Source organism: Prionailurus viverrinus, chromosome B1 (genome assembly GCF_022837055.1).
Source record: "Prionailurus viverrinus isolate Anna chromosome B1, UM_Priviv_1.0, whole genome shotgun sequence".
Taxonomy (NCBI): Eukaryota; Metazoa; Chordata; class Mammalia; order Carnivora; family Felidae; genus Prionailurus; species Prionailurus viverrinus.
In genome coordinates, this window is record NC_062564.1 from 43474445 (window position 1) to 43936936 (window position 462492).

General features: G+C 38.5%; 5 protein-coding genes and 1 long non-coding RNA gene across 16 annotated transcripts; 2 read left to right on the plus strand and 4 right to left on the minus strand.

The window, feature by feature from the left end:
- Positions 1–17653: 17653 nt before the first annotated feature.
- Positions 17654–202478, minus strand: ADAM32 (ADAM metallopeptidase domain 32). 6 transcript variants are annotated; one of them, XM_047854775.1, is made up of 23 exons: positions 202347–202477; positions 189879–189958; positions 179487–179548; positions 177031–177106; positions 174045–174121; positions 172105–172282; positions 166949–167017; positions 164033–164104; positions 163661–163827; positions 144472–144553; positions 135642–135778; positions 121034–121211; positions 114010–114102; positions 112581–112776; positions 62268–62373; positions 58483–58666; positions 55964–56047; positions 41599–41698; positions 40869–41031; positions 33073–33105; positions 20936–20974; positions 18631–18669; positions 17654–17763 (listed from the first exon to the last, which is right to left on the minus strand). In XM_047854775.1, the coding sequence occupies exons 1-23, from the start codon at positions 202402–202404 to the stop codon at positions 17757–17759; spliced, it is 2280 nt and encodes a 759-aa protein (XP_047710731.1). In that variant the 5' UTR covers positions 202405–202477; the 3' UTR covers positions 17654–17756. The 6 variants fall into 6 exon arrangements, 5 of the variants coding, with proteins under 5 accessions (XP_047710731.1, XP_047710732.1, XP_047710733.1 ...); XM_047854776.1 differs by lacking the exon at positions 33073–33105 and having other exon boundaries at positions 202347–202478; XM_047854777.1 differs by lacking the exon at positions 189879–189958 and having other exon boundaries at positions 202347–202417.
- Positions 202479–206759: 4281 nt separating this feature from the next.
- Positions 206760–352322, minus strand: ADAM9 (ADAM metallopeptidase domain 9). 3 transcript variants are annotated; one of them, XM_047857113.1, is made up of 22 exons: positions 352030–352322; positions 341192–341289; positions 337898–337956; positions 324083–324161; positions 317331–317407; positions 315781–315976; positions 314633–314698; positions 312260–312331; positions 310949–311118; positions 305762–305843; positions 304872–305005; positions 283879–284050; positions 275694–275786; positions 274527–274722; positions 266913–267018; positions 257741–257924; positions 224906–224986; positions 224509–224614; positions 216480–216621; positions 214647–214734; positions 209862–209929; positions 206760–208217 (listed from the first exon to the last, which is right to left on the minus strand). In XM_047857113.1, exons 1-22 carry the CDS (start codon positions 352124–352126, stop codon positions 208124–208126), a joined length of 2460 nt encoding a protein of 819 aa, XP_047713069.1. In that variant the 5' UTR covers positions 352127–352322; the 3' UTR covers positions 206760–208123. The 3 variants fall into 3 exon arrangements, 2 of the variants coding, with proteins under 2 accessions (XP_047713069.1, XP_047713070.1); XR_007151755.1 differs by lacking the exons at positions 206760–208217; positions 209862–209929; positions 214647–214734; positions 216480–216621 and adding an exon at positions 231612–231738 and having other exon boundaries at positions 224593–224614; XM_047857114.1 differs by lacking the exons at positions 206760–208217; positions 209862–209929; positions 214647–214734; ... (1 more) ...; positions 224509–224614; positions 224906–224986 and adding exons at positions 229542–229568; positions 231612–231738.
- On the plus strand, positions 217188–226585 carry LOC125164415 (uncharacterized). Its single transcript, XR_007151757.1, has 3 exons — positions 217188–217198; positions 217756–217760; positions 226163–226585. It is a non-coding gene; the product is annotated as an uncharacterized LOC125164415 (long non-coding RNA).
- Positions 352323–352615: 293 nt separating the features above from the next.
- Positions 352616–357741, plus strand: TM2D2 (TM2 domain containing 2). Its single transcript, XM_047857119.1, has 4 exons — positions 352616–352960; positions 353745–353832; positions 355462–355577; positions 357018–357741. The coding sequence occupies exons 1-4, from the start codon at positions 352734–352736 to the stop codon at positions 357229–357231; spliced, it is 645 nt and encodes a 214-aa protein (XP_047713075.1). The 5' UTR covers positions 352616–352733; the 3' UTR covers positions 357232–357741.
- Positions 357742–359172: 1431 nt separating this feature from the next.
- HTRA4 (HtrA serine peptidase 4) lies at positions 359173–370211 on the minus strand. Its single transcript, XM_047857115.1, has 9 exons — positions 369698–370211; positions 369160–369259; positions 368171–368375; positions 366868–367062; positions 366413–366445; positions 364694–364808; positions 364030–364087; positions 363515–363610; positions 359173–360092 (listed from the first exon to the last, which is right to left on the minus strand). The coding sequence occupies exons 1-9, from the start codon at positions 370173–370175 to the stop codon at positions 359927–359929; spliced, it is 1446 nt and encodes a 481-aa protein (XP_047713071.1). The 5' UTR covers positions 370176–370211; the 3' UTR covers positions 359173–359926.
- PLEKHA2 (pleckstrin homology domain containing A2) lies at positions 362367–442998 on the minus strand. Of its 4 annotated transcripts, XR_007151756.1 has the most exons (14): positions 428435–428473; positions 427987–428081; positions 416037–416200; positions 401889–401945; positions 396423–396471; positions 394898–394995; positions 387900–388040; positions 387184–387330; positions 386792–386860; positions 386342–386412; positions 382886–382949; positions 374746–374823; positions 370661–374304; positions 362367–362378 (listed from the first exon to the last, which is right to left on the minus strand). XR_007151756.1 is itself a non-coding variant. In XM_047857116.1 (13 exons), exons 3-13 carry the CDS (start codon positions 416175–416177, stop codon positions 373942–373944), a joined length of 1278 nt encoding a protein of 425 aa, XP_047713072.1. In that variant the 5' UTR covers positions 416178–416200; positions 427987–428081; positions 428435–428473; the 3' UTR covers positions 370500–373941. The 4 variants fall into 4 exon arrangements, 3 of the variants coding, with proteins under 3 accessions (XP_047713072.1, XP_047713074.1, XP_047713073.1); XM_047857116.1 differs by lacking the exon at positions 362367–362378 and having other exon boundaries at positions 370500–374304; XM_047857118.1 differs by lacking the exons at positions 362367–362378; positions 427987–428081; positions 428435–428473 and adding an exon at positions 442870–442998 and having other exon boundaries at positions 370500–374304.
- Between the last annotated feature and the right edge of the window lie 19494 nt (positions 442999–462492).

The following is a 462492-nucleotide window of genomic DNA, read 5'->3' on the forward strand; positions in this document are numbered from 1 at the left end:
CTGTCCTCCCCACATTTTAGATATATGGTATAATACATCCTTTTATTTTGTGAATCCCTTGACTGATTTTCACAGATATACTTTTTATTGCTTTTGTGCTTCTTACTTTTCTTAGTCTTACTTGTGTTCTTTCCTTTCCACTCAATGAATCCCCTTTAACATTTCTTGTAGGGCTAGTTGAATGGCCACAAACTCCTTTAACTTTTATCTGGGAAACTCTTTATCTCTTCTTGTATTCTGAATGACAGCCTTGCTGGATAGAATATTCTTGACTGCATATTTTTTTCCTTTCAGCACTTTCAATATATCATTCCTTCTGGCCTGTAAACTTTCTGCTGAAAAATCTGCTGATAGCCTTATGGGGTTCTCCTTGTATATAACTGTTTTCTTTTCTCTTGGTGCTTTAAAAATTCTGTCTTTATCACTACTCTTTGGCATTTTAATTACTATGTAATTAAAATGTGTGTGTCTTAATGTGCACTTCCTTGGGTTGATTTTGTTGGGTTATCTCTATGCCTCCTGGATCCACATTTCTATTTTCCTTCTCAAATTTAGGATGTTTTCAGCTATTATTTCTTCAAATAAATTTTCTGCCCCCTTTTCTCTCTTTCTTCTGGAATCCCTATATTGTAAACGTTATTACACTTAATGGTGTCACTGAGTTCCCTAAGTCTATTCTCATTTTGCATAATGTTTGTTCTCTCACCTGCTAGGTTGATTACTTTCCATTACACTGTCCTCCAGATCACTGACTCATTCTTCCCTTTCTAGTCTACTTTTCATTCCATCAGGTGTATTTTAAATTTCACTTAATCTGTTCTTCTCCGGTTCTTTTTTACCTCTTTGTTAAGGGTCTCACTGAGGTCCTATACTCTTTTATTAAGCCCAGTGAGTATAATTATGATCATTACTTTAAATTCTCCTTTAGACATCTTACTTATCTCCATTTCATTTAGGTCTTCTGTTGTGATTTTGTCCTGGTCTTTCATTTGTGACATATTCCTCTGTCTCCTCATTTTGTCTAACTCTGTATTTCTGTATGTTAGGAAAGCAGATATGTCTTCTGCTCTTTATAGTGGCCTTATAGGGACACCTGGGTGCCTCAGTCAGTTAAGTGTCTGACTTTGGATTTTGGCTCAGGTCATGATCTCACAGTCTGAGAGTTCAAGCCCCACATCAGGCTCTGCGCTGACAGCATGGAGCCTGCTTGGAATTCTCTCTATATATCTGCCCCTTCCCGACTAGTACTCTCTCTCTCTAAATAAACTTTAAAAAAAAATTTTAAGTAGTGGTCTTACAAAGAAGTGGTCCTATAGTGCTCTGCAGTGTAGTGACCTTGTTCCCTAGGACTTGGTCCTTCAAGGAGTGCCTCCTATGTGTGTTGTGTGTGCCCTGCTGTTGTGTTCTGATAACTTTTCCCTTCAGTCCAATTGTCTGCAATGTCTCTCTTTGCCTGTTGTGGGCAATGTTTGGTCCCTGTGGTGTTAGTGGGTCAGTCTGTGGCCACCTTGGGCTTAAGTGTAGTCAGACCAGTAGCTTGCTATAGACACAGTAGTACCCAACTTCAGATGTTTTCCCTGTATTGCCCCCTGAGAAGCTTTCACTGATGGGTGTGGCCCGCAGTCAGACCAGCAGTCTGCCCCCAGCCTGCTGCTAGGGCCACAGTCTGACATTTGTGTGTTATCTTTCCCCTCTCCCCAGAGGCAGAGTCACTCAGTGTAGTACTGGCCCCCATTGGGGCTACCTGCACACTGCCAGGCCTACAGCACTGCCCTGGCTGGCCTCTAGCCAAGAGCCAATTGGAAGGGGTGGATCTTCAACTTTTTGGGGGAGGCCCAGTGTTAGTAAGGTTTGAGGAAATTCTCTGGGGGAGGGGACATGCAGCATTTAGACTAAAGCAGGCTTGGCTGGAAGGGGTGGATCTGCCAATGTGTGAGGGGTATGGGGCCACAGTGTCATTAATTAGGTAATGAGTGTCAGTGTTGTGTTGGTTCTGGTTGGAGGCCCTGTTTATGCTGGGACCAGGGAAGGGAAATTGCACCTGCCAGCTCCTTTGTTCCTGGAAGAGTCTACCGATGATGTTGGCCCCTCCAGCACTTGCTCTGAGATATAAATTATTTTCCCTCCCATATGTTCCAGGCACTCTTCAAACTATTGCTTCTATGCTATATCTCCACAAGCTGTTTTTTGTGCTGTCTCTTTAAGGGCAGGGACTCAGCTTCCTCTTGATCTTCTGGCTCTCCCAGAGCTGAGCCTGCTGAATTTTTAAATTCCAGGTTTTAAGTCCCACTGGCTGTAAGAACTCTTCTAATTTGGCCCCTCTGGTTTTCAAAGCCAAAATTATGGGGGTTTGTTTTTCCCATGTGGGCTCCGTGGTGTGAGAGTCTGTTTCTCTCCCTTCTCCATGCCCTCAGGTTCCTCCCCGCCATGGATAGGCTCACAGTCCATTTAGCTCCCATCAAGACTCTGCTCTTCCTACCCTCTTCAGTGAGGCTTCTTCTCTACATTTAGTTGTGGAGTTTGTTCTTCCAGTCTTTGGCCATTGTCTAGGTTATTTACACTGATGTGAGTGTTATCTACTCCTATCATAGGATGAGGTAAACTTAGGGTCCTCCTACTCTGCCATCTTACCACCAGCCCAAAACTCACATTTACTATTAATATAAATTTTCTATGCCATGCCATTGGCTGAATATTTGGTAATAAATGATCTTTTAGTAATAGATAATAAAATCATGAGTTAAGGGATCAAGGCAAATTACCAGACCATTAAGTTTTTATTTTTTTAACGAAATATGAAGGTTTATTTTTATTCTATTCTGGAGGAATTTAAGCCATGAAACCAAGATAAGAGTCCTGAAATATGAAATAGGTGTTTGAAGTGTCATTGTAGATATTTTATAAATTATTGCATAGAGGAAGGGCTTTGAGCAATTCTTAATAATTCCATTCCTGAAGGTGACTAGTTTGATTACTAAGATGCACTGAAAAATGTAGTGTACATAAACACCTGTCTTTTTATAAGGCTACCCAGCACTAACTTGTGAATGTACAACCACTAGATTAATATTGGTTCTTCTCTAAATAAATATGTAATATCAAGTTTGATTTTGCTTCTGCAATATATGATTTCAAAAATTAACTTCCAGAGTCACACAGGTGTAAATCTGAGTCTGAAATATAATCATATGCTATAATAGGGAAGAGTGTACATTATATATATATTAGTTCTGGTTTATCCTTACTCCAATAAGTAATATATTATTTCAAAATTTTTAAATGCTAAAAATGTTATCTTAGTGGCATCCAAAATTCCTAATGAAAAATGGCAACACACCTTGTATTGAGTACCTTGAAATTGGTTTCTGAAAATGAATCATATTGGATCTGCTTTGTAATCTTTGAAGTTTGTTTTTTAAATGGATTTTTTATGAAGTATTATCTGTTAAATCAGATGGTTTCTCCTATATTGATAGCATTTTGTCTTCTAATTAAAAAATTACTATTTTCAAATACCTACTGTGTATTAAAGCTAAAGTAGGTGGATTAGTTTTTTATCACTGTGGAACAAATTACCCTAAACTTCATATCTTATAGCATTAACATTTTTTAACTTTCTTATTCAGCAAACATTTATTTCTGGGTAATCCAATATAAATAATATCATGTTAAAATGAAAGATGAAACAATCAAGTCAAGGGATTCTAAAGATTTGATAGATGTGCCTCCCTTATTCCAGAACTCAGTAGACTATCAGTTTAGCCTACAACCAAAAATCTTCATCTAACTATCATGAGAATGCTTGACTCCCTCCAAAGTACCTTATTCTGTACACTTTTAACAATGCATTATGTATTACCTGCTTTCCTTAGCTGAAGTACATTCATGAATTATTGTGATGATGGAAAAGTCTATTTTCCATTCACTGTTTTGTCTGGTCATCCTTGCTCATCCTTAAGAGTGATGAGTAGGAGTTTGCCTATATTCCACTTATGTATATATTTTTGTCCTTATTTAAACACGTTTTTGGTATACTTTTACAAAATCATCCTAATAGAAATGAAAAGTCAATACCTCCCTCCTAATCAAATATGCTACTGGGAAATTCATTTCTGAAGTAGAAACTGACTATTCTAAAAAGCAAATTAATGAGAATTTAGTCATTCATTATGTAAGAATAAGCAAATACTTAATAATTAATCTTTTATGTCCTTATGAAACTGAATTTTATGCATTTCCTATTCAAATTAATATAATAAGTAAAAACAAGGCAAAAAAAAAGCTAACATTACTTCATACCTTACTAGGTGCCAGGTATGGTGAAATGTCCACTTGCCTATTCTGATTTTAGTAACTCATTATTAGGATTAGAGATTAGAAGATATTTTCAAATGATAGCTTCCACTTATTGAAAAACTCTCATATGCCCACAAGCCAAGGACTTCACGTGAATCATTGAAAATACTCTTACCTGGGTATAATTATCCTCATTTAATGCATGATGAACTTTAAGCTCAGAGAGATTAAGTAGCATCTTCATGTCTAATAGCTTGTTAGTGCCAGTCTTTGGAGTCAGATAGATAGCTCCTCATTTGAATTATAATTTTATGTTTTCTTTTTTTTAATATGAAGTTTATTGTCTTCTTGATGATGTTTGTATTTGTATGGTAAATGTAAGCCCCAATACACCTAGCTCTTTTATATTGTTCATATATATGTACATAGATATTTTTAATCAGACAATTCAGAGAAAATATCTTCACCCCAGACATATTTTTTTCTTACACTTTAGGCATAGATCTATTCATGTTTTGCTCAAATTATTCTTTTTCCTTCACAATTATTCTTTCTGTTGAGATGTTTATTCTTATCATTTTCGATTAATAATTATATTCACCACAATAATCTCTACCTTTTTTCTGTAAAAATTTGATGCCACTTTTTAGCATGTTCAACATTCTCACTACTAGTGTAGTTTTAAAACTCAATATTCTAGTATTGTACACTAACAACTACAAAAGTTAGCTGAAATAAAAACACAATAGAGGACAAAAAACTTGATATGTGAGGCTTAGATGACTTTCCATAAGTGCTCATGTCATTCTGTGGGTAAAATCAAGTTGACTTGGCCTTACTTTAGAGAGTAACTTGTTTACCGTCCATGAAGTTCATGTGCTGAGAGTCTATACATAGAGCTGTTTTCAGATATATGGTGACAACTGTTACTAGTCTATGTGTTTGTATTTCTATGCAATATGCATGTGTGTTTCTCCCCCTCTTCTTTCTTTTCCTTCATCTGTCTGCTGTTTCTTTCTCTTTTTATGTTTTAACATTTATTTATTAGGTCTGTTTTTCAGCTTTATAGAGATATAATTGACATATAACATTGTGTCATTTTAAGGAGTACAACTTGATTTGATACACTTATACATTGTAATATGATTACCACCATAGCATTAGCTGCTCACCTCTGTCACATCACATGATACCACTTCTTTTTTATGGTAAGAACATTTCAGATGTACTCTTTTAGCAATTTTCAAGTAGACAATACAATACTGTTAATTATAATCACAATGCTATGCATTAGATACCCAGAACTTATTCATCTTCTAACTGGAAGTTTATGCCCTTTGACCAAAAACTCCCTAATTCCCTCAGCCCCCACCTCCTGGTAACCATCATTCTACTTTCTATGAGTTCAGTTTTTTTAGAGTTCACATGTAAAAGATACCATACAATATTTGTCTCCCTCTGTCTTATTTCACTTAGCATAATGCCCTCAAGGCCCATACATGTCACAAACGACAGGACTTCCTTCTTTTTAATAGCTGCCTAATATATCACTGTGCTATGTATATATTTCTTTCGAGATCCTGTTTACATTTTCTTTTGATATACACCCAGAAATAGGATTACTGGATCATATGGCAATTCGGTGTTCAACATTGAGGAATCTCAATACTGTTTTCCATAGTGGCTGTATACATTTACATTTCTATCAATATTGCATTTAGGTTCCCTTTTCTCGACATCCTTGCCAATACTTGTTATCTCCGGTCTTTTTGTTGATAGCCATTCTAATAGGTGTGAAGTGATATCTCATTGTGGTTTTGATTTGCATGATTAGCAACACTGAGCATCTTTTCATATAGCTATTGTCCATTTGTATGCCTTCTTTGCAAAAATGTCTATTCAGTTACTCTGCCCATTTCTTAATAGTATAAAAATATTATTTAAAATATTGGGGGTTTTGTTGTTATTGAGTCATATGAGTTTTTTTAATGTTTGTTTATTTTTGAGAGAGAGAGAGGCAAAGAGAGAGGGACAGAGGATCCAAAGTGGGCACTGTGCTGATTGCAGCAAGCCCAATTCAGAACTGTAATTCACAAACCACAAGATCATGATCTGGGTTACCAATCGAGCCACCAGGTGCCCCAAGTCATATGATTTAAAAACAATTAAAATATTTTATTTATTATTGAGAGCGAGAGAGAGAGACAGAGCATGAGCTAGGAAGGAGCAGAGCGAGAGAGGGACACAGAATCTGAAGCAGGCTCCAGGCTCTGAGCTGTCAGCACAGAGCCTGACACAGGGCTCGAACTCACAAGCCTTGAGACCTTGACCTGAGCAGAAGCCAGACGCTCAACTAACTGAGCCACTCAGATGCCCCATATGATTTTTTTTATAGATTTTGGATATTGACCACTTATCAGATATATGATATGCAAATATTTCCTCCCTTTCCATGTGTTGTCTTTTCATTTTGTTGAATATTTCTTTTGTTGTACAGAAGCTCCAGCCCTACTTATTTTTTTTTTTTTTGCCTTTGTTACTTGTGCTTTGGTGTCATAACCAAAACAATCATTGCCAAGACCAATGTCAAGGAGATTTTCCCTATGTTTTCTCCTAGGAGGTTTACAGTTTCAGGTCTTATGTTTAAGTCTTTAATTCATTTCTAGTTAATTTTTATGAGTGGTATAAGACAGGGCTCTAATTTCATTTTTCTGCATGTGGTTATCAGATTTCCTAAAACCATTTATTGAAAAGACTATCTTTTCCCCATCGAGTATTCTTGGCTCCCTTTCCAAATATTATCTATACAGGGGTTTATTTCTGGGCTCTCAGTCTGTTTCATTCATCTACAGGTCTACTTTTATGCTTGTAGTATATTCTTTTGAGATAATTATAGCCTTGGAGTATAGTCTGAAATCAGGAAGTACAATGCCTCCAGCTTTGTTCTTTCTCAGGGTTGCTTTGGCTATTTGGAGTCTTTTGTGGTTCCATAAAATTTTAGGATTGTTCTTTTCTATTTCTACGAAAAGTACCTGCAATGTTGATAGGGATTATATTGAATCTACAGAAGGATTTGAGTAGTGTGAACAATTTTCACAAAAGTAATTCTTCCAATCCATGGACATGGATTATCTTTCCATTTATTTGTGTCATCTTCAACTTTTTTTTATCAAGCCTTATGGTTGATAAGATCAGATCTTTCACTTCCTTGGTTACATGTATTCCTAAGTATTTTAATATCCTGATATACTTTGAATGAGATTACTTTTTTTTTCAGATTGTTAGTATGTAAAAAACATAACTGATTCCTGTATGTTGATTTTATATCCTGCAACTTTATTGAATTTGTTAAGAGTTTTAAGAGTTTTTGGTTGAGTTTTAGGATTTTCTTGTATAAAATTATATAATCTGCAAATAAAGTCAGTTTTACTTCTTCCTTTCTGATTTGCATGGCTTTTCTTTTCTTATCTTACCCAATTGCTCTAGCTAGGACTTCCAGTACTATATTGAGTAGGAGTGGTAAGAGTTGGCACCCTTATGTTTCTTCTTATCTCAGAGGAAAAGCTATCAACCTTTCACTGTTAGGTATGATATTTGGTGTGAGTTTGTCATATATGGCTTTATTATAATGAGATATATTCCTTCTATGTATCCATTTGTTGAGGATTCTTATCATGAAGCAATGTTACATTCTGTTAAATGCTCTACTTGCATCTATTGAGATGTTATGATTTTGACCTTTCATTCTACTAATGTGGTGTATTACATTTATTGATTTGTGTATGCTGAATAATGATTAAATTCCACAGATAAATCCCTCTTGATCAGAGTGTATGTCTTTTTAACGTACTGTTGAATTCAGTTTGTTAATACCTTACTGATTATCTTTGCATCTATGTTCATAAGGGATTCCATTTATTTCCTCATACTGTCGTCATCTGGCTTTGGTATCAGGGCAATACTGGCCTCATAGAATGAGTGTGAGTTTTCCCTCATCTTCAATTTTTTGTAAAAGTTTGAGAAGAATTGGCATTAATTTTTCTTTAGTAGAAATTACTAGTAAAACCATCTGGTCCTGGTCTTTTCTTTGTTGGGAGTTTTTTGATTACTGATTCCAATCACCTTACTTGTTATTGATCTGTTTATATTTTTTCTTTCTTCAGGATTCACTCTTGGTAAGTTGTATGTTTCCAGGAATGTATCCACTTCTTCAAGGCTATCCAATGTATTTTCATAAAGTTGTTCATAGTAGTAACTTTAATCCATTCAGTCACTGTCTTTTTGATTGAAGAATTCAATCCATTTACATATAGAGTAATTATTGATATGTAAGGCTTTACTAATGCCATCTTGTTTAGTGTTTGCTGGATATTTTGGAGTTCCCTTGTTCCTTTTATCCCTCCCTTTCTGCTTTTTTTAAACATCAACATTTATAATACTAATTTCTATAGATCAGGAATCCTGGCAGTACTTATTAGATCCTCTAAATTAGAGTCTCTTTCAGGCATGAATCAAGATGTTACCTTGGGACGCAGTCATCTTAAGGCTTAACTGGAGAAGGATCCACTTCCTCCTGTCCTTGTTGGCAAGATTCAGTTCATGTACTATTGAGCCAGAACCCTTCTTCCTGGCTTTTGGAAAAAGGTCAATCTCAGTTCCTTTCTATGTGTGCCTACTCAAGATGGATCTCAAAACATGGCACCTTGCTTCATTAGTGCAAGCAAGGGAGAAAAGTCAGACAGAGAATATAAGCGTGATGGGAACATTAGTTTTTTATTACCTAATCTAAGAAAGGACACCCCATCTCTTTTGCGATATTCTATTTGTTAGAAGTAAGTCAGGAGGTTTCACCCAGATTCAATAATAGGAATCAACCAAGAGACAAAAATGTGAGGAGGTATAAATTTTTGAGATCCATTCTATGATTGAAGATATGGTCTAGCTTAGTAAATGTCTCACGTGTGCTTAAAAAGAATTTGTAGGGGCGCCTGGGTGGCGCAGTCGGTTGAGCGTCCGACTTCAGCCAGGTCACGATCTCGCGGTCCGTGAGTTCGAGCCCCGCGTCGGCTCTGGGCTGATGGCTCAGAGCCTGGAGCCTGTTTCCGATTCTGTGTCTCCCTCTCTCTCTGCCCCTCCCCCATTCATGGTCTGTCTCTCTCTGTCCCAAAAATAAAAAATAAAAATAAATAAAAAAAAAAAGAATTTGTATTCTGCTGTTGTTGGGTAATATGTTCCATAAATATCCAGTAGGTTTCACTGGATGATGGGATATTCATTTCTTCTATACCTTTATTGTCTAAGGTCCTATAAAGTACTGAGAGAAAGATGGAGAATTCCTCAACTGATAATAATATAATGGAGTTCTCCTTTCAGTTCTGTCAATTTTGCTTCACATATTTTGCAACTCCTTTGTTTTGTTCATATACATATAATACTGTTATGTCTTCTTGGTGGATTGACCCTTTTATTATTATGTAATGTCACTCTGGAACTTTTCTTTGCTCTGAAGTCTACTTTTATGTTAATATAGCCATTAAAGCATTCTCCTGATTAGTGTTTGCATCATATATTTGTTTTCATCATTTTACCTTTAACCTACATATGTTATATTTAAAGGGAGATTTTTTTTAGAAATTTGTGTCATTTAAAAAATCGATTTCAGCAATCCCTGTTTTTCAATTGATGTGTTTGCCATTTTTATATAATGTAATTATTGATATATAAGAATTTAACCCTACCATCAGGTTATTTGGTTTCTGTTTCTTCCCACTCTTTGTTTCCCATTTGTTTCCTGACTTTTTATAAGTATTTGAACATTTTTCAGCACCACACTTTAATTTATACTATTTTTTGAAGACCCTATAAAAACAGTATACACTAAAACAACTGTATAAACATGTAAAAACTAAAAGTTTCTTTGTAGTTGTTCTAGAGATTACAATATATATACATACAGCTTATTACAGTCTGCTGGTATTAACATTTTACCACTTGAAGTGGAATGTTGGTAACTTATCATCATTTAGGCCTCTTTACATCCACACAAAGTGATCCCCACTATGATATCGTTGTCTCAAATATTTTTCTGCATATATTGAGAAATTTATCTAGCAGTTACAGTTTTTGCTTTTAATCATCACACTTTTCGAAACTCAACAGTAAAAGAATAATCTATTGTATGTGCCCATGTATTTAGCCTTTCCATTGTTCTTTCATTCTGGTATTCCAACTTTGCTTTTAATACAATTTTCTTTCTTTCTTACCAATTTCCTTTAGCTATTCTTTTAGAACAGGTCTGATGGTTACAAATTCTTTTTATTTATCTCAGAATGTCTTTCACTTTCATTTCTAAAAGGTATTTTTTCTGGATATAGAATTCTGTGTTGAGAGTTCTTTTAGCACTTGAAAATAAGTGTTCTGTTACTTCTTTTGTCCTCCATTATTTCTGAGGAAAAAACTGTCATTTGAATCAAGATTCCACTCACTGACTTAACTAGAGAGGACCATCACCTTGTTATTGCAAGATGGTGGCAGTGGAAGTCAGAGTTCCACACACAGGCTCTGTAAAATTGCCTTGTTAACATAGTGGGTATTGAAGACAGGATTTCACCCACTGGCTTTGCTGCTGCAGTGCCTGTTATTGTGGGAGAGGAGTGCCACTTTTTTTCACATATTATTTGTCTCCAGAAAAACAGTCATGGTTAAAAGTTTCTGACAAGGTGGAGGAGTTAAGATGGCAGAGAAGTAGGGTCCCGGGGCTTTCCTTGTCCCTCAAACACAGCTATATTGAGGTCATATCACTTGGAATACCCAGGAAAATGATCTGAGGAGTAGCAGAAGAATCTCCACTGTTGGAGGGAGACAGTGTGGCAGGTAGAAGTTGCGTGGAAGTGAATTGGGGTAGAGAAAAACGGTGGTGCCATGGAGGGGAGGGAACCCTTCCTGTGGAAAGACAAAAGGGAGAGAAATAGAGATGGGTCGAGAAAGTGTGGCACTGAGTTCACACAGGAGGAAAACCTCTCTGGACCATGGATTAGGGATCAAGAAGTGCTGAATTTCACAGGATTTTTGTTGTGTGTGTGTGTGTGTTTGGTGTTTTGTCTTGTTTTGTGTGTGTGTGTGTGTGTGTGTGTGTGTGTGTGTGTGTTTGGTGTTTTGTTTTGTTTTGTTTTGCAAACAGTGTTTGGAGCTCAAACTCTGAGGTTTTGGAAGTGCACAACTTTCCCCAGAGTGGAGCTGTGGTGTGCACTTCTGGGGTGGAGGGAGCTGGCCCTGGATAGCATTCATTCTTGATGAAACAAATATAGCAAATATAACAAAATACAGCATCCATTCTTGATAAATAACCCACAATGAAGTAGGGATAGAGGGAACATACACAAACATTATAAAGGCCATACCCAAAAGACTCACAACTAATAATATCCTCAATGAAGAAAACCTGAGAGCTTTTTCTCTATGGTCAGGAACAAGACAGGGATGTCTACTCTCACCATTGTTACTTAATAGAGTACTAGAAGTCCTAAAATCTCAGCAATTAGACAATAAAAAGAAATAAAAGGCATCCAAATTGGCAAGGAAGAAGTCAAACGTTCACGCTTCACAGATGACATAATACTGTATGTAGAAAACCCAGAAGAAAAAATTGCTAGAACTGATACATGAATTCAGCAAAGTTGCAGGCTATAAAATCAATGAACAGAAGTCTGTTGCATTTTTATACACCAATAATGAAGCAGAAGAAAGAGAAATTAAGGAACCAATCCCATTTATAATTGCAACAAAATCAGTAAGATACCTAGGAATAAACCAATGCCAAGAGGTAAAAGATCTATATTCTGAAAACTATAGAAAACATTGATAAAAGAAATTGAAGAAGACACAAAGAAATGGAAAAATATTACATGTTCATGGATTGGAAGAACAAAAATAGTTACAATTTTTATAGTACCCAAAGCAATCTACATATTCAATGCAATCCCCATCAAAATACCACCAACATTCTTCACAGAGCTAGAGCAAACAATCCTAAAATTTGTATGGAACCACAAAAGACCCTGAATAGCCAAAGCAATCAATCCTCAAGAAGAAAAGCAAAGCTGGAGAAATCACAATTCTGAACTTCAAGCTGTATTACAAAGCTGTAGTCATGACGACAGTATGGTACTAACACAAAAGCAGACACATAGATCAATGGAAGAGAATAGAAAACCCAGAAATGCATCCACAACTATATGGTCAACTCATCTTTGGCAAAGCAGGAAAGAATAACCAATGGAAAAAAGACAGGTTTCTTCAGCAAAAGATGTTGGGAAAACTGGACAGCAACATGCAGAAGAATGAACCTGGACCACTTTCTTACACCATACACAAAAATAAACTCAAAATGGATGAAAGACCTAAATGTAAGACAGGAAGCCATCAAAATCCTAGAGGAGAAAACAGGCAACCTCTTTGACGTTGGCCAAAGCAACTTCTTACTTGACATGTCTCCAGAGGCAGGGGAAACAAAAGCAAAGATGAACTATTGGGATCTCAACAGGATAAAAACTTCTGTAAAGTGAAGGAAACAATTAGCAAAACTAAAAGGCAAGCAACAAAATGGGAGAAGATATTTGAAAATGACATATCAGATAAAGGGTTAGCATCCAAAATCTATAAAGAACTTATCAAACTCAACACCAAAAAATAAATAAATAAAATAATAATAATAATAATAATAATAATAATAATCCAGTGAAGAAATGAGCAAAGGACATAGATACTTTTCCAAAGAAGATATCCAGATGGCTAACAGACACGTGAAAAAATGCTCAGCATCACTGATCATCAGGGAAATACAAATCAAAACCACAATGAGATACCATCTCACATCTGTCAGAATGGCTAAAATTAACAATTGAGGCAACAACAGATGTTGGTGAGTATGCAGCAAAAGAGGAACCCTTTTGCACTGCTGGTGGGAATGCAAACTGGTGCAACCACTCAAAAACGGTATGGAGGTTCCTCAAAAAATTTAAAATAGATCTACACTATGACCCAGCAATTGCACTACTAGGTATTTATCCAAAGGATACAGGAGCGCTGTTTCGAAGGGGCACATGTACCCCAGTGTTTATAGCAGTGCTATCAGCAATAGCCAAAGTATGGAAAGAGCCCAAATGTTGTCCATCAACTGATGAATGGATGGAGCTATATATATGTGTGTGTGTGTGTGTGTGTGTGTGTGTGTGTGTGTGTGTGTATTTGCAACAACGTGGATGGAACTAGAGTATACTATGTTAAGCGAAACTAGTCAGAGAAAGACAAAGATATGACTTCACTCATGGAATTTAAGATACAAAAGAAATTAACATAAAGAAGGGAAGCAAATATAACATAAAAACAGAGAGGGGGACAAAGCCTAAGAGACTGTTAAATACAGAGAACAAACGGTGGGTTGCTGGTGGGGTGTTGGGCAGGGGGATGGACTAAATGGGCAAGGGGCATTAATGAGGACACTTGGATGAGCACTGGGTGTAATATGTAGGTGATGAATCAACTGGATTCTACTCCTGAAACCAATATTATACTATATGCTAACTAGCATGTTTAAAAACTAGTAGTCTTTAAAAAAAACTTTAGGGGCGCCTGGGTGGCGCAGTCGGTTAAGCGTCCGACTTCAGCCAGGTCACGATCTCGCGGTCCGTGAGTTCGAGCCCCGCGTCGGGCTCTGGGCTGATGGCTCAGAGCCTGGAGCCTGTTTCCGATTCTGTGTCTCCCTCTCTCTCTGCCCCTCCCCCGTTCATGCTCTGTCTCTCTCTGGCCCAAAAATAAATAAACGTTGAAAAAAAAAAATTTAAATAAAAACTTTAAAAACAACAAAACACCAAATAAACACAGAAATAAAAGTGCTGAAAGGAAAATAATGGCGATTTAGAATTCTAGGTGCAATAACTAGACATATCTTATGAAAATGAAGATAAATAAAAACTTTTTCAAACATAAAAAAACAGTGAAAGAATTATCACCACCAGTAGCACACTCTAAGGAATACTAAAGAAAGCTATTCACACTGAAGGAAGTGATTCCACATGGAAGCACAGATCTATAAGAGGAAATGGAGAGTACCTGAAAGATTAAACATGTGGGTAAATGTAAAAGACTAAATTTTTGAGAACACTGTTGACTCTTTCAGGTGAAAATAATAGCAGTATATAGGTGGAATTTATTAAATGTGTAGAATTAAATGTAGGAGCACCAAGGGTAGGAGGAGATAACAAAAATTACACTGTTGTAAAGTATTTTGTTGTTAGGTAGGATAATACTAATTCAAGGCAGACTGTGATAAATTAAGGATAAATGTTATAATCTCTGGAGTAGCCACCAAAAAAATTAATATTTAAAAAGACAGCTACAGGGACGCCTGGGTGATTCAGTTGGTTAAGCTTTCAACTTTGGCTCAGGTCATGATCTCATGGTTCATGTGTTCAAGTCCTGCATCAGGCTCCATGCTGACAGTGTGGAGCCTGACTGTAATTCTCTCTCTCTCTCAAAATAAATAATAAACTTTAAAAAAGAAAAAAAAAGACAGCTACAAGAGCCAACAGGGAAGAAAAACAGATTAATCCTCAATTACCCTAAAAGAAAAACAGAGGTGGGGGGAAGAACAAAGAAATGTAGGACAAATAGAAAACACATAATAAAATGGTAGACTTAAAACCAATAGTATCAGAAGTTATATTAAATGTAAATGCTTTTAACACTTCAGTTTGAAAACATTATATGACTGAATTTAAAAAATATAAGATTCAATTCTATTCTGTTTACATCAGATACATCTTAAATATAAGGAAAGATACATTGAAAGTTAAAGGATGAAAAAGATATCTGTATGCAAAGAACTGTAATGGCTATATTAATATCAGAAAAAAAGTAAAATTAAAAACTAAGACTATTAGAAATAAAAAGAATTATGTCGTGATAAAGGGTCAGTTAGTTCGTCAGAAAAGCATACCAATCCTAAAGATATATGCACTAAAATATAACTTGAAAACATGTGAAACACCAATAATATACCTAAAACAAATAACATATGAACAACAATAATAGGCAATTTTAACACATGTGTCTCAGGAAATAATAGAAAAGGGAAAAAAAATTTAAAGGTTTCAAAAATACTGGTAACAAACTTGGCTTTATTGACATTTTTCAATAATCGCAAATTGTACATTTTTTAGTGCACATGGAGCACTCACCAAAGTACATCATAGTCTGGACCATAAAGAAAACAATAATTTCAAAGAATTGTTAATTGTGTATGTATGTTCTCTGCCTATGATTGAATTAATTATAAATCAATAAGAAAAGATTAAACTGAAAATATCCAAATATTTGGAAGTTAAACAATACACGTCTAAGTAACCTATAATTCAGATATCAAAGTGAAAATTAGAAAATATTTTGACCTGAATAGAACTACCCTGTGACCCAGCAATTGCACTGTTAAGTATTTATCCAAGAGATACAGGTGTGCTGTTTCAGAGGGGCACATACACCCCAATGTTTATAGCAGTGTTATCAACAATAGCCAAAGTATGGAAAAAGCCCAAATGTCCATCAATGGATGAATGGATAAAGAAGATGTGGTATATATACAATGGAGTATTACTTGGCAATCAAAAAGAATGAAATCTTGTCATTTGCAACTACGTGGATGGAACTAGAGGGTATTATGCTAAGTGAGATTAGTCAGCGAAAGACAAGTATCATACGACTTCACTCATATGAGGACTTTAAGAGACAAAATACATGAACATAAGGGAAGGGAAATAAAAGTAATAAAAAAACAGGGAGGGGGACAAAACAGAAGAGACTCACAAATATGGAGAACAAACAGAGGGTTACTGGAGGTGTTCTGGGGGGGGAGGATGGGCTAAATGGGTAAGGAGCACTAAGGAATCTACTCCTGAAATCATTGTTGTACTATATGCTAACTAACTTGGATGTAAGTTTAAAAAAATAAAATTTAAAAACAAAATTAAAAGAAAACTACTAGGCAAAAATTAAGGTAAAATAGGAAACAACCACAATAAAAAAAAATAGAAAAGAAAGGAAAAGAAAGGAAAAGAAAAGAAAAGAAAAGAAAGAAAAGAAAGGAAAGGAAAGGAAAGGAAAGGAAAGGAAAGGAAAGGAAAGGAAAGGAAAGGAAAAGAAAAGAAAAGAAAAGAAAAAGAAAAAGAAAATATTTTAACCTGAAGAATAATAAAAATACAACATATCACATTTCATGAAATGAAGCTAAAGAAGTATATAGAGCAAATTTACACCTTTAAAATATTTAGAAAATGTTTAAAATAAATGAACTAAATTTCCACTTCCAGAAGCTAGGAAAAGAGCAAATTTTAAAAAGGCAGAAATCAGTGAAACAGAAAACAGAGATGCAATAAAGAAAATAAAAAGACGAGGTGGTCTGAAAAGATTAATAGATTTTAGTTAATGTGAAAACACTTATCAACCCTGATCAGAAAGATCTCATAAAAGGTTAATAACACTAATAAAGGTTATTAAGAACAACTTTATGTCAAAAGATTGACCATTAAATGAAATAGACTCCTTTAAGATTACAATATATGAAAAACCTACTGCAAGAATAAATTAAAAACCTGAATAGTCCTCTGTTAAAGAAATTGAATACATAATTAAAGTACAACTCACAAAGAAAATTCCAGTTTCATTGGTGAATTCTGACAAATATTTCATTGGAAAGGTAAACAATTTCATACATGATTTCAAAAAATGAAAATGAGAGAAACTTGACCTAACTCAATTTTTCAGCCTTGCCACTAAACTCTGATAGGGATTAACCTTTGCCCCTGAGACCCAAGCCCAAGCTCTATGGGTTCTTCTGTCTTCTAGGATTCACCCTATGGGACACTTAGCCAAGGGACAAGGGAAAAGCAGTGGTTACAGCAAGAGTCCTAGACAGTAGTATAGTCCTTAAGGCAAACACAGCTTCCCTCAGAAGCCATGGATTCGGGTTTTGGGGAAGGTGAGGTGGGAAAATATCAGGATTAACTGAGATCTGTATACAGCCAGCCAAGTCCAGTGAGAAGGACTAGGAGGAAGAACATGGACTACCACCCAGAGCTCTTCCTGAGTAAAAGCAGTTGATGCAGATTGCCAGCATCTGAGGCTCCAAGCAAGTAAGCAGGAGTGGGTGGTAGGAGAACTGGGAAAAAGAGCTCAGGGAGCCTGGTTGGGATGGAGATGCCTGAGTAGAGATGAGTATCTTCAGTTAAGGGCCCTGAAATGACAGAACTGCAGCCTCAGGGGTGGAAGCAGAAAGAAAAACAGATGCACATGCAAATAGTTCCACACTCGGTTTATTGTTTCCTTCAACTGTGACCAAGGGAGCAAAGGTGAAATTTTCATTTCTCAGTGAGATACTCTCTGATATCCATTGCCTTCTGAAGGAATTATTAGTTACTGTGGAAGAGAAAAAACACACACAGGCTTAAGGTATTGAGAGCAATAAATTCCCTTCCACCGCAGAATATACAAACTGGGGGTACTGCCAAGCAAAAAAATTCACGTCAAAAAAAAGGATTCTAGGGTCTCCTGGGTGGCTCAGCTGGGTAAGCTTCAGACTCTTGGTGTCAGCTCAGGTCTTGATCTCAGGGTCATGAGTTCAAGTTCCACATTGGGCTCCACATTGGGAATGGAACCTACTTAAAAAAAATTCTAGACAAAATTTTTGTTAATTTTGCTTGTGAAATTATTTGGCTGTGAGTAACATTTACGCTACAATTTTATGAGATTTCTGGAGAAGCATCATTTTTAATCAGAAGTATTTGCAAATGAGAAAATCTTACATTTTTCTACATAAAATAAAATGTTCATGAATATGAATCAAACTGCATTATTTTTTAGAAATTGAAATATATATTAATTATACCTTTTCCATATCTTGGGGCCAATCTGTTTAGTTTTTCATGTTGTAAATAGTTTTGTTTTTGGCAGTTGGAAACTCATAGGACTTAAATATTGTGCCTTCAATGCCTAACGGATAAGGTGGCCCTGATTATAAATTTACTTTATAGACTAATTTACATATCAGATATCTTACTGGATTCAACCCTTTAATTCCATTCTACCCACAAAAGATAGCTCCCAACAGACTTAAGAGAACAATATTGAATGAAGAAAAAAGACCAACAATAAGATTAGTAAAGATTAATACACTGTTTCTGATTTAGTACTTTACTAACTCAACTACCCAATAAATACTATAGATTATGAATTTCATTTTAATTTCAAACATTTATTTTAAGAGACAGCTTCTAATATACTTACCTACTATTATGTGTTTGGGTGCTCTCCTGTGATTTGGATCTAAATAAACAACGAAATAATACTTTTAGTTTGATACAATACAATACAATAAAGTTATTTTATATTTTTAATGGAAGTTTCTTCCTCTTTGCCTGCAAAAGAATGGTAAAAAAGAAATATCTCCCAAATGTCTACATTTATACTACTTATTACCAAAAGTCAAAATCAAATTTTTGGATCCATAGATTTTTTTCTGATCCTCTAACCAACAGAATTAGAGAAAAAAATAATAAATTGAAGACAAATTAAATGAGGTTTATTGACAGAGAAAATAATATAGATGATAAGATTAGGGAGATAATTCAGTGATAAGTGATATAATTTTACTTTTCTCATCCTTTCCCTACCTCTGCTATTTTATATCTTCAGACCTTAAAGAAGATGTTTCCAACTATTCTCACTATGAAACACCCCTTTTTAATATACAGTTGACAACAAAGGGGTTAAGGGTGTCAACCCCCACAGAGTTGATTACCACATATAACACTTTTGATTCCTCTAAAATTTAATTAATAATCTACTGTTGACTGGAAGCCTTTCTGATAACATAAAGGGTTGATTAACACATTTTATACTTCATATATATATATATTATAAATTGTATCTTACAATAAAGTAAGCTGGGGAAAAGAAAGGCTATAAAGAAAATCATAAAGATGGTACATTTATGGTACTATATTTATATATTTATCAAAAAGCCCATGTGTAAGTGGATCTGTACGGTTCAAATCCATGTTGTTCGAAGGTTAACTGTAGTTAGTTCTCCCCCAAACCAATAAAGAGATCTAGACTTGTGTCTACTGACATGCACAACCCATTAGATTTCCAGCATTTAAAAAAATTCTTGTTTTGGTAGTGTTAACCATGCCTTTGACTATCCCTCAGTCCAGTTGAATACCACTTCTAGAAGAAGATGATTATGTGAATCCCATATTCTATAATGAGAGAGGGGACAATTGTAGTAGTAATAATATTAATTATGTGTGTATGTGAAGTTCAAGAGTAATCACTCATTCATTAACAACTTATTCTTTAAGCATGTACTCTGCTAGGTATACAGAGCATTACCCTCAAGTGATTTCAGAGTATATATAGGGAAAGTGATGCTTCTAGGTAAGCAAAAGTTTGGAAGAATTGTGTTGAGCATTCTCTTGACAGGAAACAGAGACAATAAAGAAAATTAGCTCTTTTTTCATACCTAGTTGGGAGAATGTAACTAACATCTATAAAAGGGTAATTATGTTAGGAGATATCCAAAAATAACAGAGAGAATAAAGGATGTAGAAATTCCATAAGCTTCCCTAATGGAGGAAGTGACTTCATCAGAAAGGATAGAAACTATAAATGTTGTGGTGCAGCCTGAAATTTTAACCTGTGGCTATAAAGGGATACTCTGGAATACTAGTAGGTTGAAAGTAACTAAAAGACACTTTAAGGAAAAATGTCAGACAGTACAAGAAAACTAAAATTCTAGTAACGGAGAAAGAAATGTGAGAAGACCAATAAATATTTGATGACTTCAGAAGGATCACAAGGCCACAACTGTGGAGCATGGGAAACTAAAAATTTAAGAAGAATTCAGAGAACCTTTGTTAATACAATTGTGGGCTGTTGCGGGGCTGTGAGAAGCAAAGAATTTTAGTGTGTTTATCATACCATCTCTGTGATAAACCCCTCCTAAGTGGAGTTTACCCCATTGTTTATATTGAGTTTGTGGATATAAATGTAATCTGAACAAAAAAGTAGTATTTTCCTTTGTGTACCTCATCATAAAGAATGTAAAAAATGCTCTGCTTATGAGTTATTTCCACATAATAATTATAGATATCTTGTCTCATTAGATTTAACTAGTTTTTTTCCTGTGTATCAAAAGAGTAGGGAATCAATAAAAATTTAGTCAACTGAGAAAAAAGACTGAGTTAATAAATATTTATTCCTAGAATGAAAAATACTGATAAATTGTTTTTTAGGACAGTACTTTATCATCTGTGGCTGCTAAAAAATAGTAAGCAATTATTCGTTCACTATTTTCTTTTTTAAAAGTTTATTTATTTACTTTGAAAGAGAGAAAGAAAAAGAAGGAGCAGGGGGAGGGGTTGAGAGATAGGAGAGAGAGAATCCCAAGCACGCCTTACACAGGTTCAATCACATGATTTGAGCCGAAATCAAAAGTGGATGCCTAACCAACTGAGTCACCCAGGTGCCCCTGTTCATTCTTATTTTCAAGATACACTTATTTATGAGAAAAACTTTCTAAGTTACTTACCTGCTGGTATATGTTTGAGCACTACTTTCTGAACTGGATCTAAATAAAAATAAAAAATAAAAATAATGTCTAACAGTTAAGAAACTTGCCTAAATTGAGAATGATGATCAAGCCATTTTATACCAAAACTAACTCTCTTAACACTTGGTACATGCAAATAAATAATATTCTTATTTACACAACACCAAGTACAACATATAATGCAAAATATAAAACTTCCAGTGGGGAAAAGTATCAAGATGGTAGAGATGCATTTTTTTTTCTTCACCACTTCTAAGCACAATACATAAGTTTGACTATGAATGCCTAAATTTGGCTTTCAGGCTTCAAGTTAGTTTTTTTATTCATTGATATGTAAATTTCCACATTTTGCAAATGAAAATTCACATTTATTTACTTCTGGGCAATTTAGCACAATGAAATGACAGGAAAGAGTTCCCCTTTCTATTCCACAAGAAAAGTTTTCCCTTTCTATTCCACAGAAAAGCTGAAGAAGATGGCACAAAAATTTAATATCCAATGGAGATTGACAGCCAAAAAGGCTTTTCCTTCTGTCAGTAAAAAATGAAGAAACTAAGAGTTCAGAAGGAAAACAGGAGCAAAAGCTGAATGACTACAAGGGAATATGAATGATTTACATCCTAAGAGACATAGTTTTACTAAACGTAGCTTGGAAGGAGTAGAAGACACTGTTTCTAACAGATGTTAGAAAGATAGAACAAACCCTGAGACTAGTAGTCCTAAACAGAGCAAATAAAAATTATGGCCATTGGGAATGCAACAAGTAAGCTGGCTTATCCATGTAGATGGAAAAGGGCCACATAGAGAAGTAAAACCTCAGGCCTGTACTATGTAGAGGGGCAGGATCTCAATTCCTTAATCCTACTACCTACAAATTTGAGCCAGTAAATATAGAAAATATTGAAACATTCATGCTCCAGGACAGGCAAATCTGAAACATTCCCCTCTTCCTAATGTATGCATAAACTCAGCATGCAGAATTCCCATGAGACCAATCATTGCTCCTAAGGATGACATCATTTACAAGTCTAAATTACAAACTACTGCTCTGTGTTAAATGACCACAGCCATAGCACAGCAGAACAAAAAATTCACACATTAAGATCAATGGACAACATAAAAAACTTAAATAGAAATATTTAAGATCTCCACAGAGAGTAAGATGGGAATAAGTCATGAAAAAGATAACCATTAGGAGAATGAGTGATTTGGAAGCTCATATGAAGGAATCAATGCCAGATAGAGAGGTGAAAAAGTATGGTACATGAACAGTCCAGTTAAGAAACATGGACGCTAAAATGAGAAGACTCTCCCCAATATAATCTTTTTAGAGATTAGTCATTTTAAAGAAAAGAAAAAGAATGGGGAAGGGTCAATAATTGAAGAAATAATAACTGAATTTTTTTATAGAATTAATGACCTGAGTATTGATATCTAAAGACTATATTGAATCCAGATCAGTATCAATAAGAACAAATTATATCAGAACATATGATAATAAAATAACAAAACTCAGGACAAATAGGAAACCTTAGAAGTCATTTAGAGCAAACACATTAATTGGAAAGGAATAAAGAAATTAATTACACTAACAACGGAGGTCTCATCAATGACAGTAAATGTCACATTACAACAGAATGCTTTAAAAGAGTTGTGTAAAGTGACTCTCAACTAGAAGTCTATAATCATCCAGGTTCTCTTTCAAAGCTGGGTGTGGAAAAAAATATATGTTCAGGCATTTAACACAAAATGCTTATAACCATAGACACTAATTGAAACTAAAAGGGTTGTACTTCAGGAAAAGGGAAATTGAAATCAACATGAGAAAATGGGTTCAAGAATGAATAGTGAACAAAGTAACTGGTAAATATGTTGTTAGATCCTAGTAAATATAATAACAACAACAACAATGACTAATGGAAGGGAAATCATGTAGGTAAAGAACCTAGACGTTAAAACTCAAATGACAATATATGAAAGATTCATAATGTAGTTTGCTATTAAATGATCTTGGATCCTTCTACTGTTTAGGAAAAGACTGGAGGGGGTTTTGCAAGATGGCGGCTTAGGAGGACGCTGGGCTCACCGCACGTCCTGCTGATCACTTAGATTCCATCTACACCTGCCTAAATAACCCAGAAAACCGCCAGAGGATTAGCAGAACGAGTCGCCGGAGCCAAACGCAGATGAGAGGCCCACGGAAGAGGGTAGGAAGGGCGGAGAGGCGGTGCGTGCTCCACGGACTGGCGGGAGGGAGCCAGGGCGGAGGGGCGGCTCGCTGGCCAAGCAGAGCCCCCGAGTCTGGCTTACAAAAGCGGAGGGGCCTGACGGACTGTGTTCCGACAGCAAGCACGACTTAGCGTCTGGGAGGTCATAAGTTAACAACTCTGCTCAGAAAGCGGGAAGGCTGGAGGACAAAGGGAGGGAGAGCTGCTGAGCCCCCGGACGACAGAACTCAGTTTGGTGGGGAACAAAGGCGCTCGCCAGCGCCATCTCCCCCGCCCATCCCCCAGCCAAAATCCCAAAGAGAACCAGTTCCTGCCAGGGACTTGCTCGCTCCGCGCAAACACCCAACTCTGCGCTTCTGCGGAGCCAAACCTCCGGCAGCGGATCTGACTCCCTCCCACTGCCACAGGGCCCCTCCTGAAGTGGATCACCTAAGGAGAAGCGATCTAAGCCTGCCCCTCCTGCCCCCGTGCACCTTGCCTACCCACCCCAGCTAATACGCCAGATCCCCAGCATCACAAGCCTGGCAGGGTGCAAGTAGCCCAGACGAGCCACACCACCCCACAGTGAATCCCGCCCCTAGGAGAGGAGAAGAGAAGGCACACACCAGTCTGACTGTGGCCCCGGCGGTGGGCTGGGGGCAGACACCAGGTCTGACTGCGGCCCCGCCCACCAACTCCAGTTATACACCACAGCACAGGGGAAGTGCCCTGCAGGTCCTCACCACGCCAGGGACTATCCAAAATGACCAAGTGGAAGAATTCCCCTCAGAAGAGTCTCCAGGAAATAACAACAGCTAATGAGCTGATCAAAAAGGATTTAAATAATATAACAGAAAGTGAATTTAGAATAATAGTCATAAAATTAATTGCTGGGCTTGAAAACAGTATACAGGACAGCAGAGAATCTCTTGCTACAGAGATCAAGGGACTAAGGAACAGTCACGAGGAGCTGAAAAACGCTTTAAACGAAATGCATAACAAAATGGAAACCACCACAGCTCGGCTTGAAGAGGCAGAGGAGAGAATAGGTGAACTAGAAGATAAAGTTATGGAAAAAGAGGAAGCTGAGAAAAAGAGAGATAAAAAAATCCAGGAGTATGAGGGGAAAATTAGAGAATTAAGTGATACACTAAAAAGAAATAATATACGCATAATTGGTATCCCAGAGGAGGAAGAGAGAGGGAAAGGTGCTGAAGGGGTACTTGAAGAAATCATAGCTGAGAACTTCCCTGAACTGGGGAAGGAAAAAGGCATTGAAATCCAAGAGGCACAGAGAACTCCCTTCAGACATAACTTGAATCGATCTTCTGCACGACATATCATAGTGAAACTGGCAAAATACAAGGATAAAGAGAAGATTCTGAAAGCAGCAAGGGGTAAACGTGCCCTCACATATAGGGGGAGACCTATAAGACTCGTGACTGATCTCTCTTTTGAAACTTGGCAGGCCAGAAAGAATTGGCACGAGATTTTCAGGGTGCTAGACAGAAAAAATATGCAGCCAAGAATCCTTTATCCAGCAAGTCTGTCATTTAGAATAGAAGGAGAGATTAAGGTCTTCCCAAACAAACAAAAGCTGAAGGAATTTGTCACCACTAAACCAGCCCTACAAGAGATCCTAAGGGGGACCCTGTGAGACAAAGTCCCAGAGACATCACTACAAGCATAAAACATAAAGACATCACAATGACTCTAAACCCGTATCTTTCTATAATAACACTGAATGTAAATGGATTAAATGCGCCAACCAAAAGACATAGGGTATCAGAATGGATAAAAAAACAAGACCCATCTATTTGCTGTCTACAAGAGACTCATTTTAGACCTGAGGACACCTTTAGATTGAGAGTGAGGGGATGGAGAACTATTTATCATGCGACTGGAAGCCAAAAGAAAGCTGGAGTAGCCATACTTATATCAGACAAACTAGACTTTAAATTAAAGGCTGTAACAAGAGATGAAGAAGGACATTATATAATAGTTACAGGGTCTATCCATCAGGAAGAGCTAACAATTATAAATGTCTATGCACCGAATACCGGAGCCCCCAAATATATAAAACAATTACTCATAAACATAAGCAACCTTATTGATAAGAATGTGGTAATTGCAGGGGACTTTAACACCCCACTTACAGAAATGGATAGATCATCTAGACACACGGTCAATAAAGAAACAAGGGCCCTGAATGAGACATTGGATCAGATGGACTTGACAGATATATTTAGAACTCTGCATCCCAAAGCAACAGAATATACTTTCTTCTCGAGTGCACATGGAACATTCTCCAAGATAGATCATATACTGGGTCACAAAACAGCCCTTCATAAGTTTACAAGAATTGAAATTATACCATGCTTACTTTCAGACCACAATGCTATGAAGCTTGAAATCAACCACAGAAAAAAGTCTGGAAAACCTCCAAAAGCATGGAGGTTAAATAACACCCTACTAACGAATGAGTGGGTCAACCAGGCAATTAGAGAAGAAATTAAAAAATATATGGAAACAAACGAAAATGAAAATACAACAATCCAAACGCTTTGGGACGCAGCAAAGGCAGTCCTGAGAGGAAAATACATTGCAATCCAGGCCTATCTCAAGAAACAAGAAAAATCCCAAATACAAAATCTAACAGCACACCTAAAGGAACTAGAAGCAGAACAGCAAAGGCAGCCTAAGCCCAGCAGAAGAAGAGAAATAATAAAGATCAGAGCAGAAATAAACAATATAGAATCTAAAAAAACTGTAGAGCAGATCAACGAAACCAAGAGTTGGTTTTATGAAAAAATAAACAAAATTGACAAACCTCTAGCCAGGCTTCTCAAAAAGAAAAGGGAGATGACCCAAATAGTTAAAATCATGAATGAAAATGGAATTATTACAACCAATCCCTCAGAGATACAAACAATTATCAGGGAATACTATGAAAAATTATATGCCAACAAATTGGACAACCTGGAAGAAATGGACAAATTCCTGAACACCCACACTCGTCCAAAACTCAATCAGGAGGAAATAGAAAGCTTGAACAGACCCATAACCAGCAAAGAAATTGAATCGGTTATCAAAAATCTTCCAACAAATAAGAGTCCAGGACCAGATGGCTTCCCAGGGGAGTTCTACCAGACGTTTAAAGCAGAGATAATACCTATCCTTCTCAAGCTATTCCAAGAAATAGAAAGGGAGGGAAAACTTCCAGACTCATTCTATGAAGCCAGTATTACTTTGATTCCTAAACCAGACAGAGACCCAGTAAAAAAAGAGAACTACAGGCCAATATCCCTGATGAAGATGGATGTAAAAATTCTCAATAAGATACTAGCAAATCGAATTCAATGGCATATAAAAAGAATTATTCACCATGATCAAGTGGGATTCATTCCTGGGATGCAGGGCTGGTTCAACATTCGCAAATCAATCAACGTGATACATCACATTAACAAAAAAAAAGAGAAGAACCATATGATCCTGTCAATCGATGCAGAAAAGGCCTTCGACAAAATCCAGCACCCTTTCTTAATAAAAACCCTTGAGAAAGTCGGGATAGAAGGAACATACTTAAAGATCATAAAAGCCATTTATGAAAAGCCCACAGCTAACATCATCCTGAATGGGGAAAAACTGAGAGCTTTTTCCCTGAGATCAGGAATACGACAGGGATGCCCACTCTCACCGCTGCTGTTTAACATAGTGCTGGAAGTTCTAGCATCAGCAATCAGACAACAAAAGGAAATCAAAGGCATCAAAATTGGCAAAGATGAAGTCAAGCTTTCGCTTTTTGCAGATGACATGATATTATACATGGAAAATCCGACAGACTCCACCAAAAGTCTGCTAGAACTGATACATGAATTCAGCAAGTTGCAGGATACAAAATCAATGTACAGAAATCAGTTGCATTCTTATACACTAACAATGAAGCAGCAGAAAGACAAATAAAGAAACTGATCCCATTCACAATTGCACCAAGAAGCATAAAATACCTAGGAATAAATCTAACCAAAGATGTAAAGGATCTGTATGCTGAAAACTATAGAAAGCTTATGAAGGAAATTGAAGAAGATTTAAAGAAATGGAAAGACATTCCCTGCTCATGGATTGGAAAAATAAATATTGTCAAAATGTCAATACTACCCAAAGCTATCTACACATTCAATGCAATCCCAATCAAAATTGCACCGGCATTCTTCTCGAAACTAGAACAAGCAATCCTAAAATTCATATGGAACCACAAAAGGCCCCGAATAGCCAAAGGAATTTTGAAGAAGAAGACCAAAGCAGGAGGCATCACAATCCCAGACTTTAGCCTCTACTACAAAGCTGTCATCATCAAGACAGCATGGTATTGGCACAAAAACAGACACATAGACCAATGGAATAGAATAGAAACCCCAGAACTAGACCCACAAACGTATGGCCAACTCATCTTTGACAAAGCAGGAAAGAACATCCAATGGAAAAAAGACAGCCTCTTTAACAAATGGTGCTGGGAGAACTGGACAGCAACATGCAGAAGGTTGAAACTAGACCACTTTCTCACACCATTCACAAAAATAAACTCAAAATGGATAAAGGATCTAAATGTGAGACAGGAAACCATCAAAACCTTAGAGGAGAAAGCAGGAAAAGACCTCTCTGACCTCAGCCGTAGCAATCTCTTACTCGACACATCCCCAAAGGCAAGGGAATTAAAAGCAAAAGTGAATTACTGGGACCTTATGAAGATAAAAAGCTTCTGCACAGCAAAGGAAACAACCAACAAAACTAAAAGGCAACCAACGGAATGGGAAAAGATATTCGCAAATGACATATCGGACAAAGGGCTAGTATCCAAAATCTATAAAGAGCTCACCAAACTCCACACCCGAAAAACAAATAACCCAGTGAAGAAATGGGCAGAAAGCATGAATAGACACTTCTCTAAAGAAGACATCTGGATGGCCAACAGGCACATGAAAAGATGTTCAGCGTCGCTCCTTATCAGGGAAATACAAATCAAAACCACACTCAGGTATCACCTCACGCCAGTCAGAGTGGCCAAAATGAACAAATCAGGAGACTATAGATGCTGGAGAGGATGTGGAGAAATGGGAACCCTCTTGCACTGTTGGTGGGAATGCAAACTGGTGCAGCCGCTCTGGAAAGCAGTGGGAGGTTCCTCAGAAAATTAAAAATAGACCTACCCTATGACCCAGCAATAGCACTGCTAGGAATTTATCCAAGGGATACAGGAGTACTGATGCATAGGGCCACTTGTACCCCAATGTTCATAGCAGCACTCTCAACAATAGCCAAATTATGGAAAGAGCCTAAATGTCCATCAACTGATGAATGAATAAAGAAATTGTGGTTTATATACACAATGGAATATTACGTGGCAATGAGAAAAAATGAAATATGGCCTTTTGTAGCAACGTGGATGGAACTGGAGAGTGTGATGCTAAGTGAAATAAGCCATACAGAGAAAGACAGATACCATATGGTTTCACTCTTATGTGGATCCTGAGATACTTAACAGGAACCCATGGGGGAGGGGAAGGAAAAAAAAAAAAGAGGTTAGAATGGGAGAGAGCCAAAGCATAAGAGACTGTTAAAAACTGAGAACAAACTGAGGGTTGATGGGGGGTGGGAGGGAGGAGAGGGTGGGTGATGGGTATTGAGGAGGGCACCTTTTGGGATGAGCACTGGGTGTTGTATGGAAACCAATTTGTCAATAAATTTCATAAAAAAAAAAAAAAAGGAAAAGACTGGAAATATTAATTTAATTCAGATATTTAAAAATTAATGATGCTTAAAGTGGCATTAATATAACGATACTGGGATTCACGCCTCTCTGTATTCCTTGACTTCAACAGCCTTTCCCACTAACTTTCCACCAGATAAGGGTTATTCCAAAAATAAATGACCTGAAAATTATAGTGTAGATTTTATGTTAGTAAAGCAAAGCAATAGTATCAAGTGACATTATTAAAACTTATGTGAATAATTATCCCAAAAATGTTTCCCTAGTACACACTAAGCCAGAAGGTTAGTGTAGTGGATTAACATCCTAAATTATACTACTCCAACTGAAATGTAAATTTTCCTATAATTAATGTTATCATCCCTCACCCAATGTAGGTGAATAATGACCCTAGAAGAGATGAATTATATCAACAAGTTTTAGGATGAGAGATAATATGAGAGAAGAAATGAGAGCAGTTATAACATCACAGCAGTTGTAACATCCATATATATATGGATGTGTATATGTGTGTGTACGTATCTATGTACTTTTGTATTTGTAAGGTTTTTTGTTTAGCTGCCCATGTGGGGAGGGGCAGGGGGAGATTAAAAGTAATCATTTATTCATTCACTCAACAAATATTTATTGAGCACTTAGCATAAACCAAGAATTCTGCTACAGGCTGGCTATACAATGCTGGGAAAGATAATCGTGGCTTTTATTTTCTGAGATAACAGTATAATAAGACATATGTCCAAGTTGAGGAAAAGTACCTGAGACTTGCTGTGTTTGAGTACCATATGAAAACTCCCTGACACAGAGAGGACATATTACTATTATCATTATTAAATGAAAATCAATTTTTTTTAGTTTGGTGATGGTAACTCATGATTTCAAAGTGTCACTATAAAGAGATTGTCATAATAAAAGAGAAATACAGAAAGGCAGGCATTCTTATTGAAGAGGAAGCTCTCATCTGGAATAAGACAAATTATATAACCATGTTGTACAGCCTACAAGGTTTACTCTACAGATCTGGAAGTGCTTTTGGAATAGCAGTGGACTTTGGAAGAACACATAAGGAATAACACCAACACTTCCTCACAAGTAAATAAAGACTGTAAGTCAGGGACAGGGGTGTGAAAACTCCTAAACATTTTATATCTGCAGAAAGACCCCAAACCCAAAAATGACAGATGTGGGAAACTAGACTTACTGTTTTATTATACAGAAATATCCACCCTTCATGAAATGGATGGAAATATAATTAAAACTCTTTTGTGATATTGAAAGGCTATGGAAGATGTAGAATTACTGTGTTTTTTTCTAATGTTTATTTATTTTGAGAGAGAAAAAGATAGACTACAAACAGGGGAGGGTCAGAGAGAAAGAGGGAGAGAGAGAATCCCAAGCAGTCTCTGAACTGTTCGTGTAGAGCCCGATGTGGGGATAGATCCCACAAACCGTGGGATCATGACCTGAGTCGATATCAACAGTCAGACACCTAACTGACTGAGCCACCCACTGACTGAGCCACTGGTGGGGGGATGGGATAAATGGGTAAGGGGCATTAAGGAATCTACTCCTCAAATCGTTGTTGCACTATATGCTAACTAACTTGGATGTAAATTTTAAAATATAAAAAAGAAAATTTTTAAAAAAAGAAAAAAATCTCTACAGAATATATTATAATGAAATAACAAGTCTTGGGACAAGAAGAAAATGTAGAGGCCTTTGTTAGGCAGAATTCTAGAGGTGGCTTACTAAGTTCCCCACACCTTGGTTATTCAAATATTCTTCAAAGTACTGAAAAGATTTCCCAGCTCCATATCCGTTGACCTTAAAAAACAAAGTTTATTTTTGGTGGGCCTGACTCAATCAGATGAGTCCCTCAAAAGTAGAGTATTCTGGGGGCACCTGGGTGGCTCAGCTGGTGAGGCATCTGACTCTTAGTTTTGGCTCAGGTCATGATCTCACAGTGTGTGGGTTCAAGCCCCACATCAGACTCTGCAGTGACAGTGCAGAGACTGCTTGGGATTCTCTCTCTCCCTCTTTCTGCCCATCCCCTGCTCTCTCTTTCTCTCTCTCTCTCAAAATAAATAAATAAACTTAAAAAAAAAGTATTCTGCTGGTGGCAGAAAAGGAAGTAAGAGAGAGTCAAAGCCTAAGGAACAGTTCAACGCCCTTTTTCTTTGAAAATGAAGGGAGGTACATGAGAAATAATGCAGGCAGACTCTAGGAATAGGGAGGGACCCTTAGCAGACAGCAAGCAATTAAATAGGTACCTCAGACCTACAGTTGCAAGAAATTAGATTCTGCTTACAACCTGAATGAGTTAGGAACATAGCCTGGCCTTCAGGCCTTACAGTCAGTCTTGTGAAAACCCAGCCAAATCCACCTGGATTTCTAACTTACAGAACTTTGACATAACAAATAAATATTGTCTTAAGTCACTAGGGTGTGGTAATATGTTATGCAGCAATAGAAATACAACAGATAAACTACAGATAAATTCCTATTAGCCATTAAGGAATAAATGAATAAACACACCAAGAGAAGATTTATCATCATCTTCTAGCAGTAAATGCCAGACTACAATGACATATCTTCAAATAGTCAAGGCAAAATAACTCTCAAATTAAAAGTTCACACTTCAGGGGCGCCTGGGTGGCGCACTCGGTTAAGCGTCCGACTTCAGCCAGGTCACGATCTCGCGGTCCGGGAGTTCAAGCCCCGCGTCAGGCTCTGGGCTGATGGCTCAGAGCCTGGAGCCTGTTTCCGATTCTGTGTCTCCCTCTCTCTCTGTCCCTCCCCCGTTCATGCTCTGTCTCTCTCTGTCCCAAAAATAAATAAACGTTGAAAAAAAAAATTAAAAAAAAAAAAAAGTTCACACTTCATAGACTCCTATTCAAGAATGAAAATAAAGATAATTTCAGGTGGGTAAGATAAATAACTTACTACACAGAGACTCACTGATGGAAATTCTAAGAGATGTACTTCACCAAAAGGGAGATTGAACATAAAAAGATGGAGTGAAATTCAAAAAAGAATAGTGAGCAAATAAAGTGGTAAACATGTAGTGAAATCCTGGTATGTTTTGACTAAATACAACAATGACAATGATGACTTGTTTGCAGGAGGTTAAAATTCAGGAGTAACTAAATATCAAATAATAATAATAAGAGTGAATAAAAGATTATAGGGTTCAATGGGCTAAGATGTTCTTAGAAAACTGTAAATGCTCATTATAGCTGAAGTTAACATTTAATATCAAAAATTAAATAATAACACAATTCAATCATTAAATAATATCACTAAAAGAATAAAATTAGAACATGTAATGACTAAATTAATAGAAGGAAAGAAAAAACAATGAAAGTACAATTGATACAATAGAGTACAAGAAAGTAGAAAAATTAAATACTGGAAAAGTATGAAATAGAACAAAAAATAATAAAGTGGCAGAATTTAGTCTAAATACATCAGCAGACATGCAAGTATATACACATATTAAATTCAACTATTGAGAAACTCTTGAGATTACATATGTTTAAGGTCCATTGGCAGGTTGTTTTTAAGAAACCACCTTAAATAAAAGATTGAAAGCAAAAGACTTGAAAAATTGTATCATATAAATCTAACAAATAGAATGTTCACACAGCAATTATAAAACAGTGAGGGCTGAATTTATGGGTAAGAAACACTAATGGGGACAAAATACTAACAGCACAGTTAGGTCAATATAATTAGTTCTTCCCAATCCATAATTATTATAGATTTTACCTGAGCTCAGTCAGGTACAATCTATGAAATGTCAGGTATCTGCTTGTTTATTTACCCAAGCAATACATGAATACAACACAAGTTGGGCTATTTCTAGGCACTATACAGCCTTTTTCTTTACTAATTATGTACATCCTATTTCTTACTAGAGTTAGCTATTTTAGTCCTTGTTTTCTCAGAGTAGGCTTCCAATAACATTTATTAAATGAATAATAGACTAATTTACTAGAAATTAAATTGCTATATATATTAGTAGCCTGGTTTTCAGTGCATTACTTTACTAATTGCAGCTGTTCAAACAGTATCTAAAAATTATGAATTATTAATTCATTCTTAATTTACAACATATATTTTAAGATGCCTTTTAATTTACTTACCTGCTAGCATATGTGTGAGTGCTGCCTTCTAACCTGGATATTTAAAAAAATGGAAAATTGTGTCTCATGTTAGTCCTAAGAAAGTCTTGCCAACTACATGAATAAAAGTCAGACCATCTTATAAACAGTATTACCTCTCTTACAAGACTAGTTACCAATAAAGAAAATAATGTTCAAGGTCACTAAACAAAGATAGAAAAAAATAATACTCTTATTTACCCATATACCTCATCCACAAAGAGTGCAAATTTCAAATCCCACAGTGAGGAGACTATCAAATAGGCACAAATTGTTTTTTCCTTATTGCTTCTGAATACAGAATACAGATTTGACCCTGAATGCCTGATTCTGACCAACCTTTAACTTTTATTCATTGATTAAAAAAAAAATTCTACATTTGTGAATTAAAAAAAAAAAAAAAACAACCATACTGACTTCTAGACAGTCTGGCAGAGTGACGTGGCAGAGCAATTTCCTTCCCCTTTCCTTCCATTCCTCATAACAGAGGAATTGCTGAAAAAAATAACGCAGACTAAATTTTAACACATAACTGAGATTAAAAACAAGAAAAGACTTCTCCCGGTGCTAATAAAAATGAAGAAACTGAGAGTTCAAACGGTAAACAGGAGCTAATACTGAATAATTTCAGGGGTATCTAAACCAGTAATAACACCTTTGGGGCTAGAGATTTAATAGCTCTTTCTTAGAAGGAGTTCAAGACCTTTGCCTCATGGTGGGAAAACCATGAGTTCCTTAATTAAACCTGAGAGCCATGAAGAGCCATATCACCAATGAAACAGGAATAATAAAAATTCTGACTAGTGGACTTTGGAATGCTGGAGAGAAATGAGGATATGAAGATGGGGAAAAAATGTATCATTGAAAGAAGTAGGAATCCAAGCCTTTGAAAAGTATAATTTTAGGACCCCAGTTCACACTCCTACAAATTCTTGAACAGTTACATGGCAATTATTTTAAATATTTTTGCTTGATAAAAGAAGCAAAAGTGAAACAATCCACATGTATTTTTCTTCAACACAAACATGCAGAATTCTCACAGGAAAACAAAAGACATTGAAGATCAGAGTCTGATTACAAACCACTGAAAGCTAATGTGAACATCCACAGCAAAACAATGAATTCACACACCAAAAAAACACAAACGATTAAAAAACTTTAATGTAATAATATTCAAAATATCCATAGAGATCTTTTCAAGAATAGAATCCATAAATCCAGAACAGGACAGTGATGGCAGAAGAAATGGTAAAGTGAAATTAAAAAATCTAACACAATGTGAGATGTTGAGACAAATACAAAAGTACGGTTACAGACTGTAAAGGCATACTTCCAATTCTGACCAAAATGTAGTAACAGACTTGATTTATCCTCCTGCCTAAAATAACTGAAAATATGGACAAAATATATGAAACCGTGATTTTCAGACATTAAATATTAGGCAGCACAGGACAGTGATCTCTGATAGAGGGGAATAAAAAAGGTAAGACCTACTGATTGACCCTTCTTACTGCCTGGTGAGAGTTTTCAGCCTACAGCACATCCAGGGGGACCCAGACAAAGCCCAGAAATCTCCCTGAGTTGAGCTATTAGAATTGGGAGTCTTGGGAGGCCAAGGCAGCTAGAATTCACAGGGAAAACTCCAGAAAGGGAAAGAGCTGTACACAGAGAGCTCCTGAGATCTGTGGAAGATCCCTCTTGCGTCTTCTGCAAAGTACTGATTATTGAACACACATAAGGAAACTACCTAAGCCAGAGAAATATTATTTGAAATTGAGCAATCTTTTGTGTTCACATAGGGACAGGAAAAGCTTGTGTTCCCACCACCTGAGTTTCAAACTATTATGCTATGGAGAATTGGGTAGAGTTACTCAAAAGGGTATTGCCTCAGTAGTGGTGACTGTTTTGATCCCACTTAACAAAGCATTAAAAACAATGATGTTAGACCAATTGTATATTCTTACACAGAAAACAACCACTTTATCCATACCTTTTAACCCATACAAAAGTTAATTCAAATCATATATAGGCCTAAATGCAAAACCTAAAACTATAAAACTTTAGAAGAAAATTTTTATGAATTTTGGTTAGGCAAATATTTCCTAGACACAAAACCAAAAACATGATATATAAAAGAAGAAATTGATACACTGGATTTCATCAAAATTTAAACTTTTTGTTCTTTGAAAGGATAAAAAAAATAAGTCTTAGACTACTCCTAATCTACATATTTGCAAATCATATATATATAATAAGACTTATATCCAGAATATATACAGAACACTCAGAATGCAATCATAAGAAAACAACTCATTTAAGAATGACCACAAGATCTGAACAACTCAGGAATAAAAAAGATAAGCCAACCAAAAAATGGAGCCTTCCAGCTGGAACCACCATCTTCCATAGTTTTTCAAAATGACCAACACAAAGGGAAAGAGGAGTGGCACGAGCTATACATTCTTTGTGCCTTTTAGAAAACATGGAGTTGTTCTTTAGCCACACATGTGAATCTACAATTAATATATTTATAGACATCAAGGGAATGGGCACAGTTCAAAACAGAATGTCCCACAAATATTAACATGGCAAAATTGAGTCTACAATGTACCTAGCATGCTATGATTAAGGGCAAAATTCATGCCAAGAGAATTAATGCACCCAATGAGCATATCAGGCACTCTAAAAGCTGAGAAAGCCTCCTGAAACGCGTGAAGGAAAATGGTCAGAGAAAGAAGGAAGCCAAAAAGAAACGTACTTGGGTTCCACTGAAGCACCAATCTGCTCCACCCAGAGAAGCACATTTTGTGAGAATCAACTGAAAGGAGCCTGAGCTGTTGGAACCCATTCGCTATGAAATCATGGCACAATAGGTACAAAAATAAATAAGTAAAAGCCTTCTAAACTGTAAGTTAATTAATTAATTACTTAATTTTAAAATGGGCCAAAGATTTGCACACACACTTCTCCAAAAAAGTACATGTAACAACAAAAAAACACATGAAACAACTGACAATTTCATTAGTCATTAGAGAAATGTGAATTAAAACCACAATGAGATGCCACTACACACTATCAGAATTGTTAAAATTTTAAAAATAAATATGTTACCATATCAAGTGTCAGCAAGAATGTGGAGGAACGAGAATTCTCACATTCTAGTGGCTGGAATAAAAGATGGTACAACTGCTTTGAAAAACAACTCAGCACTTTCTTTAGAAGTCAAATATATCTACCATATTGCCTACCATTTTATTCTTGGGTATTAACCCAAGAAAAAGAAAGCACATATTCCCAGAGATTTGCATATAAATGTCCATAGTGGCTTTACTTATAATAAGCTAAAATATGGAAACAACCCAAACATATATCAACCAATGAATGGATAAACAAATTATGCTGTATTTGCACAACTGAATACCTATCAGCAATAAAAAAAGAAGTACTGACATACATCAGAACATGAATGAATTGCAAAATAATTACAGTGAGTGGAATAAACCAGACAAAAATAAAGAGCACATACTGTAGGATTCCATTTATATAAAATTCTAGAAAATGCAAATTAAACTATACTGACAGAAAGCAGTTCAGCAGTAGTCTGAGGATAAAGGAGATGGAAGAGGCAGGAGTGGAGATTACCAAGGAACACAAGGAAGATTTTGGGCATGACAGATATCTTCATAACCTTGATTGTGGTGATGGTTTCATGAGTTTCATGGGTGTTACTTTTCAAACTATCAAAACATACCAGATTATGCACTTAAAGCATATGCAATTTACTGTATATCAATTATACCTCAATAAATCTGTATATTTATAAAAAGAACAAGCACACAACAACATGGATGAATCTCAAATGCATTATCCTGAGGGAAAGAAGGCAGACTCAAATGACTACATACTGTACAATTCCATTTATACAAAGTTCTGGAATAGGCAAAACTACAGCAAAAAAGATCTGTTAGTGAGAGGAGCAGGAGGTGGAGTTAAGGGAATTTGCGGGGTAATGGAATTGTTCTGCAGTTTATTGCAGTCATGGTATGCATATGGATTTGTTACTATGTATTTGTTAAACTCAGAGAATCACACACACTAAGAATATTAATTTTACTATATGTAAAGCATAGCTCAGATTTTAAAAGCCTCATTCTAGTGTCAAAAGGATAGAAAAAAATGGAGGAGGAAGTGGAGGGGAAGGTGATTAATGAAGAGAAGGAAAACAACCATCATCATCACCACCACCATGAATGTCAGAATAGAAAACCCTAAAATATAGGACTTGCAGAAAGATAAAAGAGAGAGGTAAGAGTCAATTATTGAAGAGATCATTGAGAATTTTCTAAAATTGAAGAAAAACTTTATAATTAAAGATTATGCTGAGTTCAGAGCTTGATAAATAAAAACAAATTCACCACAACAGGTAATAATTTAATAACATAAGACTTTGGACAGAAGAATACTTGGGAACCTAACTTAAAGAAGAAATACAGTTTAGGGGCGCCTGGGTGGCTTGGTCGGTTAAGCGTCCGACTTCGGCTCAGGTCATGATCTCACGGTCCGTGAGTTCAAGCCCCGCGTCGGGCTCTGTGCTGACAGCTCAGAGCCTGGAGCCTGTTTCAGATTCTGTGTCTCCCTCTCTCTCTGCTCCTCCCCTGTTTATGCTCTGTCTCTCTCTGTCTCAAAAATAAATAAACGTTAAAAAAATTTTTTTTAAAAAAAAAAGAAGAAATACAGTTTAAGCATAAGGTAAAAATAAATTAAGTCGGCAACAGACATCAACAACAGTACATGCCAGAATCCAATGGCATATCATAAGAGGGCTTACAGAAATAATTGTTCGCCTAAAATTCTATACCCATACAAGAGTGAAAATGAAATAAAGCCATTTTCAGGCATGTAAGTCAAACAGATTACCACACATAGACAATCACTCTTATAACTACTAAAATTTGTACTTCCTAAAAATAAAATCAAACCTTGCATGAAAAAAGCAGGATTCCAAAAAGAATGGTGATGATTGTGGTATCACAAATGATGTGATTAAATTTCATAATACTATACACACACACACACACACACACACACACACACACACTCAGAAATGTGTGCATGCAAATGCTGGTAAATATGAATAAGGTCTATAGTTTAATTAATAATACAGTACCAATAGCAATTCTGTAGCTGTGAAAATGCACTATGTTAATGTAAGATGTTATTGTTGCCAAAAACCAAATGAAGGATATAAGGAACTTTTTATATTTCTTAAACTTTTTCAAAACAAAAAGTTTAAAATAAAAGAATAGTAAGCAAAGACTTGAGAAATATAATAGGAAATCCTGTTAAGTACTGACTAAATATAATAACAACAACAACAACGAAATAACGCTTATTTGGAGAAAGGTGAAAAGCCAAATTACAAACAGATTGAAGAAGAGAGGTTAGTGTTAAAGGGCTGAGATCCTTGTGTTATTGAGAGGACTACAAATGATTAAATTTAGACATTTTATAACATTATCTATAAATACTAAAATTTAAAGAAAATCATATAAAAATAAAAACATTAAAATTTACCAAGTAATAGAAGAAAAGAAGAGAACAGGAAAAACACAATAAAGAAAACTGATTTGAGGGAAAGGAAAAAAACATGCAAAAAAAAAAGACGGTAAATAAGAAAAAATAAAATGGTTAATTTCAGTCTAAATTATATGCCATCATATATGAAGCATATAAGCATAACAAACTCCACTGGTGTCTTCCATATAAAGGCCGTTTACAAGATACCTACTAAAAACAAAGAAAGATTGAGAATAAAGGATGAGAAAAGACATACTAGGTAAGCCTAAATATCAAAGATCATGTCGGCATAGCAATATAAAACAGTGAGAATAGAATTTAAGATAAAATTATTAATGATAAAAATATAATATGCCAAGAAATCACAACTAAACTGAACATTATGCATTTAGTCACTTCCTCAGAATATATAAAGCAGAAGTGTCAACAATCAGAAGGAAAGCCATGAAATATTGAAAAATTTTATGGGGAAGGGGGGGAATGCCAACACATGAAAAAATGATTTGAAACAACATAATTAAAAAGTTTGTTTTCAAAATTAAAACAACAAACATGTTATGTCACAATAATTGAAGCATACATACAATCATACAAAAACTGACTTTCATTCTGGTTCCAAAATTTAAGAATAAATCATAGAAACAAGTCTCCCAAAAAGGTAATGAAATTGGAAAATATTTTTTCAGCAATATAAATCAATCTATAATTGGAAGCTAAAGACTACAATTTATTCATAATTTAAACAATAAATCATACAAGTTTCTAACTTTTTGAACTCAATGTCAACTGTACATTAAAAACTGAATATGTCTCCCTCTCTCTCTGCCTCTATCCCGCTCTCTCTCTCTCTCTCTCTCTCTCTCTCTCAAAAATAAAACTTAAAAACTGAAGAGTGTACATGAAATCATATAAAGGGGAAAGTTTTAGCTTTAAAAGTATATGTTGGAAATAAAAAAATGTTGAAAATTAGTTTTTAAGAAAAGCATTAGACTCAAGAAAGCTAAAATTAAAATAGAGCAAAGATAAACAGAGTAGAAAGGAGGAAAAGAACAAAACTTAAGGATAGTAAACACTAAGGAAATATAGAGATCTCAACAAAACCAAAAGTTGTATTTTTCAAATTATCAATAAAGTAGAAAAACCTCTGAGAAAACTGCTCATGAAAAATAAAAAGGGAAAAAGAAACACATAAGCAAAATCAGAAGAGGAAATAAATCCATAAAGTGTAAATATTTAAAATTATATATAATTCCAAATAATAAAGTATTAATATACAATTCCAGATATGGCACATGGATACAGCCATATGTAAGCAAAAATATTTAATACCTATCAACTTTCAGTGTAGAGGCTGTTCTCTGCAGAGAGGGAGATAATACTAGAAGGGGATTTCAGCCGTAAATGCAATAGTTTATCTCATAAAAGAAACAAGAAAAATATTAACATTTGTTTATTTCCACTGGTGGGCAAATGAGTATGTCACCATGTTCTCTGATTTTGTGTTTGAATTACTTTTTTTAAAAAAATTAAAATATGCTACAGGCTAAATTATAAACTTGCTGAATACCTTACCCAGAGAATATTTTTAAAATTATTTCTTAGATGAAACAGCAACAAAACCTGAAATATGTCATCTGTGATAAGGACTAGAAAGGTGCCTGGGTGGCTCAGTTGGTTAAGCCTCCCACTTTGGCTCAGGTCATGATCTCATGGTTTGTGAGTCCAAGCCCTCCATCAGGCTCTCTGCTGTCAGCGCAGAACCCACTTTGGATTCTCTATCTCCCTCTTCCTCTGCCGTGCACTCCCTCTCTCTCTCTCAAAAATAAGTGAACATTAAAGAAAAAGGACTAGAAATCTGCATTTCTAATAAATATTTCTGGTGCTTCTCCTGTAGGTAACACAGATCACAATTTGAGAACCACTTAAGTATTTGAAAGCAATACATAGGGATACATTTGAGTTTTTCCTCTGTTAATTTCCAAGGCAATGACTTTGGCAAATTATTTAAACTACACTCCCAAATTTTTGCATCTTTAAAGTGGGGATATTCAAAACGATCTCACACAATTGAATGAGATATTTATGTAGTACTCAAAATCCCTGCAAGATGTAAAGTATAGTTGCTGTTCATGATACTGCCTTATATATGGCTAGAGTCAAATGGTACTAAAGTTTAACTTCAGAACACAAATTCAATTTACTCGCTACTCAAGGATTCCTCTTCCTTGGTGAACCACTTTTTTGAACTCTTCCATGAAACAATAGCTATTATGGTTGCTATGATGAGAATAGGCAAAGCAATGTAGAAACCTAGAAGCCACCGGTTCTTTTCAGCCTTCCTAAAAGCTCTTTCCATGATTAAACCTAAAATAGAAATACATTAAAAATCAGAGCCAAAAAATTAAACCATCTACTTTAATTTTCAAGTTGCAGCAAACCAATTTTTGTTGTTATTCAAGAAACATGGAAAAATAATAATATAATTATAGAACTCTCTCTACAACCTCTCATTCTAAAACATTATAAAACAAGTTCCAGGAAATTCCAACGTATTCTACATCATACAGCAGCTGTAGCAAAATCTCACTATAGCACTCTAAGTTGGACCAAAAACTTCAACAATATATAAAGTGGGATCATGTAATTGCAAGGTTATCCAACAAATTTACAATATAGTCTAAAGGAAAAGTCAATGACATCAGTAAATAAAAATTTTAAAAGATACTGTCAGTTTCAATCATGATATTGAGAGTTAATATTGGAAGAGCAAGATTAAGAAGATATATTTGGTTTTCATTTCTTGGAAATAAGCCTATTTACCTTTTAATTGCAAATATTGACCTCTAGGTGATAGAAATCTAACTTTGTTTTTGTGAAGATAAGCACTTTGATAATTTATTAACTGAATACGTAAAGATATTAGATACTTGCCCTGTTTCTCAGGCAAACTAGAAGCTTCTCTGCCACGCGTTTCACAAAATGGAGGCCGGTAGCCTTCAAAACAATGGCACGTTTTATTGGAAGTGCACACCTAGGATCATTTTAAAAAACTCAAATGATCATTTAAAACTATTTTCTCGTGAAAAGTAAAATTATCAGATGGATCATCAAGCTTACTTTTGCATTTTGATCTAGTGTAATTTTATTTATTTACAGAGATAATCCTACAAATCAAATAGTTTGGTTTCTAATGCACACACAAACACACCCCCCAAATAGTTGGGTTTTTTTAAGCTACAGAGGCTGACAGTATTTGCATTGAGAAAAATTTTAATATTTCAAATATTCACCTGAAAACTTAGTTTTCAATTTCAGAAACACACCCTCAAATTCTAATGAAAATAAGACCTTTCTAGTGGTGTCCTGGAGCCACGTAGTATTGCTCCAGAGCTGAATGTGCACATCTCTTCCTATCTCCAAGTTCAGTGACATGCCATAGCTTGAAGTATTTGCAGTTGCAAATGAGCACCTTCCCAACTGCCCTACTCCAGGATTGGGTTGTGTTTTGTTTGCTTGATTTTTAATCCAAGGGATTTTGTACTTCAAGAGGCCATCAGATACTTAGGTTAGGAACTGATGGTTTCTTAAATAAATAAATAAATAAATAAATAAATAAATAGTAAACACCTTTATGGTACTTACTAGGTGTGTGTCTCTATTGTGAACACTTTCTATAGATTTATTTATTAAATCCTCACAACAGCCCTGTGAGGTTGGGACTATTATTATTCCCACTTTATAGACGAAGACCCTGAGGCATAGATATTTAACTTGTCAAAGTCAAATGGCTAGTAAGTGATGGAACAAGGATTTAAACTTATGAGATCTGGTTTCAGAGACCTTGACCTTTGCTATGTTACCTCTCAAAATAATATAAAACATCTCTCAGTTTCTAAGATCTCAGCTTAACAACTTGGATCTAATCCCATGGCTTAAAAGTATATGGGGGGGAAGTGTTGTGTTGAGGGTATCCATTACCCCAGCTTTTGTCACACTACCTTTAAGTTGTTTGAGTTTGTGTGTGTGTGTGTGTGTTCATGTATTTTTATGCTGAAATACTTCACAGAAGTGAACTTGTCCTTCTTAGGAGATACATGTTGTCAGTTTGTCCTAATATTGTATTGTTATTTTTGGATCACTTGGTTAAGTTGCTGTCTTCCAGGTTTTTCCACATGCTTCCATTTGTAATTAATAAGTAATTTGTGAGGAGATAGTTGTTAGATTATGTAAGTATCTGGGTCCTCATAAAACTTTCACCCACTAGTTTGAGCATCCATTCATAACTATTTTACTCCATTATTCCTTCTATATTGATTACACTATAAGGAAGAATTTTCTTTTATCTCCATTTATTTATTCAGTTATTGCTATCAATAATATATAATTGATATGGTCAGATGATCAATAACAAGAATGCCAAGACCACTCAATGGGAAGTCTTATCAACAGATGAGGCTGGAAGAACTGGATATCCAATGCAAAAGAATGAAATTAGACCTTTATGTACAAAAATTAACTCAAAATGGATTAAAGGCCTAACTATAAGACCCAAGACTATAAAACTCCTAGAAGCAAACACAGTGAAAAAGCTTCATGACACCGGACTTCACAATCATTTCTTGGACTAAAAGCACACACAACAAAAATAAAAATTGATAAATGGGTCTACAAAAAACTTAAAAACTTTTGTGCATCAAAGGACACAATCAACAGTGGAAAGGTAATCTACAGAACAGGAGAAAAGACTTGTAAGTCATATATCTGATAACAAATTAACATCAGGAATATGCAACAAACTTACACAATTCAACAATAATTTTAAAAATTGGATAATTTAAATGGGCAAAGGACTTGAATAGAAATTTCTGCAAATATGATATACAAATGGCCAATAAGAATATAAATAGATGCTCAACATCACTAGTCATAAGAGAAATGCAAATGAAAATCACAATGATACCAAACTACATCCATCAGGATTACTACTTAAAAAAAAAATCACAAACAACAAGTGTTGGTGAAGATGTGTTGGAATCCTTGAACACTGCTGATAGGATTGTAAAACTGTGAAAATGAAAAACAGTATTGGAAGTTGTTTTTAAAAAAAAGAGAGAGAGAATGACAATATGATCCAGTAGTCCCACTTCTGAGTACATATTTAAAAGAACTAAAAGCAGAGTGTCAACGTGAAATTTTCACACCTATGATCCCAGAAGTATTATTCACAAGAGCCAAGAGGTGTAAACAACCCAAATGTCCATCAACAGATTACTACATTAACAAAATGTGGTACATACATACAAGGGAATATTATTCAGTCTTAAAAAGGAAGGCAATTCCATCACATGCTACAACATGGATGAACATTGAGGAAATTATGGTTAACTGAAATGAGCCATAAATGAAAGACAAATACTGTATTACTCCACTTATGTGAGGTATCTAAAGTAGTCAAATTCATCAAAACAGAAACTAGAATGGGGGTTTGCAGGGCTGTTGGAATAAGAGAAAAAAGTTATCACTTAATTGTTTGCAATATTGTGATTTGTAAGAAATATGTATTTGGTCATTCAGATGATCAAAACATATTTCTCTAATGTATTTGGTCTTCACCCACAATTCCTGGCTTACAGCTCCCAAAACCCTTAGAATTACCTGTGTTGAGAGAGAGATAAAGGTGTCTTTTGTTATGTGAAATAAGTAAGTTTTTTTTTTAATTTTTTTTTCAACGTTTATTTATTTTTGGGACAGAGAGAGGCAGAGCATGAACGGGGGAGGGGCAGAGAGAGAGGGAGACACAGAATCGGAAACAGGCTCCAGGCTCCGAGCCATCAGCCCAGAGCCCGACGCGGGGCTCGAACTCACGGACCGCGAGATCGTGACCTGGCTGAAGTCGGACGTTTAACCGACTGCGCCACCCAGGCGCCCCGAAATAAGTAAGTTTTGAAGTCACCTAAGAATGGGAGCTGGTTGCCAGTGGAATCCATGTGATTCCAGGTGCCTGTGCCAATCTTCAGGGAGGAAAGAGGGCTAGAGGTTGAATCAATCACAATGGCTGATGATTTAATCAGTTGTGCCTATGTAATGAATCCTTCACAAAAAAAGAAAAAGAAAAAAAAAAGGATAGGTTTCAAAGAGCTTCTGGGCTGGTAAACATGTAGAGATTTGAGGACAGTGTGCATCCAGAGAGTGGCATGGAAGCTCTGCACCCTTTCCCTATATCTTGCCCTATTCATCTCCTCCACCTGGTTGTACCTGAGTTATATCCTTTTATAATAAAAAAGTAATCTGGTAAGCAAAATGCTTCTCCAAGTTCTGTGAGCCACTCTAGCAACTTAATTGAGGGAATTTTGGGAACCTCTGATTTATAGCCAATCAGGCTGGGGGCCGAGATGGCAGAGCAGCAGGGAACTTTTTTTGCCTCTCTCATCCTTGAACTGCAGCTAGATCAGCGCCAAACCATCTTGCATACCTAGAAAACTGATTTGAGGATTAACACAACAGTCTGCACAACTTGAACCACAGAACTCAGCAGGTATGCAGCGTGGAGACGTAAAATAGGGGAGAGAGAAGCCATGGAGGGTAAGGAGCTATTTTTGCTTGTGGAGAGAAGATGGAGACAGGGGGGAGAGTACAGGAAAAGCACTACCCCTGAAAGCAGCTGGAAAGAAACAGAAAGAGTGTACTGAACAAAAAAGGGAGAAAGGAAAAAAGGGAAAGGAGAAAGGAGAGGGTTTAAATTCCATTAAGACACTATAAACAGGGAGTGCAGAGTCCGAAACTCTGCAGCTTGATACCTGGCAGAGCTCTGATGGGAAGGGTGAATCCCCAGGAGCAGACAGTGAGGTCCGAGGGGTCCTCAGGCCACAAGGGGAGTGGCAGTACCCCTACTGAGAGGACATCTGGTAGAGGCTGTGTGGCCTCCCTACAAGGCAAAGTTCCCAGCAGACCCCAGAGAACAGCCACATTTGCTTGTGTTGGAACAAGGACATTAAGGGTAAAGCCTGGCACCAGATAGCTGTTGTGATTCACCACAACCTCTGAAATGCTGCTGCTATATAATTGCACAAACTTTTTCTGGGGCAGGCAGACACCTGGCCACAGTCTCTGGGCTATGCAGCAGCACAGTCATGTCCACGTACCAGATGGTGGGCCAGCACCTGGCCATTGCTTGGTGAGACTCTCCCAGAGAGGTTCTGAGCGGGTCAAAGCCGCAGGGCCCTCAGAAGTAAGGGATTTGGAAACACAGCCCCATCTGAGATAAAACTCAGGAGGGAGGTGCCTCCTGGCAGATTGACTGCTTGGTCACAGACAGCATAGAGGCAGGGAGTGGATGAAAGCAGGAAACAAAGGAGGGGTGCTTGACTGCCAGTGGGTGAGAGCACAGAGTTCTGATACTAGAGACTAGGTAGCTGGGTGACGCCATTTTTAACCCCTCCCGTGCATGCGCATACATGCCTACCTGCACCACAACAATCCACCCCAATAAACTAAGCAGCACCGTCTAGTGGAGAAGGAAGCTGCTACACCAAGCCCTGCTCAAATGGGTCAACTGCACTCTAGAGGAACACCACAAATCTCTCAGCCTGCTTAGTTTATGGACTATAAACTGCTTCATAGTTTGGCTTCTAGGGAAAATTGGATGTAATTTCAATCATATTTCATTCTGTTTGCTGGTACATGTATTCAATTTTTTTTATTTTTCTTTGCTTATTCTTTGTGGGAGATGCAAGAGAGAAGCATCAAAGAAAAAGACTTCAAATGGGAAGGGCTGGAGAAGGTGCAAGGCCTTAGGATATGTTTACATAGCTGACCGAGGCTGTGGCTGGTAAGGAATGCCTAGAGTCATTAACATTGTCCAGGGCCAGATCCTCCTTCACACCTGACCCTTCCTAGTGTTATAGAAACCAATTAACTCAAAATTCAACCTTAAAAAGCTAAACCATTAGATTGATTAACACACTTGCTTAGCTGACTTTATGCACGTAGTCTTTAGCAATTATGCTAATAAAAAGAAGCTGCATTCTGGAGTTGGGGCCTTATTCCGACTTGAGTATGAGAACCTTCACTTAACTGCAATTTGTTTGCAGACTCATCTTTTGCAACTCCAGCCATACTCCCTGCAACAATTCTTGAATACAGAAAGAGAAAAAAATTTATTTTTATTTTCTGTTTTTATAAAAAATATTTTAATTTTTTTCTAGTATATTTTTTACTTTTGTAAATTTTAAATCCTATTTACTTTCATCATTTCATTTTGTTCTATTTTACTGCATTCATTTTTTTAAATTTTCAAACATTTTCCTTTTTCTTTCCCTTTTTTCTCTCTTCTGTCAAGCTTCTTTCAACAACCAGACCAAAACATACCTAGGAGCTCACATCCTTCCTTTGATTTTTTGTGTTGTTTTTAATTTTTTAGTTTTAATTTATTTTTTATTTTATTAATTCTTTTTCTTTCTTCAAAATGACAAAATGAAGGAATTCACCCCAAAAGAAAGAATAGAAACAAATGACAGCCAGGGACTTAATCAACACAGATACAAACAAGATGTCTGAATCAGAATGTAGAATCACAATAAGAATACTAGCTGGGGTTGAAAATAGAATAGAATCCCTTTCTGTGGAGGTAAAAGAAGTAAAAGCTAGTCAGGATGAAATTAAAAATGTTGTAACTGAGCTTAAATAGATAACACGGCAGCAAGGATGGGTAAAGCAGAGCAGCGAATCAGCAATATAGACGACAAACTTATGGAGAATAATGAAGTAGAAAAAAGGGGGAATACTGGTTCATGGTTTTTTTTTCAATCTTTTTAAATCTTCTTCCTTCAATTTAAATAGTTTCTATTGGTTTATCTTTAAATTTACTGATATCTTCTATTGTGTCTGTTGAGCAGTTAATCCCATTGACGGAATTTTTCATTTCAGTTATATTTTCCCATCTCTAGAAATTATATCTCCCATTCTCTTATTATTATGTTAATATTTTTTAACTCCATGAGAATATTTATAGTCCGTGGGGGAGGGGAAGAAAAAAAAAAGAGGTTAGAGAGGGAGGGAGCCAAAACATAAGAGACTCTTAAAAACTGAGAACAAACTGAGGGTTGATGAGGGATGGGAGGGAGGGGGGGTGAGTGATGGGTATTGAGGAAGGCACCTTTTGGGATGAGCACTGGGTGTTGTATGGAAACCAATTTGACAATAAATTTCATATTAAAAAAAAAGTCCCTATCAGGTAATTATATCATTTTAAACATTTCAGGGTACATTTTTATTGACTAATTTTTTTCTCCTTATAGGTTACATAATTCTCCTTCTTGGCATATTTCCTTATTTTTAAGAATTTTATGCAGGATATTATTGATATTGTAGAATATATAGATTTTATAGTTTCCCTTTAAAGATTGCTATACTTTGTGCTGGGAGACAGTTAAATTACCTGCAAAGCAGTTTGATAAGGATTATCTTTAAGTTTTGATAGGCAGATTTAGAATATCCTTTTCTCTAGGGCTACTGTTGCTAGTAAAACAATGACTTTCCTGAGGTATCCAGTGACTGTTCCAAGTTTTCTATAGTTTAGTAAGTTATATAAACAGAAATGAATGTGCAAATATTATTAACTTCCCTACACATTAAATGTAATAGGGAAAGATCCCCATAAGCCATACAGAGAAAGACAGATACCATATGGTTTCACTCTTATGTGGATCCTGAGAAACTTAACAGAAACCCATGGGGGAGGGGAAGGGAAAAAAAAGAGGCTAGAGTAGAAGACAGCCAAAGCATAAAAGCCTCCTAAAAACTGAGAACAAACTGAGGGTTGATGGGGGGTGGGAGGGAGGGGAGGGTGGGTGATGGGTATTGAGGAGGGCACCTTTTGGGATGAGCACTGGGTGTTGTATGGAAACCAATTTGACAATAAACTTCATATATTGAAAAAAATAGGGAAATATCCCTAATCACACTAAAAACAAACAATGGAATATGAAGAAATAATTTTAACAAAGTATATTCAACATCACATGAAGAAAACCACAAAACTTTCCCAATATTATAACAAAGATTTGAATAAATAATCCAAGAGAGAATAGTTAGAAAACTTGACATATCTAATATTAATTTGTAATTGTTTTTTACCAATTGCTATAAAACATAAAATAGTATTATACTATTGTGAGAATAGGCAGGTCAATAAATAAGACAGCCATTATACATATCAGACAAATGATAATACACATAGCACCACATCTTAGACACCACATGGAAATTAGAAGCTTAGTGGGCAAAAGGTAGGAATAGTTTTCTTTCTTTCTTTCTTTTTTATTAAAAAATATCTATCAGGAGCACCTGGTGACTCAGTTGGTTAAGCATCCAACTCCTGATTTTGGCTGTCATGATCTCATGATTTGTGAGATTGAGCCCAATGTCAGGCTTTGAGTTGAGAGCATGGAGCCTGCTTGGGATTCTCTCTTACCCTCTCACACCCCCTAAAATAAATAAATAAACATTAAAATATATCTATCAAGATGAGGTTACAATTATAATTCTCTTATTGTTTTTTTAAATGAGAGGGTTTTTTAAGCTTATTTATTTTGAGAGAGAAGAGGGAGAAAGTGGGGGAGAAGCAGAAAGAGAGGGAGAGAACCCCAAGCAGGCTCCACACTGTCAGCATGGAGCCCAACATAGGGCTGGAAATCACAAACCATGAGATCATGACCTGAGCTCAAATCAAGAGCTGGATGCTTAACCAACTGAGCCACCTAGGTATTCTGAGGCTATAATTCTTTTATATGACAACCATAACACCAAACCAAATATTTCAACTATACAAACACAATACACATACAACATATTTTAGGTTTCTATTCTTTAAAATAGTATTTGAAAAAAATTTTTAGAATAAATTGAACTTAGCACTGGATGTATAAATAAGGTTTTTTTAAGATTCATCAGTATCAAGAGTCAGTCAACATGGCAGAGAAGTAGGGGGACCCAAAGTTCCCTCATCCCTCAAGCACAGCAGTATTGAGGCCAGAAGACTGGAAATTCCAGGAATCCGGGCAATGGAGTGACAGAAACATCTCTAGGGGCCCACAGGGACAACTTGGTGGGCCATAGGTGGATGATTGCGAACCAGGAGAGAGAAAAAGGGCAGTGTAGGCATGGAGGGGAGGGATCCCCTTCTGTGGAGAGACAAAAGTAATAGAAAGAGAGGTTGTGGAAGTGTAGGATTGTATTTGGACAAGAGGAAAACCACAAACCAAGGAATGGAAAAAAACAGAGAAAGAACCAATTTCTAACTGTGAGGCTTTCTCTGCCCTACTCAAGCACCTGGGGAGGAGGGGAACCAGCCTTGGGTTCCATAGCTAGCTCCCAGGTGCAGTTGGAGAGAGCAATCCTCTCCCTTGAGTGCTGTGGGAAGAAGGCAAACAGCCATTCAAAAGACAAAAGACCCTGCAGGCCCCTGCCACACAGAGGACCTTTGTAACAGTACCCAGAGTGACAGTACACTGGAACTGGGACACATGGAGTGGGATCCTTTAAGACACAGGGGTTTGAATCCCAGCCGAGTGCCAGGGAAGTGCAGGAAATGGTGGAGCGGACATAGTGGCCCACTTGCGCCCAGTCAGCACTGTGAGGAACTAGAGGCCATTAGTCAGTGGGCTGGGAAGAGTGGCACTTCTCTGGAACCAAGGTGCATGGAGTGGGATCCTTTCAGACATCGAGGTTTGAATCCCAGTCAAGCACCTAGGAAGTTCAGGAGACTGTGGTGTGGAACAAAACCAGCCTGCTCCTGCCCATGTGGCACTGTGAGGATGATCTGAACAGATTGGTTTGGGACCCCTGGTCCAGGGAGGAGAGACTGGGGTGTCACCATTTTTCTCCCCATCACCAACAAAGCAGGGTTTCAGGGAACAGACAGTGGGCGCGCAGTGGAGGCAGGACCTGCCTACACCAAACCATGCCTCTCTGTTCCTGGTAACTATGTATCTAACAGAGCAGGACTGACACTGACCAAACCAGACAGTCCCTCCTCCAGACCAGCACAGGCACTGGTTCCAAGGCACCATCAAATATCAAGTATCAAGTGGTTTTACATTCTCTGATTTGGTTCTTGGTCAATTCTTATTTGTGTGTCTGTGTGTCTGTGTGTCTGTGTGTGTGTGTGTGTATGTGTGTGTGTGTGTGTGTGTTCTTCCTTTTATTCCTCTTATTTCTTCCATTCTCTAGTCTGATTGTTCTGGTTGTTGGTTTGTTTAAGCAGACATTTTGAATCTATTCCTTTTATACCTCTTCTCTATCTCCTTATTTATGTTCCTCTTTCTCTCTATGGACTAAGCCCTATAGTTTCTCTGATTCTCTGCCTGGTCAATTTTTTGTTTGCTTTCCTTTACCCCACCTCAGTAATTTCTCTCTTTCTATGGGACAAGGCCTCTTCCACCACCCCCACCCTTTTTAAAAAAATTTTTTCCAGGGATACTTCAACAAATCAAAGCACATGTGGTGGAAGGACCAAACCACCACTACAAGTAGGGAGATAAAGCAACCAGAGTCTCAACAACAGACAGCATGAAACACACTCCAAAAATACCTCCTGAAGGGCCAGACCCTGGACAGCATTATGACCCCTTTTTAATATAGTAGTGCTTGCAGGAACAGGACTCATAGCAAACTATTAAAACACAAAAGGGACAGAAAACTAGTCAATATTATGAAACAGAAGAATTTTCCTCAAAAGAAATTCCAGGAAGAAGTGACAGCTAGAGAATTGCTCAAAACACATATAAACAATATAACTGAGCAAAAATTTAGAATAATAGTCATAAGATTAATTGCTGGGCTTGAAAAAGCATAGAAGACAGCAGAGAATCTATTACTGCAGAGATCAAGGAACTAAGAAATAGTCATGACAAATTAAGAAATGCTGTGAATGAGGTACAAAATAAACTAGATGCAGTGATAGCAAGGATAGAGGAGGGAGAGGGGAGATTAAGTGAAATACAAGATAAAATTATGGAAAATGATGAACCTGAGAAAAAGATAAGAAAATACTAGACCATGAGAGGAGAATTGGAGAATTAAGTGATTCAATGAAACATAATATCTGTATCATAGGAGCTCCAGAAGAAGAAAAGAGAGAGAGAGAGGGGCAGAAGGTTTACCAGAAGAAATTATAGCTGAGAACTTCCTTAATCTGGGAAAGAAAATGGACATCCAAATCCAGAAGGCACAGAAAATGCCCTTCCGATTTAACAAGAATAGATCTTCTCCATGGAATATCATAGTGAAACCAGCAAATTACAAAGATGAAGAGAGAATTCTGAAAGCAGCTAGGGACAAATGGGCCTTAACTTACAAGGGTAGACACATCAGGGTACTAGCAGACCTATCCACAGAAACTTGGCAGGCCAGAAGGGAGTGGCAGGAAATATTCAATGTGCTGAATAGGAAAAACATGCAGCCAAGAATCCTTTATCCAGAAAGGCTGTCATTCAGAATAGAAGGAGAAATAAAGACTTTTCCAGACAAACAAAAACTGAAGGAGTTCATGACCACTAAACCAGCCCTGCAAGAGATCCTAAGGGGGGCTTTGTGAGTAGAATGCTGCACAGACTACAAAGGACCAGAGACATCACCACAAGCATGAAACTGAAACATAACACAATGACACCAAATCCATATCTTTCAATAATAACACTGAATGTAAACAGACTAAATGCTCCAATCAAAAGACATATGTTATCAGAATAGATTTAAAAACAAGATCCATTTATGCTGTCTACAAGAGACCCATTTTAGACCTGAGGACACTTTTCGACTGAAAGTGAGGATGGAAACCATCTATCATGCTACTGGAAGTCAAAAGAAAGCTGGAGTAGCCATACTAGTATCAGACAAACTAGATTTTAAACTAAAGGCTGTAACAAGAGATGAAGAAGGGCATTATATCATAATTACAGGGTCTATCCATCAAGAAGAGCTAACAATTGTAAATGTTTATACTCCCAACTTGAAAGAACCCAAATACATAAATCAATTAATCACAAACATAAGCAATCTTATTGATAGGAATGCCGTAATTGCAGGTGACTTTAATACTCCACTTACAGAAATGGAAAGATCATCTGGGAAAAAAATCAATAAAGAAACAATGGCCTTGAATGATACACTGGACCAGATGGACTTGACAGATATATTCAGAATCTTTCATCCAAAAGCAGCAGAATACACATTCTTTTCACATGCACATGGAACATTCTCCAACATAGAATCATGTACTTGGTCACAAAACAGCCCTCAATAAATATAAAAGAGATAAGATCATATGTTGTTCTGATCACAATGTCATGAAACTTGAAATCAATAAGAGAAAATTTGGAAAGCCTCCAAATGCATGGAGGTTAAAGAACATCCTACTAAACAAAGAATGACTCAACCAGGCAATTAAAGAAGAAATTAAAAAATATATGGAAACAAATGAAAATGAAAACAGGACAGTCCAAAACCTTTGGGATGCAGGAAAGGCAGTCCTAAGAGGAAAGTACACTGTAGTCAAGGCCTATCTCAAGAAACAAGAAAAATCCCCAATACAAAATCTAACAGGACACCTAAAGGAACTAGAAGAACAGCAAAGAAACCTCAAAGCCAGCAGAAGAAGAGAAATAATAAATATTAGAGCAGAAATAAACAATATAAAATCCCAAAAAAATAGAATATATCAATGAATCTTAGAGCTGGTTTTTGAAAAAATAAAATTGATAAACCCCTTGCCAGACTCCTCAAAAAGAGAGAGGACCCAAATAGATAAAATCATGAATGAAAGAGGACAGATCACAACCAACATCATAGAAACACAAACAATAATCATAGAATACTATAAAAGTTATATTCCAACAAATTGGACAACATGGAGGAAATGGACAAATTCCTAGACACCCACACACTAACAAAACTCAGAGGGGAAGAAACAGAAAATTTGAACAGGCCCATAACCAGCAAATAAATTGAATCAGTTATCAAAAATCTCCCAGCAAATAAGACTCCTGGGCCAGATGGCTTCCCAGGGGAATTCTACCAGACATTTAAAGCAGAGTTAATACCTATCCTCGACAGCTTGAGAGCTGTCCCAAAAAGTAGAAATGGAAGGAAAGCTTCCAGACTCATTCTATCAAGCCAGCATCACCTTGATTCCCAAACCAGACAGAGAACCCCCTAAAAAGGAGAATTACAGGCCAATATTCCCGATGAACATGGATGCAAAAATTCTCAACAAGACACTAACAAATTGAATTCAACAGTATATCCAAAGAATTATTCAACACAATAAAGTGGGATTCATTCCTGGTATACAGGGCTGGTTCAATATTCACAAATCAATCAGTGTGATACATCACATTAAGAGAAGAAAGGATAAGAACCATATGATCCTGTCAATAGATGCAGAAAAAGCATTTGACAAAATATAGCATCCTTTCTTAATAAAAATCCTCAAGAAGCTGGGATAGGAGGAACATACCTTAACATCATAAAAGCCAAATATGAAAAGTCCACAGCTAATATCATCCTCAAGGGAGAAAAACTGAGAGCTTACCCCCTGAGATCAGGAATCAGCAGGAATGTCCACTCTCACCACTGTTGTTTAATATAGTGTTGGAAGTCCTAGCCTCTACAATCAGACAACAAAATGAAATAAAAGGCATCCAAATTGGCAAAGAAGTCAAACTTTCACTTTTCACAGACGACATGATACTCTACATGGAAATCCCGAAAGACTCCACCAAGAAGCTGCTAGAACTGATACATGACTTCAGCAAAGTCGCAGGACACAAAATCAATGTACACACCAAAAATGTAAATAGCATTTATGTACACCAATAATCTAGCAACAGAAGAGAAATCAAGAAATTGATACCATTTATAACTGCACCAAGAAGCATAAAATGCCTAGGAATAAACCTAACCAAAGTTGTAAAAGATTTGTATGCTGAAGACAATGGAAAACTTATAAAGGAAATTGAAGAATACACAAAGAAATGGAAAAACATTCCATACTCATGGACTGGAAAAACAAATATTGTTAAAATGTCAATACTACCCAAAGCAATTTACACATTCAATGCAATCCCAGTCAAAATTTCACCAGCATTCTTCTCAAAGCTAGAGCAAACAATCCTAAAATTTGCATGGAACCACAAAATACCCTGAATAGCCAAACTGGGATCTCATCAAGATAAAAAACTTCTGCACAGTGAAGGAAACAATCAGCAAAACTAAAAAGCAACCGATGGAATGGGAGAAGATATGTGCAAATGACATATCAGATAAAGGGTTAGTATTCAAAATCTATAAAGAACTTATCAAACTCAACACCCAAAAACCAAATAATCTAGTGAATAAATGGGCAAAAGACAGTAATAGGCACTTTTCCAAAGAAGGCATCCAGTTGGCAAACAGACACATGAAAAGATGCTCAGCATCACTCATCGGCAAGGAAATACAAACCAAAACCACAATGAGGTACCACCTCACATCTGTCAGAATGACTAACATTAACAACTCAGGAAACAACAGATGTTGGCAAGGATGCAGAGAAAGAGGATCTCTTTTGTTCTGCAAAAGCACTGGGAAAGCAAACTTGTGCAGTCACTCTGGAAAACAGTATGGAGGTTCCTCAAAAAATTAAAAATAGAACTACCCCACAAGCCAGCAATTGCACTACTATGTATTTATCCAATGGATATAGGTGTGCTGTTTTGAAGGGGCATTTACACCCAATGTTTATAGCAGCATTATCGACAATAGCCAAAGTATGGAAAAAGCCCAAATGTCCATCGATAGATGAATGGATAAAGAAAAAGCGGTGAATGTATACAATGGTGTATGTATACTCGGCAATCAAAAAGAATGAAATCTTGTCATTTGCAACTATGTGGATGGAACTGGACGGTATTATGCTAAGTGAAATTAGTCAATCAGAGATAGACAAATATCATATGACTTAGCTCACATGTGAAATTTAAGATACAAAACAGGTGAACATAAGGGAAAGGAAGCAAAAATAATATAAAAATAGTGAGGGGGACAAAACAAGACTCTTAAATATAGAGAACAAACAGAGGCTTGCTGGAAGGGTTTTGGGAGGGGGGATGGGCTAAGGGTATTAAGGAATATACTCCTGAAATCATTGTTGCACTATATGCTAACTTGGATGTAAATTTAAAAATTAGTTAATTAATTAATTTTTTAAAAAGTGTTCAAATAGATGTAATTTGGGGAAACAAATTTTGTGCTTACTTACTCCATGTCCGTTGCACTTTTTTGAACAGACAGATGATTCAGACTTAATTATTCTTGATTCTACACATTCACCATTTACACAGATCTAAAAAAAGAAAAAAAATCTTTTTTCCATGTTAAAGGAGTCCAGCTGCCTTGACATAAAAGTCAGTAATTTTATACCATAAGACCATAAGTGTTCAATGTAATAAATTTCCATCTAAGTATTGCTTTTGCTGTAACCTGCAAATTTTTATGTTGTGTTTTCATTTTCAATTAGTTCAAAATATTTTTCAAATTGTCTTAAAATTTCTCCTTTAGCACATTTAAAAATGTGTTGTTTAATCTCCAAGTATTTTGCAATTTTTCAGATAAATCTAATGTAAATTATGGACTGGGTGATAATGATGTGTCAATGCAAGCTCACCAATTGTATCAAATGTACCACTCCAGTGGGGGATGTTGATAATAGTCTTATGCTTATGTGAGAGCAAGGGAGTATATGGGAACTCTGTACCTTCCTTTCAGTTTTGCTGTGGGCCTAAAACTTCTCTAAAAAATTCGTTTTAGGGGAGTCTGGGTAGCTTAGGCTGTTGATTGTCTGACTTCAACTAAGGGCATGATCTCGTAGTTTGTGGGTTCGAGTCCATATCAGGCTCACTGCTGCCAGTGCAGAGCCCTCTTCAGATCCTCTGTCTCCCTCTCTCTGCCCTTCCCCCACTCATGTTCTCTCTCTCTCTCTCTCTCTCTCTCTCTCTCTCTCTCTCTCTCTCTCCTCTCTCTCAAAAATAAATAAACATTTATTTTTAAAAATTAGCTAAAAAAATAATTCAATGTAGGGAAGTGACAGATACAAATAAGACCAAAAAAAATCATGTTCACATAACCACTTATAATACCCTGAAATCTAACAAAACTATTCCTAAGAGCACAGTTAAAAGAATATGCTGTATTTGTCGCATATATCAAAAGTTTGCATCGAAAGAAAATCATCAGGACATATAGTAAATTTTCCTCAAATATGAATTATTATTAGAATTCTCTAATAAAGTTAATAGGAATTTTTATTAAAATATGCTATACATATCTAAATTATATTATGGAATGTATGAAACATCCAGATATAATCATTCTAAGTTTAAAGTGTATTAATCAGAGGATTAAGGATACATTACCAACTCCAGTATTTACAGCAATATCAACTACCCTAAGATACAGTTTTCTTATCTGAGTACAAATCATACTTTTTCTAAAGCATTGAGATTTGTTTTGAAGTTAAAATGGGATGTAGTAGGTGAAAATGATTTCCTTTTAAACGTTAAAGCACAGTACAACTCTTCAAAAAAATTGTTTTAGGGGTATCTGGGTGGCTCACTCAGTTGAGTGTCTGACGTAAAAAAAAATAGCCTCACAAAACACTTTCTAAATGCAAACAAACTAACAATTCTTTTAAACCTTCACTGTGTTGAGTTTTCTCATTAGTTCTTGGCCTTGATGGTGTGTCTAAAACTCCCTTTGAGTGTAGTATCTATTGCATGCCTGCCTCAGTTGAAACTGAGATGAAGAGTCCTGTTATATTAGGATGCTACTGACAAAAAAAGTTGCCAAGAAGGTTTCATCAATGTGATTTATAACATCATTAAAAACTATCTGGTAAAATGTGTTTTCATACATTAACACTGAGAAGAACTGTCCATGTTATAAAACGTATTCTATTCTTACTAAATTATCGACTGAATAATATCAAATCATTTGTTGACTATGTTTCATTTTTTAGTTGTTTTGGCTCCAAAGCCAAAATATAGCTACTGAGCTCCTTGGTATATACATCCTTTAAGGAGGCATTTAAGGCCTACACTAGATTATCATTCCTCATAAGCAAAGATCTGGCCAGGAATTAAATGAAATGTTCAAGTAAGTTTATTCCTCCTATGTTTTCTCCAGATTTGGGTTAGCCTCAAACATAGTTAATTATAATAATCAATAATAATAGCCAATCTACATTTAGCTCTATGTGCCAGGAATCTCATTTAATCTTTGCAATAACCCCATAGAGTAAATGCTATTACTATCACCACCTTACATCCAGTTGTGGCATCTCAGACTGGTTAGGTTACTTGCAGAATGTCAAAAAATAAGAAGTTTTGAAGAATTGATTCTAAGAAGCCTGATCTAAGTGGTGCTCTTATCTACTGGGCTACGAAGAGACATATATTACTAAGGGGGATTTCTTCTTTCTTCTCTAAGAAGAAAAGTGAATTTCCATGCAATGGGGTACTTAACATAGTCACAAGATAGCTCTCCTCACACTCCAGTTCCAAAACACTTGGGAGTTTCCTTGGTCACAATACCGAAATTCTGAAGAAGATCAAACATTCCTATTGCCCTCTTAATATCTGGAGACAAAATGAAGCTTATTCATTTTCTCCTTATCCAAATATTTAAAGTTACATAGAAATGAACTGAAATTTGATACTTAAATGAAAATATTAAAGAAATTAATAAAACTAGATTTAAAAAAATAGATTTTAAATCATTTACCCTCCCTTCATCACAATGAGAACCATTGGAGACTTTCATTGGATCTTGATTTGCATTAGGCAATCTGTAGTCTATGGTTATACATAAATTATTTCGTACAAAAGCATAAATCACAGCGCCATTTTCTTTGCGAAAAGGAATTCGTGTAGGGTAAGTACAAATTAGTCTCCCACATTGAAGATTCCTGCAAACATAGTAAAATTATATGATTATTACACATTAGGTATTTGTTAGGAATTTGTTAGAAATGCTTCAGATTTTCTTTCTTTGACAAAAAAAAACCCAAAACAAAACCAAGTACAGCTCTCCATTTATGGCAAATGTAACTAGGGAAAATGTAACATTTTAACACTAACATTTAAAGTAAATACTCCAGAGATGCCTGGGTGGCTCAGTTGGCTGAGCGTCTGACTTTGGCTCAGGTCATGATCTCACAGTTCATGAGTTCAAATCCTGTGTTGTGCTCTGTGCTGACAGCCTGGAACCTGCTTTGAGTTCTGTGTCTCCCTCTCTCTCTGTCCCTCCCAATGCACACTCCTTCTCTCTCTCTCTCCCTATCTCTTTCTCTCTCAAAAATGAATAAATATTTTAAAAATTAAAAAGAAAATCACTCTGCAAGCTTATCTTTCAATGCTGCTAATGAAAGGTCTTTTATTCACTGTGAAGAATTATATACTTACTGTCAAATAATCAATTCACTCAAGTATCTCATATCCCTCTGTAGAGGGAAAGAGTGATAAGTTGTTACTCTTAACCTCAAGGACCTTACAGTTTAATACTAAATGTAATATAAATCCCATTAAAAGTGCCACAATAAATTAATTCTCACAGAGATTTAAGATGAGGACCCATTCTAACTTAGCAATTAGGAGAAACTTCATAGAGAAGATGATTCATAAATCTAAGTCAAAGTTTACAAATTAGTAGAATTTCAATAGCCAGAGTAAGGTATTTCTATTTTTTTTTAACATTTATTTATTTTTGAGAGAGAGAGAGAGAGAGAGAGAGAGAGAGAGAGAGAAAGTGAAGGTGGGGGAGGGGCAGAGAGAGAGGGAGACACAGAATCCAAAGCAGGCTCCAGGTTCTGAGCTGTCAGCACAGAGCCCAGTGCTGGGCTTGAACTCATGAACCGTGAGTTCATGACCTGAGCTGAAGTCGGACGCTTAACCAATTGAGCCACCCAGGCACCCCAGAGTAAGGTATTTCCAAACAAAATTAACAGCATAACCAACCAAGGAAACAAAACTATGTGGTGTGTTTACCAGTGTACAAATTCAGTAAGCACAAGGGCCATGTATGCTTGCTAATGAGTATCTAGTTCAGTGTCCAGCACATAGCAGATTCTTTTAAAATGTACATTTTTTAATGTTTATTTGTTTTTGAGAGAGAGAGACAGAGTGTAAGTGGGGGGAGGGGCAGAGAGAGAGGGAGACACAGAATCCAAAGCAGGCTCCAGGCTCTCAGATGTCATCACAGAGCCTGGCATAGGGCTCAGGCTCACCAACCATGAGATTGTGACCTGAGCCAAAGTCTGACACTTAAGCGACGGAGCCACCCAGTCACCCCACACAGTAGGTTCTTAATAAATGTTTAAAACAAATTAATGACCAAAATATCAAAAATCTTGCTTTTCAAATGCAGGGGAAATTTAATTTCATTTTATGGACACTGGGCAGTCTTCAGCTTGGGCAAACAATCAAGTGAGTGAGGATAATATTTTTATAAAGAAAAATGAGCAGGTTCAAAGAAGAAAAGTGCAGGGAGGAGGGGAAGATGGCGGCGTAGGAGGACGCTGGGCTCACCGCGCGTCTGGCTGATCACTTAGATTCCACCTACACCTGCCTAAATAACCCAGAAAACCGCCAGAGGATTAGCAGAACAGAGTCGCCAGAGCCAAGCGCAGTCGAGAGGCCCACGGAAGAGGGTAGGAAGGCCGGCGAGGCGGTGCGCGCTCCACAGACTGGCGGGAGGTAGCCGGGGTGGAGGGGCGGCTCGCCGGCCAAGCAGAGCCCCCGAGTCTGGCTGGCAAAAGCGGAGGGGCCTGACGGACTGTGTTCCGACAGCAAGCACGACTTAGTGTCTGGGAGGTCATAAGTTAACAGCTCTGCTCAGAAAGTGGGAAGGCTGGAGGACAAAGGGAGGGAGAGCTGCTGAGCCCCCGGACGACAGAGCTCAGTTTGGTGGGGAACAAAGGCGCTCGCCAGAGCCATCTCCCCCGCCCATCCCCCAGCCAAAATCCCAAAGGGAACCGGTTCCTGCCGGGGGAAATTGCTCGCTCCGCGCAAACACCCAACTCTGTGCTTCTGCTGAGCCAAACCTCCGGCAGCGGATCTGACTCCCTCCTGCTGCCACAGGGCCCTCCTGAAGTGGATCACCTAAGGAGAAGTGAGCTAAGCCTGCCCCTCCTGCCCCCGTGCACCTTGCCTACCCACCCCAGCTAATACGCCAGATCCCCAGCATCACAAGCCTGGCAGTGTGCAGGTAGCCCAGACGGGCCACGCCACCCCACAGTGAATCCCGCCCCTAGGAGAGGGGAAGAGAAGGCACACACCAGTCTGACTGTGGCCCCAGCTGTGGGCTGGGGGCAGACATCAGGTCAGACTGTGGCCCCGCCCACCAACTCCAGTTATACACCACAGCACAGGGGAAGTGCCCTGCAGGTCCTCACCACACCAGGCACTATCCAAAATGACCAAGCGGAAGAATTCCCCTCAGAAGAATCTCCAGGAAATAACAACAGCTAATGAGCTGATCAAAAAGGACTTAAATAACATAACAGAAAGTGAATTTAGAATAATAGTCATAAAATTAATCGCTGGGCTTGAAAACAGTATACAGGACAGCAGAGAATCTCTTGCTACAGAGATCATGGGACTAAGGAACAGTCACGAGGAGCTGAAAAACGCTTTAAATGAAATGCAAAACAAAATGGAAACCACCACGGCTCGGCTTGAAGAGGCAGAGGAGAGAATAGGTGAGCTAGAAGATAAAGTTATGGAAAAAGAGGAAGCTGAGAAAAAGAGAGATAAAAAAATCCAGGAGTATGAGGGGAAAATTAGAGAATTAAGTGATACACTAAAAAGAAATAATATACGCATAATTGGTATCCCAGAGGAGGAAGAGAGAGGGAAAGGTGCTGAAGGGGTACTTGAAGAAATTATGGCTGAGAACTTCCCTGAACTGGGGAAGGAAAAAGGCATTGAAATCCAAGAGGCACAGAGAACTCCCTTCAGACATAACTTGAATCGATCTTCTGCACAACGTATCATAGTGAAACTGGCAAAATACAAGGATAAAGAGAAAATTCTGAAAGCAGCAAGGGGTAAACCTGCCCTCACATATAAAGGGAGACCTATAAGACTCGTGACTGATCTCTCTTTTGAAACTTGGCAGGCCAGAAAGAATTGGCACGAGATTTTCAGTGTGCTAGATAGAAAAAATATGCAGCCGAGAATCCTTTATCCAGCAAGTCTGTCATTTAGAATAGAAGGAGAGATAAAGGTCTTCCCAAACAAACAAAGAAGAAAAGTGCAATGGATATTATTACTTTCAATCTTGGATTGAATTTAGAAGTCTAATGATCACCCACATATAGATGTTTAAAATTAGATAGAAATTTAGCCTATAACACAAGAAAGATGTCAGGGCTACAGATTTTTATTTAAAATTCACTCCCTTACACATGTGATACTTGAAACCACTGGAATGAATGAAATATAGAGAGAAAAACTAAAAAAAATCTTATAGAACATAAGAAAAGTATCTTTAATATTCCCATGGCATACCTCCATGAACAGGATTGAAATTTGCCTCTTATTTTACCACAGTTCCCAAACCTATCAGCGTGAGACTGTATTTCTTCATAGCAGGCAAATGGTGCATTTTTTGAACCTGTCAGAGTTAGAAATATATTTGGATTAAAACTCCCTTCTTCATCTTAGTTCATTCTCTCTTACATATTTACTTTGCCTTCTAATATTAGCATCTAATTCAAAAGTTTTCCTAGTGAGATTGTTTAATAAAAGAGAATTAAAGTGAAAAGTAGTGCTCATAATTATTTCCCCTTTTGTTTCATTTTCAATTATTTGCATCACAAAAGATATCATCAGGGGATAGGAGAGTTACAGAAGTGTAAACCATAAGAGTGCTCTATGAAAAAGGCAATAGAGAGAGAATGCAAGAAAACGATACTCATTTTCCTAGTTTGTGAGTAGGAACATATAAAAAGCCAGGTCTATTACAAAATCTCATTGAAGAAACCTAATTGTACTTTCAGAAAGTCTAAAATGAAAGGAGCAAAGCTGCCAACCTATTACCTACCTTTTCCCTTCATTACTGTATTTAGTTTTCATCACTGTGTAAAATATTACCAAAATCTTGGCAATTTAAAACAACACCCATTTATATTACACAAGTGAGGTCACTCTCTGCTCAAGAGTCTCATAAGGCTAAATAATGTTACTGGCTGGGGCTGCAGTCTCATCAGAGGCTGAAGTCCTCTTCTGAGCTCATTGGTTGTTGGTAGAATTCAGGGGGTTTTTTTGTAGCCATAGCTTCATTTGCTTACCATCTGGCAGGGATTGCTCTTGGCTCCTAGAACTCCCCTCACATCCTAGTCACATGGCCCTCTCACAACGTGACAGGTTGTTTCTTCCAAGCCAGCAAGAGAATCTCTCTGACATCTCCCATCTTTTAAAGGGCGCACATGATTAGGTCAGGCTCACTCAGAATGATCTTCCTTTTTGCTTAACTCAAAGTTCACTAATTATGGACCTTAATTACATCTTCAAAATTCCTTCATCTTTACTATTAACTATAATCACAGGATTGACATTCCATCACATATTCACTGGTTCTACCCCAACTCAAAGGAAGGGGATTAATCCAAGGCCTGAACGCTAGCAGAGTCTTGAATTTGCATGAAATCACAAAAGACCCTAAATCACAAAGCAGTCCTGCAAAAGAATAGCAAAGCTGGAGGCATCACATTTCTGGACTTTGACTTATATTACAAAGCTGTAGTTACCAGAACAGTATGGTAATGGCAAATATAAGTTTAAAAAAAGGCACATAGATCAATGGAACAGAATATAGAACCCAAAAATGAACCCACAATTGTATGGTCAATTAATCATCAAGAAAGAAAGAAAGAATATCCAATGGAAAAAAGACAGTTTCCTCAACAAATGGTGTTGGGAAAACTGGACAGCAACATGCAGATGAATGAAACTAGACCACTTACTTACACCATACACAAAAGTAAATTCAAAACGGATTAAAGACCTAAATGTTGACAATGGCCATAGCAACTTCTTTCCAGATATGTCTCCTGAGGGAAAGGAAACAATGCAAGAATAAACTATTGGGGCTACATCAAAATAAAGTGTCTGCACAGTGAAGGAAACAATCAACAAAACTAAAAGGCAACTTACGGAACAGGAGAAGATATTTGCAAATGGCATATCTGACAATGGGTTAGTATCCAAAATCTATAAAGAACTTATCAAACTCAACAACCAAAAAACAAATAATCCAGTTAAGAAATGGGAAGAAGACTTGAAGAGACATTTTTTGCAAAGAGGACATCCAGATAGCTAACAGACACATGAAAAGATGTTCAACATCAATCATCAGGGAAATACAAACCAAAACCATGATGAGATACCATCTCACACCTTTCATAATGGCTAAAAATAACAACACAGGAAATAACAGGTGTTGTTGAGATGTGGAGAAAGAGGAACCCTCTTGCACTGTTGTTGGGAACACAAACTGGTGGACTCACTGTGGAAAACAGTATGAAGGTTTCTCAAAAAGTTAAAAATAGAAGTACTTTATGATTCAGCAATTGTAGTAGGTATTTACCCAAGGAATACAAAAATACTATTTTGAAAGGATACAAGCACCCTGATGGTTATAACAGTATTATCTACACTAGCCAAATTATGAAAACAGCCCAAGTGTCCATCAATTGATGAATGGATACAGTAGTGTATATACATATATATATGTATATGTATGTATATATGTATATGTATGTATACATATACATATATATGTATACACACACACACACACACACACACACACACACACACACACACACACAATGGAATATTACTCAGCCATAAAAAAGAATGAAATCTTGTCACTTTCAATGACGTGGATGAAACTAGAGAATATTATGCTAAGTGAAATAAGTCAGTGAATGACAAATACCATATGATTTCACTCATATGCATAATTGAAGAAAGAAAACAAATGAGCAAAGGGGAAAAGGAGAGAGGCAGGCAAACCAAGAAACAGACTATTAACTATGGAGAACAAACTGATGGTTACCAGAGGACAGGCAGTTAGGGAGTGGGTGGGTTAAATGGGTGATAGGTGATAAGGAGTACACTTGTTGCAATGAGCACTGGGTGTTGTACAGAATTGTTGAATCACTATATTGGAATTATATATCAGGAACAGTCTATTCCCTGAACTACTATTACCCTGTATGTTAATTAACTAGAATTTAAATTAAAACTTTAAGAAAAAAAATTCTGCCTAGCACAGTTACCTTCTCTAAAATGAAGCTTGCTAAGCCCAGCTGCCTCATCTATAAAAGTAAACAGTATCTACCTCAATAGATTATTATGAGAGTTAACATGATGTTTATTTAGCCACTGTGAATTCCCATCTAATCCTTTTCCATTTTCTTTTAGGATCAAGAGGATTTCTCTTGTTTACCTGCTCCTTTCATTAACTACATCTTCCCCAACATTCTTTTTCTTTCTTTACCATTTCCTAATTCTCTTTTCACCAGTTTTAAACATTGGTCCATCAAAGGTGATTGTATAGTACCATTAGGACAGACAATGTTATTTCTAAGTATTCACAATGTCTAATCAGTTCACTTGTAAATCTGAAATACCAGGTCAAGAATGCCAATTCAGGACTTGTTAAACACCAAGATATTACCCAGGACAAGTCAGAAATTGGATAATTCAATCCAGTTTGGAGATATAATATAAAAATTATGTTTAGTCACAGAATACAGACAGTTCCCGACTCACATTTCAACTTAACATTTTTTAAAAATTTATGATGGTGCAAAAACAATATGCATTCAGTAGAATCTGTACTTCAGAATTTAAATTTTAATCTTTTCCTGGGCTAAGTGGTATGATACTCACTTGTGATGCTGGGCAGCAGCAGCAAGCCACAATTCCAAGTCAGCCTCATGATCATAAGCATAAACAACCAATATACTTACAACCATTCTGTATGCATATAACCATTCTGTTTTTCACTTTTCATATAGTATCCAAAAAATTACATGAGATATTCAATACTTTGTTACAAAATAAGCTTTGTGTTAGATGATTTTGCCCTATTGTAGGCTAATGTAAGGGTTCTTTCTGAGCACTTTTAAGGTAGGCTCATCATAGCCTAGGCTCTGATGTTCAGTAGGTTAAGTGTATTAAATGTATGGTTTATCAAGATGTAACCCCATCATAAGTTGAGAAAGATCCGTAGTCAAATGAATTCTCTTAAAACTAATGTTCTTCAACTAGCCTATTTTTTATTAGTCCATCTTTTGTGAAGATACCAATGAGCTTTATATTAATTTCTCTCCTGAATACCGTCTTTCATCAGTGTTAGAGACTTTCTCTCAGACCAGTCTGTGTTTTCCAGAGTAAGATGGAAACACTAAAAGGGCAACACTTTGCAAATGTGAAGTCACATGTCAAAATGTTACCTCATATCCAGTATAGCAACCAAATCTACTAAAAGAATCTGTCCTTCCATAGTCCAAATAGTGTATTTAGATTGCCTATACACTATTATAAAATGCTATGGGATACAATTAAATAGTAAATACACTGGCATAGATATTTGTGCATGGCTGGTACTAGGGCAATAGATATAAGTATTGGAAAATTATTGCAAAAAATTTAGGCAATCCTCATATATAGCATTGAGCATTAGGAATATTTAGGCTATACTCCTTGACTGCTATTAGAGACTACTGGCTTATGTTTCCAGTTAGATGGAATAAAAGGCTACCTCCTCTCAACTAGAATAAAGGGAGCCAATGAAATGTTAGCTAAAATTTTAGCTTTCATAACCTGACATCTAACTCAACTTCATCTTCGGTTCAACATACTCTGATTTACCCCTAGACTTCCTTATTTCAGTTTTTAGGACAATTAGTCAACCAGATGTTCAGGCCAAAATAAGAATCTTCCTTGATTTCTTTTTTCCCCTTACTGCCTGCCTCTACCACCTAATCCAAGTCTTACTGACACTATCTCCTAAATATAGCCAGAGTATGATTACTTCTTACCTTCTCACTGGCTACAACTCTAGTTGAGCTATCATCAATTCTCTTCTAATATTCTACAACAGCCTTCTAAGTGATTCCCTAAAATAGTGCATTCTCCATACCATAAATCAGTCATTAAAAAATAAATAAATAAAAATCATATATTAGTCTCCTACTTAAATATCTCTAAGGGGTTCATACTACCCCAAGGATAAAATCCAATTTTCTTGCCACGGTCTTTACTCAGTTTGGTTTACTACACTTCAGCAACACTGCTCTTCTTTTTATGTCTATTGCCTGATCCCATCACTGGACTATAACCTCCATCTGGACTATAACCTCCAATATACATCTTTTTTTTTTGTCTTGTCCATCACTGGGTTTCCAGTGCTAGAAGGGTAGTGCCATACCCAATTAAAGTTTTATATAAATACTTATTCAATGAATGAAAAAATCAACACCTTGGATAACTATATCCCATAATCGTTCTTCCTTATGGAGTTTGACATCCAAAATCAAGACCTCCAATACGAACCATACCTACTCTCTTTGAGGCAATACATATTTTTTTGAAAGTTTATTTATTTATTTTGACAGAAAGAGAGCGTGAAAAGGGGAAGGGCAGAGAGATAGGAAGAGAGAGAATCCCAAGCAGGTTCCACGTTACAAGTGCAGAGCCCAGTGTGGGGCTTGATCCCATGAACTGTCAGATCATAACCTGAGACGAAACTGAGAGTCAGATGCTCAACCAACTGAGCCACCCAGGTGCCCCAAAGCAATAGAGATTTTCAAAGACTAATGTTTGAAACAAACTTCTTAGTAATCTCTTCTAAATTATATTTCCAATGTCACCTCACTAATTTCATTATATTTTCTTTTTTGTGATCCCCTATTTTTATTAAAAGAGGCCATATCAATGCTACATTTTTCAAAGAATTTGCAGATAGAACCAATTTAAACTTTCCACAAATGATGAGAGGAGAGAGTAGAAATCTTTTCTTCATGGCTTCTAAAACAGTCTTAAGAGAAATTTAAGATAAATAAGTCTTACTCATAGAATCTGAAGCCCCTTGACCTACAATGCTTTTCCACCTTTAATAAACCATAGAGTACTGCTGTACACCAACTGAAATGATGGAAAAATAACCACTTCTAACAAGTCCAGAAAATCCATAAAAATTATGAGACAAGAACAGGCAGATTAAATATTATTTATTACACTGGCATTAAAGGAAGAAATATAAGTAGTTTATCTCCCTTTCTCTTGTTTTCATATATGATTACACTCCAGCTTCATTTCTCCATTTCTTTGAGGCCCACCTTTCTCCACATGGTCAAAAGCATAGCTGTCAAAAACTCTAGAGCTATACATATGATATTTTGAGTACTTAGAGGGAAAATTCTCTTGTTCAATGGCCCAAAATTCCAGAGAAGAGACTCAGGACTTCCCAATCTCCCTTAACATGAGTCAGATGCTCACCTTAACACAGACCAATTGTAGCAAGGTTGGAGAGTACTGCAATTGGACCAGATCTGGTTAGGTACCCACTACAGTATAAACAAATATGAATAAATGTATTATTAGACCATACTATATTAATAGGATATTTTCCACAGTAGTCATGTGAATATTGGACAGCTCCTAGAAAATGGTACTAAGAAAATCCTACCTGAGATCTCTACAGGTAGGGATGAAGCTAGGAGTTTACTGTGAAATCTTACTTATTATCATCAATAAAACAGTTGATGATATTCAAATCCATACTGATCTCTGCCTTCTGTATATAAACTTCAGCACTCCAGACAAACATGACTAGTACAAAGAGTATCATGCTACCATAACTTATAATGACTAATGCTGAGCTAAAGAGAGAGGAAAGATAGCATAGAAACTGGCATTTCCACCCAATATCCATTCCTTCTTTTTTCCACTAGTGACAGAAGTTTCTTATTAATAGCAGGGCAACAGAAACCAAGCTAAAGAAAACATTTCTCAGACTCTCTTGCAACGAGATGTGGTTATGTGACTAGATTCTGGCCAGAGGAAAAGCAGTAGATATTATATATCCAAAACATCAAGTTAATATCAGTAAGTAGAAGCTAAGTACACTCTCATTTCCTCTTTCCTTGATTCCATGGACTTGTATGAAGATTTTGTGCTGGGAAACCACCTTCTACCAGAGACACAAGGGATTGCTAAGCAAGAATAAAGACCATTACAGCAAATGGAAAATGTCATTACAGCAAAGTTGCTGAAATGCCTCTGATAACATGCCTACCTCTAGAATATTATATGAGATAAATAAAGCTCTTTGAACCACTATATATGTATAATAACAATTTACTTTATTTTTTAACCAATGAAGGGGATTGCCACTGTGGTAAGCCAAAAATTTTAGGAATGGGTGTCTCATACCACACCAGATGCCACAGTTCACTAATAACAAGAATATAATAAGTTCCAAACTGAGCCAGGGTTCAGAGGACCAGTGGGAGATCACGTAGCCATCTCAACCTATGTAAATACATTTTGGGAATTGGTGAATTTGGAATACTGAATTAAATGAGATCACTATTAACATAAGTGATCTTACAGATACTTTATAAGCAATCCATTACCATTCATGAGATCACACACACTAAGCTCAACTGAATAACCACTTTGAATACCTGCAACTTCCATTATATAATTCTTGAAACTTCCTAATGATATTCTCACTTTTATAGACTCTACAATAGCACAATTTGTTTCTAAGATACTCCATTTTACCTCAGATAAATGCACAAGTACTATCTTCCAATAGCCACCATTCCTATATTCCTTGTATCTATCATACCAACACATTTACCACTTACAAAGAACTTTTCTAGGGGGCAAGACAGTGGGGTATCATCTATACTGAAAATGTGTGATAGATTTTGAGTCTGGGAGTTTGGGACCAAATGTTAATGAAATGAGTGGGCTCCCTTTGGATACTAACATTCACAGAATAATTTATGGTAAGGAATTTCTGAGGCCTTGATTTCTCTTATTAAGATAATCCTATACATTTTACCAAGAAATGAACTAGAAGATCTACTAAGCTAAGGATACACATTTATTTCTCTTCCACTTAAAAAATTCTACTGATGAGAGGAGTTAAGATGGTGGAGGAGTAGGGGGACACTAAGCTTGGCTCGTCCCTTGAACACTGTTAAATACATATCAAATCATTCTGAAAACCTATGAAATTGATCAGAGGGCTTAAAGAACAAACTGCACATCTACAGGTAGAAAAATGGCCTTATGGAAGGTAGGAGCTATAGAGAATTAATTTGGGGGAGAAAAGGACTGCAGGTGCCACAGAGGGAAGGAAATCATGAACATGAGAGAGTAGCAAGAGAAAGAGAGAGACAAAGAGTAAAAGCACGTGTGGGGGACTGCACAAGAAAAACTCTTCCCTAAAACCACTGAAGAGGAGAAAGGAGAGGGAATGACCACAGAAAGCTTTAATAAGTAGTGGAGCACAAAGTCTTAAGTTTTAGAAGTCCATGCAATGCCAGGGCCGTGCCTGGTGGGCTTAACGGTACTCAGTACTCGGAGGGCAAGGAGGCCAGAGACTGGCAAATGGGATGCATGGTCTGAGGATCCCGTGGGTCACAAAGGGAAAAACAGTTCCCTTTCTGGGAATGCATTTTGGAGTGGTGGCACAGCCTCTCTGGGGACAAAAGAACTGGTGGACCCAACATGCTACAATGTTCACTAGCATACGAACAAAGACACCAACTTAGGGCAAAAAACTTTGGTGCCAGGTGTTTGCTGTGCTCTACCATAAATTCCGAACCACTGTGCAGTCCACTGACCATTTTCTGGGATGAACTGGAGGCAGCCACAGCGTGGCAAAACACTCCCCAGTGTATCAGTGCAGGACCACATCATGCAGATACCTAAAATTTGGAGGTTTGAAATCCAGCCATGCCCCTGAGACAAAACACAGGAATACTATGCTGCCTAGCAGCCAGACACTTCAAACACAGAGACCTAATGAAGGCAGGGATTTGATGGAAGCTGGGGGAAAAGGAGACGTGAATGTTTGCTCTTCTGTGAGAGCTTCCTGAAGAGAGAAGAGTAGCACCATTTCCTCCCACCCATAAGCACTGAACCACTTCACTGAGCAACACAACACCATCCAGTGGAGGCTGGAGCTGCTTACACCAAGCCACACCCAACTGAGCCCTGCAGGTGCATCTCCACTAGGGCAAGTCCACCTGACAGTGTAGCAGGCACCTCTCCCAGAACACCAGCATAAACCAAGTCTACTGATTATAGAGTAATGCAGAGCATCAGATCTAGGGGAAATAGGATCTATCCTCTTATTTTGGATCTAACTTCTTTTAACAAGAAGACCAACATACACCTAGCTAAAACTTGACAAACAGTGAACAAAGCACAAACACCTCCACTGCAGGCAAGGAGAAACTCTGCAGAGGACTGATATGAGGAAAGGAGAAGCCAAAACACAATAGCAGAGTGTACACTCTGAAACACCTCCTGAAGTACCAGGCTCAAGGCAGTAAAGGCCCTTTTTATCTATCTATCTATCTATCTATCTATCTATCTATCTATCTATCTTTTCCTAATAAAGACATTACTATCAGGGGGAGGAATATAAGTGGCTTTTCTAAAAATCACACACACACACACACACACACACACACACACAACACACACACACACAAAACAGTGATTTAGACAAAATGACAATATGTAGGAATTCACCCCCAAATAAAGAGTAGGAAGAAGTAGTAATGGCCAGGGAGTTAATCAATACAGATATAAAATGCCTGAACCAGAAATTAAAACAACAATTACAAGGATAATAGATGGGCTTGAGAAAAGCATAGAAGGCGTTAGAGAATCCCTTACTGCCGGGATAAAGGAACTAAAAACTAGTCAGGCTGAAATTTAAAAAATTCTCTGAGATACAGGGTTGACTAGACACAATGACAACTAGGATGGGTGAATCAGAGCTATGAATCAGTGATAGAGAAGATAAAATTATGGAAAATAATGAAGCTGAAAAGAGGGAAAGAAAAATAATGGATCATGAATAGAGACTAAGGGAATTCAGTGACTCTGTAAAGCATGATAACATTTGTATCATAAGAGTCCCAGAAGAAGGAGAGAGGGGAAAAAGGTGCATAAATTTATTGAGCAAACTAGAGCAGAAAACTTCCCTAATCTGGAGGATACAAATATCCAAATTCAGGAGACACAGAGAATTCCCATCAAAATAAAAAAAAAGTAGGCCAACATCAAGACATACTATAGTTAAATTTGCAAAATACAAAGATAAGGAAAGAATCCTGAAAACAACAAGGGAAAAGAAATCCCTAAACTATAAGAGAAGACAAATCAGGTTAGCAGCAGATCTCTCCACAGAAACTTGGCAGCCAGAAGGGACTGTGATGACATATTCAACATGCTGAATGGGATAAATATGCATCCAAGAATATCCAGCAAGATCATCATTCAGAATAGGAGAGATAAAAAGCTTCACAGACAAACAAAAACTAAAGGAGTTCATGACCACTAAACTAGCCCTGCAAGAAATGTTAAAGGAGACTCTTGAGTAGGGGGAAAGGACCAAAAGCAACAAAGACTAGAAAGGAACAGAGAACATCACCAGAAACACCAACTTTATAGGTAACACAAAGGCACTAAATTCATACCTATCAATTATTACTCTGAACGTAAATGGACAAACTGATCCAATCAAAAGACATAGGGTAACTGAATGGGTTAGAAAACAAGACCCATCTATACATTGCCTACAAGAGACTCATTTTATACCTAGAGTCACCTGAAGATTGAAAGTGAGGGGATGGAGAACCCTCTATCATGCTACTGGACATCAAAAGGGGACTTTAACACCCCACTTACAACAATGGATATATTATCTAAGCAGGAAATCAACAAGGAAACAATGGCTTTGAAAGACACACTGGAACAGATGGACTTAACAGATATATTCAGAACATTTCATCCTAAAGCAGCAGAATAGACATTCTTTTTAAATATACATGAGACATTCTCCAGAGGAGATCACATACTGAGTCACAAATCAGGCCTCAACAAGCACAGAAAGTTTTTGATCATGACATGCATATTGTCAGATCACAATGTTATGAAACATGAAGTCAACCACAAGGAAAAAAAGCCCTTAAATACATGGAGGTTAAGGAACATTCACCTAAATAATGAATAGATTAACAAGGAAATTAAAGAAGAAATTTTAAAAATGCATGAAAGCAAATGGAAATGAAAACACAACAGTCCAAAACCTTTGAGAGGCAGCAAAGGTGGTCCTTAGAGGGAAGTACATTGCAATACAGGCCTACCTCAGAAATGTCTCAAATACTCAGCATAACCTTACATCTAAAGGAGCTAGAGAAAGAACAGCAAATAAAGCCTAAAGCCAGCAGAAGAAGGGAAATAATAAAGATTACAGCAGATATAAACATCATAGAAACACACACACACACACACACACACACACACACACACACACACACAAAACAGGACAACTGAAAAACAAAATTAAGAGCTGGTTCTTTGAAAGAATAAACAAAATTGATAAACCCCTAACCAGATTTCTCAAAAAGAAAGAGAAAGTACCCAAAAAAAAATCATGAATGTAAGAGAGATCACAACTGACACCAGAGAAATACAAACTTATAATACAATACTATGAAAAATCATATGCCAACAAACTGAACAATCTTGAAGAAATATATAAATTCCTAAAAACATGAAAACTACAAGAACTGCAACAGAAAGAAATAGAAAACTTGAAAAGACCCATAACCAGCAAATAAACTGAATCAGTAATAAAAATCTCCCAACAAAAAAAAAAGACCAGGGCCAGATGGTTTCCCAGGGGAATTCTACCAGATACTTATTTTATTTCATTTTATTTTTTTACTTTTACTTTCATTTTTTATTATATGTAATTTATTGTCAAATTAGTTTCCATACAACACCCAGTGCTCATCCCAAAAGATGCCCTCTTCAATGTCCATCACCTACCCTCCCCTCCCTCCTACCCCCCATCAACCCTCAGTTTGTTCTCAGTTTTTAACAGTCTCTTATGCTTTGGCTCTCTCCCACTCTAACCTCTTTTTTTTCTTTTTTTTCCTTCCCCTCCCCCATGAGTTTCTGTTAAGTTTCTCAGGATCCACATAAGAGTGAAAACATATGGTAGCTGTCTTTCTCTGTATGGCTTATTTCACTTAGCATAACACTCTCCAGTTCCATCCACGTTGCTACAAAGGGCCATATTTCATTCTTTATCATTGCCACGTAGTACTCCATTGTGTATATAAACCACAATTTCTTTATGCATTCATCAGTTGATGGACATTTAGGCTTTTTCCACAATTTGGCTATTGTTGAGAGTGCTGCTATAAACATTGGGGTACAAGTGCCCCTATGCATCAGTACTCCTGTATCCCCTGGTCTACCAGATATTTAAATTTTTTTAACATTTATTTATTTTTGAGACAGAGAGAGACAGAGCATGAGCAGGGGATGAGAGAGAAAGAGGGAGACACAGAATCTGAAACAGGCTCCAGGCTCTGAGCTGTCAGCACAGAGCCCGACGCGGGGCTGGAACTCACGGACCGCGCAAGATCATGACGTGAGCCGAAGTCAGACGCCCAACCCACTGAGCCCAGGCGCCCCTCTACCAGATATTTAAAGAAGATGTAATACCTATCCATCTCAAACTATTCCAAAAAAAATAGAAATGTAAGGAAAATTTCCATTCTAGGAAGCCACCATTAACTTGATTCCAAAACCAGACAAAGACCCCACTAAAAAGGAGAATTATAGGCCAATATCCCTGATGAACATAGATGCAAAAATTCTCAGAGACTAGCAAATCAAATCTAACAGTACATTAACAGAAATTCACTACAATCAAATGGTACTTATTCCTGGTAGTTCAATATTCACAATCAAATCAACCACATTAATAAAAGAAAGGATAAGAACCATACAATTCTCAAAAGATTCAGAAAAAGCATTAGACAAAATACAACATCCATTCTTGACAAAAACCCTCAACAATGTAGGAATATATGGAACATACCTCAACATTTTAAAGGACATATATGAAAGACCCACAGCTAATATCATCCTCAATGGAGGAAAAAAATGAGAGCTTTTCCCCTACAGTCAGGAACAGGACAGGGATGTCCACTCTCACCATTAATATTTAACATAGTACTAGAAGTCTTAGCCTTGGCAATTAGACAACAAAAAGAAATAAAAGACATCAAATTACCAAGGAAGAAGTCAAACTTTCACTATTTGCAGATGATCTGATACTCTATGTAGAAAACCCAAGGGGCACCTGGGTGGTCAAGTCAGTTAAGCAACCAACTTCGGCTCAGGTCATGATCTCGCAGTTCGTGAGTTTGAGCCCTGCATCAGGCTCTCTGCTGACAGCTGAGAGCCTGCTTCAAATTCTGTGTTTCACTCTTTCTCTGCCCCTCCCTTGCTGTTCTCTCTCTCAAAAACAAACATTAAGGGGCGCCTGGGTGGCGCAGTTGGTTAAGCGTCCGACTTCAGCCAGGTCACGATCTCGCGGTCCGTGAGTTCGAGCCCCGCGTCGGGCTCTGGGCTGATGGCTCAGAGCCTGGAGCCTGTTTCCGATTCTGTGTCTCCCTCTCTCTCTGCCCCTCCCCCGTTCATGCTCTGTCTCTCTCTGTCCCAAAAATAAATAAACGTTGAAAAAATAAATAAATAAATAAATAAAAAACATACATTAACAACTTTTGTAATTAAAAAAAAAAACACCCAAAGACTCCACCAAAAAATTTCTAGAACTAATACATGAATTTACCAAAGTTCTAGGATATAAAATCAACGTGCAGAAATCTGTTGCATTGCTATACACCAATAATGAAGTAGTAGAAAGAGAAATCAAGGAGTTGATTCCATTTACAATCAATCGCACCAAAATCAATAAGATACCTAAGAATAAACCTAACCAAAGAGATAAAAGATCTGTACTGTGAAAACTATAAAACACTTATGAAAGAAACTGAAGAGGACATAAAGAAATAAAAAAAAACAAAACCATGTTCATGGATTGGAAGAACAATTATTGTTACAATGTCTCTAATACCAAAAACAACCTACACATTTAATGCAATCCCTATCAAAACACCCCAGAATTTTTTACAGTTAAAACAAACAATCCTAACATTTATATGGTTCCACAAAAGACCCTGAATAGCTGAAGCAATCCTGAAAAAGAAAAGCAAAGCTGGAGGCATCACGATTCTAGATTCTAAGCTATATTACAAAGCTGTAGTCATCAAGACATCTGGCAAAATACAGACATGTAGATTAATGGAACAGAACAGAAAAACCAGAAATTGACCCACAACTATATGGTCAACTAATCTTCAACAAAACAGGAAAGAATATTCAATGGAAAAAAGACATTCTCTTCAGATGGTGTTAGGAAAACTGGACAGTGACATGCAGAAGAATGAAACTAGACCACTTTCTTACACCATACACAAAAATAAACTCAAAATGGGTTTAAGTACTAAATGTGAGATAGGAACCCATTAAAATACAAGACTAGAACATAGGCAGCAACCTCTATGACATCAGCAATAGCAACTTCTTACTAGGCATGTTGCTGGAGGCAAGGGAAACAAAAGCGAAAACGAACTACTAGGACTTCACCAAGATAAAAACCTTCTGCACAATGAAGGAAATAATCAACAAAACTAAAAGGCAACCACCAGAATGGGAGAAGATATTTGCAAAGTACATATTAAAGGGTTACTATCCAAAATCTATAAAGAATTTATCAAACTCAATACCCAAAAAATATGTTATCCACTTAAGAAATGGGCAGAAGACACGAATGGACACTTTTCTGAAGAAGACATCCAGATGGCAAACAGACACAGGAAAAGATACTCAGATAACTCATCATCAGGGAATTACAAATCAAAATGACAATGAGATACCACCTTACACCTGCCATGATGGCTATAATTAACAACACAGGAAACAACAGATGTTTGCAAAAATGCAAAGAAAGAGGAACTCTCTTTACACTGTTATTAGGAATGCAAACTGGTGTAGCCTTTCTGGAAAACAGTATGGAGGTTCTTCAAAAAGTTAAAAATAGAACTACCCTATGATCTAGTATTTGCATTACTAGGTATTAACCAAAGTATACAAAAATACTGATTTGAAGGGGGACATGTGCCCCAGTGTTTATAGCAGTATTATCAACAATAGAAAACTATGGAAAGAACCCAAATGTCCACTGACTGAAGAATTAATAAAGAAGATGTGATGTATATATATACAATGGAATATTAGCGATCAAAAAGAATGAAATCTTGCATTTGCAAGGACATGGATAGAGCTAGAATGTATTATGCTAAGCAAAGTAAACCAGTCAGAGAAAGACAAATACCATATTATTTCTCTCATATGTGAATTTAAGAGATAAAAGAGATCAACATATGGGAAGGGAAAAAATAGGTAAGCAAACCATAAGAGACTCTTAGTGGTAGAGAACAAACTGAGGGTTGATAGAGGGAGATGGATGGGGGATGGGCTAAATGGGTGATGGGTATTAAGGAGGGAATTTTTGCGTTAAAGTAAGTGATGAATCAGTAAATTCTACTCCTGAAACCAACATTACACTATGTTTACTAACTAGAATTTAAGTAAAAATTTGAAAAAAAAATTCTACTGAGGAAAAGATCTGCCACATGGCAGAGTAGGAGATGCCTTCATCCCCTCACAAGAAAACAAGAAGACAGCTATCCACAAATGAAAATAGCCCAGGAAGGGCTCAAGAGTATCATTTAAGAAGTTACAGAAAAAAAAGTTACAGCTATGTAGTAGAGCAAAAACAAAGGGTGAGAATAACTGAATAGAAAGAATTACTGGGGAGATCGACTTAGTGGAGACACGTGGGCACAACTAGGAACAAAGAAGGGTGGGAGTTATAAATAGCATTCAGCAGATGCCACACAGTACCCAGGGGACTGCTCTGCAGAGGACACTACAGACTTTTCCACTAAGGATCTCCACGATTCCCATGACAGCCATAACCTTCCCACAGCTTTCACAGTAGAGGATCCCAGCATTCACCTGGAGCTCCACAGAGGCACTGGTAGCTTTTGCCACTGAGGTTATCAACAGCCATCACAACTGCTGATACTCCAGATAAGAAGATGCTGCTGAAAAAAAAAAAAAAAGAAGATGCTGCTGTGCCCCACTCAGAAAGAGTTGATGTTCTGCTGTCCCAGAACCAGGGCTGCCACCCCTTTCCCCAAACACACTGCAGCTTCCCCAGACTCCAGAGCAACAGATGCTCCACATACACCCATATCTCAAGCACAAGAACCACTGCCCCTGTGTGCTATTCACATAGACCCTGGATCTGTTGCTGGTCAATGAACACATGCTTTCCAGTCCCTGCCTCCACAGATACTCCAGGATCACCTGGGCCTGAGGCAACAGAGCCACTGACACTCTGGGCTAGCCATGGCCCCAGACCTTGGCATGCTTTCACTCTGTGAGCACCCTATCACTGCTACACAGGCCCTGTGCATCAGACACCATGCTGCCACCACCACCACCACCACCACCACCTCCACTATTACGCCACCACTACAAGGGAGCCCACAAACTGATACAAGGGAGTCCCTTAGCCACAATATCTTCCATGGGAGAAAGAGTGATAAGTAGGCTGCCAGGAGCCTTTTTCACTGAAGAACCCAACAACCTTGCCACAGCTTTGGCCATTTGAGGACCCCCTGCAATCTTCACTGGCACTGACCTCAGCTGAAGGAGCTACATAGACACTACAGGGAAGCCACAGTACCTTCCCTGGAGCTGGAACCTCTATACTCCTCTGAGATTCCACAACACAGTCACCAATAGTAAAGGTATTTCCCCACCAAAACCACTCCATGAAATCTGGAAGAGGATACTTCCCTATCAAATATGCAGAAAATGCAAAAACACAAGAAACAACAACAAAAAAAATCCAGGAATTTGTTGAAATTTTCACCATTAAAATATGTTGTAGTTTCATAAGTGCTTTTTCTGCATGTAATGAAATAGTCACATATGATTTTTACCCACTATTTCTTTAAATAAGCTTTCAATCTCCTTCTCTTTTCCTTATGGCACTCGTTTCTTTTGATGATATTCCACGGATCACATAGGATTTCTTTGATCTTTCTCATTTTTTTCTTTGTTTTTCTCTGATTGGATAATTTCATAATTCCTGTCTTCTCACTCACATATTATTTTTCTTCTGTTTTATCCATTATGCTGTTGATGCTCTCCATTGCATTCCCCATTTGGTTCACTGTATTCCTCAGCTCCAGAATTTCTGTTTGGTTCCCTTCAATGATTTCTATCTCTCTGTTAAACTTCTCATTTTGTTCATGTACTGTTTTCATTTAGTATCTCTTTGTGTTTTCTTGCAGCTCTTTGAATTTCCCTAAAATGGCTATTTTGAATTAAGCTCATTGAGCTACAAGAGGAAGAAATACCTTTCTTGCTTTCATGAAAGAAATACCTTCCATCAGCTCTGCTAGGGCTTTTGAGGCTTTTTCAGACCTTCTCTGAATATATCTGCTCCATCTTCTTGCTCCCTTTTGTGGCAGAATTCTTAAGCTTATAAGACTTTTCTCAATCCTGTAATGCACCAGGCTGAGTGATGGAAAACTGCCTTTTGCTCATGCGTGGCACTAAAGAGCTCCAAATGCATCCAAACTCTTTTTTTTTTTTCTCCACTGATGTGCTGGAACCTCTCTTCTGGAAACCTGGACTTCCACAAAGGCTTTCTCATCAGTGGGTGATTGTCTAAGATAGTATTTTCTAGGCACTGCTGGACTGTAACCAAGAGGAGCAAAACCAGCTCATAAGTCACTGCAGGTCCACAGCTGGCCCTTATATTCCTATTATTCAATGCACAGGTGGGTTGAGACTCCTCCTAAGTCCCTTGGCATATGATGCTGGGTCACATAGCTCCCACAAAGGTATTACCATAAAGGTCCACGTATGAATGCCAAATTGTTGTTGTTGAGGGTGGAATCAATGAGGGACATTGTACCAAATACTTAATGAAGAAATAATATTCTCAGAAAACAGAAGAGGACTTTTCTTGTACTTTCTTTTTTCTTTCTTTCTTTTTTTTTTTTTTTTTGAGAGAGAGAGAGAAACAGTGAGCATGGGAGAGGCAGAAGGAAAAGGAGACAGAGAATCTTAAGCAGACTCCATGCCCAGCATGGAGCCCAATGCAGAGCTCAATCTCACAACCATGAGATCATGACCTGAGCTGAAATCAAGAGTCAGACACTTAACCAACTGAGCCACCTAGGCACTCCAAAAGTGAACATTTTATATTCATTTCATGAGTGTAACATAATTCTCACACTAAAATCTAACAAAAATATTTACAAAAAATATTATAGCTCATATACCTCATAAACACAGACAAAAATTCTTAGCAAAACATTAATCAAATTTAAGAATACATAATAAAATAACATATAATAAATAGGTTTTAATCTAGAAATGTAAATTTGTTTACCCCCTGTAAAACTGATAAATATAATCTACCATCTTAACAGACTATTACAAAAATATAATCATCTCAATTGAAAAAATTCAACACCCATCTATGGAAAAACTAAAAATAGAAGGGAATTACCTCATCCTTATAAAGGATATTCAGGAAAAACCTGTGACTAATATCATACGGGTAACATTATACATATTAACTAAGTATAATACTTAATGCTTTCCACCTAAAATCACTAAAACATTGATGTTTTACTATTCCTTACTACCTTCATTCAACATTGGCCCTGTAGAGTGGAATAAGGAAATAAAAATAAGTATATGGCATACAAACTGAAAAATAAGAAATAAGACATTCTTTTTTCTCAGAAGATATGATTGTGTGTGTGTGTTAGTGTGTGTGTTGCGCACATGTGCAAAATCCAAGTCAACAAAAAACACTAGAAGAACTAGAAAGCTAGGTACTGCAGTACATTAACAAATTCCAATGATCTCTGTGAAAGGTCACTTTTCAGACAAAAAATGTACATAGAGGCACCTGGATGGCTCAGTCAGGTAAGCGTCCAACTCTTGATTTTGGATCAGGTCATGATATCATGGTTCATAAGATTGATCCCCACATTAGGTTTTGTGCTGACAGCAGGGAGCCTGCTTGGAATGCTCTCCTTCCTCTCTCTCTCTCTCTCTCTCTCTCTCTCTCTCTCTCTGCCCTTTCCCCACTCACTCTCCCTCTTTCTCTCAAAATAAATAAATATTATTTTAAAAAGTATATAATCAGTTTGCTTCTAGTAGTAAATTTTATATCAAATTTGTTATCGTTGTTCATCCTTGTCAGCATTTATATAGGAAAGAATATATTTTAAAAATCCCTGAAATCCTTGGACATTTGTGTAATTATCAGGCACATATACACAATGCGTGGTAAATTTTTTTCTTATGATGATTCAGAGTAAGTGCTCTGAATTCTTATTAAATGGTTTTGTCATTTAACAGTTCTGCATACCTACATCATAGTATGGCTCCATGTTCTCTGGTAACAAATTAGAATAAGACTTGTCTATACTTAGTAGATATCATTTTGTCTCACTACATCAGATCACAGATAAAAGATCAAGGTACAAAAATCAATTATATTTCTACTGATTAGCAACAAACAACTGGAAAACCAAGTTTCGTGAAAACAATACTTTTTACAATAGCATCAAAATCTAAAACATAGATAGGAATAATGTAAAATAAAAGTATAAAAAACATGTTCAATATAAACTAAAAACACTTCTTAAAGAGCATGTTCATGGTTTGCAACACACCACATTGTCAATAATCCAGAATTCATCTAAAATTTAGTACAACCTCAATTAAAATCCTAGCTAGCATTTATTTTAGAAATTGGCAAGTTCAGGGGCACCTGGGTGGTTGAGTTGGTTAATTAAGTATCCAACTCTTGATTTCGGCTCAGGTCATGACCTCATGGTTCGTAAATTCAAGCCCTTGCACTCTGTACTGACAGTGCAGAGCCTGCTTGAGATGCTCTCCCTCCCTCTTTCTCTGCCCCTCCCCCACTCATGCTGTCTCTCTCTCTCTCTCTCTCTCTCTCTCTCTCTCTCTCTCTCTCGCCCTCTCTCTCTCTCTCCTTGTCTCAAGTCAATAAATAAACTTTAAAAAAAAATTCTGGGGGTGCCTGGGTGGCTCAGTCAGTTAAGCGAACAACATCAGCTCAAGTCATGATCTCACAGTTTGGGAGTTTGAGCCTTGCATTGGGCTTTGTGCTGACAGCTGACAGCCTGGAGCCTGCTTCACATTCTGTGTTTCCCTCTCTCCCTGCCCCTCCCTCACTCATACTCTGTCTCTCTTAAAAATAAATAAACATTAAAAAAATGTTTAAATAAATAAATAAAAATTCTGTTTAGAAATTGGCATGTTAATGTTAAAGTTTAAATGGAAATGAAATGGACACAGAAAATCCAAAGCAATATTGAAAAAGAATAAACAAAGTTGAATAATTTACATTACCTGATTTTAAGGCTTATTGTAAGCTAAGGTAATCAATAACATAAGGATAGATAAACAGATCAATGAAGCAGAAGAGAATCCAGAAATGGAACTATCTTATATTATCAGTTGATTTCTAACAAGATATCAGATCAACTGAATGAAAAAAATCTTTTTGAGAACTGATGGAACAACTGGACAAGCTTATGGGGGAAAATTAAGCTCAATCCTTATCTCATACCATACACAAAAATTAATTTGATTTAAAAGAAAAGCTAAATCAAATAATTTTAGAGAAAAACATAGAAAAATAATGTGCATGACCTTGGAGCAAGCACGTGTTTCTTAAAATAACTATAAAAGAAAAATATTCGATACACTAAATTTCATCAAAATTAAAATTTTCTTATATGTCACCATAAAAATGTGAGGGAGGAAGACTCATACTGGGAAAAAATACTCACAATATTTATATTTTAATATGTACTTGAATACAAAATGTATAAAGTACACTTATAAGTCAATAATAAAAGGAAAAAAAACAATAAAAATGGGCAGAAATGTGAACACTGCAAAAAGAAGATATATATCATGTATCATATAGTCAATAATCACTAAATAATGTGCTCAACATACTCAGTATCATTTAGTCATGATAGAAATATAAATTAAAGCCACAATGAACTATCACTTCACATCCACTAAAACGACTAAAATTAAGAAAAGTAACAATATGAAATGTCACCAAGGATATGGAGTAACTGAAATTCTTACATTGCTGATAGAGTACTAATTAGTGCAATATTAGAAAACCATACAGGTTTCTCATAAAATTAAACACACAGCTACTTGAAGACTGCATTTCCACTCCTAAATCTTCACTCGAATGAAATATGTATTTTAAAGACTTATATATGAAAGTTCACAGCACCATTATTCATGATAGAGAAAAAAACAAAACAGGAAATAATCCAAATGTCCATAAACAGGAGAATGTAAAAGCTATTAATAGTATACTCACACAATGAAATACTATTTATTGTATAAAATTCAATAACAAGTAAAATTAATCTATGATAACAGGAAAGATAACAATTGTTGCCTTAAAGTAACTGACTGCAGAATGTACCAAGCAGATGGAAAATTTCCTCCTTTTAATTGGGGTGAGGATTACATGAATATGTGCATCTTTTTTTTTTTTTTTTTAAATTTTTTTTTTTCAAAGTTTATTTATTTTTGGGACAGAGAGAGACAGAGCATGAACGGGGGAGGGTCAGAGAGAGAGGGAGACACAGAATCGGAAACAGGCTCCAGGCTCTGAGCCATCAGCCCAGAGCCCGACGCGGGGCTCGAACTCACGGACCGCGAGATCGTGACCTGGCTGAAGTCGGACGCTTAACCGACTGCGCCACCCAGGCGCCCCGAATATGTGCATCTTTTAAACTCATTAAAATATATACTTAAGATCTATTAGTTCACTTTATGTAATTATATCCAATTTTTTTTTAAGTCCACAGAATGCTGCTAGTAGAAGTATGATAACCAGAAAGGTAAATCCATATCCAAATTATGTCTACATTCTAATGAAAACAAATTCCTACCCTCTAAATATCTAGAAGGATCTAATGTCATCAAGCTAGCTGAGCATTGTGCTATATCAGAAGCTGAATTTTGTCCCATTGCTGTTTACTGCTTGTTAACTTAGCAACAGAGGTAGCCATATCATCTTGATGAGGGAAATTCCTATTTTTGAAACTATTCACTGTCTCCATCCCTGCAGCCATAAATTCTTTGTACATGGGTTCATTATGAAAGTACTAGGGTACGTGAAGAAAGAAGCTGACTAACATTTACAGAACAGATCATCTTATTATTCTTATTACTGAGAGCCTCCTCTATGTGAGGCTTTACATGCAACACAAATATCTTCACACTCCATGCTCATTCTGAGAGGCACATATACCTTCTCCCAAACTCCTTGTCATCAGTTTTTAAATCTTATTTTTCCAGTTCTTAATTAATTGCACATCATTAGCCACTCTCAGAGAGCAATATTAATTAACTTGTACCTCTGGATATCTCTCTTTTCAGACAAAGCAGAAAACAGATACATTGCTAAGATAATTTTCCTAGATTGCTACTTTTCAGACACCTCTGACTGTAATAGGCAGAAGGAATCTACTTCCAATTGATGTCAAAATACTGGAGAGACTCATCTGTACCAGTCTTCAGTATTTATTTCTCCTGGCAAATGGTTATAGGAAACTCCTGTGAAAGCCATACATATGCACTGAGAAAGGGTTAGAGATGCAGCCAAGATTAGGTGGCATAAGACACAACCATCTGCTCACACAATTTATTTATATCTTCCTCATTGGTGTTTTGCACATAATCTTTCTGACCTACTGTATCATACAGCATTGTGTGCGTGGTGGGCAGCTCAGATTTCATAATTTTGGGAGAACTCAGATTCATCTGTCCTCCTTAGATAGGATATACTTTCTCTAGGTTGCCACAATGTCTGCAATTTCATTATGTCTCCTTGACCCAGAGTTTGAGAATCAGATTGCCTTCACTGTCATGCTTGCACTGTTTTTCTTTCTTTCACGATAAGTATTTTTCATAACTTATGTACCTATATAAAATATTATTAAACCCTATTTCTTGGTAGAAGAAACCAACTCCCCACCATAAAGACTGAAAAATCCCAGATATTACATTTCCAAACCATTTTGTGCCCAGATTAGGGGCATGTGGCTTAATCATGGCCAGTGAATCCTGAGGAAAATTCTGCTGGGGATTTCTAAAAAAGGTTGTTCTTTCTTGAAAAATATATAGGTAGAAATATATAAGCCCCTTTTCTCTATCTTTGAAGAAAAAAAGTACCTGGACAAATGAAGGGAAAAATCAAGACAATGATGGGGGAGTCAGTCTGGAAATTTGACAGTGATGAAATTCAATAATCCAGCTCTAAAAAGCATCTTTTGTCTTTTTTCATTATGTGTGGAAAGTAAATCCCTATTATCTCCCTTTTCTTCAGACATTGATGTAGATAAAAGTTGCTAACTAATAAAATATTCAAGTCCTCACTATAAAGCCAGATATGTGAACTGCTTACAAAAGCAGTTGTAAAAGTCCTCTCACTATTCATTTATTCAACAAAATTTACTGAGCAACTATTTTGTGTATTATGTATTATTCTATGTGTTGGAGATACAGTAATGGACATAAGATATAAGTTCCTGTTTACATGCTAGTGAGGAAGACAGATAATAAGTAAACAAAAACTGGTGAGTCATATGGCAATAAGTGCCATGGAGAAAATAAAACAAAAGAAGACAATTGAGAGTTCAACAAAGGGTCTAATCTTTATTATTTCCTTCCTTGTGTTTGTTTTGGATTTTATTTGTTCTTTTTCTAGCTCTGTTAGGTATAAGATTATATTGTTTATTTGAGATTTTTCTTGCTTTTTGAGGTAGGCCTGTATTACTATAAATCTCCCTCTCAGAACTGTTTTTGCTGCATCCTAAAGGTTTTGGACCATTGTGTTTCATTTTCATTTGTTGCCATTTACTTTTTAATTTTATTTTTTATTCAGTATCTTAATTCCAGTATAGTTAACATACAGTGTTATATTAATTTCAAGTGTACAGTATAGTGATTCAATAATTCTATACATCATCATGATAAGTTTACTCTTAATCCCCTTCACCTATTTCTCCCATCCGCCCACCCACCTCCTATCTGATATGCTTTATTTTAAACAAGCACCCTCAGTTACAGTTATTTTTTTTTCAACAAAAACATTTTTTACTTGAGGCATACTTCAGAACACATGAAGTATATATGTAAAACATTCCATCCAAAAAAACAGAATATAAATTTTCCTCAAGCACACACAGAAGAATCCCCTAGTTAAATCATGTAAAAAGAGACATAACAAATATTACAAAATTAAGAGGACTAAAATATCTATGTTTCAACCACAATGGTACAAAACTAAAGATCAAAAATAAAACAAAGCTATAAAATCTACAATGTAAATACAAAATATTTAATATGCAATTAGTAAACAACATACTACTGCACAAGCAATGGGCCAAATAAGAACTCAAACAGCAAATCAAAGTAGGTCTCATTGCAAAAGAAAAAGAAAACACAATATTCCAAAACCTAAGGAATACAACCAAAGCAGATGTTAAGAGGGAAATTTATCCTATAAATGCTTATATTAAGAAAAAAAGTTCAAATGAACAACTTAACATTATACTACCCAAGGAACTAGAAAAAGAAGCTTAGCTGAAATTTAGTAGATGAAGAAAATAACAAGAAAAATCAGAAATAAATAAAATAGAGACCAGAATAAATAATAACATAACATTAAAAGTAATGACCAGCTTTTCCAGAAAAAGAAACAAAATTGGCAATGCTTTAACTACATTAATTAATTTAGAAAAAAAGAGAGAAGACTCAAAAACCAAAATGAAAATGGAAAACAACACAACAGATAACCACAGAAATTCATAGTGTGACAACAGATTACTAGAAACAAGTACATACTAACGTATCAGATAATTTTTAAAAAACAGGTAATCCTAAAAACACACAAGTTACCAAGATTGAATCATGAATCCAAGAAGCAGGAAATCCTCTTAGACCGTTGAGAAGCATGAAAGTTAAATTAGGAATCAAAAATCTCCTAGCACAGAAAAGCCCGAGGCACATGGCTTCATGGGTGAACCTCATCAAACATTTAAAAGAAATAATGACAATCTTTATCATACAAATAAGGGAATAGAGAGAATACATCCAAAATCATTCTATGAGGCAGTATTACCTTGACACCAAAACAGGACTAAAATAGTACAAGAACAAAAAAGTCTACTTTGTCCAAACATAAGTACAGCCACTCCAACTTTGTTTTAACATCCATTTTAGTGATAAATGTTTCTCTACCCCTTCACTTTCAATCTGAAGGTATCCTTAGGTCTAAAATGAGTCTCTTGTAGGCGGTCTATAGATGGGCATTTCTTTTTTATCCATTCTGACATCCTATGTCTTTTGATTGGAGCATTTAGTCCATTTACATTCAAAGTAATTACTGACAGATATGTGTTTATTGCCATTTAGTTACTTGTTTTGTCATTGTTTCTGGAGAGTTTCTCTGATCTTTTCTTCTCTTTGTGACTTTTAGTTTCTCCTTTGCACTCAGAGTCCCCTTTAATATTTCTTGAAAGGTTGGCATAGTGATCACAAATTCCTTTAGTGTTTGTTTGTCTGAGAAACTCTTTATTTCTCCTTCTATTCTGAATGAGCTTTGCTGGATAAAGTATTCTTGGCTGCAGATTTTTCCCATTCAACACGTTGAATAAAACATACCACTCCCTCCTGGCTTGCCAAGTTTCTGTTGAGAAATCCCCAGATAACCTTATGGGTTTCCCCTTGTAAGTTAAGGACTTCTTTTGTCTTACTGCTCTTAAGACTTTTTCTTTATCAGTGTATTTTGCAAAATTAGTTATAATATGTCTTGGTGTTTGCTTTTGATTTTGTTGATAGTTCTCTGTGCCTCCTGGATCTGAATGTCTGTTTCCTTCCCCATATTAGGGCAGTTTTCTGATATTATTTCCTCTAATAAATTTTCTGCCCCTTTTTCCCTCTTTTCTTCTGGGACTCCTGTAATACAAACATTATGTTTGATGGAGACACTGAGTTCCCGATGTCTATTCTCATGTTGCATAATTTGTTTTTCTCTCTTGTTCAGCTTCATTATTTTCCATTATTTTGTCTGTTAGACCACTAATTCATTCCTCTACTTTTCCCAGCCTGTTTGTTGATTGCATCAAATCTCGATTATTGCATTCTTCACCTTTGATTCTATTTTAACTCTTTTACCTTTGTTGTAAGGTGCTGACTAATGGCTTCTACTATTCTTTTCTCAAGGCCAGTGATTATCCTTATGATTTTTGTTTTAAATTCTTCATCAGGCCTGTTATTTATAGCTGTTTCACTTAGATTTCTGGCAATGGCCTTATCTTGTTTTTTCATTTGGGATAAAGTCCTCCATCCTGGCATTTTGTCCAAGTCTCTGTCTTCTTCTGTGTGTTTGAAAAGCCAGTTATGTCTCCTACTCCTGAAAGCAATGGCCTTAGGAAGGAAGAGATCATACAGTGCCCAGAGTTTGGTATTTCAGGGAGTATCTCTGCTATGTGCTGCATGTGCTCTGCTATTATGTTTTGGTTGCTCTATCTTTCAGACCAGTTGTCTGCAGAGGCTGTCCTCACCTACTGTAGGCAGTGTTTGGTCCCTGGCCTGAATGTAGTGAGTTTTAACTAGGTGTGTTCTGGTCTTCTTGTGAAATGAGACCTGACACCAACCACACCATAACTGAGGCCCTGAAGAACTGTGTGATTGGGAGATATGGTATGGGAAAAGGTTGTGCTGGTTTTCTGGGGAAGGGACCTGCCATGCTGGGACTGAGGCAATCTTGTCTGAGAAGAGTAGTCCCACCAGAGTGCAGATTGGTGGGGCTTGGTGTAATCAAGTTAGCCAGCCAGTGTCCTCACTGAGCTGCTTCCCACAGATGGCTTTGTTTATGCTGACCGGTGGAGGAGGAAAATCAGACAGCCTGCTCCTTTGTTCTTGGGGAGGTATTTCTGTGAACACTAACTCCTAGGGATGCTCTTTGAGATAAGCAAATAATCTCCCCACTGCCAGCCCCAGGAATTTTTCACATCTCTTTCCATGCTGTCAGCCCTTGCCTGCCTTCTTTCCAGAAGCAGCTCAGTGTCCTCCAGGCTCCATCCTAGCCAAACCCACTTAACCTTTAAAACTTCAGGCCTTAAACCCTGCTGGTTGCAAGAACACATGAAATTCAGTCCCTCTCATTTTCTAAGCCAATGGCTTGGGGAAACATTCTCATTGTGCCATCCCCTGTGTGCTCCTCTCTCTCTTGCCCTTCACTGAGAATGGCTCCCTTCTCTTCACAGCACCTGTGATTCATTTCCTCCCTAAACCATGTTTCCGCATTTCCTTTCTTCAATGTGACCTCTCCTTTCTCTTTAGTTGTGGGGTTTGTGCTATCAGTCTTCAAGCTGATTTCTAGGATATTTATGATTAATTGATAGTTATCTAATTATGTTCCTGGGACAAGACAAGCCTAGGGTCCTCCTCCTCCTCCACTGCCATCTTTATTCACAAGCTGCTTACATGTACTTTTTGATTTCTTCTTTGATTTCCTGGTTGATCCATTCATTGTTTAGTAGCATGTTATTTAACTGCATGTACTTGTGGTCTTTCCAGATGTTTTCTTGTGGGTGACTTCTCATTTCATAGCATTGGTCAGAAAAGATGCTTTGTAAGATTCCAATCTTTTTGAATTTGTTGAGGCTTGTCTTGTGGCCTAATATGTGATCTATTCTAGAGAATGTTCTATGTGCATTTGAAAAGATTGTGTATTCTGCTGTTTTAGGATGGAATGTTCTGAAAATACCTTTTAAATCCATTTGGCCAAGTGTTTCCTTGTTGATCCACTGTTTCCTTGTTGATTTTCTGTTTTGATGATCTGTCCATCAATGTAAGTGGAGTGTTAAAAGTCCCCTAATACTAATGTATTACTATCAATTTGTTCCATTATGTTTGTCATTAACTGTTTTATGTATTTGAATGCTTCCATATTGAGTGCAGAAATGTTTAAAATTATTATTTCTTCTTGTTGGATTGTCCCCTTTATTGTTATACATTGTCCTTGTTTGTCTCCTTTTACAGTCTAAGTTTTAAAGTCTATTTTGTTCTATATAAGTATTGCTATTCTTTCTTTTGATATCTACTGCATGACAAACGCTTCTCCATCCCCTAATTTCAATCTGCAGGTATGTTTACATCTGAAATGAGTCTCTTTTAGGCAGCAAATTGGTGGGACTTGTATTTTTATCCACTCTGTCACCATGTCTTTCGACTGGAACATTTAGTTCATTTACATTCAAAGTAATTATTGATAGATATGTATTTATTGCCATTTTGTTACTTGTTTTGTGGTTGTTTTATAGGTCTTCTATGATCCTTTCTTCTCTTTTGCTCTTTCATGGTTCGCTGGTATTCTTTAGTGATATACTTGGATGCCATTCTATTTATTCTTTGCATACCTATTGTTTTCAATTTGCAGTTACCATTAGATTTGCATATAGCATCTTCTGCATATAGCAGTCTTTATTAAGTTGATGGTCACTTAAGATCAAATACATTCTTTACTACTCTCTACCACCAACCCACCATGTTTTAGGTATATGGTGTCATATTTTACATCCTTTTGTTTTTTTTAATCCCTTGACTGATTTTTTACAAAAATACTTATTTTTACTGCTTTTGTGTTTCCTTCTTTTCACACTGCCAATTATGGTCTTTCTTTCCACTCAAAAAATCCCCTTTAATATTTCTTGTAAGGCTAGTTTAGTGGTCATGAAATCCTTTAGTTTTGTCTCAGAAATTCTTTATCTCTCTTTCTATTCTGAATGATAGCCTTGTTAGATAGAGTATTCTTGACTTTAGATTTTTGTCTTTCACCGTTTGAATATATCATGCCACTCCCTTCTGGCTTGCAAAGTTTCTACTGAAAAAAAGAAAAAGGCACTTATAGCCTATGTAATTTCCCTTGTATGTTACTGTCTTCTTTTCTCTTGCTACTTTAACATTTTTTATTTATCACTACCTTTTGCCATTTTGATTACTATGTGTCTTGGTTCTCCTTTGGTTGATTTTTTTGGGGTATCCCTGTGCCTCCTGGATCTGGATATCTGGTCCCCTGTTCCCTGCTGCAGACTAGGGAAGTTTTCAGCTATTATTTCTTGGAACAAGGAGCTGGTTCTTTGAAAAGATCCACAAAATAAACTTCCAGCCAGATTCGTCAAAGAGAGGGAGAGAGAAAGGACTCAAATAAATAAAACCACAAGTGAAAGAGACAAATAAGAGTAAACACCACAGAAATACAGAAATTAGACAACCCAGAAAAAATGAATAAATTCCCGGGGCGCCTGGGTGGCACAGTCGGTTAAGCGTCCGACTTCAGCCAGGTCACGACCTCGCGGTCTGTGAGTTCAAGCCCCGCGTCAGGCTCTGGGCTGATGGCTCGGAGCCTGGAGCCTGTTTCCGATTCTGTGTCTCCCTCTCTCTCTGCCCCTCCCCCGTTCATGCTCTGTCTCTCTCTGTCCCAAAAATAAATAAAAAACGTTGAAAAAAAATTTTTTTAAATAAAAAAAAAAAGAATAAATTCCCTGAAACATATGACCTAGCAAAACTGAAACAGGAAGAAACAGAAAATTTGAACACACTGATTACCATCAAGGAGATTAAATCAGTAATCAAAAAAAACTCCTGACAAACAAAATTCCAGGACCACACGACTTCACAGGCAAATTCTACCAAACATTTAACAAAGAGTTGATATATAGCTTTCTCAAATCATTCCAAAAAACAGAAGAAGGAAAACTTCCAAATATACTCTATGAAGCCAGTATCATCCTGACACTAAAACCAGATAAAGACACCATTAGAAAAGGAACGATAGCCAATACCTCTGATGAACACAGGTGCAAAAATCCTCAACAAAATACTACCAAACTGAATCCAAAAATACATTGGAAAAATCATTCACCAATATCAAGTGGGATTTAACCCCAGGATACAAAGATGGCTCAGTATTCACAAATCGGTCAACATGATACATCACATCAAAGAATAAAACTACATGATCATTTCAATAGATGCAGAATCATTTGACAAAATGCAACATCCGTTCAATATAAAAAGGCTCGACAAAATAGGTTTAGAGGGAACATATCTCAACATAATAAAAGCCATATATGAAAACTCACAGTGAACATCATCCTCTATGGGGAAAAAAAAGAACTTTTCCCTCAAGGTCAGGGAAAAGACAAGGTTGACCACTTTCACCACTTTTATTCAACCAGGTACTGGAAGATCTAGCGAGAGAAATCAAATAAAAAGAAAGCAAATGCAAACAAATTAGTAAGGAGGAAGTAAAACTTTTACTATACGCAGATGACATGATATAGAGAACCTTCAAGCCTCCATCAAAAAACTACAGAACTGATAAATTAATTCAGCAAAGTCACAGGATACTAAATCAATGTGCAGAAATCTGCTGCATTTCTGTACACTAAAAATGAAGCAGCAGAAAGAAAATTTAAAAAACAATCCCATTTACAATTGCACCAAAAATAAACATACCTAGGAATAAACCTAACCAAACAGATGAAAGACCTGTACTCTGAAAACTATAAAACACTGATGAAAGACATTGAAGATGAGACAAAGTCCTAGTCCTAGTCCCCAAAACACAGGTGTTGAGGTCAGATTACTTGGAACACCCCAGAAACTGATCTCCAGACTGGCAGAAAGATCTCCATGGTTGGAGGGCGACAGTGTGGCAGGTGCAAGGTGCATGAAAGTGAATTGGGGGAGAGAAAAATGAAGGTGCTGCAGAAAGGAGAGAACCTGTTCTGTGGAGAGACAAAAAGGAGAGAAAGAGAAAAGAGTTGAGAAAGTGCAGTATCGAGTTCACACAAGCAGAAAACCTCTCTGAACCATGACTGGGAAACAAGAAGTATGGAGTGTCCAAGTTTTTTGTTGTTGTTTGTTTTTTTGTTTGTTTGTTTGTTTTTTGCAATCAGCTTTTGGAGCTCAAACTCTGAGGTTTTAGAAGTGCATTACTTTCTCCTGAGCACAGCTGTGATGTGCACTCCTGGGTGGGAAGGAAGAAGCTGCTCCTGGAGTGCATAGTGTGCTGTAAAGATCTCAGGGGCACATTGGAAGAGAACATTCTCCTTCCTGGAGTACTTGTGGAAGACAAAGAGGTTATATTGCCTCCCCAAAGACAAAAGGCCCCTGAAAGTGCCAGCAAAAGGCCTTTCATCAGCAGGGAACAGAGACGCACCAAGAGGGAATATAAACTTTGCTACTTTTAATGGTGCTACACTCTAGATTCCTCGCACTGCAAAGGTGTGGGACTGTTTGTCAGAGACAAAGGACTTCAGACACAACATGGAGAGGCTCTACTCCAGAGGAGGGGCATGGGTCCCCAAAGTGCCAGGTCCTTTAAGACTTTGAGTTTTGAATCCCAGCTGTGTGCCAGAGAAAAAAAATTCAGGAGAGTTGAGACGCAGGGTGAAAAGACTGCCCTCACTATTCTCTGAGGGCTGCCTAAAGAGCAGGGGTTGTGAAATCCCTTGTCCCGGGACAAGATATTGGGGTGTCAACACTCTCCCCCAACACCAACACAGTGGGAATTCAGAGAGCAACACAGCTGTACCCGGTGGAGGTGGAATCCATTTACACCACCTCCCCCAAAACCCCACCCATGCTCAGCAAGTGCTTGTTCACTGGAGCAAGATTGACTCTGAGCCAACTCAGTGGACCCCTCCTCCAGAAGACGAGCACAGCCAGCACCCCTCATGCAACAAGTGTACTAAAAAATCAAGTGCTTCAAAATGATACCTGCAGTTCTGGTGGAAATAGATCCAGGCTCACTTTTTTTCTTTCATCTTTTTCTTCAGAAATCAGGCTCATAGTTTCTTGTTTGTTTTTCATTTCATTTTCTCTCTTTCTTTTTTCCTTTGGATGAGGCCTTTTTATTTTTTTCCTTTTCTTTCCTCGTTTTTTCTTCATTTCTTTTTCTTTTAAATCAGGCTTATAGTTTTTTTATTCTGTTTTGTTGTTGTTGCTGTTCCCTTTCTTTTTCTTTTTCTTTTTTTTTTTTTGCAGCCGGGGTTTTTTTCCACCTTTTTACAACTTTTTTTTTTTTTTTAATTTTTTTTTTCAACGTTTATTTTATTTTTGGGACAGAGAGAGACAGAGCATGAACGGGGGAGGGGCAGAGAGAGAGGGAGACACAGAATCGGAAACAGGCTCCAGGCTCCCAGCCATCAGCCCAGAGCCCGACGCGGGGCTCGAACTCACGGACCGCGAGATCGTGACCTGGCTGAAGTCGGACGCTTAACTGACTGCGCCACCCAGGCGCCCCTACAACTTATTTTTAAAAACAAATTAAAGCACACTTAATTAAATGTCCAAACACTTCACACTGCAATCAAGAGGAGCTCTGCAGAGGACTGACTAGTGGGAAAGAGCTATAAAAATGCAACAACAGAGTGCACACAGTGTGCACCAGAAACACTTCCTGAAGTACCAGGCCCTGAACAATGTATGAGCCCTTTTTAATTTACCACTACTCTCAGGTACAGGAAACACAACACGTTTTTAAAACATGCCAAAGACAGAAACAGCCAAAATGACAAGACAGAGGAATTCTTTCCCCCAAAAGAGGTCAACAAGAAATCACAACCAGGGACTTGATCAAAACAGATATAAGCAATATATCTGAACAATAATTTAGGGGGCACCTGTGGCTCAGCTGGTTAAGCGTTCACTCTTGGTTTCAGCTCAGGTCATGATTTCATCATGGTCTTATGGGTTCAAGTCCCTCATCAGGCTCTGTGTTGGCCGTGCAGAGCCTGCTTGGGATTCTTTCTCTCCCCTTCACTGCCTCTCCCCCACTCATGCTGTCTCTGTCTCTCTAAAAAAAAAAAAAAAAAAAAAAAGAATTTAGAACAGTCATAGCACCACATAATACCACTAACCGGGCTTGAAAAGAGGATAAAAGACACCAGAGAAACTCATGCTGCAGACATCAAAGACAGAAAAATGAGTCAGGCTGAAATAAAAATGCTATAACTGAGATGTAAAACCCACTGGATACAATCCCAACAAGAATTGAAGAAGCAGAGGAGAGAATAGGTGATATAGAAGATAAAATTATAGAAAATATTGAAGCTGAAAAGAATATGGAAAGGAAACTATTAGATCATGAGGGGAGATTGAGATAATTTACTGTTTCCATAAAAATGAAACAATATCCCTATTGTGGGAGTTCCAGAAGAAGAAGAGCAGGAAAAGGGAGCAGAAGTTTTATTCAAACAAATTATAGCTGAGAACTTCCCTAATCTGGAGAAGTAAATAGGCATTGAAGTCCAATAGCCACAGAAAACTAACTCCCCTCAAACTCAACAAAAACAGGTCAACACTATGACATATTATAGTGAAATCTGCAAACTACAAACATAAAGAGAGAATCCTGAAAACAGCCAGGGGCAAAAGTTCCTTAACCTAAAGGGTAGACACATAAGGTTAGCAGCAGACTTGTCCACTGAAACTTGGCAGGCCAGAAGGGAGTAGCAGGAAATAGTTAGTGTGCTGAATGGGAAAAATATGTAGCCAAGAATGCTTTATCCATAAAGGCTGTCATTCAGAATAGAAGGAGAAATAGTTTCTCAGACAAACAAAAACTAAAGGAGTTCTTGACCACTAAACCAGCCCAGCAAGAAATTTTAAGGGGGACTCTCTAAGTGTAGGAAAAAAAAAGACCAAAGCAACAAAGCCTACAAAAAGCCAGAAGACATCACCAGAAATACCAACTTTATAAGTAAAAAAAAAAAAGGTACTAAGTTCATATCTTTCAATAATCACTCTGAATGTAAATGGACTAACTGCTCCAATCAAAAGACATAGGGTATCAGAATGGATTAAAAAAAAAAACAAAACAAAAAACAAGATCCATCTATATGCTGCCTAGAAGAGACTCATTTCAGACCTAAAGATCCTGCAGATTAAAAGTGAGGGGATGGAGAGCCATCTATCATGCTGGTACATATCAAAAGAAACCCAGAGTAGACATATGTATATCAGAGAAACTAGATTTTTAAACCACAGACTTTAACAAGAGATGAAGAACACCATTATATCATAATTAAGGAGTCTAAGACCTAACAGTTGTAAATAAATTATGCCCCCAACTTAAAAGAACCCAAATATAGAAATCAATTAATAACAAACATAAATAAACTCATTTATAATAATACCATAATAGTAGGGACTTTCACACCCCAACTGATAGCAATGAACAGATCATCCAAGCAGAAAAATTAATAAATAAACAATGGCTTAGAATGACACACTGGACCGGATGGACTTAACAGATATATTCAGAAAATTTTATCCTAAAGCAACAAAATACACATTCTTCTCGAGTGCACATGAAACTTTCTCCAGGACGTATCACATAGTGGGTCACAAAACAGCCCTGAATAAGTACAAAAAGATTGAGATCATACCATGCATATTTTCAAGTCACAATTCTATTGCAATTCAGGCCTATCTCAAGAAGCAAGAAAGGTCCCAAATACAAAACCTAACCTTACACCTAAAGGAGCTAGAAAAGAAGCAGCAAATAAAGCCCAAAGCCAGCAGAAGAAGGGAAATATAAAGATTAGAGCAGAAATAAACAATATAGAATCCAAAAAAAAAAAAAAAAAAAAAGAATAGAACAAATGAATGAAACTAAGAGCTGGGTTTTTTTTTTTTTGAAGGAATAAACATAATTGATAAACTCCTAGCCAGAGTTATCAAAAAGAAAAGAGAGAAGATTGGGGCGCCTGGGTGGCGCAGTCGGTTAAGCGTCCAACTTCAGCCAGGTCACGATCTCACGGTCCGTGAGTTCGAGCCCCGCGTCAGGCTCTGGGCTGATGGCTCAGAGCCTGGAGCCTTTTTCCGATTCTGGGTCTCCCTCTCTCTCTGCCCCTCCCCCGTTCATGCTCTGTCTCTCTCTGTCCCCCAAAAAATAAATAAACGTTGAAAAAAAAATTAAAAAAAAAAAAAAGAAAAGAGAGAAGATTGAAATTGGACATCTGTCTGACATCATACACAAAAATCAACTCAAAATGGATTAAAAACTTAAAACGTGACTTAAGAGTAACCTGACCAAAATGGCAACATAAGGGACAACAGCCTTCTCATTTGCCCACAAATGTCAACAATTAGATAGCTATCCATGAATAAAAACAGTTCTGGGAGAGCTCTAGAGTCCCTCTAAAAAAGTAGTACAAAAAACCTGAAAGTAATCACACAAGAAGAGAGACAAAAGATAGCTTCATTTTGTCTGTGTGGTCCATCCCCAAGCTGATACTGTTCATCATCAAAAGGGAACTTTCTTGGCAGAAAGAGTTTCCCCGGCAAAGAAAGGAAAAAGTTGGTGAGTGACCAGTACTTCCAGCCTTCCAGGAAGCTGCACAAAGGTCCTGCTTTGGTTTTACTGCACTCTGACTGGCAAAACTGAGCAGCTAGAAACAGGAAGAAAACTGGGGATTACTAGTAATAGCAATACAGTGGAAGGAATCATGGTCCATGGTGACCTATTTTATAGACAAAATCAGAAGTTTCACTGCTGATGAAACTAATGGCCCACACAGCTGCTGCAGATTACCTGCAGATTCCACAACGTTTCATCACACAGGTATTCATGATTGCTGAAGCCAGCTACTTGAGTTCGTCCCATTACCTCCACACCAACCCATGCCAGAGCCCAGGAACTACATTTATAGTCAGCCTAGGCCTCTATGGTTGTGCAGTGCAAGACACCATCCTAAACCTCCCCACCCAGCCCAGCAGACCCCACTCCCATATATATGCTTGGGCTACCCCTTAACTGTGCACTTGGACACTGCTGACCTGACATCTGCCACCAGATGCAGTGTGCTCATCCAGAATGAGGGTGTTCAGCTACAGAGGAACATACTAATAGCCAGGGCCTCACCAGCTATTTTTAGGCTTGCACTAGGCCCCATCTTTAGTTAATGGTCTGCACCTCAGGGCCTACCTGGAGCTAGCCCCTCCACAATGCACCTGCAATACAAGTGACCTAAAGACTGTCATCAGCCTCTAATGCAGTGTGTATGCCTAAGAGGGTACAGCTATGGTAGAGTATACCAACAGCCAGTGACCTGACAGCTTCCAGTGACCTGACAGCTGCCAGTGAGCCTATAATTGGCCTCAGCACTTGCTGCTTTCCCTGGCCATCACTGTAAGTGTGTATCCAACCAACCCCTACCCCTACACAGGCACCTGGAAAAGGCCTCTGCAGCCAAGGGTTGTGCACTCAACCACCTCTAGTCATCATCACTGCCTGTACCTAGTCTCTAGCCAGTGGACCTGGAGTTTTTGCTGAGGACTCCAAGAGCCCCAGCAGTCACTTTCAGACTGTCTGACTACACAATGTCAATGCCGTGGACCCCAATGGCCTAAGCCAAAGAGATACCACACCCCACAGACCAAGTGCCACCAACACATGCCTAAATTGGGTACACTGCACCACTAGCCTCAGGGTCACCACCTACTTCAGAGTCCCCCCACCCATAGGTGAAAGTCTTCCCTTATCAAAGTCAGTCTGGAAGAGGTGACTGTTTCTTCATGAGTAGATAGCTACACAAAGCTACAGGCATCATGAAAAGCAGGGAAACATGATGCTACCCAAAGAATACAGTAAACCTCCAGTAAATGGCTTCTCACAAATAAATATCCAGGAACTTTCTAACCAATAATTCAAAATAATTATTCTAAAGATGAGCCACAAGAGAACATGAAAGTACAGATTAACAATTTAATAAAATCAAAAAACAACACAAGAACAAAATGAGTGGCTCAACAAATAGAAAACCTAAGAACCAATCAGAAATTTTTGGAGCTGAATAATACAATGACTAAACTGAAGAATTCAATAGCATAGTTTAACAGTAGAACTGACCAAGCAGAAGAATCAGTAAGCTAGAAGACAGATCAACTGAAATTATCCAATCAGGGAAACTAATAGAAAAAGAATGAAAGGGAACAAAGAAAGCCTATGTGACTTATAGGACACCACTGAGAGAAATGATGTATATGCATCATTGAAGTCCCAGAAAGACAAGAGAGGGAGAAAAAAGTAGAAGTCTTACTTAAAGAAATAATGGCTGAGAACATCTCAAACCTGAGTAGAGATTTGGACATTCAAGTTTACGAAGTTAATAGATCACCTCAAAATTTCAATCCAAAATAATCTTCTCTAGACACTTAATAAAGACACATTATAATAAAAAAAAAACCACATTATAAAACTATGTGAAATTAAAAACAAGAGAAAGTGGTGAGAGAAAAATATTGTCTCTCCTAAAAGGGACCCTCCCCCCTGAAGGGCTTTCAGTAGATTTCTCAGCAGAGATCTTGCAAGTCAGGAGAGAATGGAAAGATATATTCAAAGTTCTGAAAGAAAGAAACTGGTAACCAGTTTTACCCAGCAAAGTTGTCCTTCAGAAATGAAGGTGAGATAAAGACTGTCCCTAATAAACAAAAGCTAAGGGAATTGATCAACACTAAATCTTCCTTAGAAGAAATGCTAAAAGGAGTTTATTGAGCTGAAATGAAAAAAAAGCTAATCAGTAACATGAACACAAATGAAAATATACAACACACTTGTAAAGGCAAGGATACAGTCAAATTCATAATACTCTATAACTGTAATGTAGTGTGTTAACGCTAGTATAAAGGTTAAAGGAAAAATGTATTAAAAATAGAAATAGCTGCAGTAATTTTTTAGTGGATACACACTACAAAACAATGTAAAGTGTGACATCATAAACATAACAGGAGGGGAGAAATGGGTAGGGTTTTATAATATCAAAATTGCTATCAGCATAAAATAAGCTGTTATACATATATTTATGTAAATCTTATGGTAACCATAAACAAAACCTGCAGTAGACTCACAAATGATAAAGAGAAGGGAACCAAAGCACACCACTATGAAAAATCACAAATTCACAAAGGAAGACATTAAGAGAGGAAGAAACAAGGAAACTACAAAATAGGAAAATAACAACTAACAAGATAGAATTAGTAAGTCCTTACCTATCCATAATTACTCAAATGCAAATGGACTAAATTTTCTAATCAAAAGACACAGAATTGCTGAACAGGTAAAAAAAACAAGTATATGCTGCCCATAAAAGAATCACTTCATCTATAAGGACACACATAAGCAAACATAAAGGAAAGGAAAAAGATTTTCCATGCAAGTGGGAAACAAGCAAGCAGAGATAGCTACACTTATATCAAACAAAATTGACTTTAAGCCAAAAATGGCAACAAGAAAAAAAAAAGGTCATTATACCACGAAAAGGCAGTCAATTCATCAAGAAGATACAACAATCATAAATATATATGCACCCAACATTGGAGTAACTAAATATCATAAGCAAACACTAACAAAATTGAAGGGAGAAACAGACAATACATTAAATATTCCACTTTCTGGGGTGCCTGGGTAGCTCAGTTGGTTAAACAACCAACTTCAGCACAAGTCATTATCTCACAGTTTGTGGGTTCATGTCCCATGTCGGGCTCTGCACTGACAGCTCAGAGCCTACAGCCTGCTTGTGATTCTGTGTCTCCCTCTCTCTCTGTCCCTCCCCTGCTTGAACATTTTCTCTCTCTCAAAAATAAATAAACATTTAAAAAATCTTTAAAAAATAATAAAAAATATTCCACTTTCTACAATGGATAGATATCCAGACAGAAAATCAACAAGGACAAGCTGAACTAGGACCAGACTTAGGACCAAATGTATGTAACAGACACATACAGAGTATTTCATTCATCAGCAGCAGAATACACATTCTTCTCAAGTGTGCATAGAACATTCTCCAGGATAGATCATATGATTCATCATAAAACAAGTCTTAGCAATTTAAGAAGACTGAAATCATACAAAGTATCTTTTTAAACAACAATGGTATGAAACTAAAAATTAATAATAGAAGGAAAGGTGGAAAACTCACCAATATGTGGAAATTAGAGGACATTCTCTGAAACAACCAGTGGGTCAAAGAAGAAATCAAACATGAAATAAAAAAAATATCCTGAAACAAATGAAAATGGAAGAACAACATATCAAAATCTATGGAATTCTGCAAAGCAGTTGTAAGAAGGAAGTTTATAGCAATAAACACCTCCATATAATAAAAAAGAAAGGTCTCAAACAAACAAGCTAATTCTCTACACCTCAAGGAAAAAGAAAAGAACAAACAAACTCCAAATCAGAAGATGGAAAGAAATAACAAAGATCAGAGCAGAAATAAGTTAAATAAGGATGAGAAAAACAAAAAGATTAACAAAATAAGAGTTGGTTTCTTGAAAAGACACCCAAAATTGACAAATATCTAGCTAGACTAAGAAAAAAAGAAGATTCAAATAAATAATCATAATTAAAGAGACATTATAATTGATATCATAAGCATGCGAAGGATCATCAGTGACTATTAAGAACAATTATATGCCAACAAATTGGATGACCTAGAAAAAATGGATAAGTTCCTGGAAACATAACCAACCAATACTAAATCACAAAAAAATACAAAATTAGAACCAACCAATAATAAGTAATGAGAGAGAATTAGTAATCAAAAACTTCCCAACACAGAAAAGCCCAAATCATATGGTTTCCTTGGTGGATTATACCAAATGCTTAAAGAAGAATTAATGCCAATCATTCTCAAACTTTTCCAAAAAACTGAAAATGAGAGAAAATTTCCACACTCATTGTATGAGGCCAGCTTTATCTTGATACCAAAGCCAAATGAGAACACTACAAGAAAAGAAAACTACAGACCTTGGGTGCCTGGGTGACATTCAGTCAGTTAAGTGGCCATCTCTTGATTTTGGCCATCTCATGGTACATGAGTTTGACCCCTGCATCAGGCTCTATGCTGACAGCACAGAGCCTTCTTAGGATTCTCTCTCTCTCTCCCTCTCTCTGCCCCTCCATTGCTTATGTGCTGTATCTCAAAATAAATAAATAAACATGAAAAAGACAATAACTACAGACCAACATCTCTCGTGAATATAGATGTAAAAATTCTCAACAAAATATTGCCAAACTGAATTCAACAGAACATTAAAGAACCAACCAAACACAAGAACATGGCGGAGAAGTAGGGCGATCCAAACTTCCCTTGTCTCTCAAACAAAGAAATGTTGAAGCCAAAGAACTTTGAACCCCAAGAGTCTGGGAGGAAAACAGGCAGTCGTGCTTCCAGGAACCCACTGGGACAACCTAATGGGCCATAGGTGTGTGATTGTGAACTGGGAGAGAGAAAACGAAGGGAGGGGAGGGATCCCTTTCTGCAGAAAGACAAAGGGAAGAGAAAGAGAAGCTGGGCAGCATAGGACTATATCTGGACAAGAGAAAAATCTCAGACTGGGATGGAGAAAGATCCAGTCTCTAAATGGGGCTTTCTCTGGACTGGGGCCAGCTGCCCTGATCACGCACCTGGGGAGAAGGGGAGCCAGCCTGGGGCTCGGTGGCTAGGTCAGGGGCACAGTCCACACTAGGAGAAAGCAGTCCCCTCCCTGGAGTGCTGTGGGACAGGACAAAGCCTGCCTGTAACCACCAGCTAGGGGCCACATATCAGGCGGTGCAGAGTGGCACTTCCCCAATACAGGGGCATGCAGAGCAAGAGTTTAAATCCCAACCAAGCGCCAGGGCACACAAGTTGGCAGAGTGAGACAAACCGCCTCCTTTGTGCCTGTGGCACAGTAAGGATGGCTCAAACAGAGTGGCGTGGGACACCAAATCCGTGGAGGAGAGACTGGGGGATTGCCATTTTTCTCCCCACCACCACTGAGGTGGGGTCTCAGGGCCCACAGGGCCCCTTCTGAGGGGCCCACAGTGGAGGCGGGACCCGCCTACACCAAACCACGCCCCTCTGCGCCTGGTAACTGCGAATCTACTGGAGCAGAATAGTTGCTGCTGAACCAGACCGCCCCTGCTCCAGACCAGCACTGCTGCATTGCCTGATTTAATTCTGACAGTTTTTATTATATAGATTCATTCTTCCTTCCTTGTCTCATTCTTATCTCTTCTCTCCTCTAGTCTGGCTGTGGGTTTCTTTAAGCAGACATATTTAATCCATCCTCTTGTTACATGTTCCACACCTCTGTCTTTATTCTCTGTTCTCTCTCTCTAGATTAAGCTGTATAATTTCTCTGTCTGGTTAACTTTATTTTACTTTCCTTTTTCCCCACCTCCTTCTTATTTTCCTTTCTCTCTCTCTGGATTAAGCCATATAGTTTCTCTAGTCAATTTTTATTCTTTCTTTTTTCCCCACCGCTGTCATTTCTCTCTTTGTATGGGATAAGGCCTCTTTCATCAGCAACACCTCCACCCTCTTGTTTACTTGTAGCTGGTGTTTCTGGTTGTTTATTTGGTTTTTGTTTGTGTGTTTGAGTGTTTTTGTTTTGTTTGTTTTTTGTTTGTCTGTTTATTTTCTTTTCCAGGGTTACTTCAATGAATAAATCAAAGCACACCTGGTAGAGGGTCCAAACATCACTACACGTAGGGAGATAAAATAACCAAAGTCACAACAATAGAGAGCAAGTAACACTCTCAAAAAAATACCTCCTGAAGGTCCAGGCCCAGGACAGTATATGACCCCTCTTTAATATAGTAGTGCTCGCAGGTGCAGGGCATATAACAAGCTTTTAAAACACGTAAGAGACAGGGGCACCTGGGTGGCTCAGTCGGTTAAGCATCCAACTTCAGCTCAGATCATGATCTCGTGGTTTATGGGTTTGAGCCCTGCATCAGGCTCTGTGCTGACAGCTCAGAGCCCGGAGCCTGCTTCGGATTCTGTGTCTCCTTCTCTCTCTGCCCCTCCCACACTTGTGTTCTGTCTCTCTCTATCAAAAATAAATAAATGTAAAAAAATTTTTAAATAAATAAATAAATAAAACACATAAGGGACAGAAAACTAGCCAAAGTGAAAAAATGGAAGAATTCTCCTCAAAAGAAATTCCAGGAAAAAATGACAGCTAAAGAATTGACCAAAACAGATATAAACAATATAACTGAACAAGAATTTAGAATAATAGTCATAAGATTAATCGCTGGGCTTGAAAAAAAGCATAGAAGACAGTGAGAATCTATTGCTGCAGAGATCAAGGAAATAAAAATAGTAATGATGAATTAAAAATGCTATAAATGAGGTGCAAAATAAAATGGAGGTGGTCACAGCGAGGATTGAAGAGGAAGAGGGGAGAATAGGTGAAATAGAAGATAAAATTATGGAAAAAGAGGAAGCTGAGAAAAAAAATTTTAAAAATCTGGATCATGAGGGGAGAATTAGAGAACAAAGTGATTCAATGAAACAGAACAATATCCATATCATAGGAATTCCAGAAGAAGAAAAGAGAGAGAAAAGGCCAAAATATACTTGAACAAATCATAGCTGGGAACTTCCCCAATATGGGGAAGGAAATGGACATTGAAATCCAGGAGGCACAGAGAACTTCCTTCAGATGTAACTTGAATCGATCTTCTGGACGACATATCATAGTGAAACTGGCAAAATACAAAGATAAAGAGAGAATTTTGAAAGCAGCTAGGGATAAACGGGCCTTAACATACAAGGGTAGACACATACGGGAAGTAGCAGACCTATCTACCGAAACGTGGCAGGCCAGAAAGGAATGGCAGGAAATCTTCAATGTGATGAACAGGAAAAATATGCAGCCAAAAGTCCTTTATCCAGCAAGCTTGTCATTCAGAATAGGAGACATAAAGGCTTTCCCAAACCAACAAAAACTGAAGGAATTTATCACCACTAAACCAGCCCTACAAGAGATCCTAAGAAGGACTCTGTGAGTGAAATGTTGCAAGGACCACAAAGGACAAGAGACATCACTACAAGCATGAAACCTACAGATAACACAATGACTCTAAACCCATGTCTTTCAATAATAACACAATGTAAATGGACTCAATGCTCCAATAAAAAAATATAGTGTATCAGAATGGATTAAAAAATAAGACCCATTTATTTTCTGTCTACAAGAGACCCATTTTAGACCTGAGGACACCTTCAGAATGAAAGTGAGGGGATTGAGAACCATCTATCATGCTACTGGAAGTCAAAAGAAAGCTGGAGTGGCCATACTTCTATAAGATAACTAGATTTTAAACTAAAGGCTGTAACAAGAGATGAAGAAGGGCATTATATAGTAATTATGGGGTCTATCCATCAAGAATAGCTAACAATTTTGAAGCACCCAAATATATAAAACAATTAATCACAAACATAAGCAATCTTATAGGTAAGAATGTGGTAATTGCAGGGGACTTTCATACTCCACTTACAACAATGGACAGATCATCTAGACAGAAAGTCAATAAAGAAACAATGGCCCTGAATGATACACTGAACCAGATGGACTTAACAGACATATATATTGAACTTTTCATCCCAAAGCAGCAGAATAAGCATTCATCTCGAATGCACATGGAACATTCTCCAAGATAGATCACATACTGGATCACAAAACACCCCTCAATAAATATAAAAGAACTGAGACCATACCATGCACACTTTCAGATCAGAATGCTATGAAACTTGAAATCAACCACAGGAAAAAGTCTGAAAAACCTCCAAATGCATGAATGTTAAAGAACATCCTACTAAAGAACAAATGGGTCAACCATGCAATTAAAGAAGAAATCAAAAAATATATGGAAACAAACGAAAATGAAAACACAACAATCCAAACCTTTTGGGATGCAGTAAAGGCAGTCCTAAGAGGAAAATGCATTGCAATCCAGACCTATGTCAAGACACAAGAAAAATCCGAAATACAGAATCTAACAACACACCTAAAGGAACTACAAGCAGAACAACAAAGAAACCCCAAAGCCAGCAGAAGAAGAGAAATAATAAAGATCAGAGCAGAAATAAGCAATATAGAATCCAAAAAAAAAAACAAAAAACAAAAAACAAAAAACAAAACAGTAGAACAGATCAATGAAACCAAGAGTTGGTTTTTTGAAAAAATAAACAAAATTGATAAACTTCTAGCCAGGCTTCTCAGAGGACCCAAATAGATAAAATCATGAATGAAAATGGATTTATTACAACTAATCCCTTGAAATATAAGCAATTATCAGAGAATACTATGAAAAATTATATGCCAACAAACTGGACAACCTGGAAGAAAGGACAAATTCCTAATCACCCACACACTACCAAAACTCAAAGGGGAAGAAATAGAAAATTTGAACAGACCCATAACTAGTAAAGAAATTGAATCAGTTATCAAAAATCTCCCAACAAATAAGAGTCCAGGACTAGATGGTTTCCCTGGGGAATTCTACCAGACATTTAAAGCATAGTTAATATCTATCCTTCTCAAGCTGATCCAAAAAATAAAAATGGAAGAAAACTTCCATAATCATACTATGAAGCCAGCACTACCTTGATTCCCAAACCAGACAGGGACCCCACAAAAAAGGAGAACCAAGGGCCAATATCCCTGATGAACATGGATGCAAAAATTCTCAACAAGATACTAGCAAATTGAATTCAACAACATACAAAAAGAATTATTCACCATGACCAAATGGGATTCCTGGGCTGGTTCAATATTCGCAAATCAATCAATGTGATACATCAAAATAAAGGATAAGAACCATATGATCCTGTCAATAGATGCAGAAAAAGCATTTGACAAAATATAGCACCCTTTTTTAATAAAAACCCTCAAGAAAGTTGGGATAGAAAGAACATACTTAAACATCATAAAAGCCATATATGAAAAGTCCACAGCTAATATCCTCAATTGGGAAAAACTGAGAGCTTTCCCCCTGAGATCAGGAACATGACAGGGATGTCCACTCTCACCACTGTTGTTTAACATAGTGTTGGGAGTCCTAGCATCAGCAATCAAACAACAAAATGAAATAAGAGGCATCCAAATTGGCAAAGAAGAAGTCAAACTTTCACTTTTTGCAGACAACATGATACTCTACACAGAAAACCTGACAGACTCCACCAAAAGACTGCTAGAACTGATACATGAATTTAGCAAAGTCACGGAGTACAAAAATCAATGTACAAAAAGCAGTTGCATTTTTATACACCAATAATGAAAGAACAGAAAGAGAAATAAAGAAACTGATCCCATTCACAACTGCACCAAGAACCATAAAATACCTAGGAATAAACCTAACCAAAGATGTAAAAGATCTGTATGCTGAAAACTACAGAAAGCTTATGAAGGAAATTGAAGATGACACAAATAAATGGAAAAGCATTCCATGCTCATGGATTGGAAGAACAAATAGTTAAAATGTCAATACTATCCAAAGTAATCTACACACTCAATGAAATCCCAATAAAAATTGCACCAGCATTCTTCTCAAAGCTAGAACAAGCAATCCTAAAATCTGTATGGAACAACAAAAGACCCCATATAGCCAAAGTAATACTGAAGAAGAAAACCAAAGCAGGAGACATCACAAACCCAGACTTTAGCCTCTACTACAAAGCCGTAATCATCAAAACATTATGGTACTGGCACAAAAACAGACACATAGACCAATGAAATAGAATAGAGAACCAGAAATAGACCCACAAATGTATAGCCAACTAATCTTTGACAAAGCAGGAAAGAGTATCCAATGGATCAAAGACAGTCTCTTTAGTAAAAAAGCAGGAAAGAATATGCAATTGAATAAAGATGATGATGGGACAACTGGACAGCAACATGCAGAATAATGAAACTAGACCACTTTCTTACACCATACACAAAAAATAAACTCAAAATGGATGAAAGACCTGAATGTGAGACAAGGAAACCATCAAACCCTAGAGGAGAAAGCAGGAAAAAACTTCTTTGACCTCAGCCGCAGCAATTTCTTACTTGACACATCTCCAAAGGCAAGGGAATTAAAGGCAAAAGTGAACTATTGGGACCTCATCAAGATAAAGAACTTCTGCACTACAAAGGAAACAATCAACAAAACTAAAAGGAAACCAACGGAATGGGAAAAGGTATTTGCAAATGACATATCAGATAAAGGGCTAGTATCCACAATCTATAAAGAATTTATCAAAATCAACATCCAAAAAACAAATAATCCAGTGAAGAAATGGGCAGAAGACATGAATAGACACTTTTCCAAAGAAGACATCCAGATGGCCAACAGACATATGAAACGATGCTCAATGTCACTCATCATCAGGGAAATACAAATCAAAACCACACTGAGATACCACCTCACACCAGTCAGAGTGGCTAAAATGAACAACTCAGGAAACAACAGATGCTGGTGAGGATGTGGAGAAACAGGAACCCTCTTACACTGTTGGTGGGAATGCAAACTGGTGCAGCCGCTCTGGAAAACAGTGTGGAAGTTCCTCAAAAAATTAAAAATAGAACTACCCTATGACCCAGCAATAACACTGCTAGCTAGCCAATTTACCCCAGGGATACAGGAGTGCTGATGTATAGGGGCACATGTACCCCAATGTTTATAGCAGTGGTTTCAATTATAGCCAAATTATGGAAAGAGCCTAAATGTCCATCAACTGATGAATGGATAAGGAAGATGTGGTTCATATATACAATGGAATAGTACTTAGTAATGAGAAAGAATAAAATCATGCCATTGCAGCAACATGATGGAACTGGAGGGTATTATGCTAAGTGAAATAGTCAGAGAAAGACAGATATCATGTGTTTTCACTCATATGTGGATCTTTAGAAACTTCAGAGAAGACCATGGGGAAAGAGAAAGGGGGAAAAAAGTTATAAAAAGAGAGGGAGGGAGGCAAACCATAAGATACTCTTAAATATAGAGAAAAAAAACTGAGTTGGTGGGGGGTAGGGCGGATGGGAAAGTGGATGATGGGCATTGAGGAGGACACCTGTTGGGATAAGCACTGGGTATTGTATGTAAGACAATTTGACAATAAATTATATTTTTTAAAAAGGTACCAAACACCATACTCAAATGGCATTTATCTCTGGAATGCAAAGATAGTTCAACATATGCATATCAATAAATGTAATACACCACATTAACAGAATGAACGATAAAAGATCACAAAATCCTCTTAATAAATATAGAAAAAGCATTTAACAAAATACAACATCCTTTCATGATAAAAAATAATCAACAAATTGAGTACAGAAGGAACATACCTTAACACAATAAATGCCACATATAATAAACCACAGCCAGCATCAGACACAATTGGAAAGGTTGAAAGCTTTTCCCCTAAGATCAGGAAAAAGACAAAGGTGCTCATTCATACCACTCCTACTCAAAATAGTACTAGAAGTCATAGTGAGAGCTGTCAGGGAAGAAAAATAAAAGGGCATCCAAACTGAAAAGGAAGAAGTAAAACTGTCTTTGCAGAAAATATAATCTTATATAGAGAAAGTCCTAAAGACCCCATCAAAAAGGTGTTAGAACTAATAAATTCGATAATTTTTCAGGTTACAAAATCAACATATAGAAATCATTTGAATTTCTTTACACTAACAACAAAACAGCTGAAAAAGAAATAAAGATAACAATACCATTTTCGCCAACATCAAAATCAATAAAATACTTTAAAATAAATTTAACCAAGTAAGTTTGAGGTCTGTACTCTGAAAACTACAAGACTTTCATGAAAAAAATCTAGTAAGATACAAAGGAAAGCTATCCTGTGTTCATGAATCAGACAAATTAATAGTGTTAAAATGTCAATACTACCCAATACCATCTATAGTTTCAATGCAATTTATATCAAAATTCCAATGGCATTTTTCATAGAAATAGAAAAAAAAATCCTAAAATTTGTATGGACCCACAGGGATTTTGAGAAGCCAAAGCAATCCTGAGACAAAATAAAACTAGAGGAACACAATTCCTGATTTCACTTATACTCCAAAGCTGTAATAATTTTAACAGTATGGTACTGGTATAAGAATAGACACAGACTAATGGAACAAAACAGAGAGCCTAGAACCAAACTCCATGTATATGCTCAACTAATATTGGATGAGGGAGCCAAGAATACTCAATGGGGAAAGGAGAATCTATTCCATAAATGACACTGGGAAAACACAATATTCATATGCAAAAGAATTAAACCCCTAGCTGACACAACTCACAAAAATTAACTTGAAATAAAGATTTAAATGTAAGAACTGACACCATAAAAATTCTAGAAAATAACATAGGGAAAAAGCATTGACATGGACATTATTTTTGGCAATGACTTTTTACATAAGATACCAAAGCACAAGAAACAAAAGTAAAAAATAATAAGTGGGACTTCATCAAACTAAAAGGCTCCTGCATACCAAAAGAAACAATCAAAAAATGAAGACAATCTATGGGATGGGAGAGAATATCTGCAAATCATGTATCTGGGTATGGGAAATTTCAAAAATTATATAAAGAACTCATAAACCTCAATAGCAAAAACTCAAGCAATTTGATTTAAAATTTAAGAACAAAGGAATACAATAATTTTCAAAGACATAAAAATAGCCAACAGGTACATGAAATATACTCAATATATCACTAATATCAGAGAAATGGAAACCAAATCCACAATGAGATAACTCCTTACATCTATTAGAATGGCTGTCATCAAAAACTCAAGAAATAACAAATGTTGGTGAAGATGTGGGGAAAATGAAACACTTATGCACTGTTGGTGAAAAGGTAAATTGGTACAACCACCATGATTAGGCAGTACATAGGTTCCTCAACAAGTTAAAAGTAGAACTACAATATGATCCAGCAACCCATTTCTAATCCAGTTCATGTCCAAAGGAAATGAAAACAGGATTTTGAATAGGTATCTGCACACTCATATTTATATCAGCATTATTCACAATAGGCAAGATATGGAAATAATCTAAGTGTCTGTCAGTGATGGATAGGTAAAGAAAATATAGTATTTATATAAAATGAAATTTTATTCAGTCATGAGGAAGAAGCCATCTTCACCAAATGGATAAACTTGTGGGCATTATGCTATGGGAAATAAGTCAGGCAAGGAAAGACAAATGCTCTATAATATTACTTACATGCGAAATCACTTAAAAAAACTGAACTCATAGAAATGGAGAGTACAGTTGTGATTACTACAAGCTGGGAGGTGGGGGAAAGGGAGAGATGTTTGTCAAAGGGGACAAATTTCTAGCTATAAGATGAATAAGTTCCGGGGATCTAATGAACAACATGATATTTATACTTAATGCTGTATTATATACTTGAAAGTAATTAGAAGAGAAGATTTTAATGTTCTCACTACAAAAAGGAAATGGTAATTATGTGACATGTTGCAGATGTTAGCTAACAATATGGTGGTAATCATTTTGCAATTATAAGCATATCAAATCAACATGGTATATACTTTAAAATGACACAATGTTATATGTCAATTATATCTCAATAAAGCTGCAGATGGGGATGAGGGTCTGGATGGACTTATACTTAAGACCTGAAACCGTAAAACTACTAGAAGAAAATGGGAAAAGCTCCTGAACATTGGTCTAGAAAATAGTATTTTAGATATGACAAGGGAGCACAGGCAGCAAAAACAAAAGTAGACAAGTGGAACTGCATCCAACTAAAAACTTCTTAATAAAGAAAACACTCAAGAGAGTGAAAATGAGACCTGCAGGAGAAATAGTTTCAAACCATGTAGCTGATAAAGTTAATCTACAAAATATGTGATAACTCATACAACTTAATTGCAAAAACAAATAGAGATGTAAAAAGAGCAAAAGACCTAAATAGACATTTCTCAAAAGAAGACATACAAATGACCATCAGATATATGAAAAGGTGCTCAACGTCACTAATCGTCAGAAAAATGTAAATCAAAACCACAACTCACACCTTTTATACAGGTATTATAAAAAAGAAAAAAATTACAAGTGCTGGCAAGTGGAAAAAGGGGAGCCTTTGTACATTGTTGTTGGGAATGAAGTTGGTACAGCAGTTATGGAAAACTATATACAGACTCCTCAAAAATTAAAAATTAACTATATTATGATGAAGCAATTTCATTTCTCAGCATATAGACATAACTAATACGTTAAGTACCTTGATTGTGGCAATTATTTCACAAAATTATTTCAAAATTATTTCATAAAATTATTTTAGCAAAACACCAACTCATATACCTTAAATATGTATCTTTGTCAGTTATATCTTAATAAAGTTTGAAAAAATAAAAATGTAGATGTTAAACTGAATAAATAATTTAAACATATAGATAGAATTTAAATTATACATACATATATGTAATACAGAATTATAAAATGTATATGTACATATATTATAAGTATATATAAATATAATATGCATGTATAATTATATATTTGCCAATTGTCTTGAAAATGTTAATAAAAATATTAAGGACGAACTATGTAGACGTTACAAAACAATATTACCTTTTCCAAATGTGACCTCACACCGTGCATCTGTATCCTGGCAGACTCCATCATAACACACATATTTTTGTTTACATACATGTCCATTGTGTATAGTCATATCAGGTTGACATTCTGGTGAGCTTCCATTACAAAACTCAGCAATATCACATTCATGATGTCTTGCTTTCCTACATTCAACACCTTGTCTTTCAATCTAATATAAATTAAAATACAAAAAATAAAACATTACATTTAAGATTGTTGTGTTTATCAATATTTATTTCAAAACTGTTCTATTTCAAAATTAGTTATATATTTTTTTAATTTTTTCATGTTTATTTATTTTTAGAAACAACATGAGCAAAGGAGGCACAGACAGAGAGGGAGAGAAAGAATCCCAAGCAGGCTCCACACCACCAGTACAGAGCGCTACACAGGGTTTGAAACCACGAACTGTGAGATCATGACCTGACCCCAAATCAAGAGTCAGATGCTTAACCAACTGAGCCACCCAAGCACCCCAAAAGTAATTATATTAATTAAATAATTAATCTTTCTCTTGAATTATCCTATAGGTAATTAACACTTTCAAATACAGAATTCTGAAACACTCTTAAATGGGCATCTATTTCATACATCTTAATTCATGACTTCAAGTTGACACTAAAAAGATCACAGAGGTAAGAATGTAACCACATGATAAGATTCTAGAAAAAAAATAACATAAAACTGCATCAGTCAAGGATAATCAAGAATGCAGAACCCATAGTAGGTAATAGACGAATTCTCATATGACAAATTTGTTATAAATATATTGGAGGAGCTAATAAGGAAAACACAGGACAAGAATCAACATCTTCTACATATAAACTAGTGTGTGATCTTTAAATCAAATGATCTTTCAATAAATGGTTAAGTTTGCAGTTTAAACTTTGTGCTAATGTAGCATTTGGAAAATGCTACTTCTACTGAGTTTCATTATTTATATATTTATGGGAAACTGCTGTGTCTTTCAGTTACATACCTAGAGCTACCTATCACAACTAGTAACAATATTTTTACTTATAAAAATATAAATATTGGATAGGATAAATTAAAAGTCCCTTTTAATGGAGATCTGTATTGAATAATTTTATGGTAGCTCTCAATCAAGGCTTAAGAACATCAGCATAAATATTATGGCAAAATAATGGCCATAAGAAAGAAACCTGAATACCCAACTAAGGTTCACAAAATCAGAAATCTGATTCTGAATTTAGTATCTTTTTATTTGAAAGTTCATTTATTTTTAACCCTTTATTCAAATTCCAGTTAGTTAACATAAAGTGTAATATTAGTTTCAAAAAGTTCACTTATTTTTACTTACTGCCATAGGTCTAAATGTACTAAGGTATCTAAGACATGATTCATTATATACTTGGAAGATATTAATAAACTTAAATCTTACTTGACAGTTCTTGCAGCATAATCCATGACCACACCGTGCTCCTGATTTCAGTGTACAAGTTCGAAAATTACAACAGCTAGACTTTCCACATTGCTATTAGTAGAATAAGTAGAATTAGTAGAATACACAAGTAAAAATACATCATGATAATAATATAAACTTTTGCAAGAATTATATTCACTGGGCTTATTTCTTCAGTTTTGGGGACGAATATGAATGCTGTCAACATTTATAGTTTTGCATCTATAAACAAATAAAATACTAAAATAAGACTTTCACGTCAGGTCAGAACAGAGCACTAGTACCCCAGAAACTCTCAATCAACTAGAAAACGAGGAAAAATGTATGAAATAACTTTTTTCAGAAATTAGAGAATAGTAATAGAGAGTAGAATGGTGGTAAATAGTGTCTGGAAGATGGGGGGAAAGGGGAGATATTGTTCAAAAAGTATAAATTTTCATGCTACTGTATAGCATGATGACTATAATATGTTATATGCTTGAAATTTGCTAAGAGGATAGATCAATTGTTCTCAACACATACAAAAAATGGTAATGGATATATTAATTAGTTTGATTGCAGTAATCATTTCAGAAGGTATACATATATCAAAACCATCATGTTGAACACCTTTAAAAATACAATTTTTATTTGTTAATCATACCTCAGTAATCCTGGTGGAGAAAAGGTGTGTAGAGTTTAGGCCTACTGCAAAGTTAGAACAGTCTCCAAAACTCCTCACTTCTTACACCAAACAAATACAAGTTCAGTGGATTTCCAAAACCACTCTCAGGTTTGATAATTTACCAGAAGGACTCACAGAACTCACTGAAAGCTGTTAACTCACAATTATGTCTTATTATATGAAAATGATACAAATTAAAATTTGCCAAGAGAAGAAGCAACTAGGACAAAATCCAGGAGAAACTCATACTGCCTTCACCCCACACAAAACTCTCACAAAATTAATACGTGACACTTCCTAATTTATTCGATGAGGCCAGTATTACTCTAATACCAAACTCAGAGACATTACAAGAAAGGAAAATTATAGGCCAATATCTCTAATAAACATAAATTCAAAAATATTCAACAAAAAGTTAGGCAATAGAATCCAACAATGTATGAAAAGAATTATACATGCCAACCAACTGGAATTTATTGCAAGTATGCAAAGCTGGTTCATCATTCAAGCATCAGTACATACAACCCATCATATCAACAGAATGAAGAAAAAAAAATCATATGACTAAAACAACTGATATAAAAAAAGCATTTGACAAAACCCAAATTCACTTAATGAGTTATACAAAATATGACAAACCAGGAAGAGAGAACTTCCTAAGTTTGGTAGTGAACATTTAGAGAAAACCTACAGCTAACATCATATATATGGTGAGAAACCATTAGCTTCCCCCCTGAGATCAGGAACGGGGCAGGGATGCTACCTGTCACCACTCCCTTCAATATCTCACTGGAAGTCCCAGCTAGTGCAATAAGATAAGAAAATGAAATACAAAATATAAAGGTTGAGAAGAAAGAAAAAAAACCCTATTTTTTCCATAAATTATGTGATTGACTATGTAAAGAAAATCCCCAAAAAATTACCAAAAAGCAACAAAAACAAAAATCTCCTGTGACTAATAAGTTATTAAAGAAGGATTTCTGGATACAAAGTTAATGTAAAAAATAAACTGTTTTCCTGTAATATGAACAATGAAAAATGGGAATTTCAATTAAAAAACACAATGCCATTTATATTAGCACCCAAATGGTGAAGTATTTGTGAATAGTTGTAACAAAATTTTATAGAATTTGCATGAGGAATAAAACTCTGATGAAAACCACTGTTATTTTCTCAATATTGTCAAGATGTCAGTTCTTCCCAACTTTATCTAGAGATTTAATGTAATTCCAATAAAAGTTCCAGCAAGTTATTTTGTAGATATTGATGAATTGATTCTAAAGCTTATATGGAGATACAAAAAATGCAGAATAATCACATAATACTGAAGAGGAGGAAGAGGAAGAAGAGGAAGGGAAAATGAAGAAGAAAGAAGGAGGAAGAGGAGGAAGAGGGGAAAAAATGAGGAAGAGGAGGAAGAAAACTGAAGGATTGATAACACCCAACTTCAAACTTACTATAAATTATAATGACAGTGTGGTATTCATATAAGAATAAACAAAGGGATCAGTGGGGCAAAATAAAAACCCCAGAAACACCAATAATAAATCTTTAACAATGGAGCAAATGCAGCTCAATGGAGAAGGGACAGTCTTTCCAACAAATGGCGCTGGAACAACTGGACATTCACAGGGAAAATAATGACTAGACACTGACTCTACACCTTTTACAAAAAAATAACTCAAAATGGATCATAAATTTAAATGTAAAATGCAAAGCTGTAAAACTTCTAGGAGCACAGATTTAAGAGAGTAGATATCATGTGAAGTGCTCTTCCATTATAAAAATAATAAACATATAAATACATAAATAGAAATAATACTAATCCTAAATAAATTCATTCAGAAAGTATTGAGTAAAGGGATCACTTTCCAACTCATTTTATGAGTTCAGAATTGCCTTGATGCTTAAACCAGAAAATATTATAAGAAAAATCTGCAGACCACAATTCCCTTGTGAAAATAAGTGCTGTAACCCCAAACAAAATATTAGCAAATTAAATCTAGAAACACATAAACAAAATAACCCAAGTGAAGCTAATGCCAGAATACATGGTTGGGTTAGCATTCAAAACCAATCAGTGAAATGTGCCATGTTAACTATAAAAAGAAGACTCACATGATCAGCTCAATACACACAAAAATAAGACATTGGACAAAATTCAACACTAATTCTTGATTTGAAACTCTCAGCTAACTAGAATATAGAAAGAAATTTCCTCAACATGGTATGGGCATCTGTTTACCAAAAACGCTTTGATCTAACATTATATTTAATGGTGAAAGTCAGAAAACGTCCCCCCCCCAAAATAAAAAGAAACAAAGACCATTCTCAACATTTCTAATCAACACTAGATCTAAGGTGAAGTCACAAGTCAGTTGTATTTTCTATACTAGCAATGGATAATTGTTAAATAAAATTTTAAAACAATGCTACAGAAACAGCTATAGAAAAACTATATGAATTAAAGAAGAGCCAAGTAAGTGGAGATATACGCCATGTGCATAGATTGGCAGACTCAATTTTAGTAAAAAATGTAATCCTCCCAAAATTGATGTATGGATACCACACAATTCCAATCAAAGTTCCTACATTCACATCCTGATTTTCCAATTTATATCAAAATACAAAGATCTTAGAATAGTAAAACTATCTTGGAAAAAATGAACAAAGTTGGATGATTTACATTATCTGTTTTCAAGATTTACTGTGAAAATGCATTAATCAGAGTAGTGTAAAACTAACATACATGTTACATAAATAAACAGAAAAAAATCCAGGGTAACACATAGGTATGGCAATTTATTTTCATAAGAATGCTAAGTTAACACAATGGTGAAAAGATGGTCATTTTAACAAATACTACCAACAAATTGATATTCAAATGGAGTGTGGTGAATCTCAACCAAAATCACCCAAAACACAAAACACACTTAAAATGGATCACAGACTAATTGTGAGTGATAACTATAAAACATCTCACAGGAAACAGAGGAGAAGATATTCATGACCTTGAGTGGGCAAAGATTTCTTAGGACAAAAAAGCATTACCATAAAAGAAAAAAATGATAAACTGGTCTTCATAAAAAAATAAAAAGTGCCTGCCATTCAAAGATGTTATTAAGCAACCAGAAAGGTAATACACAGACTGGAAACAATATTTGTAATGAACATGTCTGACAAAGGACTAGTATCCAACCTATAGGAAAAAAAAACCTCATACAAATCAATAACAAAAAAACAAATTAATGGTTACTAAGGACATGAGAACAAGCTCAACATAATTACAGTCAGCAAGAAAATACAAACCAAAACCACTGTAATGGCTAAAATTTAAAAGGCTACAACATCACATTTTGGTGAAAATGTAGGGGAAATAAAAGTTTTTATGTTGCCGGTAGAAATGTAAAATAATACAATGCTTTGGAAAATAGTTTGGCAGTTTCTCATGAACATACACTTATCATATGACCCAACAATTCTACTTTTTGGGAATTTGGAATAATGGCCCATTACTGTTAACAACTCAAATATATATTAGCATGTGAATGAAAAAACAGATTATGTTATATTCAAACAACAAAATATTACACAAAATAAAAAGGAAGGAATGATTGTGACATAAACAATGTTGAGTGAATCTTAAAAACACAGTATTGAAAGGAAAAAGCCAGACACAAAGGATATGTGCTGTATCATTCCATTCACATGACTTCTAGATCAGGCAAAACTGAAAATCAGAAGTTTCCTAAAGAAGTATCACAATCCCAGATTTCAAGATATACCACAAAAGCTATAGTAATCACAGCAGTATGGTACTGGCGCAAAAAAAAAAAAAAAGACACTTAGATCAATGAAACAGAATTACAGAGTTCAGAAGAGATAAACCCACACTTATATGGGCAATTATCTACAATAAAGGAGGCAAGAATATACAATGTGGAAAAGACAGCCTCTTCAACATATGGCGTTAGGAAAACTGGAGTTGCATGCAGAAGAATGAAACTGGACCATTTTCTTACACCATACACAAAAGTAATCGCAAAGTGGATTAAGGAACTGCATGTGAGACCTGAAACCATAAAACTCCTAGAAGAAAATACAGGCAGTAATTTCTTTGACATAGGCGTAGAAACATTTTTTCCAGATATGTCTCCTCTGGCAAGGGAAACAAAAGCAAAATTAAACCACTGGGACTGCACCAAAATAAAAAGCTTCTGCATAGCTAAGGAAACCATCAGTGAAACAAAAGGTAAGCCTACTGAATGGGAAGATGTTTGCAAATGCTATATCCAATAAGGGTCTAATATCCAAAATATATAAAGAACTTCTACAACTCAACACCAAAATCATCATCATCATCATCATCATCATCATCATCATCATCTAGTTAAAAATGGGCAAAGTATCTAAGTAGACATTTTTCCAAAGAAGACATGCAGGGGCCAACAGACACATGAAAAGATAATGAACATCACTCATCATCAGGGAAATGCAAATCAAAACTACAATGAGGTATCACTTTACACCTGTCAGAATGGCTGAAATAAAAAACACAAGACATAACATGTTGGTTAAAATGTGGGAAAAAAAGGAACCACATGCACTGTTTGTGGGAATGCAAATTGTTGTAGTCATTGTAGAAAATAGTATGGACACTCCTCAAGCAATTAAAAATAGAAATTATCATATAAATCTGTAATTCCCCATTCAGGATATTTACCCAAAGAAAACAAAAATGCTTCAAAAAGATATATGCACCCCTATGTTTATTGCTGAATTATTTATAATAGCCAAGATACAGAAGCAACTCAAATGTCCTATCATAGATGAATGGACAAAGATGCAGTATATAGATGCAATGGAATATTACTCAACCATCAAAGAATAAAACCTTGCCATTTGTGACAACACAGATGGGCCTACAGGATATAATGATAAATGAAATAAGTCAGTCAGAGAAAGAGAAATACCATATGATTCCACTCAAATGTAGAATTTAAGAAACAAAACAAATGAACAATGACAACAAAAAGACAAAAAAAAACAGAGAAAAAATGGTGGTCGCTAGAGGGAAGTATGCAGGGGAATGTAGAAAATAAATAAAGAGGATTAAGAGTACACTTATGGTGATGAGCACCAAGGAATGCATAGAATTTTTGAATCATTATTATTGTGCACCTGAAATTACAATAACACTGTATGTTAATTATACAAGAAAGAAAGAAAGAAAGAAAGAAAGAAAGAAAGAAAGAAAGAAAGAAAGAAAAGAAAAGAAAAGAAAGAAAGGTAGGAAGGAAGGAAGGAAGGAAGAAAAAGGAAAGGAAGAAAGAAGAGAGAAAAGAATGGAAGGAAGGAAGGAAGGAAGGAAGGAAGGAAGGAAAGAAGGAAGGAAGGAAGGAAGGAAGGAAGGAAGGAAGAATTAAGTAGGAAGACTTGTTCTACCAAATGGCAAAACATACTAGAAAGGCACAATAATTAAAACAGTGTGATATAGATACAAGTATATCCAGACCCATAGATGTATCACACCCTAATATCATTTCCATCTATGTTAATTTTTTAAATATTTTTTATTTTTGAGACAGAGAGAGAGAGAGAGAGAGAGAGCGCAAGCGGGGGAGGGGCAGAGAGAGAGGGAGGGGAGCAGAGAGAAAGGGAGACACAGAATCTGAAGCAGGCTCCAGGCTCTGAGCTGTCAGCACAGAGCACAGCGCAGGGCTTGAACTCATGAACCCGAGATCATGACCTGAACTGAAGTCAGACACTTAACTGAGCCACCCAGGCACCCCTCCATCTATTTTATAATCATGCAAATATATGATATCTACAGTATTGCTGCAAATACTGAACTGTCTAAAAGTATTACAACCTGGACTTTTTGTATTCACTGTATTTTCAGAGTTTTGTTTCCAAGTGAATAATTAAAATCACCCACGTTCAGATTGTAATATTAATAGTCTTCCCTTACCATACTACTAATTCCATTGTGAATACCCTAAAGTATACTTGATGGTTGGCTGACAAATTAATCTTCAGTAAAACATTTATAGTTAAATACAGGTTTGGAAAAATCTTGTATGTTCAGTTTAGAATACAAAAGCTCACTCTAGACTCTCTTTTTTCCCATCAGCAATAATTTTTAGGAGTACATTTCATTCTTGTTCAAAATTCTTCAACCTCTATCTATACAGTATACTCTTGCATGTATTTCAAACTTGATTTCACTTAACTGTAAATATTCTGCATAGTATTCAGCCATATTTGAGATACATAACATTCACAGCAAAGAGATGAACTAAAACAATAAATTTATGAATTTTCCTATTTCAGACTTACTTCCTCAGTACCACAGTCACACACTTCACCTCTCTCCACTTTGCCGTTGCCACAGATTGCTCTCAGAGCTGTTTGCATTTGGGGTTTATTCTGAAGACATTTGGCACCCATATTTGAAATGAAATTTTCAAAGTCACTCAAACTGCAACTGCTAAAAGTCTTGACACCACTTGATCGCCTAGAGATGAATCCATACAATGTCATTGGCAATACACTTCTGAAAGCACAACTCTATATATTTCAAAATGTTAAATTTAATAGGTAACGATAAATGTTCATAACAAGTGCTTAGAGGCCAAAATCATTCCTGAGTAGATTATGTGATTTCATTCACTAGAATACATGTCCTTATTCAAATAAAATTAAGTATTACTTAATAGTAAAAAACAAACAAACCGATTAGAAAATGGGCACAAAACTTGGATAGATCACTAGCCAAAGAATACATATAAATGGCTAACAGGTAAACGAAAAGGTGCTCAATATAACTAATCATCAGGAATTGCAAATCAAAACCACAATAAGGAGCACCTGTGGGGCTAATTTGGTTAGGCAACCTACTGTTGATCTCAGCTCAGGTCTTGACCTCAGGGTTGTGAGTTCAAGCCCCACACTGGGCTCTGCAGTGGGTGTGAAGCCTATTTAAAAAAACACACACAATAAGATATCACCGCACATCTGTTAAGATTTTATTTTTAAAAAGATAAGAGTTGACAAGGATATGGAGAAACTGGAATCCTTGGTACACTGTTGGTGGGAATGTAAATTAGGACAGCCACTATGGAAAACTGTAGAGAGTTTCTTCAAAAAGTTAAAAATAGTGGGTGATGGGCAATGAGGAGGGCACCTGTTGGGATGAGCACTGGGTGTTGTATGGAAACCAATTTGACAATAAATTTCATATTTTAAAAAAAGTTAAAAATAGAACTACTGAGTATATATTGGAAATAACTGAAGGATCTCAGTATCTGCATCCTCATGTTCATTGCAGCATTATTCACAATACCAAAGATATGGAAGCAACATAAATATCCATTGACAGATGAATTTAAAAAATGTGGTACACATGTGCAATGGAAAATTATTCAGCCTCAAAAAAAGAAGGCAACCCTGCCATACGCAACACATGAATGAACCACGAGGACATTAAACTAAGTGAAATAAGTCAGTAACAGAAGGCAACTACTACATGATCTCACAACTATAAGATATCTAAGACAGTCAACCTCATAGACGCAGAAAGTACAATTGTGGCTGCCAGGGGCTAGGAGGAGGCAGAAATGGGAGTTATTCAATGGGTATAAAGTTTCAGTTATTCGAGATGAGTACGTTTTAGAAATCTGCTGTGCAACATAGTGCCTCTAGTTAACAATAGTGTATTTCATATTTAAACTTTCAAGAGAACTCCTGTTATGTGTTCCTACCACAATAAAAAAAATCAAAAATAGATTTAACTTTATTTTTATATGCATTACAAACTACATCACCTAAGAGAAAAATTTTTGGAAGTTTATTTATCTATTTTGAGAAAGAGAGAAAGCACAAGTGGGGGAGGAGGGGCAGAGAGAGATGGAAAGAGAGAGAATCCCAAGCAGGCTCCACACTGTTAGTGCACAGCCCAATGTGGGGCTCGAACTCACGAAACCATGAGATCATGACCTGAGGCAAAAAACAAGAGCTGGCCACTTCACTGACTAAGCCACCCAGGTGTCCTCCTAAGAGAAAATTTTGAGTTTTGGGGTATGATTGTATGTAAATTCTTGTATATAGGAAAGAAGTATTTATATATGTATATGATGCTTCTGCCTAGGAATGGAGAAAACCTCATATCCACTTATGTCAATTCACAGATATATATCAAATATATTCTTCAAACTTCTCTTCTACTCCCTCAGTCTTTCCCATGACCATTATAAAATTAAGAATCAAGCTCTTTGAGGGGTACCTGGGTGACTCAGTTGGTTAAGCATCTGACTCTTCATTTTGGCTTAGGTCATCACTTCTTGGCCATGAGATCAATCCTGGCATGGGGCTCCATGAGGAGCATGGAGTCTGTTTAAGATTCACTCCCTCCCTCTCCCTCTGCCTCTCCCCTGCTTGCACACATGTTCTCTCTCTCAAAAAAAAAAATTTTTTTTAAGAAAAAAGAATAAAGCTCTTTGAAAGTTTAAATCTCTTCTACTTCAATAATTTTTCAATAGCCATTCACAGGTTTGTAGTATATATATAATATGATAGATAACTCAATAAGTTGTTAGCTGTTTGAGGCAGGAATTTTATCATCCTTATTGTTGGTATTACTTATTACCAGGACAGGACTTAGCAAACATAGAATCAGCTGTCTACTGGTTCTTCATAACAACAAAAAACTTTTATTAAACAGACTATACTGTGCTTATTCCTGAGTTTTCTCACAGATTTCAGAGAAACTGTATATTAATCAAAACTTTACAAGGTTAACACACCACTAATAAAGATAACTTCAGAGAATATTTCTATGAGTCACTCTAAATATGTAGTAAAAATCTAACAGACAAGGTGGAAACTGACATTTATTGCACACATATTATTAGCCAGATATTTTATATACTTGATTATTTAATCCTCATCATAAATCAGGGACACTGGCATTGTCTCCAGCATTTTAGAGAAACTGAACTAAAGTTCAGAGAAGATAAAAACCTCACAAAACCCACTCAGTTTGTAAATCAGCAGGATCAGTATTCATACACAGTTGTTTAAGACTTCAAATTCAGGTCTTTTTTAACCCCAAAATTCATCTCTGAATATTACATAATGAAATATTTACAATTAAATATCAATATATATTTTACTATAAACCATAAAATTTGATAATCTTGTCACCAAAACTGGAAGGTGAGGAAACTTTTAATTGAAAACTGTGTAATATTTTGGCTCTGGAAACTAGTTTTAGTCAACTATATTTAATCCCTAGTTATTCATTTTTTGCTCCCCCAAATTGCAGTTCTTAACTTAAGAACATGTATTCCCCAAAATTATTTGTAATCAATTATAAAGAGTTTGGCTGATATTTTACACATTGAATTCTAATGCTATGTTAGCTTTGTTCCCAATTATTTTATAAAAGCTTACTGAAACTATGCTATAACTAACCTAAATTCTGGGTTCAGAGAACAGAGAAATTAAGTGATAGAAAGAAGTAATGGGAAAGCAGTGCCCTCTACATTTTTTTGTTTTGTTTTGTTTTGAGGTTAGAGATAGCACTTGGCAGCATTTTGAAAATATATATATATCTTCTACACCACTTCATTTTCCATTTTCCTTTCAGTGCTTTTCTCTCTTCCATATGTTTTCCCCAAAATTCCATGTTTTCACTGCTCCTGTATAGCCCTACAACATCACTTCTATATCCTCTAAGGTTTTCCCTATTCCTCAAATAAGACATAACAATACAATAAATAACTTAGCTGTGACTTTATTAATTACATCATCACAAGTAATGTATAATGTACAATGTAGCTATCATGATCTCATTTTTCAGATGAGAAGACGAAGAGTTAGAAAAAATAACAAAACAAGTGAAAGTTTATAAAGCCCATGTTCCCCTCAATGTAGTCCATGCTGGAAAATGGTATCTTCTCTTCTTCAATCAAACTTCCATAGTTTAATGAAACTGGTCTTAGCAAAGAATGAAAAGAAAACAATATTAATAAAATAATTGAATTATGTTGAATAACTGATAACTCCATGTTCCTTCCAAATATTTTCGCCTTTTTGTAAAATGATGCAACCAGATAGGTAAGCAAACCTTGCCATGCGTTTTCCCTAGGTTCCTACTTTCATAGCTTTTGCCATTTTCTCTGCCCCTTTCCTCTCTCCACTTTTAAATTCATTTGTGTGTGCAGACTACTCTAAAAGTGAGAGTTTAAAACACAAGCCACCCACATTTAAAAAGCAGATATAAATTAAAATATCAAAATGATATACCATTATGATCACTGAATTATAAGAATTAAGTTTGCTCAAATACATATTCTCTTGCTACATAGTTCAAGTTAATTCCAATACATTAACTGTCTTCTATATGAAGTCAGTATGGAATAGAGAAAATAACAAAGCTTTGGGTTAGATAAACTTGTTGACCAGGACCAACCCTGTGACTCATGAGGCTTTAGACAAAGTGATTAACTCCTAAGTCTCAGTCTTCTCATCTACAAAATAGGGATAATAATACCCATCCACCTCACAGCGCTGTTGTGAGAATTAAATATTATTACACAAGTAAAGTGCCTAACTGAACTCTCTGGCCTACAGTAAATGCCAAATCACTGGTGACATTACTGACCTCTAAGTACTCTTCAGTTATTTGCCCAATATGTTGACTATATTCCTTATGCTTAGAACTTCATCCCTGTAACTTATTCATCCCATAACTTGAAATCTATACCTCCCAACTTCCTTTACCTATGTTGCCCATTTCCCCACACACCTCTCTTCTGTTCTCTGTATTTAATTCTATTTCTACTTTGTTGTTACTGTTGTTCATTAGTTTTGCTTTTAAGATTCCGCATGTACATGAAATCGTATGATATTTGTCTTTCTCTGACTGACTTATTTCACTTAGCATAATACTGAAGTTTGGCCGTTAATTAACTGTATATCCAATGAAGAATCATATTTAGGTTTACTGTACTCCAGGAACTTTAAAATAACACACACATTAAATGGAAAAAATATTTTCTTACTTGCTCACATGCCTCCTTTGAAAATTATATAACATATAAGACGTATTGCGGAAATGCAAAATTTTGTAAAAGTAAACACTTGCCCTATCCATGAGTTTTATAAGAAATTGAAGACTACGTATGAAAACATTTTAAGTATTTATAAAGCACCATGCAAATCCAAAAGTTTATTAACACAGATTCTAAAGCCAAAATACCTGGGTTCAAAACTTAGGTTTGCCACAAACTAGCTACCTGACCATAGATAATTATCCTTTTTATAACAGTTCATAAAATTTAAAAATGGAAATAATAGGAAATGCCTTATAGAGAGATTGTGAGAATCAAATGAGTTAATACATACAAAGTATTTGTGATGATCTCTAGCACATATTAAGTACAATGTAAAAATATGATATTCTTATTATCATTAATACTAGACTCTGGGTGACCTACATGAAATACCTTTTTGTAGAATACTTAAGAGTAACTGGCCAAATGGACAATAGTCACAGAATAGCAATCCTCATATTCTTTATAAATCTACATAAATTTTATATTTAACATATTATAATATTCACTTAATATATATTAATTTAATACAAGTATATCTTATGTGTACATAAACCTATATATATATAATATTAGTTACATATATAGAATTAATTTAGATTGAATTTGTAATATAATATTTGTATATATAAGTATTTACGGTAGAGTTTGAGCTTTTTTAGAAATGTAAGAGTTAACCTTTAGATGGCTCTTAGTGGTTAACTATGAAAAGAACATGTTTTTTAAAATTAATGCCTATTTTCACTAAAAAAAAAAATGTAGAACACCATACAAACTTGCTATAGCCCTTGTCTGATAAACTATTTGGGGGTCACTGGCAAATTTAGAAATCACTATAACTAATTCACCACATACTTAAACAGGATTTTATAGTTTAGAAAACAGTCCCATTTTATTTTCTCACTTTATTCTTATATTACTGTGTAAAAGCATAGGCATAATCAGTTACATTTTTAAAGATAAGAAAAATAAATCTAAGTACTCTTCAGTTATTTACCTACTATGTTGACTATATTCTTCATGCTTAGAATTTCATCCCTGTAACATATTCATCCCATAACTTGGAATCTATACCTCACAACTTCCTTTACCTATGTTGCCCATTCCCCCACTCACCTCTCTTCTGTTTTCTGTATGTAAGTCTATTTCTGCTTTGTTGTTGTTGTTGTTCATTAGTTTTGCTTTTAAAATTCTGCATGTATGTGAAATCATAAGATATTTATATTTCTCTAACTTATTTCACTTAGCATAATACCCTGCAGGTCCATCCATGTTGTCTCAAATGGCAAGATCTCAACCTTTTTTACTGCTGAGTAATATTCCTTTGTGTGTATAATATTTTCTTTTTATCCATTTATCTATCAAAAGATTCTTGGCTTGCTTCCATATTTTGGCAATCATAAATAATGCAGAAATAAACATAAGTGTGCATGTATCTTTTCAAATTAGTGTTTTCATTTTCTGTGGCTAAATAGCCATAGTGGAATAACTGCATCATAGTTTTTCTATTTTTAATATTTTGAGGAACCACCATATTGTTTTTAACAGTAGCTGCACCTATTTACATTTCCACCAACAGTGTATGAGGGGTTCCTTTTTTCTCCACACCCTCTTTATCACGTTATTTCTTACGCTTTTTATTTTAGCCATAATGACATGTGTAAGGTGATATCTCATTGTAGTTTTGATGTGCATTTCCTTGACGATTAGCATCTTTTTCACATATCTGTTGGCCATCTGTATTTCCTCTGTGGAAAAAAGTCTATTCAGGGAGTCCTCTGTCCATTTTTAGTGATTGTCTTTTTGGTGTTCAGTTCTATATGTTATTTATGTATTTTGGATAGTAACCCTTTATCAGATATAGCATTTGCAAATATCTTCTCTCATTCAGTAGGTTGCCTCTTTGTTTTGTTGATGGTTTCCTTCACTGTGCAAAAGATTTTTATTTTGGTGTAGTCCAATGGTTTATTTTTGCTTTGGTTTCTGTTGCCTTATGAGACATATCTGGAAAAATGTTGCTTAAGCCAATGTCAAAGAAATTACTGCTTGTGCTCTCTTCTAGTATTTTTATGGTTCCAGGTCTCACATTTAGGTCTTTAATCCATTTTGTGTTTATATTCTATGTATGGTATAAGAAAGTGGTCCAGTTTCATTCTTTTGCATGTAGCAGTCCAATTTTCCCAACATCATATATTGAAGTGACTCTTTTCCCCATTGTATGTACTTGCCTCTTTTGTCATAGATAATTATCCATATAAAGTATGGGTTTATTTTGGGCTCTCTGTTATGTTCTATTGATGTATGTGTCTATTTTTGTGCCAGTACTATATTGCTCTGCTTACTGCAGCTTTGTAGTATACCCTGAAATTTGGGATTATGATAGCTTCATTTTGTAATTTTTTTTTCAAGTTTGCTTTGGCTCTTAGGGGTCATTTGGGGCTCCATACAACCTTTTAGGACTGTTTTCTCTAGTTCTGTGAAAAATGCTATTGGTATTTTGATACATATTGCATTGAATTTGTAGATTGCTTTGGGTCAATGGACATTTTAACATTTGTTCTTCCAATCCATGAGCATGGAATATCTTTCTATTTGTTTGTGTCATCTTCAATTTCTTTCATCAATGTTTTATAGTTTTCAAGTACAGATTTTTCACCTCCTTGGATAAGTTTATTCCTAGGTATTTAGCTCTTTTTGGTGCAATTATAACTAAAATTATCTTCTTTGTTTTTCTTTCTGCTACCTTGTTATTAATGTATAAAAATACAACATGTTTGTGTGTATTAAGTTTGTATCATGCAACTTTAGTGAATTCACTTATTACTTCTAATAGTTTTTGGCAGATCCTTTAAAGTTTTCTATGTATAGAATCATGTCATCTGCAAAAAGGTACAGTTTCATTTCTTTCATATCAATTTGGGTGCCTTTTATTTCTTTTTCTTGTCTAAATATTGTGGCGGGATTTCCAGTAGTATGTTGAATAAAAGTGGCAAAAGTGGACATCCTTGTCTTCTTCCTGATCTTAGACAAAAAGCTCTAAGTTTTTCAACACTGGGTATGATGTTAGCTGTGGGTTTTTCTTTAATGACCTTTATTGTGTTGTGGTATGTTCTCTCTAAACCCACTTTGTTGAGAGTTTTTATCATGAATGATGTTGAATTTTGTAAAAGGCTTTTTCTTGATCTGCTGAGATAATCATATGCTTTTTATCCTTCCTTTTGTTAGTATGATGTATGTTGATTGACCTTCAAATATTGAACCATCCCTGTATCCCTGGAATAAATCCCATGTGATGATATTAAATGATCTTTTTAGTGTATTGTTGAAATGTAGTTTGATAATATTCTGTTGAAGATTTTTGAATGTACATTCCTTAAAGATATTGATGTGTAGGGGTTTTTTTTGTAGTGTCTTTGTCTGGTTTTGGTATCAGGGTAATGCTAGCTTCATAATATGAATTTGGAAGCTTCCTGTTCTATGTTTTGGAATAGTTTCAGAAGCATAGGTATTAACTCTTAAATGTTTGGTAAAAATTTATCCGTGAATCTATCTGCTCCTGGATTTCTGTTTGTTGGAGGGTTTTGATTACTGGTTCAATTTTGTTCCTAGGAATCTATGAGTTTGAGTTCAGATTTTATATTTCTTCCTGATTTAGTTTTCGCAACTTGTATGCTTCTAAGAATTTATTTGCCCAATTTGTTAGCATGCAATTTTTTGTAGTAGTCTCTTATAATCCTTTGTATTTCTGTGTTATCAGTTGTTACTTCTCTTTAGTTTCTGATTTTATTTAAGTTCTTTTCTTTTTTCCTTTATAGGTCTGGATAAAAGTTTTTCAATTTTGTTTATCTTAAAGGAACGAGCTCTTGGTTTCATTGATTTTTTTTCTATTTATTTCTTTAGCCTTTACTCCATTTATTTCTACTGTGATCATTCTTATTTCCTCCTTCTACTTTGGGCTTTGTTTCTTCTTTTTCAATTCCTTTAAAAGTAAGGTTAGATTGATTATTTGAGGTTTTTCTTGTGTCTTACTGTAAGCCTGTATTCCTATAAATTTCCCTCTCAGAACTGCTCTTGCTGTGTCCCGGAGACGTTGAACTGTTATGTTTTTATTTTCATTTATCTCCAAGTATGTTTTGATTGTTTCTTTGATTTCTTTGTTGATCTAAGTGACCATTTAGTAGCATGGTATTTAGCCTCGGTGTGTTTGGGTTTTTAATTGATTTCTAGTTTCTTAGGACTATAGTCAAAAAAGATGCATGATATGGTTTCAATCTTCTTCAATTTATTGAGACTTGTTTTATGGCCTAATATGTGAAATATCCTTGAGAATGTTCCATGTGCACTTGAAAAGAATATATATTCTGTTGTTTTTGAGTGGAATGTTCTCTATGTACCTGTTAAACCCATCTGGTTTAATGTGTCATTCAAAAATACTGTTTTCTTAAGTGTGGTCCAAGATGGCAACATAGGAAAACCCTGAATTCACCTGCTCCAGGGAACACACCAAATTACATATAACTATAGGACAATTTTTCCTAAATGAGAACAAAGGGCTGACTGAAAGGCTACTGCACAACATAATATAGAACAGTAAAAGAAAACAGCAAGAAAGATGGAGACAGTGGAGCCTAGGTGGCTCAGTCAGTTAAGCCTCTGACTTCGGCTCAGGTCATGATCTCACAGTTAGTGAGTTCGAGTCCCAAGTCAGGCTTTGTGCTGACAGCAGGGAGCTGGAGCCGGGAGCCTGCTTCAGATACTGGGTCTCCCTCCCTCTCTGCCCCTCCCCCGCTCACGCTCTGTCTCTCTCTCTCTCTCTGCCGCCTTTCTCTCTCTCAAAACTAAACATCAAAAAATAAAAATTAAAAATAAATTTAAAAAAAGAGAGATGGAGACAAAGAGAGACGGAGACAAGGTAACAAAGGCAATTCCTACTCCTGACTTTGTGAACCCCAGTGGGGAGGTATATACGTACAGAAGGACCAAAAACAGATTCTTCTGTCCTTAGACACAAGAAAACAAAACAACTGCAGCTTTAAAAAGCAACTAGCATTTGAAAGACACAACACTAGAACTCTGTCAAATGGTGGAGGGGCTGCAGGAACTTTCTCTGGGTCACAGGGTCACCCATCTGAAGAATGATGGGTTTATATTTCCCCTCCTCCTTAAAAACGCAGACTGGAGCAGGGTCCAGATGCCATAACGGGCTTGCTGACTCATGAGTCCCAGGCCCTCAAACCCACCCCAGCCCCAGCTGTGCAAGGACACAGAAAAAAATCAAATCCTTTCTTTCTTTCTTTCTTTCTTTCTTTCTTTCTTTCTTTCTTTCTTTCCTTTTCTTTCTTTTTGTTTTCTTCTCTTTTTCTTTTTCTTTTTGTCTTTTATCTTTTCTTTAAAAAGCCATGATTTATTTTTTAATATTTATTTATTTATTTTGAGAGAGAGAGAGAGAGAGAGAGAGAGAGAGAGAGCAGGGGAGGGGCAGAGAGACGGAGAGAAAGAGATTCCCAAACAGGCTCCATGCTGTCAGCACAGAGCCCTATGTGGGGTTCAGTCTCATGAGCCATGAGATCATGACCTGAGCTGAAATCAGGAGTAGGACACAACCAACTGAGCCACCCAGGTGCCGCTAAAAAGCTGTGATTTAAAAGAGCAACTAGTACATAAAACAGCCAGCACTAAGACTCCTCCAAAAGGCTGAAGGAGCTGCTGGATTGCTTTCTGGTAGGAGGGCAGTCTTGAAAGTACCTTGAGAGCACAGACCAGTGCACAGTCCCAGTGCCCTAATTGGCCTGCCATCTCAGTGAGCCCAGGCCCACAACTCACACCAACCCCAGCCATCTTACCAAGGTGGCCTATATGCATCAGGACACCCCTGGTTAGTCTCACTAAAGCCCCAGACTTCATGCCAAGGTAACACAGGTGCAAATCACCACAGAACACCCCAAGCCCGCACCACTTGGGCTTCAGACGTCTTGCTAGGACACCCCATGGTGAAGAGTGCTCTGGAACCCACTGCATGAGGTACCCCCGGAAACACAAGCCCATGCTTGCATCAATTTCAGCCACTCCAGCAGGGCATCCCCTATAAGGAGTGCTCTGAACATATCACCCACACCACTCTTGGCTCTAGTCACCCAGCCAGGGCAACCCTGAGCTAGCACCTTCAGAAAACCTGACTTGTATGCAATTCAGCTTCAGCTGTCCTGCCAGGGCACACTGTATGCAAAGAGCCCAGGAATCACACTGGCCCCTGCCCATTTTAATTTTAGCTGTCCTGCCAGGGTGCCCCATGCGCAGAGCATGCCAGGACCTCCCAGCCTATACCCCACCTCAGCTTCAGCCACACCTAAAGGGCATGCTCTGTGCAGACAGTACTGGAACAACCCAGTTTATATCCACTTCAGTTTCAGCTTTCCTGCCAAGGTGCCCTCTGTGCATAGAGATCTGGGTGCCCCAGTTTGCACGCACTTTAGTTTTAGCTATTCTGCCATGCAGGGAGTTAAGGGATCTCCAGATACTACCTTAGCTCCAGCTGCCCCACCAGAGTATGCCCTGCACAAAGTGCCATCAACAAATAGCTCCCCAAGACACCCTCGCCTATAATCACTTCATCTTCAGCTGTCCTGACAGGGAACCTCCTACACAGAGTGCCGTCAACATATAGAATCCTGGGTTATCATGTACTGCATTCACTTCAACTTCAGCTATCATGACAGGGCACACACCATGTGGAAAGCCTCTGGATCTCCAGCCAATGCCAGCCACAGCTCCAGCCAACCAGCAAAAGTCACCAACCACACACAGTCTACCTAGAGGATGGCTATGCATAAGACCATTCCTTCAAGTTTATAAGTAGCTGTTCTGACTAATCCATACAAATAAGCACAGTAAATCAAACAAAATAAGAAGACAAAGGAATATGCTCCAAAAGAAAAAACAAGACATCAGGAAAAAACTAAAAGAAATGGAGATAAGCAATATGCTGAATAAAAAATTTAAAGTAATAATCATAAAGATGTTCACTGGAATGAAAAGATGAGGGTTAGAACTCAGTGAGACTTTCAATAAAGACATACATACAAAATATTAATAAAGAATCAATCGGGTTCTTGGGTGGCTCAGTTGGTTAAGTATCCATCTTCGGCTCAGGTCATGATCTCACAGTTCATGAGCTCGAACCCCACATCAAGCTCTCTCCTGTCAGCGTACAGCCCACTTCTGATCCTCTGTCTTCCTCTCTCTGCCCCTCCCCCACTCATGTGTATACACTCTCTCTCAAAAACAAACAAATATTAAAAAATAATAGAAAAATAAAATAAAAAGAAGACCTGAAGAATATAATAACTGAAATAAAAAACACACAAGAGAAAATCAGAAATTAGAAAGGAAGTAACAACTGATACCACAAAAGTACAAAAAATTATAAGAGAATACTGTAAAAAATTATATGCCAATGGATTCAATAACAAAGAAGAAATGGAAGCATATAGTCTTCCAAAACTGAATCCAGAAGAAATAAAAAATCTGAACAGACAAATTACTAGCAACAAAATTTAATCAGTATCAAAAAACTACCAAAAAATAAAAGTCCAGGACCAGATGGCTTCACAGGTGAATTCTATCAAGCATTGAAGGAAGAGTTAATACCTAATTCCAAAAAACAGAAGAAAAGCCTCCAAATATATTCTATAAAGCCAGCATTACTCTGAGACCAACACCAGACAAAGACACTACAAAAAAGAAAACTAAAGGCCAATATCTCTGATAAACATACATACAAAAATCTTCAAAAAAATTAGTATTAGCAAGCCACGTTGAACAACACATTAAAAGGACCATTTACCGGGGCGCCTGGGTGGCGCAGTCGGTTAAGCGTCCGACTTCAGCCAGGTCACGATCTCGCGGTCCGTGAGTTCGAGCCCCGTGTCCGGCTCTGGGCTGATGGCTCAGAGCCTGGACCCTGTTTCCGATTCTGTGTCTCCCTCTCTCTCTGCCCCTCCCCCGTTCATGCTCTGTCTCTCTCTGTCCCAAAAATAAATAAATGTTGAAAAAAAAATTAAAAAAAAAAAACAAAAAACGACCATTTATGACAACCAAGATTTATTCCAGAGATACAAGGATGGTTCAATATTTGCAAGTCAATCTATGTGACAAAGGATAAAAATTGATCATCTCAATAAATGTAGAAAAAGCATTTGACAAAATTCAATGTCCATTCTTGATAAAAACTCTCAACAAAGTGGGTTTTGATGGAACATACCTCAATATATTAGGCCATATATGAAAATACCACAACTTACTCAATGGAAAAAAAACTGAGACCTTTTCCTCTAAAATCAGGAACAAGACAAAAAATGTCGACTCTTACCACTTTTATTCAACATAGTACTGGAAATTCTAGCCATAGAAAACAGACCCAAAATAAGAAATTAGAGGCATCAAATTGGGAAAGAACTTAAACTATTACTATAAGCAGATGGCATAATACTATACATATAAAACCCTTAAAGCTATATCAAAAAACTAAGAAAACTAATAAATGAATTCAATAAATTTGCAGCATAGTAAATTAATATACATAACTCATTAGCATTTCTATACACTAACAATAAAGTAGGAGAAATAGAAATTAAGATAACAATCTCATTTATAACTGCATCAAAAACATTATAATACTCAGGAATAAACTTAACCAAAGAGGTAAAAGACCTGTACTGTGAAAACTATAAAACACTGTTAAGAAATTGAAGACAACACAAAGAAATAGAAAGACATTCCATGCTCATGGATTGAAAGAACAAATATTTTTTAAATGTCTATACTACCTAAAGGAATCTACACATTTAATGCAATCCCTGTCAAAATACCAACAGTATTTTTCACGGAGCTAGAACAAACAATCCTAAAATTTGTCTGGAATCCTGAAAGACCCCAAATAGCCAAAACAATCTTGATAAAGAAAATCAAAACAGGAGGTATATCAATTCCAGACTTCAAGTTATATTACAAACCTGTAGTGATCAAAAGAGTGTGGCACTGGCACAAAAACAGACACCTAGATCAATGAAATAGAATAGACACTTGTGTTGAGCACAGCATAATATATTAACTTGTCAAAAAACTAAGTTGTATATGTGAAACTAATATAAAATGATATGTAAACTACAAATAAAATAATTTTAAAAATACATACAAAAAAACACTGTTTCTTTATTGATTTTATTATATTACTGTCAATTTCTCTCTGTATGTTTGTTAATATTTGCTTTAACTATTTAGGTGCTTCTATGTTAGGTGCATAGATATTTACAACTGTTATGTCCTCTTAATGGATAGATATTTTTGCCATTATGTAATTTCCTTCTTTGTCTCTTATTACAGTCTTTGTTTTAAAGTCTATTTTGTCTGATATAGCTATTGCTACCCCAGATTTTATTTGTTTCCATTTGCATGTAAAAGCTCTCTCCAAACCTTCACTTTCAGTCTGTGTGCTTTTCTGTCTGAGACTGTTGTAGGCAGCATACAGATGGGTCTTAGTTTTTTATCCATTCTGCCACCCTATTCTGACATATTTTTAAACATGTCATTTCATAAAATACATAGTCTAAATATCACTCCCTTGTTAATTTTTCTTTCCAATTGAATTTGTTATCCTTGACTATTCTTAATGGTACACCTCCTTCCAACTCTCTTACACTTAAAATTTCATGTTTATATTTTATAGTACTTGGTCCATTTATGGCTAATTTGTGCTATAAGTAAACACTAAATTTTTGTACTTGAAATATTTAAAACAAAATAAACATAATCTTACTTTTAAATAAACTTACATAGCTTCTGGATTCATTATACAGATAGCTCCTGTACAATGACAATTCTTTGTGTCATCATATGATATTCCCAGACTCAGTCCGAGCATCTGTGTAACAATAATGGAAAATGCCTCCAGAGTTACCTCCTTGGGGTACTACATTAACAAAAACAAACATTCAAATGAAAGACAAGTCACTGAAAGGTGATAAAAAGTAATAATTTTCTAATTTTGAATATACTTATTATTTTATCAAATACTTAATAGAAAATACAGTTCCTTGAACAGGTGAGAAGCTTAAGTTCTTCTTATGAAATTTTACTGAGATATAAGCAAACTGAAACTATGCCAAGCTTTATCATGATTTAACAATTGAATACCTAATATAATTCTTAAGTAGCTACCATAACTATATAAAAGGGCTGTTTTTCATTATATTTTTGGCTATATGGGTCATGATCTTCAATTTAGCTAATTTCTTATGACAGCTCTTGTATTCATTCTGCTTCCCAGCTCACAAAGTGGCCATGTAACCAAATTACTCAGTTTAAGTGTGCTATCAGCTTCCTGTCAGGATTCTCCATGACTCAGTAACTCATATCAGGGGAAACCACAGAAAGACTCTCAAGATAGCATTCCTGGATTATGCTGCTCACATATTTAACAAAGCGCAGGGATAACTTCCTTGCCAAAGAGAAATGTGACACTGATAATTCATGATATGCAATAACATTATGATTTGTCCAGTTATTACCAAATATGGCATAGGATAAGGTATAGGTGAGGACAAGTTGTGAGGAAGATCAGGGCACTTCATTGCTATAATGACAAGCTCTAGTAAAAACTTTGGGTTCAACTGGATTTTTGACAGCACTAGAGGATGCACACTGTGAAAAATATAAAGAGAAAGCTGTGAACGAGCAACAGAGAATGCAAATAGGCAATCAGTAAGCTCCTGTACCAGCACTGTAGTAACTCTTCATATCCTGTAGTTGTTGGATTGACATAGCTGAGTAACACCATATGTAAAGCCTAAGGATAAGGGCTGAAAGGCTGCAGAATTAATTTAATTCTCAAATCTACCAAGCTTGATGGGGAAGAAGCTAGAATCTGAAACTTGGGAAGGGAACAATTGGATGACATGGACAAATATACTTGGATTTCACTTTCCAGCATAGGAAGCCTCCCTCTAAATATGAGAGAGCCCCCAAATTAAAAAAAACAAACAGGGGCGCCTGGGTGGCTCAGTTGGTTAAGCGTCCGACTTCGACTCAGGTCACGATCTCGCAGTCCGTGAGTTCGAGCCCCGGGTCGGGCTCTGTGCTGACTGCTCAGAGCCTGGAGCCTGTTTCAGATCCTGTGTCTCCCTCTCTCTCTGACCCTCCCCCACTCATGCTCTGTCTCTGTCTCAAAAATAAATAAAACGTTAAAAAAATTCTTTAAAAAAAAAACAAACACAGTTTTGATGATAATACCTAGGACATTTGTCTCACCAACCCTCATTGCCTTCAGGTCCATGTTAAGAATTAAATCACAATATTAGTGATGTTATCAAGATGGTGTGATAGGTCATTCTCAATTTTACTACCCCTCACAAGAACAACTAACAACTATTCCTGGACAAGAATCCACCAAGAAGATCCTAGAACATGGAGGTGAGCCTGAAGCACTCCCTGAACTGCAGAAACCAAGACAGACCACATTAGAAGGGTAAGAGCAGCTACACACTGACTACCTTGCCTCTTCCCAAGGCTGGTGCAGTGCCATACTAGGAGGTTTCCCCAGAGTCTACAGTACCTCAAGTGGGAAATGAAAGCCCAGGGTAGACATCTAGCTTCCCCAGCAATTTAGGTGACTTCTTGGGAATCCCCAGTCTAGTCTTCCCTGACAAGGAGCACAAAGGATGCTACGTGACTCAATCATGGGAAATCTGTGACAGAGAAGGGTGGAGGGGCTTGCAACAACTAGCATTCAGATCTTAAGACTACATTCCTACCCACAGCACCCAAGAAGTAGCCTCAACCAGCAGTTTTGCCCATCTGTGGAGCTAAGATAGTGATGCAGTCCGACCAGGGAATGCAATGAACAGCGAGTCTTCCTTATTCAGGTCATCAAAAAGCCTTGCCACTGCTGGAGCCTATCTACCTCACACCCCCACCCAGGCAAGGAGGCTGAGTCATAACCCTACCCAATGCCAAGTGTAGCTTCTTGCCCCACCTGACCAGAAGCCAGGTCATAACAACTGGAAGTTATATAGCCCAGCAATGTGCAAGTGGAGAGTATGGTAAGCATGGCTGATTGTCCACAGAGCAAAACCAATGGCACCTTTCAGCCAGGGAACTTGGGGCACATGTCAACTTAAATTAAGACCACAAAAAGCCTTCCTGGGCTTGGAGTCAGTTCCACCCAGACAAGGGTGGAATATTCAATGCTGAATATTGAATCTCCTTGCCCTACCTGAACAGAAAGCCTAGCTGGTACACCTGAAAGCTATGTAGCCCAGTATCACTTGAACAAAGAGAACTGCAGGCACAGGTGATTATCCACAGAGCAAAGCCAGTGATACCATTTGACCATGGAACTTGGGGTACAGGTCAGCTTGAATCAAGCCAGCTGATTGTCCCATTCCACCTTTGCAAGGAGACTAATTTTTAATCATGCCCATTGTTAAATACAGACTTCAGCCAGCCTAGACCAGGGAACCTAACCAGTGTACATGGGAAACTGTATAACCATACAACAACCCACTTACAGTGGCACTTGAACAGAAGACACAGCCCATGGCTTTCCCCACCTTTACCACAAAACAACTGTCCCATCTGGCCAAGGAATTCAGTGTACAGTACTGCCTGTTTTGGGTTCCCAAACAATGGGTCATACAAGCCTTGGGACACATTCTGCTACCCTGCCATGGCAGGGAATCTAAATCATAGCCCATTTCCTGTTGAGTAAAATACCTGTCCCAACCATCTAGGAAGCCCAATGAGTGAAGCCAGGCAACTGCAAAGCATATCCCACACCCTCACTTGGGCAGGGAACCAAGCCAGCACTCCCGTCCAATTATTAACAGCTAGCAGCAATTCCGTCCCCAACCTCAGAGCTCACACAGTGGCCTCTCTCAAAAATGGACCCTGAGAGCAAGCTTGACCTGCCCAAGGACACTACCAATGGACATGTCTAGAAACCCAAACTAAACTAACTGGTAATGAACTATCTCTGCCAAAGTAAATCTGTAAAACCTGGAAGAGGAGACCGCCTACTCAAATGCACATATACCAAGGGAGACTCCCAGATAGCAACCTAGGAAGACCCTGAACTCATCTCCTCCACAGACACACCCAATCTATGTCTACCTATACAGCAACTCCTCCTGAAAAAGAACTAAGGGCTGACTGAACAGCTTCTGAACAACTTAGGATAGAGGAACTACATAAAGAATGGCAGGAGACATGGAGACACAAAAATAACAGGAACACCATGTCAGATGCTGTGAGCTGCAGTATGGGGGGATAGTACAAAGGAACTGTGAGCAGATTCATCTGTCCTTGGGCTCATTTTAAAAATCCAGAGTTTAAAAAGAAGCTAGAATATAAAGGCATTAACCCTCCACCAAGTGGTAGAGAATCAGAGGGGCTGGCACCATTGTTTACATTATCCTGTTACCTTGATAGCACAGATGACAGCCGAATCCAGGCATCCTAGCCAGCCCACCACCTTAGCCAACACTAAGGAGACTGGTGGGCCCTAGCCAACACCAGCCCTGGATACTATGGAACAGAGAAAAAAAAGCCATAGTTTAAAGAGCTACTAGAATAAAAGGAACTAGCCCTAGAATTCTATCAAATGGCAGGAGAATTGTGAAACTGTCCCTAGAGCCAAAGGAGCAGGAGAGTACCATTGTTTATGTTCCTTCTCCACCTTGATAGCACAGACAAAAGAAGGGTCAGGGCACCTTAGCCAGCCCAATGCCTCAGTGAGCCCTGGGATTCTGACCTACACCAGACCCTGCCATCCCCCACCCCCCCGCCCAAGAAAAGTCCCACAAAGTGGCCCCATGTAGCACACACAGGGACATCCTTGGACAATACCCACTATAGCTCCAGCCATTTCACCAATGTAACACGTGTACAAAGCATCCTGAAGCACTCCAAGCCAACAGCCACTATACAAAGAACCCCAGAATCCCCTGGCCAGTGCCCACTGAAGTTCCATCCATTCCACCATGGCAGCCCCAGTGTGGAATGCCCTACTTCCAGCCCACACTCATTACAGATCCAGCAAGCCAGCCAAAGCCACTAGGCACATGCAGTCCACATAAGCGATGTTCCTACAAAAGGCCATTTCTTCAAGTCTAAGAGAAGTAGCTGTTCTACCTAAATCATAGAAACAAACACAGAAAGACAAAGAAAATGAGGCAACAGAGGAATACACTCCAAACTGAAGAATAAGACAAAACCTCAGAAAAAGAGCTAAACAAATCAGAGATAAGCAACCAATCTGATAAAGAGTTCAAAGTAATGGTCAAAAACAGACTTACTAGACTAGAAAGAAGAGACGATGAACTCAGTGAGAACTTCAACAAAGAGATAGAAAATAATTTTTAAAAAACAATCAGACTTGAAGAATAGAATAACTGAAATGAAAAATACATCAGAGAGAATGAACAGCAGATCAGAAAATGCAGAAGATGAATTAATGACTGAGAAGACAGGGTAATGGAAAATACCCAAGCTGAACAGCAAAAAAGTAAAAAAATAAAAAACAATGAAGATATGTTAAGAGATCTCTGGTACAACATCAAGCATATTAATACTCTCATTACAGGGATCCCAAAAGGAAAAAAGAGAGAGAAAAGACCAGAAAATTATTTGAAGAAATAATACCTGCAAACTTCACTAACCTTGGGAAAGAGACAGACATCTATATCCAGAAAGCATAGACAGCCACAAATAAAATAAACCATAGGAAGTACACACCACAACACATAGTAATTAAATAATTAAAATGACAAAGATAGAGACAGAATCTTGAAAGTACAAAGAGGAAAACAACTATTTACATACAAAAAAAACTCCATAATGCTATCAGCTGATTTTTCAGCAGAAACTTTAGAGGCCAGAAGGGAGTTGCATGATATATTCAAAGTGCTAAAAGGAGAAAACTACAAACAATAATACTCTCCCTGACAAGGTTATCATTCAGAATTCAAAGAGGGAGAGTTTCTCAGACAAACAAAAGTTAAAGGAATTCATCACCACTAAACTGACCTCCCAAGATATGTTAAAGGGATTTAAGTAAAAAAGAAAAGATAATAATTAGAAGAAAATTACAAAAGGAAAAAAATTCATAAGTAAAAGAAACAAAAGAGCATAGGGGAATGAATGAGAGAGAGAGAGAGAGAGAGAGAGAGGCAAACCAAGAAACAGACTCTTAAATATAGAGAACAAACTGATGGTTATCAGAGGGGAGGTGGGTAGCAGATGAGCTAAATAAGGGGATTAAGGAGTGTACTTATGATGAACACCACATGTTGTATGAAAATATTGAATCATTAAATTGTACACCCAAAGCTAATACTATACTGTATTGTTAACTAACTGGAATTTAAAAACTTTTAAAAAAGAATGAAATCATACTATTTGGAACAACATGGATGGATCTAGAGAGTATAATGCTAAGTAAAATAAATTAGTCAGAGAAAGACAAATACTATGTGATTTCACTCATGCGGGGAATTTAAGAAACAAAGCAAATTAGAGAGGAAAAGAAGCAAACCTAAAACCAAACTTTTAACTATAAAGAACAAACTGATGGTTAACAGAGGGGAAGTAGGTGGGGGAATGGATGAAACAAGTGAAGGTGATTAACAGTACACTTATCTTGATGAGCACTGAGTAACAGTATACCTGAAATGAATATAACACTGTATGTTAACTACATAGAAATAAAAATTTTTTAAAAGACCTACATGAAAAGATAAAAATATTTTAGATTCTTATATTCTCATCCTGCATCTTTACATTGAATATAAAGGAGTTCTAAAATATTCCTCCTAGCTTTCCAAAAAAATAAAGATAAATCTAGACCAGATAGACCACACTTATCTCATGTCTCCACTGCCCCAAAAGCAAACAGAAAAGCTACAGGTGAGAGATGGGCAGTCATAGCTGAGAGTTCCCTATGGGTGGGAGCAAGCAATCAGTTTCTTGGAGGAGGGTCCTCCTGCCTAAAAAGTCCTGAACCCAGAACACTGGGCAAAGGATCTAGTCAAAAACAAAAGAAAATGATTTCTTATAATTAAAGGAATGCAAAGAATAATTTTTTAAATAATTTAACCCCTAATACACTTAGCATATAGGCCCTATGCGGCCAGAGAAAGGAAGTGACATTGAAGCAAAAATCAGATCTACAAATGAATTCTGAACTAGCCCATACTCAGTCATCTGAAGACATAAACTTTCCTTTACCTTGAACTCAATGTATCATACCCAATTCAAATAAAAAATAACAATACATTAAAAAATAAAATAAACTGGAAACTAAAAGCAGGCAAACAAACAAAAACTCAGCAGTTATTAGAAAAAAATAGGAAAGGATTCTAGGAAAAGGAAGATGAGATTCAATTTTCTATGGCAGTTGGTTTCACCCATAGAAGGTAAAGAAGTGAGGAAAAAAATTAAGCATCTCCATTAGACCCTAATGCCTAAAAGGTTTTCTTAAAGCTTTATTTACTAGCATAACAATATATTTATTTATTTATCCAAGAGTTAATAATTTACATTTTCACAATATTATACTATTTATTAATTTAATCTTTAAATTAACCTGTATACAAAGTATAAAAGTTTTATAGAATAAATTATAAATTTTATAAATCTTGACAATGGACATAAGAAGTGTTGAACTATTTTTATCTCTTATTTTTCATAGCAAGTAATCAATGGACATTGTCTAAGGTAAGTCAATATAATATAAATAATAAGATATGAATAATAGAAACAAATATTACTAAAATGTCATATAATAATATGTATTTGTATATATTACATATGCATAACTATAAAGCATATATATGCATATAATGTGTAATGATGTATAATTATTAAAATATTTTTATATATTTTTATAATATACGGTATATTACATAGTAACATACATTAATAATATATCTTATCTTATATAACAAATTATATACTATATATAAATATATAATAAATATATGCATACTATATACAAGTATGTTCTGTATTTTATATGCTATATGTAAATATATACATATATACTATATACAATATATAAATATATTTATAAATATATATACACTATATATTATAAATACCCAAACATATATTATACATAAATATATATGTGCTATATACAAATATATTTACAAATATATATATTATATATGTATAAATATAGCATGTAGTAATACATTTTAATAAACATATACTGTTAAAATAATGAATATGTAAGAATATATACATGACAAAGAGAGTGGACTAAATATATCAAAGATAATATTACCAACATTGCCTGAAGTTTATAAATGAAAATAAGGGTAAGAGCATATTTACTTTAAATAATAAATTTAGGGGCCCCTGGGTGGCTCAGTCAGTTAACTGTCTGACTTCAGCTCAGGTCATGATCTCACAGTTCATGGGTTCAAGCCTTGTGTTGGGCTCTGTGCTGACAGTGCAGAGCCTGGAGCTTTGTGTGTATATCTGTCTCTCTGTCTGCTTCTCCCCACTTCTTATGCTCTGTCTCAAAATAAATAAACTTAAAAAAATTTTTAGTACTTAAATTTGTTTTTTAAAAAAATGAATAGGATGGGAAAATTGCTCAACAAATTACTTCACCTTTCAACAATGCATCTAATTGTATCAATAATTTATTTTTCTATATATAAAATATTTACCAAAACTATAAATATTTAAAATAGACATAAAAATTTCTTTTACACACTTTTGGAGGTTTGAAACATTTTAAAGAATTTTTATCATACTTTTTGTTTAATCATTTGTTTTCATTTTTTTAAGACAAGGTAGATTCTTTTTTTTTTTAAGTTTATTCATTTTGAAAGACAGAAAGAGCGAGAGTGGGGAGGAGCAGAGAGAGAGGGAGAGAGAGAATCCCAAACAGGCTCCATCCACACTGTCAGCACCAAGCCTGACATGGGGCTCACTCATGAACCATGAGATCATGACCTGAGCTGAAATCAAGAGGTAGACACTTAATTAACCAACTGAGCCACTCAGGTACCCCTCATTTGCTTTTGTTTTGAAGCTATTTTATTAGGAAGACTATTTGTCTAATTTTCTGTCTATAAGCAAAAATCTATTTGGGTTATAAAAGTTTTTTAAAGGTAATTTCTCATGAGGCACTATTCTATGTAATAAGGAATGCATGTGTATTGATGATATTTCTATTCTACTTCAACTTCCAAAATAATTGCAACAAGATGTTATTCTACAAAATACTCTTTCACCTACACACTTCAAACTTTTAACAGTAATAGAAAGTAAGTGTAATCTCTAAATGCAAATATAAAACTAAACTGTATAAAATCTTTTCTATAATGTTGAATGCTATTTTTAATGTCTATTTTGAGAGAGAGATAGAGTGCATGTGGGGGAGAGGCAAAGAGAAAGAGGGAGACACAGAGGCTGAAGCAGGCTCTAGACTCTGAGCTATCAGCACAGAGCTGGATACAGGGTTCAAACTCACAAACCATGAGACCATGATCTGAACTGAAGTCAGACGCTCAACCAACTGAGCCACCCAGGCACCCTGAATGATTTTTAAATGTATAAATATTTTTTAAATAGTAAGATAAAATAATTACATACCATAGCAATTCCAGCTGAAAAATGGGTAACACACATCTTTCCAGGAACTGCTGCCCCCACATAATCTGGATAATTTCTATAGCTAAATAAATAAGTGTACATTTATAATTAATTTTGCGAATAATTCAGAGGTGAGATTTCCTGCTAATAATTTGTCTGTAGTCCATAAAATTCTAGTCTGAAGCAAACTGAGGTACAATCTCTCCATACATCCTTATTGTTTCAAATTTGGAAGACAGTCTTATGAGATTAAGCATGTTATATTTCTAAAATATGTTCAATGGATCCAAGTTTTTAATGGCTTTACTGTTCTCATCACATTTGGTTAGGATTGCTTTTGATAAAACAATTTTGATCAAAAGCATTTTGCTGAGTGACAATGAAAAAGTTTTAATAGTTGAACACTAATATGGATTAAACATTTTCATTCTCATATAGAAAAGCTTACCAGTTTCTCATTGGAATGACTTTATTGTTCTAGAACTTAACATTATTATTTCTGCTTTGAGTGAAGGCCCATATATACTGTCCTATAATAGCACTATTCCCAGACGTTTTTCATAAATTATTCCATTTAATTCTCAAGTCAAGCCAGTGAAATAAATATTATTTTCACCTCTATTGAACAAATCAAACATCATATGAGAAGTATAAGTAACTTTCTCAAGGTAGCACCATTAATAAGTGCTACTAAAGGATATGAATTTAGGCAATCTGAATCTACAACCATATTCTCAACCACTTAAGGTATAGATGCTTCAAATATATTCTGTCGTCTTTATAGCTCCCACCAGGAAAAAAACATTCCAAGATGTATATAAAGAAACTTGTTTCAGTCATCAGTTTGAAACTTCCCTCAGTTTCAACTGCTTTTCCTTCACTTCACATTGCACTTTCTCCCTACTGCTGCCTCTGTTCTGTTATCTCTGATATTTTCATACCTAACCATTCCAGCACTTGTGTACAAGTATTTACACTTAACATGCAACTTTGGCTTATTTTCCCCAATGTCTTAAGTATGGTTTATACTCTTTCTTAATCCAAGAAAGTGCTACCAATAGATTGTGAAAAGGCAAGGAGGTTTGCTCTCACCACCAGTATTCAGCATCATACTAGAAGTCCTAGCCTGTTCAATAAGGCAAGAAAATAAAATAAAAGGTATATGGATTGGAAAAGAAGAAATACAGTTTTCTCTGTTTATAGATGATGTGACTGTCTACCTAGGAAATCCCACAGTATACAAAAAAGCTACTAGAAATAAGTGTATTCAATAAGTTTTCATGTTTCAAAGTCAATGTATAAAAGTCAAACTGATTTTTATAACCTAGCAATAAAATATTTGAAACTAAAGTAAAATGAAACATTTACAGTAGTGCTAATGTTATTTAAGGGTACAAACATGCAATGAGTCATCAATAATACCTAGAGATCGAATACACAGTATAGTAGATATAAATAACAATGTTGTATTATAATCTTTAAATTTGCTAAGAGCCTAGAACTTCATTATTTCAACCACTAAAAAGAAATGATCATTACACAATATGATAGATGTGCTTATTACCACTAGTGGCAATCAAGGCTATGCAGCGTTGGTGGTATAGTGGTGAGCATAGCTGCCTTCCACTAGTGGCAATCATATTATAATATATAAATGCATTTATTAACATGTTGTATACCTTATATTTACAATGTTACATAACATTCAAATATATTTGAATAAAAAATTTTTAAACAGGTAAATTAAATTTTTTCAACCTGTGTTGAAAAAGGAATAAAAAATAGCACTAAGGACATGAAATACTATGATATAACACTAACACAATGTGAGAAATGTCTGTATACTAATGGAATACTGATAGATCTGTATACTGATAGAACTGTACAGAACACTGATGAAAGAAATTAAAGAAGACCTAAGTAAATGGGAGGATATACCCAGTTCATTGATTGGAAGACTTAGTATTATTAAGCTGTCAGTTCTCCCTAAACTACCAGATACATTCTATACAGTTCCAATCAACATTGCAGCAAAATATTTCATAGCAACTGAGAAGCTGAATCTAATACTTATGAAGAAAGGCAAAAACTAGAATAACCAAAACAATTTTTAAAAAGAACAACACTTTTGGAGAACTTATATTACTTGATTTAAATGGTTTTTATAAAGCTATAGTAATCAAGGTAGTGTGTTACTCACAAAAGGATAGAACGAAAATAGACTCATACATGTAAGGTCAAATAATTTTTGACAAAAGTGCAAAAGCAATTAAATGGAGAAACTATACTATCTTTTTGAGGATTGGTGAATAATTAATTATTCATATGCAAAAAAATGGCCTCTTCCATACCTCATAATATATACAGTAATTAACTCAAAATGAGTAATGAATCTAAATAAGAAAAACTTAAAACTATAAGGCTTCTAGAAAAAGACATAGTAGAGATATCTATAACCGTGGGTGAGGCAAATATATTTTTAGGTACATCAAAAGCACAATTCATACAATTAAAAATTGATAAGTTAATTATGAATTCATCAAAATCTGCTTTTTAAAATATATTGTTAAGAAACTTAAAAAACAACCCACAGCCAGAAAATATTTTTAAATCATATATTATTATAAAAGACATGTACAAGAATGCTTAAAGAACACTTAAAACTCAATAGGAAGAGCTGATCCAAGAGAGCGACACAGGAAGATCCTGATTTCACCTCCACCATGGACACACCAAATCTACACCTATTTATATAGCAATTCCTCCTGAAAAAGAACTGAGGGCTAACTGAGCAGCTTCTGTACAACAAAAGATAGAAAGACAAGAAAGAATGGCAAGACAGAAGAGAACCCCCACCTCCAACACTGTGAATGGCAATGAGGAGGTACAGTACTGAGAGACCAGGAGCAGATTCATCTGCCCTAGGCTCAGACAAAAAAGCTGTGGTTAAAAGAGCAACTCGTACATAAAAGAGCCAGCCCTAGAAATCCACCAAATGGCAGGGGAGTTGCTGGAACTCTCTGCAGGTTGGAGGGACAAGTGCAATGGTTTATATTCCGCCTGCACCTTAATAATGCAGATAAAAGCAGGGTCTGGGAGCCATAGCCATCCAGGCCTCCAGGCCACTCCCGGATGCCCTGAGGCACAGAAAAGAAGCCAGCATTTAAAAGACCATCTAGTATATAAAAGATCCAGCCCAGAGAACTCCACCAAACCGGGATTGGGGGTGGGGTTGGAGGGCAGCTCTCTCCAGGCCAACAGAGGTAGTAAATGCAACAGTTTGCCTTCCCTAAGTTCCCCTTCCATCTTGATAATGTGAATGGGAGCAAGGTACAGGTGCCCTGGCCAGTTTATTACCTCAGTGAGCCCTGCCAACCCCAGCTGTTCCTCTAGGATGCCCCTGGTCATTGCTCACTGAAGCCCCAGCCATCAGAACAATCCAGGCCCACACCACTGTAGCTTCAGTCAGCTTGCAAGGCCACCCCCAGCACAGAATACTCCAGGACCTCCAACTGACACCTGTTTCAGCTCCGACTGAAGAAAGAAAATATTAACCAATATAAAGGGAGAAATTGACAGTAATGCAATAATAGTAGGGGACTTAAATACCCCACTTACATCAATTGATAGATCATCCACATCTAAAACCAATAAAGAAAACAGTATCTTTGAATAAACACATTAGACCTGATGGACATAACAGATATATACAGAATATTCCATACAAAAAACCAGCAGAATACATAGTCTTTTCAAGTGTATATGGAACATGTTTTAGCATAGATCATGGTAGGACACAAAATAAGGTCTCAATAAATTTGAAAACACTGAAACTATATCATGCATCTTTTCTGACCATAACAATATGAAACCAGAAATCAATTACAAGGGGGAAAAAACTGGAAAAACCAAACACATTGAGGCTAAACAACATGCTAATAAACAACCAATAGGTAAACAAAGAAATAAAAAAAAATACGTGGAGACAGATGAAAATGAAAAACACAATGTCCCAGGGGCACCTGGGTGGCTCAGTCAATTGAGCATGGGTTTCAGTTTCAGCTCGGGTCATGATCTCAGTTTTGTGAATTCAGTGTGGAGCCTGTTTGGGATTCTCTGTCTCCCTCTCTCTCTGCCCCTCCCCCACTTGTGCTGTCTCTGTCTCTCAAAATAAATAAACTTAAACACACACACACACACACACACACACACTGGCCCAAAATCCATGGCACTCAGAGAAAGCAGTACTAAGAGGAAAACTGATGGTGATACAGGCACACCTCAAAACAACAAGAAAAATCTCAGTCTAACCTTACATCTAAAGGAACTAGAAAAAGAACAAGCCCAAAATTAGCAGAAGGAAGGAAACAATAAATATCAGAATAGAAATAAATGAAATAGAGGCTAAAACAAATCAATAGAAAAGATCAATGAAACAAAGAACTGGTTCTTTGAAGATAAACAAAATGGATAAACTATTAGTCTGTCTCAAGGTACTTTTTGCTTTCTCTCTTGATTTTTTTGACCCATTACTTTTTTCAGTAGCATTTAAGCTCCATACATTTGTGAATTTTCCAGTTTTCTTCTTGTATTCATTTCCAGTTTCATACAATTGTGATCAGAAAAAATACCAGATATGCTTTAAGTCTTCTTAAATTTATTAAGACTTGTTTTGTGGCCTACCACATGATCTATCCTGGATAATGTCCTACATGTGCTTGACAATACAGTGCATTGTGTTGGTTTTAAAAGTAATATTCTGTATATATCAAGTCCATATGATCTAATATGTTATTTAAGGCCATTGTTTCCTTTTTGATTTTGTCTGGCTCCATTCCTTCACTTTCAGCGTGTGTATGCCTCCTTACATATGAAGTGAGAACACTGTAGGCACCACAGAAATGTGTCTTGTTTTTTATCCATTTAGCCACTCTGTCTTTTGATTGAAGAAGTTAGTTTATTTACATTTAAACAATCATAGATAGTCCCCAACAACAGGTATATTCTTATTGCCATTTTATTGTTTTATGGCTGCTTTGTAACTGCCCTGTTCATTTCTCTTTCTCTTGCTCTCTTCCTTTTTAATTTGATGATTTTCTGTAATGGTATGTTTACATTCATTTCATGTTACCTTTTGTATGTATACTACAAAGGTTTGTAGGTTTTACATTTGTGGTTATCATGAGACTTACACAAAACAAATTATATTTGTACCAGTCTACTTTAAGGTGATAAAAATTTAACTTTAGGGGGCGCCTGGGTGGCTCAGTAGGTTGGGTATCCGACTTCAACTCAGGTCACGATCTCACAGTTGGCGGGTTCAAGCCCTGCATCAGGCTCTATGCTGACAGCTTGAAGCCTGAAGCCTGCTTTGGATTCTGTGTCTCCCTTTCTCTCTGCCACTCCCCATTCATGCTCTGTCTCTCTCTGTTTCTCAAAAATAAAAGTTAAAAAAAATTTTTAAAAACTTAACTTTGAACACATTCTAACTCTACATTCTTACTGCCTTTACCCCCATGTTTTATGATGTCACAATTTATATCTTTCGACCTTGTGTATTCTTTAAAAAATTATTGTAGTTACAGTTGTGTTTACTACTTTGTTTTTAAACGTTCTTGCTATCTTTATAAGTGATGAACCCATCCCATTTACAACATTAGATTTATCTGGATTTTTCTTTTTTTAATTTTTTAACTTTTATTTATTATTGAGAGACACAAAGAGACAGAGCATGAGCATTGGAGGGGCAGACAGAGGGGAGACACAGAATCTGAAGCAGGTTCCAGGCTCTGAGCTGTCAGCACAGAGTCTGACGCGGGGCTCAAACTCACCAACCGTGAGATCATGACCTCAGCCAAAGTTGGATGCTTAACCAACTGAGCCACCCAGGTGCCCCTGGATTTTACTATTACTTTACCTTTACCAGTGAGATTTATATTTTCATGTGTTTTCTTGTTACTAATTAGTGCCCATCTCATTTTAGCTTAAACATATCCCTTTAGCATTTCTTGTAAGACTGGTCTAGTGGTTACGATATCCTTTAGGTTTTGCTTGTTGGAAAACTCTTTATGTCTCCCTCAATTTTTCTAGGTACAGTATTCCTAATAAACATTCTTTTTCTTTCAGTACTTCAAATGTATCATGCAACTCCCTCCTGGCCTGGAAAGTTTCTGCTGAAAAATCTGCTAATAGTGTTATGGGGTTTCCTTGTATGTAACAATTTGGGATTTTTTTTTTCTTGCTGCATTTAAGATTCCCTCTTCTTTAACTTTTGACAATTTGATTTTAATGTATCTTGGTGTGAGTCTCTTTGGCTTTGGCTTTTTTGGTTCTCTCAAGAATTACCATATCTGAATGCCTATTCCCTTCCCGAGGTTAGGGAAGTTTTCAGGCATTATTTCTTCACCAAAGTTTTCTACTCTTTTCTCCTTCTGATATGCCTGTAATGTGAATGCCTTTTCTCCTTCTGATATGCCTGCTTGGCATTCTCCCATAAGTCCTTTAAGAAGCTACTTTTATTCTTCTTTCTTTCTTTCTATTTGCTGCTTTGACTGGGTGAGCTCCACTGACCTTTGAGTTCACTGATGCTTTCTTCCACTTCATCTAATGTGCTGCTGAACGCTTCTAATGTCTCTTTCCATTCAGTTATATCTTTAGCGGTATGATTTCTATTTTGTACTTCCTTACATTTTGTCTCCTTATTGAAATTCTCACCTTGTCCATACATTCCTGAGGTCAAACAGCATCTTTAAGACCATTATTTTGAGGTCTTTATCAGGTAAATCACTTATAACCATTTCATTAAGATCTTTTTCTGAAATTTAATCTTGGTCTTTCATTTGCAACATAGTCCTGTTTTGCATTTTCTTGACTTTGTATTAGTTTCTATGCATTAAATAAATCAGTTACCTTTCTCAGTCTTAAAGGAGTGACCTTGTTTAGGATGTAAACATTATCATTACATTGGATCAGATGGACTTGACAGATATATTTAGAACTCTGCATCCCAAAGCAACAGAATATACTTTCTTCTCGAGTGCACATGGAACATTCTCCAAGATAGATCATATACTGGGTCACAAAACAGCCCTTCATAAGTTTACAAGAATTGAAATTATACCATGCATACTTTCAGACCACAATGCTATGAAGCTTGAAATCAACCACAGAAAAATGTCTGGAAAACCTCCAAAAGCATGGAGGCTAAAGAACACCCTACTAACGAATGAGTGGGTCAACCAGGCAATTAGAGAAGAAATTAAAAAATATATGGAAACAAACGAAAATGAAAATACAACAATCCAAACGCTTTGGGATGCAGCGAAGGCAGTCCTGAGAGGAAAATACATTGCAATCCAGGCCTATCTCAAGAAACAAGAAAAATCCCAAATACAAAATCTAGCAGCACACCTAAAGGAAATAGAAGCAGAACAGCAAAGGCAGCAAAACCCAGCAGAAGAAGAGAAATAATAAAGATCAGAGCAGAAATAAACAATATAGAATCTAAAAAAACTGTAGAGCAGATCAACGAAACCAAGAGTTGGTTTTTTGAAAAAATAAACAAAATTGACAAACCTCTAGCCAGGCTTCTCAAAAAGAAAAGGGAGATGACCCAAATAGATAAAATCATGAATGAAAATGGAATCATTACAACCAATCCCTCAGAGATACAAACAATTATCAGGGAATACTATGAAAAATTATATGCCAACAAATTGGACAACCTGGAAGAAATGGACAAATTCCTGAACACCCACACTCTTCCAAAACTCAATCAGGAGGAAATAGAAAGCTTGAACAGACCCATAACCAGCGAAGAAATTGAATCGGTTATCAAAAATCTCCCAACAAATAAGAGTCCAGGACCAGATAGCTTCCCAGGGGAGTTCTACCAGACGTTTAAAGCAGAGATAATACCTATCCTTCTCAAGCTATTCCAAGAAATAGAAAGGGAAGGAAAACTTCCAGACTCATCCTATGAAGCCAGTATTACTTTGATTCCTAAACCAGACAGAGACCCAGTAAAAAAAGAGAACTACAGGCCAATATCCCTGATGAATATGGATGCAAAAATTCTCATTAAGATAGTAGCAAATCGAATTCAACGGCATATAAAAAGAATTATTCACCATGATCAAGTGGGATTCATTCCTGGGATGCAGGGCTGGTTCAACATTCGCAAATCAATCAACGTGATACATCACATTAACAAAAAAAAAGAGAAGAACCATATGATCCTGTCAATCAATGCAAAAAAAGGCCTTTGACAAAATCCAGCACCCTTTCTTAATAAAAACCCTTGAGAAAGTCGGGATAGAAGGAACATACTTAAAGATCATAAAAGCCATTTATGAAAAGCCCACAGCTAACATCATCCTCAACGGGGAAAAACTGAGAGCTTTTTCCCTGAGATCAGGAACACGACAGGGATGCCCACTCTCACCGCTGCTGTTTAACATAGTGCTGGAAGTTCTAGCATCAGCAATCAGACAACAAAAGGAAATCAAAGGCATCAAAATTGGCAAAGATGAAGTCAAGCTTTCGCTTTTTGCAGATGACATGATATTATACATGGAAAATCCGATAGATTCCACCAAAAGTCTGCTAGAACTGATACATGAATTCAGCAAAGTTGCAGGATACAAAATTAATGTACAGAAATCAGTTGCATTCTTATACACTAACAATGAAGCAACAGAAAGACAAATAAAGAAACTGATCCCATTCACAATTGCACCAAGAAGCATAAAATACCTAGGAATAAATCTAACCAAAGATGTAAAGGATCTGTATGCTGAAAACTATAGAAAGCTTATGAAGGTAATTGAAGAAGATTTAAAGAAATGGAAAGACATTCCTTGCTCATGGATTGGAAGAATAAATATTGTCAAAATGTCAATACTACCCAAAGCTATCTACACATTCAATGCAATCCCAATCAAAATTGCACCAGCATTCTTCTCGAAACTAGAACAAGCAATCCTAAAATTCATATGGAACCACAAAAGGCCCCGAATAGCCAAAGGAATTTTGAAGAAGAAGACCAAACCAGGAGGCATCACAATCCCAGACTTTAGCCTCTACTACAAAGCTGTCATCATCAAGACAGCATGGTATTGGCACAAAAACAGACACATAGACCAATGGAATAGAATAGAAACCCCAGAACTAGACCCACAAACGTATGGCCAACTCATCTTTGACAAAGCAGGAAAGAACATCCAATGGAAAAAAGACAGCCTCTTTAACAAATGGTGCTGGGAGAACTGGACAGCAACATGCAGAAGGTTGAAACTAGACCACTTTCTCACACCATTCACAAAAATAAACTCAAAATGGATAAAGGACCTAAATGTGAGACAGGAAACCATCAAAACCTTAGAGGAGAAAGCAAGAAAAGACCTCTCTGACCTCAGCCGTAGCAATCTCTTACTCGACACATCCCCAAAGGCAAGGGAATTAAAAGCAAAAGTGAATTACTGGGACCTTATGAAGATAAAAAGCTTCTGCACAGCAAAGGAAACAACCAACAAAACTAAAAGGCAACCAACGGAATGGGAAAAGATATTTGCAAATGACATATCGGACAAAGGGCTAGTATCCAAAATCTATAAAGAGCTCACCAAACTCCACACCCGAAAAACAGATAACCCAGTGAAGAAATGGGCAGAAAACATGAATAGACACTTCTCTAAAGAAGACATCCGGATGGCCAACAGGCACATGAAAAGATGTTCAGCGTCGCTCCTTATCAGGGAAATACAAATCAAAACCACACTCAGGTATCACCTCACGCCAGTCAGAGTGGCCAAAATGAACAAATCAGGAGACTATAGATGTTGGAGAGGATGTGGAGAAACGGGAACCCTCTTGGACTGTTGGTGGGAATGCAAATTGGTGCAGCCGCTCTGGAAAGCAGTGTGGAGGTTCCTCAGAAAATTAAAAATAGACCTACCCTATGACCCAGCAATAGCATTGCTAGGAATTTATCCAAGGGATACAGGAGTACTGATGCATAGGGGCACTTGTACCCCAATGTTCATAGCAGCACTCTCAACAATAGCCAAATTATGGAAAGAGCCTAAATGTGCATCAACTGATGAATGGATAAAGAAATTGTGGTTTATATACACAATGGAATACTACGTGGCAATGAGAAAAAATTTAATATGGCCTTTTGTAGCAACGTGGATGGAACTGGAGAGTGTGATGCTAAGTGAAATAAGCCGTACAGAGAAAGACAGATACCATATGGTTTCACTCTTATATGGATCCTGAGAAACTTAACAGGAACCCATGGGGGAGGGGAAGGAAAAAAAAAAAAAAAGAGGTTAGAGTGGGAGAGAGCCAAAGCATAAGAGACTGTTAAAAACTGAGAACAAACTGAGGATTGATGGGGGGTGGGAGGGAGGAGAGGGTGGGTGATGGGTATTGAGGAGGGCACCTTGTGGGATGAGCACTGGGTGTTGTATGGAAACCAATTTGACAATAAATTTCATATATATATAAAAAAATTAAATAAAATATGTTAAGAGGAATAAAAAAATAAATAAATAAAAAATAAACATTATCATTCAATCTTGTCCTACCTCTGGTAGTCTCTCAAGCCTTTGTGATTCTCCAAGCAACATCTATTTTTAAAATATTTTCAAATGGTTACAGGGCACCTGGGTGGCTCAGTCAGTTAAGCATCCTACTTCGGCTCAGGTCATGATCTTGCGATTCACAAGTTTGAGCCCCAGGTCGGGCTCTGTGCTAATACCTCAGGGTCTGGAGACTGCTTCAGATTCTGTGTCTCCCTCTCTCTCTCTGTGCCCTTCCCCCACTCGCACTCTCTCTCTCTCTCTCTCTCTCTTTCAAAAATAAATGAACATCAAAAAATTTAAAAGGTCACAGTAGTTGGTATGCCAAGATCTGTCACTGTCCCAAATAGGAGCATCTCAGTCAGCATCTAGATTCAGGCTGACTAGAAGCCAGACACTAAGACAGAAGTCTTTAATGTATGCAAATGTACCCCTTTCATGAGAAGACTGGGAGACTGGCATTTTGGTCTACTCCTGTGCTGAACCCTGGGGTAATAGCCAATCAAGAACCATTTCTTTATTTGTAACCACCCCTTCACCCTGTGAACACAAGCTCCACTGGCCACCAAATCTGGGCTAACAAGGAGTGTATCCTCTGGGCTTAAGGCATCAGACATGTGCACAAGCTCCTCTCTTTGGAGACAACAAAGACCTGGGCAGGACAGAGGAAGGATATGAAGATGGCGCCTGCTAGCCTCCCCAGTCTCTGAAGAGGATTACAGTCAGTCTCCAGATGTGTGTTTAATTCAATGTGTACATAGCTATGTGGCCCTTAGGCCAGAGCTAAGAAGATAACTAATAAGCCTCTTTCACAGAGAGACTGGACGTGCATTTCAGTTTCTTGTCTCTGTACTGTGTCTGGTGGGGTATAGCCAGTCAACAACTATTTCTCCATTAGCTACAGTCCTATAGGATCCATGAAAGTAAACCCAATGACCACCAGAGGCAGGTGATCAACAGGTATCCCGTGGGTAGCAACCATAAAAACTGGCACCAAATGAGACACAAGCTCTTTCTGAGAGATTCCAGCAACCCAGAGTAATGAAGAAGGAAAGCACAAAATGGCACCTATGGCCTCTGTCTTTGAAAACTAATTCCTTAGGCCCTTAGATGTGTGTTAAATTCCCTCTTTCACAGGAATACTGGGCATTTCTGTCCTCTGTTCTAGGCCTTGTGAGTAGCCACAGAGTCTGATGAGTCCTTAAGAACTGTTTCCCAGAGAGAGGCCAAGATGGCAGAACAGCATGGAAGTTTTTTGTGTGTCTCGCATCCATGAAATACAGCCAGACCAACACTAAACCATCCTGCACACCTAGAAAAGTGGTCTGAGGATTAACACAACAATCTGCACAACCTGAACCACAGAGGTCAGTAGGTATGCAGTGCGGAGAGGTGAACTGGGGGAGACAGAAGCTGCGGAGGGTAGGGAGCCACTTTTGTATGTGGAGAGAGGATGGAGACAGGGCAGGGGGAGAATACAGGAAAAGCCCCCCCCCCCCCCGCACCAAAGCAGATAGACAGAAAATGGAGAAGTGGAAACAGTCACAGGGACTGAACTAGAAAGGGAGAAAGGAGAAAGGAGAGGGTTTAAATTCCATTAAGACAATAGGGGCGCCTGGGTGGCTCAGTGGGTTGAGCGTCCAACTTTGGCTCAGGTCATGATCTCACAGTCTGTGAGTTTAAGCCCCGCGTCGGGCTCTGTGCTGACAGCTCAGAGCCCGGAGCCTGCTTCAGATTCTGTCTCCCTCTCTCTCTGACCCTCCCCTGTTCATGCTCTGTCCCTCTCTGTTTCAAAAATAAATAAACATTAAAAAAATTCTTAAATAAAATAAATGCCATTAAGACTATAAAAAAGGGAGAGCACAGAGTCTGAAACTCTGCAGCTCAATGCCTGGCGGTGCTCTGGTGGGAAGGCTGAATCCCCAGGAGCAGAGTGGGGTCCAGGAGGTTCTCAGGCCACACGGGGAGAAGCAGTTCCACTGCTGAGAGGACACCTGGTAGAGGCTGTGTGGGTCCCCCAAAGGCAATGCCCCAGTGGACCCGGGAGAACAACCACATTCACTGGTGCTGGAACAATGTCATTAAGGGTGAATCCTGGTGCCAAATGTGTGTTGTGATTTTTCATAATCCCTGAAACACTGCTGCTACACTATCTTGCAAACTTTTTCTGGGGTGGGCTGACACCCAGCCGCAGTCTCTGGGGATTGGCAGCATGGTCCCACAAACATTCCTGGATGTGGCCAACACCCAGCCATTATTCAGTGAGACCCTCCCGCAGAGGGGCAGAATGGGTCAAAGCCACAGTCCGTCAGAAGTAAGGGGTTGAGAAACACAGCCACATCTGAGACAAAACTCAGGAGGGAGGTGCTGCCTGGGACTTCATCAGAGACTATGTAAAAGTGGGGAGTGGACAGAGGCCGAAGGCAAAGGACAGGTGCGTAATTGCTGATCAGGGAGAACAGAGTTCCAATACTAGAGACTGGGTAGCTGGGTGCCGCCATTGTCACCGTTCCCATGCATGTGCATATGCACCCATAAGCACCACAACAATCCACCTCAAGAGGCTCCTAGCACCATCTAGTGAAGAATGGAGCCGTTACCCTAAGCCCCACCCAACTGGGCAACCTTGCTCTTCAGGAACACAAGTCTCATCGCCTGCTTAGTGTATGGACTATAAAGTGCTTCACAGTTTGACTTCTAGAGGAAAACAAAGTAATTTCAGTTGTATTTCAGTCTGTTCGCCAATCCATCTATTCAACTTTCTCTCTTTATTCTTTTTTGTTTCTTTTCTTTTTCTTGAGTACAAAAAGAGAAAAAAATCATTGTTATTAAAGTTATTTTTCTTTAATTTTTTCTATTATATTTTTAACTTTTGTGTAAATTTTTTCAAATTCTATTTTACTTCCATCATTTCATTTTAGTCTACTTCAGTGTATTTAATTTTCAAATTTTAAAAGATTCCTTTTTTTTTCTTTCCCATTTTTTCTCTAATGTATCAAGCCCCTTTCCAAAACCACCCAGACCAAAACACACCTAGGATCTAGCATCATTTATTCAATTTTGTGTGTGCATTTGTTTTTAATTTTTTAATTTTAATATTTGTTAATTTTCAGTTTTTTACCTCATTAATTCCTTTTCTCTCTTCAAAATGACAAAACGAAGAAATTCACCCCAAAAGAAGAGCAGAAAGAAACGACAGCCAGGGACTAACCAGCACAGATACAAGCAAGATGTCTGAACCAGAATTTAGAATCACAATAATAAGAATACTAGCTGGAATCAAAAATAGATTAGAATCCCTTTCTGTGGAGATGAAAGAAGTAAAAGCTAGTCAGGATGAAATAGAAAATGTTATAACTGAGGTTCAATCTTGAATGGATGCCATGGCACCAAGGATGGATGAGGCAGAACAGAGAATCAGCGATATAGAGGACAAATTTATGGAGAATAATGAAGCAGAAAAAAAGAGTGAGATTAATGCAAAAGAGCACAATTTAAGAATTAGAGAAATCAGTGACTCATTAAAAAGGAATAACATCAGAATCATAGGAGCCCAGAAGAGGAAGAGAGAGAAATAGGGGTAGAAGTGTTATGTGAGCAAATCCTAGCACAAAACTTTCCCAACATGGGGAAAGACACAGACATCAAAATCCGGGAATCACAGAAGACCCCCACTAGATTCAACAGAAACTGACCATCAATAAAGCATACCACAGTCAAATTCACATTATACTCAGGAAAGGAGAGAATCATGAAAGCATCAAGGGGAAAAAAGTCCTTAACCTACAAGGGAAGACAGATGAGGTTTGCAGCAGACCTATCCACAGAAACTTGGCAGGCCAGAAAGGAGTGGCAGGATATATTCAACGTGCTGAATCAGAAAAGTATGCAGCCAAGAATTCTTTATCCAGCAAGGCTGTCATTCAAAACAGAAAGAGAGATAAAAAGTTTCCCACACAAACAAAACTTAAAGGAGCTTGTGACCACTAAACCAGCCCTGCAAGAAATTTTAATGGGGACTCTCTGAAGGGAGAAAAGATGGGGGAAAAAAAATAAATAAAGACCAAAAGCAACAAAGACTAGAAAGGACCAGAGAATGCCACCAGAAACTCTACAAGCAACATAATGGCAATAAATTCATATCTTTCATACTCACTTTAAATGTCAATGGACTCAATGCTCCAATCAAAAGACACAGGGTAACAGAATGGATAAGAAAACAAGATCCATCTATATGCTGTTTACAAGAGACCCACTTTGAACTTAAAGACACCTTCAGATTCAAACTAAGGGGATGGAGAACCATCTATCATGCTAATGGTCAACAAAAGAAAGCCGGAGTAGCCATACTTATATCAGACAATCTAGACTTTAAAATAAAGACTGTATCAAGACATGCAGAAGGGCGTTATATCATAATCAAGGGGCCTATCCACCAAGAAGTCCTAACAATTGTAAACACTCATGCACCAAATGTGGAAGAACCCAAATATATAAATCAATTAATCACAAACATAAAGAAACTCATTGATAGTAATACCATAATATTTGGGGACTTCAACACCCCACTCACAGGAATGGACAGATCATCTAATAAAAAAATCCAAAAGGAAACAATGGCTTTGAATGACACACTGAACCAGATGGACTTAACAGATATGTTCAGAACATTTTATCCTAAAGCAGCAGAATATACATTCTTCTCCAGTGCACATGGAATGTTCTCCAGAATAGATCATATACTGGGACACGAATCAGCCCTAAGTACAAAGAGATTGAGACCATACCATGCATTTTTTCAGACCACAATGCTATGAAACTGCAAATCAACCACAAGAAAAAAATTTGGAAAAGTAACAAATACTTGGAGAGTAAAGAACATCCTACTAAAGAATGAATGGGCTAACCAAGAAGTTAAAGAGGAAATTAAAAAATATATGGAAGCCAATGAAAATGATAGCACCACAATCCAAAACCTCTGGGATGCAGCAAAGGTGGTCATAAGAACAAAGTATTAGCAATCCAGGCCTTCCTAAAGAAGGAAGAAAGATCTCAGATATACAACCTAACCTTACGCCTTAAAGAGCTGGAAGAAGAATAGCAAATAAAACCCAAAACCAGCAGAAGACAAGAAATAATAAAGATTAGAGCAGAAATTAATGCTATCAAAACCAAAAAAAAAAACAAAAAACAAAAAACAGTAGAACAGATCAATGAAACCAGAAGCTGGTTCTTTGAAAGAATTAACAAAATTGATAAACACCTAGCCAGTTTGATCAAAAAGAAAAAGGAAAGGACCCAAATAAATAAAATCAAGAATGAAAGAGGAGAGATCACAATCAACACAGCAAAAATAAAAACAATGAGAATATTATGAGCAATTATATGCCAATAAAATCTGGAAGATATGTACAAATTCCTAGAAACATATACACTACCAAAACTGAAACAGAAGAAATAGAAAATTTGAACAGACCCATAACCAGTAAGGAAATCGAATTAGTAATCAAAAATCTCCCAAAAAACAAGAGTCCAGGGCAGGTTGGCTTTCCAGGGGAATTCTATCAAACATTTAAGGAAGAATTAACACCTATACTTTTGAAGCTGTTCCAAAAAATAGAAATGGAAGGAAAACTTCCAAACTCTTTCCATGAAGCCAGCACTACCTTGATACCAAAACCAGAGAGACTCCACTAAAAAGGAGAACTATAGACCAATTTCCCTGATGAACATGGATGCAAAGAGCCTCAACAAGATATTAGCCAACTGGATCCAACAATACATTAAAAAAATTATTCCCCATGACCAAGTGGGATATATACCTGGGATGCAGGGCTGGTTCAATATCTGCAAAACAATCAGTATGATTCATTACATCAATAAAAGAAAGGATAAGAACCATATGATCCTCTCAATAGATGCAGAGAAAGCATTTGACAAAATATAGAATGCTTTCTTCATAAAAACCCTCAAGAAAGTAGGGATAGAAGGATCATACCTCAAGATCATAAAAGCCATATATGAAAGATACAACACTAGTATCATCCTCAATAGAGAAAAAATGAGAGCTTTCCCCCTAAGGTCAGGAACAAGATAGGGATGTCCACTCTCGCCACTGTTATTCAACATGGTATTGGAAGTCTTAGCCTCTGTAATCAGACAACACAAAGAAATAAAAGGCATCCAAATTGGCCAGAAGGAGGTCAAACTTTCACTCTTCACAGATGACATGATACTCTATATGGAAAACCCAAAAGATTCCACCAACAAACTGCTAGAACTGATTCATGAATTCAGCAAAGTTGCAGGATATAAAATCAATGCACAGAAATCGTTTACATTCCTATACACCAACAATGAAGTGACAAAAAGAGAAATCAAGGAATCTATCCCATTTACAATTGCACCAAAATCCATAAAATACCTAGGAATAAATCTAACCAAAGAGCTGAAAAATCTATACACTGAAACTATAGAAAGCTTATGAAAGAAATTGAAGACACAAAAAAATGGAAAAAGATTCCATGCTCCTGGATAGGAAGAACAAATATTATTAAAATGTCGATACTACCCAAAGCAATCTACATATTCAATGCAATCCCTACCAAAATAACACCAGCATTCTTCACAGGGCGAGAACAAATAATCCTAAAATTTGTATGGAACCCAAAAGACCCTGAATAGCCAAAGCAATCTTGAAAAAGAAAACCAAAGCAGGACGCATCACAATCCTGGACTTGAAGCTGTTCTACAAAGCTGTAATCATCAAGAGAGTATGGTACTGGCACAAGAACAGATACTCAGATCAATGGAATAGAATAGAGAACCCAGAAATGGACCCACAAATGTATGGCCAACTAATCTTTGACAAAACAGGAAAGAATATCCAATGGAATAATGACAGTCTCTTCAGCAAGTGGTACTGGGAAAACTGGACAGCAACATGCAGAAAAATGAACTTGGACCACTTTCTTACACCATACACAAAAATAAACTCAAAATGGATGAAAGACCTAAACGTCAGACAGGAAGCCATGAAAATCCTGAGGAGAAAGCAGGCAAAAACCTCTTTGATCTTGGCTGCAGCAACTTCTTACTCAACATGTCTCTCTCTGGAGGCAAGGGAAACAAAAGCAAAAATGAACTACTGGGACCTCATCAAAATAAAAAGCTTCTGCACAACAAAAGAAATAATCAGCAAAACTAAAAGGCAACCGACAGAATGGGAGAAGATATTTACAAATGACATATCAGATAAAGGGTTAGTATCCAAAATGTATAAAGAACTTATCAAATTCAACACCCGAAAAACAAAAAATCCAGTGAAGAAATGGGCAAATGACATGAATAGACACTTCTCCAAAGAAGACATCCAGATGGCCAACCGACACATGAAAAAATGCTCCACATCACTCATCATCAGGGAAATACAATTTAAAACCATAATGAGATACCACCTCACACTTGTCAGAATGGCTAATATTAACAACTCAGGCAACAACAGATGTTGGTGAGGATGCGGAGAAAGAGAATCTCTTTTGCATTGTTTGTGGGAATGCAAGCTGGTGCAGCCACTCTGGAAAACATATGGAGGTTCCTCAAAAAACTAAAAATAGAACTACCCTATGACCCAACAATTGCACTACTAGGCTTTTGTCCACGGGACACAGGTGTGCTGTTTCGAAGGGACACATGCATCCCCATGTTTATAGCAGCACTATCAACAATAGCGAAAGTAGGGAAGGAGCCCAAATGTCCATCGATGGATGAATGGATAAAGAAGATGTGGTGTATATATATATACAATGGAGTATTACTCGGCAATCAAAAAGAATGAAATCTTGCCATTTGCAACTACATGGATGGAACTGGAGGGTATTATGGTAAGTGAAATTAGTCAATCAGAGAAAGACAAGTATCATATGACTTCACTCATATGAGGACTTTAAGAGACAAAACAGATGAACATAAGGGAAGGGAAACAAAAAATAATATAAAAACAGGTAGGGGGACAAAACAGAAGAGACTCATAAATATGGAGAACAAACTGAGGGTTACTGGAGGGGTTGTGGGAGGGGGGATGGGCTAAATGGGTAAGGGTCACTAAGGAATCTACTCCTGAAATCATTGCTGCACTATATGCTAACTAATTTGGATGTAAATTTTAAAAAAAAAAAATAAATAAAATAAAATAATGCAGAAAATCCATTAGGATAAACTATTTTTAACCTACTTTACCAAGCCTTTGATCATAACTTCATAACAAAAATATAAACTTCACAAGATAAGTCCCATTTTTTTAGGTAGTGGTTAAGATTATGGGCTCTGGAGTTAAAACCTGTGGGTTCAACCTGAGAGACACCACCAGATCCAAGAGTCCTGAAATTGTTTAACCTATTGAAATATCAATCTCATTAGTAAAAGGTTAATATGCATAGAGATAAATTTTGGCAAGTTTTTTTTTTACTGACAACCAGAGAGTATGATGCCTGAATGAAGTATATAATAATGTATGAATAATCAGAACTGAATAAAAATTCCCTAAATTAAGCTACATCATTGTCACAGATCTTTGTTTTCTAAGAATACTGAAATATTATTCTTACATGAATAGATATGCAATATCATGAGGTCTTAGAGAAAGATAGGACTTTTTCCATTCTAAAAATCTATGCAATACTTCATCTGCCTCACCAACTGTAGAAATCTTATTGTTATCTGACCATAACTCCAACGATGACAGCACAATAGTAACTTTAAATTGGGCAAACATCTAAAGACAAAAGAGGTAAATACATGAAAAATTAATCTTTGTTATTTTACAATAACCATGAAATTAATTCAATGCATTGACAAATCCACGCTCAGTCTATACAGATCGCTTAATTATTCAGAAATGCCACGTTAAATTAATTGCCAATTATAATTTCAAAACTAGTATAAATTTTTCTAACTAGTATGAAAAGGAAAATACTTACTGCATTTACAAGGCCAATAATTTCGATGATTTTATTTGTTACTATCATGCTTTCAGAGCCCAAGTAATCATACTGAAAAACAAAATTAATTTTAAATTGAAATACAATCTGTTGTGTAGTATGTTTGAGATATACTCTCCATCTACTCTCAAAAGTTTGAGACTGCTTGGGAGTTAGATCAGTGCAAAATAAGATAGTAACAATAAAAAAATAAATATAAATTGGACCACTCAAATATGCCGGTGGGAATGTAAAATCATACAGCCATTCTGGAAAGTTTAACAGCTTCTTTCAAAACAAATAATGTACTGACCATATGATCCAGCAATTGCACTCCTGGGCATTTATCCTAAAGAAATAAAAACTGATGCTCACAAAAAATCTATACATAAATGTCCATAACAGTTTTATTCCTATTAGCCAAAAACCAGAAGCAACTCATATGTCCTTCAGTCGTTAACTGGTTAAACAAATTGTGGTACATTCATAACATGTAATACTGTTCAGTAATAAAAAGTAACTCACTAAACTGGATAAAACTTAAGAAAATATGCTGAGTATTAAAAAATCTCAAAAGGATATATACCACAAGGTAACATTTATGCAATGTTCCTGAAACCAAGAGATGGAAAACAAATTAGTGACTGCCAGTGGTTAAGAAGTGTAGGGAGGCAGGGAGAAACAAATGTGACAATGAAGTTAGAACATGAGAGAGTCTTATTAGTGATGGTACTATTGAGTGTCTTGATTGTGACAGTGATTACATAAGGCTACATAAGTGGCCCTACTGCATAAAACTACACACACACACACACACACACACACACACACACACACATAAATGAGTGTATATACAACTGCTGAAATCTGAATAAACTTTGTGGAATGTGCCAATGTCAAATTCCGTATCTATAAATCATCTCTCTAAAGTACAGCATCCCTTGATGTCCACTCTCACCACTCTTATTCAACATAGTATTGGAAGTCTTAGTCTCTGCAATCAGACAACACAAATAAAAAGCATCCAAATCGGCCAGGAGGTCAAACTTGCACTCTCGCAGATGACATGATACTCTATATGGAAAACCCAAAAGATTCCACCAACAAACTGCTAGAGCTGATCCATGAATTCAGCAAAGTCGCAGGATATAAAATCAATGCACAGAAATTGGTTGCATTCCTATAAACCAATAATGAAGCAACAGAAAGAGAAATCAAGGAATTGATCCCATTTACAATTGCATCAAAATCCATAAAATACTTAGGAATAAATCTAACCAAAGAGGTGAAAAATCTATACACTGAAACTATAGAAAGCTCATGAAAGAAATTGAAGAAGACACAAAAAATGGAAAAATATTCCATGCTCGTGGATTGGAGGAACAAATATTGTTAAAACATCAATACTACCCTAAGCAATCTACATACTCCATGCAATACCTATCAAAATAATACCAGCATTCTTCACAGAGCCAGAGCAAACAATCCTAATATTTGTATGGAACCAGAAAAGACACTGAATAGCCAAAGCAATCTCTTTAAAAATTTTTAATGTTTATTTATTTTTAAGAGAGAGAGAGAGAAAGCGAGCAGGGGAGGGGCAGAGAGAGAGGGAGACACAGAATCCAAAGAAGGGTTCAGGCTCTGAGCTGCCAGCATAGCGCCCATGGATTCGTGGAACCCATGAATCATGACTTGAGCCAGAGCCAGACACTTAACTTACTGAGCCACCCAGGTGCCCCCAAGAACTTATCAAACTCAACACAAAAAAAACAAATAATCCAGTGAAGAAATGGGCAAAAGACATACATAGACACTTTTCATAAGAAGACGTTCAGATGGATAACAGACACATGAAAAATTGCTCAACATCACTCATCATCAGAGAAATGCAAATCAAAACCACAATGAGATACCACCTCACACCTGTCAGAATGGCTAAAATGAACAACTCAGTCAACAACAGATGCTGGAGAGGATGAGGAGAAAGAGGAACCCTTTTGCACTGCTGGTGGGAATGGAAACTGGGGCAGCCACTCTGGAAAACAGTATGGAAGTTCCTCAAAAAACTAAAAATAGAACTACCCTATGACCCAGCAATTGCACTACTAGGTATGTATGCAAAGAATACAAGTGTTCTGTTTCAAAGGGACATATGCACCGCAATGTTTACAGCAGCTCTATCAACAACAGCCAATGTGGAAAGAGCCCAAATGTTCACTGACAGATGAATGGATAAAGAAGATATGGTAGATAGATAGATAGATGATAGATAGATAGATAGATAGATAGATAGATAGATAGATAGATTCATACATACATACATAGTGGAGTATTACTTGGCAATCAAAAAGAATGAAATCTTGCATTTTGCAACAACATGGATGGAACTAGAGGGTATTATGCTAAACGAAATTAGTTAGAGAAAGACAAATATATGACTTCACTCATGTGGAATTTAAGATTCAAAACAGATGAACATAGGGGAAGGGAAGCAAAAATAGTATAAACATAGGGAGAGGGATAAAACATATGATACTCTTTAAATATAGAGAACAAACTGTGGATTCCTAGAGGGATTGTGGGTGGGGGGATAGCTAAATGGGCAAGGGGCATTGAGGAAGACACTTGTTGGGATGAGCACAGAGTATTATACATAGGGGATGAATCAGTGGGTTCTACTCCTGAAATCATTATTGCACTACATGTTAACTTAACTAACTTGGATGTAAATTAAAAAATAAAAATAAAACAATTATATAATTTTGAGTATTTGGCTTTTCAGTTTGCAAGTTTTTTCACTGTTCTCTCTCTGACATGTGGTCTAAAATTTGGAATTTTTAAATTCCTTTTTAGCTAGGGATAGTCATGCATTCACACCAAATATTTACAGCAAAGAAAAAGAAAAACACATACCAAAGCTTTATCCACCACAATATGCATCTCTAGATAAAGAGGGATTAAATCCGGAACAGTTGATTGTGACTAGAAAAAAGATAAAGAACACTTAAAAGCATATAAAACTTTCATAAATTGTTTATCCTGAGCTTTTAAAATCATTTTCCCACTTTACTGAGGAATAATTGACAAATAAAAATTATATGTATTTAAGGTATAAGATCAGATGTTCATATATACACATATAGTGAAATAATTGCCACAATCAAGCTAATTAAACATATCCCCCTCACATAGCTACAATTTTCTATGTGTGTGTGTGTGTGTGTGTGTGTGTGTGTGTGTGTGTGTGTGTGTGATGAGAACCTGTAAGATCAACACTCAGGAAATTTCAAGTTTACAATATGCTACTGTTAACTATAGTCATATTACTGTATATTAAATCTCCAGAACTTACTTATCTTGTATAACTGAAACTTAGTACCATTTGGCCAACATTTCACCATTTCTCCCTGTCCTCAGGTCCTGGCAACTACTATTTTATTCCTTGGCTCTGAGTTTGACTATTTTAGATAACACATATAAGTGAGATCATACATTATTTGTCTTTCTGTGCATGGCTTACTTCACTTAGCATAACATCCTCCAGGTTCATCAATGTTTTCACAGATGGGAAGATTTCCTTCTTTTTTAAGGCTGAATATTCCATTGCATAAACATATTACAATTGCCAACAAATTGGGCACTCTGGAAGAAATGGACAAATTCCTAGAAACATACAAACTACCAAAACTGAAACAGGAAGAAATAGAAAATTTGAACAGACCCATAACTAGCAAAGAAACTGATTCAGTAACCAAAAATCTCCCAACAAAAAAAATCTCCCAAAAAGGCCACGTATGTTTCCCAGGGGAATTCTACAAGACATTTAAAGAAGACTTAATACCTGTTCTTCTCAAACTGTTCCAAAAAAATCGAAATGGAAGGAAAACATCCAAACTCCTTCTACAAGGGTAGCATTGATTCCAAAGCCAGACAAGGACCCCATTAAAAAAGGAGAATTATAGGCCAACATCCCTGATAAACATGGATGCAAAAATTCTAAATAAGATACTAGCAAAACAAATCCAACAGTACATTAAAAGAATAATTCACCATGATCAAGTGGGCTGCAACGGTGGTTTAATATTCACAAATCAATCAACATGATACACCACATTATTAAGAAAAGAACCATATGATCCTCTCATAGATGCAGAAAAAGCATTTGACAAAGTGCAGTATCTATTCTCAATAAAAACCCTCAACAAAGTAGGGACACACCTCAACACCATAAAGGCCACATATGAAAGACCCATAGGTAATATCATCCTCAATGGGGAAAAACTGAGAGCTTTAACTAAATGGTCAAGAAGAAGACAAGGATGTCCATTATCACATTACTATTTAATACAGTACTAGAAGTCTTAGCCTCAGCAATCAGACAACAACAACAAAAAATAAATAAATAAAGGGTATCCAAACTGGCAAGGAAAAAGTCAAACTTTCACTATGTGCATATGACATTATTTACTATGTAGGAAACCCAAAAGACCCCACCAAAAAATTACCAGAATTAATACATGAATTCAATAAAGTTGCAGGATATAAAATCAACATACATTAATGGGTTGCATTTCTAGACATCAATAACAATACAGCAGAAAAAGAAATCAAGGAATTGATCCTATTTGCAATTGCACCAAAAAAATTAGATACTTAAGAATAAACCTAACCAAAGAGGTAAAAGATCTATACTCTTAAGACTATGTAACACTAATAAAAGAAATCAAAGAGGACACAAAGAAATGGAAAGGATCCCATGCTCATGGATTAGAAGAACATTGTTAAAATGTCGATACTACCCAAACCATCTACACATTTAATGCAATCCCCATCAAAATAACACAAGCATTTTTCACAGAACTAGAACAAACAATCCTAAAATTTGTATGGAAACACAAAAGACCCTGAACAGCCAAAGAAGAAAAACAAATACAAATCAAAAACCACACTGATATATCACCTCACGCCAGTCAGAGTGGCTAAAATGAACAAATCAGGAGACTATAGATGTTGAAGAGGATGTGGAGAAACGGAACCCTCTTGCACTGTCGATGGGAATACAAACTGGTGCAGCCACTCTGGAAAACAGTGTGAAGGTTCCTCAAAAAATTAAAAATTGATCTACCCTATGACCCAGAAATAGCACTGCTAGGAATTTACCCAAGGGATACAGGAGTGCTTATGCACAGGGGCACTTGTACCCCAATGTTTATCGTAGCACTTTCAACAATAGCCAAATTATGGAAAGAGCCTAAATGCCCATCAACTGATGAATGGATAAAGAAACTGTGGTTTATATACACAATGGAGTACTACATGGCATGAGAAAGAATGAAATATGGCCCTTTGTAGCAACGTGGATGGAACTGGAGAGTGTTATGCTAAGTGAAATAAGCCAGACAGAGAAAGATACCATATGTTTTCACTCTTATGTGGATCCTGAGAAACTTAACAGAAACTCATGGGGAAGGGGAAGGAAAAAAAAGAGGTTAGAGTGGGAGAGAGCCAAAGCATAAGAGACTCTTAAAAACTGAGAACAGACTGAGGGTTGATGGGGGGTGGGAGGGAGGGAAGAGTGGGTGATGGGTATTGAAGAGGGCACCTGTTGGGATGAGCACTGGGTGTTGTATGGAAACCAATTTGACAATAAATTTCATATATTAAAAAAAAAAGAAATTGTGGTTTGTATACACAATGGAATACTACTTAGCAATGAGAAAGAATGAAATATGGCCTTTTGTAGCAACGTGAATGGAACTGGAGAGTGTTATGCTAAGTGAAATAAGTCATACAGAGAAAGACAGATATCATTTGTTTTTACTCTTATGTGGATCCTGAGAAACTTAACAGAAGACCAGGGGGAAGGGGAAGGAAAAAAAAAAGAGAGGGTGGGAGCCAAACCATAAGAGACTCTTAAAAACTGAGAATTAACTGAGGGTTGATGGGGGGTGGGAGGGAGGGGAAAGTGGGTGATGGGCATTGAGGAGGGCACCTGTTGGGATGAGCACTGGGTGTTGTATGGAAACCAGTTTGACAATAAATTTCATATTTAAAAAAAAGGGAAAAAAAACAAAACTGGAGGCATCACAATTTTGGATTTCATGCTATATTATAGTCACTAAAACAGTATGGTACTGCCACAAAAGCAGACACATAGATCAATGGAACAGAATAGTAAACCCAGAAGTGGACCCACAACTGTATAGTCAATTAATCTTCAACAAAGCAGGAAAGAATATACATTCCAAAAAGGTCTCTTCAACAAATGGTGTTGAGAAAACTGGGCAGCAACATGCAGAAAAATGAAACTGACCACTTTCTTACACCATATATGAAAATAAATTCAACATGGGTAGGGGTGGGGAAAAATGAATGAAGGTCGTCAAAAGGTACAAACTTCCAAGCTATAAGACAAATAAGTTCTGAGAATGTAACGTACATAAGGTGACTATAATTAATAATACTGTAATGTATATTTGAGAGCTTCTAAGAGAGTGAACTTAAAAGTTTTCATCACAAGAAAGAAAACTGTAACTATGTGGTGACGGATGTTAACTAGGCTTACTGTGGAATTCATTTTGCAATATATGTAAATATCAAAACATTATGTTATACACCTAGAACTAATAAGATGTTATATGCCAATTACCTCTCAATAAAACTGGAAAAAACTTTTTAAGTATAAATAAATTTTTTAAAATAGTCACAGATTCTGAATGTTAAAAGCATAAGCCACCTCCAAAGACAGGGTGTCCCACCATCCTGCCTTATATCCACAAAAATACAGTAAGAGTGGATCTTGGCAGAGCACCAACATTGTCCACCACACTTGTTCATCTAAGCCACTGTAAATTACCATTATAAATTCTTAGATGGAAAAAATTCAGTATTTAGTTAAGAAAATTTCATTTAAAATTATAAATATATACTATATTATATTATATTATACATAATTATATTATATTATATATAATTTTATATATATCACTAAACACTTTGGTGCTGCATGTACATTTCAAAATCCACTTGAACCCTGTATTATTTGGGGCATAGGATTAGAATCTATAACAGAGACACTAAAATAATAGTGGATTAAACAATGGAAGTTTATTTCTCCCTTACATAAAAGTTTGAAGAGGTATGGTGGTTTAGTCTTGTAAATTCTTCAGGAGTAAGGCTCATTCTACATTATTGTTCTGCCATGAATGGCATCATCCTCATCCTAGTAGACTATGATGTATGAACATGTCCACATTGCAACCAGGAAGTGAAAAGGAGAAGATAAGCTCCCTTTCTTTAGAATTCAATCCAGACATGACAGACATTATACCTGTTCACATGTCACTAGCTATAACTTCTTCACATGACCCTATGTAGATACATGGGAAGTTTGAAAAATGTAGTCTTTTTTCACATGCCCAGCTAAATTGTGAGGGGTTTTATTTGTTTTTTTAAACTGAAAGAAGATGGAAAAACATGCACTGGGAACAACTAACACTGCCATATATGTCTTTTATAAACTATGCATATTTATGCCACATTTACTTAGAAAAAAATTTTATTTCACAATTACTTTTATGAAAATTAAAAAATGAAAGTATACAAGGTGAACACTGGAACAATTTACATGGCTATACATAACAATCTTGCTTTCAACATTTTAATTTTAATTATAGATATAATTTAATGCTGACTCCTTATTTATGAATGCAATCTTTATAAACACTGTCCTTATTAAATAACTTCCAGGAATACAGACACAAAGTCAGGAGTTGAACTAAATTAAATTTATATTGAATACACACTAGTTAATTTTTAGAAAGTTATTAATATGTAACAAAATAAGAATTAAAATAAAAATGGGTCATAAAAAAGTAAATGATCAATTGATGCAAGGAGAAAAAGGCAATGTATGGTTCAAAGGAAATTTTAACTTTAAGGAAAGATGAGTATGTTCTCAAGGAAAGAATATTTGCTACAGTTATACAATAGGTTAATACATTTCTCTTATACATAAATAAAAGCAGTAATTTCCCTGAAAGTAGTAAAAACAACACATACAAACTCACTTTTTCACTTATAATAATGTTATAGTCCACTGGGTTTTGTTCTATGCCTTGGTTATCTTTGGTAAGAGCTGCAAATTCATTGTTTCCATCCCTTAATTTATAAATAAGATGCTGAAATTCAACTACAGATTCCAGAGGCTCAATTCCATAAGAAACATTTTCAAACTGCAGTATTCCTCTGTAAAATTATGGATAAAAATGTTAAGTGCTTTCAATCAATTCTATATGATAAAATTCTGACAGAATCCTAAAGAAGAAGGAGGATGGTAAAGAATGTTTCTGAGCTCAGTATTTTTAGCCAAATTCTTTACATTTTGGAGATAACTCTGAAGAGACAAAGGATCTCCTGCAATCCACAAAACTAACTTTTCATTTCATTCTCTTTCTAGTTGTAAAGGCAGAAGAAATTATGTAATCAGTTGCTAGGTATATAAGTATACAGCATTACAGTGATCAAGAAATTCCCTGTCCTCCAAGTCAGTGACTTAAAGAAAGCAACAGTAAATAGAAATCTTAATGAATTTCTCTCTGTCTTGTGTTGGTTTTGAAAACTGCTTATATTGCTTATATAACAAAACTATATGTAATGAGTAATTTTATTTATAAAAATAAAATTTAGCAGTAATTATGAAAATACATGTATTTTCATTAAGTACACAGTCTGAATAAGAATTAAAAACATGAGTTTAAAGAGTAAACAGCTGGGGCGCCTGGGTGGCGCAGTCGGTTGGGCGTCCGACTTCAGCCAGGTCACGATCTCGCAGTCCGTGAGTTCGAGCCCCGCGTCAGGCTCTGGGCTGATGGCTCGGAGCCTGGAGCCTGTTTCCGATTCTGTGTCTCCCTCTCTCTCTGCCCCTCCCCCGTTCATGCTCTGTCTCTCTCTGTCCCCCAAAAAATAAAATAAAACGTTGAAAAAAAAATTTAAAAAAAAAAAAAAAAGAAAAAAAAATTAAAAAAAAAAAAAAAAAAGAGTAAACAGCTTTTGGGGCGCCTGGGTGGCGCAGTCGGTTAAGCGTCCGACTTCAGCCAGGTCACGATCTCGCGGTCCGTGAGTTCGAGCCCCGCGTCAGGCTCTGGGCTGATGGCTCAGAGCCTGGAGCCTGTTTCCGATTCTGTGTCTCCCTCTCTCTCTGCCCCTCCCCCATTCATGCTCTGTCTCTCTCTGTCCCAAAAATAAATAAACGTTGAAAAAAAAAATTAAAAAAAAAAAAAAGAGTAAACAGCTTTCATAACTATTATTTCCTGCAAACAGATTATATTTCAATAGCTAAGTAGTAAGATACTTCCCAAAAACCAAATTTCAGGGTTCCATATAACAAGTACCGAAGAACATTTATTTGTGAAAATAAGGAGCTTATACTACAAAATGAAGGTGAAGAATTTCCTGACAGAATGGAAAACTCTAGGCATTAAGGAGGAAACCCTACAATTCTTAGAGTTTAAGACAGTGATATTATTAGAAAAATATGAGTACTATATTAATAACTATTTGTGTATATAGAATTTGTCTCCTCTCCCTGAAGGTGATTTTCCTGAAGAAAAAGATTGTTTATCTTTATTTATCTTTATATCTCCAAACACGAGGCTAGTAGGTGATATATCATAGTACCAAAAATATTATTTGCTGAAAAACTAAGTTATCCTAAACAGCTCTTCCAACTTGCTCTAGTCATGTACATTCAGTTGTAATTTCTGTAGTAAAGAAAAAATAAGATATAGATTAAAGAAACTAGGAAATCTAAACCTTCAAGGAAGTTAGAAATGTCTCTAGTCAGCAAGGAACGTGAAGAGATACAAGAGAAGAAAGATGTTCACTGAAGGATATCATTGCACATGGGAATCCTCTTCCAGCTCCAAACTTAATATAAACATAACAAATTCACTGCAGCCAAAAATCATTAACTATAGTGTTCACATATCAATGATAGAAAATAAATAACCTCAATCCAGTGCACGTGCTGAGTGTAACAACAGAATTGGGATATCCTTCAACATACCCCTGGTAATAGCACTGAGCCTATGGAAAAAAAAAAAGTGGTTACTTAGGATTAACAAAACTTTCTAATGATTTCTTATTTTTATACTTGCCAGAACTTTCTGAGTATTTTCACAGGCTACATGGTTTATATCAATATGAATAAAGTGACACTCAGAAAGTTTCCCTCTATTTGTCACTTTCACTATATTAACTACTCTTCTGATGAATACTTGAGGTTATTATTTTATACCCTGCTTGCAAAGTGCTACCCATATTTTATGTTAAATTACTTTCTAATATATAAATTTAGCTCATCAATCAAAAGACAAAGATTATGGGGGCATCTGGGTGGTGCAGTCGGTTAAGCGTCCGACTTCAGCTCAGGTCACGATCTCGCGGTCCGTGAGTTCGAGCCCCGCGTCGGGCTCTGGGCTGATGGCTCGGAGCCTGGAGCCTGTTTCGGATTCTGTGTCTCCCTCTCTCTCTGCCCCTCCCCCATTCATGCTCTGTCTCTCTCTGTCCCAAAAATAAATAAAAAACGTTGAAAAAAAATAAAAAAAAAGACAAAGATTATGAATCTGAATATCTTTAAAAATCTAATATTCTGCTAAAAAGAAACACCTAAAATTTAAAGGCAGAGAAAGATTAAAGAACTAGAAAAAGATACACCATATCAACACAAACCAAAAGGATGATTCTGGACCTATACTAACACAGGAAATGAAGACTTTAAGGCAAGAAGCATTACTAGTGATAAAGAGGGACATTTCATAATGAAAAGAATTTCAACTGGCCAGGAAGATACAAATATTCCAAATCTGTATTCACTTAATATATAGCTTCAAAATACATAAGCCCAAAATTGAAAGAATAATAAAAATAAAGAAATGCATCATCATACTAAAAGATAACATTTGTCAGTAACTGATAAATCAAGCATTCAGAATCTACAGAAGATTTAAACAGCATGTTAGCAACCTAATATAAGTAGAACAAAAACTGAAGAATACACTTTCTTTTTAAAGAGCATGGAACATTTACAAAAATGAAATCAACTTCTGAGCCATGAAGCAAGACAACAAATTTTAAAGAGCTGAAGTCATACAAAGTTTGGTCTCTGACCACAATACAATTAAGCTAGAAATACATCAAACATCATCACAGAGAGGGGAAAAAAAAAAAAAGGAAGATTATATAATTTCCAAGACACAGTAGATAAATTTTGGTGGAAACCAATGTAAGATTTCTTTTTAAAACACTGCTTTATACTGACACTAAGGGGAGGAAGAAGGAACGAGAAAAAGAAACTGATGGTCCTATCCAATAAAAGTGAAGTGACATGGTGTCCAAATTCAATCTTTCAACAAATTTTTGTTATGCTAACCATGTGCCAGGCATTTTTCTAGACACTGGGGATACATCAGTGAAAAAAAAAAAAACAGATGAAACTCCCTGCTCTCATGAAAATTATATGCACTGGGGAAACAGAAAATGAAACAAATAGATAAAATATATGACACATCATATATTGATAATCACTATGAAGAAAAATAAAACAGATAAAGTAAGAGAGTACTAAGGTTAAGAGTTCAATTTAAAATAGGGGGTAGTCAGGGACTAATAGAGTAATTTTAAACAAAGGCCTTAAGGAAAGGGAATCTTGAAATCTTGAGAAAGAGAACAATATGGATTAGAGAAAATAGAAAGTACAAAGATCTTGAAAGGAAAACATGTCTGGTATGTTAAAGAACAAGGAGACCCATATAACTGGAACAGAATAAACAAGGTAGACAGTAACAGGAGATGAAGTCAGGCAAAGAGGACCAGATTGTGTAAAAGCTGTAGGATATTGAAATGACTTCAGTTTTCACTTTGTGAACAATAGGAGATCATACCATGGAGGGTTCTGAGCACAAAAACAACATAATGTGTCTAGGCTTTAAATATGATCTATCTGGTTGCCATGTTGAGAACTAACTGAGGGGATGGGCAAGGTATAGAAACAAGGAGATTATTCAAGAAGTTATAGTAATAAGAAAAGAGTGGTATCAGTGGATGGAGACAGAGGAAGAGGATGGATTCTGGGTAGAATCAATTAAATTTATTGATGGATAGGATGAGGGTTAAAAAAAGTTTTAAAATGTATGATTTTGTGTCCAATAATATTTGTGTTTGCTTCTATTAGTCTTTAATTTATATTAATTTATTCAATAAAATATAAATAAACTAAATAAATGGTGCCTATATTCTAGGTAGAGTAAAAGCCTCAGTCCATCAAGTTTGTCTTTAATTTTTTTTTTCAACGTTTTTTATTTATTTTTGGGACAGAGAGAGACAGAGCATGAACGGGGAGAGGCAGAGAGAGAGGGACACACAGAATCCGAAACAGGCTCCAGGCTCCAAGCCATCAGCCCAGAGCCTGACGCAGGGCTCAAACTCACGGACCGCGAGATCATGACCTGGCTGAAGTCGGACGCTTAACCGACTGCGCCACCCAGGCGCCCCCATCAAGTTTGTCTTTAATTTACTAAGACTTCAGGAAGACCTAATAGTGAGGGAAATGAGGCAATAAATGGATTCTTAACTATATCATCTATGAATAGTGTTCTGTATTAGGAAAACATACATTCAATGTAAAAAAGATTTTAGGGACACCTGGGTGGTTCAGTCAGTTAAGCGTCTGACTCGATTTAGGTTCAGGTCATGATCTCAATGTTTGTGAGTTTGAGCTCAGCATCAGGCTCTGTGCTAATGGCACAGAATTCTCTGTCTCCCTCTCTCTCTCTGCCCCTTCCCTGCTCTCTCTCTCTCTCTCTCTCTCTCTCTCTCTCTCTCTCTCTCTAATACAAATAAATAAATAAATAAATAAATAAATAAATAAATAAATAAATTTTTAAAGCATTAAAAAAGATTTTACAAATCTGTAAAATATAGAACTTAAATCTTACCTGAACATCTGAAGGATATGAATTCATAAATCCTTGATTATACACATAAACCATAAAATTATGTGCTAAAAACATCCTGAATTCAAAAAATGAGAGAATATTAAAAGTTATTCTTTCTGAAGCATATAAAGCAGTGCTCAGCAAAGTAAAGTAATACCCCCAGGCCAAATCTGACCTACTCTGTCTTTGTAAATAAAGTCTTATAGGAACACAGCCACACCCATTAAGTTATGTATGGTCCATGGCTGCTTTCAAGCTACAACAGCAGAGTTTATAAATTTTCATTGAAGTAGTATGATCCTCAAAGCCTGGTATATTTATTATCAGGGCCTTTATAGTAAGTCTGCAAACACGATAAAGGTAGTATTTTCTTTTGACATGTATGTGATTTATAGTCAAAGCAATATGCACTCAAAATAATTTTTCTATTTTAATGAACTCCCTTAAGGAAAATAAGAAGGGACTACAAGATGAGAGAAAAGGCACTGTAAAATTTACAAAGATATGAACTAGATATAGGATTATGAGAATTTTCCATTCTTTCTTTCTTTCTAAATTTTACTACCACGCATATATATTACCCACATAATGAAGTAGAAGCCATATTAATCTAAACATAGATACTAAAACCAGAAGTTCAACATTCTCTGGTATCATTGCCTATACTTATCCTATTTTAGGTATGCTTCCTCACCTCATGGTCACTCTTCAATTCAATGTAACATAACCAGACCACCCACACTAGCTAGTTGGGAATCCTCTACTAAAAGTGATCTCATATAGGTTACTAATGACCCTCTAGTTGTCAAATCTAAAAGGCAGTTTAAAGTTAAGTAAAAGTAGTCTGACATACACATACTGTTGACCACACTTCCCTTCTTTAAACTATCTACTCTTCAACTCTAATCATACCATTTCCACCTGGCTTCCCAAATATCTTTCTATATACTTTTATGAGTCCCTTTATCTAGATCCTTGCTTCTTCCATGGTATTCAATTCTGGGTTGTTTTTCCTTCTCACCTTTAATATTCACCCCATCTCTACACATTTATCTTGTTCATTTCTGGTGCTTCATTTATATCCACATAAAATAGATGGCTTTGAAATTCATACTCCCATTCTAAATTAAATCTAACTGCCAAATGGACACTTCTGGAATATCCCACAAGCACTTTATATGTAACTTTTCCAAAACTGAGCCCTTATTGCCCGTGACTCAGATCTGTTCCCCTTCTCCTTCACTGCCAAACCAAATCTCTACTATCACTATATCCAATGTTAGCTAATATTTTTCCTGCCACCTCAGTATATCTCAGGAAAAAAAGCCCTATCTCTACAGACATAGCTCTGCTTTTCATTATTTCTCATATTAGTTATTTGCAAGAAATTTCTAATTGTCATTATGCTGTCGTAATCATTATGCAAATAGCTTCCCAAACAATACACACATGCTCTATCCATCTCCTAAACTCCAGTTCCTATAATGCTTACCACTGTTTATGGTCCTGATAAGATGTTCAAATGCAATGTGAGTTCTTTCACTTTCCCTCTTATATACCTGAGAAGATCTTTGAGTTGTCATTTATCATATTCTTCCCTTCTGTCTAAAGGAGTAGGTTAACTGTTCTTTGACTCAATGCTATTCTTCAGCATTTTACATAAGGGATCATTTGTTTATACATCTCTCTCTAAGAAACTTCCCTTCAGGCAAAAAAAAACTGTGTTTCTTGTTTCTTAAAAAGCATTCATCTGAGCCTCTTTCTTCTTTTTCTGCCAAACATTTTTGAAAAAGTTATTTACACTTACTACTTTACATTTCTCACAATCCATCTCTCCCTCATACTATGTAGTCTAGTTCTATAACCAAAATTTAACTGAAACTATCCTATTGAAGGTCACAAATTAATTCTAAGTCAATTTTTCTCAATTTGTTTTCCATGAAAGAATTAAACCCCACAGAAAGTTATTTCAATTACTTTCTCAACTCCCTAAAGGATGGTACATAAGTAGTACTATTTTCCATAAACTATACACCAGCTTGCACAAGCATATAATCTAATTTCCATATTAAATTCCTTATTCCATATCCCTATTGGTAGTCCTGCCTCCCTCATCAAACTCTAACTGATACAATCAGTTACAGACTTACTTCTTATTGCAATAGCCTGCCCTGATTATATAGGTCCTTCCGGGTCTGCCAACAACATAAGATCATATAAATTAATCTTCAGGAGGTGAGTCCCTATTTTTTTCTGTTCCTCCCCCCTATTCACAAAAGACTACTTAAGGCATTAGGAACAAAAATTTAATTAATTCACAGGAGAGCATCTGCTCATCTGAGACAACTAAAAGGTTTAATAACAACTACATTAATTATTTTTAACACTATTTTTATTATAAGTAAATAAATTTATATCAATAAAATGAAATACAAAACTAGAGAATAAAAAATTACCTTTGCTTAAGATGTATAGTGTATAGCTTCTGGTCTATTGTAATAATATATGATATCCATTCCTAGAGAACCCAGAAAACTAAGCTGATCAATGTGACAGAAGCAAAACAAAAATTTTACATCAACGCATTCCTCCAAACAATCCCTAAAATGTCTTAGTTAAAATGTCTGTGATAGATATGATTTAAAATCTGCAACAATATATCAAAAATTATAACATATACTTATTATATAATCCATTCTTACTATTTCCACAAAACTAAGTCCAACCTAAGGATTTATATAGGATTAGAAATTTATATTTAACTGAATTTTAAGGTCTTCTGAAATTAGAGACTATGTGTTATGCTGTAATGTCTATTTAGGGGACATCATTGGGATAATAAGGTATCCTGTAACAGTGAAGCTTATTCTATTAGGCACAAAAGATATTTATTTTAACTGTTTTCTTAAAATGTATTATCTGTTTTCTATTTTTTCCAAATAAAAAATTCTTAAAATTTGGTATTGTTTTTGACTCTATTACTACCATTCCCAAGTTAAAACATAAATAACAAACAGTAAGTTGTAATATCAGTAAGTTGCTGCACCTGAGTGATGAGATTTAATCCAGCCAAAGAGAACATGTAAAAAGCAAGAGTTTGAGCATCACTGAAAAAAAACAAACAAAAAAACAAAAAAACAAAAAAACCTTAAAGCATTTAAAAACCAAAAAGACACAAATATCAGAATATAGGAAAATATAAGCCTCCCAGGGTCTGTGACTGCCAGCCCTGCCCACCCACAAAAAATTCACAAAGGGCAGCACAGAGAGAGCATGATAGCTTGGGATCACTGTAACCCCAAAGTCAGACTGGGGGTAGACATCTGGTCTGACTTCAGGTCCTGCCCATCAACGAAAGCTTCTCAGGGGACAACACAGGGAGAGTGCTCTGCAGCAGGCTGACTGTAGTTCTGGGAAACATATGCTCTGACTCTATTCAAGTCCAATGCAGTCCCAGACTGGCTCCTTAACAACACAGGGAGCAAACACTGCAAACGAATGGCAAAGAGAGCCATTATAGACAACTGGACTAAAGGTAAACACATCTCAACCACAATATTAGGGCACATGCAACACATATAGATAACATTCCTGAGGCACCAGGATCTGGTAAATAGGGGACATTATACTTCAGGGCACTACAGGACCTCTTCTTCATAAAGCCACTACTTTCAAGAGCAGGAGACACAGCTGACATTCCTAACACATAGAAACAGACACAGAGAATTAGACAAAATTAGAAGATAGCAGAACATGTCCCAAATGAAAAAAATAAAATGAAACAAAACAAAACCACAGAAAAAGAGCTAAATGAAATGGAAATAAGCAATATGCATGATAGAGAATTCAGAGTAATGGTCATAAAGACACTCACTGGATTCAAGAAGATCTGGGACAGAAAATATTAAAGGAACCAATCTGGGATAAAGACCTCAATAACAGAAACTAAAATACATTAAAGGGAATAAATCTTAGACTAGAAGAAGGAGAAGAACAAACCAGTGAGCTGGATGACAAAGTAATGGAAAGCAACTAAACTTAAGAGCAAAAAGTAAAAGAACAATAAAAATGAGAATAGGTTAAGAAATCTCAGCAATACCAATAAGTATAGTAACATGAACATTATAAGAATCCAGAAGGAGGAGAGAGAGAAGAGGGAAGAAAATTTATTCAAAAGAATAATAAATGAAAACTTCACTAATCTGGGGAAGGAAACAGAAATCCAGATCCAGGAGGCACAGAGTGCCCCCAACAAAATCAACCCAAAGGGGTCCATGCCAAATAATAATTAAAACAGCACAAAGAAATAATAGAGAATTTTAGAAGCAGTAAGAGAAAAGAAAACAGTTATATACAAAACAAACCCCATAAGGCTACCAGCTGATTTATCAGAAGAGACTTTCCAGATCAAAAGGGATTGGCATGATATATTCAAAGTTGAAAGGAAAAAAATTGGCAGCCAAAAATATTCTATCCAGCAAGGATATTCAGAATAGAAGGAGAGATAAAGAGTTTCCCAAATGAACAGATGTTAAAGGAATTAATCACCACTAAAACAGCTTTAAAAGAAATGTTAAAGGAGATACTTTCACTGGAAAAGAAAGACCATAAGTAAGGGTAAGGAAAAGAAAAAAACTCACAGGTACATATAAACATAATAAAAGTAGAAGATCAATCACTTATAAAAACAATAGGTAGATTAAAGCAGTAAATCAGTCAAAAGATTCACAAAATAAAAATATGTAAAGTATGACATCATATACCTAAAATGTGAGGGAAAGGAATGAAAAATCAGTGCATTCATAACATGTTCAAACTTAAGTGACCATCAACTTAATACAGAACAGATATAAACACAGGATGTTATATATGAACCTAATGGACACAACAAATCGAAAACCTGTAATATATATGCAAAAAATAAAGAGAAAGAGATCCAAGCATTTCACTAAAAACAGCCATCAAAAAGAGAAGAGAGTGCAAGAGAAGAACAGAACAGAGAAGAACTACAAAAAAAACTATAAAACAAGTAACAAATGACAATAATTACATACCTATCAATAATTATTTTGAAGGGGAAGAGTTAAGATGGTGGAGTAGTAGGGGCACTCTATGCTTGCCTCCTCCTTATAACATAGCCAAATACATAACAAATAATTCCTAACATCCAAGAAATCGATAGGAAGACTGAGAGAACAAACTGCATATCTCAGAGGGAGAAAAACAGCCACATCATGGAAGGTGGAAGCTGTGGAGAACTGATTAGGGGGGGGAAAGAATTGTGCTGTGGAGGGGAGGGAGCCCTGATCATGAACAAAGGAGAAAGAGAGACAAGACAGAAAAGGAGAGAAAGCAGCAGGCAGGGGACTGTAAAAGAAAAACTCTTCTCCAAAGACATTGACTGGGGAAAGGACAAGAGCTGATTATTTCAAGTTTTTACAAGAAGTGGAGCTCAAAGTCTAAAGTTTTAGAAGTCCACACCATCACTGGGATCATACCTGGTGGCTTAGGGGTGCTCCTGTGGGAAAAGAGGACAGAGGCCCAGGAGGGGACAGCATGGTCTGAGGATCCCCTGGGTTGCATAGGAGAAAGAGTTCCACTTCTTGGAGTGCATTTGAGAGACATGGCACTGACTCTCAAGGGACAAAAGAGAAGGCCACTGAGCAGCCCCATTAACTAGCATAGCTGTAGAGGCACCTATTGAAGGCAGCTAACTGGAAGCCAGTTAGCTTTGGCTGTGCTTTACCATAAACTCCTAACCCCATGTGGTTATGGGACTGCTTTTCCAGGACAAACCAGCACCAGCCACAGTGTGACAAGATCTTCCCCCAGAGGATCAGAGTGGGTCTAGACTGCTGCACAGGATTCCTAAAATTTAGAGTTTTGAAACCCAGCTGAGCACTTGAGATAAAACACAGGAGCACTGATCTATCAGGCAGACAGATGGCTCAGAAACAGAAGGGTGAAGGCAGGGTTCTGATAGAAGCCTGGGACACAATATTCAGAATAGAAGGAGAGAGAAAGAGGGGAGATTGTTCGCTCTTCTATGAGGGCTTCCTGAACAGCAGCTGTTAAAAAAGGAGTGCAAACTCCTCTCTCCAGGGATGAGAGAACAATATAACATTTCCACCCCACACCATCCCCACATTAGCATGGACAGACTTCAGTGAGCAACACAGTATCCCAAGTGGAGGCTCAAGCCATTTACACAAAGTCCCACCCCACTGTGCCCTGCAGGTGCATCTTTACTAGGGCAAGTGATGCTGAGGACCAGTGCAGTAGGCCGCTCCACCAGAAGACCAGCACAAACTCCCCAGCCACACCAATTCCACTGATCATAGAGTGCAGCAAAGCTTCAGCTCTAGGGGAAATAGAATCTAGCCTTTTCTAACAAGCAGTTAAAATATACCTACTTAAAATGTGCCACACACTGGACAAGATCCAAACAATCCACACTGCAAGCAAGGAGAAACTCTACAGAGGACTGATCTGAGAGAAAGGGTAGCCAAATCACAACAGCAGAGTGTACAAAGTATACACCAAAACAACTTCTTGAAGGGCCAGGCCCTGGACAGTATATGACCTCTACTTAATACAGTCATTATTATCAGGAGCAGCAATATAACAGGGTTTCCTAACATACAGTTGGCAGAGGTCTAGGCAAAATGCCAAGGAGGCAGAATTTATCCCAAAAGAAAGAACTGGAGGAGGTCATGGCCAGGGATCTAATCAAAACAGATGGAAGTAATATGCTTGAACCAGAATTTAAAACAACAATCATAAGGAGAATAGCTGGACTTGAGAAAAGCATAGAAGAAACCAGAGAGACCTTTACCACAGAGATAAAAGCCCTAAAAACTAATAAAGCCAAAATAAAAAATTATATAACTAAGATGAAAAACTGACTAGATGTATTGGCAACAAGGATGGAAGAAGCAGAGGAATGAATAAGTGACACAGAAGATAAAATTATGGAAAATAATAAAGCTGAAAGAAAGAGGGAAAGAAAAATATTGGATCACGAATGTAGACTTAGGGAACTCAACAACTTCCTGAGCATAATAACATTCATATAATAGGAGTCTCAGAAGAAGAGAGGGGAAAGGGGGCAGAAGGTTTATTTGAGCAAATTATAGCTGAAAACTTCCTTAATTTGGAAAAGAAAACAGACATTGAAATAAAAGAGGCACAGAGAATGCCCATCAAAATCAACAAAAGCCATAGACAACACCAAGACATACTGCAGTAAAATTTAGACTATACACAGGAAAGGAAATAATCCTGAAAGCAGCAAGAGAAAAAAAATCCTTAACTTACAAGGGAAGACAAATCAAAATCGGGTTCACAGCAGATCTCTCCACAGAAACTTTGCAGGCTAGAAGTGAGTGGCATAATATATTCAATGTGCTGAATGGAAAAAATAAATATGTAGCCAAGAATGCTTTATCCAAAAAGGCTGCCATTCAGAATAGAAAGAAAGATAAAGAGTTCCCCAGACAAATAAAACCTAAGAGTTCATGACCACTAAACTAGCCCTATAAGAAATATTATAGGGGACTCTTTGAGTGGGAAAGAAATCAAAAGCAACAAAGACTAGAAAGAAACAGAGAACATCAGAAACAACTGTAAAGAAACAACTTAACAGGTAACACAATGGCAATAAATTCATATTTTTCAATAGTCACTCTGAATGTAAGTGGACTAAATGTATGAATCAAAATATACAGGGTATCAGAATGGATAAACAGGAAAGACCCATCTATAGGCTGTCTATAAGAGCATAAATCATTTTAGACCTAAAGAGACTTGCAGATTGAAACTGACAGGATGGAGAACCATCTATCATGCTAATGGATGTCAAAAGAAAGCCAGAGTAAAAATACTTATATCTTACAAAGTAGATTTTAAACCAGACTGCAACAAGGGATGAAGAAGGGCACTATATCATAATTAAGGGGTCTATCCAACAAGAAGATGCAACAACTGTAAACATTTATGCCTCCCAACTTGCATGTATGCAAATATAATAATCAATTAATAACAAACATAAAGAAATTCACTGAAAATAATACAATAAGAGTAGGGGACTTTAACATGCCACTTACAACAATAGACCATCTAACCAAAACTCAACAAAGAAACAATGACTTTGAATGACACACTGGACCAGATGGACTTAACAGTTATATTCAGAACATATCATTCTAGAGCAGTAGAATACACATTTTTAAAGTGCACATGGAATATTCTCCAGAGTATATCACATACTAGGTCACATATCAGGACTCAACAAGTATAAAAATATTGAGATCATACCATGCATATTTTAGGACGCCAACACTATAAGATCAGCCACAAGAAAAAATTTGGAAAGACCACAAGTATATGGAGGTTAAAGAACATTCTACTAAAGAATGAATGGGCTAACCATGAAATTAAAGAAGAAATTTAAAAATATATGGAACCCAATGAAAATGAAAACATGACAGACCAGAACCACTGGGATGCAAAAGGCGGTCCTACAAGGTAAGTATATTACAATACAGGCATACCTCAAGAAGCAAGAAATGTCTCAAATACCCAACCTAACCTTACATCTAAAGCAGCTAGAAAAGGAACAGCAAATAAAGACAAAGCCAGTAGAAGATGGGAAATAATAAAGACTAGAGAAATAAACACCATAGAAACAAACAAACAGTAGAACAGATCAACAAAACAAGAACTGGTTCTTTGAAGAATAAAACTGATAAACTTCTAGACAGATTTATCAAAAAGAAAAGAGAAAGTACCCAAATAAATAATGAATGAAAGAGGAGAGATCACAACAAACACTACAAAAATACAAACAATAATAAAAGAATGTTATGAAAAATTATATGCCAAAAATTGAGCAATCTGGAAGAAATAGACAAATTCCTAGAAACAAACATACTACCAAAATTGAAACATGAAGAAACAGGAAATTTGGACAGACCCATAACCAGCAAATAAAATGAATCAGAAATCAAAAATCTCCCAACAAACAAAAGCCCAGGGCCAGATGGCTTCCCAAAGGAATTCTACCAGACATTTAAAGAAGAGTTAATACCTATTCTTCTCAAACTGTTTCAAAAATACAAATGGAAGGAAATCTTCCAAACTCATTCTAGGAGGCTAGCATTACCTTGATTCCAAAACCAGACAAAGAACCTACTAAAAATAAGAATATCAGGCCAATATCCCTGCTGAACATGGATGGAAAAATTCTCACCGAGATACTAGCAAATCGAATTCAACAGTACATTAAAAGAATTATTCACCATGATCAGGTAGGATTTATTCCTGGGCTGCAATGGTGATTCAATTGCAAATTAACATACACCACATAAATAAAAGAAAGGATAAAACCATATGGTCCTCTCAATAGACATATAAAAAGCATTTGACAAAACACAGCATCCATTCTTGATTTAAAAAAAAAAAAACCCTCAACAAAGTAGGGATACACAGAACATACCTCAACATCATGAAAGCCATATATGAAAGACCCACAGCTAATATCATCCTCAATGGAGAAAAACAGAACTTTAATTAAATGGTCAGGAATTAGATAGGGATGTCCATTCGCACCATTACTATTTAACATAGTACTGGAAGTCTTAGCCTCAGCAATCAGACAACAAAAAGAAATAAAAGGCATCCAAATTGGCAAGGAAAAAAGTCAAACTTTCACTATTTGCAGAGAATGTGATACTCTATGTAGAAAATCCAAAAAAAAAAAAAACACCAAAAAATTGCTAGACCTAATACATGAATTCAGCAAAGTCTCAGGATATAAAATCAATGTACAGAAATTGGTTGCATTTCTATACACCAATAATGAAGCAGCAGAAAGAGAAATCAAGGAATCGATCCCATTTACAACTGTACCAAAAAACAATTAGGTATAATAATTAGGTTTATTAGGAATAAACCTAACCAAAGATGTGAAAGATCCATACTCTGAAAACTATAGAACACTTATGAAGGACACTGAAGAAGACACAAAGAAATGGAAAAATGTTCAATGTTCATGGATTGGGAGAGCAAATATTGTTAAAATGCCTATACTACCCAACGCATTCCACATTTTTAATGTAACCCCTATCAAAATACCACCAGCATTTTTCACAGATCTAGAACAAACAATCCTAAAATTTGTATGGAACCACAAAAGACCTTGAATAGCCAAAGCAATCCTGCAAAAGAAAAGCAAAGCTGGAGTCATCAAGACAGTATGATACTGGCACAAAAACAGACACATAGATAACAGGAACAGAATAGAAAACCCAGAAATTGACCCATAACTATATGGTCAACTAATCTTCAACAAAGCAGAAAAGCACATGCAATGCAGAAAAGACAGCCTCTTCAACAAATGGTATTGTGAAAACTGGACAATTATATGCAAAAGAATGGGACTGGACCACTATCTTACACTAGACACAAAAATAAACTCAAAATGGATTCAAGACCTAAGTGAGACTTGAAGCCATAAAACTTCTGGAAGAAAATATAGGCACTAATCTCTTTGAAATCAGCTGTAGAAACATTTTTTTTTTTTTTAAGATATGTCTCCTCTGGCAAGGGAAACAAAAGCAAAATTAAACTACTGGAGCTATATTCAAAAAGAATGAAAATTTGCCATTCACAACTACGTGGATGGAACTAGAGGGTATTATGCTAAGCGAAATTAGTCAGAGAAAGACATATCATATGACTTCACTCATATGAGGACTTTACGATACAAAACAGAGGAATATAAAGGAAGGGAAGCAAAAATAATATAAAAACAGGGAGGGGGACAAAAACATAAGAGACTCTTAAGTATGGAGAACAAACAGAGGGTTGCTGGAGGGGTTGTGGGAGGGGGGATGGGTTAAATGGGTAGGGGGCATTAAGGAATCTACTCCTGAAATCATTGTTGCACTATATGCTAATTAACTTGGATGTAAATTTAAAAATTAATTAAATTTTTTTTAAATGGGCAGTAAACATGAACAGACATTTCTCCAAAGAAGACATGCAGATGAACAACAGTCACATGAAAAGATGCTCAACATCATTCATCACCAGGAAAGTGCAAATCGAAGACACAATGGGATGTCACCTCACATCAGTCAGAACAGCTAAAATAAAAAACACAAGAAACAACAAATGTTGGCAAGAAGGTAGAAAAAAGGAACCTTGTACACTGCTCGTGGGAATACAAACTGTGCAACCACTATGGAAAACAGTTTGGAGGCTCTTCCAAAAAATTAAGACTGAAACGACCAGGGGCACCTGGGTGGCTCAGTCAGTTACACATCCAACTTCAGCTCAGATCATGATCTCATGGTTTGTGGGTTTGAGCCCTGTGTCAGGCTCTGTGCTGACAGCTCACGGCCTGGAGCCTGTTTCAGATTCTGTGTCTCCCTCTCTCTCTCTGACCCTCCCCCATTCATGCTCTGTCTCTCTCTGTCTCAAAAATAAATAAACATTAAAAAAAATTTTAAAAACTGACATCAAAATACATCATCAGATTAAAAAAAAAAAAGGACTAGAATGACCATATTAAACAGTAATTTCACTACTGGGTAATTACCAAAAGACTACAAAAACACAAATATGACAAGATATATGCACCCCTATGCATATTATTATTATTATTATTATTATTATTATTGCAGCATTATTTAATATAGAATGAACCCAAGGGCCCATCAATAGATGAATGGATAAAGAAGATGTAATATGTATACACAACAGAACATTACTCAGCCATAAACAAGGAATGAAATCTTGCCATTTGCAACAACATGAATAGATCTAGAAAGTATAAAGCTAAGTGAAATAAGTCAGTTAGAGAAAGTCAAAGAATAGAATAGAATAGAATAGAATACCCCGAATTCAAAAAGATGTATGTACCCTATTTACTGTAGCAATTTACAATAGCCAAAGCAATCTAAGTATCCTTTGATAAATGAACAGGTAAAGAAAATGTGGTATACACACACACACACACACACACACACACACACACACACACACTGGAATATTACACAACAATAAATAAGGATGAAATCTTGCTTTTTGTAAAAACATGATGGACCTTGAGGGCATTATGCTAAGTGAAATAAATCAGACTGAGAAAGACAAAGATCATATGATTTCACTCATATGAGGAATCTAAAAACAAAACAAATGAATAAACAAATAAAAAGGAGAATCAGACCTGCAAAAACAAAGAACTACCTCTGATGGTTGCCAGAGGGAAGGGGGTTGAGGGGATGGACAAAATGCCTGAAGGGGAACGGAAGATACAGGCTTTTGTTTATATGGAATGAGTAAGTCATGAAAATAAAAGGTACAGCATAGAGAATACAGTCAATGATATTATAATAGTGTTGTATGGTGAAAGATGGTAGTTACACTTGTGATCATAGCATAATGTATAGAGATGTTGAATCACTATGTTGTATACCTGAAACTGATGTAACATGTGTCAACTATACTTAAAATCAAAAAATTTTTAAAAGAGATTCTCTTAACCATTTTGGTGAAAATTATTCTCTTCATCTGAATCATGTAAATATTACTCAGATAAGACCCTAATTCTTCTACATTATTTTCTTTATTAGAACTTTTAAAATTTTTACCATAAGGAAATGACAAATGTTAGACAAAACAGAAGATTCCCATCTATATATTTGCTTTCACTATCAAACTTAAAATTCCATATAAGTAGTAATAGTGTATACTTAGATTCATTCTATAATGGGGTTGATACATTTAATTGCTATAAATAAGAATTAAAAAAATCATATAATATTGTGAAAAATATCTCTTACATTTTCTAGTTCCAAATTATCACTTGTATTTTCTTGGATTTTCTCTGGAACTATAATTTGTAAAAATGGATTTTGAGAACCTGAAGAAAGAAAAAAGATAGTTAATAATTGTGTCTTATACCTGACTATTTGTTCAGGTTCTTTTGTAGAATTCACTAAAATGCACATATGAGTCATCCTTATGTACTCCTATAAAAATCTTGAAAATGCTTAATTTAAAAACAGAGTAGTTAAGATCAAAAAAAAAAAAAAAGGACTGGGGGGTGGAGACAGGGCATAGTTAAACTTAGACAAAATTTGCTGTTACTGGAGAAAACAAACAAACAGACCAAAAAAAGGTCAAAGATATACTTCAAGCAAACTTTCCTTAAATAAAAGATTTGAAACAATACACTGAAAAGTACACAGAATTCAGGAATAACTGATAACAATTAAAATTGAGAAATATTCTACTAAAGTTATTGGGTGTCTAAGATAAAGAAAGAATCCTATTGGCCTATGAACAAAAAGAAAAACAAAATCATATTGGGCATAAGGGAGAAAAGCAGGCTGGCTTGACAATTTTTATAACAGTATTCAAAATTTAAAAACTGAAGAACAATGTCTTTATTTTTTTTAAGTGTTTATTTAAATTCCAGTTAGTTATCACACATGGTAATATTAGTTTCAGGCGTACAAAGAGTGATTCAACACTTCCATACAACACCCTATGCTCATCACAAGTGTACTCCTTGATCCTTATTACCTATTTAACCCATGCCCTCACCCACCTCCCCTCCTGTAACCATTAGTTTGTTCTCTATGACTAAGAGTCCGTTTCTTGGACTTTTCCCCTTTTATTTTATTTTATTTTATTTTATTTTATTTTATTTTTATTTTATTTTATTTTATTTTCCCCTTTGCTCATTTGTTTTGTTTCTGAAATTCCACATAGGAGTGAAATCACATGGTATTCATTTTTCTCTTACCGTGGTAAATCACATGATATTCATCTTTCTATTCTCAGCATATTACTCTCTAACTCTATCCATGTCATTGCTAATGGCAAGATTTCATACTTTTTTAATGTCTGAGTAATATTCCATTGTATATATACATACTACTTCTTTTTTCTTCTCAGATATAGGATTAGGGTTAGGGTTTATGGCCAGTGTTAGGGTCAGGCTTAAGGTTAGGGCCAGAGTGAGGGCATGTTCCTGGTATCCTGCTGTTTAGAGAACTCTCCAGAGGGCTCAATTTGGAGTTAGGGCTTTGGGGTTAGTGTTAGGGTTAGGATGAGGATGAGGATGAGGATTAAGGTTTAGGGTTAGGGGTTGGGGATTAAGTTGGAGTTAGGGGTTAGGGTTAGGGTGTTGGGGGCTAGCAGGTTTATATTAACTAGAGAAGATGTTACTTGAACTGATGGTTATACTCAGTGTAGTTTCAATAAGATATACACAAGGCTCTTCCCATATGCTTCTAACATATGTTTACAAACACTTATATCTTAATGAAAAAGGTGTCACTTGAAACATGCCATAGTTTCATTCAGGTAAGAATAGGTCTATTCCTACATGCTTTTACAGATGCATTTACAAACACATATAAATCAATGAAAAAGATGTTACTTGAACAATAGTTTATATACAGTGCATTTTCAATGAGGTAAGCATACGACTATTCCCATATGCTTTTATGTGTATGTGTAGAAACTTTAATGAAATATGATGATACTTGAAAACTGAATCTACAGAGTGTGGTTTCACAGTGTTAGGCATACGACTATTCCCATATGCTTCTATGCATATGTGAGAAACTTTAATGAAATATGATGATACTTGAAAAGACTGATTATACACAGTGTGGTTTCACAGCATTAAGCATATGGCTATTCCCATATGCTTCTACACATATGAAGAACTATGTTTTTAGAAAATCTTCAAGAAAAAGTGTATACCCTTGTATTTCATCCCCAACAAAACTGTTATTCAAATATAGGGGCAAAAGACAGGTATTTATAAGCAAAACTCAAGGAAAATAGTTCACCTCCATCTGTCACCAAAGGCAGAGAAACTTCTTCCAACAAAGGTACCAACAGAGTTAAAGGTTAGTTGTGGATATTAAACAAACTTAAATATAGAATAAGGCTAATAAAACTGTGGAAGTCTTAGTTATCCAATAGGGTACAAATGTTATTAAATCATGATGATATAGACATAACATATATAATAATGTCAGGCAGTGTAGCAGAAGAGGAATACCATAAGTGCATCCTGATTTCCTTACATTTATTGCAATGTGGCCCCCCAAAAATGTGACTTAAAGTTTAAAATCAAGTTATAGAAGTAGAAACATACTGTTTAATGGTATAACGGCGTATAATAACTAAGATTTAAAATAACCACAGTCATGTAATAAAGGGGAGAGCCAAAAGTGGGAAGAAGTAGTAAGATATTAATTTTTCTAATTGCTTACAGTGAGGAATCACTATTACTGCCTAAATAAAAATTTTAATCTATTATGTAAAACATTATAAATATTCCAAATTAAGAGAAGAGAAAACATACACAAAGGCACCTACAAAATAAACCAAAAGCCAGATTTTTACAATGAAATACTTACCAAAACAAAAATATGAAATCAGAAAAGTATGACAAGATCAAGATCTCAGAAGTTGTAAGATCAAAAATCTCAGTTTTATCAATAAATGTAAATAGGATAAAGCAACCAACTAAAGAAAATCTTCAGACTGGATCCACAAAATCAAAACCCAACTATTCAGACCTTCTATGGAATATTAAACACTTGCTCTAAGCTAATACTTATTTTTGAGGACCTAAAATATAACTGGTTCACTTCAGGAAAAGACATATGCTTATAAGAAGACTGGTGATACATGAAATTTAGGTTCAAATCTGTGAGTTTACTCGTGGGACTACAAATTCATCCTATCATAATCTGACCAATTACAGAAGAGTATGTGGAAATAGATGTAATCAATATCTTATGTAATCACCATCTTGCCTTCCTGACCCACAGAATGAGAACTATCATGGTAGGAAGTCTGTGAATATCATAATGCACCATCACCAAAACATTAAACCAAAAGTTTTTCTAAATCCAGAAGGTAGTCCAACCCTGAAAAGAACTGAAATATACAAGAGCAGTGATTCCTATTATTTTCCTATTTTGTTTGTTTGATCTGTGCAGATTATAAGCAATAGAGAAAGACAAAGAATTGTCTTAAGTTTAATCAGGTGATATAATAAATATTGTTTATAGTAAAAAATATTGTTCCAAATATAGTCTCTTTACTGAAGCAAAGCAACACAGGCATTGGCACCTGCAAGTAACCCCTGATACAAAAAGGTGTTTTCTCTCTCCCAATAAGCAGAAACTTTCCAGGAGCAAGTCTGCTTAACAGTGAGAACAATGTACTTTCACCATACATACTGCCTCAGGTTCTTGAATCATTTCTAGTTCTACTTCTTCCTAGACTCTAACATCTCACTATCTTTGGTAAGGGGAATAATAATTCCTCTCAAAGATGTCCATACTCTAATCCCCAGAACCTGTGAATATGTTAGATTACAAAGCAAAGTATATTAAGGTTGCCAATAAGCTGACCTTAAAATAGGGAATTTATCCTGGATTATCCATGTGGTATTAATTTAATCACAAGGGTCTTTAAAAGAAGATGAATGGGGGCAGAAGAGAAAACCAGAGAGATGGTAGTGTGAAAATAACTCAGCCCGATATTCCTAGCTTTGAAGATGCAAGGTAGAGGGCCTAGCCAAATAATGCAAACAGCCATTAGAATCTGGAAAAGGCAAAAGGAAGCAGACTACTATAGCCTATAGAAGAAACACAGCACTTTCAACACCCTGATTTTAGCCCAACGAGACCCATCTTTACAAAATTGTAAGATAATAAATTTGTATTGTTTAAGCCACTAAATTTGTGGTAAACTGTTACAGCAACAATAAAAAATTAATACATCATCTAAGAGACAATTATTCTGGAATTCTGGAATGAAATTGGACCACCATCTCAAACTATATACAAATATAAACGATACATACAAATATAATCTGAAACCATTAAACTCTTTATAAGAAAAAATAGGCAGTAAGCTCTTTGACATGGGTCTTAGTAATACTTTTTTGGATCAGTCTCCTTGGACAACAGCAAAAAATCCCAAAAATAAATAAATGGGATTACATCGAACTACAAAAACTTTTATGCAACAAAGGAAATCATCAATGAAATTAAAAGGCAACCTGCTGAATGAAAGTAGATATTTGCAAATCATACATCTGATAAGGGGTTAATATTCAAAATATATAAAGAACTTACACAAGTTAATATCTAAAAAACAAACAAACAAACAAACAAGCAACACAATTAAGAAACAGGCAAAGGGGCACCTGGGTGGCTCAGCTGTTAAGCATCCGACTTCAGCTCGGGTCATGATCTCACAGTTCATGTGTTCGAACCCCACATCAGGCTCTCTGCTGACAGCTCAGAGCCTGGAGTCTGTTTCAGATTCAGTGTCTCCCTCTCTTTCTGCCCCTCTCCCTCCCCCACTCATGCTCTTTCTCTCTCAAATAAACATTTTTTTTTAATTTACAAAAAAAAGAAAAGAAAAGAAATGGACAGAGAATTTAAATATACATTACTCCAAAGAAGACATACAGATGGCAAACAGGCCCATGAAAAGATGTTCAACATCATTAATCGTCAGGGAAATGCAAATCAAAACTACAATGAGATATCAATTCACATGTGTCAGACTGATTATCAAGAAGACAAAAAATAGTGTTCTTAAAAAAAATAAAATTTGAACAGATTGGAATTTGGATGATCTAAGAAATTTTTGTTAATTTTTAAGGTGTGATCATGATACTATGAGATTATATTTCAAAAGTATATTTTTTGTCAATTAGCAATACATACTGAAATATTTAGAGATGAAATGATATGTCTATAACCTGTTCCAAATAATATGAGAACAGAAAAGCAGAGGAACATAAAAAGAATTGGCTAGGAATTTATAATTGTTGAAGCTGGGTTTTTTTATACTCTTCTACTTCTGCATTTATTTGAAATTTCCATAATTAAAAATAAAATAATAACAGTAGAGGCCAAATAGTAAAGTATCCTCAAAGTGTTATTGGAAAAATAACTGTCAGTCTGAAATTCCATATCAAGCTAAATTGCCATTCAAGAGTGAGGGAGATATAAGGATATTTTCAAGTGAACAGACATTTTGTCACTCAAAATTTTTATGAAAAAGCTAAGAAAGGAAGAAGTGCTAGAAACAAGGTAAGCAAAGAAAGCAGTAAACAGTGGATAAATCTAAGCAAACTTGACTGAGGAAACAAATAGTAATAGAGATAATGACTAGGAAAATAGTAAAAGTGGCACTAAATACTAAATAACAATAATATGTAAGAAGATGAGAGTGGTGTCTGACAACTTTCTATTCTCATTGTTGGAGGAGTTAAAATGGCAGAAAAGTACAGCTGTATTGAGGTCAGAATACTTGGAACACCCAGGAAATCTATCCGCGGAGTTACAGGAAAATCTCCACAGGTGGAGGGAGATAGCTTGGCAGGACTGAGCTGTGAGTATATGAATTGGGGGACATAAAACAGAGTGGGCACAGAGGGGAGGGATCCCCTTCTATGGAGAGACAAAAGGGAAAAAGGTGTGGACTGTGGTATTGTGTTAGGACAAGAGAAAAACCTCTGCAGATCAGGACTGGTGAACAAGAAATACGAAGAGTGCCACTCTCTGCTTTGCAAACAGCCATAGGAGCTGAAGATCAGAGTTTTCAAAAGCACTCCTTTCTCCAAACTGGAAGACATGTGCGCACTTCCGGTGGGGAGGGAGGCCGGCCTGGGGAGCAGTAGTGATCTCAGGGGCACACTGGGAGAGAACAGTCCCCTCCCTTGAGTACTGTGGGAAGAGGGTATATTGCCCCCCAAGGAAAAACGACCCTGCAGGCGTCTACCTTATCAGCAGGGCTGAGTGGCGCTACCCCAGAACAAGGTGTGGGACATGCCCACTCCTTTAAGACCTCAGGTTTTGAATCCCAGCCAAGCACCCCAGAATGCACCGGAGAACTGTGGGGCAGGACAAACCAGCCACTAGTGCTACTCTGTGAGAGCTGGCTGAACAGCGTGGTTTGAGACACAGGGTCTGGGGAGAGACTGGATGTCGCCATTTTTCCTCTCCCTCACCAACATGGTGAGGCTTCAGGGAAGGGGACAGCTGCCCCCAGGGGAGGCTTGGACCTGCTTACACCAAACCCCGCCCCTCCATGCCTGGTAACTGCCTATCTATTGGAGTGAGACCAACACTGATCAAACCAGACAGCCTCTTCTCCAGACCAGCACAGCCACTGGTCCCAGGTACCAACAGACAACTATACTACAGTTTTGTATGTTAATCTGTTGCTCTTTTCTCTCTCTCTCTCTCTCTCTCTCTCTCTCTCTCTCTCTCTCTCTTTACTTTTCTTTCCTTCTCCTCTCTTTTCTTTTTCTTTCTACCCTCTTCTTTTTTTTCCTTTGGAATCAGGCTCATAGTTTCTGATTTGATTTTTGGCCAGAAAATCTGTTTTGTCTGTTTAATCAGGCATTTTTACTCTATTCTTTTTACACCTTTTCTATAGCTCCTTCTTCTTTATTTTCCTTTCTCTCTTTCTTGATTAAGTCTTACAGTTTCTTTGATTCTCTGTGTGGTCTTTTTTTTTCACCCCTTTCATTTTTCTCTTACTATTGGATCAGCTCCCCTGCCCTTTCCTTTTTTCCAGGATTACTTCAATGAGCAAATCAAAGCACACCTGGTGGAAGGTTTAAACAATCCACAACTATGAGTAAGGAGAAGCTTTGTAAAGACAGACCAATGGGATAGAGCAGCCAAATATGCAACAGCAGAGCGCATGCAACATACTCCAAAAATACTGCCTGAAGTGCCAGGCCCTGGAGAGTGTATGGCCCCTTTTTAATACAGTAGTTTTCACAGGTTCAGAACACATAAAAAGCTATTAAAACATAAAAGAAACCTAGCCAAAATTATGAAACAGAAGAATTCTCCTCAAAAGAAATTCCAGGAGGAAAGGACAGCCCAAGAGTTGCTCAAAACAGACATAAACAATATATCAGAACAAGAATTTAGAATAACAGTCATTAGGCTAATAGCTGGGCTTGAAAAAAGCAAATAAGACAGCAATCTATTGCTACAGAGATCAAAGATGTAAGAAATAGATCACGATGAATTAAGAAATGCTATAAATGAGATGCAAAATAAACTAGATGCAGTGACAGCGAGGATGGAAGAAACAGAGGAGAGAAGGGGTGAAATAGAAGATAAAATTATGGAAAATGATCTGAAAAAAAGAGTGAAAGGAAATTACTAGACCATGTGGGAGAAATAGAGACCTAAGTGATTCAATGAAATGAAATAATATCTATATCATAGGAGTTCCAGAAGAAGAAGAAGAGAGAGACAGGGAAAGAAGGTTTATTTGAACAATTATAGCTGAGAATTTCCCTAATCTGGGGAAGGAAATAGGCATCCAAGTCCAAGAGGCACAGACAGCTCCCTTCAAAATCAACAGAAACAGGTCAACAGCATGACATATCATAATGAAACTGGCAAAATACAAAAGTAAAGAGAGAATTCTGAAAGCAGCTGGGGACAAATGGCCTTAACCAACAAGGGTAGACAGATAAGTGTAGTAGAACTGTCCACTAAAACTTGGCAGGCCAGAAAGGAGTGGAAGGAAACATTCAATGTGCTGAATAGGAAAAATATACAGCCAAGAATCCTTTATCCAGCAAAGCTATTGTTCAGAATAGAAGGAGAGATAAAGGCTTTCCCAGACAAACAAAAACTAAGGAGTTATGATCACTAAACTAGCCCTGCAGGAGATCCTAAGGGGGCACTCTGAGTAGAAAGCAGCAAAGACTACAAAGGACCAGAGACTTCACCACAAGTATGAAACCTGCAGATAATACAATGACACTAAATCCATATCTTTCAATAATCACTCTGAATGTAAATGTACTAAATGCCCCAATCAAAAGACATAGGGTATGGGGCACCTGGGTGGCTTAGTCGGTTGGGCGTCCAACTTAGGTCATGATCTCATGGTTCATGGGTTTGAGCCCCGCATCAGACTCTGTGCTAACAGCTCAAAGCCTGAAGCCTGCTTTGGATTCTGTGTCTCCCTCTCTCTCTGCCCCTCCCCTGCTCACATTCTGTCTTTCTCTCTCAAAAATAAATAAACACGAAAAACAAAAAAAGACATAGGGTATCAAAATGGATTTTTAAAAAAAAGACCCATTTATATGCTGCCTACAAGAGACTTATTTTAGACCTAAACACACCTGCAGAGAACCATCTATTGTGCTAATGGATGGCAAAAGAAAGCCAGAGTAGCCATACTTATATAAGACAAACTAGATTTTAAAACCAAGATTTTAAGACAAGAGATGAAGAAAGTCATTATATCATAATTAAGGGATCTATCCATCAAGAAGGGCTAAAAATTATAAATGTTTATGCCCCAAGTGTGAAGCAACCAAATATATATATATATATATATATATATATATATATATATATATATATAAATTAACCACAAACATAAATAAATGTCTATTGTCATTGTCTTTTTTGGAAAAAGTAACAGTCTTAGTTCGGACTTTTTTACATTAAAATTAGAAACACAAAACACATAAGGCTGGAAATGAGATTTTTTTTAATGGTATCAAATAAAAAGCATGATATATAGAAAGTATAAAATATCATAACAGACTTAAATACAAATATCCTTCCTGGACAGCTGTATGGCTTTTTCAGTTTACTATCTGCATCTGGAAGTTTCAGGGCCCAAGGGCTGTTTCAATTCTTAAAAGTAAAAATATTTTTTAATCTAAGTTTGAGGTTCCTTTGCTAATACAGTACCCTCAAAAACTTAGTAGTTTCTCATCTAGTTGCTTTCTGTATAAGTAACACACATACAAAACTTTTTAAAGTCATAATTTTCGGGGCGCCTGGGTGGCTCAGTCGGTTAAGCGTCCGACTTCAGCTCAGGTCACAATCTCACAATTTGGGAGTTCAAGCCCCGCATCGGGCTCTGGGCTGATGGCTCAGAGCCTGGAGCCTGCTTCTGATTCTGTGTCTCCCTCCCCCGTTCATGCTTTGTCTCTGTCTCAAAAATAAATAAATGTTAAAAAAAATTTTTTTTAAGTCATAATTTTCAAATCTGCTTTATTTCTTTGCCTTTTATATTCTGGATACTTGGCCTTCAGACAAATGATTTGCAAATACTTTCCCTCATTCTATAATTTCTTTGCTAACTCCTATTTCTCCCTCCCTCCCCTCTCATCTCTCTCTCTTTCTCTCTTTCAACTAAATGATGGCAACCTTGACTCTATCTGGAAAAATATATGTCCATACCCTTAATTAGAGCTCTTCCCTGAGTAATTTTCTCTATGCGAGAGTTTTTACTGACACTCTGGTGCTCAAACCTTTCTAAATTCCATTTCTTACCATTTGGAATCTGGAATCACTTTTTTAAATCCTGAAAGGCCTTGAATTTCTGGATTTATTCCCTATCATTTCTTTTTACAAACTGGCCAATTGTTTCCTGAGATTATATCCTCCTCTTAACACTTTGCCAAACTTGGGTAATGAAACTGACCTCCAACTGCAAAAAAATAACATACCGTTATCTAACTTCGGTCAAACGCAGTCGTACAGTTTACTATAACTTTATGAAATATACTATGAAACATTTTGTAACTTCCTAACATAGATCTCCATTTTTCCAGTTAGTTTCAATTTTTTGTCATCTACTATCCATTACCCATCTACTACCCATTACCCAGAAGCTCAAAGACATCTATTTTAAGTTTATTATGGCAGCACACCACTTCAAAGTTCCAATTTCTATATTGGTCAACTTAGCCTGACCAGGCTATGGAATGGTAATAAATAAAACATTGAAATGTTAACACAATAAAAGCTTATTTGTTTTTCATGTAAAGTTTGGTAAGGGTCACCAGGAGCTCTCATTCAAGTAGTGACTCAGAAGGGGCGCCTGGGTGGCTCAATCGGTTAGGCGGCCGACTTCACCTCAGGTCATGATCTCACGGTCCGTGAGTTCGAGCCCCGTGTCGGGCTCTGTGCTGACAGCTCAGAGCCTGGAGCCTGCTTCCGATTCTGAGTCTCCTTCTCTCTCTCTGACCCTACCCCGTTCATGCTCTGTCTCTCTCTCTGTCTCAGAAATAAATAAACGTTAAAAAAAAAATTTTTTTTTTAAATAAATAAAAAAATAAAGTAGTGACTCAGAGATCCAGGCTCTCTCCAACTGGTGACACCATAAACTCAGCTCACGGCTTCTCAGGTTACTGTGGCATCAGAAAAGAGAGATGGAAGGATATCAACTCTTAATTGCCTTGATCCAAAAATTACTCACCTTATTTCTTCTCAACTTCATGAGCACGAGATAGTTAAAATGACCCAGTCTGAATGTTAAAAGGCCAAGAAATATGGGCAAAAGATAGATACTCAGTGAACACTAAAGAACTGCCACATAAAAGGATGGAAAATATATATTTACAGCAAGTACTAGCCAAAGGAAAGTTGATGTAGCTATGTTAACATCAGCACAAATAGATTTTAATGGGGCAAAAAAGCATTATTAGGAATAAACAGAGAAACCAGAATGAATGTGAAAAAATGAAGCTGGAACTCTACCTCACAGCATATATAAAAATTAAGTTAAAATGGATCAACAACCAAATTTAAGAGATAAAACAATAAAATTCTTAGAAGAGAAAACAAGAGTAAATCTTCATGACTTTAGATTTGGCAATGGATTCTTAGATATGTCATCATAAACATGAACAACAAAAGAAAACATAAATATATTAGATTTCACCAAAATAAAAAACTTTTGTGAATCAAAGGGCACTCACAAGAAAAGTAAAGATAGCCTCCTGAATGAGAAGATATTTGTAAATCATTTGTCTGAAAAAGGTCTAGTCCCGAATATAAGAAGAACTCTTACAGCTTGACAAAAACAACCCAATTTTAAAAACAGGCAAAAGACCTGAACACTCATTTCTCCAAATATATACAAATGGTCAACAAGCACATGAAAAGATGCTCGACATTACTAAACAGTGGGGGAATTCATATCATAGAGACATATCCCCTAGGAAGATTATCATCATAAAAAAACATAAAATAACATGTTGACAAGAATGTCGAAATTTGGAACCCTTGTACTCTGCTAGTAGGAATGTAAAATTGTGCAGCCACCATGAAAAACAATGTGATAGTTCCTCAAAAAATTAAAAATAGAGTACCATATGATGCAGCAACTCCTCTTCTAGAAATATATACGCAAAAGAAGTGAACACAGAGACTCAAACAAGTACAAGTACACATGTGTTCATGGCAGCATGGTTCATAAGAGCCCACAAGGAGCTGCAACCCAAATATCTATCTACAGGTAAACAGATAAACAAAATGAAATACGTATTTGTCCACTTATATTCCACACAATAGAATACTACTCAGCCTTAAAAAGAAGAAAATTCTGATACATGCTACAACACAGATGAACACTGAGGGAGTTACGTGAAATAAACCAGTCACAAGAAGAAAAATACTCCAGAATTCCAGTTACATGAGGCACCTGGTATAGTCAAATCCACAGAGGCACAAAGTAGAATGGTGGTTTCCAAGACTGCAGGGAGAGGGGAAAGAGGAGGTTAGTGTTTAGTGAAGAGTACATTCTATGCACTGACACGGGATGGCAAGATTCAGAACAGTAGTGTATAAAAAGGGGAGGAAAATAAGAACATACCTAGAATGTTTGCTTGCATCTAAACCACCTCTAATATATGTTAAAATTTTGTGGATTCTTTATACCGTTCTTTGTACCCTGCCATAAGGGACCTCTGTCACTGTCAGCACAGCTGACACTGAATTTTTTTTTTTTTTTTCTTTGACAGCAGGACAAATTATTGTCCTAGGTAAGCTGGATTAGCTATGTTGGAACAAATGGTACGTGAGGAGAATCAGGTTTTTGTTTTTATTTTTGTCTGGATTTTGAGTGGAATTCAAGAAGATTCTAGGGTGCTTCTGAGTACAGGATGTGTTGGGGCAGTTTTGTGAAGTGGACGACACACCTGCAGGAAAGGCTGCCCCCAACCCACGTTCAGAGAGGAAGAGATTTGTCCTTGAGTTCACTGAAATGACCTTCCCCTCTCGGAAGTCACTTGTCTATCCCAACAGAACGCCCCATAAAGGCCGGGTTTCCAGGCTGACTGGCCAAAAGAAACCAGAAGGCAGATCTGAACCGAGTTGGGCCACCGTTTGACAGAAGCAGGAACTCGTTGAAAGAAGAAAAAGAAACACCTTCCTCTGCCCAAACCCAGTGTACCAGGGTCTCCGCTGCCTTACCAGGTCCTGATGCCAGCAAGCCGCGGAGCCCAACAAGCAGCAGCATTAGGAGGAACATGGTGTGGCTTTGGGGCTCCGACAGTGGACTGGGGCGGCGGCCGTTGGGAGAGCTCTAGGGTCGGCGCCGCGGCCGCTCACACGCGCGCATTCGTGAGGCGAACATCTCGCGAGGCCGCTGCCACGAATGCTAGTCGCCAGCAGCACGCACCCACCTGGCTTCCGACCTAAATCCCGCGTGCCAGGCCCGAGATCCCGCAGCTCCTCTGAGGTTGTCCGGACGTCTCTTCGCGCCTGCGGCGTCGCAGTTGCTGTCCACCACTAACCTTTCTCTTCGTGTTAACAAACCTAACAGATCTAACGCATTAATTGAACTGTACGCTGTTTTGTATCACACACTTCCAGATGTTTTGAAAAACAAACGTGCAGTACTTTCTGAATTTAAAACTATATGCACGCACGCACAGACACTCATATTTACTAAAGCTCGGTTTCTAAATAAAACAACAACAAAACTAGCCAGATGTGTGAAAGACATTCCAAGAAAGGGAAAAGTTTTGGTATCTCTGAAAAGAGCCTGCTGTGATTTTTTTTTTCCATGCCTACTGCCCAAATGCGCTGTGTAATCAGGCTGTGTCTACTTTTCTTCCAATCTGGTTCTTCAACAGGCCTTGGCTAGAATTCATGTGTTAGCATTCTCTTGTTCACGAACTTCTCAGTACAGTGACTACTCATTCATTCATGTAGTTAACGAGTTGGAGGAGAGTCTTAACCATAGTTGCAGTACTTATGTTCCAGTAGAAAAAATTTCCAAATTCCAAGCCCAGGCTGCCGCCTATTTTCTCTTCGCCCCCAATGCTTTGGCCACTCCAACTTTTGCTCTTTTCTGAATAAAAATTGCCTTATTCCCTGGGATACAATGTCTCCTCCCTCTCAGCTTCACCTCCAGTCTCTACCTATATGCACTATCTTTTAATTCTTTTGAAGTCCCAAAGAATGAATTAATCAATCATACTAAGTAACAAAGAGGCACACACAGACTAAAAAGCTCCGTGGAAACCAAAAAGCACACTTAGAGAATTACATCGTAAATTGCCATTTGAGATGCGATTTTGCAGACGCATAGGACTTCAACAGGGCCATCTAGGCCTACAAAAAGAATAATATGAGCAAAAATAAGGCAACAAAAATCTACACCCAGCTTGTATCTCAACAGAACAGCCAAAACTAGACTCTAGGCAGTAGTTGAGCCAAAAGCTGGTTTCATCTTCCTTCATAGTATTAGAAGAAAAATTACAGTAAGTACTTAGACTTGTCAATTAGTGGTATTTTCAATGAATTCCTGGTTTATTGGTTCTCTTCTTCAACCTTTCCTGTTTCAATCTTTAATAGAGCAGACTTTATATTATTCTTACTGTGTATATAGTTCTCAATGTAACAGTTTTATGTCCCATCCAGAACTTACATATCACAGTGCCTAATATGATATCTGCAAGGTGATCAAGTTTCAGTAAACATTTATGGAATTCAATAAAATCTGATTTGTGCTTAGAAAACCTGGATTATGCTTAACTATATGGTTAAAGACCCAAGCAACTGCTTAAGACAAAGAGAAAATGCAATATCCTGAGCTATATAATTTTGTGAACATATAGTCAAACAGGGATTGTTACATATAATTTATCTAATTATTAAAATGTCTTTATCAGATATTAAAGAAGCCCTTTAATATTTGCAAATTTTGAAGTGATACTTATGGCCAAGAAATTTTACAATTTTAATAGCAATCCAGAATAAATCAAGGCCAAACCTAAGTGAAAAACATATACATATGGAAATGCAAGCTGGTGCAGCCACTCTGGAAAACAGTATGTAGGTTCCTCAAAAAACTGCAAATAGAACTACCCTACAACCCAGCAATTGCACTACTAGGTACTTATCCAAGGGATACAGGTGTGCTGTTTCGAAGGGACACCTGCACCCCCATGTTTATAGCAGCACTATCGACAATAGCCAAAGTATGGAAAGAGCCCAAATGTCCATCGATGGATGAATGGATAAAGAATATGTGGTATACACACACACACACACACACACACACACACACACACACACACACAATGGAGTGTTTCTCGGCATTCAAAAAGAATGAAATCTTGCCATTTGCAACTACGTGGATGGAACTGGAGGGTATTATGCTAAGTGAGATTAGTCAGAGAAAGACAAATATCATATGACTTCACTCATATGAGGAATTTAAGAGACAAAAAAGATGAACATAAAGGGAAACAAAAATAATATAAAAACAAGGAGAGGACAAAACATAAGAGACTTAAATATGGAGAACAGAGGGTTACTGGAGATGTTGTGGGAAGGGAGATGGGCTAAATGGGTAAGGGGCACTAAGGAATCTACTCCTGAAATCATTGCTGCACTATATGCTAATTTGGATGTAAATTTAAAAATTAAATGAAAAAAATTTTTAAAAAAAGGAAACCATGTACGTAAAAATATATACAAAAGTAAAAGAAGTTAAATGATTAAAGGTTTTTAGAAAACTTTTTGTCTTTTTTTTAATGTTTATTTATTAAAATTTTTTTATGTTTATTCATTTTTGAAAGAGAGAGAGCACAAGCAGGGATGGGTCAGAGAGAGAGGCAGACACAGAATCTGAAGCAGACTCCAGGCTCTGAGAGGTCACCACAGAGCCCAACGCGGGGCTCGAACTCACAAACGATGAGATCATGACCTGAGCCGAAGCCAGATGCTCAATCGACTGAGCCACCCAGGCGCCCCTAATGTTTATTTATTTATTTTGAGAGCAAGTGAGTGAGTGAGGGAGTGGCAGAGAAAGAGGGAGAGAAAGAAAATCCCTAGCAGGCTCTGTGCTGTCAGAGCACAGCCCAATGTGGGGCTCCATCTCACAACTATCATGACCTGAGCCGAAATCAAGAGTTGGATACTTAACCAACTGAGCCACCCAGCACCCCCTTTTAGAAAAACTTCATAAATATTAAAAAATCCAAGGAATTATCTAATTCTGGAAAAACCTTTGAGTTACATAGTTAAAATATTACCGAGGTTTCAGTGATATGAATTACAATAGCAAAAATTGAGACAATATGAAAGACACAAACATTCTAGTCTTACATGCATTCAGAAGTTTAAACTGAAAGAATCTTCATTTGGGATTGTTTACACTTTTTTTTTTTTTTTTAATGAACACATTAGGTGCACCTGGGTGGCTCAGTCTGTTAAGCATAAAACTTTGGCTCAGATCGTGATCTCGTGATTCATGGGTTTGAGCCCCACATCACAACTCAGCACTGAGACGTCAGAGCCTGCTTGGGATTCTCTCTCTCCCTCTCCCCCTCTGCCCCTCCCCAACTTGTGCTCACTCTCTCTCCCTCTCTCCCTCAAAATAAATAAACTTGACCAAAAAAAGTAAAAATAAATGAACACATTGTTGAAGATTGTGTTTAATTCATTAATGAGGAAAGTGGTAAGGTATTACACCCAGTTCAATGGAGAATCCAAAAATCAGGAATATCAAAATCAATGTGCCAGTGGAGGCAAAATAGGGAGGGATGTCAGCTCAACCTTTCTCTGCTGGGCAGAATTTACCTTTACATCTATGGACAAGAATTATTTTACATTGCTATCAGTTATCTACAGCTTAAAGCTGTAAAATAGTTCTATAGAATCCTATAGCTAGGAAGGGTAAATTCTCTTCTAGAGTCTAGACTCCAGACAATGCATAGTTTTCCACTGAAGTGGAAACTATATGTTTATATCCTACTGTTCTTTTAAATATTTTTTTAATTTTTATTTATTTTTGAGAGAGAGAGAGAGAGAGGGAAAGACAGAGAGAAAGCACAAGGGGGGGAGGGGCAGAGAGAGAGAGAGAGAGAGAGAGAGAGACACACACACACACACACACACACACACACACACACACACACACAGAATCCAAAGCAGGCTCCAGGCTATGAGCTGTCAGTACAGAGCCCAATGCAGGGCTTGAATCCACAAAGGTGAGATCATTACTTCAGCCAAAGTTGGACTCTCAACCAACTGAGACACCCAGGCACCCCATATCCTAACGTTCTTTTAATGGACTACCTGGCCCCTGAGTATTTATCCACCCATGTCCTATGTACAATTTTTAATATATACCAGATTGTTAAAACAGTGTACCATCTTCAGAGAACTGAAATATCAGTCTTCTTCAAAACTAATCTGTTTTCCTTTAATAACAAAAAAGCTACTGTGCACAATTTAGCAGAAATCTGAAAATTAGTGACATAATATCTGTAAAAGTTTGACTAGTAGTTTTATCTAAAACTAATATGATGTTTTAATTAATAAGCTTATAAACAGCTGGGTAATTAGAAAGTTACTGGGTGACACAAAACAGAATTTCAAGTATTTTATTTATTGTAAATGTTATATTTGTATATGTATATATACACAAACCAAATTTTTTTGAAAAACTAATGAAATTCAGTTAATAAACCTATTATTAAACTTTATTATGAAAGGTTATGAAAAATTTAAGTGTTCAAAATTTTACCATTCATATCATTTTTTTCCAAAGTAAAAATTCATTTTTTTTACACAGCTGGAATAATAACTACTACACATCACACTTGCTTTTTTGCATTTATCTAAGAAAACCTTTTCTAACTTCTTTTCTCCAGCCTAATTTCTTTGAAAACATTAGTATCAACAGAGACATGATCCAGCACACCTTAGTAAATGTAAACATTCTAAATTATATTAATAGCAAGCTTTGAAGTTTCAGATTTTAAAGTGCTCATAAAATTCTCAAGTGGTTTTATGATATCTCGATTTGACTGAAGATATTATAAGAGCTCCTGCTTTATTACAGCCATGTATCAACAGCATATCTGATTAGTTCTATTAAATACTCCGTACCTTAAAGTTTCATTTAAAATAATGCTATTGTAAAGAATTCCATGCTTTAACATGATTCATAATAGAAATTCTATTATTAAATTAATTTTTCTAATATTCACTATCCATAGATAAATCCATAGACTCTATTATCCTTAGAATCCATAGAATCATTTATCCATAGAATGATCATAAAAATAGAAGACAATAACTGTATGTGAATACACACATACAAACTTTTAGTATGCTTTGTACTTCCAAAATAAGATTATGATCTCTGAATTGTGGGTTTTGCCCATTCTTCTGAAGACAGAGTGTTCCTTTATTTGTGAAGTGAATGAGACAGACAAGATTATAGCATATGATGATTATTAGTCCGTGCAAGATGAAAAGTATTAGATATTATTGACAGCTAATTAGTTTTCACAGGTATTAGATTATCACGTGTTCAACCAGAAACTACATTAATGACAACTAAGGTCAAAATTCAGAATTACACTTAAGTGCTTAATGACAAAACTTAAACCAATACAGTTAATTTAAGAGTCATTACAATAACATGTTTAAAGTAACATAATCCACGTTCAGTACATTAACATCACAGAACGACTGAATAAAACTTATTCAGTGATGGAAATGGAAATGTTATTCTAGATTCCCTGGCTTTACTGTGTTTCATAGATTTCTCAATTGCCACTACTCGATTTCTGTTTTTCTATGTTAGTAAAGTTTGTTTCATGGTATTTTGTTGTCATTCATAGTTGCAGCAGGAAGAAAGGCTTTTCAAGAAAATATCAGGAAAAAAAAAGGATTATCTTAGTTCCCTGAAGATATCTGCAGAAGTAAAGGAAAAAAAAAAAAAATTAGGTGAGGGAACTATATAAAGGAGGTGCAGGTGCAGGACGAGCAGGAATTAAATTTCCCTGAGATGATACTTTCGGTTGTGGTGGAGGTGGCCTGTAAGAGGAAAAAAGACAGTTAATCATGTGTTTCAACTACATGAAATAATACTACTTCATTACAAGCCCAATGTAACACCATCTGTAACACTGCTGACAATTCTTAAGAGTAAATTATATTCTGAGATTATTATTCATCTGATATGCAATGGCTAAAGACAAAAACCAGGGCGTAAAATGGAGTAACTACCACAAAGTAATGCTATTCTATAATCAAAAACCATTGTATGAAGGTTCTGGTTTATATACTTTTAAATATAATAGCACATGAAATTGAAAAGACAAACTGCAAAACACACACGAGGTCACTAGCTCCCTGTTTACATAAATAGAGCTGAAATTCCAACTTCCTCAAAACATTACATCCACTCTGAGAATTAAACCTGCTATGACTTCTATACCTGTCCTTAACCTCTCTACCTTTCCTTACCCTCTTCATCTAATTCTAGTATTACTCTACTCCAATAACACACTACCACATTACTTGATGAATATCTGTCTCACGAGTTATGTATTCTTCTCTTGATGCACAGCTGGATTTCAATGAACTCTTTATTACATAATAAAGATTATACATGAGGACACTCCCCAGTGTTGCAATTCAATTGTAATTTGAAGGACTTTTGGAGGTGGGAGGGGTAAGATGCATTTTATATACTGCAAAATATCGTAATAAATGTTCCTTCTTTCTGATTTTAAGCCCATCTATTGAGAACTGAAAGATTTTAGTTCTTGTGTTTTTCAGGTCTAGAATTTCCATATAATTCTTTTATTAAAGTTTGTAGTTCTGTGCTGAAATTCTCAATCTTGACTATTAATTCTGTGACATAATTATTACAGTTATTTTAAAGTCTGTGTCTGATAGTGCCACTCACTGGATTGCCCTCTGAGTTTGTTTCTGTGGTCTATTGCTTCTCTTGTTTTAGACACATTGTCTTTTCTTGTGTGTCTGCTTTTGTGATGAGGGGCCAAACATAAAAAAAAATCATAGAAATAAAGTTGAGGATCTAGTTTACCCTTACTGCTGGGTCCCAACACAAAACCTGGGAAGTTTGCCAGGGTACTTCCTCTTTGGCAGGGCTTCAGTTTTAGTCCCCTCAACCCTGTGAATTTGTTGAAAGCTCTCCTCAGTTTCCTAGTCTCTCCGTTCTCATTTTCAGAATAGGTAAATATGTCCAGGACAGTAAAGTGTTCCCCAAAAGATGGAATTATCTCCAGACTGCCTTCTTCTCCTGGGCCCCATACTTCCTCATTTCCTTGGTAGTTCTCTCATGCCTTCAAGCACATATTTTATTACACACTGTCTAGCTTTTCTAGCTGTTCCTAATAGGAGGGGCTGGTCTAACCCATCTGGTTTGCCATTGCTGGGTACTTTAAAGGCCCTTGCTTCTGAAACTTACATACACCAAAGGTTGCAGCACCAATTGCTTGTCCTATTCAGACTTCTTTAAAATTTCATTTTGACACTGCACTAATATGACAAAATTTATATCAAAAGTTCTTAAAAGCTTCTCTAAAAATTGGATTCGATCTAAACTATTGATAATAAATACCTTGTGCTAAATTAAATACAAGAGGAAATATTAGACATTAACCCTGGGTTTTATTCTGCTTAAGTAATCTAAGTAAATTCACTTCAGACCTTGATGGGAACTGCTGAGGCTGCTTGGCTGCATAAGTTGGTACTGGAAATCTGTTTGCATATATAGGCTAAAAAAGGAAGAAACAGTTATTACCACAATGCACTCATAAATTTATTTTCTATACAGTTTATTTTCCATATGAAAGTAATCAATATATTTAAAATTAATGAATAGATTGGGGCACCTAGGTGGCTCAGTCAGTTAAGCATCTAACTCTTGATTTCAGCTCAGACCATGATCTCACAGTTTGTGAGATAGAACCCCGCACTGGACTCTGTGCTGACAGCATGAGCCTGCTTGGGATTCTCTCTCTCCCTCTCTCTCTGAATCCTCCCATGCACACTATCACTCTCTCTCAAAATAAATTTTAAATAAATAGATAACATTAATAAATAGATGACTTACGATGCTGACATTCAAAAATATTTTGCCTATTCAACATTTTGCCACTGAATGTGGACTACTTAATTCTTTTAAGGTTATTTTTTTTAATTCAATAATACTAAACTATTATAATCTTGGTTTAATCAACTACATTAGTTAAAAGGTAACATGTTTCCTATTTCAATATATTTTAAATAAAAATTTCCAAAAATGTATTGCCAAACATGTATAGTACCTAACTGGTATTGTAAATAGTCCTAATTTACAACACTTAATTTTGGAATTCATGATATTCTTCCTTGACAAGATAGTTGAAATGAAGTTTTACAATAAAGTGAGAGTCTAAAGCAAATAAGAAAGTAAACAGATAAGCCTCAAACAAGAAAGTAAAAGTAAGAATATTTTTTACACATCACATTTATGTTAGGAAAAGTTAGGGAAGATCAGATGAATTACTGAATCACCGATAATATGATCCTGACCAAGATGCTGTCTACTAACTGCTGTTATTTTCTAAAGCTCTATGAGTGACAAAATATGCACAGTGTTGGAGAAGACCTTGAACATTCTCTGGGTCCTGCTGTGGAACAGGTGGTCTATTTTTGGCCCCATAAAATGATTTGCTTTTATTGCGAAAATGGAGAAGGGATGCAAGAAAATGTCTACATCCCTTTCCATTAACCCATAGAAGCAGCACTTTAAAAGGATAGTTCAACTCCACTTCTTGGAATTTATTTGACATATACTTTTACATGTATGCACAGACCTATACAGAAGAATGCTTGATGCTGCATTTTTTTATGGTAACAAGATTGGAAACATCCAGTTTTTAAATCTGTGATAAATCCAGAAGATGGAATGGTATAGATATACAGTTATTAAAAACAATAGGATACAGGCTTATTATTCACCAACAGTAGACTAAAATGTTCTAAGTAGAGAACACCTAAAATGCTGGTTAAAATATTAATAGGTATTTTTTAATGCTTGAATGAATTTCTAAGGAGTAAGAAATATCTTAAAGACCAAAAACAGTAAAAGTATGAAAGAGTCCAGAGGATGTAGCAGCATTGGTCCTATGAATATCTTCCATCCTTGGTGGACTACATTATATGTTTTCAAATAATACATAGATCTAGAAGACAAAACCTGAAGCCTGCATTGGATGGAATGCTGAATCTAAGACCTAACATAAAAAGCCTAAGCCCCTGAAGGGCAATGTCCTCACTGGATTAACTCAGTGAAGAAACACCTGTCCCGAAGAACTGGGGGAACTGCCTAAATAGACGGTGGTGGTGGTAGAAGGGGAATAAAAGAAAATAATCTCTGTGGGTAATTTCTAAACACATACTCATCCTCACAAGGGTTTGGGGGGCCAGAGTTCATAACACTTGTGCGGCCCAAAATACCAACAAAAATTTTAATTTAGAGAAGCTGAAATTGACCCCAGGCATGTGGCCAAGGAAAATATACACACTCTCTGTAGGAACTCTATAATTCAGGACTGAAATAAAATTTCATGTAAAATTCTCCCATATAAAATTCCAGAGAATATGAGTTTACAATCAGTATCACAAAGCACACTAACAAATAAGCCACTGTAAGAATCAGTAGAAATAACAAACCAAGACTGCACACATTAAAATGATCAGATAAAGCACAAAAAGTAGGTATTTTTATATGTTTAAAGAAATGAATGCTTTTAAAAAAAATGAAGCTACAAGAAACTATCACAAATAACTGGCAGATTTGAATCTAACTTATGTAACAATGTATCTAAACACAAGCAAAAGAGAAAAATGACATGGGGCAAGAGGGAAACTAAATCAGCCCCAAAAAATAGAAGAGGATTTGTGGTGTGGGAAGAAAACAGAAAAAAAAAAAAAAAAAAAAACCAGGAAAATTAAAGATCATAAAGTAATATGGTAGAAAAACTACATTAATAATTGCAATTAACATAAAGTCTCCAGTTAAAAGACAAATATTTTGGGGGCGCCTGGGTGGCTTAGTTGATTAAGCGTCTGACTTCGGCTCAGGTCATGATCTCACGATTCGTGGGTTCAAGCCCCACGTTGGGCTCTGGGCTGATGGCTCAGAACCTGGAGCCTGCTTCCAATTCTGTGTCTCCCTCTCTCTCTGCCCCTCCCCCATTCATGCTCTGTCTCTCTCTGTCTCAAAAATAAATAAAGGTTAAAAAAAAAACTAAATAAACATTAAAAAAAATTTTTAAGACAAATATTTTTTTAAAAATTTTTAATAAAATATTGTGTTTATAAGAGACAACATTAGGACAAAAAAAATTACATGTAACAGATATAAGGTAATATGAAACAAAAATAAAAAGCTGATATTGCTGTATTCATATTTCAAAAATGGGTTTGAGAAGAGAGATGATCTTTCCCAATTTCATAAATAAGGACTCTGACTACCAACAGCTGAAAACCTTTAAAAACAGCTATCAGGAACTGCTTTAAGTACTTCTCACAATCAACATGAAAGATGTCACTGGAAGAACATGGAGAAATATTTAAATATGCCAAGGAGGGGCGGCTGGGTGGCTCAGTTGGTTAAGCATCCGACTTCAGCTCAGGTCATGATCTTGTGGTTCGTGGGTTCAAGCCCCACATTGGGATCTGTGCTGACAGCTTAGAACCTGGAGCCTGTTTCAGATTCTGCCTCCTCCTCTCTCTCTGCCTCCTCCCTGCTCCCTCTCTCTCAAAAAATAAATAAACATCAAAAAAAAAAAAAAAAGGTTTTTTTTAATATGCCAAGGAAACTGAAAGCTTTCCCACCAAGATCAGGAATATAAGGATGCTTGCTTTTACCACTGCTATGCAACATAGTACTGGAAGATCTAGCCAGAGCAACTGGACAAGAAAATTACGGAAATAAAAGACATCCAAGTCAGAAAGAAGTAAAACTACCTCTATTCACAAATAACATGATCCTATGTAACAGAAAATCCCAAAGGGTCCACAAGAAAGCTACTAAAGCTAATAAATGAATTCAGCAGAGATACAGGAAGTAACATGAACATGCAAAATCAGCAATGAAAAATCCAAAAAGGAAATTAAGAAAGCAGTTCCACTTACAATAGCATCCAAAAGATAAAACACCTAATAATAAACTTAACCAAGAAGGTTGAAGACTTGCATACTGAAAATTACAAAACACTGCTGAAAGTAATTAAAGTAGACCTAAATAAATGCAAAGACAACTGGTGTTCATGGGTTCAAAGTCTCAACACTGTCATGATATGTCAATACAACCCAAAGTGATTTACAGATCCAACACAACACCTATCAAAATTCTGCCTTTTTTGCAGAAATGGAAAATTACATTCCCAAATCATATGGAATCAAAGGGGCCTTAAATAACAAAAAATCGTGAAAAAGAAGAAAAAAGTTGCTGGACTCACAATTTGCAATTTCAAAACTCATAGCTCTACAATAATTAAATCATGTAGAACTGCCATAATGATGGAAATACGGTCCAAATGAATAGAACTGAGAGTATAGAAAGAAACCTATACATCTATGGCCAACTGCTTTTCCACAAGGTGCTAAATCCACTCAATGAAGAAAGAATAGTCTCTTCAACAAATAGGGCCAAGACAAATAGATTTATACATGCAAAAGAATGACATTGAACCCTACTTCATATCATATACAAAAATTACTCAAAATGGATCAAAGACCTAATAATAAGAACTAATATCATAAGCCTCTTAAAACATACAAGTAAATATTCATGACCTTGGATTTGACAATAGATTGTTAGATATGACATCAAAACACGAGCAATAAAGGGAAAAAAAGATAAAATGCACTTCATAAAAATTAAAATCTTTTGTGCACCAAAGGATGTTATCAACAAAGTGAGAAGACAGAATGGAAGAAAATATCTGCAAATCATATATCTGGTAAAGTGTTAACATCAAGAAGTTCAAAACATTTGAAGTAATATCATATATTTTTTAGGGATATATGCATATGAAAAAAAAGGATATTATCCTAGTATTCCCTAAAACACTCAGAGGAACAGTGTTTACTTTTCCATTACTGAGACAACTAGGCCTATTGCAAAAGCTCAGCACTAGGTCTTGGCCACATGCCCTAGGGAAGGCAGGCATTAAAAACAGAAAGATAGCAGACACAGAAAAACACAGTGACAGTATAGATCCCATGTCATTTCCCAATCTTGATTTCAGGACAAAGCATTCCTAATGTCTACATATCTTCTCCCGACTTCTCTGAGCCAGGGACCCTACCCAGAGACCACACTCTTAAATTATAAAGAAATCATCAATGCTTATTTCTATATCCATGTAACAATAATTTTTTTTTCATTTTTAGCAACGTGATACCATAATAAATTTTTTTTGTTTGTCTGAAACTTACAGCTTCTCTGGGAGGAGTCACTGAAGAAACAGGTCGAGGAACACTTGCTGGCTGTCTAGAAGCTTTCGCTTGATTTTTGCCATCTGATCTGAAAGAGACAATTACTTTTCAGCCAAGGTAAGATTAGAACATTTCTACATGATATGTAGAAAATGACATTGCATTTTTTCAAATATAGAATAATGATGTCTGCAGTGGTGGTAATGATGATCATGATGATAGTTAAAACATTTATGGCACTTTTAACCGCTTTCACGTATTTTCAATCCTTACAGCACTGGAAAGTTTTGTTAACTCCACTTTACAATTAAATAAACTAAAATTCTAAGAAACTATAAAATTTGGCCAACTAGGCCAGTGTTTTCCAAACTTTTCTCTTCAAGCGTTCCTAAAATCAAAAAGCAAATGCATATTCTTAGGCTGAATACACAAAATGTTAAGTAGTCACTCTAAAAATTAGGAAGTCCAAGAGGAGCAAACAAGCTGCTTGGAAAGATACCAATTAAATTTTAGACATGCTGAGGTAACAGCAAGTCAGCTCAATAGAGATGCATAGGAGAGAGCTATGATTATGGAACTCAAATTTCAGAGATGCAGACTGGAGAATTATCTATGGATTGGTCAGTTTGAGTGTGACAGGAAGTAAGAGAAAGAAAGAACAGGAGATAAATCTGTTTTAGAATACGTTAAAAATTAAAACTCACATCAGAGTACTCTATCAAAATATATTAAATAAGAAATCATTATCATGATAAACTATTTTTATTATAATAAAAACTCATTTTTAAATAATTACATTATGCTAACAATGGACTATGGATTTTGTTAATAATCTCCCATTTAATCCTCATATCAACCCTAAGAGACAGGTAATATTATCCCTATTTCAGAGGAAATAAACCAAAGTTCAGAGAGCTTTATTTATTATTCCAGTTCACAATTCTAGCATATGACAAGCTAGATCTTAGATCTGATTACAAGGCCAGTATGCTATATGTTATATTCGAACATGCTAGTATGTTCTATTCGAAAGCCAACATGTTAGAAGTGATAGTTGAGAGACAGTCGTGCAGGAGTCCAACACATAGACCAGAAATGTCAGGTGTCTGAATTATAATAGCCCTTCCTTCCATCAAAACTAATTTCTTAAAAACTTATGATTCACAAAATAGGAGTGCATGGTGATTCAGCCGGTTAAGCAACCGACTTTGGTTCACGTCATGATCTCACTGTTTGTGAGTTCAAGCCCTGCGTCGGGCTCTGTACCGACAGCTCAGAGCCTGGAGCCTGCTTCAGATTCTATGTCTCCCTCTCTCTCTGCCCCTACCCCACTTATGCTCTCTCTCTCTCTCTCTCTCTCTCTCTCTCTTTCTCTCAAAAATAAACATTTAAAAAAATTATAATTCACAAAGTATGTTTTCAGTATTAAATATTCTTCCTTTATGAGAACTGATACTTGAAATATACATGGAAAAAAATTTTTGACATTTACATTTTTTATCTTTCACCCATATTTTAACATCTAATTAAGAAGCTCAAGTCAGAAGCTATAGCTCCAAATTATACTTACCCGACTATCAGAAATCAATGTCAAACAAATGAAGCCTAAGGGCCATTTTCAGTAGCATACAGGCTGGTCATTATAATCTTTTCCCTCACCATTATAAGAGGTGGCTGAATCACCACTATCCTTTAACCTCTGCTAATTATGTCAAAAAAATAGAAAGAACCCTTAGAACTCTATTTTTAAACCAACCTCTATGATATGACTGTCATCATTAATAATTATTTTAAATTCTTTATTATGAATTTAAAAGAAAAAAATTTAAGTACTCATATGTTTGTGATCTCTTCTTTCTGAAGTAGCTTTTCCATAGTTGATCTCTTTTGATGAAGACAAAAGCAGCAAACACAATAAGGGGAACAATTACAAAGAAGAATACCAGAAGTCCATCTCTTAATGCAGTACTCTTTTCTAGAGAAAAGAATTTTATATTAATGGTCATTAAATTAGAAGTTAACACATATTAACTAAAACATACTAGGTGATTATAAATGTTTTACATTAATTTTCACATTGTTCAAAAGTCAAACTGACGGAAACAATTCAGTGAGAAGTCTTGCTTATACCTCTTCCCTAACTACTTCATCTTTGCCTTTCCATTAGATAACCACTTTCATTAGTTTCTTACAGTATTCCTTCATGCAAACATAAGCAAAAATAAAGTATGCTTTTATTGCCAACCCTTTCTTACACAAAAGGTAGCATATCATAAACACTATAGAGCACATCATTTTTTTTTTTGCTTCTCTGTACATCTTCCCAAACCATACAGAGGACCACCTCATTTTCTATACAGCTATACAAAACTCCATTACAAGGATGTCCTACAGTTTATCTAGCCAGTGCCCTACCGATACTTTTATTTTTCCTACCTTTTGCTATTCTAAAAAAAATGCTATAATAAATAACCTTGTACATATATCATATCATATTGATACAGCCATATGTATAGAATAATTTTGCAGAAGTAGAATTGCTGTATCAGAGAGTAAAGGCATTCATCATTTTTTAAGTCACTGTTAAACTGTCCGCCACAGCGGTGGTTACAATTTAGCATGCCAGCCAGCAATATATAAGAATTCCTCACTGTATCACCCATAGAGTCAACCTTCTGCATTTCTGCCAACCTGTTAGGTGAAAAATTGTATCTTATATAATTTTAATTTACATTTTTTTTATATTATGAGGAAGACAACTGTTCATGTGTAAGGAAATACTGTATTTCTTTTTCTATCCAATCTATTTTTCTATTGGACTATTGGTTTTTTTCTTCTCAGTTTCTAAAGGTTCTTTATACATTAGGAAACTAGCTTTGTCTGTGATATGAGTTGGAAATATTTTTCCTATTTTATCATTTGTCTTAGGATCCAATGCTTTTCTCTATGCATACATTTATTGTTTTTAGGTATTTAATTTTATCAACATTATTTTTTATGGTTTCTAGGTTGTAAGTCTTATTATAAATTTTAAAAATTCATCAATTCATATTAATTTGATATATTCCATGTTCTTTAGGAAAAGAAAAAATATACTAAATATAAACAGCAGTGGTAAACTATAAAGTTGTCTATAAAATATTAAGTTTATAAAAGTACCAAAACTTTCTGTTAAAGCTTGTATGAAACTACATGAAATAGAATTCAACCCAATTAAAAATAAGAATATAAAAAATTAAAGTCAGTTTGATGTCTCATTTCATACTTACTAATGAGTAGACAGAATTTAAATTAAAGCAACCAACACTGACAAGGTTATATTGACACTGATACCTTCATACTATCAGCGACATTAACATAAATTCATTTGGAATTGTGGTCAAGAACCATAAAAAGGATTATACCTTCAACCTAATAAGCTCATTACTGGCAATTTATCCTTCAACTGGAAAAAATGCATAAGTATTAGTATGTTCTCAGTGCATATCAAAAACTTAGAAACCTAATGTCAAATAACTAGAAAACAGCTAAGTCAAGTTATAGCACACCCACTCAATGGAATGATAAAGAGCCACTGAAGTCCATACATAGTTCCAACTTTCCACGTCTAGTCAAGATGGAATAACAGGGACCAGATTTATCCTGTGAGCTAAAATAACCAGAAAACCAGGCAAAATACATTAAGCAACAGTTTTCAAGACATTGGGCACATCAGGTAACAAAGAAAAGTAATCCCTGAGAGAAAACAAATAAGGTGAGCTTTGCTGCTCAGGGAAAGCTAACAGATCATAATGACAGTGAGGGAAGCTCAGTGGTCTCCTTGAATTGAGGAGATGGAGCTGGTTGTCTGAGGAGGCCAAGGCAGCTAGAGTTCATGGAGCAAAGTACTGGACAGGAGAGCTACACAGACAGAACTTAAAAGATCTGCAAAGGGCCCCTCTCAAATATTTAGTTGAGTACTGATCAATATATGCATGTAAAGAAAACACCTGAAGCCAGAGAAAGAATCCTCTAAAAGGATCAGTGGGAACAAACCACACAGGTCACATAGAATGAGGAAGAGTGCTTCTTCCTACCATTCACAGTAGAAAACTTCATCATCAATGTGGCACTGAGTGGAATAAACAGAAGGCTTTTTGCCTCAGTAATGGGACAAAATTAGCCCTAGACCAATTGCTGTTCAAGTCCTGCTTAATAGAGCTTAAAAGCAAGACCCAGAAGGATCAAACTATGTCCAAGTAACATCAGCACTGAAGAACAAAGTTCATCAATAGAAATCCCAAAATACCTAGTATCCAACAAGGCAAAATTCACAGTTACTGGCATCCAGTTAAAAAAAAAAAAAATTACTGGGCATGCAAAGAAGAAACATATGACTCAAAATGAGGAGAAAAATCAAGAAAATGATACAGATGATAGGATTAGTAGACAAAAACACTGTAAGTTATTATAATTGTATTATAACTATATGTTCAAGAAGCTAAAGATTGAACATGCTACGTAGAGATATGAAAGTAATGAAAAAAAACTAGAACTTATAGAAATAAAAACTACAATGTCTATGATAAAAACACACTGGATGTAATTAATGGCAGATCAAACATCAGAGAATAAGAGTGAATTTGAAGAATAACAATAGACTATTTGAAATTAAATACAGAGAATAAGGAATTTAAAAAAAAATCAAGGCAAAACAGTGAAATGTTAAAGAACTCCAAGTAGCCAAATATATATGCAACTGGAGTCCTGAAGAACGGGAAGAAGAAAGACAGAAAAAAATATCTGAAGAAATAATGACTACAATCTTTCCAAATTTGAAGAAAACTATAAAAGCACAAATCCAAAAATTCCAACAAATCCCAAACACACCAAGGCACATGATAAGCAAACACTAAAAACCAGAGATAAAGAGAAAATCTTACAAGCAACCAGACAGTGAAAAAGACACCTAAAAAAACAAAAGACCAAAAAAGAAAAGATGATGGCCAATTTCTCAGGAAAAGCAATGCCAAAAGACAATGGAGAAACATCTTTGAAGAAGTAGAAGAGGGAGGGAAAAACTGCCACCCTTTCATAATATAAAGTTAATAAATGTAAGTTAATAATAACTTTACCCAGTTATTACTCAAGAAAGAAAGCAAAATAAAAACGTTTTAAGATACACAAATGCTAAAAGTATTTGTCACTGGTAGAGCTGCATTACAAGAAATGTGAAAAGAAGTCCTTCAAGCAAAAATTGAATGATACCAGATGGAAATACAATTTTCAGAAATGAAGACCACCAGAAATGGTAATTATGTGGGTAAATATAAAGACCTTTTCTATCATTTAAGCCTCCTTAAAAGATAACCGTTTAAAGCAGAAATAATAACAATGTATGGTAGGTTTTATAACATATACAAAATATGACGGCAATAGCACAAAAGCCAGGAGGAGAGAAAGGGAAGCAACGGAGTGAAGTGGAAAGTATCACATGAAGCGGGACTGTGATAGAAAAATAGCAATATGATAGATTTAAACCCAAACATCAATAATAAAATTAAATGTAAGTGGTCAATGAGGCGCCTGGGTGGCTCATTCGGTAAAGCGTCCAACTTCAGCTCAGGTCATGATCTCATGGTCTGTGGGTTTGAGCCCCGTGTTAGGGCTCTGTGCTAAGCTGCTCGGAGCCTGGAGCCTGCTTCAAATTCTGTGTCTCCCTCTCTCTCTGCCCCTCCCCCGCTCACACTGTCTCTCTCTCTCTCTCTCTCTCTCTCTCTCTCTCTCTCTCAAAAATAAATAGCATTAAAAAAATCTTTTTAATTAAAAAAAATAATAAATGTAAGTGGTCAAAAGAACTCAATTGAAATGCAAAGATTGGCAGACTGACAAAAAAAAGCAAAACCAAACTATATCCTGCCTACTAGAAACCCACTTTAAATACAAAGACACAAGTAGATTGAAAATAGAATGAGAAAGGATTTCCCATGCTGATTAATCAAAAGAAATCTGGAATAGCTATATTAATTTCTAATTGCAAAGCACTGAATATTAACAGGTATAAGGAGAGCTACTTCATAATGATAAAGGGATCAGTTTGTCAACAGAACAGAGCTTCACATTACATGGAACAAAAACTGACAGAACTTCCATGACAAACAGGCAGATTCACAGTTATAATAATACCAGAGATTTCAATATTCTTCTCTCAAAATTGACAGAACAGGTATATAGAAATCGGTAAGGAGATACAAAACTTAAACATCTGTCATCTAACATGAACTAATTATTTATAAAACACTCTAACCAATGATAGCAGAATACACATTCTTTTCAAGTGTACATAAACTAATTATTAAGATAAACCACAATCTGGAACATAAAACAAGTTTTGGAAAATATACAAGTATTTGAGTCATATAAACTATGTTCCTGACTACGGTGTAATAAATGGAAAATCAGTAACACTAAGGTATCTAAAAATCCCTCAGATACTTCAAAGCAAAGCATTTTTTAATAACTCATGAGTCAAAGAAAAAAATAAAAATACATTGGAAGTTAGGTTGAGATGAATTAAAACAAGGGCACAACATATCAAAATTAGTGGGATACAAAAAAAAAAAAAAACAAAAAAAACCCCACCAGTTCTTAGAGGAAAACTGATAGCACTACAACACCTGTATTAGAAAAGAAAAAAGGTTTTGGAGTGCCTGGGTGGCTCAGTTGGTTAAGCGTCCAACTTTGGCTCAAGTCAGGACCTCAGGGTTTGTGAGTTAGAGCCCCGCATCAGGCTCTCTCTGCTGTCAGTGCAAAGTCCTCTTCAGATCCTCTGTCTCCCTCTCTCTGCCCCTCCCCCGCTCTCTCACAGGAGCACTGTCTCTATGTCTCTCTCAAAAATAAATGAACATTAAAAAAAAAAAAAAGCAAAGCAAAAAGGTCTCAAATCAATTACCTCATCTTTTACCTTAAGAAACTAGAAAAAGAACCACAAATGAAACCCAAAGTAAGCAGACCAAGAGAAAATATTTACAAAGGATATATGTCAGAAAGGACTTGTATCCAGAATAAGGAACTCAAGAAGACAACCTAACTAAAAACCGGACAAAAAGATTTGAACAGACACTTCACCAAAGAAGATATGTGGATGGCAAATAAGTGAACAAAAAACTGTTAATCATTAGTAATCAGAGAAATTCTATTACACTAGAAGGCTAAAATTAGCCATCTGCTAGAAGGGCTAAAATTAAAAAGACTGACCACACCAAGTGTTGGAGAGGATGTGGAGAAATTAGAGCCCTCCCATGCAGCTGGGGAGAATATAAAGTGGTACAACCACTTGGGGAAACAGTTTGGCAATTCCTTAAAATGCTAAACATAAGCACACTCTATGAACAACCATTCTACTTTGTAATTACCCAACAGAAAGCAAGCATATATTCTCACTAGGAAGATACTGGTGAACAAGGAGCTCATTCATAGTCTATCAGGGAAAAAAAAAAAATTAGTCAGTAACTAATTACTATAGAATGTGATAGTGCTTACAATAAAAGGAGAACAAATAAAGAAAGCACATTTATTCAGATTTACACAGTCAGGGGAAACTTTCTAGAGAAAGTAAGGTATAAACTGAAGTCTGAGTAGCAATTAGCCAAGTTTCTACAATGTGACTATAATACTGTATGAAGACCAGAGGTAAAAGAGTAGCCTGTTAAAGGAAACAAAAGCAATTACAATGTCTTTTTTTTTCCTTTTAGAGAGAGAGAGAACACATGCGAGACTGGGGGAGAGGGGCAGAGGAAAGGAGAGAGAGAATCTTTTTTTAAATATTTACTTATTTTGAGAGGATCAGGAGGGCTGGAGAGAGAGAGAGAAAGAAAGAAAATCTCAAGCAGGCTCTGAGTTGTCAGCACAGAGCCCAATGCAGGGCTCAATCCTACAACCCTGGAATCATGACCTGAGCCAAAATTAAGAGTCAGACACTCAACCACTCAACCCTCAATCAACTGAGCCACCCAGCCGCCACAAGAAGTTTACCATGTCTTAAGCAGAGTGAAAGGAGGGAAGAAAGTTAAGCTAGAGGCAAATCATGCAAAGCATTTAAGCCAGGTTAAGGATTTCTGGACCTCATTCTAATAGCAATGTAGAAGCACTGAATTTATTTAAGTTTATTTATTTATTTTGAGAGAGAGAAAGACACAAGCAGGGGAGGGTCAGAGAGAGAGGGAGAGAGAATCCCAAGCAGGCCCTGCACTGTCAGCACAGAGCCCACGTGAGGCTCAAACTCAACCTGAGCCAAAACCAAGAGTCGGATGCATAACCAACTGAGCCGCTCAGGCACTCCAAGAAGCACTGAATTTAAAGCACGACACAGACATAATCAAAACTAATTCTTGACGAAAAACACCAAAATTCTGTAATGTAATGGGATATTTCAGTTATCAAAAAGTATGGCAGGGTGCCTGGGTGGCTCAGTAGGTTGAGCATCCAACTCTTGATTTTGGCTCAGGTCATGATCCCAGGGCGTGGGATCGAGCCCCACATCAGGCTCCACACTGAGCATGGAGCCTGCTTAGGATTTTCTCTCTCTCTCTCTCTTTCTCTCTCTATCTAGATCTCTCTCTCTCTCAAAAAAAAAAATAATAATAAATTACATTAAAAAAAGAATACAGGGGCGCCTGGGTGGCTCAGTCGGTTAAGCATCCGACTTCAGCTCAGGTCACGATCTCGCGGTCCATGAGTTCGAGCCCCGTGTTGGGCTCTGGGCTGATGGCTCGGAGCCTGGAGCCTGCTTCAGATTCTGTGTCTCCCTCTCTCTCTGCCCCTCCCTCGTTCATGCTCTGTCTCTGTCTCAAAAATAAATAAACGTTAAAAAATTAAAAAAAAAAAAAAAAGAATACAATCTTGCCATTTGCAATGACGTGGATGGAGCTAGAATGTATTATGCTAAGCGAAATGGAGAAAGACAAATACCATATGATTCCACTCATTTGTGGAGTTTAACCAACAAAACAGATGAACTTATGGGAAGGAAAAAAAAGAGACAGAGAGACAAACCATAAGAGACTTTTAAGGTGGGTGGGGAATGGGTTAAATGGGTGATGAGTATTAAGGAGGGCACTTGTTTTTGTTTTCTTTTGTGTTTAGAGAAAAAGAGAGGGCACAAGTGGGGGAGAGGGGCAGAGGGAGAGAGAGAAGAGAATCCAAAGTAGGTTCCACACTCAACACAGAGCCCAACACAGGGCTTGATCCCACAACCCTGGGATCATGATTTGGGCCTAAATCAAGAGTCAGATAGTCAACTGACTAAGCCACCCAGGTCCCCAAAGGAGGGCACTTGTTATGATGAGCACTGGGTGTTATATGTAAGTGATGAATCACTAAATCCTACTCCTAAAACCAATATTACACTGTATGCTAACTACCTAGAATTTAAATAAAAATTGGAAGGGAAAAAAAAGAGTACACTTACCGTGATAGACACTGAGTGATGGACAGAATTGTTAAATCATTATATTGTACAGCTGACACTAATATAACATTGTATGTTATACTTGAATTTTAAAAAATAAATATAAATTATAAAATAAACAGCTGAAAAATAAAATAAAATAAAATTCTGTAAAGTAGTATGAAACATGGATTACAGGGAGCAAGATGGGGAAGAGGGAGTCTAGTTAAGAGGCTATCCTGTAAGTCCAGACAAGAAATTGAAGGTAATGAATAGGGATTTAAAAAAAAATGGAAACATTCATGAGAAATTTAGGAGGCAGAATCAACATATTTAATGTATAACCAATGTGGGAAATAAGGGAAAGGTACAAGGATGCCCACTTTCTGACATGGGCTACTGGACAATCACACTAATTTTCTTCTATATACTTGCCATTGTATGTAGGTCCACTGTCCACACTTCCTCCATATCCTTTAGTCTCACAATTTGGGGGAGCCCAGCCATTATCACAGTGACAATTCTTATTGCTGTTACATACCTTCAAAACAATAAAAAAAAAAAAAACCACTTTGGTTAATTGTGAATATTGTGAATTGGTTAACTGTGAATATCTACATCATAAACTCAAGAATGGAAACCAAGAAAAAGGATGAAATTCATGCAAATCCACAGGCACTCACTCTTTTTAAGAATGAAAAATTTGTCAGGTATCTAAATTCCCCAATATCTAAAAACCTAAAAATCTTGGGAAGTCTCACCTAACCCTCACTGAGAAGTCTCATGATTCAGCACTAGTTTCATGAACAAACCAGAAGAGAGTGTTACCTACCCCATGTCCATGACACTTTTTCTGAATATCACAGTCATAATTCAAAACAGAAGCATTTACACACTGGAAGTTTCTACAGATCTGGACAAAAAAAAAAAAAAAAGAAGAAGAAGAAGAAGAAGTAATGAGTAATGAGTAAGGAAAAACAGAACACATTAATCAAGTGCCCAGAAAAGAAGAGCTAGGCACACACTATTTCACGGTGACTTTTTTAAACTTTCAAGGAATAGCTAACTTTCATATTATATATTTGAAAATGTAAAAAAGTAAGTGAAATTAACATAGAATTAACAATCAGAAAAGAGAAGGATGACACAAAGGCCAAAAACAACAATAAAATTATAATCCATCCTTCCATACAAATATAAATGCGAAAAGCCCAAATAAAATATTCACAAATGGACTTTTCCAAATCAAAAGTAACCAGATAGAGTTGATACCACTCTTATAAAAAAGGCTCAATGATAGGAAATCTATTACCATAAAACTTCAGATAAACTGTCATTAGTACAAGATATCAAAACAGTATTTCACAAAGTTTAAAACACAATTAAATTTTTAAAATTCTTCGAAAACAAGAATAAAAGTATACTTTGTTGATAAGACAAAACCTATCTACCAATATCATGATTAATGATGAATTAATAGAGGCATTTCTATTAAAATCACTATTGAAAATAAATCATTATTATCTTATATAGTTCTAGAAATTCTACTTCACGCAATGAGATATGAAACAGAAATGAGTCCTAAATACTGAAAGAGATATAAAAAGTATTATTATATACAAAAAACATTACAGACTCAAAGGAATCAGCTAAAAACTTACTAGAAATTTTCTCGGTTTCCAGAAAAAAATTTTAATTTATTTTAATTAATTTATTTTTTTTTTAAAAGAGACGTGTTTATTCAGCATCACGATCAGACTATTACATTTAGCAATCAACAGCATGGGTGCAAAAAAAAAAAAAAAGTCTACATTAAAACCCTTTGTTGGAATGCTTTACACTTTCCACAAAACAGAAACTAAAATAACCTGTTATGCAATTAGTCACAAATACAGTCGAGTTTTTTGCCCATACACTTGAGTATTGTCTAAAACATGTCTTCTTGTAGCAGCTAGGCCCAGCAACCACTGTGCTTGGCTGAGTTCACAAATCTGTTGTAACCTGTAGCTTCCCTGTCACTTCTCTGGCTCTCCCCTCCTGCTAAGCTTTGTTTCCTGGCAGTAATTAAAATCTTCTGCCACTGCTATAGCTACTGCTGCTGCTGGAACCGCCATAGCCACTTTGGTTTCATGGTTTGGCAAAGTATTGGCCTTCACCACCATAGGGACCAGAGATTCTGCCTCCAAAATTTCCTCCTTTCATGGGTCCAAAATTTGAAGATTGATTGTGGTAACTGCCAAAATCATCATAGCTTCCACCACCTCCAAAGTTGCTTCCATCATTACCAAATCCGTTATAGCCATCCCCACTGCCACCATGTCCACCACACCTCAACTGCCACCAAAGCCACCTCGCCCAATTAAGTTTCCTCCATGGCCAAAGTTGTCATTCCCACCAAAACCACCGCCACGACCACCACCGAAGTTCCCAGGACCACTTCGACCTCTTTGGCTGGAGGAAGCACTAGCCATCTCTTGCTTAGATAAAGCTTTCCTTACTTCACAGTTGCGGCCATTCACAGTACAGCATTTTTGAAGGACAATCTTACTTCACAGTTGTGGCCATTATTCACAGTACAGCATTTTTGAATGACAATCTTGTCTACAGAGTCATGGTCATCAAATGTTACAAAACAAAGCCTTTCTTTTTGCCACTGCCTCGGTCAGTCATGGTTTCAATCACTTCAATTTTCCCATACTGTTCAAAATAATCTCTTAGATGATGTTCTTCAGTGTCTTCTTTAATGCCACCGACAAAAATCTTTTTCACAGTTAAGTGGGCACCAGGTCTTTGAAAATCTTCTCTAGAGACAGTCCTCTTTGGTTCTACAACTCTTCCATCCACCTTGTGTGGCCTTGCATTCATGGCTGCATCCACCTCTTCCACAGTGGCATAGGTGACAAACCCAAAGCCTCTGGAATGCTTGGTATTTGGATCTCTCATTACCACACAGTCTGTAAGCGTTCCCCATTGCTCAAAATGGCTCCTCAGACTCTCATCGGTTGTTTCAAAGCTCAAACCTCCAATGAAAAGCTTCCGCAGCTGTTCAGGCTCTTTGGGAGACTCTGACTTAGACATGACGGCGGTGGGAGGGGAGACTTTGACGATGCTTACTCGGGGGCGTCCACGGGCAGAAAGGATTAATCTAACAAACATATCTCCAGAAAAAATTTTTTATTGAAAAGCTGTTCTTTTGGGGTAAGTTAGAAAAAAAGGTTAACTTTTCTTAAAGACTGTGGAGTGCTATTTTAAAATTTTTTTAGGCAACCAACTACACAAAATCAGAATGTTTAAATGCTCTAATGAAATAAAGGACAATAAGAGAACAATGCAATATCAATAGCTATCTTCATTATTCTAAAAATACATAGGTTTCAACATTATTGTAGAGTAAGAGGATCCCCAAATTGTCTAATAATTTTCAACTAATTTTTAAATAAGAAGTATATTTATATGATTAGGCATTTTTAAAGTACAAAAGATTCCACAGTAGTAAGTAACTCCTCACCTGTCCTCCACCCACCCATTTCTCCAAATAAAGATCTCAAGATACTTTTTTTATATATCTATAAGCTTTTGAGGAGATATTTACCAATAGCTTTCCCATTCAGCTAAAAGGAGACTTTTCTTTCAATAAATAATTTATAGTGGATGCTTGAAGCATTAAATAAGGTCATAGAAATAAGATGGAATGTGTTGATATCTGGCAGACTTACTTTAGGGAACAGAAAACTTCCAAGTTCTTAGTGGAAAAGGATGTTCTGATTGGCATTGTTTACTTTGTGGAACGGGTAGAACCAAACTGGAAGGAACACCCTGATAAATTGCTTGAAGGGGTGAAGTAAGCCCATCCTCTCCAACACTACCGAGCCCACACCAACAACAACCACCACAAGCAAAGGAGGGCAGATGAAGTTAACTACAGGACTCACTTACTAATGTCAGGATATGAGTTTGGAGCCAAAGCTGAACTACCTGCGATAATAAAAAAGAAGCTAGAGTTCTCTTTTCCCACTTACTGTTTAGCTCCTCCCCTAAAAAAAAAAAATGTTGAATAAATATATAAAGAATATAGACCTGAACTAGTACCAAATTATCAGCCTGCTCAAAGTCCCCAGAGTCCAGCCTTTGGTACAGACCAGAAGGACAGGACCCAACCTATCCTATTTTATGGCTACAGAAAATGTTTGGTGTTTTGTTCCATCAGTATGTTAGTGTAGGTACACATACCAAGCATTTGCTATCCTTGTACATAAACGTTGACATACTAATACAACACAAAAAGAAAATATTTTTGAATGAAACACAAAAAGATAAAAGCCCTTAAAATACAGTAATCATCGGAATTTAAAGCCAGTATTTTTTCAACACCACCACGAACAACAACAAAATAGCGTGTGAGGGATTGGAAGTAATAGAGGTACATCAGGGAGAAATCAGCAGATATTATTTTGCTTCTTGACATCATTGGGGAAAATAAATTAATGTGTTTCTCTTGCTATTAAAAGAAAAAAACTAGTATAACAGAAAGAAAAAGGTATATAACCTCCATATCAAACTCATACAAACACACAGACACTCAAACACAATTTGTGCAATACAACGAGAGGAAGATAAAGCAGGAAATATTAAGAAAACATTTTAAAACATTAAGATTATAGAAATAGAATGAAATATTAACAAATTAAACTGTGCCAATAAAAGTCAAGCCCAACAACACTGTAAAAATATAAAAAGAAAACATCAGAGAATTTTTATATTTTACTGGAATACAAAACACTTTTCTAAGCATAACATGAAACCAAGGCAAAACAAACAAAACTGAAATAACTTCATTATATTTTAAAATTTCTTTGTAGCAAAAACAAATAAATCATGAGATAACTGTTAATATCCTTTATATAGGAGAAGCCCTTAAAAACGATAATAAAATAATAAATAATAAATAATAAAATAATAATTAAAAAATAATAAATAATAAAATAATCCAACAAAAAAACCGAAAGCTATAAATACTGGCTTAACAGAAAAGGATATACAGAGCTAATAAAGATATGAAAAGATGCTCAAGAAGGGAAATGCAACTAAAATAATAATGAGGCTTTTTGTCAATTAATCAAAATTAAAAAGACTGATAACATACAATATTATCAAAAATAAGACAATCTTATATGTAATTAGTGGAATATGAATTGTTACCACCTTGTTGAAAAGTAAATTGACAGTTTCTATCAAATTTTAAATGAATGTCTCCCTTAATTTAAAAATCTACTCCAGGAAATCTATCCTACAGAAGTACTCACAAAAGTAGATGAGATTAAATGTGGAAGAATGTTCAGTGCTGGTAAAGTCAACCAACTAACCAACCAACTATAGACAATACAAATTTCTGGAATGTGGTTAAGTCAATGGTATATCTATAATGGAATGAAGTAGATTTCCATATATTGACATGAAGCATTGTCACTCTCCATATAATGACACTCTGCATTGTGCTGTTGAGTAAAAAACATTTCAGAACATTATTTAAGGTCTAATCTGAAAGTCTAATGGAGGTAGTAGAGAGTATATCCACTTGCAAATGCCCAGAAAGAGAACTGAACAGAGAAAACATAGTGGTAACAGTAGTTACCCCTAGGAAATGAGTTTCAGGGGAAATGAATAAGGTATCAGCAAAGGACCTTGATTTTTCGTTTTACACAATATTTTTGAATTTTTTAATAACAAAAATATGACATTCCCATAATCTTTTTTAAAAACTTTTTTTTCCATAAAAAAAAAAAACTTAGATTGGGCCACAAAATAATATGTAAGGCTATTTATAAGGCACATGCTTCAAACAAAATGACTCTGAAAAGAGTTGGACAGAACTTCTATTTGGCAAACTTAAAGTGTGGTAACAATATCAATTGAGGTAAAATTGAAGATAAAAACATGAAGATAGAGCAAAGGGACATTTTGAACTACTCAAAGATATAACCCACAACTAAAATGTAATAGTCAAAAAACTCTGCCACATGGATTCAGCATTCTTAGTTCCAAAAATGTTATAGCTACAAGGGGAAATGAAAACAGAAAACTAGGAGACTTTAACTTCCCTTTCTCTAAATCTTGAACACATTAAGGACAATAAGAATGTAAATGATCAGAACATATAATTATCAAACACTATACATTCTAAGCAAGAATACACTCTTCAAATGCAGTTGGAGCATTTGAACATTCATCCAAGAGTGAACATACAGAGTCAACTCATTCAAATAGATGTTTCATTCCTAGAAATAACCAAAGATATTAAACCAAGAGCCAAACCTGAAGTGAATACCTGATGGCTTTTACAGCCATCAGAGCATGACCAATTTCCAAAGCAAAGAGTCGTTTTCATTGTCAGTAAATCTTTTTGCCAGGCTACATTTAGGGAAGGAAAAAGGCATGTTTTGTTGGTTAAATCAAACCAGGCAATCAAGCACTTTCTGATATAGCAGTAGGTTCAGAGAAAAATCTCAAAACTTTGTTAACTCATAAATTATTAAGTAATCAGGCATTCCAGTAAAACTATATCACCACTGTCATAAATTCTTCCCACTGCAGAATCACTCAGCCTACGAATGTCAACAAGAGTCTCTGAATGTCAGTGCTGTACTATTCTCAATCAAGCTGACAGAACACGTCTAAACTGACTTCCAAAGAACAGGGTACCAGTTTACCTTTGTTTTTTCATTTAATTTTTTTTTAACAAAACACATGCACATGGCTAAAAATCAAACAGTGCTAAAAATGTTTAATGAAACAACTACATGACCCATTTCTAGCCTCTGGCAGTCTAGCAGTCCAGAAGCAACTACTGTATTTTTCTGGTAACTCCCTACCATTTTTAATTAGTATACTATTTCTTTTTCTTTTCTTCCTTCCTTCCTCTCTCTTTTTCTTTCTTTTCTTTCTCTCTCCCACTCTCTCTCTCTCCCATTCTCTCTCTCTCTCTCTTTCTTTTTTTCAGCCAGGTAGTTTTGAGTCTTTGTTTTTTTTTACTTGAAGTATAGTTGACATAAAATATTAGTTTCAGGTTTCAAGATAGTGATTCGACAATTATACACATTACAATTCACCATGTAGTTACCATCTATCAACATGCAATTATTACAATATTACTGATTATATTCCCTATGCTGTACTTTTCATCTCCATGGCTTACTTTATGCTATTTCTTGACTTATCTATTCTATACATTATCAATAACACCCTTTATGATAAATAAGGATTCAGCTTTATAACACGAACCCAAACGCCCCTTGTTCATCTTCTCAAAGTAAATATTGGTTCATATTTATACCACTAACACTCAGATATTATCCCATCAGTACACTGCATACCACTATTCCCTGAGCAAGTTCAGAACTAGGTGAAGAAAAAAAAAAAAAAAACGGGAAGCTGACAACTGAAAATTGAAGTATCATCTTTATTATCAATAAGGCATTTAACATGACTAAAGTAAACAGCAAAATGGGCTTCCTAATACTGCACCCCAAAATCAAACTTACCTGCCTAATCACAGGCTGCTCTGGACAACCACAGGCCTCCCCCCACAGAAGCAGAGCCTGCCCTGCTAATCTTACTGCATGGTTGACAGAGCAGACCAGAATGTACCCTCTCTGCAGGCAGGGAGATCTGAAAAGAGAAGACAGAAGGGACTGAGGCACCCATGCCCGGTGTCTTCTCCCAAACTCATTAACTACATCAGTTACTTTGCTTTCCTTGGGTGTGAAAGAGGAACACACTGAGGCTGAGAGTGTTATTTTTTTCCAACTTTACGGAGGATATAATTGATGTATAATATTGTGCAACTTTAAGATGTACAACATATTGATTTGATAAACTTGTATTCTGAGAACTGATCACAGTAAGGTTAGTTCACACCTCCATCACACCACATAATTACCATTTCTTTTTTGTAGGGAGAACATTTAAGATACACTCTTAGTACTTTCAAGTATAAAATACAGTGTTGTTAACTATAATCACAATGCTGAATATTAGATTCCCAGAATTTATTCATCTTTTAACTGAAAGTTTATACCCTTTGACTAACATCTTCCCATTCCTACCACCTCCCCACCCCAGCCCCTGGCAACCAACATTCTGCTTTATTTTTTTAGTTCAGCTTTTTAGATTCCACATATAAGTAAGTTCATAGAGTATTTGTCCTCCTCCATCTGACTTTTTTCACTTAGCATAACACCTTCAAGATACCTCCACATTGTCACAAATGGCAGGATTTCCTTCTTTTTCATGGCTGAATAATATTCCATTGTGTGTATATATCACATCTTCTTTATTCATTCATCAGCTGATGGACACTTAGGTTGTTTCCATATCCTGGCTATTATAAATAATGCTACAATACATATATGAGTACAGAGATCTCCTCAAGATCCTATTTTCATTTCCCTTGGATATACACCTAGAAGAGGGATTGCTGGATCACTTGGTAGATCTATTTTTAATTTTTTGAGGAAATTCCATACTATTTTCCACAGTGGCTGTACCAATTTACATTCCCACCAATGGTGCACAAGAGTTCCGTATTTTCCATATCCTCATGAACACTTACCTCTTGACATTTGATGAGAACTATGTAACAAGGATGAGGTGATAGATCATCGTGGTTTTGACTTGTATCTTCCTGATGATTAGTGATGCTGAACTTTTCTTCATGTACCTGTGGGCCATTTGTTGTCTTCTTTATAAAAATGTCTACTCAGGTCTGTTGCACATTTTTTAAAATTAGATTGAGCTGTATGAATTCCTTACATGTTTTGGATATTAATTCCTTATGAGATATATGATTTGCAAATATCTTTTCTCATTCCAAAGGTTGCTTTTTCACTTTTTGACTATTTATTTCACTGTGCAGAGGTTTTTTAATTTGATATAGTCCCACTTAATTATTTTTGCTTTTGTTGCTTATGCTTTTGATGTCATATTAAAAAAAAAAATCATTTGCAAAACCAATGTCAAGGAGCTTTCTCCCTGTGTGTTCTTCTAAGAGTTTTACAGTTTCAGGTCTAATTAAGTCTTTAATCCATCTTGAGTTATTTCTGTAAGTGTTGTAAGATAGGGGTCCAATATCAATGAATATTCAATAGCATGTGAATATCCAGTTTTCCCATTACCACTTACTGAAAAGAGTATCCTCAATGGGAAATTGAGTAGTCTTGGTTCCCTTGTCAAATAGTAGTTGATCATATATGAAGGGGGATCTTTCTGGGCTTGATTCAGTTCCACTGATCTGTGTGTCTATTTTTATGCCAGTGTAATACTGCTTTGAGTACTACAGATTTATAATACAGTTTAAAATCAGCACTTGTATGCTTCTAGCTTTGGTCCTCTTTCTCATGATTGCTTTGGCTATTTGGAGTCCTTGTGGTTCCATTCAACTTTTAGGACTGTTTGTTCTATTTCTGTGAAAAATACCATTGGATTGCATTGAATCTACAGATGACTTTGGATAGTATGGGCATTTTAACAATACTAATTCTTCCCATCCAACACAGGATATCTTCCATTTATTTGTGTCTTCTTCAATTTGTTTCATCATAGTCTTATAGTTCTCAGTGGATAGGTCTTTCACCTCCTTGCTTCAATTTATTCATAAGCACCTTATTTTTTTGACACAATGGTGAATGGGATGGTTTTATTTCTCTTTAACTTAGTTCACTGTTAGGATATACATACACAACTAATTCCTGTATGTTGACCTTGTATCCTGCAACTTTACCAAATTCATTGATTAGTTCTAACAGTTTTTTTGGAAGTCTATAGGACTTTTTACTTAAAAGATGATATCAAAAAATAAATAAAAGATCATATCATATCAAACAAAGACAATGTCACTTTTTCTATTGTGATTTGGATGCCTTTTATTTCTTTGTCTTGCCCAGATGATCTGGCTAAGACTTCCAGTACTTGTTAAATAAGAGTGGTAAGACTAGACATCCTTATTTCTTATCCCAGGTGAAAAGCTGTCAACATTTTGCCAATGAGTATGATGTAACCTATGGGTTTATCATATATGGCCTTTATTATTTAGAGGTACATTCCTCCTATACTCAATTTGTTGAAAGGTTTTTAGCAAGAAAGTATGTCGTATTTTGTCAATGCCCTTTCTACATATATTGAGAGGATCACGATTTTATCTTTCATTTCATTAATACGGTGTATCACATTTATATACTTGCTTATATTGAACCATCCTTGCATTCTAGGGATAAAACCACTTGATTATGGTATATGATCTTTTTAATGTGCTGCTGAATTCAGTTTGCTAGTATTTTTGTTGAAAATTTGTGCATCTATATTGATCCAAGGATTTGGACTGTAATTTTCCTTTTTTCCTGTATCTTCATCTGGCTTTAACATCAGAGGAATGCTAACCTTGTAAAATGAGTTTCCGAGTATTCTCTTCAATTTTTTGAAGAATTTAAGAAGGACTGGCATTAGTTCTTTAAATGTTTGGTGGAACTCACTAGTTAAACCATCTGGTTGTGAACTTTTCTAAGTTGGGAGATTGTTGATTGCTGATTCAATCTCCTTCCTTGTTATTGGCCTATTCAGATTTTCTATTTTATCATGACTTAGTCCTAATAGATTGTAGGTTTCTAGAAATTTATCTGTTTACTCTAGGTTATCCAATTTTTTAGCATAAAATTGTCCACAGTAGTCTCTTATAAACCTTTGTACTACTGTGGTAACAGTTGTAATGTCACCTCTCTCGCTTCTGATTTTATTTATGTGAATATTCTTTTTCCATAGCCTAACTAAAGGTTTGTCAGTTTTGCTTATATTTTCAAGAAACCAATTCTTATTTCTTCAAACTTTTTTTATTGTGTTGCTGATGTCTGTTTTATTTATCTGCCCTGATCATTGTTATTTCCTTCCCTTATTAACTTTGGGCTTGGTTTACTCTTCATTTTCTACTTCCTTGAGGTGTAAAGTTATGTTGTTTAAGATCTTTAATTTTCTTAATGTAGATGTTTATTGCTTTATACTTCCTTCTTAGGACTGCTTTTGCTGCATTACATAAGTTTTAGTTTGTTGTCTTTCCATTTTGTTTGTTTCAAGATATTTTTGATAGCCCAATGGTTGCTTTCAGGAATGTGTTGCTTATTAATTTCCACATATTTGTGAATTTTTTAGCTTTCCTCTTGTTGATGATTCCTAGTTTCACACCATCGTGGTCATAAAAGATACCTGGTATTATTTCAGTCTTCCTATATAGTATATAGTACAAGTAATCACATCCCTTTAATGTCTTCCAAGAGTAATGTGCCACTCTCCCAGTCTCTTATGCCCACTCTCACAAGTTAATACTATGGATGAGGTAAGAGAGAATGGGTCCTCCACAACTGGGAAAGCCAGGGGCCCACTCACCACTCTCAATTCCCCTCATGGGATAAACCACGGGCTGAAAACATTTATCTGGCCCTAAGCTGTGCCACTGTGGGTGAGGAGTGATGTGGGCAAAGTCAAATCGTTCCTCTTACCCTCTCCAATGTGTCCAAACTCATATACTTTTGCTCCAACACTGTGCTGGAAATTCTCTACTGGAAACCTGGACTTCCACAAAGGTTCTTTCATCTTGTGGATGACTGTCTAAGACAGTATTTTCCAGGGACTTACAGACTGCAGCCCAGAAGGGCTAGAGACAGAAACAGGCCACTGCAGAGTCCACAGCCAGCACTGAAGTCTTTATGCCTATTACCTAACACACAGTGTGCAAAGCTCCTTCCTGGTCCCTTGACATATGATGCCATATCACTCAGCTCCCACAAAGGCACTTCTGTGCATAAATGGATACCAAATTGTTATTGTTGGGGGGTGGGGCACAAATGAGGAACATCTTATTCAGCCATGTTGCTGAAGTCCCTCAAAACCCAGGAGTGCTGAAATTCCTCTACAAGGAAACAGTGATGTGGGGAATAAGTATTCCTTGCCAACAATTAACACAAAACACTGTTGATTTCAAAGCTAAGTACTAAGAGTATATTTTCTTTCTTATATAGCCTTTGTTTTCACTACAGCAAACACTTGCCTTTCTTCTTACACAATTGGCCTCTGTCATATCAACATTCAACCCCTGACTGAAAAAAAAAAAAAAAAAGCTATTATGCCATTTCAAGTTCCCGCTTTCTCTAGAAAACTTCCTTCAGGGTTCCCTTACTCCAAATAAACTGATTATTCGCCTGGCTGGTACACAGCTGTTTATCTTGGAATTTCTCTTTGACATTCTTCTGTGTCCTAGATTACGATTCTTTCTCTTTTTTTGGTTTCCTTCCTCATTTGCCAGAACATTACATTAGATTACTTCCTAAGAAAATATAAATAAAAGATAATTTTGCTGAGCCTCTGAATGTCTGAATTGTTTTTACTGTGCCCTCCCACTTGGCTGATACTTCAGCAGAATTCTAGTTTGAGAATCTTTCAGAACATGAAACTATTACTCCCCTGTCTTCCAGAATTCAGTTTCCAATCTCATTCTTTTATAGGTGATCTATTTTTGGTTTTGTTTGCTTTGGGTTTGTTTTTCTTTTGTTTTGTTTTTGTCTCTGGAAGCTATTAAGGTTTTTCTTCACCAAGTACTCTGTAATTTCACAATTGTCCATTTTCTCTACTTTCTTTCTCTAAAGATTTAAATTAGCTGGATTTAAAAATCTTTAATTGATTCTCTCAGGCTTTTATCTTTCATTTTTCTGTCTCAGTCTTTTGGCTCCGCTTCCTCTGAAAACTGTCCAACTTTATGTAAGAATTCCTCTATAGTTCAGTTACATGTGCAACAAGGGAAACAGCATACTATGGTTAGGATAGGGAGACAGGCATCTCACAGGATGAGCAAATACATATATCAAAAGTCCTATCTTCTCACCTTTGACCTGGAGAAATAGGCAACTGCTTGCTGAAGCTTTGCTGGCCAGATGAGAGAACCAGACAGATAGGACAACAAGCTAGCCTCTCCATGACTACAGTAAACATAACTCCATATTCTGTCTCATGCTTCAGCCCACTCTCAGCTATAACCAGTGTTTCCAAATCTGAGCTGCAAACTGATGTGTTTCAGGTTCTGCCCACCTAAGAAACAGTCTTCTTGTTCACATCCCATCAGTTTGCTCTGTAAGTTGTAGATCCCACCACTGTCTACTATTTTCTGTCCTCTTTCAGTTTTTCATAACTGGCTAAAATCTTTAGCTACTGTTGAAATCTCCTGTATTTCTCACTTCAAGATTTATTCCTTGGGAATGCAAACTGGTGCAGCCACTCTGGAAAACAGTATGGAGGTTCCTCAAAAAACTGAAAATAGAACTACCCTACAACCCAGAAATTGCACTACTAGTATTATCCAAGGGATACAGGTACACTGTTTCAAAGGGGCACATGCACCCCAATGTTTACAGCAGCACTATCAACGATAACCCAAGTATGGAAAGCACCCAAATGTCCATCGATGGATGAATGGATAAAGAAGTGGTATATATATACAATGGAGTATAACTCGGCAGTCAAAAAGAAGGGAATCTTGCCATTTCCACGTGGATGGAACTAGAGGGTATTATGCTAAGCAAAATTAGAGAAAGACAAATATCATATGACTTCACTCATATGAGGACTTTAAGACACAGAACAGATGAACACAAGGGAAGGGAAGCAAAAATAATATAAAACAGGGAGGGGGACCAAACATAAGAGACTCTTAAATATGGGGAACAAAGAGATGGTTACTGGAGGGGTTGTGGGAGGGGGGACGGGCTAAATGGGTCAGGGGCATTAAGGAATCTACCCCTGAAATCATTGTTGTGCCATATACTAACTAACTTGGATGTAAGTTAAAAAAAAAAAAATTGGGGCGCCTGGGTGGCGCAGTCGGTTAAGCGTCCGACTTCAGCCAGGTCACGATCTCGCGGTCCGTGAGTTCGAGCCCCGCGTCAGACTCTGGGCTGATGGCTCGGAGCCTGGAGCCTGTTTCCGATTCTGTGTCTCCCTCTCTCTCTGCCCCTCCCCCGTTCATGCTGTGTCTCTCTCTGTCCCAAAAATAAATTAAAAAAAAGTTGAAAAAAAAAATTATTCCCTATTTATTCCTTTCTATTTTGAGAGGTTTGGCAGACAAAGAAGATAAATGAATACTATAATCCACCATTTTTTATAGATTTTTTCCCAATACATATTTTTACTCTGAACTTCATTAACTTGTAATAACTATGATGGTTACCTTTATATGTCCACTTGTATGGGACACTGAGTGCCCATGATCTGTAGTGAAACATTATTCTGAGCGTTTCTGTGAGGGTGCTTTTTTTTGGTCATTTAAATTAATTAGACTGGTCATTAATTAATAGACTGATTTAGGTCATTAAATTAATAGACTGAGTAAAGGAGATTGCTTTCCTAATGTAGATGGACCTTGTCCTATCAGTTGATGGCCAGAAAAGAACAAAAAGCCTGATCCTCCCCTGAGTAAGAAAGAATTATTCCTGCCTGCCTGTCTTCAATCTAAGGCTGGTTTTTCCTTCCTCCTGACTTGAACTAAAGCACTGACTCTTCATGGGTATTGAGCCTGCTGGCTTCCAGACTAGAACTATCATCAGCTCTCCTGGTTCTCAGGCCTTTGGACTCTGGCTAGAACTGCACCATCACCTCTCCTGGATCTGCAGCTTGCAAACTGCAAATCTGGGGCCTCTCAGCCCCTGTAACTGTGTGAGTCAATTTCTTATAATTAATAAATGAATGAATACACACACACACACACACACACACACACACACACACACACACTTCCTATTGGTTCTGTTTCCCCAGAAAACCCTGACTAATGCAGATAATGATACCAAGAGTGGTTTTAGAGGAACAGGTTTTAAGGATGAGTTTTCTGAATTCGTTCCTGGGCCTCTGGAATTGGATCTCTTACCTGACTGACTACATTTGAAGACGTTAGTGCTCTACTTGCAATAACAGAGTACTGAGAGCCCGTAGCATGATCTGACAGGAAGATATGCAAAATATCACCACTGTTTATTCCTAATCAACCATTTATAAGAATCAAGGATCTGCATAATTGTGCATATGATACCTTCAAACATTTCTTATTAAATTAATAAGTACGACATCAGGTAGTTACTCCTAATATCACCGGACAAAGTAGGGAATGAAAAGAGCTTATTGCTCAGAAATTTGAACTCTCAGCTCAAATACAGCAAAAATAACCTGAGAGCTTCTAAGTGTCCCCAGAAGGGGAGCCTAATCTTTTGTAGCCACAGGGCTGAGACCTCTGAAAATCAAACCCAGAATTTCATCCTTCAACTGGTGAGATTACAACACAAGTTGGACCTCCCAGACTTGCAGGGTACCTACCATTAAAATGAGGGCATTAGGGAGAAAGAATGTGATCCTAAAACTTGTCTTGGGGATGGGTGGGAAGACCCTGATATCTGTAGAAGCAGAAAAGTTCTAGGTCAAATGAACAAGAGTCTAACCTGAATTGTTGAGCCCCTAAAGATGAGTCTTCCTTGCCAGTGGAAGCAGTTTCCTTACCCTTAAAAGAAAAGGCCTTTCCACTCCCAAATAAAGAGATTAGCATTACATTGCCAGAGGAAATTGTAATGGCCTCCAAGGAGGAAGTTGCCTTCCAAGACAATGCTGATTCACCTCAGGACTCACCCCCACCTGGCGCCCATCTTTGCTTTTGGACCTATCACTAGACTCAAGTCTCAGCAGGCCCCTAAAAGTATGACCTGTAAGGAGGTGTACCAAAAGAGCTACTTGAAGGGTGCATGGATGGTTCAGTTGGTTAAGCATCCGACTTCGGCTCAGGTCATGATCTCACAGTTCGTGGGTTCAAGCCACGTGTTGGGCTCTGTCCTGACAGTTCAGAGCCTGGTGCCTGCTTTGGATTCTGTTTCCCTCTCTCTCTGCCCCTCCCCCACTCACACTCTGTCTCCATCTCTCAAAAAATGAATAAATATTTTTTTTAAAAAAGGGAGCTACTTGAGTTTTCTAATTTATCCAGACAGAAGTGCAGGGAACATGTGTAAGAATGGATATAAAGGGTGTGGGATAATGGTAGAAGGAACATAAAGTTGGATCAGGCCAAATTTACTGTTATATATGGGCTTACTAAGTAGAGGTTCTACATGTAATGCTGCAGGTCAGGGATTTATTAAAAGCTTTAACAGTTTGTTGGTTAATTAGCTGAAACATGGACCAAAAGTTAACTCATCCTGAGCAAGTTGGAAATGCTGGACCTGTCTTGGTTTAAGGTAAAAGAAATGATTCAAAGGCTTAGTTAAGATTGGAGTGTTAAGAATGGGTTATTTCAGACCCACTCACTCATTCTGGGAAGGTCCAGCAGACACACCTTCCACAATAACTATGAGGAATAAATTTGTATGGGGAACCCCAGCAGGCCTAAATGGCTCTGTCATCACTCTTCTCTGTAGGCCACTTGATATTAGGAACTAAAGTCACTGAATTGTAAAACCTAAATGCCACAGAAGTAACTGAATGCCAAATGGCCAGGGCCAAGTGCAGTGGCACTCAATGACAAAGGCAGGGTGGATATGGCTACCATAATAAATAGCAAAGTCAAAGGAGCAATCATAAAAGTCTGACTTGCACAGACCTATGGCATTAGTTAGTTGATCATGGTATTCCTAGAAATAAAAACGGAGGAAGCCTACCAGTAAATTCTTACTACATCTGTAGAAGCAGAAAAGTTCTAGGTCAAGTGAACAAAACGGTGTCATGGGCCCTCAATCAATTACCAGACTTGAGCCACATTACAGACCCAGAAGCCTTTAACTGAAGGAAAGGATGAGTCCCGTTCAGGCAGTACCCTGATACACTGCCAAAAATTTATATTGGTAATCTTTCTCCCATCCATCCCCAATAGGACCTATGGCCTTTTACCAGGGTAACTGAGCATTGTGGAAAAGGAAAATAATCAGATCTTTCAGGGACTACTGGATGCTGGCTCTGAATTGACACTGCTTCCAGGAGACCCAAAACATCATGGTGGCAGTCAGAGTAGGGAGCTATGGAGGTCAGGTGATCAATGGAGTTTTAGCTCAGGTCGTCCTCATAGTGGGCCCAGTAGGTCCCTGAACCCCATCCCAGTTCTAGAATGCATGACTGGAACAGACATAATCAACAGCTAGCAGAATCCCCACATTGGCTCCCTGACCTGTGGAATCAGGGTTATTATGGCAGGAAAGGCCAAATGGAAGCCATTAGAACTGCCACTTCCTAGGAAAACAGTACACCAAAAGTAATACCACAATCCAGGAGTCACTCCAGAGATCAATACCACCACTAAGGACTGGAAAGATATTCCAATACAACTAAGCTATTTGGCCTGTGCAGAAGACAGACCTTGGAGAACAACAGCAGATTATAAGCTTAAGCAGCTGGTAGGTGTAATTGCTGCTGTAGCTACTGTGGTTTTACTGCTTGAGCAAATTCACATATCTCCCGGCACCTGGTATGCAGCTACTGAATAGGCAGATACTATTTTCTCCACACTGGTCAATAAGGATCACCAGAAGCGGTTTGCTGGCAAGGCCAGCAATACACCTTCACTGTCCTCTCTCAGGGGTAGAGCAACTCTCCAGCCCTACATCATAATTTAGTTTGCAGGGATCTTAATCAACTTTTCCTTCCACAAGATATCACTCTGGCCCACTACATTGATGACATTATCTGATTGGATCTAGTGCGTAAGAAGTAGCAATACTGTAGACTAACTGGTAAGACATTTGCATGTCAGTGGAAAGTAAATCAGACAAAAATTCAGGAGTCTTCTACCTCAGCAAAATTTCTAGGGCATCAGTGGTGCGGGACATATCTAGATTTCCCTTCAAAAATGAAGGATAAGTTTTTACATCAGGCAACCAAAAGAGAAGTAAGACAATTAGTGGGCCTCTGAATTTGGGAGGCAACACATTCCTCATGTGGGCATGTTACTCAAGCCCATTTACCATGTAACTTGAAAAACTGCTCATAGAGCATGGACCAGAGCAAGAGAAGGCTGAAACAGGTCCAGGATGCCACAGAAACTGCTCTGCCAACTGGCCCCTTGCTCCACTAGATCCAATGGTGCTTGAAATGTCAGTGGCAGATAGGGATGCTGTCTGGAGCCTCTGGCAGTTCCTTAGAGGTAAACAGCACTACAGACCCTTAGGATTTTGGAACAAAACCCTGCCATCCTCTGCAGATAACTACTCTCCTTTTCAGATACAGCTTAGGCCTTACTAGACTGAACACTTAACCATAAGCCACCAGGTTACCATGGGACCTGAATTACCCATCATGAACTGGGTGTTATCTGACCCACCATACTTTAAAGTCTAGCATGCACAGCAACATTCCACCATCAAATGAAAGTGGCAGATACATAGTACAGCCTGAGCAGGTCCTGAAGATAACAGTAAGTTGCATAAAGAAATGGTCTAAATACCCTGGTCTCCATTCTTGCTTAACCACTTTCTCTCTCTCAACCTCTGGACTGGAACTACACCATCAGCTCTTCTGAGTGTCCAGCTTGTCTACTGAAGATATTGGCTCTTAAGACTTGTTAACCTACATAAACATGTAAGCTAATTCCATACAAGAAATCTTACATACACACATATACAGACATCTTATTAGTTCTGTTTCTCTAGAGAACCCTGACTAATACACTGACCAATATCTCTCACTTACATGTCCAGACCAAAAACAAATACCAAAAATAACTGAAATGTGAAAATGTTTAGGAAAAGGTTTAAAGCCTTTACCACACTAAGCAGAACATACAACCCCACAGCAAAAAGCTACATGGGCATAAGGAAGGAATAAATATTATTCTACTTTTACTAATTTAAATCTACCCTAGTGGCTCTCTTTATAAACTCATTGCTTGTATCCTCTCAAGATTCATATGCTGAAGCCCTAACCCTGATATAGTAGTATTTGGAGATAAAGATTTTGGGAGTTAATTAGGGTTAGATGAGGTCATGAGGGTGGAACCCTGGTCTGATGGAATTAGTGCCTTTATAAGAAAAGACACCAGAGAGTTTGTGCTCACTTTCTCTCTCTCCCTCTCTTTCTCTCTCTCTCTCTCTCTCTCTCTCTCTCTCTCCATGTACACAAAGAAAAAGGGTCATGTGAGCACACAACAAGACGACAGCCACCTATGAGCCCAGAGAAGACTGCAGGCATAGGGACCAGGCAGGAGAAACTCCCATCTATGCCTCCTGAGATCCTGAAAGGGCCCAAAAGCAGTTCTAGCTTCTTCACAGCCTCAGTCTGCCAGCAGTCCTAAGGGCCCAGGGCCCCAGTGGGGGACACTCTTGTCTACAACCCTAGTATTTCTAAAAGGACACTCTACTTGGCTCTATCCCTAACAACTGCACTCTGTGAATATACTTTCTGGCACAGGGACCCAAAATGAGACTCTCCCAGCTGTAACCCCAGAAATCCTGAAGGGCCTTACACTTGGCTCCAGTCATATCACAGCCACAGCCCACCACTAGATCCATCAACCAAGGAACCTATCTCCTGCATTCCCAAAAATTCTGAAAGGGATCTATACTCAGTTTCAGCAACTCCAAGCCTCAGTCCTCAAGCTTTCCTGCCAGCTTTTGGGGAACCAAGAGCAGATGCTCATGTCTACACATCAAGAGATCCTGAACTAGCCCTATATTCAGCTCCCAGCCCATCCAGCCAGTTAGGGACCCATCCTGGCCACCCAGGGATCCATCCAGTGAACAGAGAGCAGTATTCTCAGGTATCTGATGGGAGCCACACCAGTCCTTGCACCTAGTAATAGGCCTGGTGTCTGAAGACCCAACTGTGGACTCTGAAGCAGACCCTTGTCTCAAGGCCACCTTACCTCCTGAACAAGGTACTACTACAGGAAGTTCAATCCACTCAGAGACCAGTCACAATTTATGCCCACCCAAGCTCCTGATAATAGGCCCACCAATCACACACCCCACTGTGGAGACAGACTTGTAACCAGCTCCAACCCAGCCTAAAATTCCAAGGTAATCCCATCAATACTGAAAACAGACAGGAGGTCTTTACCTGATGAAACCAGTATGTAAAGACTAGAAGAGGTGTTTATTCCTTCAAATACATAGCCACCAATGCAATACTACATAAGCATCAGGCAAATATGGCATCACCAAAGGAAACTAATAAAGTGCGAATAAATGACCCCAAAGAAAGGAAGATCTATAGGTTACCTGACAAAGAATTCAAAATAATCATCATAAAGAACCTGAATGAAATGAAAGAAAACAGAGACTACTAAACAAAATCAGAAAAACAATCAATGAACAGAAGAATGAGTTTAAGAAAGAAGTAGAAACCATTAAAAGGAACCAAACAGAAATCCTGGACCTGAAGAATACAATAACAGAAATGAAAACTTCAATACAGAGCTTCAAGAACAGATTTACTCATCCAGAAGAAAGAATCAGCAAACTCAAACACTGTTTGAAATTAGCCAGTTAGAGAGACAAAAAATAAAAAAGAATGAAAAAGAGTGAAGAAAGCCTATGTGAACCATTATGGGACACCATCAAGCAAACAAACATTCATATCAAAAGATATGATTCAAATCAGAAGATTTCCTCAGAAGAGGAAAATGGAAGAAAGTTTATTTAAAGAAATAATAATTAAGGGGTGTCTGGGTGGCTCAGCCGGATGAGCGTCCGACTTTGGGTCAGGTCATGATTGATCTCACAGTTAGTGAGTTCAAGCCCTACATCAGGCTCTGTGCTGACAGGTCAGAGCCTGGTGCCTGCTTTGGATTCTGTGTCTCCCTCTCTCTCTGCCCCCTTCCCCACTCATGCTCTGTATCTCTCTGTCTCTCAAAAATAAACAAACGTTAAAAAAAAATTTAAAGAAATAATAGTTGAAATCTCCCAAATCTTTGGAGAATATGGACATTCAAGTACAGGAAGCTCAAAGAACTCCATGTTAGAAAGCAGAAAGAGAAAGCAGCAAGATTCATCACATACAAAGGAACCCCCATATGGCTGTCTGTGGATGTTATCTCTCTAAAGAAACTTTGAAAGCCAAAATAAATCATCGGGATTATATATCCAATGTGCTAAACAGCAACAATAAAAAATTGCCAACAAGGAATACTATACATAGGAAAATTGTCCTTCGGATATGAAGGAGAGTTAAAGACATTCCCAGATAAAGAAAAACTAACAGTTCATCACCACTTGCCCTACCTTACAAGAAATTTTAAAGTGAATTATTCAAGTTGAAATGAAAGGACACTAATAATATGAAAATATATAAAACCATAAAACTCATGGTGAAGGTAAATATATAGTTAAATTCAGAATACCTAACTATTGGGGCCAACATGGTAGAGAAGTAGGGGAGACTCGCCGTGTCTCTCAAACAAAGAAGTGCAGAAGCCAAAGGACTTTGAACACCAGAGCCTGGGAGGAAAAGAGACTGAATCTACCCAAAGAAAATAGGAGAGCTGGAGAAAAGATAGGTGGGTGACTGCGAACTGGGGGAGATTAAAAAAAAAAAAAAGGCCACGTGGGCACAGAGGGGAGAGACAAAGGGAAGAGAAAGAGCGGCTAGGGAAGTGTATGACCATATCTGGACAGGAGAAAGACCCGGGACTGAGACTGAGAGATCAGATCTCTAACTGCTGGGCTTTCTTCGGACTGGGGCCAGCTCCCTGTTCGCACACCAGGGGCCTGGATGCAGTGGTATGTAAGGGGCTCAGTCAGCAGTTGGAGAAAGTGGTTCCCTCCCTGGAGGGTTGTGCAACAGTACAAAGCCTGTCCATGTCTGCCACCCACAGGATCAGTGGCTGGGCCGAGGGCGCAGTCTGCAGGAGGAAAAGGCAGCCATCTCCCTGGAGTGGTGTGGGAAAAGACAAAGCCTGCCTGAGTCCGCGACCCCGGGGACTAGCGGCGAGGGCGGCAGCTCAGTCCGCAGAAGGCAGTCCTCCCTGAAGTGCTGTGGCACAAAGCCAGCTGGGGTCACATATTGCCACACTGAGAGGTGCTTCCCCACTGCCAGAATGCACAGAGAAGGACTTTGAATCCTAGCCAAGCGCAAGGTCAGGGGAGGTGGCAGAGCAGAAGGACCGCCCCGTCTGCGCCCATGGTGTGGCACAGTGAGGACGACTCAAACTGAGTCCACCGGGTCCAGGTCATGGAGAAGAGACTGGGGGATCACCACTCCCCCCCGTTGCCCCCACCACCACCAGGCGGGGCCTCAGGGATCAGTTCAGGGGCCCATAGTAGAAGTGGGTCCAGACTACACCAAACCACGCCCCTCCGCACGGGGTAACTGTATATCCACCAGAGCCTCAAAGACCCTGCGGAAAGCTCCCCCCACAAGCGCTGCAGCATTGCCTGGATTAACTCTAGGTCAATTCTGGATGTATAGATATATTCTCCCCGCCCCCCACTTTCTCCTCCTTATCTCTTCCCTCTTCTAGGCTGGTAATTCTGGTTATTGGTCTGTCTAAACACGCACATTTAATCCATTGTCTTGATACATGTTCTACACCTCCTTCTTTACACTCCTTTCTCTCTCTCTCGAATAATCAAGCCATATAGTTTCCCTGTCTGGGTAACTTTATCTTCGTTTCATTTTCCCCACTTCCTTCTTTATTTTCCTTTCTCTCTCTCTGGATTAACACTTTTAGTCTCTCTGCCTAGTCAATGTTTATTTTTTCTCCCCCCTCTCCCATCATTTCTCTCTTTGTATGTGCTCTTCTAGCACTGCCTCCACCCTCTTCTTTACCTGTAGTCAGTGTTTTGGGGTTTTTTGTTTTAGACTTTAATTTTTTGTTTTTATTTGTTTGTTTGTGTTATTTGTTTGTGTGTTTTTGTCTCCTGTTTCTCTGTTTTCCTTTACAGGGCTACTCCAAGGAACAAATCAAAGCACACCTGGTGGAGGGTCCAAAATATCACTACGAGTAGGGTAATAAAATAACCAAAGTCACAATAACAGAGAGCAAGTAACACTCTCCAAAAAAACACCTCCTGAAGGGCCAGGCCCTGGACAGTGTGACCCTCCTTTAATACAGCAGTGCTCACAGGTCCAGAGCACACAACAAGCTTTTAAAACACATAAGGGACAGAAAACTAGCCAAAATGACAAAACGGAAGAATTCTCCTCAAACGAAATTCCAGGAAGTAGAGACAGCTAATGAATTGATCAAAACCGATTTAAGCAATATGACTGAACAAGAATTTAGGATAATAGTCACAAAAGTAATTGCTTGGCTTGAAAAGAGCATAGAGGACAGCAGAGAATCTTTTGCTACAGAGATCAAGGCAGTAAAAAATAGTCATGATGAATTAAAAAATGCTATAAATGAGGTGCAAAATAAAATGGAGGGGGCCATAGCACAGATTGAAGAGACAGAAGAGAGAATAGGTGAATTAGAAGATAAAATTATGGAAAAAGAGGAAACTGAGAAAAAGGCAGATAAAAAAAAAAATCCAGGAGTATGAGGGGAGAATTAGAGAACTAAGTGATGCAATCAAACGGAAGAATATCTGTATCATAGGAATTCCAGAAGAAGAAGAGAGAGAGAAAGGGGCTGAAGGTATACTTGAACAAATTATAGTTGAGAACTTTCCTAATCTGGGGAAGGAAACAGGCATTGAAATCCAAGAGGCACAGAGAACTCCCTTCAGGCGTAACTTGAATCAGTCTTCTGCATGACATGTCATAGTGAAACAGGCAAAATACAAGGATAAAGAGAAAATTCTGAAAGCAGCTAGGAATAAATGGGCCTTAACATACAAAGGTAGACACATACAGGTAATAGCAGATCTATCTACTGAAACTTGGCAGGCCAGAAAGGAATGGCAGAACATCTTCAATGAGATGAACAAGAAAAATATGCAGCCAAGAATCCTTTACACAGCAAGTCTGTCATTCAGAATAGAAGGAAAGATAAAGGTTTTCCCAAACAAAGAAAAACTGAAGGAATTCATCACCACTAAACCAGCCCTACAAGAGATCTTAAGGGGGACTCTGTGAGTGAAATGTTGCAAGGACCACAAAGTACCAGAGACATTACTACAAGCATGAAACTTACAGACATCGCAATGACTCTAAACCCATATCTTTCAATAATAACACTGAATGTAAAAGGACTAAATGCTCCAACCAAAAGACATAGGGTATCAGAATGAATAAAAAAAAAAAAAACAAAAAAAAAAACCAAGACCCATCTATTTGCTGTCTACAAGAGACTCATTTTAGACCTGAAGACACCTTCAGATTGAAAGTAAGGGGATGGAGATCTATCATGCTACTGGAAGTCAAAAGAAAGTTGGAGTAGCCATACATAAATCAGACAAACTAGACATTAAATTAAAGGCTGTAACAAGAGATGAAGAAGGGCATTATATAATAATTACAGCTCTTCATCAAGAAGAGCTAACAATTATAAACATCTATGCACCGGATTTGGCAGCCCCCAAATATATAAAACAATTAATCACAAACATAAGCAACCTTATTGATAAGAATGTGGTAATTGCAGGAGAGTCTAATACTCCACTTACAACAATGGATAGAACACCTAGACAGAGAATAAATAAAGAAACAAGGGCCCTGAATGATACATGGGATCAGATGGATTTGACAGATACATTTAGAACTCTGCAACCCAAAGCCACAGAATATACTTTCTTCTCAAGTGCACATGGAATATTCTCCAAGATCACATACTGAGTCACAAAACAGCCTTTAATAAGTATAAAAGAATTGAGAACATAGGCACACTTTCAGATCACAATGCCATGAAACTTGAAATCAACCACAGGAAAAGTCTGGAAACCCTCCAAAAGCATGGAGGTTGAAGAACATCCTACTAAAGAATGAATGGGTCAACCAGGCAATTAGAGAAGAAATTAAAAAATATATGGAAACAAATGAAAATGAAAATACACCAATCCAAATGCTTTGGGATGCAGCGAAGGCAGTCCTGAGAAGAAAATACATTGCAGTCTAGGCCTATCTCAAGAAACAAGAAAAATCCCCAATACGAAATCTAACAGCACACCTAAAGGAAATAGAAGCAGAACAGCAAAGACACCCCAAACCCAGCAGAAGAAGAGAAATAATAAAGATCAGAGCAGAAATAAAAAATATAGAATCTAAAAAAAGAGTAGAGCAGATCAATGAAACCAAGAGTTGTTTTTTGAAAAAACAAACAAAATTGATAAACCTTTAGCCAGGCTTCTCAAAAAGAAAACAGAGAGAGGACCCAAATAGATAAAATCACAAATGAAAATGGAATTATTACAACCAATCCCTCAGAAATACAAGCAATTATCAGGGAATACTATGAAAAAGTATATGCCAACAAACTCAACAACCTGGAAGAAATGGACAAATTCCTAAGCACCCACACACTTCCAAAACTCAAACAGGAAGAAATAGAATATTTGAACAGACCCCTAACTAGTGAAGAAATTGAATCAGTTATTAAAAATCTCCCAACAAATAAGAGTCCAGGACCAGATGGCTTCCCTGGGGAATTCTACCAGACATTTAAAGCAGAAATAACACCTATCCTTCTAAAGCTGTTCCAAAAAATAGAAAGAGAAGGAAAACTTCCAGACTCATTCTATGAAGCCAACATTACTTTGATTCCCAAACCAGACAGAGCCCCAGCAAAAAAAGAGAACTACAGGCCGATATTCCTGATGAGTATGGATGCAAAAATTTTCAACAAGATACTAGCAAATTGAATTCAACAGCAAATAAAAAGAATTATTCACCATGATCAAGTGGGATTCATTCCTGGGATGCAGGGCTGGTTCAACATTCGCAAATCAATCAACGTGATACATCACATTAATAAAAGAAAAGATAAGAAACATATGATCCTGTCAATCGATGCAGAAAAAGCATTTGACAAAATTCAGCATCGTTTCTTAATAAAAACCCTTGAGAAAGTCCAGATAGAAGAAACATACTTAAACATCATAAAAGCCATTTATGAAAAGCCCACAAGTAATATCATCCTCAATGGGGAAAAACAGCACTTTCCCCCTGAGATCAGGAACACGACAGGGATGTACACTCTCACAGCTGTTGTTTAACATAGTGTTGGATGTTCTAGCATCAGCAATCAGACAACAAAAGGAAATCAAAGGCATCAAAATTGGCAAAGATGAAGTCAAGCTTTCACTTTTTGCAGCTGGCATGATACTCTACATGGGAAACCCCATAGACTCCACCAAAAGTCTGCTAGAACTGATACATGAATTCAGCAAAGTCGCAGGATACAAAATTAATGTACAGAAATCAGTTGCATTTTTATACACCAATAATGAAGTGACAGAAAGACAAATAAAGAAACTGATCCCATTCACAATTGCACCAAGAATCATAAAATACCTAGGAATAAACCTAACCAAAGATGTAAAAGATCTGTATGCTGAAAACTAAAGAAAGCTTATGAAGGAAATCAAAGAAGATACAAACAAATTCCATGCTCATGGATTGGAAGAATAAATACTGTTAAAATGTCAACACTACCCAAAGCCATCTACACATTCAATGCAGTCCCAATCAAAATTGCGCCAGCATTCTTCTCGAAGCTAGAACAAGAAATCCTAAAATTTGTATGGAACCACAAAAGACCCCGAATAGCCAAAGTAATATTGAAGAAGAAGACCAAAGCGGGAGGCATCACAATCCCAGACTTAAGCCTCTACTACAAAGCTGTAATCATCAAGATAGCATGGTACTGGCACAAAAACAGACACTATCATAGACTCCAGAATAGAATAGAGACTCCAGAATTGGACCCATAAATGTATGGCCAACTAATCTTTGACAAAGCAGGAAAGAATATCCAATGGAGAAAAGACAGTCTCTTTTACAAATGGTGCTGGGAGAATTGGACAGCAACATGCAGAAGGATGAAACCAGACTACTTTCTTACACCACTCACAAAGATAAACTCAAATTGGATGAAGGACCTAAATGTGAGACAGGAAACCATCAAAACCCTAGAGGAGAAAGCAGGAAAAAACCTCTCTGACCTCAGCCGCAGCAATTTCTTACTCGACACATCTCCAAAGGCAAGGGAATTTAAAGCAAAAATGAACTATTGGGACCTCATGAAGATATAAAAAGCTTTTGCACTGCAAAGAAAACAATCAACAAAACTAAAAGGCAACCAACGGAATGGGAAAAAAGATATTTGCAAATGACATATCAGATAAAGGGCTAGTATCCAAAATCTATAAAGAACTCACCAAACTCCACACCCAAAAGACAAAAAAATCCAGTGAAGAAATGGGCAGGGGACATGAATAGACACTTTTCTAAAGAAGACATCCAGATGGCCAACCGGCACATGAAAAGATGCTCAACATCACTCCTCATCAGGGAAATACAAATCAAAACCACACTGAGATACCACCTCACACCAGTCAGAGTGGCTAAAATGAACAAATCAGGAGACTATAGATGTTTGGAGAGGATGTGGAGAAACAGGAATCCTCTTACACTGTTGGTGGGAATGCAAACTGGTGCAGCCACTCTGGAAAACAGTGTGGAGGTTTCTCAAAAAATTAAAAATAGATCTACCCTATGACCCAGGAGTAGCACTGCTAGGAATTTACCCAAGGGATACAGGAGTGCTGATGCCTAGGGGCACTTGTACCCCAATGTTTATAGCAGCACTTTCAACAATAGCCAAATTATGGAAAGAGCCTAAATGTCCATCAACTGATGAATGGATAAAGAAATTATGGTTTATATACACAATGGAATACTACATGGCATTGAGAAAGAATGAAATATGCCCTTCTGTAGCAACGTGGATGGAACTGGAGAGTGTCATGCTAAATGAAATAAGTCATACAGAGAAAGACAGATACCATATGTTTTCACTCTTATGTGGATTCTGAGAAACTCAACAGAAGACCAGGGGGGAGGGAAAGGGGGGGCGTGGAAGTTACAGAGAGGGAAGGCGGCAAACCATAAGAGACTCTTAAATACTGAGAACAATCTGAGGGTTGATGGGGGTTGGGGGGAGGGGAAAGTGGGTGATGGACATTGAGGAGGGCACCTGTTGGGATGAGCACTGGGTATTGTATGGAAACCAATTTGACATTAAATTATATATATATATAAATGTGATTTAAATAAATAAATAAAGTAAAAAATAAGAATACCTTACTATTTTAATGGTGCTGTGTAAATCACTCTATGTCTAGTAAAAAAAACTTAAATAAAAATAACTAATAACTTATTAATGGATGCACAATATAAAAAGATGCTAAGTATGACACAATAGTTTAAAATATGAGAAGTAAAAGTGTAGTGCTTGTGTATGCAGTTGAAGGTAAGTTATTATCAGCTTAAAATAGACTGTTATATCTACAAAATGTTTTATGTAAGCCTCACACTAACCACAAAAGAAGAAACATAGTAGAACACACAAAAGAATTAAAGCATACTCTATAAATAAATAAATAAATAAATAAATCATGAAAGAAGATAGTAAGAAAGGAAAACAGGAACAAAGAACTAAAAACAGTCAACAAACAATGAAATGGCAATGAGTCCTTAGCTATCAATAATTACTTTAAACAGAAATGAACTAAAGTCCCATATCAAAAGACACAAAGTGGCTGAATAGACTTAAAAATATATACATATCCAACAATATGCTGCCTAAAAGAGGCTCACTTATAGTGTTAAGGACACACAGGTTGAAAGTGAAGGGTCAGAAAAACATTCTATGCCAATGGTAACCAAAAGAGCAGGAACGGCTATATTTATATCACATATAATAGACTTAGTCAGAATTGGTTGCAAGAGACAAAGAAGGCCATGAAATGGGGATAAAGGAGACAATTCATCGATGTAATAATTTTAAGTATTCATGTACCTTCCACTGGAGCATTTAATATTTAAACCAAATAGTGACAAAAGTGAAAGGAGAAACAGACAGCAATACAATACTAGTAGTAGACTTCAATACCCCACTTTCAACATTGGATAGGTCATCCAGACAGAAATTTCTTTTTATTTATTTTGAGAGAAAGCATGCGTGAATACGTGAGCAGCTGGGGAGGGCAGGCAGAGAGGAAGAGAATCCCAAGCAGGCTCCACACTCAGTGCACAGCCAACACAGGGGCTCAATCTCACAAACCGTGAGATCGTGACCTCAGCCAAAATCAAGAGATGAATGCTTAGCCAACTGAGCCACCCAGGTGCCCCCAGACAGAAATTTAATAAGGAAACAGCAGATCTAAAGAACTTTATAGACCAAAATGGATCTAACAGACATAAACAGAACAGCCATGCAACAGCAGCAGAATACATACTCTTCTGAGGCACACACAGAACATCTACAGGATACAATTTATGTTGGGCCACAAAGTAAGACAACATATTTAAGAAGACTGAAATCATATCTAGTATCTTTTCCAATCACAATGGTTTGAAACTAGAAATTAGTAACAGGAGGAATGTGTAAAATTCACAAAAAATGTGGAAAGTAAACAACACACTCCTGAACGACCAATCCTGTCATTTGCAACAACATGCATGGACCTTGGGGACATTATTCTAAGTGAAGAAAGTCTGACAAAGACAGACAAATACCATATGATCTCACATATATGTGGAGTCTTTAAAAAAAAGGGGGGGGGGTGGAGCCTCACTCATAGGAAAAATGGGGAGATGTTGATCCAATAGTAAAAATCTCCAGTTAAAAGATGAGTAAGTTCTGGGTATCTAATAGTCAGCCTGATGATTGTAGTTAACAATATTATACACTTGAAAGTTACCAAGAGAGTAAATCTTAAATATTGTACCACCAAAAAAAAAAAAAAGAAAAAAAATTATATTTATGGGAGGTTATAGAAGTGTTAACTAACCTTACTGTGGTAGTCATTTCACAATATATACATGTATCAAATCATCACACTGTACACCTTAAACATATAGCATATTAAATGTTAATTATATCTCAATAAGATGGGGCAAGGGAGGGACGGGGAGCCAAAAGGGAGAAGCAAAGATCGTAGAAACATTATTTGAGATTCTGGGTTCCAAAGCTCTTTATTTGATTCTTTGGTTTAAATCAATTAATCCTGTTATACTTTAATTCAATATTATCTGAGTTTTTTGTGGGACTTAAGAGTACTGACTACAATCTACAGAGTAAAAGTTCATAAATTCAAAAAACATCAAAAGTAGACAGTTTCAGAAATACAAAAGTAAATTCACCAACACATAGAATCCGGGAATATATCTAAAGAAAAATTTAATGTTACCAGTGTGTGCTCCAGGAATGCAAAAATAATTTAATGTTAGGGAATTTATTGATATAACCCAGCACATATCAATAGGTCAAAGGTAAATAATGATTATTTTTTTTAATGTTTTTATTTATTTATTTTTGAGAGAGAGAGATAGAGAGCACAAGTTGGGGAACAGCGGAGAGAGAGAAGGACACAGAAAATCCAAAGAAGGCTCCAGGCTCTAAGCTGTCAGCACAGAGCCCGACACAGGGCTCAAACTCACAAACTGCAAGATCATGACCTGAGCTGAAGTCAGACGCTCAACCAACTGAGCCACCCAGGTGTTCCAAATGATTATCTTAATAGTATCTAATATTTTTTAAATATTTAATATTTTAATGTCAAAGAACTACTTATAAAATGTAAAATCTACTGTTTATTTTTATTCTTATTCAATAGGATGAAAAGGATACTGCATTAAGTGAAAAATACCATGTACCCCAAGCGATTAGCCAAAATCATACATAACCTTGAAAGGCTAAACGCATTCCCACTCACGTCAGGGTCAAGACAAAGATGCACACTATCACTATTTACAATTATTCTGGAAGTGCTATCATTGCAATTACACAAGAAAATAAATCCAAACTGTAAATATGAGAAAGGAAACCAACTTTTTATCATTTGCAGATGATGACTTTTTCTTAGAAAATTCTAATATAATTGACAATAGAAATAGGTAACACTAAGTGTATGCCTGGTAACAAAATAAACATATACAAATGAATTTTTTTCTGAATATCAATAATACCCAGTCAAAAATACAAACAAAATAGCTTTTCTTGTCAGTAAAAACCAATTAGAAATTGAAATATAACAAAACAGAAAATATAACAGGAGAAAACGGGCCTATTCATAATAACAATAAAAATCTACCCAATAATAAAATTAACAAAAAACATAAAGACCTTTATTAGTAAATCTTTAAAAGAAGACCCCTCAAAAATGGACACACATACCATGTTCTACTTTGAGAAGACTCAATAATGTAATGATGTCACTTTTCCCCATTATAAGTTTATAAATTTAATGCCATCCCAACCAAAATTCTAAAGCATTTTTTAGTTTTTTAGATTTTAATTTTTTTTGCACCTCAACAAACATTATCTTAAGTTCATCTGGAATTATAAGCAAATAAAAATAGCCAAGAGAACTAGGAAAAAAGAATGGGAAGGTATTTGCATGACCAGATAAGAAAAATACATTATAAAACCAATAAAAACTAAATCAAGGCAGTACTGACACATGAGTAGTTAGACCTATCAACGGACATGAAGAGGGAAAAAACAAAAATTAAGCCCTAGAATATATAAAAATTTAATCTGTAATTTAAATAAAATTTCAAATTAAAGGAAAGAGATTATAAATGAGGTTAAGGCAAATGATAAGCCATTCTGAAAAAAAAAATGGCATTAGAACTCAGCATACAGTAATGAATAAATGATAAAAGAGAAAAAAAGAATGCCAACCTCATAATATATACACTCAACATTCCCCTGGATTAAAGAGGTATTAAATAAAAAACAAAGTCTACTACAAAATACAAGAGAATAATGATCTGATATACTGATAAAGGTCTTATAAAAACATGTAAGTAAAGTTAGAAACCATAAAGGAAGAGAATAACAGCTTTAAATACATAAAAATGCAAACACGGCAAAAAAAAAAAAACTAAAAAACTAAAAACAAAAGAAAGAAGAGGCAAGAAGTAAGCTGGGCAAAAACATCATATATGTATATTTATATATTATACTTGTTACATATGACGTAAATTAATTAAGGTTCTTTAAAATCAGTAAGAAATCAAATTCAAAATCAGTAAGAAAACAGGCCAATTTTTAAGTGTATAAAGAACATCAACAAGGCAAATCACAGAAGAAGGAATAAATATATAGAGACAAAAAAATTCAACATCACTAATAATTAAGAAAAAAGTAAAATAAAAAGGAAACCACCAACGAAAGCTTGAAAATGATAGCTAATCTTGACTATGGTGTGAAGAATTAAAACATTTCCCACTAAAAACTGGTTGGAAGGTAAACTATTAAAGCTTTTTCTAAAGAGAATCAGGCACGGGCACCTGGTTGGCTCAGTTGGTTAAGCGTCCAACTCCTGATTTCGACTCAGGTCATGATCTCACGGTTCATGAGTTTGAGCCCAGCACTGGGCTCCACGTGCTGATAGTGCGGAGCCTGGTCGGGATTCTCTTTCTCCCTCTCTCTTGCTCCTCACCCACTCATGCTGCTCTCTCTCTCTCAAAATAAATAAATAAACTTTAAAAAGTAAAAGAGAAATCATGCAAAACTCTAAAACCTTAAAAAGTATGCACAACCCATTATAGTAGTTTCACCTCAGAAAACAATCATAATATTCTGAAATTTTTATTTATAAAGCCATTTACCTCAGCATTGTTTATAGTAACTACAGCAATCAAGTTTTTATAGTGGCAACAACAGGCACAAAAATATAAGGGTCTTTTTGTAGGAAAGGAGGAACAGAACTGGAACTGAAAACTCAGTACACAATGACTGAGGTAACTAGCAAGTCCACCCGTCTTTTTTATGGTCACCTTATCAGTCACTTGTGTTCTCTCTCTCTTCCCCCTCCTCTACTCTCCTTTAAGTTGGTTTCTTCAATTTGCCCAACACTCCTGCTCCCCCATATCTTTTGTATATGACTGAAGTTTGCCATAACCTTTCTAGCCCTGCTCTTGCTTCATAGCATCACTGAAGAATTCTTACAGTTTCTGCCCTATTCTTAATAGTATTTCTTAATTATATAGTCCCCCCCAAAAGGAATTTGTCCTAGCTCATCTTATCATATAGAAACCAATGGTAGTGAGTCAGGAGCTGCCTGACTCTTGACTCATATCTGATCCAAACAGCAGAGAGCATGGGGGGGACAAGCATTATGACATTTCTAGTACTACACATTCTAGTCTAGAGACACACAATCATACACACACACACACACACACACACACACACACACACACTCACAATCCTGGCAATCACCTAAATGTCCCAATAATAGCAGACTGCTAATAAATTATAGCACCATTGATAATGGAAAGAAATATGCACAGTATACTGCAACACAGACTAGTGGTTATAATATATGACTGCCAGTGAAATCTGGATAGTAGAATAACAGCCATTCTTAATTTTGTATTTTCCAAAATCTCTACCAAAAAAACATTAGATTTCTTTTATAAATAAGAAAAGAATAACCACTTACTTTGTATAATGCTTTTCATATTTTTTTAATTTTAAATTATAAATAGAAAACATTCTGATTACCTTTCCATCATCACATCTTGTACCCTCGTTCACCATCCCAGGATCTGGAACATCCGATCCTAGCTGGAAATCCACACCCCAACATTTGGTGCCTCTACTGGGAGTCTGAATTATAGCAGGCACAATTCCAAATACAGGCATGTCTTGTACATTCTCACACTGAAGCTTTCCACACAAAGCATTCCTGTAAGATAGAGAAATAATGCAAACATAAAATGCACCCCCTGTAGATACAAAATAAAAATTATATATTTGGACACATAAAGGTTTTTTTTCTTTTTTACTTAAAGAAAGTTTACTGATAGTTAGCTGAAGGGAGTCTCAACAGAGAAAGCATATAAGAGCAAAGGGACCTAAGCAGGTCTCTTCAAATATGGCAGAGATAACTGGACGCTAGGATGAAATCAGTAGGTGTACTAGGTGGTGTTCGTGCTCCTTCTCTCCCCACACCTACTCTCTCTTTACTATCAGTTTAGGGCTCAAACACGTCTAACTAAAGAGTTGTTTATAAATATAATTTTATAAATGCTTTTCCATAGAAAATAATAGAACTATACCAAAATTCGGTTGTGACTTCTTACAGAGTTGCTATAAGGAGAAACTTAGATTCTGCACTATAAAATAACTAAGAAAGGACTCCACCCTTCATGGCTTGGGCTAAGCTAACTCTTAGTTACTTAATTTAAGACTCAATTCATTAACTCATTAATTCACTAATTCAATTCACTGATTCAATATTACAACTCTATGAAGGGTTATCTGACTACAATTCCTATCACCAAGGCTGTGTTAGCTAAATGCCCTTCCTATATCCTTCCATTACACACTAAATACCACTAATATCAACTCTTAAGATGCTATATTGAAATTTTCTACCTGATTGCCTTGTGATCCAAGAATCTACCCTATACTAGAATCTCCTTTATGTTATCACTGCCAAGTCAATATAGGATATTGTTTTCCTCTAATTCAACAATTCCTCTAATTAATCACCCCCTAAAAATTCCCAGTCTAGCTTTCATAAAACTATTTTATTTCTTGAGCTAAAATTTATATCCTTATAACTTTTCCTCATTGGTCCCAGACCTTCCACATGAGATCACACAGCTAATAGCAAATGTCTTTTCCTTCTTCCACATGGCAGCTATTTTAGGACAATTATCACATAGTTCCTAAATACTTATTCACCAGAGCAATATCTTATAATCATTTCTCATGGAACAAGGAAGCTCCCCTCTAAATATGTTCCAGGTTCTCTCATTGCCTCTTGAAGCACAGTGCTCAGAGCAGGGCATGAAATTTCAGTTATAGCCTGATAAGCAAATAACATAACAGAGCTCACATTTCCTATATTCTAGATACTGTACTACTATTAGGCCCATGATTACAGTAGCTTTTATGGTAACTACATTACATTATAGATGCCCTTGAACTGATCACTAGCTAAAATTCCTATTTACTTTTTGCATATATTGTTAAGTCTCCTCTTTCCTCCATCCTGCACTTAAGGGTTAGTAATTCTGTCTCATTTACATTTATTCTTATGTCACCATTTATTCCCTAGTTAACCTGAATAAAGTGTTTAAACTTTCTGAACTTCAGTTCCTTCATCTGAAAAACAAGAGATAAATAATAATGTCTATCTCACATAGTTGGTTGAAATTAGATATGAAAACCTCTAAAACATGGGGTGCCTGGGTGGCTCAGTCAGTTGAGAGTCTGATTCTTGATTTCAGCTCAAATAATGATCCCAGGGTTGTGGGATCAAGCCCCACGTCAGGCTCCATGCTGAGCCTGTAACCTACTTGGGATTCTCTGTCTCTCTCCTTCCATTTCTCTCACTCTCTCTCTCTCTCTCTCTAAAATAAAGAATAATTTTTTAAAAAAGAAAACCTCCAGAACAAAGTGTAGCATAAAGCAGACCTTAGTTAACATCTGTTGGACCTACCAAAATTCAACCTGTGATGATATACTCAGTGTTTCATGTGTAGTCTTGGTGACATGTTAAAAGTAAAAGGAAAATACTCTTAATGTATAAAAAGCCATAGGACACCTAGATGGCTTAATTGATTAAGTGCCCGAATTCAGCTCAAGTCATGATCTTACAGTTCATGAGTTCAAGCCCCACATGAGGCTCTCTACTGTCAGCATGGAGCCTGCTTTTTATTCTCCGTCTCCCTCTCTCTCTGCCCCTCCCCTGCTCACTCACTCTCAAAAATAAAAATAATTTTTTTTAAAAATTAAATATATATATATATAAAGCTGTTACAAATCAGTAAGAAAAAAATCCACTTCCACAGAAAAAATTAGCAAAGATACAAAAAAGGCAATTCACAAAATAAGGAATACAAACAGCCAACAAAGCTAAGAGGTGTTCATGGTTATATTATAAAAGAAAATTCTATCACAAGCCTCAATAGAATAATTGCTTCAGGCAAGGATCATCAATGCATATTAAAACTGTGAAGCAAAACATTGGTGGGAGCAAGTTCCAGGCTCAGCATGGAGCCTGACATGGGGGTTGGGGGCTTGACCACTAATAAAAAGACAACCCAGAATTATGTGCCTCCTTGACATCATGCGCCACTTACGAAGTATTCTTCCCTAAAATGTTTAACCTGAATCTAATTACGACTTTAGATTTAACTTCTGATTTATAGAAAATTTAGGGATAGAGACACATATAAAGCAACATTGAGAAGAAACTATCAAACAAATCCAGATCACGGGCCATACTAAAAGAACTGGCCCAGTTATTTCCCTCAGATCACTGTCGTCAAAAAGAAAAAAAATTAATGAAGAAGACTACATATTTTATATTAAAAGTGACATAAGTGGCATGACAACTAAATGTGATGCATGATCCTTGACGGAATCCTGATGTGGCAAAAAAACAGCTATGAAACACAACTTGAGGACAGTTGGAGAAACTTTAATATTGACCAGGTATTACATGGTATTAGGAAATTATTAATTTTGGTAGGTATGACATTGGTATTGTGAATGGCCTTATCTGTCAGAGATGAATACTAAAGAATTTAGGAATGAAGTATCATAATGCCTATAATTTATTTAAAAGTGGTTCAGCCAAGTCTAGACAAAGGAAATATGATAGAATACCAACAATGTTTTTAATCTAGAATATATGGGTTTCATCATACTTCTACTCCTTCTGTATATTTGAAATACTCCTTCTACTCCTCTGTATTCCTTCTGCTCCTCTGTATATTTGAATTCTTTTGTCTAAAAAGTTTTTAAGGGGCGCCTGGGTGGCGCAGTCGGTTAAGCGTCCGACTTCAGCCAGGTCACGATCTCGCGGTCCGTGAGTTCGAGCCCCGCGTCGGGCTCTGGGCTGATGGCTCGGAGCCTGGGGCCTGCTTCCGATTCTGTGTCTCCCTCTCTCTCTGCCCCTCCCCCGTTCATGCTCTGTCTCTCTCTGTCCCAAAATAAATAAACATTGAAAAAAAAAAATTTAAAAAGTTTTTAAAAGATGACACCATCTATGTACTGAAAGAGAAGAGAGCTCTTTCGGTGAAATGCAACAATACAATCTGCACAACAGTGTCTGCAGTATGCACAACAGGAAGCGGGGAGGGGGGAGGAGTAAGACTGTACTGGCAGAAAGACACTGCAAAGACATACCAAAAACTAACAGAAATAGGTACCTGCGGGTAGGGTGGGAAGAAAGAAAAAGAGTAAGAGTGGAAGCCACATTTTTCTAGATCTCTTTAAACATCTTTTGAACAACAACAAAAAATCTTAAATAATTATTTACAAATTCATTTAAAATAAAAATGAGGGGCGCCTGGGTGGCTCAGGCATTTAAGCATCTGACTCTTGATTTCAGCTCAGGTCATGATCTCACAGTTCATGGGATCAAGCCCTGTGTCAGGCTCTGAGTTCAAAGTGTAGAGCCTACTTGGGATTCTGTCTCTTTTCCCTCTCTCTTATGTGTGCTCCCCCCACTTATATGTGCTCACACTTTCTCTCTCAAAATAAATAAACATTTTTAAAAAACGGGGGCACCTGAGTGGCTCAGTGGGTTAAGCATCCAACTCTTGATTTTGGCTCAGGTCACGATCTCCAGGTCGTGGGACTTGAGCCCCACATCAGGCTCTGCACTGTGTGGAGACTGCTTAAGATCGCTCTCGCTCTCTCTCTCTCTCTCTCTCTCTCTCCCCCCCCCCAACCCTCTGCTCCTGTCCCCCATTCACGCTCTCTCTCTCTAAAATTAAAAAAAAAACAAAAAAAGAAACATCTATTTGATATAACAAATTGGAAAAGTCCAGCTAACCCTAGAACATTACATGTTTGAATTGCACAGGTCCCCTTAACACATGGATTTTTTACAGTGCAATCCTGCAAATGTATTTTCTCTTCCTTACAATTTTCTTAATAACACTGTCTCTAGCTTACTTTATTGTAACAACACAGCATATAATACATATAACATTCAATCAACTATTTTTTTGTTATTGGTAAGGCTTTTGATCAATAGTAGGCTATTGTAATTAAGTTTTAGGGGAGTCAAAAGTTATAAGTGAATTTGTGACTATGTGGGAAGTCAGCATCTCTAACCCCGATGTTGTTCAAAGGTCAACTATAATTTTTAAGATAACACTCTGGCATTGGTGAGGGGGTAGGAAAGCATAAATCAGTTAAATGTTTTGAAGATCAATTTGGAAGTATCTATGAGGAGCCTTAAAACTTATCCATATTTTTTGAGAAAACCTATTAAGGAAACAATCAGAGAAATAAACAAATACTTCAGCTGTATATATCACAACCTTATTTAAAATAGCAAACTACGGGGTGCCTGGATGGCTCAGTCAGTTAATCATCCGACTGTGACTCAGGTTATGATCTCATAGTTCATGAGTTCAAACCCCGCATCAGGCTCTGTGTTTGCAGCTCAGACCCTGGAGCCTGCTTCAGATTCTGTGTCTCCCTCTCTCTCGGCCCCTCTCCGACTTGCACTCTGTCCTCTCTCTCTTTCAAATATAAACGTTAAAAAATATAATAATAAAGTAAAATAAAATAGCAAACTACTAGAAACAACTTGAATTTCTAAAATAAGGAAATGATTAAAAGAAGCTGAATACATCCTATAAACTCTCTTAATATAGTGGAAAGTAAACTGAATTTATAAAATAGTACAAATCATACTTTGCAATTTTGTTTATACATACAGATGTGGGGCTCTGAGTACACATACATATGTGTACATACATGTATGATGCACAAATGTATGCTTATGAATGTATATACACACATACAAAAAGGAAATACAACAAAAATGTGAGGGAATATCTCTGAATGGCAGGACCACAGGGTTTACTTTCTTTAGATTCTTCTAGATTTTATACATTTTCTGTGATGAGGATGATTACAAAGCAATGATGACAATGATGAGTCTTGCAATGAATCGGGTATTCTTCTTAGTACTAGCATCCATCAACACATTTGGTCTTCAAAACAACTGGAAGTAGGTACCATTATTATCCTCATTTTATAGAAAAATGAGGCACAGAAGAAAAAGAAAAGGAAAGCAACGTGTCCAAAGTCTCAGAGATCTTAAGCAGTTGAAGCAGTATTCAAACCCGAAGAGTCTGACTTCAGATATGCATTCCTAATGGCTATATTAATGCTATATTACTATTATAAAATGTTTTTCAAATCAGCTACCCAGTAATTTATAGATTTCCTAAGTGTAGTTTCTATAATTTCATTAAGATACTCATAAGATCATGGAAACAGAACCAGGCTAAAGACAAAGATCAGACACGTCTAGCAAGCTCTCTCCAAGTCTGCATTGATCCACTTACCCCAAAGTTTCACCTCAGTTCATTTAATCAGTTACACTAATTATCCACCCATCAGCTGTATCATCTGTTCCTACATTCATTCAACAAATATTTAATAGGCACTTATCACGTGCCAAACACATAAGATAAAATGTGTCACTTCACTTTAGTTTACCAATGAAGGGTGATCACCAAACAGTCACATAAACAAATGAAACTGCAACAAATGCTAAACAAGAATATTGCAAAGATAAAGAAGAAAATTTGGTAATAATTAAAGGGCCAATTAGTCAAGGAGACATAACAATCCTAAATGTGGATGCACCTAATAACATAAGCATTTACTGATTCAAAAGACACACAGCAAAACAATGTATAGAACTAAAAAGAGAAACAGACAACTTTATAATCATAGCTGGAGATTTTAACCCACTTCTCTCAGAAATTGAAGGACTAGGGGGTGCCTAGGTGGCTCAGTCAGTTGAGCATCCGGCTTTGGCTCAGCTCATGATCTCACAGTTTGTGAGTTCGAGCCCCACATCGGGCTCTATGCTGACAGCTCAGAACCTGGAGCCTGTTTCAAATTTTGTGTGTGTCTCTCTCTCTGTTCCTCCCCTGCTCATGCTCTGTCTCTCTCTCTCTCTCAAAAATAAATAAACATTAAAAAAAAATTTTTTTTTAATTGAAGGACAAACCTAAAACGCACACATGCAACGCAAAGATATTGGAAGCTTGAATAAGACTGTTAACATTTATAGAATAACACAACCCAATAACTATAGAATGCACTTTTTTTCCAATCGTACATGGACGTTCACCAAAAGAGACCACATGCTGGGCAATAATTCACATCTCAATAAACTGCAAAGAACTAAAGTTATACAGAGTATGTTCTCATTGGAATTAAACTAGAAATCAAACACATAACCAGAATACTCCCAAATATCTATAAATTAAGCAACACACTTTTAATAACTCAGGAGTCACAGGAGAAATCACAATATGAATTTTAAAAAATTAATGATATGAACAATAAGGAAAACACATCAAATTCAACAAAAAAAAAGCATCCAATTTCTTAACCAGTTCGTCCTTCGTCCAACATTCAAGTTCTTACTTTTCTCATTTTAATTTAGACAAATTATGGAAACCAAGACGGGTCCAGTCTCCCCAAAATGCAGGACAGACCCTCCTGTGTCTTTTCTAAACACCAGAAAAGAATCATGAAAATTCTATGCCTAGAACTGGTTTTGTATTTATTCTTCTTTTTACCTGGAAAATTATCCTCTATCTTATTTGAAGATATTGTCATTTTTATTTTATTTGAGAGACAGAGCGTGTGCAAGTGGGGGAGAGAGGTTGAGGGAGAGAATCTTAAGCAGGCTCCATACACAGCACAGAACCCAACACGGGGCTAGATCCCACGACCCTGGGCTCATGACTGAGCCACCCAGGTGCCCCAGATCATATCATTTTTAAATGATTGTTCTTACTAGGACAGTGGTTTGGACAGAAACCAAAAGAATTTAGAATTTAAATACACTAAAAATGGGGCGCCTGGGTGGCGCAGTCGGTTAAGCCTCCGACTTCAGCCAGGTCACGATCTCGCGGTCTGTGAGTTCGAGCCCCGCGTCGGGCTCTGGGCTGATGGCTCAGAGCCTGGAGCCTGTTTCCGATTCTGTGTCTCCCTCTCTCTCTGCCCCTCCCCTGTTCATGCTCTGTCTCTCTCTGTCCCAAAAAAATAAATAAATGTTGAAAAAAAAAATTTTTTTTTAAATAATAAATAAATTAAAAAATACACTAAAAATGTATTAATAATAATAGTATGACTTCCCCAGAAAAAGTGCTATGTAAACAGAAGAGAACGTATATCTACAACTACTTTTAAAACTATATAAGATAAATATCAAAAGTTACATTCCTATCTCCTTTTGAAACGCTTTCTTGTTTTTCTTATCTTCCTTCCATCTACTCTGTTTTATATAATCAAGAAATAATTAGAACAAAATAAATTGGCTAACATTAAGGGGGAAAAGCACACAGCTGTAAGAACACCTTACAAGAGGGCTCTCTGGCTCTGTTAAGAAAGGTGAGGAAGGGGCGCCTGGGTGGCGCAGTTGGTTAAGCGTCCGACTTCAGCCAGGTCACGATCTCACGGTCCGGGAGTTCGAGCCCCGCGTCAGGCTCTGGGCTGATGGCTCAGAGCCTGGAGCCTGTTTCCGATTCTGTGTCTCCCTCTCTCTCTGCCCCTCCCCCGTTCATGCTCTGTCTCTCTCTGTCCCAAAAATAAATAAACGTTGAAAAAAAAATTTTTTTTTAAATAAAAAAAAGAAAGGTGAGGAAGTCTTTAAAACTGAGATCTGGAGGAACTGACGGCATGCCAGGCAGAAGGAATAGTGTGTGCAAAGGCCCTGTGGCAGAAGGCCACATGTAAGCCAGCATACATGGTGTCTCCAGTATTTAATGGCTGAGTAGAGAAAGATAAGCCTACAAATAAACACACTAAAGGAGCAACCAGAAACACAGAAAAGAATACTAGAAAAACATCCCACACAAAAGCGAAGGAAAGAGGTTTCTTCAAGGAAAAAACAGTCAACATACTTGAATGACACCAAAAGGTCAAATAGCATGAAGACCTAACAATGTCTGATGGATTTAGCGACATGGAGATTGGCTGCTGTTATTTCTTCTTAGCAAACATTGTTTCCGTACAGTTACTTAGACTAATTGGCAAAGTAGGAGCAAAGAGAAGAGATGCTCAGTAATATAGAATAATTCCAATTATATAAAATATCAGTGTGTGTATGTACAGAAACAAAAAAGAGGAAGAAATACAATGAAATTAGTAAATATATATGGACTGATATTATGGATGACTTTTTTTCATTTGTAATTTTTTAATAATTATTAACTTTTACAATAAGCAAATGTTGTAGAAACAAAAAAAAAAAGGTTTTAATTTGTCACTTTAAAATTATATAGAGCAAGAAGAAAATAACAACATCCAGAATGAATTTTGAAGGTATCTACACATTAATCCGTGCCATCTTTTAATGAAAAAAAGAAGAGGAAGAGTGTTTATTTGAGGTTCTTATTGTAGAATAAGGAAAAACAAAGATTCTAAAATCCATTAGACTTTAGACAGTTAACATCAAAAGGGATGAATTATTTTACTAGTTCTTTTCAGAGAGTCTCGCTGAAGTCTTATGTTTTAAAACTTGAAAAGTTAAAAAAAAATAAAAATAAAAAAAATAAAACTTGAAAAGTTAATTTGAAAAGCTCAGTATTTAAGGGAGAGAAAGCCAGCAGTCGCAAGATGACGGGTCTTAAAATCATTCACATTCCTTTATAACCTCACCTCCACTTACCCAGTGGCACACTTCTTGTACTCATTGCCAGAGAAACCACAATTGCCAAATCTGTCACCTTTAGAATTCACATCAATGAAACAATCTCTTGGGGCAGCCTTGGCTTCTGTAACATTAAAAAAAAAAAAAAAAAAAAAAAAGGTATGGCAATTTAATTCATAAATAAAATGTATATTCCCTATGACAATCCATATACCTTGATGAACTGCCTCAACACCTTCTAGAAAGTGTCAAGCCTCACAGATAAAACATTTTTGTTCTACTTTTATACTTAACAACAAAATGTAAAAATAAAGCTTACATTGTACCTGAAAGTTAGCCTGGGCTCAAACACTAAGACCCTACAAGAAATATCATTAAAAAGATGAAATTATAAATAAATGAAAAAGCATGCATAGTATGCTAGTGTTCTCAGCATATTCCTTTTCTCCGCTCTCAAATATGTCTCTAATACATCATTAGACTTTAGATCAGGCTGGGAAGGGTTGGTGAAGACATTGCCAGCTATTGTTATTGGGTTTTTAATTTACCATATATAAAATGCTGAATTTAGATGCTCTACTAACAAGAAGGATTGTCAAACAGCCATGACAGCTGACAAAGTGGCAATCCATTTTTGTTTTCTCATATTGTATATATGTATTATCACTTCATGTTCAATTCGCCCACTAATTACACATTCCTAAATAAATTTTATTTGTAAATATTTTTAAGTCAAAATGTCAGTACTTTCTATTGAATAAAGGAATTCACTGGCCTATCTTACGCACCTAATGTTTAGATGGTTTCGTTTAAAAGAAAATGGATACGAGGCGAAAGAAGTTGGATCAAGCAACGTGAAAAGGGAACAGAGAATAATACCTGAACGGGGCAAACAGCACATGGCAGGATCCCTAATAGGGCCCTTCTAGGGAACAGAAGGAGCTCTAAAACTTCCAGATAATCTCCAAAGAGAAAAACAACTGATGGTGCCTGGGTGGCTCAGTCAGTTAAGCACCTGACTTTGGCTCAGGTCATGATCTTGCGGTTCCCAAGTTCAAGCCCCACGTCGGGCTGTGCTAACAGCTCAGAGCCTGGAGCCTGCTTCAGATTCTGTGTCTCTAATCGCTCCTCGGCCTTTTGGCTAAGATCAAGTGCAGATTCTGTGTCTCCCTCTCTCTCTGCCACTCCTCCACTCTCACTCTGTATCTCTCTCTCTTTCAAAAATAAACAATTAAAAAAAGAGAGAAAAAAACAACTGCAGTTTGTAGTCCTAGACTTTTCCACAGGCCTCTATGAAGGTAGTACCTTTGCTAGGTAATAGTATTTACCTCATCAAAATGTATCTGTAATTATTTTTTTAGATTGCAATAACTTGCTATTTTTACAAAATGTATCGAGTTGACAGATCTCTACTACTCTAGCCTATGATCTAGCATAAATACGTTCCATTTAATTTTCAGTTGTCTCTCCTCAATCCCTATCTGACCCACCATAAAATAAGGTGTACAACAGACAGACACTAGAGACAGCAGGAGTCTGGTCAAAGTCAACATCTCTACCTTCAGAGAAATCCAGCACAGTACTCATGACTGATCTTCTTAACTGAGAAGAAACAAAAATAAAAATAGAAAATTTGGGGGGCGCCTGGGTGGCTCAGTCGGTTAAGCGGCCGACTTCGGCTCAGGTCATGATCTCGTGGTCCGTGAGTTCGAGCCCCGCGTCAGGCTCTGTGCTGACAGCTCAGAGCCTGAAGCCTGTTTCGGATTCTGTGTCTCCCTCTCTCTGACCCTCCTTTGTTCATGCTCTGTCTCTGTCTGTCTCAAAAATAAATAAATGTTAAAAAAAAAAAATTTTATAAAAAAAAAATAGAAAATTTGGGTCTCCATTCGTTTTCTATCCTTTCTTTTCCTTTCCTTTCCTTTCTCTCCCTCCCTTGCTTTCCTTCCTTTCCTCATTAAATATGTATCAATCCCCTACTAAGTGTCCCACATCCTGGTAAATAATGGATTTAGTTTACCAGTACCTCTCTGAAGAGAAACAGAACAGCTCCTATTATTAAGTCTCTGTTTTCTCAAAGACAAGCCTCAATCAACATAGGGTGCTCACTTATTTCATTCTCTTGAATGCAATGTTGTTGCTGTTCCTACTGACTCAGGACAGAAATGGAAGAAGATGGGAAACAAGAATCCAGTATGATCCTGGCATAAACACATCACTGCCAATTATCAAACAAAGAAATCTGCCTAGTTGTGCTGAAAGCACCCATTTCCTTGGGAACCTCAATCACTTTAACTTAAGGAAGGAAACATAAGAGGCAATACAACATACACTATCACTGCAGGAATACTGCTAGCATCATTGTGTAATCAAAATAAAGCTGACTAAAAATTAGTAACACGGGGCACCTGGGTGGCTCAGTCAGTTAAGCATCCGACTTCAGCTCAGGTCATGATCTCACAGCTTGTGGGTTCGAGCCCCGCATCGGGCTCTGTGCTGACAGCTCGGAGCCTGGAGCCTGCTTCAGATTCTCTGTCTCCCTCTCTCTCTCCCCCTCCCCGGCTCGTGCTCTGTTTCTCTCTCTCTCTCTCTCTCTCAAAAATAAATGAACATTAAAAAAAATTTTTTTTCATTAACAACACAAGAAACAACAGGTGTTGGTGAGGATGTGAAGAAAGGGGAACATTATTTCATTGTTGGTGGGAGTGCAAACTGGTACAGCCACTCTGGAAAACAGTATGGAGGTTTCTCAAAAAGTTAAAAACAGAACCACCCTACAACCCAGCAAGCACTACTAGGTGTTTATCCAAATACAAAAATACAGATTTTTTTAAATACAAAAATACAGATTAAAGGGGTACATGCACCCTGATGTTTATAGCAGCGTTATCAACAATAGCCAAAATATGCAAAGATCCCAAATGTCAATCAACTGATGAATGGATAAAGAAGATGTGGTGTGTGTGTGTGTGTATACATATACATATGTGTACATATGTGTAAATACATACATATGTATATACAACACATGTTACACACATGTACACATACATACACACATGTATACATACATACATACACATACATACACTGGAATATTAGCCATCAAAAAGAATGAAATCTTGCCATCTGCAACAATGTGGATGGAGCTAGAGTGCATTATAAGTGAAATAAGCCAGTCAGAGAAAGACAAGTACCATATGATTTCACTCATATGTGGAATTTAAGAAACAAAACAGATGAGCATATGGGAAGGGAAAAAAAAAAAGGAAAGAAAAAGAAAGAGGGAAACAAACCATTAAGAGACTCTTAACAAGAGAGAACAAACTGAGGGTTGATGGAGGCAGGTGGGTAGGAGATGGGCTAAATGGGTGATAGGTATTAAGGAGGGCACTTGTTATGATGAGCACTGGGTGTTATATGTAAGTGATGAATTACTGAATTCTACTCCTGAAACCAATACTGCACTGTATGTTATATAACTAGAATTTAAATAAAAATTTGAAAAGAAAAATATAAATAAAAGAGAGAATGGTTTCTAACCCAACAACAATAAAAGTAATAATAAAGCTGACTACCCATGGTGCCATGCCTCAGTGTAAACTTGCCATGGTTTTTCACCAGAACTACTACATAGCAGCTACTTGATATCATTTTTGCATAATGAACAGCAAAGTCAAAGGAGCAATTAGAAAAGTCTGACTTGTACAGACCTATGGCATTAGTTAGTTGATCACGGTGTTCCTAGAAATAAAAAGAGAGGAAGCCCACCAGCAAATTCTTACTACATCTCTATAAGCAGAAAAGTTCGAGGTCAAATGAACAAAAGACTAACCTGAATCAAAAAAAATCATGGGCCCTCAACTGATTCTCAGACCTGAGCCATATTTTTAGACCCAGAACCCCTTAAATGAAGGAGAGGTAGAACCCTGATATGCTGCCAAAAATTTTTGCTGTCAATCTTTCTCCCATCCATCCCCAACAGGACCTAAGGCCTTTTACCAGGGTAACTGAACATTGCAGAAAAGTAATCAGACCTCTCAGAGACTACGAGACACTATCTCCGAACTGGCATTGCTTCCAGGAGATCCAAAACGTCATGGTGGCCTACCAGTCAGAGTAGGGAGCTATGGAGGTCAGGTGGTCAATGGAGTTTCAGCTCAGGTTGTCCTCACAGTGGGCCCAGTGCATCCCTGAACCCATTCTGTGGCTATTTCCCCAGTTCCAGAATGCATGACTGGAACAGACATAATCAACAGCTAGCAGAATCCCTAAACTGGCTCCCTGACCTGTGGAGTCAGGGCTATTATGGTGGGAAAGGCCAAGCGGAAGCCACTAGAACACCCACTACCTAGGAAAACAGTAAACCAAAAGTAATACCACAATCCAGAAGGCACTGCAGAGATCAATACCACCATTAAGGACTAGAAAGATAAAGATACTCCAATTCAGCTAAGCTATTTGGCCCGTGCAGAAGACAGACAGAACTTGGAGAACAACAGTGGACTGTCATAAGCTTAAACAGTTGGTAAGTGTAATTGCTGCTGTAGCCACTGAGGTTTTACTGCTTGAGTAAATTCATATATCTCCCGGCATCTGGTATGCAGCTATTGAACAGGCAGATACTATTTTCTCCACACTGGTCAATAAGGATGACCAGAAGCAGTTTTCTTTCAGCTGGCACTGTCCTCTCTCAAGGGTATAGCAACTCTTCAGCCCTACATCATAATTTAGTTTGCAGGGATCTTAACTGCCTTTCCCTTCTACAAGATTATCAAAAGATATGTCCTCATGGGAAAAACACATGAAGATATTTGTGTCCCATGTGAACACTCACCAAAAAGTGACCTCAGCAGAGGAGAATTTTAATAGTCAAATGAATAGGATGACCTATTCTTTGGATACCAGTCAACCTGTCTTCCCCATCATCCCTGTCATCTCCCAAAGGGGACAAGAGCAAGGGGCCATAGTGACAGGGATGGAGATTATACATAAGCTAAACAACATGCACTTCCACTCATCAAAAACAACTGGGCTATGGCCACTATTGGGTGCCCAATCTGCCAACAGCAGAGACCAATTCTGAGTCCTCAATATGGCAGCCAGCCTCCTGGTTGTAGGTTTATGACACTGGACCTTTTCCATCATGGAAGAATAAGAATTTTATTCTTATTGGAATAGTCACTTAATTAGACAAGGACTGCTTTGCCTGGATGGAATTCTTCTGCCCAAACTACCATCCACGGATTGACAGACTGTCTTTAACCACCATCATGGTATAGCACATAGATTTGCTTCTCATCAAAGAACTCACCTCACAGCAAATGAAATGTGGCAAGAGGTACAGGCTCATGGAATTCTCTGGTCTTACCACATTTCCTACCATCCAGAAGTTGTTAGTTTGACAGAATAATGGAAGGCCTTTTGAAGACTCTGTTACAGCACCAACTAGGTAGCAATGCCTTATAGGAAGGGGCAAAGTTCTCCAGAGGGTTGTGTATGTTCTGAATCACTATCCAATATATGGTGCTGTTTCTACCACAGCCAGGATTCACGGGTCCAGGAATCATGAAGGAGAAGTAAAAGTGCCACTGCTATTTCTCCTAGTGACCCTCTGGCAAAATTTTTGCTTCCTCTTCCCACAACCTTCTTCTGGCTTAGGGTCTTAATTCCAAAGAGAGGAGTGCTTCCATCAGAAGACACAACAATGATTCCGCTGAGAGCTGGAATTAAAGACCACCAGCTAGCCATTTTACACTCCTCATGCCTCTGAATGGACAGGCAATGAAAGGAGTCACTGCGCTGGCTATGGGGACTGATCTTGACAACCACGGGGAACTGCTATTGCACAATGGAGGGGAGGAAGAGTATGTGTGTAATACAGGAGAGCCCCGAAGGTGCCTCTTAGTATTACTGTGCCCTGTGATTAAGGTCAACGGAAAACTACAGCAACTCAATCCAGGCTGGACTACAAACGGCCCAGAGCCCTCAAGAATGAAGGTTTGGGTCACTCCACAGGTAAAAAGCCACAACCAACTGAGGTGCTTGCTGAAGACAAAGGGTATGTGGAATGGATAATGAAGAAGGTTGTTAAAACTACCAGCTGTGACCACATGATCAGTTACAGAAACTAGGACTTTAATGGCCATATATATTTCTTCCTTTTTGTTATTAATATATTTGTGATTATATATAGATCAGAGGTTCCCACAACTCCCTTCCTAGGTTTGATTAACCTGCTAGAGCAGCTCACAGAACTCAGGGAGGCATTTGATTTACTAGATTACTGATTTATTATAAAAGGATATAACTCAGGAAAAGCCAGATGGAAGAGATCCATAGGGCGAGGTATGGGGAAAGGGGCTAGAAGCTTCTATTCCCTCTCTAAGTGCAACACTTTCCGAGAATATACACCTACCTCTTCACCAAGCTGGAAGCTCTCAGAACCCTATCCTTTTGGGTTGTTATAGAGGCTCATTACATAGGTAGGATTAATTAAATCATAGGCCATTAGTGATTAACTCATCCTCTAGCCACTCTCCCTCCACAGAGGTGGGGAACTTAAAGTTCCAACCCTCTAACCCTGTGGTTGGTTCCCTGGGCAACCAGTTCCCATCCTTGAGTTACCTCTGAGCTTTCCAAAAGTCACTTTGTTAACATATCAAGAGACACACTTCTAGCTCTCAAAACTTAGGAAATTCCAAGGGTTTTAGGAGTTTGAGGCCAGGAAAGGAATGAAGATCAAGTATAGTTTTCTAATTATAAATCACAGTATCACAAGAGTCCTCGATGCTTTAACTAAAATCATACTTAATCCATATTAAAAGGATGGAGAATGCAAAAAGACCATGAATATGATGGGAGTTGACAAGGGTTGAAAGAATTCTAAATTCTCATCTTCAGTAGTGAGAAATTAGTAGTTAATGCCTAGAATGTAAAAATTTAAAAGTAGCATTACCAAGAGATTATCTAAAGACCTGGAACAAGTAACAAAATAATCAGCTAGAAAAGGTGAAAAGTGGTTGCTCCAAGGGATGGGGATTTTAGGTGGGAGCACGCTTTTTCATAAAACCTCATAAAAAAATTGGCTCTTTAATCTATGTGTACATGTAACTTTGACAAAAATGAAAATTTGAAATAGAGAAAACAGGAAAAACTTTTAAACATCTGAAATATCTATCAGTGAGGGAATGGATTCCATTTATATAATGGAGTACTCTAATGCACTAAAATCTAAATGCATCAACATATTGATATTGTAATCAAACGTATCAAAAACATTTTCAGTGAGCAATGAAAGTAGCAGCCCATATGTACATCCCCTTATTATTTATATGAAATTATTAAAACTAGAACATGATACTAAGTAAATGTATATTTACTTATTTTGTTTATATACATAGAATAGAAAGGTGATAAAAAGGAGAGGGAGTAAAAGCAAAAATCACCAACTGAATTTCTACATATCAAATTCATGATCAGCACTACTTATGGAGAAGGAAGGAGGGAGATAGGACAGGGGAGAGAAAACAAGAGAACTTCACTTTTATCAATAATGTTTTCTTTCCATTTTTAAAAACAGACGCAAATAAAAGAATAAAATAAAGGCCATCGATTATAATTAAAATGTCTTACTTGAGCCAAAGATGACTTGGCACTGAGCATCGTAATACTGGCATACGCCATTGTAGCAATAGGCTTTGTTACTCTGGCAAGCATAGCCATTCTGAATAAAAACGTCTGGCTGACAGAACTGAGATGAACCATTGCAATATTCTGGAACATCACATTCATTAGTTTTTCCTCGGCATAAAGTACCTCCTGGAAGGAACTAGGGTAATAAGATACAAATTAAACAGGAATATCAAGACAATCCCCACAAAGTGATCAAATTTGAAGCCACAGTATTTATGTCTATAAAACATCTAGCAACAACAAAAGATTAGATAACCCAATAGAAGTACGAACAAAGGCCAGTAACAGGCAACCCATAAAAGTCATGAAATATGGAAAATGAAAAAATGTAACTTTACCGATAGCCAAAAGAAATACAAATTAAATAAAACTTTAAAAGCACTTTACACCTATCAGACTAACCAGTATTGGACTCACCAATGATGTCACAGCACATATTTGATTACATTGTTGGTAGAACTACAGACCAATGTATTTGTGGAAGGTACATAAAATGTGTGCCACAATTTTTAACATACATACTCTGTCCCAGCAATTCCACTTATAGACAAAAATTAGAAGCAACCTAAACATCCATTAGTTGACTAAAGAAATTATGTAATCGCCACATAAAACAGCACTAACTATACAACCATGTAGAACTAATTATACGAATAGATAAAATCTACGGTATGCTACTGAAAAAAGCAGGTAGTAAAAATAAATGTATCTGTGTTCACACACATACACTCACACATATACACATGCATTCACTTTTGTATAGGAAAAAGTACTTAAGTTAACAAATTATCAACAATGGCTACCTGAGGAAGGTAAAATGATACTGCCTTTTACTCTGTACTTTCTATATTTGCTATTTGTGAATTATTTATAAAAAACATAGATTACTCTTAAAATCAGAAAAAAAGTTTCTACTTAGAAAAGTCTCGTGAGACCGCTTGTTATAAAAAGAATGTAATTCAAAACTGCAAACAAGTGGCATAAAATTTTTCATAGAATCATGTAATAAAAATGGTGCTCTCTTACAGATTAGAAAAAAAAAATTTTTTACATATGCATGTTTTGCTTTCTTCTACTTTTTTTTCCAAATAGGGAGGAACTCCTTACCCAACAGTCTTTACAACAGTCACCGTATGCACATTCAGCAAATGATTTAAGTTTACAAGTACTTCCTTCACAACAAGGGTCCGATTCACACTCCTGTGAAGAGTAAATGACTATCAATAAAGAAAGGACTTACTGTCATCAATATTCATTAACAAAAGTCTTATCTTAAAGTCTAAAATCTTTCTAACCAAGCTACAGCAATGATTCTCTGGAAAATCACTTACTATCCTTCTGAAGTTTTCATAACTCTTTGGCTACAACTATTTAAAGCTCAACATATTTCAAAGGAATGAAATCATACAGAGTATGTGTCTGTGTCTTCTGGGACTGGGAGAACAAGATACCACAGACTGGTGGCTTCAACAACAGAAACTTAATATCTCACAGTTCTGCAGGCTAGATGTCCAAACTCAAAGTTCCTGCCAATTCGGTTTCTGGTGAGGAAATTCTTCCTAGCTTGCAGAGAGCTGCCTTCTCTAACATGGCCTCTCTTCAGTGTGCATGTTCTGAGAGAAAGAGAGCGAGAGAGCGCGCAAGCAAGCTCTCAGATGTCTCTTTATAAAAACACTAACTCAGGGTGCCTGGGTGGCTCGGTTGAGTACCAATCTCTTGGTTTCAACTCAGGTCACAATCTTACAATTCATGAGTTCAAGCCCAGCACCGGGCTTGCTGCTGTCAACGCAGAGCCCACTTCGGATCTTCTGTTCCCCTCTCTCTGCCCCTTCCCTGCTCGCTGGCTTACTCTCTCTCTCTCAAAAATAAATAAACATTTAAAAAAAAAAAAAAAAAGCACTAACCCTGTCAGATCAGGACCCCCTCCTTTTGATCTCATTTAACTTTAATTACTTACCTAAAGCTCCATCTCCAGACACAGCTACCCTGGTGGGTAGGGCTTCAACATATGAATTTGGGGGAGGAGGTTACAAACATTTAGTCCTAACAGTCTGCGTAATCATCACCGAAAATTAAGCATCCGTGAATGCATTTCTCTTCATACTCAGGAACTAACTTGTCTATTGAGTAGGTCTTCACCTCATGTAGACATTCTTTTTATCTTTCCTGCCTTGTTTCACCCTACTTTGAACCACCATGGCTCCCCATTGCACCACCACCCATGCCCCACAACCTCCCACCCACAGAAACATCTCTTCTATGTTTCAGCTAATGTGTTCAGGTCTGAATTGTTTGAGAGAGAAGGATGGGGAAATAACAATACAGAGGAAAGAAGGAGGAGGAGAAGAAGGGGGAGCCAAGGAAACAAGCTTTCTTTAATTTTTGAAGAATATGTGTCCTATGTATGGAACTCTAGGTTGTCAGTTTCTTCCATTTAGAACAGTAAATATACTGTTCTACTATCTCTGGCCCTTATTGCTTCAGGGGAAAAAAATCTTCTATCATTCATATCTTTGTCCCCCTGTTTTCTATTGGCTTCTTTCATTACTTTCTGTTTATCTCAGCACTTTGATTACAATATACCTAAGTGAATTTTCTTTGCAATGATTCTGACTTGGGTTCACTTTGGAATTGTAAGTCAATATTTTTCCCTAAATTAGGGGATTTTTCAGCCATTATTTCTTTTATTTTTTATCTCATTCTCAGTGTCCTGAAATTTCACTGATAGTTACATTAGATTATTTGATATCTCCTAGTGTCCCTGATACTCTGCTCATTTTCCTTTAATCTTTCTATTTGTTCTTTAGTTTGGATTTTTTTTTGGGGGGGGGGGGTCATCTTCATGTTCATTGACTCTCTTCTGCCATATTAGTCTGCTTTTAACTCTAGCCAGTGAAACTTTCATTATTGGTTTTTAGTTCTATAATTTTTTAGTTCTATAACTTCTATTTGGTTATAATTTAAATTTCTAAGATTTTTTCTCTTTACTCACAAAGAACATATTTTTCTTTAATTCTTTGATGATAAATAGTGGAACATAATTCATAGCAGCTTTATTTTTAACAGCAAAATGTTCAAAAAAAAAAAACCCAAATGCCCTTTAAAAGGTGAATGATTAAACAAACTCTGCATGGTTATACTACAGTTAAAAAATGGTTAACCATGGTTAAACATGTTAAACAAACTCTAGGCAGGACCTCTCAGCTGGTAGAAAGACCAACAGAAACATTGTTCTCTACATAAGTTCTCTACAGTTAAATCCATCCAATGGAACAATACTCAGCAATAAAAAGGAATGAAATATTAATACATACAACAATCTAGATTGACCTCAAAGGCATTATGTTTAGTGAAAAAAGGCACTCTCGAAAGTATATACATTATGATTCCATTTTTTAACATTCCTGAAATGGCAAAACTACACATGGAGAACAGATAAGAGGTAGCCAGGGGAAGAAGGGATTAGGCTAGAGTTGGGAGTAGGTACAGATACGAACAGGTAGCAGCAAGGATTTTTTATGATGATAGAACAGTTCTCTGTGTTAATTGGGGTGGTGTTTACAGAAATCAATAAATGGGATAAAATTGCATAAAACTACACAAATACACACATACACAAATGTGGTTAAAAATGGTGAAAACTGGGGTTGCCTGGTGTCTCAGTCAGTTAAATGTCCAACTCTTGATTTTGGCTCAGATCATGATCTTCACAGTCATGAGCTCGAGCCCCTCCTTAAGGGGCTTAAGATTCTCTCAAGAAATTTAATTTAATTTAATTTAATTTAATTTAATTTAATTTAAAATGGTGAAAACTCAATAAAGTCTTTAATCTAGTTAATGCATCAGTGTCAGTGTCCTAATTTTTATATTGCACAATAGCTACATAAGATGTCACCTCTGAGGGAAACTGGGTGAAAATACATGGAGCTCTTTACACTGTTTTTACAACTTCCTGTCAGTTTATAATTATTTCATAATAAAAATTTAAAAATAAATGAAATATAATTTAAATCTTGTACCATACAAAAGAATTACATAAAGTTGAAATAGATCATAGTTCTAAATGTAAAACCTAAAATTAAAAGGCTTGTAGGAGAAAACTTTTGCAACTTTAGATTAGACAAAGATTCCTTAAATGTAACACCAAAAAAACATAACCCATAAAAAACACAGCTAGGGTGATTAAAGATAAGCTACAGGGGCGCCTGGGTGGCGCAGTCGGTTAAGCGTCCGACTTCAGCCAGGTCACGATCTCACGGTCCGGGAGTTCGAGCCCCGCGTCAGGCTCTGGGCTGATGGCTCGGAGCCTGGAGCCTGTTTCCGATTCTGTGTCTCCCTCTCTCTCTGCCCCTCCCCCGTTCATGCTCTGTCTCTCTCTGTCCCCAAAATAAATAAACATTGAAAAAAAAAAGATAAGCTACAGACTGGGAGAAAATATCTGCAAATCATATATCTGATAAAAGACTTGTATCCAGAATATATGAAGTACTCTCAAACCTCAAAAATAAGAAAACTACCCAATTTTCAAAACGGGGAAGAAAGTTGAACAGACAAATCATCAAAAAAGATATACAGATAGCAAATAAGCACATGAAGACATGTTCAACATTACTAGTCACTAAAGAAATGCAAATTAAAACCTCAGTGATGGACTACTTCACCCTTAATAGAATGTCTACAACTGAACAGATTGACCATATGAAGTGTTGGCCAGGGTGTGAAAGAACGACAACTCTCATGGTGATAGTGTGGATGTAAAATGGTACAAACACTTTGGAAAACAGTTTGAAATTTTCTTGAAAAGTTATACACCTATCATATGACTCAGTCACTCCACTCCTAGGTATTTACCCAAGAGAAGTGAAAACAGAAGTCCATATGAAGACTTGTATGTGAATGTTCACAGCAGCTTTATCTGTTAATAGCCAAAGACTGGAAATAGCCCAAATGTACATGAACAGATGAAAAGATAAACCAACTGTGGCATATCCATACTACTCAATGATAAACAACAATAAGGAATGAGCTACTGACACAGTAGCAATATGGATGAATCTCAAAATAATTATGCTGAGAGAATGGAGCTAGGCAAAAAGGAGTCATTCTATGAAATTCTAGGAAATGCACCCTGATGTATAATGACAGAAAGGAGAAAGGTGATTGCCTGAGGATAGGGGAACAGAAGGGGTGGGAAGAAAGGATTACCAAGGGTCACAAAGAACTTTTTGGGATAATTACATGTTTAATATCTTGATCATGGTGATAGTTTCATACATGTATACATGTGTCAAAACTTACCAACCTGTATGTTTTAAACATGTGCAGTCTATTGTTGACCAAGTGTTCACAATTGCATGTTTCTTACTCTTTTCTCTATCTTGACCAAACTTAACTAAGGCTTCTCTCTTTCCTATAGGCCTCTGAGCTCTGCTTGTCCCTACAGAAAAAGTGGAGCACCCCCACCTTATCAGCTTCTCCTGGAAATCAGCTGACCACAAAGAACACTATCAGACCGGTCATTTCCCCTTGCTTATCTAACTTCCTCTTAAAAGATTCTGTTTATCTCTACTTCCCCCACCTTGACCCTTTAAAAGAAAAGCCTTTTCTTATTTGATTTTGAGATGCTTCCAGATTTTTCAGATCAGGGCACTGTCCTTGTTACAACAGTCTTTATTCTGAATAAAGCCTTTCATTATCTAAGACCAAGTTTGTTTGTTTTTTAACATTGTATTCAATTACACTTCAATAAAGCTGTTAAATTGTTTCAAAAACACTGTGTAAGACAGATGGCTTCATAAAAGATTAAAGAATGAAGAAATAGACTGCAAGGAATTTTGTTTATGATAAAAGTATAATTTTAAATGATTATGTAATAACTGATCACAAGTGGATAAAAGTTAATACCCTAGCTTATTCCACATGCCCCCTTCAATTAAAAAGCTAAAAGAAAAATTTTCAATTAAAAAATACTAAAAGAAATTATGGAGGGGTTATGCTGATAATCTTGAAATAGGAGTACTACAAGCCTAGTCAAAATACAAACTTCAGAAAATCCTAAGGAAAAAAATTGATAAATCTTCCTTCATTTAAATTTCAAATTTCAACCTAATAAAATACACCATATGAAAAGCTAAATATCAAGAGTGAACCTAAGGCAAACCAAGAAACAGACTCTTTACTATAGAGAACAAACTGATGGTTACCAGAGGGGAGGTGGGTGGGGGGTGGATGATAAAGGTGATGGGGATTGTGGAGGACACCTGTGAGGAGCACAGAGTGTTGTATGAAAGTGCTGAATCTCTACATTTTACACCTGAAACTAATATTAACTAACTAAACTAACTAGTTTAAAATTTAAACTAGTTACTTTAATTAAAATTTAAACCAGTTTAATTAAAATTAACTAAACTAATATTAACTAACTGCAATTTAAATAAAAACTTAAAAAATAAATGAACAGAAAAGGAAATCAAAAGAAAAATTGTAAACTAGAAAAGAATTAAGAAAACACAAAATAGAAATGAACTAAAAATTATAACTAAAAAGTACAGACTGGGGGGAAAAAAGAGTAAACCCTAATGTAAACTTTGGGTGATAATGACGTGTCCGTGCAGTCCTCAACTGTAACAACTGTACCTGGGCTGCAGGATAGGGAAGGGCTGTGTGTGTAGTGGTATATGGGGACTCTCAGTACTTTCCATTCCATTTTTCTGTGACCCTAAAACTGACCTAAAAGATAAAGTTGAATAATTTTTTAAAAGCTAAATGGTAAGCTATAGAGGAGAAATATTAAAACATATACCAAACAAAAGACTTTGCCCACAATACATGAGTTCCTAAAAATCAATTTCAAAGAATGACTAACCCAACAGAAAAATTGACAAGGGATGTAAAATGGTAATTCTTAGGGAGAAAAAAAATATGTATATAGTCTCCAAACATATGAAAAGGTTAAAAACTGAAACAATATCTTCTTACTTTTCACCTATCAAAATTAAGAAAAAATTTATTATTCTTTGCTGGCAAGACTATACACGGCACTGAATGCCATGATACACCATTGGTATAAGTGCAAATTGACAGAGCCTTTTTGTAGGAAATTTCATAACCACTAATAAAATTTTAAAGCACATAACTCTTCAATTCAGTAATTCTACCTTTATGTAATTATCTTAGAGAAATACTTGTATATATGCACATGGGATGTGTATAAGGATGTACTGTTTGTAACAGGAAAATATTAATTACAATAAGTAAATGTCCATTAATGGTCCATTATGGTTCAAGAAATCATAGAACATTCTTTATAGGAATACTAATTACAGTAGATTAAAGGGTAGATTAAAGGATTATGCCTACATGAGGTAATGACATGGAAAAATCTCTAAGATACAGTAATGGGGAAAAAATCTGCATACAACATATTGTCTGATTTCATTTCTGAAGAAAAATAAAATCCTAAAATAGGCCAAACTATTTACAAATATACATTATATGTATACTTGTATAAATGTATAAAGTCTGAAAAGAAATACACTGAACTTTGAAGAATGATTACCAATGCAGAAGGAAGTTTAAAAATTTATGGGGAAGGGGAGTCTGGGTGGCTCAGTCAGTTATCTTGATTTCAGCTCAGGTCATGATCTCATGCTTTGTGGGTTTGAGCCCCTCATCAGGCTCTGCACTGATGGGCACGGAGCCTACTTGGGATTCTGTCTCCGTCTCTGCCCCTCATTTGCTGGCTCTCTCTGTCTCTCTCTGTCTCTCTCTCTCAAAAATAAATAAATAAACTTTTTTTTTTTAATTATGGAGGAAATAAAGATCTGAAAGGAGAATTTTGCTTGAACTTAATATTTGCAACTATTGTACCACGAAAAAAATCTGTTGATATTTGAGAGGGAGGTGGTGTTCCTTTTTAAAGAGTAATTCTGGGGGCACCTGGGTGGCTCAGTCGGTTGAGCGTCCGACTTCAGCTCAGGTCACAATCTCGCGGTCCGTGAGTTTGAGCCCCGCGTCAGGCTCTGGGCTGATGGCTCAGAGCCTGGAGCCTGCTTCCGACTCTGTGTCTCCCTCTCTCTCTGCCCCTCCTCCGTTCATGCTCTGTCTCTCTTTGTCTCAGGGATAAATAAATGTTAAAAAAAAAAAAAAATTTTTTTTTTTTTAAAAAGAGTAATTCTGTAGTGTGAAAGCTTAAGAAGCAAATATAGACCATTTCAATAAGTTTGGTAGTGAAGTGGACAGTTGGGAGAAAGCAAAAGATCTATAACACTTTAAGAACAAAGATCTGAGAATGGCTGGAAAGGGGAAGAGCTTGGTCAGCCCAACAGTATAACGTTAATTTAGAAATTAAACATAATCTTTTTGGCCTTATTTTCCTCATTTGAAATGAGAGTATGAAAAATACCAATCTCTTAGGGTTATTGTGAGGATTTTACCATGTAAAACACTTAGTAGAAGTCCCTGACATTCAGCAATAGTGCAATGAAGGCCTGTCCCAAGATCTTCATAAAATACGCGGTGTCTTTCCAGAGCATGAAGTCATCTGGCAAAAGCCAGATATGGTCAGATATAAAAGAAGAAGAAGAAGTGGAAAGGATGAAAAATATTCACCATATTACACACCTAGTTACCAGCTTGCACACCATTAACAAATTTCTTCAGAATTTAATGCAAGGCCTAGGAGGAAACGACTTACACAGGCCACTTTGAGAGGAGAATGGCTAAGATACAGAACAATCAATGATAAAGACAGGCATGGGCTTATGGCACCAAGTGTGGATAACAGGTCTGATAGAGCTAGAGACCGGTAGGCACAACACCGAAGGTTAATAAAGGGGAATGCTAATTTAAATAGCAAGGATTTTGTTACTGAAGGACTATGGAATATGGATTGGCTTCAATTTAGTATTAAAATGAATCCAACTGAATAAACATTTCTGCAATGGCAGTGCCAGAATACTGAAAGCTGACAAATCAAGAGCCAAGTGAAAAAGTGATTAGCTCTTCAAAGTAAATAAATGACCTAATAACCATAACAGATATGGTAGAAGAGAGCAAAAAATACAAGAATAAACACGGTGCTTTACTTGACATCAAAACAGATGATACCATTAGTTATGCTCTGGGAAGGAAGAGATGGCCAATCCCAGGAATATATCCCCACAAGCAAAATGAATCTTCACTGGCCACTAAATTTCACTAACTCCTATGTCCATTGCCCAAAGCAAGCTGTCCCATCTTTTTCCAAATCCTAAGGTAATTTCACAAAGCAAAAATCGAAAATTAAACTGACCTTTGGAGTACCACAGTCACACTCTTCCCCGGGATCCACCAATTTATTACCACAGAAGGGAGCACTATAGGCTTCATCAGGCTTTGGAATATTAAGAAGGCAGTTTCCTCCTTTATTTAAAGTTAACTTCTCAAAGTCCTCTGCACTGCAACTGCTAAAGTTTCTGGAACCTCTACAATAAACATTAAGAAAAAGATCTTATGTCATGGTGATTATTCATTTTGAAATTTTAAATCATGTCCTCAACCAACAAGAAGAGAATATTTTAAATGGCAGAAAATGAGCTACCAAAAATAGAAATGAGAATTTATATATCTATTTCTAATAACTATAGTACATTATTTCAGTTACTACAAATAATTCACTCTTTTGGTGATAATATATTAGACCTCCATGAAAATACTTTCCAAACATATCATTTACATTAATATATAAAATCATAAGAGACCTGAAAAATTATCTAGTCCTATCTAAAATTCAGTTTTATTTACCTTCCATAGTAAAAGTTCCTCAAATATTTGAAACTAGCTATATATTTCCCCAATCTTTTTTCACTCTACAGGATAGCATCATTTTGTTCTCCTCACTCTAACTTATAGGGAGCGATGCGAAAATAATGGGAATGGGCATTCGAGTGAGGGTGCATGATAGCCATCGAGCAGCAGAATAGTGCAGAATTTCTGCTACAGTTTGAGATTTAAATACCTTATGATAACTCCTGAGAACCCTGGTTAATACTCTGAAGGCTACATGGGCTTCTACAAAAGGTCCACCTTGAGCTACCCATGTGATATTTATACAATTGTATGCAATTTTCATGGATTCTATAAATTGTTGGGTTTTTTAGTTACTGGTTTACTCAACAACTCTAAAGTATATTCAGATACTCCTACTGCCTATTTTCATTCTTGAAGATTATGGAGAAACACACCCATACATACACCAAGGATCTTTGAGAAATCCAAGTCCCATTAAAATTTTATCAGGGGCATTTGGTGCCCTGAAAGAATCTCTTTCATGAGTTTGAGCAGTCGTGCCAAAAGTAGCAGTAGAAATGAAAACTGTGTTGCATTATAGTTATTGAGGAGGAAACCCTGTCTGTGCTGGCTCTTTTGTACATCCAAGGAATCTAAGACACAGATCCTTTCTGTGAGACTTTGTGTTTTAGATATACATGTTATACTCTTTTTTGCTAACTGGCCCAGTTTCCAGAGAAGTAAATAGTCCTGGCTCTTGGCTCTTGAGAATAGAAAGCAGTCTGCCTAGACATTTCGGTACCATTAACTACTATTTGACAAAAAAAGTCTTTGAATGTGGGGTTAACAAACTGACCAGCAGACAAAGAAAGGAGAAAGAACATAAATGGTCAACTGTCTATAACAAAAAAATTAGCAAAGGCAATATTTTGACTCACATAAAAAGAAAACATCAGCCACAAGGCTATTGACAATAACAAAAAAGCTTGTTTTCTGTATTGTTTTTCTCACTACTCTCTGATTAAGGATATTATGAGGAGGAGTCCTTTTGTATAATATCGCTCATTTAACAAGTATTTGCTGAACCTTATTATGTACAAGGCACTCTTCTCGTGTGCAAGGGATGAAACAGAACAACGCAGACAAAAATCCTCACCTTTATAAAGGTGACTTCTAGTGAGTGAGACAAACCATACACATAATAAGTAAACTGGATAGTATACACAAAGTGAGAAGTGCCATGGGGGAGAAAAAGTGAGAAGATGAAGGGAGTGACCCAGGCCCCAGGGTGGAGGGAAGGGGCTGGGGGGGGGGGGGGGGGGGGGGAACAGTCGTTTTTAAAAGAAAGGACAGGCATTTCAAACACCGTGAGAACCAAATCAAAACTGGTTATCTGGGAAAAGAACCTCACACCAGGAGGGAATAACAAACGCAAAAGCCCTGGCGGCAGGAAGCAGTAAGGAAGCCCGTGGGGCTGGAATGGAGTGAGTCCATGAGGGCATGAGTAATGAGAGAAGCAATCAGCACAGGTGAGAATAAGCCACTGTAAGACTCTTACCTTTTACTATGAGTGAAATGAGGAATTTAGGGGGATGATACAATGGAAAGTAGTGAGCAGGAGTAAAACGACTTGACTTGTGTCTTAATAGGATCACCATGGCTGCTATGTTAAGCAGGAAGAACAAACAAGAGGCTCTTGCAGAAAATCACCCAACAGATGATGATGAGCCAGCATGACAGCAATGGAAGCAGTAAGAAGCGTTTGCATTATTTACATGTTTTAAAGGAACAAACAGCCCGCAAGATGAGGAATGTGAATACAAAGAGAGAAGTCAAGGATGACTCCAACTTTGTGTCCTCATCTATGAAAAGGAAGGAGTCGCCCTTAAATGATACAAAGAAGAGCAGGTTTGGGGAAGGACAATAGGAGTTTGGGTGTAACAGTCATCAGGTGAAAATTTCAAGAGTAGCAGTATCTAGTAATTATCTGATAAACAAAGAAAACTTCCATTTACTTATTTTTGTTTCCATAGGAGACTTCAATTTAAACAGATTTGTAGGGGCGCCTGGGTGGCTCAGTTGGTTAAGCATCTGCCTTTGGCTCAAGTCGTGAGCTCACGGTTCATGAGTTTGAGCCCCACATCAGGCTCTCCGTTGTGTGCACAGAGCTGGCATCAGATCCTCTGTCCCTCTCTCTCTCTGTGCCCCTCCCTCACCTGTGCACTCCCTCTGTCTCTCTCTCTCTCAAAAATAAATAAAAACTTAAAAAAAAAAACAGATTTGTGACCGCTTTTTATTTCCTATTGTTGATCTTTATATGGTAAGTACCTCACCGGCCACATAGTATACATACAACGTTTTCTGGAAGAATACATTAATCAGCCAATAGCCACAAAAATTTTGCAGACACGTGTATATTTCTACACTTGAGTCCCTAATTCTAATCTACATAAAGCCTACCACTTTGAAACAGGTTATTTTTTAAATATGCCTCCTACTTAGTGGTTTGGACACAGTTTCTCACAAATACAATGCTTAAAATGTTTGATCCTAAAGCAACCTATTAAAAAAAAAATCTTTGGGGCGCCTGGGTGGCGCAGTCGGTTAAGCGTCTGACTTCAGCCAGGTCACGATCTCGCGGTCCCGGAGTTCGAGCCCTGCGTCAGGCTCTGGGCTGATGGCTCAGAGCCTGGAGCCTGTTTCCGATTCTGTGTCTCCCTCTCTCTCTGCCCCTCCCCCGTTCATGCTCTGTCTCTCTCTGTCCCAAAAATAAATAAACGTTGAAAAAAAAAATTTAAAAAAAAAAAATCTTTTTCCCCACAATGAAGCTGACTAGAGTACTGAAAAGGATTAACAAAATCATAAGCATTTCTCATGCATTTTACCTGATGGAGATAGTAACAAACATCCCCATATTGCTTGTCAGTAATGCTCTAGGGGCTATAAGGAAGATATTTTTCTCCTAGTCATCCCTGGATGGCACCTACAGTAATAAGGATGATCTTTCTCCTGATACTTGGCTTGAATAGCAACTAAAGTATTCATATTCTCTACATATCACCTCTGGGTGCGAGGGTATCAATCTCCTCATCTCTTTTTTCACATCTAAGCAAGTTTTCCAAAACTGCATCAAAAGGAGATGGATGTGACTGACAAGGATGGAAATAGTCTACCAGAATATGACACACACACACCCCAAAAAGAAACTATCATTTAGAACATTCTTTCTATGAGTGATCTTGAAGTAATCAGAACACAGTTCCACCATCATCATCCTAATCCTCACAACAAAAGAGCAGAAGTCCTAAAAGAGGGCTCTAAATGATGTCACTTAATTAGATTTTTTAAAAAGAGTACCCTGATTGTGGAGGCTTTCTGAAGTAGGTGGCATTGAGGGGCATAGTTAAGAAAGCCGTTTCTCTAGAAAAGTATCTCTCAGGAGGAGTACTTCATACTTCTAGGAATCTAAGAGCAGTATGTGAGAAAAATCCTACCAGCCCCACCTCAAAATACCTTAATAATAACAAATATCATATTACACAGTTTGTTACCCACTTTTTAAACAGAACTGGCTCCAAATGACTGAATTATCTGGAAAAAAAATTGAATATCTCTATCACTTGCATCTAAAAAAAGGCCTAACTTATAATGAACATTCAGTTCATGTTTATTTTACTACACAGGATATGAAGTAGAAGTTGGGAAATCTATTCTCAAAATAAGACTTGAAGGGTGCCTGGGTGGCACAGTTGGTTGGGCATCCGACTTCGGCTCAGGTTATGATCTCACGGTCTGTGGGTTCAAGCCCCATGTTGGGCTCTGTGCTGACAGAGCCTGCTTCAGATTCTGTGTCTCCCTCTCTCTCTAACCACACCCCCCATTCCCCACTCATGCTCTGTCTCTTTCAAAAGTAAACATTAAAAAAATTTTTTTTTAAAGATTTGATATCATAACCCTTCTTCTCAAGTTATTCTTACCGAAAATTGTTCAAACACATTGATCAACATATTACCAAAATATAACATGAAGACACAAAATACCAAGAACCACACACACACACACACACACAAATTAAAAGAAACTATGAGAAAAAAAAAGATACAACCCAATAAAGTCTCCAGATACTAGAATTATCAAACAATAACCAAAACACCCCACTTATGGCCAAGGAAAAAAATGACAAGCTTGAAAATTTCAGCAGGGAAATGAAATCCACAATAGTAATACAGCAGGTATGAAAAAGAACCAGACAGAAATTTGGCAACTGAAACATAATAAACAAAATTAAGAATTCAATGGATAGATTTCACAACAGGCTAAATACAAATAAAGATACGTTCAGTGAATTGAAAGGTGTCAGAAGGAATTATCCAGAAAGAAACACAAAATGATGAAAACTATATAAGAAAATTTAGGAGACAGGATGTTGTGAGGTCTTATACACAGTGAACAAGAACCACACAAGAAGGAAAGGAAATATGCATGAACACTATGCACAGAGGCAATATGTGAAGAAGCAGTTATGGAAAACATAACGGCTAAGAATTTATCACAATTTATGAAAAATGTCAAACCTCAAACTTTAAAACTCAAAAAAAAAAAAATCCTAAGCAAGACATGAATGCATATGTGGGTGTGTCAATGTGCACGCATGATATTTTTTTCTCTTTCCACAACTTCAATGTTAGTGAACCTTAAAAAAAAGAGAGAGAAAATTATGAAAATAGCCAAAAGTAAGTAGATAAATCTACTTCAATAAAATTACATTTAGTAATAGCTGACATCAACAGCAACATAGAGGCCAAAAGAAAACAGAATAATACCAATATGCTAAGAGAAAATAACTGATAATCTAGAATTCTATATTCAACAAAAATGTTCTCAAGAAAGAAAGAGAAATAAAGACGCCCTCGGCGGGGGGGGGGGGGGGGGGTCACTAAGAAACAAACTAGTAAAAGAAATTTTAAAAGGGTTTTTCAGGGTAACTAAAATATGATACTAAATGGTAGGCAGAGATGCAAGAGAATCAAAGAGTAATGGAAGTGATTACTATGTACGCAAATCCAAACAAACAGTAATGACAATGTTCATTAAACAATGGTAATAATACACGTCTGACACATATCTATATATAAGTCAGGAAGTGGATAAAGTCAAACTGCTCTAAAGTCCTTGCACTGTGTAAGGAAGGATATGATTTAATATTAACCATCATAAATCATGGACATGTGCTGTAATAACTTCTAAAACAAAATAAAAAAGTATATAACTTCCATTCTAATAGAGGGAAAATAATGAATATAAAAACACATTATCAATTCAAAATAAACAAAATAGAAGATTTTTTTAAGAACATAAAAGTGAGGGGCGCCTGGGTGGCTCAGATGGTTGAGCGTCCGACTTCAGCTCAGGTCATGATCTCGCAGTCTGTGAGTTCGAGCCCCGCGTCAGGCTCTGTGCTGACAGCTCAGAGCCTGGAGCCTGCTTTGGATTCTGTGTCTCCCTCTCTCTCTGCCCCTGCCCCGCTAATGCTCTCTCTCTCTCTCTCTCTCTCTCTCTCTGTCAAAAATAAATAGACATCAAAAAAAATTTTTTTTAAAGAACATAAAAGTAAGACAGTAAAACACATAAGATGGCAGATTTAAACCCAAATACTGCATTTCATTAATTCTAAAACACATTCTTCACATATTTAAAATACTCTGAAATTGAAGTTCATCTAACAAAGTATTAATTGACACCATTTTCATTTCTTTTTGTAGAGGGAATTTTTATTTTTTGAAACAGAGAGAGAGAGCATAAACAGGGGGAAAGGGCAGAGGGGCAGAGAGGGAGAGGGAGAGGGAGAGAGAGAGAGAGAGAGAGAGAAAGAGAGAGAAAGAGAGAGAAAGGGAAAGAGAGAGAATCTTAAGCAGGCTCCAATGCACAAAGCATGGAGCCCCACACAGGGCTCAATCCCACAACCTTGGGATTATGACCTGAGCCAAACTCAAGAGTTGGCCACCTAACCAACCAAACCACCCAGATGCCCCTCCATTTTTTCTTTCTTAGTGGTATGTAAATAATGGTGTAGCTTATATCCAATTGCATTTACATTTAAATAAATACAGTACATTACTAATCACATTAAACATAATGCAATGTAATTAAATGATACAATTGAGAGATAAATATTGTCAAGCTGGATTAAAAAGTAAAACCTAAATATATGTTGTTTAGAAGCATATATTTAAAATATAAAGATAAAGTTCAAAGTAAAAGATATACAAAATATATATATACTTCAGACATGAAAAAAAATCTAGGAAAGCTAAATTATTATCAGATAAAACTGACAGTCTAACCAATAAAAAAAGGAAATGAAGGCATACAGATTGAGAAGAAATAAAACTGTCTGTCATAAATGATATGATTTTCTATGTAGAAAATCCAAAAGAATCAACAAAAAAATTTCTGAAACTAATAAGCAATTAAACCAAATTAATTAAAGCAATTAAAGGTTGTGGAACATAATAAAATGAATATACAAGTCAACTGCTTTCTTATATACCAGCAACAAACAACAGAATTTGAAATTAAATGCACAATAACATTTACATTAGCAAAAACAAAAACAAAACAAAACAAACACTTAGGTATAAGTTGAATAAAATCTGTACAAGATCTACGGAGGAAAACTACAAAACTCTGATGGAAAAAAATAAAAAAGACCTACATAAATGGATTGATATCCCATGTTCAAGGACAGGAATACTCAATATTGTAAAGAAGTCCATTCTTCCCAACTTGATCTATAGACACAATGCAACCCCATTAAATCCCAGCCAGTTATTTTGTGGGTATCAACAAATTGATCTAAAGTTTATATGGAAAGACAAAAGACCCACAATAACTAACACAATATTGAAAGAGAACAAAATTTAAAAAGTAACACTATCTGACTTTAAGATTTACCAATACTCTACAGTAAATCAAGACAGCATGGTGTTGGCAAAAGAATGGACAAATGGATCAATGGAAGAGAATCAAGTCCAGACATAAACCCACACAAAGGATCCTTTGACAAAGGATCAAAGACAAGTTGATGGAGAAAAGACAGTCCTTAACCCAATAAAGAGTATCTGCTGCAGAGAAAGAGGAACACTCTTAAACTGTTGGTAGGAATGCAAATGGTGCAGCCACTCTGGAAAACAGGATGGAGGTTCCCCAAAAAGTTAAAAATAGAACTATCCTACAATCCAGCAATTGCACTACTAAGTATTTGCCCAAAGGATACAAAACTACTGATTTGAAAGGACACATGCACTCCAATGTTTATAGCAGCATTATCAACAATAGCCAAATTATGGAAAGAGTACAAATGTCCATTGACTGATGAATGGATAAAGATGTGGTGTGTGTATACACACACACACACACACACACACACACACACGTATAATGAAATATTACTCAGCCATCAAAAGGAATGAACTCTTGCCATTTGCCATGACGTGGATGGAGCTAGAGAGCATTACACTAAGAAAAATAAGTCATCCAGAGAAAGACATATACTGTATGATTTCACTCATATGTGTTAAGAATCAAAACAGATGAATATGGTTGGGGGGGGGAGAGGCAAACCAGAAAACAGTCTCTCAACTATAGAAAACAAACTGAGGGTTACTGGAGGTCAGATAGGTGGTGGGATGGGTTAAGTGGGTGATGGGTATTAAGGAGGGCACTTGTTAGGATGAACCCTGGTGCTGTATGTAAGCAATGAATCACTAAATTCTACTCCTAAAACTAATATTACACTGTATGTTAACTAACCAGAATTTAAATAAAAGCTTTAAAAAGAAAAGAAAGAGTATGTACAAAATCTTTACCAAACATTATATTTAATGGTAAAATGTTTAAAGCTTTCCTTTTGATATCACTGTATGGTGACAGATGGTAATTACACTTGTGTAATGTATAGAATTGTTGAATCACTATGTTATTATATACCTAAAACTAATATAACATTGTATGTTAACTATTTTGTTAAAAAAATAAAAAAAGAATAAGACAAAGATGCACATCACCACCACTTCTATTTGAATATTGTACAGGTAATAAAAGTAAATAAATAAAAGTTATATAAGGATTGGTAAGGTAGAAACAAAACTTCATTATTTCCAGATGATATGATTATATAAGTAAAAATCCAAAAGAATTTACAGGTGTGTAGCACTAATGTAAGAATGCAAAAACAAACAAACAAACAAAAAGAATGCAATGAGATGCTAGATGCAAAGTAAATATACAAAATCAATTCTATTTTTATACAAAAAATTAGAAAATTAACTTTTAAAAGAGACATCACCTACAATAGCATCCAAAAATATAAAGTATAGGAATAAACTAACAAAAGAAGTTTAAATCTCTGTAAAAATATAAGAGGAATTAAAGATCATGGACTTGAAGACTACTTATTGAAAATATGTTTAATTCTTCACCAGACTAAGCTAGAGATTTAATATAATATCAATCAGATGACAAATAAGACTTTTTGGTGGAATTGGACAAGTTAATTCTAAAATTTACATGAGGAAGCACAAATAGCCAAGACACTCTCAAACAAGTAGGTCAAAGTAGGAAAACTTGCTTTAATGAACCAATTATAAAACTGTGAAACTTAGGAAATTGTAGTACTGATGCAAATATAGACTAATTTACAAATAAAACAGAAGAGCCCAGAAACACACACATATTTGTGGACCCTTGATTTATGACAAAGGTGGCACTACAAAGTAGCAATGAAAGGGATATCTCTTTAACACATGGTGCCAATTCAACCAAGTATTCCTACTGGAAAAAAAACTTGACCTCTACCTTATACAATGTACAAACAGTAATGCTAAGTGGATTATAGACCTAAATATGAAGGTTAAAAGAAATAAGAGTCTGGAAGACAATACGCAAGAGTACCTCTGTGACATCAAAGTTAGGGAATAATTTCTTATGTAAGACACAAAAAGCAATAGTCATAAAGGAATATATTGATATACATGACTACATTAAAATTATTAATTTTTCACTAAAAGTAACCAAAAAATTTATGAAGAACTTCTAACAAATCAATAAAGAAACTCAACCCAACAGATTGAAAAACAAAATCCAAACAGCCCATAAACAGGTGATCTAATCTAATCTTATTAGTAATCAGGAAAATGCAAAGTAAAAGGACATTAATATACCACTATACACCCAACTCATTAAAGTTTAAAGTAGATAATACCAATTGTTGGTGAGGTATGTCGTTAGCACTCACTGTAGCCCACAACACATCTCCTCCAGCCACCTCTGATTTCAGCAGTTATGGTGGACAACTCTCCACAACCCCTACCTCTAAGCTTTCTTTGAGTTGTAACTCAAATGTATACAGGAATTAAAATCCTAGAGGGGCAACCTTCAAACCAAAAGAAGATGGAAGCAACAAAAATGAAAATGTACCGCAGTTACCTGTATCAGGATGGACAAACATCACAAACACAATGTCAACTAAAAAAAGCCACACCAACAGGAAGCACACTTGTATAATTCTATTTATTTACTCTATTTAATCTATTCTATGATTAGAGCTTAAAACAGGCAAAAACTAATGTGTTTAGGAATACATACTTAGGTGGCAAACTGTAAAGAAAAGCAAAGAAATGATTGCCATAAAAATCAGGATAATGGTTAACTTTAGGGAAGAAGGTATGTCGGGGGGAAACTGCAAAAGGAACTTCTGAGGATGCTGCTAGAGACTTGATGTGGGTTGTTATACAAATGTTCACTTTATAAAAATGTGTTCATCTGTACATTTGTTTAGCTAGATTTTCTGTACGTGCTTTATTTTTCATAATAAAACTGGGTTTTTTTTAAGTTTCTTTACTTTGAGGGGGAGAGGCAGAGAGAATGAAAGTGTTCTTTAAAGTTTTTTTTCAATGTTTATTTTTTTTTGAGAGAAGAGACAGAAAGAGGGTGACAGAGCACGAGTGTGCGAAGGGCAGAGAAAGAGGAACACACAGAATCCGAAGCAGGCTCCAGGCTCCAAGCTGTCAGCAGAGTCCAATGCAGGGCTCGAACTCACCAACCATGAGATCGTGACCTGAGCCAAAGTCGGACACCCAACTGACTGAGCTACCCAGCCGCACCTAAGTGTTCTCTAAAAAAGTACATCATTGAGTTCTATCAGAACAAGAAGGCCCAGCAGGAGTTATCCTTGGTGCTTCTCTTTCTAAAGTCAGGCTCAGTGGAGTCTAGTAAACTAGAAGGGTTTACTACTAGTAAACTACTGAATCAGGACTGAGAAACCGTTTAAAAAAAAAGATGAATTTGCTCAACCTGATGGGGGTTGTTAAAGATCAAAAAGCTGACACCAGAATATAGCTTTTATAGGAAGCAATCATCTAAAACAAAACAAAACACCCAGAATCCAAGATAAAGACCAGAGTAACAGGTAAACTTGGAAAGCAGGGCAGGCTTTCTTTAAAAATCAAAACAAAAATTAACAAGAAGATACAACAGAAAACACCACCATTAATAAATCTAGATTTATCGCCAACTGTGGAAGCAAGTAAGTCCATTTCAATTAGGAATAGGAATAGGCTAGAGTCACCTATCTAATGAGTAGTGCCCACCAGATCTTACAAAGTTAATCCAACACCATCTCCATTATATGTCCATTCTGCCCTCTTCCCAGAGTATTTCTCTGTTCAAAGTGGAAGTGAATACAATGTCATCTGGGATAGTTTACATTTTCCTTAGAAGAAGCAGGTTCCCCTTTATTCAGTAGTGAAGGTCTCACTTATTGTTCTTTTTGGGGAGTTGCAAAAACTTTTATTCTCCAAGATTTTATATTCCTAGATCTAGAAAGCAATGTTCCCTCATTAGAAGTCCTTTTGGACCAAGCCATTACAAGTGTTGCTCAGACCACAAACTCAAAGGGTCTATGTTTGCTACAGACTCAACTTTATCCTAATATTCCTAAAGTGTTTCTACACTAACCCTGTAAGCAATGATATCCAAAAATGACATTCCTTGCACAATCCTGCACCCAGTCCCAAACTGTCTCTTTAATATTTTGCTTTGCCTTAAGACCATGCTTAAGCCAGCTCCCATTTCAACCCTGTAAGCATAATATGTATCTGTTTCATATACAAAAGGTCAATAGTGAAAACAGAAGCTCAAGAGGTGAACATCTATTAGCAGTGGAATATTTATATTTACCCATACTTATGTCTACAAGCTATAGCTCTGTCATAGAAGGTAAGTAAATTACAAACAAGACTTTTTCTCTTTTTACCCTGGGTAATTTTAACTTACTACACTAACAAATAAAATTACTTCTACAAGATCAATAGACTGTGTATAAATTCACATAATGACTCACTACACAATCATGCAACCTCCCAAAAGGCAAGGGCAACAACTGACAACTACTCCATATGTCCTAAAGTCTCTATTAGAATGCTAAACAAGTGTGAAACTATTAGGGCACCAGTAATAATGGGAAAACAAAGTCAGCACAATCCACTCAGATCTATACAAAATATGATCATTCAGTGAAAAGTTTTTAAAATAAATAAATCCACAATAAAATCAACATATAATATTTCAAGCATATATTATCAGTTCTCGAGAGTAAAGTCCAGGGAATACCGGCAAATAGCAACCTCTTAAATGGTCAATGCTTTTAATATTAATATTTATAATAGGCTGGTACCTATACTTTTTCTAGAATACTTCTATTAAATAATATTGCTTTATTTCCTAACTAAAAAATTATTTATCAGCTCAGAGCAAAATCATTCAAAAGACAAAGAAAACCATCAGAAAAAATATAAAAATGACCTGAAAGACTACTGCCAATAATCAGAGCCAGCTAAACATTTTGGCATACATCCAGTCTTTTTTCACATGTTCATATATTTTTAAAACAGGAATAATTCACACCATGATATTTCACATATTTTTTTTCCACTTGGATAAATATATATTTTAACAAACGTATTATTGACCAGAGTGATTTACAAACCATCTTCTGCAGTACCCTAGAGTTTCTAAGAAGATGCCCTCAGGAGCCAGGGCTAACAAATACATTAGGCACAGTATGGCACAAAAACTCATGATAATTTCAATGGCCCACAAAAATGTTTTAAGTGAAATTTATTTTAAAATCAGAAGAAAAAAGGGAAATCACAATAATGAATATTTAATAATGAATCTAGGGCACCTGGGTAGCTTAGTTGGTTAAGCATCCAACTCTTCTTGATTTCAGCTCAGGTCATGATCTCAGGGTCGTGAGATTGAGCCCCATGTGGTGCTCTGCATTGGGCCTGGAGCCTGCTTGAGAGTTTCTCTCTCCCTCTCCCTCTGCTCCTCCCCTGTCCACACTCTCTCAAAAAAAAAAAAAAGTAAGGTAAAAATTAAAAATTTAAAAATTTAGAAACAAAAGAGAAGAAGAAAGGAAGAGAAGAAAGGGAAGGGAAGGGAAGGGAAGGGAAGGGAAGGGAAGGGAAGGGAGGGGAGGGGAGGGGAGGGGAGGGGAGGGGAGGGGAGGGGAGGGGAGGGAAGGGAAGGGAAGGGAAGGGAAGGGAAGGGAAGGGAAGGGAAGGGAAGGGAAGCGAAAGAAAAGAAAAGAAAAGAAAAGAAAAGAAAAGAAAAGAAAAGAAAAGAAAAGAAAAAGAAAGAAAAGACGGAATCTAGACTGGGTTATACCTGTCTTTATACCAATACAGTCTTATATTTAATTTTTAATCATTTTTAATGGAGGAAGGGACTCACAAAAGCAAAAGAGCCTAGGGCCCATGAAAATAATAAGGCAGCCTAGGGAATAGAGACAGCCACTAAGCAGTTAGAGAGGAGAGGGTGCTTCTCCTCCTCCCACTTCAACCAGAAAAAGTCATCTTCTATATTTTATACAATGGTCTTCTAGGTAAGAGTATAGTAGGGTGAAAACAAAGGAGGTGGCTTTCCCAGCTTAAAAAGAAAGTTTAAAATCCACTGTTTAAAAATATGACTTCTAGGGGCGCCTGGGTGGCTCAGTGGGTTAAGCGTCCAACTCTTGATTTCGGCTCAGGTCATGATCTCACGGTTCATGTGTTTGAGCCCCACATGGGGCTCTGCAATGACAGTGCAGAGCCTGCTTGTGATTTCTCCCTCTCTCTCTGCCCCTCCCCCACTCCTGCTCACTCTATCTCACAATAATAAATAAACATTATATATATATATGTGTGTGTGTATTTATATATACATACACGTGTGTGTGTGTGTGTGTGTGTGTGTGAGTCTGTGTGACTTCTACTACTATACAGTGTTATATTAAATAGGGATTTCATGGTGAATTTAAACAATCTGGTGTTTTTTTGGATATGTGTAAGTTGTGTCCATGTTTTTATTGTTGAACAATGCATATGCATACTATTTGCCCACTGTCTGGTTATTCCCTTAGAACAATTCCAAAAATAAAGCTGCTGGCTAAGAAGTGTTTGGACACAAAAAAGGGTTTTGGACACAAATAACCAACCTGCTCCACAGAAAACCCGTACCAATTCTCATACCAAAAGTATATGAAGGTGCACTGATGACTTACATACCCTTCAAAAATAGGTATTAGTGCTAGATCTTTCCTGGTTTCACAGGTTAATGTTAAACATATTATTTCATTGTTTTGATTTGCATTTCCTTGTTTCACAAATTTACTGGTCGTTTTATATTTATTTCTTTTATTATGAGCTACCTGATCATATCCTTTGTTCATCCATAAATTTGTGATATTTTTATTAAAAAAAAATTCTCACAAATGTTTCAAATAGTATTTTTGCTATTTGCCCTTTCACTGTTTGAATTGTTTTTGACATACACAACTCTTCAGAGCCATAGATTTTGTCCTTTATAGTTTTTTGGGGGGAATGGGGAACAGAGAGCAGAAAAGTTTATGTTTAGAAAAACCCTTCTCCAAGATTACTATTTATTAAATGTTTTCTTATATTTCATTATACATTTGGAATTTATTTTAATGTATGATATATAGTAATTTCTTCCAAATTCTTAACACATTACCTCAGCCCCATTTACTGAATAACCCCATCTTTTAAAAAATGCCACTTTTGGGGTGCCTGGGTGGCTCAGTCAGTTTCGGTCACGTTCATGAGTTCAAGCCCCACATCGGGCTCTCTGCTGTCACACGGAGCCCGCTTTGAATCCTCTGTACTCCTCTCTCTGCCTCTCCCCTGCTCACATGTTCTATTTCTCTCTCTCTCGCTCTCTCTTAAATATAACTAAACATTAAAGAAATGGATAGGCTTGCATAAAATACAAGATTTAAAAAACAAATACAATAGTATTTCTGAGCTTTCTACTATGAGACTGTTGATACGTCTATCATGCTTAATATTGTACAATTCCCAAATATCATAATAGCTCATATCAAAAGCGTTCTTTAAGGATCTTCTTTTTCAGTATTTTCTTCACACTATTACAAAATTATTCTTCCAAGTTGACTTTAAATTTATTTTTGTCAATTTCTAGAATGAAAGAACTATATACATATCTGGAACTTGATTAGAATTACATTACATTTATGAATTAATTTCATAAAGACAGATACATTTCCAAAATTTAGTCTTCTCATAAACGAACACTGACTTTACTCAAATTATGTATTTGGACTTTAAGTAAACTTCTGTGTGTTCTTTAAAGAAGTACTGCATATTTCTTATTAAGTTGATCCCAAGATATTCAGAATTTTTGGCAAATAAAGTTTTTTCTAATGTTTTTCAAAATAGTTATAACTGGTTTATTAGAAATCTACTTATGACTATGTTTCTAATATTTGATTTCCTTACTTTTCAAAACTAGACAATCATATAACATCATTAACTACCCCTTCTTTTCATATATTTATTCCTAAATCTTTTCCTTATTCATTGTACCAGCTAGAAAATCCAAACCAAAATAAAGTAATAGTACTGATAGTATCATGTATACTCAATATTTTATGGTTTCCCCTCTAATATTATCCCCATCCTTCTCCACTGTTCTATGCTTAGGAGATTGTACAGACTGCATCCAATGATACATGGCCAATAAGAGGCACTGGCAGAGATAAGTTGGTACGAGAATAAGGCTGATTATTCTTATGGGTCCCACTCTATCAGGTTCACCTGATGTTGGTAGTTTCCCTCTACTTCAACTCCTAAAGGGTCAGTCTCCACAGTCCCCCAACAGCCCCCTCCTGCTATATCTTCTACATTCCTACCGGTTTGCACACTTAAGGTATCCCCCGAAAACAACTTCTTGCTGTTCTCATGGGGAAAACCATATATTACCTTATATATTTAAGATCATCTTATGTTCATGGTGAAGTTTTAATATGCAGTAAGTTTTAAAGGTAATATTCATAATACCATTTTATTCAAAATACTATATAATTACCTTAGACTTTAGGTCTCTAATACAAGATTTACTCAGGAAAGTGTTTTTATTATTTTTTTTAAATGTTTACTTACTAATTTATTTTGAGAGAGAGGGCAAATAGGGGAGGAGCAGGAAGAGGGAGGCAGAGAATCCCAAGCATGCTCTGCACTGTCAGTGCAGAGCCCAACACAGGGCTCAATCCCACGAAGGGTAAGATCATGACCTGAGCCAAAATCAAGACGCTGAACTGACTCAGTCACCCAGGCACCCCAGAAGAGTGTTTTTAAATTACCAACTCACTTAAGGGTTTTTTGTTAATAATATCTAATTTTACCACAGTGTGGCTAAAGAATGAGACCTGTTCTATTTCTGCCTTTTTTTAATTACGTAAGTCTTTTGGCAAAATACTTGGTCAATTTTTGTTGAGATTTCTAACCCTGAAATGAAGATATATGCTCTCTTTGTACAGAGTTATATTTTAATCTATTAAATCAATCATACTAATATTTATTTAAGCCTCTATAATCTTATGTTATGTTTATATAATCTGTTAATGATTAAAAAAGATGTTTTCAAATTTCCTCTAAGATATGTGCTCATTTTTCCCTTGACATGCTTTTTACATTATATATTTTAATAACACAATACAAATAATTATAATAAATGTTCATTAATGATTATATACTTCATAATTGAAAAGTGATCATTTTTGCCTTATTTTGAGCCTCTTTGTCTCAGGTATGTTTCCTAGATAAAACATTTCAATAAAGTAGTGTGAGACCTAGTTTAAGAGGCATTCCATATATATTTGTCAAAAATGTTGTATTTGGCCTTAAATTATTATATCTTACATTTTGTATTCTGTAACACCTCAACAGTATGTTCTTTAGGGCTTTTTTTTTCTATGTGGAATCCATTTTGTAAAAATTTTTTGTCCTGGGGCACCTGGATGGCTCAGTCAGTAGAGCATGTGACACTTTATCTCAGGATAATGAGTACAAGCCCCATGTTGGGTGTGGAGTCTACTTAAAAAAAAAAAAAAAGTATTCTCCTTGTGAATTGGAAATGTACATCCTGTTTTCAGTTCTTCCTTTAGACTATTATTATGACAATTTAAAATGCAGTTAGATGGGGCGTCTAGGTGGCTCAGTTGGTTAAGTGTCTGACTGCAGCTCAGGTCATGATCTTGTGGTTCATGAGTTTGAGCCACGCGTCCGTCTCTGTGCTGACAGCTCAGAGCCTGAAGCCTGCTTCTGATTCTGTGTCCCCCTCTCACTCTCTCTCTCTGCCTCTCCCCCACTTGCACTGTCTTTCTTTCTCTCTCTCAAAACTAAATAAACATTAAAAAATTTTTTTAAATAAAATAAAATGCAGTTAGACGTATTTCTTCCATTTTCTGTGATTTTATACCTCTCCCACTTATTTTTTTTTTACTACTATATTTTCTTTCAAGCTCTGTTTGTTCTGGTTGCTCCTCCACTAAATCCAATGGCCCACTGTGTTTTCAACCTCTACTCCATCTTTCTAACTTTTAATCTCTGTTCTTTCCCTCTAGAGCAATCTGGAAAGCTTATCAAAATTGACTTGCAGATCTTTTGTGAACAGGCATTAAGGAGGAGTCACCCACCCAGGGCCAAAATGAATTCCAGTGCTAGGACCAAGATAAACTCAGATCTCTTAAATCCACTGAGGAAGTCACGAGGAAATCCCAAACACTTCACCTGTTCCATTTCCTAACACATGCAGCCTGGCACCAGTCCCTGCCTTGAGTCTACCAGAACAAATCTCGTTATGTCCTTTATTTCTGTTTACATCTATCACCATAGCAAGCTGTAGCTTTCTATGTAGGCCCTTATCTCCTTCCTGTTCCTTTACTATGCACCCTGGAATTCACAGTCCATCAGCAGCAAAGACTCCGAGATCCTCAACCTCTTCTCTGAAAGGACCTTTCACTGTCAAGCTCTACTTGAAATTCAGCTATTCCCTGATTTCACAGCTTCCACTAGAACCTTTTCAAAGCACAGCAGCTTTTTCCCAGAACCCTCATACAACTAAAGATAGAATCGGTGCTCTTCCTCCAGATTGCTGCTTCTAGTCCATTCTCTCTCCCGCCTTCCCAAAATCTCCCAGCTTTGAATCTCATAAAATTAAACTGCCTGCTGTCTTTATTACTAACATCTACCAACCCCTGGGTTACTCCCTCTCATCTCCTTCTTGCTAACATTGTCACTCTAACACTATTCTTGTCTTAATTTTTGCTGAATTCAATATACAGGTAGATAATCCTATTAATCCCTTGGGCTCTTCTTGGCTTGAATTCCTCTCCTCCAATGATCTAATCCTCCACCATTAAACCCCTCATCGCCACACTTTTAATGGACATTTTACCATTACTATAATTTACAATTCAACTTTATGCATTTTATTCTCCCCAGGTACACCTTTATACTCCAGTATACCTTCAATCCCATCAGGACATCTGATTCACTGATGTTTTCCCTTTTTACTTCCCTGATCCCCTTGATGTCCTCCCTTTCCTAAACCTTATCCAGCTTAAATATCACAGTCCATCATTATAATTGCTCCTTTGCAAACAGATTTGACTTCCTTTCACCTCTCTTATTTCATTGTATTTGGCCTGACTACAACCTAGTTAACATCAACCCTCTCATGTGCCTATGCAGTTGAATGTGGCTGCACAAAACCATACAACCAGAGACTAATCTCATTTAAAATTCATGACTATGAATCTCAAGTAACCCTTTAAAACTGCCTGGGAAACATACTCTCCTCCATTTATTCTCCCATGCTACCACATGACTATTTCATACCTTCTCCTATTTCCTGAAATCCCCAACAGCTCCCCGTCAACCTTTCAGCTGATGAACCTACTTCACATTTCACTGACAAAACTAAACCACAGACTCCCACCACCACATCTATCCATCTACCAGCATCTATGTCCACTTATTCCCATTACAGATACCCTACAAGTAAGTGCTCCATTAGAACAAACCCCTCCACTTGTGCCCCCGATCCCAAACCCACTCACCCACTCAAGGTCTACTACGGCAATGCCCCCCTCTTTGTCCTAGATTACCAATTTCACCCCTCTACTAAATTAGTCCTATTAGCATACAAACCTGTTGTAATTCCTTCCATCTTGAAAAAAAGTCTATCCTGACTGTCCTCCCTTTGTATTTGGCTCTTCCCTCAGATATCTACACAGCTTACTCACTTCCTTCAAGTATTTAGTCTAACATCATCTCAAAGAAGCTTACACTGACAATACAGATTTAAAATTGCAACCTGACCTCTACCATCACCACTTTTGGCCCTCCCAATCTTCCAATCCTGCTCTATTTTATCTTCCATGACACTTATCACCTTCTAATGTTCTATATTATTGATGTATTTATTACATTACTAGTTTGTCTTCCCCCATTAAAATGTAAATTCCATGAAGGGCAAGTCTTTATCTAATTCTCGGAGATATTCCAGGTGCCTAAAACAAAGCCTAGCACATGGTCAGTGCTCAACAAATACCTGATGAGTGAATGAGTAAGTATGGGTCCATTCTTCACTACTTCTTATACCATTTTAAGTTCCACTACAGCACTGTTTCAGGGCATTCCTTTCTTAACTCTGCACGTCACTATTTTTATCTTAGTCTCCTGTCTTATTTTATTGTTGATCATTCGTTTCTTATTCTCTCAATTCATGTCTTCCTCAACTCCACTCTCAGCCAAAGCAAATACTAAATTTACTTCCTTCTCCTACAGGAAATCTTTTATAAACATATGACTTTTCTTGTGAATATAATTACTTTTTTTTATTAAGTATAGGTTTTTTTTTTCCTAAGCACTGTTCTAATTCTTCCATATCTATTTTTCAACCTAGTATTCACTCAAAAACAGATAAATTCTCCAGTAAATTCTGCTTGAGTGCTTCCCTTTCCACCCAGATTTAATTAGAATTGTACCTTCAGATCTGAAGATAAAAAGCTGGCTAAAAGCAGTTTTTATTATTCTTTCTGTGCCCCAGGAACTTGAGGGAGATAGGAAAGGAAATGAACACTTGGGGCTATGGATATTCCCCATATGAAATCTTCAGCTGTGTTTGGAAAAGATGAAGTGCTTCCACATCTAATTTTTTCTCTGGCTCAGCTTCTACTCCGCATATACATTGTGACTATTGTCCAACTGTCTGCTTAGCACTACGACCTTCTAAATTAATTAGGAAGGAACCTTGTTCCCTTATGACAAATCTGCATCAAAAGAAGCCCAACAACTCAGTGGTGTTGTTCACACTTAGACCCTCTCTTATAATTACTTTTGAACCCTCACAAAGGGAGGGGTTCTAAGATCACAGGCTTTGGACCCAGACTTTTTTACTTTAAATCCCACCTTCGCCGCTTACTCTGATGTTTCTTCATCCGTAAATAGAAATACCCACATCTCATTAGGTTGCTGAGCATTAAAGATTAATATATTTTAAGTGCTTAGAGTGGTGTCTAATACATAAGAAAAATTCCATGGAATTTTATTCCATAAATGGAATGTTTCTTCTTCTTCTTCTTCTTCTTCTTCTTCTTCTTCTTCTTCTTCCTTCTCCTCCTCTTTGTCTTGCCTCCCACCTTTATCTATAAAATTGGAAATGTCAGTAGAACTATGTCAAGATTTCCTCTACTTACAGTGACACTGCAGCACTTTCTCAAGAAGGGGTTTATGAGTAAATGCTTCATATAGTCTTTCAATCTAATCCAACCTGCACTGCATCTAACAGAAACCCTTTGCTAATTCCTAATGCAGATGTAAATTTTTCCACATTCTTATACTCTTTTGGTCTGTCAACTGGTTTACACAAGAGTATAGCTACATATTTGTGCCTACATAAATGTTTATTTCTTAAAGCTCTCTGGAATCACTTATTTACTTAAAAATAGACTTGTCATTGGTATATCATGTATTAATTTCACAGGAGCCAGGAACATTTTTTTCAGCACAGACATGAGTATATATCATAGAGTGTAAGAAACACTGATCTACAATACCACATAAAAGAAGAACAAAGAATTCAGTCACTCACGATGCTCCTGAATTCATGATGCAGCTCTTTGCTCCACAAAAACAATCTCTGCCATCATCATGATTCATTCCAAGGTTATGACCCAACTCATGAGCAACAATGGATGCAAAGGTCTCCACCGTGATTTGCCCAAACTGCCCAAACACAGGAAAAGTATTAATTAGGTTTCTGAACAAAAAGGACATGTTTTGTTTCTCAGATTATTTTTTTCCACAAGAGGAAATTTATCAGTCACTACAATGGTGACAGTCTTTATATAAATCAAGCATCTAATATCAGTCTTCATATATTTCAGTAGGAAACTGATGTGACTCAACATACTGATTATGGAGATAGATCCTTTAAGCAACAGACCAATTAGCACTAATAGATTATGTCCAATGATTTATGGGAAAACAGATTTATGGTTCTAATTTAATTTTCTTAAATGGCATCTCAACTTCCTTGTCCAGAAAGAGTGAGGAGCTGATAAACATATAATATTAGAAAACTTAATCGAGGGGCGCCTGGGTGGCGCAGTCGGTTAAGCGTCCGACTTCAGCCAGGTCACGATCTTGTGGTCCATGAGTTCAAGCCCCGCGTCAGGCTCTGGGCTGATGGCTCAGAGCCTGGAGCCTGTTTCTGATTCTGTGTCTCCCTCTCTCTCTGCCCCTCCCCCGTTCATGCTCTGTCTCTCTCTGTCCCAAAAATAAATAAACGTTGAAAAAAAAAAAAATTAAAAAAAAAAAAAAAAAAAAGAAAACTTAATCGAGTCTCTAGGGAAAAAAACACATCTACCATTTCTACCCAAAATTTTGTTTTAAGGAATAGGGGAGGAAGTAATGCAGAGAAATGCTTGACACTGTCCTAATGCAGGTGTCCAAAGTTAAATATCAAGAACAAAAACGTACCACATTAATCCCACCTGCGTGGCTCCTTGAACACACTGTTCCCACAAATGCCATTCCTGCAGTCCCACCAAAACCTTTCTTCCTAAAAGAAAACAAAAGGTTAAAGTTAGAACATATACTTGGTGGGGAAAAGGAACACACTGCTCTTATTTCTTTGGGTAAGTTTAAACTGGATTGGTAGAACCTTCAAAAACTGGAAGAAAAATGGCAAAGATAACTAACATTTTAAAATCAGAATACAGGGGCATCTGGGTGGCTCAGTTAGTTGGGTGTCTGACTTCAGCTCAGGTCATGATCTCACAGCTTGTGAGTTCAAGCCCCACATCGGGCTCTGTGCTGACAGCTCAGAGCCTGGAGCCTTCTTCGGATTCTGTGTGTGTGTGTGTGTGTGTGTGTGTGTGTGTGTGTCTACCCTCCTCCGCTCATGCTCTGTCTCTCTCTGTCTCAAAAATAAATAAACATTTAAAAAAAATTTTTTTCGAAAAAAAATCAGAATACAACTGGGGCACCTGGATGGCTCAGCTGGTTAAGCGTCCAACTTCGGATCAAGTCATGATCTCACGGTTCGTGGGTTCAAGCCCCGTGTTGGGCTCTGTGCTGACAGCTCAGAGCCTGGAGCCTGCTTCGGATTCTGTGTCTCCCTCTCTCTCTGCCCCTCCCCCACAGTGCTCTGTCTGTCTCTCAAAGGTGAATAAACGTTAAAAAAAATGTTTTTTTAATCAGAATACAATTAAGTCTTACTTCATTTTTATTATCAGAGAACGAGATTAACATCACAAATTCATTTTTTCAAACAAATGAAGATATGTTTTAGATACCAAGCCAAGTTTTTCTCTTCCCTCGAGGTGAAAAATCTTCCGAAAACGCATTACAATTATTTTTTCAAAAATTCTAATGAGGAGAGACAGGTAACACACTCAATGAATATATGTACACAAGAGGCTTCAGGGCAGGAAACACATGGAACCAAAGAACCACAGTGGCCTCCATGTGGTTCCCAATCATCCCAGACACGCTCATATCTCAGGACCAATTTTCTCCACCTGGAACTCTTTTGACCAGTATATATCCCTAACTCATTCCCTCACCCTCTTTAGGTCTTTACTCAAAAGTCTTCCCATCGCGGCCTTCCCTCACCACTCCAAACTCACTCCTCCAATACTTTTTTTTTTGACAGGTACTCAACTATTGAATAAAAAATCATAATAATAACACAATGTATTTAAGCCTTCACAAGTGCTTCACAAAAATAACATCATTCGATCCTGAAACCTTACTACATAAAAATCACTGTACCCACTGAACAGATTTAGAAACTGAGGCTCAGGGAAGTTGTATCTTTACTGTTAGGTAACTGGAGCTTGACGTAATGCTATCTGAGTCCATATCGACTGCCCTCCATAACTATACCATCCTGGCCCTTTCTTCCCTGTAAGGGAAGCAGGTAAGCAGGCTCTAATTAGAGAGAAATGCAAGAAAAGAAATGTATCTTCATGTCACCAAGAGCTGAGCCTTCAGTGCAACAAATATTGTGGCTCCTAAGTTTCTTCAAACATTTCCTAGATTCTAAGTCAGAATATGAGCTTCAATAGTTGTCACCTTAACCTTCCTGGGAGACATGCACCTACAGGAAAAAAGAGGTACTTATTCCTTCACATGATGACAGAAAATCAGAAACCAAGAGAGTGTGTTGTATGTCTGGGTCCATCATCACAAATTTACATATGACAGAGGTCACATGACATGCCCAAGCTCACAAAGGTTCTTTCTGTACCAGTCTTCACAAACAAGCCAAGGTAGGCAACTCCTTCCAGTGATAAAGGCAGATGCCAGCACCTTGGCTTTCAGTGGCTAAAACAAAGGCAAGGAGATGGAGAATTCAGCCTCATGCATCAGCTCAGGCAGTGCCACTCAAACTAGGGGAAAGGAACAGTAATTTTTTCTTTAATTTCCAATTCATTGCAGACCAGTACTTCATTTTGCCACTTTTTTACTTGAACTATCACTGACATATTAGTTTCAGGGCTACAGCACAGTGACTGAATAATTATATACATTATGAAATGCTCACCACCGTAAGTGTAGTTACACGCTTCCAATACTTTTACTTCTACCTTCCCTGCTTTATTTTTCCTCCTTACCACTTACTAGCATTTAATACATTATACACACTCATTTATCTCATTTATGGCCAATCTCCATCACCAGAATATGGACTCCATGAAAGCAAGAACTTTGTCTGGACAAAAACAATAAAACTGTATTATTTTCCTTACAGAAAAGTCTAGAAAGTGTAAATTAACCCACATTAACAGGAAAAAGATTAGCGGTTGCCTGGGGAGGGAACGTTTTTGGAGGGGAAAGGAGATTGGATTACAAAGGGGCCAAGGAGACTTTTAGAGGGACTGGATGTTTATTATCTTGATCATGGTGACAGTTAAGTGGTTATATACATATGTCAAAATTCATCAAAATGTACACTTTAAATATGTGCAGTTTAATCTTCATCAGTTTTACCTCAATAAAACTGCTTAAAAATTTAAAACAGTTTGGGGCACCTGGGTGGCTCAGTCAGTTACGTATCCAACTCTTGATTTCGCCTCAGGTCATGATCTCACAGTTTGTGAGTTTGAGCCCCATATCAGGCTATGTGCTGACAGCATGGAGCCTGCTTGGGATTGTCTCTCCTTCTCGCTCTGCCCCTCCTCTGCTTGCTCCTTATCTCTCAAAATAAATTTAAAATGTTAAAAAAAATTGTTAACATTTTAAAAATAGAGAATTTTTGCCTACTTTATTCATTGCTATCCCCAGTGCCTAGCGTATACACCTATAAATATATTATAAATGAACGAATATATCTTTCTCTGGAGCATCTGACCGGCAAGGAGAAGAGGACCAGAGATACTGACATAAAGAGATGGCCAAGGAAAACACTTTAGCCAGATCACCTCTACTTAATGCCATAGTGTCCAAGCCCCACTCATGTACTCAGTGCTTCCAAAAGGCTCTTTAGTATCCCATTCTTAACCAAAAACACAACCAGAAGTCATCAAACATTTGGGAAATGCCTCTAACATTACAGATGGATACCAGATAGAGAAGAAAAGATACCTTGGTAGGTTTGGTTGGGCAAGGTATGGAGAATGTGCTGGAGGCCTGTTCTTTCTGGCCCTTTGTGAATTAGAAGGCATGCTCACTGCCAGGATTCTTGCAAGTGCCATATTACTAAAAATTAATAAAAAGGTCACGACCCAGGCTTTGTGAGTATAGGGCTATAAAAAATTATTTTGGCATTTTCAGTGCCTTGCTCTAAATTAACTCCCATAACAAAAAAAGAAATCAAAGGAAATTTCTCCTTGGAAAAAATTATGAGTTTTAGGTACTCTCGACACCGAAGGAGGCAAAAATATATAAATTAGAACATTTTTCTGCAAGAAGCCAGCCTATCAAGTTAGAAAACGTTTTTTAGGAGGTTGTGGGAAATAAAGAGGAATAAAAGCTTTATTATTTTGCCGGGCAAAGGATGCTACAGCAGGCTAAGGCCTTCAAAACTGCAAGCCCTCAAGCCAGAAAACTTAAAAAAAAATTTTTTAATGTTTATTCATTTTTTTGAGAGAGAGAGAGAAAGAGAAAGACAGGGAGGGAGAGAGAGGGGGAGAGAGAGAAAGAGAGAGAGAGAGAGAGAGAGAGAGAGAGAGTGCGCGCAGTGGAGAGGGAGACACAGAAACCAAAGAAGGCTCTAGGCTCTGAGCTAACAGCACAGAGCCCAATGCAGGGCTCAAATCCATGAACTGTAAGATCATGACCTGAGCCGAAGTTGGACACTTAACCAACTGAGCTGTCCAGGCGCCCCTCAAGTCAGATAACTTTTAAGAAGGATGAAATGTTTTAAATAGTTTTAATTTTTTTTAACATTTATTTATTTTTGAGAGACAGAGAAAGACAGAGCATGAGCAGGGGAAGAACAGAAAGAGAGGGAGACACAGAATCCGAAGCAGGCTCCAGGCTCTGAGCTGTCAGCACAGAACCCAATGTGGGGCTTGAACTCACGAACCATGAGATCATGACCTGAGCTGAAGTCAGACGCTACCCGACTGAGCCACCCAGGCATCCCTTAAATAGTTTTAAATGAGGGTTTTGCTGTAAGTTTTGGAATGTGTTTGTATTAAGTGAGTTATATAAGTTTAAGTTTTATTATGGTACCATGAAGATGCTGTGTAAAAGAAGAAAATTTTTAAAACATGTATCAGTAATATCTCAAAGAGAGCAAAAAAATTATTATATCCATGAAATCAGTACTTCATTATATAAAAAAATTAAAAGGAACAAAAAGATCTACTGAACATTAAAAATAAGATAGCATAAATTTAAAAAACCCAATAGAAAGCTTAGAAGAGAACAAAGAATAAACATAAAGAGGATCAAATCATCTATAAAATAATTTGAAAACAATTCTTAAAATTGCAGGACATGAGTTTCAAGACTGAAATGACCCACTAAGAACACAGCAGGATGAGCGATAAAAGACCTACACCGAAGCATATCATCAGGAAAATTCAGAAGCCTGGGAACCAAGAGAAGAGCCTACAAGTTTCCAGAGAAGGAGGAAAACAAACCTATAAACAAAGGATCCGTTATCAGAATGGGTTAAGGCTTCTCAACAGTGATACTGGAAGTCAAAAGACAAGAGCCATGCCTTCAAAATTCTCAAGGAAAAAGATTGCATGCCTAGCATTTTACACACAGCCAAAGAATCAAAAAGTTACAAGGCAAACTGTAAAGCACACCGTGGAAAGACTGAGTTACTCAGGCTCTGGGATGATACGAGGTCACATTGATGTAATTCTTAAATTCTCTTCTGAGACGGTAAACACATTTTCTGACATGTAAAAAGCCAAAAGTTTTTTCTTTCCATATATCCTTTCATACGAAGAAACTAAAAAACATGCCACACCAAAGTGAAAGAGTAAATCCAAGAAAGAGGAATGACATGGGACAAAGGTGACAGGGAATCCAACACAGAAGAGAAGTCTCATTATCTTAGTGTAACTTGTGAGGTGTCATACAAAGTTCTCCTTATGCAAATGAACACTCAAAAACCTTAAGAAAACATGATTCTAATAGAAAAAGATAAGCAAAAGCTATTCTGACCATTTCATTAATAGTACTTTTTTAAAAATCACTTACAGAACTAGCTGTGCACTGTCGTGTCTCCGACGTGTTATGAGAAACTTTTCCCGCCACTGTACAAAGTTCCCCAACACATCACCAGCACCTCCAATTATGTTGATCAGGTTTCCATTTGTCCAAATCTCCAGCCCAACTAACACAATTCGAATATTCAACATAATATACATCTAGAAAGAAAACAGAAGTGAAAGTATATAAAATATATTAAAGAATATGAGACTATCTTTAAACTTATGATGAAACAACACAACTACTTAAAAACATTTCCTTCAGTATAATGAGATTCTAATCTCTCAAGGGTCTCGGTTTCCCCATTCATAAAATAAAAGTAACAGAAGTTCAAAATCCTTTTTTATCTTCCATTCCAAAATCTGACAAACTGAAATTTTTAAGTTTTTGGTAAATTTGGTTTCCAAATTGCCCTCAACTAATGCAAGTCTATTTATAGTCTGTATGTTATCTCACTTAATGTAAATATTCATACACTTCACTACAGGACTATCAATGAGTCTGATAACAAAGTGCTACCACAAGATCCTGTTAGAGGTGTTATGCAATACATGGTGAACCATATTACCTTTCTAAGTTTTTATCTAAAATTCTAATTACACACACCCCAAAGATTTCAGATAATGCACTAAGGAACCCATTTTTATTTTATAGAGATACTGTGAGGAATAAAGAACAATAAATATAAAGCACTTGTCTCATATTATAAATACTCAATAGAACACTATTGTCCTCATCATTATTATTAAGTGTGATATTCACATCAGGGAAAAAACCTTATAGGTGAAATGATCTTATAAGAACATGTATCTAATTCTTCAGTATCTCTCAATGGGTGAACGTACTCCAAAGTCTCAAACCAAATTTCTCTCCTTCCCTCCTTCCCTCTTGCCCTCCCTACTGCATTCTCTCTCTCTCTCTCTCCCTCTCTCTCTCTCTCCCCCCCCCCCCACCTTCTCTCTCTTTCTCTCTCTCACACACACACACAGAGTCATATCATGATTTCAGAGAAGGAGGCAGCCTTAATCAAAATAAGATTGAGTACAAATTCAAAGATCTTTTCATAAATGCCAAAGTACCTTAGCCTATCTACCCTGAGGATAAAATAGATCCTAATATGAAAGAAATCTCTTGCTTGTCTCCAAGTCTTTGTACAATCATACATTCCTTTCAAACATAAAAAATGTTACAAAACAATCTAGAAAGCAAACCCCTGAAATGAGACAATTTTTTAATTCTGCTCTGAAACTGTGAAAAGACAGGCTAGAATAATCCCAGTGAATAGAAAACACAACTTACGCTATCCAAGTAGTTTGCTAAACGGATCATCTCTTCTCTCACCGCAGTCTGATTTCTTCCCATCATGTCATACTGAAAAGCAAGAAAGGAAAATCATTTTCACCAAGTAAGTTATGAAAAAATTTCTATAATCTGTTACAAAGAAGATAAGAATCCCAAATATTTCCTCTGAACTAAAAATGGAGGCATTTAGACATTCACCTGCATTTTAAATTAATAAATCTAAGGGATACATTTTAGTGTTAAATACAAATAAAAGAAAAACAGGTTCAAGTGTGAAATAAGTAACAAGACTTACTATTACTGAAGTCTTTATTCACTCCAAATTAGCATAATTTTAAAATGAATTTTCTCTTTAATGTCCCTTTTACTCATTTCAATGCAAAAATGGTTTCCAAACTAAATTTTATAAAGGTAGTGTTTAAAACAATCAAAATGCAGGAAGCCTGGGTGGCTTAGTCAGTTTAGTATCTGACTCTTGATTTTGGCACAGGTCATGGGATCAAGCCTCACATCGGGCTCCACACTGAGTATGGAGCCTGCTCAAGATTCTCTTGCTCTACCTCTGCTCCTCTCCCCTACTCAAACTCAGGCTCTCTCTCTATGAAATGAAATGAAATGAAAAAAATAAAATGAAATACATAAAAAATAAAACAATCAAAATGCACAGATAAAGGAATAAAAACAATTTAACAGATTTTCTGACCTTTTTTTCCCTTAGGCTAAAGACATTATCAGTAAATAACTTCTAAACTCTGGGCTAAATTAATAATGAGAGATTAACCAATGTTTATCAATAGAGACATTACATGTAGACAAAATAGATATTTAAAAGTTTAACCATATTAAAACAAACAGGTGATATGACCTATTCTTTTCTTCAAGACCTGGCTAAATCCAAATGTCTTTTTTGTTTGTAAGTTTCATTTATTCATTTTGGGAGAGACAGAGTCAGCATGAGTGGGGGAGGGGCAGAGAGAGAGGGAGAGAGAATTCCAAGCAGGCTCCATGTTGTCAGTGCAGAGGCCAACACGGGGCTCGAACCCACAAACCATAAGATCATGACCTGAGCCAAACCAAGAGTTGGATGCTTAACCGACTGAGCCACTCAGTCGCCCCAATTCAAATGTCTATTTTAACATTATTTTAATATGACCAACTAAATAACAAAAATAAAATTTTAAAAGAATGTATGGTTTAGTTCTAAGATAAGAGCATTAATATCAGAATATATCAGATCTTACCAGTTGGGCATTTTACCATGATTCTCCTAAACAAACAAAAAATCTAATATATCTGACAAGGTTTGATTTAAATGGAACCATTCTTATTTTGAACCAGTTTCCAGCAGTACATAACAAATCTATCTGGAATGAGTAATAAATAAAAACATCTCAAATCTCTATTTTTGTCACTTGTCCAAACATTCTCCAGAAACTTTTTATCCATTATCTGGTGCAAAGTTCATGCTTCGTCATACTCCCTGTGCTTTTTCCGTCTACCACTTGAGGGTTAGGAACTTATAATGAACAAATCTGAATACATTTCTATCTATTAATAAACACAGCTTATTTATTTCCAACCTACACACAATAAGAGGTTTTTCTTAAACCATAAAAATCCTCTAAACTGTCTCTGCAGCTTACAGGAAGGAAACTGCTAATATTGCTAAGTTTCTACAAACAACCTTTTCACACAAACAACAAAGCTGACAGTAAAAGTCAGACAAAACATTTAAAATAATCTATATGTTAAATTAAACAGCAGCTATATCTAAAACTGATAATCCTGTAAATGCTGAAATAGACCTATTATTTAGTTAAGTTAAGCACAATTCTTAAATATCAATAAGGAAAATCCCTGGTGTTATCCTGAACACAGAAATTAATAGTAAATACTAAGATCAAGTACTCTCCTCGATTCCCTTCTAAAGCATGCCATGACTTGGAAGTTTTCCGTCTCTTAAAGGGAAGTACAGGTTAGCTGAAATTCTAAAAAGCAAAGCAATTTTATTAGGCAACAAAGTAGTATCTGATTAACTGGTTTTTCAACACAATCCTTTAAAGTCATCTGAAAAGGTGACACTAACTAAAAGGCAGTACAGTTACACTTAAGAAATTAAGCAAATCACCCAAAAGAACAAAGCAGGGGAAATCACCAGTAAAAAATAGTTAGATGTACTCTCATTCACTACATTTGGCTTCTGGGGGGATTATGAATATCAAGCATGTTTAAAGGACAAAAGTCATTCTAGTTTTAAATTACATTTAAGAAAAATCAACACAAATATATCACATTTTATGTTTCTTTCATGGGATGCTCACTTCTCATCTGCTTTTCATGAAAAAGAAGAAAAACTGTCACCAATCCTACCCTTTCCTTGTCTACGACAATGAACAGCTCCACATAGCGGGTCTGTGGCAGGATAGCTCTTCTTCTCTGTCAAAAACACAAACATCATAAAGGCAAAAAACAAACAAACAAAAAGTTATAACACTACATGATTTTTATATATAGTGGTCTTACCCTAATCTCTAGTCCCTTAAAACATCATACGATTAGTTTACTTCACACAGATCATTAAAGCCAAAAACGTGTTGCTGTTGTTTTAAGTGGTAACTGCTCTCTGTACTAATCTCAGAAAAATCCTAGGTAAAGATAATATGAGGTATTCAGGTTTCCAAGGAGAATTACTGATTTTCTAATATTGAAATTATACACACTCACACACACTTTAATGGGAAACCCCATTACTGTGTTAAGAGTGGAAAAAAGAAATATAATAATTATAATATTATAAGAATATAAGAACCCAGAGCAGAAGTAAGGACAAGGTTGCCACTTCAAAAAGTGACTAATTCTGTGATTTTCAGAAATTCCTATGTAGTGCAGAATTGGGCAAAAACTTGAATGTTTTCCAATGATTAAAGCTAAAAAGAGTGGACGGCTGAAGAGGCAATGAAAACAATGCCATAAACTGGCACATGCCCTTTCCCAACCCAGCAGCACCATGACACATATAGAAAGGCACAGACAACTGTAGCTGACCTATTCCTAGAAATACTTGGGTCAGCGAGACCCTTGCCAAGAGTAAGCAGTGAATTCTAGTGAAGACTCAAAACTGGGATACAAGTGTCCCTGCAAGACCTCTGAAATAAGTCATAATGCCCGATCTCTCTCTGTTTCTTCAATCCAGCACTCAAGAATACCCATTCTGTTTGTGTAAAAGGTATCTAAATAAACTGCTCTCTGAAAGACAGTGTAATGGACTATAATGCAGCAGTGGTAAAAAATACGTATATAAGTATCGTTTAAGATCTAAGCCCTAATTTCTAAAACACATAGAAGCTTGACTATGTTCGACTTGGTGGAAGGAACTGCATCTTTTTATTCCCCAGTAGCTACCACAACATCTGGCACATAGTTGGCAAAAACAAAACAATAATAAGTATTGGTGTGATGCAAAAATACATGATTTTTTAACACTTTAGTCTGGGCCATGAAGAAACATATTTCCTTACTCGAAGTAGCTGAGTAATCCTAGGAGGCTCTTCTTCTTCATAGTCTGTGGTTTCTTTCTCTATATCCTTGTTGGAAACCCCACATTTCAGAGGCTCTTTGTGGACATGATCCATTCGATAAAAGATGTGCTCAAAACGAGAGCTATTTTGTAGGGGTTCGATCCCGTAACTCACATTCTCTATATGTAGCATTCCTCTAAGTGTCGCATTACACGTACACAATTTTTAAGAATGAAGAAAATAATACACAGGAAAAGAAATTAGAAAACACGAAATCAAGTCCCAGTGCTTAACATGTTTAAGAAAAGAACAGCCCAACAGTCTGTGGATGACAAGAGAAGCAATGAAAATAATGCCATAAGCTCAAATGAGTTAATGAAAATACACTAGAAGAGGCACATGCCTCTCTCAACCCAGCAGCACCATGACACATGTACAAAGGCACAGTGCCCACAACTGTAGTTGACGTATTCCTAGAAGCATTTTGGTCAAAGGGACCCCTGTCAAGAGTAAGCAGGGAATTCTAGTGAAGACTCAAACAGGGAGTCAGAAGAACATCTGAAATAAAGTCCTAATGCCCAATCTCTCTGTTTTTCCAATCTCAGACTGTTGGTTTGTTTCTCTATACCATGCTACCTAGAGAAAAATACTAGGTTTTAGAATCACGCAGACCTAAATATAAAGCTCAAGACTGCTAGTTACTAACATCACTCCCCTGAAAGTCAGTTATCTCTCCAAGTGACTGCTGTATAATGGAAGGCAATACAGAGGAGTGGCTAGAAGTATGGAGTCTGGAGCCAAAGAACCAGAGTTTGAATCCCAAAAGTTTCCTACTAGCTACGGGATTTAACACCTCTTCTTTATGTTCCTACTAGCAATGATTTAACACCTCTTCTCTATGTTACATTCTACGTGGGGCTGTTCTGGAAATGAAATTATTTAATAAGTGTGAAATACTTAGCACATTGCCTGGCACACAGTAAGTGTAAGTGTTATTACTTAAATGGAGATAATTATAGCCATTTATACAGCTGGTTTGAGAATTAAAAGTAATATTAGTTCAATCAATCATGTAATCAACCAAACAGCACAGCATCATATTGCCAGGCCCTCCACAAATGTAATTTTAATATTATTATCACTTTACTTCATATGTGATACAATTTCTCTAAATCCCAGTTTGCTTAATCACCGAAATATGGAGATAATGAGCCCCTTTTCGCAGGCATTGTGAGACTTAAATGAAATGTAGGTGAAAATTGTGTAAACATAAAGTACTACACAGACTTAAAGTATGTTTTTTTAATAGCAAAAATTACTTAGCAATCTCAAAACAACGAAATTTTCTCTTTGGATATTGAAACTCACCACTGTAATATTTTCTTAAATAAACATGCCAAGAATGATATCTGATACATAGCTCTAAAGACCTTCAGCAATACCAAAGTAAATCTAATATTGTTAATTCCCCCAAATGACTTGATTTGGAAACAGAGATAGGGAAAGGGGTAAGAAATAGAAGGAAAAAAATGATAAAGAAAATTCCTTACCTGAGTCCAAAACAGTCGCTCAGAGCAATGGATGAATTATAAACTCCCTCCACATAGCCCCGATAATGACAATGATTCTAAATGATAAAAACTGTATTATCTTCAAATACTGTTACATTGCTAAAATCATCACAGAAATTATAGAGCTAATAAAATTATTTCAGGTCAGTAAATTTTGTTCATATCACTGGCATCTTATTACATGGCATTCTTCGGATTATCTTCAGATTATCTACTGCCCTCCTATACAAGGATACAAATATTTAGGCAGATTTCCAGAGGATACTAAGCACAAAGAGCTCTATCCCAATAACCATTAAGCCTAGAAGCAGAACAAGACACCATTATATCATGTTTAACATTTTTTTTAATGCTTATTTTTGAGAGAGAGAGAGAGAGAGAGAGAGAGAGTACGAGCAGGGGAGGGGCTGAGACAGAGACACACAGAATCCAAAGCAGGCTCCAAGCTCAGAGCTGTCAGCACAGCTCGAGGCTCGAACTCACAAACTACAAGATCATGACCTGAGCTGAAGTCAGACACTTAACTGACTGAGCCACCCAGGTGCCCCATATCATATCTAACATTTTAGATCACAGTCAATCCAAGAAGCAATAGCAGCCACATGACACCTAATACAGAAGGGGACCTTGTGACAAGCCAATGATGCCAAGGCGGGAAAAAAATCAGTATGTGGTAAAAAAGTAATTTTGACCAGATGATTTTTTCTTCTTAACTATATATTGATTATATTATTAGTAGTTTTACATTTAGCCATCTTAAAAAAACTAAAGAGCCTTTATCATTAATTTTGAGGAAGAAATTGGCCAGTGGAAACACAAGCATAATATCACTTACTAATATCAGATTTTTTTACTGCATGATGAGATCTTGTCCTCTTTAAAACAATTTCAAAGCACAAAAAAAAAAAAAAAAAAAGGCTAAGGTGGGTGGGGGAGGTGGTTGTTAGGCAACATTAAGATGTATCACAAGGCCTTAATATTTAAAACAGTACAGGGGCGCCTGAGTGGCTCAGTCGACTGAACGTCAGACTTCGGCTCAGGTCATGATCTCACGGCTCGTGAGTTCAAGCCCTGCATTGGGCTCTGTGCTGACAGCTCAGAGCCTGGAGCCTGCTTCAAATTCTGTGTCTCCCTCTCTCTCTGCCCCTCCCCTGCTCTCTCTCTCTCTCAAAAATAAACGTCAAAAAAAAATTAAAAAAAAAAAAAACAGTACAGTACTGGTGGTGCATTGGGATAACAACCAGTGGAACAGAATTTGGGGACTTGAAATAGACCAAGTACACATGGAACTTTTTGTGATAAAAGTGGCATCTCAAATCAATGCGGCAAGGATGCACCTTTAAGTAAATGGTGCTCAGTCCACTTAGACATTTATAAAAGGATAAAATTAGATCGGTACCTCACACCATGCATAGGAATAAAATCTTAATGAATCAAGAGTCTGAACATTAAAAATAAAATCATATATAAAAACCAAAAGAAAACATGAGTGAATTCTTCTCTAACCTGGATATAGAGAAAGGCTATTACTTGAAATATAGATGCAATAAAAGAAAAAACTGATAATTTTTACTACATAAAAAGTTTTTCAAGCTTCTATATGGCAAGAAACACCAAAAAACAAAGTCAAAACACAATACACAAACTGGGAAAAAATATTTGTAACTTGTATCAGAGATACAGTAGCTACAAAGAACTCTTAAATATCAAAGAGGAAAGATTAAAAACCCAACAGAAGAGAGGAAGAAGTAAAACTGTCACTATTTGCACATGACATGATATTATATATAGAAAACCCTAAGGTCCCCACCAAAAAACTGTTAGAACTAATAAATGATTTCAGTAAAGTTGCAGGAAACAAAATCAATATAAAGAAATCTGTTGTGGTTCTATCCACTGATAATGAACTAGCAGAAGGAAAAATTAAGAAAACGATCCCATATCCATCAAAAAGAATAAAGTACCTAGATACAAATTTAATTAAGGAGGAAGGTCCTGTACACAGAAAATGGTAAGATATTAATGAAAGAAATTGAAGATACAAATAAACAGAAAGATAATCCATGACCACAGATTGGAAGAATTAATATTGTCAAAATGTCCAAACTACTCAAAACAATCTTACAGATTCACTGCAATTCTTATCAAAATTCCAATGGCATTTTTTACAGAAATGAAACAAATAATCCTAAGATTTGTCTGGGACCACAAAAAAACACCAAATAGAATAAAGACACTCCTTCCTCTTCTTGAGAAAGAAGAACAAAGCTAGAAGCATCATGCTCCTTAATTTCAAACTATATTACAAAGCTATAGGAATCAAAACAGTATGGTGTTGGCATAAAAACAGACACACAGATCAATGGAACAGAGAGCCCAGAAATAAACCCATACATATATGATCAATTAATTTCTGACAAGGGAGCCAAGAATATACCAATCTCTTCAATAAATGGTCCTTCAGAGGAGCACCTTGGTGGCTCAGTTGGTTAAGTTGTGAAGACCATCACGACTTCAGCTGAGGTCATAGTCTCACAGTTTTTGAGTTCGAGCCCACATCGGACTCTGTGCTGACAGCTCAGAGCCTAGAGTCTGTTTCAGATTCTGTCTCCCCATCTCTTTGCCCCTCCCATGCTCATGTTCTGTCTCTCTCTGTTTCTCAATAATAAATAAATGTTAAAAATAAAATAAAATAAAATAAAAAATAAAATAAAAATAAAAATAAAAATTTTTTATGGTCCTGGGAAAACTGGAGAGCTACATACAAAAGAATGAAACCGGACCACTATCTTACACCATACATAAAAATTAACTCAAAATTAGATTAAAGACAGCATAGTGACTACAGTTAACAATGCTGTAGTGTATAATTGAAAGTTGCTAAGGGAATAAATCTTAAAAAGTTCTCACTACAAACACAAAAAAATTTTTAACTATTATCGTAACAGATATTAACAAGACTTACAGTGGTGATCATTTCACAATGTATACAAATATCAAATCATTATGTTGTACACCTGAAACTAAGGCAGTAAAATATATGTCAATTATACCGCAATTTAAAAAACAAAATCTTAGAGGGACAACAGCAAAAGAAAACCCAGTGGAAAATTGGGCAAAAGACATAAACAGACAATTCACAAAAGAACATAAAAATGCCCTCACATACATGCAGATTTTCAATCTCACTCATGAAAAAGTAAGAATCCATGAGTCTGCACTGATATAAATAAATGAGAAGGGACATCTTTTCCTTACAGAAAGCACTAATTCATACGGAAGCACTAATGAAATTAAGAAATCACCATTTTAACAACCATCATAACCATTAATTCAGACAACTACTACATACTAACACTAGTGGGTAAAAATTTGAGAAGTAACAGGATATTTATATTAGTCTCAAAATGTCTAACCATAATATTAATTAAAAAGGCAAAAACAGTAACTTTATAGAAGAGAAACCTGGCAGGCAATTCCTTAACTAAATGATCAATATTAATACCATCAGGAACAGCACAAATGCAGCCCCTGCTTCCTGACAGGATACACTGAGGACCATTCGGTATCACTTTGGTGGTATTCCTGCCAAAAGTACATAACCTGACTCTGATCACGAGCAAACGTCAATCTCAAATGGCAGGATGTTTACAAAAGTTGGCCTATACTTCTCAAAAATGCTATTGTCATGAAATACAAGGGAAGACAAAGGATTTCCAGATTAAGGCGACTACAGAGACATGACCACTGAATGCAGCACAATAACATGGATTTTCTTTTGCTATAAAGTATATTATTGGGATGATGGACCAAAAACAAAAAACAAAAAGAAAAATCATTAAGGTCTGTATATTAGAAAACAGCATCACTTCAATGTTAACTTCCTAATTTTGAGAATTGTACTTGATTAAATAAAAGAACTCCTTGTTTTTAGGGAATTAACAATGAAGTGTTTAAGGGTAAAGTGATACCATGTTTGCAATATACTCTTTAAAACTTTCAGAAAAAAAATAGAGAAGAAAGAAAGGATAAAGCAAATGCAGTAAAATGTTAACATTTGGGGAATCTGGGTGAATGGGATGCATGAATGTTTTATATTATTCATGCAACTTTTCCTATAAGTCTGAAGTGGTGAAAATTAAAAAAAAACTAAACAATTTACACTAAAAAGACAGGCTGAATTTCAACACTTTACAACTTTTTCTATTGTGGGGCAATTCACAACCACTAATGTTTTTCTTTCTAGTGCTTTATGTTAAAGTCTAGCTTTGATATTGTCTTCTTCTCATCAGAGAAAACTAAATACCTTCTATTACTAATGAGGTAGCATCTATGAGGTAATAATACTTGTAACTCATGGCACTCTAAAATTAAATGTTTCTAGGGGCACCTGGGTAGCTCAGTCGGTTAAGTGTCCTACTTCAGCTCAGGTCATGATCTTAAGGTTCATGAATTCGAGCCCTACGTCAGGCTTTGTGGAGTCTGCTTCAGATTCTGTGTCTCCCTCTCTCCTCCCCCACTCATGCTCTGTCTCTCTCTGTCTCTCAAAAATAAATAAACGTTAAAAAGAAAAAATTTTTAACTAAATGTTTCTAGTTTCAATTATAATAGAAGCTCTCTTATTTGACATGACTGAAACCCATCACTTGGTTGCTTAATCTGCCAATTTGACAGTATTTTTTAAATAACTGGGTTTTATTAATAAATCTTTCCAAAGGCTTCAATGTACTTTTAAAAATCTTATTTCATAAGTTTACAAAACATCTAGTTAAACTGCATGATTACAGTAAAGGTGCAAATGTCACAGTTTTGGAAATACACAAATTATAAGCAAAACACTCAACTAGGGAGAGGAGAAATACACAGAACTATTATAGAGCACCTAAAAAAAAAAAAAAAACAACCTAGCCATAGCCCACAAGCCTTGGGCAGTCAATATACTTTTCATATGGAACAAAGAGTATTAATTAATTAAAGAAGTTAACTTTAGAAGTGTCTTAAGACACTTGCTAATACATTTGCAAGGTATCCCAAAGTTCTAACACATAGTAATCTGGAATTTTATTTCACACAGAAACTTGAATAAAGTGGTTATTAAAACTTAGTTTCTTTGTGAAAAATGGCCTTTGTGAAAGACACTAATGATAAAAACCAGGTAATAGCACTCATAAGGGAAAGCATTCATGTTTACTCAGTGTAATTTCATTGCATTTTATAAACAAAAGTAATGTCATTATAATATCTGACAATCTAGCCATAGGCCAAAAATTCCCAGTACCAAGGTTTTAATTGGTATCTCAAATCTACATACTTTCATTTATCTAAACAATACTAAAAACCAAGAAATAAGAAAAAGACTTCATCTGTCTTAATTTGTATTTTTCAATCACCCAAGAAAGCACAATTCCATAATAATACTTTCAGATAACAGTTGCATCAATTTCTATTGACTGAAATCTATTTTTAGCAGTTTTAAGCATTTATATTTTCAATAATAATAATTAATATTTATTGAGTTAATAATGGTCAGACTATCTGTTCTGAGTATCTTACAGGTATTAACTCATTTAATGGAGACACTATGTACAGCATAAGGATTATAATTAACAATATGTAACAACTTTGTATGGTGACAAATGGGAGCTAGGCTTGTCGTGGTGGTCATTTCATAACGTATATAAACTTTGAATCACTATGTTATATAGTGAAACAAATACAATATTGTAAGTCAACTACACTTCAATTTTTTAAAAAGTTTTAACTCATTTAAGCTTTCCAGTAACTCCATGAAGTTGTAATTATCATTCCCATTTTAAGGTGAAGAAAATAAGGTACAAACAACTCAAAGTAACTTGACCAACAAATAAATGACAGAGCCAGCAACAACAACAACAACAAAAAAGAGCCAGGATTACATCCAAGCAGTGTGAAATTAATCTAAAACAAGGGTTTGCCTTCTATTTATTTGAAGTGCACTGCAAAAGTGCGTAACTGACATAAACAATTCAACCCAGCCAAACATTACAGAGCTTGCAGGAAAATAACACGTTTAATGGGAACAAAGACTTCCATGGACACTCATGCAAAAGAAAGAAATACAGAATAGCTAACTGCCAAAAAGGACTGCAAAATGCTCTTCCCAAAAGACACGAAAAATGTTTATGCTCTAATTTAATAATGCATAAGGCCAAATTCAACAACTACCAATTATTTTGAGTATTCCTGGCCAGTTCTGTCTTCAGAAATACTCTGTTCTCTGATGCAAAGAAGACCACATTTCTTTAGAAAAGAACTATTTTTAGTAAAAAATTACAACATATAACAGCATACAAGTGTTTGTTCTTTACTAAGTACTAATGGCAAATCAAATGTCTTAATAAGTAAGAGATGCTTTCAGGGAGATTAACTTCCAGCAAAAACAATTTTTTAGATTTTAAAATATAGCAAACATTCATAAGGAGTAAGGATTACCATAAATAGAAGATTATTTCTTGAACTTTAAAAAAAAACATTTGACAACTTGAGGACCTGGAGAACTGTAAAGTGCACTCCAGTCCATGTAAATACACCCACCACACACCCCCTTCCCAGGACAACTCCATATATTATAATGTCAAGAGCGGCCCTGGGTGACTGTGTGATGTATACATAGTCTTCTGTACCTGAATAGAACTAATTGTAAAATTATAATTATGTTAAATTCCAATATAAGATCAAGAGGAAAATGTTACCTGTACATCGGGATGGTCAGAGATCAGAACCCCTTCCTTGTTGTAGGTATAAACTACAAAATCTTGGGGCAAAAGGTCTCTGGAAGAGGAATAAAACATATCACTTAAAATTATTTTACCTACATACAACTAAGAAACAACTCATAAGGCAATATTCCTAGAACATATAAACAGGAACAAAAACTTTCACCTGACAAATTATTATTTAAAGGGAAAGCTATTATAAAACAAAAAGGTCATAAATAGACTCAAATCTGAAATCATGTGCGTTGCTTCCTCATAAAGAATGCTAGGCTGCCTATGTGTTCTAGTGGTCATAAAATGTTGGCTGCAAAAAATAAAGTAATGTCTTTAAATTTTTCTGATACATCTCATAGGAAAAGTATACATAAGGTTATGTACTTATCATATTTCTAGATGATGTACTCATCATGTTTCTTAGAAGAAAAATAAGTGCTTTTACTCTTTCCTAAAAGTCCTATATAAACGAGAAGCACTCACTGCTTTAACCTTGTAAGTAGAGAGGCAAAATCAGTGTCAGTTGGAGGAAACAATTACTGCTGATTGTTGAACTCCCTTGCATGTTAAGGGAGCTCAGTATTGTAAACCATATGTGTAGAGACAGGGTTATCTTCGTTAAAGAAAACAACTGTTCAGTGATACTTGTTAAAAATGGTAAGGCAGACTTTATTCAGCTCCACTGTGATAAGTATAAGAACCACTGCAATGAGAGATAAAGGATCAACTACAAATACAGCATGGGCAAGTGGGAATTTATACCCAAGGGGCAGAGGTCAGTGGCTAGGAAATTACTAACTGAAAATATCAGTGGTGAGGGGTGGTCTGGCTAAACTAACCTAACAGATTCTCGTTGAAGATAGGCCAGGGTGATAGGAAATCACCTGGGGGGTGGTAAAGGATGAGGAACCTGATCACACGTCCAGAGGGATCAGAAACCAGGGGGTTCTTGCTAAAACCAGATTTTATAAGGAAGTGCATGGATGATGTACTTAGGAAAAGGTTCAACCGCCTAAGGTTTAGTCAAGCAAAGAATGTTTGTCAGTCTCCCCTCTTGTTCAAGAAAAGAAGAGACATCCTTCTTTCCTCTGAACAATATAAATCCAGACAGAATCTGGAATCCTTTTGTTCATTCAGGACCAGCTGAATCATCTATTGGAACTTGGTAGTAAAGGACATTTGCTGGATGGTGCTAGCAGTCAGGCATTTAACGAGGACGGTTGCTATGAAAATAAAGACAAATAAACTCAGTTTCTGAATCCAGTGGGCAGCAGTCAAGGTTTTTAGATTTGAAATTCTCGAAGCATGTTTAGATGGTAGAGGATGGCACTGTCCATCCGACAAATCTTCCTGGTTGGAAATTTGAATGTACCCGGTGATGGCATCAGGCGTTCTGGTGAACTTTTTGAATGGTCCATACCAGAAGAGACAGGAAGGTTGCCCATATGTGAATTGTTGTGGTAAATTTTTTTTTTTGAAATTTATATCAATTTGTTCAGCTTCTGCTTGTAGAGCTTCAGGAAAAGGGCAGTTTTAACTCTCAATGATTCCAACTCAGAAGGGAGAAAAACTAGAAATGTTAATTTGGAGAGTGGTAGCCAGATATTGGAGGAAACCAGAAGATTTCAGATTTGGTAAAAAAAAAAAAAAAAAAAAAAAAAAAAAAAAAAAAAAAAAAAGGCAAAATGTGCAAGATGGAACTGGCAAGGGTACATTGGAGTTTTCTACTGAAACAAACAAAAATATTCTCTCTACAGTCACCCTCATTTCTGTCAAAGATAATCAAAGTAAGACTAATCTGTTTGCCAAGTAAGTCAAGTCTCATTAAACCTGCCCTGATTATTTACGTAAGTGCAGCAAAAACAGTGATTGGCCACACAGGTCCTTGTTTGAGTTTCATTTCCTGGAACATTTCATAAGGAATCTCAGATGGGACTTCTAAAAGCCTCCCAGGATGGGGCATCTGAGCAGCTCAGTCAGTTAAACGTCTGACTTCTGCTGAGGCCGAGATCTCACATTCCTGAGCTCAAGCCCCACATAGGGCTCTCTGCTGACAGCACAGAGCCCACTTTGGATCCTCTGTCTCCCTCTCTCTCTGCCGTTCTCTCTCTCTCTCTCTCTCTCTCTCTCTCTCTCTCTCTGCCATTCTCTCATTCTCTCTCTCTCTCTCTCTCTCTCTCTCTCTCAAATAAATAAAATAAAAATAAACATTTTTTTTAAATAAAAAAATAAAAGCCTCTCAGGGCTTAGAAGCCATCAGATTTTGCCTGCAGTGCCTAGAGGTATGGAGAATTCCTCTCTTCTCAAGGTTTTCAAAATACCCAGAGGTTCCTGGACCTGCCAGAAATGACCTTCCTTACTCAGCTGTAAGGCAGGAAACCCTGCAAGAGGCCAGATACAGGCTGGTTTTACCAAGGTGTGTGGGGTGACGGGAAGGTATAAAATTGGCTCCTTAAAGTCAACCTTAGCTCCTTAATGCTGTCTGATCATACCTGATTTGATGCATATCATTCTCAAATATGACATTCCAGTCAAAAACCTTGATAATACAACTAAGGTTTCCAATTGGATCCTCACAGATTCTCACTGAACTTCCACAAAAAACCATACTGCCATGAAAATAAGGATACTCTCTAAAAACTTCTAATTTCTGGAGGTCTTGGATAGGGAGAAAAGATCAATGGTTCAATTCCATATACAAAAAGAAAAAGGTTTCCTGCAATCCCTATCAAAATAACACCAGCATTCCTCACAGAGCTAGCAGAGCAAACAATCCTAAAATTTGTATGGAACCAGAAAAGACCCCAAATAGCCAAGGCAATCCTGAAAAAGAAAACCAAAGCTGGATGCATCACAAAATTCTGGACTTCAAGCTGTATTACAAAGCTGGAACCATCAAGACAATATGGTACTGACATAAGAACAGACACATAGATCAATGGAACACAATACAGAACCCAGAAATAGATCCACAAATGTATGGCTAACTAATCTTTGACAAAGCAGGAAAGTATATCCAATGGAAAAAAGACAGTCTCTTCAGCAAATGGTGTTGGGAACACTGGACAGTGAAATACAAAATGAACCTGGACCACTTTCTTACACCGTATACAAAAAATAAACTCAAAATGGATGAAAGATCTAAACGTAAGACAGGAAACCATCAAAATTCTAGAGGAGAAAACAGGAAACAACCTTTTTGACCTTGGCTGCAGTAGCTTCCTACCTCACATGTCTCCAGAGGCAAGGGAAACAAAAGCAAAATGAACTATTGAGACCTCATCAAGATAAAAAGCTTCTTCACAGAGAAGGAAAGAGTCAGCAAAACTAAAAGGCAGCCAACAGAAGAAGAGAAGATATTTGCCAATGAAATATCAGATAAAGGGTTAGTATCCAAAATCTGTAAAAAACTTACCAAACTCAATACCCAAAAACAAAAATCCAGGGAAGAAATGGGCAAAAGACATGTCTTTTCCAAAGAAGACATCCAGATGGCTAATGGACACATGAAAAGATGCTCAACATCATTCATCATCAGGGAAATACAAATCAAAACCACAATGAGATACCACCTCACACCTGTCAGAATGGCTAAAATGAACAACTCAAGCAACAACAGATGTTGGTGAGGATGTGGAGCAAGAGGAACCCTTTTGCGCTGCTGGTGGGAATGCAAACTGGTGCAGCCACTCTGGAAAACAGTATGGAGGTTCCTAAAAATATTAAAAATAGAACTACCCTACGGGCGCCTGGGTAGCTCAGTCAGTTAAGCACCCAACTTCAGCTAAGGTCATGATCTCATGGTTTGTGAGTTCAAGCCCCATGTCAGGCTCTGTGCTGACAGCTCAGAGCCTGGAGCCTGCTTTGGATTCTATGTCTCCCTCTCTCTCTCTGCCTCTCCGTCACTTGTCCTCTGTCTCTGTCTGTCTCTCTATCAAAAATGAATAAAATGAAAAAAACAATTCTTAATTAATAAAAAAAAAAAAAAAATAGACTACCCTAAAACCCAGTAATTATACTACTAGGTATTTATCCAAAGGATTAAGGAGTGCTGATTCGAAGGGGCACATGCATCCCAATGTTTACAGCAGCACTATCGACAATAGCCAAATTATGGAAAGAGCCCAAATGTCCACTGACAGATGAATGGATAAAGAAAACGTGATGGACTACTACGCGGTAATCAAAAAGAATGAAATCTTGCCATTTGTAACACATGGATGGAACTAGAGTGTATTATGCTAAGTGAAATTAGCCAGAGAAAGACAAATATCATATGATTTCACTCATATGTGGAATTTAAGAAACAAAACAGATGAACTTAAGGGAAGGGAAGCAGAAATAACATAAAAACAGAGAGGGGGACAAACTATAAGAGACTCTTAAATACAGAGAACAAACTGAGGGTTGCTGGCAGAGTGTTGGGTGGGGGGATAGGCTAAATGGGTGAGGGGCATTAAGGAGGACACTTGTTGGGATGAGCACTGGGTGTTACATATAGGTGATGAATCATTAAATTTTACTCCTGAAATCATTATTACATTATATGTTAACTACTTGGATTTAAATTAAAAAAATAAAAATTTTAGAAATTTAAAAAAAGTTTTCCTTAAATTTGGGAAACAAAACATTAAAGAACCAGAAATGTTTCAACAAAAAGTCATAAAAAAATTATAATAATCCTCATCAGTTCATTCAGGCCCACGTAATTAAGTCTTGTTCTACTTAATCTTGTGTTAGCAGTTTTTATGAATCCATCAGTTTCTTCATTAGTTCTGACATTCTTAATCTAATGGCAAGGTCTGAAACTCTTTAAGTGATGCCATCAAGGAGCATTCTAACCTGTAGCTAATTATAATGCTTTCAGAGAAGAATCACAGTAACTGTCTGTGACAAAACACCTAAAATAGTTGTGGTTAAAGATCTGACAAGATTTCATTATAATGCTATTGACAAGGACATTTCGTTATTTCTGTGACATACAGCAATTTAAGGTAATAATTCAACAATGACAGTATTGATAAATTTCTATGAATATCATACAATTTCTGAAATAACCTGTAATAGTAACATATCCACACACATGTAACCTAAGAAGGCTTATCATCACTTATTTGACAATGCTTCCCATGTAATTTAACATATCAAATACACGTAATTAGTTATACATCTCTCTTTTTATAAGAGACAAAACCCATGAGATTTTCCAAGGGTCATCTAGGAAATCTCAAAGTTAGTCTAAGGTCAAAAAGACTTCACTTAGAATCTGATATGGAGAAGTTGTCATGTCAGAAGGTTTGATCACTTGACTAAAGAAGATCACAGTCACTGTAAAACAATCCTTAGTCATCCACTTAACCAAAATCACAATTAAAAGATATCAAAGGCAAACACAGAAAGTTACATGGTTGTAAAACTTCTTAGCCTCTTACAATTAAGAAGACCTGGTTTTCGTCAATAGTCAAAGAACTGATCAACATAATATGAAGCACAAAAAATTATTTTAAAACACAAAATCTTGTTTTCCCAGGCATATTACTTACAAGGTAAAGAAAATCAACTTTTTTTTACAATTTCTTATTAAGAGCAAACCAAAAGAAACTTTGCTGTTTTAACACTGAGAGAAAATCAAATAATGGTTTTACATCAATGTACTATTAGTACAAAGGCAAATTTTTTTTAATTAAAAACAATTTTGTTTAATAATAAATACAAATAAATCCATCCAATCTTGGCCAACTTTGACCAGAAAAAGAAAGATTCCTTTTCTAAGGTTCCTTTTCCACAAATCTTACAAAATTTTTTTCTTATATCCATTCAGTTTTTCTCCTACTCTTTTCTTCTTTCTCATTCTGGAACAACCAGTCCATTCTACTTTCCAGTAAAATTACTCTCTTCTTCCCTTAACAAAAACGCATCCTTCATAACTTTCCTCACCAAAAATACATCTTACTTTCCCTGAATACAGTTTTTCTTTACTATTACTATTCCTAGTAGTTTCATTTACATATATTGATATTTTTAACCATCTGAAACCCAAATTTTCAGTGAAAAGTAGGAAGCAGACAATTGCAAACTCACTATCACATACTCAACATACTATCATAATATAGCAAGTTTAATATATCATTTCTATAGACATGTCATTTTCATAGTATAACTTTATCACACTTACTTATAGACCTAAATATATTCAGCTTTTCTATACCATATTAAAAATGAGATACCAAAAGTAAAATAAAATTAATGTTCAGCAATTAATGTCTCAATATTTCTCTAATTTGGAAATGATCTAGATGGTCAATAAATATCCATCCTTAACTTAGTATAGCTTTAATGTTTAAAGTTATGAAAAAGGTTTTGAAACTATTCTTAAGGAGAACTATCATAAAACAGAATGATCAATGAAAAGTTCATTTATAATCTTTTATTCCATTCATATCTATTTAATTTACTTGATCTTAATAATTATACTTGAATTACCCATGAAAATTTCATAAGACATTAACTAAACAAAGCTAGCCATCCATCATCTTAAGTTATTTTTCCTGTTGACCGATGAAGTAAGTAAAAAAAAAATCACAGAAGCAAACATCCTAAAGAATCTAAAAAGTTATTCATGATTCTTCTTTCTTTTCTAACTGCTGTGTTTGATGTGCACCAAGCAATTCCTTTTTATTATACATTTTGTTTTTAGGTTGGATTTATAGTTTATAATCTTAAACATCTAGCAGACACAAATTTGTCTGACTAGTAAACAGAGATAGAAAAAAACTTTGTATCTGCAACTCTGACAACTCTGAAGTAGTCAGAGTTTATCAATAAGTTTAGCAATAATTTTAAAGCTAGCTTTATTTACCAAAGGTCATCCCAGATCATGTGAACTTAAAAAACAAAAAACAAAAGACAGGTTACTTTCTATACTTCTGAATGTTAAGAAAACTTAATTTATGTAAGTGTTCATTGTCTCCAGACCAATTTTAATAGAACTCCATTAAGGAATTTTATGAATTAATTTGTTAATACCATCCAGAAGTAGAAAACTACCACACATCTAGAATATACATATATAAACATATATATATATAACATATATACATGTATATATATATAAACATATATAGACAGATACAAATAGAGATCCTATAGCTTCCATTTCAAAATTTCAGCTATGAGTCAGTACAACAGTAATACAATCTCACTGGTTTATCCCCACTTTGTTTTTTCATCCAAACTGTGTTTCTGGCAAATGGACCAAGTTAAGGTTACCTGCCTACCAATAACTGTGGAGACTTTTTAAGATTTTCTTTTGTTGTGATAATGTAATATGAAGGCAATGAGCTAAATTTTAGGTGAGTGACTAGAAGACATCTAAGTGCTGTCTGGATGTTTCCAGCCCATGCATGGGCAAATCATCCAGCTCTATTTCCAAACAGTCTTTTGTTTCTCTTCTGAGCCTTAGGTAGTCGCTCTCAGGGGTACCTGACTCCCTTAAGAGGCCCCAGTGGAGGCCAGGGCACCTACAATTCCAGTGGCTGTAGAAAGCCGAAGGGCTGAAGTGGGACGGGAAAGGCAGCAAGGGTGGACAGAGGGATGGAGAACATAGGGGCTTGAATAGGAACATCTCAAAGGAGTCAAAGGATCTAGGGCAGAAGACTGAAGGTGGTAAAAGGAGGAAGGAGGAGCAGCAGCAGTGGGAAGGGAGAGGTATTGGGAGTCAATCTGGGGAGATCTCAAGTTTCCCAAAATGGCCAACGAAGTTCCAAATTATCCTCAGCAAAATCATGCCAACAAGAAAGGAAGTAGGCCCAACAGAAAGTCATCAGGAGTTTGAGAAAAGCGTTTCAAACTCGTTGACCGAGAAATTCCCCTGGGAGAAGTGGGATGCAACAGAAGAGGAGAGAGAGACCTCACAGAGAGTAAGGAAGAAGAGTCTTCCAGCCCAGGAAGTCAGGGAATAATCCCCATTCCCTACACAGAACAAGGAGCCAGGAAGACCTCCAGCCCAGCAGGTACCTTGCAAAAAAGCTTGCGACTTTAACCCAGCTTCAGAGAGTATAACCAAATCTTAAAAATCAAAATCTGTCCTTACCAGCTTCAACAGACATTTGTCTGAAGCAATAGTTCAAGAGTCAGATTCACCTATGGATCTCCAATCAATTAGCCAGTAATAAAGACAAAGGCTTCAAAGATAGGTACATACTTAGGGCCCTAGGTGAGAGGTCTGAGGGTCCAATGATGAATCTGACCCCACCTAAGTCATGGCACCATGACTGCCAAAGAAAAAAAATATCAATGACACTTTTTTAAAAAAGTTTAATTTTGAAAGAGAGAGTAAGCACGCACATGTGTGCACTCTTGCATAAGCGGAGGAGGGGCAGAGAGAGGAGATAGAGAATCCCAAGCAAACTCCTCGCTGTCAGTATGGAGCCCAATGCAGGATTCAGACTCACTAATCACCAGATCATGACCTGAGCCGAAACCAAGAGTCGAATGCTTAGCCAATTGAGCCACCCAGGTGCCCCTCAATGACGATGTTAAAGATGGTAATGATGAGAGGGGCACCTGGGTGGCGCAGTCGGTTAAGCGTCCGACTTCAGCCAGGTCACGATCTCGCGGTCCAGGAGTTCGAGCCCCGCGTCAGGCTCTGGGCTGATGGCTCAGAGCCTGGAGCCTGTTTCCGATTCTGTGTCTCCCTCTCTCTCTGCCCCTCCCCCATTCATGCTCTGTCTCTCTCTGTCCCAAAAATAAATAAACGTTGAAAAAAAAAAAATTAAAAAAAAAAAAAAAAGATGGTAATGATGAGAGAGCAGAAGGCAAGCTGAGGGCTAAGCATAAGCCAACACCCTGTAACCCCCCACCATGTGGATATGTGTGACATTCCTCAGGCACTCCTGGCTGCCCAAGAACAGAGGAAGGGGAAAAACAAATGGCCAACTGATAGAGATCACAGTCAGGCAGAACATAAATCCGTATCAGTTTGCAACTGTCTTAATGATTTACAAGAAAAAAGCAATCTTATCAATAACCAGACTTTCAGAAACCTATAGACTCAATTTCCTGGGATGCTAAAATTACCATCCCCTCCAGAACATACAAAATCTTATATAATCAGTCACTCCTCACACTTATAACGCAGCTCTTTCTGCCCACAGGTCCTGTTCCTGTGCTATAATGAAAACATCTTTTTGCACCAAAAAAATCTCAAGAATTCTTTCTCAGCCATTGGCTCCCAAACCCCATTTCAAACCACATCAGTAAGGCAGACTTTATTCAAGTCCATTGCACTGAGTGTAAGGACTACTGCAATGGGATTTCACAGTGGAGGAAAGAGATAAGAATTAACTCCAAATACAGCATGGACAAGTGGGAATTTATAGCCAAGGGGCAGGGTAGAGGGGTCAATGGATAGAAAATTACTAAGAGGAAACTTCAGGGGTGAGGGGGGTTCTAGCTAACACAACCTAAGAGATTCTTGCTTAAGACAAGCCAGGGTGATCAGACCTCACCTGGGGATGGTAAAGGATGAGGAACCTGGTTACATGTCCACAGTGATCAAGGGCAAGGGGGGTGGTGGTTCTTGTCAAACTGACTTAGCAGGGTTCTTGCCAAAACTGGATTTTACAAGAAAGTGCACTGATACACCTAGAAAGAAGGTCAGCAGCCTGACTGAAGTTTGGTCAAGCAAACAATCTGTCATTTGCAGCAGAACTGGAGCAGCTTTACGCTTATCTCCAGGGATTATGGACAAGTCAGGGAGGCAATGTGCTAGCTGGTGATTTAGAATACGCCATTTAACGTTCTAAACTCCCCCTGGAGGCAGCCAGGACCAGCTTCCCTGTACTGTTTAGAGACGGAGAGATTGATGGTTTGCATGCAGAGTAATGAGCTACAGAGCCTGATTTGGGCTACATGACCAGAGTAGTATAAAAGATGCCTTGTGTAAACCTGTGCCTGGGCTCCCATGAAAATAGATGCTACACACTATCTCAGAGGTTTGTTAAACTGAAGACAAAGCACATCTGTGCAACTGAGAAAGGACCCTGAGGGGCTTTGCATAAAGTTTTCAAACCCCTTGATTCTCTGCACTTTCTCTGTCCTGATGCACTGTATCATTTACCTTTATTAAAGGCAACTTGAATAAACTTGGGAGTAGCCTGTGGAGTCTTCAGTCCTTTGATTCGTTCATCACTGCACTGTCTCCCCTTCTCTCTCCCCAACACATGCGCGCGCGCACGTGCGCACACACACACACACACACACACACACACACACACACACACACACGTGTCTCCCTCTAGTGGTGAATCCGAAAGATAGTTTGCTTTGCTCTGCTTATCTTCCTCTTTGGAAGTCACTGCCTACCCAGTGAGAGAGAATTCTACTATGCTTCTCCAGAAGCAAACTTGCCACTATGTGGCATTCACATAAATAACTAAATCTGCCTAATACTAGGGTTCAGGATTAGTAGGTCCGTTGGGCTTTCATTCTAAGCTAAATCCTCCAACCCAGCCCTTATCAATAGTAAAAGTGACATGTAACCTCTCATTTAACTTACCCTTGTATTTAATTTTTAAATTTGCTCCTCACAGGCAGAGAAAGATGTGATCTCTTCTTTCCCACAACCCCCAGTTCCTGCCAAATACTCCATATAAGTGACTATGTACCCTCCTCCACAAGAAGGGTTCAATGGCTTTTACCAAATTCTCAAGGGAGACCCAAAAAGAGTTAAGACCACTATTCTAGAAGCAATGGAAGGAAAAAATAAGCATTTGCTACAATATAGTCACTCTTTTATTGAATGTCATAACTTCTCCATTATTACAGAGAATGTATCTGAGCCATTTTATTCTAGGCTATCTACCCTAACTTTTTTTCATTGGTGATCATAGCTTTGATAACCACCTTTCAAAGACACTCAAACAAATGCCTGGGAAGGTACCATTTGCCACCAAATCAAGAAGCATAGTAATGTAGAGTATACATAGCACATATATTTGGATCACCAGACTTCCAGTCAAATGACCTGGATTTGTGCCCCAGCTTGAACCATTACAAACTGTGATACTGAGCAAGGCAGTAACCTTCCTGAACCTTAGTATTCTTATGCATAAAATGAGGACAACAAACACTGCTCAAGAATTAAGTTGTTATTAACAATATGATAAATGAGATCAAGGTTGTGAAAATGTTTTGTAAGATGAAACCTATGCAAAAAATAAGGAACTACAGTGGATCCTTGAACAACACAGGAGTTCAGGGCGCTGACACCCCACACAGTCAAAAATCCACACATAATTTTTGACTCCCCAAAAACTTAACTACTGATAGCCATCACTGACTGGAAGTCTTACTGATAACATAAGCAGTCAATTAACACATATTTTACACATTGTATGTATTATATACTATATTCTTACAATAAAGTAAGCCAAAAAATGTTAAGAAAATCATAAGGAAAAAATACGTCTACAGTATTGTACATATATTTATTATATGTATAAGTTGACCCATCAGTTCAAACCCATGTTGATCCAGGGTCAACTGTATTATTTTATTGACATTAATTTTAATTGATTTACATCTACAGGAAGGATGAGAATAAAATATTTAGACCTATTAGATTTTTTTTTTTTTTTACATAGTGACATCACTACATTGGAGTCAAGCAGGATCCTTCAGGAGTTTTGTGAGAATTAAATAAATACTATACCTAAAAGTACCTAATACAGTGCCTGGAACACACACACACACAAAAAAAGTGTTCAATAAATGTTAACATCCATCAAATACAGTAGAAGACTTCAGAAAGTCTGTCTGAAAATATCTGTCACATTGCTGAAATTCTGCCAAGGAGACTCAAACCCTTTGGGTGAACATCCTCTTCTAGATAAAAAGTCTTACTCAAACTTGAGGATGCAAAAAAAAATCAGGAAATCCTGTTAAAACACAGATTGCTATGACACCTCCCAAAATTCTGGTTCTTTCTAGAGTTAGGCCTGTGAACTGGCATCTCTGACAAACTCTCAGCGGCTGTGCAGAGGTTCCAGAACTAGGCTTTGAGCAGCACTTCCTTAGACAGAAACACTTAGCATCCCTTCATTCATACCTCATTGTAAATGGGTCTATCGTGTGGCTTTTTTTTTCTAGGATCTCTCACTAAAGATATCAGAAGTTTTGCTGCATAAGAAAAGGGAAAGATGGGAGAAGACAGGCCATAGGAAAGTTGGGTGACTCAACATGCTTAAAAACTTGGCATTTCAGGGGCGCCTGGGTGGCGCAGTCGGTTAAGCATCCGACTTCAGCCAGGTCACGATCTTGCAGTCCGTGAGTTCGAGCCCCGCGTCGGGCTCTGGGCTGATGGCTCAGAGCCTGGAGCCTGTTTCCGATTCTGTGTCTCCCTCTCTCTCTGCCCCTCCCCCGTTCATGCTCTGTCTCTCTCTGTCCCAAAAATAAATAAACGTTGAAAAAAAAAATTATTTAAAAAAAAAAAAAAAAAAAAAAAAAAAAAAAAAAACTTGGCATTTCAAAAAGACAGCCAAAGAACACAGGTTACCAAGGTGGGATTAGGAGAAAACATGCCAAAATGCAGAGAAGGGATTAAAATGGGGATGTGAGGAACAGCTGGGTGGCTCAGTTGGTTGAGTGTCTGACTTTGGCTCAGGTCATGATCTCGAGGTTTGTGAGTTTGAGCCCCACATTGGGCTTGCTGCTGTCAGCCTGTCAGCAAAGAACCCGCTTTGGATCCTTTGTCCCCGTCTCTCTGCCCCTCCCCCGCTTGCACATTCTCTCTCAAAAATAAATAAATTTTTTTTTTTAAAAAAGGGGGGAGATGAAGGGCGCCTGGGTGGCTCAATCGGTTGGGCATCCAACTTTCGGCTCAGGTCATGATCTCACGGTTTGTGAGTTCGAACCCTGCAAGGCTCTGTGCTAACAGCTCGGAGCCTGGAATCAACTTCAGATTCTGTGTGTCCCTCGCTCTCTGCCCCTCCCCCACTCGTGCTTTGTCTCTCTCTCTCTCTCAATAATAAATAAATGTTAAAAAAAAATTTTTTTTAAAAGGGGGGTAGATGAGAGACTACTATTGTGTTCTACACGTTTGTGTCCCTCCCCCACACCATAGAAACATTCATATTTTGAAACCCTCACCACCAGTGTGGTTGTATTTGGAAATGGGGCACGAAGGAAGTAATCATGGTTAAATAAGGTCATAAAGGGTGAGGTCCTGAGCTGACAACATTAGTGTCCCTATTAGAAGAGACACAAGAGAGCTTGCTCCTTTCCCACCCTTCACCCCCCACACCAAGGAGGCCATGTAAGTGAACACAGCGTGAGAAGATGGCCATCTGTAACTCAAGGGGAGAGTCCTCACCAGACACCAGCCCAGATAGCACCTTGATCTTGGACTTCTGGTCTCCATAACTTGTGAGAAAATAAACTTCCTTTTTTTAAGTCTCTGGTATTTTATTATGGCAGCACTAGCAGACTGATACTAACTATTAAAGACTTCTTTACCTCTGCTCAATTGTTCCTTGGGCCTATCACAATTAAAAACTTTTCTTCTGAAATACAGCTTTCTGTAAATTTATTTTCGCTTGCCTTAATGTCAATGGAAACATCAAATAGTATGGCTTTTTCCACACTGCTACTCTTGTTATCCTCACCTTTTTATCCATCTACTAAACAATATCTAACTAAATATACTATTTAAATATACTACTTAAAATATACTTTCTTAAAAATATATAATATTTTTAAACAAATTACTAAAAAGCCAAAGTAAATTAAATTTCTTACTTGTTCTTTTCCAAGTGAATAATATGCTCTTTTCCTTCAGCTTGAATAATATAAGATACCTAAATGCACAGAGAAGGAGAAAAAAAACAATAAAACACCATCTTATAAATTACTTTTCAAAAACAGGTATTTATAAGATACTGGAAATTATCCTGAATTAAAATAATTTAGCACTGACTGAAATTGTTTTATAGAACTTTATAACTGTTCTTAATAAAAATATACTCTGACAGGGGCACCTAGGTGGCTCAGTTGGTTAAGCATCCAGCTCTTCGTTTTGGCTCAGACCATGATCTCGCAGTTTGTGGGATTGAGCCCCTCATCAGGCTCTGCACTGGCAGCAGAAGTGTACTTGGGATTCTCTCTCTCTCTCTCTCTCTCTCTCTCTCTCTCTCTCTCTCACACACACACACACACACACACACACACACACAATCACCCTTACCTTCCTTTAATAACTTATTGTGGGAAATCATCTGCATGTCCATCTAAACTCTTCTTAAATTCATTTATAATTCAGCTGTAACTTCAGGGATTATTTCTATTAAGTCTGTCCAAGTATTACCTCCAGTATAAAGTAATTCTTCCTTTTGTTTAAGTGAAATGAATTTCTTAGTTTCAAGAGATTATCTCTAGTTCTAATTATCCAAAAGTTGACATTTGTACGCTTTTATGATTTTGTATCTTCACACAGCTTACCACATTTCATCAATCCTAAATCACACTTTTTTCCCCTCAAATGAACATCTCCTGAATTCAGGATGCATCATACAAAGGCAGAGCAGTCAAACTGGTAGGACTCTGTTTCTTTCTTAATTAGTGGTATATTAAACAATAGTGTGCCTTACAATGGACAGCATCTCAGAGCCAACAAACTAAGATAAGACAACTTGCACTTACACATCCTGAAGTTCATGGGATCCTCTTCTCTACCTCAAACAACTCTGAAACAACTTCCCCAGCAACTCACCACTTCATTAGTCAGAAGCATTTAATGTGACCACTAGAAGCAGGAGATTCCACTTTGCCTTAACTCTTTAACAAAAAAGAAAGTCATGGAGGGACTCAACAAATAATATTATTAGAAGTGTTCTCTTATTTTCCTCACTGTCTCTGGACTCTAAGTTAACATTTTGCCAAGAAATAGCATGATCCCCTCTTCTAGGGCTCATCAACATCTCAATTTGAAGGCCTAGACCAAGTTACAGAATCTGGCACTCTGCTTCCACATCTGAATGCGAGCCTGTGATCTACTTCGATCTCAACTTAGGCATCAAAAATACCAAGCTCCTAGTTACAAACTTCTGGTGACAAAAAAGACAATGGAAATGAAAAGTACAGCATAGAAAATATAGTCAGTAAAATGTTTGGTGACAGATGGTCACTACACTTAACATGGCGAGCACTGAGTAATGTATAAAATTGTTGTATCATAATACTGCATACCTGGCACTAATATAAAACTGTATGTTAATTATACTTCAATAAGAAAAGGATGAAAACTAAAAATAAAATGAAAGAAAGAAAGAAAGAAAGAAAGAAAGAAAGAAAGAAAGAAAGAAAGAAAACAACAAAAAAAATACTAAGCTCCTTCCATTGTCATAGCTTTGGCATGTGCTGTTCTATCCTCTCTGCTCTTGGTCAGTCATATGATATAAAATCACCACCATCATGTCATCTGAGAAAAATTCTGAAGAGTCTGAGGATTGTTTCATAATGCTATATTCCTTCCCCAAATATCTGCCTGGATTGCTCATTCCCCTGCTTTACTCGAGGGTCACTTTCTCAGTAAGGCTTTTCCAGGCTTAAAAAGTACAAACCCTCTTACCCCACCCTTACCCTCACCCAGCACTCATTATCCACCCTGCTGCTATAATTTTCTTAAGAGCACGCATTACCACCTTAAGTAATCTACATCAATCTACCTTAGTTCTTTGTTTTTTGTCTCCTCCCCCAACCCCACTAAAATGGAAGCACCATAAGAACATGGATTTTGTCTGTTTCGTTCACTGCCATAACCCTAGTGCCCAAACAGCACTTCTACTTCTCCAAATATTTATCCAGGCACATGAATGACATTTATTATGATCACAAGTATCTGTGTGCATAGTCACTGTGCTAAAGAGTGAAGAAGAGGAGACAAATAATGAAGTATACATTAATTCTATTCTAAGTCAAAACATAATCCAATGGCAGTATGTCCAGCTCAAAACAGAAACAAGGAAGAATTCTAAATTGTAGGGTTATTTATTCCTTACTTATAGAGAAGAAACGGGGTTGAATGATCTACCCTAGTGGTAGTACTTGGAGGGTACTAAACCAAAAAGCTCCTGACTCTCAACTCCAGTGTTCTTTTTACGAGGTCCAGCCCCTACACAATGTTCGAACTACCCTCTTTTTATGAATATGTCAGCAATTCAGACATAATTAACAAAACTCTAACCCTCCTTATCTATTACTGTTAAATTACAGTACAGTTAAATTATGCTTCTATAAAGTTGAAGAATTGGCAAAATCAGTTGAAATCCAAACATTTTTTCTGAACTTTACAGTAGGAGAAAATAGTATAAAAAATAATTTTTGTGCATTGGGTTACAGCGTTCACAGCACAGTAATGTTTCTTCTGATATGGAGATAAAACACTTTTGAGTAAACATTCCCAAATATGAAATACATACATGTAACATACTACCATTCTCCAGAGCCTGTGAAGATACAGTACGAAGTATTCTTCCTATCACAAACTAAGAGAGGTTCATTCTTATTATTATGAAAAAACCACTGTAACCATCACCAGTGAGAAAAGGGTTACAAGTCTGTATAATCAGGGGCACCTGGGGGGCTCAGTCGGTTGAGTGTCCGACTTCAGCTCAGGTCATGATCTCAGTTCATGAGTTTGAGCCCCATGCTGTCAGCACGGAACCCACTTGGGATCCTCTGTCCCCCTCTCTCTTTGCCCCTCCCTGCTCATGCTCTCTCTCTCAAAAATAAATTAAAAAACACTTTTAAAAAATCTATATAATCAGCATCCTAAACTGGTCATAGAATTTTATTTAACTATTTCATTCTGTTATGTTTCAAGTCGACCATTTGTCTTAAAAAAAATAAGGAACTACTAAGGATCAATATATCACTTTAAGTAGAGTAATGGCCAACAGATATCAGTGCCATATGTATGGTGGTGCACTAATCACTGGCCAACACTACTCACTGAACCAATCCCTGCTGAAAATAACACACCTATCTTTAAAAAAAAATTTTTAACACAGACATATTTCTTAAGAGATAACTTGCCTGTTCTGAAAAGGGCCTAGGGGCTTCTCTTCGTTCTCTAGTTAATCTCCAAGGAGTTATAATTTCATATGAAGAGAGATGTGAGGTCTGTTGAAAACCTACAGAAAAGGGAAAAACAAATATTATATAATAAATGAACCTGAAAAATTAAATGGTACCAAAATGTAATGGAAATCAAAAGCTTTATGTCCAAATCACAAAATCACGTGACCTTCACATATATACCTGTGTGTGTATGTGTGTATATATACACCATATAATTTTATACAAAAAATAGCAATATACCTGATAAGTATGAAAGGGAAAAATATATTTCCTAAAAAATAATGTAAGTCTTCACAGTGCATACACAGCAATCATTTTCAAACAATTGTTTGCTATTAACTCTTTTTATTAAAAGAAATCTTAAGATATAGACACAAGAAAAAAAATGTGCTTTGGTGGGAAAATAGAAGGAAAGCATCTGGAGCCTAGCCCATTCACTCATCTCCCATTTTCCACCCTCATCCAACACAAATGAAATCCCAAGACGGTATTGGAATACCTATGAAACAGACCAGGACAATTAGAGGGAAAAGTTGCTTTCAATGCCTGATGGATTAACTCTAATAAATATACACTTAATAATGTAGCAATTATCTCAAATGAAATTACTGCCACAAATCTGTCCTAAAAACTAAAACTTCTGATAAAATTTATTAACACTGAAGAACTCAAAACCATCATGCAGCCTTACTCCCAATTCCAATCCTGTTCACTTTACTGCACAGTAGAATCATATCTAAGTGGAGGTTGGGTTCTAAAGTCATCTCTTGAGCAAAAATTGAGTATAACCAAAATTTCCCTAATTCCTTACAAGACTTCTCTTATTGGAGTCTGATACAAAGTCTCTCAATACATCCAACATAATATCTGATGGCATGTCAATTTTTTTCAGTGAATTTAATGAAGTAGATGGTTACACCTAAGGACCATGGATGAAAATTCCTTGTCTCTATATGTTCATATGTACCTAAACCACATCCAGTATGAGGAGGCTTCAGTCTAGCATATACAAACAGGAAGACTAATGCAAGAATAGTCACATTCTTCACTCAGTAGATCAATGTATGAAATAATTTCATTAAGTGGAATTTCTTCAACACATGCCCAAAAAGGGGGGGTGGAAGGGTGAACAAGCCTTATAATTTAAAGAGCCTTATAGGGGCACCTGGGTGACTCAGTTGGTTAAGGGTCTGACTTCGGCTCAGATCATGATCTCATGGTTCGTGAGTTCGAGCCCCACATCAGGCTCTGTGCTGACAGCTCAGAGCCTGGAGCCTGCTTCAGATTCTGTGTCCCCCTATCTGCCCCACCCCTGCTTGTGCTCTGTCTCTCTCTGTCTTTCAAAAATGAATAAACATTTAAAAAAAATTTTTTAATAAATAAAGAGCCTTATAAATGTATGGATTTGTTGGATCCTAATTCAACAAATCAATAGAAAAAAACAAATTCTGAATCAGGGAAATTTTAACACTGCACAGATGTTTGATGATCTTGAAAAACTTAATTTTTGTATGTGTGATAACCATATTGTGGATAAGACTTTCTTTTTAAAGTCCTTATGTCTTAGAGATTCATTCAGAATATTCACAGACAAAACTGTATGTCTAGGATTTGTATCAAAATAATCTGGTGTATGTCTGAGGTAGGAGATACATACGAAATTATATTGAAGTTGGGTAAGGGGTACATGTGAGTTCATTCATTATTCTTCTCTCTACTATCATGTGTGTTTAAAATTTTCTAGAATAAAATAATTATTCTTTAAAGTAGTTACCTATAGGAAGTAGGATGAAGGGAAAGACATTTACTTTTCACTTCAATCAACTGCATTATAGCATTTATGAAATATTACATCATATCATATACACTACAAAATGTCATAAATAAACATGTAAATATCATAAGTAAACATACCAAACTTGCTGAAAGGAGTTATCACAATGGAATAGAACCAGAGAATATTGAGATAAGGACTTGGGGATTTATTTCCTGCACTACTCTATATCTGTATTGTTTGAATTTGTTTTTACAATGAATGAGTAATTCATAATTCCTGTATTACTTTTGAAATTATAAGGAGAAAAAGCATGTTTCTTCAATAAAGAAAAGTATAACCTATTTAAAGTACTAATTATCGGGGTGCCTGGGTGGCTTGGTCGGTTAAGCGTCTGACTTCGGCTCAGGTCATGATCTCACAGTCCGTGAGTTCGAGCCCCGCGTCGGGCTCTGTGCTAACAGCTCAGAGCCTGGAGCCTGTTTCAGATTCTGTGTCTCCCTCTCTCTCTGCCCCTCCCCTGTTCATGCTCTGTCTCTCTCTGTCTCAAAAATAAATAAACGTTAAAAAAATTTTTTTAAATAAAAAAAAAAATAAAGTACTAATTATCTAGCATCTCCCAAAGCTCCTTCCTTTTCATCAGCCTTACTAACCCCACACCTTAGAAAGAAGACTACAATCCTTCTTACCTGGTCTCCCTACTCCCACTCTCTTCCTTGAATCCAACCTGTGTGTTCATTTACCCATTAATTGTTTATGTCCCTCAGATTTCTCAAATACAAATGAAAATGAAGTATTTATAGCTTTCTCCAAGATAACACTGTATATACAAATGTCTATAGCCTTGTCTAGTTTGAGATTTTAAAAGATACAACAGAAAAACAAATTGTATTCTATCCAATACAATACATATAATACTAACAGTTTTCAAACTCTTTACCCATCTTTAAACACCTTATGTCTTTATAATATGATATACTATCTAAATGTGGATTCAAGCCATTACATAAAAACACCAGAAATGGATTCCAATACTCACAAAAGCAACCATGAGCTTATCCAAGGCATATTGATAACATACTATGATAAAATATCATTCAGATATTTGGAGTTATTAATTGGGAACCATGACAAAAGAAATCCATGGCCTTAATACATGCCGGCTTCAAATCACTAGATAGAAACATCCTTAATCCCATCCACATTAATTGAGGTACAGGACTACTTCCTCACCCAGAATAAACTTTTCAATGACTTTTGGGTTTTTTTTTTTTAATTCCTAAAAATACAAGTTTCAATATTATCCTTAATAATTTCACTCTGGATCATGTTAATCTGTTCATCTACTAGGACAGTCAGTCACTCTAGAAGTGGTGTTGTTAACAGAACCAGACCCTTGTGCTGTCTAGCCAACAGAAACTGACAAGGGGGGAGGCGGGGAGCCTGGGTGGCTCAATCTGACTCTTGGTTTCGGCTCAGGTCAAGATCTCACAGTTCATGGGATGGAGCCTCATATCGGACTCTGTGTTGACAGCATGGAGCCTGCTTGGGATTCTCTCTCTCCTTCTCTCTCTGCCCCTCTCACTCTCTCTTAAAATAAATAAATAAACATTAAAAAAAAGAAGAAGAAAGAAATTGACAAGAGGCCGAACAGGAGTTTCAAGCAAGGCTTTTATCAGGGGCTTCTGCAGGAGCAAAAGGCAGGGAACACAAGGCAAAGTATCCTTGGGCTAGCTCCCTGAAAAATGTCCAGGGAAAGTTTTTAAAGGGGCTGAGGCAGGAAAGAGGCGACATCTTAGCACATAGGGGCAGGAAAATACAGAAAGTTGGGCCCACAGGTAGTTGACAGACCATACTTCATACATGGTATGTTTCATTTGCATGTTAAGTTAAATTTTTAGCATTACATTGAGGAGAAAAGTCAGTGATAGGTCAGAGCTAGGTCCACTTGGCTCTAACTGGCCTGGTGTTTACAGGAGCATACAGGCTGTAAATTGGGTCCTGGAGCTTGTTACAAGCTTGTGGCTTTTGACTTCCTGATCACATGCAGCCACCTGCAAGCTGGACTAGAGAAATGGGTTATTGCCATTCGTGCTCTGAGAGGCTTCTGAGTTTTTCTGCAAGTTCCTGTTCTGTTTCAGTGGCACGAACAGTCAGCAGGAATAAAATTATTTTAGTGAGTAAAATAAATTAGAAGCTCTGTGTGACAAAAAGTAAATCATTGTGTACATTTATTTGCAACTTCCTCTGACTCTAGAATGATTTCAAAATAAAACCTTTTGAAAGTAAATCGTTATAGGCAAGAATACATATGCTAAGAGGCTCAGGCAACTGTTAAACTAGAAGCTAAACAATATGCAACTGAAGTTTTCTCATTACAACTCAGAAGAAACATAACAGAGAAAAAGAAACATCTCAGAACTACAAATGGGCAGGCAGATAATTTAAAGAGCTTTCAATTTCAAACAGGTTAAATGACTTTAAAATGTCATACAGCTAGCTTCAGGCCAGGTCTGAAACTATGATCTTCTACCAAGACTGTTAGCAAAGAATAACAATCCAGTATAGGAAAGTAACATTCTTTCTGTCCTTTTCATTTTAAAATATAATTCTTGATAGGAAAAAAAACAAAAAAACAGCACCACAATTATCCTTTATTTTTAATAAGACTTTCAAAATTTTAGCAACCAAAAAAAACTTCTGTATGCAGAGCCATTATTCCAATACTGACTTCTTGGTTTTAAAATCCAAGGATCTTTCTGAGTCCCATAAGGAGTTCCAGAACATCATAAGAAATTGCACATATTTTTTCCCAAATTCCTTTCTCTTTTTTTTTTTTTTAATTCCAAATAGAGGCAACCTTCTCATGGGAACCAAAACAATATATTCCCCATGTTACTATAAAGTAAGTATATGCACATTATTTGTATAAAGCTTCAACCTCATCACTGCTGACATTTGGGACCAGAAAATTCACTGCTGTGGGGGGCTGCCTTGTGCAATGTAGGATGTTTAGTAGCATTCATGGCCTCTACCCACCAGATGCCAGAAGAACCAACAGTGTGACAGCTAAAAATATCCCCCACATGCTTTCTGTGGGCAAAACTGCCCCCAGTTGAATATCACTGGTATAAAGATATAGTTCACAATTAAAATACAAACCTATCAACTAGATGGAGAATACAAATTTGTTATTTTAGAATTTGACAAATAAGCACACTGTCAAAAACCACATTACTGGGAAACATGGGCTAGAGACAAAAATAAGAGCTGAAACATGAAACTTAAAGAGTCTTAAACTTAGTGAAAGAAAAGAAAGGATGTTAGTTGCACTTTTCTTCCTCTAACTCCTTAGATCTTTCTATGAACTCTGTTTTGGAGAAAGTCTATGTTTCATAAGAGTAACTGTAGTAGAGGGCAACAAGTTAAAAGAATTGTACTTAATTGCAAAGCAAACAAACATGGGCTTTTCTCCTTTCCTTCCTGCCTATTATATAAACAAACAGCCACCTTTAAGTATTTTCACTGTAGAAGATAAACCCAAGTGCCACATATAGTACAAACAAAATAATTCTGTTGCCCAAATTATTTCTTGAAGAGAAATTATTGTAATTAGATCCATAAAACGCTGTTATTTTGAGCCACATATTTCCATCTCATTCAAAAGGTCAATCCCAAGTGTGTATATATATATATGATATATATCATATATTAATAACTATATTTTAAAAATTATAATTGCCACTGCTATGTCCTACCTTTTTACATTTTTTGAGTGTTGTAATTTCTTTCCACATTTACTTGTCTTCACATTTAAAAATAAACAGGGGCACCTGGGTGGCTCAGTCGGTTAACTGCAACTCTTGGTTTTGGCTCAGGACATGATCTCATGGTTTGTAAGTTCAAGCCCCGCAATGGGCTCTGTGCTGACTGTGCAGAGCCTGCTCGGTATTCTCTCTCCCCTTCTCTTTCTGCCCCTCCTGCTCACTCACTCTCTCTCTCTCTCAAAATAAATAAACTTAAAAAAAAATCTTAAAAAAAAAAATGCCCCTTTGGGAAAACCAGCAACCACTTATAAGATTTAATGCCCTCAAGAACTTAAGTTCCTCTAGCAAGGAATTTAAGTTTTTTGAGACAAAGGATGATATATCTAGTAAGGATGATAATCTTATTGATCATATGTTTCCTACCCTGGTACAGGGTTGAGTAAACGATTTTTTACCTTTATATCTATACATACATAGATTTCCTAATTGTTAATTATCATCTACAACCTGAATTATGCTTTATTTTCAAGATTAACATCTTTTATATCAATTTTCTAGAAATCCACATGGTCCACATATTTGTCATTTTAGGGGCAATGCTATATTTCTTTTTTTTTTTATATGAAATTTATTGTCAAATTGGTTCCCATACAACACCCAGTGCTCATCCCAACAGGTGCCCTCCTCAATACCCATCCCCCCCCCCCCCCATCAACCCTCAGATTGTTCTCAGTGTTTAAGAGTCTCTTATGGTTTGCCTCCCTCCCTAACTTTTTTTTTCCTTCCCCTCCCCCATGGTCTTCTGTTAAGTTTCTCAGGATCCACATAAGAGGGAAAACATATGGTATCTGTCTTTCTCTGTATGGCTTATTTCACTTAGCATAACACTCTCCAGTTCCATCCATGTTGCTACAAAGGGCCATATTTCATTCTTTCTCATTGCCACGTAGTACTCCATTGTGTATATAAACCACAATTTCTTTATCCATTCATCAGTTGGACATCTAGGCTCTTTCCATAATTTGGCTATTGTTGAGAGTGCTGCTATGAACATTGGGGTACAAGTGCCCCTAGGCATCAGCACTCCTGTATCCCTTGGGTAAATTCCTAGCAGTGCTATTGCTGGGTCATAGGGTAGATCTATTTTTAATTTTTTGAGGAACCTCCACACTGTTTTCCAGAGCGGCTGCACCAATTTGCATTCCCACCAACAGTGCAAGAGGGTTCCCGTTTCTCCACATCCTCTCCAGCATCTATAGTCTCCTGATTTGTTCATTTTAGCTACTCTACCGGTGTGGGGTGGTATCTCAGTGTGGTTTTGATTGGTATTTCCCTGATGAGGAGCGACGTTGAGCATCTTTTCATGTGGGCAATGCTTATATTTCATTGAATGGTTGTACTGTACACTGCAGCCACACTCTCAGGTAGCTGGGATCAGAGCTTCTATTCACAACAGGATTCCAATGTGTCAATGAAGCCAATGGAACAGGCTCTCCAGGGGACTACTTGCACGAGGGTTTTAAGGAGCTACAAAAAGGAAAGGGGGGAAACCTCCTAAAATGAGTAAAAACCTCATTAAAAGAGAAATGTGTCAATGGGAAAAAGGCATTTCCCTTATTTGGGAATGGATTTTGTCCTACAGTATGACAAATGTCTGGCAGTGGCATCGCTTACTTATAAACTAAAATACTCTAATCCTTAAGATAAATATAAACAAATACAAAAACAACTGCAGATCTAAAAACTAACCAAATTGGGGCACCTGGGTGCCTCAGTTGGTTAAGCGTCCAACATCGGCTCAGGTCATGACCTCGAGGTTCGTGGGTTCGAGCCCCGCATCGGGCTCTGTGCTGACAGCTCAGAGCCTGGAACCTGCTTCGGATTCTGTGTCTCCCCCTCTCTCTGCCACTCCCCGGCTCATGCTCTGTGTCTTTCTGTCTCCCAATAATAAATAAATGTTTAAAAAAATTTTTAAACCTGACCAAATTAAGTGAACTTCTCAGGTTTCTTAACTCGCTCTTAAAAGGTCTGATTCAAGCAGTATCTCATGCAGGATCACTTCAGAAAAATGACTAGACTAAAATAACAATGTCGCAAAATGTAAAAGAAACTAGAATAATCTCTCAATATACAAACAAGACCATACAATTAGATTTATTTATGAGGCAGTCCTATAGCACTGACTCTAAGGATGGCATAACTCCAAAACTCTGAGATATACTACGTATCAAAGGGGGAGAAAAATACCATGAGGCTATAGTTACGTCATGTATCAGTGCTTGTGCATATTCCAAGAAAAAGCTTTCAATTAGAGCTTGCATATTTGGGGAAATTTTCTAATAAACCAGGATTTTTAACAAAAAGCAGATATAAAGTCAACTTTGGTAAGACAAAATTCAAAATTCTTTTTGAAAACTATTTTGAACCCGGCAAATTGTTTTGTATATATTTTAATTATAAGAGTTTTATTTTTTACTTAAAGTTGGAAAATCAGACTATCTTCAAATTTAGAAGACTGCATTCTCCGATACAGCAAAAACACAAAGATATCAAATTCAAATAATTTGCTGGCACCCAAAAACAAAATGAGTATGGACTTAAGCTCTTTCTACATAGTTCGTTTTATAGTGATTCACCATGAGTAAGCTTTAAAACTCAACGCCTTTAGAATGCTAGTCTTAAAAAAAAAAAAAAAAATTCTAGGGTCTGCATCATAACTACTACCTTAAAAGAGAAAATCAGAAAAGGTTTCACACCCAATTCCCTTTGTTATTTTTTCACAATGATACAAAGTTACCTTTGTCAGCCTCAGTTTTGTTTTTTTTTTTTAAGTTTACTGTAAGTGTCAGCCCTTTGGAATTTATACTGCATTTCCTCATTGACACGTTACAAATGATCCTACCAAAGGCTGTTTAGCTTTTAGTGTTACTAATGTGTGGGTGGTACTTACTGAGTCCTCAAATTCTTCATTAGCAGAAAATGTTTCAGTGCATGTTTTAAACATCCTGTATTGCAAAAATTTAGTCAGCTGATTTTGGAAGAACATTCCCCTAGGGAAACATGAGTTGACTCACTGCACACTATTACAAAGGCCTCTCAAATGGTCTCTCACAGCCTCCAGTCTCTCCCTCCTATATTCTGTCCTCTACTGCCTTTGCCAGTTATCTTAATCGCAAATCTAGTTATATCACACCCATATTTGAAACCCTTCTTGCCCAAAGAACTTCTTGGTAAAGTCCAAACCTCTTAGCATGAATAGAAGGCGCTCTCCAACTGGTACTAACTTATCTTAGTTTCTTCCTAGCCTCACTTTCATGTAGACTGCCTGCAGACATTCTCATCATTCCCTAACAAGTCATGTTCTTTCATCCTTCCATATTCTTGTAAAAAGTTTTTTCCCCTTAGAATCAACTCATATCCTTTTCCTTGAACATTCTAATGTACATGAGTTCAAATACCACTTACACTGTAAAACCTCCCCCGAGATTTTATATATCACCCAGAAAGTCTTAGTACATTTACTCACCTTTGTCCCTCCATAACCATTAAGCATGTTGTTCATAGGAGTTCGATAAATGTTGACTAAATTTTGAAAGTATACCCATGCTTAAATGAAGGGACTGGCCATAAATTGTTAAAGCCACAGTTAAAAGCCATAAGGGTTTTCCATTCATCTATATGCAGGTATGCAATAATACATACATTAATATTGGAGCACCTGGGTGGCTAAGTTTGTTAAGTATCCAACTCTTGATTTCGGTTCAGGTCATGATCTCACCATTCATGAGATCAAGCACCACGCTGGGCTCCAGGCTGACAGCTGATAGAGCCTGCTTGGGATTCCCTCTCCCTCTGCCCCTCCTCTGCTCATATGGGTGCGCATGTGCTCACGCTCTCACCCATGCTCTCTCTCTCAAAATAAATAAATAAACATATACTATATATAAATAAACATATACTATATATAGTCCTATTTATATTTGCAAACACTGAAAATCATGGATTACTAAAACTCCAGATGGGTAATATACTACACCTTACCTACAGATAAATGTTAACCATCTAAGAAAAGCACAGCAGAAACAGTCTTAACCAAAAAAGATATGGTGTCTTCCCATTCAATAAAGTTTTAGTATTTAGAGCTTCAAAATTTCAACAATGGGGCAAATTTACTTAATTGGAAAAAAAAAGTAAGAAAAAAATTTAATTAATTTCCTGAAGGTCAGCAGTCCTACATTGAAATCTTCTATCATCACCTTTGCACAACTCTCAAGGCAACGATTCAGTAAAAACCCTCATTCTCCATACTTTAGGGCTAATAAAGGAAATACAACCATGCAAACAATAACTTAACGCAAGAGCCAAAATAAACAAAGAAGTTGTTTCCAGAAACAAGCTAGAGTGTTAGCAATTTGTTTCCACTATGTCTGGGCATCTCCAGTATAAATACCTTACATATTCAAGGGAAGTTTCACAATTCAAAGGCGATCTCACATAAATGATTTAATTCTTACGGTAATCCCGTGAGTTAAGCAGAGCAGGGATTATTTTTACGGATTTAAGACATTATGAGCCCAGTAAAACCACAGATAAAAGACTGTTTGGCTACACAAACACAGCACCTCGCTTCCAAAAAGAAGTACTCTTTGCTACAGCAACAAAATGGCCCAAGACAAATGGGCGACCCCCCTTTATTCCATCACTAAATTTAGCTCTGTGAACCTACAAGGGACTCCGCTATTAAAAAGAACGTCAAAATTTCAAATTATGATAACCTGGAGCAAAAGTTCCATCTCCCAGTCTATTTCCGAGTGACATTAACTCTACAAGCAAAACGAAGCTCCATTTCTCAAAGCAGTTCAAACAAGAACACACCCTCGGCGCGCACTCAGACTCCAAAGCTTTCAGCCGACTCCCTGAGGTCAGAGTAGGTCCCAGAGAAGTCCCAAGAGAGTCTGGGGGACCCAGTTATGACGAGATGGGGGTGGGGCGCAATGCAAAAAGCTCCGCCGACCAGGAGACGGAGGAAGAGGAACCAGGCAGGAGAATACTGACAAGAAGGGTCTGGGGCGCCAGACCCCGAGCTTCGGGTCTGAGCACTGTCCACACACAAGCTGGAGTGGCTCCGCCTCCCGACCCCAGGTCCAGTCCCCAGCCAGGCCCCTCTGTTCCCAGACACCACAGGGTACTCCGAGCGTCCCAGCCCTAGAAACAGAAATCTCCGAGGTCCCTGGGGGGAGGCGGACACCCACCTGGCCGAGCCCCACCGAGGACTGGGCCCATCAAGCCAAACAACAGCAGCCACCGGAAGCGGAGGACCCCAAAGGGCGAGCCCGCGCCCGATCCCATCGCGGCAGATTCCGCAGGTTCCACTCAACACTCGGTCGCTTCTGCCTCAGCGTGCTCCATCATTTCCCAACCCAGACGGGGCCCCAGAGCTGGCCGAGATGCGCGCGCCTGGAACGAGCACGCGCTCGGCACTGACGCAACTTGGCTCCAGTCCGAGCTCGCTCCCGGCATCGCGCTCGCTACGCTGACGTAAAGAAAAATCCAGTCGCCGGCGGGAGAAGGGGATTTCTGTCCCAGCCGCTAAAACCCTCACTAGCCTACCCCGCCCATTCACACTAACTGCCCCGCCCACTACCATTTATGCCCCTCCCCCTCCGCTTCCAGGCCCGCCTACTTTGGGCGTAGAAGGACCTAATTGGAGGAAGTACCCGGAGGTGGAGCGCAAGACCCAGAAGCGGAATTGAGGAAAAGCGAAGGGCAGCCCCGCCCGCTGCGCAGCCTTTTCTGATTGGTTTGCGGGCATTGGGCGGAGCACACCCATTGGCTGTTTGGTGGCGAGGAGTGGGGCTACGCGCGGAGAGGCCTGACCTGGCAGGACTAACTTGGGTCGGCTGTGCCGGCCGAGCTTTGCTGTTGAGGTCGGGTCTATTCCACTGGGCCCGGGAAGATGGTGCTGGGTGGTTGCCCGGTGAGTTACTTACTTCTGTGCGGCCAGGCGGCTTTGCTGCTGGGGAATCTACTTCTGCTTCACTGTGTCTCTCGGAGCCACTCACACAACGCTACCGCCGAGCCCGAGCTCACATCCGCTGGCGCGGCCCACCCAGAGGGCTCCGCCGGCGCTCCGAGCTGGGAATATGGCGACCCCCAGTCTCCAGTCATCCTTTGCTCTTACCTGTAAGCTACCCAGTCGTCGAGGTGGAGATGGGGCCAGGGATATATGGGTGTTGGGGTTGGGGGGGAAGGGAGGCTGCTTTTTTTTTCAGACCCTCTTCACCTGAGGACCTGATAGTCAACACGCGGGAGGTAAATACCATGACAGGTTTCTCACTCCTCTCACCCGTGCAGGGGAAAACCTTGTGTGTCAGTGGCAGATCCTTTGGGATCCCGAAAAAGGAAAACTAGGAAGGAGTGACCTCATATAGCCTCCGGAAGAAGGGTACGAGGTTGTGCCTTCTCTATCCTGCTCCCTTTAACTGAAGGAGAATCCGTCGTATGTGCTGGTACTGAGGCACAAATGGAGTAAATTACTTATCCTTGCCTACAAGGCACTTTCTTTTTTTAAAAAGCAATATCCTGTTGCAGAACCAAGTTTTTAACATCTCTTTTTAGTCCATAAGAAAAGGCGTTTGGGAAATGCAAAAGAGAACTGGGAATCCTTTGGCTTCAATTTTGCTCCCATAGCCTTGTGGCTCTTTGCCTAGGGAAGAGGAAGCCTTGGCAGAAGTAGAATCCATGTAGAAATCAACCAGAAACACTCCCTTTCCCCCAATTAAAGGATGGCTGTTTGACCTGCTGTTCTTCAGTCTGATTGACAGCAACTCTTGGGTACAGTCAGAATGAAATTAAACCCTAGAAAACTTGAATCAATGTCTCTTGCTTGTTTTGTTTATATATACATAAACAGCCATTTGCAAAAACCATATGAGATGGTGATCATGATCTTACTGGTGATTTACAGACCTGATGAATTTATAGAATGTGACGACCCAGTGGATCATGTTGGAAATGCAACTGCATCCCAGGAACTCGGTTATGGTTGTCTCAAGGTGGGTTTTTATTTTGTTTTATGAGCAAACTCTTCCATAGAGAAATAGTACTAGGTAAATGCTGTTATAATAAAAGTATAGGGGTATGAAGTTACCTTTTTGTAGACTCTATTAGAATGACTTACTGGAAATTTCCATCATGGCCAGGGTCATTAACTGAACAAGACATTTCACTTCCTCAGGAAGAAGCAGTGTCTGTGCCAAAACTACCCAGGTGCCCAGACTAACCTGTCTTTGATTCTTTGGGCCATTGAGATTGACTGATAGAAAGCTATTATGTAACCTCATTATCTTTCAAGTGTGCACTTGGCTGAAAGAGCAAAAGAAAGGTTTATGCACTTTCTAAAACCAGTAATGGATTGAGCTGTATCTTTATTACACGTGCATTTGGGGGCAGTGATCGTTCTTTTCACCAGGCAAGCAGTTGCCATCTACTTCCTGTTTTCTTAGGAAATAGATGGGGTCTATCAGTATATGCCTTTGTAGGAGGTTATAGTATTCAAGGAGAGGCCTTTGGTAACAGTGGCCTCTTGATGGAAAAAAGCCATTCATTTCCATTAATAACATCCTACTTAGTGTCCCCAAAACCAGTCAAGTTCATGTACCTTCCCCTCGTATTATGCAGCATAATGCAAGTCAAGATTCAATCAGGTATAAGAGTTATGGGAAAACATTGTTTATACTAAATCAGAGACAAAGGAATAAACCTGAAAGTAGCAAGACCAAAAAAGCAACTCTTACTGCAATCATGTGTAAAGAAGTATTTTCAATACAATGAGATCTTGTTCTATTGATAATTATCAATGAAGGTTTGAGTTAGCATTATATAGAGATCACTTACTTTTGCCCATTTTAATTAAAAACTGAGTTGATCCCGTGAAGGCACTCAAACTGCTACTTTCCCCAGAAGTCCTAGAGAACCAGTACTCAGGCACCTGAATCCCAGGGAAGGTATGATTTCCAAGTCCCTTCCCTTTGAGGATGCTCCAATGAAAATACTAGTGAAGTACTTAATAAGATGCCAGGGGAGAATGTACAGCTGTGCTTTCTCTACTAGAGTTCAGTTACATAAATGGTAACAGGTCCTGTTCTGAAATTTTTTTGCTGTAATTTAAACTAATAAAAAAATGTACTGTAGATATTTGATAATCACACATTCATGACCTAAATAGAATTCTGAGTCAGCTGATATTCTGAGTTTTTTCCTAATTATGTTCATTTATAATATATAAAGCAGACTTCTAATACACATTGACTTTTTAAATACCCATTTCCAAACGCTCCAGAATATGTTCTTTTTCCTGTAAATATAGGATAATTAAAGCATTGTGTCCATCTGTTCTAAATGACATTTAATGAAACTGATTGTAAAGGTTTTTACTATATTATTAAAGAAGCCAGTCACAAAGAAGAAAAAAAAAAGTTTACTTAAAACAATGCACAATTATGGTAGAATAGTTTAAAATCCCCTTGAATCACTAAATTCCTTGCTCTTGAACACAGCTTTACCCCAACTTTGTTAGTATAATTATTGTCCTGAGTCACCTTTTATTAATGAATATAAAGATATATTTTGTATTTACTTGCTTTGGTGAGTTTGGATTGTTTGTTTTGGTTGTTATGGCACAGTTTGGTGGTCAGGCCTACAGTGACGTGGAACACACTTCAGTCCAGTGCCGGGCCCTAGATGGGATTGAATGTGCCAGTCCTAGGACTTTCCTACGAGAGAATAAACCTTGTATAAAGTAAGTGTTACTTTGAATGGTTTGGTTGGTACTTAGAGGTACAGCTGTTTTTCTTGTCATCTCTTGAAGTGACTTTTTCTTTTAAGTGTTAAATGGGGCACCTGGGTGGCTCAGTCAGTCAAGCGTCTGACATCCGACATCGGCTCAGGTCAGTGATCTCACGGTTTGTGAGTTCAAGCCCTGCATCAGACTCTGTGCTGACAGCTCAGAGCCTGGAGCCTGCTTTGGATTCTGTGTCTCCCTCTCTCTGCGCCTCCCCCACTCTCTCTGTCTCTCTCTGTCTCAAAAATAAATAAAACATTTTTTAAAAAGCGTTAATTAGGGGCGCCTGGGTGGCTCAGTTGGTTGAGCGCCCGACTTCGGCTCGGGTCATGATCTCACAGCCCATGAGTTTGAGCCCCCACATCGGGCTCTGTGCTGACAGCTCGGAGCCTGGAGCCTGCTTTGGATTCTGTGTCTCCCTCTCTCTCTGCCCCTCCCCCACTCGCATTCTGTCTCTGTCTCTCTCAAAAATAAATAAATATTTTTAAAAATTTAAAAAATAAATAAATAAATTTTTTTTTTAAGTGTTAAAGGGGCAACATGATTACTACTGTGCATAATCCATGGACAGGGGCAATGTGGTTATAAACAGAGAGGACCCTGGACCAGAGGCCAGAAGTTTTAAATGTCTCTTTCATCAACTAGCTAAGTGCCTTTGGATGCCCAGAGACTAAATCCCTCCCTAGCCTACAGAATAAAGGAGTTGGACCAGATGATCTAGTGCCAAAATTCTTATGATAGGTATAAATCCTGTGAAAATAGCCTTAGTATTTCAGGAGTAAAGGTTTTATTATGAAAAGTGTGGGTTTCTCTCCTTGAAATAAGTTTATCTTAAAGAATTAGGGTCATTTCTGTAAATTTTGCTTGAAGGCACAGAATGTACATCATTTGCTAATAAAGAGTCTGTGATGTTTAGTGATATTAGGGCAACTGCAATTGAGTGTCATTGCAGTATGTAAGACCCAAGTCCTTATTGAAGAAACCTCACTTTTAGTTGCCACAGAACAGCAGAAGGGTATACGGAGATCAGTGTTCACCTGATGAAACACGACAGCACTTCTTTAGAGAACTGTATTCAGAAATACAGCCTCAGGAGCCTGCCTGTGTCAGGGAAGGATGCGGGCCCAGACTCCCCTCTACCAGACTGTCTACAGAGCAAATGTGCTTGACTGTTTCTTGTCTAATCCAAATCCGTATTTGTTCCTATAGGTCCCAGGTAGTGCTCTTTTACAACACTAGACCAACTAGAGATTTTCTTCAGGTGGCGGAGGTGGGGGGGTATATCCGAGGCCACAGAGGAACTGCTACACTATCTCTTCACTTATGTTAAGTTCATTAATCATTAAATGTTTTCATTTTCATGTGGTAAACATCTTCCTTTTCATTCCTTCTGTCTAGATACACTGGACACTACTTCATAACCACTTTACTGTACTCTTTCTTCCTGGGATGTTTTGGAGTGGATCGTTTCTGTCTGGGACACACTGGCACAGCAGTAGGGAAGCTGTTGACACTTGGGGGACTTGGGATTTGGTGGTTTGTTGACCTTATTTTGCTTATTACTGGAGGGCTGATGCCAAGCGATGGCAGCAATTGGTGCACTGTTTACTAAAAAGAGCAACCGTCATGGCCCAGAGAGGCACGTCTTCTGAATTCATCTCTACAGGCTCAAAACTCTTCCTTGATGCCAGACCTGACCATTACTTTCCCTCTTTGGAGGGAATGGGTTTGGTTAGGAAGGTTTCTCTGGACTCCGGGTTTTCAACCCAAATTTTACCTTGCAGACTAGAAATGACAAACCAACAGTGTTTGGGAATCAAGTGTGTACCTTTCCTCATGTACAAAATATAAAGGATAGTGACTAACTTATAAGCTGCAGAGGGGTTTGCGTGCTCTTTATTTCTGTACATTGCTGTATCTTTAATACTTTGGAGCAAGTGGACCCAACAAGATGAGCAAGTGAACCTTGTGCCTTTTGTGACCCTAAATCTTCATGCAGAAGAGATCTGAAGCTGAACCAGTGAAAATCTTCAGCAGAAGTAAAATGGCCATGGATTTTAATACACACTGAAATTCTGACTTTCTGAATTTAAATTGCAGAATAAATTTTGCCAACCTGGAATGCTGTTTGGTACTTTCAGTAGGTAGAATGAGACTCAAGATTCTGTTTGTTTTGCCAAAAGCTAGGCATTTAAAATGAACCACTCTGTTAATAATCCTACTGTTACATCACTATTTTGCCCCAGAGGCAGTATATACAGTACAATAATTTCTTCATTTCAATTATATTTTGAAAGCCCAACAATATCAGTCATGTCTGGGTTAAGCTATCCTCTTGGCTGTCCTATCCAAAAATTAGTTATTCACTAGTTTAGAGAGCCTATGTTTTAGGCTGGTAAAAAACATATCATACACCTAACTGTAAAACTATTCTTCACAATTATGTAAGATAAGGTGAAAGAAAAACAGATGCTTAAAGGACAGAATTACTGAGTACTGGGTAGAGTTAGGATGTGATTTATGGGGACAAAGAGAAACTGAACATATTCTGTCAAAATAAGTGTGGTTCCAGAAGCTCTCACTGTGGGCTATAGTAGTCAGTAGGGAAAGAAACAACCAGGCTTTCGCATTCCCAAATCACGGGGAATAAAAGGAAATGTTCTGAATTATAAGTGGTTTTAAAAGCTTAGTTCCCATCCTTTGCAACAAGTTGAAAAGAACTGCTAACTATAAAGTAAAAGGAGGACTTTGTGGACAAACTAAGAGCCTGATATTCAGGATAAATTCTAGAAACAATCAAGGTAGAAGTACTCAAAGTTTAGTCTCATAATAGTTGACTTAAAGACCAAGAATCACTGTTAAAAAAAACTCTGGATATGTTCCATCATTATGAATCAGCTTTTCTAAAAGTTTCAGCTTTATTATCCCTGATAAATATGCTCACTGTACTTCTATTCTTAAATGGTAGCAACTGTGAAAAATTAAAACAGATTATTCTGTCTTGAAAGTTCTGTGCCACATTGACCTTAACCTTGTTGTCTACAATAGTAATAATTGGTAGATTCTTATTCATAGTCTCTATACTATAAGTATATAGTATTTTTTAAATTGTTGTAGGTCATGAAGAAACTAGACCCCCTCCCCAGGAAAAAATGCACGTAAACATAAAATTCTGCATAGAATTTAAGGAGACACTGTATTAAAAAAAATAATAACTACTAAGAGAAATCTGGAAAACAAACTAAAATTAAAATCTTACCAAAAATAAGATACTACTCTAAGCCACAAGTCCTGCCTCATCTCACACTTTTTAAAAAAATCTTGGGACTGGGGCGCCTGGGTGGCGCAGTCGGTTAAGCGTCCAACTTCAGCCAGGTCACGATCTCACGGTCCGGGAGTTCGAGCCCCGCGTCAGGCTCTGGGCTGATGGCTCGGAGCCTGGAGCCTGTTTCCAATTCTGTGTCTCCCTCTCTCTCTGCCCCTCCCCCGTTCATGCTCTGTCTCTCTCTGTCCCAAAAATAAATAAACGTTGAAAAAAAAAAATCTCAGGATATTCACAAACCCCCACCAAAAGCTACTTTCTTTAAAAACAACACTTTGGCAACTTTCAGACTCAAAATCATTAATGTTGCCAGGAGGATGAGCTTGGGTAAAAAGGTAAAAATCTGTAAGTTATTGAAGTATCTGTCTTATAAAAGAAGCCCTTCTCACAGTCAGAAAAGCTTTTGGAGACCACTGTCAGGGTGATCATGAGAATCTTTAATATTCTCTGTGACACTCTGCAGTTGCCAGTGTCAGTTTGACTTGCAAATGATGCCCGTCCTCTGCATCTATAAACCTGGCCAAATATGATACAACCTGAAAAACTGGGAAAAGGAGTATTATTAACAATTGGATTTCCTTTGCACTCTGGATTCAGGTTGTTTCTTCATATTTGGTGTGTGTGTGGATGTTTGTGTTATATCCAGTTTGTAGCTATAGAGAAGTTTTAAAGTCCTAAAGCGGCCTTCTGTCAAGGTTAAATTAGAAACTGTGCCTGTCTTTCAGTTGTTTCTTTGTTTAAATAAAATGTTATCAGTTCCCAGACTTCCTGGCACCATGTCCTTCACTTGCTTTAGTAAGGCTTCTTAGCAACCAACAGTAGAGCACCCCAACCAAAAGGTCCCTGAATGTATGTGTGTTTTAAAGCATTCATTTTTCTTTATAAGAAAGAGAACCTAAAACTTGCCATCTTTGGTACATCTTCAATACAGACCAGGTAATATAGCTTTGGTTTTGTTAGATAATTTCTCTTTAAGGCAAGATATTTAATTGATTATTTCAGGTGTGACTGTCAGGATCAGAATTTGACTTCCCCGACGAACCATCATGGAAAGGGAATCACTGTCCTTAACAGCTTGAGTAACATCAGTTGTGGTGGTAACAGGTTGCCCATTTATGCTGACAATTACATCGTGGTCTCTCAACCCAGAGCTGGGGGGGGGGGGGGGGGGGGGAGAGAAAAGAACCATGAAACTGTAAGTTTTGCTTGTCCCCATCCAGAATTTAATGTCATTTCTTGGCATTATTTTGCTGTCATTAAACATACAACCAGGAAACCAGAAATAGCCTCAATCCTTCCAAATATGAGGACTATCCTAAGATAGTCCTGGGGACTATCACCTGGGGACAACAGTCTTACTTACCTTTATAAAGTCAATACTCTAACAATCATGTAAAAAGTTTACTCCTCCCGTATATTGGATTTGGTTTGGAATAGGGAATTTAGCTTTTGGTTTTTATCATTCTCTGACCTCTGTAAACCTCAAGCAAAGATGAAGCAATATATTTCCAAGCAATATACATTTTTCCCCAGACAGTTGTACTCTATCAGTTTGGTTTTGACAGCCCACTTGTCCCATCTTCACCCATGGTTGTGGAGGTAGACTATGCTGAGCTGCATGGTGGCTCTGCTTTCAGTTAGTCAAAAACCAGTCACCCCTCCAAGTCTAAATATTTAAGGCTCTGGTTGTAGGCTCCTTTTCCCCAAAGCTGTGATTACATTCTGTCTCCAACACATTTGCTTCACATAGAGTACATAGTCTAGAAACAAAAAGCACCTCCAAACACAAAACACTGCAATAATATATCTCCATGCTGATGATTTCTCTTAAAGTCAGTAATAGGCTGGAAGAGGCTCATCAAATGAAATGACTCCAGGAGACACCATTTTAAAGAAATGGGAGGGGTGCCTGGGTGGCTCAGTCGGTTGGGCAACCGACTTCGGCTCAGGCCATGATCTCATGGTTGGTGAGTTTGAGCCCCGCATCGGGCTCTGTGCTGACAGCTCAGAGCCTGCTTTGGATTCTGTGTCTCCCTCTCTCTCTGCCCCTCCCCCACTCATGCTGTCTCTCTCTGTCCCAGAAATAAACATTAAAAAAAAATTTTTAATAAAAATTAAAAAATAAAAAAGATATGGGAAGTCAAAGGAAGGATGTGGGAGGATTACCAAGAATGTGGAATTTTTTTTAATAGAAATTTAAAGCAAGAGGCTATGAAAAGAAGTTTGAGGGCAAAGCTAAAAGCATGGAAAACCTTTAGAACAAGGACACCTCAGGAGGATGACTGGGGCAGTGTACAAAGAAGAAACTTAATTCATTATAGTTCTGTGAATAGAAGAAAAAAGATAAACCTGCCAGTTATTAGTGTAAACTACACACCAAAATGAGGGAGTGAGGCTTAGCCAGGATAAATGATCTTTCCCATGTCCCACAGCTTGGAAGAAACTAAAGGATTTGATCCTGGGTCTTTCAGACTTGAAAACCCACCTGGCTACTCACTCTGCCTCTCAGAAACAAGAGAAGGAGCTACAAAACGGGATAATCCAGGGGTTAAGCCAGATTCCACATCCCTGCTCTCTGGATAATTATGTACCTCTCAAGTAATTACCTCTCTGTACCACAGCTGCCGTTTCTATAAATTAATGCCTATATCATAAGATTATTGGGGGCTCAAAAAAGTATGTAGAACACTTAAAATGATGCCTGACATAGTGGTTAATAAGTGCCAGCTGTTATTACTATAATAATTGTGATTATTATTAGATATAAGTGGGTGAAGCCAGAAATAATAGATTTCTGGTTTATTGGTGACTTCAAGCAAGTCCCATATTTTAATGTTCATCCAAATCACCTGCAGCTCTTGTTTAAAATGCAGATTCTGGGGCACCTGAGTGGCTTCATTTGGTTAAGCATCTGACCCTTGATTTTGGCTCAGGTCATGATCACGGTTGGTGAGATCAAGCCAGGAGCTGGGCTGCATGCTAACAGCATGGAGCCTGCTTGGGATTCTCTCTCTTTGTCTCCCTCTCTCTCTCTCTCAGAATAAACATTTTTAAAAATAAAAATAAAATGCAGATTCTGATTCAGTGGTAGAGCCTGTCGTTCTGCATTTCTAAAAAGCTCCAGGTGATGCCAGTGCTGCTGGTCTACAGACCACATTTTGAGTAGCAAGGACTTGGAGAGCTGAAAGAAATAGCTTTGGCCTTGAGCCAAAAGTTAAAAATAAAGGGGTGGGGGGAGGGCAGGAAGCAAGAAAGTTTAGAAAAGCCTAGGACAAGCCAAATTTAGTAACATGAGACCTACTACTTAGCTATTCTGAACAGTTAGTACCCTGTGGTTTCTTCCCCCTAGTAAAAGAGTTGCCATAGTCTAAAAAGGTGACTGAGCTCTTGAAAACCAAAAATAGCGAGAAAGGGATATTGAAGAAGTATAAGAGAGACTCAGGAAAATAACTGTAGGACAAACCACCTCTTCCCTCAGTAGTTAGTATAAATGTTTAAAGACAAGAGTAAAATCAGCTGAGCACTTCTTTGATAAGCTATTCTAGCCTTTGCTTTATTTACATTCATTCATTCATTCAGTGCTGGCCTCTGATACAGTCTTCCAGAGTTCAAAGAAAAAAGTGTCTGAAAGTACCTAAAATATATTATTAAACCATTAGTCCTCTGAATTCTTCCTGTTCTTAATAACTAAAGTATCGAAAGAGTAGATTTGAGAATTCCTAGCAAAATTAATTTAAGCTTATGCTATTAATTCATCATGAATTCTTGGGCTACAAAGAACCATCCCCTTCCCAAAAGAAGTCCTTCCAAACACAAGTATTCAAAAGTCTAAATCCACACTGTCCAATAGAAACGTAAGGCAAGACACATACATAATTTTAAATTTTCTGGTAGGCATATTTTTTTTTAACTTTTTTAATTTTTAGAAATATCTTTAAAAGTAGATGAAACTAATGTTAATAATAAACCTATTTGGGGGCACCTAGGTGGCTCAATCAGTTAAGCGTCCACCTCTTGATTTCAGCTCAGGCCATGATCTCACTTGTCATGAGATCGAACTCCACGTCAGGCTCCACGCTATCGGCACAGAACCTGCTTGGGATTCTCTCTCTCTCTTCCTCTCTTTCTACCCCTCCCTTGCACGTGCTTCTGTGTGCATGTTCTAAGTCAAAAAACATTTTAAAAATATACCTATTTTAGCTCACTATATGTATTATCATTTTAACATGTAATTTTTTAAATTATTAAGTTATTTTCCACTGTTTCATATAAGTCTTTGAAATCCACCAGAAACAACACACACCTGTTATGCTACTATACAACATCTTACACAATGCAGTGATTAAGGTATGAAAGGCAGTCCTTCCAAAACAAAAGGTATGTTTAATGGAAAAATATTTTACATCCATTGCCTCTTTTTTTATTTAAATAAAATTAAAGAACATTCAGTTCCTCAGTCACACCAGCCACATCTGGGTATTCAACAGTCATGTGCAGGGAGGGCCACTGTACTGAACAGTGCACGTCTCAATCCAACACACATTTTACCACGGCACGTGAGCTGCGCTCTTACCTTTCAGCAGCTGTTCCTTGAATCACCTCATACACAAAAACTCCAGAACTCACATCAGGGAAATCTGGATCTTGCCTTTTCATCTCTTGAAGAAGGCTAAGAAAAGTGAGAAGAGTTTTCCCAGAAGGTTAAGAAATACAATGACTTAATAATCTTCAGAGCCCTGGCCAAAATCTCCAACTCAGTAGGTACTCTTATCTGTTCTACTCAAGGCTCCAAGTGGCCAGGGAGAATTCCATCAAGCCGGTCACAGTTATTCTTCCCCGGGGGTGGTCTGGTTCTCTGCCGAAGCCTGGGACCATGGGACATTATAAGGTAGAGCCACAGAGAAATAAGCTACTGAAACGTTCAGCAAATATTGGTGCCAGCAGAGGCACCTACTCTGTGACAATGAGGCTCTGCAGTCACAAGAGTAGCTAGTTGTGGTCCAAATGCTTTACATCACCTGTTAAGACTGTCCAGCTGTGACTTTTGCTTCTGAAAAACAACCCAGACACATTCAAACCCACGCTTACTTCATAGTGAGAGGCAGCATCCGCAGACCGAGATACTTCTTCTGTGAAAGAGCTTTTCCTGGAAAGGAAAATTGGGAAAATTAACAACAAGAATTCCTTCCTTTGGGCAGAGCGTAAAAGACACCAAGTCATGGATTATCCTTACTATTATTATAACTGCCTTTTCAGGGGCGTCTGGGTGGCTCAGCCGGTTAAGTATCCAACTCTTGGTTTCGGCTCGGGTCATGATCTCATGGTTCATGGATTCAAGTCCTGGGTCAGGCTCTGCATTGACAGTGCAGGGCCTGGGGTGCTCTCTCTCTCCCTCTATCTCTGCCCCTCCCCTGCTCATGCTGTCTCTGTCTCTCCCAAAATAAGTAACTGTCTTTTTGGGGTGTCAGCAATGAAAATGCTTCAGAGAATCTTTGTCACTAGCATGAACACTCCTCCCATCCACTCCCATTTCTAGCCCATGGGTTTCCTTTCCACCACAATTCACATATTTCTGGGGACGATACATGCCTGGCTTTGTGCCTTGTCTCCCAATATTGCCACTCAAGCCAACGTGATAAGAGCTGGGTATTAGTGACTCAGTATTCTACAGAATTCCTAATGGCAGTCTCTACGATAGATTGAGTGCTCCTGAAAACACAAGAAAGGAAGAAAAAGTCCTAAGTCCCCTCACCTTTCAACTGGCGCTCATGGAATTCTGCCAAGAACTGTCGAATTCGATCTGAGGGAATTGCAAAGGAGATTCCCGCGGTCACCTTGAGTGTATTTATGCCAATCACATCACCATCCTGGCAAGGGAGGAGCCATCATTAGGTCTCCAAGTCATGCAAACTGATAGGTGCAAAACTAAAACCAGCAAAGGAGAGAGTAAAGCCAGTCACTGAGGGTCAGAACACAGAGGGGCTAGAGGAAAGCGGACTTCAACAGAGAGCAGCGGATGTTACCTTACGGGACACACAGCGTTGTAGGAAAACCAGGGGAGGGGGGGTACCTACCCATGTGCAAATCCCTACTGAGGACATTTTTTAAAATCTTGAGCTCATTTTTTTCCTTCGTCAAACTGATTTTAAAAGTGAACCACAGTTTGTATTTTGACAGGGATAAGAGGACAGGGAGTATTTGCCTTTTCTGCTTAAATGAAACTAAAAAAAAAAAAACATGGAAAAGGCAAAAAGGCAACACTTCAGTGAAACTATTCAGGATTAGCTAATTGACCTTAGAGAACAAAGCTCTACAAGGCCGAAGCTGAGAAGTGGGAAACACTTTCCTCTTGGTGCACTTCATCATCCTTTAGCCTTTGTTGAGTAATGGCAAGGGTAGAAAAGAGACTTCTGATCATACTAAAATACGTATTATAGGGGCTCCTGGGTGGCTCAGTTGGTTAAGATCCAACTTCGGCTCAGGTCATGATCTCACAGCTTGTGGGTTCAAGCCCCACGTCGGGTTCTGTGCTAACAGATGAGAGCCTGGAGCCTGCTTCGGATTCTGTGTCTTCTTCTCTCTCTGCCCCTCCCCTGATTGCTGTGCTCACTCTCTCTCTCTCTCTCTCTCTCTCTCTCAAAAATAAATAAACATTTTTAAAAATACATATTATAATTCAGTAGGTCTGGAATGTGGCCTGAAAATGTGCATGTCACCCTCCTCTAGTAGACTCATTGTCTACAGGAGAAAGCAGGTGCAAAAAATTACATGCATTGCTAAGCAAAAAGGGGCTCAGTAATTTCACATACAATTCATCCTCCAAAAAGTAAGTGTAATGTGTAAAGAACCAAAAACAATCAGCTCAAAGGGACTCAGAAAGCATGATCACAGACTGTCTCAAACAGCACTACACTCTCATGCTTTCCGCACATAATTGAGCAACAAGAAACTCCCATTTCCACTAGAGATGCTGAATGAAACTAAAGAAACATGACAGAGCAATGGATTCTTACTGTGGCTTTTCTGTCATCTCTATCAAGACTAAATTTAACCCTGAACAGACTACATCATGTAGTTAGCATCTTGGGATCAGGAACAGTTCTTCATACGCAGCAGCAGAGGGGTTTCAAGGATAAACCCTACATAGTACTGTTGGTCATTTAACATCTATTTTAGTTTAGTGCCCAGGACTTGTGTTAACTACGCAATGAATACAGAAAGCATGCTCAAGAGATGTCAGTAAGCATAAGTAAACCCTAGCACTCTCAGTTTGATGAAATCACATGCCAGGAGGATAAATCCACTGTAGATTTAAATTTCTGCTAACTGGTTACTTAAACGATGCAATAACAGAAAAGCATCTTACTACAAATCTCTACACAAGGGTGACATCCTAGTCTGCATCATGGAATTTGTAAAGTCTTTGAAAGTGAGGAAGAGACGTGAAGCAGCAAGGAAAGTGGTCACTTACCAAGTTCACCAGAGGTCCCCCAGAATTCCCATGCTGAAGACAGAAATTTGGAAAAGTCAGTACTTTTCTCCTTGTCATTTATACATGGCTCCTAAAGAGGTTTACCAAAAGCAGCCTATGCTGGTGAGTGCCTGTTCCTCCTAGATAGGCAAAGCCGTGCCCCCGTCATCACCAACGCTGAAGTCAGTGCCAATGAAGGACAACAGCAAAAGGACCACCACCTTCTACAGCAGGGGGTGACCCCTATGACAGACCTAAGAGGCTACCATGGATGCCAATTATCACATCAAACAGGCTGAACTCTAACAACATGGCATGCCATCCCTCTCGTGAGGATCTAACTGTACTCTGGACATCCCCAACAGGCCAATGGGAAAAGAGGGCATTCTTACATGTCCTTCTCACTGTCCTGTCAGTACCTAACGGATTGAGGATGGCCCTCCCAAGTGACTTACGTTAATTATGGCATCAGTCTGGATATAGTCCATGTTCGAATCCTTCAGCCCCAGCTCTTTGCCCCCTCTCTGTGTAGTGCTGACAATTCCTGCAGTCACCGTGTTCTGCAGAGAAAACGGACTGCCCAAGGCCACCACGAACTCTCCAGCCCACAGGTCAGATGACCTTCCCAGCAGCAATACAGGAAGGTCAGTCTGCACAAGACCAGAAGGGATGGGAAGGACAGAGAGGTGAAAAACAAATCAAGAACAGAATCAACCAGTATTTGTGTTCAACACACATATGACACCGTCTCTATCATTTGGGCAGTTAAAATCCAAGAATCACCCACCCACCCACATACATTCTACAAGAGCCTGATGCTTCTTCCTCAAATTCCAGCAACCACCAAACTCTCTCACTTGATAAGATGATCAGTATCATCTCTAAAATCTAAAACTATTGCTTTGTAGAAATTACTATAACTAAACCACCAGTGAAGTAGCTGATGAACATAAACTGACATTAGCAACTTAGCTCGATTCCAGCTCAAAGGTTCCTAGTCAAGGTTAAGCCACAAACAGAAAGGAGATCACCCAGAGCAGTGCTTCTCAAATTTTAACGTGCACACAAATCACTTGGGGATCTTATTAAAATGCAGATTCTGGGGCGCCTGGGTGGCTCAGTCAGTTAAGCGGCCGACTTCGGCTCAGGTCATGATCTCACGGTCCGTGAGTTTGAGCCCCGCGTCGGGCTCTGTGCTGACAGCTCAGAGCCTGGAGCCTGTTTCGGATTCTGTGTCTCTCTCTCTCTGACCCTCCCCCATTCACGCTCTGTCTCTCTCTGTCTCAAAAATAAATAAACGTTAAAAAAAATTAAATTTAAAATGCAGATTCTGATTCTGTAGCCCGGGGTGGGATCTGAGATTCTGCATTTCTAAAACATTCTCAGATAATGTCAATGCTGCTGAAGTGCAGATTATACTTTGTGTAGCAAGCACCTCAAAGTATTCCTCAGCAGCTTTGAATCCATTGCAATCATTCCTAGTATTCTAAGGCAAGCAGAAACAAAGCTTCCCAGAAGCAGCATCTGTTGAAAAAAGAGGTAAAGGAGGCTGGATAGTTAATAGAAATTGTTAGGGATATACAGACGGGCAGAGAGGAAAATAAACAAAAGAGGAGTGAAAAACAGGAAAAAAAAGAAACCAGAAAAGAGCATATACCAGGTAGAAAAAGATGTGTGGGAGTGGGGTGGGAAAGAAAGTATCAGCAAATTGATGAAAATCCCCAGCTGTACAGACTGATTTGGCCATTGCATACTCACGTTTGGCTCAATCTTAATCAGCGCAAGATCCAATTTATGGTCAATGTCCTTGACAGTGGCTTCATACTGGACCCCACTCTGGAGCTCCACCTGGATCCGCTGCTGGTTGGTGAGGACGTGGGCATTGGTAACAATGAGCCCATCCTCAGACACTATGAACCCAGAGCCACTGGATGCAGGAATATCCTTGCTGCTAAGAGGTGACCTGTCTCAGCAAGACAACGGCATAAGCAGAGGGCAGGAAAATTAGGGGATCTATCACAGTCTGGGGACATGGGAACCTCTCATTTATCAAGCATACTGCCACCACGGTTTTCTCAGACATTTTACTTTCTCCTGTCTGTTTTCATGCTCTCCATGTGTAATTGGATTCTGCATGTTCAATGCCTTGGCCATCTCTTAGGATCACGAATGAGAGCTGATTCCAGCTCCCCTTTTCCAGGGACCACCTCTGACCCCCACCTTCAGTGATGGTCAGAGCAGCAACCCTCTGCTTCAGAGACCTAATCTAATCATGCTACTGGGGCCAAACGTGGATCCCATGTTACTGAGTGCCACATTACTGAGGACCCAGGCAGGGAGAGAGTGTAAGAGAAGGCTGGTTCCAGCTTGGATCCACTACTAACTGGTCTTGTCACACATGATTCCTTTCCATGCAAACGAGCAGCCTGAGCAAGATCACCATCAGGATGCCTTCTAGCTCTTACATCTGACTCTTCAGATTTTGTCTGTGGGAGATGAGGGAGGGAGAAACCCCAGGCAACTGAGTGCAGAGGAGTGGCCCAGATTTGGAAGTCAAGAACCCTACGCTCCCGCTCTTTGGCTAAACCACCCTGAACAGATTACTCAACCTGTTTTGAGCTGCGATTTCCTCACAGCAGGTTTTATGACTAAACGATGCTTGTAAAGCGGTAGCGCAGGGACTTAAGTGGGCAGGCGCTCATAAACAGACCGCTGGGCAGCTGGCGACGGCCTCTTGCCTCCTTTACCTGCGGAACAGCTGCAAGTGAACCACGGATGGCGCCACCTTTTCCACCACGGCAGCGATGAAGTTGTACTTGCTCCTGAGCCGGCCTACACTCCTGGTCCCTGAGAAGAAATGCTCCATGCTTGGGGGCGGTGGGCGTCCCGCTGCCTGACCGCATCTGGTGTCCTATCCCCAAACTCCCGGTCTCTCTCCTCCTCCAGTTCCCTTTCCCTCCCCTTCCTCTCTTCGGGCTCCCCTTTATGTTCACGGCCATCTCGTAAGGATACGCCTTGAGGAAAACAGCTGTCATCCCATCCCGGGTGGGGGGAAAAAAAAAAGAGAAAGGGAAAGGGGGAGACGGTGTTTAACAGGCCTGGGGAGGCAAGTAGGGAGAAACCACATGGGAACTGGTAAGGAGACACCTAAGAAGGAAAGAAAATTGGGAACAAGGAGTTGAATCCGCAGGCAAAGGCGCAGGGACAAGCCTGCGGCTAACCCCGAGTGCGGCGCGCCACTTAGAGGAGTCGCGAGCGCCCGAGCGCGCGCGGGCCGGCGCTCACCTTGGTCGGCGCAGTCGCCCTTCAGCACGGGCACGGCCGGGAGCGCGCCCCGGAGGCGCGCGGCGCGGTTCTCGGCGCGCAGCGCGCACAGGTTGGGGTAGGTGCGCCCATCGCTGCCGCACACGGCCGCTCCGGCCGCGGGGCAGCCGCAAGTGCCCATCCAGGCGCCGCGGAAGCGCTGGGCGCTGAGCGGCGCGCGGCACTGCAGCCCCGGGGCGCACCGCCGGCCCAGCGTCCCGCCGCAGGCCTCTCCCTCGGCCGCCGCGCAGACACGGCAGCAGCGGCAGCGGTCGAGCACCGGCGTCGCCCCAGCGGAGCAGGTGGGCAGCGGGGGGCAGCGCGTAGGCTCGCAGGCCACCGGACAGGGCAGCGAGGGCTTGGACTTCCTAGCCTCGACCCTGGGCACAGGCAGCAGGGGCAGCAGCAGCCACAGCAGGAGTTGTCCGAGCGCGGTGGGCCGCAGCAGAGATCTAGTCATTCTGCCCCCTTCTTTCTTCGCTCTGTTCCAGTTACTTTGGTCTCGCAACTGCCCTAACGTGAGCAACACTTTCTCCCGGCTTGGGTGCCGCCTCCGCCAACCCCCAGACTTTATGGGGCAGAACCTGGCAGATCCCACACGTATCACCCACACCGTCCCCGCCCCGGGGCCAGGTCTACCCCCACGCCACGAAGAGAGGTCGCCAGCCCTGCCCTGTGCAGGCACTTACCTCAGGAAGTCCAGAAAACCAGTAATAGGGCACACTGACTAGAGAGATCAGCCACCCACGGACAGAAGGTCAGCGTTAGGAAAACATACACCATATTTCAGTATTTCACATGGTTTTATTACAAAACAAGCAACAAAACAGTTTTAGAAAATTATTTTTGCTACATACCAATTAGTAGATCACATAAAATGAGAAGCATAACAGTTTCCATGCACTCAGCTCAGTGCTTGCAGTGAGTGCATTTCACAGCTGAAACGTACTGGTTCAAAACACAAAATCATGCCACACCATAAGCAGTGGGGGAAGGGGTCAAACAGTATATTTTTGCCAATATTAGCTTTACTCAAACTCTACTTAGCATGAGTGACTGTAACTGACTGCTGCAGGCAATAACATGGAGGAAAAAAAGGATGAGGGGGGAAAAAGTGATGTTGGTAGAAAAGATTTAATAAACTGCCCATTTTTGATATGTTCAAAGTTTATAAACAAAGCTCATTTGGGAAACTCAATTTCCAAAATGGTGTTACTTCCATGTGCCTGTTTATCTGGTCAACAGTGAAAACTAACATCAAATCCCACCGCTCAGCTACTCAATCTGCTATTTATTTATTGGTTGCTTTTACTCGTATCAGAGCACAGTTATATTTAGGAAGAAAAAGAAAAAACCTTTTGTGTCAAGTAAACTACAAAGCTGGGCCTTACCTCTGCTCTTTTTCACTCAGCATTCTACTCAAAAATAAACGTATAACCTCCAATATTTTGACCTGAGTCCACTCTTCACCTTACTAGGGTTACAATGTCTCACAGGATGCAAAAGGCGAAACTACATTTACCAACCACCACAGAAATTCTTAAGCTTTCATTCTTAAGCTTAAGTTCTTAAGCTTTCAAGATAGTGAATGGTAAATAGTTCAATTATAGGGAAGACCACTTGGGGCACCTGAGTGGCTCAGTGGGTTGAGCATCCAACTTTGGCTCGGGTCATGATTTTGTGGTTAGTGGGTTCAAGTCCCATGTCAGGCTCTGTGCTGACAGCTCAGAGCCTGGTGCCTGCTTCGGGTTCTGTGTCTCCCTCTCTCTCTCTCTCTCAAAAATAAACAAACATTAAAAAAATTTAAAGCCAAATGCTTTGATTGCATAGGCACCATCTTTGGCTCACATGTGAAGTGACATTAAAAACTGTGATGTGAAATTGGTCAGAAGGTAAGAAATATGGACACAAAAGGAATTCTGAAATAAGGTTTGGGAATTAGAATGCTTTTAAGTGCCATTGAAGATAATTCTATTTATCTGGTGTTGGAACCACATTAACAATGTTCTCACTTGGTATTCCCAAGTATTTGCCATCTACAGTCCTTGTTTCCATCATAATAATACAGTCTAGATTTATAAGCATAATGAACTCACATTCTTAAAATAGACCCTACTGAATGAGAAATATATCAGCTTACTATAATGGCCAATTAATTTAGCAGTAGTATTCTAGCAGAGAGTTTACTTAACAAAAGAGAAATGGATACATTTTTGCCAGAGGATGACAGCTTTCATGAGTTGGGGAATGTTTAAAGAGATCTCAAAAGTTCCTAATTTATTTTTGCTAGTGCAATATCATTTATTGTGTACCTTCTTTGACCTAGCCAAAGAATTTTCTTAAGGAAAATTTGAAGATGAAACCAGAGATGAGGAGCTTTAAGAATTTGAAATGGCTACTTGAAGCTGTAACCTCACTCACCCATGAATAACTAACTCCCAAAGCACAGATTTCTGAGGACAAAAGTCTACAAGAGTCTGCAAAAAAGAGTGGGGGGAGAGAAAAAGAGAGAGATCCAGTAGATGTCTTTTTTTATAACAGGACCACTAGGCCAAACAATGCAAGGGAACTACACTGCATTAAAGGAACAAAGATTTCCCTCAAGCCCCTAGGGGTTTCTGATGACATGTTTTTACCTCTGCATTACATCTGGACATAAGGAGGGGAAGATATTCACTTAGGTAAAAATGCTTCTCTCAGTATCTTCCTCTAGTCTTTAATTTTTAATTTAAAGGTAACTAATTGATCTAGCTGATGAAAGGTATAGACAGAAATGAGTTAGTTTTTCTCTCCCTTTAGGGAACCCTGGTAAGTTAGCAGTAGGCCACATTAAGTTAGACAAATTCTCCCAGGGACCTGGAAATAGTATCTTTTGTCAAGTTGAAAGAAGGTAGAAATTTGGGTGGAAAAGGCAATCTATGCTCTTCTACCTGGGAAATCTCTAGGCAGCAATGCAGAGCTTCTAAATCAATGTTTCTATGCATAGTTTCTATTTTATTAAAAATATAAATACCTCTCAGGATTATCCTTGTATCTCTTCACTGTTAAGTACATGGAACCTTATCATATTACAAGGTGTGATCATGCAAGTACACAAGGCTTCATTCAAAGGGCAACAGAAAAAGTTAGAAAGAAAGCAAATCTGCCAGGGTATATAATATACAGCACTTAAAATTAGACTAATATCAGCCCATTGAAGAGAGCTGTGAAGTAAGGATTCAAGAAATCCATCTGTACTAAAACAGACCTTTTCTTCTGTCTGGAAAACACGGATCAGAAAAGTTTATCTGGATGAACTATAATCCATGTTTTCCCAGCACCTGCTTCAAAACAATTCTAACACTCTAAAACAGAGATCCGATCTATCACACAAGTGAATTATCATACACTTATCAACCCTCGAGACTTCCAAATAACGCCACTTCAGTGGAAATGTCTGCCCTATTCTCAACAGTCGTAACTTTTAACACTGATAAACCCATCCTCGGGGCCTGACACAGAAACTGGATGGGCAGGTCTATCACTCACGTTGACATTATTTGGGGTCGTAGACAAGAACAGAATAATTCCCCAAACTGGCTGATGCACTGAGGTTGAATCTTTCCCCATATCTTACAAGAGATCCCTATTTCTTCCTCAGTGGAAGATTCTCCCCTGGGAGGATCCACCTTAGTGGACATTCTGAGAGCTACCTGCCAGCCCCCAGATCGTAACACCTCCCCTCAGAATGTATCCCAGTCAAGCCAGAGCCTAGGTCTGCTGCTTTCAGCTGGGTCAGTTACCTACTCCTACTTCACTGTTAGACCTCAGCCAATAAACAGGAATAGGATAACCCAGATGACTGCCCAAGACTCTGTGCCCGGCCTGGAAACCAAAGGAAGAAACTATAACTAGGACATGGAAATAAAACTTGGTTGGGATGAAACTGCACTACTAAACCTCCTCTCACCAGGAAGACCTTGGAGTGGTCAAATGAGAGGCAACCTGCTCTCCACTGAGCATGCCTACAGGTCTAACCTCATGATTTTCCAAGTCAAATATGCTGTATTATACTTAAAAAAAACAAAAAAACAAAAAAACAAAAAACAACCAAATGGGCCCTCCCCACAGAGCATCCACAGGAATATGAGTGCCAAAGGGTCTCTGACCACCTTCCAAAAGGTAGGGAAACTGAGTCATGGCCTCCTTTTCTTGAGTCCTCCCCCCTCCCAGGGTACCGTGCCCTATCACACATCAGAAGTTCGTATGCTCTCATCATCAAGGCTGAACAGAAATGGCTTCTCCTTGGGGTGCTGGGGCTCTGATCTGTGCCTTATCCGGGAGCTGGGCAACACCCCAGAAGTACTGCTCTCCCCAGGTCGAGGCATGAACAAGGAGTCCCCAGGAGTCTCTTCAGCTGGAAGCAGCTTGTCCCCGGCCTGGGGGACAGGTGTCCAGGGTTGCCAGGAGGAAGCCACAGAGGGGGCTTTGCAGAGGGCTTTTTTCTCTTCCACAGCTGGCCGCCCCCTGCACAAGGCAGAGTTGGGCCCACCTGACAGGCTGGAGCTTCCAGAGCGAGTCAAAGAGATGGATCTAGAAAAGGACATATCCTACAAAAATAAAAGGGAAGAAAAAAACAAAAGAAAATAAGGGCTTTCCTGACAATGTCTACTCCAAAGTCCCAGGAAGAACAGCCACTTAGGATCACCACCTCATAGGTCCAGAGACCCCTGTCTATGGAAATCAAGTACAACCAATGGAATTCACTCCAGATGTGTCATGTTCTGCCTGGCAGGGAGACGTGTAGAACACATCAGAGTCTCTGTTTCTTTACCCAACCCAACTTGCCGCTTTCAAACAACCAAAAAATAAAAATAAAAATGAAACTCTGTACTTAAATCAGTAGAAAGAGAAAACAAACAAGACAGCCTGGGGCTTCAGCTGCATCCAGAACAGGCTGCTTGCCTACATCACCAAATAAAACCTGACCACTCAAGCAGAATTCATCTCCAAGTTGACAGCGGCTGCATACCAGAAAGGAAATGACTTACTCTGGGGTGGCATTTGAGGGCCTGGACAGCTGCCCTGATCTCCTTAATCCAGCTGTGCATGTCTTCTGGACTGTCCGCCTGCAAAACACCCATAGCACTTATGGAGAAATCTCTGGCACTGTGATTTCAGCTTTCAAGTCTGTGATTCAATTCTAAGTTTATGAAATTACACCATTAGAACTGGAAGGATCCCAGAGATCATCCAGTCCAGTGGCTTTCAGACTTTTGAGGACATTTTTTTCCTGCAAACTCTTATTTGACACCCCATAAATAAAACAGCTCAAAGTGGATCTGCTCTGCAGTGGGGCAGAGGCCGTCCCTGCTGAAGCCCCTCACCCCCACCCCCCACCGCCCGGAGCACAAATGGCCTCCTGCTTTACAGAAAAGGCAAATGGGGCCCAGAAAGCCAAAGTTCAACGTTTATGGCTGGTTTAGATTCCAGTTCTCCTGACTCTCAATGCAGTCCATCTTTCTACTACAGCTATCCAAACAGAATAATCCCATTTTCAACTCTAGTCCCGCTAAAGCCAAATCCTCTGCATATCCTCCAACATTCGTATTATCTCTAGGAACAGGGCTTCCCTCAGAACACAAATGACCCGGGTCTGTTGTGACTCCATCCAGGCCTGGAGAGTTGGTAGACTCAGGGCACTAAGCTTAACAACATGTAGGACACTGCTAAACCTTTAAAAGGCATATCCCCCAGAAATGCCCACCAACGCCAGAAGGGGGCAGCAGCGACTCTGTGACAAAAGGAAGGAAAATCAAAACACCAAGGAGCGGCAGGTGGAGCCCTCGGAATTCTCAGTGCCTTCCAGCTTTATAGGGGTTGAGTTCAAGAAAACCTGGCAGATGTTTGCTGAGGCCCTCAGTCTTACAGCATCAGGTGCCAAGCACAGAGATGGGACCAGACCAAATTCCTGACCTCCAGAAATTTCTATTCATTAATCTCTCTCTGCCCCCTGTGCCTTCCCCTAACAGTCCCACCATAAATCAGAAGCGTGCATTTGTGTGCCTATGTACAGTATATGTAAACACCACGCTCCAGCCTGCAAAACTCTCCACATACACCCCTCCCTTTCCGCAGCCCCCAAATGATTCTTTTACTTTGCACTGTATTTGGATAAAACACTAGTTTTTGGTTTTGTTTTTTGGTTTTGGGTTTTGTTGTTTTGTTTTTAATTTTTTTTTAATCCTCATACTTGCATTCCTACCCCTTTCTGTCACCCCAAACAAACCCACATCGGTTAGGTGTGTGCAGAAGACACTTAGGAAAGAAACAGTGTCACATCCTGGCACGCTGCGTTAATCGGGTATAGCAGCAAGTGCTCAAGGTGAACACCCCTCTCAGGTTCTAGAGCTGCAAACTTACATGTATTCTCTCTCCACTGGGCTTTTCCCAGTTGTGTGACAACCTGATGGTTGGGTTTTCCGAGAAAAATCCATCACTAGTCCAAAAAGATAAACAGGACAAGGTGTCCAAGATCCTTCCAGAGGTATTTTAGTAGCATCAGACCTAGCCTGTTCTGCAAGTAGAACTGCTGGGAAAATGTAATGAACTCATTTAGGTAAAGCAGTTTGAACAGTGTCGGATGCACAGAAAGGGCTTCTTAAGTATTAGTTATCGTTTTTATTATTATTATACATGGGACATGAATGAAGCCTCAAACTGCAATATTATAAATATGTTAACTGCCTTCTCCCTGAGATTTTTTTTTTCTGTTTCCTCATACTCAAACTGCACATAATTCCTACCTAAGGATGAAATTGTCAGGATCAAAAGAGATAACCTATTTGGTTACTTTGAATAGAACGAGATGGAGGTAATTAAATTGTCCATTAAGTAGAGAGACACATGATTTGGTAGGGGGCAATGTTAGAAGACTGGAAAAGAGAAAGATGGGACCTGAGGAGAGACAAACGTCTCCCACATCATACAATAGGTCTGGCAAGATCCACACGACAACAGTTTCCAGGGCTACTGAGCTACTCTATCCCCTCCCACCACCCAAGCACAACACAGCACCCCCCAAGTCAAATGCTTCCCCACAAGCCACAGGCCACCTAACTGACTGTCCTCTAAAGCTCCACCAACATATTTGTACATCTTCTCTAGGAACTTACCTCCATCTAGCAAGGAGCCACTGAATAAGAGAAAACTAGGGACCACCTGACTTACCGTCTGGGAAGTCAGACACAAGAATCAAAATCCTATAAAACACATTTAGATTGTTTCCAATTCTCCTTTAGTATAAGTAATGCTGCTATTTACACCTTTGTGCACAAAGCTTTTTTCATTCTTATGATTCTAGGAAAATTACCAAAGACTTGCATTCTTTTAAGGCTCTGGTTACATCTGGTCAGAGGGATTTCTGGCCAACAATATGGATTTCACTTACCACCGATATATTATTTTTTTACGTGCACCCTTGCTAGAATTAAATGTTACAATTTTTAAGTCTTTGATAATATGATGGGCAAAATTATTAAATCTCTTTCTGAAAACACTTAGAAATTCAGAGATGGAAATTATTTGCTAGTTATATTTTTCCCAATTCTCTAACTCCACATATGGACATTTTTCCGTTAGATAACCTACAGAGTTAACCAGCCATGAGGAGAGTAATAATAAACATTAGTAAGCATTATTTTAATGTTTGACAAATGTCATTTAAAAATATTATTCCAATAGAAAAGCAGATATTGTGAGAAAAATTGAGAAGAAACAGACTTCTACTTTATTGAGATCACAATTATAATCTCTAAATTCCTCAAAACCTCAAAAACTGTGTGCAAACATATGGCGTATGTGTATGTCTACCTTTTATGGAAGGCTTGTGCTTACCTTTCATCAAAATCCCCCAAATATCTTAAAATACCACCTCAAAGGTAGCTTTGTGAACCAGGGGTAAAAAAACAGTGCTGAAGTCCACACACAGCATGGAGAATTGCAAGAAGCCTAAATGATGCTTAAAACTCAATAGAATAAAAAAGGAAGTACCATGCTCATACCTTCACCTCTTCCTGCCGTGCTTAAGTGTGTGCATTTGTTTTGGGCCATTGGTTCAAAAGAAAAAGTAGGGTTTCTGTCCTTGAGGGTAGTTTTGGAGGTGAGAGGAACAAAGGGTATTAAAAGCATGAGTCACCGTATCCTGATGTTTATTGCAGTCCTACAAGCTTTTACTGAGTACCTACTATGAGCCCAGCACTGTAACAGATGCCACGGTTTAAAGCAATGAATTCCACAGGTCATCAGTAATAGGTCTCCAGTCCCTACCAGGGTGGCTTCTCCTGCAGCTGCCCAACATTTGTCTGTTCCCAACCTCTGCACCTCCCCACCCTTCCCAACAGCTAATAATCCCTGCTTTCTCCCCAGGAACCAATCCCGTCTTTAGACACAGCCCTGCCAGTATGATTGCCTAGACTGTGCACTACATAGTTCAAGATGCTGTCACTCACCCTGTAGTCTAAGTTAAAACAGTAAGTATCTATCTTACTTACTGTAAGAGCTCTATACCAACACTCTGCAATTCACATAGGAGCCATCTTATTACTACTCTTATCCTGACATAACCCCCTAGTTCTGACAACTAGGCCTATACCAAGTTACCCAAACCAGTCTGCACTACATTTCTCATCTGGAGTAACTACATCCTCCTACCTAATACCCCTGACCTTCTATGAAAGGGAAATGGGGAAATGGTGACTGCTGCATGTCTCGTATTCCAAGGATTGAAATCTCATTTTGAACACTTGCCCAGGACTGAGAACCTGCTGATAAGCTTGCTGACATCCCAAGCTTCGATACCTGATTACTGCCAGATCCTGGATCTTGGTCACCATGATCCATCACCCCAAGCTGATCTCCCCTAGTTGTCTCTAGCCACACCTTCTACATCTTTGTGCTCTGCACCAAGCTGCTTTTAAACAACACAAGTGGGTGGGTCCTGCTCTAGCACCTGACTAGGTGACTCCTACTCAGTTCCATAATTCACCAGGTTGATGATCTCAAACAAATAGTTTGCCTTCAGACATTCTGTCTCCTCATCTCTAAAATGGAGATGGTCTCAGATATCACTGCGAATTCAGTGATGTGCTGCCTGTAAACTACTTAGCACTGTGCCTGTGGCATCTAAGTGTCCAACACAGGGTAGCATTCTCAGGCACAAATTATATAGATGTGTGACTTGGAAGGCAAATGTGACAGAAGATAAATGACCAACACCTCAGCAGATGGCAGCCAGCCCCATTCTGTTGCCCAAGCCTCTGTCCCTGCCCAAGGAGTCTGCTCACCCTGCCTACAGCTGCCCTGGTCCAGCTTTCCCGGATAGTGAGGATATGTGGTTCTTTCAGGCAGGTTTACTGAACATCCCCTAGGAAGCAGGTCAGAATGCCACATAGGCATGGTGGGTAAAGCTGCTGGCACCAAACTGTAGGGGAAGCCATTATATTCTTTTACGTTTCTCATGAAACACAATTTTTACTTGGAACAAATGACTGACAAACTGTCAGACTTACTCAGACTTAGGCAAATGGTGGACACTTCCTCAAAAATGAATGAAATGAGTCCGTTCAGTCAGGGAAAATCATGAAAGCATTTTTTTTTTCAATTTTGAGCTTCCAAACAGAATTCCAAAAGCTTTCCGTACTTAAAGACTTTATTGGGTCACCTGGGTTGCTCAGTCGGTTAAGCAACCGACTTCAGCTCAGGTCATGATCTCAAAAGTTCATGGGATCGAGCCCTGCATGGAGCTTGGTGCTAATGGTGTGGAGCCTGCTTGAGATTCTCTCTCTCCCTCTCTCTCTGCCCCTCCCCTGCTCAGGTGCACATGCTCTCCATCTCTCTCCCTGTCTTTCTCTCTCTGTCTCTCTCTCTCTCAAAAGAAAAAAGAAAAAGGAAAAAAGACTTGGTTGATGATGATCGTTGTGGTGCTATTAACAAATGTGATTTTTTGATATTATATATAATAAAATGTGTCAACAATTAGAAGATTTGCATACCTCTGTGTGACCACTATTTTCCTAACGGCCAGCGCATGAAGTTACCAAATCATGCATTGGTAAAAAGGATCCATTCAAAGTATGAAACTGACCAGTGGATTTTAATGTAAAAGCATGGAAGTTTACCAATATTGATATTGGCTTCCAATTCCACACTGCACCTGAGCACTAAGAAACTACCATTTGTCAAGTTTTCATATAGAATCAAAGAAGACTATCCACAATTATCTGACAAAGCTATTAAAATAGTCCTTTTTTGCAAATACGTATCTGTGCAAGGCCAGATTTTCTTCATATTCTTCAACCAAAACAACATATGGCCACAGATAGAATGCAGAAGCAGATAGGAGAATGCGGTCTTCTTTTAAGCCAGCCATTAAAGAGATTTGCAAAAACATAAAAACAATGCTACTTTTGTTGCGTTTTTTGTTTTAGAAATATACCTATTTTTCATAAAATACTACTTGTGTTAACATAACTGAGTTTTTGGTTGCTATCTGAAAATAAATTAATACATATTTTTAATGACTTTTACTCTATGTTCTTCTCAATTTTCTACTCTCTCTGAGTTAAGTGCTGTAAACAGACTTGTTCATTCACTCATTTGTTTATTTCAGGGAGATGCTAGTATTCTTTTATCCTGGAAATGTGAGACTAGAAGGCAAACGGTGGTAAAAGTGATGAGAAGCTCTGGTAAATGTGCATACATTCATTCAGATGATGCAACCAATGTCTCTTAAACATTGTTCTTGTTGGGATTCACGTTTCCCAAATCACTCTCTCTAGTCCAAAGCTCTTACCGAGCATAATCGTTCACTTGACAAATACTTATTTAGTACCAACCATGTGTCAGGCACTGTCTACTGAAGGACCTTCATAACACATCACCTTCAATGTCCCACAGACACTGTCAACTCAGAACCCCCAACACTAGGCTTGCCTTCACACTCACCAGTACCTCCTCGCCTGGCTGTGGTCTAAGTGATTGCTGTTGTCTGACACCCTGAGGCCCAGGCCAAACACCCAGCGGTGTCCTTGCCTCCCCATCTCCCCTCAGCCCACATCCAACCCACAACCAAGTCCCAAAAACAACTCTTCAATAGCTTTTAAGTTGTCCATTTTTCTCCATTCATCCTAGTTCAAGCTTCTTTCATCCGTCACCCAAATTACTACCACAGATACCAAACTTCTCTACCTCCTGTCTTACCTTTCCTTTGTCTGTCTATACTGCCCTGGGCCTGGAAACTCACAGCCGGCACACCATTAATGTGGTCGGTTGAGGGATATCATTGCCACTTTACAGATGAGGAAAACAGGGTTTGAACGTTAGATCACTTGCCCAGGTGGCATTTTTAGAAGGCAAATTTGATTGGGCCACTCCCTGGGTTCAACCTCAGTGGGACCCAACCCTCAGGATAAAATACAAGCTCTCTAATAGGGGCTATAAGGCATGGGCCCTCCACACAGGCTTCCCAGCCCTCCCTGTGCCCTGTGCTCCTTTTATCTCCAGGCTTTTTCACACATGCTGTTCTCTCTGCCTAGGCCACTCTTCTCCCAACTGACTCCGTTTAGCTGTGCCTTCCTGCAAGAAACCTCCCCCAACTCCAAGATGGGGGAGATGCCCCTTTTATGAGTTCCCATGGCAACCACAACTCACTGTCATGGTAGCACTTACCACACCAGGTTTTTTTGTTCGTTTGCTTCCTTTTTTTTAATTCCCCTAGCCCCTTCAGTGAGGTCGTTCCAACCCTATAATGCATTTAGGCTCTTTTGTCACAGTCTATATGCCATGCTAGAATCACCCAACTGCCTAAGTGATTTTTTAAATTCACATATATTAAAGTTTACTCTTTACTTTTATTGCCTTCTATAAAGTTCTATTTCATATATCGGCCATTACAGTATCATACAGAATAGTTTCACTGCCCCCCAAAACTCCCCTGTGTTCAACAACCCAACACTCCTTCCTCGACCCCATCACACTGTTTTAATTGCCTGTTTACTTGACTCTCTCTCTCTCTCCAGTTCACGATCTGTTCTATTTAACACAGTGTCATCCCCAGTATGAAGCAAAATGCATGGCACTCTAAGGATACTCTACAAATACCTGTTAAATTCAAGAACTGGAAACTTTTCGAACCTACAATTTAAACCCTGTCCCTGAATGACAATGGAACCAGCTCTAACAACTCCAGCAATGCTATGCACAGCTCCCTTATGCTAGCTCTTCCCCAGTGATACATGTTTGGGTAAATGAATGGAGCCCACAGGTAGTTAAGGCTGCCAGCATGTCTGCTGGGCTCGGGCAGAATGACCAGCTCAGAAGGGTCAGGACTATGGAGCTGCTGCCCAAGAAATGGGGGAGGGGTGGCCCTGTGGAACAACAGATGGTACTTAGTGGGGAGTGACACTTGGAACAAAGAAAGAGCACTGGGAACCCTGAAAAGCCTTGGCTAGGGAGCCCCACATCTAAACCAACACATTGCATGGCAGTCTGAATCCCAGAAACGCGGCATTATCACGATGCTGCATGGATCAAGGCATGCTCTGTAGATTACTAGGCCAGCTTGGGTAGGGACTTGGCATTGAAAGTCTAGGCCCTGCTCGGGTATCTGCCTTTCTCGCTCCTATGATTTAAGAAAGAGCTGGGAGAACTCCAAAGCTGTGGGTGGAGGGAGAAGCTTCTGAGAGCTGAACTGTCAGAGCCCAAACAATGGCTTTCTCTGTGCAGCTGGGCTTTGCACCTGGTGCCTGCACAGGGCCCTCTGTGCTTCGGTTCTTCCGCACACAGCAATGTCCACACAGGCGGGGCTTATAAATACCCTCCAAAGGAGAAGTGAAACCACTGGCTAGTTCTCCTTTTCTCTGCTTAGTTGGCGCCCAGCAGCTGAGAGCAGCTGGTACAAACTCACATTCCCCAGTTCAGAGGCTCAACCTGTTCTTATTATTTTATGGTTGGGAAGCTTCTGGCAAACATCCTGTTTAGAATAAAATGGGACTCAGACTGACTATCAGGGGCTAAATTTACCACCTAGAAACTTCAAACAAAATAAAAGAGAAAGCAGAGGAAAGGGCAAGACCTATCGCACACCATTCACAGAAAGAGAACACAAAAGTCTTCTCAGAGTGAGCCTTTTACCTGTATGTAGAAGGTCCTGGAGCTTGTTATGATTTCAAACAGGTTGTCCCTCATTAAGAGATCACTAGACAAAGAGAAAGCAAGTTACCAGGCATGCCTGCACACACACTGAGGACATGATTTATCCCAAGTAAAGGCTCCTGCGCCCTCTCCCATAGAAAGGGGGCTCCCAGGCCATTCTTCCTCCGGCCTCTGCCTCAAAAACCATCACGGGGTCTCCTCCAGCTTAACTTCCCACAGGTTCTCAGTAGGTCTCGCCATCCCCATGGAAATCCCACACATACACACACCCCACCACCAGTTCTAACAAGATAATGCTCCTTTCCCTCTAAAACCTCCTGCCTAAGATCCATCACATCCCATACGACCTATAGTTGTGGGGGGGAAGGGGAAGTTAGGGGCCAAGATATACAAAGTTCTTTGTACAAAGCACTGCTTTAAGTGCTTTTTTCAGGGTCAAGCAGATGAACATTTTATTGGTTTTATAAATATGTAAATGTAACTAATCAATTATTCATTTTACATATTTATTAATACATAAGATATTATTTATATATAAAGACATAGGGAGAGAGAATGGACCTGTAACATTTTATTAGTTTCAGGTACACAAGATAGTGATGCAGTATTTGTATATATTGTGAACTGATCACAAGAAGTCTAGTTGACATCAGTCACCACACATAGTTACAAGCTCTTTTTTTCTTGTGATGAGAACTTTTAAGGTCTACTCCCTCAGCAACTTACAAATATCCAATATAGCATTATTAATTATGGTTACCATACTGTACATCACATTACTAGGACTTATTTATTTTATAAATGGAAGTTTGTGCATTCTGATCCCCTTTACCCATTTTGCCCACCCCCCACCTCCCACCTCTGGCAACCACCAATCTGTTGAGTGTTTTTGAGTGTGTTATTTTATCCAATGTTTACAACAATCCAGGAAGGAACTTAAGACTTTCCCCACTTTGTGGATGAGGAAACCCAGCCTCAGAGAGGCTACGTGACTTGCCCATGGTGCCGAAATTAGTAAACAGCAGAGCAAGGATTTGAACCCAGGTCTGACTTCAGAATCTATGCTTTTAAGTACTCCATTACCATTTGCCTCTCCTATGGGAACCAACTCTCACTTCCAAAGCCTTCCTCCCCACAAGCAGCAACCTCATCAGCTTCATTAAATTACTGCTCTGTGCCACCCTGTACTGGGTTGAGACGGGGAACCAATGAGATATGGAAGGAGAAACTAGACTACTTTAAGATACTTCAAACTCGGTATGAGTTTGGGAAGAATCCTGACTTCTACAAGGAAAAAGGGGAGATGTAGGTGGTGCCCAGTGACAAACCCTAAATCGGCCAAAATTATTTGCAGTGTTGAGCGCCTGTTGTGTGTATCCAGGTGCTGTGGGCAATACATAAGGAGTGAAAGATCTAATTTCTTCCCAATAAAAGAACCAAAAAAAAAAAAAAATCAAAACTATACAATTAGATGTTAGACTGTGTGTTCTTACGCCAAGAGTGAGAATAATTCCAAAAAAGGACTGATTGCAGGCAGAGTTGGCTTCATGAATGAGGACTTGGAAGGACATGGCAGGCACTGAGCCAGTGACATGGGCACCCGGGCAAAGGAGGAGCAAGAGACTAAAGACCCACGTGGGAAGGGACAGCAAGACGGTGTCAGAAAGACCTGGGACCAAATCCTGACTCCACTTGGGGAAAAGATATTGTAGGAATATTTTAAATCTTTGTGGGCCTTTGTACCCCAACTGTAAAAAGGAGATGAGAAGACCCCCCTTACCAGGCTGGTGACCATAAAGATCAATGTATAAAGTACAGAAGGCATCTGCTACCATGCATGTCATATAGCGGTCACTTGAAACATTTCACTGACCATTATTACTTTCTGAATGGAGATGGCTCTTCTTACTGACTAAACTGTTTTCATTTTTTAAATTACTCACACACATACAGTACACTCATGTCATCAACTACTGAAGAGACGAAAGCAAAGCAAGGAGGAAACCCCACCCTTGTCACATCTACTTCCCAAGCTACACGTTGCCTTTCAATTCAATTCAGTTCAATTCAATTTAATTCAAGTTAACAAATGTTTGTTGACTATGCAGATGCCCTAAAGCTTCTTAACTGGGTTTGGGGAGGCCGCACAGTCTCATAGGCCTGGAACCCACAGAGCCTTGGGGACTTCTTTCCCTAATGATCTGAAGCTCTCTTAATTCCTTCACTAAGGATTCAGTCTGACTGTGGCAGTGAGAGACTCAGGTGAAGTACAGAGCACTCTTAGGACTCAATGCCATCTGGGCTCGCTAAGCTGCCCAACATGCCCAGGTGGCTGTCCACCTACCTGTTTGCACGGGCCCCCTGTGAAGTCAGGAATCATCTCTGAGGATGCAGTCATGCCCAGTCTTTCCTCCACCCACCATCAACCTCTGGAGCCACACTTCTGGAACATCCATCACCAGCCACTTTTATGGAATACAAACTGTCACTGGGAACTTCCCTAATCTCTACTCTGCAAATATCATTTGCAAGACTCAGTACAGCTCCAGTTCAGTCCCTGCTTCCTTGGGGTCATGTGGCCTTTTGTTGCCATGCAAGACCTTCCTATGCCTTCATGTGATAACAGTCTGCCTGCTGCTAAGAGCCTCCCTGATGATGTTGGTCTCTAATGCACAGTCCATGGGATGGAGAGACGCAAACAGTCTCTAAAGACTGGAGCTTAAAGGGCAAAAGGAGGACTTTTAGATGTCCAGATGCCCTTGGGCTTCTACAGTTTAGTTCTAAGGGCATCTGTATCTATATTGACTACAGGAGAGCGCCTTTGCCTGTGGGCCCCAGATCCCAAAGTCCTCCTATGCACCATGGCACTCTTCCTAGTGGGAAGAGGAACACATTAAAAATACTCGCTCTTCCTCTACAAGGGAGTCACACAGAGATGCTGTTAATCACCTTTGTGTTAAGGAGATATCCAGGACTTTGTCAAAAAAGGGGAAAAGGCGTAAGAAGTTCAGGGAAGAAGCATTGGAATAAGCAGTGATCTGACGAGCAGTGCTGATAAGTGAGACCTCAGGACACTGTCCCTGCTCTGAGCCCTAAGCCTCCCATGCAATGAGCATCTAATTCTAACACTTGAGAAGCATCCCAACACCACTCTCTTCTTTTTCCCACATTCTTTCTTTTTCTACATCAAAAATTATTATTTAGACTCAGCCTGTCTCCTCAGGGGCCAGAGAAAGGCAGAGGGAAAAGATGAGATGAGCTTGCCCAGTTTGGTCTCTTAGCTGCATTAGTTTGGATGCAGTAAGTGAGGTGTCAGGCCCTGTCATGCTCATGGGAGAAAATTCTTAAATAGAGCTTCTGAAGGGTAGTAAATGAAGATTTAGGCAGGCAAATGTGGATTCCTATCAGAAAAAAAAAGTAAGCAGAGATAATTACCCAGATTTGACCAGACACTCATGGGTCTTAAGAACATCCTTGAGAAATATAGTGCGCAGTGGTTCTCGGTCCTGGTGGAAAAAATTAGGTAAATGAGACTATCCACATAATGCCACAACCCAGCCCAGCTGATGAATGTATCTCTCTGATCAGAGGTACACTGCAAACAAGGCAAAGTCTCAAACTAACTATCAAGAGAGGAAAAAGTTCTAAGAAGATATTCTGTGGCTCTGACCACAGAGCAGCTCACTGCGTTGAGGGAGGGAGAAAGTGAAGGCCACGTTACTATTGACGTAAAGATGTACACATGGGATGGATGCTCATAAGACAGAGGCACCCCGCAGGCCTGTGTGTGTGCCCACATCTCTACTCATGCACACACATGTCAGTGTCACCTGTGTGCCTCTTGCTTCCATGGCCTGTCAGAAGGGCCCCAGAATGACTACAAACCTGTTCACACTTGAAGTAGCAGAGAGTAAAGTCATCAAGTGCAAAGAAGCGACGTTTCCAGCTCTTCCGCTGAAATAAAAAGCAAGAGCAGGACATTAAGAAGAGGTCCCAGCATTCCAGAGGGTGTTCCAGTTCTAAGCCTCTGGGTACCCAGCCCAATGGAAGCTGGGCTCCCACATTCAGTGGGAGAGACGGGGTCAGCAGAGGAAGAGACTTCTTCCTATTAGAGGCAGAGCCTCAGGCATGCAGGGGTGAGTATTTAGTCCCAAACCTTTCACCGGTTTGGGAAGTGGGCAGCTCCTCCTTGCAGCCAGCTGTCCCCTGTGCACTGCCCACAACCACCGCTCCCAGGAGGCACCAGGACTCACTCTGGCCCCAATGCTGACACTCACCACATTCCCTTGCTTCACGCAGTAGCCGCTCTTAATGAAGTGGGGCCCAGAGGGAACATGGCTGCCTGTCGTAGGGATGTAACTCTGAGACCTTCGAAGGATGGCGTGGGACCCGGGTTCACTCCCTTCCTGCCCATCCCCACCGTTCTACAAGGAAACAGTGTCAGGATTAGCACCTCCCCTTGCTCCTCACACGGCAAACCCCATGCCTCACCCAGCTCTCTCGGGGAAGCCTCTCTTGCCTCTTTACCCATGATAGCAATCAAAGAAGAAATAACAAAAAAGTAAACATTCATTTTGCTCCCATCAGGCACTGTACTGGGTCCTGTCAGAGAACAAGGCTTGCGAAGTTGGGCAGACCCAGGAAAAAGGTAAGGACAGAGAAGGCAAACCAGAAGAGGGGAGAAACACCCTATGGGAGGAGGGACAGCAGGCTTGTTTTGCCCCTGTGATTTACAAGTGCTAGTCTCCCATGTATGGTCCAGGACCATACCGGCCAAAATGCCTCAAGATATGGTGGCCCTGATTTCTGTACTGCTACTATTCACACCCACCCCTGTCCTGGGTTTTCTTGGCTACCCCATCTTCCCTGGTTCCCCCACCCACAACTACCTTTCTTCAGTGCAGCCCACCTCTATGTACATCACTGGCACACTATGGACACCCCCATACCCCTGCCCCCTCCCGCCCCCACCAAAAGCCCCAGGTCCCAGCACCTGGTTGATGGGCGTGTGTACCACCACCCCTCCGATGATCTCGGTCTTGTAGGCCACCTGCGGCTTCTTCTCTAGGGCTGGAGGAGCTGCTAGGCTTTTCAGAACCTCGGTAGTCAGGGGCAGGCTCCCAACTTTGGGCACCTGGCAAGAAAGACAGCTTAGGAAAAGTGGGGAGGCAAAAGAGGATTGGGGAAGAGGTAAGAAAAGCTAACGTACCAAATTGTAGTAAGGGCTCTTCCTCAGCCCTTCCATCGACACATTCCTGAATACGAGGAACTCTGCCAGCAGACCCCTATATGCACATGCACACGCACACACACAATTACCGAGCACCCACTGTGAGCCGGCCCTTCCCTGACTACAGACCAACCATAAGACAGCAAACAGACATACATGCCCCACCCTAATAGCACGGACATTCCAACAACAGAGACTGACCAAAAAATGCACAGCCAAACAATAAGAATAATTATAAATTGTGGGGAGTGCCATAAAAAAAATAAACAGGAGCTGAGATACAGAGGTGCAGGGGAACTATTTGAAACGGAATGGTGAGCGGAGGTATCCAGAGGAAGAGAGATGCTAGAACAGTAACCCAGAGATGAACAGGAACCAGGAATGTAAGGAGGAGAAAGCATGCTAGGCAGGGGAACAGGTAACATACATGTGGGATACGGAATAGAATTAGGGGACCATGAGCTTTGGAGCCCAAGGACCCGGGCTACCTACTCCTGACCTGTCACTGACTAACTGAGTGACCTTTGGCACTGAACCTCTCTCTAGGCCAAAACTGGCCCATGTAGAAAACAAAAAGGGTAATAATATTTATATCGTAGTCACTGTACTTATCAAATGACAGAGTATATATATATATTTAAAATTTTCAAAAATAAAAAATATAAAAGTACAGTTGACCTTTGAACAACACAGGGGGTTAAGAGCACTGACTCCCACACAGTAAAAACTCCATGTATAACTTATAACTCTGAAAACTCAACTACTAATAGCCTACTGTTGACTGGAAGCCTTACTGATAACAGACATCATCAGTTAACACAGATTTTGTATGTTCTATGTATTATATACTGTATTCTTACAATAAAGCTAGACAAAATAAAATATTATTAAGAAAATCATAAGGAAAATACATTCACAGTTGTACTGCAAAAAAAACCCTGCATATAAGTAGTTCAAACCTATGTTGTTCAGGGGTCAAGAATATTACAAAATATTTTAATTAACATTTCACAAATGGTACTCACATTTACAAACACAGCCCTTTTGAACAGTTATCTTTTTTTCTCTCTTGGAAGAATTAGGGCACCACAGACAATCACATAATCACAGAATTTTTATGGCTCTTTTGACACCACAGGCCACAGGCTGCAAACTGGTGGCCTGAAGGCAGATTCTGGCCAAACTATGTGTTGTTGGTCCTATGTAGTGTGTTTTTCAATCCACATTTCCAATGTGGAATATTTTAGCTAAAAGTCCAGACTTCCAGCTAAGCAGCATTTCTCTCTTAAGATGGAGAACACTCTTCAGTTTGCCACTGTCCCTATCATGCTCCCCAACACTGAGGCTACAAGCCAGGTGCTGTTTATCCTCATTTATGTTGTTGTTTTTCTTCCTCCTTGCTCATTTCACTCATTTATACTGGAAATTCCAATAACATCTTTCATTTTGTAAGAAAATAAGAGAGGCCCAGGCCAGTCAAGTCAATCGCCCAAAGCCGTGGTCAATAACTGAACAGAGACTAGATCCTAACTCCCTACCAGGGCGCAATTTCCACAGCATCACAAAGCCCATCCTTCACAAGTCTCATACCCTATGCGGATCTAGACACGAGTAAAGCTAACATCTTCCATTTCTATGGCCTTGGGAATCAGAAGGACCTAAGAATCCAGACTTTTTCAAGAGCTCATAGCTCAGGGCCCTTTGAGAACTCTGCCAAGGATGAGACCAAAGACTACTCCATTCCATGTCTATTCAAAGGGTTAAGACCACTGTGATTACGCTGGAGCTCCAGAAAGAAGATGAGACCCCTGGCCTGGGCATTCCATTTACATAGACAAAGGTGACCTCCACCCATCAGCTCTCCAGATGGAGCCAGAAATCTACCTTCTCTCCCTTCCAGCTGTCTGAACTGCAGTTCCCACCTCAGTGGGCCCCATTCAGGGCCACACAATGTGTCAAACTCTGCTGCATGGTCTCTACCTCAAGCAATCTGCTGCATGGTCTCTACCTCAAGCAATGCCTATGAAGTAGGCATTATTTTCTCCATTTTATAGAAGAGATCAATGAAAGCTCATTCAAAGGAAGTAAATTTCCCCTAGGACTGCCTGACTCTCCATTGCTAAATGCCCCACTACCTACCTATGCCACCTTTTCTTCCCTGAGCTTTGCTATAATGTGATGCGACCCCTTTAGGGATGTTGATTATGGCTGGGATGTTTAGTGATATCATCATCATGGAACAAGAGAAGCTCCCCTCAAGTGACCTAAATGAATTCTAGCAAAGAAGGAGGGATGTAGCCTTTTAGACTTCCCAGTGGCCAGCAAAGGAGTCATAGAAGCTTAGCTGTTGTACTGCCTCTCAGAATCTTGTCATCATGGGTTGCATCTGACCATCTACACAGAGCCTTTCCAAAGCCTCCAGCTTGTGGAGGACAAACCCACAATAACTGCCCAGAGCTTGAAAACAAGGTTATTCTTTTGGTTGGTCCATATCCCCAGAGGCCTAATTAAAGGTGTGCCCTCCTCAATCTCCCTGTGGAGTATTCTCTGATGGGGGATATCCTTATGAATCTCATTTGCAATGTGAAATGAAAATTACAGGGACATGGGGCACCTGGCTCAGTTGCTGGAGCATATGACTCTTGATCCCAGGGTTACAAATTCAAGCCCCATGGTGGGTGTAGAGGTTACTTAACAACAAGAAAAGAAAGAAAAGAAAGAAAGAAGGAAGGAAGGAAGGAAGGAAGGAAGGAAGGAAGGAAAGAAAGAAAGAAAGAAAGAAAGAAAGAAAGAAAGAAAGAAAGAAAAGAAAGAAGAAAAAGAGACAGAGAAAGAAAGAAAGAAAGAAAGAAAGAAAGAAAGAAAGAAAGAAAGAAAGAAAAAGAAAATTACAGGGGCTCATCTTACTTCCACCAGGCATGTCTAGCCTGCAATGAGGAACAATCCAATGGGGGCAGGAGGCTGTGCTTTACTTTTACTGCTCAATTTTCAACAGTTTTGGGAAATGTAGTAAGTTGAATAATGTCCCCTTAAAACCATCCACCCACAAACTCAGAATATGACCTTATTTAGAAATAGGGTCTTTGCAAATATAGTTAAATTAAGATCAGGTCATAACCAGTTAGGGTGGGCCCAACGTCCAATGACTGATGCCCCTTTTAGAAGAAGAGAGGACACACAGACACACAGGCCATAGTGATGGAGGCAGAGATGGGAGTAATGCAGCTATAAGCCAGAGCATACCATTTTCTTCAGTGATAAGGACCCAGTGGCCTCAGCACAAAATGAACAGTGATCTGTGGGCAGATAAACTCGATCTATCCTGGTTCCATAAACTTGGGCAAGTCACTTTAATCTCTATATATTTGTATCACCCCATTTATAATTGGGAATAACAACACTTAAGGTTTTTATATGAGGCTAAAATGAAGCCATGTATGTAAAAATGGTGTGTAATCTAAAAGTTTACAACTGTTGCTCTTTTTAAATATTTTTAAAATTTTTTTAAATGTTTATTCATTTATTTTTTGAGAGAGAGAGCAGGAAAGAGTGTGTGTGTGTGAAAGGGGGAGGGACAGAGAGAGACACAGATCTGAAGAGGATCCAGGCTCTGATTTGTCAGCACAGAGCCCAATGTGGGGCTCAAACCCACAAACCATGAGATCATGAGATCATGACCTGAGCTGAAGTCAGACGTTGAACCAACTGAGCCACCTAAGTGCCCCTTTAAATATTTCTATTAACTCTTTTAGGTCTTGGAAGTCATAGGGTTCTGGGTGTTTAATCTTAGCTCTACCATTTACCCACCTCTAGATTTTGGGCAAGACTCTGATTTCCATCTTTCTCATCTAAAAAAGGGTAATAAAACCATTTATAAGAGTGATGTGAGAGGGGTGAATAATATGGCACGTGTGAGAGCTTGGCTCGATACATTATCTGTTCCCTCATTCATCTCTGTATCTGCCAAAGTGCCTGATGCTGCACTTTGTATATAAAGTGCCCTAAAATAAGTAGGCATGCCATCATTGTGATGCCCAGCCCACATCTTCCTTCATCCCAGCCTCCCTTAGGAAGGACACAAGATACAGGACGATATGGAAGTAGAAAAAGAAGTAAACCCTTCCAGGGCACAAACTGAATAGGAAATAGAGTATCCATCCTCTTCCTTCTATCCCACGGGGCCTTTGGCAGGAGGAGTGAAAAGACATATGAATGGAGTAAAGGAAAGTAAGGGGGATCCTGGAGACTATGGAGACCTAGCAGAAGGCTCTGACATTCCAGCAAGCCTCTGGACTCCCAGCCTCTGGGCACCGCCATGCTCCTTCCCACTCCTGTGGCTTATGACTTCTGTTCCACAAGACCAGAAAAAAGGTGGGGGGACCTCACTACTGACAGCAACTCTATGCTCAAGGCACAAAAGAAAGGCCCCACCTCCTATCAGGCTTTGTAGCCCAGTTTATGAGGCAGGAACAGAGAAGGAAAGCCATGAGGGAATGCTGAAAGAGAATAAAGTATTAGACACTGAAAGAAGCTCCAAAAGTGTGTCAAACACAGAAGGGTGAAGACGGCATCATGAACGAAGGAAACCTGTACTAAGATCCGCACTCTAGAGTCATGTGCACAAGCATGTCGGTTAGCACACAACTGTGAGATAGCTGCACTCTCCCTCCCTCCCTTCCGTTCTCTTTTCACAGGTGAACCAAAGTTTATAAAAATAACAAGCTACTAAGCCAGACCACCTCAATGACTGAATTGTACTCTGCTTGAGACTGCCATCGCAAGTGCTGGATAGGTGTACAGATTTCTCCTATTAATTTACTCACAGAAACCCTGACGTATTTGGGAGAATAATCTGCCCCAGTACATAATGGTTACTATTAGAAGTGACTAGAATGTAAACTAGTCTGACCATATGATAAGAAAATGAACCATCCAGGGGCACCTGGGTGGCTCAGTTGGTTGAGCATCTGACTCTTGATTTCGGCTGAGGTCCCCTAGAGCCATGGGATTGAGCCCCTCATCAGGCTACACAATGAGGATGGAGGCTGCTTAAGATTCTCTCTCTCCCTCAACCCCTATCCCCATCTGTGTGCTCTCAAAAAATTTTAAAAAAAGAAAAAAAAAGAAATCAATCTTCCAATTACAAAGTGGACAGAAGACATGAACAGACATTTCTCCAAAGACATCCAGATGGCCAACAGACACATAAAAGGATGTTCATCATCACTTATCATCAGGGAAATGCAAATCAAAACTGCAATGAGATATCACCTCACACTGTCAGAATGGCGAAAATCAACAACGCAAGAAACAAGAGGTGTTGGTGAGGATGTGGAGAAAAAGTAGCACTTGTACACTGTTGGTGGGAATGCAAACTGGTGCAGCCACTGTGGAAAACAATATGGAGGTTCCTCAGGAAGTTAAAAATAGAACTATCTTCTGATCCAGCAATTGCACTGCTGGGTATTTACCCAAAGAATACAAGAACACTAAGTCACAGGGATACATGCGCCCCTATGTTTATAACAGCATTATCCACAATGCCAAGACATGGAAACAGCCCAAGGATCCATCAACTGATGAATGGATAAAGTGGTATATATACATACACACACACACACACACACACACACACACACACACACACACGAATATTACTTGGCCATAAAAAAGAATGAAGTCTTGCCATTTGAAAGGACATGGATAGAGCTAGAGAATATAAGGCTAAGCAAGATAAGTCAGAGAAAGACAAATGTCATATGATTTCACTCACATATGGAATTTAAGAAAACAAACAAGCAAAAGAAAAATAAAAGAGACAGAGAGAGACAAATCAAGAAACAGACTCTTAACTATAGAGAACAAACTGATGGTTACCAGAGGGGAGGAAGATGGGGGGATGGGTGAAATAGGTGATGGGAATTAAGGAGTGCACTTGTGATGAGCACCGGGTGACGTATGAAAGTGCTGAATCACTATATTGTACAACTTAAACTAACATAACACTGTATGTTAACTAACTGGAATTAAAATAATAACTTAAAACAAAAATAACTAAAACAAGAATATCAATCTTCTCAGCATACAAACCACAGTTTACATGCCACAAGCCTGCCTATTATTGGTGAAATGTCTAGTGGTTTTTTGGCCCCCAAAACATTAAGTTTTCCCTCTCCTCCTTCCTACCCTTCTTTCTTTTTCTGTATTTCTAAGGAAGAAGAAAGGAGTTCACCAGTCAAAGAGAATGAGACTACTCACAGAGCAGTCAGTGAACTAGCTCAGTGATGCTTTTCAAATGGAAGGCTTCTTCAGGACAGGTTGATGGATGGCCCGAACTGACCCCCAGGTCACCTCTTAAAGGAAGAAGAGTATCTCCCCCCTCCATGCCAGTAAAAAGTTCTGACTTCCCTCTTCCTCTGCTTTCCTTTTACTCTGCTTCTCATAGTCAGCAATCCATCTTCCAATCCCACCACACTCTGAATCAGCACACCAGAATTACCCAAAACACGACAGAGCGGGAGCCCTCCCAGGAAGCGCAAAGGGGACGCTCCATAAACTTCCCCTTGAACTTGATTCAAACTCAAACTCTCAGTTCAACTTGTGGTTAGTCAGCCAAGGTGTAAGAAGAGGTAGGGGAACTGGGTCTGAACCGGCTCCTGGGAAAGCCCCTGCCATCATCTGAGCTTTTCCCCACCCAAAATGGGCCACGTGCTGAGAAGAGGCATGGACTCCCTCCAGAAAGGAGAAGGAATCATACATACGGTGATTTTGCTGGCTTGGTTCAAGGCTTCAACCCAGTCCTTCAGATCTTTCTGGTCATTAGCTTGAAGGAAATACCTCTGAGAGAGGGCATTGATGACTGCAATAGTCATGGGGAAGAAAAGAGGAAAGACCCAGGTGAGAACACATGCAAGACAAAAAGACTCCACAAAACTAAGATGCCGAAGTAGCAAGGTGGAGGATTCTACGAAGCAGATGAAGACATTTGTCATGACGCAAAGTCAGCTGCATGAATATCAGGGAAGCAGCAGGCTGTAAGTGCTCTCTCTTTAAAAGTGTGAATTAGTCCATCACCTGTCGTTAATGTTCTAATAACCCCCTTAATAACATACTGTTATACAGCGATCAGGCTTCTAGTCCACCACCACCAAGATACACGCTTGAACTGCTTTTTAGAGGTGCTCAGATTTACAGTCATGATGATACATATATAATTTTGGACCCAGTGCTCCTTGTTTTTACTGGCACAACTGGCCTGGGTTAGGAGCCTTGTCTGTGGTCGGAAAATGGAACAAAGCTTGCCTGAGATCAAATCTGTGACCCTGACCTTATTTTCCACCTGTTCTTTCCTCTGAGCACTCCATGAGGTCAATAATTTACTTTTGGGTTCATTATTTATCTCTTTTAGATCTGCTGACCACAAAATCTGAGACAGTAATTTCTGAGCTTAGCAACGATATTTGAAAGAAATGGGACAATGAGAGCACCAAAGAAGCCTGAACCAGCCTGCAGTTGGGAGAGATGACAGCTCAAGTCACTATTTTATTCTTCTAGCATAAATAAGCCAGAACTATAAGAAGTAAGCATCATGCGGTACACATTGAATCCATTAGTTCATTCAGTCCCTCAACAAATATTATTGAACAGCCATTATATGCCAGGAACCACTGTATGTGGTGAGGAGACAGCAGTGACAGAGCAAAGGGATATCCCCGCTTCATGGAGCTTGCAAAACCACCCTAGAGAAAAACAGAAGCTACTTGTTAGTATCTGCTTGTAGAACTTTGTACAGTACTGAGAACACAGTAGGAGCCAAATAAATACTGATGATTTAATTAATGACTAGAAGCAGCCACCGAGCAATGCCCTCTCTGCTTCCTGTGTCACTCCCAACTCTTCACTCATCTGGCAACACTGAGACACTTGACAGGATACTCTTTTCCATTGTTACTCCAGCTCCCCCCCAAGTCTCCACCTTTCCTGAGCACACCACTACCGAGTTGGAGATGAGGGTTCCCAGAAACTAGCAGTAGATACCTGTACCCTGCCCCGTGGAGTCAGGAAAACGGAAACGTCGCTGCTCCCTGCACCTCTGTCTTATGCTATTAACGGTGTTCACAGGGAGACCAAAGAAAGCAGTATCATTGACACCTAGCAACATCACTGTGACCGAAGTCACTCATATACACAGGACATAAGTCACATGTGATCACAGGACCGTCTCCACACAAAAAGGAAGTTGCTGTAGGAGTGTTCGGAGAACCCATCCTCCAGTTCAGTACTTACCGAAGCAAAACGGAGTTTTTGGTTTCTGCTTTGGTGTAGCTACGCTCACCTAAATCAAATAAAAAACAAAAGAAACAAGAATATATTTCTAACATTGTTGTAAAAGAAAACAGTGTTTTCTTTTCAAATTTTTTTATTGTGAAACTTCTCACACAAAAAAGAAGAGCATATAAAACATACATAAACATTCTGAAGAATAATAATTAAATGGAAACCCTATACTCAACGATCCAGATTAAGAAATAGGCCACTATCAATCCTCTTTCTTGGAAGCCTTTTGTATGCCTCTCCCTGATAGAATCCCACCCCCACCCCTCAGAAATAAGCACTATCTTGATGTCTATATTAATCTTTATCTTTGTAAAAATGCTTTTAGAAACCACTGAGTCCTGACAAAATTCTCTTTGGACCACACAACCTGTACTTGCCCCATTCACACTACAAGATTCCACTCCTCTCGCAACCACCGACCCCCTCCCTAAACAGTTCTCCAAATTAAAGATGGTATTGCTACACACACATAGATTCCAATTAAAGCACACAGAAAGGTCAGGCAGTGTGCATTTGGACACGCTGATCAGTGTCCTTTATATCTACCCTAACTGTTGAACCACAAAAAATAAGAGGGGCCCATGGAATCAGAACATACTTATGTATTTAAAAGAAGACAACAGAAGAAAGTAGAAATATGTTTATAGCTCCTGTGCTTTCTATTGTTTTATCAATCCTACCCCTTTCATGTACACTCCTGACTACATGCAGAGGTAAACCCATGTCACTCTGGTTCAAACCCACTGAACCAATAAAGGAAAACAAATCATATTCCATCATATGCCCACAAACATTAGGTGACTCCTCTTGGTGTAGGCTGAATAGGAACTGTACCTGGGATTTCTAAGGAGGCACCTTCCCCCCGCCCTCAAACCCTAGGTTAGGAACTATTTCCACATTGTCATCATGCCCCTGTGGACACATTCTCTCAGTCCCCTTTCCAAGCAAGGGCCTTCTCCTACTTGTATGAGACCTGAAAAAAAATACCTTGCCCTCCAACAAACAAAATGAATATAGCATACTCAACATTAATACATCAATCATTAAATGTCTATGTAACATTATATAAACCTCCTCGACATTATATAAACCTCTTTGACAAGTGTTTGCAAGATGTCACATTAAGTCAACTTCGTTCATGTTTCATTTAAACAGTCAAAGAAATTTCATCACATTCGAAAATAATTAGTAGCTTTGATTTTCTTAGTTCGCAAGAACCCTCCTGGATGAGCAAGATGACTGCTAAAAAATTACAGCCAATCACAAATTAGAGTTACTCAGCCGAATCATTCCAAATATCAGGTGACTGAAATCCTTTCGAATATTTTACAGCCAATTATATTTAATCAGGGAGATGGTTATATTCTGATACGTTCACCATCATGTGAGGTGGAGGCCTTAGGCCTAATGAAAGTCTTTAAACAGTCCTGAAACACAAAGATTTAGGGAAAGATGAACACACATATCCTAAGTTCAGTCACAGACCACCCAAATTCAGGCATGTCTTCGCCATTCCCAGAAACCACTCAGCAGAGCTCCACGACATCATAGTTCTTTGCCCCTGTGCTGCTTGGTGTTCCTGGGTTTGAGATCCTGAATTCCATCTGAACCACAGTATGTGCCTTTATCCTGCTTGTGTCTGATGTTCTGATCTGTCAGTGTCTAATTTTCTTGCTCTATCCCTCGGCATCCATGTTCCCCCTGCAGGTCCTTACACCCAAGGTCCATGCCCAAGGTGCATGCCCTACCCTCCACTCCTGTGTAGCTCTGACCATCACAGAACTAACTGCCTGGCCCTCAGAACCCACCCATCTCACGGCTTCTTTGTACTTGAAGCTTTTGGATGGCTTTGTAAAGCTGGGCACTTTGAGACCTTCTGGGGCTTATTTGGAGATGCACCTCTTTCTCCCAGAAACTGACTTTTATCACTGACCAGAGAAAGCACCACTGGCAGAGACTTTTCACCAGGTTGGGTGACAGACAGTCGACTCCGACCACAACTTATCAGCAGCCTATACTGAGAGACTACTACCAATACGCTTATTACAGCAACTGAAACCAAGAGATCATCTGGTTTTTCATTTGTTTTTATATGTTTATCCAGTTTTCAGTCAGGGGACGTGCGTGATTACATGCATGCATGTCTATAATTTGCCCCATGCCTAACCACGGAAGGAATATCTGGCAAGGCTGCTAGTTCTTTGCTGAATCAGTTCTAGTTCTGCCCTAATAGGCTATTTAGCGAGGGTCACACCCTCAAAATTTCTGATCAGCTTCCCAATTAGCAAAGCCAGACTGCAATTACAAGTCCCCTTCTTACAATCACAGAATGGCAAAAGAGGAAAAGAAATCATGTCTCTAGCTGTGCTGTGTCCTTCGGGGAGAAGGGCCAAGGTACAGGCTTCATTTACTATGGAAAGTTAGCTCTGGCCTCCCCACATCCTGGGGACTGTGGCAGCAGAATCCCCACCCCCATGGGACTATAAGTATAAGCCCTCTGCTCTCCACCCCACCTCATGTTGGTGATCAGACCAGCCTGTGCAGCCTCTTTCGGATGTAGTGAAGGAACAGAGGATCCTGAAAAAGTATGGTGGACAGCTTAACTATAGTGGGTGTGGCCAAGTGCTACCATCTGCCTGCCCTGAGGTGGCCACAGTTAAGTAGCTGCATGGCGGTGATTGACTGGTGGGTCCTGAATTATGCAAGCAATGAAAGGAGGTCAGGATGTGAGGCGGGGTATGGGCGCGGGTCACCCACAGAGTGACGCAGATAAGGCCACTCTACATCGCAACAGACTCTCAGGAACTCGCTCTTATCAGATCAAATACAGACCACAGGAGCAGCAAACTCATCGGTGGCAGGGCACTGTTTAGCCAGCCCCATCCTGTCTGCCCCTGGCCGGAAGTAAAGCTGGGGCCCCTCTGGCAGAAGCAGCAACAGCAGAACACGGTCTTGAAGCCCTGGGGTAGCTCTGCCCCGTGTCCAGGGTGACCCTCCCCCTTGAGGTGACATCAAGAGCAGAGGAAGAAGCAGTCAACTACACAGAATGGTTGGAGGGGTCCTAGGTAGGGGCCTCCGGACCAGCTTCAGGGGGTCAATGAGCCCTGAAATCACAGGCAAAACCGGGGTGTACACACAGACATACTTTACCTGGAAAACGAGTCCACACTCTTCATGCAACTCTTAGAAGGATCCGTGACCACGACTCCCACCCCCCAACAACAAGAAGAACCAGTGTTCTAGGAAGGTCTTCCTTATAGCTAGCTGAGGGCAAGGCCCTGACAAAGCGGGACACAAGCTGGGAGTGGGATGCTGGTGCTGGCTATATACAAGAGAAGAGCCATCCAGCAAAGTGGGAAGGTGATGGCACCAAGGCCACCTTCAGACATTTTCTAGTTTGCCCAAAACCTGGTTCTACTGCCATTGGTGCCCTGGACATCAGGTCAAGAACATTCATCTCTGTTGGCCTTTCTGAAGGAACTCCTCTTCCCAACACTAGCCCTCAAGAAAGAACTATGGAAGAGCACGCAGCATTCCCGCCCCCCCCCCGCCCCCCACAGAGACCACACACACACCACAAGCCAGGTCAACATTGTGGTTAAATGCTTTACTCTAGGGGTTGGGGGGCAGGGGTGCTACTTAGGGGTTAACAAGAAATAACCTGGAAGGCTAAATTTGATGCCAGCACCACAGCTCAATGTTTTTCTGGGAAAACCCCTGCTTTCTGGCACTGGGTCAGGCAGGAGTTAAAGGCTCCTCTCAGCTCCATGTAACCTGACCCTGTGGCAGCTGTGGGTTTCTGCATAACACCCACCCAGGCCTGCATCTCCCAAGAAGGGCTAAAAGGCATGCCCATCCTTTCTAAATGAGGCAGCCTCCAAAACTGAGAACTCTAAAAGCCCTCATCTGAGCTGCATTTATAAATCATGATTCAGCAGGAGATTGTATTCACTTTTCCCTAATCAAAAAAAAAAAAAAAAAAAAAAATCTCCAAAACCCTCTCAAACAGGAGAGGGTTTGGAATTTCACTAATAATGAGGTTCTCTGCTCCCCCTCTGAGTCTGTTCCTCCAAGCCTCCTGGAGAAAGACCTAATGAGCTCACAACAAGACCCGACAGGCAAGGGGAAGGCCCAAACCTCTGGCCGGCCTAGCCTCGGAGGCGGCCACATCTCTCACCACAAGGCAAGCACAAATTGCCCACAGCTGTGCTAGCAAAGCTTTGCTTAAAGCCCTGCTCCCTTCCCGCCCCCCCCCCCCCCAACCAGGTCATTATCTCCTCTCTCTAATCCGCTCAAACCCTGCCCTGCATCTTCTGCCTTTGTGCCCAGCTGTGTCTGCCAGACGCCCGCAGCCCCTGCAGCCGCCTCCACCTCCAAGCCCCCCCACCCCCCCAGCCAGCTGGGATGGCAGGCTGAACACAAGGGCTCCCAAAGCTCATTATGAAAAGGAGCCAGTGGTCACTCAGATCTGGGTCCCCCTACCGTGTATTAACCCCTGAGGGTGGGAGAATGTGGACAAGGAAGCAGAGATTCCCCAAGAGTCCTGAAGTGAGGGGTGCGTGGGGAAAGCAGGACTTCCGGAACCTTTGTGCTGGCTGGGCGCCACCTGGCTCTTCTCATTGGACAAAGAGTTCCTCTTTCTGGCGCGGCACTAAATCCCCCGGCCTTTTTTATCTCTGCTGCATCACAGGTCAGCACTGGTGCCTGCTCCAGGGAGGGGCCGCTAAAAGAAGCTAAATTCAGCAGCTATGTGTGGGCATCATCAACCAGCCCTCTGCCCCCCCCCCCCCCGCCACCCCTTCTCTGCCCCGTCTCTGCTCTGAAGGGGGGCTGATCTCCTACCATCCGCACTAACCGGATGGGGGATGGCCCATCAGCCCACCTGCCAGACCCCCCAGCAGTCATCTGACTGCTGAATGGTTCCCTGGCACAACTGAGTGTCTTCCCGGGGCTCTCTCAGCCTTCCCTCCAGGAATCCTGCCCAGGTGATTGATAATCCAGCATAGCCCCAACTCTTTCTGAGCTGCTCCTTTAGAACAAGACCCCTGGGGAGAATCTTTTAGAGTCACTAGGAGGTTTCGTAGTTGTTTTTGTGCTCCTTTTTGCCCCAATTTCGAAAAAAGGTCATGCCCCACTCCTATCCCCACTACCAATACCTCGTTGGCAGGAGCTGGGAGCATCACTGATGTGTCCCAGAAGGAAGAGGCTTCAGGCTCAGCTCCAAGAACCTGCGAGCCACACTCCACCCAGCCCTGGTCAGCAGCAAAGTTCCAAAGGCAAACGTGAGGACAGGGGAGCACTTCACTGCCCACGGAATACCTCCAAATGTTAACGCCAGAAGAACTGGACATTTCTTGTTTAGATACTAAACCTATTTAGAGAACATGAATTCCCAGAGCTCCAGGAGAACATTACCTTCGAGATGTAGGTCAGCTGCAAAGATCCAACAGCTCCTGCCCCAATTGCCAGGTTCTGAAAGACAGATGTTTTTCATTTTGAGAAGGATGATGCTACGTGAGGCAGTGGAAACAGCGCTAAGAGACAGAAGACCAAGACTCTAGTCCTGGCTTTGCAACCCTGAGCAAGCCACTTACCCACATTCTTGAGCTCACTTTCCTCTCTAAAACAGTGATAATTCTTGCCATGTATATGTATACACTAATCTTATCCTTGGCCTTACTTACCACAGAGGGCCGTGTTCTAGGACAGTGGTGAAAAGTGTGAGCTCCACCATTTGACAGTGAATACGTTCCTGAACCACTAAGCCTCCACTTTCTTTTCTCTAAAAATAGAGATGATAATAGTACCTACCTCATAAGGCAGCCATACGGATGACCTAATACATTTAAGGGCACTTGGAGTTGTCCCTGGTACATAAATGACTCTCAACGAGTGTTAGCCATTATATTTTTTCTTTCCTGACTGCTCTGATCTCCGTGGTGGCTTGGTCCTGTTTCATGCCACTCTAAGTTCTTTTTGTAATAAACACGGTGCAGATTCACACAATACAGAAATTAGAAAATACAGCTGTTCGGTTTATTTTACAGGAGCATTACGAGTACCAACTGGAATGATGTCTGTAGACCATAAAACACTAAGTAAATGTTCTATTAAAACAGCAAGAAACTCACAAGCACCTTGTCGGGCAATATTCTATCTTGGCACAATCTCTTTGCTTTCTAATTTCTCCACTGTTAGAAATGAAATAATGATGACACAGGGATGGTAGCATATCAAAGAAATGACGGAGATTAGAAATCACAGCTATGGAGTTTCTAATTTATAACGTGGAAAATTCACTCCCCCATGGACCTGAGACCCTGTCCACAGCTCCTGGTGACCTCTTAAACTGTTGCATAAGCCTCAAAGAATAACCCTGAAGTCCCCATTACCTGGGGTTATCTCAAAGCAATAAACAGAGATGAATCTTGGATAATGAGAATTTAGTGAGTTTCCTAAAGGGTTAGCAGTGAAATGACCGGTCATTCCAGAAGACTGCCCTTAAGAAGTATCTTACATGGCAGGGAAGAGTCCTTCTAGGCCCAATTAACTAAATTAACACACATCACTTGAAGCAAATGCAAGATATGAAATTTTCTATTCAGGAAAAAAGGGATGGGGATAATACCACAGTGAAAGGATTCTCAGAGCCCTTAAATTTTAGAGTAAGAAATTCAGGAAGGATATCCCCCCTCTCCCTTTTACAAATGAGGCTATAAATCTAAAATGCTGCCTTGTGAGTCTCCAGATTAGCATTTCAAATATGGATGATCTGATTTACACATTTTTTTCAAATACACAGTGACAGCATTTTGTTTACTTTTAAGGAAACCTCTATTGGATAAAGAGAGATAGGTCCTGTGCCCCTAAATCAGAGTCCAAAAAGGAGCCACAGGACTCCAAAAGGCCGGTGAGGAACTGACACTGCCCCAAGGAGACCATGAGTCACTCTGGATGGACACATGGAGCCACAGGCCTCTGCTGGACACAGAGCACCTGGCCCACTCCCAGCCCCCATTTGGCATTGGAGGAAAGTGAGGGGATTTGTGAGTGAGGGGATTTGTTCCACTTCACATAAATGCTCAGATCTCCTGACTTCAACCCAATGCCCTAGAAGCAAGCAGCACGATAAAATTTTAAAAGCTTGAGTGGCTGGAATTCTGGCTGTGACATTATCGCCCTATGACTGCAGGCAAGTTTCTTTACCTATAAAATGGGGACGACAAACCCTGTTTCATAGGCTCATTGTGAGAACAGCATGAAAATGCAGAGGGAGAGCCCAGCACACGGCAGCTCCTCTCCCCGACCCACAAGGCTAATTACAAGATACACATGCCAAGTCTCAGAGCTGGTCTTGCACAACTCCCTCTCCTCACCCCAAACCACAGCCCGAAGGCCTCCAGAGGTATCTGGAATTATGAGAGATGAAGTGAGATCTGGGGAACCATTCGGGCACTAACCCACACGTAATGACAGATATGAGCCGATCAGATTTCAACTACTTCATCCCCCCCACCCTCTCCATTGCTCCCCCCTCCGCCCCCTGCCTCCTTCAGCTCTCCCGCTGCAGAAATACACAGCAGCAGTTCTCCAGGCCCAGCTACCTGAGGGCAGGGGTGTCTTCACCACCTTAACCCACAGCCTACCCCTCAGTCTGCTCCTAGGCTCACATGCACCTCCACTATGAGAAGCCAGGAAAATATGATGAGTGTCTGTAAATGCAGTTTCCCCCCATCTTCCTCCCCACCTAGGGGAAAATCAATGACAGGAGTAAACAGCCCCAAGATCACTGAGCCTTGATCCAGAGGGATGGCTCCGTGTCCACTCCAATTACTGGACCTAGGAGATTAATGGTGACAGCTCATTGCCAGGGTGGCAGCCCCAGGCAGACACTTCCTGGTCAAGGAAGAATGTGCCAACATGCCTGAGCTGAGGACTTCAGGCAGCCAGCTGTCAGGCCAGGGATGCCAGGAAACAGCACCTGGGGAGGGGCAGGGCGTCAGAGCCTATGCAAGCTGCCTCTCCAGGCCACGAACTGTCTCTTCCAGGGAAAGGACAAGAGGACCCTGACTGCAGTCTGTCCCTCTCTTAATTCACGTACACCAATCCTTCTCCAACTTTGGTGCACATCAGAATCTCCTAGGGAGCTCGCCTGAAAAGGCCCAGGCTCAGGCCTCACCCAAAAAACACTGAATCAGAGTCAAGTGGAATGTGGTCAGAACATGCACTTTTTTAAATGTTCCCAAGTGATCCCTCCACAGGCCCAAGTTTGAGAACAACTGGCCTACATGACAAAATATAGCCCTTGATTCTGTATTGGGAGTATATTTTCCCGTGAGTTTAAGTCTCTTCTTACTAGATTTTAAGCACATTGAGGACATGAGTGGAATCATATTCCTCTACAGAGCAGACTCCTCAACTTAAAACAAACAAACAAACAAACAAACACCATTTACATGGTGGGCAAGTTCCCAAACCAGTCCATAAAAGCCTGCTACACTCAGAGTGCCAAAGGCCTCCCATCCACCACTGGTGAATGACGTTTCTTTGGAATGACTTGTTAATGTTTTGAACTTGGCTGTCACTGAGTTTGCATTTCCCATGACCTTGGGTAGGGTTCCAGAGGGACAACAATAAGGGGCAGGGGGCATAAAAGGATTGAGTCCCAGCTACAAGAGGGTCAAGGGCTTGAGGAGAAGGACCAGAAGCATCAAGATGAGAACATCTAAGCAGATGCAGAATGGAGACAGGCTGATGGGAACACTACTATGTGAATCACCTGGGGATATATATATATATTTATATTTGTGGGGTTTTTTTTATTGATTTTGAGGGGGGGGGTCAGAGGAGACAGGGAGAGAGAATCCCAAGCAGGCTCCATGCTGTCAACACAGTGTCCAACGTGAGACTCGATCCCATGAACCGTGAGATCATGACCTGAGCCAAAGTCAAGAGTTGAACGCTCAAACAGACTGATCCACCCAGGTGCCCCAACCTGGGGATGTTTTTAAACAAATACCCATGCCTCATCCTTAGTTTTAGCTGATCTGGGGTGGGGTCCAGGCACCTGTATGTTTCTCAAGCTCCCCACTGATTCCACGGTGCTGCCCGTTTTGAGGACCAATGCTGCACACACTGGCTGGTCCTGCTGACTGTGCGCTGGCAATGTAGCAGCTGGTGAGAGAAAGTCACGCCCAGTGGCAGTGCACAGGGTGAGCCTGGCTGCTGCACCAGCAGTAAACAGGGAGGAACGGAAGGGCGGGGCGGTGGGCAGGGAGACAGAAAGGGGATTCCAGTGCCACACGAGGCTGTCAGCAATTGTGTGTGAGGATGTCTGTTAAGTCAGGAGCATTCTAAATTTTCTGGAACAATGTAGGGCACAGGACAGGTTCCCATTAAATGGTGGACAGTTTTTGTTTTAAGTTTATTTATTTATTGAGAGAGAGAGAGACAGAAGGGGTGGGGCAGAGAGAGAGACAGAGAGAGAGAATCCCAAGCAGGTTCTTTGCCATCAGCACAGAGCCCGACATGGGGCTCAAACCCATGAACCACGAGATCATGACCTGAGCTGAAATCAAGGGTTGGCTGCTTAACCAACTGAGCCATGCAGGCGCCCCGAATGACTGACAAGTTTTTATGACGATACTGCCAACACCTTGCTTTTTGCTCAAGTGTTCTGCCACCAAGGACCTCAAAGAAGCTCCCACTTCCCATGAGTGAAAAGCGTAGAGTTTATTCTTTTCCATTACCAAGGAAGGAGCAGACATGCCCACACAGAGATGTGACACACCTCCTATAGTAAGCCTGTTTTCCAGAAGCAACATTATTTCTTGTTGAAATAGAAAATTTTACCCGTGTGTCTCCTGCTGCCTTTCCCATCTTCTAATGAGAGTAAGAGGGAACACAGAAATGACCAACTATAGAGTCATAAACTCACAGCACAACAACACTAAGGTTCTGGTGATCCCTCATCATTCACCATATGAGTCCTCTAAGGCTCAAGGTGGGGAAATGACTTCCTCAACAAGCAGATAAAGGCAGAGCTTGTAACTCCCAACATCAATCTGATACTCTGGCAAAGCACAACTGGAGGAAGAAAAAAGGAAGCTGATGCATATGTAGAGTCTATTATGCACCAGGCCTGTCGCTAGGTACTCCTACACATTGCTTCATCCTAGCAATCCCATTTTACAGATGAAGATACTAAGGACTGAGCAGGTGAAGCAACTTGTTCAAGGTCACACATGCACTGAGTAGTCAGGCCAGTACGCAAACCCAACCCTTTCTGATTCTCCAATCTCATGCTCTTTCCTTTGTACCTTGCCACCTCCCGTGAGACAATCCTTCAAATGTACAAGGACCTGCTCATTATCTGAGAGTTGATTATCAATGAAAGGTAAATACAAGAGCAGGACCAGCAGGGTTACACCAAAAGAGGCCCTATATAGTTACCCAAGCTGGGCAGGGCAGGAACTGGTCAAACTGGCTCTTGGCTGCCAAACTCCAAAAGACTGGGGATTCAGAGTAGAAAGGGGGAAAGAGAGAGGCTAGCCATCTTACCTTCTCTCATATCCCTCAGTGGTGCCTAGCAGAACACATTAGGTGGTCAAAACCAGCTTGCTTGTTAACTAGTGGGAGAAGGAGGAAGGGAATGTATGTGGAAATCCCACAACTAGACCCTGAACCAACATGGCTGCCCATGGGCTGAAACCACAATTCAAACCACCAGAAGCCAAGGCCAGACACAGACTCTCAGAAAAGAAAGACTTGCCTAGGAAGAGCCATGTGATGGGAACAGAGGGGAAAGCATAATTCCCTCTGCCCCACATTCCACAGCCCTCACCCTAGAATAAGAATAACCAAAAGGAAAGTAACCAAGCTATTCCCAGGGATTAGGTGATCCAGACAGTGGCTTGACCTGTTGCTCTGGTGTCAAATACATCTCCTCCCCTCCACTCTGCAGCTCCACTTCCTGATAACTAACTTGAGGAAGAGTGAAATGTCCATGGTTATTCTCCTTATTCTACAGTTCAAAATACGCATTTAATCTTTGCCTTCCAGAAAAGTCAACTCTGTATCATAAATTGCTGTGTTGGTATAATGCTTGCATTCTATTATCTGGATGCCTCTTTTTCACTGACACACATCAGCACCGGCTTCAGCCAGTGGCTGGACTTTATGATTTGTAAGTCTCCTGCCACCACATTCCCAGCCCCTTTATTTCCCTCCCCCACATCCTGGTGATAGTGACCAAAAGACATGCACCAAGGCCCGGGCTGTAGATAATCCCCTGGACACATTCAGATTCCAAGACTCCAACTACTGGCCACAAAAATGGTTCTAAAACTAAAACTTTAAACTCAATACGCCAACCCCCTTCAGGGTGCCTAGATAGTTCAGCTGGTTGAGGGTCCAACTCTTGATTTCGGCTAAGGCCATGATCTCATGTTTCAATGGGTTCAAGCCCCATATTGGGCTCTGCACTGACAGCGTGGAGCCTGCTTGTGATTCACTCTCCCCCCCCACCCTCTCTACGTCTCCTGTGCTTGCTCTCTCTCTCTCAAATAAATAAAAACTTTAAAAAATTTTTAAAATTAAAAATAAAAAAAAAAGTAAGCCAACACCTTCACCCCTGTGCTCAAGGCAGCCCCCTCCACACATGCCTCAAATTCAAGAGTCATTTCCTCTCCAGCCTCGAACTGGCCCCGTACCCCACTGCCCCACATCTGCCCGCGGATCCACACTCTCTCCCAGTCAGCCTGGTCCTAAACCTCCGAATGCGCTCCTTCACCCTTCTGTCAGTCACCAGGCCTGTCATTTTCTTCCTTCACAGGGGCTCTGGATCTGTCCCTTCCTCCCTATTCACCTTGCACCACCACCACTGACATTCCAGGAAACCCTAGGAAAATGTCTCACTGTGAACAAGTAACATCTCAGTGACACTTTAGAGTTTATGCAAGCACTTTCACAAAAATTATTTAATCTTTACGGCAACTATGTCAGAGGGAGATATAATTAGTATCATTACCCCTACTTTACAGAGGAGGACAGGAGGCTCAAAAATGATTGGTGTTTCCCTAATTAAGGTATACCTCAAAGTGTTCTGTGCTCAGCTGATGTGAACTAAGAAAACGGGCTCAGAAGCAAAATCTAATAGGCAGCCCCCTCCCAAATATACAATTGCCCGCTTTGCCTTAGAGGCATTATTTGAATAAAAACAATAATAAAATGCCATTCTTTTGTATATAGTTTTATAAATACATAAACATAGATGTATATGATAGATATATTCAAACAAATATTGAAGACTGAAATCTAAAAGCAAAACATTAACAACAATATAACCAAAGACAAATTTTAAGAAAACTTAGAACAGTTTCTTCACGGCTTCACATGGGTAAAACCTCAGCTACATCTCTCAGCTTTCCTCTCTTTTAGTTGCTTGAACTTTAATAACAAGTAGGGCTGGGGCGCCTGGGTGGCACAGTCGGTTAAGCGTCCGACTTCAGCCAGGTCACGATCTCGCGGTCCGTGAGTTCGAGCCCCGCATCAGGCTCTGGGCTGATGGCTCAGAGCCTGGAGCCTGTTTCTGATTCTGTGTCTCCCTCTCTCTCTGCCCCTTCCCCGTTCATGCTCTGTCTCTCTCTGTCCCAAAAATAAATAAACGTTGAAAAAAAATTAAAAAAAAAAAAAAATAACAAGTAGGGCTAACTATTAACACAATTTTCCCCAAGTGCCTCTTGGTTTTCACTTCTTTTTAATTTAGACAAAGTACCATCTTGTTATAAAGAAGAGGAGGATTGTTTTTTTAAAAACCACATGATTATACTCTAGTATTTTATGTTCATTCTCCAAAAGTCCATGCATAATTTTAATTCTAAAAACATTAATTAAATAGTAATGTTCCCTTAACAGAATTTGCATTTGGGTGAAAGTACAGATCTGTTGCTTGCAATCTTTTAGAATTTTTTTTCCCCAAAGGAATTCTGCATCCTCACTCTAACACAGTATGGACAAAAGCATGCCAGAAATTCTACTTAGCCCGTTAAATCATTTGTCTATGTGGAAAGTTAATACACATACCAATAACACAAAACCCATGAATGAAAAACACTTGGCTCAAACAACTGCTGAAGATCTGAAAATTATCATGATGCTTGTTTATACAGAGAGTATCTCTGGATAGACACACAAGAAACTGGTCATGTGGGCTGCCTCTGGCTAGGGAAAGACGTGGCTGGCACAGAGGACTAGAAGGGAGTAACCTGTCACTATATGTGAGCTGTCCTACATTGTGAATTTTGTACCATATGCATGCATTGGCTATTTTTTTTAAGTTCTCTTACCCGTTCTTGGCATTTTGACAGGGTAAAGCATGTGATGCAAAGATCTTTTAAATACTGTTGGATTTTAGCCAAATTTTGCTCAAGGAGGTTTCTGACAGAAAACACAATTTTAAAAAGTAGCAATTTTCACCTAGCCTTTAAGACAACACTATTGTCAGGGCGCCTAAGTGGCTCAGCCAGTTAAGCATCTAACTTCAGATCGTGATCCCGCAGTTGGTGAGTTTGAGCCCCGCACTGGGCGCTCTGTGTCAGCATAGAGCCCACCTCAGGTCCTCTGTACCCACCTCTCTCTGCCCCTACCCCACTCATTCTCCCTCTCTCTCTCTCTCTCTGTCAAAAATAAACATTAAAAAAAGAGACAACATTATTGCTCATTTATATGTTCTACATATTCCTACCACTGTTCTGTATTCTACTAATATATCCAAAAACCCAAAATAGTCAAATAACCATCTTTTTTGTCAACACGGGTGAAACTGCTTGCCACTTTCAATGGAAAGAACTTATTAAAAGTTCTTTAAAAAAAAAAAAAAAAAAGCAAAGGGCTTTCATTGAAGCCCCAGAGTTACCAGGAGAGATAACAATCTTTCTGAAGGTTATAATGATCCATAATTCATATCACGGCCTTTGCAAAGTAAAAGCATCTGAGTATTTTTCTGTCAAGAGAGAAAATACACTTCACAGAGTACATTTGACAAGAACAACCATCTAGTACAACAGTATTTTCATGCTTCTGTTTATCCTTTGTTCAGGGCTATATAATTACGTCTTGCAATTACTTAGGCAAGTGGGCATCACGAGGGTGGAACATAAGCGTTGCTGTGCAACTAAAATATAGTTAGTCACTCTGTAGGTCACTGTAATAAAGTAGAGCAGCCCAATTAAGGTATTTCCTCTCCTCTCTCATGATAGACACCAACATTAAATTAAAATACACGCGCTCGTTCCATAATATCATGGTGACGTTTCAGGGAGATCCAGCCAATGTTTGTTTCCGTTCAAAAATTATTTTTGTACTTAATATTATCAGCGTATCGATTTTTAAATGCATTAGCCAAATCTGTGGCCATAACCAAAAATACTGAAACTTTCTATTTATAGGGGTGCTTTTTAGCAAATGGGTTTCATCCCATATCGGTCTGGTGTCACCACTGCCTGTATTAAAAACTTTACCACATTGAATCCAAATTCTGTCAGACATCTGGGGCTGTACTGGGCCCATGCATGCTGACACCTAGCGTACCCCTGCCATTCATCCCGTGAGCAGACACGGCTGCTGTGCACACGATGGCCGGCACCTGCAGCTCTGTTTCCGAGGGCAGCCTTCAGGCCTCTGGAGCTGTTTTGCCCACACTGGTAGAGCCAAAACCAGTGACTGTCCAGTGTGGCATGCGAAAGCCCATGTCTCTCAGAGAACTCTGAGGCCTAACCCACAGCGAGCCCCCCTGCAGCATCAGGCTGAGGCCTACCCTTTGCCAACTTCTTGGAAGACCTTTGTCTGGCTTCCTCTGCTTCCCTGTCCTGCTTCCCAGCTCTCTTGACAGCTTCCAGAAGAACATTTCCTTAAGAAAGAACTTGGCACAAATCCTTGTCTTGGTGCCTGACTCCTGGTCTTGGGGTCTCACTCTAACCAGGTGAGGTCACCTTCCTCCTTGGGACAGCCTCTGTCCCCAAATGACTGCTGTTTCCCTCACATAGAGTACCTTCCTCTTCCCCTTTGGCTCTGCTTAGGATAGAGTGCATAACAATCAAATGAGAGGGGTGCCTGGGTGGCTCAGTCAGTTAAGCGTCCGACCTCAGCTCAGGTCATGATCTCACGGTTCCTGAGTTTGAGGCTCACTGCTATCAGCCTGTCAGTGCACAGCCCGCTTCACATCCCTTGTCCCTTCTCCCTCCCCCACTTGCACTCTCCCAAAAATAAATAAATATTGAAAAAAAACCCTATCAAATGAAATAGCGTAAGTGAAAACACTTCAAAACCTATAAAATGCCCTGCAAATGGGAATCACTTGTGGTAATAATTCATCTCACCCATCCTTCCATATCTGGATCTAGCACCACCCCCCTCCACGAAGGTGGGGGTCCCACTCTCCCTGCCACATTTTTTTTAGTCGTCCACCTCCTCACCGACAGTGTAAGCTCCATGAAGGAAAAGATGCGGTCTATGCACTGCTGGAGCCTCAGCATCCACAGTGGCGTATAGTGCACAGGGCATGTTTAGCAAACCTGTGTTAAGTTGTGTTGCTAAACTCCAGTAGCTCACACTACTCTTCTCCCTTCAGGAAACGAAGGGCTGACAGCCATGTTAGAGATCATCTAGAGTACCTACAGCCTAGTGAGCACAGATACCTCACCTAATGTACAAAACCACTCAGTGGCAGAGCCAGAATCTGATCCTTCTTCTCGCCTCCCAGACCTGAGAACTTTCCATGTGAGACTCCACCTTGAGGCCCTACACCTTCCCTGGATGGGCAGACACACCAGAAAACTGCACCCCCTTCCCCTTCAGCCAACCTACTGGCATCTGGGCCATTCAGCTTAACACTGTGCCATCTTGTTATAAAGCTGCGCTGAGATTTTTAGCGCCACAGTTGTGTGTGATGTTTTCATCTCTCCAGCTAAACCTGAAGCTTCCCAGTGGCAAAGACTTCACTGAATTCAGCTCCCACCTCATCTCCAGGACCTTGCACAGGGCTGAGCACAGACATCAGTGGGAGGAAGCGGATGCAGGTGAAGAAAGCAGGCACTGGAGCGTCTATACCCGGCTCCAACTCCAGCTCTACATTTTAACACCTGTGTGACTCTGAACAAAGTTGCCAAACTTCCTGCTCCTCGTCCAGAGTGATAACGGTCCCTGAGTCCCAGGATTATTAGGAGGACGTAATGAGATAATGTATGTAAAACATTTCACGCTCAGTAAGCATAAGCAGCAGGTAACAGTAAGCAGCAGCAGTAGGAAAAACAGGCTCCGTAACCACCAACTACCAAGTGGCTTCAACAGGCAAAGATCAGAGACATGGGTTGAAAGAATCCCCTGCTTATTAGTGCCTATTAACTAAGATACCATATCAGGCGTCTCTGTTGCCCTATAAAAATAAGATAGTGAGTGACCGAACGCAGTTCCATGTCTCTCTCCTCAGGGGCAGAGCACCCCCTCCACCCACCCCCTCCGTTTGCTCCTGGGGATCATCTCCAATTCACCCTCCTCCTGACTTCCAGCACTCTGCTTTGTCCGCCTCTGCAGAGTTTCCACTCAGTTTAGGCCCAAGGGAAGCCCAACCCCAGGAGAGCAGTGTTGGGCACTCTGCATTTCACAAAGGCCTCCCTTTGGACAGACTCTTCACTTGGCCCTCTTTGGTCTGTTCATCCATTCATTGAGCACACACCTTTACTGAATGCTGGACACTATGGATCAAAACCTAAGCCAGATGAGCTCCCTACCCTAGAGGACCTCCCAGCCCTGAGCGTCCTCTGGCTTCTCTTTCTTCATCAGAGACTGCCTCTAAAGCTTTCCTTCCTCCTAAGCAACATTACAATGATGGTCTCATTATCAGCAATAAAGGCAGAAGAACTGGAGTCAGACTTCCAGGGCTGGAATCTTGGCTCTGAAACTCTTCACTATGTAGCCATGGGCAAATTCTTCTCCTCTCTGCCTCACCCACCTCACCTTTACAGTAAGGACAATAATACCTATCAATTAGACTTGTCAGAATAAAATGAAAACCCCATGAAGTCTTTAGAACAGTTCTTGCCACACAGTAATAAATGTTCACTAATACTATTTTACAACTTATAAAAATATCCACTCTCAAATCTAGAATGGCTATTTGGCCATTAACACAATGATGAGCTAAGTCAACAGCTGAAGGAGGAAAATGTTCTAAACTATTGTTCTGAACTATGTCAACAGCAAGACTCTGCTTTTTTAGGCATATGCCAGGCCAGCTGAAATCTCTGCTTCCAGGGAAACTGTAAAGACTCCCCAGCAGTGACCACAAGTTCTATTTGGTAACTCAAACTCAAAGAAGGCTCTAGCACAAAGTGCAGCTGAGAGCTCAGTCAGCAGGGAAGTGCAAGAGGCTGCCCTTGGCAGACGAGGGCTGACCCCAGAGGTCCTAGTAAGGCGGCCCAGGGCAGAGCATTCAAGGTTAGTGTGGGTTCTGGAACCAAGGAACAGTAAAATCAGTGGGCAGGACAGAGCAAGGGAAATCCTGACAACTGGCAACATTTGAAACCTGAGATGGTAACAATGTGGCCCTGAGTGATCTGTCACTGACAGCAAGGCTCTCAGTCTGTGGTCCAGGATATGAAGGAGGATCCAGCTCTCAGGGGCGGTAGCTGGCAACAGTTAAGTCAGGATTCCCCAAGCAAATGAATCTGCATTAAGAACAGTCTTAGCAGGAAGCATGGCGGTAAGCAGGTAGGTCAGGATAAAAATACTTTTGAATTACCTTAGCTAATATGATAGGTGAGTCAGAGAAGGTACACAGAGGGAGAAAAAGAGAAAGGGAATGATAAGACCCAGAGACCATGAGTCACCCTTAGCTCACCCCTGGCATGCCAGGGGCCAAGTCAACCAGCAACAAAGATTTGATCCCAAGCTCCTCCAACAATGTCACTTCCTTTTGCAGTGGCTCTGTTGACCCAGCTAGGGGCACCTGTACAGGGCAAAGGCAAGGAAAATGATAGAGTAGGGCCAGAAGGCAAACCTAACACAAAAACACTATAAGAGGCAAGCATTCCAGGCTAAGTCAAGGATGTAAGTGTTCATAGGGTTCATTCTGCACACTCAGCATTTTCAATGAAAGTGATCAACAAAAGGTTATCAGGAATGAGAGGTGACACACGGGGCACAGTTCTATTTAGGGGTTAAGTTTTTTCTGGAGGAGGTGACTAGCAGCAGCTAACCAGAGTATGTTTTCTGTATCTATAGCATGTTCTCTCGCCATCAAATCCAGAGGGCAAATGCCAAAGGCCTCTAGAGGGTTAGTCCCTGGATAATAACCTAGAGATTCACAGTAATCTTTTTCCACTGCACATCTTAAAGCACATATCCATCCCCTAACATTCAGACTTTCCCCTTCCCAAGTCTCTGAACCAGAGCCAGATCTCAGCCCCACATGCCTCCCTGCCACAACATGGCTGTGACTCATGAACTTGACATTCAGGGGCCATGCCAATCTTTGGGGACTCATTCCACCAAACTTCCATTGCTCCAGGGCAATGGGAAGGAAAGACCCAACAGCACTCATAGCACCAGAAATAAAAAGACTTGAGACTTTTTCTCATACCAGTGACAACACCAGGGGCTCCCAAGCCCAGCAATTAAAAGTAGGGGACACTGGGGCGCCTGGGTGGCGCAGTCGGTTAAGCTTCCGACTTCAGCCAGGTCACGATCTCGCGGTCCGTGAGTTCGAGCCCCGCGTTGGGCTCTGGGCTGATGGCTCGGAGCCTGGAGCCTGTTTCCGATTCTGTGTCTCCCTCTCTCTCTGCCCCTCCCCTGTTCATGCTCTGTCTCTCTCTGTCCCAAAAATAAATAAAAAAACGTTGAAAAAAAAATTAAAAAAAAAAAAAAGTAGGGGACACTATCTTTGTGTCTCACTGCCACAAAATGCTAGGCAGGTCACCTAAGTGTGGCCATGTCCTCGATGAAGTCAATTCCAATGTCTGAGACTCAGTTTCTCATCTGTTACCATCAAGAAGCAAAACTAGGTGACCACCAAGGTCACCTCCCACCCAGGATTCTACAACTCCCTGATGCAAGAGACCAAAGAAGTCCAACGTTTGTTGAGCTCAGGGAACCAGGCCACACTCCCTGCCAGGGAGGGGCCCCAGACTGGAAGAGCAGGAGTGGCCATGAGGCCACAGTCACAACAAGGGAAGTGAAAGAAAGCAAGCCATGCCTTGGAGCCTGGAACAAGCCGGGCCGGCCTCTGCTGAACTTCTGAAGTTTTAAATTCCTGAGCATAAGAAAAGATACCAGATCCCCAGAATCAGGACAAATGAGCTTCTTTTTCCTCAAACTAGTATCTGGGATGGCTGTGTGTGTGTGTGTGTGTGTGTGTGTGTGTGTGTGTGTGTGTTGTGGGGAGTTTCACTCCTTACTGACCACCAGTGTGATGCTGCCCACAAGAGATGAAGTGCTTGCACCTAATCCCATGCATATTCCTCCCAAGCAGTGACAGGCAGCCAGCCACCTTCCCATGCAGCCTCTCACCTGGGGGTTGTCCATGTACCAGAGAAGGCAGTTGGCCTGGGTGTCCAGAATAAAGTACCTCCGCAGAAACTTGCCGCTGTTCTCATTCTCCTCGATGTCCAGAAACCCACAGATTCGGTTCTGTCGATCCACATAAGGCATTCCTGGGCTCTGCTCACATCACCCTGCATGGCAGGAAGAAGGGAGGTGCTGATGAGGAGGGTGAAGGGTACCCTGCCTCAGGACCTGGAGGACCTTCACTCTTGCTTGACTCACCTCTGTAAAAAGGTAGGCTTCTACATATCAGCCCCTTTCCCCAGAGCAAATGTTCCACCCCAACCAGACCCTGGAAACCTCTATTAATTCTGTTCCATAAGCAGCCATCAAAATTCATTAACATGTACTCAACTAAGTGTCCTGAGGGCCCACTGTGTGCCGAGCAGAGTCTTATGCAACTTTATACATAAAAAGAGGATATAAGCCTAGACTTCGGGTCAGGGGCCTGGGTTCAAATTCCAGTTTTAGCTATTTATGAATTGTGTGACTACAAACTATTTAATCTTTCTGCACCTCAGTTTCTGCACCTGTAAAATGGGGATAATAGTGGTACCTACACCTCATAAGATTTTGGTGAGAATTAAGTACCCCATGCACATCAAGCATTTTACAAACACTAGGCATTATGATGACCCTTTACAAAGGCCTTGTAAAGTAGGTCATAACCCAATTTTATACACAATGAAACTCAGAAAGGATTTAAGCTCCAATTCAAATACCTGCATAAAACTTTGCCAGGAATGCAGCCACAAAGAGCAAACCCTCCAGCTCCAGGAAGGTACTAAGGAATTAAATCTGAGGGGCTCATGGGGCCTTGTGGCAGGGCCACATCCCTCAGCCCTAGCTTCACTTACTTCACTCTGCTGTTCCCCAAAGGCCACTTATGACTGAAAGAATGAGGAATCAGAAGAAGGCTCCAACCAATGAACACGGTCACAGACTCCAACAAGGCCTCTGATGATAGGAGACAAGCTTTGCCTTCAAGCCGGACTCCGTTCTCCTCATGATTTCCTTCTGACTCTCCAAAGAGCCAAACAAAAGGGCAGGAGCTCTCTTCTCCTCCCCAAAGAGGATGAGTGCCTTCCAACAAGCAGCTACACCCAACCCGGATGCACAGGTGGAACACAAGAGCCAGAAAACGTCATGTGACATTCTGACTTTCAAGAACAAACACCACCCACCACTGGGTCCCGCTTGGCTCTGACAAGCAAACCTCACTATGACCCAAGCCCACCAGGGCCCTAAGCAAAGTGGTGAGCTGGCTGGCTTATGGCCATGCCTGCACCACAACACTGGATCAGCAAGTAAGCCACCAAGATGCTGCACCCATAGTAGTGCAGGCCCAGGGTAGGCCAGTCCCACATTCCCACAAGATCAGGCTCATTCGAAGGGTAGCTACTGGCAGTGTGGTCTGCTCTCCCTCCCACCCCCACAGGGGGCCCTGCAGTGTGGAGAGGCTGCCCCAAGAAGAAAGTGCCTCCCCCCTCCCCCGACACACACAAGGACACCAATGAACAGTAAATCCTTGATTGCGGGTTAAGATCAGCCCAGATTCCCAATGGGGACAGATGACAGGGGACCCAACGGCCACTTGATGGGTAATGATGGGGGACAAAAGAGTACAGCAGGCAGAGAAACAAGAAAAAGATGAAGCAGCACAGCTAAAAGGGAAGAAAAGGAAAAGTAAAAGGGAAGGTGAGAAGATAAAAAGTGGAAAGACAGGGCTTTAAAAGATGGTGGAGGAGAAGGAAGTACAGCAGAAGTGGAGGAAGTGGAAACAGCATCACGTCTGTCACAGGTGCCTGCAGCCAGACCCCTGCTTCCCGGCGCTTTCCCGAGCTGAGCGTCCACCCCGGCTCCCGTTTCACAGTGGGGCGAGCGTGAGGTCAGGAAAGGGGAAGAGATGGGCTTGAGCCAAGAGTCAGGAACAAGCACCATAGGAGGAATTTCAAGTCTTCTAGCAAACGCTGAGTTAAAGACGGGAGGCGGTGTTGGTTGGGAAGGAGCACACCCCTGAGACAGGATGCAGTTCCCCACCCCCCAGAGAATTGGGAAAATCGGAGTCCCACGCAGAAAGGCTAGGATGACCCAGGCATCCCATGCATAGTCCCATGCACAGCTCCCTGAGGGAGCTCACCCAACCCCCAGGAAAACTCAGTAAATTCCCTTGGTGGCAGCCTAGCCACAGAGATAGAATTTCCAGGGGCGGGGGGGGGGGGGGGGTCAGGACTATTGCCACTCCTGGAACATCTCTAAGAGAAAGCTTATAAACTGCAGTGGGATAACCAAGCCGACTGTCTCTAGCCCCAGTTGGTAAGCACAGCATCCAACTTCATGCTGGCTTTCAAATGTTCCCTTTTCAGCCTACAGGATTCATCAGTGCCAGTCTTTTTCTCAGGTCACAGGCTAGGGAAGGCACTCTTTCTACAATCCTCCAACGGTCTACTTTTGTTGAGGGGCTTCCCATTGACATGATCCATGAGTGGGAGAGGATCCTCATGTGCCAAAAGAAGGATAACAAAAAGGATTCTGGTTATGTCTCCTGGCTATGGTTTTATCGCCAGAAAAAAAAGCTGCTCAGATGTCCTGGGAAGCAGCTGAGTCATGGAGCTCATCGAGAGTGTGGGTGGTGAGGAGAAAGGATGGGCTGGAGGAGAAGCAAGCATCATGTGTAAACGTTGTTATGACTAGCCGACCCACACAGAGGCAACGCACTCACAAGATGGCGCACCAGACACAAACCTGAGGTCCTAACCCCCAGTCCTCTGTCAGTTCATTCTGACCCCATTTGTGAATCCTTTGTCAGAACAGCGGCTAAGGTTTGGTACAGGGAGTCTGCAGCTCCCAAACCCCCAGTCCCCTCTCCCTACTCTTCAACCTGCCACCACCATCTTGCAAGTCCCCTTGGCTCCTCCTCTTTTTCCTGGAAAGCCCCCCCCCAGTAGAGTGATCTCAGCCACCCCAAGAGCAGCCACAACAAGTGGGCACTGAGGGGAGAAACGAAAGTGCTACTAATTGATTCATGAGGGGAGAAAAACACCCTGATGCACATGTACACACAGTCACCCCAAATTCCCCTCCTAAGACCAAGGCAAAGCTTTGTAATGTTCTCTCTCACAACATTTCTCCAATTATATGGTTTTAGCCCATTTTGTGACTCTCTAAAATCACTTGCTATCTTAAATTTCATTTGAATCCAAATTCTCTGGTGTAAACCTACAGGTGGGGGTAGTTTTAGAGGGTGCTTTATCCCAGTAGTTACCCCCAACCCATGTCCTGGGCCCCACACCCTGACAATGACTCTCTCCCCACCTCCTGGGACAACATGCCAAATGTTCTTGCTGGGGTGCAGCACCAGATACCCCTGCCCCGGACTAGCCCTAGTAGCATAATGAAGCCTTTGCTCTAGTAGCATAATGAAACCTAGTACCTTCTGAGCCTTCACAACACAATGGTGACAAAAAGTATAGAATATTTGTAGAGGAAGGGACCTCAATTCCACTCCACTCAGTAGCCTCTTTCCAAAGCACGTCAAACCTTCCTAGAATTTTCCAATTTTTGGTGCAAAACTCAGAGCATAACAATGCTGGAATTTAAAAAAATTCACTCTGGCCAACCATTTTCACTTTTGCAAGCTTTTTCATGCCCCTATCCGCATAATTGGCCTTTTAAAATTTTTAAATTACATCATAAACATGTTCCATGTTGCTACATAGTCTTTATAACAATTGCCTTTAATGGTTGCATAACATTACTGAACTGCATTTACTATAATTTACTTAACCATTTCTCTAGGATCAGACAGATTATACTCAATTTTTCATTATATAAATAATGTTAAAAGTCTTATTTTCATGCTTTCTTTCTCCTTTTACATGGACACAGCATACATAATTTCCAAGCAATAATACGACTAGGTCATAGGTAATGATCTTTTAAAATTCTTGAGACCTATTACAAAGTTACTTCCTAAAAATATTTTCTGTTTACATAACAGTCAGCAATATATCAGTTAGCATCTCTAGAATTGTATATACATTGGACGTTCTCATTTTAAACTATTGCTAGTTTTAAATATATAATGATGCCTAGTGAGGCTGAACATTTTTTTCACGTTTGCTTCCTGCTTCATCTTCCTTCCTAGACTTTGTTAAATGCAAATCAAAATTATGTGTACATACAATAGTGTGTTCTCTGTCTCTCTCTCACACACACACACACACACACACACACACACACACACAATCAAACCAAGTCAAAACATGCCCTCCCATAATCCAAATAACTGAATAATGCATTTTAATGCCTGGGTGGCTCAGTTGGTTAAGCATCAGACTCTTGATTTTGTCTCAGGTCATGGTCTCACAGTTCATGAGTTCAAGCCCTGCATCAGGCTCAGCGCTGACAGTGCAGAGCCTACTTGGGATTCTCACTCTACCTCTCTCTCTGCCCTTCCCCCACCCAAAGTAAATAAATGTTTTTTTTAAAAAAGAGGAAAATTTTATATGATCCAGATTTCTTCAGTATACAAGTTCCTAAGTATGCACTGCACTTGAAAATATGTTAAGTATTTAATTTGTGGTAAAAGTGAGACTGAGCAAAAAGTGAACTGCATGGAGTTACCCATTGATCAGCAACAGAAAATGGGTTAATGTCAATTAAATCAAGATTGCTGGCCAACATTTGCAGTTGACCAAATGAAGCTCATTAGAAGATTCAAGTGCCTTCTACCTTTAGATGAGGTGAAGGGCACTGGGAGATATCTGTCTAAAATATCTCCTTGACTGACCATTTCAATGTCTTACTTTCCATTACTGGAGAATGTTTAATCCAAGAATAAAACTGTCCCCTACGAATTGAGGCAACTGACATCTTTATCAGGCTGATTAAAATAAGAGACAGCTGTGACCAACACCCTAAGGAAAAAGAACACACACCAATGGGAGACAGAAGCACTAGCGGGTTAAGAATGTAAAGAGAAGATTGCTGCTGGAAACAAACGTCATCTACTTGAAAAGATTTCTTAGGGCTCTTACACACCCAGGACAAGAGCATGAACTTTCGTGGAAGGCCATTTGGCAATATATAACAAAAGAGCTAAATATGTTCAGACCCTTTGACCCAGTGATTCTACTTCTAGGATTGGATCCAAATAAATAAAGATGCAAATAAAGATTAAAATTTGGGGGCACCTGGTGGCTCAGTCAGTTAAGTGTCTGGCTTTGGCTCAGGTCATGATCTCATGGTTCATGAGTTCGAGCCCCTTATTGGGCTCTGTGCTGACAGCTCAGAGCCTGGAGGCTGCTTTGGATTCTGTGTCTCCCTCTCTCTCTGCACCCCCCACCCCGCTCACTCTGTCTCTCAAAAATAAACATTTTTTTAAAATTTTTTAAATAAAAAAATAAACATTAAAAAAGATTAAAATATTTAAAATAACAGCTGTAATAGAATTTCTAATAACAACAAGTTGAAAATGCCCTGAATGTCCCAATGATTAGGGGATAATTAAATTAGGGGAATTCACATAAGGAAATGTTACAGAATCATTAAAAAAAACTATGCTTCCAAAGAATTTTAAATAAATCAGGGAGAAACTCATTATACCATAAATTTTTTAAATATATAATATGACTTCGAATATCATCTCGGGTTTGAGTTTCATGAGTTTCATGAGTTTGAGTCCCACGCTGTCGGGACATAGCCTGCTTGAGATTCTCCCTCTCTCTCTGCACCTCCCCTGCTCACACTCTCTCTGTCTCTCTCAAACTAAATAAATAAACTTGGGGGGAAAAAAGAATATGATCTCGATCCCCTAAATATTATTTTTGTATTTCTATATTTGGATAGAAAAAGACTGACATATAGACATCAAAATATTGGCAGTTCTTATCTATGGGTTATGGGTGAATTTTATTTACTTCTGTGTATTTTCCAAATCTTCCAAATATTCTACCGGGAATGTGTGCTCCCCTTTATTCAGCAGGTGGGAAAGCTATTTAACTGCACACACACCCTGACCCGAGTGTATAAATTTTGAAGCTGAGAATAAACTTGTCAAGTCTCCAGATTCCACAAACAAACAAAACCTTGCCTCAATTACAGCTTTCTTGGGACCTTTTGGTGTTTCAAAGTCTTTTTTCTTTTCTTTTTTTTTTTTTTTAAAGTAAGCTCTACACCCAACATGGGGCTTAAACTCATGACTCTGAGATCAACAGTCACACCAACCAAGCCATCCAGGTGCCCCAAAGTATTAAATCTCATAAAGCACTATGCATCACAATTGCCCAAGAGCCAGGTACCTACCCAGAGGGCTTTGGCACTCTCCAAACTAGCTGGGTTTGGGTTTCTTACCTACTATTGCAACATCCTCTTAGAGAGGCTCATTCTTTCCCCTGCAGGTTTGGTTCCTTACTCTCTGGTCTCCATAAGAGAAGCCCCTGTCCTTAAGGCCAACTCAGTATTCACACCCACATGAGTAACTATATTCCTCTACTGCTATAGCACCTAAGCCACACCATGCCCAGTGCTCTGGGAAAATGAAGAAGGAATCCTAACAAAGACCCCTAGTGGAATTTTCCTTCTTGAAACTTAGAAGACAGGGCTGACATTTTTTAAATAAATGGCTAAATAGATGAATGAAGAGATGGATAAATAGATTTATGTTTAAAAGAAAAGCTATAGGGGTGCCTGGGTGGCTTAGTCAGTTAAGCATCTGACTCTTGATTTCAACTCAGGTTGGTGAGACTGAGCCCCACACACCAGGCTCCGCACTATCAGCAGTGAACCTGCTTGAGATTCTCTCTCCCACTCTCTCTGCCCCTTCCCCAATCTCTCTCTCAAATAAATAGATTAATTAAAAAAAAAAACTTTAAAAAAAGCTATTGAGCTATCACATCATTAAAGCTGTAATTTGCTCTACTGGATGTCTTATTTTTAAGATCGCTAGTGCAATTTGGAGATACAGGAAAAAACAGAGTGAAGTAAGGGAGATTCATCTGCTTGACCATCCTGACACTTTCGAAGCACATAAAAAGGGACAGAAAGTGATAATAGAGATAAAAACCTCAAATAGTATTGTCCCCATTATGAAACGACCTCTGACAGTTCAAATATGAAAAAAAAAAAAACATCACTTTATTTTACAAATTTGGAGATTTTTTTTCACATCACTTTGCATTGGCAGCACAGGGAAATTTCAGGGATTTTGCTCCGGAGAAAGTCAGGATGGTGTTTCTCAACATGTGGTGGGGCATATGCAGAACATCTCTTGTCTGATTACCCTGCTAGGTTGGAAGGTGGAGACAGCAGCGTCCCGGTGAGTGAGAGGGATACCAACAGGCAATTGCTAAACTCGACAGGAGAAAGTTTATCGGGAAATGACATCAGAGGTCTCAGGGGACTGTAATACAGCAGACAGGAACCAGAGTGAGGAGGTTATGATCAGTCACTCCACTATCGCTAGAACGCGCATGGGCCATCATCAGTACAGAGCTCACCTGTGTTTAAATCTGCAGCACAGGTAAGTGTGTCCTGTGCAGCTTCACCAATGCCAAGGGCAGGGTAAAAACCACGATAACAGCAAGACACAAGCGGGGCTGTTTCATCCTTGGGAATGGACCAAAAATTATAACTTAGGAAGTGTGGGAGCATCTATCTCCTCTTGGTAACTATCACTGCATTTTGAATGTATCCTAAGAACAAATTCCAAATAGTCTGAAGGCAGGAGAGTCATGTGAGAGAGCAGGGAATGTACTGAGAGCATGTTCCCAACAGAAGTGCGAAGTGAAAAAAGCAAACATCCACAGCAACAGAGGAGTAAGAAAACGTGCCCACGTGACACAGATAGCCCAAACCCTCCTGGACCCTATAACTTTAAGGGGAGAGCCAAAGACACTCAAGAAGGAATTTTTAAGGGGGAAATTTTCAGGGAAAAGGCTGGAGAAACTGAACATTGATACACCGCAATCAAGATGCCAAAAGCAACAAAAACATTTTAAACAGTCATGACGTTTTTTAACAGCAACTTCATCTACGGTCAGAGAAAATGTGGCCAGAGAAAATGTGGCCGTTGCAGCCAGGAGGAAACGAAGGCCTTCCCGTGGCCCAAGGCTCCACCAGAGATCTCAGGCACAGGTAGGTGAGCAGCCACACCTGGTTTATAAGTTAGCCAATAAAAACAGAGATCTCCAACTTTCAGAAGTGTGGCAGTCCCCTCCCCCACCCACTTAGAAGACACAATTATTTCAGTTTTCACTGCAGGGTTTCCTAACAGGAATCGGGAGCTGAAATCTTCATTTAAAACTTGACCCGCTAAAACACAGGCAGTAGAAAAATGAAAAGGCAACATCATTACTTCTGTCTACTAGCCTTTTTGCAAAGTGCCAGGGGAAACTGTAAATGGCCTCAGCCTGTCTAAAGAGAAGGTGGGGAGGAGGAGGGACTGGGTGTGGCTAAGAGGATGTGCAGGTGACAACGACCAGTACGAGTGCATTTGACTAAACTCTTGCACGAAGGTGACCATTAAAAAGGCCATGCTGATTTCATTTGTACATCAATGTGGGAGAGTGAAGTGAAAGAGCACGTATTTTAGAGTCAGACAGACTCCACTGAACTCTTCTCCTCATCTGCAAAATGGAGAGAATCGCTTTACCTACTTCAAAGGTGGCCGTGAGGATTAAATAAAATAATGCGTGAAAGTGCTTAACAGGAGTTCTGGTAAAGAGTAAGCACTGCTTAAATGTTGTTATGATGCGTGTGCATGTGTGTGAAGTGCCTGACAAGTAGTATACGGTTACCATTACTACCGCAGAGCTGCTTATTACAGGGCAGGCAGCTGCACGGGCCGTCTCTACCCCTCCAGTATCAACAAGCAAATGTCAAGAGAAAGGGATCCCCCTCAAAGAAAGGCATAAACCTCCCTTACTGTTCCCTCTACTCCAAGAACCATCGTAGTTTACATCTCTAAAATTCTTCAGGAGAATTTAAAGAAACAATCCAAGAGATCCACAGACTCCATCTTGGCCAGGCTACCCTGAAAGTTAACAACCCAAGCCCGCGAAGATCAGGTTCCAGGGAAGGGACTCCACCCTGCCTCCCCGCTCCACCTACAGAAGCATCACAAGGGGGGAGAGAGAGCCCCTTTGCAAGTAGATGGCCAAATTTAAGTCCTAGCTGATGGGGCAGTGAATCCTGGCCTTTGCCCTTTAACTACAGTGTTTCTCAAGAGTGTAAGGACAAGTGGACCTAGCTTCCCACCCTCTTTATCTCAGCTGCCAGCCTCTGTGGCAGAAAGGCACACCACAAGCCCAACGCTGAAAGCCTTTTGCCCACACTGGGCAGTGTTAGGAGCTCCTGCCTCAGCAGGCTGTGACCTCCACAGTGAAAGAGCTCGATTCAGCTTTTAATCCTCTCCAGTCACTTCAGTCAACAGAGAAGGGGCTTTCACAAAGGAGATAAAGTATAAAGCCTAAAAGGTTGGATGGGCTTCACAGCAGGGGCCAGGGGAGGGGAGAGGGGAGCAACCCAAGATTCGGAATAAAGGTCAATGGAGTCTTCCAGTTATGGTCCCGCTGCACCCGCTCCTGGAACAGGAAGGAAGGGACCCCATCCCTCCCACCTCTCAGCAGCCCTATCTCCCCACCCTGTCCCATTCCCTGGCTCAGTGATGGGCTTATACTGGGCAGGGCTAGGATTCTCCTCTCCCCATAGGCTGTCACACTACAATATTTGCTCTGCTTCCTTCCTTTCCAAAGCCTAACAGATTAGATTGCAGGAGTCCTATCCAACTCACTAAGACAGATGGAAAACTGAAAGTAAGGCGACCGAGACTGCTCACAGTAGGAAGACAGAAGAGGTGGGGAAGTCCAGTGTACCAGCACCCGGACGCTCTTTTCCAAGCCCAGGACTACATGGGCCAGAATAAGCCACAGTAACTTCAGTGAATCAGAAGTATTTACTGCACTGTGGCGCACAGCAAGATCCAACTTGAGGCACTCCAGCCTTTTGACAGGGGCATCCCCCACCTGTCCACCGGCCTCATGAAGAGAGGAAATCAATGAAGTGCCAGCCGGGTGCACACAATGAAGACCATGCTCCTGCTGTTTGGAGCTACTTCACAGTGTTCCAGCACTTTTAGCAAACACCCAGCAAGCAAGCAGGAGGGCTGGCTGTTCGGGACGATATGACTGATACAACTAATACTTCTCCCGTCCCACTTTCACAGAAGCTCTCTAGAGGTAGGCACCAACCAAAACCTGCATGTCTCCAGGATTTATTTTAACGTTGCTAAAATACCGAGCGCAATATGGTTCGGCTCACTAGGATGACAAGATGCAGGCCCTACTTCCTTATACAGAAGAGAGAAGAAAGCACCGACAAGGGAAAAGACGGGCTTGCAAACTCTCTACCAAGGAGCAGCCGGTTTCCAAATCAAACCTAGGTGATTAATTACCCCCATCTGTGAGGTGAGCAGGGCTCCCATCATTAGCTAGCTGGAACACCACCAGGGGCGTCACAGACACCCTGTAGAAAGGCTTAGAAATAGGAGACAAGGTCTAAAGGCAACATCAGAGGAAACCCTCATGCGCCAGCTTGGTGAACCAAATCTCTACAGGATTGAGTTACTGCCACACTGTTCTTTTCCCTTCCAACTGGACAGGTGCAAGCAATTCATGTACCTGCAGCCATTCATTCATTCATTCATTCATTCAACAAACATTTGGCTTAGCACCCAGGAGATGTCATACATTGGGCTGCCCAACGTATGGCAAAAGTCATTGTGTGTCCAACCGGCACACATGGAGAAGACAAGTATCTGAAATGAGGATGCTTTTTAAAAAGCCTCTTCTGGTTTCTCAAAGCACCCCGGATCTCTATTTTAGGCACTCATGTACAGCCTGTGTCCTCCATCAGACTGCAAGCTCCCTGAAGACAGAGGCTGGGTTTAGTTCCTGTCTTTCCTATCCTTACTATCCATTAAATGTCAACTGAGTGCAACCGTGAAACAGAACACAAACACTTCTATTCTTTCAAGACTTTTGGCTTTACTGTTTCTGAAGGCTTTGACACCAAAGAAAAACGATGAAGCTCCAGAAAGGAGGGAAAAGGGGGCTGACTTAGATATATTAGGAACAGGAGTACAATTTTGGAACTTCAGCCCCAGTGCAAACCACCACTCAGCGGGCTGAGGTGCCTCCAAGAGCCACAGCTGGTGTCCTGGTAAAATGCTTTCCCCTCCCTCTTTCTGCTGTTTACTCTCCTCTGAAAAAAAAAAAAAAAAAAAAAAAAAAAAACCCATTTGGAGTCCTAAAGAAAGCAAAGAGGAGGAACGGGAGACGGAGTTAGAGGGGGGGAGATTCGGCTTGAACCCAAACTCGCTAAGAAGGAAGGAAACTTTCAGGCAAAAGGCTGGGGGTGTGGGGGAGGGCTGGCCTGGGGGAGGAGATGTGTAAGGCCCAAGTGGAGGTGGCCCTGCCGCGCCTCCTCTCTGGAGGTGCCTGTACACTTTTCCTTCCTGCACGGCCTCTTTTTTCCCTTTCCTCCTCCTTTATCTGTTTTTTTTTTTTTTCTTTTGGTTAGGGGTTTTGTTATTTTTTTGTTGTTAATCTGATGAAGTAACAGTCTTCAGAACTAGAGCAGAAAAGGGAAGCGTGTAAGGTGAGGAAGAAGTTAGTGAGAGCCAGAGACAGCTCTCTCGAGGGTGCTTTCCCAATCTGGCACCGAACTTGGATCTTAGGACAGTTTTCCTTCAAGTCACCCCCACAGCCTGGAGTTCCAGAAGCCCAAGGGCCCCAGCTGGACCCAGTGGAAAGGAAGGGATCTCCCTAGGGGAGCACTGTAGGCCTGTCACGTAATAAGGTAATAGGGGAAGAGAAAAATGAGGATCCTTGGCCCAGTCCGAGCCCACGGGACTTGCCTGGGACGTTCTCCGCTTTCCTCCCCTACCCGCAGCCCGGGCAGTCGTTGCGAGGCCGGTGCTCCAGCGCCAGAACCCGCAGAGAAGTTTCGCCGCTGCAAACGTGAGAAAATGCAGCTCAGCAGAACACCCGCCCCCACCCCCCTCCGCGCGGCCCCACCCCCGCAGCCCGACCCCTGGCGGTGGCGACCTTGGCCACCCCGGATGCTCCAGAAAAATGGAGGAGGGGCTGCCCTCAGGGGTTTCCCGGGGGCTGCCGGAGGCGCCCACGGGCCACGGCGACCTTTCCCTTCGCCGTCAGCCACCAGGACAGGCGCACCCAGCCCCCGCCTGCGCGCCCTCGGCGCCCCCGCCCGCGTTCCTGCTCCCCATGCTCCGCAGCCCCGCCGGCCCCCGCGCGCCCCTCTGCGCCTCTCTGCTCCCGGACCCGCCAGGGCGCCCCACTTACCCCGCCGTGCGGCGGCCGGGGCTCGGGCAGGATGGTTTACATCGGGGTGGGACGCGCCGCTCCGGCCGGCCGGGCCGTCGCTCTCGGGGGATTTCTTTATCTCGCTGCCAAACTCTCGGTGCCTCTCGCTCCTCTCGCTCTTCTCCCCCCACCCCCACCCCTCCTTCTCTCTTGTCTCTCGGCTCTTTTTTCCGGGTTAATTACGTTTCGCATTAAAGCAAAACCCAGCCCCGGATGTGAGTACAATGCTCCGCCGAGCCCGCCGGGGGAGGAGAGGGGTGCCGGGGCGCCGTGGGGTGGGAGGGGGCGCGGCCGGGCGCCGCGGGCTGCGCGGAGGAGGCGGGGGCGGGGCGCCCGGGAGGCTGCCCTGGTGGCCGCGCGCCAGGCGCGGGCCGGGACCACCTCGCCGGGGTCGGCGGCCGCGCAGGTGGGACCCGGGCCGCGGAGACGGCCGCGCGGAGGAGGACTGCCTCCGACGCCGAGCCCCGGGCAGCAGGTGTCCGGAGCCGAACGGGGGCCCGGGGCTGAGGGCATCCTTGAAGGAGGGAGGCGAGCCGCAGCGCGGGCTCCCTCTTGAACCCCGTTTCTTCTTCCCAGAGCCCCACCCCGCGACTTCAGCCGGGCCTCCCTCGGATCGGGAGCCCTTAGCCTTTCTGGGGCCTCAGGGTGAAAGTTTAGGATTGGGGTGAGAAGAAGAAGCGATTCTCCTGGATTGTCATGAATGTGCCGGAAGAGCCCAGTGGCACCGGACGTTTTTAACGAGGGGTATGGGGACTTTATCAGAGTGTAACGACGCAAAGTCGCCTTTCCTGCCCTCAGAGCGGGAGGGTGCTCTGGGAAAAAAAAAAAAAAAAAGAAGGAAAATAGACAAGCATGCGTTAAGTAAATAATGCCAAGGGGAACCTAAGAAAATTACTGTGTGCCGGTGCAGCCCCTGAATTATCTCACTTGGTCCACACGGCAACCCTATGGATCTCAATCCCGTTCACGATGAGGAAACCGAGACTCAGAGACGTTAAGTAATCTGCCCTGGGTCCCACAGTCTATCAGTGGCAGGTCTGTCAGGTTCTGACGCCGGCCTCCCACAAGGGGAGATCATTTACATATACAGAAAGTGAGGCGCAAGACATCGGAAACATGGACACGTAGTGGATTCACCCTTGGGATGGAGGACGGGGAGATGCTGCTTCTGGGGATTCTGATGCGGGCGTGTTGAGGCTTTGAGGGAGAAGCGGACAAAGAAGAGCCTCAAGAGGCTCGGGCACAGGGACTGGCTGTGCGGGAGGGATGGAAAGGCTGGTCCACATCCCACTGATACGGGGGAAAGGCATGCTGAAAAGTCTGCAAGAGCTGAGGCAACAAAGCCTGGGAGCAGGGGACCTGGAGCCGGAGGGAGGTAGCAGCACACACCCCGAAAGCACCAGTGATGAAACCACACAAGTTTCCTCTTCCATTTTGATTGCCAAAGCAAAAATGAGCTGCCTGCTCTCTCAGGTGTGAAGAAAGAAGAAGAAAGAAAGAAAGAAAGAAAGAAAGAAAGAAAGAAAGAAAGAAAGAAAGAAAGAAAGACTTTTTGCATTACAGCATTTTGCTTCGAATGAGGAAGGGGGGACACAAGGAAAAAAACATTTCCTTTGAAATAAATATATCAACGTCCATTTTTTTCTGCTCGTGAAGATTTTTGCTACTCATAGGTTTCAGGCAGCATAGCGTCTTAAGGAGCATGTTCTCTGGAACCAGATGGACTGGGTTTGAATCCCAGCTCTGCCACTTATTAGCTTTGATCCCTGGGCAAATGACATTTCTGTGCCTCAGTTCCTATCTGGGTCGTTATGAAAAGTAAATTGAGTTAACTTTTGTACTGTTTAGATTACTGTGGTACATGAAGTAGGTGTTATGTAAATGTTTTTTTTATTTAAAAATTAGATTATGGTTTTCATTGTGAAAAGTAACAAAATTCCACCCAGCGCCAAGCAAATCTGACTGGAACTGACGGTTTCCAGTATGAGCAATGAGGTAAAAGTCTCAGATTCCATGGTATGGTTCATATTAAAACCCATAAAACTCTACTCCCCATGGGGCCTGCCTGAGTCACTCAATCACAGAGCCGCAAATATTTTCTGTGCACTACTGTATTGGATGCCTGGTAAGCAAAGGGAGCCAAAGGCCTTGGGTCTCATTAGAAGGATACAAGTGTCACTTGAAGGCTGAGGCAGCCTCGTATCCCTCATGGAAGTGCCATGAAAATGGCACAGAGAATAAGTACAGTCAGTCTTTAGAGGAACAAGACATCTGGGGGGAGAAGTAAAAAGGGGACTTGTATCAAAAAGGAGATGGACTTTGAAATGAGCCTGAGAAGACGGGTACAATTTACTGGACAGGAGCAAGAATACACTGGACTAGAACGAGGGTCATCAATGTACTTTGGGTGATGCTCGTATTTCACTGGGAGCCAGCCCCATTTACCACCACATTTGCCCCTGGCCAAAACCTGGCCCCAGTTAGACTACAATTTCTGCCCCGATTCCACTCCCTTATTCCTAGATTTCTGGGTGCTTTCTCAATGGACACCCCCCACCTCCTCCTGTAGTGGGCACCACAGAGCAGGTGTCAGTTGAATCTGTGCCCTGCTGTGGCCCCTTTGCCATCTCTTGACCTGGACATTTAAAGAATACTTCCATTACCTGATTTTATTCATGTTTTTTCAGTGCAATAAATAGTCCTGATGTCTGAAAATGTAACCGCCTGTGGGGAAAGGAATGTCAAAAAAGGACCTTTCGCATCAGCTATTTCAGTCCCCTCATTGTGTCAGCAAGATGAGTTTCAACAACTTGCTCAAGGTTTTGCAGCTAATTAGAGGCAGAGTTGGTTCTAGAACCCAGGGTTGACTACCCCCAGAATCTTCTATTATTGGTATAGGAACCTTTCCATGAAGATGGAGACTTCTGGCCCAGAACCCAAGAATCTATAAACAGTACACTTGTACTCTAGCCGTTTATTTATGCATTTTCTATTTCTTTTCAATATTAATAGCTGGGTAACTAGATGGCCTAATAACCTTCAGTGGTAAGCCAGCACACCCTCTGGGCAAATGCATTGTTTTCTGTCCTTAAAGATACACATTACATAAGGTACCAGGCTGCAGCCAGGGCCCATTAGTTCCATTGGGGAAAGTGTGAGACTCAAAAAGCCAAGGTCATTGGTTGATCCTGGTTCAGGCCAGTTAATTTTGCACAGAAATAAATTTCTCCAAGGCCATTACAACACTAATGCTAGCTGGACATTTCATAAATAGTTACTATTAGTTTCCATAGCGAAGTACCATCCATTTCCAAAAAGATTATTCAAACTAACTGTTGTCCTCTTCAGTCCTATTCATTCAACAAACAATTATCTGAACCTATTACCATTTTTCCTCCCACCGTGTATCTTGCATTTACTCATTATTCAGGTACTTGCTAAATGCTAATTGTTTTACCTGGATTATCTCACTTAAGTCTTAACTGGGAGCAAGGTCCTATTGTGTTCTCAGAGATAAGATGACTAAGGCATAGAGACCCAGACTAGATACAAACCTGTGCGGCCTGAAGCCAGAGCCTGCCCTCTTAACCACTGAGCTTGTGAAGGGTACAGAAAGACATAACACAAGACTCTTCCCAACCACATTGTTGATAACTGTCAACATTTAGAACCTCCATTCCATTTCACCTAGCAATTTCATGTCCAAAGATATGTGCTATTGAAAGTCATCTGGAGACATATACAGTATATAGGGAGTATATGTGTATGTGTCCATATGCCGTGTATACATATGAAATATATTCATACATACTCACTGCAGTATTGTTCATAATGTTGATAATTGGAAATCACCCTCATGCTCATCAACACGGATTGAACAGGTAAATACTGGTACATCCATACAATCCCATGCTATGCAGCTGTTAAAAAAGAATGAGGTGTACCTCTTTATAAAACATATGAAAAATGCTAAATATTTTAAGTGGAAAAAAGGTACAGAGCTGTCTGTATGGTATAGTGCAATTTCTGTAAATAAAAATTACACATGTTTATTATATGAAGAAAGTGTAGAAGACTACATTCCAAACTATTAACCACAGTTCTCTTAGGGTGGGGGAGGAGGGATTATAGTAGTGTATCTCACTTTCTAAGAGATGTAGTTCTGTAATGTTTAATTTTTTGCAATAAGCATGCATACATTTGATTGTCAAAAAAAAAACAAATAATGATTTAAGACTTTAATAAAAAAAATTTTTTAAAGCTCTATGAGAAAGTATATTGTAGCCCTCAAGGAACCCATCCTTAAAGTTGGGAGGAGGGGCGCTTGGGTGGCTCAGGTCATGATCTCGAAGTTCATGAGTTCGAGCCCCACATTGGGCTCTGTGCTGACATCTCAGAGCCTGGAGCCTACTTTGGATTCTGTGTCTCCCTCTCCCTCTGCCCCTCCCCTGCTCATGGTCTGTCTCTCTCTCTCAATAATAAGTAAATGTTAAGAAAAAAAAAGTTGGGAGGAAACATACAGAAATATACAGAAATAAGCAGGGAATATACAAGGAGACAGTACAACATATACATAAATAACTATTATAAAAGCCAGAAACCTGTATACACAGATTGACGAGGGGAGATAAAATTCTGTGGGAAAAATCACAACCAGCTGGGGTTGAGAGGTGCGGGAGAAAATGCATAAAGATGGCAGTATGGAAGGATGTTGAAGGGAAAGGAAGACATAGAAGGTGCAGAGGGGCTGAGAACAGGTGGGCCCCAGGTAAAGACTGCATCAAGGGCAAGGCACAGAAGCAAGAATGCATGGGATCAATTTGGAGAAGTATGGGTAGTCCAGTTCAGCTGGAGCACAGTAGGGAGATGAAGCATTTTCATGGGAAACAAAATGGGAAAGAAAAGTAGCTGGAGGGTCTTCATTGCTAAACTAATGAGTTGTATTTATTATTTTAGGCATCAAGAGTCCCTGAAGGTTTTTGAGCCAGGAAATGACACAATTAGCAGTGAATAAGCAGCAATTTCATAGTGACTGGGTAGTCACTGGACTCTAGCGCCAGGATTTGCCTCCTGACTGTCACTAATTAGCTGCAAAGGCATGACCAGTTATTTTACTTCTCTGTGTTTCCATAAAATGGGGAAGGTGGTCATAATAGATAACCTATCTCATACCATTGTTGAGATTGAGTGAGTTAATGTTTCTAAGGTACATAGCAAGCGCTGAGTTTGTCTGTTACACTTAAAAAATCAGTATGGTACCTTTGGATTAAGATCTTTGCATTTCATTTTGAAACTTTTATTACAAAGAGTTAACATTATATGGTAAATTATTAACTATTCCTTCTTTTCCCTTTCACAGGATTAGAGATTATTAATCTCATTTTACAGATGGAAGAATTCAGGTTTTAAGGAGAAAGATGAACCCTGCTCAGCACCCAGGGTTATCTCTTAGCTCAAACTCTCAGAACCTGGAGAATAGGAGAAATGGGCAATGGAAGAAGCTTTGGCAATTTCTGTTTATAGGATAAGGGAAACAACAGTAAAGGGCGGTAATAAAGTAAATTCAAAAAAGATAAAACTTTGGTGGAACACTTAAAAGTTTGTATATAAAATTAAACTTGTAAAATATAAATATATAAATACTGAATTATGTGTCCCCCTCCACCACCACCAAAAAATCATATGTTGAAGACCTGACAATGTGATTGTGTTTGGAGACAGTGCTTCTAGCAGGTAATTAAGGTTAAATGAGGTCATAAGGGTGAGGCCCGAATCCTATAGACTGGTCGGTCACCTTATAAGAAGAAGAGATCTCTCTGTGTGCACCAAAGAAAGGCCATGTGAACACACAGCATGGAAACGACCATTTGCAAGCCAGGAGGAGAGTTCTCTCCAGAACACAAACATGCTGGCCACTGATCTCAGACTTCAGCCTCCAGAACTGGGAGAAAATACATTTCTGTTGTTTAAGCCATCCAGTCTGTAGTATTTTTGTTTCACATATGTATACAGACACATATACATGCAATGCATACATACACAGGCCAAAAGGGCTATTTCCTAGTAACAAAGTTGGGAAAATATTCCTATACAGCTAAATCTGACACTAATAAACCTCAAAACTGATTGCACATCCTCTCCCCAGAAATAACAGTCTGCTGGCCAAATGCACCACTCCTATTGATTCATGCTGATGGCATTGTTTTTCTGTCAGTTTGAATAAGTGCAGTGCCCTGCTGGGATTCCTGCATCCCTAGAGATGCCCTGTGATTATATGGGAGGAATTGGATCCATAGAATCAGAGAGAATGAATAGATACGTTAGCTTTGTATCCATGACCATATTTAACACTACAGTTAACTTTATATTTGCTTAGACCAGTTACATAATTCATTTCCTCGACAATGAGCCTACAGAGGGGCTGCTATTAGCAAATACTTATGGGTGAATATAGTCAAAGTCATTAACTGGAATAAACTTTATCCAGTTTATTCCAAGAGATGCCTATGGTAGTCAGTGAAGTGGGCAGACTTTTATATCAGTGGTTCTTAACACAAGCTGGTTATTACAAAACAACAAGAAAGCACAAAGGATATTTGAACGTGAATTTATGTCCTTCCATTATTTTGTTAATAGGAAATATATACACACAGTACAAAGTTCAGAAGGTACAAAAGAGTAAGTATGAACAAATATTTCTTCTGCTCATGTGCCCCAAACACTACTCTCCTCTCCAGAGATAACCAGTGTGTGTGTGTTTAATAAAAAAAATTCAGTTTTGCAGGGATATACTAAAAGTGTTAAAAGTAATTATCTGAGTTAGGTTTACAGGTGATTTTTAAAAATTTTTGTATTGGTGAATTTTCCAAGTATTCTTTAATAAGCCCATAGTATTTTGTTATTAGAAAAAAATATTAGGTTTAAAAGTAGATAAATATATTTTAATTTAAAAGTACCTTAGAGGGGCACCTGGGTGGCTCAGTTGGTTGATTTTGGCTCAGGTCATGATCTCATGGTTTGTGAGTTCAAGCCCCGCATCAGGATCTGTGCTGACAGCACAGATCTACCTGCTCACTCTCTCTCTCAAAATAAATAAATAAACATTTTAAAAAAAATAAATAAAATTACCTCAGAGATCTCATAGCTGCTTTGTGACTTAAAAACCATATAACTGAGACGCCTGGGTGCTTTTGTTGGTCAAGCATCTGACTCTTGATTTCAGCTCAGATCATGATCTCACTGTTGGTGAGATGGAGCCCTGAGTTAGGCTCCACACTGATAGCACAGAGCCTGCTTGGGAGTCTCTCTCTCCCTCTCTCTCTCTGCATCTCCCCTGCTCACTCTCTCTCTCTCTCTCTCTCTCTCTCTCAAAATAAATAAATAAACTTTTAAAAACTAAAAAGTAAATCAAAAGAAAAAAACCATAGAACTAACTTTATCCTCAAATTAAAAATACTTGTCAGTCTGTGGATACATTTTTCAAAAGCATTGTAGCCAATTTTATTCCATTCACATTAAAATTCCTGCCTCTGGAAAAGATATACAGAAACTGATTACCAACCTAAACCCTGAGATCTAGTGAAACTCATTATGATTCACTGGAAACAGGTAATTTGCTCAAGGGTCTTCTTCCAAATTTCATCATAGTATCTATGATGACTTCACATGTCTATCAAACTATATTAAAACTAAGTATAACACTAGGCTGGAGAATTAAGCCTGGTCCAGCCTAACTTCTTTATTTAGTAATTAAATAATAACAAGCCAAATTTATCCTTACACCTAATACTTAATGATGCTGTGAATGTTCTAATTGGATAAATAGTCAAATGCACCCTCCAGCATCTGATGACAAAAGATGTCACAGTCTTGCTGAAAAGACATATAGGGGATTTGGCACTGATCTGGAGGTCACCCTTCTGGCAACTTGAGTCTCCAGAGTGGAATTCCAAACACAGAAAGCAAGAGGGAAGGGGCCTCTTTGTAGCCAAAGTCCCTGTATTAAGGAGAGCCTTTCTTAGCCTTGCTTACTAAAGGTTCAGTTATGTGGTTTTCTAGTCCTCAGAAGATTAGAAACAGCAGGAGAAAGGAGACAATATTAGAGACGGAGGAGGAGCAGGATGGAGAAGGAAATTATTTTATTCCGTTCATTCCTATGTCTGTAAATGGATTAGCTGACAACAAAGGAGGGGAAAGAAAAGTTAAGAATTCCCAGAAGTTGGGGTGCCTGGGTGGCTCAGTCAGTTAAGTGTCTGACTTCAGCTCAGGTCATGATCTCATAGTTCATGGGTTTGAGCCCATTCTGTGTCTCCGTCTCTCTCTGCCCCTCCCCACTCATGCTCTGTCTCTCTGTCTCTCTCAAAAATGAATACACATTAAAAAAAAAAAAAAGACTTCCCAGAAGTTATATGTGCTCAAGACAATCTTTGTCATTCCTGGTGATGACCTTGGGGTAGGAAAAGGTAGTTAAACTGTGATCAGAGCCTTTATTTTAGGTGGAAAGTTCCATGTAGTTTTGCTGGTAGGAGTGGTGGCCTGTGGGGAGCAGACCACCTCTGAGGGAGGTGGTTAAGAGCAGGCAGCATTCACTCATACCCTCTTACTTTTTTAAATGTTGTATCATGTGTATTATGTATCTTTTGTTTAATAATACAAAATTTTTAAAAATATTTAATGCCCATACAAAAAACTTTACAAGCAAAAAGTTGGTGAAAATAAAATTGCAAAAATTAAAAACACTGAACACTTGAAGCCATAAAACTCCTAGAAGAAAACATAATAGGTAAGCTCTTTGGCACTACTCTTGGCAATGATGTTTTTAGATTTGACATCAAAAGCAAAACAAAACAAAACAAAACAAACAAACAAACAAACAAGTGGGACTACATCAAACTAAAAAGCTTCTTCATAGCAAAAGAAACAATCAAGAAAATGAAAAGGCAACCTCCTGAATGTGCGAACATATTTGCTAATCATGTATATTTTAAATGTTTATTTATTTTGAGAGAGAGTGTGTGGGCATGAATGAGCATGAGCAGGGGAGGGGCAGAGAGACAGAGAGAGAGACAGAGAGACAGAGAGAGAGAGAGAGGGTAAGAATCCCAAGCAGGCTCCACGCTGTCAGGGCAGAGCCCAGTCAGGGTTCAATACCATGAACCTGACCCAAAATCAAGAGTCGGACTCTTAACCAATTAAGCCACCTAGGTGCCACAACTAATCACGTATTTGATAAGGAGTTAATATCCAAAATATAAAAAGAACTCACACAACTCAATAGCAAAACCAAAAGCCTGATTAAAAATTAAACATTTTTATAAAAATAACATACAAATAACCAAGAAGTATATGAAAAGATGCTCAACATCATTCATCAGCAGGGAAATGCAAAACAAAACCACAATGAGATATCACCTCACATCTATCAGAATGGCTATTATCAAAAAGACAAAAGATAACAATTGTTGGCAAGGATGTGGAGAAAAGGGAAACTTGGTGCACTCTTAGTGGAAATGTAAATTAGGGCAGCCACTATGGAAAACAGTGTGGAGGTTCCTCAAAAAATTAAAAATAGAAATACCATATGATCCAGTATTCCATTTCTGAGTATATATTCAAAGGAAGCAAAATCACTACCTCAGAGGGTTATCTGCATGAGCTAGCCCATGTTCATTGTAACATTGTTCACAATAGCCAAGAAATGGAAATAACCTGAATGTCCAATGATGGATAAATAGATGAAGAAAATGTGATATATATACGTACGCATATATATTGTAATACACACACACACACACACACACACACACACGCATATGGTGGTTGCCAGAGACAGAGTAGTTGGGGTAGGAGGAAACAGGTGAAGATGGTCAAAAGGTACAAACTTCCAGTTATAAATAAGTTCTGGGAATATAATATATAGCATGGTGCCTAGAGCTAAACTAACAACACTGTATTGTATATTTGAAACTTGCCAGAAGAGTAGATCTTAAAATTTCTCATCACAGAAAAATTTGTAGCTGCATGAGGTGATGGATGTTGACTAAATTTATTGTGGTTACCATAATATATATATATATATTATATTGTATACTTTAATACCATGTTATATGTCAATTATATCTCAATAAAAATGGAAACAATTTCAAAAGATACAAAAACAAAAAACAGTACCACAATGAGATAGCACTACACACCTACCAGAATGGCTAAAATAAAAAACAGTGGCAATGTCTGGTGAGGTGGTGGCTGGTGAGGACAAAGAGAAATGATCATGATACATTGCTGGTAGGAAAGTAAAATGTTATAGATCCTCTGGAAAACAGTTTGGCGGTTTCTTAAAACAGTAAACATGCAACTATCATATATCCAATAATCGTACTGCTGGGTATTTGCCTTAGAGAAATGAAGACATGTTTACACAAAAACCTGTATATGAATGATTATAGCCACTTTATTGATAATAGCCAAAACCTGGAAACAACCTGAATGTCCCTCAACTGGTGAAGAGTTAAACTGTGTTAGATCCATATGATGGAATACTATTCAACAATAAAAGGGAACAAGCTACTGACATACACAACAAAAAGGATGAATATTCAGAAAAGTATGCTGAGTGAAGAAAAGCCAGTCCCTCAAAGGCTACATACTGTATATTGATTCCGTTTATATAACATTTTTAAAATGACATTATAGAAATGGGAAACGAATACGTGATTGCGAGGTCAAGAAAGGCGCGGAGTAGGAGGGAAGTGGGTGGGGCTATAAAAGGGCAACAAGGGGCCGCTTGTGCTGATAGAAATGTTCTTTCTTGGCTGTATCAGTGTCAGTATTCTTGTTGTATTGTACCATGGTTTACAAGGTGCCACCACTGGGGGAAACTGGATGAAGGGTGCATAGGATCTCTCTGAACTATTTCTTACAACTGCATGTGAATCTACAGTTAACTCAAAATAAGACGTTTAATTAAAGAGAAAAATTATAAGCTTAAAAAATGAGAGTTTTATGCTTAAATAGATACTAGCTATTTTTAAAAATCACTTGTGATGCAACATATCCCTCTTGACCCTAGATTAACAGAGGCACCACTACTCACGAAGCCCACACACTGGTTAAGCACACTTTCACATATTGTGGCTGGCAGTACTCCATTTGTGGTGAACGAACATTTAGTTTTTAGTTCTGATATGAAAAGCAGTGCTCCATGGCCCTCCTACCTCAACTGCTACCATTCCTAGCCCATAGTTTCCCACATGTGCGTTTCCTCTGTCATCGGGGCACATGGCTGCTCCCATTCATTTTTCTGTCTTCCTTTTAAAAAGCAAGGTTTTGGTACTTGGAGAAACTCCAGGACCTCAGCTGGTGTTCGAGAAAGTCACTCTCCTATAACAGGGCGCACAGAAGGGTTGGTTAGATCATTTCAATCAGTTACCATAAAATGCTGTTGTGGTTCCTCTATATTCAGAAGGTGAGAAGCAAGCAGTGCAGAAGTCTGTTGAAGGCAGCTCGTAATTATATGTTACTGAGTGCGCCATGAGTCAAATCATGGCCACTGAAACGTAACTGCGTATTCTTGAAATAGTTCAGCCGTGAGGTCGAGGGGCTGGTTTATTTCTGGTTTCTCCAATTTAAGACCGTGTGCATGACCCTATGACTACCACTCAGTTCAGAGTAGATGAGCAGCACAGTGAGGTACACAGAACTTTGGACAATGGTGCCCCTGAAACAGCAGGTAGAATGGTGCCTGTGATTTTTGTTGTTCAAAGTTGTAAAGGATCTGGAAATGTAACTACTATATTTTGAGCGGAAGTGTTAGTAAGAAAATGATATAAAGCAGACGTCTTCAAACTTTTCTTCCCTTACACCCCCTAAAAATGCTGAAAACTACATATCCCTTCACACATTTTAAGTTGATATCTATAGCTTTTCGTGGTTTGAGTGCTGGCAGGGGATGTAGTCTGTAGATTGTTTTCATCGAATGTTTTAAAATAAAACTGTTATATCACTCTTTTCAATGCACCCAATAGAATCTAAGCACCATAGTAATTTGACACCATCACTCTTTTTTCAAAATGAACACGAAGTTCCTTAACAGAAATGTTAAGTCATTCCCTTCCCTCCACGAACTGTATCTTCATTCCACTTCCGTTAAAGATTTGCATCCAAATATTTTTATGACATCTTTTATTACTTGAATATCTATCCTTTGGACATCTTTTACTGATTACCCTATCATCTTTTTTGAAACAAATATGCATGTGTAAATTGATTTTACAATTTCAAAAAATATCCTGTGACCATAGGGTATTAAAACATTTCCTGAGACGAAGCCATTGTTACCATCATCAGTAATGTGATAAATATGTATTTTATTGATCATTAAACATAAAACAGTAAAATACTGAAAATTATTCTCCTCGTAAGAATTATCTCTCCTAATGGATGAGGATGGATTTTTACCTATATGGATTTGAATATATTTACATACATATGTAATTAGTTCAAATATCCATCAATTAATATTACTTATTGCAAGAATGAACAGGCCTAGCACCAATATTTTCCCACATCGCATTTTTATAAATGTAAACATTGAGAAACCTTGTTCACTTGAATAAGTAGATGGGGCCACAAGGAGCTTTGTCATGACAATGTCCAGGGCTGACAAAAAGAAAGGAAAATAGGGACATATTTCTAGGCTTATGGCTTCAGAGGCACACCTGGAATGACTGGCTTGCTCATGAATACAGACCCTATATGAAGATCCGTGGCCAGTCCACCTTTGCCAGGGAACTTGAGATTTGTTTTTCAGCAGGGCCAAATCTGGCAGTGTCATTCAATTCTTTGGATTCCTTCACCTTATAGGTCAGATATCACTTAGAAACTTTCCTTCAATAATTATTCTATGGGGGGAGGTTGTGCCTGTATAAGGGCAAGGGGTATGTGGGAACTCTTTGTACTTTCTGCTTAATTTTGCTGTGAACCCAAAACCCGCTCTGAAAAATAAAGACAGTTTTAAAAAAATTATTCTGATGATCAATCAGCGGTCAACTCAATTAGGTTTTTCTCCAAGTTTTACGGAAAACGATAACTTGGAAACCACCTAATTTGTGAAATGATTGGTATCTCAGTCAAAAAGGCTTTTGCTTTCTCAACACAAACACAAATATTTCTAATTGTTCCTTGTCTGGCCCCTGGAGGCTTTTACAATCTAGGACAAATGCCTTTCTTTCCTTTTTTAGAAGTGAAGAAGGGCTAGTGTGCCAGGGGAGTGGGAGCAGAAAAGACCCAATGTGACACCTGGCTCTCACTTCACCTCAGGCGGATTCCGAAACGGATTCCCTAAAACCATCTACCCCAGAGGCACCCACCATTTAAACACCACTGGAGTAAGGTGGTTTAAGAACTTCTTCAAATACATCAAACTGTAAAGTCAGCTTTTGGGGGTACTTATCTGCTGGTTATCTGAAATTCAAATTTAACTGGGTATCCTGTATCTATCTCTCTGGCAACCCTGTCTCATCCAAACCATTCTCTTTAAGAAATGGCAAAAACCAGGACCAGGCAAGACTCAAGTCCTCCACCAGGGAGTAGGGTCTTTTATTTCTCCCTCTACCTAATTCTCAAATGTAATTACTGTTCTCTCACTTTCTCATCATGGTGTCCATCTTTCTCTCCCAACATTGTTTCCACTCTTCTAACCCAAAGCAAGAAGGGAGGCAGAAACAAGAGCACGACAACATTCATGACAGAAGGACAGCTTTTGGAGGAAACCAGGGCAGTGAAACGCATTTGAGAGGAACAGAACGAGTGTGGGTACAGTGTGGGCAAAACATCTCTGTCCTGTCGTCTCAAAAACAGAGGCTAAAAAAAGGAGAGGCGGGAGCAGCCGTTTCTTTGGGGGCAGAAACCACATGTATCAAATTTGTGCCTATGCTCCTTTACGGTCTAAAAATAATTTAAAAAAAAAATAATAAAAAGTATTACTCAAGTCCAGCTACATTTATTTTAATATTTGGTGCTCTTCTGAGCTGTTTCTTAGGAAAGATACTGACAAGCCTTCCTGTTTTTTCTGCCCCCTTCTGTTCCTATTTACTACCATTGCTTTCTCTCACCCCCCTCTCATCTCCCAAGCACTAAAATAATTTGAATTTCAAGCTTTTTTTTTTTTTTTTGGTGGGGGGGAGCCTTCCTGTGGGTGTGGGAGGACCTCCTTTGGGAATTGTTCTGGATCTAGTCGGCTCCATCTGTATTTTGGCAAAATCTGTCTGCACCCCGCCCCCACTTCCTTTTCTTCATACGTAGGAGTCCGAGTGTCCCCCACCCGACAAAGAACCTCCTTTATCTAATCCTTAGGTAACCAAACTGAGAGGAACCCCCCGCCCAGGGGACCCTAGGGGTCTGCAGCCTCCACTTACCCCGCCCTTGGTTTTGGAAGAACAAGAACTCTGCAAAAAGGAGCCAGCTTCTCACCAGCCACAGGAAGCCACCTCCAAAGGTGGCTCCAAAGGACAAGGTGACTTCCAGGAGGAAGGCAAGAGCTGTGTTTTTCGGTTTCAGGAGACCCAAGGCAAGTTCCTGTTTCAAAGACAGAGTTTTAAAAACTGATTAAGTTCAGAGAGTTTGTGTGTGTGTGTGTGTGTGTGTGTGTGTGTGTGTGCGCGCGCGCGCGCGCGCGCGTCTGTGTGTATGTGCGGGCGCACACGCGCGCACACGCTCGCGTGTCCCTCTCCCCAATTTACCCACGTGATCCCCTTGATTTTCCTCTGGGGAACAGCTGATCTGCCTTTCTAAAAAATCTCTCTAGACCTAACCTCCCCTCCTCCTCCCCCTTCCCCACCGGCTGTCATCATGGCCATTCCTTAGCTAGTGTCTCAATACTCTGGTACATTTTTGTTATTGACAAAAAAAGAAAAGGGAAAAAAAATGAGAAAAGGACTGCACATCTAAGAATTTCCTGTGGTTTGGGACAGGTTTAGTTCAAGCTTTTCATAACTTATTTTCTCTCATTTTTTCCACGCTGAAGACAGTGCTCAGAAACACTGCTGCCAACCCATGGACCTTGTTTTCTTCCTCAGGTCCTGGAGAAGACATTCTCCTTGGATCTGGAGTGGGAAGGGAGGAGATGAAGGGGTGATGCCCAAGGCTGAAGAGTCAACTTCAGGCAGATCTTTTGTGCTCACCAGAGCCTCTGTCTTCCATTCTGGGGACAGTGGGCTGCAGAGCCCAAGGAGAGCATACCCCTGGTTACCTGACCAGAGAGGCACCAAAGAGCGGTCTCACATCTTGTTTTCATAATATTTGTATATTCCTTTATTTTAGCAGTTTCCTTATAGTAAAATAGGTATAATAAGGCCTAGCACACAATGATATGGGGAGGAATTAATAAAATGAAAGTGCTTGTATAGTACCTGACATACAGTAGACACAAAACTAACATTTGCTAAGCATGAAGTGCATTTATCACGTTACATTCTGTGTGCTCACTTACCTGTCTGTCTTACCACTAAACTCTGAATGTCTTAGTCATGGTTATATGCCCTCTATCTATGACAGTGCCTATAATACAGTAGACAGCCAAAACATAATGTGTTTAATCAAATAATTACTACCTGTTTCCACCCTCATCCTGGCTCCATTTTCCTTGCTGGTCAAGAGTATGCTCTTTGCGCTCTCCTGTGTTCTCCGGACAAGGTTCTAGAACTCAAGCTATGAATAAAAATTGCCAGGCTTGAAATGGATGAAATGATTGTTTTCCACTTCCTAGAAATACCAAAGGGAGTTTTCTCAGCAAGCACACAAGAAAGGAAGAGATTAGGAAGCACAAAGTCTGTGGGATGTTGTTATTTCTAAGTCCGTTGCAGAAATGTGATGTGTTCAAATTAAAGTCAGAGTCCAGGGTGATATTTATAGTCAAAGTATTTCAAAGAGCAGAAAACATGAGATTCCCCAAGGCCCTTCAAGGAGGGAAGACCACCATTCTAAAAGAAATAAAGAAAGAAAGGAAGGAAGGTAGGAATGAAGGAAGGAGAAAGAGAAAGGTGGGGGGGGGGGCGGGGAGTGAAAGGGGAGGGAGGTAAGGAAAGGGAGGGGGGGAGGAAGAGATGGAGAGAGAAGGAAGGAGAGAATATGGAGCAGGGAGAAAAGGAAGAAAGCTAGAAGAGTGGATTTAAAAGTAGGCACATAAGGGGCACCTGGGTGGCTGAGTCGGTTAAGCAGTCTGACTTTGGCTCAAGCCATGATCTCACGGTTCCTGAGTTTAAGCCCCACATTGGGCTCTGTACTGACAGTTTGGAGCCTGGAGCCTGCTTTGGATTCTGTGGCTCCTTTTCTCTCTGCCCCTAGCCTGCTCACACTTTGTCTCTCTCTGTATCTCAAAAGTAAATAAAAGTTAAAAAAAAGAACACAATAAAAAAATAAAAGCAGGCACATGAAAATCACAGTTAAGCATGGTCTACCGAACACATCTTTTATTAAACCTTCACTAAAATGACAACAAATGGAGAAAAGGAGCATAAACCCTCAAGGACTAAGAGAACATGAAAGCACCAACAACCAACGATAAATTTTACAATTAACAGAAGCACAAAAGCTATGATTGGTGGAAACTCAGCTACCATACCAGGAAAACCTAGACCTGCAAGAGTTGGAAGCCAACAAGAAACAAGCTCTTTGACATGTCCAGGCCCTAGAGAGCCTGAGGGAAATTAGAGGACCAGGAACCTCTGAAAGGGGTGGCAGGATAGGTTTGGGTGGGGCTGACAACAGGAAGGTTGGTTGAAAGCTTGTATGAGGAGGAAGAAGACGGAGAGATTGAACAAGATAGACTCAAGGCTTAGGAACTGGGACCACCGAGGACAGAAATAAAGACAATTTACTAATGGAGGTGGGTTCATTGAAAGCTTGTACTGAACGGTAATGCCTCCACTCGTGCCCCATCTCCCTTACCCGACTTAGCTGGAAGAATGCTGAAAAAGGCTTCCACCTCCTCAATTCCCACCCCCACCCCCAGGCAGGAGTGTGGAGGAGTAATCTCATTGGGAAACTGTCCAGCTGAAGAGAAAAACTCTACAGAATCAGTTATTTGTCTCCCAGTACAACTTTGGTGCAGCCCCCCTGTCTTCAAACCTCCCATACGTGCTCAATGCTTTCAAACAGATTTTTTTCACTTATAATTGTGAACCAACCATCAAGGACCATCAGATATTTCAGGGAAGCCTCCAACATCAAAGATAGACCAAAATAAACACGAGGGAAAATGGGGGGGGGGGGGCTTGGAAGACACAGAGACAATGCAGGGAGAGAAAAAACATATATATTGAAGTAAAAAGAGATACTGTGTTCGTTCTTAAAATAATGATAATTATTTTAAAATACTAGGATGCTTTTTAAAGAGAGAGAGGGCATTCACAGAATAAGAAACACTCATGGAGATTACAAATATGACAGAAAAAAATTCAATAAGAGAGGTGAAAATAAAGTTGAGGAAATCTACTGAGGAAAATAAAACAGAAAGAAAAACAAATTAGGAAGTAGGAAAGATGAAAACAGATACAAATCCAGAAGGCTCAATATCTGCTTATTAAGAGTTGCAAAAAGAAAACACAGAGAAATGAATTCATGATAGGATCCCAGAACTGAAGTACATTAGTTTCCAAATCAAAAGGGCCAATGGCTACTCAACGCAATGAATGAAAAGAGATCTAAACCAAGGCACATCATTGTGAAATCTCAGGACTCCAGGGATAAAGAGGAGATCCCAAAAACTTCTAGAAAGGAAAAAGATCATGCTCAGAAAAGCCGAGGAATCAGAATGGCACCAGACTTCAGGACAGCAGTACTGGACAGTAAGGGACGAAGACACGAGGGCCTTCAACAGGTCTTTTTTTTTTTCTTAGAAAGGCAGACTGCCACGTGCAGCACCTCATTTGGATGTGTCTGGAGTCTTGGAAGCTTGACTACCCTATGTTCTCCTACAGGTGGACCTTGAGAGCTTGTTTGGAGGTTCTAGCACGGGAGCGCAGCTACTCATATACCCTTGACTGAAGAACGGTGTTCCTGTATCGGGGAAGTTCGTCCTCTTCGACTGAGCGCACAGCTTCGGGAGGGACGCACATGGAGCGGTGAGGGAGGAAGGGGACACCCGCCTAGCCAGCCAGGTCAGCCAGATCAACCCTGGTGATCAATGGGGTGACAGATGTTGCAGCCAGATCACCCTCTCATCCCTTCAACAGGTCTTAAAAAGGAAAAATGATTTATGACTGTGACTTCTATGTTCAACCAAAGTATAAACTAATCATGAGGATAGAATAAAGGTATTTTTCAGGCATACACTGTTTCAAACATTCACTTGCCATTCACCCATTCTCTAGAAGATACAAACTAAGATCCCTGGGAAAAGGTAGGCCTAACACAACACATGAAGGAGGTAGAGAGAATTCCCAGGATGAAGATGAAGGGAAGTTTCAGAATAATCGTTACATATCAATCCAAAGGAAAAAGCAGTCCATATCAGAGGTGAGAGTCAGAGAAATGCAGGATTGCTGGATATTGGAGACATCCAAAAGAAAGAAAAAGAAGAGAAAGAAAGAAAGAAAGAAAGAGGAAGAAAGAAAAGAAACTAGGATATCATCTGATGAGTTTGAATGTATTTGGAAGAATGTTATAATTCTATCAGAAAATTAGAAGATGAATTAATGACAGATACAGAGAAAAGCAAACAACAATAACAACATTGAAAAGGCAATTATTGGGGCGCCTGGGTGGTTCAGTCGGTTCAGCGTCCGACTTCGGCTCAGGTCATGATCTCATGGTCCATGAGTTTGAGCCCCGCGTCAGGCTCTGTGCTGACAGCTCAGAGCCTGGAGCCTGTTTCAGATTCTGTGTCTCCCCCTCTCTCTGACCCTCCCCTGTTCATGCTCTGTCTCTCTCTGTCTCAAAAATAAATAAACGTTTAAAAAAATTTTTTTAAGAAAAGGCAATTATTAATTCCATGAAAAACAAAAAGTTATACAGGAAAGAAAAAGTAACCATAATGTACTACATAGCTCTTCTTTGAACAAAGCTTACATAAATACTAATGTAAATATTAATATTGATTTGATAAAAATTGTTATATAACTAGAAGGGAGAGGCATAAGGGAGCTAAAATCTCCCTTCCATAGTAAGATGTCCATAGAAGGAAAAATCAAGAACTAGATACTTAAGCATGGTAAATGAAACTAAGATGGTAAAAAGCCTAAGAAATGGCTAAAAGTTTAAGTGATTTCCTCCCAGAAAACGGCAAAACATCAAGGAAGGAGCTATGTTTTGTTATAAGCCTTGTAGTACTATTTGATTTTTTTAAAGGGTGGCATCTCTTGATTCCATATTGGTGATTTCAAAGTTGACAAAACAGGCATTCTGAGTTCTGGTTCTAGTTCCCTTCCATGTTATAGGATCTCAGTTTCTTGTATGTCAAATGAGGGGCTGATGATGTCTGTCTCCTCCTTTCTCAAAATGGGGCAGTGATCAGAGCCCAGTCAGTGGAGTCTCCCCAAACACTCTTATCATCTGAACTCCTGGCACTTGATGTCCATCCCTTTTTCACAATAGTTGTAATATTTACTTACCCACTAGAGTAAACTGGAGATTTGGGGGCATCTTTATGGCGCTTGGAGGAAGTTTTTAATACATTTTCTTTTATATAAGATGATCGAAAGATTCAAAGAGTAAGGGCAGTATTGGGAGCCTTGCCTCTTTTCTTTGATAACAACATGTCCTGCTTTCGGACAGTCTTTGTATCCTAAATCCGATCAAATATTTCTGGCCTGGGTCACGTGGGTGGCTCAGCCGGTTAAACATCCAACTTCCACTGGAGTCATGATCTCACAGTTTATGGGCTTGAGCCCCACATCAGGCTCTGTGCTGACAGCTCAGAGCCCAGAGCCTGCTTCAGATTCTGGGTTTCCCTCCCTCTCTGCCCCTCCCCCATTCACAGTCTGTCTCCCTCTTCAAAAATAAATAAACATTTAAAAAAATTTAATGAAATTAAAAATATATATATTTTTGGCCTTTCTCCCCAAGCCAGTTGAAAACTTTCAGATGGTAGGGACCATAATTAGTGGGTTTTTTTGTTTGTTTGGTTGGTTGGTTGGGGTTTGTTTTCTGTTTTTTGTTTTTGAATTCCACATTGAACATGATAGTGGTTTGATAACTATCTGCTGAGCAAGCAGGGGGAGGCCTGTCCTGTCTTGGTAAGAGGTCCTGCAGTGCACATGAGTGTAAAGGGAGATATTTATTTTAAAAGAGAGTAAAAAGAGCAGGATGATGGTGGGGGATTGTGGTCAAAGAGCCTGAGACACTGCTTGAGTGGTTTTCTGTACCACCCCTGTTTCTATTTTTTGCTCATTGCTTTGTCCAGTTCCTGGATGCATCACTGGGTTAGGAACCAGAAAACACCAAGACTAGCTATGCTTTGCCACTTATATACTGGGTGACCTTGAGGAAGTCAGATATGGTCATTAGTCCTCATTTTTTCTCCCATAGGATAAAAAGATTGGACTAGATGCTACAGACCTTTCTCATGCTAACATTGTAGAAATCATGACTGTTTACAAATAAGCAGACACACTGACAGGCTGCTGGAGGGCCCCATGATGCCCTGCAGAAAGAGAATGGCCTGAATGGCAATGGCATTGTTAAATATATAGAAAAGAAGGAATAATAGCACCAGGTGGCAGAGGGCCCAGCCAGGCGACAGATGTGAAAGGGGAAGTAAAATGCTGTGCAAGTAACCTGCAGGTGGAATAATTCATGAAGAGAAGAGCACCTCCTTTCATTTCACTTAAGGTGACTTTGGAAAGAAGGTGCCATTCACCTGTATAGTCTGAGCCCACTGCGGAGCTCAGTAATTCCAGAAAATAGTGGTGATATTATTTCCATCAAAGTCACTGATTTTCAAGAGGCTCACTGGTGGGGGGAAAAAGCCAGGGAGCATTTGGTGTGCAGATTGGGAAGGGCTGAGGTGCGGGGCGGGGAAATCTGGAAAGCCGCTGTATAATCACAAGTTATGGAGAACTACAGTGCTGAGTCTGCCCAGCACACTTGTACACACCTCACCTTTGGGGAAGACCCCCTCCCACACCACAGCTCTCCTGAGAAATGCTCCTTCTCCCTTCTCCCCAACTCTGGTGTCAGAGGGGAGTCCCCATGTTCTTCCATAACTCTGCCTCCCTGGTATGGTCATTTGGTTGCCAATGGATACTTACTCTCGCCTGAACTCATCATGGTGCCCCACTCACCTGGCTCAGTTGGTTGGGCCAGGGAATAAATCTGTGGCCAGAGTCTGGCCAATTAGTCAACTTAATTAGGATATTTCAAATTGCAGCTGGGTAAAAAGAGTCAGATCCTCTTGTATTGTGTCAAAGCTTGGTGTGAGCCCACCTATGCTGAGTGAATGAAGCTCCTAGGCAGGAAAGAGACTTCTAGGAGCTACTGAGTAATTGATTCCCGATAGCCCTAGGGTAACTAGCATCTGAAAAAGTAAAGCCCTCATTTGAGGTTCTAGAAGCCTCTCATGGAATTCCCCTATTCCCTTAAGCTATGTTGAGTTGTTTCTGTTACTTGGAACTAAGGGTCCTACCTAATGCTCCAAATCTAATTGAATATTTAAAAAGCCAGGCTTTCTCATGTATTGGACTATCGCAATTTTTAATTTCGAATCAGTTCCTAGAATTAGTTCTAGAATTAGTTCCTAGAATTATTTCAACGACTTGAAATACAATTTCTACCAATTTTGGAGCCAATCAAATAATTCTGCTTAAAAATAAATTAATGTTTAAGATTTTTCTGAAGATTTGATCCAGATTCTTCCATAACGAACCTTCCAGTGATAAAATAACACAGTCAGGCAAATGTGAAACAAGGGCATTACCCTGCTGTTTGCTTGACACAGTCATGTTTTTCAAGTTCATTCTTCAAAATAAACATTTGCCTCTAAATGCTTTTGCTACGGCTGCTGGGTTTTTTTATTATTATTATTTACTTATTTTTGAGAGAATAAAGAGTGGGGGGAGCAGAGAGAGAGGGAGAGAGAATCCCAAGCAGGGACTGGGGCCTGAACCCATGAACCATAGGATTATGACCTGAGCCAAAATCAAGAGCCAGACATTTAACTGATGGAGCTACCCCGGCGCCCCTACTGTTTCTTTAGCCAAGCCTAGCAAATAACCCGGGTAGCTGTTGTATGATATATGTGCTATTATTTCCCTCCTATGCCCATGGTGGACACTGCGAATGGACCACAGGGCTCTCATCCCCTAAACTGGAGTCTCCAAGTTGTCTCAATACAGCTTTCCAAGTATCTCCATGAGTTGACCAGAGGTGGCAAGTGAACGAAACCTATTTCCCCTTCCTGAACTAGGAAGTTTCAATTCTAGTTTGCATTAAGCTCCTCAATGGAATTCATTCATGCACTTATTAATTCACTCAGAAAATATTTACTTAGTGCCTTTGGGGGTGGGGGCAGGGCAAGGCCCTGTTCTAGGTGCTCTGGACACAGTGGTAAAGAAAACAGAGACTGTTTTTGTGGAGCTTATGTGAACATGGAAACAAATAAGTGATGTAAGCATGGCAAGCACTAAGAGTAAAAACTGAATGAGAGGAACAGAGAGTAAGAAGGATCCGAGGTACATTTAAAATATAGGAGGTGACATTTGAGCAGACACCTGAGTGAGGCTGAGGAGTCAGTCATGCAAAGATCTGGGGGAGAGACTTTCAGGTCAAAGGAACACAAATCAAAGGCCCTGTATAGCACTGAGTTCTGCAGAGTGTACAGGGGAGGTGTGTAGGAGACAAGGTCAGAAGGATGGGCAGGGCCACATCATGTGGAGCCGTGGTAGGGTGTAGGATTGGTACAATGCACATCTGAAACAGTGAATAGTTCATGCTTGGGGCAACGCATCAACATTAAGAGTTTGTTCTGTTGACTTTATCTTTTTTGCAACCATTTTCAAAAGTACAATTGGATTTCATGGTGACTAGTCACCTCTCCCACCTCTGCCCCCAGCCCCTTATTTTCCCTCCCTACAATGACCCTTGATATCTCATGTGTCCTTCTTAGAGATATGTTGCGCATCTGCAAGAACATTCCAATATGTGTTTTTAAACCTCCTGTGTTACACCAGTGTTAATATACTATTCATATCATGCTTCACCTTATAAGGAATTTTAGGAAAGTTGGCTCAGGATTAGTTGGGAATGAATAAAGGTAGCAGAACAAACACACTTTAGTTTCTCCCTTCTTTCTCTCCACAAATATCAGAAAATATACTAAAGGATTTGGAAATACTATACTACTGACTTTAAGATATGGCCTAGTCAACCACGTTCTTAGAGTCAACAAGCAATCTATATGTACAAACCTATCAGTCTGATTCTTCAGAGTCAATGACACTCTTGTTGAGGAATGATGGAAAGGGCAGAAAACCCAAGAAACTAGGGCTCAGTTTCTTCTGGCTCCATCGCCAGCTTCCTGTATGACCTTGGGTAAGCCACTACAAAGTTGAAAGAAGGAAGGGTGGGAGAGCGAGAGAGAGGAAGGAAAGAAAGAAGGGGTGTTGGTTTGGGCTAAGTCTCTCCCTGAGAATAGAAGTGTGTGTGTGTGTGTGTGTGTGTGTGTGTGTGTCAAGAACAAAAGGGACAAACTCCATGCCCTTGGGGAGTTTATATTCTAGCAGATGAAAGAGGAGACAAACAACATAAATAATTGAAATATGTAATGTATTAAATAACAGTAAATGCTAAGGAAGAAAAATAAAGCAGGAAATGGGGCAGGGAAGTAGAGGGGAGTTTAGATAAGAGTGTCCAGTCAATGTCTGGTTGAGAAGGTGATACTGGAATAAGAATCTGAACGGAGTGAAGGAGCCCACATGGAAGGTTTAGGTTAGGAGGCAGACAGGACAGCAAGAGCAAAGGCCACAGACGTGAAAGCTGCGTGGCAAAGACAAGAGGTTGGAAGAGCAGAAACAAAGAAAGTATCCAGGACATTGGTGGTATCATGGAGCTGCCTCTAGACATCTCTTTCAGTCACAAAAGAAACCCCTACAGGGACACCTGGGTGGCTCAGTCAGTTAAGCGTCCGACTCTTGATTTCAGTTCAGGTTGTGGTCTCATGGGTTCAAGCCCCATGTTGGGCTCTCTGCTGTCAGCACAGACCCCGCTTTGGATCCTCTGTTCCCTTCTCTCTCTGCCCCTCCCCCACTCTCTCTCTTTCTCTCTCAAAAGTAAACATTAAAAAAAATGAAAAGAAAAAGAAAAAGAAAAATACAATTATATATACACACATACATATATATCTTTCTCTGAAGGAAGTGAATACATACATACATACACATATACATGATAAATACAAATATTTTTAACTATGCTTTGTAAAGCTTATGGAGAAAAAAAAACTAAAAGAACAAAAAGCTAATTGTGGCATAACTTTTAGAAGATTATAATTTATATTTGCCTTTCTTTGTTAATGAGTTTAAACTATGGTTATTTGAGGGGCACCTGGGTGGCTCAGTTGGTTGAATGTCTGACTTCAGCTCAGGTCATGATCTCATGGTTCGTGGGTTCGAACACTGCATCGAGCTCTGTGCTGACAGCTCAGATCCTGGAGCCTACCTCTGTTTCTGTATCTCCCTCTCTCTGCCCCTCCCTCACTCATGCTCTGTCTCTTTCTCTCTCTCAAAAATAAATAAACATTAAAAAAAAATTTTAACTACGATTATTTGAAATATACCTTATTCAAACAAACAAGTAAAATAGGGAACGGGGTAGTGGGCCTATATGCTTTCACAGAATGTACCCCTGCAGAGAATTCAGAAAGGAAAGTATAGTGTTTAGACAGAGGACTTGGTTCTTTGTCTCAAGTACACATACTGTATTGATAAAATTTCCATTTGAAAATTCAAATGTTCAAAGCAGCAGGTTAAACACCATTCTGTCCTTCATTCCTTGGCTGGCCCCCTCGGTGACTGAATCCTTTGCTGTTAGAAAGACCAAGCATGGAGTGATGCCTCTCATGTGGCCCTTTGCAAACTCCTCCTTGAGTTCTGGCATCATGGGCACTTGCCTAGCCAGCAGTGGGGACACCTATCCTATAAAAGTTTGGGGAAGGGCCTTCCCTTGTATCTACAGGGGGGAACCTGTTCTCAGAAAGAACCAGTCATCAGCTCGTATTTCTCCCATTCACAGCCAGAGTCTTTCCTTCCCCAGTTTAACTGATGTCTTTCCTTTGACTTCAAGTACCCTCTGTGTTGCCAACTCTTAAATATGTATCTCTGGTTTGGACTTTTCTCCTAAACTCTAAATTCCTATGTCAATTGCTTCCTGCTCTTCTATCCTTAAAATGTCCCAAAGTTACACCTAAGACTGAGCTCACAGACTGCCTCATAAATATTTCTCTTCTACATTCCCTGTCTCTATCAAAGATGACACAAGGGGCGCCTGGGTGGCTCAGTCGGTTGAGTGCCCGACTTGGGCTCAGGTCATATTCTCGCGGTTCATGGTTCGAGCCCCCGCTTCTGGCTCTGTCCAGCTCAGAGCCTGGAGCCTCTTCTGATTCTGTGTCTCCCTCTCTCTGGCCCTCCCCCACTCATGCTCAGTCTTTCTCTCTCTCAAAAATAAATAAGGATTTAAAAAAAAATTTTTTTAAAGATGACAGAAGCTGGAGATCTCAATATCATTCTTACCCCTCCTCTCTCTCTCCACCCACATCAAGTTAGTCACTAAGCTGCATCCATTCTCACTGCTTTACATCTTCTTATTACACTGCCCTTCCCTACTTATTGCCAGAGTTCAGGTCTTTGTTTGATATGTCATTCATTCATTCATTCAGGGTCTAGGATATGTTGGTGAACAAGACAAGGATGACTCCTTCCCTCGTGAAGGATATTTGAGATGGCAAAAGACAATAATTAAAAAACCCAAAGAATCACATGTTTATCATATACTAAAGTAAAAGAAGGTGAGATTAAAACTGAGACTTCATGGGCAAGAAGGTAGAGTTATGGGGAGAGCCCAAGGACAAGCACTTTAGGCAAGAGAAACAGGAAATAAATGCAAAGGTCCTGAGGTAGAAAGAGCTTGCCATCTCTGAGAAAGATACTGATAGAAGGCCCTGAAGCTGTACTATTCCTTGAAAAGGAAGTGGTTCAAGATGGCATGGAGAAGTAGACAGGCCCTTCTGGGCACTAAGGAGAAGTCTGGCTTTTATTTTAATCTATTGGAAAATTTTAAGCATGAGAGTGAGATGTCTTCCTGGGTCCACTCCTTACTTCTTCAATATGGCTTCCAAGTTGCTTTTTCTATGACCAAACTCTAATTATGTGTCTCTGTGGTTTTAAATCTTTCAATGGCTTGGGATGCCTGGGTGACTCAGTTAGTTAAGCGTCAGACTCTTGATTTCGACTCAGGTCATGATCCCTCGGTTTGTGAGGTCAAGCCCCAAGTCAGGCTCCGCACTGATAGTGCAGAGCCTGCTTGGGATACTCTCTCTCTCTCTCTCAAAAATAAATAATAAACTTTTAAAAAAGAAAAAGAACTTTAAATCTTTCAAAGGCTTTCGTTTGTCTATAGTTCAAACTCCTGAGCCTGGCCCACAAGCACCTTCATGATCTTGCCCACACTTTTCCCATTCTTATTTCTCCCTGTACCTCCTTCTCCCCTTTGCTTTGGCCATGCAGTGTGACTACTGGATCCCCTGATGGGTTCTGCTATTTCACCACCGTGTCTTTACTCATGATTTATCTCTTCTGAGCACAGTGTCCCTTACCCCATCATCTGCTCATCTTTTAAGACAAAGATCAAATGTCACCTTATCTGTGTAATCTCTCCTGATCACTATGTCCAAGCAGAATGTACCATTCCTTCCTTTGGGTCCTCAGTGTGCCCTGGATGAACTTCTAGCAAAAGCCCTTTGGGCTTTTGGCACTTCTGAGTTTGCTTACATCTTTCCCTGTTTACACATGAGCCTCTTTTAGTCCTGTTCATTTCCTACCACTTAGCATAGATCTTGGCATACTTTATTGTAGAAAGAGGATGAGTTTCCCTCCGTTGTGCATATTTAGAGTACACATGACAGTTCTCCAAAGTAGGAAGAGCCCAGATACATGGGGCTCAGTAAGAATTGTAATGAAAATGTTAGATGAGACTTATAGCAGATCCACCTGTCGTTGAGCTGAGTGTCCCCACCATTAGCTCCATCAGAGCGTTGATTCTCATTGGCAAGGATGGAACTGGGAAGAGGTCTGAGTAGGTAAAAATATCTAGGTTTTGGAACCTATTTCCTTGTTAGGCACCTCTTGGCATACTGCAGTGGCCACGTCATCGGATATGTCTGTAGTGCTCACTCAGTAACAGGTGGCACGAGGGATCCATTAGCTGGTGGGTGTGGGACTGTTGGAGACTAAGCTCATCATTTTATACTTTTCTGCTATGTGGTCAGCACTGTGGAGTGTGAGCTGCAGAGAATAAAGAGGCAAATAACTTGTTCCCTGTGTTTGGGGAAGGGAGAACATGGTTATATCTATAGAAGACATTAATTGATAGTCGTCAATTAATGCATTAGAGACGTAACCAGAAAATAACCTAGGACTGCACCATCAAGGGCTGGATGAAGTGTTCTAGGCAATAGCCACAGTGGATTTTTCCAGGATCTCTTGATTTTGATGTTGAAGGCCAATATGTAGCTTCTTCCTGCTTGTCTACTTCTCATGGGCTGGGCTGCAAAGAGAATCAGGAAATGACTCTGCCAAGTGCTCAGAGCAGTTTCTCTGCTGTTTATTCAGAGTGCTTGCCGTGTACTGAGAAACACATATGGGACGTATGCCTGTCCTGCCTTTGCAGCAGCTGCATCTCAGAAGGTGATTCAAAATTGACCCGGAGGAATGACGAGGTGGCAAGATTTGCTGAGCCCTGGAAAATATATGGGATGAGTGTGGTCTGCATATGCTGCTGTCTGGGGTCAAAAGAACTGTTGTCTACTGATTCCTTTTTTTTTTTATGAGTTCTCACCGAGAAAAGTCATAATTGGACCCCAAAGGCAAATGTGCTCCTTGTGAAGAAGATCGATGGTAGTAAATTCTCTTGCTCCCCAAACAGCGGCAGCTGTAGCAGCTTATCCAGAGGCTTTGCCAAGAAGACATCATTGCCTGAGCCAGGATCACAAGTAGCCATACTTGGGAGAGAGCAGCTGGCTGGAGCGCAGATGAGATGTAATCATTACCAATTTCTGAAGAAAGATTTGAAAACTTAAATCGAACTACAAATTATGATGGCTCATCCTTCCATAAATCCTAATTGTGGTGACTTCATTTGGTCTTTTTTTTTAATGTTTACTATTCATTTTAGAGAGGGACAGAGAGACAGAGCACAAGTGGGGAAGGGGCAGAAAGAGAGGGAGACACAGAATCCAAAGCAGGATCCAGGCTCTGAGCTGTCAGCACAGAGCCCAACCTGGGACTTGAACCCACAAACCGTGAGAACATGACCTGAGCCAAAGTCGGATGCTTAACTGACTGAGCCACCCAAGTAACATTATAGCTTTTTGGTGAAGTGTTAAGTCAGTGCATCTCCTCGCTTAATGGTACAAAATTTCAGTTGACTTAAAAAAAATTTTTTTTTTGCTTTCCATACATTTATTTCTTGACTCACCAATCTAATTTGATACATAAGAAGACATGGTGTGTTCAGAGCAGGGGCCCATGCAGTTCATTGCACATAAAAAACACTGAATGTCTATTGCTTGGCTGACATATTGAGTCTTAGCCTTTTAGATCACTGGAAGACATTTCATATTAGCTAAATATCACCTAACATCAAGTCCATATTCACAAAGCTTCATTGTGTACAAAAGGTCCTTTGCAGCTTATTGTTAGCTAGCTTTTACCCTCTGAACCTCTTAAGACAGGAGGTTTTTGTATTCCCATTTGCTTGATCACAATCTTCTTTATTTTCTGCACAGGTAGAGCCTGCATCCTCAGAGGGGGAATTTAACCCTTTATCTCTCCTCTTTATCTCTCCTCTGCCCAGATGAACAGAAGAACGGGCACAATGTGTCAAACCTATTGTGAACTCCAGGCAACGCCCTGTCTCCAAACAGGCTCCAAGTGAAGTGCGGGAAGGGCAGGCACTGTTCCATATCTTTCCTCTGAATATCAGCTGTAAACAAAAACTCACTCTGGAACTAAGGACCCAAAGCTTGCTTTGAAAAAGGAAAACAAAAATGTGCATTAGTATTTGATGTTGATAAAATGTGTGACCACGTCCCAGTTAGCTAATCTGTCTTTTGATTAGCTGCTTATATTACATCACCCCATGTAACTTGGGTCTTTGCCTTCTATCGTAAGCTTAGCTCTAGTCTGTCCTTAGGGCAGTCACTCAAAAGCTTCACTTGATAGGGACCAAAAGACTCATTACCCGAAGGCAGAATTGGACACACCTGGTGTAAAAGTTACGTATCCCAGTTTCAGCTCTTGTCCGTTAGCATCTCCCCACCCCCATCGTCCATATTTAAAAATGTTGGGTGCGCATGTGCGCCAGATGATTCATCCAAGCTGCTCTGGAAGTTGTCTCTGCTGGTGACAGTAAAGCTGATCCACCCTCTCCCTCCCCTCTATCTGGTGGAAATGCAGGGTGTCAGTCTGTGGCACTGCTACCAGCACATTGTGGCCCTTCTTTATTCAGGTGGGATGCATTTAGGCAACTTGCTTCCACACGGAGCTTTTCGTCTCCCGATCGATCGCAGTTCCCCATGGTTTCCATCTGCCTGCGCCACCCGGAATTGTGTGAGCCCTAAAAGAGGGGAAGGACCCACAGACCCCTCGGGTCCTGGGAACCCTCAGCCTTGCTCCGTGGCTGCATATCCATGGAGACTAGACTAACCTATTTCTCAGCTTTATCAGTGTAGGAGTCTTCGTTCTCTCTTCCTGCATCTCAGATTCTCCACTGCAAAGGTGCCAAAAAATGATTTTGAACTTTCAGTAATTTTGAGGCTGATTATATTAATAGAGATTCTGAAACCTGTAGAAGTAGCAGCTCTTGGGGTTTTATTTTTTACAATATTTGGGGGACAGATCTGTGTGCTGAGGTTCAGGCTAAGCATCTAAAACCACGACTACTTTGTGGGAACTGCCCTTTTCCCCTCCCTGCTCTGCTCCCTCTATAGATTCTCACATTCTGGAGGAAAGCCAGGCTTTTTTTAAACTGTAGATTTTCAAGCTAGCCCTAGCAGGTTTCCAGCTCTCTCTCCCTCCTCCCTCTTCTTTCTTTCCCCTCCTGGCCCTTATTCAATGACTAAAGCTCTCCAGGAGTATTTATGGACCAGGGTATCTATTGTGACCTTGTGATTGCACTAATCCTTTGGCTTGAGGCTGCCCTGCTCTGACAGTCACAAGGGTGATTGGGGGTGGGAGTGGGGAGGAGGACAGTGCATCATCCAGGAGTGGTATTTATTTATAGAACAGGCCTTTTCCTTTCCCTCTGAATTGTCTGCAAAGGCAGCAGTTGTCAGAGCCTCTGGGAGATAGGTGATGGAGGCCCATGCCTAGGTAGAGGCCAGAGTTCTTGGAGTCAGCACCAAAGGGCTCCTTTCCCCTACCTCCATGGGACAAACCCAAGGAGGCCCGAGTTCCTAGGAATGGTTGACCACTGAGTCTTATAACTTTCTCACAGATGAGATGCTCCTGGCTGGGCCACCTGACCCAGGGCCTCAGGGAGTGTGAGTCAAAACTCCTGCAAAACTCTGGTCTCATTCTCATGGTATTTGAGGGCTGGTAGGACTGTCGATCCCTTTGGGGTCTTTGAGGAGCAGGCTGGGATGTTGCTGTTATAGTAAGAGAGAAGACAACAGGGGACTGACTTTGTATGTCTGGTGGGATGAAATTGCTCCTATCTGGATTAAGGAAAAAGAGGAAAACCAGGACTCTGGGAAAAGAGTGAGAATGAAGTCCACCTGAATAAACAGGCAAGGCCCACCTAGCCTCTCCCCAACTGAGCGTGTGATTGTATGCTACCGTGGGTGACTGTCATCGCTCCTTGTGTTGGATGTCCAGTTCTGACTCAGCTGGATAGTAAAGCATCTGAGGGCAGGAACCCTAGGGCACAGAGCTGGGTGCAAAACTAGTGCTCAGTAAGCCTTGTGGGTTCTTATACGTTGATTCTAATGAGTGACTCTTATTAGCATTAAGAAAGTGGTTGTTGTTGTTGTTGTTGTTGTTGTTTTTAGGGAGCCAAATGTGGGACTTGAACTCACAACCCTGAGATCAAGACCTGAGCTGAGATCAAGAGTCACATGCTCAACCGACACGAGCCACCCATGTGCCTCTAAGAAAAGGTTTTTGGCAATGAGTAGGATGGCAGAATTCGACTGTGGGCAGGACCTCTGCACCTTTTCTACTTCTCTCTTCCCTCTGCCCAGAGAGTACAATGCACATAGTAGGTTTTCAAAACCATTTGCTAAATTGTTATTAATAAATGATGATTATAATAGTTCTATGTCTGTCACCTAGAAGTTCTAACCTGCTTGGTAATGAGTGAACTAAGCTTAAATCATTTCTCTCTCTTAAAAAACCAAACAAGGCACCTGGATGGCTCAGTCAGTTAAGTGTCTGACTCTGGATTTTGGCTGGGGTCATGATCTCACAGTTCATGGGTTCGAGCTCCACATCAAGCCCTACACTGACAGCACAGAGCCTTCTTAGGACTCTCTCTCTCTCTCCCTCTCTCTCTGCCCTTCCCATGTGTGTGCACATATGTGCTTGTGCTCTCTCTCTCTCTCTCTCTCTCAAAATAAGTAAATAAGCATTAAAAAACAAACAATTTGCTGAGCTGGGTGGTCAGCTCTCCCACATAGCCCCTTGAAGGTGATACCATATGGTAGTGGTTGTCCAGTGTTAGCCTTGCCTCAGAGTCACCTGGAGAGCTTATGCTACATGGAAGCTGGGCTCCAGGGTTTCTGATTTGGTGGCTGTGGAGTGGGGCTCAAGAATGCACTTTCTGCGGTTCTGATGTACTTGTGCTGTTGGTGTGGGGAGCACACATTGAGAAACACTGCCAGCGGGGTGTGTGAGAAATGTCTCAGGTTCTCTTAGCTGCAACTTGAGGATTTAAGAAAAGTCCTGGGAGTCTGTGGATAGAACTGTGGAGAGGCCCTCTGCAGAATTCTCCGCATCCACCTTCTCTAGAACTTAGAAATTGCCAAAGTGGGGCAAAGGTTGACGAGAAACCATTTGGGGATTTCAATCGAATTGGCCTCCAGGCTCACCTCTTCACCAATCTGCTCTCACTCCAGTCCAGGTGGGTTTTCTAAATCAGAAATCAATCATCTCGGTCTCCTGCTTGAAAAGCCTTCGATGGCTCCCTAATTCCTCTAGCGAAAAGTCCAAACTCAGGGGTGCCTTAGACTGTTTGGCAAACCCTTCATGGTTTGACCCCTGCCTATCTCTTCCCCGACTACCTCTCTCCCACACTCCTCTGTACAAGCTTTCCCCCGGGCTTCCCTGGTCTCCTCTCAGCTGCATCCTACTACCCACAGGGCTCACCCCTGCTAGGCCTCCGAGCAAAGCACTCCTCCTTTGTTCTCGCTTCCTGCCTAGGCACCCCTCCTTACAGGGCCCTCATGGCCAGAGCTGCCGTCATAGTGCTCTGCTCTCTAACTCACCCCACCAGGCTATGGAGGGCCCTAACATTGAGCACACTGCCCCGGATCGCAGAAGGAGTTTGCAGCAGGTTTGTTGAATGAACAGAAATTGTGGAGGACTCAGCAGCAGCCGACCACACACTGGACCAGTAATTACTTTTACCTTGGACACTTTTGGATACAATGTGGGGTGGGGGATGTTTGCAGGTAAAGAGGAGGGGAGGGAATGGAGAGAGGGGTGGACGCAATTACCAGCATTCCCTTTAAGTCACCCACAGTAGGGGCCCCTGGGTGGCTCAGTTGGTTAAGCGTCCGACTTCGGCTCAGGTCATGATCTCATAGCTTGTGAGTTTGAGCCCCGTGTTGGGGTCTGTGCTGCCAGCTCAGAGCCTGGAGCCTGCTTCGGATTCTGTGTCTCCCTCTCTCTCTGCCCCAACCCACTCACATTCTGTCTCTGTCTCTCTCAAAAATAAATAAACATTAACAAAAAAAATTTTAAAGGGGCACCTGGGTGGCTCAGTCGGTTGGGCATCCGACTTCGGCTCAGGTCATGATCTCGCAGTTTGTGAGTTCCAGCCCTGTGTCAGGCTCTGTGCTGACAGCTCAGAGCCTGGAGCCTGTTTTGGATTCTGTGTCTCCCTCTCTCTCTGCTCCTCTCTTTCAAAAATAAATAAACGCTAAAAAAAAAAAAAAAAAAAAAAAAAAAAAGTCACCCACAGTAAAATGAGCTCCTCCAGCCTTTGTTTTCCTAAAGTACAGTGACAAAGGTGTGTCCAGAGCAAACAAATGAAGCTTTAGAGGTAGAACTGTAGGCACTGGCCTGCACAGGGGGAGGAAGTTGGAGGTTTTGCAGAAAGGGAAGTAGGAGCCTCCTGAAATTACAGTGGCCGGTGAGAGGGCCCTACCCCCCAGGCCCTTACCTCCCTGAGCTCCCCCTTCTCTCAGGCTGGGTGGTAGCATCTTTCTCATCCCTTTTAGTTGGGTGGCTTTAGATGGTGGCAAGTCGCTTTGAGAGGTTCTGTGTGGCACCTGAGGACATTAGGCTTCTCTTTGTGCACTTAGTGTATCAATCAACTCCATTTCTGAAGCAATTGTTATACTTACAGGGTTGGCTTATATACCATTGGATCATGTCTATAATAAAAGAGGTAGACTGGGAACCAAGAAGCCTGGTTCCTCTTTCTCCTCCAGTGACCAGCTAGCTGCCTGCATTGGGGCAGTTGTATCTGCAAGTTCCTTCACTGCCAGGCGGTGCTCGTTGAGACTGCCCACTTGGGTTTATTTATGACCCTTTAGAGCTGACCACATAGCTGTTTTCCATTCCTAAGATTGCGCCTTAGAAAACTTGGACCCACTTTCTAAGTTCTCCCAG

Excerpts from the sequence above, each read along its gene's own strand:
- TM2D2 (XM_047857119.1), top strand. The coding sequence starts at position 352,734 with ATGGTGCTGGGTGGTTGCCCGGTGAGTTACTTACTTCTGTGCGGCCAG. Across the intron at positions 352,961-353,744 it reads GTCATCCTTTGCTCTTACCT|ACCTGATGAATTTATAGAAT; the intron begins GTAAGCTACCCA and ends GGTGATTTACAG. Across the intron at positions 353,833-355,461 it reads TCGGTTATGGTTGTCTCAAG|TTTGGTGGTCAGGCCTACAG; the intron begins GTGGGTTTTTAT and ends GTTATGGCACAG.
- PLEKHA2 (XM_047857118.1), bottom strand. The coding sequence starts at position 416,177 with ATGCCTTATGTGGATCGACAGAACCGAATCTGTGGGTTTCTGGACATC. Across the intron at positions 394,996-396,422 it reads AAAAACTCCGTTTTGCTTCG|TCATCAATGCCCTCTCTCAG; the intron begins GTAAGTACTGAA and ends TGACTATTGCAG. Across the intron at positions 382,950-386,341 it reads GAGTGTCTGGTCAAATCTGG|TGATCTCTTAATGAGGGACA; the intron begins GTAATTATCTCT and ends CTCTTTGTCTAG.
- HTRA4 (XM_047857115.1), bottom strand. The coding sequence starts at position 370,175 with ATGACTAGATCTCTGCTGCGGCCCACCGCGCTCGGACAACTCCTGCTG. Across the intron at positions 369,260-369,697 it reads GGGCGACTGCGCCGACCAAG|GGACCAGGAGTGTAGGCCGG; the intron begins GTGAGCGCCGGC and ends ATTTCTTCTCAG. Across the intron at positions 366,446-366,867 it reads AGACTGATGCCATAATTAAC|CATGGGAATTCTGGGGGACC; the intron begins GTAAGTCACTTG and ends TTCTGTCTTCAG.
- ADAM9 (XM_047857113.1), bottom strand. The coding sequence starts at position 352,126 with ATGGGATCGGGCGCGGGCTCGCCCTTTGGGGTCCTCCGCTTCCGGTGG. Across the intron at positions 224,615-224,905 it reads AAAAGTGTCATGGACATGGG|GTATGTAACAGCAATAAGAA; the intron begins GTAGGTAACACT and ends ATTGTTTTGAAG. Across the intron at positions 208,218-209,861 it reads CCTCAGCAGTTCCCATCAAG|GCCACCTCCACCACAACCGA; the intron begins GTCTGAAGTGAA and ends TTCCTCTTACAG.
- ADAM32 (XM_047854775.1), bottom strand. The coding sequence starts at position 202,404 with ATGTTCCTCCTAATGCTGCTGCTTGTTGGGCTCCGCGGCTTGCTGGCA. Across the intron at positions 177,107-179,486 it reads ACTATACATCTTAAGCAAAG|GATGTTTTTAGCACATAATT; the intron begins GTAATTTTTTAT and ends TTTTGAATTCAG. Across the intron at positions 135,779-144,471 it reads TTTCAGCTGGAATTGCTATG|TACCCCAAGGAGGTAACTCT; the intron begins GTATGTAATTAT and ends TTGTTAATGTAG.